At 37.5% G+C, this 460944-nt stretch overlaps 9 protein-coding genes and 1 long non-coding RNA gene across 28 annotated transcripts; 4 read left to right on the top strand and 6 right to left on the bottom strand.

The window, feature by feature from the left end:
- Positions 1-56322: 56322 nt before the first annotated feature.
- LOC118972743 (uncharacterized) lies at positions 56323-71432 on the bottom strand. The gene is made up of 3 exons (XR_005061824.2): positions 70660-71432; positions 58028-58109; positions 56323-57781 (listed from the first exon to the last, which is right to left on the bottom strand). It is a non-coding gene; the product is annotated as an uncharacterized lncRNA (long non-coding RNA).
- Positions 71433-71581: 149 nt separating this feature from the next.
- On the top strand, positions 71582-89248 carry LDHB (lactate dehydrogenase B). Its single transcript, XM_017662302.3, has 8 exons — positions 71582-71709; positions 74468-74602; positions 78849-78966; positions 80176-80349; positions 83080-83253; positions 86530-86647; positions 87551-87674; positions 88879-89248. Exons 2-8 carry the CDS (start codon positions 74474-74476, stop codon positions 89044-89046), a joined length of 1005 nt encoding a protein of 334 aa, XP_017517791.1. The 5' UTR covers positions 71582-71709; positions 74468-74473; the 3' UTR covers positions 89047-89248.
- Positions 89249-104791: 15543 nt separating this feature from the next.
- GYS2 (glycogen synthase 2) lies at positions 104792-149780 on the top strand. 3 transcript variants are annotated; one of them, XM_017662317.3, is made up of 17 exons: positions 104792-105309; positions 111669-112016; positions 112352-112533; positions 116407-116598; positions 118794-118976; positions 123766-123910; positions 129020-129137; positions 129320-129440; positions 132044-132150; positions 132805-132864; positions 133677-133755; positions 134540-134653; positions 141487-141613; positions 144524-144619; positions 145521-145684; positions 146728-146808; positions 148809-149780. In XM_017662317.3, the coding sequence occupies exons 2-17, from the start codon at positions 111797-111799 to the stop codon at positions 149028-149030; spliced, it is 2211 nt and encodes a 736-aa protein (XP_017517806.1). In that variant the 5' UTR covers positions 104792-105309; positions 111669-111796; the 3' UTR covers positions 149031-149780. The 3 variants fall into 3 exon arrangements, with proteins under 3 accessions (XP_017517806.1, XP_017517807.3, XP_036876289.1); XM_017662318.3 differs by lacking the exon at positions 111669-112016 and having other exon boundaries at positions 104794-105309; XM_037020394.2 differs by lacking the exon at positions 111669-112016 and having other exon boundaries at positions 105291-105407.
- A 127-nt stretch (positions 149781-149907) lies between these two features.
- Positions 149908-159540, bottom strand: SPX (spexin hormone). Of its 2 annotated transcripts, none has more exons than XM_073223014.1 (5): positions 157749-159540; positions 157491-157548; positions 157180-157242; positions 156379-156461; positions 149908-153546 (listed from the first exon to the last, which is right to left on the bottom strand). In XM_073223014.1, the coding sequence occupies exons 2-5, from the start codon at positions 157540-157542 to the stop codon at positions 153490-153492; spliced, it is 255 nt and encodes an 84-aa protein (XP_073079115.1). In that variant the 5' UTR covers positions 157543-157548; positions 157749-159540; the 3' UTR covers positions 149908-153489. The 2 variants fall into 2 exon arrangements, with proteins under 2 accessions (XP_073079115.1, XP_073079114.1); XM_073223013.1 differs by having other exon boundaries at positions 157491-157599.
- A 3920-nt stretch (positions 159541-163460) lies between these two features.
- GOLT1B (golgi transport 1B) lies at positions 163461-175802 on the bottom strand. Its single transcript, XM_017662320.3, has 5 exons — positions 175636-175802; positions 170297-170388; positions 168753-168931; positions 167790-167871; positions 163461-165952 (listed from the first exon to the last, which is right to left on the bottom strand). The coding sequence occupies exons 1-5, from the start codon at positions 175658-175660 to the stop codon at positions 165914-165916; spliced, it is 417 nt and encodes a 138-aa protein (XP_017517809.1). The 5' UTR covers positions 175661-175802; the 3' UTR covers positions 163461-165913.
- A 109-nt stretch (positions 175803-175911) lies between these two features.
- On the top strand, positions 175912-213820 carry RECQL (RecQ like helicase). Of its 5 annotated transcripts, none has more exons than XM_017662293.3 (15): positions 175912-176016; positions 179599-179646; positions 187905-188102; positions 190578-190757; positions 193154-193260; positions 202649-202847; positions 206146-206312; positions 207049-207130; positions 208111-208259; positions 208346-208463; positions 208916-209054; positions 210686-210777; positions 211832-212051; positions 212353-212482; positions 212992-213820. In XM_017662293.3, exons 2-15 carry the CDS (start codon positions 179631-179633, stop codon positions 213136-213138), a joined length of 1944 nt encoding a protein of 647 aa, XP_017517782.2. In that variant the 5' UTR covers positions 175912-176016; positions 179599-179630; the 3' UTR covers positions 213139-213820. The 5 variants fall into 5 exon arrangements, with proteins under 5 accessions (XP_017517782.2, XP_017517781.2, XP_017517784.2 ...); XM_017662292.3 differs by having other exon boundaries at positions 175941-176049; XM_017662295.3 differs by lacking the exon at positions 175912-176016 and adding an exon at positions 176797-176815.
- PYROXD1 (pyridine nucleotide-disulphide oxidoreductase domain 1) lies at positions 213145-246526 on the bottom strand. Of its 4 annotated transcripts, XM_073223012.1 has the most exons (13): positions 246350-246386; positions 241594-241674; positions 238778-238880; positions 236616-236735; positions 233906-234034; positions 225588-225661; positions 222486-222646; positions 220640-220740; positions 219474-219609; positions 218475-218587; positions 217770-217892; positions 214604-214741; positions 213145-214091 (listed from the first exon to the last, which is right to left on the bottom strand). In XM_073223012.1, exons 4-13 carry the CDS (start codon positions 236685-236687, stop codon positions 213843-213845), a joined length of 1296 nt encoding a protein of 431 aa, XP_073079113.1. In that variant the 5' UTR covers positions 236688-236735; positions 238778-238880; positions 241594-241674; positions 246350-246386; the 3' UTR covers positions 213145-213842. The 4 variants fall into 4 exon arrangements, with proteins under 4 accessions (XP_073079113.1, XP_017517787.3, XP_073079112.1 ...); XM_017662298.3 differs by lacking the exon at positions 238778-238880 and having other exon boundaries at positions 246350-246525; XM_073223011.1 differs by lacking the exons at positions 233906-234034; positions 238778-238880 and having other exon boundaries at positions 246350-246526.
- A 23027-nt stretch (positions 246527-269553) lies between these two features.
- Positions 269554-381526, top strand: SLCO1A2 (solute carrier organic anion transporter family member 1A2). Of its 8 annotated transcripts, none has more exons than XM_073222760.1 (15): positions 269554-269870; positions 342032-342172; positions 346884-347025; positions 351253-351385; positions 354646-354752; positions 356855-357001; positions 359637-359735; positions 360307-360528; positions 362845-363009; positions 364280-364475; positions 365896-366061; positions 367145-367317; positions 376625-376689; positions 377275-377392; positions 380654-381526. In XM_073222760.1, the coding sequence occupies exons 2-15, from the start codon at positions 342113-342115 to the stop codon at positions 380871-380873; spliced, it is 2013 nt and encodes a 670-aa protein (XP_073078861.1). In that variant the 5' UTR covers positions 269554-269870; positions 342032-342112; the 3' UTR covers positions 380874-381526. The 8 variants fall into 8 exon arrangements, with proteins under 8 accessions (XP_073078861.1, XP_073078860.1, XP_073078865.1 ...); XM_073222759.1 differs by having other exon boundaries at positions 342052-342172; XM_073222764.1 differs by lacking the exon at positions 269554-269870 and adding an exon at positions 339399-339486 and having other exon boundaries at positions 342052-342172.
- Positions 292454-296842, bottom strand: IAPP (islet amyloid polypeptide). The gene is made up of 2 exons (XM_017662286.3): positions 296643-296842; positions 292454-292643 (listed from the first exon to the last, which is right to left on the bottom strand). Exons 1-2 carry the CDS (start codon positions 296720-296722, stop codon positions 292454-292456), a joined length of 270 nt encoding a protein of 89 aa, XP_017517775.3. The 5' UTR covers positions 296723-296842.
- An 11061-nt stretch (positions 381527-392587) lies between the features above and the next one.
- LOC108398364 (solute carrier organic anion transporter family member 1B3-like) lies at positions 392588-460096 on the bottom strand. 2 transcript variants are annotated; one of them, XM_037020341.2, is made up of 15 exons: positions 459952-460096; positions 458770-458916; positions 427462-427603; positions 424688-424820; positions 421504-421622; positions 420273-420419; positions 419976-420074; positions 413867-414109; positions 410674-410838; positions 409158-409353; positions 406143-406308; positions 403755-403939; positions 400991-401055; positions 398246-398363; positions 392588-395597 (listed from the first exon to the last, which is right to left on the bottom strand). In XM_037020341.2, exons 2-15 carry the CDS (start codon positions 458851-458853, stop codon positions 395384-395386), a joined length of 2076 nt encoding a protein of 691 aa, XP_036876236.1. In that variant the 5' UTR covers positions 458854-458916; positions 459952-460096; the 3' UTR covers positions 392588-395383. The 2 variants fall into 2 exon arrangements, with proteins under 2 accessions (XP_036876236.1, XP_017517803.1); XM_017662314.3 differs by lacking the exons at positions 458770-458916; positions 459952-460096 and adding an exon at positions 442355-442460.
- Between the last annotated feature and the right edge of the window lie 848 nt (positions 460097-460944).

A 460944-nucleotide genomic window follows, 5' to 3' on the forward strand; every position in this document is an offset into this window, starting at 1 on the left:
GCCTCTGCCAATGTCATGGTCTCCATCAACATGATGTGTGTGTATTCATTTTTTTTGCGGGGGTTGATTTTATCTTAACCATTATATTATTGAGTTTCCCCCTCATGAGGGGCTTTCAACTCTCCATTCATCCTTTCCCACTGACAATGCATTCAGAGTCTCTGTATTAATTATCTATTGCTGTGTAACAAATTATCATGAACTAATGGCTTCTAACAATGTACATTAATTAACTCACAGTTTCTGAGGTTCAGAAATCCAAGCATGGCTTAACCAGGTCCTCTGCTTTAAGGTCTCTCATGAGACTCACATCTGAACACTTGGTCTCACACTTGACTAGGAAAGGATTTGCTTCTGAACTCATGGGTTTATGGGCAAGATTTAGACCCTAGTGACCTATTGAACTGAGGACCTCAGCTCCTGGCTGATGTTGGCCAGTCGCCATCCTCAGTTCCCGGCTGCATGGGCCTCCAAACATGGCTGCATTCTTCATGAAAGCATGCAAGCCAAGAACGCAATGAAGAGAGTCAGCTAGCAAGACATAAATCATAATCTTAGTAAGAAAATCCTGGAGGTGACATTCCATCGCCTTTGCCATATTTGGTTGGTTAGAGCAGTCACAGAGTGTGAATATCGGTAAGCTGAGATCACTGGGGGCCATTTTACAGCCAATCTGCCACAGTCCCTTGGCATAAGTCTGGACTATCCCTTTCTTCCCGCCCTACCCTCAATCCCTGTTCCTTCACTTGGAGCCTCAGGAAGAACTGGGGTCCTCTTCTGCATTTTGCAAAACCAAGATTCTCACACAGAATCTGTTTGGGGGAAGGGGTTGCCCCCATTTTTCTAGGAATTGCCCCTGTATTCTCTTCACTCTGTTGTCACAGTCAATTCCAGCAATGCTCATGCCTTCAGACTTTCCCAAATGATAAGCAGACACTAGACTTTATAGTCACACTCCAAGGGGGACACAAGTAAAACTTTCTCAAAAAGTCACCCACCCACTCCATACTGAAAACCTGTAAGATCTACAGTTTAGTAAATATCCATCCAGAGAATGAGATGGCAGTCGTCAGATTCTGCAGGCACTGCTAAACTTTATGAGTGATTATCTTGGAAGCCTGTCTCATAAAGAATGGGAGGAAAAGCCACAAAGAAACCCACTAAGCTGTTGACACCTGATTTTAAGCATTATCCTTCTTCCCACAGTCTTCTTATATAAGCACAGAAAGTGCAGGAGGGTTTGAAGTTGTAGCCAATGCTGGGAGGCGGTTTCTGTCATCTCTTATAAATGCTAGAGGTAGGGGAGATGAAAAGGCCATGGGGTTCCCATCACTCCATAAGAAATGGGGGTAAGCAGCACTTTTCAACCCCAGGGTTGAGCCCCAATTGCCAAATCTGGGAAAAGAGGGAGTCCCACTAAGCAGCCTCTTACATATGCAACTAATAGATGTAGGAGGGTGTTGCCTAATGCCTTCCTTAAAACCTCAGCCCATAATACAGGACCTTTGTAAAGCTGATCCAAGTCCTTGGTCCCCTTTGTCTGCATTCTGCCATAACCCACCTTTCATTCACCTTTTTAAGAAATGGTCACTTTGTCCTACTGAGATTTAGGCTTTATGCTCTGAGTCATTCTCTCTCTATCCCATAACTATTTATTCCCATAAAGCAACGCAACCTCATCCACTTCCAAGGCCTCAGTAAGCTGATGACTCTGAAATCTGAGGCTGGACCACAACTTCATTTTTACATATTATATTTAAATGACTGCTAGCAGGGCAGGCCTAGAACAGAGGAGATTTCTTAGAAATGCTGAGTTATTTCTCATCTTCCAGAGAAGAATGAAGACTTATAGATTCTTAGAATGTTAAGATTAAAAGGAAACTCTGAGGTTATGTGAGGCAACGCTCTTCATTTTGTAATGAGAATCCTAAAGGTCAGGTTGTTCAGAAGAGAGTCAAACCAGTTCTCCTGGTTCCCAGTATGCTGTCTTTTCCACTGTACAAGATAGTTGTTTGGGAGAAAAAGGCAGAAATACTAAAATCATACCATATTTATCACATTACATAGAACACATGTATTACACTATTTATATCATGCCATACATATGATGTGATTTTTAACTCTGAGTTGCTATATTTGGTTTTAAATTTACTGGAAAAGCTGTCCTAATTTTGCATATTATAAATGGGTTGTGCTTGTTTTACGAGCCTTTAAGTCAGACCACTTGTACAATACTTGCAGAAAATATTGTTTATCCTGTTAGGATGGTTAGTGACCCACAGTTGGGGTTGAGAGGTCAATGAAGTCTTTTAAAATCAGAGGAAAGGAGCTTTTCTACTACATCTGCCAAAAAGGGGACTACATCTTAGTTAATAGGAAGTTTGCATTAATTTAACATTTGGTTGAGGTCCAAAGTCAGTTGCAGTAAATCTTGATAGCTGCAGCTCATTTCAAGCCAGGGCAAGGCAGTTTGTTTATTTGAGATGTTTGGTCGATGGGTTACTCCCCTGGGAAAATGACCTTGTTTTCATCTCAGGCCCAAGGGAAGCTTCTTACACTGTGGAATCTTATTCTAGAACATGTCTGGAAAGATAAAAGTTACAGCCTTTACTTAGATGGCATCATATCATTCACTTAATTAACATAGATTTTTAAAAAATAAAAGTAAGACTGATGGACAGTGACTTCAGTGGGGTATCATGGAGGGGACTTGATAAAGTGGGTGAATGTGGTAACCACAATATTTTTCATGTGAAACCTTCATAAGAGTGTATATCAATGATACCTTAAAAAAACAAAGATTAAGTGCAATAAAAACCAAATAAAGGGGTGGAGCCAAGACGGTGGTGTGAGTAGAGCAGCAGCAATCTCCTCCCAAAACCACATATATCTATGAAAATCTAACAAAGACAACTCTTCCTAAAATAGAGACCAGAGGACACAGGACAACATCCAGACCACATCCACGCCTGCAAGAACCCAGCACCTCACGAAGGAGGTAAGATACAAGCCCTGGGTGGGACCTGAGCGCCCCTCCCCCCAGCTCCCGGCGGGAGGAGAGGAGTCAGCAGGGAGAGGGAAGGAGCCCAGGACTGCTGAACACCCAGCCCCAGCCATCCGGACCACAGCGCAGACACAGTGCATGCGCGGGGCCCTGGATACTAGGGAAACAGGGCAGCAAGACCAGTGAGCGGGTGCTTGAGGCCAGCACCTGAGGACAAAGAAAAGTGAGTGGTTTTTTTGTTTGTTTGTTTTTAATTATTAATTTAATTAAATTAATTAATTAATTTATTTATTTATTGCTGTTGTTGTTTTGGTTTGGTGAGTGCTTTTTGGAAGTCTTAGAGGGGCAGGGCGGGACACTTAGTCCAGAGGCAGGGAATCTGGGGATCTCTGGGCACACTAACCCCATGGGCAGCAGGGAGCACGGAGGCCCCTCACAGAGATAAATAGCCTCCCGGCCGCTCCCTCTCCAATGGGGCTCTGCCATTTTAGAGCGGCAGCCCAAGCCAGGCCATGCCCACAGTAAAAGCAGAGATAAACTCCATAGCAGCCGGGCAGAAAGCAGAAGCCCTGTCTGCGCAAAGCTGCCCAGCACAAGCCACTAGAGGTCGCTGTTCTCCCAGGAGAGGAAGACCACAAACCAACAAGAAGGAAAGTTCTTCCAGTCGTCACTCGTACCGGCTCTGCAAACTATCTCTATCACCATGAAAAGGCAAAACTACAGGCAAAGATCACAGAGTCAACACCTGAGAAGGAGATAGACTTAACCAGTCTCCCTGAAAAAGAATTCAAAATAAAAATCATGAACATGCTGATGGAGATGCAGAGAAAAATGCAAGAGCAATGGGATGAAGTCCAGAGGGAGATCACGATGCCAGAAAGGAGATTACAGAAGTGAAACAAACCCTGGAAGGATTTATAAGCAGAATGGATAAGATGCAAGAGGCCATTGAAGGAATAGAAAACAGAGAACAGGAACGTATAGAAGCTGACATAGAGAGAGCTAAAAGGATCTCCAGGAATGAAACAATACTAAAAGAACTGTGTGACCAATCCAAAAGGAACAATATCCATATTATAGGGGAACCAGAAGAAGAGAGAGGAAAAGGGATAGAAAGTGTCTTTGAAGAAATAATTGCTGAAAACTTCCCCAAACTGGGGGAGGAAATAATCAAACAGACCACGGAAATACACAGACCTCCCAACAGAAAGGACCCAAGGAGGACAACACCAAGACACATAATAATTAAAATGGCAAAGATCAAGGACAAGGAAAGACTTTAAAAGGCAGCTAGAGAGAAAAAGGTCACCTATAAAGGAAAACCCATCAGGCTATCATCAGACTTCTCAACAGAAACCCTACAGGCCAGAAGAGAATGGCATGATATATTTAATGCAATGAAACAGAAGGGCCTTGAACCAAGGATACTGTATCCAGCATGACTATCATTTAAATATGATGGCAGGATTAAACAATCCCCAGACAAGCAAAAGCTGAGGGAATTTGCTTCCCACAAACCACCTATACAGGGCATCTTACAGGGACTGCTCTAGATGGGAGCACTCCTAGAAAGAGCACAGAACAAAACACCCAACATATGAAGAATGGAGGAGGAGGAATAAGAAGGGAGAGAAGAAAAGAATCTCCAGTGTATATAACAGCTCAGTAAGTGAGCTAAGTTAGGCAGTAAGATACTAAAGAAGCTAACCTTGAACCTTTGGTAACCACAAATTTAAAGCCTGCAATGGCAATAAGTACATATCTCTCAATAGTCACCCTAAATGTAAATGGACTGAATGCACCAATCAAAAGACACAGAGTAATAGAATGGATAAAAAAGCAAGACCCATCTATATGCTGCTTACAAGAAACTCACCTCAAACCCAAAGACATGCACAGACTAAAACTCAAGGCATGGAAAAACATATTTTAGGCAAACAACAGTGAGAAGAAAGCAGGGGTTGCAGTACTAATATCAGACAAAATAGACTTCAAAACAAAGAAAGTAACAAGAGATAAAGAAGGACACTACATAATGATAAAGGGCTCAGTCCAACAAGAGGATATAACCATTCTAAATATATATGCACCCAACACAGGAGCACAAGCATATGTGAAACAAACACTAACAGAACTAAAGGGGGAAATAGATGGCAATGCATTCATTTTAGGAGACTTCAACACACCACTCACCCCAAAGGATAGATCCACCGGGCAGAAAATAAGTAAGGACACAGAGGCACTGAACAACACACTAGAACAGATGGACCTAATAGACATCTATAGAACTCTACATCCAAAAGCAACAGGATATACATTCTTCTCAAGTGCACATGGAACATTCTCCAGAATAGACCACATACTAGGCCACAAAAAGAGCCTCAGTAAATTCCAAAATATTGAAATTCTACCAACCAATTTCTCAGACCACAAAGGTATAAAACTAGAAATAAATTCTACAAAGAAAACAAAAAGGCTCACAAACACATGGAGGCTTAACAACATGCTTCTAAATAATCAATGGATCAACGACCAAATCAAAATAGAGATCAAGGAATATATAGAAACAAATGACAACAACAACACAAAGCCCCAACTTCTGTAGGATGCAGCGAAAGCAGTCTTAAGAGGAAAGTATATACCAATCCAGGCACACTTGAAGAAGGAAGAACAATCCCAAATGAATAGTCTAACATCACAATTATCGAAACTGGAAAAAGAAGAACAAATGAGGCTTAAAGTCAGCAGACTGAGGGACATAATAAAGATCAGAGAAGAAATAAACAAAATTAAGAAGAATAAAACAATAGCAAAAATCAACAAAACCAAGAGCTGGTTCTTTGAGAAAATAAACAAAATAGATAAGCCTCTAGCCAAACTTATTAAGAGAAAAGAGAATCAACACAAATCAACAGAATCAGAAATGAGAACAGAAAAATCACAACAGACTCCACAGAAATACAAAGAATTATTAGACTACTATGAAAACCTATATGCCAACAAGCTGGAAAACCTAGAAGAAATGGACAACTCCCTAGAAAAATACAACCTTCCAAGACGGACCAAGGAAGAAACACAAAAGTTAAACAAACCAATTACAAGCAAAGAAATTGAAATGGTAATCAAAAAACTACCCAAGAACAAAACCCCCGGACCAGACGGATTTACCTTGGACCCCGAATAGCCAAAGCAATCTTGAGAAAGAAGAATAAAGTAGGGGGGATCTCACTCCCCAACTTCAAGCTCTACTACAAAGCCATAGTAATCAGGACAATTTGGTACTGGCACAAGAACAGAGCCACAGACCAGTGGAAGAGATTAGAGACTCCAGAAATTAACCCAAACATATATGGTCAATTAATATTTGATAAAGGAGCCATGGACATACAATGGCAAAATGACAGTCTCTTCAACAGATGGTGCTGGCAAAACTGGACAGCTACATGTAGGAGAATGAAACTGGACCATTGTCTAACCCCATATACAAAGGTAAACTCAAAATGGATCAAAGACCTGAATGTAAGTCATGAAACCATTAAACTCTTGGAAAAAAACATAGGCAAAAACCTCTTAGACATAAACATGAGTGACCTCTTCTTGAACATATCTCCCCGGGCAAGGAAAACAACAGCAAAAATGAACAAGTGGGACTATATTAAGCTGAAAAGCTTCTGTACAGCAAAAGACACCATCATTAGAACAAAAAGGAACCCTACAGTATGGGAGAATATATTTGAAAATGACAGATCCGATAAAGGCTTGACGTCCAAAATATATAAAGAGCTCATGCACCTCAACAAACAAAAAGCAAACAATCCACTTAAAAAATGGGCAGAGGAACTGAACAGACAGTTCTCCAAAAAAGAAATACAGATGGCCAACAGACACATGAAAAGATGTTCCACATCGCTAATTATAAAAGAAATACAAATTAGAACTACAATGAGATATCACCTCACACCAGTAAGGATGTCTACCATCCAAAAGACAAACAACAACAAATGCCGGCGAGGCTGTGGAGAAAGGGGAACCCTCCTACACTGCTGATGGGAATGTAAATTAGTTCAACCATTGTGGAAAGCAGTATGGAGGTTCATCAAAATGCTCAAAACAGACCTACCATTTGACCCAGGAATTCCACTCCTAGGAATTTACCCTAAGAACGCAGCAATCAAGTTTGAAAAAGACAGGTGCACCCCTATGTTTATCGCAGCACTATTTACAATAGCCAGGAATTGGAAGCAACCTAAATGTCCATCAGTAGATGATTGGATAAAGAAGATGTGGTACATATACACAATGGAATATTACTCAGCCATAAGAAGAAAACAAATCCTACCATTTGCAGCAACATGGATGGAGCTAGAGGGTATTATGCTCAGTGAAATAAGCCAAGCAGAGAAAGAGAAATACCAAATGATTTCACTCATCTGTGGAGTATAAGAACAAAGGAAAAACTGAAAGAAGAAAAGAGCAGCAGAATCACAGAACCCAAGAATGGACTAACAGGTACCAAAGGGAAAGAGACTGGGGAGGATGGGTGGGTAGGGAAGGATAAGGGGGTGGGATGAAGAAGAGGGGTATTAAGATTAGCATACATAAAGGGGAGGGTGGGAGAGAGGGGAGGGCTGTAGAACACAGAGAAGAGAAGTAGTGATTCTACAGCATTTTGCTATGCTGATGGACAGTGACTGTAAAGGTGTTTATAGGGGGGACCTGGTATAGGGTGAGCCTGGTAAACATAATATTCTTCATGTAATTGTAGATTAATGATAACAAAAAAAGGGGGATTACTCCCTGATAGGATAAAACTAACTGTAAATCAACGATTAATGCATGCTTTAAATATGCTTAATTTTGATCATTTAAAGGGTGTCAGATGATCAGCGATGGAAGTACATTTTTCTGATAATATTCCTTTCTCTTAAAAAAAAAAAAAAGCATTTCCTGTGTAGTGACCTCCAATAAGTTCTTCACAGTGGTATAAAGGGCATATCAAAGTGTGGGCAAAGGGTATGTCTGTGTTTATACAGAGGATCAAAGCCCAATTTGGCTACCCAGAAAATGAAATAAGATACGATATGAAGAAGAAGTTCCAACATCAACATACTCTGGAAGAGTCATTTCAGAAGATGATCATCAAAAAACATCAACAAAGATCCTGGTGCTGTTGCACTTGTAGCTGCATTCATCCCACTGGTTTGTGGACTTGCCATTGGAATGAAGAAGGAGATATCTAAGCTGGCCTGTGCATACAGTAAAATAACAAATTTGACTGGATCTATACTGTTGGAACTCAACCAAGAATTAGGAGAAGTGCAAGTTGCAGCGCTCCAAAATCTTGAGACTATAGACTATCTACTGTTAAAAGAACATATGGGATGTGAACAGTTCCCAGGAATGTGTTGTTTTAAATTGTCTGATTTTTCTCAAACTATTCAAATTCAGTTAGACAATATCCATCATATCATAGATAAGTTTTCACAAATGCTTAGGGTGCCTAACTGGTTTTCTTGGTTTCACTGGAGATGGCTGGTAATTGTAGGTCTGCTTTGGTTATGTAACTGTATTCCTATTATGTTAATGTGTGTGTGCAATTTAATTAGTAGTTTAAAACCTATACATGCTTAAGTTACTCTACAAGAAGATATGTCAAAGAAATAACCAATCGTCCCATGTTTTCTTCCGTCTGCTACTTCTATAGCTTTTCTTCTTCCTTCCTAATTACAACCCTTAAATAGAATTTGTGCCTAATATCGAATTTACCGAGTATCATAATTCTTCCAAGTGGTAAAGATACCTCAAGACAAATGTTGGGCACAAAACCCACAGGACATAAATCTGAAAAGAAGTAAAAAGCTAACCTTTTCAAACAATATGGCTTCTCTCTCACTTACCAACTTTACATTTCCCTGTATGGCCCAGGAAGATGACTGGTTAGCCAGAGATGGGTAAGATTCCTCAAGGGAGTAATAACCTAGCACAGGCACAGTTGCAGGGGGGCCATCAGGTGAGAAATTGGGGATCAACAGAGGTGAGGCTTAGAACCTCACCCCACCCCCCTGTTTTGAGAGAAATCTTCTGCATCCGTGGATGTTTTGCTGCCCTTGTCTAGCTCGGATTAACACATAGTCTACAGGCACACACCTGATCATCTACATTTGCTTTCTTACAGCACTAAACTATGTTTTCTACCTTTATCTTGCATCTACCTACCACTTCAGCATTTTATTAAAAATAATAATAATAATAATAATAAGGGAGAAATGTGGGATTCACATATAAATCAAATATAAAAATCAAATGAATATTCATATCTGACCTGATTGTAGTTCATAATGCGTGATCAAAACTGAAAGTTTCTGTGATGACTGCCCTTGTACTGTTCACCATGTAAAAACTTATTCACTATGTAAGAATTTGTTCACCATGTAAGAACTTGTTTGTTATGCGTCAGAAGATTGGAGACTGATGAGAATTAGGCTTGAGATGGATTAATGATTGTACATTGAGCATTGACCCCCCCTATACAGAATTTTATTGTCGTTAACAACCATTTGATCAATAAATATGAGAGATGCCCTCTCAAAAAAAAACGAAAACAAAAAATAAATAAATAAAAAGGAGTAGGAAGGCCAAGATATTTCAACTTTTCCTACCCCCACCCTGTCTGAAATCACAGTTGAGATCTGCTCAGTGCAACCTATATTACTGCATTCTCCTTTACTCTCAGTGCCTCAGAGGTAACAACCCCCATAAAATGAAAAAAAAACCAAAAACTCAAGTGATTCCATGAAACCTGAGTGCGAAGAATGTGAGAGGTAAGCCTTCTGCAAGCAATGTGGGCATCTGGGATGGACAGAAAGCAGGTTTAGATTGATCTTATGGATCATGTATTTCACTATTTAGATCATGCCATACATATGATGTGATTTTTAACTCTGAGTTGCTACATTTGGTTTTAAACTTACTCGAAAAGCTGTCCCAATTTTGCATATTATAAATGGGTTGCGCTTCTTTTACGAGCCTTTAAATCAGACCACTTGTACAATACTTACAGAAAATATTGTTTATCCTGTTAGGATGGTTAGTGACCCACAGTTGGGGTTGAGAGGTCAATGAAGTCTTTTAAAATCGGAGGAAAGGAGCTTTTCTACTACATCTGCCAAAAAGGGGACTCCATCTTAGTTAATAGGAAGTTTGCATTAATTTAACATTTGGTTGTAGAAATGTTGCCCATTTCTTTATCTTCCTCCTTTATCTCTTCATCTCCCTCCCCAGCATGCTAACAGCTCAGCTGGTGTTTGCAAAGCATGCATTTGGCTGGGAGCCAGGCCTCTCGCACACATTTCTGATTTGGAAATACCCTTTGGGTGATAACACATTAGTGATAACACATTATTCTATCTCAGTCATTAACACAATTACCTGCATTAATGGATTGTTTTTATCTTTTCATAGACAACTAGCTGAGGAAAGAAAAGAAGCCTTGTTGCTAGAAGGGAAACACCAACAAGACAATTTTGGAGCACCTGGCTTTGTCCCCTTAAAAAGCTTAGGAAGAAGGTTATAAAAACATGATGTAAGCCATTTTACCATTCCCAGAGATCTTTGTGTCTGGAAAGTAGGGGAGAGGAAGGGAAAACAAGATGAGGAAAGAGGGAGGGAGAAGAATGAACAAGAAAATAGTGAAAACCAAAGTGAACTAGGTATCTACCTTACCTAGGGCACACCCACTAGGCCATTGAGTTTATACAGTGAAAAATAGTTACTCCACTTCTGGTTATTCCATCTGAGGTCATGCAAAAATTATTTGACCAGGATGCTTACCAAAGATCCATTAAGACTGCAACAGCTGGTTTGAAAACATGATAAGAGCATCTTCCATACTGAAAATCTCAAGATGGTTCAATGTGGGTGTCAGGTGAATCAGCTTCAGTTGGAGAACAGCAACCTGTTTAAGACAGAATCTGTCAGGGAGGCCAGGCCAGCCCTGCTGCCTCTGCTGCTGTCAGTTTCAGGGTTAAAGTGGAAAAGGGAGAACGGAGTATGAGAGGCAACCCCAAGGAGCTCTATACCTGATTCGTACACCAATCTCCCTAATCACTCTTCAGACATCCCAGACATAGACTCTAAACAAACACCCCAGATCTAAATAGGAAAAGGATCTTCTAGTACTCCATTCTCTTGGACAATATACTCAAGACATCTGACTGGAATGATAACTGGGGAAAGGAAGACAAATACAAGTCCTCTTTTCTTGTGATCCAAAGGAAAAATGAAGTGGCTTACTCAGCCAAAAAGTGTAGTAACTCTTTAACTACTTTGGGGTGGGCTTAAAGGGAGGTAGTGTTTTCCTGGTGGAACAGATTTTCAAAAGCAAGGGTTGTCCTATTTCATGCTACATATTCACAGCATTCAGTGTCTATTAATGGCAAGGCATTAATAAAAACAGAATGTTATAAAAATAGGTTATTTAGTGAGCTATCCAAATTCTTACAGGGTCTGGGCAAACCACTTAATGCTATGATTTGCCAGCTAGTAGCTGAGATACCAAATAAATCTGGCAAGGACATAACCAGGAATCTAGCACTTAAGCCATGACTATATCTACTTATAAAGTAATAGTAGAAGACAACTGACTGTCTTTGTACATAAAAACAAAGAGAACTATGCTGAAACACATAATCAAACCGCCTAAACTCAAAGACGAAGAATCTTGAAAGCAGAAAGACACAAGGAACTTGTCACATAAGACAGAGGATTCATAAGATAATCTGCATATTTCTCAGCAGAAACCTTGGAAGCCAGGGGGAGGAGGATGATATAACAAAAGGCTGAATGAAAAAACTCTCAACTAAGAATAGTGTATCCAGAACAACTGTACTTCAAAAATGAAAGAGAAATGAAGACTTTCCCAGATATTCGCTGAAGGAGTTCCTCACTACTGTACCTACTCTACAAGAAATGCTAAACACCTAATATAAGATTGGAACATAAAACATAAAACTCCTGGAAGAAAACATAAGCAGTTAACTCCTGAACATCATCATTGGTAAATTTTTTTCTGGATACATCTCCCAGGCAAGAGAAACAAAAGCAAAAATAAACAAGTGGAACTACATCAAACTAAAAAGCTTCTGTACAGCAATGGAAACCATCAATAAAACAGAAAGGTAATCTACTGAATGGGAGAAGATATTAGCAAATGACATATCTGATAAGGAGCTAATATTCAAAATATATAAAGAACTCATAAAATTCGACACCAAATAAAACAAACAATCCAGTTAAAAAATGGTCAGAGGACCTAAATAAACATTTTTGCAGAGAAGACATACAGATGGACAACAGGTACATGAAAAGATGTTTAATGTCATATTCATTAGGGAAATGTAAATCAAAACCACAAAGAGATATCACTGCACAATACTCAGAATGACTAATATCAACAAGACAAGAAATGACGAGTGTTGGCAAGGATGTGGAGAAAAGGGAACCCTTGTATTATATTGTATTATACTGTTGGTAGGAATATAAATTGATTCAGCCTCTATGTTACTTGAAGAAAAGAAAATCACTAATTTGAAAGCACTCTGTGTTTACTGCAGCATTATTCACAGTAGTGAAGTTATGAAAGCAACCTAAGTGTCCATATGTAGATGAATGGATAAAGAAGATGTGGTAAATATATATAATAGACTTACACAGCCAGAGAAAAGAATGAAATCTTGCCATTTGTGGTAACATGGGTGGACCTAGAAGGTATTATGTTAGGTGACATAAGTCAAAGACAAATACCACATGATTTCATTCTTACATGGAATCTAAAAACAAAGCAAATGTAAAACAAACAGAACAGAAATAGACTCATCAACACAGAGAACAGACTGGTAGTCACCACAAGGGAGAGGAGAGGGGACATGGGTGAAATAGGTGAAGGGGATAAAGAGGTGCAAAATCCCAATTATAAAGTAAATTAGTCCTAGTAAATTTGTCCTGAGGATGAAAGTACAACATAGGGAACACAGCCAACAGTATTGTAATGTCTTTGCATGTTGACAGGTGGTGACTACACTTATCATGGTGAATATTTCCTAACGTAAAGGATTGTCAGATCACTATGTTGTACACCTGAAAGCAACACAATATTGCTTATCAACTATATTTCAATTTAAAAAGATTTTTTAAAAAAATGCTAAGGGAAATTCTTCACAATGAAACAAAAGGATAGGAGACAATACCATGAAGCTATATGAAAACACGAAGTTCTCTGGTAAAAGTATATATGTGGACATATATAAGAACCTATATTTTGGTTATCTGTGTGCATAAAATTTAAATGACAAAAACATAAAATAACCTATAAATACAAAATAATTAACTATGTTAATGGGTATACAATATACAGTGACCCTTCAACAAGATGAGTTTGAACTGTGTGAGTCTATTTACACAGATTTTTTTTTTTACTAAGTATATTGGAAAATTTGGGGGAGATTTGCAACAATTTGAAAAAACTCACAGACAAGCCACACAGCTTTGAAATATTGAAAAAATTAAGAAAAGTTTAGGTATGTCATAAGTACACAAAACATATGTAGAAATTAGTCTAATTTATCACTTACTACCATAAAATCAATAATAGGCTGTTAGTAGTTTAGTTTTGGGTGGCCTTAACACCTGCATTGTTCAAGGGTCACCTTATACAGCTGACATCTTTATATGAGATGTAGTATGTAAATCAATAACCTCCTTCTTTAGAGGTATCCTGTGTCTAATTATCGACTAATTCAAGGGTACAAAAGCCTAGCCCCCTCACCTCAATTTGGGATAATACAGTGACACATTTTAAACTCTGGAGCTCACCAGGGGATAGGTGAGGCCAGACTGCAGTTTTTCATAGTATTTCTTCTGGGAACATTCCTTCAATAAACAACCTGCTAAAGAATTCCAGGATCCAGCTCTGTTTCTAGGGAATGAAACACAAGGCATAGAGAAAATAGATTTTTTTAATGAATGAGCCTGAGAACCTAATTAGCATATAGGTTGTTCTAGAAAAACTTATTTCAAATTCAAACAACCAAGTCACAACACATCTTTTGAAATATGCTTGTCTATATACCTAAGACTGACTACACATTAAAATACATAATTTTTTTCCAGACTGTTCTATAAAATAAACCTGGTAAACCCATAGGCAGAGAAATAACTAAAGTTTTCTGCTCCTGTGTAATCACAGACTAGATAATTCAGTACTACCCCATTGCTGAGGACAAGAGAAACTTTGGCAGAGTATTTTTTTTTAATTCTGCTTGAAAGCATAAAAGAGTTAATAAAGTCATAAAAAATTATGAAATGAGATCCATGGAAATATGGAGGCTTAGGAAGGTGAGACAAAATTTAGGGCCACTTTTCCCCTGGTGAAGTTCATCAATTCTGTACGGGTGATAGCAAAGTGATGACCTACCAGGAGATACAATGACATGAATAAGCTGCAGAAAAAACAGACAGTAAAAATAGGCCCACAAAATCTCCAGATATTAAAGCTATCAATATCAATATCAATCTCACATTAAAATGACAATACTCACAGATTCAAGGAAATGAGACTATAAACATTTCAGCAGTGAATTGGAAATGGATATACAAAACAGCAGATTAGAACACAATAGCTAACACAGTAAAAGGGCACAGCAGCAGGCAAAGTGCGGAATTACAGCTGAAAAAGAGATCAGAAGACAAAAATGCATAAATGCGTAATGGAGCACAAAGACACAAATGGGTGGAAAACCTAAAAGAGAAGGTAAAAGACCCAAGAATAGAGTTAAGAGTCTAACAAGCAACAGTACTTGTATTTGGAGTTGGAGGGAGAGGGAGGAGAAAATGATCAAGAGATAATGGCTGAGAGCATCTGAAGATTAATAAAATCGGATTGTAGAATCCCTTACCAAGTCAACCAGAGAAGTAATTAATCAACTTTCAAAGGACAAATTTGTGACATGTGAATATACTTTTTGAAATTTCTGTAGCATTGAAATAATATCACTTCACAGGATTGTTGTAAGATCAAATGCAGTGACATATATGGACACTGTATAGAAATTGTCATGTCAAGGGTTTTAATGACAATTCTAAACTCTTTTATTTACTAAGAGCTAAAAATCCTATAAAAGCCTTTAATTTATGCAAAAATCAATCTTGAAAATGTTAGATTAAAACAACCCTGCATAACAAATAGTTTTGACTCATATAACAAATACTTGTTGCAATATGTGAGTTATAATTTATTTATTATTCTCCCTCTTAGCCTTTAGAGTTTTTGGTATAATGCTTATCAATCTTAAGAACTGGCTGGAATAATCTGGAATTACTACAGCCAAGTGGGGTTTTTCTGGCATCAAGGAAGGAATGTGGAAGAAAAAAACAAACCAAGCCTACAATTGAAATTCAATAGTCCTTAAATGACTGTGGTATAGGATCAATATTTGTTTATAAAGATCATGAAAGTCCCAGGGTTTCTGGGATACCCAAATAAGCCTTTTTTAAAAATCCATTTTTAAGAGCCACTATTGATAAATACGGAACATTTATAATGCCAGGAATTTGGGAAAGTAGAAAATCTGAAACTAGCTCATAAAGATTTTAATGACCTAATAAAGTTATTTTCACCTACAGATATTGATCAAACTCCAGAAGAGAAGGGAGTATTCAGCCAAGTTTATTATCCTCACATGACCTATCTTGGCTGTTTATCTTATTTGCCCTCTGCTGAAATTCAAATCAAGGCTTTCATGTTAAAATAGGAGGATAATTTTTTAAGTGAATTAAAGAAACTGGCTCCCAGAACCAAATGAGCAAGGAAGCACCACCGTTTGTTTTCCCTGGGATGTTTACTTCCAAAATCTTAAACATAAGTATTTTAATCTGTGATTCTTCAACCAATAAAACATACTCAACCAATAGTTCCTCTGTTATAGCAGCTGCCATTCAGGGCAGTGGGATATCTTTTTTTTTTTTTTCACATCCGATTTCTAAACAATGTTTTGAGTTAGGGCCAAGTTTCCAAAAATGAAATACAACACCCTAGAAAGTATACAGCTATAACTATAGAAAATTAACAATAAATTTTAATTTGAGTCAAACATCTTTTGAATTAAGTTGTTTACCCAATATGTATTCAGTGATCAACTGCAGAGAACCAAGGTCCAGAGGTAAAAAGATAAAAAGATACTGAGCTAACCTGAAGGAAATTACACTCCAGGAGCGGGCATCTATGCAATCCACAACTAGAAAACTGTTCCATAACTACCAAGATGGACAGTGTATGCATACGATTTTATGGAACCATAGACACAGGTACTGCTAAGTATTCTTGAAGAAACCAGGTAAGACGTCAGAGAGGTATGCCGAAGAGGTGGGAGAGAGGAAAAGATCAAAGACAAGGGGGCAGGCATTCTAGTCTGTAAGAATGGCCTGGGCAGGCGGATTACTGCATGGAAAAGCACAGTAGTCCTAGAAACTACAATAGTCAATGTTTCTGAAGTATTAAACATAACAAGGGAGAAGTCAGAAATGAGATTACTTAGGTAGACAAGGACTGCATAATGAAGTAGCTGAGATTTCATCCAACAGGCCACTTGTTTTCCAAAGAAATGTGCGGATCCTCAAACACTCCTGCAGCGCCCAAGAGAGACCAGGTGGATGGGCTCCAGGTCAACCCTCCTCCAGTGCACTGATGTCATTTTATCCATTTTATATACTGGGGTGTCAGGCAACCTGAAAATCACTGCTATAAGCAATGGGAGCCACCAGGGAATGTTATCCTGATTTTGTCAAGAATTGAATTATCAACAGTATTTCACAAAATTAGTTTCAAATTGTTTCGATATATTCCTATTTTGGAAGCTACATTATGAAATTCAAAAAGGAAAAATGAAGATAAGACAGGAGCAGGAAACCCAGAAGATGACTGAGCACACCAGTTGAATTCTAATAAACAGCATTTTGCTTTATTAGATCATCTTTAAGAGGCTGGTGACATACTTACACGGCACACGTTGCCCCGTTCCTCATAAAGTTGCCATGTCTTGCTTGACAGTCACTGGTATAAATGATAGCTGTATTTTAATGAACAGTATCTTTATATCTCATAGCTCTTAAATGTACTTCAACATCTAGGAAGAATAAAGAAGTCATTAGTAGCAGAAATACCTGCTTTTGGAAAAATGAATCAATGATTCTGAATTCCAAAGATTGCATAAAACTGATTGGCATGACCTTTATTGAAACTGAATTCTTGTTTAAAACACAAAGATCCATTACATAGGAGGCCACCTAAGCATAAATCATTAAATAGAATCAATAGGAAGAGACAGCAACAGCTAATCCCCAAATTTCTGTACCATAAACACTCCATGTGTTAAGACCTAGTTGGTATGAATATGACTCTTAAAACCCTCCAAACTGAATAGAGTTTTTTTCTGAAATGTTCTTATAAAATATGGTTTCCAGAATGGTTCACACTTGGTTATTTTGAGAAGCTGCGAATATTTTAACAATCTGCATGTAAACCTCAAAATTTATTCTGCTAATTTTGATGAAAATAGGGAAACCAGAAAAACCGCACCACATGAACGAGTGTCTAGACAAGAATGTTAAGGGTTATGACTGAAATAATTTATTATATGTTGAGAGCCAACAGTAAGCTCAGCATTAGGCAAGATATCCAGAGAATAGGATCTCAGCCATTGGACTCACAATTTAAACCAGACACACAAAAAACCAAATCATAAATCACCACAGCTAAGAAAATGGTGTGAATTTCACAGCCGTGAATTTGGGTGTTGATTTACTTTCTTAGTAACACAAAAATTAGTAACACCAGAAATAATCATCATAAAGATTGTCAATGCATGCTATTAATTCAGTCCCAGAAGTAGTCACCTGACTGAATTTTAAAAACAGATCTTTTGATGTTCAGCAATCAGGGGAATGTATAGTTTTAGCAGCAGCAATTTTCAAAAAAAATTTTATTGCATGATGTTATGAAAACCAGATTATGCTTAGTGTCCCAAACTTTTTGATGTGCATTCACTAACTTCCACTTTCCATTCTCTTTTGTCTTCATGATCACTGGTCTTGTTTGATGATTAAGAATAGTAAACCAGTAAGATTTGATTTTTCCCCTTTCTTTTTATCCTTTTAGAGTAAATTTTTATATGCAATCATATTGGATATAAATGTCACCCTGGCTAAAGAAACCAGAAAACAAAGAACCTCAAATATTTTTCTTGGTGTCATCTTTCCAAGAGAATATTCAAAGTCTTAATAAATAGCTTTGAGATTAGAAAGGCTCACTAGGGTACAATTCACAATTTTCTATCTTTATTATGTGGTGGAAATTAGAATGTGTCTAGGCTTTGACTAACATATAACATCTCTGGACCTTTGTTTCCTCACCTGTAAAATGGGGAGAATACGCAGAGTTGTCATGCGGATTGAATTAGTTAATACATGTAAAATGCAAGAAACAGGGGACCTTAGCAAACACTCAGTAACGGTGAATGATTATTTATTATTATTCACATCATTTCATTTAAACAATGCAATAATCAAGTTTCCACATGGTTCAAGTTTATCATGCTAGAAAAATATGATGAAAAATAGAGCTAACAGATGACATGTTTTACAATTATCTATAGGGAAACCTCAAGGAGAGTAAAGTATTGGCTGTGTTTGTGTTTTTGTATTTGTATTTTATAAATTATGTATTTGTTATGCTTATGTTTTGTTGTGCACATTAAGCACAAGAATTAGAGGGAACTCCATGGCAGGCAATTCTTTCATTAGGAACCACCCAATAAAAAGAGCGTAGCTGTTCAGCAGGAGTGAAGCACGTCTTGTGCATCTTGAAGCTTATACAATTTGAGGTCCTCTTTAAGGTAATATATATATTATATGTTATATGTGTATATATATTTATTTATTTATACATTTAATACAAAATCAAGTACCATGACTCTGATGGGATCCATGTACATGAGGAGATAACAGAAATTTAAACAGTTTAATTGTCCCTGTTATAAGATAAAGTGAACTTCAGATCCTTCCCATGGCACAGGGTAGAATGAGAAATAAGGGTTAGGATTAGTGCTTTGAAAGTGAGTATGGAAATCAATTAACATGAAATCTCATTTACTTGGGTAGCTGCAGGAACCAGTCCAGAGAGTGTAACATGGACACATATACAACACAGTCAGAATAAGGATCATATTCTGTAAAAGGTGCTGCTTACCTTGTTCTGCCCACCAAAGAATCCGGCATCAAGACGGGGTCCGAGTAGGGTGTACATAGGCCAGATACAAAGAATAATCCTGCGCAGGCTGCTTAGCACTGGAGTTTGTGTGGGTTACAAAGGGATTTGTTTGGAGTGTATTTATTTCATTCAACAAATACTTATTGGGGCTTTCCTATGTGCCCAGCATTCTTCAAGGAAACAGTAATAGGACAGATTTTTAAGAATCAGGGCAAACAAAAATCTTTTTCCTGCTTACCTTCTATTCAGAAATCATGCAGAATAAACAAAACAGACAGTAGGTAAATCTCCCAGCATATTCAAAAGCAATGCATGTGCTGTGTAAAGAAGGGCAGCAGGAGAGGATGAGGTGCGATTTCATAGAAGTCCAGGAAAGGAGTCACTGTGATGTGATATTTGAACAGAAGACTAGAGGGAGGAAAGGCTCACGGTAGCAAGGCCGGTGGCCGTCCAAGGCACAGGATCCCAGGAGAAGGCAACAGCAGGTTCGAATTGCCCAGAGCGGTGCCTGACATACAGCAGGGGTTCGACGATAGATATTCAATAAGAAGGAAAAGCGGGTTAGGCTAATCAAGATGAGTTTAGTGGGAGACATGGGGATCAAGACCACTTTTTTCCCTTTTGGCAATGGGGGCCCTTGGCAAAGGCCAGCAGACAGGTGCCTCTGCTGTGGAGGTCATGAGGTTCTGCACCAGGTGTTGCGGGGGCCACTCCAGGCTGCTGGGACATTTACTTGGGATGGAACCCCTGGGCCCCTTGGTCTTTTCTGCCCACCGAGCATAGTTTTGATTTCATCCTGTTGTCCTAAACTCTTGGCTTCGGCAGTGAACGCCCTAACCTGCCCCCTACCAGCAGCTTTGAGAGCTCACGGGATCTGATGCGACACACACCTGCCAGTCTGTCAGCTTCACTCTCAGATGCAGACACCTCCGCCCAACCCCTTCCCACGACCAGTTCTTCAGAATCCACAGTAACGGCTGCCATTTTATAAGGGCCCTGGGCACAAAGCAGTCTGCACTACAAGGACAACCAGTTTTTTCTCAAATGAAGCAAAATCATAAAGCAGATCCTGTAGTCAGTTCAGTGAATTGAATCAGGAGGAGAAAGTTGTTTATAACCACCTAAAAGCTCATCTCCTGTTTTTCACAAGGAAGAGAGCGCAGTTGATAGAAAAATCTAACAGCTTGCTGCACACACATGACAAGAGTGTACTAAACCTCTTCTGGTTACATTTCCTGAGTTACAGTTCATTTTCATTGGCTCATATAAACACTCAAGTCTATAAAATTTAGTAGTGTGAACCGTGCCAGGCTAAGAGTAGACTGGAAAGAATTTGCTTATATAATATATAATAATTGGAGAGATACTAATGAGCTATGGGTTAGCCTACCATTTATTCCTGCATCCCACCATGATCCTTTTTGGCAGACATCCTAGAGACTCATTCTTTCGCTTTCCTGAGACTTATCTCAGCAACTCAAACTCTAAGTCTAACTTATTGAGCATTCACTACGGGCCAGGTCCTGAAGGCAGGGTGCCTCGTTTGAAATCACCCATACCCTGGGGAGAAGGGAATAATATGAAAATTTAAGCTCAGATAAAGCAAGTAACTTACTCAAGGTCACACAGCTTATTAGTGCCTGAACCAGGAATAAACCAAAGAGCTATAGATTTTAACTATCTGTAGCTACAGATTTTCACTATTGATATTTTAACTATCTCTTCCACATCCCCAAGTGTTAGTCCTGGATTTGGCAGAGGGTAAGTATCATTAACCTGACAGTAATAAACAGTTGCCCAAGATAACTCCCTAGGACAGACATTGTTATGTGGCTTCCTTTCCCCTTGGTAATGGACGCCTGATTCTGTCTGTGGTGGGAATGCACCTAGCTAAATAGGTTTTCATCTTTGGCTGCAGCGAGGGCTAGCCAAATGACACACGGCCAGTATGAGAATTAAAGTCTGGTAGGCAGTTCTGGGAAAAGTTTTGTTTGCAACCTTTCCCAGAAGGAAACAAGGGACAAGCTTGACCAGAATCTTCCTTCCTCCTCTTTTCCTGCCCCAAATGTGAACAAGAGGTTGGTAGAATTTGCAGCTGCCATTTAGAAACCATAAGAGAAAAAGTAAAACAAACCAAACCAAACAAATAAAAACAACCCCCACGGAGATCTTGGCAATGAAATTAAACTACTGAAAGCACATCGGACTACCCACTCCCAGACAATTCATGAAAGGGAAATCAGCCCCTACTTGTTGACACTATTACTGGCTGGTTGCCCTGCTACTTGTAGAGACACTACTGGCAGACACAGGCCTCGAGGCCCAGCTTATACCTGGCTTGGTGCTTCCCCAACCTGGTCTGATTTTCTCTCCCAAACACTAGCAACCAAAGATTTCAATGTTGCAGATATTATAGAACCAAGCTTCAGCTATGTACTTGGAGCTCTGTTATTTCATTACACCGTATAAATGCAATGTTTTTCCCATCATTTGTTCATCCTTTTTTGTTTTCTGTGTATGTTTCCTCCACTAAAAGGTATATTCCTTCCAGGAGGGGGTATTGCTCTACATACACTAGGAATTGGTAAATACTTATTAAATAAAATCAAATAAATTAAAGGCAAACTTAATACTGAGAAATGTTTTGGGTGGATTTTGCTCTCTTTATACACTTTCTTCTTTCAGTCTGATGATCTATTTTTTCATACAATTAAAGTTCACATATGCCCTATATCAAATATTGGTATTATCAAGACAAACTAATGTTAAAAAATCACGTAATGATCTCCAGTCTATTACTATCTTCCTTTGATTCTTGTGTAACAAACTAAATCAAGGATTGTGTTATGATTTGGCTTTTCAATCAAGGATTATTTCATGATTTGGAACTTTTCCAAGTTCCAATTAAAGAAGACCCATGTTGTGATACATTATTTTCAGGATGGCCAAGATAGAGATTTAAAGTCAGGCTAGTGAGAAGAGCCGTTCTTTCCCAAAGTTACTGGAGCTGTTTCTGAAGCCATCCATCTGTACCTGTCCTGTGACATCAACAGAGAAATGAAATCACCTTAAAATTAGAACAGTCCTCAGAGATGTGTTCTGTTAGCACTGGAAGAAGTCATGGTGCTCAGAGTAGGGCCCCCAGATCAGCAGCATTAGAATCATCTGGGAACTTGTTAAAAATTAAAGTTCTCAGACCCCAGAAATCTGTTTTCTAACAAACCCCCTAGGTGACTGTAATAATGCTGACATTTGAGAACCACCACTTCTAACTAGATGGGCAATGACAGAAGGAAATAACTCAAGTGCCCGAGAAGAATCTGGAAGAAGAAAGACAAAAAATTAATAGGAAGAAGGGAGGGGATGGCCAGCAGATGGCTGATTGCTGTGCGATTTTTTTTTTTCATAGTTCTCCTCCATACCACCTCAACACAATTTCCTGTAAAATTTCTAAAAATACAACAAATTTGTTGGGAGTGGATTTCTTGAGAAATTAACGTGATTGAATTTTTTGTTGTGTGTGTGTAGAAACTGGTGAAGGGGCTAAGTTCTGGGCACAGATTGACTAGGGGGAAGTGAGAAATTGCACAAATGACAGAAGGTCCCAGTGGCATCTGAATTACACCCGGAATTTCCCTAAACAACTTCTCCTTGCTGACATTTGACACAGCATCTAAGTTTGCTGTAAGTAGTTATCTTCTGTCCTTCATCCATCCGGACACCCCTGCATAAGGGCACCACCACCCTATACACGTTAAGACACAGACCTTCCTGGATTTAGGAAAATATCCACATCGCTCAAGCATTTCTTTAATTAGACACTTCGAGGGACTTCGCTCTTGCTCTCAGACCTTGAGGTAACATCCTGATATTGTTTTTTCTCCTTGCTCAACCATCAGATTCAAGGTTCTTCCTGGAAGTGGATTGCCCGTTATCTTCAGAGGAAATGTTCCTTTTAAAAGCAGCTGCTGAGATCCTTCTTCAAAAATTTTGTCATTTCTTTTGAACTTTAACCTTCCACTTACACATCATTTTTACTTTTGCTTTGATTTGTGCCTCTCTCCATCTCACCTGTGAGCTCTTTTATTTCAGGGACTCAGTGTTATTTATCTTTGCATCCCAATCCCTATTAAGAGTGCTTGACACATAGTAAGTACTCAGTGCATGTGTGATGAATAAATTAACAATGTTCTTAATAGCTATTAACCTTTCCAAGGCCTCAGCTTCTTCCCCCGATGCCTGTGCTGGACACCTGACCTTTGCTCCCTGGATCTACTCCCACCCCCTCCACCTCCTTACAGCCTGACTTTTTGCTGAATTTGGCCAATGGAGAGTGGTGACAGAAGATCTTAGACCTGAGGGAGAGAGGAGAGTGGGGTCACAGTCTATGTATTTCCCTGCTCCCTCCTTCCCTATGGGGTCACTTTGAATTGGCTGTGTCCTTGACCTAAGGTCTCTGCTTCTTTTAAAGTGAACTTCTTCCCTTCATTCCTTTGTGATGAAAAATGGTAATAGCTCTGCTGACCTTAGGCAGGTTGCCTGCACTAACCTTTGTGGTTCCTCTATACCCTGCTGCACTCACGTAAATAGACCCATTACTAAACCGTCTTTGAATTATCCTGATCTGAATGTGCCATCTGGGACTCCGCCTCACATAACTGCCGTATATAAAAATATTGGAAAGCTTTACCTATCTTTAAATATTCACCAACAACTGGTTGTTCTCAATACATGCTGTTTTTGCATAAGTATGTTATTTTAAATATTTCATGAGTGTAATATTTTCACACTAGGGGAGTCACAAAACTTCAGTCCCCCCTAGCCTCCTATGGAGGCAGCGCAGGGGGCACTGAGCTAATCTGTGTCATCTGTAAAATGCTCTGGTAGAGCCAGGATTCCTGAAAATAACTTCACATAAGCTAATGATTTCAGGGAATACACAAATATACACATAAAACATATTCCATTCGTTTTTCACATGTATAAGACAATTCCTCCTGTGGGTATAATATCTTTATTACCTTTGCTTTTTGATTTGTTAGAATATTTACATTTTAATCCTTTCTTCTCATGAACAAAATTGCTTGTGGAACTCTAAAAATATATTACTTTGCAATCTCTGTAATTTTAAAAGCTCATCAGATGGTTCTGACTGGAACCCAGGGTGGAGTCCAAGTATATATCATAGTGGTATAGGGTTAATATTAAATATTTTTACCTGTTTGATTTTGTAATATCCTTTTGTAAATCTAGTACCATGGGCTAGGATTGTAGATGATTTTGCATCCAAGAGAAATGGTGAAAGAAATACCTGGGAATCAGCAGCCTTTATTTGTACTGCTCTACTACCACTATGAGCAAGCCACTAATTTCTCCGCACCTTGCTATCCTTGGAAGACTTGAAGCAAATGATTTCTAAAGCCCTTTCCAAATTTGTAGTGTTTTTTTCCTGGTGGGATTCGAAAAAAAGGGAACATACTTCTTTTTAAAACTCAGTTTTTGTAGCTACACACTAACTGAATAGAATTTAAATGATTTGAAGCCCTTTAGGCATTATTTTCCAACTAAGAAAAATTCAACTATGCCTGTCAACAAATGCTCTAAATTCCTCCTGCCTATAAACTTCAACTCCATTTGTTATTACCACAGCTAATTTAATCACTTCAATAATTATTGAAACAGCCCCTTCTCCAAATCCCAACTGCTGCCTACCCAGCCTGGCTTTGACTTCGTCCTGTTGTACCAGACTCTTCGCTTCAGCAGTGAGCTCCCTAATTTCCCTATTTCATGCTCTCTTTATGTAGAATGGACACAACTGCCCACATCACATTAAGTGCCTTACTTGCTTTCTGATGTCCGGATACCTCCCTTAAAATCTTAAGATCCAAGTGCTTCAGCAATTCACTCCACGCTGTTTCCCTTCTTTCGTGATTCACACCCACAGAAGACCTTCCTTGAGCCACTCAATCTCAGTCCTCTTGAACAAGTTTACATCTCTTGTTTTGAACTTCTATGTCATATATATACCCCAAAACACACCCAAGGTTAGCCCTTTATGCTGTGGCTGATGCTTCCTCCATAAAGCCTTCCTGGGCTAGAAGAACAATAACTCTTCAATGACAATATGACCTCATCAACTTTTTCTGTCACTTGCAACAAACATTCATTGAATACTTATTCAGTGGTAGTACTCCATACATGACCCACACACGCTTTATGTCCTTTTGCACGTGAATATTAAGCCTTTCTATTCATTACCAGTCACTGCTCAACTCAATAAACATCAGCTTGTGCTTGCTTGCACCAGCTTGCACTATGTAAATTAGGATTGAAGTCTGCTCACGTGAGTGCTGATGGCACCGCTGGCAGGGCACTCTGCTTACTCCTTGAAGGCATTCCAGACGTTCAGAGCTCTCCTGGCCCCGGCCCAGGCACTAGTGAGCACTGGTATGCTGCCCAGAGCCCCTTGCTATGATGAAGGACTTACTACCCACACTGCGGGGAGTGCTGCCTGCAGACAGTCCGCAGCATCAGTCTCCTTCAAATATTGCCTCGTCCGAAGAGTCATTTTGTCCAAGCCAAGTTCTCTTGGAGGGTGGCCTATGCTCAAAGACTGTTTACACCCAAGGCCCATCTTGCTTATCTCAACTCAGGGTGGCTGTAAAGTATCCTCTAAGAGCTTCGCATAGGGCGGCTGAGACCTCTCCTGAAACTGCCTTGAAGCTGGGCTTCCTCCTCCACCCAGGCCTACTTCCGTGCCTTCTCTTCCACAAGCATCGATCCTAAGAGCCCTCCTGCCTGCTCATCTCCATCTTAGAGTGTGTTTCTCAGGGACCTCCGCCCACCACACACATAATGGATTAGAAAAGATTCCCGCTGTTAGATGAGTAGGTGTATAGAGGGAAAGTCCACCTACAGCAGACAAGATCACAGCTTTCCAGCTTCATTTTAGCTTTTTTTGAAAAAAGAAATGGGATGCAGAAACAAAAGGAGCAAATGGATTCAGGAGGATGCCTACAGTTTATTCCAGTCAGGGGGATTCTTATAAAGCCCAATACAGTGAGGAGGAATAAACATTTATTAAGCAACTATTAAGTTCCAGGCATTTTACCCACATAATTTCATTCAGTCCTTACAGTTACTCCAAAAAGGCCAACAATGCTTACAGAGTTAAGGTCATTTGCCAAATATCACACCATTATTTAGTTAGAAACAATAGGATTTGGAATATTGTAAAGGAGACATGGGTGTAAGTTTTTAGCTTTTAAAAAAAGAAGCGAAAGTTTAACTTAAATTTTTCCTTTCTGAATGATTCTTGAACACAAGACTTCCTTAAAGATTCATGCTCTCTGATTGAAACGGAAACCACGTTGCTGAGTTTGCCTTTCAAAAGCCACATCAGAAGCTCCAGACAACTCTTGGTTAGATGTAGAGGCATAGAAGTTCCTCTTGCTCTTTGACACTTATAGACTCAACAGAGCAGGACCTTCACAATCAAGCATCACCACTTTCTGATCATGGCAATACATTAATCTACCAAGAATCACCAGCAATTTTGTGAAACACTACGTCGGAATAATTTAAGAAGAACATTAGATATTAAATAATACTCTTCCCCAGATCAACAGATCACTTCTCAAGCTCATTTTGTCAAACACTACCCTCTAAATAACTGTTTAAGGTCCTGGGAGGGCCTGTTGAATTTATGGCCCAGAGAAGTGTGTTAAATATTAAATAATTATGCTGAGACTGCTTGCTTGGGTTTTTGCTAACTGACCTGGAATTTTCTGGGCCTCTACAAGACTTGAAAATTTCAAACTGAGTTTATGCATGTTTATAAGAACCAGACAAATCAAAGTGAAAAGTGCCAAGGAGAACTTTGGAGTGGAGATCTCTTTCTCTTGGAGACAGTTTATGTCTAGGTTCATGTGAAATACCACCATCCTGTTAAAGATACTTTTGGAGGGCCTGTTTTGCCCATAAAACAGTAGATTTCCTGAGAGTATTATAGTATGTTGCCATTGGCTCATCACCACTGGAAGGCTGCTGTGGAATCCTGCAAAACTGGCTCTCTGTGATAACTTTTGAGCAAAGATCACATTCAGTAAATTCTAAGAAGGAACAATAGGTCTTTGGCTCATGAAAAAAAAAACATTTCCCAAGATAGGTCTCTATCCTAGTGGTCTTCATGTCTTAAATACCTTCAAGCCCTATGGAGCAATCCATCTTGTCAACTTTTCCAACTTCTTGCCAAGCTGTTTTTTGGAATGAATAAAATACCTGTCCTTGGAATCTTTATGTCCTGAGTCAACAAAGTGTCAGAAAAATTGTCAAAAATCATTAAATACCAATTTTTCTAATACTAGGAATTTTGATACTTTTTCACACAGTACTTTTAATTCTTTCAATAGTTATATTCACTTGCCAAACTATAAATGGCCCTGATTGATCAATCCAACAAGAGGATATAATAAGTATAAACATCTGTGCACCAACATAAGAGCACCTAAATATGTAAAGCAAATATTAAAAGAAGTAAAGGGGGAAATAGACTGCAATTCATTCATATTAAGGGGACTTTAACATGCCACTTACATCAATAGACAGATCAATCAGACAGAAACAAAGGCACTGAACAACAAATTAGATCACATAGACTTGGCAGATATTTGCAGAACATTCCGCCCATAAGCAGGGGAATACACATTTTTCTCAAATGTACATGGAACATTCTCTAGAACAGATCACATACCAGACCACAAAAAGAGCCTCCAAAAATTAAAAAATTGAAATTGTATCAAGCAACTTCTCAGATCACAATGGTATGAAACTAGAAATAAATTACATGAAGAAAACAAAAAAGCCTACAAACACATGGGGGCTAAACAATATGTTTCTAAATAATCAGTGGGTCAATGAATAAATCAAAACAGATCAAGCAATACATGGACAGAAATTAAAACAAAATTACAACAACCCAAAATTGCAGGACACCACAAAAGTGGTTCTAAGATGGACGTTTATTAAATAAAGCTTACCTCAAGAAACAAGAACAAACTCAGTCTAAACTCACAATTAAAGAATTTAGAAAAATAAGAACAAATGAAATCCAAAGTTAGTAGAAGGAGGGACATAATAATGATCAGAGCAAAAATAAATAAAATAGAGAAGAATAAAGCAATAGAAAAAAATCAATGAAACCAAGAGCTGGTTCCTTGAGAAGATAAACAAAATAAACAAAACCCTAGCCAACTTATCAATAAAAAAAGGGAGAGTACACAAATTTTTAAAAAATCACCAACAAAAGAGGAATAGTCACAATTGACACCACAGAAATACAAAGAATTATTATAGAATTATATGGCAAATTATATAGCAATAAATTGGACAATCTAGAAGAAATGGACAAATTCCTATAAAAATTCAACCTTCCAAGATTGACCCAGGAAGAAACAGAAAATCTGCACAGGCCAATTACTTGTAACAAAATTGAACTGATAATCAAAAAACTACCAACAAACAGAAACCCAGGATCAGATGGCTTCACAGCTGAATTCTACCAAATATTTAAAGAAGAATACTCATCCTTGTTAAAGTATTCCAAAAAGTAGAAAAGGCAGGAATACTTCCAAACACACTCTATGAGGCCATATAATCATTCTAATACCAAAAACCAAAAACTCTACAAAAAGGGAAAATTATATACCAATATCTCTGATGAACATAACATAGATGCAAAATTCCTCAATGAAATATTATCACACGTAATTAAAAGATACATGAAATGAATCATCCATCAAAACCAAGTGAAATCTATTCCGGAGATGCAAGGATGGTATAATATTTGTAAATCAATCAGTGTCATCTACCACATTAACAAAAAGAAGAATAAAAACCACATGATCATCTCAATAGATGCTGAAAAAGCATTTGACAAAAGTCAACATCCATTCATGATAAAAACTCTCAACAATATGCTTATAGAGGGCACATACCTTGACATAATAGACTGTATATGACAAGCCCACAGCTAACATCATAGTCAATGGCAAAAAGCTGAAAGCTTTTCCTCTAAGATAGGGACCAAGACAAGGATGTCCATTATTCTCACCACTTTTATTCAACTGCAGGTCCTGCCATAACAATCAGAAAAGATAAAAAGATAAAAATATTTTTTATCTAAAGGCATCTAAATTGGTAAGCAAGAAGTTAAACTGTCACTCTTTGCAGATGACATGATATTATACATAGCAAACCCTAAAGACTCCACCAAAAAACTATTAGAACAAATAACTGGATTCAGCAAAGTTTCAGGATACAAAATTAATACACATAAATCTGTCACAGTCCTATATACTAACAACAAATTAGCAAAAGAGAAATCAGGAAAACAACTCCATTTACAATTGCATCAAAAAGTGTAAAATACCCAGAAACAAACCTAACCAAGGAGATGAATAACCTGTACTCTGAAAACTATAAGACACTCATGAGAGATATTAAAGAAGACACCAAGAGATGGAAATCTATCAAATGCTCAAGGGTAGGAAGAATTAATATTGTCAAAATGGCCATCCTGCCCAAAGCAATTTACAGATTCAGTGCAATCCCTAACAGAATATCAATTGCATTCTTCAATGAACTAGAAAAAAATAGTTCCAAAATTCATATGGGACCACAAAAGACCCTGAATAGCCAAAGCAACCCTGAGAAAAAAGAACAAAACTGGGGGTTTTACACTTCCTGACTTCAAGCTCTACTACACAGCTACAGTAATCAAAACAGTATGGCACAGGCACAAGAACAGACCTATAGATCAATGGAACAGAGAGCCCAGACATAAATTCATGCATATATGGTCAATTAATGTATGATAAAGGAGCCATGAATATACAATGGGGAAAAGACAGTCTCTTCAATAACTGGTGTTAGGAAAACTGGACAGCTACATGCAAGAAAATGAAACTAGATTACTGTCTAACTCCATAACAAAAGTAAACTCAAATGGATTAAAGACATAAATCTAAGACATGAAACCATAAAACTCTTAGAGGAAAACATAGGCAAAAATCTCTTGAACGTAAGCATGAGCAATTTTTCCTAGACACATCTCCTCACGTAAGAGAAACAAAATAAAATACGAACAAGTGGGACTACAACAAATTAAAAAGCTCTGTTCAACAAAGGGCACCATCAGTAGAACAAAAAGACAGCCCACAGTATGGGAGATATATTAGTAAACAATTCATCTGACAAGGGGTTATCATCTAACATACATAAAGAACTCATATGTCTCAACACCCAACAAACAAATAGCCCTATTCAAAAATGGGCAGAGGACCTGAACAGACATTTTCCCAAAGAAAAACAGATGGCCAATAAACACATGAAAAGATGATCCACATCACTAATCATCAGGGAAATGCAAATCAAAACCACAATATTATACCACCTCACATCAGTTAGAATGGCCACTAATCAAAAGACAAGAAATAACAAGTGTTGGTGAGGATGTGGAGAAAAGGGAATGTAAATTGGTGCAGGCACTGTGAAAAGCAGTATGGAGGATCCTCAAAAGACTAAAAATAGAAATATCATACGACCCACTAATTTTGCTCCTAGGAATTTACCCAAAGAAAACAAAATCACTGATTTGAAAAGATATATGCAACCCTATGTTTATCACCACATTATTTACAATAGCCACATTATGGAAGCAACCTAAGTGTCCATTGATAAATGAATAGTTAAAGAAGAAGTGGTACATATACACAATGGAATTATTCAACCATTAAAAGAAAGAAATCCTGCCATTTTAGACAATTGTGGATGGACCTAAAGGGTATTAAGTGAAATAAGACAGGCTGAGAAAGACTAATACCATACAATTTCACTTATTTGTGGAATATAAAAACAAAACAAAACAGCATAAACAAAGTACCATAAATTTATAGACACTGAGAAGTAACTGGTGGTTACCATGGGGGAGGAATTGGTATGGGAGGGTGGGGAAGGTGAGGGGAATAAAGGGGCACAAAAATTCTCAATCATAATATAAGTTGGTCAAGGGGATGGTAGTACATTATGGAGAATATAGCCAATGATTCTGTAACATCTTCCTAGGTTGACAGGAACTGCACTAGTGGGGGTGAGGATTTAATAATTCGGTTAACTCTCAAACCATTGTGTTGTATACTTGAAAACAATATAAGATTGTCTATCAACACTACTTCAATTAAGAAAAACTATTAAATGGCCCTGATTAAAGTGTCCATAAGTGATGAATAGTGATAGTGACCATTATATACATAGTGACTTTCACAATGGACCTGTTACTGATTTGTGCAATTGACACAATCATAAATTCATTCATTCATGATCTCAACAGCCCTACAAAGAGATTCAGAGATGTTAAGTGAAAAGCAATACAATTAAAACTCAGTCCCATGCTTGACTCACTCCACATCGTGATTTTTAACTATTGAGCTTTCAACCTCGCCAGAGTAAATCTAGAAGGCAGGTGATGACTTCTTTCCTCTCTCCCTTCTCCAGAAATACTCTATTTACAAACTTCTCACAAAGGAAGAGAAGATGAGGAGCTCGATACAGTCATATTTTCTCACATAATGACTTAGAGAAAAGGGTAATGAGCCTGACTCCAGCTTGGCAAAATTCTTGCACACATCAGCCATATTGTTTGTTGTCTTATGCTCTTATTTGATAGATAGACACATACATACACATATATTACAAACCATGTATATCATATATATATAAATTATGTACACATATATTAAAAAGTACACATACAATTCTGTAACAAAGAAACATTATATAGCATTTATGAAGTAGATACAATATTTATTTCCAGATACAAAATAATGAAGAAAATTTATTAAAGGAATTCTGCTAAGGACATTCATATTCTGTCAATCATTGAAGAGTATATATTTTGATTCCATTTACTAATAAAGAGCCTGAGGATAAAGTTAAGAGCCTGGCACATGTCACATGGATATTAAAGCTAATCATCTAAACTGAAGCACCCCCTCAAATTCTCAAATTGTCAACTTTCTTATCGTGATCACCTCACCATTTCCGGCTGATTTCCAACAGCTGTTTTTGTTATTGTTCTGGATGTTGTTTTCATTTCCTGCTCCCCATTTACATAGAGATATTTTTGGAATAAATCTGTCTTTTGGCCAAGATCAATTTGTCCTACTTTAATTCTCACCAACTGACACAATATAGGGTTGATTCTGGCAGTGGCTGCCAAACTTTGCTGACATTGAAATCACTGAGGAATCTGAAAAGACAGATTCATGTTACCTGCCTAGCCCCAGATTTTCTCATTTCATTGGTGTAGGCTGTGATCTGGAAATCCAGGTGTTCCTAAGGTCCCCAGGTGACTCAAATGTGCAGTGAAGTTTCGGAACTGTGTTCTATGAATTCTGTAGTCATTTCTTGGGCTGAATCTCTGAATTCCTAGCTCATGCCATAGGACTACATTCCTACTATCTTTTTTTATTCCAGTCTTCTGGGGACCTCCAGGATCCTCCTCTCATGCCTTGAAGATATTAGCAACAGTCACTTTAAAACAGTTACTGCCATAATTGGTGGTGGTTTCCGTATGCAGGTAGACAATCCTCCCATTATTTTGTCCTTTCAGATACTTGCCTCCTCCCTTGAACTGTGCTTATCCCTAACTCTGCCTAACTCACTCTGGAGCAATCATACCTCCATCTGTTTTACCAATACCTGTGCCATTCCTAAGCTCAATGTCAAGTGCACCTCTCTCCAGTGAACCACATCCCATCATTCAAGATAATTTGCTTTGGTCCTTGACTCTGATAGTTACGTTCTCAACTTTTTTTAGAACTGTTTTTGGTCCTCTAATTATTCTACCACCACTCCACAGTCCCTTACCCACTTCATAGTCTCACCTCCTTACCCAGTTTAGATTTAGAATTCATCCTGTCACTGTACCTGTATACACACTCTCTCATCCCTGTTTCTCAGTTATCTAGCTGCCTTTCAACATGATTCCTAGTTGCTAACTAGTGTGTGTTCAAAAACAAACTCTTGGCAGCTGCGGGTGTGTGTCCATGTGGCCCACCTTGCTATACCCTTTTGTTCTGGCAAAACTCCAAACCTAGCTAAAAACCACTCTCTATCTAGTTTTCATGTGCATCAGAGGAGAACAGAACTGGGGGGAAGCGTTCAACCATGCTGACTGGGCTCACTTTAAATTGATGACCATTAACCTCAAGTAGGCTTTTAGTGCTGCCAGGCAATTCTACTCATTTCCCTGATTCATTTACGCATCCGTTTTCCAAGCTCCTCACTCCAAGCTGATGACCTAGATTCTCATTTGGCTGAAAAATACGAATCCAATTACCAGAGAACTCTGCATGCACTGGAGAATCACATCTACCACAAAACCTCGCCCCCATCTTTCTGAGTGCTTTTGTACTTGAGATTCCCTCCTGTCCTGTGGGTGCACCTCCTGTGCTCTGATGTAAGACTGCCTCCTCCATTTGTGCACTGAATTCTACCCCTCTCACGTAAGAACCTTGTTCAGATAAAGGTCCTCTCTTTTTAGAGATCATTTCCCCTAGAACTATACTTCCTCCCATTTAAAGAAAAAAATATGACTATCTCCCTTTGGCAACGACCTCATTTTTTATTGATTTTGATGATAATCTTCTCACAAGAATCACCTTTCTCGCTCTTTCCACTTGCTCCACAGATACATTATTTCCTGCAATATCCCGCTTTTCTTTTAAACTCACTCTAACTGGGTTATTGTCCCCATACTGAAACAACTCAGTTGACCTCCACCTTTCCAAATCAGGGCAATTCCTAGTTCTAGTCCTCACCTCAACGCCCTGGAGACAATGACCATTCATTCTCTCATCAATCAACATCTCCACCTGGGTTGCAGGGCAGCCCGTGCTTTCAGACCCATTCCTACCTCTCCAGTCACATCTTCTCAGTTTCTTTACTGGGTCTTCTTCATCATCCTAAACATGACCATTTAGAATCCTTGGATTTCTAACTTTCTTTTCTCTCTTTCTATACTTACTCTTCTGTCACCCCAATCAGCTCATGAATTGTAATCTCTATGCTAAAATGATTCCCTAATTTTTTTCTTCAGCCCAGGTTACTTCCTTGAACTCATCTCAAATTCGAGCTGCCTATACAACACAATCATTTGGATGCTAATGTCCATCTCAAAATGCATGTTCAAGGAGAATCTCTTGGGGTAGTGGGTGTGTGTCCATGAGCCCACCTTGCTGTCCCTACACTCATGAGAAGGGGCAGAAGACGTGATGGATTTAGCTAGAATGGAAGAGAAGAAGGATGAGGCAGAGAGCCAAGGGAAGTGTCTTAAAACTGATAGAAGCCATGGAATGAGATATGAGTGAATCACCAGCAGCTGCTCTAGGAATCCCTCCACCATCACCACCCGGTCTAAGCCACCACTGTCACTCACCTGGACTGCCGCAATGAGCCTGCAAATGAGCTTACTACTTCCACCACTGTTCCCCTACAGTTTACTCTCCATCTGCAGCTGGAGGTTTCCTTTGAAAATAGAGAAAATATCATGCCAGTCCTCTGCTCTGTATGTCCCAGTGCTTTACTGTCTCATTTAGAGTAACAGCAAAGTCAGTGTATGTCACTATACATCTAAGTCTCACTGGGTAACAGCAAAGTCACAAGGTCCTCTGTTCCCTGACCCTTTGCTCAATGCAGTCCAGCTCACCGGCCCCGTTGCTGTTCCTCAGCCATGATAAACATACTCCCACTTCTTTTCTTTCTACCAGGAAACATACTTTTCACTCCTGTTCTCTTCTTCTGGGTTCTTCTCTCTCAAATCTGCAGGGCTTTCTTCCTCACAGTCTTAGGCCTACTCAGATCATTCCCTTCTCAGAAAGAAAAAAAAGCACTTCCTTGATTACTCCATACAAAAATTTACCCTGCTGCTTAAAATCACTTATTGCCCCTAGCACATTATACCAGAAGTCAACCAATTTATATGTAAAGGGCCAGACAGTAAATATTTTAGGCTTTAGGAGCCAAAAGTCTCTGTCACAACTACTTCTTAACTCTGCCACTGTACTATGAAAGCAGCCATAGGTGATATGCCAAGGGATAGAATATGGCTGTCTTGTGATAAAATATATTTTCACAAATAGACAGTGGGCCAAATTTAGTCTGTGAGCTGTAATTTGTCAACATCTGTATTATATAGTTTCTGTTTCTTTTCTTAACTCGCCCACTAGATTATAAACTCCTTTTTGGCAAAGATTTTTCTGTTTAAGAGTGGATGGTCACTTAAGATTTTTGACTAAGTGTTGAATGTTGCATAAATCTTTTTCTCTTTGTATAATTGCAGCATCTCTTTCTGTGACATTCTGCCATGGGTTGATCAGTGCCAACTGACCATGTTTTTCATCATTCAAGAGGCAATTGTGCATGTTTGGATAGAAATTTCAGCAGTTTATACTACAGAAATGTATTGTTAGGAAATGAAAAATCCAATTAGTGATCACTGGCAGATTTTCCTTATGAAAATATAAAACCAATCCCCAGTATGTTTTGTGATTAGGCACATAATTAGTATTGTTGGGCATCTTTGAATTGCATTTTCTTAAAAAAAATTGAATTGAATCTGAATCAAATTGGATAATAAACTATGTTTAATGTTTTAAAAAGGGTAATTAAAATTAAATATTTACAATAGCAATCCAGTTTTCTGAGGGAAGAAGTTTTTCCTCTAAAAAATGAAAACGGTCACTACTTCCAGTTTCACAAATCACAGAAGATGCACATGAACCCAGGCTCTCAAATACACATTGCTCTTGGGAATCCATGTGAATCCTTATATGGATATTAATGTGGCAGATTCTCTAAATACCATCAGAATCCCACTACCATGAAACTACGAAGTTGTTAGCTTAAAAATAGATGAAAAGCACGATTCCCAGCAATCCACCCTATTGGCATGTGTCTATAGTCATGGTTGGCAGTGCTGATTGCTTCCAAAATATGTTCACACTAAAGTATCAGAGCTTATAGTTAAGTTTAATTTTTCAGGAACAAAAATTTTTCAGTTTTACAGTTTGTCCTGAAACTAAAGCAAAACTTTTCCTTCCAGAAGTTATTGGATCTCATCTCCTATGCATTTTTTATTAAGGTATCATTGATATACAATCTTATGAAGGTTTCACATGAGCAACGTTGTGGTTTCCACATTCACCCATATTATCAAGCCCCTACACACACCCCATTACAGTCACTGTCCATCAGCATAGTAAGATGCTATAGAGTCATTACTTGTCTTCTCCGTGCTATACTGCCTTCCCCATGGTCCCTCTACATTATGTGTGCTAATCATAATGTCCCTTAATCCCTTTCTCCGTCCCTTCCCATCCACCCTCCTTAACCCCTTCCCTTTTGTACCCTCTAGTCCCTTGTTGGAGTCTGTGAGTCTGCTGCTGCTTTGTTCCTTCAGTTTTGCTTTGTTGTTATATCCCACAAAAGAGTGAAATCATTTGGTACTTGTCTTTTTCCACCTGGCCTATTTCACTGAGCATAATACCCTCTAGCTCCATCCATGTTAATGCAAATGGTAGTCCTATGTGTTCTTAAATTATGTCCTAAATGCATCCTGTTGGAGTACCTGATAGAAGTTGTTTTGAGCAGATACCAAGATTTCTTATTCTCCTAAATGTCATGGAAAATGCAGGAATTTTGCAAAGACTATAGCTCCCAAAACACAAAATGCTTCTTTGCTCAACACCTCCCAAGCATCTGGAGCCACTGTCATTTGGATATGTTTGATTTACTACTATATCATTTTTCTGATAAGAACACAAAATAAGAATTAAGGAAAACCCTTCTTTTTATTAACAGGCAGTTTTTACTTCAGAATTGTTGCTCAAAAGCCAAATAAATAAATAGAATTCTCCAGACTAATTGAATTTTTTTCTCATCTCAAAATGCTCGTCCTCACAGACAGTTTTGGGAAATAAGGCCACTCTTCTTGCACTTACTTTGAACATAAAACATTCTCTGTCTATCTTGAGACATTGAATTATCACCTCATGCTTCTCGAAACACAAAAGTGCACTCAGTTTACAGTGCATATATCTAAAGGGGAATAAACACATTTCATTCAGATGTTTGTGAAACCAAGCACGGAAGCTGTCATCTGAGTAGCAGAATTTATGAGAAAAAAAAGAGATAAGATGCTTCTGGGATCATTCAAATCCCAAAGGAAGAGAAAGACACATATCATTTAGCAAGAATTCCCACCAGAAACAAGGACCCATGTATCTAAGACAACGAAAAACTGAATGGAACCCAAAAACAATAGACAGATAGGTTTAGATAAGAGAAAATTATTTTTTATTATTTATATTACAGTCTTACAACTAGATGTTAGGGCAATCTCCCAGCGATAAATTTTTAAACCTCATTCAAATATGAAAGTTGCTCAAGGTATTTACTTCAACATTTTAATAAATGTTGGTCTATTAGGAGCCACCGATGTGCTAATAAGACTCAGGATTAACTATTTGCTTGAGAGTTACTGATGAGAAAACTCACACCAGTGTTTGAGGAAAGGTAGTAGATAAGTAAAATAGGAGCTGTGAGAGCTACTTGAGAAAGTCTCTTCTTAAATGTGCTTTGCGAACTAAGTCACCACCTGTTGACACCCTACCTCTTCACCTTGGACTAGGGCGCGCAGCCTGAGAAAGAATGTACTGACTCCTGTAAAGATTTTGTTGGTTCATGTCAAATGCTCTTAAGGCTTTGTTCAAATACATATGACAGGGTCTATCCAAACATCAAGAGAGGGAATAATTTTCATTTTGAAGTTCAGTGGCACTGGGGTTACAGTAGTCAAGGAAGGGTGCCTGGGGAGGGTCCTGAAGGAAGATAAGAATCTGTCTAATGAGAAAAGATATGTGATAAAGATGAGAAGTGACAGGCAAGACTGGAGGTGACATATCCCAGAGATGGTGACAATACATGCCTGACAATATAGTTCACATTCTCCATCTTTTCCACGGTTATTTTGAAGTTGTAAGGTATCTGGGAAACTGACCTAAATGTAGTGCTAATATATCCATTAGAGCATTTGAAAACTTGAATTTTCTACAAGAGATTCTCTAATAGCCTGGCTCTGTGAGAAAGGTAAAACTCATCTTAAAAATGGATAAATGAGTTATTTAACATTTTTTCACAATTCTGACTACATCTAAATTCCTCAGAGACTTGCGGAGCTATCTGCTGCTAAAAAGTGGCTGTGCTGAGCGGGCCGTGCATACGTGCTCTGCTCGAAAGACAGAAGTTTCCCATGACCTAAAGGGACTCTGCAAAATGACCACAGATGGTTTATACCAGAGAAGCTGGAAAAATTATACGAAGTCCTGTGAAAAATCTTAGCTTGGAAAAAAATAAGAAGAAACAAATAAATAAGAGGTCACCAGCAACCTCCACATTGAAGGAGGTCTCTCTGAATCAGCCTTTCTGAGATTCTAATATATGGATTTAGTAAATCACAAAGGCCTGGAGAGAAGATGAGAACCAAAGTGAGTTCCAAATCCCTGGATTTTATTATCCCATTGTTACGCACTAGACGGATTTATGGGAGCCTCTTCCATCCAAGTTTTGAGGGGCCTAAAGAAATGACTTGTTCTCACTGGACCTTCTCATAAAGCAGTGCAGAGCGCCAGGAAGCGTACTGAGGGAATGGCTGGTTATATGAACTCAAGCTACCCTGACAATTATCTTAGGGAAATGGCATCTCATACTTGACCTCACAGAGTTTTTGCTTTCATTATCTGCACCATGAAGACATTTTGGAAGCGGAATAACACACCCGGTCCTAAGCAGGATAGAGACATTGCTGCACAGCAGCCCTACTCGGGATATTCAAACATATGAGATTCCAGCTGAATTCAAAAAAAGTCTGAACAGTGTGGAATACCTTATAGGCTCCCAGGGAAAAACCTAACTGTCTTGGGGGTCATTGATTTTCCAGCATTAGGGCTAGAAAACTCCAGGCTTAACCATGTCATTTTATAGTAGTAATAGTGTCTGATGTTGATTGAATACAAGCTAACGTAAGGCTTGAGGTTAACAACACTTTATTTATAAGGTAATTAATAGTTTTAGGTAAATCATACCTCTACAGGATATATAATATCTTACAGCCGAAAAAACTTGGGCATAAGAGAAACTAAACCACTTGTCAGAGATGAGACTGCTAAGTGGCAGAACTGGGAGTTGAACCTACGGCCGCCCATTCCAGCGCCATGTTGCTGGGTGGTTTGCTTTCTCCAGCAGGAAGGAACTGGGGTGATACTGGCGCCAAGAACGCTTAAGGCCTTTCCAAATAACTGCTCGGAAAGATCTAATATCATCATGATATTAGACTGAATTGCCCAACAGGGAAGACAGCATGGAAATGGAGATACAACCAAATCCACATGTTAAAATTATTATTTTTTAAATCCGCATTTTAACATTATTTTACAGTTTCACTGAGATGTTTTGTATAATTAAAAATGCAAGCACAAAATATCAATGCTTGTCACTTTATGCAAGATGTCACTTTATGTAAAGGTGTTCCACTCTATGTGGCAGCAATGACACAGTTTTTACTAATGAAAAAAAAACAATAAATACTAGTTTTGTATAAAGGAAGCTTTTTAAGAGGTAGTGATAAAGAGAGCACACTCTGTTGTTAGCTGGGCCGAGTTGAATCCTGGTCCCAAGACTTACTGGCTGTGCGACATGTTGTCTTAGCCACTGTTGTATTGTGAATGCCTCACAAAAGGTCTGACACTTACTAAAGTGGTAACAGAAGTTCATTGAATTTTTAGCACTTAATTCATTTTTCCAGAAAATGGGGACTTGGTCTTTCTCTCTTGGTCATTTTTGAGAATAGCTACTTCTCTTAGGACAGTGACACTTGTAGAACAACATTAAAACTATGTTATGAGTATCAGAACCACAGGTTCAATGGGCACAAGTAAGAAAAGCATATTTTAAAGTCTAAATAAGATAGCCAATTTGTCTACTTCGATCACATTAAATGAAATAGTTCACACACTTTGTGCTCCATGGATCTGTCTGGTTTAGAAGGTCTTTGGCTAGAGTTTGTTTTTCTGTAAGAAGCAAAAAAGTTGAGGAATGATTTAGATGGTATCTCAGATGACCTAAAAAACACAGAGTCCCTTCAGCAGACTGATACCTGCTCCTCTGAGCCCTATCAGCCTTCAGTAAAAACAAAAAAAAATCATACAAGAAAAAACTAAATATTTCAAAACATTCATAATGACCCAAATAAATAATACCTGAGTACAGAAGACAGGAAATGGAGAAGGTTCTATTTAGTAGAACACAGATCATTCTTAAGGCTTCTGACTGCCTACTTTACATTTGTATATTCTTTTGATTATAAGTCCAGTCATAATTAGACTATTCCAGTCCCCTCCAGCAATACAGGCTAAGAGACTTCAGTTAACATCTTAGCTTTAGTACCAGTGAGCTGGATTATTCAGCACAAATAATTAGACCTTCCTCAACTTTACTCTCAGCCGGGATAGATAATTCTTAAAAGCCTGTTTAGTTCTAAAACACTATGAACTATCAGGTCAATAACAAAAACGAGATCTAGAAGATGAACTGTGTATAAGTACTCATGCAATGTTTTGATTTGCTTATTCAATAGTAAGGGTCAATATTTATTGAGCCAAACACTTTTCTAACACTTTATATGTATAAACACTTTTAATCTTTCCAACGTCCGCATGAAATAAGCACTATTATTATTCCAAATTTGTAAATGAAAAAGAAGAGCACAAAACTGACGGCCAAGTAATGCAGCTGGGATTCAAGCCCAAGCCATCGGGCTCGGACCTGTGTTGAAGCACTCTGCGACTCAGCTAGTGAGTTTCAAAACCTCCTGACTCAAAGGGGAAGGACCCCACCCCCTGGCCATCCCAGCACTGGGTAGTGATTCCATTGGTGCAGACTGTCACGTCTTCTTAGAAATGTTTTTTCTGGCAGGGGAAAAATACTTTGAAGGTTAAAGTTGATATTTTCCCCTTCAGAGAACCATGGCTATATCCCTAGCTCCTCCCATCTTTCCAGTATTTTCTGTAGTTTTTAAACTACACAGTCCTATTACTGGGACTTAAAAGGTAATGCTGATATGTATCCATATTTTGTTCTTTATGCCAAGACATGTAGAAATGAATGTTGTGGAATACCTCAATCCTATAAAGATACTGTTAGCAGATCCAGTTGTTAAAAATAAGAATACTGGTTTCTTAAAATGTAATTACTATTTGTTCTGACCAAGGTTATGATAAAGTATAGAATAGACAAAGGAGAAAAACTGTGCAAGTGGTACTTAGATGTGCCTGTAAGTGTTGTTTGTATGTGTATGCATGTGTGTGTGTGTGTGCAGGTGTAATTAAATATGAATTACTAAAGATAGTAGAAGTCAACTAAAGTTATGGCCTATTATCAAGGAATTTTGAAGAAAAAATGTATCAGTAAGGTTTTAGGTCTTTATATGTTGGTAAATTTGTATATACTTAATTAAGACAAATTCATAAGGTCTAATTCAGATTAAGTCAAGAACATGTGGTGAGTTTATTATCTAACAGTAAACATAGGCTTCTGGCGTTCTGACACAGGACCACAGTAATATCAAAGAACAGAAATAATGGTACTTCTCTGGGGGGAAATGCCATATGGAAATCAAAAAGCTGCCTAACCTCTCTTTGCTACCTCCACTGTGGCAATGATTCTGTGGCTGATTCACCCAGGCCATGAATGATAGACGGGAAGCTTCAGTTGGCAATGTGAGAAGTTACGTGCCTCCATCCAACAGTTCCCAAAAGGGGGGGAAATTTTTCTACTGGGAAGAACATGTAAAAAGCACACAATCAACAAATAAATTATGAAACATAAACCATGGTCATATTGTTCATAACTACAAAAAACACAACAAGAAATAAAGATAAAAAAAGAAAACCTTTGCAATACTAAGTCCAAATAATGTTTCCTCTCTTGATATTTTAGTAACACAATCTTTATCATTATCTTAATGAATGTGTACAATATGCAAATAGTATTGCACTCAGTAACTCCTAATAAATGTTTTAAAATAATACGCTATCAATTATGATTTGTCCAATGCTTTCACTCTACTGGGATATTTTTCTTCTGCCTAACATTCTAAAAAATACTAGAGAGGCTAAGACCACATACTGTATTATTCCACTTAAATGAGATACAAAAAAGGCAAAATTAATCTATATTATCAGAGGTCAGAATAGAGCATTAGAAGGATGACTAATAATGGAAGAGAATGTAGAAGAGGCTTTTAGGGCCCTTGTCATGATCTGTTTCTTGATCTGATTGTTGATTACTGGATGTATTTAATTCATCAAACTGCCATGATAAATGCACATTCAGTGAAAATGCTATACTTTAAAAGTTTTTTTAAAAACTACAGATTTTTACACTAGCAACTATCAGAAAATGTAGTTTTAAAAAGATGCTCTTCATATCTATTACACTGACAAATTAAAAAAAAAAGTTCACCATACCAAGTGTTGGTGAGGATGTGGAGCATCTAGAACTCTTGTACATTGCAGCTGGGAAAACACAATAGTAGACTTTGGCAATTACTGATAAAATCACAAATGTTAGGACCCTAAATCTTACTCCTAGGTATTTACACTAGGGAAGTAAAAACTTACGTTTAGACAAAAACCTGTACACAAATGTTTATAGCAGCATTATTGGTAATCACTCAAAACTGGAAGCAACCAAAATATCTCTCAAGGGGTGAATGCACAAACTAACTGGTACTATACAAGGGAATGTGCCTCAGAAATAAAAAGGAAAAAACCATTAATACACACAACAACACAGATAAATCCCAAATGCATTATGCTAAGTGAAAAAAGCAGTCTCAACAGGTTACATACTACAAGTACAGTTATATGCTGGTCCAGAAAAGGCAAAGCTACATAGGGATGGAGAACAGAGCAGTTAGGAGTTCGGGGTAGGAGGACAGTCTGACTACAAAAGGAAAGCATGAGGGGAGTTCATTGGGTGATGGATTTGGTTCCGCATCATCACTGTGGTAATGTTACACAAATCTATGCAATTGTTAAGATTCACGTAACTATGCACCAAAGAAAATTGAAATTTACTGCTTATAAATTAAAAAACAAAAGTTGGGGAAGAAAATCCTTAGTCATTGCAACCAAAGTGCTTAGGAAATGCCTAGGAATAAATCTATCTAAAGAGAAGCAAGCCCACCAGAGGAAGAAAAAACAGGCTTATGGAAAGGACAGAGAAATCTGAATTAATCTAAATATAAACTAAATGATTCAGATGATATGATAAAGATGTTAGGTGTCATCAAATTTATCTGAAGAATTGATACTTTTCCAATAAAAATACCAGTACATTTTCAGTTCTTTGACAAGATGATTCTAAAACTTACATGGCAGAGAAACGGACCCAAAATAACCAACTCACTTTTGAGTAAGATGAGCAGTATGAAGAGACTCATTCTACTTGAAAACAAAATCGATTATAAAGTTATGGTAACTAAGACTGAATATTGATTGGTGCACTGCTAGATAATGAGGCCTGTGGAACAATATAGTAAATCCCGAACAGATCTCACATATGTAAACTCAGATTAGAGAGAATGGGACTGGACATCAGAGGAGGGAGGGTAGATATTCAATAAATGGTGTCAGGGTAATAAATTTGGATCATTAATATCATGAAAGCCAAAGGACTTAGAATAGACAAAACTACTTTTTAAAAGAGGAACAAAGTTAGAAGACTTATATTACCAGACTTCAACTTGTATTGAAAGCTACTGTAGTCAAGAGAGTAGCATATTGGTGTTAAGACAGACAAATAGAACAACAGACCAAATAGTCTAGAAATAGATACACACACACATACATGGCCAATTGATTTTCACATAACTGCAAAGGTAATGTAGTGGAGAAAAGACAGTATTTTACAAAAGGGTTCAGGAACAATTGCATATCCACATGGAAAAAAAATGAATTCAATCTCTATTTTGGCATCATGTATGAAAATTAACTCAAAGTGGATCATAGGCCTAAATGTAAAACATAAAAAAAAAAAACAGACAAAAAGCTTTGTGCCCTTGGGTTAGGCAATAGTTTATTAATATACCACACCAAGTATGCAATACATAGAACAAATTGATAAATTAGACTCCATCAAGATAAAAAACTTCTATCCTTGGAAGATTTTAATGAAATAAAAAGACAAGTAACAGACTGAGAGAACATACTTGCTGATAACATAAAAATAAAAGACTTGTATCTCAATATTAACAATTCTCAAAACTCCACCATAAGAAGAGAAATAACCCAACTAAAAATACAAACAAAGTATTTTAACAGACATTATGCTAAATAAGAAATATAGATGACACATATAATGATGCTCAACAATGGTCTACTAGGGACATGGAGATTAAAACCACAATGGATACCAATACATGTCTATTAAAATGCCTAAAATTTTCAAAATTGACCATGTCGCATTGTGGCAAGGATGTGGAGCAACTGGAACTCTCATACACTGTGTCAGTGAATACAAGGTGGCACAATAACTTCAGGAAAAAAGTCTATTTTTTTTTAAGTTAAACTTACATATATCATATGATCGAAGCATTCCCCTCCGAGGTATTTACCCAAGAGAAATGAAAGCATATGTCCAAAGAAAAATGTACACACAAATGTTCATAGCATCTTTATGTGTAAGAGCTGAGAACTGAAAACAACCCAAATGCGCATCAGCAGTTGAATGGATGAATAAATTGTGGTAAATACTGCTCAGTCATCAAAACGAAGGAGCTGTTGTTATACAACACAACAGAGATAAGTCTAGAATAATTATGCTGAGTGACGCAAGCCAAACACAAAAGAGTATATACTGTGTATGTGCATATGAGCATTTGTGTGTATACATTCATATTTATGTATTTTCTCTCCTTTCAGCTCCTTCTCACAAAGGGCCTTCTGGCTATGAGGTTCTGACAAGACAATTACAACAGTCAGTTGTATCAAATTCCTTGTGTAGGACAGATATTCAGGTTCCTTTCCACTAAGCCCACTTAATCTCCTCATATGAAGTGACCATCAGCTTTTGCATCTCTCAGTGACAACACGTTCTCAGCTCCTCAGCTCCTGTGAAGAAATTCTTAGAGGAGAGAAGCATCTCTATACCACCTTAAAACAGTATGTTTCAGACTTGAGGTAATCTAAATATAAATTCAGGGTGAAAAAATATCTAACTGCAAAGACAAAGTAAAACCAATCCACACAATTTATATTTCTAAATAAAACACGTAATGCTCCAATCTAAAGGAACTGGATTTCAGAGCTTTTCTAAGATTAATGGATAGGTGATTAATCATCTTATATCTGTATCAGGAAACTCCTAGGTGAAAGGAAAAATCTGCCTCAAAGGCAAATTCCTGTATCACCATCAAAAGACAAAAAATAATCATTATGCCCTAAATGGAAAGTTTTCCAGTTTCACCTCGCTAAGGTCCAGAAGCTATTGAGCACTGAACATTCTAGAATAGGCAACCCAAGGCTTTCATTGAACAAATACAGTTGGGTCACACAGGTTTGCCAAACTGCCATGTGGTTTTTGAGTTCCGACTACCTCAAATGTCCCCAAGCAAAATTTTAAAATGCAAGCTATTCCTTCAGAATGCCAAGGTTCCATGGGAACATTATTGTCTGTTTCAAAAATAAAGTTTAAAGCTATTCAAAAATAAGTATCAATCAGTCAGTGCTGAAACTGTAGAAAGGATTGTGGCTCTTGCCTGCCTTCAGAAATCTGTGCCAATCCAAAGAATGCAAGGACTGTGACGTACGATTCACAGCTCAACAGAAAAACGTGGTAGACTTTGAAACTCTTTAGCAGAGACAACTACCAGAGGCCCCTCTCAGAAAGAGGCTTCTAGAAAACTTTCCATATTAAAGCATACTCTTAAGTCCCTCTGGCCCTTTAACAGAACATTTCAAAGAACTGACTTGTTAATTGCCTTATTTAATCTTCACTAAACTATTCTAATTAGCATTGTTTCTTGTTCAATTCAGAAAAGAAACGTAATATCTTTAGTCCCCTCTGCTCCTATTTCTCCCTCCTCCCATTTCACAGATTTGGTCCAGTTCTGAGGGTGCTCGGGGTAGGCAGATGCCCATGGAAGTGTTTTATTGATTGATTTTTTATTAAGGTATCATTGATATACAATCTTATGAAAGTTTCATATGAGCAATATTGTGGTTACAACATTCACCCATATTATCAAGTGCCCCCCATATACCCCACTGCACTGCCCATCAGCGTAGTAAGATGCTACAGTCACTGCTTGTCTTCTCTGTGCTGTGCTGCCTTCCCCGTGCCCCACTACATTATGTGTGCTAATCATAATGCCCCTTAATCCCCTTCTCCCTCCCTCCATAGAGGCTTTTTAAAATGCCGGGATAGCTGTAAGACCTAACATTCTTTTCCCCACTAGATTGCCATTAGGAAAAGTCCAAACTAAATGGAGACAGGAAAGTGAATGTTTACAGAGTGAACTTCTGGGAGCAACAAATGTGGAAGACAGAGCTATGGCTCTTTGCAGTTTAATCTAGAATCAGTCTGCTTTTCTCCTGGGGGTAGGTTGGGAAAGAGAACCTTTGTGGGTTGAGTACTGCATGCATGGCAGCACTTCCGTAGCTTTATTCCATTGCTTCCCCATGTGAACATTACTATCCCCACTTTATATATAAGGATAAAAAATGTGCCCACATCCATGTATCTGGTACGTGGCAGTACACAAATCCAACCCAGACCTATGGATTATAATTTGAAAGATAATTGTATCTCTGATAAAATCTGTGTTCCTTGGTCTGTAGCTACATCCTGGGTAGCTGAGGAAGTCCTGAAAATTACCCTTCTCTACTGCAGCTAGAATCATATCAATGAATTACTCCAAGCTATTGAAAATTACCCGGGTAAATCTCACTAACTAAGAAAGACAATGGGGAAAAAAAACATCCATTTCAAACTATTTTTCCCTGACTCTTAAATGTTGATCGAAAGGGTTTGGTTTAAAACAGCCTCATAAAGCCAAGTTTAAAGAAATATGTCCGAACAGACTTTCAGTTCAGCATTATTATATGCAGTATATATATTTCAATTTTTAGGTTTTCTTAGTTATTATTTAAGAAATCAGGGGAAAATTACATACATTTTGCTTCCTGAGTTGAAATATGTACTTGTGAATCCAGGGAATAGTTGAACAAGATAATTTATTCTTGGGAAAAATTTCTGACAAAAAGAAATATGCCCTGTTAAGGCAACCTGAGTGAGGAAGGTGATGAGTAAGAGAAATAGAGACACGTGAGGTCCCTCTTCCCCTTCGGAGAACACATCTGTCATCCTTCCTGGAGTCAAGCCCGGGATGTGACCAGGATGTTTATGGCAGGTGATTCTTGGAGTCACAGATACCCAGCCTGTACCATGATCCCGAAAGACCTCACACACACACACACACACAGTTTTACCCAGACTTTTTATGCATACAATCCAAGATAGTCTTTTATTATTTACCAGACACATTTATTACTTAAGGGCACTCCAACTCCCACATAAGATCATGTTATTTCCTGTGGTTACCTCAATGTACATTTTTCCACATGTTTTTGCACTAGGGAACTGTGACTCTAGCATATTGACTTGTTGTGAGAAATATGGTGGGAATTTTTAGCCATCACTTTTAACCTAGAGCCATTGATTCCTTTCTAGAATAACATTAAGCAGGAGAATGGTAATAAAAAGGAGAGAAAAGGGTGAGGGAGTGGGAGGAGGGGAAAATGAATAAGTGGGTTATCACTGCCATCTGGTGGCAAGATGCAAAAACACAGGAGGTAACATTCTGAGCTATCACAATAGAATTAATTTGGGAAATGCATTGTTTTATAAAATGTTGAGAAAAGGCTTAATTCCAAAATTATTGCCAGATGTCTTATGTTACTTATTTGACCAGTTGGAATTTGAGCTGTTATAACTCACACTTTTTCTCAATATCCAGGAACAGAAAGGTGTTCTGAGTTTTCAGGACTAAGGACCTTGGGAAAGGTGTAATGATCATTGCATCCATTTCACCTCTCCTTTGGGCTCTGCTCCCAAAACACTTAATACAAGAGAACTATAAAGTTGAAAGGTGCTATGGAGGGGGCATAGCTTTAAAAGGGAAGACCTCCGCACATGTTTGCATCTATCAGGTTTTTATAGTCTATTTCCTAGGAAGTTGTCGATGAGGTAAAATCAGACAAAATTCAGGATGCCATCATTTTAACAATGTAAACTTGCAGGACGTTTCCACAGTCACTCTCATCATATCTAAACGTCCTATTATACCAAAGCTCCTATCGCGCACCAGGCAACACGGTCCCCCATCACACAGCATGCTAAACTCTGCGCAGGAAATCAACCTTTCGTTATATACACGCACAATATGCTTCTGTCTTCAAGTCTCCAAACTTCCTTTTCTCTCCACCTGGATTTCCTTGCATTCTCCCCCAGGCAACTACCTGGGTCCTCACCAGACTTCAAAAGTGACCACCTTGAAAATGCTTCAAAGAATATCTACATGTGGTTCTGATCACTACAATTATCATTTTGCCTTTTATGTATCAGGCACTGCTTTAAACATTTTTTTTACAGATATTACTATTTCCAAATCCTCATAAAACCTTAAGGAATCCCTACTCAAGAGTTGACAGATCTTGGTTCAGAGCAGTAAATAACCTACCCAAGTTGACACAGGGAGAGAGTGGAGAAACTAGTCTGAAGCAAGTCAGTCTAATATAAAGAGTAAGCTCATTACTTCCTTGTCATCTATCAGCTGTTTAGCACCCACACATGCATTTTACAGTAATATTTGTACAGAGTTTGGCATGCTGTGTGATGGGGGACCGTGTTGCCTGGTGTGCAATAGAAGCTTTGGTAAAATAGGACATTTAGATATGATAAGAGTGGCTGTGGAACTGTCCTTCAGGTTTACATGCAAATGGGCATGCACACACACGTATACCCACATGCACACAGTGAGCAGGTACACACATACACACAGATAGGCAGGTACGCATGCTGAGCAGACACACAAATGGACAGATGCACAGAGTTTTGTATACAGCTATGCTTTCATGAAAGGAAAAGGGGAGAGTTCTTATTTATTTTCAGGGTACAATATTAGGTGACTGAATAGCAACTCTAGAATAACAGGACAAGGCCCTTTATGGGCTATAAATCATGTGGGATCCAGACAGAGCACCTTTAGATATTGGAAAAAGAAGAGGACACCACTCTCCTGGGCTTCTAGCCTGACAGCGGCCACATGGAAAGTTCTGAATGTGAAAATGGCAGTTTTGTCAGTTTTCTCTGAGAGGCTCCGGCAATGCCTGCCAAATCCCCTGTCTCTTGCCAGTAAGTCATAATAACTAGTTCAGTGCCTCTCAGTTTTGGCTTTTTCTATGACTTCCTCCTAAAGTACAACCACAAAAAACAACTGCAGCACAAAAATGATTAGCCACATAAATCCCAGAAATTACACTGATGAAACTTTATACTTTCTGCTTTCTAGTTTTTGTCAAGGAAGTAAAATAACACTCAGTGAGACAGAGTTCTTATATTGCTGGAAAAACAACTTGAAGGGTTGTTTTTTAAGGAACAGAGCCATCATCCCTCATCCTAGGAAACAAGAATTTTCCAAAATTACTGTTTAAAGGTGGCAGTTTTATCAAAGTTGTATAGTGTGTGTGTGTGTGCGTGTGTGTGTGTGTGTGTGTCTATTCAATAGTGGTATCATTTCTTAAACCACTGCCCCAATGCCATGGGCACTGATGCCCTCAGAACTCATGGCATGGGTTACACACATCAGGGACTCCCCATTCGGATTAGAAAAACTATATACAAAATCCTTCAGCCTTTAATCCAGATGTCTGACTTCTAGGATATACTAAGATATTCCTGCAAAACCAAAAAACTCATTCAGTCAAAATTATTCATTGCAACATTATTTATAATATAAAAGGACTAGAAACAACTCAAATATTCATTAAAATGGGACTTGGTTAAATAACATATATTTATACAATGGAGTATTCTGCAGGGTAAAAAAAGAGAGAGTAAGAAACAGCTTATGCATTTCTATGGATGATGCAGGATATATTACTGAGCCAGAAGAATCAAAGTAGAGAAAAATTTGAGCATTATGCTGTCATTTATTGAAAAACATGATATAAATATACATATATATATAAATACATTAAGACATCAATAGAAGTATAAATCACAAAAATGTTTAAATAACAATAGGCTAAGAGGAAATATAGAGTGGAAGGAACAGAGAAAGAAGCTAGTCTTCTTTAAATGTACCTTATTTTATAAATTTGAGTTGAGAACCATGTGAATACTTTAAATATTTTCTATGGATGTAAAATATGTCTATATTAGTTATACGAGTATGTATAAGTAACTTTCAAACTCAGTAATCTTTCTGCACATCCTTAATGACATATAGTCTAAGGACAAAAAAAAAACCTGAAAAAAACTACTGTAATTGTTTCAGTAATTTATAGTTGGTGGTAGTATTGATATGGTCATTATATGAGACAGGTGAGTGTGTCATTGGATAAAGTAAACAAGTAAGTATGTTTGTGTTATTGACAAACAGGAAATTCAAGAATGAAGAAAGGAAATAGAATTGTAAGGTTAATGAAATCAAATTAAAGTCTGTCTCCTCGAATATTAATTGAAAATATCAGTGTGAATCCATAATAAATTTATCTTTTAAGAAAGGATTTGAAGGAATTTCAAACTCTGTCTTCTATGAAGACCTAGAAATAATGACCAGCCCAGCAGTAGAAGTAACCTTAGTGCCCAGACTGTGGTCTATAAAACTTTTTACTAGTTGGAATCTGGGCTTCTTAGATTCCAACTAAGAATCTGGTTCTAGATTTGGCTGGTTCTAGATTTGGAGCAAAAATTTACAAAGTAAACTTGAACTAATTGTTGAACGGAAAGCAAGAGATACTGTCAGGATCCTCTCCAAAGGACTCACAGGCCCACTTGAAAAGATTCCCAAAGTTACAATTAGAGCATCGATAGGAATAATAAATGCAGTCACATAAAAAAATAAATAAATGCAGTCACATAAAAAAGTGGTTTATAATATTCAAGCAAACAAAGAAGAAAGCCCATTTGCCATCCTTGGAGAATAATGAAGAGCAAAGTTGCTTTAAAAACTAGTAAGTGAAGGGAAAATATCAAATTTTATCCTGCTTTTTTCTATATAAATTATTCTTCAGAGTCATTAAGTGGTTAATGAGGCTAAGGTTCTTGGTACAGGAATATTCCAGCTAATAAAAAAGAAGGGAAGGTAGAAGAGTGATATTCTAATATCACCCCTTTGCAGACTCTAATGAGCTAATGTACTTAGACAGTGATCATTACAACCTCTAAAATCACAGAGAGACACAGCTAGACCACAGGTGCCTCTTGAAGTAAGTGCACAAAATCTGTCAAGTATTCTGCCTGCCAAATTAAACCCAAATCTCTTCAAGACTCTCAATCTAACTACCAGTTTACTGAAATTACAGAAATATATATAATGATACCACAGAGGTGCAATCAGCAAAATTCAGTTTCTTCAACAAAAGAATTACAAGGAGGAAAAAAGTGGTTGAGAAATTTGAGAGCCATAGTAACTAATTACAGTGCATGAGTCTCATTTGGAACCAGATTCAAAACAAAAACAGACTTGAGATAAACTGAGACAATAGGCAAAACTGGAACACTGATGATATTAAAGAACAGCTGTTAATATTTTAGGTGTGATAATGGAATTGCGGTTAAGAGAATTCCTGTCTTTCAATGACACTGTGATATTTATAAATAAAACTATGTCTGGATATTGCTATGAAATGGTCTGGTGTGCTGGGTGAGAGTTTGTAGAGGCACAGAGGAAAATGATCTGAGCACGAATCAGTAATTGAAACTGTCCATGAACATGTGGGAAAGAGTTATACAATTCTCTATAGTTTTGTATCTATTTGAAATTTTCCATAATAAAAATAAAAACAATCCAAATTTTTACCACTAGGCAGCAAGGTATTGTATGACCCGATTCTGGCCCACTTTTTCAGTCTTATCAATCTCCCCTCACTCATTTTGTTCCAGTGACTGACCGTATTTCTTTTCTGTGTATATATCACTCTCTTGGTCCAGAGAATGGAACACAAGAAATATTTGAAGAGATAATGGCAGTAAAATTCCCCAAACTTATGAGAGACTTAAACATAGACACAAGAAACTAAAGGGAGTAACAATTTTTTATCTTTGTGTCCTTTTTCTACTAATTCTAGTATTCTTAGCTTGTTATAGGCACTCTATTCTATGGAGAACTTGTACCCAAAGGCCAATCTAAATCTCAGTTGACCACCTAGGAGGGTTTCAAAGGAGAAAATCTCAGTGCCGCCCTGACTGATATTTGTATCTTCTGAGGGACCAGTGACACCATTATTAACAAGCAAGCCCCACGGTTGAGGCTTATGGGAATTGTAGGTTATATGTGATGCTTTAAGAGCTAAGGTGTATGGGGGAAGAACAATAGCTCTTTTTCATTTAATCTGATGTGGAAATGGGATTGGAATATAATGCAAAGTTTTAGAGGTCTTCTAAAGACACTGAATTCCCCGGTGGTGTTTATTGCAGAGCAACCAATCGGAGGTCAAGTGAAGGGGGAGGCTGGCTTCAGAGAGAGAGAGAGCCTACAAAATGAGGTTACCTGAGATACTTAAGGGTGAAGAAGCAAGAATGCTTAAGTAGAAAAGGACAAAAATGGGGTAAAGGAGAATAGCTGCAGATCTGGGGTATAGTTTGTTGCCAAGGATTCCTTTGTAAGGACACAAAACAAATTCTACTTCCATGTTCAAGGCCAGTCATAGAAATCCAGCCAAAATATAAACAGGATACCACAAAGGGTACATTGCAATGGGAAAATAGATGAAAACGGATGGTTTTATAATCTTGCAGCCACTCCACCCGCCTTGGCAAGAGATGATCATTCCATAACCCAGGAATAGAGCTGCAGGTGATCCCTGACTCACTGGGAAGGTGAACATACCGGGCACGGTAAGGAGAGGGTGCTTCCAGAAAAGGTGATGAGTGAGGAAGCCATTATCCATACTAGAATTAGGTCAGAGAACCAACGCATGCACAGATGTGAGGACTCAAGGTCAATGAGGGCTACCACTGTGCTGCTTTTAAAAAGGCGGGCGGCTGTTCAAGCCATACTCCGTTGATCTCCTTTTTCAAGAAACCACATTCTTCGAACATACACTGCTTGTCAAGCTCTGTGCCAGACACAGGGAATGTGATGCTGAACAAAACTGGGATGGCTGCTGAGGACAGACAGAGTGCCTCCTTCTCCATCATGGCATCAGCTGTCTAGAGACGGGCAGTGAGTGGCCAGGCATAGGCACCTCTGTCAGCTTCATTCACCAACAGTCTCTTTAAATCCCTATGAACCATATTTAATGCTAACAGAGTCCATAAAAGATTAGTGTACAAGAACTAAGGATGTGAAACAAGGTCTTCCAGAGACCAAAACTCAACGCCACAGGATTTGGGATATACAGAAAAGAAAAAAACAATTAAATCCTTAAAAATTTATTTCTCTAATCAGGACAAAACAGCTAGATAAAACTGCCCCTGTCCACTTGTCATCACTACTGTCACCATTTTAATTCAAACAAAGACAAGTCAAGGTTGGCGTTATCCATTTCTATTTTGTCTAGAGTAGAAGATTGTATTACGTAAACATGGCAGCACCAAAGAATGAATTTAATTAAATCTGCTGTATTCCATACTTACAAAGTAGTGCATATAACATAAGCTGCTCATAAAAACTGAAAAGTTTTTATCAGTGTAAAACTGGCATCAAAGTTAAAGGAACTTAGGAAAAAAGAGCCCCACTTAAGAAAAAAGGTGCAAATTCCAGGTACCATGAAATGATCAGTTTATGAATATTATGCCTGAACATATATAAAACTCATCATCTTTTTAAAATTAATAATCAAAAACTATAACAGAAAAGAGACTTAATAACATTTTAAATCTTCTGTTATAAGAACATGATTATTTATGCTGTTTTCTTATATAAGATAGCTATTTTATTTTTTGAATAGGTAATACATGTGCTCGGTTTAAGAATAAAAAAGTGAACAGTAGAGAAGTAGGTCTCCGCTCCACACCTTGTCACGTAGGCCCGAGTCCCAGAGGCAACCCCTGAATTCAGTCCCCCCATTGCCTCTGGGATGGAGAGCGCGTCAGCGGGACTGCTCAAGCAAGTGTTTGTGCAGCTGCCCTACGGGCCAACACCTGTGCTGACTGGTCTGTAGGTATCCCCTGGACACCAGCGTATGACCTGGTTTCGCAAGAGTAGTGCAGTGTTGTTACCAGTTGCTCTGTTCACTTCATTTACGTGTGAGGTTTTCCGTGTGCGTTCATATAGAGATACTTGGGCCTTTCAGATGGCTGAGTGGGATTCCCTTATGTGGGCAACTAATACTATAGGTAACCAGTCCTCTACTGATACACATCTTAGCTGTGTGTGTCAAACGTTTGTACAATCTTTGCACTCACGAAAAGTAGAAATGCTGTCTCCAATGATAATCCTATTTCTGCACTTACACTAAGGCTGCCAACGTGCCCCCAAAGATGAATTTCCCCTCTCAGCAGTAGTATGTGAGCCCACCCTTCCCCTTTGCCATCACCCAAGCACTGTAATATCAGCCAAAGTTCTTTATAGTTCGAATACCAGGATGTGAAAAGTGCCATTTCATTGTAGCTTTAATTTTATTTCTCTTTCGCTGTCATTTTAAAGGGAATATGGATGACAGTTTAGAATCATAAAATTTTGTCATGATCTATTTCATTGAAACTGGGTCCATCGGAGAGGCGTTCAATTTTAGGGCCTTTGCCTTAGAGATGATTCAGTGAAATCTCCTTGCTTAGCAGATAAGGTAAACGAGGACAGGCAGGGGAGGCGGGCTAGCCGAGGGCACAGCCAGGCAGTGACTACAACCTGCGTCTTGTCCTGACTCACTGCCCGGTGGTCTTTACTGTGACATTCACATTTTGTTCTACATCATCATTGCTAGGGGCCAAAAACTAAGCCTGATACTTATAATGCTTGATTTGCTTATGCTTAATTCTAACCTTACATTTGTTTTATGTAATACTTGCTTTCCAGAATATTCTGATTTTCTGATTATTTTATTGTAAAGAAAAGAAAGGATGTAGTAATTAAAGATATGTCCCTCACAGTCCAATCAAGAGGAGACTGCTTTTTTTTTAAGTGAACTGTAAATCCTTTTTTTCCCCATTTTGTAACTCATCATATCTCTGCGAGGATGTATTCTAGATATTGATACATCATTGAATGGGCAACACTAAATAATGAGAAATAATCATTTCTATTATTCCGTTACACCTCATGATAGAAAGTCAGACACTGCTCTGTATGAAGTCACAGTGAATAATTAAAAATACTCAGACTGTTAACACAATCCACTCTTTCAGGAATATGAATAAAATAGAGTAATGCAGTGTCAATGGTTTATCTGTACCATGATTATTTTTTAGCATCCCATGATAAGCTACGTTTATTAGATAGAAGATTTTAAAGCCAAGGAAAAGATTCCACAATTTACAAGGGGCTTTTCCTTATACGATTTAATTTATTCTCACAACTGTGTGACGTAGGTACTATCATCCCATTTTGTGGTTGAGAAAATGAGGTACCCAAATGTCCCAAAAATGTCCACCCAATGGCAGTAAGAAATATAATTCTACAAAAATTGGACAATCAAAGCAATCCAAATTAAGATATATCTACCTTCTGAAAAAGATATTACCAAGAAGAGACTGTCATTTCATACTGCGTTTCATTTTGGCTCCCAATTTAGGGTTTTCAGCTTTCACCCCCTTTCCCTACATACCTTCTCACTTTTTACCTCTTCTGAATTCAAGCCAGCCCCCCTTATGACTCATCAGTTTGTTAACCACTGCAAATTCTCTAAATCTCATCTTTGGTAGTCATACCATTTCCTCTGCAGGTGAGATAACCATGTTCATTATCTCCCTCAAGATGGTTAGTATGGATGAACTTATTAACTAATTTTCTCTTTCAGTATCTATGGACTGTTGATGCTCATTTTTAGACTGTATGTACCGCACCTTGTCCAAGGATGAAGCTACTCTGTTATCACCAGCCATCACCCATCACCGCGAGCCAGATGCTATAACAAACTGTCCCTCCATCATTACAATCATGTATTATCTCAAATAAATGATCCTAAAAGTCATCTTTTTAGAACAATTCTGATCTTTTAATGCTTCTAGTGTTTGGACCCACTTATGAATTTTAAAATAGGGGAGATAATGTCAAGGATGAAGATTCCTATATAAAAATAATAAGACTATCCAGACAGAGATTTAAAGATCTTTTGCATTCAAAGATGATGACCAGGCTGGTCAAGTCATCCTGAGCACCTCACAGCACGTCTATGAGCAGAATCCTTTTAGTAACTACTGGGGCAAGTGTGCTAAGATCTTCGTTCTAGGAAGCCTGAATGCGCGAACACTGTAGTGTTGCTTTATGCTTCTGTCCACTCTCAGGTTTTGCCATCTCTTTGTGCCAGGACCTGCCTCACACAAACTTTCATCACCAGTGCCTCTGATCAGCTGAGTTTTTGATAGATAACAGGAGGTATGACATCTAGATTTTAGAAACTAAAAACCCGACAGCAGCTAGTGTCAAAAGTGATGCTAAAGGGCTTTAAGAACATTGCAGCAGGCATGCCCTTGCAGAAATAGAGAAGCCACTCCTCTTACAAAAACACACGGGCAAACAGTTTTAATACTTACACATTGTCCTTTCAGGTTGGCTGGCCGTTTGTCATTGAAATTGGAGAAGGAGGTAGAGTTACTGTTTAAAGATAACACTTAATCATTTCTTTGTTTAAACAAGGAACAGAAAACACAGCTCTCCCTAGTGTTGGAGCTGAGTGTTTTCTGGGCATAGGGTGAAGAAAAGTTCTCTTTTTGCCCTGAGCAAAATGTTGTCTGTCAGTTCCCCGTATATAGTTCCCAGAAAGGATGTCAGCCTAAGGTCTTTAAGAAGCACTAACAGGCTTCTCACACGTCGTAGCTGCTTCAGAGATGCTTCTTCAGCACTTTCTCCCCCTTGCTCCCCAGACAGTGCTTTCCTTTATAGCTGTGTGTGGATGCTGCAGAAGGATTAAAAAAACAACAACAATCTAAGGAACCTAGGCTAAGATCCTAAATATATTGCTCAATAAAAGTTGATTTAAACCTCCAACCCACTGTCCTTATGTTTATAACTACCATTGTTTGTATAAACAACTATAATTTTCTTAAATATATACTACATACTAGAGATTTACATGGCTTAGCTCTAATGTTCAGAACTTATAGATGAGTAAACAGAGGTTTAGAAGGATTGAGCAACTTACCTAAAATCGTATTCTTGGCAGGTGGCAGAGTTGTGGTCAAATCAGATGGGTCTCAGTCCAAACCTCTTAGCAACTCTGCCATCTAGTGAGAAGATAAGAAAAACGTCGACAATTTAAAACTAAGAGTGACAACAAATAAAACACATATTATAAGAAAAATGCTGCTACGTTTTCCTATTCCCTTAGCTTCCAGTCATGACTGATTTGATTGAAAGCATAGAAAGAGATGAATGAGGTCAGACAGAAATACAGAAAATGTTGGGAGTTCTAATTTAACACTGGGCACAGCGTTTCTAACAAACGTCCAGTAGGTGGCAGTGTGTAAGAACATTACTGATAGCCACCCTTCACAGCCGCGATTGCTTCCTAAGACTGGGTGTCAAACAAGTCTTTTAACTGGTCTGCACTTGCATTTCCAGTTATTCTAGTTGTTGTCATATAAAAGATTCATGACCTAAAGCATTACCAGCTAAGTGTTTAATTTCGGGTTCACCCTTCAACTTGCAGATTCAGAACACTCGCTTTGATAAATTATGGTAAATTTGGTTAATCTTATTTTGGGGATTCTATATAAGGTCTTTGAAATTTTTCCAAATACCAATTCCATCGCTGGAATTGTATGGGCTGCGCTAGAAAGCGGTATGGTATTTAAATGACCACTACTTTGTATTATGTCTCAAGTTCCTAAGCAATGTGTGAAATGCAGGGTCAGGTTTTGTTGCCATAGGACAGGAATTTTTAAGAACACTTACATTTTGCCTAGAATGAAAAGCCACATTTCAGAGGCTTCCTGGGTCTACCGAAAGGTGTGGAAGCCTTACACCAATGGGTACAATTCTAGGCAGTGCAAAAAGGTAAACTAAAACTTACCAGGAAATAGGGAATGCTAGGGACAGAAAACACTCCCTGGTTCAAACAGATACACAGCCTGAATTATGGAATTAAAGAAGATGAAGTAGCTAAAATCATCAGTAGCTACCTCGTACTTTGTGCTGATGACTCAAAAATCACTTGTCACTCCCTGGTTTACGTTCTGCCATTCCTCATCTCAAGGTCTTTGCTCCCATTTGCTCCCCTTCCTCTCCTTTGCCTGCTCCTCTCCCAAGGTCGAACTGAGGTTTCTTCGGTTCAATCTCCGGAGTGAGGACAGACCTCCGTTTCTCAGAAAGTGATTCCTGAGAGCCTAAACCTTCCACCCTCATGCTGAGGCCAGATGCCCTAGATATTCTCTGCTCAATAAGCAAATCATTCCATGATCTCTAGACTCAGAAGCACTTTGAGCCCAGGAACCTTGAGGTATTTGCCTTTGTGTCATCAGGTCTTAACACCATCCCTGGAACTCAGAAATGTTTTTGAATGAGTGAATAAATGCTTAAACTTCAGACACCTTTGAATTTGTTTTCTGAAGAACTGGAAACAATACTACTGCCTTTGAACAGGCTTGTTGAAAAGGAGCATGTACCCATGAATAAATTATCCCATCTTCTCTGCTGCTTTCAGCAAAGCATACCTTAAAAGAGAATGGGGCACTTCCTTCGGCGTGAGTTCCCAAGCGATAGTTTTTGGAAAGTGAATTTTTATAGTAAACATTTCCCATCTTCTTTCATTACACGTTTCATTATTATTGTTTCAATAGATATACATGTGTGTGGCATAAAATTTTAAAAGCTATCAAAAGGTACACCGTGAAACGTAAATGTTCTTCCCACCCTACCCCCAGTTATTCAATTCCCTCTTCCAAAGGAACTCTATTAGCAATATTGATAGTTAGGCATATACAAATATTTTCCAATACATTTTAAGAGATACATTTAAGAGAAAGCATTTGCTTGTGGCTAAAGTATTCTTGATCTTTGACAACTGCTGAAAGGAATGGACAATATGCTCTGGAGGTATTTCCCAGTGGACGGGCTGAATCTGAGGTGCCTGCAGGATTCCAGGTAAATCTACCCAGGCGATAGCTGTAAGCAGAGGCTTGGGCAGGAGAGAAGAGATCACAGGTAAAAAATTGTTCATGTGATTAGAATAATGTTAATAGCCCAAACAGCATGGATAGAGGGAGGTGAAATTCTGGCATCACACTGAATCCTGGGATGCATCAGTAGAGAGATGCAAGCAGAGCTAATAACCAACCCCAAGAAGGATCTTTTAAGGGTTATCTTAGTCAATCTGGGATGCTATAACAGATCACTATAGACTGCATGGGTGATGAACAGAAATTTCCTTTTCACTGTTCCGGAGGCTGGAAAGTCCAAAATCCAGTGAATGGTGAGGGTCCACCTCCTTGCTGGATGGCTGCCATCTTCTGTGTCCTCACAAGGCAGAGGAGGCAAGGTCACTTTCTGGCTTTTATAAGGACATGAATCCATTCATGAGGAGCTCCAGCTCATGCAAATCACCTCCCAAAGGCCCCACATCCAAATGCCATCACAGTGGGGAGTAAGTTTCAACATATGATTTTTGAAGGGATACAAACATATTCATTCTATAGCAGGGAATCAATTAATAATGGTTGACTTCGAAAGTACGAATGAAATTTGCACTCTGGACACTTTAAAATTACACTAAGGTGCACTAGAAAGGCCAGCCCTATAGGGCACTGAAAAGAGAGAGATTCAAAAAAGTATTAATAGCATAAAGAAAAATGCAAAAAAAAATTACCCATCAAATATTTACTGAATGGTTACTGTGTGCCAGGAATGTGGGACTCTAACAATGAACAATACAGAGTCTTGTCCTGTCCTTTCACAGGTTCATATCTTGGTGCAACTGTAACTCTAAGAGAACGCCCTGAGATGACCTTTCCTCCTCCCACTGGTGGAACATTCAAAGTAGAGGCTTCAGTGTCAAGTTGCCCTGACATGTAAACATCCACTTGAGCTTCAAAGGGTTTTGAAAGCCCTGTGAGTATCTATTGCCTGACCTGCTCAAAGCTTGTGCCTAGAAAGAGAGGTCAGGAGTGCAACAGGGGTGCAGCTTACTAAAATATACATCGCAGAAGAAGAAAAGCCAAAGAAAACAATGAAGACAAAGAAAAAGGGGGAAATACGAACAGCAGGAACAACGGTCTGAGGTGTCCATGTTTTCACATAATCTTCATTCATTCATCTATTTTAAAGTAAAAATAAGTCCCTAAATTATTTTGGACAACATGCCTTAAATTGTTTCAGGCACTGAGAATACAGAGATGAAAGATGGGTCTCTAGAAGTTTGCAGTTCACAGATAAATTAACAGTCTTCGTCGTCGGTGTGAGTAGATGCAATGTCACATGGTTCCAGGGAACCCCTCACAGGCTCCGGTGCACCGATGCTGCCACCCACATGGCTAGATGCTCAAGGTACAAAGGCAGCAATAAGAGGGACACTTACCTTGTTAGGGGTAACAGACGATTTCAGGAAGTTAGGCCACCGATGATCAGTTCCCTCTTGGTTGCTGTAACAGGGAATATCCTCCACATACTTTTATCTAGTTTGAGATTTGTAACAACTTAATGCCATTTTTGTGCTCATTTTACAGATGAGACACGTTCAGGAAGATTACACTGCCTATTCCCTTTGACACATCTACTAACAGAGAAGCCTGGATTCAAACCTGACAACCTGAGAATGTACACTGGTGATCATCAACCACTCTTATTGCTGTTTTTATCTACCTATCACCTTACACAAAGCATTTGGCATTGAACTGTATGTGTCTTCTTTCAAGGATGGCGTAAAGGAGGTGCTACTATGGAGTCAAAGGACAGCTTTGAGGCTCTTCAGAGATTTAGAATCATTTTCCACAAAATGTGTGCTAGAGAAACCTGTGTCAGAGTACTTGGAGATTCATTAAATACACAGACTGTTGAACACTACCCTTTAACCACTGAAACAGAATTTTTCTGTATGGAATGTTTGGAAAATATTGGTTTCAAATGTGACAGAATATTTTTTTAAATCCCACTACTATAATTCCAAAATGATGAATGTGGTATAGTTTTAAAGGAAAATTCAAAATCTTGCAAAATGGTTCCAAATAAATGATGCCCTGCATGTCATTCAAAGCACCTATTTTATTCTGAAGTAGAGGGAAATCGAGACTTTTCCTCACTGCTTGCTTATGAAGAGGGACACAATAGAGTAAATGATACTGGACTTACAAATGCAAATGGATAGAAAATTAAACAAAATAGGAGAACAGCAATTTTTAGACAGTGGAAAACAGACATGACCAGACCATGATTTCCGAGAAAAAGAAAAAAAAACAGGAAAGAAAATGAGCCACATAGTTGTCTGACTTTCTTCCTGAAAGTGTATTTTGAACCACAATGTAAGCAGAGCCCTGAAGTCTCACTGAGTTAAAGAGATGGAAACTGGCATCCAGGAAAGCTGAGGTGGCTAAACATGTGGGCACACAGAAGATATAAGGTCAGCAAAGAATAAATGCCCAAGAGATATAAATGGAATGATTCCCAGAACCCAAATCAAGTTTGGTGATAAATGAATTCTGATCAGCTGTACTGTAGGGATCCTGCTGGACATGCAGGTCTAAGGACATACCCCAGAAGCATAATACCTTATTAATACATGTAAACCAGACATAGAGTAACATTATTCTAGAATTGCCCTACCAGAGCTCAAAAATAAGCCTCAATAGTATAAAGCTGACCTACAGTAGCATTTTAAATGCCTTCCAAACAAACTTCAACACTCTTTATAGAATGCAACAAAATCTAGACACTTTACCATGGTAACATTTGTGAGTAGAATTTCAATATTTCCAGAATCTCTCACCTGGCTTTAGTGCATCTCCATATCTATAGGTGTTTCCAGGGGGTGGAGATAAGTAGTCCATCTCCATATCAGTAGGTGATTACAAAGGGGGTGAAAGAAAATGTATATATCTGGACTGGAAGGGTGTTGGTGGGGTCTTTTTGCAGCCAAGTTGTGAGAGACATGGGCAAGCAGAAGTAGACGACTGCTTGTAGGCAATCACCAGGTTTCTCCCATTTTATTTCTCCCTTTGACTGATTTCAGCTTCAAAGGTTGTTTGCCCCAGGCTGGGAACATATTTTCCCACCAGAGTTACAAATGTTCAGTTACAATGTCCAGGATAAAAAAAAAATTGCTAGGTATTGGAAGAAGCAGGGAACTGTAACCTATTACCAGGAGAAAAAAAAAATTATTCAATACAAACAGAAGACAGAAATGATGAAGATGGTTGAACTTTACAAATATATACACATGCATGCATGCACATGCATATACACTCAAAGATGTAAAGGAGAATATGTATGACTATAAACAAGAGGGCAATTGAAACTAGAAAAAGAATCAAGTGGAATTTCCAAAGATAAAAATATCATGTATCAAATTTGAAATATCCTGGATGGACTTGAAAACAGATTAGAAACTACAGAAGAAAATTTCAGTGAACTAGAAAACATAACAATAAACTATGTAAACTGAAGCACAGAGAGAACAGAAAAGCTGGCTTGTAGTGCTGTACCAAGCAAACTAACATCATTGATGTCAGGCCCACCTGGGCTTAATTCTTGTTTCACCACTTGGTAACTTGTGGACTCAGCCAACTGATATGACCTCTCTGTGCCTCAAATCCCCCAACTTTCAAACAGTGAAAGTAATAGCACCTGGATTAAAGCATTCTCGTGAGGCTTAAACATGTTAATACAGGTAAAGTACTTAGCACACATAGTAGTCAATGAATTTTAACAATTTTTATTAAATTCCAAATTGATCATGGTAAATAAATTATTCCTAACCAGTGATCTAAGATTTTCAATATTTGAAACAAGAAAATATAATTTGTTAAAAGTGCAAGTATATAATATACTTCTTAAAAAGAATAGGATTTTTTAGAATATTATGGTATAGTAGGATGCACATTAAAATGTAATGATGGGAAAACCGAGGAGTTTGGCTTTCTACTTTGTACATTTCTGTATATTTTCAATTCCTTTTAAAGTCATTAGTTATTTGTGGAATAAAATTAAGAGATTTAAAATAAGATGACCTGACAGTACTGTATCAGCCAGAAACTGACTGATGTATCCTTCTGCCTCTGGCTTTACAATAATTATGCTGCCTCATTGGATTGGCACCTTTCTTCATTAAATACTACTAGGCTATTTTCTTACGGTCAATAGCATCAGTACACTATTGACTATACTGGCGTTTAGAATGCATTCAATCAACATCGGGTATTGTTACTGTAAATGAAGAGGTCAGGCCTGTTGTAGAATCAATGACAAGATTATATGGGATCATTCAAAGCACTCAAGATAGCATCTAGCATCAGGTCTCAAATATTAGTTCCCTTATGTGTTGCCCCCATAACACCCATATTTTCATTTAATGAGAAACACTAAGATTCTGGATTTTAAGGGTTGCTTTTGATGCACCTGTTTTTCTGTAATTTTCCGTTAATAGTTTTTTTCTTTTTTTCTGATACGCTAACATCAAAGAAAAAAACCGAACACATAAAAAGAGACTTTTTAATACTTAAATACAGATGAGAAATATTCCTTGCCATATTCTTTTGCCTAGGAAATACCAGGGAGCATTTGGAGTGAAGGGTAAACACAGCTGCAGGGAAATGACTTTCAGAAGCCCATTAAGCTAACTGATTTCAAACACTGGTGATTAATGAGTGACAGAAACAAATTCCTTTGTGGTGCACAAGAACACTGCAGGGAGTTGCATTTTAACCTGCCTCAATTAATGAACAAGACATAATAACTAATTTAAATACACAGCCAAAATACCTGAGGCACATATTCTCAGCAGCGTGTTCTACTCTAAAAGTGAAAGAAATTCCTTGACTCCACTGACACTGCCTAAAAATCTAAAAACAAGTACTTGATACATTTAAAAATATTTATAATGTTTATTTTAAAATTAGAAAAATGATCTGTGCACATTATACAGATTGTTAAATATAAAGAAATGTATATTTTTAAAAACACATTCAATGTTATTTAGCACAGTAAAAAGTATAATGTCTCAAAATATGGGAATAGTTAAATAAATCATGGGATTTCTGAATGATTGAATATTAAGCTTCCTGACTTCTTGTAATATTTAAAGTAATATTTTTAAGAAGGAAATAACTATACATAAATCTGTATTTTAAGCATGATTTCCAAATTTTAATAAAAGATTTCTTACTAGCTGTGTGATCTTGGCCAGAGCATTAACCCTCTGTGCTTCAGTTTCTTCATCTGCAAAATGAGGATAAGAGTATTTTATAAGCTTGAAATGATGACTGAGTTAATATAAGTAAAGTAAGTATCACCTGCCATGAATTCATGTGATTGCATATATTACATGCTATTGATGTATTACATGCCTGGCACATAGTACTTTTTGCAATAAATGAAAGCTTTTAATTATATGAAACAAATTCCTGGATGTGTATTGCTTTATAGAACTCTAAGAAAACTTCGGGCAAGAGGACCTCAGGGTTTTTGTTTAAAAAGCTCAGTGATGACACTTTCCATCTTACAAACTGATGAGCCTCAAAGAACTATGTATTCATCCGTATTTTAAATGAGCACAAGGGAGGGAGAGTAAGAGCAGCTGGACTCCAGGACTACTATTCAACACGTCAAGAAGCATAGATAGTTGTTCTGAGGATCCAGACAGCAAAGGCAGCAGGGGATTCTTTTATTATAAGCATTTTATTTCTATTTGTTCCTTGACCTTTTATTTGCTGAAAATAAAAAAAAATTGATATTTTGACATGTGCAGTGCCAGAGCACAGGAAAACCACTCGTGATCGTCAGGGTCTCTGAAATAAGAAAAATAATGTGTTTGAAGGTGTAGAAGAAAACCCTTGGCACCAGAAAGAATAAGACACCATGGTTCTAGGGATGGGAAATGTTGATAGTCATCAGAGGACTCCACGCAATGCAGACTTTTGCAGTGCCCTGAGGGCACGTGGCATGGACCCGTCTGTTCCCCTGCAGCAGTGCCCGGGCAGTCTTCAGGACACCCATTGAAAATAAGTGGAAAGTTTTGGCTTCTGATTGGCTCTGTTGGAACTGGCCTGCCTGAAAGTTCATCTTCAGGTAAAATTTGTGAACACTGACTGATCTGGGTATAATTCACTCTAGGTGAGTATTTTTTTAATATCACCATAAGATGACTGAACCCTTATTAAGGCAAGGCTCACCTGAAGTGCCTTTCTAAAACTTATCTCTCCCAGTAGAAGAGGGCAAAATAGCATTTTTTCCAGAGTGCGACATGCTTGGTTCAACTGGTATCCATCAGACACCGAGAACAGTCTCCAAGGACAAGAGAAATAAAAACCCATTCATACTCTTTGGTTTGAGCCCAGGAATCTGTTACCATCAACACTATGTCTAAACAGCTATTCTTCAGATATACTAGTGGCCTGTTACCACTTGGCACAAGCTTGTCCATAGCCAACTAGACTCTACCATGGGTCATAGTATAACTTAGAATATCATTACCAACCTTTGAAAAGGAACCACTAATATGTATACAGGAAAGGTACTCTACTTACAACCACCCAATGAACAAACTACACAATTAAAATCTAATTATTTTGCTTTCCAAGATATTAAACCTTCGATTCTCTTCTTTCCCCATTAATACTGGTTTCTCTCCCTGTCCTTATTTTTTTTCTTATAGAGATGCTTACCAATATCAGTTCTTCATTTAGAAGCAAATATTGCTATTATAGATTCAACTTGAGTAACAATTTTCCCAACAGAAATTCAGCTCAAGGAACCTCAACCATCTGAAACATATCTAAGAATGGGAAATAAAGGTCAATGGCAAAAAATGGTGTGAGGATCCATGACCCCAGGGATGCCTCTCAAATCCTAACTCTGAGAGATTATTTGCTCATATTGCATCCCCGGTTTAATACTTGCCTGTCTGGGTGAGACACCGGTATCTTGTCAGATACTGTATTACTTGGAGATACAAAAATGGATAAAATATGCTCAAGGGATTACAGTTCTAATAAAGTTACTAATCTGGTTTCCCACGGATTATACCCACAGAAGAACAAAGACTAAAAAACAATTTTAAAAACTCCCATAGGCAGGCACACAGATAGCGGCGAGATCAAATCTATTATGGGTTATATTTTTAACTGCAGAGTTAACTTGAAGCCAATCACTCAAACTCTGGGTATCCATTTAGATTACATTATGTCAAAGCTCCTATTCCATCCTAAAATTCTATGAATATGGTTTTTAAAACAGTTGATAATCTGATAATAGGAAATAATTGTTTTACAAGCACAAGATGTCAAAACAAAACAAAAACAAAACCCCAGCAGTTTGGGGTAATTGGTAGGCACAAAGTATTTTACCTTCTGCAGTGGGCTTTATCGTGGCACATGAATATTGTTCACAAAGGCCCAGGATATTGTTAGGCCTACATCCTTTATCCTAATCATTTTTACTAGGCTCTCCATTGGCAGGCATTTTGTCCATCTTAAAATAGTGCCTGTCACATGTGTCTCCATACTTTTTTGAAAGAAATAATCTTCACTTTCGATGATTTTTTAATTTTTGCAGTTTTATAAAGAAATTTCTGGGAATTATTTTTGATCTCTAAATGAAACTGCCTCTGATGCGTTGAGAACTGGACACTGGCCAGGTGTCCCATGAATTTAACTCTTTCTGACACTATGTGGAGATAGCATCAGATCTCACAAGCTAAGAGCTCAGAGGTCTCACAAGGTGGCCCTCCCCAAACCACATCAGATGCTAATTAGAAGTCAGGGTTACTACCTGTGGTTCTGACTGACTGGCTATAACAGAAATTCCTACACCCCATCCTTGGGTTGGATTAATCTTGCCAGAGCAGCTCACAGAATTCAGAGAAACACTTACACGTTTATCAGTGTATTATAAAGGATACAGATGGATGAATGCCATATGAAGAGGTCCATAGGGTGAGGTCTGGAAGGGTCCTGAGCACAGAATTTCTTTCCTCCATGGAACTGGGGTGCACCACCCTCCTGGCATATTTACCAACCCAGAATCTCAACAAATCTTGTTCAAGACTTCTTATAGAGTTTTAATCTCTATTCCACCCAGCCCTTCTCCATTCCAGAGGTCACTGGGGCTGAAATTTCTAACCCTCTAATCACTTATTTTTTTCTGATGACCCCCATAAACTCTGGTGTGATAGAAAGGGATTGTAATAAATAAAAAAAGAGACTGCTATTATTTAGGAAATAAACAAGGGTTTTAGGAGTTCTGTTCCAGAAAGCAGACAAAGCCCAGATATATTTCTTATTATATGACACTGCCTCTGCTTTATTCTGTAACTTCCTCCTTTGAGGTGGGTTATAGTTTCCAAATAATTTCTTAAAGAATGGAGTGGCATGGGGGGAAGGGAGGAAAAGGTTTCTTCCTCCCTCTTGGGTCTCTGGCTACGTCTGAAAAGTAGACTGATAAAGACAGATCAACAGGAGAAAAGCATACCCATTTTATTAATTTTTTTCCATGTACAAGGAAGCCATCACAAAAGCATGAAGATTTGAAGAAGTGACCAGAGAGGGAAGTTTTTCTACTTTCTAGACAATGAAACAGTACATGTGTGAAGAATTTGACAAGAAAAAAGGGATCTGGGCTTGGCGTAGTATGTCGTAAAGAAGTAACCAGGAATATAAAGTTAGTATAATGAAGTTTGTTTATACAAATTTCTGGGCTCCAATTCCCTGACTCTGGTGCTAGGACGGTCTCCTTTCCTCCAGGTACAGGGCGGGTAGGGTGCCTTTCATGTGGGAAACTTATCTCCTGGGTTCAGGGAAGAAGGGCAATGGTGGGAGGTCAGAGTGACCTTCCTGCTGCCACTGTTTTTGCAAACTCCTTCAGTTTAAGATACTCAAAATGCCAAGGTGCTATATTTTGGGGGAGCATGTCCTGAATCCTATCAGGGAAGTATACTGTCTGAATCATTGTATGTATAAAATTGTCCTTCACACTTCACACTCGAAAAATAACTTGCCTGTGTATAACAATTTTTAAAAATCTTTGAGGCTGGTATTGTAAGCATTCAGAGTAGCAATACTGGAGAGCTTAACTTTGATCGATCAGATTAGTAACTGATTATGGAAGGGATGGAAATGAGGATAGAGAATGAAACAGATTTCTGATATTTTTTCTGTCCTTCTGCCCCCCAACCCAAAGACATAAGGACACCCCTATTAAGGGATGGCACAAAGGGGAAAGACTGGGGACGTATTTAGAAGTCTACAGAACATGTAGACTGGGAAAGTAGCTGAGAAAGAGGTCTAGTATGGCTTCTAGGGTTCTTGCTGGAGTGACTTCCTACTCGTGCTTAGGTGAATGTAATACTTTTGTGATTATCCACTAAACTCTTCTCTCTCTCATCATCATGCTTCAATTTGTAATTGGACTGTATTTTCAGGGCCCTTCAAAGTCCCCATGAATTGGCCACTCTGATTATGTAAAGTCTGAGGTTTTGCAATTCCTCTAGATGTACCCTTTCTAAATGGCTCCTCTCTTTGAATTTTTATTGTATTGAAGCAAATCTCTATTACCCCTTATCATATTGTATTGTAATTCAAAGAGTTTGCCCATTTGTCTATCTCCTTTGCACTGGGAGCATCTCAGGGAGCACAGCATGATATTCATCTCTGTACCTCCGAAGTTGGCAACAAATTAAATTAAAGCAGCAGTTATAAAACCAATGGCTTTTTACAGAAAGCAAACACATAAAAAAAACTTCCTTTCACATACAGGGAGTTTGTAAGAGAGTTTGTAAGTCCAGGGAGAGGAAATCCTGGGGCAAAATACCTCTAAAAACCACAATCAGTCAAGGGAGAAATGAAATTTAAAAACCTGTTTATTGCTTACAAACTGCAGTCCAGGGCCGGCTCTCTCTCCTCTGCTCCTGAAGAAGCAAGTCCCGCCCCTCCTCCTCACCTCTCAGGTACAGGTAAGCCCTCAGTTGCCCAGGCAATTACCCACTGATATGGAGATGAACTTCTCTCCACCCCTGAGGAATGATGCAAATGAACTAAAGCCATACTTCTCTCCACCTCTGAACACCTACTCATATGCAGATGTACTAAAGCCAGGCGAGATATTCTGGAAATCTTACAATTTTACCCACAGTGATATAACAGAAAGTATTTTAATAAAAACAAGGACACAAACAAAAATTCACAACTGAAGCTGAATCTTCAGGATACCTTCAACTACTTAATCAATCATACACAGGGTCCAAGGGCAGGTCTCCCCATGTGCTGTTGTGACATGCAGAATGTTTTGAACAGAAAACCATCACGAGCCAGAAAACCAAAAGATGCAGAAAGAAACTTTGACATTCCACCCTCCCCGACCCCCACAATGGCAAAAAAAGAATTTAGATGGAAGTTATCACCTTAGATAACCATATTGTAGTGTGAACGAGGCAGGGTAGGCAGGGAAAGGCGGAGCTGAGTCTGTTCATATTCCTCTCTGTGCCCACTCCCAGCCCCTTTGTTTCTGCGTGGGCCACCAGATATTTGCTTAGCAACCATTTTCTCTTTTCATATTCCTATGAATTACTTTCCTTTTCCTTTAGCCTCTCAGACCCCCACCCCCTTCTCCTTGGTTCAGAATGACATGTGTACATACCTGTCTCCTCACTGTCTTCAGAATTCATGTCTATGGCTTCTGCGTAGGTACAGTTAAAACTGGTTTTCTGTTTTTCTCTCCTGTTAATCTGCTTCATGTCAGTTTGATTCCTAGACCAGCTAGAACTTCCAGGGGCAGAGGACATTTCTTCCTCCTCAACAATCAATTCATTCATTCATTCATTCATTCATTCATTCATTCATTCATTCATCCTCCAACACACTGAGGAATCAGGCATGGGCAGGGTGTTGAAGGCAGAGATCAGACAACATGCACCTTTGGGCTGGCTGAGGGACTAACAGAGAAACTGCATTTTACCAAAGGCCTCATTATTTCCCCTTGAGGGCAAGGCCTGCCCTTGAGCTCGCGCAGACTTGTAGGGGAGCTTCAGAGGGCAGGCACCAAGCCTCGCCGGTCTTGTCAGACTGCTAGTGGGCAATCTATGGGTACTTGCTGAATTAAGGTGAGAATGCAAAAAAACAAAAATCCAAAAGCCAAGTCACTGTTCCCATCAAATGAACATTATAACTGAGATGGTGAAAACTGAAAATTCAGCTTGTTTTAAAAACATTCAGAAGCACCACTGCTCTTCCAGGGAAACACACCATCACCGTGTCATTTAAGAACAGTGGGCCTCCAAAGTTGACCTGGAGTCCAAGCGAGACATTCATTTCCCTTTGGACTAAATGTATGTGTAAAGGAGAGAGTGGGGGTCCAGAAGAATCGAAGGCGACGGGTGGTCTCTGCTGAAGTGCCGGCAGCTGTGAGCGTGGCCGAGAAGGGAGGCCTCCCCCACCACTCGAAGGTGACCTCCGGGACGGGGAGGGAGCGCGCGCGCCGACTGGAGCCCCTGCCCTTGGAGGGGATGGAGCGGGCCGAGGGGAGGGCCGGCGGGGATCGGGTTTCCAATCACAACGGAGGACGCTGCGAGGCCGGGCGGGGGGCCCCGCCTCCTGCGCGCTCCGGGCCGGCCCAGCGCCCGGCAGACGCACGTCTCGACCCCGTCCGGCTTGCGCGCCTCGCAGCCGCGTGGAGACCCTACTGCTCCGGGTAGGTTTCCGCCTCAGACCCTGATCGTCGAGTTGCGGGCCGCCCGGGCGGGAGGTGCTGCGGAGTCGTTGGATAGCGAGACTGGGAGAAGGACCGCGAAGACATCCGCCTTCTGGTGCCCTTAGCATCCGGATCGGGCTGTGACGCAGCCCCGGGTCTGGGGCGGAGGGGCGGCCCGCGGAGGGGAGCGACCCAGCCCCGGGCCTTCTCCGGCCCGCCGCAGGGCTCGCCTCCAGCCTGTGCCCCATCAGGGGAGGGTTCCTGGCACTGATGCCAAAGCTCGGGCCCCGCGAGTCCTTGACCTGTTCGGGGGCAGCCGCCTCGCCGCGGTTCCTGCGGCGGGAGCCCGGACACGTGCCTGCGTTTTGCCGGGGAGCGCGTGGGAACCGGTGACTTGGGAAGACGGGCTGATCCGGAGCCGGGGCATGGGAACCTTCCTCCGCGGCGGTGGAGAGACGCCCCTGCATTGGCGGGGGGGAGGAGGGTGCAGGGTGCAGGACGGGGCACGGTCTGCGGCTTGCGCTCTGAACTCCCGTCTGTACCCGCCGCGACGCAGCCCTTTCCGCAGCCGGAGGCCAGTACTTTCCTGGCCTCATTTCTTTGTGACTCTGGTGTTTTGTTTACCTTGCCAGCTTTGGGTCTTCAGGGTAAGGCAGGCCTGCGCTTTTCCCCAGCTACCTCCTCCTAGGAGCTCTGTGGCTGCTGCCTCCCCTTGGGACCTGCGGCTCCCCGCTGCCCGAGCGGGAGGGAGAGGCGGCCTGCAGGTGGCGAGCAGTGCCAGCCGCAGTTAGGGCCTGGGGAGGGGGAGGGGAGAGCTGGCTCTTGTTCAGTGGAGGAATTAGGTGGCAAAAAAGACTTTTTAGACGGTTAGAATTGGGAGAGAGTCTGCAGAGAAGATCTTGTTCCCGAACTTAAGGCACTGGTTTATTGGTTCCTAAACTTTAATGATTTATATGAGGGTTGAGGGAGAGACCAAAAAGTATTTTTGTTTATTCTCTTAGTCTTTCTTTTTCCTTATGGCCACCACAGATCTTGGCACAGGCCTGGGTATAATACAAAACATGATCTTCCAATTTCTTAGAATTCTATTAAATAGAAAAAAAAATTTTTAAAGCACTTTTCTGCCGAAAGTATGTACTGGCTCTAAATTTTAAAATTGCAGTTTCTGAAATTGTAGCCTCTAAGATTGTGGTTTCTGAAATTCCCAAAATTAATTTAAAAGATAGCCTAACAACTAATATAAATAGCTGTCATTTCTGGATTTTTGTTTTCCACTGCTTACTGGGTTCTCTATATACATCAAGGACTTTAAACCAACTAAGAAAATTAGATTTACTGGAGAAAAGCTGTGCATTCGTATCTCTATTCAATAAGAAGAGAGGCAGCATTCTTTTCTTCTGATCTGCCCCAAATGCTGCATGTGTCTGAATCCCACTGTAAGGCCATCCGTTTGTGGAGACAGTTGAACAGCCTTGCATGTTTCTTTATCAACCATGGGAAAACTGCAGATTTGTTCTGTAAATGCAAAACACTGTCATTTCAGTTCCTACCTAGATTAGGGGAAGATGTCTTGGGGTGAACATAACTTTAGAACAGAATAGTTGTTAACACAGTTGCCTTCAAATTCAAGTACTTTATACTAACTCAGAGCCTTACTAGGTTTTGTTACATAGTCCGTTACAGATGAGAATCAAAACAAGTCTGGAAAGCAGAGGCACAGTGAAAGGGTGGCCTTCAACACAACAGTCGAGCATAAAAAGGAAAAAGAAAACTAAAATAATAGACATTAAAATGGGTTACAATTACTATAAGTGGTAGTTACAGAGGGCTTAATTATGATCTATACCCTTCCTGTTCAGGAAAAAAGAACAGTTATTTGGTGTACTAAATCGTCATGGAATTGTTAGGTTTATTTCAGTACGTTTTGGCATTTGTTTTAGTTGTTCAGAAAATGCACCTGATTACCTGATGGTGTGGATAAATTTATGTTACTATGTAGAATGTTTTCCAACTGGTTTCTTTCTCTTTTTGTTCTAATGGCTGGAAAGAAACCAATTCAAAGGCTGATACTCTCCTAATGTGACCTCCTGAAAGGAAAATGTATAAGTACTATCCAATTTCCAATTAGCTTCTAAGGTGCACTTAAAGGAATTCAGAGTGATATTTTTGCAGATTCTGCATACGTTATTTATCACCATTATATTGTCACTGTATTTATTAAGCTTACATTGTAAGTCCAATACACTGTGACAAATTTTAAGTGAAGCCTGAAGTGGAAGAACCAGTGCCATCTCCAAGGATAGGCAGTAGCAGAAGTTGTATTCACAGCTAGGCATTAATTATTTGAGATCAGGCTTAAGTAGGAGATCATTCTGGACCCTTAGTTTAGATAGTTACATATAAATTCTTTATGGGGGGAATGGAAACAGGTCAGCTAATTTAAATATAAATGTAGATCTTTTAGCCAGGAAATGAAAGCCACTGGACAGAATCGTTACAACTTGTTGAATATTAACACAGTATCATAAGCCGAAGAGCAGAACTCAAATTCTAATGGGTTTCATGGAGGTTTTGTTTTAATTCAATTCTCCTTAAATAGGTTACATGTTTCTTTAAAGTGCATTCTGTGTTCTAGACTATCATTAAGCTTGTTTTAAACTACTTTAGTTCAAAATTGCAACCATAACATTTTAAAGATGATTTGCACTCAGCATTCATGTGTGCCAGTATGTGTGATGTTTTGATTCTTTTCCTGCAGGGCACAATGGCAACTCTTAAGGAGAAACTGATTGCACGGGTTGCAGAAGAGGAGGCAGCGGTCCCAAACAATAAGATCACTGTAGTGGGCGTTGGACAAGTTGGGATGGCCTGTGCGATCAGCATTCTGGGAAAGGTACATTTCAAGAATGCCATGCAGGACAGACAATGTCAGTGCATGTGTACAGTCTCTGAGGCATTTTATGATTTTATTGTATCTTTCAAAGATCTTTTCCTGGACAAGTTTAAGTAAGTTGTAGACATATGACACCTCACGTTTGAGTACCTGAGCCTGTGTCCACTGAGAGAATATGACGCCTATATGACCACCATAGAATAACTACACTCAGGGAACTTCTCATCGACACTGATATAATACTATTACTTAATATACAGTAACCAGAGTTAAAGTTCTGTTTTATAATAAGCTTTCAATAGCTGTTTTCACCCCAATCCAAAGTCCTGTATTTTATATTCTTGTCATATCTCATCATCTTTCTTTAATCTGGAACTGGCAGTCAGCCGTTCTGTGTGTCTCGTGTCATTGACATTTTTGCAGAGTCCAAGTCAGTTTTATAGAATGTCCCTCAATTTTTATGTTGGTCTGATGTTTCCTTGTAATTAAGTTCAGGTTAAGTTTTGGGGGTGGGGTTATGACTAGTTGATGCTGTGTCCTTCCCAGGGCATGACATAAGGAGGCATGTGATGCTCAACTTGGGTCATTGCTGCTGGTGCCCAAGACTCCCCTGATTGAAGGGATGGTAAGACTCCCCCACTGCAAAGGCCCCCTTTACCTTCTGTAATTAATAAGTAATCTGCACAGAGGCTTTCTGAGGTCATGGAAATTCCCCTGAAAGTTCCTGAGAGTACATATCCTAATAGGTGATATTCTCATGTAATCAGTACAGTTTCCAACATCAGAAGATTTAAAACTGATGCTATGCTAGCACCTTCCACTCCTGCAGACTACATCTTCCCTGTATACCTCCTTCGACTTCTGGCTTAACCCCCAGAAAAGCCCTTGTAGTTCATAGTTCACTTTCTTTAGTCTCCAAGGACTTTGGAGGAAAGAGCCATTTTCTATTTACGAAATAGATTCCTGGATCTTTCTGAAAACTACCTTAAATGTAGGAACCCTACCGCCCTCAAAAATAAAAAAAGCCGCCTTCCCTTCAGTGGAGTACACTGTCTCTTTGTGTCCTGTCTGAAGGCTGCCTGAATAACGCCTAGCGAAGCAGACTTTCCATTTCCATCAGCAAAGCTTGAATTCTAAAGGAACAAACTCTGAGTCTTTACTGAGGAAAAAAAATCAAATCAAGTGAACGGTGCAGTGCATGCCAATGAAGGTTTTACTCTCTTGCATTTTTTTCTGGCTACTATGGACATAAGTGCCTTAGGATAGTTGCTCCCCAAATTTAATCACCATTGAGTGCTCACACTTCACACTAGTTAAAATGATAAGTATTATAGCTTACACTTCTTCTACAGCATTGAGCGTGCACTGTGTTAAATCCTTCGTTATAAATAACCTCAAAAAATAGCAAGTGTAAGTGTCCTGTTCTCAGATGGGATGGGGTAGCTGAGGCTTGGAGAGATAAGCAGCCTGCCCACAGTCATAGCTGTATATGGTAGAGCTCTGAACTCTTAACCATAGTGACTCTCCAGTTTCCTTTTATTCTATGCTAGCAGTTAGGCAGTTAAAAACATAAAAGCTTTTAATGCAGTATCTGCTAGAGATTTTTCTTTCCTCCTCCTACCCTCAAGATTTGGGCTTTTCAGGAAACTATCTGAGCTGTCATGATCCTGCAAGAAGAACCTGTATGGTTGTTTAAATCGTACCTTTAACCTCTCCAGTAGAGTTGAGACCACCTTTGCAATTACATAAATTACATACCACTCTGGCCCAGTGCCGCTGCTGGAGAGAACAGACCCTGCTCCTAACACAGCGGAAAATTCCAGTTTCGATGTTCTGAAAGAATGGCTGCCTTGTCCAAAGACCATTTTGGTAATTAAAAATGTTTGCCTTGTTTTAATGGGTAAGGATTAAAGAGCTTCAAAATTGTTAACCAATATTTGGGAAGGATTATAAACCCACTAGCTGAACAGGGAAGAAAAGAACAGTGCCCACTCTGTCAGGTGTGTGTCTGTTTCCTCACTGACGACTCCCCAGGCTGCAGGGGAGCAGTCTCATGCATGTATGAGTATTGCCAAAGAATAAATGCAGAAAGGTTAAGGGTTTGATGAAGGTCACACAGATAGTAAGTGCCAGGTAGGACCTTTCAAGTCCATCCATGGTGTACTCTGTTGGGCACACCGTGCTTTGGCCCCTGAAGTGGGTGAGGCTAGGCCGTGACGGGTAGGGAGGCTGAGGGAGGTCTCCTTATGAAGATGCAGTTATTTTCTGCCTCTGTTGCCCACGCTCCCCACTCTGCCTTCATACTAACCCTGCTGAGCTTTTATAGCAATTGCATCTCCCCTACTTAAGACTTTCCAATAGTTTCACAGGGTACATGTACTTCACACAGTACATAGAATCCCATGAGGCTGCACAGACCTGCCCCTGTCTGTCTCTGAGAGCAGGGAAGTGGCATGCACAACTCCAGGGGGCACCATTCACAGGGTCAGCAGTGCCTTCCAGTGCAATGTGATCATATGTCTGGCTAGTTGCTTACCATCTGCTCTCTGCAAAACACCAACCTCATTTCTGCTTAAAACACTTGCATTTCGCTTCCCCTGAATGTTCTACCCTCGACCATCACAGGATGGACTCCTGCCTCATTCCTGTCACACCTTTGCCTGCACCCTTCCTTGACTCTCCAGTATAAAGTAACTTCCTTCCTAGGAATTGTAACATCACCCTGCCTTACAGTCTTTATACTACTTCCACCATCAGAAACCATCTCGTTTGCATAATTCCTGTGCCCTCCCCCGATAAATTCCATGAGAGCAGGGGCATATCGGCTTCACTTGCATTTTGTCAGATTTTGATCATAGCTTTTGCTTTTCCCTTTGGTCACAGCTTCTCATGGTTTCTGCTACCAAATAGGACATCTGTTCCAAATAGGACATCTCCCGCACTACTAATCATAGGCTCTGCATTTAGCTGCCAAGAGGATCTGAATGTTGACCTCATTCTTGCTTGGCACTGTCTTCTGAAGCTCCCATGCAAGGTTATCATAGATCCTCAGCCTTTGTCCAGCTGTCTCTGTTTTGTATCCTCCCCCACTTCAGTCACCTGTAGCCATGGTCTTACGGAACAGGTACAGCCTAAGAAGTCTGGTAGAATGAGCAGTGTAATTACAAACATTATAGCAATGTCTTTTTTGCAGTGCAGGACTTGGGTTTAAAATAGTTCAAATTAAAATGCGGTGTTTGTGCAAGAACAAACATTTGCATGGAACAGACTAAAAGCAGGCAAACAGGCTTGAACAGTATTTAATAATAAGTACTGGCATTCCAAATAAATTATTAAATAAATGATGTTTGTCCATTTAGCTAATTATTTGGAAGCTGTTCTCATTCTCCCTCACACTTCATTTTATGCAGACTAAGCACTTACATATAAAAATGCATCCATCAAATGCTAAGGTGTACGTGGCTGTAACTGATCAGCTAAGAGGACAGAGAGGCAGGTGATGGCTGTGTCTGGCCCATGATTTTAGATACGACATTTTTGTAGTATGTTAAAGCGCTTTAGCAGTGATGTTCCTGGCGTCTAACAGCCCTAGTTCCTTAATAAGATTGCTGCTTATGCAATTAGCCTTTCAAACTATTTAAAATATATTTACAGCTTAAGTGATCTGTGTGTAAAGTGATAGGCTATGCAGTATGTCAATACAGATGGAGATTTATTTAAGCCAAACCACCGTGTCATTACTTAGTCACACATCTTCTGTTCTCCTGCCTCCACATTTGGAGGATATTTGGTTATGCAGATGCTGCTAAATTCAGCGCTACGATTATCCTTTTTTAAGGAGCTGGAACTCTTCCTTCCTTGCCAGCTGAGTATGTTCTTCTCAGCCAATTCTCTGCACCCACTGAAACAAAAGACAGGATCTGAGGTCCTGTGACATCCTTTTCCACTTAAGCCTGGAATTGTTTTGCCCTGTTGACTTCAGCGGCAAACATGTGATGTTACTAAAATAAGAACGACGTTCCTAGTGCTCAGTACCTTGACAGAGTGTCATGTCTATTATTGAGTGTGTTAATCAGCTTAAAAAACACAAAGGAGAATTTTGTGTGATCTTGTCCGGCTGCAGAGGAACAAAAGCATTTTGAGAGTGTCAAGAATGCGTTTCGGTCAAGTGGATGAAGGTGAATGCCATTATTTGGTATAGATGGAAATGCAGAAATAGTTACCAACACCCATCTGGTATTTCTAGTCTCTGGCTGATGAACTTGCACTCGTGGATGTTTTGGAAGATAAACTCAAAGGAGAAATGATGGATCTGCAGCACGGGAGTCTATTTCTCCAGACACCCAAAATTGTGGCAGATAAAGGTACTTTTCATTTCATGCCCAGAGGGATCATAAAAATTTCCATCCTCACTCTGATATAAAATTAGTCTTCTCTCCTGGTGAAATAAATGGGCACTTTCTTCTTTCCTTCTGTGTCCAATTCTTGAGGACAAATTCATGTGTATCCCCTCTATAAATCCTCCCCCATATTTGATAAATAACATTTTAGGAAATTGTATCATAATGCTTGTTTACATGTCTCTGAAAGCGGGAATGTTTTCAACCCCCCAAAGATAATTTACACAAAGTAATTTGAGTGCCCTGAAGAAATTCAAGTTAAATTTCTAAATTTCTAGCTGTCTCTGTTCTGGGTTAGCACATTCATTCAGGGATACCACCACCGTAGCATGGCTGTGTCTAAAGATACAGAAATATAAGCCTCCAAAATAATTTCTAGCTATACCATTAATAATAGATGTTATTCATTGAATTATTAGCATTCTGGGTTTTGTGTGAAGCTTTCTGTATGTCTCATTTTATTTCATCTTCCCTCATAACCCTGTGGAGGTAGCTCTTCTTACCACCATTTTATGGGAGAGGAAACTAATAAAAAGTATTTCTGTCAAAGTTACCTAGTAAGACAGTTCAGTTATGTGACTCATCCATAGCTCTTGAGTCTAATAATTACATCAAATCATAATGTCTGTATATTTGGGGAAAGACACTTCCTTGAAGAAAAATAAAATATTCTCCAGAGAACCTCACTGCTAAAAGTGAATTAAAATACTGACTTTTAGAAAGTAGTTTCCAGCAAGGAACAATTATTTCTGTGCCTTCCTTTCCCCTTTGTAGATTGAATTGACATTACAAACCAAAAAATGCCCTTGAATCACTTTGTTGTTTTCTTTGGGGGTCACCCATTGAACTTTGGATTCACTGTTGATGCTTTACTACTGACAATCCAATATTCTGTCAAGTCAATGGCATGTGGAATTTGTTAGCCAGAAACATAATTTCGGCCCTTCTTTATGTCCTTGGTCCATTTTCTGAGCCCTTTTTGTCACTGGATTATTTCCCTGGAACTTGAGGAAGAGGCCATTCCTGTTGAGAAAAGCATACTCTTCAAAATCTTATTACACAGAAAAAGTTAGAAACTTACGTGTGTTTAGTTCCTAGATCATATCATGTCTGATGTGAAGAAGAATTGATGAACAGTTGTTTTTAAAGTAATCCTTTCTCCCCTCCTCCAAGACTACTCTGTGACTGCCAATTCCAAGATCGTGGTGGTGACTGCTGGAGTCCGCCAGCAAGAGGGGGAGAGCCGCCTAAATCTGGTGCAGAGGAATGTCAATGTCTTCAAATTCATTATTCCTCAGATAGTCAAGTACAGTCCTGACTGCATCATAATTGTGGTTTCCAACCCAGGTATTACTACAATGCCTTGATTAAGGTCCACTTCTGTTAAGTTAAATGTTTGGGTCTTTTGTTTTATTTTGTTTTTTGAACTTAAAAGAAATCTGTTCCTAGTATCCACTAGCCAAAAAGCATTCTGGTATTTGCAAAACAAATGGCACTGTCCCAGGTCAAATGTTTAAAAAATGTGAGAAGAGTTTTATATAAAGCAATTTCATCTGTTTGTTTTATCTGAATTTGTTGCAGGCTAAAAGCTTTTAAAATTTGCCATAAAGATTTTCCTGGGATGTGTAATGCAACATTTGAGTATATCTTCAATGTGTAAGAAAACATTTCAGTATATATGACCTTCTGTTTGCAAGAAAAATGCATTATAATGGACTTACTCTCTAAAATTCTTCAAAATTGAATCAGGTTGAGTTTGGGAAGCATTTAAAAGCCATTAATCAGTCCAGTTTTAATGACAGAAATAGACTTAGGTTAAACAGATAGATGCAAACACCAAATTTTATAACTTAAAAGCTGCTTTCCTTCCTAAATCAACATTTGCAGAAGAATCCTTTAAAGTTCTGGTTAGAGAGAATTGCTTTTTTTTAGCCTAAATAATAAAAACTCAGTCTCTATTGTACACTTCTTTTGTCTGTAATTTGCCACCAAACATACTGTTCATTGGTGAGCATGTAGAAACCCTAATAAAATGGTAAAACTGATTGACACTTGGCTTAGAGAAAAACTGAATAAGAACCAGGAGAATCACAATAGGTGTACCTTGGAGGTAGTTTTTTTTTTTAAAGTATTCATCAATACATAATCTTTAGATGATTTCTCATAAACAACACAGTGTTTTCAGCATCCACCCATATTATCAAGTCCTCACCCCCTCTATTGCGGTGACTGTCTTATCAGCATAGGAAGATGCTACAGAGTCATTACTTGTCTTCGTCTTAGAGGTGCTTTCCACAGGTTGTTTCAGGCCGTGACAAGAAAGCGAGTATCACAGTAATGCGAGTCAAATGAATTTTCTGGTTTCCCAGTGCACATTTCTCTTGCTAAAAAATGCTAACCATCGCCTGACCTTTCAGGTGACCTGTGATCTTTTTGCTGGTGGAAGGTATTAACCTCAGTGTTGATGGCCATTGACTGGTCAGGGTGGTGGCTGCAGAAGTTGGGGTGGGCGTGGCCCTTTCTTACGATAAGACAACAGTGAAGTTTGCTGCGTAGTTTGACTCTTTGCTTTCACAGGCGATTTTCAGACATGGGGTGCCGTTTGACAGCATCAGTAGATGCTACCCCGCAAGTTATCCGCAGCGGAGCTACTTTCAACACTGGGGTCAGACCTGCTGCCGCTGCAGCAACTGAGTCTTAGGTTATTTCAATAGTCTGCTGTTCTACTTCATCAGGAGTAGCTGCTGTCTCTCAAGAGATACTTTCTGTGCTTGTCTATAAGAAGCAACTCAGCCATTCAGGTTTTATGCTGAGATGGCAGCAGTTCAGTCCCATCTTCAGGCTCCACTTCTCACTCTAGTTCTCTTCCCCCTATTTGCCATCAGGATACACATTTATTGGTTAAGTTTTCCATCTTTGATGAATACACTTTTTTTCACCCCAAAACAATTAAATGGTAACATAAAGATCACTGATCACAGATCATGAAAATAAATGTAATAACAAAAAAAATTAAATATTGTGAGAATTCCCAAAGTGTGACACATAGATACAAAATGAGCAAATGCTGTTGGAGGAAAGGGTACTGATCTATTTGCTCTATGCAGGGTTACCACAAACCCTCTGTTCGTAAAAAACACAGTTTTTGCCAAGTGCAATAAAATGAAGTATGTGATAGCTGTCAGTTTATTATGGAATATTAAGAGTTGGGAGCCAAGAAGAACAGAGATGATTTTACTATTCTCTGCAGTCCTGGATTGGGGGGTTACTACATAGTGTGATCTTATATATAAAACTTGTCATAAATAAATACATAACGGCAGAAGGATATGAAACAGGAGTGACAAGTACCTGGCACATAATACAGTTGGAGCATCCTGTGCCTGAGGCAGACAGACATTATTAACTGGTCATACAACTTTCTAGGCATAGCATCAAAAGTCTTAACTCTCCAGAGAGTCACCCCATTGAGTCAAAGTTGCCAAGGAAGAGTTTATAGTATCGAGTCCAAAACGACCTTAAAATATCTTAGTGGATGTCTGCATATGCACGTGGCGGTGGAGACTAAAAGATTTATCCCTTGCCTGCCCTGCTTGTGCATGTTGCTACTTTTCACAGCCTACCCTGTAAGTGCTGTGGCCCTGTCTAGACCAGCCAGGTTTACCTGTCTGCAGTCTTAAGCTGTGCCACACTAGAATAAAGGTTCTATCACAGAGGTCCTTTCATTATATAGTAGAAATGTTAATACCCTGTATTATCAGAGTCATTTACTGAATAATATCTTGTGCCTGGGAAGTACAGTAGCATGCCTTCGTAGTTTAGTAACCAGTGACATGGTTTATGATGACAGTCATTGCAATCATGGACTGTTAGGAAGAACCGTAAGTGACAATCTGGTTCTCGTTCTCTCTCACCCCATTATCTCTTAACTGTGAAGTCAAAGGATTTATGTCTCTCTGGCCATGTCTCATGTTGGGACTGGGGAAGTTGGGAGGAGGAAGCAGGGGCACCCACAAATTGGCATAACAGTTGAAATCAGTTTTGATTTACTTAACATGTTATTTTTAAAATTTTTAGTGGATATTCTTACGTATGTTACCTGGAAACTAAGTGGGTTACCCAAGCACCGTGTGATTGGAAGTGGATGCAATCTGGATTCTGCTAGATTTCGCTATCTTATGGCTGAGAAACTTGGCATCCATCCCAGCAGCTGCCATGGATGGATTTTGGGAGAACATGGCGACTCAAGTGGTAAAAAAAAGAAATAGTAATAATAATATTTACTGTGTATTTATGGTATCATTCTTGCCATCCTGAATTTTTTGTTTCTTAAAGATTGCTTTTATGTGTTTTCACGTAATTCACATCACAAATAAGTAATTTCTTGGGGGATACTTTGATACTGACTAGGTAAATACAGGATTCCTTCTCAATTTTTGCCTGCTATGTTAGTATCCATTAATGATTCTTGATTAAATTAATTATTACTGTGATAGCTGTCAGACACTATTCTAATTCAGTCATTCTTTATACATTTATTAGTTGTACTCTACAGTAAAAGAGAGCTTTCTTTTCTCCATTTACGTATATCCATGTGGACTCAGATTTTTATTCTATTCCACACATGTTCCATCATCATCATTGTAGTGTACACAGTGTCCCAGATTGGGCAAGTTAGAGGCTCTTCAAGACGACTTCTGTGTCTTGGACATGTCCCATAATCTTCTAAGCCCTTTTTTTGCTTTCTGGAACAATAAAGTGTACCAGGTTCATCTTGAACTTCCCATTTCCTAGCACTAGCATCATTTGTTTCTCCAGTGAGTCCCATTTCCTTCTAAGGGGAATGGTATTTAGAAACCAAGATCTGGCCACAGGTGCGCTCATGCTTCTAGTATGTCTTTGCTTCTTAGGCCCTCTCCGTGGGCAGAACTATTATATCCGTCATGCTTATTGGAGGAGGAATGACTGGCTAACAAAAGGTTTTAAATAACTAGTGTTTACTGTTCTGTAATGTAAAATAAATAGCTTCACATGAAATCTGAGTTTTAATACACTGTTAGTAATGGTGTAGTATTCATTTCAGTAGTAAGAACCCATATGGTAAATGTCTCAAATATTTTCCTTAGGAATTTAAATAGAATTGTTGGGCATAAATTAGTTATTGTAAAAAGACCAACACTAAAATTATATTGCATTTCTATTTTTATAATGCTTTGTTTGGAAACAGAAACCGTTTATTCTAACTGCTTTAAGTTATTATTTCCCTTTTCATTTAAATGAAATACTTATATTTCATTTAATATGAATATTGTTACTATTTTAATATTTCTGTCCCAATTTTATGTAAAAATATTTATGAACAATTCTGATTGTAATTGATAACTCTAAGCCTATTTATTAAATCATAATACACTGACAAGGCTTATGGTATAAAACTTAGAATCTAAAACATTTTAATATTAATTATAATCTTTATTTTTTTGTTCTCTATGCATGGAACTATTTTCTCCCTAAAATATTAAGATGTAAATTTTCCTTTGAATTCAATGAGATTGTATAATGTGATTTTTAGTAGAGTTTGCTATGGTACAAGAATTTTGTCTTACAGTCTTAAAACTACTGCATTTTTGCTTTTTTTATATAATGATGTGTTTTTTTGTTTGGACACATTGTACCACTTCATTCAAACATTCCTAATATTCAAGGATTTGTCTGAACTCATGTCCTATCTAAAAATATTTAATACAATATCTGGTGTACAGTGAAAGTTAAATAAATGGTAGTTATTAGCAGTTGTAGGATTACTAAAACTACAGATCTGGAAGTGATATTACATGTCCTGTACTTCAGGATTTGAATTTTAATGAGGAAAAAGTTGAAGCGAAGCAGGCATAGTGGCTTGCTCAAGATTCTTTAGCTAGTTAGTGATGTAACTACAACAGTATTTACGTCTCCTGATTCTTACCCATGTTTTGTTCACTTTTCACTGTGTCATTTTTCCTAGAACATCTTTTTTCCTGTTTCCAGATCGCATAGTTTTTATTAAAAGTCAGGAAAACGCCTTTGTTTCTCAGTAGTAAGCCTGAATTCACTCAGGTTGTGGACTGAAAGGGTGCCTTACTTGGCCCTGACAGCATTGCCCTTCACAGCCACACTAGACGCCTTTGCTCATGTTTCCTGAGTCTATAGTGTTTTCTTCCAAAGCTCCCTGAGGGACACATACTTGTTTTTCAAGTTCCAGTTCAAATGCCTATTTTTTGTAGCCCTTTCTGACACTCTTTTCCCCTAAATTAAGACCCTTATTTGCATTTTATTACACTCCCCATACCTCGGTGATAGCTCGTACCATTGCTTTAGTTTCTTTTGTCTGTTTCTCAACTGGGGTTTAAACTTACCCAGGACCCAGAGCATGTCCTTAGTCATCTCTGTACACCTAGATCTTCAGAATATTCTTTTGTCTGGGCAGGTGTTAAAAAGAGGCGAGGGGTGTTTTGGTGCATCAGAGCCTCCAAAAGGTGCAGCCAATGACAGACTTTGTCTTCTGTGCCTCTGGAGGCAGTCTTGGAAGGAAACATTTGATCAAGTTAAGACCAGAAAATGCATTATGGTTACATGGAGTTTCTTTCGAGAGATAGACTGGGCTTGATGGGGAATGAGAAGAGATAATCAGCCTGTGCAGACATACCTTGAAGATACCGTGTGTTCAGTTCTAGACCAGTATGGTCAAGTGAGCCAAATGAATTTTTTGGTTTCCCAGTGCCTATAAAAGTTATGTGTACACTATCCTATAGTCTATGAAATACACAATCACATTATGTATTTAAAAAACCCACAGTTTACATACCTTAAAAACTATTGATTAAAAAAGATATGCTGTCTTCTGAGCTTTCAACAAGCTGTGGTCACTGATTACAGACCACCATAACACATATAATAATGATGAAAAAGTCTGAAAGAATGCAAGAATCCCCAAATGCAGCACAGAGACACAAAGTAAGCTAATTGATGGTTGGGGAAATGGTGCTACGAATAGACGTGCTCAACACAGGGTTGCCACACAAAACTTCAATTTCTAAAAAATGCTGTATCTGCAAAGTGCAGTACAGTGAAGAGCAATGAAACGAGGCATGCTTCTCTTTGAATCTTATCCCAGAATTTGTTTTGTTTTTACTTTACTCCAGAAGAAAGGGGTTCATATTTAAAGGATAAGCAAGAGGAAAGTTAAGAATTCTCAAGCTAAAAGTTTAGGATTATCCCAAACTAGAATCCTTTGTGATTTCACAAACCTAGAGGGAGGCACAATGTTTATTATTCTCCATAAGTATTACACAAAAGTTCTGTTTTGCACTAAAAGGTCAGATGTGTGGCCACTGAAGGCAAATGTCAGCCTTTTGGGGACCTGTATGCTGGAGGCAGTTCTCACTGGAGAAGTTCCAGTCACCTGCTTCACAGGTGAAATCTGAACGAAGAAAGGATTTTTTTTTAAATAGTGTCGGAAATAAGAAACTGTTTATCCTTTCTCTACAGTGGCCGTGTGGAGTGGAGTGAATGTGGCAGGGGTTTCTCTCCAGGAACTGAATCCAGAAATGGGAACGGACAATGATAGCGAAAATTGGAAGGAAGTGCATAAGATGGTGGTGGAAAGGTAAGTGGAGTGGGTTTGATTTAAGATGATTAATTTCATCTTTAGACAGAATAACAATGTCCTTGGCTGCCTGCTCAGATAAGCTCTTAATACAGTAAATATGCAGCTGTTCTAAAAATAGACCAGACTGACTTATACTGGTCACACTTGCTAGGCAAGTTCCCCTAGAGAAAGCAGATGTTTTGCTGGAGAAATTCTGTTGTAGAGGTAACAGGGCAAAACACGGAATCCACAAGTGAGAGGGCTTATGAATTGCCTCCTGTTGGCAATCATGGTTGACCTACCTAGAACCAAAGACAGCATTAAGCTTACAATAGCCTGAAATACTTGATTGATTGCTGAAAGGGTCTAAAAGCATTAAACCTGCCCATACAACTAAGGCGGTCTCCCTTTCCCTTCTTTTTCCTTTTTTAAAACGTTTTTTTTACTTACTGTCTTCCTATGACCTTTTCCTTAACTATAAAATAAGGTGTCATTTTGGACTGAAGTAAAGACTATAGGCTTGAATTCAGCCTATAGTGTGATGGTACTTACTAACTATATTCTTGGGGAAGCTGTTTAACCGTTCAGCTGAATCTTTGTTCGAAATAGGAAGATCGGTTGGAAAATGTGCAATTTTACCACTGACTTTGTATTTACTTATACAGTGAACTCTTTAAATTCACAAAACATTTAAAGAGAGCTTACTGTGTAGTGTTTACAATTTCAAACATTTCCCATATATTAAGTCATTCAACAAACTTAGGAAATTGATACCGTTGTTATCCTCATTTTATAGAAGAGGACACTGAGATAAAAATGCTTTAATAACTCAAAATTAGAGCAGGAGTCGAACCGAAAGTCTGGTTTCAGTAACCATTAAGACTGATTGCAATGATTTCTTTAACAATTCTTTTTTCTTAGTGCCTATGAAGTCATCAAGCTAAAAGGATACACCAACTGGGCTATTGGACTAAGTGTGGCTGATCTCATTGAATCAATGTTGAAAAATCTGTCCAGAATTCATCCAGTGTCAACGATGGTGAAGGTAGGACAAGCTATTACAAAATACAATGTTGATTTCTTCTGTTGTTTTCTAAACATAGATGCATTTTCAAAAGGATAAGATAAAGTCTCAGTCCAATAATTTCTGTATCTCCAAAGTTTTAGGAAACTTTTCTACTTTTCCAGCAGAAGCTCATGACAAGAACCATAAAATTTGTAGAGGCTGAGAGATCCTGTAAACTCTTATAATTCTCCCTTGGTGATGGGCCAAATTAAATACTAATTCAGTCTTAATTGGCACATTCTCAAAATATATGATCATTTCTGTCAGTATAATAGTTTCCAGTGGTGTATTAAACTATAGATTGCCTTTGATGTAGCACTTAATACCTTAGCAAATTTAGTTTAAATAAAAAACTATGGAGCAGTTAAGTAGAAATTGGTTATTTTTAAATAAAACTACAATTGTATTAAAACATTGTATAAGGTCTCTGACTCATTTTCTACAAGTCAGTAGCAGGGGTGAAAAAGTAAGAGAGGAAGCAGTAGATGAAGAGAATTGCAAAAGAGACAATATTTGGCAGTAAAATGTGTTCAGTTTGTCTATTTTTTTCTCATTAATATAAAAAAATTTTTAAAAGCAAGTATGGCAAAAATGTTAAATAGTTACTAAGTCTTGGAGTGCATACATAACAACTCGTTTATTCTCTACTTTGGTATATGTATAGAATTTTTGAAACAAAAGCTTTTAAAAATTATTAAAATATACCATATAGTTACATGAACTAATTAGTTATGTAGTTAAACTAACCAGCTTGTGGGTGTTGCAGAAATCTTGCCTTTGAGTGGCCTCCAACTGCTATTCAGGACCCTGTAGGTCAGCTACCACCTAAAATTCCCTCCCAAACTAAAGAATTTTAAGAAACCAGGGACTTCATGAAAAGTAGCGCATTAAGATCCATGTTAGAATGCAATTTAATTTGAAGGTTTATGTACCAAATCGTACTGAAGCATATCTAAGCAGAGAGAAATGTAGTAACGTTCAATAAAATGCTTATGACTTTCTTAGAAATTGTTAGTTTTATCAGAGTATATTGTATCTTCTGTGTATAAAACTTAATTCAAAATATAAGTATTAGGAAAATGAACGAATGAGCTTGTGCGTATGACATTTCCCACATTTTTTTCTTGTTCAAGTAGGACCTGTGATTTCATTTCTTAATGCAAGTGCTTTTCTTGTCTGGCAGGGAATGTATGGCATTGAGAATGAAGTCTTCCTGAGCCTCCCATGTATCCTGAATGCCCGGGGATTGACCAGTGTCATCAACCAGAAGCTGAAGGATGATGAGGTCGCTCAGCTGAAGAGAAGTGCAGATACACTGTGGGACATCCAGAAGGACCTGAAAGACCTGTGACTTCTGGCTTCTAGGCTGTAGAAACTTAGAAACTACAAAGTGATTAACTTACAAGCCTTTAGTTTTCATCCATGTATGTGGACTGCAGTTTGCTTTTATCTTCCTAAATTTGTGAATCTGGGCTCACAAGATCAAAGCCCATGCTTAGTTTAATGCTTGCAGTATAAGCCCTTGAACAAATAAAATTACCTATCATAGTGTGCTTCTGTTTCTGGGATTCTTTAATGATTTCTGAGAGATTTCAGTTTTTCAAAGAGCTCTTCTTCCACATCCCAAATTTCTTTGTCATTCACACTTCATTTTCTATATCCTTCCTCCAGACAGCATGAAAATCCTTCATCACACTGTGGCATGGTTTTGTTGTCCTAAGAATATGGTTAATCTTTTAAAAGATTTTATTTTTTTTTTAGAGCATTTTTAGGTCCACAGCAAAACTGAGAGGGAGGTATAGCGATTTCCCATATACCACTTGACACATGCAAACAGGTGGTTTGAGCATCACCACAGTGGTACACTTGTTAACAGTTGAGTCAACATTGACACATGTTCACTCAGGGTCAATAAATAGTTTTCAGTCGGCTTCACTCTTGGTATTGTACTTTTACGGAAGTGGAGACTGAAACACAAGTGTTAGGTGCCTGTCTCAGGTCACATTTCCCAACTGCCTCAGTCTTTTGGTATTATGATCATACTTAGATGTAAAGAGGAAGGTTATTTAATTTCATCTTTGTTCTGGTTTATATACAATGCTGAATTTACAATAAGCCCGTGGTTTCCAAGCTTGCATTTCATAGACCAATTGAAAATTTTTAAACTTTGTCAGGGATGGGAAAGAAGGATGTGTAGGGGGCCTCAATAAAACTTTGGCAACTTTTAATTTTGCCACCGAGGACATGGAGCAAAAGATGACCATACATTCTTACCATCGTATGGTCAGATAATACATTTTAATGCCAAAAGAACGGGAAGACTGACCTCAGATTTAGCAGCTGTCAGTGCCAATGTGCAGAAAGGCAAAAACAACAAAATGCTTGGAATGGCAGAGATAGAGCTGGGAGAGGTCTGGGTCCTGGGTTTTTACGGAGCTGCTACACCAGCTATGGATTGCCTGCTCCGAGATTGCATTTACGCCAGCAGAAAATGACCACATTCATGGCTCGCCAAAGCTAATTCTTTGCGACACTGTAGGACTATTGGGAACAACCAAACATAAGGCCAAGTACCTGGAAGCAAATAACTTCTTATCTGATTGAAGAGATAGACTTGAATAAGAGAACACAGCAGGGCACTGTGAAATGCACAGTCCTCAAATTCAGATGGGATGCTTTAGTTCACCTCTGGGGCAAAACAAAATGGAACTGTCAGTGTAGCCTGGAAATAGGGGGGATGCCTAGTAACACCTGACTAGTTAACATAGATTCAGATATTCCATAGGTTAATATCCAAAAGGCAAATAACATTATTTGGAACTGATGTAAAATAAATCCATAAAGGAAATTTTATCTTAAAAAATTTTAGCCCTGAAAGTAACCTTGGCCCAAGTACGTTAGAGAGGAAAAACGGAGACCCAATAGGACTAATCTGACTGGTGTAAATGCAACCAAGCTAGTGTGCAGGTCTATTGGTTAATATTCCTTAAAACTGGCTGAAATGGAAGGATTTATTGGTGCACCTAACTGAAAAGTCTGGAAGTGTACTGACATGAAGCAGGACTCTATTCAGAAACAGCAAAAATGTCACCAGGATTATCAAGTTTTTCTCCAACTCCCTGTTCAGCTCTTCCCTCTATGGACTTGATTCGCAGTTTCTGTGGCAAGTTATATAGCAATTCCAGTCCTACATCCCCTCATTCAGTGCAAGACAATTTCTAAATGAATCAAAGATTTAAATATAGAAAGAAAAACAAACATATAAGTTAGAAAACAGGGCACATTCCTTAATTACCTTTAATTTGGAAGGATCTTTCTAACCAAGTCTCCAAATCTAGTCAAGAAAGGAAAGAGTGGTTCAATTCAACCACAGAAAAGAACTGCCTACCTGGAAAAAATGACATTAAGTCAAAAGACAACAAGCCAGGGTGGGGGTTGGAGGGGTGTATCCATTCCTATCACAGGCAAAGGGGTGACATAAGGACTCCCTGTAAAGACTTACTAGAAATTGATTTTTTAAATGCCATAAAAAATTAAAAGATATGAACAGATGTCAAAAAAGGAAGCAAGATTGCTGTGAAATATGTGAAAAATCCTCTTCACTCATAAGAAGTACAAATTAAAAGTATACTGATACACCATTTTTTACCTAATAGGAAAAAAATCGTATCATGTTCGACAACACACTCTAATAGCATGCCTGTGGGGAAATGGAACTCATTTACTGTGGGAAAGAGCATGAATTGATATAACCCTTATGGAGGGCAACTGAACAATATCTATCAAAATTATAGAAACATACGCCTTTGATTCAGAAGTTCCATTTTTGAGAAATAATGTATACTTCTCATACTTGCTAGTATGTATACTAGAAAAAGAATGACATGAAGAATGTCTTAGGCAGCATTGTTTATAATAGAAAAAGTAACTGAAATGTTCATCAATAGAGGACTGTTGAAGTGCCTCTCTTCATTTACTGGAATACTATACCATTGTGTAAAAGAATGAGCATACTTCCCACATACCAACACAGAAAGATGTATCAATAAGTGAAAAGAATAGCCTGCAGAAAAATGGAAAGAGGAAAAGAACATATTTTATGTTTGATTGTATGCACATTAAGAAACTGTAAGGCTATAAAAAAGCCCATATACCTTTAGAGTTAACAGACCACGAAGGAGAGGGAGTGTGAAAGGGTGCATTTTACAGTGAAATTTTTATACTTTTTGGCTTTTGAAACAGGTGATCATATTGTTTATTAAAGTTTTTAAAGTGAAGTGTTAAAAATTGCTTTAAATGTATAAAATAACAAGGACATCAAAATCTTCACAAATTCTGATACATTAATTTTATCTTCTTGTTTCACTTCTTTTCCAGCCTCCTACCTGTGGAATAATAACAAAAACAACTTCATCTTTTATGAAATGTCCTTTACAAGCATTCTGAATGTTCTAGTAATGATTTTTTTAATGTTCTTGACTAGATCACAGAGTAAAGCAACCTATGCCAATCAGATCGTTAGATTAAAAGAGCTATTTGCTACTGTTTATAAAGTCAGAGTTCACAAAGCTTTTTTAAGACCTTGTAATTATCTCTTGGAAAAATTTGAGATTCAATTAAATGTGACACTATATATTTTCATGTAGAACATATAGTAAACATTATAAGAAATTCTGGGTCCCTTTATAAGCTCCTGGAACTAGCTGTTCCTGAATATTTGCTGTGTTTCAGGGCAATCTGCATCTAAGGGCATTGAGACATGTGTTTCCTTATTTCTAGATTATTAGTGTGAAACCCACAGATCAACCATTCTTTTTAAATACCCTCTATTACTTTAATAATGTAAGACAGATAATAAAGGACAGACTCTACAATGTTAAAACCGATAGATTTAAGTGGGTGGTATTGGAGAAAACATCTTCCATCCCTAGAAGATTTAATTTAATCTATTTTAAACAACCAAGAAATTGTATCACTAGGGACCAAAGAAGGACAGACATATAGGTGATGAGATTATTCTGAGATGAAACTGGTTTGAGGTGAGAACAACTTCCTAAGAATATAGAAAGCCCAGAGGTTTAGAAAGGTTCAATAACACAAGGACTTTTTCTCCCCAGGGGGAAAAAAAAACCCAGAAGGTGATGATAACTCACCTCCAGGGTTATCTATTGTTTGTCCTACTGACATGGTATTTGATCACTCACATTACAAAACACGGTTGCTGGGCACTCCTCTTAGCAAGAAGGAACTAGATGGCTGCCTGGAAATTGTGACTCCCACCTGATACCAGGCAGCTGGTACTTTCAATTCATGCCAAAGTCTTACACATGATCATTTCTAATCAGCTACGTAATTCTAAGAACAATGCACAGGATATTTTTAACAGTAGACAAAAATAAACACATATATATTAGTCAAGGGCTTTGCAAGGAGATATCATGAATGTACTTAAAGGATTTAAAGATTAAGCATACAATGTTTCTACCCTATTAATAGGGTTGGGGAAACAGGAGAAAGTGCTAGCACAATGCGTGACTCAAGCAAGCTTTTTGTGAATATTAGTTCAAATGCATATTAACAAAACACAATTTTAGGTTAAAAGACCTATTTTTACCTAAATATTATATTAATGTAAGATCCATATAGACACATGAGAAGGCATTTTTTCTATATATTAAATTTGAACACATTCTAAGGTCAAGAATATATTTACAACTCACTTTGAAATTAAATGCCAAATATATACTTTCATCTGTGCTTCAAACCATGTAATAAGCAGTACGGCCATTTGAATTTTGATACTAGAAATAATTGGACACCAAAAACCCTTTTAAAGATTCAAAAAAATATGTCCTGAGGAGTTGGTTTTGTGTTTTATTTCGTGAGCATGGAGAATGGAATTAGAGAAAAGATGTCTTGTTTTACGTGGACATTTTGAGGCTCATGCATACTGTAGGGAGTTTTACTTACAATAGTGCCCAGCTTTAACTTTATTCTCAAAGATCCTTTATCCCTGTTCTTGTTAATTTTTTTCACCCTACTTCAGAGTTGTGCAACCTTCTCACTATCATACGTATCACTATGAGCCATTTGAAATATTATCTAAAAAAATGTTTATTATAAGTAAATTAAACTACATAACAAGCAGCTGCAAGCAAAACCTCCAGACGTTTATGGACCGTTAAGCTCCAGCTATTTCACTAGGGGCTGGGATTCCAAGATGAAGACGACGCAATTCTGCCTTCAACAGGCTTGTTTAGAAGAAACAGATGCGCACTCAGAAAATTATTATAAAATGCAGTAGGACAACTGTAGCCAGAGGTAATGCACAGGGCATTCAAGGAGCAAAAAAGAGGAATTTCTAACACAACCTAGGAGGGTGGAGATTAAGAAAGCCTTGGTCTAGTGACACCTGGAGGGTAAGAGAGGAGTTGGCAGTTGCAGGAGTAACGGGATCGACTGCTGGCAGAAAGGACAGTTTCAGCCCAGGCAGAGAAGCAGGTCACAGTCCTGTAGAGGGTGGGGGCGCGGGGGGTGCCTTCTATGCAGCCTGACGTCTCTGGAGTGCGGGATTCCAGCTCTGAGTGTTAGATGATGAGGTTGGGGCAAGCGGCGGAGGCCTCCTTCCACTCACACGTTTGCAGGAGAAAGTAGCGGTGGCGCAAAAACACGCAGGACGTCTCAGAACTACAGGGAACGCCGACAGTACTTCGACTCTTTGAATAGTTATGACCATTCGGGGTTACTGGATTTAAGAAAAGTGTGCTCATTAAACTCTAAAAAAAAGATGTTCATTAACATAAATATATTTTATAAAAGATAATCTCTTCCCTCCTCGAAACCTTCACCTGAGAATTAAGTGCTATGACGCTAGGATGGATGGAGATGCTTGACTCAAAACGCGCATCATTTCTAGCAGAGATTTTCCTTGGGAAGGAAGAGCTACTGGTTCTGGGAGGTGCTTTCACCTCTCTGACATGCCAGCAGGTGCGTCAGAAACCCTGGGCTGTGTCTGGGCACTGTCCCTTCCCTTCTTTTCCTCCTTCCCGAATTTTCTATTTTTTCCTAGAAGAAGCCCCACTGTTTGTTCAACTTTGACATTACAGCATTTTGCTCATGTTTGATGACTTTATTTTTTTTTATGCACTTGATTGTGCTCTTAAGTGCTTAAACATGAAGAATTCTGCCTATGTCTCCAGAAATAGATGTATACATTCATGAATCTAGTCATTAATTTTGACTGAGTGCTTAATTTGTACCAGGCAATAATAGGCACTGGAGAAAGAGTGGAAGGCAATGGACATGAAGCCACGTGGGAAAACGGACACTAATCAAATAATCACACAAGTAGATACATATAATTACAAACTGTAGTAAGTATTATGCAGGACAATTGTAGGCTACAAACAGGTACATTTAAGAAGTGGGCCTACCCTATCTGGGGAGCCATAGAAGGTTCTCCTCTGGGATAGGTGCATTTGATCTGAACGTGAAAGATTTGAAAGATTTGAAGAGCATTCTAGGCAGAGGGCACAGCATGTACAAAGGCTGTGGGGTGGAAAGAACTGTGGCCTATTTCAGAAACCGAAAGACAGTCAGTGTGGCTGGTGTTCAGAGAAAAAGGAAAGGAGAGTTAAGAAAAAGCAGCAGCTCAGAAGTACACAGGTCCTGTATTCTGCAAGAGCCTGTGAGCCAAGTTTAGGATGTGGACCCTTAGTCTAAGAGAATTTGAAGGCAGCTGGGTGTTTTGAGTTTGACTGTGACTTGATCAGATTTGCATGTTTCAAAAATCATTTTAGTTGTCAAGTATTAAGAGTGGACCTAGAATCCATTACAACAGATGATTGTAACTTAGACTGAGGTGGTGAGGATAGAGAAGTAGAGAACTGGGAGAATTCTGGAGATACAGAACTGCATTGATAGGACTTAAGAGCAACAAGCATCAGGTAGGCACAATGGTTAGGAGGGCATGTTCTAGAGTAAGCCTGCCCGATGTAAATCATGGCTCTGACACTTGTTAGCTGGGTAACTTTGAGCCAGTCCATTGACTTCAGCCTCAGTTTTCACTTCTATAAAATGGGTATATTGGTACTTCCCACCCAAGGCTGCTGTAAGAATGAAATATTTAATAGACTGAGAGCACCTAGCACATTGCCTGACACATGGGAATGCTCTACAAATGCCTGGTGCTATCAGCTTGGATATGGGGGATGTAGATGGAAGAGAAGGGGTCAAAGGGGACTCTCAGAAATGATATCCATTGTCTTCAAACATGGTTGAAGTTAGTTTAGGATGAATCATTTAAGGAGATGAAATTGTTAAGCTCTGAACTAGTAAACAGTCTATGAAAAATGATTGTGCTTTTGCCCAATGAGAGAATCTTTTCTTCAGGTCCACACCAGTGAGGAAATTACTCTCCCCTCAAAGAGTGATTATAAAGAAAAGAACACCATTTTTGTCGAGGGAAGTTGAACACCAAAGAACAAAATCACAGATAGGTGCCCAGATATCATAGAGCTCTAATAGTAAAATAGATAAGCAGGTGTTCCTTGGACCCTAAGGAATTATCGGCAACCTCCTTAAGAGGCTATTGAGACATACTCATTCATTCTTTCTGGAAATATTTCTGGAATACCTATAATATGCCCTGCAATTTGCTGGCAGCACAGATACAAAAGTAACCAAGACATACATGGTTCCTATCTGCTTAAAGATTGGCATGGAAGATTGATGTTAAACAAAACCCAAGAAATTATTTAAAATAAAACTCTATAACTGAAATTAGCAAGTTGGAAAAATAAGTAGAATTGATAAAGTCAAAATAAGAGAAAAAATAATAAACACGATAAAGGCTGTATATTTCAGAGGTAAAGCAAACATCACATTAAAATATTAAAAATATAAGCAGCCTCATTAAAGTCAGGAAAACATTATAGATGGTTCTGATTGTTAATTTGGCAATGTTTGGTATAGGTTGGGTATTGCAATCAAATAAAAATGAATTGTGTTATAAACATTGGGAAAGAATAATTAATTTTAGATAATTACCTAAAAAAAAATCCAAGAAACACCATTTGAAACCTATCAAAACCAATAAGACAATATAATAAGATAACAAATATAAGATAACTATGTAGACATCAATAACTTTCTTTTAAATTAGAAGAAATTCAAAATTGAAATGGGGAAGAAGTCTCACTTCGCATATCACACTATGATAAAGGCTTTAAAATACTGATGAATAAATTAAAGATGAAATCTTATATGAAGAAAATTAGATTACTAATTACAAATTATAATAAAATAATTTTATGTTCTAAAATCTACTAATTAAAAGAACTGAATACAGAAATAATTTTATATTCTTGAGTGGGAAAACAATATCACCAAGATATCTGTCCTTTCCAATATGAAATTACTTGAATTCCAAGCCGACTCTGAATGAACTGAGGTTTTGGTTTCAGTTTTGGTAGGGTGAGGAGTGTGAGGGGGGGTAGTTGTTTTTGGTGGATTGGATTTATCCACATGGAATAGACTTGGATGGACGTTTAAAGAACAACAGCAATGTGGTCATAGTTTCCTATGGACTGTGTGCTTGTGGCAAGAAGGAGAACCAGGTAAATGTGGGGACACTTTAGGAGAGAGAAGGCTAAGGCCATTAACAGGTTTCAGATGATGATAACTTGGTCCATGGCAACTCACAGGCAGCAGAGAAATGGATCCCTTTGAGATAGAAAGTTAAAGAGGAAAAGCTGATAGGGCTCAGAGCTTAAAATAAACTATGAGCATTTCCAGGCTCTGAATGAAAAATTTGGAAGCATTAAAAAAGACCCTGACATGAGATAGAGATTCCCAGTAGGGAGTGTCATGAAACAGATGGAAGGGCAGGAAACATTGGAGAAATCATTAGGAGAACCTGGGCATCTCAGAGAGAAGATCTAGAAATAAGGAGAAGAAAGACTTCTCTTTCAGACATCTAGGTAAGGGCTTTCAGAAGTTCCTTGCAAAGACAAAACCTGAAATTAATAACAGAACTACCATTTGGATTTTGCTGCATACACCACACTTAAGCTAAATGTTTAAAAATCATTCATATTATTCATGGTATAACATGAATTCAGTCCTTCTTATCTAAGCCTGTTGTCTTCATAAAATCCTAAATAATGAAACTCTCCAGAGACTGATATGCATTAAAAGTCTCACCTGGATGAATGGCACCTGAACCTCACTCAGCCTCCTTCTATCCAGAGAAGGGAAACTGGATGAGCAGTATTTCTCACAGAATTTTGTTTTAACAGGTCCATTTCTGTGTCGTATGCTGACTCTAGTGGATAAGTTCATTGTGCCAGGACCCGATGGTCCCTTTCTACATGACTTTCAGATAGTTTTAAAGAAGTCTTTCTCCATGAGGATTTAAAAAAATATATAGTCTTGGTAAATAATTACCATCACTACCAAGAGTAAGTCTAGCTCTTACAATCTTCTGAAGCCCTCAAAAAAGAAAAAAACAAAACAAAAAAAAGCACCAAAACAAAACAAAAGAGGAGGAAACATGTTTGGACAGATAATAACCTTCTGTTATTCTACAGATTTCCCTGCTGTACCCTGAAGGAGGCAAATTCTTTTATTTTAAATGATGTATTTTGGAAGAGGTGAGTTTCTAATATTCTACACAATTAAGACAAAAGTTTTAATTTTATCCGACAGCCTGATACACATGTCTCAATATTGTCCCCAAAGTGGTGATCTATGCCAGGTATTTAACCAGTAGTTCATAAGTACTTTAAGAAGCCATTCTTTGTTATTTTTAGAATTCACCCAGTTTCAAACATGTAGATATTTTCCCTCCCAAAAGTGTTTGGGAATCTTAAAAATCCCTAACTAAAATATACATGGTTTGAGACAATATATACTTTAAAAACAACTTTCAAGGTCTTTTTCTCACAACTAATCTTGCAAAAGCTATATGTTCAATTCCTGTCTCAAGCCCTAATTTTAACCAGTTGCAAAGTTGAGATAATAAATGCTTTCAGGAAGACAGTACCTTTGAATTTCAGTGCAGAAATTCATTTGGCCTGGGATTTAAGGACTCAACATCAGATTTTAATTGCATACCTCTAACTATGTCTCTACATATTTGCTCATCTCTCCCCTGAAAGATAGTAACAGCTAGGCTAATTGCCTTTAATTTTAACTCTTTCTTGGATATTTTAGAATATACTGCATGCATTATATTCTGATTCTTCATTTCCTGAACTTACCTGAGAGGTATCTCCTTGTACTATAGTTATTTGATCTTTTCTCATCAATTTACCCTCAGGAATAAGCTGCCGCTTACATAAGAGCCATGGCTTGGCTAATTTTGATGTTATATGATAAATTCTCAGAAGGAAAAAACATTTTCATGAATTATGAGATTTTGGGGGAACCTGAAGTCAGGTGCATAAATCAGTTCTGTTACATTCCTTTGGTGAGAAAATAAGTCATGTGCCGACACTTGGTTTTAAGAGACCTGGGAAATGTGTTCTCAGCCAGGTGGCCATCTTCCCAGGATGACCAAGGAACCCAGTTTAGTACATGATCTAAAGAGTAAACACTCTTAAATTTTGCTTTTACTCATGAAAGGAATAAAATAAAGTTTGGTTTTGCAAGTAAAGCTAAAGTTTCTAATTCTTTTCACCAAAAAACAAAAACACTTTCAGTTTTTAACCATAATGTTAACATGCCCTGTGGACCATAGTGAGAGTAGTATCACCTTACGTAATTTTTTCATTTGTGGTTTTAACTAGGCAGCAATATATTTGGTGAAATACTGACTTTATCTAAAGTCATTACCTGAGAGAACACACCTATAAAATGCAACCCCAAGAATCAAACCCATGCTTTTAATCACTGAGATATCAATACGCTGAAGCATATGCTTGCATTCCTGTCTTCATTGCACTGTTAGACCTCTTAAAACAAACAACAGAATATATTTGCCATCTGGCAAATGGACTTAGAAAAAGATCTCTTAGCATGTTCTAATACCCCCTCTCTTCTTCACATCCTTCCAACCTAAATCAACACTAAAGAGTTTTATAATCACCTACATCCTGAAAGTGATTCCACAGTATTTCCTGGGAGCCATTTCAGTGTTATAAGAACTACTTGTCTTGGTACCTGTGTAATTGCTAATAACATAAAGTGATTGTGGTGTAGTGACTGAGAAATAACCCATACTGATCTTGTGAAAGACATAATTAAAAAAAAATTTTTATGTGAATGTAATCTAACACTAAATTAAAAAATCTAACTTTCCCACAGAATTGTTTATAATTGGACTGAGGAATATCTATGACTGTTGTGACTTTTCCTTTTCTGACACTGTCACATCCAGGATTTGTGTTTAATGATAACAGACTTTTATGCCTTCTGCACACAAAAATGGAGATTTATCAGGTTGATAGAAACAGCTAAATCAAAAACTCTATGATCTCAAGGGAACATTTGATGGATATCGGTGGTAGAAACGTCCCCTGGGGTCTCATGTATTCTGGGTAGGCTCGATACCCTGGTTTGCCTCGCTACACTGAGCATTGACGTGGAAGGTAAAGAAGGTGATTACCAACGGGGGTTCCATCTAACAGAAACCAAGTTAGTACAATGGTTGTACTTCCATTAGAGTTTCCTTCATTATAGTAAAACACAAGCAAATAAATATTATTCACCAGCTCTTTCTATAACCCCATTTTGGAAGAAAATTAAACGTGGCCACATATATAACTTGACTTGTTACCTTTGTCACATTTGGCATTTCTCATAGGTATGTATGTAAATATGCATATTTTATAAGCTTCTGCACAGCATATATAACTGTATATATGTGTGTGTGTGTGTGTGTGTGTGTGTGTGTGTGTGTGTGTGTGTGTGTGTGTGTATGTATCTATACATATTTAGTGTAAAGTGACTGTGTAAAAAGATCTGGCAATATTCTGCTCCGCAAACTAAGTGGAGAATGTCAGAAAAATCAGCCTGTTGCTTAGTATTTCTAACCTCCCCACCAGTGTTCCTGCATCTAAGGAGAAAGGTGAGAAGGGAAGAAAGGGAGTCCAGATGGCAGGCGACTAAACCCCTGCTGAGCTGAGACGGGGCAGAAGGCCGAGGAGCATCCCGGGTCCTGCCGTTGGCCAACTTCATGCATCTAGACTGCCACTATGGACTCTGAGCCCAAGTAGGATTCGGCAGACACTGTAGAAGGGACGTGCACATGTTCTCCTATCTACTGCACATACCAGCCTCATGAGGTAAGTGTTACACCCCATGTTATGGGCTGTTCAAGAGTCCCGTTACCTGACTCCAGGGCCCTTGCTTTAACAGTCTCGCTGGGCTGCCTCGCCACAGGCCTCTGGTGAACACGTAGCAGCAGCAGGCCGAGGCTTCCGCTTCTGGGAGCTTTTGCTTTCATCTTCCTACACTTTTACTCAGGATTCTGATTTTTTTAAACATTATATATATACACACACACACACACACACACACACACACACATGTATTTTTTAATTGGTCATATTGATTTTATTGAAAATTTAATGGGAAAATGGAGTAGGGATGTACTCTAACAAAAGCAGTACAAAATTCAAATTTCTCAGGGTGACCCACTGTCCTCCAAGAGAGATATCATTTCTCTGCCTTCTCTCTTCCCTCACATCTCATTCTTTCACCTCTTATTCACAGGGGCTCACACTCCTAGAATGGCAGCACATAGTAGTTGCTCTGTATATACATTAGCTGAGTTTTTCTACATTTGCAAGTGCCAGCTAAGCACGCCTTTGACATCCTAAAGACGGCCAAGGAGACTGAACAAGGTCGAAGCAAATGCATGGTTTTCTAAATGTATCTAGTGACCTCTGCTGGGCACTGACCACAGAAACCAAACATGGGTCTTCCTGTTTCCTAATTGATTCTCCCCTCTTTTCATTCAATGATAAAATGTTAGTGTGAGTGTGAAATTTAGAACCAGGAGCTTTTGAGAGTCCTTCTATCTTGGAGAGACCCCCTCCCCTCCACCCCTTTCTGTCCCCCTTCTCCCAGTTTTTGTTTTGAGCACAAATCTTGTTGGAGAATAATCAGGGATTTAGGGAGCAAAGAACCCTCTTCTCTGATTCCTTCCCACATTTTCTTGCCTAAATGACTGCCTATCTTTGCACACACAGCTGAAAGAAGGAGATTGGCCCCAGATGGCGTGGCTAGATGAAGTTACATGCCAAGGACATAGTTCACATGGCACCATTTATTTCACCATGTTTCACTTATCCCAGCAAACAATTTTCAAGATGACATTTGCTACTACAAAGCAAAAGATTGGTAGAAGGTATCCTCATATTGAGAATTACAGGATCAAAAGAGTTACCTGCCTACTTTGATGGGCCATTGGAGATGGTGTATTTTGAGAGTCGTGGGACTTGAAGGAAACAAACTCGAGTGAGAAGCAAGGACCAGGCTTTTCAAAAATTCAAAGTAATGAGAATGGGAATGGGCGAAACAACCAGGAGGTGATCCAATTAAAGTTTCACCTATCTTCGTATATGTGTATGAATTTGTTGCAGAAAATTTGTGTAACACAAATAAACAAGAAAGATCACAGAAATACTAATTATAATATCTCTATCTGAGGAGAACCATTGCAAAAAAATTTGTTATTATCTATTCCAGTTCTCTATTTATTATATATCATGAGTAGAAGTGGATATGTATACTTTTTTTTTACAAAATTTATTTATTTATTTATTTATTCATTCATTTATTTATTTATTTAGCTTACTACCTATTTTTATTTAATATGTCCTGGAATGTTTCCATTGATTTAAGGTCATTTACCCCTAAAATGTTTTATGCAATTAATTATTTAAGCAGATAATATATGCGCATTGCACAATATTCAGAAAATTGAAGAAAAGTAAGTCTCCCTTTTACTCCTTTCCTCTCCAGTAGTAACCACTGCTACTAGGGGAAGCTTTTAATAAACCACTATACATCTTATAAATAAGGCTAATAGTTATTAAATTAGTTGGTATAGTGCCAAGCACTATATTAAGTCCCTTATATAAACGATCTCATCTCCATTTTAGGAAGAAAATCAAAATTTCTTTCACAAATTAATTTGAGGTTACATAGTTGGTAAGTGGCAGATTGGACTTGGACCCATGAGTGATTGACTTACAACCAAGGATATGGTACCTGGCTCATACTGTAAATGAATAAATAAGCCTTACAGTGTAATTTGGATAATGTGAATTGGCTATCCTGGGGCTTGTTAACCCCGGAAGAAGCAATCTCAGGATGGCTGAGACTAAACACTGCAGACTGAAGCTCCATCATCACCCTGTCAACCCATTCTCACTTCTTGACAAGATGTCCTTCTGTTGTTGTTTTTTTTAATTGAAGTAGAGTTGGTATACAATATTACATTGGTTTCAGGTGTACAACATAGTGATTTGATAATTATATACATTACAAAATGTTCATCACAGTAAGTGTAGTTACTGTCACCATACAGTTATTGTCTTATTGGCTATATTCCCCAAGCTGTACTTTTCATCCCCATGACTTATTTTATAATTGAAACTTTGTGTGTACTCTATATACCCTACCCCACATCTACCCTATGGCAACTTCCAGTTTGTTCTCTGTATTTGAATCTATCTCTGTTTTGTTTGTTTTAATTTTTTTGATTCCACACATAAGTGCAATCACGTGGTATTTTTTTCCTCTGTCTGATTTATTTCACTTTGCATAATACCCTCAGGTTATCTCAAGTGGCAAGATTTCATTATTTTTTATGGCTGAGTAATATCCTATGGTACATATGTACTTTGGGTTTTATTGGAATTTGTATTTTTAGGACTCACAGAAGTTATGTCAATACAAGCAAATCATTTCGTGAAGGAGAAAGTTATTTTGATAATTTGGGCTCTGATCTACTATTTTAGGGCTTAACTTTTTGATTAGTCATATAATTTTGTCCTTACCACTCAAATGAATGGAAAATAGACTATATCTTTAAATTTATTATTACAAAGATAAAAATATAATATGTTATTGAATCATAGAAGACATTTAATCTACTTGATTCCCATTGATTCATTAATATCAGATAATGAAATACAGTTTTTATCTATCCTGAGTCATTAAAGTACACTTAGGTCAATAAAGCCAACTATATAGAAAATGGCTAAAGACCTCACAAAAGGTTATAGTACTAACAAATAATAAATAGTAGTAATAAATAGTAAAAATTAAAATAGGAATAGTACTATTTAACAAATTGTTTATAAAAGTAACAAATTATTCTCTTCCTGTAATTCTAATGTGAAAGATGTTTTGTGTGAATTTCAATTCTGCTACATGGTATAATAATGTAAAAATATCAATTATAGGCTGAGTCTTATAAAGTAAGATGTTTCAAAATCAAGCATGCTAGTGAATGTCTTTCCTCCATTTAGGAGCGATGTAGAGTATTTCTGTGGGTATGTAAATGAATTAGCACATACAGACTTACATGCACACAAACACATGGAAAGGAAAAATATGCATTCATTGGCAGAGTGGCCCTGATAATATTTCAGAACCTAATTTCTTTTGCAATTTTCTTACCACATTTGAATATTTTTACATCTAGCAAATTATTTTTTTATCAGTTTGATAATATTTGAAGTAAAAGCACAAATATGAAAACTAATTTTTACTACCTATTAAAATGATGATCTGATAATCATTAATCAAAATTGTATTCTTTGTATATGTTATATCCAAAGACACACAGATATTTATTCTTTCTCATAGAAAAATTTTTGAGAAAAATAATTAAGGAAAGGGGAACCGAGGTCTATGCCTACCATTGAAATTTAGTTTGTAAATGTAGAATAAAATAACTAGGAATATTTTTTTAATGTTCTAGAATGAGGAATCAAAAGAAAGAAAATTTAGGGAATCTAAAGGGATTTAAAGCATAGAAACACATGCTAGTCAATTCTACATGTAATCTAAATCTGCAAACTTTATCAGGCGAAGTGCTAATGTTGGATAACTCTGAAAGTGATGAAATAATCAGTGATGGCTGTGTGAACCTGGGAGTTTGGTCAAAAGGACAAGGGCTCAAGGTCTGAACTTGTATCATGCTCAGCTTATGAGGATTCCATTATCCAAAGGGGTGCTACCCTAAACCTGAGGATTTTACACATCGTTGAGTTGTTTTTAGGTAGATATTGACTGGGGATACTGTCTTCACTGAAGCTTCCCAGAAAGACTGTAAAAAGGAGCTGAGCTTTCCTGCTTCGACCGGGAGTTCTCTCCGAGGCACATGAGATTGCATTCAGCTGGTTTATTCCTGTGAGAAACTACCAAAGCCTAAGGTCATCCAGCCCTGAACCTCCACAGCTCTAAGCGCACGGCTTCCGAGATCACAGTTAATTGAAAGAGGGATTCAGAACATTTCAGAGGACTGGAAGAAGAATGCTCCGAGGCCGATCCCTTTCTGTGACATCGCTGGGCGGGCTTCCTCGGTGGGAGGTTGAAGAACTTCCCGTGGAGGATTTACTGCTCTTCGAAGTAGCTTGGGAAGTAACCAATAAAGGTTTGTACTGCTCCCCAAGGAGGTGGCTATTTGCCAGGTTGCTGAAGAATGTAAACTAGGCTTCCACAGTTCACTCCAGGGAGACGAACTGCCAGCGGGTGAGGAGACTACCCAAACTGAATATAAACTTAGGTTATGTTTAACCTTGTGTATTTCAACAAGCCATGATAATTTAAACTTAACTGTGTTGAAACGGGAGAAAGTTAAAAATATTAGTCATTGCCAGGGAATGGGCATTTAAATTAAAATTTGAAGTACATGGTATGACAGAGCAAATAAAAAGTTAACATTTACTTTTTTGGTTCTATGATTTTTCTCAGCAAAAAAAAAAAGCATAAGTAAGTACTTCATTTTAGGAAGAACTATATAGGCTCAGGATCAACTAGAAACTAATGTTGAACATGTTAGCAATTATATATAAGATATTTAATTATATTTCTCATTCTTCAAGACTAGTTTGGAACTAAAGGTTTAATTCAGAAGCTACTCATAAGGAATCATATGGGGCTCCCATTATGAAGAAAAGAGTAATTTTTCTTCAATTATATATATGTATATATATATATATATACACACACACACATATATAATTTATAAAATAAGAAGGGAAATCAAACTGTCAAAGCTAAAATGATTTCCTAATAAAGTATAATCTCATTTGTGCTGGATTGGAGAAAACAGTAGAGAATTGTAACCTATATGATTTTAGTAAGAAAGGTACCTGTAAACTTTTAAAAAGCAATTACTTGTGGAGTGATATTGTCTAGTTTAAAAGTATCAAGACTATTGACACTAATATTGAGGGCATATTAATATAGAAAAAGTATTAGTTTTGAAGGTTAAGTTTAAGGTCGTGCAGAACTAGGCTGAGTGATTGACAGTAAAAGGCAGTGATAACCTGTGAAATTTAAAGGATCTGAAATGATAACGTGATACATTACCTGTTTCTTGTTTATTTTTATTTTTTATTACAGTAACTTCAAGGTTCTAAAATGGTATCGTGAATGGGATACATATTTCTTCCTTTGGCCATTCAGAGCCAGCATAACCTCAAAATCAGAGGAATTCTATCTGGCATCTCTTTGATTTTCACCTTACGTTAGGTGTTCGCGGTTCTCATGTTATGCATTCATAAAGTTTATAAAAATCATTAAATCAAGATTAAAAAGCAATTCTGCCTATGTAGAAATGCACAGAATGAATGCAAGAGAACAAGGCTGTCCTCTGTGTAGTTTAGTGAGAGGAAGCAAAGACGCCATAAACTTCCTAAGGAGATGTGAAGGATGTTAAATAGCTGTTTCTAAGGTTCTTTTTCTGGTCACAAGGTTTTAAAATATGCCCAAAGTTCCTGGGAACAGATCCATCACTATTGTACATAAATTCCAGACCATGCCTTGAAATAGAGGTTTTCTCTACAGAGTAGGCAGGAACTCAGGGCTACAGGTTGTTCGTGGAGAAAACTGGGGTGGGGAGGGGGGCAACTGTTAAGCATGAGTTCAGAGGCCTCTGTGTGATCCCAGCTCCTGTTCCTTCCTTCTTTTCTCCCCACATAGCAAACATTAGACAAAGCAAAGCAAGCACTTGTCACCTAGAAAGTACTGGTGAACCGGTGGTTCTCCCATCCATCTTACCTCCTGGGCACATGTGCGCGGACTTCAGGGCCCAGAATGGCGCCTGGTGTACAGAGAAACACTCAGTGGGTTTTTCCTTTTGAATGAAGGAATGAATACATTTATTTTCAACCTCTAAGCTGCCTTTGATGCCTTTTTCTTTCCATTCCCACGCAAGGGGAATCGATTTTTTTTTTTGTCAGCAGGGGAATCATAATGTAATTTATCCAAGTTGACATCATTGTCAACATATCTTCATTTTAATATTTATGACAGTCTGACGGTTTAGAAACTTTTATATAAATGGACAATTTTTTGCTCATCCCTAGCAAGAGATTAACACTATAGTTTCTTTTTAAAGAAAAGTGACATGAGGCATCTTAGAAATCATGAATTCAATTCCTCTATTTCATAGATGAAAGGGATGCCTACAGGCATTAAAGCAAGCAAATGGCAGGGTTGGACTAGCATTTAGGTCTCCTCCAAGTCCACTTCTCTTTTTTACTCCAAAAGCCTCAAGAATTAAAAATGAAAACCTCCATTGCAGTCAAAGGTCATGAATTTCTGAGACTTTGAAAACAGTCCCTTAAGTGACCTGAATATCAGCTTCTTCATGAATGTGATTAATGAGATATGCCATTTTGTAATATTTTGTGGAAAGCAAAGAAATGTATTCACATACAAGAAAACAAACTATTTCTTACAGAAGAAAAAAAACCCCTCACTGCCAGAACTATTCCATTAACAATGGAAGTATGTAAACTATAACAAACGAGTCTTAATTACATTATTGAATGTTAACTCTCAGACCTCAAAATAACATTTTCCACTTGTTCATATTACCCTTGAAATTCACTACTTTTATTCATTCACCCATTTATTATTGTTAGCCATTTATTATTCAATACAGACTCATCAAGTGTTTATGGGGTCAGGCGCTGGGAAATGAAAGAGGCAGAGCTTAACAGTACAGAACTGATTGCCAGTCTTGCAGAATTTACAAACTTTCAGGTAGATAGACACTGAGAGTGCATTTATAGTCAAATGTAGTTTGTGTAAGAATAAGAGAACAAGATGCTCTTAAAACCATACATTGGCTGTGGGGTGAGGGAGTTTTCTATCTAGTTTGGGGTTGGGGAAAAGCCTCTCTAATGAAGAGACGTTTGAGCTCCCACAAGGATGAGGAGCTGTTGGGTAAAGATGGCGGAGCAGGGGGCAGTCTTCTATGTGAGGAAACTGTGTGTGTCCAGAGGCAGAGGGGAGCAAGTGTATTCTCTTGAATTCAAAGATGTGAGGGAAGCTCACAGAGGGAACAGGCATGGAGTGAGAGAGCAGACAGGAGGGCGGGGGCTAGTTTGGGGAAGTTTATGGTGAATTAATAGCCTTAAAGAGTTTTACGCCCACCCCATGAATGATGGGAAGACAGTAAAGTTCTGAAAGGTGGAAAGTGCTAATAGATACATTTTTGAAAAAACGCTATTGATAGTTGGGGGCTCTGGCATGACCTAGAATGGAGAGTTTTGCCAAAATATTGGAAACTGAAATGTTTGCTTTCTCTCACTTTGCTCAGGCCTTCCTACAATCATTTCTTCTGCACAGACTTGCCCAAATCATTGTCGACTACAGGCCAATTATCATGTTGAGGATATTTAGTATCATTAAAAAGTCTAATGAATATTGTCAAAAATAATGACATTTATTTGCCCATTTAATACACGTGGACACTGCTGAAATGTAGTTGCTAAAGGAATGCTTCTCTTTTAAAATCAACTGAGTAGCAATGTTTTAGCCCTAAACCATCACATTGCCAGACATAATACTTCTACCTACTCCCTCCTCAAACTGGACCCGGAAGCTCTGGGTCACATGGTATGAAAGGTGCATAGAAAAACTGAAAACTATAGTCAAATGGCAGGTAGAAGTGGATCCTAACTGTAAGTTCACTTTTGTGGGGCAGGAGTAAGGAAGGTAGGACCTTGGTAAAAGTGGACTTCAAGGAGTTTGTAAACCTTCTAAAATTGTATCTGCAAGCTGTGTGCCCAGCTATGTAAGTACTTTTCTGGAGAAAGAGTCTCAAAACGCCCATCATTTCCAAAGGCCTCGATGATTGATGTGAGAGGGTTCCTTCCTGTCAACCCAGAAGTTCCAAGAACACAAATAAAATTCTGTTTCCTCTAAGTATTGTTTTCCAAATGACTTTCCTCTAGGGCAGAATAAAAGCAATTCCATCCTCCCCAAGACCTCAAGATGTTTATCTTTTTGTGATATTGCTCATTTTCTTCTTCTGTCCCTCCCACCCACCACTTTTAAAGATCTATCTATATGTTGCTAGATACAGTTATTTACAGTTTGGCGGTTGATGTCAGACTACCTGGATTAGAATCCCACCTCCATCATTGCCTGTGTGATGTTGCATCCATCGCATAAACTCCCTGTGCCTCAGTTTCCCCATGTAAAAATGAATAAAGCATCTCCCTGTAATGCTGTGTGAAACTAAAATAAATAACAAGTATAAACCAGTTAGAACAGTGCCTAGGATTTAATAAACATTCTATAGGTGTTGGTTTATTATTACTATTTCTTCATAAAATTCACTCATAAAATGAGGATGTTGGAGCCTCCGTTTCCTTACTGACTTTCACTTTGAGTGGTTCCATGATTCTATTTTTAAGTGCAGAAGCAGAAAGGGGGAAGAAGACACAGGTCCCGGGGACAGCCAGTGGGGGCTGAGGTTTCTGTACCTGGTGTGGTTCTGGGCCGGCCGCTCAGTGACGTCCTGAGCCACAGCCCAGGAAGCTCACAGTCCACGTGGAAACCATCCTTGGCTCACACGGAGCTTCAGGATGAGCCCAGGTCTCCCCGCTTGTTCTATATCCGATTGCCGTGTCTGAGCCCCTCCTGACTTACACGTCTGAGCTGCCATTGAGGCGTAGTTAGAGGGGGATGTGCCTGTGGTCTTGCTCTAAGGGTACCGTGCCCCACAGCCCCAGACCGCAGCTGCTTTGATTTGGACCCCAGAACCAGCAAAGCACTGGACACACGAATATTTCTCAGCCGTCGTCACCAGTAGCATTTACTCTCTTTCCTACCAGCCCTGCTGCCTCAGAGGAAGATGTCAGTGAGTGACCGCTTCTGCTTCTGTCTCTCTATCTGGGATCAGACCAGGAGCTTTGCATGCCGGAGTCACGACTTCTGAATTCTGTAACTTTTAAGCTTTCAAAAAATAGTGAAGATTCTCCCAATTATATATGTTTATATAATATATAGCCTTATTACATAAAACATATGTAGCCTTACTATATAATATGTAATATATATGGCCTTATTATATGTAACATATACTATCTAATATAGATATATTGCTTTATTTGGGCTGGGACCACATTCCACCCAGCTTTGCCATCCAGGTTTTAGGAATAGCAGCCGTGTTTCTGGATGAAAACGTGGGGTTTGAGCTGCCTCGGTGACATGTGCCAGGGAAGCTCATCTTTTCTTTCTGACACTTGGCCCTCACACTAAAGATAGCTCTCATGTTGTTTCAGGGGAATATAGATCAATAAAATACAAAGTGCATGTTTGAACGTGAAGGGCAAGTCCAAATTCAGTGACCTACACTGTGGTAAAACAATAATTCATTAAAAAATATGTGTTGGTGACTCCTGCTAATATTCCAGATTTAAAAAGAGGCATGACCCTACTTCTACGCCATCACACTCACCGTAATTGGCATGCCAGGAGAGGAGTCTAGGTCAAAATGTGGTAAAAAGAGTAAAATCCAAGTGAAAGTATTTGCATATAAATATGGGGAGGACAGAGAGAGGCTAAAGTGGTGCTTGAGTGTGTGAAGTAGCAGTTAAGAGTACCTCCTCACAGGAAGACTATACAGGAAGAAGGCGGGGGTGGAAAGAGTTATCACTAGGCCTCAACCAATGTGGGATGGACTTTTGTTTTTAAATTTTATATTTGTATTTCTGATAGACTGAAAGAACACAACCATAGTATTTATGAACACCGTGGGGCTATTTGGGAACTGAAGGGCTCACATGGGAAAAAGAAGTAGCGAATTAATTATTTTTATCTTTGCATTTCAATTCCCAGATCTAACCATTCATTGTTTTTCAATGAAGAATTTTTCTTCTCCCTTTAGTCCTTTAGCAAGTAAAAAATGTGTTTGCATTTATGTTCAGAGTATTTGAATTTGAAACACATGTTCTAACAAGTATCTTGCCTAAGATCTCTGAGCAAGATACGCAGTTGCAAATAAATGAGAGTTTTCAAGAACAGAAGTGTAAGGCATTTAATAAATGTGTGCCCTCAGAACCTGATAATACAGTCCCCTGATGGATGAACATGAAAGAAGTCTGCAGAAGGGAAGAAATTATTTGAAGATTTCACATTTTTGCAGATAATGAGTTTGAAGTAGAGCTTATATATGTATATATATTTAAATATGTTGCTAAGATGTGACTCTCACACCTTAAGGGAAAGTTCTTCTTTTTCATTGCCCTCCTGGGTTGTTCTGTGTGTGCATTTTTAAAGCCTCTTCTGGTGCCATGTCAGACGGAGAGCAGCAGGTTGGCAGCAGCAGAGAAGTACAGACGTTTTGAGGAAATCTGAAGAGATGATCGGAATGAAGCAGAACATGGCTTCAAGTTCCATCCGCGTTGAAGTGTCAAAGTTGACATAAACAACCCTTGTCAGGACACATGCCCTCAGCAGGAGTAGTCACCTTTCATCTTTCTCCTACAGTGGTCCGAGATGTTTCCAAGGAACAGCTGCTGCTGAAATTGTGAACAAGTGTCCCAAGCTGAAGAGCCACTTCTCTTGCAAGATGCCTTTAGACAAGAGGAAAATTGCTGATAAATTTTTAAGGAGGCATGACTGGCCCAACCCTCATGCCAAACCTAATGACACAAACACAGATTTTCGCACAGTATTTCATTTTGTCCTCTCTGGCATTATTGACACTACTAGTAAAACACAAAGTCAAAAAAAGACATTTCCTCTTGGAAAATATACACATCCTCGGATCCGGCGTGTCTACATCTAGAAAATTGTCCTGGGGGGAAAATAAGAAGAGCGCCAAAAGATATGCGTGTAAGGATGCTCTTTGAAGCCTTATGGTGGTGAAAAATTGGCAGCAACTTAAATTGAACTAGTTAATTCAACAGGTCTAGGGTTCAATCAGCTCATCTTTTCGGTGGATATGAAATAGTACTTAGCTTGGAGGCTGTTGGTGGGGAGCATGAGTGGTAGCACCATGCACAGAGCCTAGGAGTGACTTTTTGTTAGTGTCCTTTACACACTTTAGTTAGAAAGTTAAATAAATACTTGTGCCTGATGGATCCTAAGTGCTTATTTAAGAATGAGAACTCATTTCCATGCCTTCCACGCTTAAAATGAATGATGCTGGAATTGTTTCTTTTTGACAGTCGGTGGCATCTATACTGTGATTCAGACAAAGGCCAGAACCACAGCAGATGAGTGGGGAGACAATTATTTTCTGATTGGCCCATATTTTGAGCATAATATGAAGACACAGGTGGAACCGTGTGAACCTACAAATGATGCTATTAGAAGAGCAGTGGACGTAATGAATAAACACGGCTGCCAGGTAAGGGATATTGACTGCGCTTCACTCGGCAGGTCTTAGTGGATGGTTGTGGGAAAACAAACCACAGTTTATATGAACTCACAAGAGAGGATCACTCATCAATTTAGGGACAAGGAGCAGGTTTGAAAGAAAGATGATGAATTTGATCATAATTAGGTTATATTTGAGGCACCTTTTGAAAACCACAGGGAAATGTCTGGTAGGGTAATAGGTTTGGAACTCAGCCGAAGGTATAGGCTAGAGATGTTTTGGCAAGTTCATTTGCATTTAGATTGTAGTTAGACATTATCAGTGTTGCTAATATTGTTCAGTGGAAGTGTATAGACTAAGAGCAAAAGTTTGAGCCAAACCTTGGGGAATATCAACATGTTAAATCATCTACATTAAAAAAACTCAGAGATTGCAGAGGCTCAGCTAGTGATAGAGGACCAAAGATGTCGGAATCCCAATCCTCACATAATGGGCATACGTTACCTTATAGAGCAAAAGGACTTTGTAGATGTGCTTATGATAAGGTCTTGAAATAGGGAGATTACCTTGGATCATTTAGGTGGGCCCAATGGAGTCCTTAAAAGGGTCCTTAAAAGAGGGAAGCAGTAGAATTAGAATCAGGAAGGAGATGTGACAGTGGAAGCAGAGGTTGGCCTAATGGGCTCTGAAGATTGAGGAAGGGACCAAGAGCCAAGGAAAGCAGATATTCTCCAGAAGCTGGAAGAGGCCAGGAAACAGACTCTCCCCTGGACACTACCAGCGGAATATAAGTCTGCCAACGTGTTGATTTTAACCCTTAGATCCATTTTGGACTACTGGTCCCCGACCTATACATATAACTTTGTATAGTTTTAAGCCACTAGGTTTGTGGTAATTTATTGCTGTAACAACAGCAATAGTGAGGTCTAGACAAGGAAGAGAGAGTTTCATGTATGGAGGAGGAATTAAGTCAACAAAGGACTGAGGCAGGATCAGTTGGATTTAGCAGTATTCAGGTCATTCATGGTAATCTTGCTAAATACAACTTCAGGGGAAAAGTGGAGGTAAAATCAGATTGCAGTGGGTTGAGGAATGAGTAGCTAGTGGGTGAAAGGATATAGAAGTTGTGGCCATGAGATTTTTTTCTCTGAAGAGTGACATGGTTTTGAGAATTAGTGTTTTATTAAATGTGAGCGAGATCTGAGCATATTTATTTGCCACAAAAAACCCCAAAAAACTAACAGACAGGGAGAAGTAGAAAGTTCAGAAGAAATGGATAATTAAAGAGAGTAAGGCCACAGAGAACTGGAGAGGGAATAAGAGCCAAAGGCTTATTGGAAGGATTGTTCTTGATCTTTTCATTCAAACAGGGAAAAAAGGATGAACAGAAATAGAGATACACTTGATGAAGAATTCAGGATGGTCACCCTCAATGTTTTTGATGATGTTCCTAAAGTTGGAATTAAAGATCATCTTATGAGAGTTAGGAGGGAAGAGAATCTGAAGGAAGAAATTGTGAAAAAGTTTCAAGAAATAGGTAAAAGAATTTCTGGACATCTTGACATATAGCCATGACATTTTAGGGGCACAATTATACATGACTATGACTTTCCCCAGACGCAATTAGAGGCCTGAGAGAAAGTGCAGTAAGTTGGATAGCTGGAGATTTGATGTTGTATAATTTTGGCATTTGTGCAATGGGGCAAGTGTTCCAATACTAGTGTTGGAAATAAATGTGCAGTTGACTGAATGAATGGTCAGGCTGGGGGACAGTTCTGCCTGAAATGGATAGGAAAGGAAGCTAAGCCAGAAAGGAGCTAATGATGTAGGAGAATAACGGAAGGTTCTTGAACTGGAGGCCTTGAAGATTAAGAAGAAAACACACATGCTGGGAAAACAGAGGGAGGGAAGTGAAAGTACAGAAGTTGTGGTCAAGTGCTAGAATGTGAATCCTGAATATTTCAGAGGAGGAGCAGTCTGGGTTTTGACAAGGATAAGAATGTAGCTATAGGCTTGGGTGGGTGGCTGAAATGCAGTAGACACGAAGTCCTTCAAAGTCAATAGGTCAAATAACTATGAGCTAAGTGTGTAGGATTAAAAAACTCCATTTTGAAGTTTCCCAGAGTAAGGTGGAAATGCAACCAGGTGATTTTTAGAACAGGAAAGGTAACATATTTGGATAATGTAAATTTCAATGATGTCTTATATATAAATGAAGAATAAGGCTTTAAAAGTTTCAGGGTAATTTTAAAAATATGAAGTTTCCTTCATACTCCAGGAATATAGTTTCTGGGTATAGAAGAAGCCCTCACTGAGATGTCCATGTGGGTAGTGGTGTCCAGGAGGTACATGCAAAGTTTATGGTGCAGAATACTTAATTTAAAAGGAAATATTACCAGAGAAATATATCATAATAAGGGTAGCATAGAGAACTGGGATGTTGTATTACAGGGAAGAAATAAGTGAGATATTACATGGGGCTTGCATTTAAGGCTCTTGCAAAAGAAGAGAGAGATAGAAAACATAATTGGAACTGACTGTTCTCAAGATTCTGAATGGATTTCTGATGTAAAGATATTTCCATGTCACAGGTAGGAGCTCACTGGTGGTCAAGACAGGCTAACTTATATTCTCTGTACTTAACAGTTCTGTATGATCTTAGCTCATTGTTTATATGTCACATATTAGGTAATCAATACCTCTTCATTGAATGAATACATAAACCAATGAATGCCCAAAGAGCAGACAATTGAAAAGTTGTTTGGGGTTCAGGAAAACTCAGTTGGAAAAAGAAAGAGTGCCAAATTACAATGGAAGCAATTGACACGTAATGAGGGTATTTCAAAGCTGGCCAAGGCATGGATGGGAAAAAGACATCATTGTTCATTCTTGAGTCTCAAGGAAAGAGACAGTGATGAGATGGGCTTCCAAGCTCTGCAAAGTTCAGCCTTGGGTGGAGTCAGAAGGGTCCAAACTAAACAATGTAGATACATTCAATTTACTAGGGTGGCCTGGCTTCCCAGTGAGAGAAGCTCTTAGTTTCTACCAATTTCCAAGAAGGGTTTGAAGTCATTTATGGCTCTTGCATACCATGCAAAAGAAGAATAAATATAAAATAAAAATCAAGACAAAAGAATTAGTTAATCACTATAGAAAAATAGAGACCAAAAGAGATGTTAGAATATGCAAGTTACTGTATAAATACAATTGGAAAAATTTTGAGATGGATAATGCATTAAAAATAGCACAAGGTAAAACATTTTGAAATAAAAAAGTCAATTCGAAGAAGATAATAGAATTAGACTTTGAGCTGCTAGATCACAGATAGAGTATCTTGTGCAATATATTTAGTTAAGACCTCTGGTAGCAATCATACTGGGAAATACTTTGTGCCATTTATTTTGATAGGAGGAATAAGAGAAATCATGCACATTTGTCTACAGAAACAATGTTTTTCCAGCAGGAAATATTGTTAAGTCCTGCTGCATAAAGTGGCATAGTAGACATTATATCCAACTACAAGTTGTAGAAGATATATAGCCATTCATCCTATGACTTGTCATAAAAATGTGGACCATAATATTAAATCTTAAAACCATGAGTTCAAGGTCACAGGAGGGTAAGGAGTGACAGAAAGACAGAGATTACATTATCCACATACCTCATTTTCAATAGACCAAATTTAATGAAGAGCAAAGAACTTGGATATTCAAGACAAATGGCTGCAAGCCCATCCCATTGTTAGGCTTGAAGAGCAGATGCTGTGTTATCACTACGGTTTCCTACAGAGTTTGGGTAATCTGCTGAGCTCTAAATGAAGTTTACATCCTCTAAGCGCAAGTGCATTTCCCTCCCTTGCATTGCCTAGTATTTCTACGTGGCTGTGTGTTCTTCACATGGCAGGTGCACTTTGGAAGATGGCTGATAGAAGGGAGTCCTTATGTGGTGCTCTTTGACATAGGCTCTTCGGCTTGGAACCTGGACAGGTGGAAGGGTGACCTCTGGGAAGCATGCAGTGTCGGCATCCCTTATCACGACCGAGAAGCCAATGATATGCTGATATTTGGATCTTTAACTGCCTGGTTCTTAAAAGAGGTACAGTTTACTGTGTAGTCCTGTAACAGAGAAGGAGCACAGTTGCACGCTGTGCCCAGTGATCACCCACTCATCTTTAAATTAAGAAATTCTGAGATGAGGCCCTTTTTATTGTCCTAATACATTTCAAAGGAATCTGGGAAAATGTTCAGCATTCCTCCAACCAGCCTTTGGAACAGGGTAATAATAATGCTTATTCAGATTTACCTTATGTCAGATTTAAATCAAATGACTTGTATAACACCCAATTATATTGCCTGCTAAATACTCAATGTATATGCCAGAAAAAAGTATTATACAGCATGCATTATGTACATGAACTCTAGAATCAAGGGAGTAAGAAATAGCTTCAAACATTTGGTTTGGTTTATGCAAAGTACTTGTGCAACTGCTGTGGCTTTTAGGTGTTTTCATCATTTGCTAAGGGATGACGTGATCTCAGCAGTTGGTAAGGATTCTGTAGCAGTGAAATATCCTACAGATGTAAAAAAGCAAGAGCATTAGAAATCAAGTGAGCCAAACTTGCACTCTCTTCAATCCTTAAAACAAAGCAGTAGGATTTCTTTGCATTCCTTGCATTACCTCAAGGTGACCATGGCTGGCTTGAAAAAAGTCAGATGGTGAAGAAAGAGCATAACTAGCAAAGTGGGGGTGTGGTCTAAGGACACATCACAGATCTTTGTGTTGAGAGTGTGTCCCCTTGACCAGTTTTTATTGCTGATGGAGTCATATTCCAACAGCCATACAGGGCTGCCATGAAGTGAAGGGGAGGTCGGGTGGGGGGGCAGTATCATTGCTTTGTGTTGGTGACAGAATAGGAAAAGCAGGGTGAGGGTGCCGACGGACCTGGACTGATGGCAATGTGCCTCTTGTTTAGCGTCAGTTCTTGGAACCAACTCTTCCTCTGCAAACTGCCTCCTGGAGCCACTGTCCCCAGGGCTGAGGCCAGCCTCTGTGCGTGTGTGTGCCCCGTCCATCCATCTGCTCTCATCCCTTCTGTTAAAGGGAAATAGAGGGGAGAGAAGCAAGAAAGGGAGAGCCTCTGTTTTCTCTAAAATAAAATAGTTTGGGAAACAGAGATTGTCTTCGATTCAAAGGGTAGAGAAATTGGGAAAATCCTAAGGCTGCCGGGCAAGCCCTGTTCCTATAGCCTCCCCTTTGCTGCTACTGATCTGTACAATGGGAAATAGATGTGCGGAACTTTTTGAAGAGCAGGTACTTTAAAAACCAAAGGCCTTAGCCTAAGTCCATGGCCCCCGAAGACTATTTCCATGGACCCCTAGTAGCAGCATTGCCTGCAAACTTGTAAGAAAAGCAAATTCTTGCCCCCTTCCCAGAATTACTGAATAGATTATCTAGGGATGGGACCCAGACATCAGTGCTTGGCAAGCCTTCTGGGTGATTCTGATGTACGCTGAGAGTGAGAACCACTGTCTGAGGTTCTCAATTCTCTGCTCCAGCGTCTTGAGTCAGGTGTTTTGCACCATCAGGGCCTACTGCTCCATTAAAGAAATAGTCGTAAGTGGAGTGGAATGTAAATACTAATTTTTTGTAAAGGGTGAAAGAAGGTAACTTTAAAGTGATGAAACTGATGCTTTCCTTCATTTTAGAATTAGACCTGGAGTTAGACCTAGAATTAGACCTGGGTCCTCAGTGTTACTACATTACAATTTGATTCTAAGTTATTAGCCTTTTCTCCCACCCCCAGTTTCATATTCTTAAAATAATTGATCAGTTAAAATGCTTTTGACCTCAAGGAACAGAAAATACTACTAAGATGGACTTAAACACAAATTGTTTATTGTTTATTTAAAAGGAAGTTTCTGAGTGGGTAGCCCCAGCTGATTCAGCTGTTTAATGATATCTGCAAGGATATCACTGCTGTTATTCATTCAGCCATGCAGTAAATATTTACTGAGTGCCTAGTGTGCATTTATTTTATGAGATCCCTCTGTTGATACAAAAATAAATGTGATCCATTACTGGTAGGGAAGATTATGCCATAAAAATATATGGGCTTTATGAGCATACCACTAAATCCGATAAAACACTTGTCATTGCTAAACTTGCATGCTTCATATTTAGATCCCTTTAAATTATGCTAAAATTTACAGTCATGTTAACTTTGTGCTCTGGGCCATGAGCAAGATCTAGCTTCACCAACAACTTTTCTAAATGCTTCTTTTCTAATGTAGGTGACAGATCTTGCCGACGGGAAGCATGTCATTGCCCAGTTCCATGAATGGCAATCTGGAACTGGACTGATCCTTTCCCGAGCTCGGAAACTTCCTATTGCTACAATATTCACCACCCACGCCACACTGCTTGGGAGGTATCTCTGTGCAGCAAACATTGATTTCTATAACCATCTTGATAAGGTAAATATTCCTTCCTTCTTCCCCTTACCGCTTTTCTTTCCAATCCTTGAAGCTGAAGGTTGGGGAGTATTGATCTTTACATTTCATCTGCCAGCCAGATGGCAGAAATGCCCTTTTAACTAGTGAATATTCATGACAAGCTTCCCCTGAGGTGACAGGGAGCTTGTATAGTTTAACTCTGTTCAGAGTGCAGTTGAGTGTAGTGGTGACAGGCCGGATGCCTGCCTGCTTTGGACGAATAGATACAAGATAGAAAGAGGCGTGGTAGGAGTAGGACACTGTGTAAATGCAAGGCTGGACTTCTGTCTATTCTGAAGCTTTGGAAATGCTGTGAGACCCTGGATTCACACACAGCTCTGAGGGCAGGTACACAACAGGGATTCTAGGTTTCTATACAACTTGCTCTCCAAGTGAACAAAAGGTCAGATTTCTCCTGGAACTCTGCAATGCGTAGGTAAAGTTTTTGTGGCGCTCGAGTCAGACAGTTATTCAAAGCAGGGTGCTTAGTGACGGACAGCTGGGTCTGCTCATTTTACAAGGCTACCCAATTCTACGACCCAAAGTTTTGACTTCTTTCTTCCATTTTCCATCAGTTAAATCAGATTAACAAAGGTATGTTTCTATATCCTCCTAGCAATAATATCAACAAAGCATTTGAGTGCCATAAAATCAGGAGTTAGACAGATTTCGTATCTATGTTGCCAAACAAATCAACTGAGCATTTTAGGGTTCTGTGTCAATATCAGGAAAATTAGAAAGTTGGAAAGTTGGTTTCTAAAGACTTCTCCAGTTTAAAAAGTCCTAGGATTCTGTGAAACAGAGTGGGTGCCTGTGTGATTGTGAGTTTGTAATACATGCATCATCCCCAGATAATGACAGTGTAAAGTCAGACTACTGTCTCCAAGACACCTTTAGTGTAGGCAAGTTCTTTTTGACAGACTTTAACATTTGCAAATCAATGAGTGGTCCTAATGAGAACTTCCCTAAAGGTCACACTGCAAACATAAGATGTACATTTAAAGTAAAGCCATCAATGAATTGGAAAGACAGGAGATCAGGGAGATTTCCTAATGGTGTAAGATAACAGTCGACTAATAAGGGCGAACCAGTGATCTGTGAGAAGCTCACCAACCCTCTTCCCTGGAGAAGAGCGAACTTTGATTTTTATGGAACACTGTATTAGAGAAGGTCTATTGAATATTAAGAATACTTAAGAGCATTATATGGTAACAATGAATGAAAACAACTCATAATATCTGATGAATATTCATCAGATGTTTTTAAGGAACAAATGCATTAGAGAATATAATTATATAATACAACCTTATTCTTTTGTTATAAGGCCAGTAGGGATATCATTCTATTTTTAAATGGGATTATGTATCTCCCCATTGCAGGGCCCCTCACTGGTTGAAATACGTAAGCTTAGTCAGATCCCAGCCCATCTTTGTAGTAAAGTGTCCTGCCCAGTAGAGTGATTAACAGATAACAGGTAGTTAAGGACTTAAATGTTGAATTAAACTTATAACCATTTTTCACAGCGAAAAACTCCCATAATCATGTTTTACAATAGACCCTCGCCTCTATGCTCCCAGAAGGTTTAGAATTTGGGTGACACATAAAAATACCAAATTACAAGCATGAGTTTTTAAAAGTTCAAGAGAAGAAATGAGTCATAATTTAGTCTTTGATGCAGGACCCAGCCTCAGCTCTGACTCAGTTAAATAAACATGCAGGGAAAATGAGAGCACGAATCAAAGTATTCAATTTGTAAAAGCAGGAAGATTGGAACAATTTCTTATTCAAGTATTAATTTGTAACTGAAAACATTTCTTGTTAATAGCTGATTCACCAAAACCTGGATGCTGGTTTAAATGTTTAGTTAAATTTATTAACTAAAATCACATTGCAACTATTTTCAGTCAGCATATGAATTATCTGAGACTCTCCAAGAATATGTTTCAATGGGTCAATTTTCCCCTCAAGTGTAATGGCTAGATAACTAAGGCTTAAAAAAAAGTCCATTAGTTTTCTTATATTTTGGCATCTCTCTCTCTCTTTTTTTTTTTTTTTGATAGAACAGGATTTCCTGCATGGAAATGTAAGGACAGTGTTGTTTAGGCTTAGCAAATGTTGAACAAAGCCATAGACAACTATTGGATGGATTTTGACTCTTTCCTCTGACCAAGTTCTGAGATAGTCAACTTCAGTTTTGAGGGTACCCTCCTCAATCACTGGACTGTGCTTTACTGGTTAATATATGCTTTACCTTATTCTTTGCTCTTTTATATACATGATCCAACATTCAATAGAAGTTAATGAAATACATGGCAATGTAGGAAAATATGATCCATTGTCAAAACCTGGTGCAGATATGTCCTAGATGCTGGAATTATCAGACAGAGATTTTTTTTTAAATTCAGGTATCATGTATATACAATCTTATGAAGGTTTCACATGAGCAACATTGTGGTTACTACATTCACCCATGTTATCAGTCCCACCCCATTGCCATCACTGTCCATCAGAATAGTAAGATGTCACAGAGTCACTACTTGTCTTCTCTGTACTATCCTGTCAGACAGAGATTCACACATACTATCATAAACACATGAGAAGTGGATAACATGAATAAACACATAAGGTTGCTGTGAAGTCACAGGTCTGGCCATGCATACTCAGAGGCCTAAAAGCCAGATGTGTGGCCATGCATCCCAGAAGCCTAAATGGTCAGGGACCTCCTGGGACCATGGAAGAGCGGAAGCATGCACGTGGGCCTGTGCACATGAAGCCCTCCCATAGGACGGCCAGGTCCCTGCTATCCTTGCCCTGTGTCTTGGCATCCTTGGTTTACTCACTTAGAAATCCCATTTCACCTCCAAATGTCCAGTAAGCAGAAGCTCAAATATGAAATGTTATTATTCTCTACAACAACCATCACACCACTAATAACAGATAATAGCATAGGCTATGTATTTACCATACCTCTCATCAAGCCCCGTCAGTGTGTGCCGCTGTGCACAGGACAAAGGCTCACTTCCTAGCCTCGTCTGCAGGGATTTTGAGGATCTGGCCTTATTATGTCTCCTACATTCTACACCCAATACTACAGCCACATCAGATGTCCTGCTATTTTCTGCATATGACATTTGAGTTCATGTGCTTGTTTTTTAGGGCAGCTAATTTTTCAATCCAAAATTATCTTTCCCCAAATTAAATTTTCATGCTCCCTTTCAAATGCCATTTTATTTATCCAATCAACTTGGGGATACAAAAATCACTAAGTCATGATCCTTGCCCTTGAAAATCTTATACTAGAGGTGATACTGACAGTATGTACACTTAGATAGTAGGAGATACTTTTCCTTATCTTCAGCCAGGGTGAATCAGCCCACTCTGATCCTATATCTTACTCCGGCACTTACTCATTTCTGCCTAAATTTTATCTATTTTCTTACTAATTTACAAGTTCTTTGAAGGCAACAGAAACACATAAATTACTTAACAACTGCTGGGTGAATGAGAGACTTCTTTGAATGAGTGAGACCAGCCATATAGAACTTTTAAGAAAACTTCTGCTGATTCAAGGATGCCACATAGAGCCCTGATTTACACATTTTCAAGAGATGGTTGCACATATTACAGTCAAGAAAGAATGCTCTAGGAATGTCCTTGTAATCTTTAGAATCATCTAATGAGCCTTTTTTAGTATTTTCCTCTGTATGATGCATTAAGTACTAGGATTGATTAACTTGTTGATTGAGTAGGAGTCTAAAAGCTATAAAAGCAAGCGAGGATACAAGCTGGGCATCAGACTGATGTGGAATAATTTAGGGCTCTGCTAAGATACGTAAAAAGATCATAACCTTGGGCAAGTTTCTTAACCTCTGAAAGTTTCTATTTTCCCCCTCTGTAAAATGAAAACAAAACATGTGTCTCCATGGTCTGTGGGCATTAAATAGATATCTAGCTGACAAAAGGACCTGAGGCATGGTGCTGAGCTTTGAATCATCTTTGTTATGAAAAGCATCCTGCTAATAGAATGCCAGAAATTTTACATACTTTTTTCTCTTAAATACTGCTAATTTCACATGCAGCTGTACGAGACATAGCATTCGGTAACTAAGTAAAATGGAAAAAGCCCATAACCGTTGCCAATTATGTAAGTAACTGTTGGGATGTGGCTTTTTTTTTTAAGTTGAGATACTCAGAATAATGGATGATTATGCAATCCAGCCCACCATCTAATTAAAGTAACTGTACACTGAAACTGAAATTATATAGTAGTAGGAGTTATATAACCATGGGAAAGCATTTGCCTTTTCTTGTCAGAGAAAAGCATTTGGCTTTTCTCTTTGGTTCCCTTTCAGTGAATTAAGGATGATAATAATTGTCCTTGTTTTCTGTATCGAGTTTAATGTCAGCTTTGTTTCATTGTTTACGGGGAAAGGAATGAGCTCAATATTTATAGAATGTAAGATAAGTAAACATAATTAAAATAAGCAAAATCAAGAATTCTATCTGATTATAGCAAAGTGGAATTATCATTTACTGAAGGGGATAGATAGCAGTTTGGAAGCAGAAACGAGGCAAAAAAATACTTTTTAATCCTTAAGTAGCTATGCATTTTAACAATGGGTTTAATAAAAATGTATTATTATCTTTCTGTGGTCATAAAATTTCATACAGCTTTGAGGATAAACAATATATGAGGAGTATGTGATTTTATTTGCTGGTATAGGAGGCTCAGCATAAGCAAATATGTATGTGTTTTTTCTTGTGTTAACAGTTTAACATAGACAAAGAGGCCGGGGAGAGGCAGATTTACCATCGGTATTGCATGGAACGAGCTTCGGTCCACTGCGCCCATGTGTTCACCACAGTGTCTGAAATAACAGCAATGGAGGCAGAACATATGTTGAAGAGAAAGCCTGGTAATTTTTATCCCCGAGTTTTTCCTCAATCTTTCAGTTCCCGATGACATTAAGTTATGAAATTTTAGTTTTGAATACAAAAGCATAAAAAAATATTAGAAAAAATTGCATTCACTATTACCACGCAAATCTTTACACATATTTTTTTTCTCAATTTCAGTCCGTTTGCAGTAAAACCAACATGAAGCTCTATCTGGAACATAGCATGGTTCAGTCTGTGTTTGTTGAATAAATAGGCAGTGCTCGAAACAGGTCTCTGCCCTGGGTATGAGCTAGGTTGTCACAATGGTTTGCTGTGTAAACAAGCCGAGTCGATTTTTCTATTTTCAGAAAATGAAAGTTCAGAAAATACCAGAAATCTGTGAGACTTTCTGACTTCCACATCTTACGACATTGCCTCATTGGTTCTATTTAGTAGAACTGTTCTCCGCAGACCTTGCAAAGCTTTTCTGAGAACTATCCCCAGACTCATCCAGAGGTCCCAGTGCCAAAAGGCATGTCCATAAAACATGCCCCTATCACCTGGCCACAGCTGATTGGTCCAGAGGTGGTCACCTGGCATAAGCCCAGCCAATCACAATGCTTCCCCCATAGGAAGGAGCCTATAAACAGAGGACTATGATTGCAGACCCTCCTCTGTAATAGAAATGCTAGCTTTGAAGCTGTTGGGGAGGTCCGTTTTCCTGTTATGTTGCTTAGAATACAAAAAAGGTTGAACTTCAGTGAGATACAATGAGAAGCAGAAACAGACCAAAAGAAGAAAGAAGACTCTAAACGTAGAGTCTCTACAGTGATTTGGACCAGGGCTTGAACTAATTCCTGAGGCCCAGTTCGGCATTTGCAATTGACACTCCAGCATCCTATTAATAAATTCCTCATTATTAACACTTAAGCCAGTATTAGTACTATGCTTAAAGTTAAGTAGTATACTTAAATTGTGTTACTGCTGGGTCTGTAACTTGCAACCAAGTCATCTTAATTAATATATCCTCTTGCTTAGTTCCTGTGGTCTTGTCAATCTTTCTTTCAGGTACCAGGTGAATGTGGAGAGGAGCTATTTCAAGAAGCTAGATAATTTTAAAAAAAAAAGAATCTAAGTAATTCGAGGGGTGTCAGCATAAAGATCCCATGCTCTTCTTCCGCCTTTCCAAGTACTGTCTTGGTTCGCTGGGATTCTCACTCCCACGTCTCTTAGTTACTCCTCCAACGTGCTCAGTTCTCTCTGGGATCTTCCTTGTGTCCTACCTCCCGAATCCTTGTCTGTGCTTACAAACATGCTTTGTTTTTTCCTATTCTAAAATAAAAATTGCTCTTGAGGATACTACCCTGTCAAATGTCTACACAACCTCATCTTCTTGCTGCTAAATATCTTAGAAGACATATTTCTTCCACTTATAGGTCCTTCAACTCTGATTTCTGAACTCCTATACTTGGCCTCCAATTGCCTTTAAAAAAAATCACCAAATTCAGTATTCTATAATTTTTAAAAAATGTTCCTTGTCATTCTCTAGAATTTATTTATTTGTGTACTTATTTATTTATTCAGGTATCATTGATATACAATTTTATGAAGGTTTCACATAAGCAACATGTGCTTACCACATTCACCCGTATTATTTAGTCCATCCCACCCCCCACTGTAGTCACTGTCCATCTGCGTAGTAAGATGCTATAGAGTCACTACTTGTCTTCTCTGTGCTGTTCTGTCTTCCCCATGACCCGCCTACATTATGTGTGTTAATCATAATACCCCTTAATCCCCTTCTCCCTCCCTCCCCACCCTCTCCAGCCCCTTCCCTGTGGTAACCACTAGTCCGGAGTCTGAGTCTGCTGCTGTTTCGTTCCTTCAGTTTTGCTTTGTTGTTATACTCCACAAATGAGTGAAATCATTTGGTACTTGTCTTTCTCTGCCTGGCTTATTTACTGAGCGTAATTCCCCCTAGTTCCATCCACATTGTTGCAAATGGTAGGATTTGTTTTCTTCTTATAACCGAGTAATGTTCCATTGTGTATATGTACCACCTCTTCTTTATCCATTCATCTACTGATGGACACTTAGGTTGCTTCCATATCTTGGCTACTGTAATTAGTGCTGCAATATTCTCTGGAATTTAAAGATGGTAAATTCCTCTATATTTCCCTACTTTTCATGACACTGTACATTCTAAGTCTTCAACAATGATTCTTTTTCTAGTGCTTCTAATAGTTTTTCAACTTTATTCTGTCTTTGAAAGGCATTCTCCAAGATCATATACTGGATCCTGCTCTCTCTATATACTATTTTCTTAAATTCTTGTTTTCTTAGGGAAAGAGCTACAGGACAGTGGTGAAAAGTATGGGCTTTGTGCCAAACAGCCTGAACTCAGCATCAAAAATAACTTTTCATCAGTGTATGATAGTAGTGGTGTGACACAGGGGAAGTTACTTAAGCTCTTGGTGCCTTCTCTGCATAATGGGAATGATAATACTATCTCTTATCTGGAATAGTTACAATTACTACAACAATTTCAGATAAAGGAGTTAATACATAGAAAGAACTCAGATCACTGGGTCATTGTAAAGGTTTGGAAAACATCTGTGCTTTTTATTTTGTATGGATCACTGTCTAGGTTGTCCCAACCTCTAATCTCCATTTTTGGTTACCCACAAACTGCCTTCCCCCAAAGTCCTACCAGAACTACGAACACTGCAGTCTGCTCCATCTCAGCCTGCTGATGGAATCGGGGTGGCTCTGAATGCTTCGTGCCTCATGAAGGTCAACGGGCTTTTAAAGCAGATCCTTAAACACAAAGTTTTTTCCAAAAGCATTTTCAAGAAAAATATCATCATATAGCATGACTATGCTTAATATGTCTGTTTTTTCTTGAAGTCTTGCCCTCTTAAAAGTATAACCAGTACAATGCTGAAGACGTAGCTTGAAATCAAGAGGCAAATGTTGCCTGGGTCCAAAGTTCACATGGGACCAGATATTTTTAACAATAGTACTATATATTGATGGGCAAAAGTCTAGTTATTGACCATAAATTCAATTTAAAATGATTTCTGATGTTGAAGAGATATTTTGTTTAAATATTGGAAAGAAGGCTACATTATCACTTCACTAATTACAAATACAACTGAATGCAACACATTCCTTGAAACTTGAAAATAATGGTAAGTTCTATATAAATATTTTTACTCGAGAGACAAAACTGCACTTTTAATTGTATCAGTACATAAGAGTGCCCATATAATTTCATGCCTATCAATGAGACATAAATACATTTTTTAAACATTGTCTTGAGCCTTGTATGGAATGGTGTGCTGGGACTAGCTCATACTGGCTCCCAAGAGCCAAACATTAAATCTTAGGATATTTGTAAGTCAGTTGCTAACCAGAGATATTATGAAAAATTAAATTCCATATACTTACAAGTAGATATTATACTGAAAACAAAATCAATAGATACTGGAAAGGCATCTCTTCCACTTCTTAATTATTTAACTGACTTTTACAATGAGCTATAGTCTTAGGTTTTTAATCTGTTGCATTTGTACAGTGGATATTGTATAATGGTGGCAATGTGCATCTCTTCTCAACTCTTTATTCACATCAGTAGCTTGAAATCAGTCATGGTGGGAGTATTTACACCACAGAAATAGGCAAATATGACACATAAATCCTGTCTGATTGTTAAACTTCACCGGCGTGTCACTGCATGCAGGCCTGTACATGTGCAATTATTCTCTACCATAAATATGGATATTAGAAGACCTTACACACCTAACTCTTTAGGCTATTAAAATGATAGTTAATTTCAAGACTGAGATCTTTTATTTTTAATTGTTTGTGAAACAGTGAGAAAATTCTAGCAGAATTAAAGTCATAATGAATTGGTGTTCATATACTTTCTTGCCTTTTGTATCTTTTGACACAGTGGATAAGGGGGGAGACCCCAGTGCCTTGGTTCTAAAGCTTACCTCTCCTACTTAATAGTTACTTGACCTTGGGTCTAATTTCTCTGCAAGCCAATTTCTTCATTTGTAAAGCAGGGACAGCAAAACGAATTTACTTCATATGGTTTATGAAAATGAGAGGATTGTCTCCTATCCTGATCACGCTATGCTGTTTATCTAGGAATTCATATGAGGGCTTTCGCAGGAAACCCTGGCAACCTAGAATTGACTCTGCTGTGGATTACATAGAAAACACTCATAAAAATCAGCAGTTAACCCTACCCCTAACCCTGCTGTTATTTTCACAAGAAATGACCTGGGTTGATTGTGTGGAACCACGTCAGGGAACAGTGCATTAACTGTAAAATAGCCTTCAAAATGATGATGAGCTTATCATTTGAGCTCAAATCTCCATTGCCATGTGCGAAGTTTTTTGACATAGCCTCTTTTTTTTTAATTACCTTTGTAATGCAATAACCCATGCATTCAATTCAGTAGTTACTTCCCATCTTGTACTCAGGAGTCACAGTCTTGTCACAAACTAATGTTCTGGGAAAGCAAAAATCATCTTTCTGCCTGAGCAACAAAAATCTTCTGGACATTAGAAATAAAGGGCTGCCTTCCAGTTTTACAAACGCACAGAACACTTCCCATTCACTTGGTTAAAATAAGATGACAAGAGGTACTTTAGAGCACAACACAGTTAAGGACACATCATGTAGAGGGAAGCTGCGTGGACTCAAGTCCTACTGACCCTTAGGTCCTTGGACAGATTCCTTAACAGCTCCGCGCCTCAGCGTCATGCCTCTGATATGCACTTAACAGCACGCACGCCCTTGGTTGTTGCAAGGATTAAATGGTTACATTGTTAAGATGTTCAGATCACTGCCCTGTAAATAGGAAGCAATCAATAAATAAAAACTCTAAGAATTACCATTACTTTCAATTACACTGTTTCATTTTACCTATCACTCAATGTTACTTAAGTCACATACTCCCTGATTTCCTATTTCAACAATTTATTGTGAGGTTTTATGAATTTTCAGTTCTATGACATTCAGAAACTAGAATTGTTGATGGACCTTTACAGATTTAAAGACACTGTGTTTCTACAGTGGTACTCTCTCTCTCAAAAGACAATTTCCTTAATGATTTTGTTTTTTGCTTTTCTAGATGTGATTACTCCAAATGGCTTGAATGTTAAGAAATTTTCAGCAGTACATGAATTTCAAAATCTACATGCCATGTACAAGGCCAGGGTTCAAGATTTTGTCCGAGGTCATTTCTATGGGTATGCTTGTCTTTATTTAAAAAAAAACTTAGCGTGTGATTTTAGGGATCTATAGTTAGAGAAAGCAGGATTGTTACAGTAAATGTTTATCTTTCCCAGACCTCTTTGTACTTTAACAGGATTTGTGTGTACATTTTGTGGCTGTTGCTTTACTTAATATGAAATATTCTGTTTTGTTTTAGTCACTTGGACTTTGATCTTGAAAAGACTTTGTTCCTTTTCATTGCTGGGAGGTATGAATTTTCAAACAAAGGAGCTGACATCTTCCTAGAATCCTTATCCAGGCTAAATTTCCTGCTGAGGGTAAGCATGCTCCAGAACGCCATGCAGTGTCTTCCTAGAACTTTCTTTGGTGAGAAGCAAATAACTTTCTGGCTTCGTAAAGAATGTTGAGAGTGTATGATTTTGAAGATTTAAAGTGACAACTCTACTCTAAAAATGGCTTCTGTCTTTCAGTTTACTTACTGGGAATGCCACGTTGTTCATTTGTGTAATCTGACATCTTGTCAGGTTATTCCTCTACCCCGCTGGGGAAAGTTTTTTTTTTTAGTTTAAGTATCATTGGTATACAATCTTATACTGGTTTCAAGTATACAATACAGGGGTTCAACAGTTCCCCATATTATTAAATCCTCATCCACCCTAGTGCAGTTATTGTCAACATAGGAAGATGTTACAGAGTCATTGATTATATTCTTCATGCTAAACTACTATCAGGTTGTTTTTTTTAAGACAGCCACAGGCTTATCACATTATATGTGCTATGTTTTAAGATGACATTATAATATTTCTCACCCCATGCTGAGAGTTTGCAAACAACTGAAGATACGTAGAGAGAAATCAAGCAAATGGTGAACAACAAAGACTGTAATGGAAGACGTGGCATGGGTGTGAGGCACCCATAGCCTTCCTAATACTGAACTTTGGTGTTGACTTAGTAACCTCACCACAGCAGCTCTGGTCATGCCCATCCTCCCCGAACTGAAGCAGGCCTTCCGAGGAACAGGTACCACAAGGCTGACATCCAAGCAGGTACCCTCCATAAACTGAGGCAGATACCCTCAAACTTTACACCTCTCCTGATTCTCCAGCCACATCTTCTCCTTAAGACTGAGAGTCTCATACTCTAAAATTTGGAGATATCCCAGCACACAGAAACATGAAGGAAGGGAAAGGAGGTTCTCACTCGCAATAATGTGGCATCATTTTTTGCCCAAGAAGGTGAGACTTAAAATAAATGCCCAGCTAATCCAGCAATAAAACCTGTGCCAGCAGAAGCAACCACAGAAAATGGTGCCACGACAGAGCTAGTGATTAAAGTTATTAGCTGATACTCTAATCCTTTCACATGAAAATATAGAATAAATAACAGTAAAATATAGGAGACCAGTGTAGAATTGGAATCTGGGATACTGAGACAATCTAAGCTTTCCTAAACTGTGCATTACTTTCCAGTGTAATTTTTATTTCTGGATGTAGATTTATCCTTGCCTCAGAGCAGACATTATACTAAATATACCAAAAGGTTTACTGAAACCACATTCATAGGGAAGCAATACACCAAAAAAACCCAAGTCTGTAACACAGGACTGAAGACCAGAAAGATGATTCTAGAATGAGCTAGAATAAGATTATTTCATAATAATTCCTACTATGTATGCAACAGCTTTATAGATGGACCCATAACTATGTCAAATATGTGTCATGTTTGGGGATGTTATTAATCAATTTATCCATACATTTGTTAAATAATCACTTTACTTTTATATGTGAAAAAAAAGCCCCTCCTAGTATTCAAAACATCAAAGATAATTATAATACTTGGAGAAATTAAAAGGAGGCATTCATTCTCTTTCCATACAGAACATTTATTCTTTGACATATCATTGGCTAGTCCTGGAGTACCTTTCCTATTCTATGGCTTCTAGGATTTTTTGAATAGAATGTCAGGCCCCAGAGCACAGGGGCCACAGATTATGTGCAGAAGTGGTCACACTCAGGAGATAGTCATTTCCAGAACACATGAGCATTCATATGTTCACGGTTTTAATTGAGTTCATGCTTTCATTCGCATAGTTGTTTGATATGTCATTTCCTTGAGAAATGCTAGGCCAATGGTATTTGTGAAAGGAGGAAAAGAAAACACAGATTGTAGAGTCAAAAAAACACCAGTTTGAATCCCAGTTTTGCCAACAGCCTGTTATAGGAGCTCAGACAAAATATTGAACCTCTCATGCCTCTCTTTCAACATTAGTGTGATAAGCAGAGTTGTATGTATTGTGCAGGGTTATTATGAGGATTGGCTTAAATTATGCATTTAAAATACACAGCAGAGTGTCTGCTATACCAAAAGGGCTGAATGCATGCTTGTTCCTTTAATTTTAATTTAAGGCTAAAACCTCAAAATGCAACATCACAAGAGTCAAGACATTTAAATAATATAAATCATCTACTTGTGCCAATCAATGAGAATAAACTAGAAAAAAAAAACAACAACAAACAAGAATGAGTCCAAACTAAATCCTCATTAACTTTCCAATCTGAAATTTAAAGAACTAATTTTGGTCTTGTGATATTAGCTCACATTTATATTACTTTTTAACCACTGGAAAGCACAGTGATATCAATAGCAATTGTTATGTTTTAGAGGACTGAGGCCGTAAAAATATTTTATGTAATAATTCTCAAATCATTAATTGACAAATCTCAATTAAAAGCCAAAGTTACCCTTGACTTTCTGTAGAAGCCTCAGGAAAGTGGGTATAATTTCTCTGTGATTATAACTAAGTATTCTTTTTTTAACCAAAGATATTTTAAAACACTATTTTTTCAAGGTTAAGGTCCATCTGTTGCATGTTTTATTTTACCTTCCATAGTGACTGCTGTGTTTTCTAATTCCTCCTTAGATGCATAAGAGTGACGTCACAGTGGTAGTGTTTTTCATTATGCCTGCCAAGACAAATAATTTCAATGTGGAAACCCTCAAAGGCCAGGCAGTGCGAAAACAGCTATGGTAATCTCATCTCTTGTTTATTTTCAAGCAATAGGGTAAAGGGATTTTTTTTTCACATGTATGAAATATATCTGGTATATCTCCTTTAGCTGCTTTTTTCTTTCCCTTAAGATTTTAAAGCATAAATTCTGTGTGTTTCTTTTCTCATTGGGCTCCTATGTTGGATTACGTAATGCTTATAAAACTGTCTTGCTAGAAAATACTTTGGAATAAGCTACTATGGCAGGCTAAAACCTCTGTAGAAATCTTTAGAGGGGTTGAATTTTAAAAAATTTTTGTCTGTGGAAATTTAAAAACATGTGCCAAAGGGAAAGCATATGCTTACCTGCCAATGCCCAGATTCAAAAATTATCAGCGAATTCTCCATCTTGTTACATGTGTACCTCCTTCCACTCCCCCTCCCTGCCTGCCACCCTCCCCTGAGTGGCATCAAGCAGAACAGTGTTAAGCTCTGTGGTCTGGTCAGTGTGCTGTGCTGCCGCAGGCCTGGAGGCTCTAATTCAAGGTAAATTGGCAAATTGGAAAACAATCAAAGAGGCCACACACAAGACCTGTCATTTCAAAGAGTACACTGACAAAACAACACATTGTCATGGCAAATGAAGATTTAAATTTGTGACACTGCTTAAACTATAAATCTTTCAATTCATACAGGGACATTGCCCATTCTGTGAAGGAAAAGTTTGGAAAGAAACTCTATGATGCATTATTAAGGTAAGTGCTGGGAATACTTAATGCTGCAAACATTTAGACCTCATTATTCAAACAACAGTTTAGACTCTACACTGTGTTTTATTTTGTTCCAAATATAGAGGAATTAATAGACTTTGGATATGTACTGAATCATGTGAACAGGTTGCACATTTTTGTATGGAAATTAGTTCTAATTCAATGGGAATCTCTTTAAGGGTTAACACATCAATCTGAAGCTGAGAGAAATTTCATGAGATTTTTAAGTCAAGGCATATATTGACTACATATTTACTTACATATTAAGCTAACACATATTTATTAATAGTAAATCTTGTTAATCAACCTATCAAATAAACATTATTTACTTAATCAAATATTAAAATAAATGAAATACATAAATTGATAAGTAAAATAAAATATAAATAAATCAAATTAAAAAGTATTACAAAATAGTAATATATAAAAAATGTGTGTGGATTTTGTTATGATATGAAGATAAAGCTGTGTTGTCTCCTGCCCACTGGGGACAGGTGTGCGTCATGGACAAATTATGGCCACTTTAGAACATAGCACTCAAGAATAGGCAAAATAGAATGAGAGTGCTGATGGTCAACATTAATGCTTTAAAAACAAATTTCAATTTTCTTTTATGCTATTGAATGTTTTCTATGGTCAAACTTCTTCACACTTTAGGAATTTGTCTGTTAGCTTCATCAGGAAACCGTTTGGTTTATATTTATTTCTGGAGTGTGTGGAACGTGTTGGCCATGTAGGAAGCCCTAAATTAGTGCCAGTTGTTTTTATTTTTATTATTTATAACGTTTTCCCTACAGAGGAGAAATTCCTGACATGAACAATATTTTGGATCGAGATGATCAAACAATTATGAAAAGAGCCATCTTTTCAACTCAGGTAACAAAAAAGTGCCCACCACTTCTCTTAATTGTTAAGGTTAATTTAGACCAATGTTTTAATTTGGAATGGGCCAGCTTGGGAAATGTTTAAAACTGAGAGCTGGAAAAGTCATTCTTACGTATTCACTCAAATGACAACATTGTATGTCCTCCTTTATAAGTGGTTTTCAGGGATCCTTTAAAAAATTTTATGTAACTTAGCTTTGCATCCATTAAAAAATTCACTTGGAACCTACATATCCAATTGGAAAACTATGTATATTGTAAAGACAACAAAACAAACCTCTAAGATTTTCAAATAGCATAGAGTTTTGAGTCATGATAGAGAATAGGTGAACATTTTTCAGTCACGTGGACTTACTGCAAAAAAATAAGGTAAGTGTGTTAGGCATACATGGAAATCTTGTACCAGTGAAGCATCAGACACCACCCAAGGACAACCTTGCTCCTGGACCTCAGGGTCCAGAGTAGTTTATTTTGAGTCAAGATTTCAGGACACCTTTATTCCAAATATGTCCCAAGGCAGTTGAGAAGTGTAGGCCTTTCCTATAGTGGCTGCAGGTGAAAAACAAAAGCATCATGTATTCATAATGTCTGAAGGATGTTCTGCACCCATTAGCCTCCTCTGAAACACACACAAACTTAGTCATTGTCATTAGTGTCGTCTCAAAAGACTCAAGGCATAAAAGTTGGATGACATGTTGCCGATGACCTATTGTTGAAATTAGTCACATTTATTAATTTTCTCCACAATTGACATTTTCTTCCCTCTGTGACTCCAGCGACAGTCTTTGCCTCCAGTGACCACTCACAACATGATTGATGACTCCACTGACCCCATCCTCAGCACCATTAGACGGATTGGACTTTTCAACAGCCGCACAGACAGAGTCAAGGTAGAACTGTTTAGATAGCGCACATCAAAATGATACAGAATATTTTTTTGAGAATTTATGAGAAGCCTCCCTTATTTGTTTTAACATCTACCAGAAATATTTCAAATAATATTTCTAAAGAAAATTCTGTTTGCCGCCTTGGGTAATTAAAGTGTAATGATCATTTTAATACCACTCTAGAAAACTGAAGAATATTTATGACTTTGCATTATAATTCTAGCATGTATTGTCATTGTATAATACTGTCATTAAGCATAAAGAAATTGCCTAATTTTTAATGATACAAATATACCATAGGAATTACTTTAATTAGTGAATCTCTGAGATTAACATGAATTGTTTTTGTTTCTTCTTGACATTTAACTTAAGGGGATCATAAAACAAGCTTCTAGTTCTCAGTTCCAGAGAAGGAGGCTGATGATGCTTTAATGTAATTTTCAATAGACCAATTCATTCTTTGGTCTTGTGATTTTCTACAATGACTAAGCACAGTATTAGTTTTAAGAATATGAAGTGTCTGCCACAGTGGAATTTAGTCTCCATGAGGTTTACTGAGGGCCTATTATGTTCCAGGCATGGTGGTAGGTGTGGGAGACAATGGTGGCCATGTAAACAGACCATTGTTTATTTCTACTCAATTGCATTCACCATCTTCAAGATCAAGTTGTCATACACTTTTACTAATCTTTCCAGTGGTCCCACTTTCCCTTTTTTCTTTCCCCTCTAGAAGATGACCTGAGAATTCAGTGACTTGTAACCTCCTTAAATGTCCCTCCATACTGGCCTCAAACATAGATTCTGACCTATTCTTCTTCTCCTTCAGGGTCTAAGGGTTGTTTTGGGTTCCCATTCCCTTCCACATCGTTAGGAAACTTGCCCCATTTAACCTCTTATGTTGTCTGTTTACTAGCTCCTTCCCTTGCTGTCTATGAATATTAAATTTCTCCCCATTAAAAAAAAACTTGCAAATGTTGCCTTCACCCTGTCTCCTCATGATGTTTTGAAATGTTTCCGTCTTTCCTGCTCTTCTCTGCAAAAGTTTCTTGGAGAAAATACAGTCTATTTCTTTTGTCTGTAACTTTTTAATTAAGATTTTTCCTTTAGATCACATAAATAGCATAGTCGCTACATAAAATCTAAAATATATACAAGAAGGCAAAATAAGTATATGTACAAGAAGGTAAAGATTACCCTTAATCTCTTGACCCAGAAAATACAGTCTACTTTTAAATCCATTTCTCATCTTATGTCATTCCTTGATGTATGGAGTTATAAGGGGATGGCAACAGATGGTGAGGGTCCTTACAAAGGCCAGCTCAGTGCTGGAGAGAACAGGAGAGATGCGTGCGTGTAGGAAACATCATACTTAGTGACCAATGAACTTGGCAGTGAGAAAGAGGAAGAAGGCAAGGATAATAGCCCCCTGGCTTCAATATTTAATCAATACTTTCTAAAAACTCAGAAAAGCCTTTAGCAAAAGTGGGTTTGACAGTATGTCATAAATTGAGCTCAGATTTTGAGAGACTGAGTTTGAACTACATGTGAGACATTTCAATGGAGATGTGTAATTGGCATTTAGAATACATAGTTCTGGGGTTTGCAAGGGCGATCGTGAAGGGAGTCGTCAGTGCCTGGGTGGGAGTGGAGACCAGGCAGTAATGATCCTGCCATGCTGGCAGACTGCAGGGCAGAGTAGCCAGACATTGGGGAGGCAGGGGGGAGAGAGGGTGTTTAGGAAGACCCACAGGTGCAGCCCAGTTCCCAAAACATCTCAGCCTTTCCTTTTTTTTTAAACAGAAAGTCAAATATAATACAGAATACTAGAATTAATAGAAATTAACAAATATATGAAAAATATACACACAAAGCAGCACTATGTAGTGACTCATGAAGGGGAAAAGCAGTGGTCCAAGCCCTCTCGATGTGGCTTGTCAGTTAAGGGAAGGAAACCCACTCCCACGTGTGCACGGGATCCTGGGTCCACAAAAAACAAAGAACAACAACAAAAGTTTTCACTAGTACATTTCATCAACAGGTAACAGAAATTAAGGATGATTTTACAATGCTTCCTTTCTTTCTTTTCTTACTGAAGTATCGTTGATATACAATCTTATGTTGGTTTCAGATGTACAACCCAGTGGTTTAACAGTTACTCATATTATTAAATCCTCACCCCCTCTAGTGTGTTACTATCTGTCAACATGGAAAGATGTTAAAACAATGCTTCCTTTCTTAATACAAGAAAAAAAAAGCCCATTTGTGTGTGTGTGTGTGTGTTGTGGTTTACTGTTGACTTATTTTAAATATATTAGTGACACTACAAACATTTTCCTGTATTTTACAAAAACTTTTTTTTATGTTTTACCTTCACTTTTCTTCCACCTACTAAACACCTTCAGGTCGGTAGACAGATGGGCACCTTATTCTATGAGCAATTGCACTACAGGGGTAGGAATTCTTCAAACAAAAGTTGCCCATTAAAAGAATCACTGGTTGGGCAGAATGGGCTGGCACTCATATCCATCTCTGCCAGTCCTATAGGCCAGGAAGCGCTGCCATGGTGGAGCCAGAGGGGACACAGTGGGGCTGTCTGTCAAGATCCCCTTCTGTCTTAAAATCTCTGGCACTTACTCAATTTGTCAATTTACTTAATCTACCTGTACCTCAGTCATTTTATCTATAAAATGGTGATAAAACAGTCTCCCACTCACAGAATTTTTGTGAGGACTCAAGAAATAATAGATGCCCTATGTAGCATAGTACCCAGCACATTGTAAATGCATAATAAATGCTGATACATAGCACATGATTGGATACTCAATAACTTTTAGGAAACAGGTGTGAACAGAGTTTGCTTGAAGTAGAAGATGAAAGACTTATCTTTGCCTACAGCATTTGATAAAATGTTTTATAAAAGAGATGACGTGTTAGCAAGATCTGGATTGATCAGCATAAGTTCATGGCACAGATAACAGGAGGGAGGGGTTACCAGGCAGAAGCAGCAGATAAAAAGATGCAGATATAAAAGCACGTGACTTATGTGAAGTGAATGGAGAAGTTTGTCTCATAGAAATTATGCTTCTGCAGTTAAACTCACGAATACCTTGAGATATTCATTGATGATTATAAAACAAATAGACACAAAAGAAATAAAAGAAATAGCCCCTTCCTAACAATGGACACTCAAAGCACTGAGATAAACTTTGGTCAATTCAGAATTAGGCATTTTATTTTATTAACAGTATCTTCTAAAAGTTTGACACTAACTCAGAACTGTTCTAATATAAGGACCTGTTTGATCACATGCATACTTATAGAAATCTATAGAATTGTTCTTAACTCTCAGAGTGGAGATACAAGTTGTCTGTAGGCATATGACTATTTGATTCAGTAAATGTTGTAGATCATTTGGAATTTGAATTCATCACCGAACCTTCCTCTGCAAGCATGGTATAGTGAGAAAAGTCTACGGTAAAGATTTCAGGTTTTGACCCTGTGCTGCAACTCTGCAAAAGTAAATTAACTTCTCTCCTGGGATAAATACAATTAGACAAGTTTTTGTTTTTTATTTGTCTTTTTCCCTACTGATTCAGAGCCTGCTGTGAGCCAGGTGCTCTGCTGGAAGTGTTTGTATACAGGATTTTATTTAATCCTCTCTGTAACCTTGGCATGACCTCTAATGTCCTTTCTTCCACCCAGGGTTTCTACAATTGGCTGTTGGAGGGCCCAGAACAGCTGTGTTCTTATTTTAGTTGTGCTATCATTCTGTTTGGCTGGGAACAAATTGAATGGGCCCTGATGTTTTCATGTTCCAAAATGGGCTTTGGAGAGCACAAATTTTCCAAGCTTGGAAATGCTAAAGTAGGCATAATGGCTTTCGGATCCCCTTTGCTGCTATTTGCCGCGAGTATAATGGGCTTCCCGCTTGAAGGTTGCCCAGACACAGTTCATATCTGTGCCTTTTGTCTCTTTTCCTAGTACTACACTTTGCACATAATAGGAAATCAATTCATGTTTTGTAGAGGAAAATATCTTATCCATTTTTACTTTTCCTATTTGTGATTCAATAAACCATCAAACTGGTTTTGGGCATATTACCACTTCATCTCTTCTTAAGTTTCACATATCTCATATTTATCTACTGAGATGTAACTAATGCCTGTAAAATCTTAGTTCCCTTATATTTAAATAGGGTAATGAGAATTTCTATTCTGTCCATTTCACCATATTGCTAAAATTAAATTAGGTGATACATGTGAACATTATTTATAATAAATAAAGTATCACACAACTGTTATCATTACTGTTACATATCCAAATAAGGGTTTTTCTTCAAAGTATCTTTTTGGAACACTATCTACTTACCCCATGAATAAAAAATCAAAAGTGAAATGCCCTTGTTTAAAAAAAAATAGTCTTTTTCCTTTCCCTCATCCACTCATTTTTATTCTTTTCCTCTTCTTCTTGACCAATTCAGCTCTAAAGCCATTTGGTGGAGCAACACAAGTTACTTAACAGCAACTTGATCACACAGGGTCAACTGTCAACTTCTCAGAAATTTTGTGAACCAATTTTAAAAATAGCCATTATTTAAAACTAAATCATACAAACTTAAAAATAAAGCAGTTACATTAAAAAGAACAGTAATGCTCAAAACCCATCGTATCCTAATCCTTTACTACATTTTACTATTAACTTTGCTCTGGAAGTTATTGTGGGTATTGTAGCCACATGGTGGAAATATTCTGCAACAATGTGCTATTGCGTATCACGTTGGTAGCTTGAAATTGGCCATGGTGGGAGTACTTATAGAGTGAGAATATGTGAACACCACACAGCATGGCTTGATTAATTGTGTATTGATAGTTTAGACTTAAAGAAGGGGTGTAGATTAAACTTATAAGTGTTGTGTCTGTGGTCATTACACAAAATTGTGAATGGCATAGCAATATGAGGAAACCTTTTTAGAGTGTTCAAAAACAAAGGTCCAACTCAGCAAAGAAGTCACTCATATCAGTGATGAAGCATGTAGCTCTGCATTTCACATCCTTTTACTCATTAGCAAAAGAATCCATCAACATTTTTGTCAGAACCACTTTCAGTCATCAGTTGAAGCCATGAGCTGGTAACAAATACACAGTCTTGGGAAAAATCAACAAAAGCATTTTTGAGCATTTGATTATATAAAATTTGAAATTATGTAAAATTTGAAAAAGACCAATCTTTATGAGGGGCTTTAGGGAATGTGTACTGCTTATACTAATGGCCAGTATTAGTTCAGGCGATATTTTTACAGTCTTTGGCTGGAGAAGCTGGGGCAGCCTTGGGGCCAGACTACAGTGGTTAATGCAGCCAGGCAGGTGATGACCGGAGCTCTATTAGAGTTTCAGGTTCTCAGCAAAACTGAGCAGAAAGTACAGAATTCCCATGTACCTCCTACACCCATAGCCTCCCCCTATCAACATGGCACCATAGTGGTGTATTTGTTAGAACTGATCAGCCTACGTTGACACATTATTATCACTCAAGATCCAAGAGTCTGCATAAGGGTTCACTCCTGGTATTGTCTGTTTTGTGGGTTTTGGTAAGTGTATCATGACATATTATCAGCCATTATAGGATCATGCAGGAGACTTTCACTAAAATTAAAAATCCTAAAAATCTTCTGTAGTCTGCCTATTCAATCCTACCCCCTCCAAGCCCTAATCTTTTTTATTGTCTCCATAGTTTGGTTTTTTTCCAGAATATCATATCATTTGAATCATATAGTATGTGGCCTTTTCATATTGGCTTCTTTCATTTAGCAATATGCATTTAAGTTTCCTCCATGTCTTTTCATGGCTCGATGGCTCATTTCTTTTTAGCACTGAGTAATATTCCATTTTTTGGATATACCGCTGCTTATTTATCCGTTCAGCTACTAAAGGACATCTTGGTTACTTCCAAGTTTAAGCAGTTATGAATGAAGCTGATATAAATATCTGTGTACAAATTTTCATGTGTACACTTTTTATTTAGAAATTTTATGCTATATGTCCTTTATTATCAGCAAAATGTGTAGTAAACTTATGTACAAATATATGTTTCCTCTTTGGTTTTTTGGTTCTTAAGCATTTACTAGCACTCCACTGCTTATAGGCTGTGGTAAACACATTGGCTTTTACTCTGAATAAAATGGGAACCACTGAAGGATTTTAAGCAGGAGAGTGCATGGCATTTTTAAAGGTTCACTCTGGTCGATGGGTTGAGAAGAGCCTTAGAAGAATAGAAGGGTTATAGAAGTGAGAGAGGAGGGTGGCTTGGGTGAGGTTAGATTAGGGTTAGACTAGGTCTAGTCTGACCTAATCTAGAAGAGATACCTAGACATCTTCCCTGTCCCTTAGTTCCATTTCACGTGACTAATTCATGACTGTGGCATGTGAAAGTGGCTCATTAACAACTCCCCTCCTTCCTTCTTGAGGTGCCAAAAATTGAGAAGACAGGAGTCAGCAGCTGGAGAGCCAAGTGAGATCTTTCTTGTCCATAAAGACTGGATTGGAGGATCATAGGTTAGCATGAGAATGAAATTGGGCACACTAATTCCCTTTCCCCCAGTCTAGGTCTTGGAATCACAGAGAAAGTTAGTCTGCAGAATAGATATTTACCCAGAATGAAGAGAGGAAAAAGAATGAAGGCTTTTATTCTTTTTAATTTTTCTTTTAATCTCTCTCTCTTTTTTTTCTCCTAAATCTGGAATGTGAGGACTCCACAATATTGAAAAAACCACACTGCAGAGAAATTTTCTCTTTAATGTCTGCTTTTTCTCTTTTCTCATTAGAATTTTCCTTTTCTAGGTGATTTTACACCCAGAGTTCCTGTCCTCCACCAGCCCCTTACTCCCCATGGATTATGAAGAGTTTGTCCGAGGCTGTCACCTTGGGGTCTTTCCATCCTACTATGAACCGTGGGGTTACACTCCAGGTATGTGACAGGTGTAGATTGTAGAATGTTAATTTTATCAGTATATTATTTTATTCACGTGTGTCATATTCAAAATTAATATGTAATTTCTACTAAAGTTCTGGTTTTGTAGTTCGCTTTCAAAGTGATTTTGGTTGGATCAACCCCAGGGGTCAATTTTATGCTTTGTAGATCCTGACCTAAGAATAAGGACAAAGATTGTGGAAGTATACCAGGGGGTGGTTGGGCAATGTTTTTATAAAAATTACATATTGTTTAAGTTATCCCTACCAGTCCCATTCACCACTCTGAAGGAGAAATGGCTTCAAGTAGGCTTAATATGAGGGATGACAGTCAAGACAAAGTGTTCTTTAAAACTTATTTCAGAAGAATATTTTTTTAAAAAGATTAATGGATGTATTTAATTTTTAATAAATAACACATTCACAGGGTTAAAGAAACAGTATGAAAAGGTGTACAGTAAAAAGTGTTCTTCACACCCTTGTCCCTCTGAAGAGGTACTTTTAAAATAAAATGCCAATTCAGTGGTAGGTAGGATGACCAATGTCATAGTTCCATTCAGACCCTCCACCTCGCCCACTTTTTTTTTGAACAATAGTGGATTCTCAGATCCACTGTCTGCTGTTCCCTTCTGGTCCCCACTAGCATGGTGGCCATTAGCATCAAGAGCTATCAGTTTGTATTTGTACTGAAATGTCTGATTGAAAAGGAAACAAATACTTCAAGTCCATACCCATGCAAAAAATATAATGATGACTTTTCCCTCTTTTATTGATACTTTGATGTTTTCCTCATAGTCTGGATAAAATTCTATTTGTAATTTTAAAAGAAAAAGCTCAAAAACATTGTTACTTATAATTTATAAAGTTTGCCTTCTGACCTCAATGTCATGATTGCCCAAGTAGGAGAGAGCAACAGTCAGGGTCAGGGAGGTCATACATAGGCTGAATGATGAAGAGGGAGAACTTGTCTAATCTTTGCAATCGGATCCCAGAATTTAAATGTAGAATTAAAAATTCTGTATGAATAGAATCTTATAATCTTTACAAATAGGGGTGACATGAGGCTCTGCATCTTCTGACCTAAGGTTCTACTCTACTGCTTTAGGTTCCACTGCCAGCAGCTGTAAAAACATCAAATTTGGGGGGGAAGAATACATAAAGGCTTATCCATTCTTGAAACATGATATAGAAAAGTTGTTGATGTAATGCCTCCAGTTATCTCTCCTGTAGTTTTGAAAATTATTATTGGCATCAGATTCCCTGTTTTGAAGGTGGTGCCTTCTCATGAAATGCCCACTTAATTATCTTACATTGCTTATAACCGAGTATAGATCTTTTGAGATACAGAAACCATGTATTTCACTAATGAACATACCACATTGCTATTGACTCTTTTCTTGTTATTTCTAGTAACTGTCAAGGAAATTTCAAGGATACAGAAACCTTGAGTTATTGAGAGAATATAGGAAGTCATTTATGTTGGATAAAAGAGAATGTTCTATAGCTTATAGCAGCCTTTCTACCGGAATGTCATTTTATAAGACAAAGTTAAACTTAACTTGAAATGACAGAAGAGACATATGTAGTGTTTTAAGATAAAGGTCAGGAATGGTATAAAAGATAAGTAGACAGAAAAAGGAATTTGAGAAATACTCCATAGTAAGTGAGTCATTCTCTTTTTGAATTAACCAAAGCAAGCTGGCCACTCCTCACCTATTCTATAGTTACAGAAATAATGAGACCTCTGGTGGTTAAGTTTGGCGTTAGCCTCTTACATAACGATTTAAAAAAAAAATAATTTCTTTGTGTGATACAGTTTCTTTATCTCACTCCAGAAAGTATTCATTTAAGTCTGTGTTTTATGTTATCAGAAAACCCAATGAGTATAAGCCTGTAGCCTGTTACATTTCATTCAGTGAGTATTTACTGAGCTTACATGGGTACCTGGCATTTCACCACATGTGTGTTACTGAGTATTTAATAAAAAATAAAGATCTGTGAATGTCCATGGAATTGTAAGCAAAATTTTGTATCCATATATGTGTGAGAATTTTTCTAGAGTTTTCATATCAGATTCCTATTTGGGTCAATAATGCCCATCCCACCTTCCTTTCCTTCACCACCAACCCCCCAACAAAAATCAGAAACAACAGCTCTCCAGACCTAATCCAAAAGGAAATAGTTGCAGAGCAGGAGAAAAGGCCAGTGTCTGCATTGTTTAGAAGCAATGGGGGAATCCTTTTTGTTTTCGCCCATCCTTACTAGCCAACCAAGAGTAATTCCATGATCAAATTAAAATCCTTGTTAAAATGCAGACATCCTTGACAGAGGTAATGTTTCTTAAGATATATCCAATATCTTATGCAAAGCAAGTTTTAACTACAAGGTGAGAGAAGTCTAACAGAGACAGTGGCTTTGCTGAGCATCTGCGGAAGTGGGGTTTGCAGCAAGGGAGATTAAGATGATGGGAAGAGCTGGTCGTGGCCAAAACGTATTTACCCACCTCATAAACTTGCCAGATACTTACAGACGTAAGTTAAGGATGGAGCAAAAACCAAAACTGGCTGAAATGAGAGCGCTAGTATAGACTAGCTGTTCCAAACAAGAGCTCTGGAGCTGGACGCCTGATTTCAAATCCCAACTCTACCATGTCCCCTGACTTTGTGAAGTTGGGCAAGTTATTTAACCTCTCTGTGCCTCAGTTTCTTCATCTGTAAAAATGGGGATGATAATAGCCTCTCTTCACAGGGTTGTTGAGGAGATTAAATGAGTTAATAATACACACAAAGGGCTTAGTACAAAATTGACACACCTATTACTGGGTGGATTCTAGCTTTTTCCTCCTCTGTGTGCCTACGAGTGTGTAGGAGCTGGTCTGAAGCTGAGCCTCTCTCTGTTTCCCTGGCAGCTGAATGCACTGTGATGGGGATCCCCAGTGTGACAACCAACCTCTCTGGCTTTGGCTGTTTCATGCAGGAGCACGTGGCTGATCCTACTGCTTACGGTGAGGCTTCCCATCATTCACCAAACCTGGAGGGAGAGGTGACCTCTAACCTAACAAAGCACAACGTCTTTATAGAGCCCCCACACCTAAAGCTATCCTGATGATTAGACTAATGTTTATACTTCTTAATTAAAAGTAGACTGAATGACATAATCCATAGAAAAGACAAAAATGCTATTAGTATTAAATATATTGCCCAAAAAACAAACTACAAAAGGCATGCTAAAGTTGGACAAGTCTTGCCCTTTTACCTCTTATTTTTGTGAACTGTTTGGCTCTCTGCTACCTAAAAGCAATATTACAATAACCATGAACTTAGCGTATGTAGTTTACTGGTCAGCATTGTTGTTTTTTAAAGGGCCATGCCAGGTTAGCAAAATTCACTCAAATTGTTAAAGATGGCAGAAGACTTTGCCTGTCGCCCTCTGTATCCCTGTGTTACCTAGCAGCAAGAAAAGCCGAATAGGATGGATTCTCTGCCTGCACATCGCCACTTCCCTGGTCTTCCCCATTTGCATTGTCACTGTTCTCTTCAGGCTCAGGCTGTGGTTCTCAGCCATGGCTGCCTGGCGGCAACGCTGGGAAATCTGAAAAGCCCTTATTCCCAGGTGTCTGCGGGGAGATTTGGGTGAGTGAGCCGCCCCAGGGAGAATCACCGATTCAGGGTAACCGCATCTGCCAGATTTTCTAGGAAGATTGATTTTGTTGGCTGTGTGTTGGTGACAATTGTAAACCATTAGGAGATCAAAGAAGAAGTACAGCCTTGAGTGGGCCCAAAGGCAACAGGGGGTAAGGGAGTGGATAATGCACGTGGTCTAGGATAGCACCCAAGAAATAGTGGAAGAACCGCTCTAGAGCTTAACCTTACTGTGACCTGCCCTTTGGCTTTTGTGCCCCTCAGGAATTTACATTGTCGACCGGCGCTTTCGCTCTCCTGACGACTCTTGCAACCAGCTGACTCAGTTTCTCTATGGATTTTGTAAACAGTCGCGCCGCCAAAGAATAATTCAGAGGAACCGAACTGAGAGGCTCTCAGATCTTCTGGATTGGAGATACTTAGGCAGAGTAAGCAAGCTTGTGATCAAGCGGACCACTCGAAAAATCCCACTGGACTAGAAAAGGATTGGTTCTAGTCATAATCTGTAAGGTCAACTAGGTATCACGATTGTTAAAATCTCAGTGATATTTTAATGTACCTTTTCACTTAATATGAGTTTATAAAGTCCTAACCCCGATTCTTCATATTTAGTCTGAGACCAGAACATCAGGATCCAGCAGTGACCTTACTAGCCATTTATTCTATTGCCAAAATGCTTAACTTGATGCATTCCAGGTATTGTTTCATGCATATGAGGAAAACATTAAGAGAAAAGTCTCTGTTTTGTTTCATGCTAAGAGATAATGTGATCATATTCCTCAAGTACCGTGGGGAGTGGGAATAATACTGTTTTTCAACAGGACAAGTAGAGGAAATACCGCCTTTCAATCATGCAATAGGTTTATAAACACCTAGCGGTTCACACATCTTAAATATGATGTAATAAAAAATAAATTGACTTTGCCTTCACATAATGTATCTGCTTTAAATAGTGCTAAATGCTCCCTGACAAATGCTGGAGGCCCCATTTCCTGAGTATTTACACACGCCAATGCCAGAGTTCATTACCATCGTGGGTGATTAATTTTACTGTCATCATTTTATAATGAAAGCAGAATGATAAGGACCTTAGAAGTTATGTTTCTTACCTAAGGTCTGAAGAAGGATTTAAATCCCATTTGATTATTCAGGACCCATCTTTTTGCTATGCCTACTGCTTCTTTGTAGAACAAAAGCAGTGTTTTCAACCACCTTAGCACTTCGTGCCAAGTTTAGTGAGACCACTGTAGCTTTTTCTTCCAACTTTTTGTAGTATTCCTTTACCTATCCATTGGTAAATAATAAAACTATAACTGTCTTTTTTTTCTGATTCATAAACTTTGGATGAATAGATTCTACCACTTTAAAAAATATATATTTTATCATGAGAAGGCCAAGAACTTAGATACTAACTTGGTTATTGAGATATAGAAATCTTTTTTTTTAACCTGTGAATTGCTTTCCACCACAGTATTACCAGCATGCAAGGTACCTGACATTAAGCAGAGCTTTTCCTGATAAATTCCACAGGGAGCCTACATCACCGCCAACAGTAAGTATTTTATGTATTGGTTTGAGGGCTTAATTTAAAAGTAGCTAAGTATACAAGCTCTTACAGCTTTTCAGAGTGCATCAGAACAAAGCATAGAGGGACTAATAAACCAGGTCAGCTCAAAGCCCTTGGTCCAGTTAGCCTTCTGAATAGGATGAGCCGCCAGCTAATTCATGCCATCGGAGAAGCACTTCCCTCTTAAAACTCTCCCTGCCTTAGTGCTTGAAACCGCCTCACTGTGTTAGACATTCATTCTTCTGAGAATTGGTGAAAAATAAAGCCTGCTCTAATAGGAAGTGAATTCGCTCTCCAAGGATGTATGAAGATATAGGGTGTCTGCATGAAAAGCACCACATGAACAGCTGGACTAGATGAGTGTTTGTGTTCCATTCGGCAGTGCCCACTAGGGAGTCTTCTCCTAAAGTTGTCTTAGACATTTATATTCATGAGACTAGCCTAGGAAGGATATAAGATAGGAAACACAGCCTGAACTAGGCCAGCATCCGGCATTTCTCTTCAACAGGCTTAGTTTTTAGGGCAATCTATACAATGGTCCCAGAGCTAAATTTCTTTGCCCTTCTACCCACCAAATGAAAGCTTAGATGCAAAAAAGATGAGACCCATTCTATTGGTTATGAGATCCATCTTAACTTAGTATTTGCATGCCCCACAGGAGCCAATGTCTCATGTAAATCTCTACAGACAAGCTTCCAGGGTCTCTGGCAAGGAATGTGTGCAACAAGAGTCATCAACTTCAGGGACTCCTACGAGCTCGTCAAGTATTTGTAGATCCTCTGAGTTCAAGATGTCATTTCCCAATCAGTAGTCACCTTTACTATAAACAATGTACCTAATAACACACCTTATATTCTATCTGTATCGGGTGTCCAAGGGAACAGATCTGGAAAGTTAGGCTAAGGTAAAATTTGCCCATTAGAAAATGTTCATGACTGTAACAGAGTTAATTGCTTAGCTCATTTAGAGTCATCATTCTGCTTGATGGTAATGTACCTTATTTATCCGTTTATACAACTTACTCAGCTAATAAGTATTGAGCTTCTACTGTGGCCCAAATCCTAAGTGCCGGGACTTGACTCTTTTTTTATATCCCTTTCAGGTAAAACATCTGAACTTTGCAATGACTATATATGTGACATAATAATAATGTATAAGAATATGTGAAATACAGAGTGACAAATGCTGTAACAATTTTATCCTTTTGTCTTCCCTATGGAGCAGGTGCAGCCCTAGAGGGCCAGGATCGTGTTTCTCATTTTTGTTCCCTCAATGGCATTATGGTGCCTGACTCATGGTTGGGACTTAGTACATGTCTATCAAATCAAATTATTTTACTATCTTAGGTAGAAGGGCAATTTGATTAAAATCTACTGCTATTTACTCATTAACTGAATTAAAAGTAAGTGGTGGGATTTCAGGGTTAACGAAGTGGCCTGGCTTTGAGGATTCTTTCAAACGGTGGTGGTCTGTGGTAGGTCCCACGGGCTTCACCTTCATGGAAAAAATATGAAGCATGACAGAGACTGACGATAGCGGCAGTGTAATGTGGCCGTTGGTATTAAAGGCTCTCAAATGACCACAGATCTTGGTACAAATCTTTGCTCTACCACTTACTTATATGCTCTATGACCTTGGGCATATCATTCAGCCTCTCCGTCCCTCCATTTCTTCTGTAAATGGGAGGAACAATTACACAGAAGTGTTGTTACAAAGATTAAATAAAATTAAGATCTATATCTATATGTACATACAGCACTTGGCACATTTAGTGCTTAATAAAAGAAAGCAACTTGTTTAATGAATCTCTCTTAGGCTTGGTGGTACCAGAGTCAAAATGAATCAAAGTGAAAAACTCCTGAACAGATCTCAGAAAATATTCAACAATTTTTTTTTGTATTAAATGCACATGCCAAGCGTTTACATCTTCCAAACATCAAGAAGAATCTGTTTCAACGTGTGTGACTTATTTTTGTCTTTGGCAGACCGAAGGATTTAAGTACCCCAGGCCTTCCTCGGTGCCGCCATCTCCTTCGGGGTCTCAGTTCTCCAGTCCGCAGAGCAGTGACGGGGAGGATGGCGACGGGGATGAGAGGTACGATGAGGACGAGGAGGCTGAACGGGATCGGCTAAATATCAAGTCCCCAATTTCTCTGGGTCATGTTCCTCGTGGGAAGAAAAAGCTGCACGGGGAATATAAGAACTAAATTCCACACCTGTTAAACAGGTCTAATTTAGTAAGAACACTGTAAGAATGATTACTTAAAGAATGAAAACACCACACATTTCATGTCTTCTTTGAAGGATTATAGTGGGATTTATCCCCTGCCTAAAAACTGGAGGTGCAGTGAATGGCGGTTTTGTGATTTACAATGTATCCCACGTTATTTACTCCAACTCCTTCACCCCTCCCCCCAGTAAATTAAGGGATAAGAGAAAGAATGAAATGTGTTTAAAATATTTACTTAATGTACCAAGAATTTTCACTTACAAGTGTTTATTTTTAAATTTTCATCATCATAATCCTTTGTTTAATATTCATACAGCTTCTGTTCCTACCAAACAAGTCTCCCATTTTCCCCTAAAGCATCCTGATCTTAGCCATGGATATGCACCATTTATATATTTTAAAGAACTCACTCTCCAGTGATTATTTTCATTGTTCACATTAGTCAGAACCATGTACTTGTATCTAGCTTTGCAGCTAATTAAAATCCATAAGAAAGTAGCTATCTTATATCACATTTTGATACATATTAAATGTAAATATACAAACATATTTACAAGGTCACTTTTCAAATGAATAAGAAGATGTTACCCTCGGTACTGTACCATCTGACTGTAACAATCTTTCTACTGTTTACAAGGAAAGACCTTTTTGGAAACTTGACCGATCTTCCAAGGATGATGAATTATTCAATCCAAATGAATAAATATAGCAATATTGAAAAATTTAACTTTTATTGGTAATGTCTTGTTTAAGATTCTTTTAGACATTTAAATAAGATAACTTGTGTAAAGCTCCTGCTATGAAATAGTGCCTTATGAAAGAAAACATTTCAAACTATCATTCTAGCAAAAAGAAATTATGAGTTTACTTTATAAAAAGGACAGCATCTCCAACACATTCATGATGTGCTTAGAGATATTGAGTGATTGTAGTTAAACATATTTATATTTTAAATAGAATTATATCTAAATTGGCAAAGAAAACAGAACAAAAACCCACAGCGTTCTTGTTTTGTCACAACTGAGTATTATATTTAGATCACAGTGAATACCCTGGTTGGCCTATCAGTTGGCCTAGGTCTATAGAGGCTCGAAGAAGTTTTAGTCTCCATGTTGGGCCGATTGATGGCAGCAAGCCCGGAGTAACAATAAAGGTGTGTCAGACAATTTAAGACCAGTGGAAAGGTATAATCCAGCTTTCCTATTGCCCCATTGTTCAAAAATAATACGTGAGTGGTGAATTCAAGTAACAAATCAGGCCAAAATGGAAGACAATTACAAATTCATGTCATTTAGAGGTTCAGGAAGCAGTGAAATAAATTAAGCCTAATCCTAGAAAAATGCCCTGTGGATGACAATTAACCTAACATCTGCAGAGAAGTTTGGAAACCTCAGCCTAGGAGATCAGTAAAACTATGAGGTGGATTTGTATTCTAGTACAAATTCTCATTTGCTGATGTAGCAGAAAGGTCACATGATAAAAGCGGTTTTACTGTTAACAACAACCCTGAAAATGTATTCTGAGTAAAGCAGCACAATGTGCGTGTTCAAATGATACCCATGACTGTTAACGGGTTGGTTCATGGTGATGGAAAGCTTGAGCTATTCAGCAAAAGACCCTCTTAATATAAAACTTTAAATTCAAGTGCTAGTTGTTTTTTTGTAATGAAAGAAGACTTCTCTGATTAGAAATGTGTTCAAATGATAGGACACAGAGAAGTTAACTGGCTTGCAGACACCTGGTTTTGAGTGGCATGTGTAGGAGCCGGAGTTTCTGCCCTGCGCTGGGTCCGCTATTCAGAAGCTGTGGCCACTTGACTCCATCCCCTGGGCCCAGTCATTTCTTTGTTTTTTCCCCAAGACTGACCAAGCCCAGTGAGAAGCAACAAGTAGGACAGTTAGATGAATAGTTTTTATGGGTCTGACCAGCTGACACACACTTTTTTTGAATGCATTGTACCACCTTCCCTTCCCTGGTAAGAAGGTGAACAGAGTGGGTTTTACATTTTCAGGTGACAATACAAAATGTTACAAATGCTATGCAAATAGTTTACCAGAGCACAACCCTCAGAAGAGGGATGGTCCAGTGTATTTGGGAAGGTTCAAGGATGCTTCATAAGATGAACCTGAATTCCTGTGAGGTTTTGTGTGGGATACAATTGCCAGCTCCACATGGTGGTTATAGGGATCAGACCATAACAGAAATGAATCCTTACTAAAGGAATTACATCCAGTAGGAGGAGGCCAACAAGTTACATTCCCAACCTCCCTTTTGCCTGAAGCCAAAGTAAAGTCATGTAACTCAAGGGAGATAGCATATAGGCTTTTTATTTCTCATAGCCAGGCAGAGAAAGGCTAGCTGGGGGCTGATTCTAACACGCCAGGGTCTATTCTCCTTCTCTCCTCTCTCAGGATCACAGTGGGTGTGGGAGGAAGGGGAGACATGCACTGGGGGAAACCCAGTGAAAGGAAGGAAATGACAGCCCACACCAGAGGCTAGACAGCCCCAGGGAACATAGGCGACCCAGGCAAAGGGCGTGAGGACAACTGAGACTGTGGCTGCAAGTCCAGCCTGGAGGGAGGGGTATTCTGGCACATGGATATCCACTGGAGACAGATATATCCCAATTTTAAAAGACAAGCCATACAATGTGAACATTTCTGATCACTTCTGACATGTTCATTTCAGTTTTGAAAAAGAACTCAAGAGAGTTGCAAAGACACCCTGATATAAAAAGTTATAGCAGACTGGGCATAGGGGCCTTTACGTGACTACCGTGAAATCAGCAGATCGGTTGGGCAGGAGAACATCCAAGGACTTCAAGTACCTGTACTGCTTGGGGCTGATATTTTAACAGGTATCGGTCATTTAGAAGGTTTTGAAACTCTTGTTTTAGTGTGAAATACTGGACGTTGTTCTAGATAGCTGTGGGAAGGATCATTCCGTATGACAGAGTTTAAATGTGTTTTTGGAATAGGCACAATGTTTAAATAGCCAATATGAACAAGTCTATGTCAGATGAATAAAAGAATTCTCAATAAAGTGCACAAATGTGCTGTCTAGAAAAATCTACTTTAAAATCAAATCATAACCAATGACAGGTACCCCATAGATTTTTTTAATGCTAGCATATTATTTTTCCAATGGAGATCAATGTTACATTAACTTGAATATAGTTTCATTATTCAATTATGAGACAAGACACAGGCAAAATCTTATAAGCAGGGTTTTCACTACTTAACACAATGAAAATAAAATAACAAGTTACAAAGACATCCACATAGATATTCTTTAGCTACTACTAAATAATGGCTCAATACTGATGACACTGAGAAGTAACAATACCTTCCACCTATGACATTTATCAGCGACTCAGTTAATTAGGCCAAAAATAATTAACATGATGGTTATATTGTAATGTTACATAAATATGTTATGTATGCTTGCTGTAGGGGTGTGTGTGCATTTTTTTTTTCAGATAGTTTTGAATTGAACCAAATTGACTTTGAAAAGGAGCACATTAGGGATATTATAGTGCACTTAACATTATCAAGGTACCTTATGTAATGTTTCAGCGTCAAATAAAGCCTAGAGCTCTAGTCAGAGTTAGCAGAGTCTGCATCTATTTAGCCATGAACAATGGGTTACCTCTGAAAAACTAGTTTGTACCTTTTGGACAATATACACAGGAGTGCGATGTGTTTCCATCTCCTTATTTCCCAGTAACTTTTAGATCCCTGTTTGTAAACTCACTTTAGGGAGATGCCCGAAGAGCACAGGGGAGAGCTCTCCGCTGTGGAACCTTCCACCAGCCTCACCAATCGATTGTCCCCTTTCAGCAACCACACTAAAATGTTCTTATCACAGGGCTTCTTCCCTGTCATCATTCCTTCCTGTTTCCCGTCCCAACAACTTCCCTCTCCTGGATCAACTACTAAAGGAACCACACTCTGCTCCCCAACCTGCCATGCTTCCCCCGCCCACCCTCCATGGAGATGGGCAAAGGGGAAAAAAGGAAATGAGATTCACTGCTGAGTGACAAGACCAAGCAGACAACTAAGAATTATTAGATCAAGATGGATACTTGTAACAGAAAAGAAAAATGCTCCACAGACAACTAAGAATTATTAGATCAAGATGGATACTTGTAACAGAAAAGAAAAATGCTCCAACAGGCTTCAGGCTTATAATTATAAATGCTCTAAAAGGTTTGGCAGTAAGACACAAGGTAATCCAAATAGATCTGAAGCAAGGACCAAAGGCAATGATGTTCTCAGCTAAGAACCCTCTACACTACTTTTGCTTCTGAAACAATAAAATGAGCTGGGCCTGGTCCTAGTGTTACAAATAAAGTCAAAAGAATCCAAGGGTTTTCTTCACATGGTCCACGTTTTCAATGAGAACAGAACCACAATTGAGTGTCATCTGGTATGTTTTCACCAGTACAGCAGATTGTCTTCTACGAATCTCATTTGCTCAGGTTCCTTCTCCAACTGTAAGAAAAAAAAATTCCATAAAACAAACACACTTGCTGTGTTTTAAACAAAGAAAAGCTGAGTTGAAGAGAGCCTTGGGAAATAAATACTTAGCCCTGAGGTATGTTATCACTCATGCACTCTGCTACTGAAAATCCAAAAAACTGTGCTTTGATTTTATTTGGTTTGAAAGATTTTCCCCTCAGCTTAAGATGCATCAGGGAATTTACATATTACCTGTAAACTTCTACAACGAATGAAGCTAAGACGTGGTACATGTTCTGCTCTAAATATGCCTCATGTCTAAAACGGCCACCATTAGATCCATTCAACTGCAGCAAGCTACTGTCTCCATGTTTCCAGTTAAAATGCATCTTACTTGGGAAGGGTGACCTAGGAACACATTTGCACATACTCTCTTATTAACTGAGCTGGGGTCTGGGGAGGAAATGGGACAAAGGGGAAGGACACCAGTTAGCGGGATGGGATTGCAGAACTTCAGAGTGTGAACTATCATTCTGGACGCAGGGATAACTCAGGAGGGAGATGATAGCAGGTTCCTGGGACTCTAGAAATGGGTAAAAGGGCTAAAACCTACCATGGGGTAGAGGGAGGGAGTTGCCACACATAAAATGTCTCTTCTAGTTTTCTCTAAGAGAATCTCTAGATAAAGCCACCTTCCCTCAGTTACAAACGAATCTGAGTATGTGAATCGTCACATTTTAACCTGAATTGCTAGCACATTTTGAAATAGTGCAGACAATGGGCTGCCTTTAAAGAGAAGGAAAAAAGAAAACCTCAACAAGAAAGGCATGATTAGTGACTAAGTCACTAATAAGTCTAATATATGGGAATCCAAATCTTTTCCATCAATTTACACTAATAAAATTTGATTCTCTTGTCTTATCATCAGAGGCAAGCCAGTTGGGAAATGTCAGTAATGAAAAAATTATATTTGTTTTCCAAAAAAGACTTGAAATGGGGATCTATAATCACACATCTTTCCAGAATTCTCTAATTTACATCCCTCTCCTCTTTAAAATGGGCTCTCCTTTTTATTCCAGCTCACTTTCCTTTCCGGCTCTGCAAAACCTTCTCAACAATCAGATCTAAAACTTGACTAACAACCCTTCCCGGCCAGCATTCTCCTCCTGCTGAGTTCAACAACCTCTGTGCCATAACCAGATTCATCTCCCTTCACCATGGCATTTCTCTGCTGAAAATCCTGAGGCATCTTATTGAATCTCGGATAAAGCATAAGTTACCTTCTGCTCTTCATCCCAGTTCCAGGATGTGCCTGCTATGTGATAGTGGTATAATCTTTTTGTGCCTCTATTTCCTCATCTGTAAAGTGTGGATAATAAGGTGCTTACCTCTAGCGTTACTGTGAGACTTAACTGTGTAATTCATACCACATGCTTAGAACAGCGCCTGGTACATTGCATTATAATAAGCCCCCAGCGATTAGTCTCGCGAGAACCAGGAGTAATAGTAGTCATCCCTTTAGCATAACCACGACTCCGTAACCACAGAATACATTCTGCTATTCCACAGGCTGCTCACTCTATCTTTTTACTACAAAGGCCACTCTCATTCCTGCATTTGCTCAATCTGCTTTCCTCTCTGCCTGCCACAGTACATGGCACCCCGGGGCAGAAATGCATATTTGCTGAATTAAGTATGAAAACCTCTCTACTCACCCATGCCAGCCCCGGCCTTGCCCTGAGTTCAGAAGCTCCAATTTCCACTCTCTTGCATTTTCTTCCCATAGGTATTTTCTCACAACATAGCCATAAGCTTGAAGCCAGAATACCCCTTTTGCTCTCTTTCCCTCCCCACAGGGTCCACGCAATACTAGGCACACAGCATAGATGTTTTCCCCATCAGCACAAGGGTCAGACCCCCAGGCCAGCAACCAGAGCTTTGACCACCAGACCACCCATTATATGATTTCATGCATTTCAAAATTTAAATTATGTCCCAAGTTTAAATAATGTCACAATTTTGAGAGAGCAAATTCTATTTTTATGCTTTGATGACCTCTATTATTACCAGTAATCGAAATTAAGTACCTTGTTTCAATTGGCTGTCATAGCAACCCTGCACATGGGTATCATTGTTTCATTTTCTCAATAATGATGCCCAGGCTCAGGGTCATCCAGTTAGTAAAGCAGCAGAGCCAGAATTTGAACTCAGTCCTGTTAGACACTCCAAATTAGCTAACCTATTACCAACGTGCCTTAATTCAACTAGTAGTTTTAATGTTACATGGACAGTGTCTCTATTAGAAAATTTCACCTCATTTTGGTATAAAAGAAGCTGTACAGTGTAGAAAATATTACACAGGCTTTGAATCAGACCTGGTCCATATCTACTAGGGGGAATTATATGAAACACTGTGTTTGTGAGAAATGCTTCATATTCAGCAATTTCATTTGGTTCAAGCTTGAAAAGCGAGGTATTATTGCATTTGCGATTATTTAAACCTCTTTTGGCCTCAGTTATTCAACAATAAAATAGTGATGCTGAACTTTGAGCTTTTTCAGTTCTAGCACTCTAAGAGAAATAAAGGTTACACTAGGCTCTGGATTGTGGAATTAATATGAAATTCTCCAGTGCCATCAGGGAAATCTTTTTATGTTCTTGGGACTCACTTCAATGAGAAATTACTGGTCTTTATACAATAAATACTTCAGGGGATTTGCCTGTGTGTGTGTGTGTGTGTGGAGCAACTGTCAATTATTTTTAAAAATCTGGTAAGTAAAGGCAACCCTGTTGTACTCAGCACAGAAGCCCAGAAGTCATCAAAGCTTGTCTGTGCAGCAGCTGGAAGAGGTCATATGCTTGTACCTTCCTGTGGGTTTGCAAGGGGGCCATCAACACAGGGGCTGCTTCTGGAAGAGTTAGTAGCTGGGGATTTGGGCTTCGCCTTTCTGGAGAAACAAAAACACACACAGATCCTACTAGCATTTGAGTATTCATGTGGCTACATCCTATCGCAGTCTGCTGTAATATCAGGAAAACCTCAGAAATAGACTTTTGATCGGTCAACAAGGATGCCTTACACGGAAGACTGATTTTTATAAACTGAAACATTTTGCATGTCCCTTGGCCATCACTTGCACTTGGTCATGTTGTGTATTACAGGTGCAGAAGAGAATTTGAACTATATGCTACAGAGAATTTCATGAAAGGAGGGAGGAGTCAGATAAAAAGCCCATGAGAAATTCCCCTTTCAGAGCTTAAAATGGAATGTCAGGGCAGGAAGGTTTCGGTGGGATCCTGCGGGGACCCTGGACTGCCTCCTCTCCTTCCGCCCAAAGAAGTTTGAGATCATGATGTACATCTCGGTCACATGGAAGGCCAGTAACACGCCCCATTCTTAACCGACCCTACTTATTAACTATCTCTGGTTTGAACCGTTTTATAGTCCTTTGCAGTAATACAACAAGGGCATAGGTTTGACGTTTCTGGGTAAACTATGTTAATAATAATAACGACAATGACACCAGTGTTTAAGAGGAAACTGAAGGTCCTGCCTTTCGGGGAGGTACCCTTCCGGGGCTCTGGCCCTGCCACCACCCCCTCCGTTCCCTCGGGGCGAACCCCGGGCTCCGCCGCCCCGCCCGCCGCCTCGCCGCGGCCACTCACCCGGCGGGGGCCGCTCGGCGACGTCCTTCCTCCGGCTCTGGTGGGAGATGAAGCGGCGCCCCTCTGCAGAGACCGGGCGCGAGCTCAGCGACCCCCGCTACGCGCGGCCCGCGCACCCCGGGGCCGCCCACCCCGGGGCCGCCCCCGCCGCCCCCCTCCCAGCCCCCAACCCGCCCCTCCCCCTGACTGGCGGAGCCCAGGTGACTCCGATGATTTAAGAGGACAAACTCCCGCGGCTGTCCGTCCGTCCCACGCATTCATGCAGCCCTAGAGGGGAGGTTTGGGGGCGGAGCGGAGGGTTGGGGACGTACGCGCGCCCCTCAGGTAGAGCATGGCCTGGGGGGTCCAGTTCCTTCTCTCCATGAGTCTCTGCAACGCAGGGGGCACAGAAAAGCGGTTCGCGAGGCATCGCAGCCCAGTCTTATTAAAAAAAGAAAGAAGGAAAGTGGGGCAGGGAGGGGAAAGAGAAAAAGTGAGGAAAGAAAGAGAGAGAGAGAGGAGGGGAGAGAAGGAGGAAGGGAGGGAAGAGAAAAGAATGTTCGGGAGCCCTCAGGTTTGCGCTGGGTTACCTGGGGCGCACCGCTGCAATTTCCCACGAAAGAAAACACCAGGAAAAGGGCCAACGTTGTTGCCACCAGACTTCTGAGTCCCTACAAGAAAAGATGAACAGAAAGTCATTTCTGTGCCAGCAGGATTTTCTATTTCTTTGATGGCTGGACCATTGCAAACCCCTTACATGTTGCTATCTTCTGTTTCAATACTCATTATGTAGGGGAGATGGCTGTTCCTGAGCCTACCTTCTAGTTAATCCACAAAACAGTTCTTTAAACAAAGAAAGAAACAAATAAACGACCGATTAAAGAATTAAATATATAAATAATAAATATTTTAATCACTTAACCCAAATGAGTACATTTTTTTCATAGTAAAATCAAATGATTCTGGTATTTTAAGGCATATTTTTAAATAGCCTCTAGACTCAAAAATGCTTATTAAGCATAGAATAGGTGAAAAGCTATGAAGCTTTTTATAAAATAGCTAAAAAAGTCTCAAGTAAATAAAACTTCTACTTACCTTCATGTTCTAATCCTTTCCAGAACTTGCAATAGTTATACTTTACCTGTGAGTTTCCTAATCTTGCTGTGAAGGCGGGGCTTTTAAAATCTTGGCGTCAAGGGCCCAGCCTGATCTTCAGTAGTTAGGGGGTCCACAGGGACTTCTTGTCAGTCATCAAGACTGAGAGGAACTGATGACTCCTCCAGGGAGATTCAGTTGCAGGAAGTAAGAGAAATGATTGATGGATTGATGGATGGACATCATTGTTTAGATACTGACCACCTCGGCCAGGAGATATTCTGAATATATCAGCATCACTGCCTTTGCTTTTCCCACTAGCCTCAAGGTATTTATTATCATCATCATCATTATTATTATTATTATTATTAATTAAAATAACTAACCCAGGCAGAATAAAAAATAAATGAATAAAGTAAGAAAATCAGTCTTGGGTAACCAGCCATCAAGATGTCACTGATGACTAAAGATGAATCATTGGGAGAAATGAAAAGGTTAGGAAATCTCAATGGAATTTGACATCAGTTATTCACATAATTACTATTCAATCAATTAACAGATATTTATGGAATGCCTACTATATATCAGACATTCTTTCTTTTGGTTCATGGGACACAGCCATGCATTAAAAAGACACAATCTCTGCTTTGATTGAGTTTGTCTTCTAGTCAGGGGAGAAACACTCTAAACTAATAAAAAGGTAAATAAGGGAAGGTGATTATGGAATGTTTTAAATGCCTTATAATGTTAAAAGCAAGGTGATGTGATAAGGTGGGATATTTTAGGGAAGGTAAAAATCGAAGGGGTCTGGGGTCTGGATAGTTGGAGTAAGAATTAGTATTCCAGGCAGAAGAAAGAAAAACACACTCTTGGGATGGCCAAGAGCTTGGCTCATTTGAGGAACAGGAAGGAAACCAATGAGCCGAAGTTGTGTGGATGACAGATGACCTGGAGGGCACTTTGAGATGAGTGTGGAGAGGAAGAAATGGGCCAGTTCGTATGGTTATAAGCAAAAAATGATGATGGCTTAGACTTGGGTGTACTTGGTACGAATGGAGAACTTTAAATGAATTTGGGATGCATGTTGGAGGTAGAAAATATAGAACTTGTGGATAAATAGGATATGAGAGAATGATAAAAAATAAATCAAGGGTGATTCTTGGCATTTTGGCATAAATATTAGGTGAATGATGAAGCCATTTACTGAAATAGGAGGGACTTCATAAGGAGCCAGTTACAAGAGGGAAATTAAGAGTTGTCTTTTGGACATACTAAAATTAAATGTATACTAGATATCCAAGTAAAAGTGTGAGGTAAGCAGTTGGAAATGCAAAACTGTAAAGCTCAGCAAAAAGGTCACCAGCTTATGTTTTTTTTTTCTAGAAGGAGGAATTATCAGATTTAATAATTTTAAGAATTCAACTGAATGAGAATACTTAAGGGAGTGAATGAAGAGAGTCAGGGATCAGCTATGGAAACAGGCATACAGAGAATGAGCAGAGGGAGAGCCAGCAAAGGGACCTGAGGTGAAGAAATCAGAAAAGAAGGAGAAATTCCAGGGGACCATCAGGCCATGGAAGCCAGAATACCCAATAATGTTGAAAGGTCAAGCTAGCTGAAAGTCCGGAAATGTGCACTGGATTTGGGAGTATGACGGATTTTGAGGACATAAGCTAGATTGAAGTGAGTTGAAAGTGAACAGAATGTGAGGAAATAAAGACAAGTGTGGACAATCTTTTTTTAGACATTTCACAGAAAGAGGTAAAGGAAAAATGAATTTTTAAAAAAAAGATGAGATGCTTGAGTGTGGTGGATGTTTATTTTCAGCCTTTCAGTGACACATGAGCCCTTTTATTTTTAGGGAATTCCTTAAATTCCCTCAACTATGAATTATGGAATTATGAATTTTCATGGGAGAAGAGTCTTCCTTTTACTCTAAAGTACCAGATACTCACTTTCCCGGCCTGTTATGTATGCTGCAGGCACAATGGGGTAGGTTTTACCAACCAGATACGCCTGCTGGTAGGGGAAATCTGGAGAAAGGATGGAAGAAAGTTGGGATCAGGAGAAACACTTCCTCCTGCAGCTATGGTTGTAATGAGCTTGAGTTTGTGGGGGCAGCGCCACAGTGCTAACAGCAGACTCCAGGACGGTGACGCACCTGCCCTGTCCTTTTCATAAAGTCCTCTTAAGCCCAATCAGTCAGATTTGTTGGTATCCCTTGATGACAACTAAGAAACCATTTACAGGACATGTTTGTTGATGGAAATAGTTGGTAGAGAAGGAGAAATTGATGATGTAGAACAGAAGTACAGAAAAGGAATGCACAGATGGCAAGAGGGGAAAGATCCCAAGTATATTAATATTCATTTGAAACAGTTGTATTACATAGGTAGATACTGAAAAGGGAAATCATGGTACCCACTAAACGTTAAGGTGCCATGGATAAGAGGGATGGTCCCTTTCCTTTAAAAGTTAGAGCAGCTCCCCTTAGGTATTAATGTGCTTATTAATCACCTGGGAGTCTTGATAAAATGCAGATTCTAATTTAGTACAGCTGGGATGGCGTCTGAAATTCTGCATTTCTAATTCAACACTCAAGTGATGGTGATGGTGATGGATGAGACTCTACACATTCACGGACATTTTTAGTAGTAAAGAAGTGATAAAACAGTAAGCAACAATGAAGCCTTAGACCCTGTGGGGCTGGGAGAATGGCTAGCAAGGAGTATGGGGCTATCAGGGAGTATGAGGAGAGAACAGGTAAGTTTGGTTTGGAACTTTGAAGAGTTGATGCAATCTACCGGCAACTACTTGTATAACAGAGATTGGGATCTGGGCACTTGATATTTACACTTGACAGTCATGTGCAAGCTAGAATATAGAAAGTAGTTTCCAGGTAGAAATTTGAGCAATATTTACCTCCTTTAAAGAATAGATAAAGCAAGAAAGAGCAAGAACCATTAGTAGAGTGTTTTCCAGTCTTAGGAGAGGGCAAAGATAAAAACTATGGACTAAAAGGTTAATAACAAAAACAGATAAAATCTTAATATTCCTTAAAATATTAGATTTTAGCATTTAATTTCAAGGAATTGTAGCAATTTAAAGAGTGATTAAAGAAATAAAATTATGCATGTACTTGTTTTAAATGAGCTTGCAAGTGAAACCCAATTACTCAGTTACCTAACCAGTAAAATGTTTTTTTCCCTTCTTCTTTCCCAAAACACAGGTTTTAGAAAGAGGGACAGGAAGACGAATCACCTTTGAATTTAGTTTAAGGAAGAATAAATGAATGTAGTTTGTTTACAGCCGTTTGCTAATGAACTCTCCAGCAGATGTTTTACGTCAAAGCTGTCATTTTTCCGATATAATATGCACAAGTGGAGAGGATGGTTTTGACATATTATCAATTTTGTAGTCTTATTAAAAGTAACATACCAGAATGTGTTTGTCCTAAAGGGCATTGACTCCCAATAAAATGTTTTTGCTCAATCACAAAATTTTAGTATTTTTACAGGTCTAAATCTAGAGATGGGTTAAGAAAAGTTATTTGATAAAAAACCCTTAATGGATAAACCCATTGAGTTTTGCTGAATTTTTTCCCGACATTATGACCAGGCAATGGGCATTGAACAAATTGGATCCTATGCCTTTTTTAAAGGTGTATTCGATGGAAACCATTTTGCCTGTATCACTGATTTTATCCGAATTCTTGTTGAATGGAAGGTGCCTGGGCCCATTTAAACTATAACTGTCTCTGTTTAAACTGCATACTTGCAAGGTCTGTGATTACAGCTCCTATCTTGGGTAAGGTTACCTGAACAATATGGCTATTATTATACTAAAATATCCAAATTACTTAATTAATGACAGAATAGAGGATTTGGGTATAGTATGGATTAGGTTCTTTGGTTCAGTCTCCTACTTTGGTTTTATTCTGTCTGCCCCATAGGCCAGTTGTCTCACAAACAGGTAAAGAAGTAACTTCTTCGAAGGGCTACTAGTTTTTAGAGGGGATGTTAGGGGCACTGAGAAGCCTGCTATCCAAAATAAAAATCCCCATTCATTGGCCAATGTCTTTACTATCTTCCTATTACTTAAGGCTTTGGACCTCAAGAATTTTCTTTCCATAGCCAAATAATAGAAGAGAAATGGAAAGTTCTGAGAGGACAAGGAAGGGCCAGCTGTTCTGGGCTAGTCCATCAAGAAAGATATGACAAATGTGAATTTTTGCTAGGCTCTTGAGAGCTAAAAAAGATAAGGCTATGGAAAAGTGTCAGTCAGTCCATGAAGGATTTGGGGCATGCTATTTCAGTTTCCAACCTCCTGTATGGATACAGGTAGCAGAAGGGCAGAGGTGGGAACCTTTCTGACCAGAGGAGAAGGTTAGATACACTGGATAGTTAATAACAGAGTTAAGACTTCCAGTTCACCAAATAGTCAAGACTTGCAGCTTAATTATTGGATACAACAAATATTTATTTGGCATCTTAAGTGAGAGACCTGGCCAGTAGTTTTTGGCCTTACCAAAATTTACAGTCAAAACCCACTGCAGATGTTAAGTGGTTTCATTTTTACAAATACTTAAGTGTTACATATTCCTTCCATTTTGAGAAGAAATATTTAAGTATTTCTCTACTAATTCCTAAATTTACTGCCCACTTTTTAAACTGAAGCTCATTTCTATTTATGATTGCACTTAAACTAGAAGCAAAAGATATGACCATTTTATAGAAAATTGCGTATAAGGCTCATTTTTCAAAAATGAGGTATTACTGTGCAATGCTAAATCACTTTTTAGGATTTTGTAATGAATATACATGTGATCACTGTTAGAGACTGAACGTGTGTGTCTCCCCTGAAAATCGTGTGTTGAAGCCCTACCCCCCCCAATAGGATGTATGTGGAGATGGGCTTTTGGGAGGTAATTATGTTTTGATAAGTTTATGATGATGGGGTCCCCCATGATGGGATTAATGTCCTTGTAAGAGGAAGCAAAACCAGGGCTCTCTCTCTGCGGCACGAGGACACAGCAAGAAGGCAGCCATCTGCAACCAAAAGAGGGTCTCGCCAGGAACCGAATCTATGAGCACCTTTGTTTTGGACTTCCTGGCATCCAGAAGGGTGAGAAATAAATGTCTGCTGTTCAGACCACCCCGTCTATGGAATTTTGTTATAGCAGGCCAAGCTGACTAAGACAACCACCATTCATAGAAAAGTACCCTTTTATTGAGAGGTAAGACAAGTGTATTTACAATATTCAATTGTTAGGTCATATAATCTGACTGTGAGGCTTTTTAAATCAGCAGTTATTTCAGGAATTACAATTTAAAAGGGGAAAAAAAATTCCAAGTATGTTTCTGTTACAGAAAATACATTTGAACAATGCCAGGAACACTTAAGGCTAAGTAGTATTAGACCTTTTCCTCCACCTTTATAGCAATAATCAATGTATTTTTTTTTTTTGTCACAAAGACAGAAGGCTCGTTTTGGAAAGGAAGAAACAATACAATGCACAGTGCTTTCTGTCAGAAGACTAGTATGTTTAAAAATAGAGCCTTATCAATGGATTTGAATAAGAAATATATACTGCTGCCAAACAGTCCCAAATTCACATTTGAGATTAACTGTGGACTCATTTAAAACTGAAAACTGCTCCAGCCTCTCAATCTTACTAAGGACTGGGAGATTATCAAATCCCTTATATGCTTCTGTCTATTAATGCTCTCTGAAATAAGATTGTTGAAAAAGAGATTTCTGTTACAGTGCAAAGAACATTTTGATAGGAATCCTACAAAGAAGCTGTTAAATAATACAGATGTTCCTTACATTAACAGATACTGTTCTTGCTCTAAAAAGAATTATCTAGCCACTGTAAATAATATGGGTCAGTCAACAATATGTATAACAGAGTCCAACAGGGCAACTTACGTAAGTCAATCCCCAAAATATGTATATACTTGACACTCTCCAAGGGAGGATATTACTTGTTTGAAGAACATTAGACACAACACTAGGATTCTTATTAGTCTATGAACTACTGAGGTAGGAGTCTCATTCTGTCAATATTATCTATTTTCACAGATTATGTCATAAGTCAAATGCCAGTACCAAAAAGACAGTAATCCACAAGACTGAACCATTAGACTATATACCAAGTCTTTCCTTCTTTAGATGAGCAAGGTTGAGAGTTCTCTGTGTATCAAAAGATTTTAACTAAAAATAACATGTGCTGTAATATATTTTGTAGACATATTTGTAAATAAAAACCACAAATTTCAATTATGATTTGATGGATTGAAAACTTTTCAACTGTTTAAAAAAGAAAGCAAACAGTGCAATCACTAGTGATAAAACAAATAGTACTATGGGTGTTGAAATGTGTTTCTACATCTATCAAAAAAAGCTGTCACCTTGAAAAACTACTAATGAAGAAACAACCACTGTTTCTTACTGCCTATCAAGCAGCAGTGGTAAAAAAAAATAACACAGTTTTTTTAGTGTCGTGTTTTTAAGAAACTATAGCCAGTTTAATTACAGTAAAGTAACTTTAGCATGTGAACTCAGATATATTCTCCATGAAGTCAGGATGAAGAGTGATCACATGAAACAAACATCATGCATATTGATTTTTATGCTATGAAAAAGCTGCAAATAAAAGGAAAGCTCAGTTTACATGATATCCATTTACAAGTAGCTATAAGTTTAACCTTTCAACATGATACAACTTAAAATAAACATTACCAATAGTTGTTTTAATTTATGAAAAGCAAAATAATAAACCACTGCTAAAATTTAAAAAGGAGAAAAACTACATCATGATGTGGAAAAATCTATTTGGTTTGCATCATCATTATCTTAAAAGACTATTCAGTGAAACAAGCTATGTAACAGACTACTTCATGGCCAAGAATGCTTTTTTGTTAAATGCTTACATATAATGAATGACACAGATACCCAAGTCAGACTCCCAAGAAGTAGGAATATTTCCAAAGTGTGTTGCTAACCAAAAAAGTGCTTAGTCAGTTATAATTTAAGGAACTAAAAGCTTGTAAAGAATGACCTTTGCACATTCCAACAGAGAATATCTAGTTCAGATTTTCATCTGGCTTTAAAATATTAAGTTTCGGAAGAACCACAAAAGTTTTATTTTAACAATATGTTTACCAAAAAAAGTGACTGATACGTCAAAACCGGGTTTTCATCCATTAAAATGATTTAATCCTATCTAACTCATGCACCCCTTTCAGAGAGACAGTGCAACTGGAAGTATTTTTTGCCATTCCAGTGAACATTTCTAAAAGGCAAATGCACCTTCAAAATAAAACAAAAAGAAACAGGCACGACAGTTCTCTAAGGATGGCTGTGTTTCACACACTGTGGAAAAATGATAAAAGTTGCCTTCAAGAGTTTCAATATGTATTGTGACACAGAATTCACCTCCTTCAGTTTGCTTGCTGACCTCTTAGATCACTTGGACTAGAAGCTTGTTTCCACTGCTTCTTTGTTAACTGCAATTGGTACTTTGTGGACTATACATTTTAAACTTCTGTAAAGAATATTACAAGCTATTTCATGTAATTTAATTTTGTGCTGGATATTCTTCCAAGGATTTTATAAATAATACAATATTTTAAATGAGTCTTCAATTCACTTGTTGTTATACCATATTGTTGCTTTCTCCAACTTTATCTACAAACTGCAAGGAGAAGAAAAACATAATTAAAGGAAAAGCACATGTCATTATAAAACCTATCAACATTTTAAGGGTTGATTTAAAAACCAACTTTATAAGAAAATCTGTGGCTATTTGAAGTGTGACTGAAAATGATTAATCCAGTACTCTTCACCACCATCTTCTGACACATAATGTGTATAAAAAAATTTTTTTTTTCTGAAAGTTGTTTTTGCATGACATGTTATATATATGACTTTAAGGGGTGCAACACGAGAAAATGCAACACAATGAATAAAGTAATTAGGAAAAATGAAGTTAACACTGCTAGCTTAACAACGACAACAAAAAAAAGCTGGAATGTCAGCCATTCATGCATTAACGAACCCAATAAGATATTTCAACTAACCAATACTGTGGGTCTCTTCTGGGCCTATGTAGTCTTTGAACAAAGAGATTTAACTCCATTAAGTTCAATAATTAACAACAGTTACTGACTCAAAATACTTTAAATGTGCATTCTAGATTTCAGACTGACAGTGGCCATGACATTAAAAATAGATGTAATGATGCAAGCATAGAGTTATAATTACTGAATATACATTTTAACACATATTAATGTAAGTGGTTATTTCTTTGGTTACTTGAGCCCCAAATAGACAGCACTGGGCATTCTTCAGCATTCCAGATGGTGACACAAATATTGTAACAAAGTAATTAGTGGCGATATTAAAAGTTATATAACCCAAGTGGTTATATACTGTTAAAATCTAGCATTCATTTAAACCTTTCTTTCATTTCTCTATTCATATTTTTAGTCAAGCATTTATTGTAATGAAGTAGTAATAATAGGAAACAATTGATAGCATTGGGTGTCCACTTATGCAAATACTGAAGAGTCCTTAAATTAAGGACATGAATAACGATTACAACTCTATAACCTGACAATCCAGTAAACTTAAATTCCATAAATAAAACTGATTACTGTATGAGTTCTGAGATGAATGCAAATGAAACCAGGATACACCCCTATACCGAGGTTCCAACATTTTCGATTATCACAAATAGGTGACTGGCACACTGAAACTAAAAGTTGCAATGAAAGTACTCAGATTCATTAGTGTTAAGGTAAATTTAGGTGGAGAGAAAGCACAACATTCCCCAAAGTTCACCTCAAATATCTATGTCATCTGGGCTGGAAGGTTCTGACTCTAAACTGACTTGGGACTGGAGCCTTACGGTGGTACCTAATATTCAGTGGGGAAGCCATCCTTTAGCTTTTCGAGAATTCAAAAAATGCTATGGACTGTCTCTCTAGAAACATCTATAAAAATCTGTGAAAACTTTGGAAAGTTGATGGCTTGCCCTAGAGACACAACTTTGACAAGATTGTTCAAACTGTGGACAGAGCTGGGAACAGAATTTTACTATCTGACTCCCTGTATAATAGTGTTTCATTTAATTATCTAATGCACTCCATTTGGTGATATAGTCTAAGAAAAACTTTATAAGACATAAGAGATAATTCTTTTACATTACTGTGTTTAAAAATTAGAGATCATATAAAAGTTAATTGAAAAGTACCTAGAACTCTCAAAGAGAAAGGTATCAATCTGAGTTACATTAAAAAATAGAGAACAATATTAAAAAATGGATATGACGAAACAAAATTTCAAGGTCATAGGTTAGCGGTGGTTATTTTCTCTGGTATTCATCATAACCATGATCTACGTGAGGCAATCATTTATATCATAATAAAAAATATCAATCATGTATCAATTACTCAAATTTCTAGAATAACATCAAGGAGTATTTATTTTAATGGTTTAAAAATTGTGTTTCTAAATGCATGATTACTTACTGATCTAATTCCAGGTAAATTCAAGAGGGACCCAAGGACTGGCACTCTTCTAATAAAGCCAATGATCACAGGAAAGAAGCCCCTAAAGGGAAAATGACAGTTCTTAGAACTTACACATTCTGTGTTACCAAAATCAATCACTAATCAAGTAAAAACAATCGACCCTGCAAATATTTTGAATGTTTTAGACTTCAAACTTCAGTCAACATTTTTTACCTCTCCCTGGATTTGATCCTTTCCTTAATTATGCTTCTATAATATACTGCATATATATCTACAAGGGCATTACTACCATATCCTACGGGTATCCTTACAGTCTATTTTCCATATTAGAAACAAGAGATTCTCTAAGTGCAGATCTGGCATTCAATTAATTTTTATGTCTCCCATGGGTAACACAGTGCCTGGCAGATAAAAATGATACGTGTTTCTTGAATAAATAATTAAGCCAACCTTACTTGAAAGTATGTTCTCATTTGCACACTATTATTCAATCACTCAGTAACTGGTGAAATATTTATAAAATATTAACTGATCAAATTCTCCCATAGTGTATTTGATACAAAGTTGTCTCATATGTAAATGCACTAAAGAAATTAAGAAGTGGCAGTAACTATGTAGTGTTAGGTTCTATATATTAAAGTGTTAGATCTATCTATATATCTATCACTGTTCAGTTGATGAAAATATAGCAAACATAAAGACAGTGTCTTAAAAATGCCAATTCGAAACTACTTTGCAAGGTAATTTATACCCTTACACAGGCAATCACCAACATTTGATAAATGTTTTTATAGTTGATTAAATTATCTATAAGTGCAATAAAAGATTCAACATAAAGAGCCACATAAGAAAATTATAGTGTTCTTACTCATGCTGATGGCAATATTTGGGTATTTATAGTACGTATTTGACATACAGGTTTATTGAAAGAGAAAAAATAAAATGAAATGATTGCCTTACCTGAATAAGAGAAAAAATCCATAAATTTCAAAGATCATGCCTATCAAAGGCCAACCAATAAGGACTACAAATACACCACCCAGGAAAAATCCTGTAGCTTTCATTTTATGTTTTTGGAAGAAGAATCTGAATGTTCTTTCTAAACCAATCACAAAAGCCAAGCCAGCCACAAATAAAACCTGGAAGAAAAAGAATGCGACATAAAAAAAGTAGTCAAACGTACTGCATACACTGGAAAAGGTCAAAGCTAAATATAATAAAAGGAAGTACATGTTGCTTTTGATGTGAGCTATGGGGCAGAGAAAGCTCCTGTGAGGCAGAACCACGGGGCGGGCTAAGCATGTTAAAGTTGGAATTGTATCCCCTCTTCTCAGTCCTCTTCTATCTTGATTAAATGGAGAAAAAGGGAAACAAAGAGAAATTAGATGCTACCAGGGGGCACCTGCACCTACAGTGGTTTAACCACGTTGAGCTAGACGTAGACGGCTTGGTCCAGCAGATGAGTGGCAAGGCAGAGGAGGGGAGCTGCCCACACATGCGTCCCCCGAAGGTACTCCTGGCTCCCCACACTGCACCGCGGGCCGCGGGGGATCCTATGGATGAAACACTGACGGCCAAGTTGTAGTAGAAAAAACAATGCAAAGCCAGGAACAGGATTCTAGTTTTACTAGAAATAAAAGCACAGCCAGGTGTTCTCAAATATACATGTATTTTGTATGTCTTCAGACAGTGGACAAGATATGGTGATTTATGAAAAGTTTGCTTTTTTTACCCGTTTCATTCCCAAATACTTGCCTTTTTTCCTTAACTTTCTTTAGTGAAAAATATTTCACCAAAGTATCTATTAAGCCTGGTGGTTAAGCTTCATATTCTGAGATTCCAATTCCATTTATGTTATTATTTATTAAAACACCAATTCTGAACAATTTTGTTATTCTTTATAGTTTCCAATTTCCAATTAAAAGTCCAATGGTAATATATATTTCAAAAGATATTTAATCATTGTTCAGTGACTTTATTGCCCTCTTAGATGGGTTATTATTTATTTCTAGAACTTGTGCACAACCTCCACATATGAACAGAACAGACTTTCCAAATAAACAATATGCACACTTTTCATAGCAAGCCAACTACAATAGAGATATGTTTTGAAAAAGTTTAAAAGGTTCTTAGCAATGTTTATTTTATGCTATTGACCCAAATATGAAATCTCAGATGCTAAAGTCAAAACATATTATTAAATTTACGAAGAAATGGGACCTACCAAGTCATTTACTTTGAATTCCTATTTTAGAGCCAGCCTTGACTTAATCTATTGTAAATTATGTATCAAATACTTAGCGAAGTTATGGATTTAGAAGACCTCATTAAGTGTTCACCTTTTACTTGAACAGAAAGCTAACAGGTTTTGTTCCTGATGAAAGAGACTGTAACAGGAATCTTTACATGAGTAATAGTGAATTACTTCCCCCAAATTTAATAGCAGGTATATTTGTCATTAAAATATCCTTATGAATTTAGTTAATATATATTGAAAAACTCACATTTCCAATAGCCAGCAGTGCTTTGTCAAAAAAGAGGATCATTCCAAAGAACAGGAAAAATACTCCAAATCCTGTTAATCCCATTCCAATTTCTGCAATATAAGTTACATGGTTAAGGGTAGAGAAAAAATTAAAGTTACATTAAAATCCCTGTAAACTGAGAAAGAACAGTTTTCAGTTTTTCTTTTGGCTGATATAAGGTAATGGCTCCCCAACACTGCAGGTTAACTTTATGATATTTCTTTTAGATCTATAACAAATTCAATCAACATCAGCAAATTTCCTCAAAATTTAAAATATGAACAGAAATTTCTAAGCCTTAAATAAGAGAGCATTTCTTCCCACAAACATACCCATAATAGAGAAAGATAAATTAGGATTCTAAACCTTTGGTTATACATTTTCCCCCTCCCAGGAACCCTTTTGACATCAGATATAAATACACAGGTTTACTTTTACTATTCGTCTCCTTTCACATTCTATGACTATAATTTATATGCACAAAATGTGTAGTTCATTCTTTCCCCTCTTAAACATTAATTCCTTCTTTAACCCATTAGAAATGCTATGGTGGGTCAGCACAGTATATTTTACTTAACTACATACTCCTCACAGTGGCAACAGGAAATATTCTGAGAATCAGGTAGCTGCCTCTTCAAGTTAGTTTTCAAATGGTTCGGCAGCTCTTTTAACTTCTTGATGACTTATCATGGATTTACCTTCTACAAATTTATCTAAATGATGAATCCACTTACATATTTAGTGTAATAGTCCTAAAATCACCCCTCCGAAGTTTGAAAGAACATGTTTTACCTAGTATTAATATTCTGGGTTTTTACTCTTTCATTCAAAAATGAGGAATTACTGATCAACTCCTAGATGCCAGCAAGTGTTTGGGTACTGAGTATATAGTGCTGAACCCAGTCTATGTTCATTCCCCATACATAAGACTAATAATTTTATTTCCTTCATGTTCTCTAGGACTTTTTATTCTGAAGTGTCTTACCTTCCTAAGGTTAAAGTTGCATTTTTCTGTAATTGCTACAAAGCACAATATGCTAAGCCACCTCCTTTATCATTTTAGTTTTGTTTTCAGGAAATAGTCAGCAATCCTTACTTTACCTAGAAGCACTAACCACATAAATATCAGAGCAGAAACCACCATATTTTTGGAAACACACAATTGTAAATACATATTAGTGACTTCTGATCTGTTAACTTCTGTGCCTTGGTTCCAGAAGGCTAATTTCTAGGTCACAGCAACTTAAAAAAATTTTAAGCCACATAAAATGTTCTGATGAGTTGCACATTTATATCCCATACTCAGTTACGGTTAACTCCTACTGTCTATTCCAGCTACCTTTTTCTCCTAAGTTTCAGTCTAAAAGAATTTAGCTACCTGCCCATAAATATACCAGGAAGTGTATTCCATAGACACAAATTCCTGTGAAAATTAGAGACTGATATTTTCATGCTTAAATGCCTTAAGAGAACTTATCAAGGTAACTGTCTGGATGTCAGACATAATTTCCTAGAGAAATGTATGGACAGAAGAACAAGTAAAATTCTATTACATAACTATTTAGTAGTTAGAATTTAATCACTGTTAGCTAAAGTTATTTGAATATAGTGAAATCTTTTCACAAATTATTGTGATTACATAAAAATTTGAGGTGTTTATTCATCAGAAAGGAAATTACATGGAAATATACCTACTTATATTGAAAATTTACCATGAATTAGCCATTGAGAAATGCTTTAGATATCTTATACACCTTAATCCTCCTGGTACTAGTGTAAGGTAGGCATCACTGCATCATTTTAGAGATGGCAGGATATTGAGTTTTGGAGAACTGACTTAATTTGCCTAAAGTCACACTTCTGGTGAAGCATTTGAACTCAGGGTCTATTTGAATTCAACACCCCTGTGCTTGACCAATTATGCCATAACACTTCCCACACAACTTTTTTTCGGGTTAAATATGTTTGGTTGAAAAAAACCCTCAAGGGCATGAACTTCTGTGGCAAGTGTTTTTAGGCAATTCAAGTTTAATATGATTAGTTTGTTTCCTGACATAACCGAGTATGGGTCAACAGAACTATTAAAAATTGGCTGAAGGGAAAAAGGACAATGCCTGAATATGGTTTTAGATCTAATGAAGTTTTTAATATAAATATGTTGTAAATCCTTTAGCAAAAGTGTGAGGTAAAAAAGTAGCATCTGCCTCATGTTTCATATGATCAACCAAAGACTCAGAGAGAACAGTAACTTAACCTTTATCACAGAATCAGCAAATGTGCATATGAAGAGAGGGAGAAGGGGAGGAGGCTGACGGTGGTGTGGAGTCCGGCTAGAATTAAAATCCAGTCTTTGGACTCCATTATAACTTAGAACTCTAACAGGGGAACCAGAAGATCCCCCCTACTTTGTCCAGTGTAGTCCAGCAGGGGACAGTTTCCTGAAACACGTTTGCTCAAATTGGCCCGGTAGGATGTTGCCAACTTAGTCCATAATGTGAATGGGTCAAAAGTCTCTAATTGGCTTCACTGTGCCATTTTCTCAAACCCAGAATCCCCTTCTTCCCTATGTCTGTGCATTCATAAACCCCCTGGTTAATAAAGCCCTACAGAGATGCCCTTTCACCACTACAATCATATCCAAGCAAATTTATATTCCTCTTGCAACTATCATAGCTTCATCTCTTGTCTGTCTGTGTGTGTGTTTGAAGAACAATCTGATAAAAGCAATCTAATAAAACTAATTTATCTAAAATAGCTTATTGTGGAAATTTTGTAAGGAAAAGATATGCTTAATCTGATAGCAATCATTAGCATTTTGGTATCTCATTTAAAAATTTTAAAATCACCACTATATTTCTTCCTATGCCCTTTTAAAAACTGAAAATGTCTTAATAAAGAACTCAACTGAGTATTAATCAAATCAAACACCTCAAATGAATATCATGGTAGCATTCTAGGCACTGTGACATAATGAAGTAAGGTTTTAGAGGGAGCACAGGAACTGCCCCATCTGACCCTCTCAATAAATCCTTTCTTTTTTTTGCGGGGAGAGGGAATGGAGGGGTGCTATTACAGAATCTTTCAAAACAATCATAAATTGCTGTTTACTCTGTTCTAATCAATGCTTGGTCACCTTTTCCCAGAATCAGAATCCCAGAATCTTGGCAAATCAATTGAATGACCAATTCCTGCAGTCAAACACACACACAAACACCATTTGAAAGAGCTTTTGATTCATTAATCATGTTGAGTTCCAGTCCGCTCTCCTACCTAAAATATTTGGCAACGAGCAGCAAGTATAATTTCATCTATTTCATCAATTTAATGATGTGATATGCAGCCCGTATTCCAACCCATCCCCCTTGTTCTGGTTTTTAAGGACATAAATCAGGCATTTATACTAGAATCACTATACACTAGACTTTTATAGGATTTAATTTTTAAGGATATAAATCAGGCACTTGTACTAGAGAATCTCTATGCACTGGACACATTTTAATAAAAATTATTACATACTTTTATCTATGTAATAATCACAGACTCAGATTGATAGGAGTACCCTTACCTCACTAGTTAGATAGGAAAATTGTAGAAATTACTTCCTGAGTAATTAGCAGAATTAGAAATAAATTTATGCATACAATTCTGTTAATTTCCTTGGACAACCTAATTTTAATTTTGGATTTCAATCAAGAGGAACAGAGTACTGTGAATCATAAAGAAATCAGGCTCTGAATATCCTGCACAATGTCTCAAAAAAAAAATCAATGCATAATTTTATAGGATACATATTTACCTCCTGTTGAAACTATTTTTGTTATGAAAGAATTTCAACATCCTAAGAGAGATCACAAAGTTTACATCAGGTCTTCTTAGATGCTAGTAAGGTACCGTAGAAAGACCAAAGATTTTTGAGCCAGCAGACCTGGGATCTAGACTTGCTTTTGCCTCTTATACCACATACTGAATTTCTTCTGAACCTCCTTTAATGTATACATGTGATACATTTCTCTCTGCCTTACAGCACTGTTTTAAGAATGAAGTGTAATGATTTATATGAAAGTACTTGGTAAACTCAAAGATGCCTTTATGCATTTGCTAGTTTTTATTCTAACAGTAAACAAACAAGAAAATATATCTATACTTAATGTTTTCAGACAGGAGCAGGTGAGGAAAATAGACCAAAATGGGCACGCTTCCTGTGCCAGGACAGGTGGCCCCGAGGTGAACACTCAGTCCAACCCCAAGAAGGAAGGGCGCCTGACTGGGGTAGTAGTAAATGTAGGAGACCTTAGATGCTCTGTTTAGTTCAAGTCAGCCATGCCTTGAACCCAAACCTTAAGACCCACTTTAAATTAGCGCATTTTATATGATGTTCTATTTTCATTTCAGCTGGCCGTTTAATTCTTAAAAATCTTGAAAATCCAAGCAAGTAGACTGAATTAAGAAACGAAGGGCATGGCAGATAAAGCAAAGTGAGACAAAAAGGCTATTACCACTATCAAAAGGAAGGATGCACCCAGTTGGGCAGATATAAAAAACTTAAAAACGACAAAAAAGGGGTAAAGTGGAAATATTACAGTGAAAGAAAGGAAAGAGCAATGCTACCTTACAGATAAGTCAGGCCTGCAGAACTCTGTGGCAGGCAGAAAGAGGTATTAAATTAGTAATAAGCCACAAAGCACCATGTACAATACAATGAAATAAATCTTTCAAACACAAAGTGGCTTTTTACTATTGCGGAAACATTAGGTGGTAAAAAAGTGAAGTCGTCTTAAGGGATTCTGGAAAGTTGCTTCCTGTGGTGCCAGAGGCGAATAGTCAAGTTATTTAAGTGTAAGCTTAATTCCAAAAAGAGCCTACAATAGGTGAGATTTAAAATGCCACTTTCCAAGCAACCAGTCAGTAACTCGTAGAGAGCCCCAAGAATGTCAAATGCAGAAACGTCCCCAAGAGCGGGCTGCGCGCATCGTGCAGCAAACTTTCTCCTGCGGCGGGTCCGCAAGAACAAAGCGCAGTCTCACTGGGAGTGAGCGCGGGGCGACCCTGGCGAGAGGCGGACGCTCGGCGAAAGCTCCCCCTTCCCAGCTCGGGCGTCTCCCCTGCTCGGGCGTCTACCGCGGCCAGATCGCCACTGCAAGCCAGCCCTCGCCTCCTCTGGGCACCCCTCCCGATCCCCGCAGCCCCAGCTCAGACTCCCGGCCACCGCCCCACAACGTGGAGCTTCATTCATTGACCAGGGCGAGGGGCAAGACGGAGGGGACCCAGCCTCAGCGAGGGGTGTGCGGGGCCAGGCCGGGCCCCGGGGCAGTGCTTACTCTGGGTATCCGTTAAGGAGATCATGGCTGCAGTGGTGAGGGCCGCGGCGAAAGCACCTCGGGGCCGCCAGGGTGTGAAGCCCAGTAGGGGCAAATGAAGCCGGGAAGCAGCTCAGTCGAGAGCCGCCACGTCTTCCGGAAACACGCAGCCACCCCCACCCCAGATTAAGGACGCTTCTCATTGGCTAAACCTGCCGCCAATATAAACCAATCACCAGTTGTATTGTTCGGTGACTCGCACGGGGCCACACCCCCTACCAATTAGAGAAGGGCGTTACTTGCAATTGGTTGAATGGGCCGACCCGGAAGGGTGGGTGTCCCCAGCTGGGGAGAAGGGAAATCCCGGTGGCGGGAAGTTTTCACTCGGGAGCGGCCGATCCGGTGCGTAGCGGTCCTGAGTCTGTGCGCTCTGGGGTAGGAGACTGGGGAGACGCGGATGGGTGTCCCTTAACCCCTGTGGGGAGGTTCTGGGGTAACTCCTGTACCAGTTTGAAAGAGTTAATCCTTCCTTTTCCTGCCTGAGAGGCTGGCCTGTCACTGATCACTTCCTTTCGCCAGTATCTTGGCGCTGGGACAGGGGCGTTAATCGTCCCAACTCTGATGGACTCGGGCCTTTAGAGGCACCTTCGTCTGCCTGGGGCCTCTTTAGCTGCAGCATTTTCCATGCAGGAAGCTTGGTCACCAAACCCTGTTTATTGGCCACCACCATTTATTGGGAAACACCACTGGGGAGAACTGAGCGAAAGGGAGGGTATTATTAAATTGCTCTTGCTTCTAAACGCAAGTGATGGGAAGTGAGGGGATGTGTGTCTCATTGAGCTTGGGCCCCTTAGTGTCATTTCCTCCAGCATCATATTTCTTATGACTGCTGTCAGGAGTCCAGAAATAGCAGAAGTGAAGCCAATGAATCACCGAAGTAGTAATTAGTGAACGCTGATTGTGCACACACCAAAAAGATAGTTCTTGAGCCAGGAGAACTCGAACCAGAACATGAAATGAGACACGGGGTATATTGTTCTTGCAGCGCTCATAGTGAGAAGGCAGGGACGGTTTATTCTTGACAGTGATAGGTTATAATATTAGTGAAAGGGAATTGATTAGTAGTTGCTTCATTTCAACCTTGGGAAGCAGTTAAAGTTTTGCTTATGTTCTCCAGAGGCATAAACAAGAAACGAACCAGGTAAAGTTAGTCGTGTAAAATAGGCTGAATTAAACTTTGTACCACTAAACTGGTTTTGTCTGCTCGGAATTTTCAAGGCTGGTCTCTGTTTTGAATTCTAACAGTTCTTCCTTTTGGTCCTCTTTCAGCAGGTCGAGAGTATGACCAACCGGTCTAGTTTTAGTCTCCGTTACCATTATTAATGTAGTCAGGCTGCAAAAACACATATTCACTGTTTCCGTTGTTGAGTCACTCAGCTGGAGGGCCATGAGGTCACCGTCTTCATCATTTCTGGGTTATTGTTGATTTCATCCAGCTGTCTGATCTTCATGACTGCTATTTGGCATGTGAGTGGCTGTCGGCAGGCACTTAAAACCCTCTAGTGTACAGTGATTAGAGAAGTTAATATGAGGACTGTAAGAGAATAATAGGCAAGGACTGGAAAATTCCCAGGAGCAGAGCTTCCCAGGAGCCAAGGTTTAACCAGTTAAATAATTCAATTTGTTGTGATTTTTAAAAGCTCTTAATAGGTGCAGTGTGATGCATTATCAATCATATAGTCTCCTGCTTACTTAGGGCGGATGAACCTTGAGGATGTTTTATTTCCGTAGGCAGTATTGTTGGGTGAGCTTCCACCTAATTAGGCCTCTATATGATGTAAGCAATCAGGTAATTTAATGACAGTCATTTCTATAGAAATGAAAAAAAAAAGGTTAACAGTTAAAAGCAAATTATAAATTAAGTTTCTGTGTTTGGAGAACAACCAGTTGAAAAAATTTCTAGATGTCAGGTTCTAAGCATTTTCAAATGGAGCGAGGGCAGGCAGCAGCGACCTGACAGATCTTCCCAGTTTCCATGTTTGAATGTCATTGATGATCTTTCTGAGCAGCCACATAACCACAGGCATGAAGATTGTCCACACATGAGCTGTTGTGATGGTTTCTCTGCAGTTTATGTCAAGTTGCCCAGCTTTAGCTTGCATGGCTTGGGGAAAAGGGCAGTTTTACTTTATAGTGATTCCAAGATTGGGAGAAAATTGCAAATGCTAGTTTGGAGAGTTCTGGCCAAATATTGAAGGAAATTAGAAGAATTCAGGAGCCAGTCCAGTTTATAGGTAGAAAACGAAACTTCAAAAACAATTAAGAGTACTAGAGTCTGACATCCATAAATGTATTACTGAAACATAATTTTGTCTTTGTATTGTAGTCCGGCTGAAAAAACACGTATTCACTGTTTCTGTAGTTGAGTCACTCAGCTGTCTCTTGTTAAATTCTTTGTTTTGAATTCTATTTTGTCTAATTTAAGTATTTCTACTCCAGCTCTATTTGCACTTCTATTTGCATGGACTATCTTTTTCTGTTCCTTCATGTTCAGTGTGTGTTTCTTTAGGTCTGAAGTGAATGTCTTCTTGGCACCATACAGATTGGTCTTCTTTTTTAATCCATTCTTCACCCTTTGTTTCTTTGATTAAGCATTTAGTCCGTTTACATTTAAAGTAACTATTAATAGGTATATACTTATTGTCATGTTGTTAATTGTTTCCTAGTTGTTTTGTAGTTCCCTATTTCTTGTTTTTCTTGCTCTCTTCCTTTGGGATTTGATGATTTCCTGTAGTGTCATGCATTCCCATCTCTTACTTTTTGTGTATCTGTTACAGCTTTTTCACTTGTGGGTATCTTGAGGTTCATATATATCCTCCTACATATATACAGTCTATATTAGGTTGATGGTTACTTAAGTTTGAACACATTCTAAAAGCGCTACTTTAAAAAATATTTGTCCCCTCTCATTTTATGTATATGATGTCATATTTGTGTTTTGTTTCATGTTTCTCCCCTTTTCAACAGAATAGGGACTTACCAGTTCAAAACACAGTTATGTAAAATAAAGCCAGCTTAAAATGCAGAAGAAGCAGAGCTCAGCTCCAGGAAACATTTACCCCCAAACACCGGGGTTGGTGAGAAAATAGCTCAGTGGGCCCTGGGGTAGCAGCACCTGGTTGCTCACAGGCATCAAGTTGTTGGGTGTGTGTGTGGTGTTCCCTCTTTGGATCCCACTTCTGCCACCATTAAATGTCAGAAGTTCAGAAATAGCAGCTAGTGAATCACTGAAGTAATAATTAATAAAAGTTTATTGTGCACACACCAAAAGGAAAATTTGCAAGCCAGGAGAATTCAAACCAAAACATGGAACGAGGCTCTGGGGTATATTGTTACAAAACAGCTTATATAGTGAGAAGGCAATGACTGTTATTCACAGTAATTGGTTATAATATTAACATTTCTTAAGTGATAGGGTATTAGTTGTTGGTTACCTCATATCAACCTTGGGAAATGGTTAAAGTTATGTTATGATTTCCAGTGGCATAAACCAGCAATGACCCAGGTCAAGTTGTCTTACAATATAAGATAAATTAAGCTTTGTATGACTGAACTGGTTTTTGTCTGCTCAGGAAATTTTCAGTGCTGGTCTCTGTTCGTTTGTTTTATTTTAACAATATCTAGCTTAATATTTCTGTCTGGAAGGCCTGCTATAACTCATTCATTTCTGAACATATTTTATGTTGAATTATCCTTTGCTATTAAATCATATTTCAGTAAGGAGTTTATGAGCAGTTTTTTAATGGTGTCAGCAAAAGAGGTATTTAAAATAATGGGGGAAAATGGTTATTATATTCTTTTATATGGATGGAGATAGCCTCTGATTTCAATCTTTCTAACATTTTTTGTGCTTAGTGACAGGTTATCATACATTCAATAGTACTGTTTAAAAAATTATTGATATGATTTTTCTTTTCTTTTTAGAAAGAAATTTGGATTTCCACTTCAATTTCAGAATGGCATCCATTTCAGGTTAGTGGAAATGATTACATTTTGCAGTTCATTCTGTTATATTTCTAATTGCATGTTCTTTGAAAAAAGAAATAGAATTTTCTTTGTACCTTCCTCTCAATTTTACTGTGAACCTTCAGTGGTCTAAAATGGTCTAAAAGAGTCTTCATAAAAATAAATAAGTAAATAAAAGCAAAGGTAAAATATTGGTTTAAAAAAATTCTGATTATAGAGATTTTTTTATTGTGGTAAAATATATGTAACAAACCTTACCACTTCAGCTGTTTTAAAATGTACACTTCAGCGCCAACAATTCTTATTACTGTGCAGCTATCACCAATATCCATCTTCAGAATTTTTTCATCATTCCAAATTGAAACTCTGTACCCATAAACAGTAACTCCCCTCACCCCTATTTTCCCAGTTGCTCTTCACACTATTTTGCTTTCTAGCTCTATGAATTTGACTATTGTGAATGAAATCAAAAATATACCTCCTTTCCTGTCTGGTTTATTTCACTTAGCCCAGTGTCTCTGAGGTTTGTCCATTCTGTAACATGTATCTTTTTAAACCTGGGTATTATTCCGCTGTATGTATACACCACCTTTGGTTTCTCCATTTGTCTGCCAATATTTGGCAGACAAATAACCATAATATAACATTTGGGTCATTTCACCTTTTGGCTATTGTGCATAGCGTTGCTATGAATGTACGATGTACAAATATCTGAGTCCCTACTTTCAGTCCTTTGGGGTATATGCCTAGAAGTGGAATTGCTGGTATCACATAGTATTTCTATGTTTAATTTTTGAGGATCTACCTGTTTTCCACAGTGGCTGCACCATTTTATATTCCCAGCAGCAGTGCATAAGGGTTTCAAGGAATAATACACTTTCTGATAAAATTCTAGGAACCTAAGAATGGATAAAGTAGAAAGTTTAAAGAATATCTAATCCCACTAATCAGATTAATACTGTAACATTTAAATGCATTATTTTTCAACAGAATTTTTAATCTTCCGTACATATTGTTTTGTAACATGACATAATGTAAATACAGACTATAGACATATTGTTATTCTATTTAAATACGTACAGTGTATTCTGTCTTGAAATTATATTACATAAATAATGTCACTTAATCTTTTAGTGTTGAACTTTCAGGCTGTCCATTTTTAAAACCTAAACAATGCTGCATCGAATGTCTTCAGATCTAAAGCATTGTGTGCTTCTCTTATTTCCTTAAGAAAACTTCCCATAGTTGGAATTATTTGAAGTGTTTTTAAAGTAAAAAATAAAAACATCCATTCTATCTGTCCCTGGTAGCTACTCTTGGCATTTTGATGTATTTCCATCCATTATTTGTTTCTATAAATTTGACCAGATTGTACTATGTTTATTAATGGTCTTGCTGTTAGATAGGAGGTGGATGTCAGGGGTGAGGAACTTATATTATGGTTATTTTTCAGTCTTTCGTAGGGTACAGTTAATACGGTCTTTGCTACATCCTAGCTATAACAGAAGGATAACAAAAATGAGGTTCTTTTCATACTTAAAGAAATGGTTTTCTTAAATGTAGAATCCTCCCCTGCCCTCCCAACCCCCCCTTACACACATATAACTTTACAATTTATTTAAATATGAATGTTAAGAAATACTGACATAGATTTTGGCTTTGTCTCATGACTCATTCTTGTAGTCTTGAGGCTTAATAGTAACTGATAGCAATGCAAGTTATAATAAATGCTAACCCAAGCATTTTTTACCTAGAGATTAAAATTAGAGTTTAAGATCTGTCTCTGAACCTTGACTCAGTTCAGTGTGTTATTTTTGGATTGCATATATTGTTCTACTTAATAAAACTTCAAGCTTTATCAGTGGGTTGTGATTTCAAAATAACTGAATAATGAAATAGATAAATTTTATTTAAGAGATGCTTGCTTTGAATAATTGCCTTCACAATATTGTATCAGTTTCAAATAACCCACCTCTTCTCTTCCATCCCCTTGTTGAACAGTCTTGGAAAAACCCTTTTGAAATTGCATGCAGGCAGTTTCTTGCCCCCTGTTTGATAGCTTCCACGGTGGCAAATCACCTTCCTCTCATTGTTAGCTTTAGTTTGGGATGTTGCTAGAAAATGTGCTCTTTCTGAAGATTGGTACCTCCTGTGTCAGCAGTAAGCTTAGGGACACTGGGAAGTGATCTCCACTCAATTAAGTGTGCTCTTGAATAGAGGCACTGCATTAAAGTCCTGGGCACTTGTCCCTCTTTATTATGGATTGTTGAGATCATTCCCTTGACTTTCAGTCTCATCTCCTATAGTAAATATATTGTGTTGTACATGCCAGCATTAGAGATGGTAAAATTTTGAACAGAACATTAAAATACCTGGTTTATTACAGCTACCCATACTTTCTTATATTATTATTCAATCAGGATGTTGTGTAAGATACAGTGGTAGTGACTTTGTAGCACAGGTTTATTTTAACATCGCTATCAAGTACAGTTTGATCAGAGAAGCAGAGGCATCATGAGTGATAGAAAGGATTTACTGTAGGAATTTACCTTATATCCCAATAGTGATTACAGGAGGGGTGTAAGCTCTTTCCTACCCACTTGCCTGTATCTGTATTGCCTGTGTGTCTGACTCGGGGCCTGAAGTGAGCAGAGCCAGCAGTTGGGAAGAGAAAATGCATACGCAGTGGGGAATGCACAAGCAACCTGCAGCCTGTGAAGCTGAACTCTGTGTCATAGCAGAACCTGCCTTGGTCTCACATTGCATCAAAGCCTCCAGTTTGGACGATGCAGGAGACCAAAGGTTGGTGTACTTCTACGTGGAGTTGTACACAACCTGGATGAAGGTTCAGAGAAGCAAAAGGAGAGGAACCAACAGGATCTGGAGGAATGGCAGGCCCTGCAGTTGCCCCCAGGATATCTAGCAGCAGCTGAAGTTGCAGGCCCAGCTCCTGCCCCATGCCTGTTAGGTCACCAGCCCTGACCTTAAACTGAACTTTTCTTGAAAGGTACAACTACATATAATCCTCTCCCTAAAAGAGGGCACACAATCTCTTTATTCATCTTTGGATGATGCTTATTCTTTTGTGGAATCACATCTTCCTTGACAGTTCTCTAACTTAAATCCTGAGATAGGAGGTCAGCTACTATTTAACACATTTTATTTTAGATGTTAGGAGACTAGGAGAAGGGACCAAAATAAGTAAATAACCCACTATCAGCATCAAATAAATTCGAACTTGGTTTATATACCAGTATCAAAATAAGCAAGAAGTGCCTTTAGCTAGTACAGTTCTCGTTTCTCCCTGGTCATGTGGTCACAGGTTCTTGTTTCTCACAGGTCATGTGGTTATACCTTCTTCAACTTCCCATTCCAATCCCTTTGCTTTCAGCAAGCGCCTCATCTGGCCGTGGGCCCTTGCCTGGTAGGGACTTGCCTTAGCAGTTTGCTCCTCTTTGTTTTTGTAATTTTCCATTAACTGAAATCACAGGACGTGGGAATACCAAAAGGCACCCTCGAGGGTCCCCTGCATTCCAAACGTACTTCTCTGCACCTCGTAGTGTCCCAGCAGTTCAGTTTCCCTTTAATAGTCAGGACCACTCACCCAGCCAGTACAGTTACCCCCTTGTTTGCCTGTTGATTTACTGGCATGTGGAAGCCAGAGTGGTCAGGAGGCAACTTCCAGTGAAATGGGAGTCCTGCTTTTTCTCCCAGTGGTAACATTTCTTCCTTACTAAGTAACACCTCTAGAATAGCCAAGTCCAAAGTTTTTAGGGATGGGAAGCAAACATTTCACTAGTTCATCGCTAGGAGGTAAGAGTAAAAGCAGCTGTGGATTCCTAGGCCCTGAATCCTCACCATGGGAGAAATGGCACTAACTGGCTTCCACCTGTCTTCCTACCATAATAGTCCTTACTTAGATGCCAGGGGATCACTGTGTGGATTCAGCCAGTTGCCTTATATACAGGCATACCTTATTTTATTGTGCTCCGCTTTATTTGTGCTTCACAGACACCAAGTTTTTTTACAAATTGAAGTTTTGTGGCAGCCCTGCATCAGGCAAGTCAGTTGGCACTGTTGTTCCAACAGCATTTGCTCACTGCATGTCTCTGTGTCACATTTTGGTACTTCTTGCAATATTTCAAACATTCACTATTACTACATTTGTCATGGCGATCAGTGATCTTCGATGTCAATATTGTAACTGTTTTGGGACATCATGAACTATGCTTGTTGTAAGATGGTGAATTCAATTTTCTTTGAAGATAAAAGCAGCCTACTATTGGAAGAAGATGCCATCCCGATTTTCACAGCTTGAGAGGAGAAGTCAGTGCTTGGCTTCAAAGCTTCGAAGGACAGGCGACTCTCTTGTTAGGCGTAATGCCCCAGGTGCCTTTAAGTTGAAGCCAGTGCTCATTTACCATTCCACAAATCCTAGGGCTCTTCAGAATTACGTTAAGTCTGCTCTCTCTGTGCTCTATAAATGGAACAACAAAGCCTAGATGACAGCACATCAGTTTTCAACATGGCTTACTGAATATTTTAGGCTCACTTGAGACATACTGCTTAGAAAAAAGATTCCATCCAAAATATGACTGCTTTTTGACAATGCACCTGGTCACCAGAGCTCTGATGGGGATGCACAGTGAAGTTCATGTTGTTTATGCTTGCTTTTACAACATCTGTTCTGCAGCTCAAGTAATTTTGACTTTCAAGTCTTACTAAAGAGATTCATTTTGTAAGGCTAAAGATGCCATAGTGATTCCTATGACAGACTCAGTTCAGTTACTCAAAGTAAACTCAACACCTTTTGGAAAGGATTCGCTATTCTAGAAGCCATTAAGAACATTATTGATTCAAAGAAAAAGGTCGAAGTATCAACATTAACAGGAGTTTGGAAGAAGTTGGTTCCAACCTTCATGTGGGATTGAAAGCCTTTGGTGGGCTCCAGACTTCAGTGGAGGAAGTGACTGGACGTGTGGTGGAAACTGCAAGAGATCTAGAGGTAGAAGTGGAGCCTGGAGATGGGGCTGAATTGCTGCATCTCAGGATAAACTGTAACAGATGAGGAGCTGCTTCCGATGGACCAGCAAATAAAGTGGTCTCTTGAGATGGAATCTATCCTGGTGAAGATGTGAAGATTATTGAAAAAGACAATAAAGAATTTAAAATATTACATGAATTTGGTCAGTAAAGCAGTGGCTAGGTTTGACAGGACTGACTCCAATTTTGAAAGAAGTTCTAGTTGGAGTAAAATCGTGTCAAACAGCCTCACATGCTAGAAAGAAATAATGTGGAAGAAAGAGTCAATCTGTTGCAGGCTTCACTGTTAACTTATTTCAAGAAATTGCCGCAGCCAGCCTAAACTTCAGTAACCACTGCCCTGATTGTCAGCAGCCACCAACATTGCAGCAAGACCCTCCACCAACACAAAGATTAGGACTCACTGAAAGCTCAGATGGTGTTTGGCAGTTTTTAGCAGCAAAGTATCTTTTTGATTAAGATATGTACATTTTTGTTTTAGATGTAATGCTGTTACACACTTACTGGATTGTAGTATAATATAAACATAACTTCTGTATTCACTGGGAAACTCAAAAATTGATCTGACTCACTTTATTTCAGTATTGTCTTTATTGCCGGGGCCTGGGGCCAAACCTGCAATCTCTCCGAGTAAGCCTGTATCTTTTCTAATTATTCATTCTGGAACTGGGGAAATAGCCACAGAGTCAGGACCTCCTGAGCCCAGTGTGATGGGCCCGAGCAAAACTTCTCTAATGACCTGACTTGCCTAATCGAGTCCGTACTATGATGGGCCACCATGGCATTTTAGTCCTTCAGGAATTATCAAAGTTAATGTCCACACATTTAGAAGAAGCTATTTTCCATTCCCCAATACACAGTTACCCTGATTAATTTCTCTGGAGAAAACTAGTGGAAAGAATTAGTACACAAATTTTTAGCTATCTAGTCAAGTCCTTCCCCAAAGGGCCCCAACCTCCTCTTTATTCAAGGGCCTCTGGGTCTATAAAGTGGCTCATTTCCTGGGAAATGGTTGACGGACTGTGCTTCTGTTGTGACAATTCAAGTCACACTTACATTTACCAGAACCAGGGCTTTTGGTGTGTTTCGTGTGTTCTCATGGGTTATACTTTTGTACCTCATCCTCTTCGGTTTCCTGCATCTTGAAGGCCTGAGAGGGTGGTGGGAGCTGACCCATAGGGGGTTAGTGAGGACCTCAGGAAAGGAGGAGGCTCTTTGAGGAAAGGGAGGAAGGGCAAGAGAGACTTGGCAGAATTTAGTGAGTCCAGGTCCCCTGCTTCATTGGAATCTGCCCTGATGTTCCCATCCCAATTGCAGAGTTTTTCAGTGTTCTAACTTTAACTTGAGAGTCCCTGTGAGGTTGGGAATTCAATTGGCATTGTATTTCAGCCAACTGCAGAACTTAAGGATTGCTGGTATTTAATAATCTTGGCTCTGTAGCTACAGGAGATAAGGGTTTCTTGTAGGGCATTTGTAGAAATTTTGAGGTCCCCTTATGCAAGTCCTGTATTTCTCTCCTCCTGTTCACCAGCATACTTAGCGACCAGTCAACCCCTTTATCCCTGCAAAAATATTCTATAACAACCAACACTTGGTTACTCAGAGCCATGCAATCTCTAGATACGTAATTGCTGATGTCTGTAGATTATAATTTAAGTAACTTTGTCTCCTTCATGCCATGAAGTAGCATTGTCCATTTTACCACTGCAGACAAGGATCATTAATGCCTGTAAGTCTTATCAGAGATCCAATTCTGGGTGGCCCTGGAGCAGTTCAGAGAACCCTCCTTCAAGTTTCTCTTCCTCTGGAACAATATTTGGTATTGGTTAGGGTTCAATCAGAAGCTGAATTGTAATGAGTGATACAGGGGTTTATTACAGAGATTGGTCCCTACGTGAGCTTGGCACCTGGCTAAGCCTCGCTGCTGGTCTTGAAGTCAGAAGTGCCAGCAGTGGAGATGGGAAGATGGATGTGCAGTGTGGGAGGACAAAAATGAGCTGAAAACCATGAGGACGAGGTGGACCCGTCCTTCACTGGGACTCGCATCAGCGGGCCATTGCCTCCGAGGCTCTGACTTCTAGGATGCTGGCGCCCCGCAGAAGAGCTGGTGCACTTGCCACAGAAGGTGGCATGACCCTAGCCAAGGGTTCAGAGAAGCCGAAGAAGCTGTGAACCAAGCTGCTGCCCCAAAGAGATTCAGCAGGAGCTGGAGGAACTGCTTTGCCTCCTACCAACAGTATGAGCCCATAGTCATGATGATGTGAGTGATCCCACACCAACCGCCCACATGTACACCTGGCTGCTGGTTCATGTCCACCCTCCAAATCTCACACAGAGTTCACCCATGGTCCACCCAGAGTCATGCAGGGAAGGGAATGTGGCAGTTGGTACATTATAAAGTCACCATAACATCCTGTTGTAAATCATAACCAGAAGATCTCACCTCGTGCAAAGGCATTAAAGCTGGACGCTGATTAATGTAGATATTAAATATTAAAATATCTATTTTAGAAAGTACTAAGGACACCTTAAAAATTATTTTGGCTTTCCATTGATGTGGTATCAGAAAGGAATCTCACTTTGACTCCAATGATTGATTTGATTAGAATCATATGTTAAGGTTTCTTTATAAATTATGATGAGTTGTAGTGCCAATTTCAATAGCACACTTGATTTCTCTTTTTACTGTTACATCACGTTGTTTGCAATCACTGGCTCCTTATCATGCCACCATGTGAATCCAAATATAAATGTTTTCATGAAATAATAGCTTCGTAGTTAGGGGATTCCTTTTAAATAGCTCCCTTTTGCTTCAAAGTTAGGTCACTGGAGGGATTTAAGAGATTGTTGACCCACTGTCCTGCAGAATAAGAAAAATAATTTATTAAATGCTTACCTGTGTACCCGGTACTGTGTTAAGAGCTTTCAACATTTTATCTCACTTGTTGACAGCAATACTATGAAAGCTGGATATTAGCCCCTTGTCACAGATAGAAACTGAGTCTCAGTTAAGTATGTTAGCCAGAGGCCACTCCTCAGGGAAGAGGTGGACCCAAGGTTTAACTGAGGTCTGTGTGACTCCAGACAAAATGCTCATAACCTCTCTGTGATACTTCCTAAGTTTTTGAATTTTAATGGTGAAGAATATGCAGAAACCAATAGGGAACCCTAAAGTTGTCATTAACGCTTCTCTTCATTGTGTCTTTTTTTCTCCCTCATAGCTCTAACCGAGGAACTGGATTCTGTAACCAGTGAGCTCCATGCAGTAGATATTCAAATTCAAGAACTTCTGGAAAGGCAGCAAGAGCTTATTCAGAAGAAAACCCTCCTAACAAAAAGAATAAATCAGTGTTTAGAGGATTCTGATGCTGGGGAGAGCAGTGAATGTGATTCTTCACCTGCTTCTTGGAATAAAGAAGGTTTACTTTTTCTTTTTTTTTTTTTAATTTCACTGTTGTATTTCTTCCTATTTCTTTAAACTGGAGTTAAAACAGTGGGCCTGGGTCAGGGCTTCCAGTAGGCTGAGAGGTGAAACTGGCCACCTCTTAAGTGACATGGGAAATGTGTAGGCAGGCCGTTCTTTGCCTGTTCTTTTTTAATTAGGCTTTTATTACTCAGATTTTATTATTTTTTCCAAATATGGTTCTAGCAACATTAATCATTTTTGGAAAAATAACATACTTATTTTAACTGAATTTTCAAAGTTTTCATGAGAAACAGTTACACAATTAAGAAAAAATTCAAATTTTTTGCTCAAATCTAGTTCATTTCCTGCCTGAGTAAACACACCTTTCTTGATTCCAGATCTTGCCAAGCATCAATGTTTATCATTAAATTAATGGAAAATTATAACCGATGAAGGAACTGAAATGCTTTTGTGGGCTTTAATTTCCAGTGATTCACTTCTAAATAGATATTTACATTAAAATTCCAGATCATTATTAACTTTGTTCATGATATTTGAGTTTTTTATGGTACTGTGAATGCCCTGATCAGTAGTCAGACTGTTTTTCTACTATCTGGCTACATACCTTCCTTTTCTGTATGGGTTAGTTATCAACTGGCAAATGTTTTCATTTTTCTGATGTAGCATTTTTTTTCTAATTTTGTTTTCATTTTGATAAAATACAGTAACATAAAATTTGCCACCATTTTTAAGAATACAGTTCAGTGGTATTAAATACATTCATAATGTGTTACCATCACTGCCATCCATCTCCAGAACTCTTCATTAGAGTTTTTCTTTTTGCATTTTTTAAAATTGAGGTATATGCAATAAAATGCACATATCTTAATGTATGGCTGGATGAATTTTGATGTGTATTTACACTCATGTAACCGTCACCCAGATCAAGGTACCAAACATTCTCACTAATTTTTTTCCCTTCACCTATTTCACCCATCCCGCCAACCCCCTCCCCTCTGGCGCCCACCAGTCTGTTCTTTGTGTCTGTGAATCTACTTCTGTTTTGTTTCTTTGCTTATTCAGTTGATTTTTAGATTCCACATATAAGTGATATCATATGGTAGTTGTCTTTCTCGGTCTTATTTCACTTAGCATGATACCCTCTGGGTCCATCCATGTTGTCACAAAAGGCTAGATTTCTTTCTCTTTTGTGGCTGATATTCCATTGTATGTATGTATGTATGTATGTGTGTACACACATACACAGAAACACATCCCATACATATTCTTTATCAGTTCATCTATTGATGGACATTTAGGTAACTTCCATATTTTGGTTATTATAAATAATGCTGCAATAAATATAGGAGCGCATATATCTTTTCAAATGAGTGATTTTGTTTTCTTTGGGTAAATTCCCAGAAGTGGAGTTGCTGGATTGTATGGTATTTCTATTTTTATTTTTTGAGAAACCTCCCTGTTGCTTTCCACAGTGGCTGCACCAGTTTACAGTCCTACCAGTACTGCACAAGGGTCCCCTTTTCTACATGTCGTAGCCAACATTTGTTATTTCTTGTCTTGTTTATAACCTGCCATTCTGACTGGTGATATCTCACTGTGGTTTGATTTACGTCTCACTGATGATTGATGCTGCTGAGCATCTTTCATGTGCCATGTGCCTGTTGGTTATCTGTATGTCTTTGGGAAAATGTGTATTCAGGTCCTCAGTCCATTTTTTAATTTGGATTCTCTCTCTCTCTTTTTTTTTTTTGGTGTTGCGTTTTATGAGTTCTTTATATATTTTGGATGTCAGCCTCCTATTGGATTTATCATTTACAAATATATTCTCCCATATAGAAGTTTGCTGTTTTATTTTACTGATTGTTTCCTTTGCTGTGCAGAAGCTCTTTAGTTTGATGTAGTCCTACTCTTTATATTTTTGCTTTTGTTTCCCTTGCCTGGGGAGACATATCTGAAAAAAAATTACTAATGCTGATGTTCCGGAGTTTACTGCCTATGTTTTCTTCTAGAAGTTTTATGGTTTTAGGTCTTACATTCAGGTCTTTAAGCCATCTGGGGTTTATTTTTGTGTGTGGTGTAAGAAACTGATCCAGTTTCATTCTTTTGTATGTAGTTGTTCAGTTGTCCCAACACCATTTGAAGAGACTTTTTCCCATTGTATATTGCTGCCTCCTTTGTCCTGGATTAATTGACCACATAAGCATGAGGTTATTTCTGGGCTCTCTATTCTGTTTCATTGATCTGTGTGTCTATTCTTATACCATTCTGATGTAATATTGAAATTTTTTTTTGGATTGGTGAGTTAAACTAATCTCAAGATTATTATAAATGTAAAATTGCTCATAGTATTAAAAGTCTTACATATATTTATCTGTTATTCTCTATTATAAAAGGAGCCATTAATGTTTGTGTCTCATTTATAATCCTAAATAGTTGTAATACATTTAGCTTTTTTTTTTCTTTCTAGATTTTCCATGGTCTGGTAAAGTTAAAGATGTTCTGCAAAATGTCTTTAAACTGCAAAAGTTCAGATTGCTTCAGCTTGAAACTATTAATGTAACAATGTCTGGAAAGGAGGTGTTTCTTGTTATGCCTACAGGAGGTGGAAAGAGCTTATGCTATCAGTTGCCGGCATTATGCTCAGATGGTATGTATTAATAAAGACCAAGTTTAAGTTGAAGAAATGTCATTTCTCTCAATATATTCTTAAATCTTTAAAAAAGTAATTACTAACTATACATATGTAAAATATCAGGTGCATATTTTTGTTTTATTTATCTCTCTGTTAATAGGCATTTAAACGGTTTACTTAAAGAGGGATGTTAAAGACTCTGGGAGTAATTCTTGCATCTGATTCCTAAAACAATTAAAAAACATGTAGGAAAAAAAGCACTATAAAGGAATCAGTAGACTTGGATTCTAGTCCCCTGTCTTATTTGAATGTCTTCAGTGGTGTTAGGCACTGGAGATGCAGTAGTGAGCAAAATGGGATGATCCTAGTTTTCACAGAGCTCATAGTGTAAAGCATTGCTTTCTCAAATCTTAATGTGCATAAGAATTCCTTGGCGATCTGATTAACATGCAGATTCTATACTCATGATCTAGCATTTCTAACAGGCTCCCAGTTGATACTGATGCTCAGTTTGGGGACTACAAAGGGTATAGAGCAGGGATCAGAAAGCTTGTCCTTAAGGAGCCAGGCAATAAATATTCTAAGCCTTATGGCCCATAATGTCTCTGTAGCAACTACTGAACTCTGACATTGTAGCATGACAGCAGCCATGGACAGTATGTAAATAAATAGATGTGACTGTGTTCTACTGAAACTTTATTTACAAAAACAAGCAGCTAGCCCTTCATTTATTGACCCTTGGTCTAGAGAGTATGGGTAATTGCAAGAATTGCAAGTAGGAGTTTTAAAAGTGGTAAAGATTTTGGTGGGGAATTAAGTCGCTGCAAAGATACAGTCCAGGGACTGTCAGGGAAGGCTGTCCTGAGGAAGTGGCATTTGAGCTAAGAGCTGAAGGATAAGTAGGCAAAAAAGGGACAGAGGGGAGAGGAAAGGTATTCATGCAGGCAAGCAGTACTTGTGAGAACCCAAAAGTAAGAGGAACATGCATGGTGTGGTGTGCTCAGTAACCTGGAAGAATTTCAGTGTGGCAGGCAGTGAGGGACAAGACATGCAGAGAGTCTCTTGGAAGATATTTTTAAAACTTTTCCTTAGATTAGTGGGAGACCATTGAAGAGTTTTATACAGTTAAAAGATTGGTCAGATTTGTGGTTTAGGAATGATGATTTCAGCAGATGGAGGAATTCAGGAATATTTAGGTGGTAGAGTCGGTAGGACTTAGATTCAGTAGGACAGGGCCTAGAGCAGAATCCAGAACACCAAGAGATTAGGGATAAGCAGAGAGAGAGGGCCTTGCAGAGAAGGCTGAGGAGGAGTGGCAGAGCTTAGGAGGATAATCAGGAGATGATGGTGTTCTTAGAAACATAGAGAAGGGAGCATTTCAAGGAGGGAGGGGTCAATAGTGATGACTGTTGGCAAAAGGTCGAATAACATAAGGACTGGAAAATTCCACTGGATGTAGTGACAAGGGACCCATCTATGATTTTGGCTAGAACAAGGTCAGTGAAATGGTTGGGTGGAAACCAAATACCAATGGTTTGGGAAATGAGTAGGAGGTGAGGAAGTGGAACAAATGAATGGGATACTCTGGAAAGAATTGCTACTAAGGGAAAAAAAGAGAGGGCGCTTAATTAGGTGTCCAGAGTTTTTTCAAAGAGGAGAGACTTGACCATGGTTAAATGTCATGAGAAGGAGCCAATAATGAGGACAATGTGAAAATACAGGAGAGAACTAATTGAGAGGGCTAAATTCCTGATAAGGTCTTAATCTGAGTATATTTTTAAAACCGGTCTGCTCTTTGCTTCAGGTTATTTTAAGGAACAACTTACAGAAACATAAGGTCATATGATTTTAACAGTGTGGAACAGCTCTCATAGCTGTGAACAGTTTCAGTTGTAAGAGAAAGAGATATGTGACCAGTACGCCATTCAGTCATTGAACTGTTCACCGATTTCTACTCAAATACATTAATCTGGTATAGTACGTGGAAGAATATGCATGCAACTATCATTCTCAGTTCTACAGGTTGCTATGTTTTCTTGGGAAGCTTTGAAATAAGTTATTCCTGATGTAACTGGATAGTATTTGCTTGATTTGTATTTTAGTGAGATTACCAGTACTGGTTGTTAAAAATGATAGTAAATTAAAAATTTTAATGATATTTATATTTTTATAAGATTGAATAAAGGAAGAGATTTCTGTTTAATTGTATTTGCTTATTGGCTTGTGATTATTTATTTGAATTTATCTCCTTTATTAATGAGTGTAAGAAATAGGTAATATATTTTAAAGGCTGCATTGAAAAGTAGTCTGAAATGCTGCTTGGTGCCCACAAGTTACGGTAAAGAAAGTGAAATGGTCAAAACTCACTCTGGAGGTAGTGTAAAATTTTAAGTAGATATTTTCTCTTCTAGGTTTTACCCTCGTGATTTGCCCACTGATCTCCCTTATGGAAGACCAATTAATGGTTTTAAAGCAATTAGGAATTTCAGCTACCATGTTAAATGCTTCTAGTTCTAAGGTACGCTTCTATGGCTTTATTAATATTGTTTTTTAATTTAAACTCTAGTGAAGTAAGAGCCTTAGCTACAATTGAGTTGTTTATAAAATTATAAACTGATAACTGTTTATATCAGTAGTTGCAAACTACTGCTTATGGGCCAGTGCTAGCCCACTGCCTATCTTTATAGGGTTTTTAAGCTAAGAATAACTTGTATATTTTTAAATGGTTAAAAAAAATCAAAAGAATAATACATTCTGAAGTGTGAGAATTATATGAAATCCAATTTCAGTGTCTGTAAATAAAATTTAATTAGAACACAACCCTCTTTGCTAACTTACATGTTGTCTGACTGTTTTCACACTATGATGGTGGAGTTGAGCTGCTGTGGTACAAACCATATATGGACCACAAAACCTAGTATTTTAAGTCACTTTACAGTAGACGTTTGCTGACCTGTTTTATATTATCTGTTATAAAATTGTAAGTAAGAATTTCTAATTATGCAATATAATTAAGAAAAAAGTGAATTATTAACAAGATACCCTATCCTTGTGGAATTTCTTCTGTTTAGGAATGGACTTTCTTACCTTCATCTGTTGAATAAAGCATTTCCAAGTTATTCTTTTTCAAAAAGAATATAATTGAAATTTTCAAAAGTATATGAAAGTAGAGAGAATAATAATAAAAAACTGCCCTGTACCCCTTATTTATTTATTTTTAAACTATTTTTTATTAAAGTATCATTAATATACAATCATCATGTTTCACATGAACAACATTGTGGTTTCAACATTCACCCATATTATCAAGTCTCTCCCCCCATTGCAGTCACTGTCCATCAGTATAGTAAGATGCTATAGAGTCATTACATGTCTTCTCCATGCTGCGCTGCCTTCCCCATGATCTGCCTATATTGTGTGTGCTAATTATGGTGCCCCTTAACACCCTTTTCCCTCCCTCCTCACCTACCCTCCCCAACCCCTCCCCTTTGGTAACCGCTAGTCCCTTCTTGGAGTCTGTGAGTCTGCTGCTGTTTTGTTTGTCCAGTTTTGCTTTGTTGTTATGCTCCACAAATGAGGGAAATCATTTGGTACTTGTCTTTTTATTCCACTGAGCATAATACCCTCTATGTCCATCCATTGTTGCAAGTGGTAGGATTTCTTTTCTTCTTATAGCTGAATAATACTCCATTGTGTATGTATATCACATCTATTGATGGACACTTAAGTTGCTTCCATATCTAGGCTATTGTGCATAGGGGTGCGTGTGTCCTTTGAATCAGGCATGTTTTCTTTGGGTAAATTCCTAGGAGTGGAGTTACTGGGTCAAATGGTATTTCTATTTTTAGTTTTTTGAACTGCTTTCCACAGTGGTTGAACCAATTTACATTCTCACCAACAGTGTAGGAAGGTTCCCCTTTCTCTGCATCCTCGCCAGCATTTCTTGTTCTTCGTGTTTTGGATGCTGGCCATCCTAACTGGTGTGAGGTGATAGCTCATTGTGGTTTCCATTTGCGTTTCCCTGATGATCAGCCATGTGGAGCATCTTCTCATGTGCCTGTTGGCCATTCAAGTTTCTGTTTTTAAGAAGTATCTGTTCAGATCCTCTGCCCATTTTTTAATCAGGTTATTTGATTTTTGATTGTTGAGGCATGTTAGTTCTTTATATATTTTGGATGTTAACCCCTTATTTGATAACTTGTTTATGAATATATTCTCCCATATGGTAGGATGGCTTTTTGTTCTTCTGATGGTGTCCTTTGCTGTACAGAAGCTTTTTAGTTTGATGTAGTCCCATTTGTTCATTTTTTATTTTGTTTCCCTTGCCCAAGGAGATATGTTCAGGAAAAAGTTGCCCATATTTATATTCAAGAGATTTTTGCCTATGTTTTCTTCTGTGAGTTTTATGGTTTCATGACTTATATTCAGGTCTTGATTCCATTTCGAGTTTACCTTTGTGTATGGAGTTAGACAGTAATCCAGTTTCATTCTGTTACCTGTAGCTGTCCAGTTTTGCCAATACCAGTTGTTGAAGAGGCTGACTTTTTTTCCATTGTATATTCATGGCTCCTTTATCAAATGTTAATTGACCATATATATGTGTGTGGGTTTATATCTGTGCTCTCTATTCTGTTCCATCGATCTATAGGTCTGTTCTTGTGGCAGTACCAAATTGTTTTGATTACTGTGGCTTTCTATAGAGCTTAAAGTTAGGGAGCATAATCCCCCCAGCTTTGTTCTTCCTTCTCAGGATTGTGTTGACCATTCTGGATCTTCTGTGGTTCCATATGAATTTTAGAACTATTTATTCTAGTTCACTGAAGAATGCTGTTAGTATTTAAATAGGGATTGCATTGAATCTGTAGATTGCTTTAGGCAGGATGGCCATTTTGACAATATTAATTCCTCCTATCCAGGAGCATGACCCCTTTATTTCCATTTATTGGTGTCTTCTTTAATTTCTCTCATGAGTATCCTATAGTTTTTCAGGGTATAGGTCTTTCATCTCCTTGGTTAGGTTTATTCCTAGGTATTTCATTCTTCTTGATGCAATTGTAAATGGAGTTGTTTTCCTGATTTCTCTTTCTGGTAGTTCATCATTAGTAAATAGGAATGCAACAGATATCTGTGTATTAATTTTGTATCCTGCAACTTTGTTGAATTCAGTTATTAGTTGTAGTAGTTTTCTGGTGGAGTCTTTAGGGTTTTCTATGTGTAATATCATGTCATCTACAAACAGTGACAGTTTAACTTCTTCCTTACCAATTTGGATGCCTTTTCTTTTTTGTGTTGTCTGATTGCTGTGGCTAGGACCTCCAGTACTATGTTGAATAAAAGGGGGGGAACTGGGCATCCTTGTCTTGTTCCTGATCTTAGAGGCAAAGCTTTCCGCTTTTTGCTGTTAAATATGATGTTGGCCATAGGTTTGCCATATATGGCCTTTATTATGTTGAGGTACTTGCTCTCTAACCCTATTTTGTTGTATTTATCAAGAATGGACGTTGAATTTTGTCAAATGTTTTTTCAGCATCTATTGAGATGGTCATGTGATTTTTGTCCTTTTTGTTGATGTGGTATATGATGTTGATTGATTTTCAAATACTGTGCCATCCTTGCATCCCTGGAATAAATCATGATGGATGATCTTTTTGATATATTTTTGAAATCAGTTTGCTAATATTTTGTTGAGTAATTTTGCATCTATGTTCATCAGGGATATTGGTCTGTAAATTTCTTTTTTTGTGGTGTCTTTGCCTGGTTTTGCTATTAGAGTGATGTTGGCCTCTTTGAATGAGTTTGGAAGTATTTCCTCCTTTTCTACTTTTTGAAATTCTTTAAGGAGGATGGGTATTAGCTCTTCTTTAATTGTTTGATAAAATTCAGCCATGAAGCCATCTGGGTCAGGCATTTTGTTCTTAGATAGTTTTTTGATTAGCAGTTTGATTTAATTGCTGGTAACTGGTTTGTTCAGATTTTCTGTTTCTTCCTGGGTCAGCCTTGGTAGGTTGTATTTTTCTAGAAAGTTGTTCATTTCTTCTAGGTTATCCAATTTGTTAGCATATAATTTTTCATAGAATTCTGTAATAATTCTTTTTATTTCTGTGGTGTCTGTTGTGATTTTTACTTTCTCATTTCTGGTTCTTTTCATGTATGTTCACTCTCTTTTTTTCTTGATAATGTTGGCTATGGGGTTATGTATTTTGTTTATTTTCTCAAAAGAACCAGCTCCTGGTTTCATTGATTCTTTTTGTTGTTTTATTCTTAATTTTATTTATATCTGCTCTGATCATTATTATGTCCCTCCTTGTAGTGACTTTGGGCCTCATTTGTTCTTTTTTTTCTAGTTTAATTGATTGTGGGTTTAGACTATTAATTTGGGATTGTTCCTGTTTCTTCAGATAAGCCTGTATTGCTATATACTTTCCTGTTAGGACTGCCTTTGCTGCATCCCACAGGATTTGGGCTGTTGAGTTGTTTTCATTTTTCTCCATATATTGCTTGATATCTGTCTTAATTTGGTCATTGATCCATTGATTATTTAGGAGCATGTTGTTAATCCTCCATGTGTTTGTGGGCTTTTTTGATTTCTTTGTATAATTTATTTTTAGTTTCATATCTTTGTGGTCTGAGAAGCTGGTGGGTACAATTTCTATCTTTTTTAGTTTATTGAGGCACTTTTTATGGCCTAGTATGTGATCCATTCTGGAAAATGTTCATGTACACTTAAGAAGAATGTGTATCCTTCTGGTTTTCAGTGGAGTGTTCTGTAGATGTCTGTTAGATCCGTCTGTTCTAATGTGTTGTTCAGTGCCTCTGTGTCCTTACTTATTTTCTGTCTGGTTGATTGTCTTTTGGTGTGAGTGGTGTGTTAAAGTCTCTTAAAATGAATGTGTTACATTCTGTTTCCCCCTTTAATTCTGTTAGTATTTGTTTCATAGATACTTCTATATTGGGTGCATAGATATTTTATAATCCTCTTGTTGGACTTGTCTCTTGTTACTTTCTTTGTTTTGAAATCTTTTTTGTGATGTCCCTCTTTGTCTTTTGTTACTTTGTTTTGAAATCTATTTAGTCTGATACAAGTACTGCTACTCCTCGTTTCTCCCTATTATTTCCGTGAAATATCTTTCTCCATCCCTTCACTTTTAGTCTGTGTATGTCTTTGGGTTTGAAATGAGTCTCTTGTAGGCAGCGTATAGATGGGTCTTGTTTTTTAATCCATTCTGCAACTGTGTCTTTCGATTGGTGTATTCAGTCCATTTACATTTAGGGTGATTATCGAAAGATATATATTTATTGCCATTGTAGGCTTTAGATTTGTGGTTACCAAAGGTTCAGGGATAGCTTCCTTACTATCTAACAGTCTATTTTAAATCACTTATTACTCTATTTCACACACAATATAAAGGTTCTTTTTTTCCCCCTCCTTCTTCCTTCTCCACTCTTTATATATTAGGTGCCATATTCTGTACTTTCTGTACCCCTTGACTAACTTTGTGAGTAATTGATTTAATTTTATATTTGCTTAGTAATTAATTAGTCTATTACCTTTTTGTGGGTTTACTTTCTCTGGTGACAGCTATTTAGCCTTAGGAGCATTTCCATCTAGAGAAGTCCCTTTAAGAGATCTTGTAGGAATGGTTTGGTGGTGGTGAATTCCCTCAACTTTTGCTTATCTGGAAATTGTTTAATCCCTGCTTTAAATTTAAATGATAATCTTGTGGGGTAGAGTATTCTGGTTGGAGGCCCTTCTGTTTCATTACATTAAATATATCATGCCATTCCCTTCTGGCCTGTAAGGTTTCTGCTGAGAAGTCTGCTGATAGCCTGATGGGCTTTCCTTTATAAGTGATCTTTTTTCTCTCTCTGGCTTCTTTCAATACTCTCTCCTTGTCCTTAATCTTTGCCATTTTAATTATTGTATGTCTTGGTGTTGTCTTCCTAGGGCCTATTTTGTTGGGTGATCTTTTTGCTTCATGACCTGAGTGTCTATTCCCTTCCCCAGATTGGGGAAGTTTTCAACAATTATTCCTCAAAGAGACTTTCTATCCCTTTGTCTCTCTCTTCTCCTTCTGGTACCCCTGTAATGTGAATGGTTCCGTTTGGACTGGTTTCACAGCTCTCTCATTATTATTTCATTTCTAGAGATCCTTTTTTCTTTCTGTTCCTCAGCTTGTTTTCCTGTTCTCTAAATTCTATTTCATTTATCATCTCCTCTACCTTTTCTAATCTACTTTTAAATCCCTCCATTTTATGTATCATTTCAAATCCTGTATTCTTCACCTCTGAGTGGCTTTTTTAGAGGATTTCTCTCTGTTGAAGTCCTCCCTGAGATCTTGAATATATTTTTGTAAATCCTTGAGTGTGTTTATGACTTTTACTTTGAAATCTTTATCAAGAAGATTGGTGATTGCAGTTTCACTAAGCCCTTTTTCTGGTGTTTCTCTTAAATTTTTGTTTGGACCGAATTCCTCTCCTTATTTTATTTTAGTGTTTTCTATGGGACAATAGATTTGTGTAGGAGGCGCCCTCTGGTGCCCAGTGTATTTCCAGCGCGGGAGCCCCAGCTGTTGGCGTGCTGTGGGTGTGGCACCCATCTGCCTTGCTCATAGTTTTTTGATTTTAGGTGGTCTTTGTGGGCTGTCAGCTATCACAGAAGCTGGGAGAATACTCTCTGAGCTGCTGACAGTGGAGCTGCTCTCCCTCCAGAGTGCTTCATGGCAGGAATAGGACCAGCGCCTGCCGGGAGGAAAGAGCCCCCAGGGTTGGAGCTGTCATGGGAGGAGCCACTCCTTGCCTGGCCTGCTGCCATGGTGGGGGTCTGGCTCTTGTATGCAGCTCCCTGGCTGTCCCAGAACAGGGCTGAGCTGGCTGGGGTTTCTCCCCCTGCGTACCTGGGTGTAATGTTTGATTTCACTGCCAGCTGGCAGGCTGCACGCCACTGTGAGGACACTGTGCTGTGCTGCCTGCAAGGGAGGTGGGGCGTCTGAAGCTCCTGAGGGCTCCCAACCTGTTAGGCTGACGATGGGCTGGGGAGGTATTGTCCACCTGACCTTTCTCCTAAACAGAGAGCCTGGTGCAATCCTTGCCCCTCTGATGCCCCCTCACTGCTGGGAAGTCTTTCAAATTGGGCCACGATTAAAACTGCCTGCTCTGCTTTCTTTCTTAGGGGGCCCAGTGGAATGTGCCTGTTCTCCACAGGCAGGTGGGATCTCAGTCTCTCCAAGTGTTCTGCCTGTCTCTGTTGTTCAGCCCCACCAGTCATCGGAGCACTGCGCAATGTGGACTTGTGTACCTGGAGCAGATCGCCAGGGCCAGGTGTTCAGAGGTTCTGGGCTTCTACTCCCTCCCTGCTCCGTTCCTCTTCCTCCTGCCTGTGGTCCAGGGTGAGGGGAGTACTTGAGTCCCACCGGATCGTGACTTTGTCACTTTACCCTTTTTTGTAGGGTCTTGTCTTCTTCCCCAGATGTAGGTGAGCAGTTCTGCAGTCTTCAGGTTGACTTCAGGCCTAGTTGTATTTGCTGTATTTTTGTGTTTTGGGAGGAGGTTTTGCCTTGCCTTCCTACACTGCTATCTTTTTTCCATCTCTCTGTCCTGTACCCTTTAACTACCAACAGTTATCAACATATGACCAGGTTTTTTCATGTATGTACCCTGAATCCCCTTCCATCTCCTTGGTTAATTTATCTGAAACAAATCCCAGACATTGTATCATTTCAGTTGTAATTTCTTCATTATGTATCTCTTTTTAAAAAAGATAACTACAATGCCATCATCACACCTAAAAATTTTAGTATCAATTTCTTAAAATCGTCAAATAAAAATAGATTTCTCTCTCATTAAAAGCTTTTTTTTTTTTAAATCGTGGCCCAGAAAAGATTCATACCTTAAGGTGTACTTGGTTGATACATTCATAGCTTCTCCTCATTTCTTTTTTTTTCCCATGCAAATTATAAATTATTTGTTGAAGAAATCAGTGTCTTTGTGTTCTAGTTTCTTACACTCTGAGTTTTCCTGATGGCATCCTTGTGATGTGATTTAACTTGTTCCTTTTAGATTTAAAAGCTTGATTGTATTTGAGTTTTTTTTTCAAGAGTATATTTCCCGTGGTATCACTCGGGAGGTATGTACTACCTGGTTATTTTTTTGTGATGTTAAGCTTGATCAGTGGGTTCAGATGTTGTTTGTCTGCTCTATAATTATCAAATTCCTTATCAGCTTTTCACCTATTAGTTTTGCAGCCACTGATAATAATTGCCTACTTTAGAGCTGTTAAATTTAACTAGGGGGTTAGAAATGGTGATTTCTAATGCTGCTACTTTTTCTTGTATTAGCTAGGCTTTTTCTGTAAAGAACTTTTTTCTTACTAACTCTTCCCAGATTGAAAATAGTTTCTATTTCTTTACTAGTTTTCAGGAAGTGTTGCTTTTTTAGCATTTTCCAAAGATGGTCAATAAGGTCTTTTTTTTTTTTAAGTATCATTATAAACTTACGGATTTTTAACATACTTGTATATATTCACTCACAATTATTATTTCTTTTATGCTGAAATAGTCCCATCTTTGGACACTGAGAGCCTCTTTAAGTTGGTTCGTGAATCTTTTCCTTCCACCCCTTAGCTCTGGGTTCCTTGCTTGCTTTTATGGTAAGTTATGTCATGCCCAGTTTGTATATTTCCTCCCAGGCCTGGAATCTGTCATATCTCCAAGAAACCCTGCTTCCTTTAGTTTATCCCATATAGTTTTGCTTTATTTAAACTCTGTCATTATACTTTAATTAACATATATTTTATTTAAACTGTCATTGAACTGAATGAATCTATAGAGAACACACATGATATACTGTGTGTCATTTCAACTGACAGAGTAGTAATAATGGAAAGTATTAGAAATTAGAGGTAATTACAAGTTCATGCCTATCACTACTGCTTGGAAAGTTGGAGAAATAAAGAGAGAAAGGATACGTCAAGTCCCGCTTTCTGGTTGGTTTCACTAATTGTTAGAGGATAGGGAAGCATTATTATTTTTCTTTAACCTTTTGCTCCTCCATTTGTGCCAGCAGTTCTAGTGTGTTTTCATACCTGCCATTTCTGAGGAAATTGCCTTATATCTGCTCCCTCAAGATTTCTGAGACATTTAGGAACACTTGAGAGGTTTAATATACTTGGTCCATTTCTTAACAAAATTAGGCATATATTGAATTAACAAGCTTCTTTCTTGGGAAGATGAAAGCAGTGGTGACTTTATCACAGTCACCTTTGTTCCTTTGCACTTCTTTTGGTCCTAATTATAAGGAAACAGGACATCTAATATGCTCAATATTAAATAAAGTAACAACAGAACATTGAGAACCTAATAACTGTTACCTCTTAAGATTTATTTTATTATATATATAAATATGTGTATTTTAATATCATAAAAATTTTAATTCAGTGAACAAGATACTTTATAAAACCTGAAGAGATTATGAGATTTGATAGCATTGAAGTAGCTAATCAAGAATGAATTTTGTTCACAGGTATATGAAGTGATTACAAACAACATTAAAATTAAGAAAACCCACCTTTATAACCATACCTAATGCTTTTAGCTTACTTTTGGCATTTATTCTGAACAATTTAGAATTAAGTCTTTACTGAATAAATGCTGAGTGGACTGTGTTCATGCTCATTCTTGTCCTCTTTTAATGTCAAATGAGATTACTCTTCTATCAATAGTTTGGGCGTAAGTGAATAACTAAAATGCTATTTGCACAGCTGCTGTGAAAGTTAGTCCTGGGACATTGTTTTGATTCTAATGACAGCCCAAGGATTTGCCCTTGAGTAACAAAAATCTTTGTTTACTACTTAGTATTACTGTCTGCTAGCTTAGTTTCACTGTCATTGTGTCTGCTTTTCCTTTCAATAGGAGCATGTGAAATGGGTTCATGCTGAAATGGTAAATAAAAACTCCAAGCTAAAGCTAATTTATGTGACTCCAGAGAAGATTGCAAAAAGCAAAATGTTTATGTCCAGACTGGAGAAAGCCTATGAAGCCAGGAGACTTACCCGAATCGCTGTGGATGAAGTTCACTGCTGCAGTCAGTGGGGACATGACTTCAGACCTGGTATGTGTGTTGCATCTAGAAAACTCCTTGGTGCTACAGATGATTTTCTTACTCAGGTTTACGTGGTGGAAATCCCTGCTTCCATTAACATTATCCCCTTCAGTAGCTATTACTCATTTTCCCTTGCCTTGATTAAGGGACCCAAGAGGCAGAATCTTTCATGTCTTTCCTCCCTCCATCGTAAGTCTTTAGTCTAATTACCTTTATCTATGGAAACATACGTTTATTAGCAAATATTATACTCTCCCCCCGTTAGCTGTAAAGGTTTACTGATCTCTGGGGTCCCCACATCTGTTGAGGAATTTGCATGTGTGTCAGAGTTGTCTCCTCTAGCTGGCATTCTGGCCGTCTTCAGTGTCCACTTTCAGGGTCTACACCCAGCTAGCTCCTAAGTGGTTAAAGTTCTGGGGGACTTTTTAGTGACCCTTTTCTTCACTCCTCCAGCCTAATCCTACAGTCGGAGCCTGGAGCACATGATTCAGACTTGTTCTAGTCAAAGAGATCCTAAGTTAAAAAGTCCTGCCCTGTGATATCAACTTCCTTTCTTTCTGGGCCTGCCTTCACACTCCGTGGAGCCCGTTGGTTCCTCTTTAACACACCTGTATTTGTGCATGGCTCCAGGCCCCACATCGTGGCCACATTTTTTGCCCTGTTCAGACTGTGCTGTCGCTGCTTCTGCTGGGTTTCTCCTGGGTAGTCCAGCATTTAACACGTCTGCTTCTGAACTGTGCCAGACTGAGATAAAGGCTTCCCCCCGACTTCTGTTTTCCTCAGTCCTGCTGCTTGGCTGCTAGACACTGTTGGAAAAAAATAGGATAACTGTATTCATTTCCTCCTCAGTTCAGCTTTCATCACACTCTGTCCTTCTACTGGCCCCTATTTCATCTTATACAAGCCTCCTAACAAGCCTTTCATGCCATTAGTAATTAGTATTTCTCTTTAGTCCCTAACTCACACTAAGCAGAGGCCTCCTAGTGCCCAGAAAAAAGGAACTGTTGGGTATGGACATCTCCTCTCTCCCCTTCCAAACATTAATAATTTTTTTTAGGCCAAAAGACCATTTCTGTACAAGGGAAACCGTGGGTCTGCCCCCTGCATCCTTTCCTGCCTTTCTGAGATCCTACTCCGTCAAGGTCCTCCGGCATATTCAGGCTCCCTAAAAACAAAACCAGAAACGGAAATATACTTCTGACCTTTTTCACCCCTTTCTGGTGGTGGTGTATTTCTGTTCCTCCTTTCACCTCACCTTCTAAACTCACCATTTCCATTTCTCACCTTTATTGCTCTCTGAATTCGACTCACACTCCTGCCTCCACCCCTGAGAAGTCACCAGGAACCCCATTTCCCAAGGCCTTAATCCCTGGACCTCACCTCCACTCCCCCTCTTCCCACTCACCTTCAGTAGCATCACGGTCACCTCCCGCCTGGCTGCTTTCTCCTCCCTGGTCACTGTGATGGATGCTTTTGATTTTATCCTGTCCATTCTCACCTCCTCTGTTCTCCCTTTGCTGCCTCCTTAAATATCAGTGGCCTGACGGTTCCGATCTGCCTTCTCCTTTTCTTACACTTCCACAGGGATCGTAGACTTGTAGCTTAGAGACGGAATTGTCTACTTTCAGAATGATTCGGGACACAGGTATTTTTTTTTATTTTGATTTAAGTGCCTTAGGCAGTATGTATACTGTCCTTTCTACTAAGACCCCCGCCGTGTTAATGAGACTGCGCCAGAGAGTTGTTACCTGTGCCGTTTTAACTGGTCTCTTTTCTTCTTCGGTCTTTTGCCTTTTCTAGCCTATCCTTTGCACTGCCACCAAAAGATGATTTCTGAAACATGTCTATTTATGTCTGTTGTCTGGTTTAAAAATTACATGTCTCATTTTCCTGTAGGATAATCAACAGAGAGAGAATCAACTGCCTGTAATTCTCATAGTGTTACTTAAACCTGCCTCTCTGCACTCTGAAGTGTAACAGTGTCAGGGAAGGTTCAGGTAGTGAAGCAGAGGTACTCTGAATGAGAGGGGTTCAGAGGTTCATTTTAGGGAGCTGACCCTGCAGTTTATTTTAGGAGCTGGGGAAGGGAAGGTCTAAAGGGGAAGTTGGAGGATCAGAGAAAAGTCACTGGTGCGGGAAGACCACAGCTGGTAGCAGAATCTGCACCTGGCATGGCCAGCACCAAAGGTGCCACAAAGGTCTCTGCTGAGCCGGATCCCTGAGTAGCTCTCACCTCTGGGGTCTGCTGCTGAGCATCTGCTGGGGCCGCTGTTGATCAGCACGCCCGGTTGGGAAGATGAGCCGGAGGAGGAGTGGGAAAGAACCAGGAAGACTGGCTGGCACCTGTGCACCTGCCCGTCAACCTCTCTGCCTCTAGAGACCTGCACATAGTGGTGGCTGGCTCACTTCTGCCTCCCACACCTGCCCAAGGGCCTCTTCTGGGCCAGCTCTCGCTTGGGACCCTACCGGGGCTGTAGTCTCCAGCTTACCGGAGTTGACAGTAGTCCATCCAGCACAACCCCTGCTGGGTGAGCCCCCTGAACCGCTTGCTGTTCCTGGGACATGCCATGACATGTCCTGCTAGTGTGTTCTCCATTTCTCTGCCTGGTGTTTTCTTCTCCCCTTCCTCATGAACTTCTGCTCATTCTTCAAGACCTAACTCAGATGTCACCTCCTTGAAACCTTCACAATGTCCCAAGCAGTTACTCTCTCCTCTGTATTTTCATGGTAGTTCTTTACCTTAGCATTTAATAATTTCTACCACATTTCTTTTCCACTTTTCTCCCAAGTAGTTGAAGTACTTAAGGACAACCAATCTAGTGATTTAGGTGTGTGTGTAACAAATGTGAGCCTGGAATGGTTTTCCTGAAGTAAGTGACATAAAAACCAGTGCCCTCACTGAGCTTTTTCCAGTCTGAATCTGCCACTTCTGGACAGCACTGGGGGTAGAAGGGTTCTGGCTGATGGCCTTTTACTCATCAGTTGTAATAGATTCAAACACTACGGCTCTTCCTACTGCCTCCCGGATCCACTGTCACAGCAGGTGTGGACCAGTGCATAGGTTCCTGGAAATGTTGCGGTGTTCCTTCTCTCCAATGGAGAGTTCCACTTGTGGCCATGCACAGGGTTTCTGAGGAACCAGTGGAAAGTGTCATGAAGCCTGCCCACTCAGAAAGGCTTGGCAGCAACTGCAAATTAGAGGCTCTACAATAAGATGACAGTGATCATTGATTATCTGCATGCTAAGAGACATAACAACTATTCCTGAGAGGATAGAAAGAGGGCCAGTTCACATTTTCTTTTCCAGATTATAAGGCACTTGGTATCCTGAAGCGGCAGTTCCCTAACACAGCACTAATTGGGCTGACAGCAACTGCAACCAGTCACGTGCTGAAGGATGCTCAGAAGATACTGTGTGTGGAGAAGTGTCTGACGTTTACAGCTTCCTTTAACCGGCCAAATCTTTATTATGAGGTATGTAACTTTTATGGCCATTTATTACTTCTGTGAAGGATTATGGCAGAGAGGTTAACTTTTTGTTTTTATTTACATGAGTAACAGTTTACTATGTTTAGGAGTTTCTAAAATCAGGAGGTGGTTACAAGCAGATTCATTAAGGCATTTTTTTCCCTTATCTCTTGTACGGCACAGTCCTTTGCTAGGTTAAAGAGAAGACAGCGCCTTGTCAGATATGTTCATTCTTGGGCAAGGATGGAGAGAAAACATGGATTGATACCAAGGACCCTAAAGATACCTGCAACTGAAATTAATTATGAAATAATACAAAATTAATATGCCATTAAAAGTTTGCTAATACTCCCTATTTAGATTATATTTGATATGTAACCTTGAAAGTTAAATAACTTAATAGCTATTTTTTTCTAATTCTTTTTAGACAGTGTTTTTGTTAGTTTTCATCCAGCAGTTATTTATACGATGCTTTATGTTTTTATAAAAGTAGCATCAGAAAATTAAAAAGTCCTTTTGTAACAAGTTATTCACTGTTTCTCCTGCTCATCTCTGGTAAATTAAAAAAATTAGGGTTAAGAAGAGTCTGGGAGGTGGTAGAGTCAGACGAGGTGAGTGAAAGAGCAATAGAAAGAATTCTAAGCCCATGAAGGAATGGCACCTTGAAAGCTGTAAGTAAATGACTGCAAGGGTGGTACTACTCATCAATTTACTTTTTAATAAGTTAGCTTTTTTTTTTAAGGTTCGACAGAAGCCCTCAAACACTGAAGATTTTGTTGAGGATATTGTAAAACTCATTAATGGGAGATACAAAGGACAATCAGGTAACAAAAACAAACCGACTGAAGACTGAGAGCTTTCAAAACTAATATTACACTGATACACTGATAAATGGTTAGCACCAAAAAATATTGTATGACAACAGATGCTTGAAAATGTTATGATAAAATTAATCTGTTTCATGATCTTAGAAACTGGATGTGGCATTTGCTAATGGCACAGATTTTAAGTCATGAAACTGATTTACTTTATTTATACTTTATTCCCTTAAAGAGTAGACCTGATGACATTATATTACCAACAACACACATTTAGTAAGTATCCCATGTATAAGGTAGAAGTTAAGCACTGATACTCTAAAGGGATATAAAATATAGTCCTTACAGCAAAGGACACATTAATAAATAAGAAATAAAGTACATATTAAGTATAGTTGGAGTTGAGAGTATATATACATATGTTCCAGAATTAATGCATAGACAAGTGTTACTAACACACAGAGCTGTGTAAAAGTAGCATTTCAGTTCTATAGATTTTTCAGGAGACAGTAATGAGTGCTTTGGGTAAAAGGAGTTCTAGGTCAATAAGTTTGAGGAAGGCTGCAGCTCGTTTATCCCTCCCGGAGATTCACAGGGTTTGCCGGCCACTCGACGTTCTGACCAGCCCTGCAGATAGAGAGAAACTTACTTTTTGTTCAGTGCAGTATTCCCCAAACTCATTTCCACATGGAACTCTTCACAGCCCACTCCTTAATATCTTATGGAGCTGTGGGACGTCAGCTTGAGAAACAGTGTGTAGTGGGAGATCCAAGTTGAGAGAGAAAAGAGGTCATGGGAACCAAAACTGTTGCTCAGGGCTCATTTCTGCTTTAGAGCGAGCTGCTGATCGAATCCTGTTACACCAACAATCCATGTGTGTCCAGAGCCTTGCAGTTGTACTAATCAGTATCTTGAGTGTGTGTGTTAAAAATTGTCTTCCAGGAATATGCTAAATACATCTAACAATTGGACATATTTTACTACAGGAATCATATATTGCTTTTCTCAGAAAGACGCTGAGCAAATTACAGTTAGTTTACAGAAACTGGGGATTCATGCAGGGGCATACCATGCCAATTTGGAACCAGAAGATAAGACCAAGGTTCATAGAAGATGGTCAGCCAGTGAAATTCAGGTTTAGTATATTATCTTCAACAGGAGCCTAATTTACCTTTAAAAATTTTTGAACTTGACCTAACATAAAATGTTGTAACATTTTAGGTGGTAGTGGCAACGGTTGCATTTGGTATGGGAATCGATAAGCCAGATGTGAGGTTTGTAATTCATCATTCAATGAGTAAATCTATGGAAAATTACTACCAAGAGAGTGGACGTGCAGGTATGTATAATTCACATCCAGAAGTAGCTTTTAAAAAGCTTTTCCAGAGATCATACTGTATATGATGTTTAATTCTGTATTTTTGATTCTTTTTAATGGCTAGTACTTTTAGAACAATGAAGTCGTTTTCGCTGGTTTATACTTAATTTGCCTATGGAGAAATTTTAATTATGTGGTATTGGAGTGTTAGGAATTGTGTCTTACATTTAAATCTATAACCTCAATAACTGGATTACTTGTAGACATATTTTTCAACTAATATAGCTGTTGTCCCTTTAGCCTTTATATTTTTTAATTTGAGGGCAGCTATTACAAAGCTTTCACAGCTGTCTGAAGTTGAGATGTGATACATTTAGACTATGAAGCATTGCTAGCCAATTTTATATATGCTATTTTTGCATGTTTTGAACTTTTACAGTAATTATGCAATCTCAGGATTTCTCACACTACAGGTCGAGATGACATGAAAGCAGACTGTATTTTGTATTACGGCTTTGGAGATATATTCAGAATAAGTTCAATGGTGGTGATGGAAAATGTGGGACAACAGAAGCTTTATGAGATGGTGTCATACTGTCAAAACATAAGCAAGTAAGCCACATAACTTGTCAAAGACAAGCACAGTATGAAAGTCCATGCATCACTAAAGTGAGTAGACACAGTGGTAGGAGATCAAGTGTAAACCTGTAAGAACAGATGTCTGAAGGGTGGGAAACCAGTAGATGAACCTGCAGGGTCTGCCTTAATCCAAGAAAAGATATTCTCTCTCAGATAATTCTTCAACAGAACTATTTTTTATTGAAGGAGTGTGTCTTGTGTGTGTGAGTTTTAAAGTAAAATATATTGAAATGCTGAAATTTTTTAATTGAAGAACTGACATACAATATTTTTTAGTGTCAGATATACAAGTGATTTTGTATATATAGTATGAAATGCTCACAATAAGTCTAGTTACCAACTGTTGCTATACAGAGTTGTTACCGTGTTGTTGACTATATTTCCTATGCTGTTCATTACATCCCTGAGTCTTATTTTATACCTAAAGACTGGACTTCTTAATTCCAATCACCTATTTTGTCCATATCCCCACCTCTCTTTCATTGAAGGTTTTGGTACAAATTGCCAATGAGTTCAAGCCTCTTCTCTTTGGTACTGGCTTATTATCTATGTGCTTTAATAATTTTGAAAATACATGTAAGGCATTTTGAGAGCTGGGGTCAGTAACACATACCAACCATCCTACTAGCTGACGGTTGATGAAATAATTGAGAGCAGAGTCAAGTTTTCCTTAGGAAATGAATTTACATTTATTCAGAGTGGCTTTAATTAGACCATTTACCTCTCTGGTGGTGACTCAGTCTTAGTCATCTTTGTATCTTATGCCCATTACATAAAAAGGACTCAGAAATTTTGAAATAATAAGCAGTAACTGGACAATCACAGAAAATGGCATGTACTTCCGATAGCCACTGCAATAATCTAGTTGAGGAAAATAAAGATTACCTTAGATGTCCAATAAACCCCAAGAAGCATATTTTTGGGGGTTTAGAATCAGACTCATACTGTAAAACACAAGAAACTGCTTTGCTCTCAGGAAGATTTTCTTAATAGTTGTAAAATATGGAATCTCAAAAGGAATCTTGGACTTTTGAAAAGCAAAGTTATCAAGTACATATGGAAAAAAATTGTGCATGGTGGGCAGGTGTCTACTTCCAATGCCCTGGAACCTGGGAGTATGTTACCTTACCAGGCAAAAGGCAATGAAGGTTGCTAATCATCTGACCTTAAAATAGGGAGATTTGGGTGAGCCCAGTATAATCACAAGGATTCTTAAATGTGGGAACGATGCAGAGGGTCAGAGTGATGTGATGCGAAAACCCGACCCGCTGTTCTTGGCTCTGAGGATGGAGGGCGGAGGTCACGAGCCAAGGAATGGGGGCGGACTCTAGACACTGGGAAGGACAAGGGAACATTCTCCCCTGGAGCCTCCAGAAAGAATCCGATCCTGCTGGCACCTTGATCTTAACCCAGTGAGATCTACATCAGCCTCCTAAACCTATAGAAATTTAAGATAATAAATATGTGTTATTGTAAAGCCACTAAGCTTGTTGGTAATGTTATGGCAGCAGTAGGAAACTAATACAGTCTACAACCATATTTTGAAATAAGGACTCTTAAAACTTTAATTTATTTAATAATTTGGTCTCTCAACATGTTTGCAGATGTCGCCGTGTATTGATAGCTCAACATTTTGATGAAGTGTGGGACTCAGAAGCGTGTAACAAAATGTGTGATAATTGCTGTAAAGACATTGGTGAGTTCACTGTGTTTTAAATCTTTACAGGCTAATACATATAGCTGGGACTACATGAGGGCAGTATTAGACCCCAAAATGGATTTAAAGGATTAAATAAGGTACAGATAGAATTTTCTAGATTCAGAAATAATAAAGTTTTGAAACAGAGGTAAATAAATGCCATATATGTATGCATGTATTTTATATTGCTACACTGAGGGCATTTAAAATTTTTGAATAGAGAAAGGAAAAAGTTAAAATCCCTCTAAATATAAATGCTACTTATATAAGAAAAGGCTAATCTTGTGATAAACTCTCCAGTCACTATAAAGTATTGAGAAATTTAGTGTAAAATACAGATAAGAGTGAATCATTGTTGATCTAGATAATGGCTAACAACTCCTAAGACACTACGTTAGCAGTGTTTTAGTGTTGTCTTTTAGCTTTTCTTGATTCTGTGTGTGTTGTATTTGAAGAGCTGGATTAACCAGTTCCTTATGAAATTCTGATGCTTTGGTGGGTGAAGGTCACTCTAATTTGAAAAGTTTTGCAGCTTGAAAACTTATGAATCAGTTTATTAGACTGTTATACTGACCAAATTAACAGGAATTTGATTTATAAATCAGAGTGCTAGTATCGCTAATCTGAACAGGACATTCCTGTCTCTGAAGCAGAGGACTTAGGAAGCTATACTTGTTTTGAGAATATTGCTTAATGAACACAAATCAGGGAAGTATGAAGAACAGACCGACTCTTCTCTAAACACCTCTCATTATCTGTCATAATCATGCCTGGCAGACACTGCGGTTTGTACAGCAAGCCCAAAGGCCTTCTGATAACCAGGTTATCTTCTTTACCTCACTGTAAATCCCACAGTGTCTTACAGAGACTGTAGCTTAGTTTAGTGATAGAGAATTGAGGAATGGCCTAGTCTTAGTTCAGGACAAATTAACAAATCAATGTTTAGGGTGGCTCATGTTCAAGATTCATTTTAAAGCAGTTTAACCACTTAGGATAGCCTATCCTTGCCCTAATTTCTGAATGCTAATTGCTTGTCTCTTTTTCATTGTAGCATTTGAAAGAAGGAATGTAACAGCCAACTGTAGAGATCTAATCAAGATCCTGAAGCAGGCAGAGGAAATGAATGAAAAGCTGACACCCTTGAAGCTGATTGACTCTTGGCTTGGAAAGGGGGCAGCAAAACTGAGAGTAGCCGGTGTTGTGCCTCCCGTACTTCCTCGTGAAGACCTGGAGAAAATTATCACGCACCTTCTTCTACAGCAGTACCTTAAGTATATGCAAACCTAGTCCTTGTCCTCTCATGTCTTTGTTTCTCATTTTCCTAATTGCAAAGGAACAAATGGTTTTGCACGTGTGAAATTCTAAATGCTATATCAAATTTATCTAGTAAATTCAAAATTTTAATTGAGCATTTAAGTAAAAAAAGTGTAAAGCAAATACTTGCTATAAATTGCATTTTTATAGCACATCAATGTGTTGCTTCAAGTTTATTGTACTTGATGGTTTTTTTTTTTTACAAATTTGTTTTCTGTAGCATCTCAGAACCTGACTGTTGGCCTTTCTCTTCTGCAGAGAAGATTACAGTTTTACAGCTTATGCTACCATTTCATACTTGAAAATAGGACCTAAAGCGAATCTTCTGAACAGTGAGGCCCATGTTATTACCATGCAAGTGAAGAAGCCCACACAGAGCTGTTTTGGGGTAATGATCTGGCTACTAATTTTCAGTTTTTGCATATTTAAAAAATATACTAAAAGCATCCCAAAGCCTTTAGTTTTAACTAGTGCTCTCCTGGGTCCAGCTGAACATAAGAACAGACAAAAGTCAGTTTTCTTCCTAGAATTTGTATATGGAAGAGAGAAAACATACCTTTGTTTTCTGTAGTGGTATTAGGTGAAAGAATTTTGACATATATCCTGACCTTATATATTGGTGGAGAAGTCTGGCAGAGGATGAAAAGCACTGTTATAAACTAAATACTGTCAAACATGCCATGTACCATTGTGTCTAAGCTTCAGCATTTCTTTGATAGCACAGCCCCTTCATTCAAGACAGGGCTCATATTTGAACAGAAATCTGAAGGAAAAAAACCAGACCACTGGAAACTTATCTCAGTAGTCCTCCTACATCCGTTAGCTTTTTATTGATCTCATGAGGAAATGGAATAGCTGAATTTTTACCAGTGTATTTGCTTTGTTATTGTTTTGTAGATTGAATCACCTCAAACTTGTCACTCTGAAGGAACTGATAAAAAGAGGGAAGAAGAAAATTCAGGTGACTTCCAGAAGTCTGCAAACATGCTTAAGAAATCTGATTCTAAGAATACAGGGGCTAAGAAAAGAAAAATTGATGCATGAAATGAATATTTTAAAATTTTCCAAGAAAACCGTTTATTGCATGTATATACCATTATTTTGGTAGTTAAAAGTTTACTTTTTAAGACAATTTTAATATTTTACATATATGGAGCTGTATTTTCAGAACTTTGAAGTATTGAAGACTTATTTTTGAGATCATGAATTATAAATTTACAGTATAAATCAAGGAGAAAATTTTACATTCACATGTTAAGAAATTCTTTATGCCTTGATTTATCTAGTTCTTTCTTTTGATAAAACAGTGTTATACTGAAAATTTTACATAAGCTCATCACAGAAAGTGAGTGGTTTTAGGTTATAATTGCTTTAACATCCAAATAAGAAAGGAATAAGTTATCAGTACAAATAATATTAGCAAGCATAATATTGCCACATCTCTACTTAAGTAAAATTTAAATATAAGCTCTTTATAGGCTGAAACCTCAGCCCTGTTCTGACATTTCACAATCAATGAATGGCTCTCTAAGCAGACCAAATTAATGGCTAAGTAGAGAACAAACTAGCTAAATTTATTCCAATTTAAATCACATATGAATGTGTCTTAAGTTTAAAATAATACAAAACTGAAGAGTGGTCAATTGTAAACAATTTGATTTCATCTTTAGAGTTTTACTTATTTTTAACTTTAGTTGGTCATTAAATCACTAGTCGTTTTACTTTATGTGGTTTTTGAAATTTCCTTTTTAGTCAAAATAATCTTCTATGTCAATGTTTGGATCTAGTAGATCTTCTCCATATGATGAAAGATCCATCTGGTTTAAAATTAAGTTTTCAAATGTTTCTTCTAAATCAGTTTCACCAATTAGGACAGCTCCCATCATTCGCCCATTCTGCATGACGACTTTGACGTATTCTTGTCCTCTGGTACATCTCAGCATCAATTCATGATCTGAACCTAAGCCCTGTGCGTTGTATTTTCCCAGTAATACAACCTATGTATAGGGATTAAAACGGTTACTCGAAAAGGAAGCATAATATGTAATTACACGGCATATTATGCCAAAAAGGTGGTAGGAAAATTCACGAATTTTATAGCTAAAAGCACTGATGAGGAAGGCCCCAAAGAAAATGTCTGAATGGCATGCATGCATTCTACAGATGATACCACCACACAACCTACATGAGCATTAAAAGTGGCTAGTGAAATACAGGATCTGGACAATACTAGCCTGGAGTCATGATTTTCAGATTTAATTAGGAAATGAGTTAGAAATTTCATAGGCCAATTATTTACTATTGAAAATATTTTTATCTCCCTTCACTGTACAGCAGTATAGTGGGATGGTAGGTAATGCTTATCAGGTGATTAAGAATCAAGATCAGCAATAATACCAGCTACTGATTGGTAAGAAATGAGAATATATGTTTTTTTGAGTAAAATGAATAGATCATAATTGTAAGACTAACAAGCAGAAAAGGGCATTCATTTGCTTATCTGTCTTACCTTATAGTTAAAAAATTTTGTTACATGAGCAAAAAGTTCAAAGCTGAAATCCATGTCAAGAGAGTCTCCTAAAATAGCTGCAGCCATGCACTTGGCTGCATACCATCCCATCTGTCTAGCCTGGGTCCACAGCCTCATCTGAAATAAAAAATGTTAGGTTTACATAAATTTTCATTATCATTACTTGAAAAATGTTATCACCTTAACATTGTAAAATTCCTTAAAGGAACTCTTTTTGACAGTCCTTGAAATGAGTTAAAACTAGCTAGTTAGAGGACTGGGTGGACCATCTTTGCCACAGAAGCAAATGCTAACCAAACTGATTTTTGGTATTTCTAAATTGCTGCCTCTAAAAGGATGATACCAACTCCAAATGTTTCAATACACTACTGAAGATAAAATATTTCAGGCTACATTAGGTGAGAACATTTTAATTAAACCAGTCCCCTTATTAGAGCATGTTAATTATTATCAGCATTAATAGAGATGCCAAATTATCACTGAGAATTTGTTCCTTTTCCTAATCCTCATTTTTTGGTGCTAGATAGTTAAGGCTTCAACGATATTACTAGGTGGTATCCAGCCCCAGGAAACATTAGAGTTCATCAGCTGATGCTGGGGAGTCATTTTAATTTCTTCTTTACAGCAGTATCAATTTTTCCTCTGTTATATTTTTGTTGTATTTCTACAAAGTTTTGTGACTCAGAACACTGGGCTTTGGAGTCAGTAAATTTAATTATCAACTTCCCTACATATTTAAGTTCTTATTTATTTGAACCTCAATTTCTTGAATACTTATGAAATATAAATATACATAAGTCAGCCTCCAGTAAGCAGTTTCTCCATACCCTCTGTGTGTGTGTAACTAATGCTGACTTTTTTGTGTGCAAAAATACCACAATCATGGAAATGAGTTTCAAGCATTTCTGGTAGAAAGGCTTTATTTTTAAAAAAACTCGGTCTCCTCTGTGCAAACAAGGTAAATCTCATGAAGTTAGAGGTAGTCAATACGGTAAGGGAACAGAGTGTAAGGTGAGCACAGCTAGAGAATGGCTAACAGACCAGACCTGTAATATAATCCTGGTGGATTATCACAAAACCACAAAACTTTGTAGAAGTACAATAAAAATACAAGAGAAACTGATACTGTTGTAGAGGAGAATTTAAAATGACTTCTCAGCATCAGTATTCCCATCACCTAATGTATTCTAGCTTCAAAGTCCATTTTGTCTTGGACTATGTAAAACTAGGGTACTAACTATTACAGAAGTTAAGGGTCTATTAGATTTACTCAAAACAAGAGATTTTTCTTGCCTATATCAGAGTATGATGTACATTAAGGATATAATGTATCCTCAAAGATTTAAATGTTAAAAAACTCCAAAACTCTAATTCCTGAGATTTGCAACAGATATCCCACAAAATTTACTTTGTATTTCATAGTTAAGCTGAATGAATACTATCCCTACCTGTGGAGCTGGTCCTTCACAGGTGCTGGTTGTTCTCTTTGTGTGTACCACCTACCAGTATCTCAACTCCACTAAGACAACCTCACCCATGGCCACTTTCTCTAGTATTTTGCTCCAACATTAGGAGGTAAGCAACACTGAGGGCAAGAGGAAATCTAGATCCTACTGGAAGAAGCTATTAGGATGAGGAAGGCAGTGTACTCTAGGAACATTTTTTTCAGTAATAATTCTCACAGGGACAGAAAAGGGTCATCATGAATAGAATGCTTTATCCATATTGTTTATAATCTCAGTGGTTGGTTGTTTTTTTAATCCAAAGCTGTGCTATCCAATATAGCTAGTAGTGGTAGCTACTAGCCACAAATGCTATTTAAATAAATTAAATGTAAATAAAATTAAAATTCACTTCCTCAGTCATATTAGCCACAGTTAAAGTGCTCAACAGACACGTGGCTAGTTGCCACCTGACTGGACACTGGAAATGTATAAAAATTTCCACCATCACAGAGGATTAGGCTTAAAGATGATGATGTGAGAGGTAAGATGAAAACCTCCTCCCCAAACCACATATAATATGAAAATATAGCAAATATATCTAATTGAAAGAGTAATAGGAAAGAAGGCTGCGGTAGACTGCCTACACTTGGGGAAAACAGCAGACCTCAAGGAAGAGGGCACCAGCACCACTCGCCTGTGACCCCTGCCACCACTCCAGGAACTGAGCAGCTCCAGAGTAGAGCTTCTGGGCACCAGAGGGCGCCACCTACAAATATGAAACATCAGAGGAACCTGGTTCAAACTAAAATCCCACAAACACCAGAAAGAGGGCCAAGTGAAACTGAACTCATCAATCTTCCTGAAAGAGATTTCAAAATAAAAATCGTAAACATGCTCATGGAGCTACAGAAAAGTATTCAAGAACTCAGGGAGGAAGGAATTCAGGAATGAGATACAAACATTGAAGAATTCAGTATCTGAAATGAAATATACAAAGGAAGGATTTAAAAGCAGATTAGATGAAGTAGAGGAGATGTTAAATGAAATAGAAACTAGAGAACAGGAACACAGAAGCTGAGGCACAGAGAGAAAAAAAGATCTCTCGGCATGAAAGAATATTTAGAGAACTGTGTGACTAATACAAACAGAACAATATTTGCATTACAGGGGTACCAGAAGGAAAAGAGAGAAAAAAGAATAAAAAGTGTCTTTGAGAAGGTAACTGCTGAAAACTTCCCCAGTCTTGGGAAAGAGATAGTCTCTCAGGCCATGGAGGTACACAAATCTCCCAACACAAGGAACCCAAAGAAGACAACACCAAGACACATAATAAGTTAAATGGCAAAGATCAAGGTTAAGGACAGAGTATTAGAAGCAGCCAGAGAGAGAAAAAAAAATTTCCACCATCACAAAGTTCCACTGAACAGTGGTGATAAGCATCTGAGGATAAAAAGCAATGTAATAACCCATAATGCCTTTAAAATTAAAACACAGCCCGGTCTACTCCATTCTTACGACTTAGCAAAAGGGGAAAATTCAATATATATTTTTTCTTTTTTTTATTGTAATGGAAGACTCTATGGTAGCTTTTTACTTAAAGAGGAAAACTTGGAAAACCAGAAAGTTAGATTTGCAGGTAGCAACTCCTTTCTTTTCAGACTTGATCTCTGATAAAAACGTGCTCCTGTATGCAGGCTTACCTGCTGCCAGACGCGACTGGGCTGCCAGGATGCAGTGCAGATGTCACCTGCAGCGTAGATATCAGAAAGGGATGTGTGCATATGGTCATCCACTTTCAGGCCACCATCTTCTCCTAGGGCAAACTAAACAGTGTTCTTCATAAACATACATGGTAAGAAAAATGACTTGACTCTTTAATTCTAAAGTAAAAGATCAAATCAAGGTTTTATACCTTGGTATGCTGATGTTTAAAGAGAAAGTGAGAAACAGCTGTAAAATTCAGACAAGCTGAATTTACAGGGAACCAAATTTCTACTAAGATAGACAAACCCTACGATAGATAAAAATTCTTAGAATTTCAACACCAAGAATACCCTCATATAACTACTCAACTCCTAATTATAAGAATATTCCTCAGTTTTGTAAGCTTCAAATTCTATAAAGCAAAAAATATAAGATGATTTCTCTAAAGGATCACTTCTAAGAATTCATAGGACGTGTCAGTTTTTTACCAATCTTCAGATAAATCCTGTTAATGATGACATTTGTGCTGGGATATTAACTGCTTAACAACATTAGGCAGTAAGAAATACTGCAAATCAAGACATGAATAAACATATAAATTATTTTCTGCTATCTTAAGTTACAGTTTTGAGTTAGAGATCTTCATAAATATAGTACTTTAAAAATATGCCTAACAGAACAGGACAAAAAACTTCACCTACATTATTGCCACAGAGGAAAGGTTCTATGTTTGGTATAACTCCTGTAGCACTGACGATGAAATCGCAGCCATACATCTTTCCATTGGTCAATTCCACATAGACAGGCCATACCTCTAAAAAATAAAAAAAGACAGAAAAAGACTTTATTCTCAAATGTAATCATCACCACTTGTCTGTAACATTACATGAATATAATGGCAAGGACAAAGAAAGAGAAAGGAGGGATGACTTTAAAATTGTACTCCTTAAGAATTTTTATAAGGTACATTTGCTAAAACAATTTTAATGCAACCAACATACCTCCTCCTTTGGGTATAATTACAAAACAGTGACATTCTAAACGTTTTCCCCCAACTTAGACATAGAAATTCTACAAAGTGAATTTAAGTTGATAATCATTTTATAAATTATTTCTTTAAAAATCTTTATTAATAGGTTAATACTCCACTGGGAGTTTGGGCCATCACTTTTCAATACTGTCCCTTACTATTCATTTTCAAACTTTAACACTTTTCCTGTGGAAAAATTCAAAGAATTTAGAACAGTAGAGTATCTCATATACTAGTTTGGCTGAGTATATTTCTTCAAATGAAAGTAGTTCTTAGAGAAGGTGTGAAATAGGATTTACATCTACGTCTTAGTTCCAAATTTGATGATTTTGATTTTGGGGAAGTCACTCCACCTCTGAATAGCATCAAGCTTTTTTTAAAAAAGTTTTTATTTATTTTGCTTTGATCTGTAAGATGTTCTTATTGATTCACAAGGTTGTGATGGTCAAAACACCATAAGCGCTGTGTAAAATGTAAAGCTCTATATGAATTAATAGAAAACTTAAAGTAGTAAAATGGCTTATGTTATTAAATTGTGGTTTTGTTCTTACTTTTCATGTTTAAATTTTACATAGAAATCTAAAGTTGTTTTCTAATAATAAATAGCAAGCAAGATTAAGCTGTCTTCCTTTTAAATAAGTGGTTATATGTTTTTTGTTTCATTCGTTACCTTTATCAGTTGTGACTGCTGGATTATGATGGTCTCTTGGAAAAGTTAAGGACTTTTTCTTAGAAATTCTAAATTCTTCCTGATGGTAGATTTTCTTTACTTCACACATAGTTTCAATGTGAATCTTATGAGAAAACTAAAAGAAATGCTGGTTACCATAATGCTTCCAGAAAGAATGACTGGTTTACTGATGGGGAAGAAAAAATTTGTATTTGTAGAAACCTGCAGAAAAAAATCATACAATATAAATAAAGCACAGTGGATGCCCCAAAATAAGCCTTTCAGTTTCTGTGCGTGAAGAAAATGAGCAGAAAGTCATCAGTACTTAAGAGGTTAGAAGCTGCGTCAACAGTAGCACTGAAGCGTGCTTTCAGTTCTAAGCCTCATTCATGATTACTCATAAAACTTTTAAAATGATAATTTTTATAGACTATGCAAACCTTGAGGGTAAATTTATGTAGACTTATTGTTATGTCCCAGAACCTAAGTAAACTGCAAGTTAAGGTAGGAGATAATTGATATTTATTTAACTAAACTGCTGAAATTCTTTGGCTAAAAGTATTATTAACCTTAGGATCTGAAGGTACATAAATTATTTTACATAATCTCCATCACAAAAATTAGATGTTTCGAAGCCAGCTCCCCTTCACCCTACGCAAAGCTGAAAAGAAATCATCTTCAGTAATAAAGACTGCCTGCCTGTGTGCGGCTCACAATATTTAATATGATAGCCTTTTAACACCTATTAAAAAACTAAAGTATCTAATGAATAAAATGAAAGGAAGTCATTGTTTATCCAATTAGGATATTAAATGTGTATTTAGAATCAATCCAATAACCTTTAAAATACTGTAATGCATCTGAAGTGACCTTTGAGAAAAGATTAATTTAAAGTAGGATAGATCTATTTACTGCAGCTAGGGTATGGAAATCTGTAGGCCAGGAGATTTAAAAAAGAAGGCTGAGTGTCAGTTATAGATGAAGTAAATATTCACCCATTTTTGGTAAGCAACTGGGCCAAGTGGCACTGAAGTCCATGCTTAGCACCCTGGACTTTAAAGTGATGTACCAATTCTTTGACTATACATTTCTAAGCAGCCTTTAACAAATGGTTCAAGAATTCAATGGTGCATTTAGACATGTTCAATTGGTGTATGAAAACATACCTGTTTTGTTCCTTTAAGATTCAAGCCTTCATGCCAATCAGGTCCCAAGGCACTGCCTGTTTTACCAGCATTATCTTTGGTTCCTGCTTCCTTCTTCCTTCCTGAAGAGATAATTAAACATTCATATGACATAAAAACTGCCAGGCAGAGAATTATGCTTGTGTTCTGAAGCTTCTGGCAATGTAATGATTCTCATATATATATATATATATATATATATATATATATACAGCATTGACTAAGGTACCTATATTAACCATTTAATTCACTATTTTAATATTTTATGATGTGGAACTATAAAATGGATAATCTTTAAATTAAGTGTTGAATATAATACACACACAATGTGGTTTTTCAATGTTATATACACCAATTAACATAATGGATAAGATATACCCAATAAAGGATTGATAATCCAAAATATATAAAGAACTCATAAAACTCAACACCAAAACAACAAAATAACCCAACTTAAAAATGGGCAGAGGACTAGAATAGACATTTTCCAAAGACATATAGATGGCCAACAGGTAAGTGAAAAGATGGTCCACATTACTAATCATCTGGGAAATGCAAATCAATACCACAATGAGATACCACCTCACACTTGTCGGAGTGGCTATTATCAAAAAGGCAAAAAATAAATGTTGGCAAGAATGTAGAGTAAAGGGAACCCCTGTGGTGGGGATATAAATTGGTATAGACACTATGGAAAACAGCATGGAAGTTCCTCAAAAAATTAAAAATAGAAATACTGTATGATCCACCTCTGTATTTACCAAAGAAAACAAAAAACTAATTTGAAAAGATATATGCACCCTTATGTCTACTGCAGCATTATTTATAACAGCCAAGATATGCAAGCAACCTAAGAGTCCCATCAATAAAGGAACAGATACAGAAGACGTGGTGTATATATACATAATGGAGTATTACTTAGCTGTAAAAAAGAATGAAATCTTGCCAATACTGAGGGTATCATGCTAAAGAAGTCAGACAGACTATGAATACCATACGGTTTGACTTATATGTGTGATCTAAAACACAACATCAAAAAACAAAACAAAGCAGAAATAGACTCTAAGATAGAGAACAAACTGGGGGTTACCAGAGAGGAGGACAGGAGACAGGTAAAACTGGTGAAGGAGAATAAAAGGCACAAACTCCCAATTATAAATAAGCCTAGGGGATGTAAAGTACAAAATAAGTGTATTCAGTCAATAATGAAATAACTATATAGTGAGTAATAGAGGCTAACTAAACCTACTGAGGTGATCATTTTGTACAAAAATACTGAATCACTATGTCATATACCTGAAACTACAATATTGTCACTTATGATTTAATAAAAAAAATTAGCCATCAGATTTTGAGAATTCTGCCAATGTTTAGCACCACACAACTCACAAAATAAGCCAAAAGTTGAAAAAAAGCTCTTTAAAAATGTGACGCCTGTGTTTGTTGGTAAACTCACTACATTTTTCATGAAATTATTCTAGTTTTTGTCCAACTGTATGTTTGCAAAAATGCAAATGATTTAACTCACTTTAATTTCCAGTTCAAATTATACATATTTTTCATGAAAAAGTATATATATATATATATATATATATATATTAGACATTCTAAAAAGTCATGTAAGATATATTATCTACATTCCTATCCCCCAAATGAAGTATTTTGCTAAGTTATCTTACAGCCTTTTTTCCATATGGCTAAAAAATGCCTTCTGTGATAATGTTTAATAAATAAAATACTTATTTATCAAACTAATCAATATTAATCCCTAATATTAATGACTGACTTAATCAACCTAATTAATCTGTGAGCTAGAGGCGGTATTTACCTTCTGTTGTATACTTGGTTCTTTTATGTACAATTTTAGCCTCTGTTTTTTCAGCAATGAGCTTTGCAGTCAAGAATTCAGCGGCTCCTGCATCGAAGAAAGTATTTCCAATAGCTTTATCTTTAATAGCCCAAATTACTTCACAGCCTTCAATTTCATACCTGATAGGATATTAAAGTTACAGCAATTTCAGAAGTGTGAGTAAAAATCTTTGTACAGTTTACCCTTGAACAACATGGATTTTAGCTGCATGGATCCACTTATATGCAGATTTTTTTTTCAATAAATATATTGGAAAATTCTTTGGAGATCTGCAACAATTGGAAAAATATTTTACTTTCTCTAGCTTACTTTATTGTAAAACTATGGTATATAATATATATAAAATGTGTTAATATGTATTGATTATGTTGTTAGTCAGGCTTCTGGTCAACAGTAGACTATTAGTAGTTAAGTCTGGAGAGTCAAAAGTTACTTATGGATTTCAACTGGTGGAGGGGGAGGATGTGCCTCTAACCCCTGCACTGTTCAAAGGTCAACTGTACCTGCAAAGAATAATAATCTCCTAAAATAAAAGAAAATGGTATTTTAAGGCAAACTGAGAAAGAAGAGGAATTAATACTCTTTCAGGATAATGAGTTAAAGTAGTATAAATGATAAGAAATTTAACCAGTTTATAAAAAAACACCAGGTAAAATTTCATTACCCATGAGTATCAATTCAAAATGTTCAATTTCTACAGCATATTATTATCTGAATGTGCCCCAGGGCTCCCAGGAATGAGCGATGCTTTGTTGATCTGGTTACAGTGTGACCAATAATGGACGGATGGTATATAGCTACAATATTCCAGAAGAGCTGACTTCTTTGTTATCAAATATTTTATGTACTCAAGGCACGTTATAGGAGACAGAAAAAGGAGAAAAATCAGTTATAAACTAAAATCTTAACTTTGTTAAAAGGAACCATTACCCTTCAATTAATTCTCTTCATTTCAAGAAATTTACAAGCCATCTAGCCTAAGATACAGTTCACAGAAAAATCAAGGAGCTTGGAGAAAGGAATGACCGTGGTTTACAGAGGCCACCTTCTGTTACCACTTTCGAGCTAGCCAGAGGTCCTGGGCATCTGCTGTTTTATCTCTAAGTCTGGCACCGAGGATGTGTTTTTCTTAATAATAATTTCACAAAGTCCCTGAAGTCCACATGATAAACGAACCTCTTATGAGCCTTTACTTTTCTGCTCCCCTATGCCAGCAATAAATACATACAGGTACTAAATCTCAGATTAATTGGAGAACATTCTCTTTTATGCTGCTCAGATCACACAGGACTGCTAATAAGCAGGAAGTAGGATACATAAACATTTGGTAATAAATTTTATATTTCAATTTACATATAGGCATATAGTTATGAAATACTTTTAACATTCAAAAATTAGAAACCTCTCTTCCATTTTTTGTATTTTAAAGTAGTCTAACAGCATGATGTCTCAATACAGCTTAAAATCCTGACACTTGACTAGTAGGCTATGGTTATAAGTCACAACCACAAGTAACTCCTGTACATGCTCCACCTCACAGGACACCCTCTACTCCCCTTATCTATGAAATATGCCTTCGGCAAAGTATATAAACATAAATGTCTCATCACGTAGAGGGAAAACACTGCTTACATTTTTAAAAGCATTCTTAAAAGAGGAGTGAAATATTAGTTTTATGAAATTATGAAAAAATAAGTGTTTGAGAAGGAAAGGGTTAACCTACAGTTGGAAAGAAGAAAATAGACATAATAACTGAAATGAAAGAAAATTAGTACTTAAGAGAATTAGTATTGGCCTCAGTGGAACACAGGGACTATGAAAGATCAGAAAGGGTTTAGATACGTCATTTTTCATCATGAGAAGACAAACACCTTATCAATTCAGTGAACCTAAACAAAGAATAGCACTATATGAGACGTTTCTTAAACTATCAGTTTACTCAATATAAAATTGAGTTTTATCCAGTTACATGGTCTTCTACCTTGGAATATGATTAAATATTTCCTTTATGACACTTTGAACATTTTTGAGTGTAAGAAAGCTTTTCAATGTCAGTAACAGCATTAAGTTACGCTCTTGGTGATAGCTGATGGAGAAAATTTGTCATGTGCCTCTTCTGTCTTCATCCAGATTGGCTTTGTCTGTTTTTTTTCTCTATTTCTCCATACAATGTCACAAACATCATAATTACAATAATGTAATGCCACCCCTACAATAATGACTGCCACCCCTAGTACTCAGGTGACTTAAGAACTCCTACAGCATTTTACTGGAATTCACTATGGTGTCAAGAAGAAGGGCAAACAACCCAGTCTGAGAACTGGAGTAGATGAAAGTGAGCCAAGATAGGGCTTTGGCAGATTCCTTATTGTGAGACAAACTTGTCCTCTTTGTAGTTGGACCCAACTTTCTGATCTGAAATATATCCAGACTATTCCATGTCATCCATCCACTGGAAGATAAAGTCACAAAGAAAGTGACTCAATGCTCTATAGACCACATCAGGATACAAATCCTTCAATGTTTTTCAAACTTGTAATACCATCTTAATATGATAATACTTCACATTATTATTGTGTTCCCATTTTCTAATTTCCAAAAAACCAAGCATTAGGAGTACTATATATCCTGGAAAAGGAGTCACAAACACTGTGGGTTTCATGGACGAGGCAGGTAACATAAATGAAGGAAGCAGGATAGGGACAGACAATAAAAAGTGGTGGGGACTATGCCTAGAAATCTCTAAAAGTGTGCACATTTAACCTGGTTTTTAGTATAGGACATGCTTACAAGACTCATCCATGGGTCAAATCTATCCATTCACTAGGGTGTGAACTCTTGGGACAAAGAATTCCCTAAATGCTCATGTTTTATAAGGGCATTTATATAACTATGCAGTCTATGAAAGCTTAAAAAAAAGTGGATTTTTCTCCTTCAAAATATATGAAAAACACATTTATTTTTGATTTTCAGGGTAAGGTATTTTCTAGAATGCCAAAAATCACATCAGTCTTCACATCATGAAAGTTAATTCTTAAATAATTAAAAGTACATACTTACACTAGTTCAAGGGCAATACCACCATTCCCTATGATCATTATTCTTCTAGCTCTAGTAAGCTTTTTCTGAAATTCCTACAAGGAAAAAGAGATAGTGTTTTGTGATTGTGGGTAATACTTGAAAGAAAGAGGCTTCACTGAGAGTATTCTTAAAATGTTGGAACTGTACCTAATTTACAAAGGAACAACAAAATAAATCTCACCCACTCTGCCAGGATGTACCTTCCCAATTAATACCAAAAATGTTCTCTCTTTTACCCCAAGCTGCCTTTACAGCAATGCCTCTTCTGATTTTCTTTGCTTTTTATCATTACATTAAGTGTACTCAAATCTCAGCAAGAGGCAGTCTTCAGCTTATCACATTCCTAGCTATTTGACAAAACCAACTCACAAACACATTAATCTGTATCCAGATTCAGGATTATTCCTTTTCTTCTAGTCCCTTAACTGACATATTCCCGGCAGCCACTTAACACGTACAACTTGCAGAAATGAGAAGCACAGCAGCTTGGTGGTTAAGCGCACAGATGCTAGAGTCTCTGGCTCTACCAGTCACTAAACCAGACCACTTGGGCAAACTGCTTAACCGCTCTGCGTCAGGTTCCGTGACTGGAATATAAATGGAAATAAGAAGTGACTATATCTCATAAATGCTGTATCTGCATAAATATGAAGTTGATGTAGATAAAGCTGTTAGAGGGAACAAAATAATATCTAACACTTATTAGGAAAAAATGTCATTATGATAAAAAGACAACTAACTGATGCCTCTACCACCCCTTCTGCTCCCAAGCTCCACAAGATCACAACGAGCTTGGAGAAGCCAGTGGTCACTTTTATGGCACTTTCAAAGGTACAGAATAGCCCCATTGCTTCAGAATGGCATCTGAATAGCTAAATTCCTTTTCCTTTTATGTCAAGTCACCATTTCTATTAAACTGATCCAAAAATTTGTTATATTCAACTAAAATTCACTTCTTTAAAATTCTACAAGAAAAAAACTGAAGGTTTAATTTTACTGAAGGCAGTAAAGAAGAAAGATCTGTAAATAAAGAAAGATCTGGACATAAAGATGAATGGCATGACTAAACCGTACTTCTCATAACTCAGGAACTTCAGTATAGGTAAATTACTTAATCTCTCCTTCTGAGTTTCCTATTTGTAAATGGCAGTAGCGACTGTACACAGGATTGTCATGAGCATTCAGTGAGGTCATGCATATAGAGGGCCTAGCTAGAATGCAGCTACGAACTCCATCTTTGATAGTGTGAACCTAAAATGTTTACAAGAAGATAATCAGGGATTCAGGGAAGATGGCAGAATAGGCGGTCACTGTGATAACCTCCTCCTACATACACACCGAAGCAGCGACTACATTTAATGCAACACTGAAAATGAACTGAAGGCCGGCAGAAGGGGCCTCCCACAGTGAACGACAAAGAGAAGGCTACACTGAGAAGGGTAAAGAGGACAGAGGCACAAGTGATGAGGATCCAAGCCCTCCCCGAACCCAGTCTGTAAGTGGAAGGGAGTGAGGCACCGGGTGGGGAAGTGATAAACCCCCGACGCCTGGCCCAGTGGATCTGCATTGGGAAGAGGAGCTCCCATAACGTCTGGCTTTGAAAATCTGTGGCTTTGGGAGAGCTGGGGGGGCTGTGGGAGCTGAAGCTCCACTGCTGGAGAAGTGGTGCGCCCTGTCAGCCAGTCTGAGACCCAACACAGAAGCAGCAGTTTGGAAGGAGATTACTGATTAGCTTTGGGACCTAAGCCAGAGAGGCAAGGGTCTGTAGGAGCTTCCTCTAGGGGAGAAGGGCTGGGAAGATGCCACTTTCATGCCCTCTCTCAGCCTCCATGGCTGGATGCTTGCTAGAGCCACTCCCGAACTGCCTGCCCTGCCAGCACTGCTTGCTCCTGTGGATTTGCCTTGCCCAGCACATCCATGCCAGCAGGTGCCCCCTCAAAGCAACTGATACCCTGGAAAGGGGAGGAGCCAGAACGCACACATCAGCATGGTAGCATTAGTTCCATTGGCCACGACTGACAACCAGGCAAAGGGCTGACTAGCCCACCAGCCCACTCACGGAAGTCCCAGCTTAGCCAAAACAGGAGAGTGCACACAGCCCACACAGGGACATGTCTGGAGTACCTAGTTCTGGTGAGCAGGGGGTAGTGTATCCCTGGGCACCACAAGATACCTTCTACGTGAGGCCTCTGCTTTCAAGGCCAGGAGACATAGCTGATCTACATAATTCATAAAACAAAGCATAGAAGCCAGAAAAATGAGGAGGCAAAGGATATGTTCCAAACAAAAGAACAGGGGGAAAAAATGCCAGAAAAATTGCTAAATGAAATGGAGATAATCAATCTACCTGACAAAGAGTTCGCAGCAGAGTTAAAGCTGCTCACCTGACTAGAAAGAAAAGTGGATGAACTCAGAGAGGACTTCAACAAAGGAACAGAAAATATAAGGAACCAGACAGAGCTGAATATAACTAGAATGAAAAATGCACTAGAGGGAATAAACAGCAGATTAAGAAGCTGAAAAATGGGTCAGTGACCTGGAAACAGGATAGTGGAAAGCAAGTTGAACAGAAGAAAGAAAAATTAATTTAAAAAAAATGAAGATGCTTAGAGATCTCTACACCATGAAATGAAGCAACATTTGCATAACAGTGGTCCCAGAGGAGAAGACAGAAAGAGGCAGAAAAAACCTATCTGAATAAGCAATAACAGAAAACTTCCCTAATGTGGGGAAGAGACAGATATCCAGGCTGAGGAAGCACAAAAAGCCCCAAACAAGACAACCCAAGGAGGTCCACATCAAGACACGGAGTAATTAAAATGGCAAAGATTAAAGATAAAGAGAGAATCTTAAACACAGCAAGAGAAAAGCAGAATTACATTCAAGAGAAATCCCATAAAGGCTACCAGCCAGTTTTTCAGCAGAAACTTTTCAGGCCAGAAGAGAGTGGCATGAAATATTCAAAGTTCTGAGAGGAAAAAAAAAAAAACAACTGACAACCAAGAATACTCTACCAGGAAAGTGTATGATTCAGAATCCAAGGAGAGAGAGTTTCTGAGATAACAAAGGAGTACATCATCACTAAACTAGCTTTATAAGAAATGTTAAAGGGACTTCTTAAAGTGGAAAAAAGAAAGGTCATAACCAGAAGAAAATCAGGAAAGGAAAAAAATTTCACTGGTAATAATCAACACAGTAAAAGTAGCAGACCAATCACTTAGAAAGCTAATATGAAGTTCAAATGACAAAAGTAACAAAATCAACTATATACACAAAAATAAGTCAAGGGATATGTAAGATAAAAGATGTAAATTATGACATCATATACATAAAACATGGAGGGGGGAGTAATAAAAATGTAGTGATCTTAGAATGTGTTCAAACTTAAACTAATAGGACTGCCATCTATTTAAAATACGTGTGAACCTCATGAACAGCAAACCAAAAACCTGTAACAGATACACAAAAAATAAAGAGAAAGGAATTCACGCATAGTACTAAAGAAAGTCATCAAAACACCAAGAGAAGAAGAAAGGCACAAAAGTACAAAAAAAATAAAAACAATAAAAATTGCAGTAAGGACATACCCATCAAAATTACTTTAGATGTAAATGGATTAAGTGCTCCAACCAAAAGACACAGGGGAGCTGTATATGCTGCCTACAACAGACTCATTTCAGGCAAGGAGACTGGAGACTCAAAGTGAAGGGATAAAGATACTTCATGCAAATGGAAGCAGAAAAAAAAAAAAACCGGAGTAGCAATAGACAAAACAGACTTAAAAATAAAGGATGTAGTGAGAGACAAAGAGGGGCATTACATAGAGATCAATCCCATAGAGAATATAACAACTGCAAATATCTACGCCCCCAACAAAGAAGCACCTAAATATATAAAGCATATCTTACACAGACATAAAGGAAGAAATTGACAGTAATACAATAATAGTAGGGGATTTTTAAACACCCCCAACTTACATCAATGGATGGATCTTCCAGAGAGAAAATCAATAAGGAAGCAGTGGCACTGAATGACACATTAAGCCAAATGAATTTAACATGTATATACAGACCATTCTATCCAAAATAAGCAGAATACATTCTTTTCAAGTGCACATGGAATATTCTCCAGGACAGATCACATGTTAGGCACTACATAACAATTCAAAAATTTAACAATACTGAAATTGTATCATACATGTATTCTGACCACAATGGTCTGAAAACAAAAATTTTAAGAAAATAACTGTGAAATACACTAACACATGGAGGCTAAGCAACATGCTACTAAACAACCAATGAACAAAGCAAAGAGGAAATTAAAGAATACATAAAGACAAAAGAAAATAGAAACAGCAGTTCTATTGTTGTCTAAAATCTGTGGGATACAACAAAAGCAATTCTAAAAAGGAAGTTTATAGTGATACGGGCCTACCTCAAGAAACAGTAACAATCTCATATAAACCTTTTGACCTAACAACTAAAGGAACTAGAAAAAGAACAAATGAAGCCCAAGGAGAAGGAGGGACATAATAAAGATCAGAGCAGAAATAAATGAAATAAAGACTAAGAAAACAGCAGAAGAAAAGGTCAATGAAACTAACAGCTGGTTCTTTGAAAAGATAAAACTGATAAACTTTTCATTAGACTTAAGAAAAAAAGGACTAAAATAAGACTAAAACACTGACACTAGAGAAAAAACGATTATGAGATTACTGTGAAGAATTATAAGCCAACAAATTCAACAACCTTGAAGAAGTGTATAAATTCTTACAAACATACAATCTTCCAAGACTTACAGGAAGAAATAGAAAATCTGAACAGATCAATTACTAGTAACTGAATCAGTGATTAAAAAACTAACAAACAAAAGTCCAGGAAGTAGATGGCTTCACAGCTGAATTTTACAAAACATTTAAGAAATAATACCTATCCTTCTTAAACTATTCCAAAAAACAAAACAAAACAAAACAAAACAGAAGAGGGAGAAATGCTTCCAAATTCATTCTGTAAGGCCAGTATTATTCTGATATCAAAAACAAAGACAGTACAAAAGAAGAAAATTATAGACCAATAATCCTGATGAACACAGATGCAAAAATCCTCAAGAAGTTAGGAAATCTAATTAAGAGACTTTTTCACCATAATCTGGTGGGATTTATTCCAGGGATGCAAGGATAATTCAGCATCTGAAGATCAATGTAATACACCACATTAACAAAAGGAAGGATAAAAATCATATGATTATTTCAACAGATGCAGTAAAAACATTTCATAAAATTCAACCAAGATCCATTCATGAGAAAAACTGTCAACAAAGTGGTTCTAGAGGGAACATACCTCAACAATATAAAGGCCATATACGACAAAACCCTAGCCAACATTATACTCAATGATGAAGAGCTGAAAGATTTCCTTTATGATCAGCAACTAGACAAGGATGCCCATTCTCACCACTCTTATTCAGCATAGTGTTTCAAGTCCTAGCCACTGCAATCAAACAAGAAAAGGAAATAAAAGGCATCTAAATGATAATAGAACTAATAAATGGATTCAGTAAAGTTACAGGATAAAATTAAACTTATAGTAATCTGTTGCATTTCTATATACTAAAAATGAACTAGGAGAAAGAGAAACTAAGAAGATAATCCCACTTACAATCACACAAAGAATAATAAAATACCTAAGAATAAATTTAACCAAGGAGGTGAAAGACCTGTACTGTGAAAACTGTAAGATATTGAGAAAAGAAATTGAAGATGATACAAATAAATGGAAAGATATATTGTGCTCACAGATTGGAAAAATATTGTTAAAATGGCCATACTTTCCAAAGTAATCTACATATTCAATGCAATCCCTACCAAAATACCAATGGTATTTTTAATAGAACTAGAACAAATTGTCCTAAAATTTGTATGGAACCACAAAAGACCCCAAATAGCCAAAGCAATCTTGAGAAAGAAGTACAAAACTGGAGATATCATGCTCCCTAACTTTATACCATAAAGCTATAATAATCAAAATAATATGATTCGGGCACAAAAATAAACACATAGATCAATGGAACAGAATAGAGAGCTCATAAATAAACCTGTGCTTATATGGCCAACTAATCCGTGACAAAGGAAGCAAGAATATGTAATGGGGAAAAAAAAAATCTCAATAAATGATGTTGGGCAAACTGGACAGCTCCATGCTGGGACTACTGGACTACAGAATTAAACTGGACAACTTTCTTACATCATACACAACAAACCTCAAAATGCATCAAAGACCTATATGTAAGCACTGAAACCACAAAACTATAAAAGAAAACAGGCGGTAAATTTGGGGACATTGGCCTTAGCAATTTTCTTACCCAGGCAAGGGAAACAAAAGGAAAAAATAAATGATTACATCAATCTAAAAAGCTTCCGCACAACAAAGGAAACCATCAACAAAATGAAAAGGCAACTTACTGAATGGGAGAAGATACATGCAAATGATATATCCAATAAGTGGTTAATAACTCATAAAACTCAACACTAAAAAAAAAACAAATAATCTGATTAAAAAATGGGCAGAAGACCTGAATAGATATTTTCTCAAAGAAGACACACAGATGGCCAACAAACACACAGAAAGAAGCTCCACATCATGAACCATCTGGGAAACGCAAATCAAAAACACAACGAGATGTCACCACACACCAGTCAGAATGGCTAGTATCAAAAAGACCAGAAAAAACAATTTGTTGGTGAGGATGTGGAGAAAAGGGAAACCCTGTGCCCTGTTAGTGGGTATATAAACCAGTGCAGCAACTCTGGAGAGCAATATGGAGGTTCTCAAAAACTTAAAAATGAAAATATCATTTGACCCAGTAACTCCACTTTTGGGTATTTACCCAAAGAAAACAAAAACACTAATTTGAGAAGATACGTGCACCTGTGTGCTTATTTGTGGCATTATTTCCAAGTTGATGGAGGCAACCTAAGTGTTCAATAGTGAATGGATAAAGAAGATGTAGTGTATCCATACATACACAGAAGGATATTACTCAGCCGTAAAAATGAAACCTTGCCATTGTGACAACATGGATGGACTTAGAGGGTATAAGTGAAGCAAGTCAGACAGAGAAAGACAAATATCAAAAGACTTCACTTACATATGCACTCTCAAAAACATAACAAGTGAATAAATAAATAAACCACCCAAAACAGACTGACAGATAGATTACTAACTGGTGGTTGTCAAAAGGGAAGTTAGGTGTGTGGATGGATAAGCAAAATAGGCAAAGGGGATTAGGAAGTAAAAGCTTCCAGTTATAAAGTAAGTCCATCATGGGACAAAAGGTACAGCACAAGGAATATAGTGAATAATATTGTAAAAACTTGGCATGTTGACAGATGATAGCTACAGTTACCATGATAGGCATTTTGTAAGGTATTTGAAAGTTGAATCACTATGTTATACACCTGAAACTTACAATACTTTGCCAACTCTACTTTAATTACAAAAAATGATAATCAGTTTCTTCTCATTTTCTTTAAATTTCTAATTATTTAAATAACAGTATCTGAAGGAAAACATCATCTGTCAAGAATAGATGACATCACAATATAAATGTAAAATCATCACCTTATGGGACAGAACAACAACTGTCACAGACTATTGTGACTGGAAACCAGAAGGAGATTCTTGGCTGTAAGGGTCAATAAACCCTGAAATAAAAACCCAGAAAAAAATTTGTCTTTTTCTGATGCTGAACAAGGTCCCGTAGAGTTACACCTATTTGGGACAGTTTATCACTGTTCTTTAGCAGAACAATAAATCCTGACTTTTCCAGTTGTAGGATTTTTGTCATGTCTTTGCCACAAAGGTTTGAGTATCAATTTTTTTGCTGAGGAGTAAATTCAGTAAGTTTTGAGTATGCTTTACCTTTTTGGAAAAATAATAAATATTTAAGTTGCAAATCACATATTCCCTATCAAAGCAGAGTAATGAACACGTGTGTAATGTAAGTTGTAACTTTCAGCTTAGTCATTATACCAGGGATACCGCATAATGGAAAGAACAGAGAATATCAGCATGAACCCGAGGACAAGATAAATTATCAACTAAAACCAAACTGAAATTGACAGTAAAAAAACATTTTAACTACTTTCTGATTTACGGGTGATGAAACAACAAAAACCTCTCCTCTGCTCCTATGATTTTCGAATTAACATTGTAAGTGGAACACTGATTCAAATAGAGAAAAGTCTCAGATATCTTCATGTTGCTATGACTTTCCCATGACCCAACCCCAAATGTTACCTGAGCACTGTCTGTATCACGGATTCCTAAGACATGAGGATTTCCTTCACAGATCAACTTCGGTCTAGCTCCAGCACACAGACAGAGTTTCTTATATACATACTGACTGCCATCTTCTGTTAAAATGAGCTGTAAAAGTCGAGCAGTGAAGGTGAGGGGAAACAATTGTACATGGCACAATTTCATTTTAAATTAAAAATTCAGTAAGACAAAAGCAAAAAATTATTAAGGTTGCCTCTTGGTGGCACTCAAGACTTTGCGACAGCAATTACAAAACTAAGCATGAGAATGCAATTTTCTACCCAGTGATTCTTGATCTTTTCAAGGGCGATGAACCATTTTGAGAGTCTGATGGAAACTAGTCTTTCTCCCCTGGAAAAAAGGACACATTTCACACAAAATTTTGCATAAAACTTAGGGAAAGGTATGTTAACCACAGGTTAAAATCTAAACATTTAGAAATTTTAATTTTGAGCGTTCTGATCATATTATACCTGGAGCAAGTCTTCATGGATATTTCTGATTTCAATGAAATTTATTGTAAGAAGATCTAGTGATTCTAACTGTATCATACTTTTATGTCGGGTATGAGTACACAGGAGTAGAATGTGGCAGAAGAGGTTACAATATGTCTTCTTAATTTAAAATAGATTGAAAGTGCTAAAAACTACAATTTATATTCCTAAGTACAAATAGTCACTTTCTTAGCAAACTTAATACTCTTTGGGGATTCTATTTTCATATAAGTGAAAAACATGTTAACTTCAAATTCTAACATGTACTACCTTTGAAGTTATTTATATTAGTTTTTAAAAACAGTAAATCTAAAAATATTTATTAGAGATTCATTGTTTTTGTCCCTCAATACTGAATGAAAATCTACAGATGAGTACTAGGCTTTAGAATGCAGATATACATGAGCATAGTACTAGTATGAGAGATGCCAGACTTTGTTAGAATGGTTTAGGAGCTGTTTTTGATTTAAAGGTCTTGTGTTCGATTTATAAGACTGGCAAATCATAACATAGCACTTGATGCCCACTAAGAGATTTGTTACCCATTTTAACTCTTTGGCTGTATAACAAGTAACATGAAACCAATAATCCACCATAGTATAATCCATATAGAAATTTCATAAGAGATGTCCTTCAGATAACTTGGTTAGAGTTTAATCTGACAAAAAGAAGTTAGTTACAGGTACTGACCAATTTTTAAAAATAATTTGCGTTTAACTACTGTAAAAAAAGCACAAAACTTTTCATTGACTACTGTTACATTTTTTGGAAGTAGATATGAAGATAAAATACATTATCTTTAATTCACTAAAGAATATAAAGAACACATATGAAAATAACAGACATATATCTCATGTGGGACACTTCAAATGGTAATGGGAGGCACTCAAAAATGTTGTATATACATAAATTCCCTCAATTCATTAGTACACATGTGAGCTGGTATCAATTTGCTAATTAAATGACACTGATGTTATTATATAGGTTATGAACTATGCCTATAAGTATCAAGTTTATTCTAGTTTTGGGATTCAGATTTTTCATTTTTTCTCATAAAATTCAGTATTTTATCTTTTTTCCCCTGTCAAATATATTGTGTTTTAAGTGTGTTATATATGCATTGTCTTCCTAAAGCAGAACTCATAAGTTAAAGCTGTTTTAAAGAAACAACTACAGATGCTGCTTCCCATCTTGCCAAGCACTCATTTAAGGATACTGTTGATCACCTGTAACATCCTTTCCTGAGATTGCCTTATTCATTCCCATGTCCAATGAGTTATTGAGTCCTGCTGAGTTTTTAGTAGAAATCTCACTCATAACCTCAGCCATTTTTTCTAACTACACTGTTCCTTATTTCAGGCCTTATATCATTTTGGACTATTACAACCACCTTCTAATTTTGTTGTTGGACAGGAGCCACTCACTCAACCCCAGCTCATTGTCAACAGTGCTGTCAGATACAGCTTCCTAAAAGAACATCTATATAATCATCTCTGCTTCCATTTAAAATAGCTTTACTATTTTTCTCCATTGATTATAAATTTCTTAGCACGACCCAGAAAACTCTTCACGACCTTATTTCCATGGCTTTATGTGCCAATCTCTTTCACTTATCTTTATCTCCACCCCAACCCCTTTGACAACCCACTATTCCACACACCCCTTTTCCTTTCTTTGCGTCTTGAACATGGAATCTCATCTACCTGAGGTGCCTTTTTCCACCTGGAGAACTCTTAATTCTCCCATCTTTTAAAATCTAGCTCAAATATTACTCCTTCTGTGGTGTATCCCTAAATCTCTAACACCAAGTCTTTGATAATATTTCAATGACTGTGCTTTTCAGATGTCCGTATAATATTACGTATGCATGTTTACATTCCCCGTGACACTGAGAGCTCCCAGGAGGAGGTTCACTGTAATATTCCTGTGTACCCCAGCGCTTATATCCAGAATATAGTGGACAATATATGTGTTAATGCTGAAACCTGAAATGCTAAACCAAACTTATATAATCCTAATGAACTCACAAAAAGTATACATATTTCTAATGATAATGGAAATCAATGCCACTAAACTATGGACATGCTAAGGCCTTTGGTGTGGTGGTGGTATAGGTGGGGTCAAAGGCAGGCAGACAAAACCACCTCAAGATTTAACAATGGAAAATGCGATTGAGGGAAAACAAAACCTCTTACATGTTCTTTACTCTTCAGTTGCTTTACTCCAGATCTTACAACCTTAATGTTGGGAAAGCGACTTTCTAACATGGTATCTGGTTGTTCTTCAACATCAAATTCTTCCAGTACTCTAGAAACCTGTATTATATCAGAGACAAAAATGTGTATTTAAAACATAAGTTTTCTTTCAAGAATTTTAAATAATAAAAATACTTCCATTTGTTTTTAGTACCCTACTTACTTCACATTTATAAACAAGAAAGCCCGCCAACCACATACGAAGAGAGCTAACCGCGTTGTAAGGCATGAACTCAAATACTAGTCCCGCTACTCCTGGACAAGTCAGTTTCCTGGCCTGTGAAACGAGGGCTGACACTACTTACTTCTGCGTAGTTCAGTCAGCTTATCCATTTCCTTAACCTCGCTAGCTCTCTTTTTTGTGATCTGGTCTTTGGACTTGTTCCCCGTTCTCTAAAATCATCAACACCCTCTTGGACTCTCCTTCCTATCCAGCTAGGACTCCATCGCAGAACATTTCATCTTTTGCCCAAATCCTTTACTTCATTGCTTTCTTATCTTTAACCATTAAGTACCCTGAAAACTTGCAAGCACAGATCAAACTAAATGCTTTCTCTAGTCCAACTCCCAGTCTGCTGTACAGGGACCACACACCTTCCAGACTGGTATTGGACCTCAGCTGCTCCTTAAGCACTGCCTGGAAATCCTACAACATGGCCCTAGCAGTTCTTAAATTGTTGGGTCTCAAGACCCCTTTACACTCTTACAAATGATCAAGGACCCTAAAGAACTTTTGTTTATGTTAAGTTAAACCCAGTGATATTTGCTACATTAGAAATTAAAACTGTGAGAAATTTAAAACATTTCTTAATTCACTTAAAAGTAAAAATAAATTCAATACATGCTAAACAGATATACTTGTAATGAAGAATAACTATTTCCTTCCCCCCACCACCAAAAAAAATCAAGTGAGAGAATGGCAAGATATTTTACATTTTTGCAGATCTCTTTAATGTCTGGCCTGAACAGAAGACAGCTGCATATCTGCTTCTGCATTCAAACTGTTGCTCTATGTTGTTTGGTTAAATACACAAAGACAGGCCAGGCTCACACATACATGCCACCTTTTCAGATAATTCTGTATCTTTCTTTGATGTCACAGTAAAACCTGGTAAGCATGGTTTCTTAAAGATTAGCTGTGATGTAGAATTTGAAACCCTATCAAAGAATCTGTCACACTTCACACTGTGATCCACTGGTCTATCCTGTACTTTGAACAGATCCTATACCATAGCACTGATTATTTGGAAAACAGGGTTCACTGAGTTACGGGAAGTTTCCAAATGTTGACACATTTCATATCACTGCAATACTAAAAATCACACTCATTATCATCACCATCAGTCTCATCAGGGAAGTCTTTCAGGACCATGAAGCTACACTGAAGAATATGAGTTCTCTAAAATTCTGATTTTTGCTTGAAATCTCTAATTTTGCCATACTGGCAACAAATGCTGTCAGTTGGTTTTCTTGACGTGACAGGGTCACTTCATCCATTTTCCGAATAAGAACTACTATAGCTTGTCAGCTGTTCTTCCCAGTGAAACTGGCATTCCATGTAAAAAGGGGACTAGTTTATCTTGCAACTCAATACTCGCACAATTGTTTTTCCTTGAAACAATGCTGTGTCTTGTGTGCAAAAGTGCATTGCATATATCAGATTTCATCATACAGAATATTTAAAAATGTGCACTCAGGAGTCAGGACTTAATAAAATTAACACTTTTTTACTGGCTTTAATTTTTTTTTAACTGAGTGTGTGGTGAATACAATGACCACTAGTACAGTTTAGCCACCATTGCTTTTGTACCAACAATTTAAGGGTCATTACAGTGAGAAGAGCAAATATTATCTTAGTACCATCTTCCATTCCCTCAGTGACTTTTCTAAACTCTCACCCATTCTAATGCTGCCCAAACATATTCCATCCTCTTTATTCTCAGCAAATCACCTTCCTTCTGAGCTGAAAGAGACTACTAAGAACTCTTACTGCTTCTTTCCCACTATATAAATCTCTCTGCTACTGTCTGCCTTGCTGGAGCCACTTCCACTTTTTCAAGGTGAATCTGTTAATCTGTGCTCCACACGCCCTCATCTCTCACCTCCTCGGGGCTCTTGCCTTATTATTCCTTGTCTTCCTTCAGCTTCAGCTTTCCCCACTGGATTCTTAATCTCAACAGGTAAACATGCTGACGTGTTTTCCACCTTAAGACAATAAAACTCAGCTTAATGCTAGTCCTCATGTCCTCATTTTGCTGCCAACCCAGCTTTTCTCCCTTTGCAGCCAAATTTCAGAAGAGAAAACTTACCTTGTCATTTTAGAGTTACCTCCCACTAGTTTAAGATATGGTAAACTGCCTCAAGGTCACCAGTGATTTACTAGAAATAGGTACTTGGGAGTTATTATCTTACCTGACTATTCCGCAGGATCTGACAGGACTGTCCTCTCCTCTTAATTTTGCCTTCCTTGGCTTCCATAGCTTTCCTCTTAGACCTGAGACTAATCAGGAAGGCCACTTCCAGGCTCTCCTTTCTCTATGACTTCCCGTAAGCATCAGTGTTCTACAGGACCCGGCCATTGGGCTATTCTCACTGTATGTACTCTTCCTGGGAAATTGTATCCTGTGTCTATGGTTCAGCTGACACACACAGTGATGGATGTCGAACTGTTATCTCCAATTCAGTGTTCTCACCTGCTCAACATGCTCCAGAAGTTTGGCATCACCTAATTCAGATAAAATATGATTCCACGTCATAGCATACGAGCCTCTCATGATCTGCCCCTGCCTATACTTTATACTCCATCAGGGCTGAACTGGTATGTGTAAGAGCATTTTATGTAGTCATACACTTTCACTGAGCCTTGGCACATGCCTGCCTCCACTCAACCTCTTACAAGCATGGCAAAACTTAGTCCTTAAGTCTCAGTTTCAATGCACCCCGTTAGGTAAAGCCTTCCTTGATTCTCAAAAGCAGGCTTTGGCACTCATTCACAATAAAAATACATATGCATATATTGGAATGCGGTCTCAAGGATTTTTGCCTCTATCAGGATAATTATCATATTGTATGAGGACGACTTCTTGCATTATGTTTGCCCTAATACAATATAATCATCCTGAGAAAGTGCTACTCATTAACCATGAGAGCTCTAGAGTCAAATGCCTGGACTGAAATCCTGACTACCTGCACCTTGGAAAGTTACCTAACCTCTCCGTGACTCATTTATGTCATCTGTACATGGGACAAATATAAGAACCTATTTCATGGAGTTAAGGTTAAATAAATTAATATATTTTAAACATTGAGAAGAATGCTTGGTGCATAGTAAGCACTTCATAAATAATCTAAGTTATTATTAGTAATCTTTTTTCTCCATTTAAAAATTACACATTAATAAAACATGTTCTTTTTAACTCTAAAATAAGCAATACATAATACAGAATAAAAAGTTAAGTCTCTCTTTACCACTCTCCAAATCTCACAGCACCCACCACCTGACTCGAGATAACTGTTAATGACTTTTGGGTGTACTATTTTTCATCTCTATATCCTGCACACCTAGCAGACTGGATGATGTATGATATAGATGCTCAAGAAATGATGATGAGGCGGCAATTTCCTACTTCTGAACACTAACAATAACTGACATTTGCATAATGTTTTTTATTGCAATGCATTTTCATATATATGCATTAGCACACCTTAAAACTCACAACCTTGTTCAGTAAGCAAAGAAGATATTTTCCTAATATTATAGGTAAAGTAACTCAGATACAGAAACTTGCCAAAGCCACAGCCAGTAAATTACAGAGTTCAGCCTAGAACCATGTTTTTTTTTTTTCTTCTATTGGACAAAATTTATAAAACTGGCAAAAGCTAAATTCAGGTCTTACAATTTTGGGATCATTACACTAAATTAACTCTTCTGGAAAGACAGTATGAGACCGAGCTATACAGCTTTCTCTCATGTATGTGCTCTTAGTCTGCAACTGAATACATACTTTCTTCTTTTAGAGAGAATAGTCATAATTTGATGTCTGCTTCTCCCAAAGCCGTAACTGTTTATGTTGTACCTGTGTACAAAGATATCTTAAGTATCTCTAGGCAGGTTATAAAGGAGCAACATATGGCATTAAATTATGCTTGGTTCAGGGGGTTTACAAGATGGGAAAGTTATATTCTGTTACCAGGATAGTGTAAGAGAAAACTTATATTAAATCAAACACTCTGTTAATAGTCTTCACTGAAGTATGGGAAGATTGACTATTTATTTACTTTTTTGGTCTAAGCATTATAACATTTTTAACTGTAGCACTGCAGTACACGTATATAACATAAATATACATAAGAATATCAGCTCAAAATTTTTTCACAGGTGAAGTATGGTTTTAAAAATGCTTGGAAACCACTCTTCTATGATACTATGACCCAAATGATCTTAGACTCCTATTATGTTATATGTGTAATAGCAATTCATGGAACTACAAAGTGTTCTGAGATGCTTATTACACATATGAAACATTAATTACCTCCAAGTGTTAACTTGGCTCAGAAGCACTTTTATGACTTGTAAACACACATCGACGTTCACACACCTATTTCTAATGAAGCTATACATACATATTTGTAATCACACTTAGGTCTTTACAACACCCTTTCCTCCAAAGAATCTAGTTTAAATTTTTCTAAAAAATAATTTTGAATGGAAGGAAAAGATGAAAGAAAAAGATAAGAAGTGCAGTATCATTTCAGATACTTTTGGTATTCAATCTGAGTAATTCTCAACTTTAAGCTTTGATTTTAAAATAAGTATCAAAAGAACATTTGCCATTTAAACAATTCAAATTCTAATTGCTGTGCAAGTTATTGAAATGATTAAAAATTCATACTAAGGGAGTTATATAAAGGTTCTTACCTGCTTGAAATTTGTAACTGCTTTAATAACAGGAGAAGCTGTTACCAGGAGAATATCTTCTGATGGAAAGTGAATAGCCAACTTATTTAAAAAAAAGTAAAGAGAAAAAATATAAATAACTTCAAGTATTAAGTGTAGCATGGGGAAGTATGTTATGAGATAGGGAAAATGCAATTTAAATAATGTTATTTACCTAGGAAACTAAAAACTCACTGTTCCTCATTTAAAGGTCCCCATTATCCTGCATCTTGTTCATATTTATGGGGCCGTCATAATGTTCAACTCTGATATTGATAAAATTAATATTACATTTAATGCTAACAGACCTAAACAAGAAAGGTGATATAAAGAGGTGTAATTATTAATCTATTTATATACCATTTTAAAGTTATAATGCAGAGGATAAGAAGAAACTATCTTCGTAATTAAGTTAGACCTACTTATTTTAAAATAACATTCTTTTCCCTTCAGTGGGATGAAATGAAGCAAATCCTCTACAGTAAATATTTAGAATCTTAGCCTGACATTTCCCAAGTGCTTTGACACCCCTGCCTCTTCCAAATGCCCTACCAGTATATATTCTGGGAAGACAAAACCATTTTAATAATGCTTTAATAGAATTTAGAGGCTCAACTTGCTATTGTTTCAACATTTCTTCTGGCTACAACCTCTTTTGTTCTCATTTTAAATTTCTTGAAACAATTTTTTAAATTCACACAGTGGTTCCTCAACTCCACCAATCTCCACTTCCACCCCAACTGTATCATTAAAACAACATTTTCAACCACAAAAAAAAAACCTATTAGAATAAATGAATTCAGTAAAGTTACAGGATACAAAATTAACATAAAGAAACTGATTACATTTCTATACACTAATAACGAGTTAACGGAAAGAGAAATAAAAAAAAAAGCCCATTTTATAATTGCACCAGAAATAATAAAATGCCACCAAAAAGAGTAAGAGGAAAAAGTTTAACCAAGTGGATGAAAGACCTGCACACTGAAAATGTAAGAGCTAGAAAAAGCCTAGCATATCTGTCTCCATACAGTATTTGTCTCCTTTGCTGCTTTAACCTTTGGCCTCCCACCCTCAGCCAAAAAGAGGGGAAGGGTTTCTGCTCAGCCCTGCATGTAGATTTATTAATCATCAGAAGTAATTTTTGCACTTCGAGATTTCTAAAAATAGCCCCTCCCCCAAAGCTTGCTTCCCCCAAGGAGATATGGAAACATGTACAAAAATTATTGCCCTGTCAAAGATTTATGGAAATATTGTGACCAGACCTAAGTCAAGAAGAGTCAACAAACAAGGATACAGAGTTTCTCAGCTCTCCTTGGATCCTTGCTGGTGCCCAGATGTCTGCAGCCTTCAGTCACCCAATAACTGCTCCCCCTCTCCCTAGCGTAAAAGCAGCTTGAAATTAACCCCGTGTTAACATGGTGCTTTAGGACATTGGTCTGCCATCTTCTCAGTCTTCTGGCTTTCTGAATACAGTTGCTTTCTTTGCCACAACACCTTGTCTCTCAACTTATTTGCCTGTCATGCAGAAAGTGGCAAGAGCTTAGACTTGGTAACAAAAAATCATAACACACTGATGAAAGAAAATGAAAACACAAATTAATGGAAAGATATTATGCTCCTAGATTGTTAGAATTTAGTTAAAATGCCCAACTACCCAAAAGCATTCTACAGATTCAATGCAACCCCCATCAAAATAGCAATGGCATTTTTCACAGAACTAGAACAAAGAATCCTACAATTTGCATGGAATGCCAAAAGACCTGAATAGCTAAAATAATCTTAAGAAAAAAACTAGAGGTATCATGTTCCCTGATTTCAAACTATACTATAAAGCTATAGTGATGAAAACAGTATGGTACTGGCATAAAAACAGATATATAGATAAACAGAATAGAGCACCCAGAAATAAACCAATGCTTATATGGCCAAAGAATCTATGACAAAGGAAGCAAGAATATACAATGGAGAACAGACAGTCTCTTTAATAAATGGTATAGGGAAAACTGGACAGCTGTATGTCAAAGAATGAAACCGAACCAGTCTTATACCATATACAAAAATAAATTCAAAATGGATTAAAAACCTGAAATCATAAAACTCCTAGAAGAAAACATAGGCAGTAATCTCTTTGACATCAGTCTTGCCAATATTTTTGGACCAGTCTCCTTAGGCAAAAGCAAAAAAAGCTAAAATTAACAAATGTAAATACATGAAAATAAAAGGCTTTTTGCACAGGACAGGAAACTATCAATAAAATAAAAGGCATCTTACTAAACAGCAGAATGTATTTGCAAATCATACATCAGATAAGGGGTTAATATCCAAAAATATAAAGAACTTATATAATTTAATACCAAAAAACAACTCATTAAAAAAAAGGGCAGAGGACTTGAATAGACATTTACCCAAAGAAAACATACAAATTGCCAACAGACACATGAAAAGATGCTCAACATCACTAATCTTCAGGGAAATGCAAATCAATATCCCTCACACCAGTTAGAATGGCCATTATCCAAAAGACAAGAAATAAAAAGTGCTGGCGAGGATGTGGAGGAAAGGGAAGCTTCCTATTCTGTTTGTGGGAATATAAACTGGTGCAGCCACTGTGGAAAGCAGTATGGAGGTTCTTCAAAAAACTAAAAATAGAAATACCATATGATCCAGCAAATCCATTCTGGGTTATTTATCCAAAGAAAATGAAAACACCAACTCAAAGATATATATGATGCCTATGTTCACTATAGCATTATTTACAATAACCAAGATATGCAAGCATCCTATGTCCTTCAGTAGTGAATGAATAAAGATGTGGTACATTACAATGGAATATTACTCTGCCATAAAAAAGAAACTTGCCACTTTTAGGCAACATGGGTAGACCTAGAGGGCATTATGATTAAGTGAAGTAAGTCAGAAACAGGCAAGTACTGTACAATGTCACTTACATGTAGAATCTAAAAAGCGAAACAAATGAACAAAACAGAACAGAAAACAGACTCATAGATACAGAAAACTGTTAGTTACCAGGATGGGAGGGGTAGAGGGTGGGCAAAATAGGTTATGGGAATTAAGAGGTATAAATTTTCAGTTATAAACAAGTCATGGGGATGTAAAGCACAGCATAGGAATATAGTCAATGATGTTAGGCTAACTAATGGAAACTAGACTTACCGTGGGGATCACTTCCTAATGTATAAATATATCAAATCACCACAATGTACCTGAAACTAATAGGGATATTGGATGTCGATTATATTTCAATAAAGGAGAAAAAACCCTAAACACCTTCAATTCACCTACATACCCTTAAAGCCCATCAGATTCATTTTAATATCACCTTATTTGAACTTTCTATAATACTTGACAACATTATCACTCTCTCCATCTTTCTTTTCTCTGTATATTCTTATACTTTATTTCCCAACTTTTGGTTTTCATTGCCATACCAGGCACTCAAAACTTTATACTACTAAAATCACCATTAAATCGGCCTTCCAGCCTCATATTCACAAGCTGTCCCTGCCCAAACAGACTGTAACTAATCATCATTCAAAATTTTTCATTTGATTCCATTACTACATTTGCTTAAACTCATCTGACTGCATGTAACTTATTAACTTCCTAGCCAGATTTTTAAGACCCTTGCTGATCTCTCTCTACCAAGTATCCTGGTTTTTCCTCTGTTCACCTCCTCCAAGCACCATGTGCTTCAAGCTTTGCTGCTCCAGACCGTGCCATGCTTTTCCACCCTTGCTGCCCTTCGGAGTATCTGTCTTTTCTTGTCTACCTGTTGTCTACAGTCATTACTGTAGACTTTAGTGAAAACGATTCCTCCTTTGAGAAAGGTTACCCCCTGTCTAATTCACACCCTACCAACTCCACAGGTGTGCCTAACTCACTCCCTACCAATTCCACATGTGCCCCTAAGATAGCAAACACACTGACGAGTGACTTATTTACGTCTCTTCCACTAGAGTGGGAGTCCCTATAAAGGAGGTACCACGCTCTGTTTATATCTGACTGATCAACCGTAGTACAGTGCCTGAGTCATAGGCATTTACTTGAACAAATGGAAAATACACATCCAAAAATCTTTACATAAATCCAATTCTTGAATTTCTTGCACTTTTTCTTCTGACTTCAGTAATTGCTTATGTTTACTTTATATCAACAAAAGAATCTTGTTCTTTTGAAACATATACATATATGATCTGATTACTCACTGTAACCAGGAAAGCACAGCGTTGCTGCATTTAATCCCTTGCTGGTTGTTTTACCAAACATTCCTAAGGATGGAATCTCTTCTGTCTTGGGAGTTCAAAGTACAGGAAAGTTACATAAGGGTTTCTTTGCCAATTAGTTACGATGCGATGCACTAAGAAGTTGAATTTCATCAGCAAATTAAAAAAGGGGGCTGAATATTCTAACCAAGTACTTGCTGGTTATAAGCCCTTGTCTGCTCTGGCATGACCAGGATCAGACCCTGGTTCAGTTACTTTTGGGTTTCCCCCCAAACAACTTGCTCCCCATTCCAGCTCCCTGCGCCGGAGGCCAAGCTGCCAGGCACCGTAGACGTCAACTGAAAACCAACACAATCTCTAATATGGGATGAAGTGTGCGGTGGGGGCAAAGGAAACGGCTAAGGAGGGTCCGGGGAGAGGACGGGAGGGAGTTCGAGGGCCACGGCCTCCAGAGTCGAGTAAGAGGCGAGGCTGCCTGTGCGCACGCCTACCTGCTCTGCGCAGGTGACGCCCGCGATGCCACCGCCGACCACCACGAACTTCCCCGCCGTCTGGGGAGGCCGCAATGCCTCCATTCTCTCCGACTTCCGGTGGTTTACGGCTTGCCGCGGGGCAGAACCGTGGGAATTGACTTTCCCGGAGAGGAAGCGGCGAGGTGCGGCCACTTCCGGTTCCCGACGCGGAGACGCTGAGCTACGGGTGCCCGGGAGCTCAGACTTAAGTCTCCCAGTTCATCGCCGGGGGCTGCATTTCAAAAACACCGAGGCGTCTCCCCACGGTCGGGGTTTTGCGTTGCTGGCACTACACCTGAACGTCGTTTTCCCACGGAGATTTGACAAAGAGAAGGCAAAACAAACCCAAAGGAAAGAAGATGGGGGGGCAAACTGTCCACAAACCAGTGTTTTCCTGGAGCCCGAGCGTTCTTAGACTAAATGAATTGCTCTTAAGTTGTCACTCTCCGTACTTGTGAGAAATTAGACATAGGCTCAGCTTTTAAACTCCTATTGGTAGAAGGAGCCTTAGGCAACATCATTCCTTACCCTTCACCTAGCGATCCAAGACGTTATGTTTTGAATGCACCTTCTTCCTAATATATTAATCAAATCAAAGCAAAGCAATTCGGCCGAATTGTTCCCTAACTTGTTTCCATTTACAATTTTGATCTCAGATAAAATTTCCAGTAATATATAGAGTTGCTCTACCTTTTGTCAGAATAAACATTCCTCCAGTAAAGTTTCCAGTAAATACTAGCACGTGTGAACGCTGATTTACGTATTCCCATCTTAATTTTACTGCTAATACCTTTTTTTTGGTGGTATCATTTGTTTTGAGAAATGGTTAAACTTTTTAAAAAACGTATTTTTTAATATATTCAGATTATACAGTGCCACTATTTTCATTATTTTATTATTTACTATGACCTTTACTATGACTTTCCCTGGGGTCTATAATACAATATTAAGAAGGTACTATTTCTCTAAATGGCTCACTCTCAAACTGGTAATTACCAGCCCCCCTTTAATTCTCTGAACTCTGGAAGTAACTATTCTATATAAACAGGAAAACCTACCACATCTAATCACAGGTATTTACTGATGTCCCTAGTAATTAGCTTTAATATGATAATTAGTAGGCTGTTCCATAAGTGATTTAAATTCCTTTCACTAGCTTAGACAACCAAACAAAGCATTTCTCAGAGGAGGAAATAGTCCTTTAAGTCCATTTAGATATAGCTTTATTTACTTCTGTGGCTTGTTTTCACATGATCTCACACTGATTGAACTCTACATAGACTGCACCACACTTGCAGCCCCCAGGATGTGGTATGTTCTTTCTGTTTTGATCATTTGCACATGGCCTGAATATGTAACATTTAGCGATTCCTAAGAGTTAAGAAACCTTTACGGAAGAGCACTAGGAAAGGGCTAGCGGTGCATCCCACTTTAGTGTTAATGAGTTAAGTAAAACTGCATACTGGGTGTGGAATAGGTTAAAAGTAAGATATAAGTAACTTGGAAACATGGACTCCTCAGGGAGAGCAGCCATTGGTAGGGGTTATTGCTACATACTGTAGTGTGTATTTAGAGGTAGAAAAGAATAGTGGGGCCTGGAGTAGACAAGGAAAACTTCATAGAGGAGGTAGAACTATACCGAATCTCAGAAGCCCAGTAACATTTGGATAGGTCCAAATCAATGATCTGGCAACCCAAGTTAAGAAATAACTCAAAAACCAAAGGTTTAGTAGCAGAAATACGCATGGTACCTATTATTACGTTCTTAGTTTTTGGAACTGAATTAGCCATAAAAATTACATTTAACTTCATGATATACCATTTTGTTTTATAAATATCAGACTCATGCAATTTAGATAACTGGAGGCATTTCTTAACACTATACCCCCTCAACCCTAAAATTTAGTTTCCCAAGTCCTACCAACTCAGAAGTGTTTCTCAGTTTCTTCGTTTCAGTTTTGATTATGACTGCCCTATTTTAGTCCTTGTTCTCCCATTTGGACTATGAAAAGCAGCTCTGCATGGATCTTTCTTCCTTCATTTTTTGCTTCTAATTTTTCCTTCATGCTGCCACTAGAGTAATTCTAATGAAAGGAGTATTATATTTCCCTCCACACCACTTTTCCTTGTGATACATTCCCAGCTCTCTGAACACATCACCAATTTCCTTGTCTCCTCCATTCCAGGCCACCTTGTCCCACCCATAGAAATCTGTAATCTGTGAATGACAAGCTCAAATGCTACTTTCCTCAGCATTCTCAGACAGGAATAATTTATTTATTATTGTGTTTATTGTGTTAGAGTTGGGTGTGTTCCTATTGGGCTTCCTCTTTGAGGAAAGGACTATATTTTTATACCCTTTTGATTCTGTCACCTATGCCCCCAACCCCAGTACTTAGCATAGTGGCTTAACTGGTATATACTCAATAAAAGTTTCTTAAGTCTTCAGAATTAGCATAGTAGGTCTACTCCTATAAAGACTGAGCTTTTATAGTATGGTTAGATCAACCATTGTGTTTAGTGTTGGTTAGGTATGAATTTGCCTTAGGAAATATTACTGTTCTTTCTTAATTAGTTTGCTGTAATATTTTTAGATCAGATAATATTTTTAGATAGATAGGTGTTGTGGTCACCCCACAATATCAGGATGGAACTTCCACACAGAAATTGGTTTGGATCTTAGCACGCACACACACACACACACACACACACACACACACACACACACACACACACACACACACACAGGAATGAAAAGGTTTATTATTCGTACAATGAGGTTTTCTGAGCTTTCTAGGAAGAGCAGAGCAGGCTCTCAAACTGATCCAAAAATGGTTTCGGAGAGCAAGGAAGGTGGACCAACTGTGCTTTGATTATGAATTATGATTAGGGGATTAACCTGGGGTGAGGGTTCTGGCACATGTGGGCCAGGCCTTGTTATGGTTTCTGCTTTTGCCAGTGCCAAACGTGGGCACACCCAAGCTCCCTCAACTTGCCCCAGTGTGGGGCAGGAGGGGAGGGGTGAGACTTGAAATCTGTCTGCAGTCCAACATCAAAAACAGAGTCAGGCTCCTTATTCCAACAGGTAGCCTTCCTTTGGCGGTTTCCAACCCTATTTGATAAATTTATAAAAGTGTCCAAGCTCTGCTCAAGCCATAAAATGAAGCTTCATAGTTTAATTTCAATTTCAATCCATATCACCAGAAAACACTCTTAAGTTACACAGGAAATTCCAAACTCAGATATAAAATCTTTTTTATTATCTGTATCCTTTTTGTTGTAGAAAATTTACAATTCCTTAGCCTTTTAAAAGTTTTTATTTTTATTTATTTATTTATTTATTTTATTTTGTTATCATTGATCTACAATTACATGAAGAACATTATGTTTACTAGGCTCTCCCCTACCCCAAGTCCCCCCGACAAACCCCATTACAGTCACTGTCCATCAGCATAGAGAATCACTACTTGTCTTCTCTGTGTTGCACAGCCCTCCTTTTTCCCTCACCCCCCACATTATACATGCTAATCATAATACCCCGTTTCTCCTTCCCCACCCTTATCTCCCCAGTCTCTTTCCCTTTGGTAACTGTTAGTCCATTCTTGGGTTCTGTGATTCTGCTGCTGTTTTGTTCCTTCAGTTTTTCTTTTGTTCTTATACTCCACAGATGTGTGAAATCATTTGGTATTTGTCTTTCTCCACTTGGCTTATTTCACTGAGCATAATACCCTTTAGCTCCATCCATGTTGTTGCAAATTGTAGGATTTCTTTTCTTCTTATGGCTGAATAATATTCCATTGTGTATATGTACCACATCTTCTTTATCCATTCATCTACTGAAGGACACTTAGGTTGCTTCCATTTCTTGGCTATTGTAAATAGTGCTGTGATAAACATAGGGGGGCATCTGTCTTTTTCAAACTGGAGTGCTGCATCCTTAGGGTAAATTCCTAGAAGTGGAATTCCTGGCTTGAATGGTAAGTCTATTTTGAGCATTTTGAGGAACCTCCTTATTGCTTTCCACAATGGTTGAACTAGTTTACATTTCCACCAGCAGTGTAGGAGGATTCCCCTTTCTCCACAACCTCGCCAACATTTGTTGTTGTTTGTCTTTTGGATGGTGGCCATCCTTACTGGTGTGAGGTGATACCTCATTGTGGTTTTAATTTGCATTTCTCTGATAACTAGCGATGTGGAGCATCTTTTCATGTGTCTGTTGACCATCTGAATTTCTTCTTTGGAGAACTGTCTGTTCAGCTCCTCTGCCCATTTTTTAATTGGATTATTTGCTTTTTGTTTGTTGAGGTGTGTGAGCTCTTTATATATTTTGGATGTCAAGCCTTTATCGGATCTGTCATTTATGAATATATTCTCCCATACTGTAGGGTATCTTTTTGTTCTATTGATGGTGTCCTTTGCTGTACAGAAGCTTTTCAGCTTGATATAGTCCCACCTGTTCATTTTTGCTTTTGTTTTCCTTGCCCAGGGAGATATGTTCATGAAGAAGTCGCTAATGTTTATGTCCAAGAGATTTTTGCATATGTTTTTTCTAAGAGTTTTATGGTTTCATGACTTACATTCAGGTCTTTGATCCATTTTGAATTTACTTTTGTGTATGGGGTAAGACAGTGATCCAGTTTCATTCTCTTACATGCAGCTGTCCAGTTTTGCCAGTACCATCTGTTGAAGAGACTGTCATTTCCCCATTTTATGTCCTTGGCTCCTTTATCAAATATTAATTGACCATATATGTTTGGGTTAATGTCTGGAGTCTCTAATCTGTTCCACTGGTCTGTGGCTCTGTTCTTGTGCCAGTACCAAATTTTCTTGATTACTATGGCTTCGTAGTAGAGTTTGAGGTTGGGGAGTGAGATCCCCCCCAACTTTATTCTTCTTTCTCAGGATTGCTTTGGCTATTTGGGGTTTTTGGTGGTTTCATATGAATTTTTTAACTGTTCCAGTTCGTTGAAGAATGTTGTTGGTAATTTGATAGGGATTGCATCAAATCTGTATATTGCTTTGGGCAGGATGGCCATTTTGACATTAATTCTTCCTAGCCAAGAGCATGGGATGAGATTCCATTTGTTAGTGTCCTCTTAAATTTCTCTTAAGAGTGTCTTACAGTTTTCAGGGTATAGGTCTTTCACTTCTTTGGTTACGTTTATTCCTAGGTATTTATTCTTTTTGATGCAATTGTGAATGGAATTGTTTTCCTGATTTCTCTTTCCATTGGCTCATTGTTAGTGTATAGGAAAGCCACAGATTTCTGTGTGTTAATTTTGTATTCTGTAACTTTGCTGTATTCTGATATCAGTTCTAGTAGTTTTGCAGTGGAGTCTTTAGGGTTTTTTATGTACAATATCATGTCATCTGCAAATAGTGACAGTTTAACTTCTTTACCGATCTGGATTCATTGTATTTCTTTGTTTTGTCTGATTGCTGTGGCTAGGACCTCCAGTACTATGTTAAATAACAGTGGGGAGAGTGGGCATCCCTGTCTAGTTCCCGATCTCAGAGGAAAAACTTTCAGCTTCTCGCTGTTCAGTATGATGTTGGCTGTGGGTTTATCATATATGGCCTTTATTATGTTGAGGTTCTTGCCCTCTATACCCATTTTGCTGAGAGTTTTTATCATGAATGGATGTTGAATTTTGTCAAATGCTTTTTCAGCATCTATGGAGATGAACATGTGGTTTTTGTCTTTCTTTTTGTTGATGTGGTGGGTGATGTTGATGGATTTTCGAATGGTGTACCATCCTTGCATCCCTGGGATGAATCCCACTTTGTCATGGTGTATGATCCTGTTGATGTAATTTTGAATTCAGTTTGCTAATATTTTGTTGAGTATTTCTGCATCTACATTCATCAGGGATATTGGTCTGTAATTTTCTTTTTTGATGGGGTCTTTGCCTGGTTTTGGTATTAGGGTGATGTTGGCTTCATGGAATGAGTTTGAAAGTATTCCCCCCTCTTCTATTTTTTGGAAAATTTAAGGAGAATGGGTATTATATCTTCTCTATATGTCTGATAAAATTCCGAGGTAAATCCGTCCGGCCCTGGGGTTTTGTTTCTTGGGTAGTTTTTTGATTACCGCTTCAATTTCTTTGCTGGTAATTGGTTTGTTTAGATTTTGTGTGTCTTCCTTGGTCAGTCTTGGAAAGTTGTATTTTTCTAGGAAGTTGTCCATTTCTTCTAGGTTTTCCAGCTTCTTAGCATATAGGTTTTCATAGTATTCTCTAATAATTCTTTGTATTTCTGTGGGGTCAGTTATGATGTCTCCTTTCTCGTTTCTGATTCTGTTGATGTGTGTTGATTCTCTTTTCCTCTTAATAAGTCTGGCTAGAGGCTTATCTATTTTGTTTATTTTCTCAAAGAACCAGCTCTTGGTTTCATTGATTTTTTCTATTGTTTTATTCTTCTCAATTTTGTTTATTTCTTCTCTGTTCTTTATTATGTCCCTCTGTCTGCTGACCTTAGGCCTCATTTGTTCTTCTTTTTCCAATTTTGATAATTGTGACATTAGACTATTCATTTGGGTTTGTTCTTCCTTCTTTAAATATGCCTGGATTGCTGTATACTTTCCTCTTAAGAATGCTTTTGCTGCATCCCACAGAAGTTGTGGCTTTGTGTTGTTGTTGTCATTTATTTCCATATATTACTGGATCTCCATTTTAATTTGGTCATTGATCTATTGACTATTTAGAAGCATGTTGTTAAGCCTCCATGTGTTTGTGAGCTTTTTGACTTTCTTTGTACAATTTATTTCTAGTTTTATACCTTTGTGGTCTGAAAAGTTGGTTGGTAGAATTTCAATCTTTTTGAATTTACTGAGGCTCTTTTTGTGGCCTAGTATATGGTCTATTTCCAGAATGTTCCATGTGCACTTGAGAATAATGTGTATCCTGTTGCTTTTGGGTGTAGAGTTCTATAGATGTCTATTAGGTCCATCTGTTCTAGTGTGTTGTTCAGTGCCTCTGTGTCTTTACTTATTTTCTGTCTGGTGGATCTGTCCTTTGGAGTGAGTGGTGTGTTGAAGTCTCCCAAAATGAATGCATTGCAGTCTGTTTCCTCCTTTAGTTCTGTTAGTATTTGTTTCGCATATGCTGGTGCTCCTGTGTTGGGTGCATATATATTTATAATGGTTATATCCTCTTGTTGGACTGAGTCCTTTATCATTATGTAATGTCCTTCTTTATCTCTCATTACTTTCTTTATTTTGAAGTCTATTTTGTCTGATACTAGTACTGCAACTCCTGCTTTTTTCTCCCTATTGTTTGCATGAAATATGTTTTTCCATCCCTTGACTTTTAGTCTGTGCATGTCTTTTGGTTTGAAGTGAGTCTCTTGTAAGCAGCATATAGATGGGTCTTGTTTTTCTTATCCATTCAGTGACTTTATGTCTTTTGATTGGTGCATTCAGTCCATTTACATTTAGGGTGATTATTGATAGGTATGTACTTATTGCTATTGCAGGCTTTAGATTCATGGTTACCAAAGATTCCAGGTTACTTTCCTTACTATCTAAGAGTCTAACTCAAGTCACTTAGTGTGTTGTTACAAGCACAATCTAAAGGTTCTTTTCTATTTCTCCTCCTTTTTCTTCCTCCTTCATTCTTTATATATTAGGTATCAAATTCTGTACTTTTTGTCTATCCCTTGATTGACTTTGGGGATAGTCAATTTAATTTTGCATTTGCCTTGCAATCAGCTGCTCCACCCTCCCTACTGTGATTTTACTACCTCTGGTGACAGCTATTGAACCCTAGGAACACTTCCGTCTATAGCAGTCCCTCCAAAATAGACTGCAGAGATGATTTGTGGGAGGTAAACTCTCTCAGCTTTTGCTTATCTGGAAATTGTTTAATCCCTCTTTCAAATTTAAGTGATAGTCTTGCCAGATAAAGTAATCTTGGTTCCAGGCCCTTCTGCTTCATGGCATTAAATACATCATGCTACTCCCTTCTGGCCTATAAGGTTTCTGCTGAGAAGTCTGATGTTAGTCTGATGGTCTTTCCTTTGTATGTGATCTTATTTCTGCCTCTGGCTGCTTTTAACAGTCTGTCCTTATCCTTGAACTTTCCCATTTTAATTACTATGTGTCTTGGTGTTGTCTTCCTTGGGTCCCTTGTGTTGGGAAATCTTTGGATCTCCATGGCCTGAGAGACTATCTCCTTCCCAGGGAAGTTTTCAGCAACTACCTCCTCAAAGACACTTTCTATCCCTTTCTCTCTCTCTTTTCTTCTGGTATCCCTATAATGCAAATATTGTTCCGCTTGGATTGGTAACATAGTTCTCTCAATATTCTTTCATTTTTAGAGATCCTTTTTTCTCTCTGTGCCTCAGCTTCTTTGTTTTCCTCTTCTCTAGTTTCTATTTCATTTATTGTCTCCTCCACCGTATCCAACCTGCTTTTAATACCCTCCATTGTGTTCTTCAATGATTGGATCTCTGACCCGAATTCATTCCTGAGTTCTTGGATGTCTTTCTGTACCTCCATTAGGATGTTGATGATTTTTATTTTGAACTACCTTTCAGGAAGAGTCACAAGGTCCATATCATTTAAATCTTTCTTGGGAGTTGTATTAACAATTTTACTCTGGACAAGGTTCCTTTGGCTTTTCATGTTTGTATATGGTGCCCTCTAGTGTCCAGAAGCTCTATTCTGGAGCTGCTCAGCCCCTGAAGCAATGTCGGGGGTCGCAGGGGAGCTGTGCTGGTACCTGGGGGGAGGAAGGAGCTGTTCCCCGCCTTCTGGCTGCTGTGGTTGTCTCCACTGCCTGAGCCAGTGGGCTGGTCGCACAGGTATGTTTTTGTTCCAGAGCAGCTGGATATGGATCCCTGCTTTCCACAAGTGGCCAGAATCCCAATCCCCCCAGGAACTCTGCCTGTATTAACTTTCCAACCCGGTAGTCATGCGAGTCTCATGAAGGCACCATGAAATGTAGGTTTGTGCTCCCAGAGCAGATCTCTGGAGCTAGGTATTCAGCAGTCCCAGGCCTTCCAATCCCTCCCTGCTCTGTTTCTCTTCCTCCCGCCGGTGAGCTGGGGTGGGAGAGGGGCTCGGGTGCCGCGGAGCCACAGCTCTGGTATGTTACCCCGTTCGCTGAGGTCTGCTCTTTTCTCCAGGTGTGTGCAGTCTGATGCATCCTCTTTCCTGTTGCTCTCTCAGGATTAGTTGCACCAATTAAATTTTATAATTATATCCAGTTTTAGGAGGAAGCCTCTGTCTCTCCTTTCACACTGCCATCTTTAATCCCCCGCCTTTTAAAAGTTTTGAGTCATGAGTAAAATTTCTGAAAGATGTCCTTCAGTGTGAAATGTTATTATGATACAATTTGCATATCCTTTTCTGTAGAGTCTGTAAATAAAGAATATTATGTTTGGACCTTATAGCTTTCATGCTGCTTTTGAATAAATCATTTCCATTTATGTTCCATGGTATTTATTTGTTAATTCATATGCTTTCTACATATAAAGTTATTGTGACATCACTTGAAGGATTTAATTATCTTGATGTTTAATTATTTTCCATTTTAGAGTGTAAGGAAACATTTTAACATCAGCTACATAGAAGATAAGAAAAATTCCTGGTTTTTTCCCTCAAAATAAATAAAATATTTCCACAGCTAGTTATACTAGCTATAAGGGAGTAGATATAGTAGCTATATATAGCTAGCTATAAGGGAATAGAAAGGAGCAACACTTTGTATTTATATTTTTGTTTATTGAAATCACTTGTGTTACCCATAAAGCAAATGATGATGTAAACAAGGTAAAGCATATTTCCTTCCAAATGAGAGAAATTTTACATTGTGGTATTAAATGGATGTGGCTTATTTATTTTAGTTGATATAAAATACTGAAATTAAGAATAGATTGTATTTCTTATATAATTTTACCTGTTTTAAAAGGAAAAATTTTCTGTTGTTTCAAATGATACTACAAATACTGCATTATCCATTAATTTTTTTCAAGTTCACATTAACCCAAGGCAGATTTACATGAAAGTTGTAGCAAATCATTCCTTTTTAGTTTTGAAAATATTTTCTGGTTTACATGAGATTTTAGAATTTTAGCTGTCAAAATGGACTTCAGTTATATCATAACAATGATTGACCATAACAGCAATGCTTGTCTAAACACATCAAACTTAACGTGAATAACTCTCACTTCATCATTAGACTTGGGAGAGACAAGTTTAACCAATTTCTGTTTTGGTTCAGGTCAGGTCATTTACTGTATGTCATTTTAAACAGCAGTTTAAAAAACATTTTGAATACCACCAAAAAATGTTATTCTGTGGCTGTGAAATTGTATTCATGGAGGGAAGTTTTTCCTCAAGAAGATGGAACATTTAAGAGACATGTCAGCTGGCTGTGCCACAATTCATTTTTTGTCTTTTTTTAAGTAATCAAAAGTTTTATCAGTTATAGAATAATTGCAGCATCTGGTGTTTGTAAAGAATCAGATGCCCATTTATTCCTCCTTTCTTCAGCCATAGCCAGCTGACCCAGAAACCTACACTATCTTTTTCTGTATTTATCAATGCTGTTGAAAAGGAATTTAATGTCAATTATCAGATGGACATGATTTATGGACACATAATGCAACTACTTTACTCACATTGAAAGGTAATTTAGAAATGTATCAAAACATTTACAAACCTAAGAATATCACAAAACATGAATGTTCCTGTTTTCCTTTTATATCTCTAGGTCCTTCATCTCTTTTTCCTAGGATGATCCATTTTCTTTCGCCTTCCCCTAAGTGCACTTGTTTCTGAAAGCTCTATTCTGTATGAAGCCTTGTTTTTCTACACTGCCTTTATTAGCACATCTGCTCTTAGTTGCCCATCAAATATACATCCTTCCCTTCTTCCTTACTAACAGAACTCTAATTTCTGAATTTACAATGTGCTCCCTAAAAATACCTGTCTTTTCACACTTGCTGCTGAGGTGGCTACATAACACAGTTTTAGCCAATGAGGAAGAGCAAGTGGGCTGGGGATTTGGGGGAAGCCTTTGTGCTTCTGATGCAGGTACCCCTAGTTCCTCCTTCTCTCCCTCTCCTCCTTCCTGTCTGGGTGAATGTGAAATTAGGATTAGAGCAACAATCTTGCAAGCATGAACTCACAAGTATGAAGCTGAAGATATATCTACTAATGATATGGAAGGGAGAGATGGAAAAATCCTCCTCTAAATGCATAATTGAGTCACTTCCTAAATCTCAATTGTGTAAGCCCTCTTGTTGCCTGAAACACTGAAACCTTTCTACACTTAAGCCACTGTTAGTTTTCTGTACTTATCACTGAACATAATTAATTTAGCCCCCTTTTAGGTAATTACCTAAGGACCAAACCTTTTGATTCACTCCTGTTATATCGTGTTTTTAAGCCACATTTATTCTTACTGTTGTTCCCTTCAGTGTGCCATTTTGAAGCATACAGAACTGAAGGCAACGTTCTGTATCAGTTCCACAGTCAAATAAATTCCTTTAGTTCAAAGGAGCCCAGTGCTTTCTTCTGGCACTTCTTACTGTGATTTATCTACAACATTTTGCTACAGACCTGATTTGATTTATAAATTGGGGACCTGGCTGACAGTTTGATTTCTTTATGCCATTCCTGACCACACTGGTGTCAATTCATGTTAATTGGTCCTGAGAATCCAGTCCAAATCAATCTTTCTGTGAATTTACTTTGTGAGAAGGCATGACGTATTTTATCAGACATATATTTTTAATTTGCTACCCTTTCTATTTTGAGGGCTTGCTTAGCAGTGAGCAGGAAAGTAGGCCACTGTGAAGACTAATTTCTAACTTGTAACTTGTAATACTTGGTGTATCTATATGTGTATCTCCATCTAAGTCTATATCTGCATATCTATATTTATGTCTAGATCTGATTAAGATATCAAAAAGTTATATATGTCTGACTGTTTCCAGAGCAATGGTTTTGTTTTCCTCTCAACCATCATGGATTCTGTCTAGTAATTTAATGTGATAGATTTCTAAGTCTGAATATATTTTTTCTGAATATATTTCATAAAAGTTTATTTTAATCAGAAGCAGCCAAATATGCTTAATAAGGATGTTTTACTTTTGTAATGAAAAATAAAATAAATTAATATAAGTACATTTAGGTTATGCAAATGCAAGTCATGATTTTCTGGAGATTCATCCAGATTGTTGCATGTATCAATAGTTAAAACTTCTATTGTAACTATAGTTCAGGAAACTTACCATGATTTAACTTTTCTTTGATATGTACTGACTCCCATTTTCCACATAATTTTGGTCATTGAGTGCATTGGCTCCATGTAGTTTTTATTTTAGATTTAAAAAGTTTGCTTTTATAATTATTAAAATTATGCAGGCAAATGTCAATACTTTTATAAGATTTGTAACAAAAATAAGAGACTTCGCTTTTTCCCATTTTCAAACTCCTCTCATCAGAGGCAACTATTTAATACATTTCACTGTTTTTTTTTCTGGTATCACTTTTTTTTTTTAACTAAGTAATTGGCTTTCCCCTTTTAAGTACTTCCTCCAATGGAAGATGTAATTCTCTTAAATAACCCACTCAATATATTTCCACATACAGTTATATACAAAACACATTTTTTGATAGCATCCCAATAAAGTGAATAGTTTTGATTGAATAAGTAGTCAGCGTTTATATAGTTAAGACTGTGTAAATGTTATTCACAGCTGATTTTGACTATGATTGCATTTATTTTCTTATATACCTTTTTGTTTCCCCTGGAGTTAATAATTGCCTTGTGTTTTTATTTACTTAGTTTTTTTTGGTTTCTATCACTAATTCTTCCCAAACTGTTCAGAAATAGAAGGAATGATAGGAATACAGAAAAATTAACATATTGGGTATCTATTATGTGCTACTTATTGTCCTCATTGTGCTTACATTCTACATCAGCAAGTGTGAACACTCAATATAACAACTTAACTTCAAACACAATGTACTGATTTTGTTTTTCCTTGGAAATTTCCTCCCTGGAACTATTCCTTCTCTTGATCCCTTAAATTGTTGCTCCCCATTCTTGATGCACAGGCATTTCTCTTCATCATCATCACAGAAATTTCACCCACATGAGTTGGACCACTTGTTTCCTAAATCTAAGGACTTGCAGAGCATGATGCCAAGCATGAGGGCCCACTGAGCCTGAGGCCCTGCATGACTGAGAGACCACACACCCAGGGGGCTGCCTCTGTCCTGGGTTTAGGGAATTATACCTGAAAGAATATCTCCTCCTAATGCTCTTTCTATCTGAGGAACAAATAATAGAAACCTGGCCTCAAGAGTTATTTTGGAGGAAGAGATGATTTATTGTATACGTGTGTGTGTGAGGGGGTGTCTGGGATTCCATATCCAAAGGTACATCTTTTCCACCTCTGATTTAATTTTGGCTGATAAAAAATGAGATCTGGACTTCCCTGCATTGCCTGACAAATTAGCCAGTATCTCCAGAGTAAAATGAGGGCTTAAGCACACATTACATGGTGTTTGAGAGCAGAAACATTTGTAAAGAGAAACAACAGATTGTTTTAGAGACAAACAGTAGGAAAATATGAGAACAGATATGGGAAAAATTTTAATTTTCATCATAAATATAAAAAGATAAAGGATGATTATTAACAATGTGAAAAAAAGAACCAAAAAACCCACAAAAAGGACAGAGAAGGAGTATTATGTATAAAAAATAACTGGCATAATGAATACAGCTGAATGGATAAAACTTGAGGAATAAAGTAATGAAAGAGAAAATCAGATTGAGGAAGTCCTCCATAAGTAAGTAAAGGACAAAAAAAAATCGGGAAAATACAAAGAAAGTACCAATAGAAAGGAGACTAGAAGTGCAGATCATTCTGTGTAAGAAAAGTCACCCAGTTTTTCCTCCTGTATCTTTCTTTCCTGTGTGTCAACTTTCCTTTCATGTTGTTACCACACTTACAACACTTCTGAGACCAGATGTGTGTGTGGAGGGGGTGTGTCTCTCTCTCTCTGACATGAGCTGTGGGTCCTACAATTCAACATGATTCTGATACCGTCTACCTAGAGAGAGCATCAGATCCCACATGGTAAGGTCTCAGTCCTACGAGACTGCTCCTGCCCCCTTCTGGTGCCAAATGCAAGTTCAAGTTATTACCTGGGCTTCAGACTCACTGGCTAAAGATCACAGGTTTCCACAACTCCACCTTGGGTTTAACTAATTTGCTAGAGAGGCTCACAGAGCTCAGAGAAACACTTACTTACTTTTACCAGTTTGTTAAACAATATGACAGAGGATGTAGATGAACAGCCAGATGAAGAGACAGGTAAGGGAGGTCTGGGAAGGTCCCCAGTGCAGGAGCTTCTGCCCCTGTGGAGTTGGGTGTGATACCCTCTCAGTGTGGATGTGTCTGCCAACCTGGAAGCTCCCCAGACCCTCTACTATAGGGATATTATGGAGGCTCCCTCACATTGGCATGATCAATTATTAAGGCCATTTCCATCCCCTCTTGCCACAATGGAGAGTGAGGGTGAAGCTGGAAATGCCAAGCTTCTAAACATGCCCTGGTTTTTCTGGTGACCAGCCCCCATCCAAGAGCTTACCTAGAATCACTTCAATAGAATAAAACATGCTAATGGTGCTCTTCTCACTTAAGAATTTACAAGGGTTTGGGGAGCTCTGTGCCAGGAACAGGGAGCAGAGATCAATATACATTTTCTATTATTTCACAAACCCACATGCTCATCAAAGGGAAAGTAGATGACTTAATTGTGGTACATTCATCCAACTGAGTTTTATGCAACAGTAAAAACAAATTAACTACAATGATATAGTATGCAACAAAATGGATGAACCATAGCAATAAGTGAAAAAATTGAGTCCCCTCAAATTACAGACAACCTGAAACTCTATTTATAAAGTCTAAGATCAGTGCTCACTGAAAGAGAAGAACTTGTGCGGTGAGGGGAAGAGAACACACATAGTATGTTCGCTGTTCAGAGAGGTACAGGCAGGGTGTGCAGATGTGGAAGGAAGCACGGTACTCAGAGATTTAACTGTGGTATCAGATGTTATTTTCAAGGCAAGGATGGTAGTGGGTCACCAGCCACATACGAATTCATTCCAGCCTTTCACATTGGTGTCTGGGTGGCCCTAAGTTCCAATTTTTATCAGAATTTATTGCTATCAGAAGAATTATTCCATACCAGAGGTCAGCAAATGTTTTTCTGCATAGGGCTAAATATTAAATATTTTAGACTTTGCAGTCTATAAGAGATCACTATTGCAGCTATTCAATGCTGCCACTGTAGTTATGAAAGCAGCCATAGAGAAAAAAATTTAAATGGTTGAATGTGGCTGTGTTCTAATAAAACTTTAGTTACAAAAACAGGTGGCAGGCCATATTTGGCCCCAAACCCTTGTCTATATTATCCATCCTACAGTTGGGTCTCTATACCTTATAGTGGGAGGATATCAATACAACACGCTTGCCAACATGGTGAGATGGTATTTAGGTCAGAACTGAGGGTGTAATAAATCATTGCTGAACAGTTGCCATGCTGTTCAATGTGAAAGAAACAAATCTTTGATTCAGACAATAGGAATCTTTACAATGGGATTATTTTCAAATATTCTTTCTCCAGAGTGTATATCTCATGCACATTTGATATGAGGATTTGAGGGAAAGCAAGGAGTAAAAAGCTGAAAGGAGGCTTCTCCGTTCTCTTGGGCAGTGGGCCTGAACACTCAGAACCCAAGATGCCTCTCAGAGTGACCTACAAACTCTGTCTACACTTTCACTGCCTGTAAGTTTGCAGCTGTTTGAAAATAAAAATTAGTTTTATTCCACCAGCCATTCAGAAGTTGCTCTAGGATAACTTTGGAAATCTTTGAATATAATTTTTTCCATCCTATTTTTTGGAGCACATACCAAGCTCATCGTTTCCAGAGGCTGTGCTCGGTCTTGTCTGTAAGACCACCTCCCCGGATCCCCACACTCTGAAAGTTTAGCCTGCTTTCCTGATTCACACATATGGCCTTAAAGCTTTTATTTGGCAACTAACAGTACCAGTATCTTCGTCCTGATACGGACCACACTTGATTTCTATCTGCAGAGAAGGAACTGTTCGCTTCTGTAGTGAATGATTTGGGGTCTCTGGGAGATTCACCAGCAAAAAGCACAGGAGCACATGCACATGTCTTAGGTACAACATTACCTGTGGCAAGATACTCCTGAAAGTTAAGAAACCCCATTAAATATTGGGAGCAGTGTGAGGATCCACAGCCGCAGCTTAAAGGGTTGTGTTTCACTGCTGCTGAGGGAGGGATGGTGGCCTTGGGTAGATATTTATTCAAGAAACATTGTTGCTGAATTGCGAAAAAGTTGCCAATAGTGATGAACAGAAAAAGCGTGTGCTGTTTATGACCAAGGAGCAGTTAACAGTGTCTTAAAAACACTTTCCCTCTGGTTTTTTTTTTTTTTTTTTTTCCAGATGCGAGGTACAGGCTTTTATTTAGAGATAAAGTGAAAGGACAGAGCTCCCGGCTCACGCCAGGAGGGGACAAGAGAGTCCCCTCCTGGGGGGTGCATTGTCTAGGGGGTTTTATAGGCAGTTGAGGATTTTTCGAGAACATGAAAAAACTTAGGGGTGGGGACTTGTTAAGTGATCCCTGAATATTAAAAATTAACTTAACTGTAAGGAATTTCTTGCCTTGATTTCTCTCTGGGACACCGGCACCTTGGTTTGGGAGCACATCAAAAGGCTGCCTGCCCAGCCCCCAAGGTGGGCTGAGGTATTGTCTACTTGCTAAAGAATCTTGCCTCTTGAACTTCCTGGGTGTTAAAATGCAATCTTATCTTTAAGATGGAATTCTTCCTGCCCTTTACTATGCCGTCTACAGCTGGGTCTGCAGCTAAGTTAGGTGCTCAGTTTGCAGAATTACCTCGTCAGATCTGAAGGAGGAAAGACAGCACATAGGCCTGGGCCTTTTAGCATGCTAAAGTGAATCTTACACATGGTTACAAATGATTAGCATAATAAAACGTGTGCTACTCTTCTTTATCTGGGGAACATTAACTGATTTCACTGAAGAATGATTCTAGAGCTCAATGTTTAACATAGAGTTTTAGCAGGGGGGTGGTTTCTTTGCATGTAGTTACATTGCTCTGACTGCAGATATCCCACCCTCCCCCTCCGGAGGCCTTCACTCTATTCTGACTACATCTATGGTCCCTATCTCATTCCCCCCTCTACAGATAGAGACCCTAGCTGCTGCTAGGGGCTAGGGAAAGGGGGCGATGACCACTCTGGCTACTTCATGCTGAGAGGGGGCGCAGTAAGGGGTGCTGCTAGGTCTCCATCAGTGGATGGTTGAGAGGGCCTTGGAAGATGGGCACTTCTATTCCAGGTTCTATTTCGATTAATACTTGCAGTTTTGTGGCTTCTAGGCAAGATAGAATAAATCATGTTATTAAGTTAAGTAGCAGTATCTGGAGTTGGATTTTCCATTCTGGAAGGACAAACTTGATAAGATTAAGAATGCATGGTTGAATATGAGAACTAGAAATAGTAAACTTTAATTGAAATGATAGGAGAAAACTAAAACCTCTGGGAAATCATAGTCAGATATTTTGAAGAAGCTAGAATTCTGGATCTAGTTTATGTCTCAATGACTAGTACTAGGATTTAGTATGGACAAGGCTGCATTACTGAAACAATACTTTTCTCCAAAATCACCCTCATTTTTGTTAGAAGTAACCAGAGTAAGAAAATAATTAACACTTGGCTTTATTATTTGCATAAGTGCAGCAAGAAGAGCAATTGATTACATAGGCTCTTTTAAATGTGCTTTGCTGGAACTTCTTGTAAGGAATTTCAGATTGAACTCTTAAAGGCCTCTCCAGGCCAGAAAGCCAAGTAAGACTTGCCCTCAGGTTTTGCCTGCGGTACTTGTAGATTTGGGTGAATTCCTCTCTTCTCGAGGTCAAGACATCCTGAGGTTCCTGCACCTGCCAGGAAGTGACCTTCCTTACTCACCTGGTAAGGCTGCTGGGAACCCTGTAAGCAAGGTACCAGGCCTGTTCTTCCAAAGGGCTTTGTTGGCTTTATAAAGTCAACCTTAGTTCCTTAAAGCTGTTCATATCTGAGCTATATGCACATGTCTCTCAGGTATAACATTCTAGGCAAAGCCTTGGTAGTATAATCTGTGTTTTTAATTGGTCCTTTTACAAGGAAAGCAGATTCTTATTGAACTTATGCAAATAAACATACTGCCATGAAATATAAAAATAGTCTATGAAAGTTTTTAAATCCTGGAGGGATCAGGTAGAGAGAAAGATAAAGTTTCAATTCTGCTTATAAAGATAGTCATTTACTAAACTGTTGCTAGCTTAAGAGGAAAAAAGCTTTAAACACTTTATGAGCAACATTTGAAAGAAAAAGCCACAAAATCATCTTCCTTAGTTTACTTAATCTTATGTAATCAATACCTGTTCTGCTGAAATCTAGTTCTTTACTAGCTTAGGAGTAATAAAACAGTGACTATAAATGACAAAAGACTTACAAATGACAATGGTTAAAAATCTGATGAGAGCTTACTGTAAGACAGTTGACATAAGGAAATTCTGATATTTCTGTAACACAAAACATTCAGTAACAAAGTTTAGTATCATTCCCTTTGACAGTGCTTTCCAGGTAATTAAGCAGGTAATTATATATCAGATAAATAAGCCAAAGTAGCCAAATACTTTCTCCAATGACAAAAAAGTCCTCTGACATGTTCCAGGGGCCCTCTGGAAAATATCAGAGTTAACTATTAGAACTTAAAACTATTAGGTATCTTAATGTTTAGTAAACACTGAGAAGCAGGCTATTGTAAACTGTTATACTAGCATTCTTTAGATTGACAAATTTATGAACATTTTATAATTTCTGTAACTATGAGCTTTACAGCACAATCTCTCACGAAACACAAAGTGTATCTTCTTAACTTAGCAAAACTTTATGGTTTTAGGTTACCACAAAGATTCTCAGGCTGTAGATAGGTATACACACTGTAACACACAATTATTATTAAGTTCACTTGCTACATTTAGTTTACTCATTCTTAACAACTATGCTAGACTACTTACAAAACCTTTACTGAATATTAGACTAAGTCAAGCCTCTAAACATTTTATTCTTGAAAGATTTAGCAGGTAATATCAACTTAAATGACTTTGGGTAAACTTAGGCAGCTGATAACCATAAGGACATGTCCGTTTCAGTTCAACTTAAATTAGCATTAATGCTTAATATTTTCTATTAGAATTCTCTGGAAGTTTTAGAATGCCCAATTTTCACAAGCGCTTGTCTTTAAATCAATTTCATTAATACCATCCGGAGGTAGAAAAATCTTTGATCTACATGCTTAGACACACAAACACACAAAGACATAATGACTACAGTTAGCAACACTCTTCATAAAAAGAACATATACCCAGGCAGATAAACTGACACAGAGACTTGAGTTACTGATATCCAATTGCCTTTCCTTTTAGTTTATTTGATTGAAAGTATTTCAGTTTTCAAGAATACACTCTACAGGCGAGCAGTTTATATAACTGGGTTAAGGTTTAGATGCTCCCAGACTAACAGGGCTGAGGAAGGCTCTGAACTGATAGGGACTGTGTGTCTCCAGGTGGCTAGAAATGAAATGCAAGTACAATTCTAGCTCCAGTCATTTAAAGCCAGGCTGTATTGCAGAAGATAAATTTCTTCTGTTTTAGGGAGTCTAGTTTAAAAACCTCTCAATTTTTGAAGATAATGAACTCAATAAGTAGAATAGATTTCTACCAAAATAATTTAGAAAACTAGTTCCATATTGTAGGCTATGGGACTTTTGACTATTTTCCTTCCTTGCATTAAAATAAATTTAGCTGCATAACCTTATATTGTATACTTCTCTCAGGGGCCAAGCCTCTCCATTAGAGGGCTTGTATTGAGGCCAGGCTTGTGTGCAGAAGATAAAGCACTTTTTTTTTCAGGGTCTGGGGATCAAAATTGCTCCCAGTTCTTTAGAATGATGCCAGAGGCGTGTCTGGCTTTAAACTTGAAGAGGAAGCTCCCACCTGGAAGACAGAAAGATAGGTGTGCGACACTGTGACACCTGGTCGGCCTTTCTCTGTGAGGGCGTCCCCTCTCCTGGTAGCCTGGGTGACAGTGGTCAGTCACCTCCTCTGCCAGGCCTACTGGATTTAACCACTCCTTACCAGCGCGGCCCGTACCTTGCCTTGATTCCCCTCTTGCCTTCCCACTTAGCAAGAGTTGCCTCGGAGCTCTGGATTTAGTGGGACCTTACCATGTGCTCCTACTTACGCCTTTTGGGAGTTTTCCTAGTTTTCCCTGCACGAGCTTCCCTTGAGAGCAGGGACAGTGTGTGACTTCTTGCTGCCAGAGTCCTGATCTAAGTCACAAGCCTGTTTTGCTTTCCCAGGGCTGCAGAAAAGGAAATGCCTAGCCCCAGGATGACTGCCTCTAAGGAAAGGAGATCCACAGAATAGAGTCATTTACATGTTGGTCTCAGGTTTCAGCTTGATTACTTTAAGACTTCATTTACATTACACAGGAGAAAGTGGCGCAGGCCTAAGAGGACTGCTTTGAATGGAGAGCAAGGGAAATAAAATTCAGGGGCTGCCGTGGACATTTATGGAGGGTGGGGGAGTCTATACCCTCAAACACCAGTTTCTGCCACTGCCTGGAAATTATCTCGCCAGTCACCCACTATAACAAATCTGATCACTGAGACAAGAGGTTGGGGGTCATCTGCGACTCTCGCATAGGCAGCAGCCTAGCTGGAGGTTCACTCAGCGCCACTGGATCAATCAGCTGGAGCCGAGATCTAAGGACCACTGTCTACTAGTCCGGTCTGCCCTTGGAGTCTGCAGATTAGGAGAGGAAAGTAGGAAGTCGGCTCAGCCACTCCCCGACATTCCCGTCTGTCTGGAGGCGGGGGATCAAGGAGCAGCAGACACCGGGAAACCTTTCACCCGAGACTTAAGACTGGTAGCCGACGCTAATCATCTTTTAAGTGGCTAACGGGTGCCCAGACACATTTTTAAGAGATAAAAAGTACAGAATTTAGTTAGGAATAACAGCGAGCGTGGATCTCCTACCTTGAGGTGGTGAGCATCCGGTTCCGTGAAATTGATGAAGTTAGAAGGGAGTTAGGCACGCCCCCTGCCTCACTGAGGCCAGGGCGGCCTGTGGAAGCAGGTTGGAAGTCAGAGGCAGAGACAGAGAGGTGCTCCTCACGGATACTCAACTGGGCTGTCGGGGTCTGATTCCAGACACGCGGGCCTTTGAGGAGCCGCTGAAGTGTAGCCTCAGCCTAGACTCTCGCAGTTGCCCAAGGCCTTCCTCAGTCCCTCGCATCCGAGGAGATGCCTCTGAAAGGGAATCCTGGCCTCCACTCAGCTGACATTCCCAGCTCTCAAGGGAGATGGGGGATCCACTGAGGGAGACGCAGGGGAGCCTGTCGCTTGAGACTTTGAGATCGGCAGCTAGGCTAGTCCCATTTAAGTGGCTGACAAGCGCCCGATTTTGTATGCCACAGATGGCTTCCTTCTATAAGGACAGCAAAAGAAAAGGCAGGCTTGGATGCCAATACTCACCTCCAAAGTTATCCCGGACTAGCCCCCAAAAATGATGCCGGGGTTCTTTGCAGAGACGAAGAATGAGCTTCACAAACAATCAAGGTAGGAGAGCGAGGCACAGGCTTTTATTTAGAGATAAAGTGAAAGGACAGAGCTCCCGGCTCACGCCAGGAGGGGACAAGAGAGTCCCTTCCCTCTGGTTTTTAAGTCACTTTGTTATATAATCACAGCTATTTTTGTGTTTGTTGATCAGGCTTACCTAAGTCAGGGGAAAATGATTTTGTACAAAAAATTACTAGATAAGGTCCTGGAGGAAATTATTTGGTGCCTTACCTACTAGGGACCCACGTCAAGGGAGTATTTCCTTCCTTCTACTGACTTTGGGCTTTGTTCTTCTTTTTCTGATTCCTGTAGTTGGAAGTTCAGAGTGTTTGAGATCTGTTCCTGAGGTAGGCCTGTAAAACTGTAAACTTTCCTCTTAGAATTGTTATTGCTGTGTTTCATGAATTGTGGAATGTATTTCCATTTCCATTTGTCTCAAGGTATCTTTTGATTGCTTCTTTGTATCTTTATTGACCCATCGTTTGTTTAGTAGCATATTGTTTAGTCTCTACAGGTTTCTGTTTTTATCTTTCTCTTCTAATTGATCTCTAGTTTCATATACTGTGGTCAGAAAAGATGCTTAATATGATTTGAATCTTCTCAAGTTTATTGAGATTTGTGGCCTAACGTGTGATCTATCCTGGAGATTGTTTTGTGTATACCTGTAAAGAATATATCTTCTGTTTTTGTGTGGAATCCTCTGTATATGTCTATTAAGGCCCTTTGATCTAATGTGTCACTGTTTCCTTACTGATTTTCTGTCCATATGATCTATCCATTGATGTAAGTAGGGAATTAAAGCCCTCTACTCTTATTGTATTACAGTCAATTTCCCTTCTTGTCTGTTATAATTTGCTTTATATATTCAGGTGCCCCTGTGTTGGGTCTATAGATATTTATAAGTGTTATATCCTCTTATTGGATTGATCCCTTTATCATTATGTAATGCCCTTCTTTGTCTCTTGTATAGTCTTTGTTTTAAAGTATTTTGTCTGATATAAATATTGCTACCTCATCTTTGTATTTCCATTTGCATGGAATGTCTTTTTCTATCCCTTCACTTTCGGCCTGCATGTGGCTTTAGATCTGAAGTGAATGTCTTATAGGCAATATATGTATGGGTGTTGTTTTTATATTCATTCAGCCACTCTATATCTTTTGATTGAAGCATTTAGTCCATTTATGTTTAAAGTAATTATTGATAGATCTGTACGTGCCACTTTATTGATTGTTTTCTGGTTGTTTTGTAGATTTTTTCTTCTTTTGCTCTCTCAATATATAAACATTTTAGTTTACTAAGTGAATACATTAGTAAGCAATTCTTAGAGTTGCACTTTAACAAGTCTTTTGTAAAGGAAAAAAAAAACAGGCTCAGAGCCAATTAAGTAACATTGCTGGCAAATTGAGAATTTCTGCAGTGTATTAATACAATGTTATAGTCGAGCTATGGCCACGGAAGGGTCAATTATTTAAAGTAAACAAGCCAACAAGAGGCGGCTCTGGTTCCAAGAGCCTAATCTTTCCTACACCTTGTTTTATACAACCCTCAGAGCCAAGGAAACCTTATCAAAGGATTAAAACTTATATAAACCAAGGTCCCTTTATTTACAACTCTGGTTCTCTGGAGGACAAGAAACTGAAACACCTGTGAGTAGAGCGTAATTCATATTGGTTACTCAATACGTGATTTTAAAAGACATCAGATGATCTTACAGTATGGAAGCAGCAGCGACTAGAGGTGGTGGTGGATGCTAAGGTAAGAAGAGTTTATTTATTTGGGTTTTGTGAGTTGCACTGCAGTTACTTTTGCATGGAAAAAATACAGATTTATTACTAATAAAAACAGCCTTTGGTTTTTCTAATTTCTTGTCTATAATTTCCTGATTGTGGCAACTATTCTATTTAATGCAAGATGATGTAATAGTAGTAATACTGCTTGTTTGCACACACACAAATGGATATATCCTTTGATTTTTTTTCAAATATGAAGTTTCATGTGGTTTGGAATACTTCAAGTGTATCTAAAGAATTTCAGATAATGTTTTCCTCATGCTTTGTCCTTGGTCTCAAAAGCCCCTCAAAGTTTAGCTAGTTTCCCCCAAGCCCCAGGTTCTCCATATCTCTGTCTCCCTCCCCTGAAACTTTACAGCATTAGTTGTCTGTACTATGCACACACAGACACACACACACACACACACACACACACACACACACACACACACACACACAAACACACACACACTCATATGTCATTAGAGTTTTCTTTCAAATTTCAAAACTGAGTTTTTTTTAAAGCCAAATAGCACAAAGTGTAAAAAGAAAATGTCACTCGGTGCACATCCTTTTTCCATTTCTAAGTTCATGTAAAAAAACTCCATGACACATATCATTATATGTACTTGTATGCATATGCTCCCCCTTTTATTCACATGAGTAGGACCATCATTTCATACATGACTTGATTTGTGGCTGTATTCATTTAACCATGCTCTATGGGCGTCCCTGTAGGTCAGCACATTTGTCTAAATCTTTCTTAGCCTGTATATTCTTGGAAAGAAAGATGTCCGTTTCTATAGAGAAGATTTCCAAAACTGAAATTATAGACACAATGTGCAGTGCAATTCACGCTCCCATCATTTCTCTACCCCATTCCAAGGGATGTTATAAATCTTTAAAAATTTTGTTCATTAATGATGTGGAAAAACCTGAGGACATTTTTCTGTTCTGAAATGCATTTTTTAAATATTTTTGTCCATTTGTATTTCCTCTTTTAAGAACTTGGTTCATACCCATGTTTGGTTCTTTTCTTATTTGTAGTTCTTTTTATACATTAGATACATAAACCCCTGCCTCTTAGGCATATTTAAAATATTTTTTCCATTTATTTTACCTTCTCTATGACATTTATTTTTTGCCTTTGTGTAAGTTACATTATTACAAAGTAGACTCTGTAAGTTTTTCCCATTATAGTTTCCCTGATCCTAACACTTTTGATTGTTTTTTGAAATTTTTTATATTTCTACATTAAAATCTTCAACCATTGCTCTTCTCAAGTTTGAACAGGATAGAAGGCAGGGCTATCACACTCTCTTCTTTGCAGATGGAGATCTGATTATGATACCAATATCACTTATAAATAGGCTGTATTTTTCCTGATGGACTCTTACTGAAGTATTTACCATATATTACATTTTCATTTTTACTGGATCTAATAATGGATTCAGTTTTGTATCAGTGACTAACTTGCCTGTGTTCTGGCTTATGACTTACTGTTTTAATCTGATTTGTATTACAGAAGGGTTTAATAGCTCTTAATATCTCTCTACTGGCAGGTACCTACCATGTTTTTCAGTTTCAGGGCAGGGTGGCTGTTCTTTCTCCTGACCTCAAGCCCAGGGAGTGACTTTAAGAAGCTTGCTGAGAGGGCTTTTTATTGGTTCTCTGCAGTTTGGGGGACACAAGAGACTATGTCTGACTCATGCTTAAGAAGTCTAAAAGGCAACAGGCTGGGGGTGGGTCTGCCTACCAGCAGGTGGAAGGAAGAGAGGGCTGTATTTAAAAAAGGCATCTCAGTCAACGGTGGGTCTCCCGGGGTTAGTTTTGGGGGCTGTCTGATCTGGACTGATTTGGATTATATGGAATGGTGATGAGATCTCAGTAGAAAGAGGCTAAAGTATATGCTGCACATCTAAACTTGAGGGCGCAATTGTACAGGACCGGTCGGAGGAGGTGCTTTATCCTGCCAAGGACCCAGCAGGTGAGACATCACGAAGGAAGGGCAGGATATCCAATGAACCATAAAGTGGACATGACAGAGTCAGTGTTGAAGATCTGTCCTGGCCAAAAGAGAGAAGGATGACCTTTTCTTCCTTGTTAATTGCTTCCTTACAAGTTTCAACTCTGGAAGAGAGAACAGCAGCCTTGTTCCACTGTGGGGGAAGAGATGGGCGTGTGGGGGTGGGAGAGTCAGGGAGAAACTAGGAGAGAAGATGGAGAAATGAACAGGACCCTTTTTCCCCAACTGTAGGATCTAGATACATTGTAGTGGGAGGAAAGAAGCTTTAATATAAGTGAAATTCAAAGTAAACTAGATACATTAATCCACAACCAAACCTTTTTGTGGGACTAAATGTGACAAGAGGCTTATTTATTTTTTTCCTTTGAAAGTCAACATAAAGTAGTGCATTTTAAGTCTTCAAAATAGCTATTTGTATCTCATAAGACACAAATAAACAAGATTACATGCCCCATGTTTTCAATGAGGACAAAAAATAGAAAATGTCTAAGGAGTTACTTAATACAGCTACTTAAAGACAGAACAAGGACAGGATGAAGATCAAGTTCAACCAGTTTTCAGTTGTTTTGTTTAGCAACAGAGGTGGCAAGAGCTATCAGTTATCGAAACTTAATATATATCAGGCTCTCTGATAGGCACTTTACATCATTAATATCATTTTTTTTTTGTTACATGCCTTGTGGATCTTTTTAGGATCTAGCAAGAGAGGATTTAGGTATCTTCTATTTGTGTCGGTTCTAGGAAGCCTAACAAGGGCTACCTGGATGGTCCCTTGGCAGTCCCTGAACCATCAGAAATATTTAGGTTGCTTGGGTTTTAGAGCTAGAAGTAGTTGACATGCGGCAGGAGCATCTGAACTACTTCTAGCTTGTTTGTGCCAAAATGTCATCCAAATGTACTATGTAAATGTTGGTAATGCAGCACACGAATGGGAGAATGTAGCCTGGTTTCTACCTTGGCTTGGTTGGTCAATATTTTTGTCTCACAAATTAGAAATTTTTTGACAGGAATTGCCAATTTCATTGATTTTTATGAGAATATGATGATCTAGTAAAAACAGTATAAACTTTTTTTGCATTTTGCTAAAGTAGTATATGAAACAGGACTACAAAAAGCCCCCAGGAGGACCTTTATTTTGAAGTCCTGGTTTCTTTTATTATCTATTTTCTTTCATTCATGTCTTGTGATTTTTTCCCTTCATTTTCTTGTGACATTTACGTCATTTGTGGTTTATGCACTCCTATTCTTTATGCAGTAAATCTTGGTGTTGAAACCCATGCTAAATGGGGCTAATTGTTAGGGCTACCAATTTCTAAATTTAGTATGGACTATAATGTCAGAAATATACACTTGAGAGGTGGACATATCTTTTGTTTTGCTATACTATATTTTGTCATATTTACATGGGAGAAGACATTGTTTAGGGTAGACTGCATTCCAACTTGATGTTTTCTACTTGAGACACTGATCATCTGCTAACTTCTTAAGCCAATACTGGATGTTTGGCTTAATATCCCTGCTTCATATCCCTCTAGAAAAATATATTCTATAATTGATAAACCCAGATAAAAATCTCACCAATCCTTGCTAATTCAGCCTACATGCCACCATCTTCAGTAAACCCTAAAAAGGAACTATAGTCAATGCCAATACGTAACATAAAAATGTTTAGGTCAAGGTGACCTCATAGATTCAGAAGAAATGGGCTATGTTTTCTAATTCAAGGACATCAAATTTACACAAAAGCGTTTATGAAATTAAAAACTAATGGAAGATTTAGTAATAATGTAAGAAGAGAGAGTTTAATTGATTTAGGCCATGAAGTACCACACCCTTGTCAAATACTGAAACTTATATATAATTTACTAATAGTTATTAAACATATGAAAGCAGATAAGTTATAACAATTAATAAAAATAACAATTAAACAATGTAAAAAGCATACTAGAATGTGTGCTTGGATAAATCAAAGCATAGCGTGAACAAAGCACCTAGCTTATACCCAATAGATTTTATATTAAATGACCACTTTGTATTAAGGCTAGCCCCCAAATTACTAAACGCAACATAAGCAAGTTAAACACACATTTATTCAAACTTAGAAGTATAGGAGATGGAAATTTTAATGGGCACTATACAGAAAGTGTTGTAAGGGAATGATGAAAGAAATATTGAAAGTACTACTTAGTAAAGTTTGCCCCTTTTGCCATTTGCATAATTAGTTAAGTAGAAAAATTTAACAAAGAGACCTTAAGTTAAATATACTCCAAAGCCAGATGAGCTATTTAGGAACAGTTTTGATAGAACAATCTTATGTTTATGGCAAAATAGTGCAAAGATTTTAAAGGAGGGGTGAAAGGCCTAAGAATCCCAGTGACAGCTGATTGCCCAGAACAGTTTTAGTTCAACTTAAAATTCCCCTAAAAAAATAATAATTCTAACATAAATTTAAGTTATAGTCTAAAAAAGGTACAGCTTTTAGATATAGGTATAGCTTTCCTTAGAGAATAAGTATAAACAATATCATACTTGGTCTGTGAGCAGCCACCTATTAAGAAAGCATTCAAGCTCAACAATATATTTATATTAATTCCAATAAATGAAACTAACTCCTAATGTAACACTGACTAATCTATTAAATAATAGAGGCGATATTGTTAATATGAATAACAAGAAATATGTCTCCTGGCATAAGCTTTTATCAGAACAGAGGCCCTCTGATAGTTAATAAGATAAAGCTAACCTAACAATCATTTATCAAATCAAATGTTAATCTAACACAAGTATGCAATTAAAGGAAGATTTAAGAAAGTACAAGGAACTCAGCAAACACAAATGTCTGTTTACCAAAAACATTAATTCTGGCATGTCTAATATTAGAGGCCCTACCTACCCAGTGATTTTTTTGTTTTGGCTTATTCTATCATTATCCTGAGGTTCTTTATTTTTAATTGATGTATAGTTGATATTCAATATTATATGGGTTTCAAGTATACAACAGTGTACAGACATTATTGAATCCTCACCCCAACTAGTGCAGTTACTATCTGTCAACATAGAAATATGTTACAGAACCATTGATTATATTCTCCATTCTGTGTTCCTGTGTGACCAACTTATATTACCCCAAACCCTTCCCCGTGGTAACCACCAGTCACTTCCCAGTGTCTATGAGTCCTGCTGTTTTGTTCATTCTGTTTTGTTTTGTTGTTAGATTCCACATGTAAGTGAAATCATGGTATTTATCTGTCCACCTGGCTTATTTCACTGAGCATAAATAATACCCTGATGAGTAGGTCCATCCATGATGCCCAGTGGTCAGTGTTTAATGGCTGTGGTATCCTGATTGTGCAAAGGTACATAAACATTTGTTCTCTGAATAAGGCCTTGTATGAACGGCCACATGAGTGCTTTATTGTCTCTTTCTTTTAATCAGTGAAATTGAACTTCCTGTGAAGAGATGGTAATGATGTAAGATGAGAACACCCTGTGGAGCTTTAATTAACTAGACCAAAAAAAATAAAATTCACCTAAAACTAAGGTATAAGAGAACTTTAAGTGGACTAACAATTTTGGCTGGAGTGACCTCAGAGAATAAAACGAACTCTGAGTGATTAAAATCTAGACCAACTAGTCAGAATGATAGATCACTTATTGATCCAAAATATTGATCAATGGAACAAATTACCCTAGAGATAATTTTAGAGTCTGAATTCACAATAGGGTTTATGATCTCTTTGATCAGGACATCCTGAAGATGTAACTGCTATGAATGGTTTGTTTGTTTTGTGATTAAAATCCCTCATGATCGGAGGAATCCAGGTTGGTTTCTATCTATTATACCTTTTTCCTGTTATGAAAGAAGAAGGGAAATAAAGTCAACTTTACAAAAGCTCCTTTTGTTAACGAATAGATGATACAATCTAATAGATGTTAAACTAATAGATGATATAACCTTAAGCTAATTAATTCGTAATCACCCCTGCCTAAGAACAGGGTTTGTTAGAGTGAGTCTAGTAATTGCATAAAACTTACACTTTTATTATCAGAGGTTCAATTCCTCTTCCTAACAACATGTTCCTGATTAGTATTATCTCATTAATTATTCCCACCTTACTTGCCATGGTATTCCTCACAGTAGTTGAATGAAAAGTACTAGGCTACACACGACTTTGCAAAGAACCAAACATGGTTGGCTCCATGGACTATTACAACCCACTGCTGATTATGTCAAGCTAGTCACCAAAGAACTACTATGATCACCAACATCATCAATATCTAAATTTATTATCACACCACTTCTAGCCCTTACCCTTGGTCTAACAATATGAATCCCTTTACCCATACCATATCCATGAATTAACATAAATTTAGGAGTGCTTTTTATACTAGCCATATCAAGCCTAGTTACCTACTCCATCCTATGATCTGGTTGAACCTCAAATTCAAAATAGGCATTAATTAGAGCCCTGAAAGTAGTAGCACAATTTCATATGAAGTAATTCTAGCAATTGTCCTACTGACAGTACTATTAATGAATGGATCATTTACACTCTCAAAAGTAGTTAATACCCAAGAACACCTATGACTAGTTTTTCCATCTTGAACATTAACCGTAATATGATTTATCTCAACCCTAGCAGAAACTAACAGTTCCCTTGAATTGACAGGAGAGTCTGAACTAGTCTCCGGCTTGAATGTTGAATATGCAACAGATCCATTTGCACTATTCTTCTTAGCAGAGTACACCAACATTGTTACAAATATCTTCACAACAATCCTATTCATAGGAGCATTCCACAGTCCTTACATACCAGAACTATATATAATTAACTTTATCATCAAAACCCTCTTGTTGAATGTCCTTTTTATGTATCTGAGCATCTTACCCACAATTTTGATTTGGCCAACTCATGTATCTCTTATGAAAAAATTTTCTACCACTAACACTAGCCCTCTGCATATGATGTGTATCTTTACTATGTATGTATGTATGTATGTATGTATGTTAACATACATCTGATAAACATCTGATAACAACATCTGATAAAAGAGTTGCTTTGATAGACTAAATAACAGAGGTTCAAACCCTCTTCTAGAATTATAGGAATGAGCTTATAAGAACTCGAAAATCTCTGTGCTACCATATTACACCATATTCCACAGTAAGGTCAGCTAAATAAGCCATTGGGCCAACTCTTAAAATGTTGGTTTATATCCTTCATGTACTAATCCCTTTATTTTTATCATCATCACAACAATTATTATTCTAGGAAACATAATCATAATAACAAATTCACATTGATTAATAGTCTGAATCAGCTTTGAAATAAACATATATAATAGCCCTCATTCCAATTCTAATTTAAAAATCTAGCCCACATACTACGGAAGCATCCACTAAATATTTCCTAACAGAAGCTACTGTATCAGTACTTCTCATAAGAGCTATCATTACTAGCCTATTCTTTGATCAATGAACTGGTACCTCTTTAATCCACCAGCATCCACCATCATAACCACAGCCCTCATTATAAAACTGGGGCTTCTTCCTCTCCACTTTTTAGTGCCTGAAGTTACACAAAGAATTCCACTACCTTCAGACCTAATCCTATTAGCAAGACAAAAATACTAAGCAATATCGATCCTATTTTAAATCTTATCATCTATTAAATTATACTATTAAATTAAATCTTATCTATTCACCTAAATGTATTTTTAACCATAGCCATTATATCAATTCTATTTGGAGGATAAGGGAGACAAAATCAGACCCAGCTATAAAAAATTATAGCCTCTGTATCAATCATCCATGTAGGATGAATAACAGCTATTATAATTTATAATCCAACTACGACAATCTTAAATTTACTAATCTACATTATAATGACACTTACTGCATTTATACTTCTCATTTTCAACTCATCCATCACAAAATTATCACTCTTACATATATTAAACAAAAACACTTTTAAAGGCTACATCCAACCTCACCATTGTGCTATTATCATTAGGGGTCTTCTACCACTATAAGGATTTCTACCCAAATGAACAATAATTATTCAAGAACTAACAAAAAATAACATCACTATTATACCAACACCAATGAACATTGTGGCACCACTCAACCTATACTTCTACATACAATTAACTTATTCCATAATACTAACTATATTCCAATCAATTAAAAAAAATAAAATGACAATTTGAAAATACAGAACAGATAATCTTCCTATTGCCATTAATCGTATCATCATTGATGCTTTTCACCCTAACAACAACACTATGAATCCTGAACTAGGAATTTAGGTTAATGTACACGAAGGGCCTTCAAAGCCCTAAGCAAGCATAATTTACTTAATACCTGAGAACATAAGGATTGCAAGACTTTATCCTGCCTCAAATGAATGCATATCAAACACTTTATTAAGCTATATCTTTTCTAGAGTGGTTGGATTCTACCCCACAAACTTTTAGTTAACAACTAATTACCCTAGTAAACTAGCTTCGGTCTACTTCTCCCACCACATAGCAGGAAAAGTCAGGAGAAGCCCAGAAGAATTGAAGGTGCTTCTTTGAATTTGCAATCTATGTGTTATTCACCACAGGCTTGGCAAAATAGGGCTCAACTTTTGTCTTTAGTTTTAAAGTCTAATGCTCATTTACCCAATTTGCCTGTGTTCATAAACTGCTATTTTCAACTAACCGTAGACACTGGCATATTATATCTACCAACTGGTACATTAATTGGAATAATTCCTTAATCTTTTTGATCTTTGCTGAATTTAGCCAACCTGGAGCTCTACTGGGAGATGACTAAATTTACAACGTGGTTGTGACTGCCCATGCATTTGTAATAATTTTCTTTAAAGTCATACCTGTTATAATTGGGGATTTTAGAATTGGTTAGTTAGTCCCATGAATAATTGGGGCTCCTGAAAGAGCATTTCCCTGAATAAGTAAATTTCTGACTACTTCGCCCATCATTTTCACTTCTGCCAGCATTGTCGATGATCGAAGCAGGTGCAGGACTGGTCAGACTGTGTACCTGCCCCCAGCTTACAGTTTAGCCCATGTAGGAGCATCCGTTTTTTTGCTGGGAAGTTGTTCCATCTGGGGAGGTGTCCCTGCCAACTATGTGAGACCTCGACCCAAGAGAGGGTTCTTGACTCTGGTGGAGAAAAAATTCCTGTGCAGGCCAAACACATGCAAGAAAGAATTCAAGAGCAGGTGGAGCAGATGCAAGCAAGCAGGAGTTTATTAAGGCAAAAGTACACGTTCAAGGAGGGAGTGCAGGCGTGCTCAAGAGGCGAGCAGCACAGTGATGTTCATGTGGGGCAATAAGAGTTGGGGTTTATGCGTGGGATGGCATAGTCATTGGGATAGGTGGGATTTTCTCCAAATAGGGAGAGTTAGGGGTACGCCATCTTTTTGTCCTAATATGGTCAGCTTTGGACCTTTCACGGCACCGAGGGGTGTGATTTTTAATATGTTAAAGAGTGTATAATGAACTTTGGGGTAATCGTGGGTTACCTTTGTTCCCCAACTAGAATCTAGTTGTTTTGCTTTTGCTTAACCTGTTTTACTAGCTGGTCACATGAACTGGCCTCAAGCTACTAATATCGGTGGTTTCTTGACTCATCCAGGGCCAGTCTCTACTAAACTACACTGCCTATGTCAAATTGATCTACGTTTTCCCTCTCCTTGCAGGTGTGTCCCCAATTCTAGGTGTTATCAACTATCACCACAATCATTACCATAAGACCCCAGACATGTCTCCATATTGTGCACAATTATTCATTTGCTCAGTCCTACTCATAGCTGTTTACTATTATCATCATTCTCAGTTTTAGCATTGGAATGACTATGCTATATTCTAAACAGTGAATATACATAATATAACATGAATATAACTCTATTCTATTATGATACTGTTAAGAGATCATTACTTAAATACCATATTCTTTGACTTTATAGGAGGAGGCGCTCCTATTTTATATCAATATTTATTTTGATTTTTTTGGTTCTCCTGAAGTTTATACTCTTATGTTAACAGGATTTGGAATAATTTCACACATTGTTACATATTATTCAGGGAAAAAGTAATGCTTAGGATATATAGGAATAGTTTGAGCCATAATATCTATCAGTTTCTTAGGCTTTATCATATGAGTTCACCATATGTTCCCAGTATGAATATTGACACACAAGCATACTTCACATCTGCTACTATAATTATTGCCATCCCTACAGAAGTAAAAATACTTAGGTGACTAGCAACTCTCCATGGAGGAAACACTAAATGATCACCATCCATATTATTAGCCCTGGGCTTTATCCTCCTATTTACAGTAGGACACCTAACAGGAACCATCCTAGCTAATACATCCCTAGATGTTGCCCTCCATGACACATATGTAGTAGCACACTTTCATTATGCCTTATCAATTGGTGCAGTGTTTGCCATCAGAGGAGGATTTTTCCACTGATCCCATTATTTTCAGGTTATACACTAAACTCTTCTTGGGCAAAAATTCACTCACATTTGTTGGAATTAACATATCTTTCTTCCCACAGCACTTCCTTGGCCTTTCAGGGTCACCACAACATTACTCCAACTACCTAGAGGCATATACAACATGAATCACCATCTCATCCATAGACTCACTTGTTTCATTAACAGCAGTAATATTAACAATTTTTGTAACATGAGAAGCCTTGCATCTAAATGAGAAGTGATAATAGTAGAACACTAATCTTGAACGTCTACATGGATGTCTTCACCACATCACATATTTGAAGAAATTACTTTCACAAACTTAAAAGAAGAAAAGAATTGAACTTCCTAAAACTGGTTTCAAGCCAACATCATAACCATTTTGTCTTTCTCAATATAAAAGAGATATAGGTAAAAATAAATAATTTTATCAAAGTTCAATTGTAAGTTCAGTTTGTTCAATAAGTTTATATCTCCATGGAATATCCATTCCGACTAGGCTTTCAAAATACACCATTCCCTATTAAAGAAGAACTTCTACATTCCCATGATCATATACTAATAATTGTTTCCTAATTAGATTACTAGTTCTTTACATTATTTCATTAATATTAGCAGCCAAGCTAACTCACATAAGCACTATAGTTGTGTAAGTAGTAGACAGAAGTCTGAACCTTCCTACCATCCATCATCTCGATCCTAATAGCCCTCCTATCACTATGAATTCATTGTATGATAGATTAAATCAATAACCCTTCCTTGACAGTGAAAACCATAGGTCACCAGTGATACTGAAGCTATATATGAATATAGTGACTATGAAGACTTAAGCTTTGACTCCTATGTAATTCCTCATAGGACCTAAAACCAGGGGGAATTCTGACCACTAGAAATTGACAACAGGGTAGTTTTGCATATAGAGATAAAAGTCCAAATGTTAATCCCATCAGAAGACATCTTACATTCATGAGCTGTTCTTTCCTTAGGTCTAAAGACAGATGCTATTCTCAAGCAACAACATCAAACAGCCCTGATATCTATACAACCAGGCTTATGCTACAGCTAATGTTCAGAAGTCTGCAAGTCAAACCACAGTTTCAAACCAATTGTCCTTGAATTAATTCCACTAAAATATTTCAAAAAATGATCTGCATCTATACTCTAAGAAGCTAATAGCATTAAACTTTCCAGTTAAAGATTAAGAGTTTAAACCTCTCCTTAAAGACATGCCACAACTGGATCCATCAACATGGTTTTATTACTATCATCTCAACGGTTATAACACTTTATTATGTTTCAACTAAACATTTCAAAACACCTCTACTCCTCAATCCCAGATATTATCACTATTCATTATTTATCACTATTCACTACAGTGATAATAATGATTCTAAATACCTCCTTCATGCTAGTGAGTATATCTATTGTCTTGCTAGTATTTACAGCCTACTAGTATTGCAAGGCTACACTAGTATTTTCATTACTAGTCATAGTGTCTAATACTTATGGTACCAATTGCATACAAAACCTTAACCTTCCCCAGTGCTAAAAATCATCATTCCAACAATCACAGTGGAACCATTGATTGACATAGCTTTCAAAAAATACTATAATTGAGTTAATACTATAGCTTATAGCCTATTAACTTATTCCTTCTGAATCAACTTAATGACAACAGCCATAATTTCTCTCTAATTTATTTCTCTGATTCCTTGTCAGCACCCTTACTGGCACTGAAAACATGGCTTCTTCCACTAATATTAAGAATTAATGTTACTTCCACTAATATTAATTCTACCTCTCCAAAGAATTCCCAACCTGAAAAAACCTATATATGCCAACATAGGTTATACTACAAATATTATTAGTCATAGTTTTTGCCGCTACAGAACAAATTTTACCTTATGTTTTATTTGAAGCAACATTAGTCCCAACCCTAATTGTTATTACTGGGTGAGGAAACCAGACAGAACAATTAAATACAGGACTTCACTTCCTATTTTATACCTTCCTCATTGCCTTAATCTTTATGCAAAATCTTATGAGCTCATTAAATTTCCTAATAATCCAATACTGAATCCAAACAGTAACCAATTCTTGATCTAATATTTTCCTATGACTTAGCATGCATGATGGCATTCATAGTTAAAATACCTCAGTATGGCCTGTACCTCTGGTTACCGAAAGCACATATAGAGCCCTCATTGCTGGCTCCATATTACTTGCAGCTGTTTTACTAAAACTAGGTGGCTACAGAATATCATGAATTACCATACTAAATCCACTTATGAATTACGTAGCATACCCCTCTGCTATGCCTTTCTCTCTGCTCCTTCCCCTTCTTTTCCGTGTAGCTCAATAGCTCACCCTTCCTTTTCCCTCACCATTTTTCTTGTCTCCAGGCACCTATCCCATTCTCCTAGGGCTTTGTTCTTACAGCCATTAACTCACTTCCACTAGGGTGCTGGTTGATAATAATAAGGATATCCCTGCCAAGAGGGACTTGTTTTTTACTAAGGGACTCTTGAACTAAAAATGCCTTAAAAATAAAAAAGAATGAATTTTAAATGATAGAACATTATGAGGGTTACTTCTAGACAAAGATTCTGCTTAAGACTTGTTGCTTTTTTAGATAATTCATATTTCTGCAAATGGAGGCATGTATTCAATAAAAGGAAGTGAATTATCAGACCAGAGTACAGGTTTATCACAGTTAAATGTGATATGGGACACAGTTATATGTGTGTGGCCACAGCCTCTGTAACCTTATACTAATTATTTCAGCATTTCAGTTAAACAGCCCCATAATCACATGTCTATATAGGATAATCAGGATGTTATGCCTATGAAGATGAAAAATAAATTTTTAAATTTAAGCCTATAAGTTTTGATAAAATTGTTTTCCTTTTTATAATGCCTACCCATGATTTCAATTTTAAAAGTATTGAATTTATTAATGTGTAGTTTGTTATTTATGTGGTAACATTGCTGGCTACTTAAATTCCATCCTTTTAGAATTACAGTCACTCCTCTATTTGACTTACATGTAAATTCTACCAGATGTGCTGTTTCCATATTGTCTGCTATTTCCTTTTTAAGATTTATGTGCTACTAGTTACTGTTCATACACTTCATTTTAAATAGCAAAAGAAAAGTTCCCACAAGGAAGGGGTGGATTTTCAGAAACTGCATCTTGAATGGCTCTGTCAAAATTTTGGAATTCTAGATGTAGTTGTGCAAGACGAGTGCCTTTGTGTCCTTGGTTATTAGAGCAGGAAAGATTTCTAGTGATGCAAATCCTGGGTAGGATTTGGGGAGATTATTTTCATTATTCTATCTCCCTTTTGTTTCTTTAAACCTTTTCCACATTGTTTAGAGTCCACTTTTCTTATCTACCTTTATCTTTTTTTCACCTTCTCTTTCTCTCTTTAAATCTTTTTGTTTGCTATTAATAACAAAGGTACCCACTGTAATACCATATCATTCCTTTGTGTTCAGCTACCGTGGCTGTAACAGCTACCACAGATTTATTCCTATTCTTTAATAAAACCCTACAATTATTAACCCTGTCTTACAAAGGGAGTGTAAGATGCCACATCCTATCAATTTTAGCTCACTGTACTGAATCATAACTTTCATTAAATGAAATAACTTTAATTTGTTTGTTCACTATTCATAGAATACATTTATTCAACCAGGATACATTGAGTGCCTGTTATGTGCAAGTAACGGGCTTAAATATCGTGGGGATTATAGAGATGACTCACGCATCCTTGATCTCAAGTAGTTTACAAGCAGGATGAGGAAATAACACCCATCCATGCAAAACCAAAAGACAAGGTAGAAACCATGAACTTTAAGGTATTCTTGAAACCCCAACCACTGAGACAGTATCAAGTACAAAAGTGAGTTCAATAAACATGCACTGAATGACATGGAAAATGTTTTCATAAACTGGTATCAGAGGAGTAATACAGACAAAAGTCCTCGTAAATTCAGAGGAGAGCTGAAAGAAACAGGGGAGGATCCTTGGAGGATGTGGCACTTAAGCAGAGCCTGGGTGTAGACTCCCAGAGGGTGAGGGCAGAATGCTGCCAGGTAAGCAAATTGTCTGACCAAGGGTATGGAGGTGGGTGAGCAAGAGGTCTGGAGTGGGTGGAAGGGTAATACATAAGCCAAGCAGGAGTAATGCAGACGACAATGCAGGCTGAAGTCCCACTGGAAGGACCTGATGGACTTGCCATAGGATGTGGGCCCATTCACTGAGCAGTTTCCATTTAACCATAAAAGAAAATTTTTAGTTGTATACAGAACAACGAAATAGAAGTCTCAGTAGAAAACTCAGATATCTCAGTTGGATTTGGGGTGAAATAAGGATAAGCTACTAGCAATCTTTCAGTATTAGAAATATATAAGTGTATTAGACTTTTTAAAAGTTTTGATTGAAACCTTAAAAAGAAACAAAATAAGACAGGGCAAAACTGTCCCTTACTAGGGAGGATCAAGACTGTTATTCTCAACATCAAACAAGCTCTTATAACTTGAACAAATATTTTTGTACCATTGTTCTTTTGTCTGACCTGTTTGTCTAGTTGTGAGACCACCCAGTTGGCAGTGACTTACAGAAAATAAACCATGGGTTACAGTGAAAGTAGGATAAAATATTTTTGTTTGAACATGACGTACAGAAATTTTCTTTGGAGTCTGATAAATGAGGGTTTCAGTCTTGGAACGCCCTTATTAATGTGTGATCTTGGACAAGTCAGTGCATTTTCTTTTAAAGATATAATCCCTTTATTTTGAAAGATGTGGTTGTTTTGGTAAAGCAAAGAAATGCCTGACATCCTTAACTATTGTTACAGGATGAAATTTCCATGTAAGCTCTTATTTAACTGCCTAGTCACTGTTGGTAAATGCCGCATAACAAATACCTGCCTTGTCGGCTTCTGTGATGAATAAGAATAATATATATATGAAGTGCATGTAAATGGTACTTAGAAAATCGTGGCATTTTTCTCCTAATTCTGTCCTGATTTCTTATTTTCCTCAAAGTATTTATGATTAAATTTATCTAGTTGTGAAAGGAAGATGAGATTTTACAAGCCCCTTAAGTTGTGGGAAGTGGTATAACATAGTGGCAAAGAGCACAGCTTTGGTCTCCACCACCACCCCAAAACCAGAATGCAAATTCCATGAGAATGGGGGATTTTGTCTGTCTCATTCACTGAGGCCTCCCAAGTACTTTGAAGAGTGTCTGTCCTGTAGTAGGTGCTCAGCGTGTGGAATGATGAATATTTGGGTTAATATCTTGACTCCACCGTAGCACTTGGTTTGTACATGGTACAAACTAAGGCAGAAGAAGGCAAAGTGATTTGCCCAAGGCCAAACAGCCTCTGAAGTGATTTGCCCAAGGCCAAACAGCCTCTGAAGTGATTTGCCCAAGGTCAAACAGCCTCAGTTTCTTCATCTCTAAAGTAGGGGTAACAGTAGTATTGTCTATTGAGATATAATGACATATAACATTATACTATTTTCAGCTGTACAGTATAATGATTCAGTATATGTATGTACTGATAAAGGATCACTGTGACATTGTCTAGTTGATATCCATCACCACACGGTCACAAAATTATTTTTCCTGTCATGAGAACTTTTAACATATACTCTCTAAGCAACTTTCAAATATACAATACAGTCCTATTAACTATAGTCACATACAGTACTTTATGTCCCCAGAACTTATTTATAACTGGAAATAACAGTATTTATTTTACAGGGTCTTATAAGGATTACATGAGATAATACAGGTGAATGAGTTTAAAACAGCATCTGGCAGTGCAATCAATGTAGCTCTAAATGGGGAGGCAATGGGTGCTTAGCAATGAATGCGTCCCAATTAAATCCTATCAAGTATATGCTGAGATGGATCAACAGGGACATTCAAATGTAGGGTAGAGTATCTGTCACTGTAAACATATTAAATGCTCCTCAAGCACCTTCCTTAACTCCGCAGTGGGCAGGTACCTCCCCCCTTACAAAGTGTGGCCCAGTGCCATCTGCTGTGGGCAGTGGCCCTTGTGGGTGTTTTCTGGGGAGAAAGAAGAAGCTCCCTCTACAAGGGGAAAGGGAAGGAATCAGCATTAATTGCAGCACAGTATTTGTAGCCAAAATCCTAGCTATTTTCATCCCCAACACAGGTGCTTTTCTACTTCACTGCCAATCTCTGAGTTTTTTAAAATTATTCTTTCCATGTCATATATGAGGAAACAGAGGTTCCGAGTAACTTGATCATGGTCACCCAACTCTACGTGACTCCAGGCTGTCAGCCTCCCCGTCATGTGGTGCTAATGAGATCTGTGCTCATCAGCTCTCCCCTGGTCCCTCTGAGAGGACTTGCTATGGAACAAATGTAAATCTCCCATCTTTTGCTGCATGAAGACCAGCAGTAAAATGGTGTCACCGTCCTTTGAGAAAGAAAAGGGTTTCCTACCTCCTGTGCTGGGAGGAATGTATATTTCTTATCTTTTCTAAGACATACAAAATATTTTGGATAAATAATGATACATCAAATTCAAACCTCCAGCCCATACTGTAGTTTATTTTTTCACCTCAAATGCATTTCTGCCATCATGAAGAAATAGCAGGTTTGAAATAATAAGGGATGCTGTTGACTACTTCTATTCAACTAAGAAGAGGTGAAGAATTTGACTGCAATTTTTAAAGAATTTGCTATCACTTACCAGCATTGGTCTGTTTCCCACCATTAGTAGATGCCCAAAGGGTCTTGGAAGCACTGTGGAATATTCCACAGGACCTTGTTATCCAGTGATTTCCTTGGCAGCCGAAAAAAAATGATGCAGCATTATAAAGGCTTCCTTCCTAGGTATAATGAGAAGCCCATTTAAATCATTGCCAGATAAGCAGTAGCATTTTGCAGATGTCCAAGAGCGTATATTGACATTTCCCCAAAACTGTGCTGTGGCCTTTCATCAATGGAATTGCCTATTTAAATTCTAACATTCAACTAAAAAATAATACCCGGTCCTACCCCACTCCCCAAAAAGCTCGTGATCCCCCTTGTAATCTGCTATGCTTGTATTTGTTTGCTTATTATCACCTGGTCTTCTTACAGAATCCTAACAGTAGGTGTTCACATAGTGGAGCACAGCAGCCCAAATGCAGAAAAGATCTCTGAATCCTCAGAGGAAAAATATTAGCTGCCATATGAATAAGTGCCACAGTATAATTTAATTTAAAAAAGTTATTGAGAGTTGTCCAAATTCCAGAGATATAAAGTGTAGATTAATATAAAGATAGAAATCCAGAGATAAATTACAAGCCAAATGCTATAGTTATTTTACAATCACATGTTGTCTCATAGGATAATATTTGGCTGTTTTAGCTCCTGTTTAGCTTCTAAATAAATTAACATTCTTAACACAAAACTTGACCATTTCTCTCCGATTGACGGCAGCTCTCAAGATTGATTATCAAGGACAGTTTGAGTGTCATAGATGGATTTCTAAGTTGCTTTGTGTCTTTATTTTTTCTGTTGGAAATGCCATAAGACTAAGACTCACTATGTTCTTTGATATCTCTTATTGCACTACCAATAAATGTTTCAAAGCAAAGACATTTCAGCCAGTATATTTTCCAAATAATATAGGTCACAGAGCAGCATGGAGAGGAAGGAACAATGTATACTACTATGTTTTCATAAAAGTGATCAAAAAGTAAATAATTTTCAAAGTTGAATAGGCAAAGATTTGGATTTTGTGAAATTTGTTAATGAATTCAATGTATAGTCGAATCAATAATAAGGTAAATGGAAGTAGGCTAGCATATTTTATCACATTTCAAATGAAAGAGAATTTATCTTACAAAAAGTGAGAAACATGACCAATTGCTCCTGTCTCACTCCACCAGAAAACACATTTTGTATGGACTTTACTTACCGCATTTATGGAAATTTAGGATTGCTATTTCAATAATTATTTTATAAAACTTAAATATTTGTATAATATTATGTTTAGTTTACTGAGAGATGGAATTCATTTCTTAAAGCATTTACTAACTCAAAGGCAGAAAAACCATGATTAATATGCTCTGGTATAATGAGGATTCATTCCATAGCAATTTATCATTTATCCTTAGTTACATGACAAAACATCCCTAAGATAAAATTTTAGGTGCTTGCTTCTTCTGAAGTCTATATATGTTTAGGTAGCTCAATTACTTAATCCATTGTTGACCATAAGATGCTGGTGGTAAATGTCAAGTTGTTTTCAAAAGATGGTAAGAACAATACCAAGGAGAAAAGATGGAAACTGCTTAAGTAGCCTAACTTTTCCAGAATGTGTATATAGGCTTAAGCTCCTTGATCGTGAACTAGGAAACTTGTGGAATGGAGAAGAAAGTCCTAGTCTCTGCCCTTAGGAACCTAACAATGGTGAGGAGAAGTATGTCCATCACACTAACAGTATGACAATAACCTGGTAACATAATATATCAAGCAAATAAAATCATGGTAATAGTCTAATTATGTATTTCTTCTGAACCTATAAAATATCCTTAAAGTGTGATGAAGGTGGAGAAGTCATACTCAGTAAGGCAATGATGAACAATTCTGGATTTTCTCACTGAAAGATTTCAAAAGGCTGCACTGGGGACAGTTGTTTAATATACAGAGAACGGAGGACACAGACAGACAGAGACAGAGACTGGCAAAGAAGAGAAAATGCAGTGATGTCACTTAAACCGAGACAATTAAAACAATCAAAGTGTTTGGCAAAACATAAGTATATACAGGTGAAAGGCTGTGAACTAAAGCTGGACAAGAAGATTGGGACTGATTACAGAGGGACCTGAATGTCAGGCTAAAGAATTTGATGTTTTTTTTCGTGTGTAATAGCAAGTCCTTTAAAAAAATTCAGCAAAGAAGACCAATGTAGTAAGAAATGTGCATTTGGAAACTTCCAGTATTGGTATAGGGAATGTTTCTCAACCTCTTGTATTTTCTGCCCTCTGCTATATTAAATTTAGTGGCATCATAGGGAAAATAGATTTGTTTGGTAGGATGAAACTTTGCCTTTGGTTATTGTATTAATGTAGGTTGTAGATAAAAGTTACAAAAGTTTATCTCTTGGTCACACTCCATGTTCAAGACAGATTGATAAGAATGAAGTCACTGAGGGACCCCACCTGACGGAGGCCTCCCCACGAGGAACTGCTGCAGCAAAGAGAAAGATTGAAAGATTCCAACATAGGCTGTGGAGTTTTTTACCTGCTGTGCCAGCCTGGAAGTGACCCTCATCATTTCTGCTAATATCTCCCTTGTCAGAATTACCACATGGCCCCACTTGGATGAAAGGGGCTGAGAACTATAATCTCTTGTATGCTCAGGAAGGAGGCGATACTGATGAGCACTAAGACGTCTGCTTCAAATGCACTGAGTGTGAGATGAATTTTTCCATAGCTTTGGGTAATGTGTGTGTGTGAAAGGGAGAATAATGGATGGAAAAGAATGTTGTCTCCTGCTTTGTAAGAAAAGCTGACTTTGTGCTCAGCCAGAGGAGCTTTGGACTCATAGCCTTTTCTACTTTTAACCAAAAGGCATTCTTTAACCTTTGTGGAAGATTGCTAGGTAATGATTTTCAGGCTCTAAAGAAGTAAGAGGCTCATTGTAAAATGTTCTCTCATAATGCTCAAGCAGATTTCCAGAATGTGTGGCATTAGTAAATGTATTACTAAACAAATTCTTTGTTCTGACTCTGTATTGCAGTATGGAAGATAGAGGAGGAATCATCTGTGTTTCTAATTGTTCAATAAAATATAATTTGTAGCATGTATATTGGTATTTGGGAGCTTCACTCACTTTAGGTTACTCAAGGGGATCTGTGGTTTCATGTACACCTGGCACAATGAGAAAGGTTGGGGGGAACTGAGCCCCCAAAACTTAATGCTGACATCTCCAATTATACCAGCCAAGCTACCCTTGTATTATTGTCACAAGGTAATTAGGAGAAACCAGGGAAAGTATTTGGTAAGTTCCACGGCAGTAAGGCATTCCCAACTTTTATGTATATATATCCTTACCTAGCCTGCAAGTATCGACTAAGAAAATAATACTGAATTTGTTCAAATGTTTCACTTTGATAATAAATTTAATGAATATACTTGAGAATAACACTTTCTATTAATGTCATTGTGTCAATACAATAACCTCTTTTCTTCTCTAAAACCTCCCAGTTGGAATGAGTTACATAGTGACCCCAGCTACATTCTACTTAGGGCCAGAGATTGTTAAGTGATTGTACATAATTCTTCTTGTCTTATTCCTGGTAATTGTGTGCTATTATGTAAAATGTCCTTGAATGTCATATGTACTCATTAAAATGTTGCTAACTCTTGGAAAATAGACTGGAGAGTTGATAGAGATGTGATATGCAATGAAATTTTATTTAAAATAGACAACTGTAGTACAATTTTCAAATAAGGACGTTTAAATGATTGTAATTTAATTTAAAACTTACTCAATTGAAAGAGTTGGGCTCAAATCCGCTTTGAAAGAAGTGCCAATAGTTGAACATCACAAATAGGAACTTATACACACATTTATTTCAGTACGTAATTCATGACATGTATATCATTTCTTGTCTCTGTACACTCACACAAAATAACAACCCTATTACTTGGCAACCTAAAGCACATGTCGCAAGGGAAAGTTTTGATGTGTCAATCAAGTCAATGAGCCAGATTCTCACTAAGACTGAGATGCTTTTTTTTTCATATAAGTTGAGCGCCTTTAGAAAGGAAGAAATACAGTGTAAGCAGTTTATATGACTTAATGCTACCTCCAAAGATGCCTACCTCACAGTCAGGGAAAAGCAGATGGCCTGTGAGAATTGGACTTAAAGTGACATGTTACAGTTTAGGTCCAATACTACAGCTTCCTTTAAAAAAACGGCATCACACAGGTAACCTCTATCACAAATGTCCAATTCGTTTAACAAAGAAAATAAGCTGACTGACACTACCTAGTTTCCAGAAGTTGGTAGTCTTTTAATTGAAGACATGATTAGCAGGAACACAAGTTGCTTTGGTAATATCTGCATAAGGACATGGTGAGGCTCATGAAAGCCACTTAGGCAGAATAAAGGGCATATGCATTTAATAAAAGGTTGCCAATGATACACACAATGAAACTTTCATGGACCGAAATTGCTTTTATGTTTTCAGATAACCTCTTAACTAGAAGCAAGTATGATGCGGAGCATAATTAAAAAAATATTTTGTCTGAATCAGAAGCAGGATTTAATTTAATTTTTTAAACAGCATTTTACCTCATTTCAGGAAATTTAATGCAAAAAGGGATGGTTTAACAAGGGTACTTTTATTTGCTGGTTTTCTAACATTCAGAATCCTAACTTCACTATTAGCTCTTTATAATTTACTAGTTTCTAACTGCATTTTCCCCTTCATTCTCAAACTCAGATCATAAAGATATAAGCAAAAGAAGTGACTTACTAACAGTTACCAAAGGAAAAGGGACTGGGGAGGATGGGTGGGAAGGGAGGGATAAGGGGAAAAAGGGGCATTACGATTAGCACATATAATGTAGGGGCAGGGTACGGGGAAGACAGTAGGGCACAAAGAAGACTAGTAGTGACTCTATAGCATCTTACTACACTGATGGACAGTGACTGTAATGGGATATGCGGTGGGGACTTGATAATGGGGGGAATCTAGTAACCACAATGTTGCTCATGTAATTGTATATTAATGATACCAAAATAAAAAAATATTTTTTAAATAAAAACCTCTAGCAAGGACATTTTACTTTCAAAGACAGTGCCTTTTTCTTATGGGACCTCAATTAGTAATAAATTTAAAACAATTATTAGCATGACAATTTGTAAGGTGGCAAACACTGGACACAGAACTCCTATATTCAGGCTAGAAATGGAAAAGACAATGTTAAATTATATAGGAAATCACTAGACTATTTATACATAAAACAATAAGCATGGTAGAGGTACACTGACCTCTAAAAGGATAGGTAATTCAATGGTTCTCTGTTAAAAACCTCAACGGAATTCCTCTTGCCATATGTATTGGATCCCACGTTGGTAGGCGGGAGAACTGCACCAACATTGTTGCCGGAACGAACTAAAAAATTTGCCAGGCGTTGAGTTGCACAAGTGGCTGTGTTGCAATTCTTCTTTTCCACCTGATGACTGGTAACAATAAACAGGTTAGAGAGGTTAGAGACTTAGACTTAAGACTGGATACAGCTGGGATCCACCAAATAGCATATTGATGAAAACTAAAGGAAGCATCTTCATATAAGTAACTCGATCTTTTGGTCTGGAAACATCTGGATGATGGAATGAGGTTTTTGTGACAGTTTCAAAGATGCAGAAAAATCAGTTTTTGACTAGGAAATCATATAACTAACGTCCCACTAATGTTGAATCTCCCAGAATGATCCTTTCTTTGGAAATTCAAAATATATTCTGGGTAATAATTTTTAAGATGTGTTATATTCTTCAAAACAGTATTGATGTTGAATCTATTTCCTGGTATATAAAAAGGATATAGAATATAAAATTTATGGGTAACCTGGAGTATGTGGAATGAAAAAAATTTACATATATTCACTTCCCACACCCTTCCAACAAGAATTAAGTAGTGTAAGTTAATTTTGTCAAGTTCTCTGAGATCATGGAACCAGGAGTGGTTAAGAGAGAAATGTCAGAGATTATGAAGCCTTAAGAGGAATCAAGTTTATCCTATTAGGCACTGTCACTATTGTAGTGTGGGAGTTCCATTACTCTTAGCATAAATACATGAACATTACCATCTTTCTACTACCTGCTTGGCTTCTATGCTTTCAGGAATTTTCATAACAGGATTAAGTTAAATTTAAAACCAACAGCAGCCACCTGGAACAACTGCATCATAACATTATAGGTACATCAGAAATGACAACTATGATTAAATAATTCATTTGAATTTTAACTTGTTTCTATTTACAGAATTTATTTATATCAGCTCTAAGTTTCTGTACCACCTTTCGTATTGCTGTACTCTCAGAACAGGGAAATACAGAACAGTGAAATACAGAATAATAACAGTGCTTCCTTGTGGCAGATTATTAGGAAAGCTAATGAAAGGTTTTAGGTTTTGGCACCATAGAAATAAAAATACTGGTGAAACTTGAGACAAGTATGAAATGGGAAGGAGATACAGGTATGAGGCTCTATCCAGAAGTCAGTAGGAAATCACACTTGGGGGCAAAATGCAAGGGACTTTCTGCCTTTGTATTAATTTTCTGTGGAGAGGACTTCATTATCTGTTTCTCTGTACAGAGGTAGTCTAAGAGTAGATGTTTTCAGATCTCATGTGAAATTTGACTCTTGTATTTCCTTCCCAATACAGACAATTTTTCTCGCAGCCTCAACTGAACTGTGTATCTGTTGAGTACAAGTGTATGCCGATGAACCAATTATTTAGACAAAGGAAACCCACTTGGGGACCTAATCTATATATCACTATTATTCATTTTATCTGTTCAAGTATTTCTCTTTGCATGTGTAGCAAGCACAGCCAATGGGCATCCAAAGAATGATTTTAGTATCTTTAAGGATTGAGCAAGTAATTTATACATTGGACATCAAATTTTAAAATAATAAACTTTTCCTGAAATTCAGCAGGAATTGAACTTTGACCCCAAAGACCTCAAACTAATACATCTAAAGCAATAAGGGAAATGATGGGTCACACTGGGAAGGTTCAAAGGGATATATATCTGTCCCCAGGTATGTCTGGCAAGTGCCTGAAGCAGACTGTGAAATACTCTACATGCTAAATAATAGCTGAGCAGTACTTCGATAATTGGTCTCAATAGGACTTAAAATTATTTCAACAAAATGTTACCTTATTTGAGTTAGCTAGAAGCTAGAATTTAAAAGAAATATTAAAAGCTTTTTTCATGATTGGTTTCATAATTTTGAAATTGCTTTCCCAAACAAGACTTTTTATGCAAAAACAGTAGCCAGGGTGTACAAAGGTGGATCCCAAACAATCATTAAGATGGAAAAAGATGGCTGAAATGGTTAGTAAAAGAAATCACTCTTCCTCATTAACAAGGCCTGCCTGCCTACCATTCAGTAACACACACTAGTTTAAAGCTACTAACCACTTACACACAGGCACAAATTCTTGGCTGTAAGAGAATTTGAACAGTTATTTCTATAGGCCAAACTATAATTCCTCAATTATATCTTTTTGAAAACAACTCAGTTTCAAGAGTTTTAAAAACAATCTTAAAATGTGTGCCTGTGCCCAGCTCTTAATATTCATTTGAAAAGATGTGTGAGTTCCTATAGGATATTCTTAGTGACGATAGCTTAAAACCCATGTAATTATACTTTGGTTTTGCATCTGATCACCTGCGAGGCACATTTTTATAACAGTGTTAAAAAGTTGGTGGGCAAGTGTAAGGTCCTTTTGCTTTAGTAATGAGCATAAAACAACAAAACTGTTTTTTGATCTGGCTGGTGAAGTCAGTTTGTTATTCTTAATCCCATCTCATACCCGTATAAAAGTTTAAAAAGATCTCAAATGAGATGACTGAATTTTATGTCAAAAATGACAGTGAATAATAAATCTACATCAGCTTTGTCTTTTAAAGGTGTTTAAAATTTGAGACGTTTTCTACATAGCTTTCTCAGCTTTTTTGTGAAATCTATAAAATACTACATGATTGAACAGGTCAGGATGATAAATTCTCCCCAACCTCCTTTTAAAAAATGACGAAGCATAGTGACTTTAGCAAACTCATTAAAGAACAATCTGAATAATGTTTACAAGTATTTCTCATAAAAGTTCAGAGAAGTGAGACTAGCATGAAAATAATTTGATAATAAATAATGTTATATACTATTCTGTGTGTGAGTGAAGTTTACCTCATAATAATAAACTAATATAGGTAAAGATATACAGGGTAAAGGTGCTTAGCAAATGTCTATTTCTAATGAAAGAAAAGATCAAGATATAGATAGAAATACAAGGTAATACTGCTAATTTTCCTATCGTCATTCAATTGTTCTGTTAGTTTTCCAGAAGCTTCATGTCAGTTTCTAAGTTATATTTACTGGCAAAAAATCCAATTGAAAATCACAGTCAATTCTGCGAAGAACATCCAGTAAACCAGATAAGCCCAGAAATGACAAAGAAAATCTTTTCATGATGCTGATAATTCTGAGAAGAGTTCAGATATGACTTAAAGCAAACTCTTTTCAAAAGTAAGCTTTGTTCTTCTTCGTCTTTAAGTGTATTAAGTTAGTCTCACAAGACTACAAGGAGTCTAACTGATTGAAATCCTCATTATATTGTTTATGCCATATGCATGAATTTGGATTTTAGAATATTTTAAATAAATGGAGAATTACAGTTTTAAAACCTTTCTCCTTGAAAGCTGTAATTACTGTTAACATTTTCACCCAAAATAGTTTTTAGACTTGCTTAAAATCACTGTTTAAATGACATGATGCTTTTCAAAAATAAGCTTTCCAAGGGAATCCTGACGCACATGCTACAGATTGAAAACATTTTCAAGTGGTATTCATTTACATTTAGAGCAGCTATTTCATTATATGAAACAGTTTCATTAATGAAACAGTTAATGATATACCATCTCCCAAGAGCAAGGCTTTTTAAGTAGTTCTCAAAATTTTTGATTTGCCGCTTGTTTATTTCAATGATTTCAATTTCCAGAAGGAGATGTTAAATGTTTGGACATTGCAGAGCCCCCTGAGAAAAACAAAAAGTCTATGTAAGTATACAATAAAATCCCACTTGATACAAAATACATGCTTTGATTTCCTCTAGTTGGTTTGAGAATGAGGGTAGTCTGGTAGAAGTGACTACCTTCCCGTTCTTCCTGTGTCATGTCCTGGCTTTGACCCTCTGAGTTGCAAAAGTGTATTTCTCAACAAAACTGAACCTATCCATTCCTGTCTGTCAGAAGTTTCATCAGAGGGATTCACCCACGACTGACATCATTCCCTGAAGAACACAGAATTCGCAGAACAGTTGAACAGCTTAATGTACTGTTCCTTAAGCATGATTTCATCAGGAATCGAATGCCATCAGGGCTGTTAGTTATGCTGTAGTATTTAATTCGAATTATCTCACACTTTACAAAAGAGACGGACTGTAAAGTTACTAACCTTTCCATGGGGGTAGCATTCAGATAGTTTAATGCAACCGAGAACACCGTGAGAACTACCGGCAGCTTCAGGATGCTCATTGCTTCGCAAATGTTCTGGAAAGAAGAACTCAGCACTGAAATCAAGAAATGTCTTCTAGCTCTGATTTATGGCATTTGAAATTAGAGCCTACTTTAAAAAGATCTCTTTTTAAACATAATCTCCAAAGATCATAATGTTGATATAGTCCTTTCACACTCTTCAAACAATTTCCAAATATTTTCAAAAATTTTCACTTTCCCAGTTTCCTTCTCTAAACAATCTGGACAATTAATGTTATAATGTGTTATCCCTTTAGCCTTTCTTTCAAATAAATCACATATTTAATTCTAAGTCTTCTCCTCCCTAAATAATCTTTCCCATAAAAAAGGAAATTCTTTACCTTTTGATGTTTCAGTGTCAGCAATATCAGAAAATGCCTCTGACAGCAAGAAAGCTGCATGAAAAGTCCCAAGCTTGCACACTAGAGTATCTACCCTATCTACGCCTCCTCTTGCTAACCAGTCATCTAGGTCTTATATACCCTTCACACCTTTCCCAACTGACATCAGGGAACTCAGAGAGACTGTGTCATGAGTTTCCATCTCTATAGATAGAAAGTGCCTCATAGACAAGAAGCAGATGGGTCCTTATTACATTAACACATCAGTAAATACTGACATAGCAGGTACAAAATGTCTTTGTACGGTTAATGGTGTGTCTCACGCAGCAGAAGTCTGAATTTGCCATCTTTGTAAAATACCAGAGTGAATTTTCAAGGACTAAATTTATGTTTTAGTAAGGAATTGATTAAAAAAAAGAAGTGATTAAGAATAACAAAAAACATGTTCATGTGCAAAGACTGAAGCCAAGGACATTAAGGAGTCTAGCTAAATCCAAATGACCCCAAAGGCTTAATTCAATGAACATTCAGTAGTAGACTGAGGGATGAGGGAAGATATGTAAAAAGGACACAGAAGAGAAATCAAAAGCCATTTATATGGGGGACAGGATTAAAGGCATTAAATTATAATTTTCAATCAAATTCATTTGTCAGTATTTAAATGGAAACACACATCTATGTAGTCAAGCAATTTTTCACTGACTTTTCCCATTATTACATAGAAATGTAACAATTATTTTCACGGATCAAATTTAATTGGTTATTTTTCATTTTCTTCAAATTGTTCTTTTTTTCCTGTATTTCTAAGTTATGTTTAAGCTACTATTCTACATTATGACAACTTAGTATCATATACAGCAACTAAAACAAATTCCAACTGTGAGTAAAAATGTGTCTGTGTAATCTAAATACAATGGAAGTTTTCTAAGTAAAAGATTAATTTAGCTGATTTCATAAACTTTTTTAAAGCTTAGTAATATAATTTGAGGATTTTTAGTACATTTCAAGAGGAAAAAATGTTTTTACAATCCTTATTCAAATTTTTCAATGTTTATGCGATTTTAATATTTCTGTGAAAGTTACTGATATTCCAAAAGGAAAGAAAACATATACTAACACTCAAATGATTTGGAAGAATGATGATTTCCTATAAGAAGATAATGTATTTAACAAAGTATATGCAGTGTTTTAGAAATAATACAGAAGTCCAGAGGTGTTAAATAACTTGTCCAATGTCACATCTAGTTTGTGTTGAATCTGGCACCAAAATTTAACTTTTTGGATTTATACTCTAGTGTTCATTTAGACCAAAATGACTGCTTGGAACCTTCACATCTACTTACTTCATTTTCCTTTTTCCTCGGTGTTAAAGGTACCAAATGTAACATTCAAAAAGTGATTCTCTCTTATCCCCTATGAAATTAATGTTATAAGGAAGATGTTCTACCTGAGATAGGAACAGGAGGACTTGATACATTTTAAAGACCACGATATGCCAGGCACAGTTATTTAATTGAAACATGATACCTCACTTCATCCTCACACCCCTGAAATGATGAAACTGAGAATCAGAGAATATAATGGCTACTTAAGGTTATCCAGCGACTCAGGGGGGTGATATTCAACTTCTCATTTGTCTGCCCCAGGATATTTATTTCTTTGTTATGGAGGATTTCTATCCCTATATCCTGAATTGTCAGTTGCTTCCTGTAAATTTCATATTGTATTATAATACTTCAAATGATTTTGTTAAAGCCAGACATGGCTTTAAGTTAGTCTAGCGTTATGTTTGGAAAGGTTGACATGTATCCAAATCTCAGAGAGTTTCAGGTCTTATATGCTTCCCATACCAGTGAAAACGGAAGTGGCATGGGGAGATTTAGATCACCTTTGAGGCAACTCCATTACCAGACCATATGCTCCTTTCTACAGGACATATGTGACTATCACGCATCTTTGAAGCCCCTCTACCCTGGCCATAGAGAGTAAGGCAGTGTTGGCCTCACCTGAAGCACGGTAGAAAAGCAGAATTTCATGATCCACCCCAGATCTACTGAATCAGAGGTGAATTTAAAAAAAGATTTCCCCTCGGTGATTGTATGCACACACTAAAGTTTGAGAAAAAGTATCCTAGGGTTCAATCCATGTATTTATTGATTCAATGAATATGGATTAAAGACCTACTCTGTGACAGGGAACATTCTAGGTACTAGAGAAATGGCAGTGAGCAAAGTCCCTGCTCTCATGCAGCTTAGAGCCTGTGGAGGAAGCAAAGACTAAGCAAGTGAACAAATGAACAGGCAATTACAAACGGTAAGTGCTGTGGTAAAATATTAATATGGTGGGAAGAAAAAGAAAAAACTGTTGCATTTAAGTGGAATCCTAAGTAAGAGATAACCAAGGAAAGAATGAAGGGGAAATGTTTAAGAAAAAGGAATAGTATATACAAATTGAAGTGAATGAAGGAGACAGTGGGGAGATGATGCTGGACACATAAGCAGGAGACTGAAGGTGGAGGGCTCAGAGGCTGTTAAGGTCCTGGGATTTATTTGGAAGGCAATGCAATCCTATGGAAGGGGTCTACGCTGTGGGGCAACGTGTCATGTTTTGTAGCTTTCAAACATCAGTCTGTGCTGGGAATGGAATGGACTGGAGGGTGGCAAGAGTGGAAACAGGAAATCTGTGAGGAGACAGTGGCAGCGTTCCAGAGGAGACAAAATGAGGCTTTATGCCAGGTTGATGGTATTGTACATAGAGAAGTAAATGAGTTCAGATAATATTTGGGACCATAACATGATTTGGCAATGGATGCCAGGTTAGGATATAATTGATAGGAATTAATAGACTTCTGCCCATGATATTCAAAAAAAGTAAAAGATATTTTATGTATCTTTAAAAAATAATTTCTATTTTTATCAAATTTTTGTGTATTTACAATTAAATAAACAAATGGTATCTTATATATATATAACACATATATATATATGTAATATACATATAACACTATTATACACAGCAGTAATAGTAGTGAACTCCATCCGGGTTACCAGACCAGATTCAAATGGGTGTATGTGTCAAGGGGAACACCACGCAATTCTCTTAAATACCAGCAGGGTGTTGGAGAACTCGACTCAATTCTGATGCCATCTGCCTGGAGACAGCACCAGATTCCCCTGGTTAAGGACTGCCCTCCACCCCCCCCACTCCAGACATCTGGCGGCAAGGTTCCTACGACCTCCCCGTTGGGTTCTGTTAATTTGCTAGAGCGGCTCATAGAACTCAGGACAACTTACCTTTACCAGTTTAATAAAGGATATCGTAAAGGATACAAGTTAACAGCCAGATGAAGAGATACACAGGGCAAGGTCCCAAATAAAGGAGCTTCTGTCCTAGTGGACCTTGGGGCCCGGCTCAGTGGCACATGGAGGTGTTCTGGTTCCCCAAGCCTAGAAGCTCTCTCTGACCAAGAAGCAGGATCCAACTGAGCAGAGCAGCGAGCGGTAAGCTCTTCTCAGGGGCTTCTGTGAGGGCCTCACTGCATAGTCACGATGACTAAAGTATTGGCCATCGGCTGATTCAGCCCCAGCCCCTGCTCTTGGGTGGGAGGGAAGGGGTCTAAAAAATCTCTCATTAACATGACAAAGCACCCATTTCACCTTTAAGACTACATACATATATGTATGACCAAATATGTATTTTTTTATGCCTCATTGTATCACAGTATTACAAGGTTAATACTAAAAACAAAAGCCTTCTGTCTTCCTTCTGTCTACATCTGAATTTTGTCCTCTGCAGGCAATTGTTTTAACTATTTTAGCTGTTTCTCCACATTTTAAAAATAATGACTTCTCTGGACAGTTTTGATTTATCACTTTTCAATGTAATATGTTGGTATCCTAGTCTGGAAGATGAAGATTCTGCATCTAACACCCTCACTTGTCTTTTATGCTACCTTCCTAAAATATTTTTCCTGAATGTAACTCCAGGGAAAGGAAATCCTGGAGCAAAATACCAAGCTGAAACTGAAATCAGTCAAAGGGAGAAATAAAGTTTAAAACCCATTTATTGCTTACGAACAGTGGTCTGGGGGCCATCTCTCTCCTGCTCTGGCAGAAACAAGTGAAGCCTCCCCCCAACCTCTCTGGTTCAGATAAGCCCCCAACAGCTCAGGTAATTACCCATCGATATGGAGATGAACTACCTTTCTCCACCCCTTAGGAATGCCTGTTGATACAGAGATGCACTAAAGCCAGGCAAGAGATTCTGGAAATACTGCAATTTTACCTACACTGTAACATTTGTATTATATCAATATAAAATGTACCCTTTTTTGTATTTTCATTTTAAACTTTTGTCATGGAAACTTTCAAATGTATATAAAATGTCCACAATTATCAATATATAGTCTATCCTATTTCCTCTATATCCCCACTTACTTTCTTCCTACTCTGGATTGTTTAAAACAAATCCTACACATTATATAATTTTGTCTGAAAATTTCTTTAGTGTCATAAAAGATAAGGATGTGTTATACAACATAGTTACAAAACCGTATATAACTAAAATAAAGTTTGCCCTAATTCCTTAATATCAAATATCATTAAGTACTCCATTGTGCTCACATTTTCCAATTGCCTGGAAAAAGACTGAATTGATTTGCAAGAATCAATATCTAAACAATATTGCATTTGGTTACGCTGTCTCTTATGACTTTTAATATTAACATCCCCTTCTTTTTTTCTTACCGTTGACTTATTAAAGAAACTAGGTTGTTTATTGTGTGAACTCCACATATCCTGGATTTTGCTGATGGTATAATATGTGTGGTATCATTTGGTATTGTTCCTTTCTCACTTGTATTTTCTCCATACTGGTTGGTCTAGAAGTTTGATCTGATTCAAGTGAGAATGCTTCACACTTGATGTTGTCTATTTCCTATTGCATCAGGGACACACAATATATGGCTGAATATCTTTTGTGATGTTGAGATTGGTCACTGGGGTCAAGTGCTGTCAGCCACATTGCCCATTCTGAGTTCTCCATTAGCTCTTCAGTTACTGGTTTTAGCAACCATTGGTAATAATTACCTGGAATCATTGTTTTATTACAGGTTGCAAGATAGTGATAATCTAATTCTATTAACCCTTCTATATTTATTAGCTAAAATTCTTTAATAATGGAGAACAGCCCTCATTAAGTATTTAGCTACCTTGAGGTACAGTTTTAAAAGAAATGCAAGATAAATGCCTTATTCTTTCTTCTTATTTGCCGGTTTTCATTACACAGTTTTGAACTAGTTCCCCAGCATCCTCCATAGATAACCAAAGAATTCTATTCTTTGTCTCATTGTGAACCCATGTATTTTAGCACGTATGTGTTTTGATCCCATTTTTCTTTTGGATGTTCAAATTATCCCATTTTGGGATGCTTGTGAACTGTTGGTGGAAATGTAAATTAGCTCAGACACTATGGAAAATAGTATGGAGGTTCCTTAAGAAATTAAAAATAGATATATGATCCAGCAATCCCACTTCTGGGTATTGAAGTCATCTAAATGTAATGAAAGGAAATGAAATCATTATCTCAAAGAGATATCTGTACTCCCAAGTTCTTTGTAGCATTATTTATGATAGCCATGGCATGGAAACGACCTATGTGTCTGTCAACAGATGAATGGGTAAAGAAGATGTGGTACATATATATCTATTATATATATATCTATTATATATATATAATAGATATATATTTTATGTACAGTATATATATTTAGTAGAATATTATTCAGCCTTAAAAAAAAGGACATTCTGTCATTTGAAACAAATGGATGGCCCTTGAGGGCATTATGCTAAATGAAATAAACCAGAGAAAGACAAATAATTCATGGTATCAGTTATATAAAGAATCTAAAAACAATAAAAAAAGTTGGCCAAATAGAAATAGAGAGTAGAATGGTGGTTTCCAGGGGCTGGTGGATAGGGGAAATAGGGAGAGGTTGATAGAAGTGTACAAAATTTGTGGTAAGATGATATACATTATGTCTAATGTATAACATTAGATAGCATGCTGTCTATCATTGATAAGACTGTATTGTATAACTGAACTTTGCTAAGAGAGTAGAACTTAAGTGTTCTCACACACACACACATACAGAAAGAATACATGAGGTGATGGATGTGTTGGTTAACATGATGGTGAAAATCTTTTCACGGTATATATGTGTATCACATCATCATGGTGTAATCTTCAAATGCCTTACAATTTTGGTTTTCAATTGTACCTCAATAAGACAAAAAAAAAGCTGATAAAAATAATTATCCCATGTTGGGCCAATAGGTGTCCCTTCCAGGTGGCTTCTGTATCTTTGACTTTACCTTTAGCACTTTGATAGCTTTATTGCTTTCTGGTGAGGGTGCATGTTTTCATGACTACACTGTTCACTACTGAACCAAATAGTATACTATGATATTTCTCTTCTTAAGCAAACTTTTGTTTTTCTTTTAATTAATATTTGCCTCATTTTTTATTGTTGAGTTTCAGATTTACAAGTTATCTCAGAGAGTGGGAAATTGTCTCAAAGTTAACTTTGTGTGGCAATATTTCAGTTTTCCACTTCCCCTCTCCCCTCCCACTCCCACTAAGGTATCTCTCCTAGAGCCTCGGGCTCCCTCTTCCTCTCTGGACTGGTTGCTTTCTAGGATTGCTACAGGTTGTTCATTCCCTTTGTTGTCATATTGAGAAATATTCTAGAAAAATAACCATTCTTCTGTTTTGAATATCTTCTTTTAATTTTCTTGTATTACACCCTTATTTTGATGGAATATATCCTGAAGTAGTGTCCTGAGAATGGGTACCTGAAAGATTAAGGCTTTTCCTCTCTGAATATAATTGTATTTTAATCTTACATTTAGTTGAAAATGTATCTAGATATTCAATTCTAAACAGGTTATTTTTATTCAGAATTTAAAGGCATTACTTCATTGTACTGTAACTCTTGGTGTGGCTACAGCAAAAGAAATTTCTGATTCTTCATATGTGATTAAAAAATTATCTTTGGAAACCATTAGGATCTTCTCTTTATTCTTGATGTATGAAATTTCATGCCAATGTGTTTTGGTACGGGTCTTTTCCATTTATTGAGCTGGAAACTCAATGTGACTTTTAATATGTAAATTTGTGTCCATTAATTCTGGGAAATATTTTTTGAATTATTTCTTGATAATTTTCTCCCACCCATTTTCTGTGCTTTCCTTCCCAAAAAACTCTTGAAAATCAGATTTATTAGATACCTTGTATTTATTTATTTTCTTGCTGGTTCTCCATGTCATTAATTTTTAAAAACTTCTTGAGTATATCCTAAGGGTAATCTATTAACTTTTCCTTAAAAAGTTAACCTTGACACTCATATTTAAAAAATTTTCAAGATCTCTTGCATTCTGGTGTCCTTCTCATAGCAACCTTTTTTTGCTTCATTGATACAATGTCCACTTTGAGGATACTATTTGTAGCTTTCTCTTTTCTTTATCATTTTAATATTCTCTTCCCTTTGTGTCTCCGTTTCCTTCAGGTTCTTTTCTGTTTGCTTTTGAATGTTTGTTTTGGTCTTTAAGTATCTGATGATGTTTAGCCATCCATGTATTTACTCTTACACTGTTTTACAGTTTTCTTTTTTTGGATTAATTGATCACTTAATTAATTTTATTTAAGTATAATTGATTTATAACAAACAGCGCATATTTATAGTGAGATAATTTGGTAAGTTTCCACACATATAGCCATTTGTAAAACCATCACTATAATCAAGGTAGCTACTGTACCTATGAATAAATTGAGACTTGGAGAAGCCTAGAAGCTTGAATTGGAACCCAGGTCTATCGAATATCAGGGTCCCATGCGCTCAGCTCTGGAGCCTGAGTTCTAGCTGGGAAAACAATCTCTGACTATTCCTCATTTGTGTGGAAAAAGCACACAATTTCTGAGTCTAGCTACTCAGTTAATACAAGGATTGTGCTAAATGAAGTTTTTGTACTTCCTATTTCTTTTTTCCAAACTGATTTGAATCACATTTATTTTCTAATATCAGTTCAAATCATTTGTTTACTTAAACTGAGGCCTTCTTGGTTTAGCAGAGTTATGGTTTCCTGTTAAGAAGAAGAAAATTTGCTTTCCTAGGCATTTGTGAATCATATCTACGTTCAAGTTTTCCTAGTAGATGACCAAGTATCATCTCTCTAAGAGCTTCATTCATTTTCCCAGGTTTTATGGTTTTCTTTAGGTGCTACTGAAATAAAATAACCTGCACATATTTAAAGGGCAGTTTTACTGATTTTCATGTATGCCTACACCCCTTAATGCATCACCACAATCAAGACACATTTCCATTCTTCTAAAAAATTTTCTTTTGAAATTTCTCTCTCCACCCTCCCATCCCCCTCTACTAACCTACACCCTCTCAGCAACCCATTTTTGTGCTTTTATGCCTGTAGATTTGTTTGTATTTTCTAGAATTTTATGTAAATGGAATAGCACAGCATGACTGTGTTTCGCCATTTACTTATAATTGGACTTCTGGGTTGCTTCCTGTTTGAGGCTACTAAAAATAAAGCTGCTACAGATCTACAGACGCTTATGTAAAAGTCTTGGTGTTGACTTGTTTTTCTTTTCTCTTGATTAAATGCGTGGGAGAAGGTTTCACATGAATGTGAACTAGGATGTCCATTAGTTTCTATCAGTGAGATGCTACAAAGCTGATTGGCAATTTATGCACGGACATGACTTACTACTTGGTGGATTTCACTGTAAAGTCGCAAAAGGAACCAACACACTCACTTGAGAGACTCCCAATTTGGGCTTTTTTGTTTCCTCTTGAGGCTTCCAGTTTTCCCAAAGAAAATATCTCTAGTATCTTCCTCAAGGAGTGATTATCTTTCATGGACAGTAATTAGGGAAGGAGGCTTAGAATTTAACTGGTTTTCCCTGTTTTTAATTTGGTGTTTCAATTCTTCCTTTTGTGGTCACTGGTCCCACAGATCCAGGATTCACCTAGTTTCATTTATTCAGAGATTAAATTGCTGTGTGGGTAAAGGGAGGGGGATACCTGGGTCTTGAAAGGAAGTATGGGGGAAGAAGGCTCTCTAAAACTCTATAAAAGACTCTTAAGTGTATAAAAAAATCCTATGGCTTTTAGTTCCATCTCGTGCTCTTTCTTCTGAGTTATCTGGGATCTAAACATTCCTGGACTTTCACAGGCACTGTGGAGCAATTCGCCTTGCTGCTTGTTAACATTGACTTCTTAGCGATGTGGAGACTGAAAAGTAAGTCGTTATCTCTCCTCATTCTTCTTTCCTATCTTCTAAATATGTGGGACTCTCTTTAGCCTGTAATTGTTTTCTCTCTCAATCGCTTTTTCCTTGTGGATCACACACTTTTATTTGTAGCCTGGTTAAGTGCAGTCCAGCATTACATGTTGATTCTTTCAAAAATCCGTGGCCTTGGTAGATTCTTAGACCTCTGTCTTAACAAGCTTTGCTTTTTATTTTCTATGGAATTTTTTTCAGTTTTGTTCATTTCTTATTTGTAGATGTCATACTTTAAAGTTAATTTTTGATTACAAAAACTTCAAGAGTCAAAAATGAAAAACTATGAACTAGTGATAAAATATGATACAAAATTGTCTATATACAGTGGCTGAACCATAACAATACTTGCACATTCAAATAGAACATGTAAAAATAGTAGTAGTTTCTGTTTAGAGTACTAGGTTACAGCTGATTTTTCTCTAAGCATTTTTTGTGTTGCTACATAGTTTTTAAACTATCTTGTGAATGGATGGCCACACATATGGCCTCATTGTTCTAAACATTTTCAGAGGAAAAAATGTTTTCAAATATGTGCTGCATGATATCAAATAATGCTTTTTCTATTCTGCTCCCCTATGAAGGCTAAAATAAGATTAATTTCTATGCCAAAAAGCTACAATTAGCAAACTGGGTAACTTTCCAACACACACTTTCACCTATTTTTTTTATTAAAGTATCATTGATTTACAATTTTATGAAGGTTTCACATGAACAGCATTGTGGTGTCAGCATTCACCCATTCTATCAAGCCCTCACTGCCCCACTGCAGTCACTGCCTATCAGCACAGTAAGATGCTACAGAGTCATTACTTGTCTTATTCGGACCAACTTTCACCTATTGGGACCAAAGAATTGCTTTGCTGGAGAACACTCTAGAATTGTCATCATTTTCACCCTACACATAGTCATTCTTTCCTGCCATCCTTTCGAATACAGCTCAAGAATTTTTAAATCCCTAAAGTGCAGAATGCCTTCTCCAACATTTTTTTCATATCTCCTCTTACCAGACTCAAAACATGTGAGCAATATTTTGAAAAGAGACAGGATCCCACCCCATTTCAATGAGATCTAGGGGAGTGTGAGCAATGCCTTCTCACTTAAAGTCTCATTTTATTTTTATGCTTTTGTGAAAAGCTCTGTATTTAATGATTTGCATCTTTATATTGTAGCAGCATATCAAGAAATGACCTTAATGAAGAACAAATGTGCTCTTCTATATTATTTTAATATTTTGAAAAGTGATGCATTTTCAATGACTTAAATTCCTGTTACTTCAAGCATATAGATTAGGAGCTTTTGAAAGGCCTCATGTTCCCCCACCCAAAAATTAAAATAAAAATAAGAACATGAACAAATGAATAAGAGTCTCTGAGTAAGAAGGGACCTGGGAGAACTTACTTTACTCTCCTTTAATGCTTAAATTCAATAGTATTTAGAGCATCTATTAGGTACTGAACTCTTGGATATAGTTGAGTTGGGGATTTGATGACTGAATGGAAAATAACAATGACATTTTCAACCTATTGGAAAAAAAGTACTGCTAGCTAAGGGTCTTGCAAACAGGAGTACATTCTCATAATTCTGGAAGTTGCAAGTCTGAGATCAAGATGCCCTGAGGACTGTGCCATGCCCTTCCCTAGCTTCTGGTATTTTGAGAGTAATCTTTGGTGTTCCTTGGCTTATAGAAGCATCTATCTTTGTCTTCAACCCCCCATCTTTGTCTTGATTTCCACATGGCATTCTCTGTGTGTGTGGTGTCTTAATGTCCACATTTTCCCTTTTTATTAAGACACCACTCATTGGATTAGGGGCCCAAACTCCTCCAGGATGACCTTACTTTAACTAATTATATCTGCACTGATTCTTTCCAAATATTACATTCTCAGGTATGGGACACAATTCAACCCGTAACAGTTACTTCTTAGAAATTTTGCAAGTTTTGTTTATTTTTATCTACTTTAACTCAACAAGTTTGTTTTTCAATATTTCTCAGTAGAGGACTATTATTATTTTGTGGTCAAACAATGTTTCTGAATTATTTTTACTTCAGACTTTAAATAATTGTTCTTTGTGACCTAATACATAATCAGTTTTAGTAAAGGTTCCATAAGTGCATTTTAAAAGCCACATTTTCTACTTCAGGTACACAAGTTCAACATATTCTGTATCATCATCTACTTTATGGAAAATATTATGTAAGTCTTCTAAATCCTTTTGTATGCTTTTCATTTTGTTAAGTCTGGGACTGGGAGGAGAAGTAAGCCTGATTTCTTGAATGTTACTGCCTGTTTACCCTTGTATTGCTTGCATTTCCTGCTGTATGAAATTGCCTCAGTCTTACTGGGTGCGCAGAAATGCATAACATTTGTATTGTCGCCATGAATAGTCTCCTTTAGTACTTTTAAAGTACTTTTCTGTCTTTTTCATGCTTGTTGCTCTGAATTCTACCTTGTCAGATGTTATGATGCCTATTTTCTCTTTTTTCGCTTTTGCTGTGCCTATCCATTGTTTATTTTAAACTTCCTTGATAACTTTGTATTTAATGTGTCTCTTGTACCCAGAAGAAAGTTGGAATTTGTTTTATGAATTATCTGAAAAACTTTATATCAGTAGGGCGTTAAACCCATGTATTTCTTGATATATTTGGGCTTAGTTCTGCCATACTATTAATAACATTTATTCTATGGTGCTTATTGTCAGCTTTGGTCCAAGGATTTTACATATATTACCTCATTTAATCCTTACTCAAATCCCCATTTTAAACATATGATGAAACTGAAGGAGAGAGAAGATATTAACATACCCAAGGCCGCAGAGCTAGCTAGTAGTAGAGCTGGGACTCAAATTTAATCTGGTTCTGAGTCTTTTATCTCCTACTTTACACTGCCCCCCTTTATTTTGTGCCTTCTGTGCTAATTCTGACTAATTTCTTGAGATCCATTTTCCAGTTCACAAATGATCTCTTTCATCTATATCTATAAGCTATTATCCATTCTGTGAGTTTTTAATATCAAAGATTAATTGCTTTATTTGTCAATGTTTCTTGGTTATTTTTAATAGTCTTTTTTGGTTGATTTAAAAATAATCCATTTTTTAAGTTTTTAATCTATTCATATATAGTCATTTAATATTATATATCTGATAATTTCAGCATATGGATTTCCTTGGAAATTCAAACTGGATTTTGTTTCTGATATCTCCCAGTTGTAGTAGCTTGATTTATATTTTTAAGATCATATGCTCCTTAACGCAATCTGGGGGAATCCTAAGGGCCCATATAGGGGATGTTCCCTGAGAGGGGATATGGTTGCATCTGCCAATCTCCAGAATTTGCTAGCTTCTGGGATCACTTTACCTCCATGGAGGGTCCACGGTAATAAGGAGACTCACATTAGCTCCTCAATCTTGAGACAGACCCAAGCTTAGGATTTAAAGATCATAGGATTTCTGCCAGTATTGCTCCTATGTCAACTTTCTTTCACTTACCGCTTACTCAAATTTCAGTTCATTGCTCCCCCCAAACAATACTTTGAGATTTCCTTTTCTTCTTGTGAGTTTAGTCATGCCTTAAAAAAATATGTTTGTCTAAATTTGTCTAGGTTCTATTGTCTTTCAGTAGGATGGCCCTTTAGCATAACTTCATACTACAGGAGCAGAACTGCGTATGCATATTTTAAAGACTTCTGAACTGTGTAGCCGAATTCCTCTGTAGAAAGATTATAATAATCCACACTCCTTTAGAAGTGTATTAGTATATCTGTTTATCGTTAAATTTGCAAACACAGCATATGACTTAGAAAAAAAAGTTACTTATAAATCATATGATAATGGAAAGTAGTATCTTGTATTCACTTAAATTTATTTGACTACTAATGAAGCTTAAAGTGTGTTCTTGGGTATTCATGCAATTTAATTTTTAGTAACTTGGACATATGGATTTCAATAGCAGGATAGATCTGACCTAGAGATGTAGGAAGTTTTGGACATGAATTATATAATCCAAGGAGAGCGTGTACAGCAACAATAAATAAAGACAAAATATATTGTAACTCCAGGAGGAAAATATGTTCCCAGCCCAGGGCAAATAACCTTTGAAGCTGAAATCAGTCAAAGGGGGAAGTAAAGTAAAGTGGGAGAACTCACTTATTGCTTACAAGCAGTCATCTACTTCTGCTCAGGGTGTGTCTCTTATGACCTGGCTGCAAAAAGGGACCCCACCCAACCTTCCCCAACCCATGGAATCACTTATTGATATGGAGATGGACTACTTCTCTCCACCCCTTGGAAAAACCTATTAATATGGAGATACACTAAGACCAGGCAAGAGATTCTGGAAATATTACAATTTTACCCACATGTATCTTGGGAAATATAAAAATGTATGAGTCATACCAAAGTGTAGGAGCAAGAGGAATCAAGGGGAGTGCTCAAACATGACTTATTGGGAGATGAAAGTAATGTCAGAAATCAAGTGAATAGAAAGTTCCAAGAAGAAAACCTTGGTATGAATGTCACATGATGCAGATAACTCACAAAGGATGAAGACTAAAAAACACAAATGGAAGTTAGCAAGTAAAAATTTACTGATAATTGGAGCTAGGATGCTCTCAGTGCTTTGGTATGGACGGAAGCAGGTACTATGGGATAGTGAGACAGTCCTGGAATGTGACTGACATGGGTAAGTGAATCTTCACATATTGAGAATCAAGGGTCCTTTTAAGACTCTGGTGGGAAGAAATGGCTTTTTTTTCTTACTGGAAAATGTGTACTTGAACATATAATCTAAATTTTGAGCACAATATCCACTCATTCACACTTCTTCTGACAAACTTCTTTATATGTATTCCCCTACTATAGCCTCATTGAAGAGGTTTGATCACAAAGAAGACAGACAGACCAAGAGCTTCAGGAGAGGCTAGGGGCAGCTTAAGACACCATGTAAGAAATACCTGCACTTGTTAAATGCACATTCAACAAATGTTTATTGATTTTTCAGGAGCCAGAAGGTAAGGAGAATTTGGTGAAACAGGAGAGAGAAAAGTCAATTATTTTTGTTGGTATAGTATCCCAAAGAGCTGGGAGGCAATGGGACAATGAATATAGTAAATAGAGAGGTTAGTCTTATGGGGAGGAGGGAGGTAGACATCAGAAATACACTTTTATTCAGAATCTGCTTTGTATCAGGCATTGTGTTTGAATATTTTTGGACAATCACGTAATCTTCAAACAACCCTGTGAAGTAGGAAATGCTAAAGTTTACAGATGAGCGTTTGAATGTTTTGAAAGATTATGTAGCTTTTCAGATTCATGTTATAAACCGGCAAGAAGAGTCGAACTTAACCTGTATCACACCAAAGCTGCAGCACAGCTGGAACCATTATACAGAAAGAAAGGAATTAATTCCTGTAGATTAGAGTTTGAGTGGAGGTAAATTTGGGAATTTTGAGTCTCTATTTTCACTGTCAAATGGCTGAAAATGATCAGCTGAGAATGACCATTAGCCTGCCTTTTCCTCTCCAGTGGCTTGTTGGCAATGTCCCTTACTTACCTAAAGAGGTATCTACACATATCTATATCCACTTGGCCGGGCCTTCTACTAGGTTTGACAGCATTGGAAGCTGGGATTGGACAAAAGCTCTGGGTAAGAGCCAGATTTTCCACTGGAGATTTGCAAATATGAGTGAAGGAAAAGAAAGAAAAAAAATAATGTAATAGGTCCATCAGAGCAATCACCATCTAGAAAGTGTGAGAGAGGGTGGGGCCCTACCATGTTGTAGAAGCCTTAGGACTAATCTTTCTTTCTTCTACACAATATTACTGTTCATTCTTGGTTCGGAAGATCACTAGCTCTTTGAAATCTTTTTTACATATATATATATTATTTTGTTTACCTTTAGGAACACTTGATAGATAATACTACTTTCTGTGCCTTATATTTGAGTTTTACTGCAAGTTGATCTGATGCTTAGTAATTTACCACCTAAGTAGATACATGATAAAATTAACTGGCTTCAGATAGTCATTTTTGCAGTGGTTGTTATGAATACTGTGGTTGGATCTAATTGTGGAGATGAGTTTTAAGTGATTATCTGTATAGTCAAAAGAATTCTGATTAGAATTTTATTACTTAAACAGATCCTACAGTAATATGAAAAGGATACCCTGTGATTATGTTGTAGGACTGCTCAGAGAACATATAATTAAGTTGAAATCTAGTTATTTTATACCCACTGCTAAAAAGTTTAATAACGTTCCAAAAACTGCTTTAAAGATTAGTGGTTTCACCTTAAGTGTCAGTTGATTGGTCGATAAAATTGCCAAGCTTACTAAGATATTTTTGCCAACATCCACCCCTACTCCTCCCATGGCTGCTTTCACGGAGTCATTCACCTGACCAATGAGCCACCAAATGTGCAGAGCAACAGAAAGAGAGTATTTTATTCTAAAATGTTTCAGCATAAATGGATTGGAGGTATTTCTTGCACTCTGCTTTGGTCTGTGGGTAGAAGAGACAACACTTACATGCTCTGAACACATGTTTTGAGTTTCATACGTCCACAGCAACTAAATTTTATCACTCAACAACAAATGACAGACAAAAGGAGTGCATATGTGAGCAGCCTTAAAAGGCTCATCGATGACGGGTGTTTGCAGACACCCCCTTAGCACCCTTAACAGGGAGACCCAAATGGTGCATTTAGTAACGCCCTCAGTCAGGTGACCGTATGGTGAGGTGAAGGTGGGCAAATAGGGCAATGATCCAGTTACTGGAAAAGTAGGATAGGGTTAATTGGGATTTTGCTGACACTATGGAATGGGTGATACCAGACCAAAGCCCCTGAGGGCTTCTCATGGCTTGAATCTCTTAGAATTTTATCTAATCACTAACATTCCCCCATCTTAGCCTTTCCTCTCTGCATTTCAGCAAAAAGTTCAGTTTGGGGATGTAGGTCTGGACTGAGGCTCTTGGGTGAGGTGCAATTCTAACTTGTCAACCTGTGAAATAAAACAGCAGACCTTCCTTTTTTGAGGTGATCCTTAAATGCAAAAGGAAGAATGATTAGAGGTAGAGCGGGGAGAATGGTAGTCACAGACAAAATTCTAAGAGTTTTGAGCCATTAAAAGTCCTCAGGGGCTTTTCTTTGCTAACTCCATATGTGACAACATGGATGAACCTGGAGGACTTCATGTGAAATAAGCCAGCACAGAGGAACAAATTCTGTATGATTCCATTTATATGAGGTAGCTAAAATAGTTAAACTTGTAGAAACAGAGTAGACTTGGTGGCTAGGAGCTGGGAGGAGGGGGAAATGGAGAGTTGCTGTTCAATAGGTATAAACCTCTAGTTACATAAGATGAATAAGTTCTAGAGACCTGTTGCACAATATTGTGCTTACAGTGAACAATACTGTATTGTCTACTTAGAAATTTAAGAGGGTAGGTCTCATGTTAAGTGAACTTTCCACAATAAAAAAATGAAATGAAATAAAAATAAAATATAGCCTACTAAAAACAAGACAAAACAAAAAACCCTAGCAAAACTTTCTCGGTAGTGTTTAAGGGGCGGATGCAATTGGAGGCCTGACATTTTCCATAAGAATAACCAGTGTCTCAAGGCATTTTGAATTCCTCTCAATCTGTCCTTCAGTTTTTGTCCCAAGATTTTATGTAGGTCACAATCTTCAAGAGTTCCTTGAAACCCAGGAGAAAACCTCCAAAGGCCAATTTCAAATCAGTGCAAACTAAGACACAAAGGCCCAGGGGGTGTGGCATTTGTCTGACCTTGGATATTTGGGGATATAATAAAGCCTGGTGTTGGTACACTTCATGTATTTCCTTGATCAGTGGTTCCTTCCCAAGCTTTTATAATTTTGCTAATAATACTTATAAAATTATATATGTTCTACATATAAATTATACATATTACATACATATAAAAAGGCATGTATTTTAGGTCTTACATAATAAAATGTAAGGCACCAAATGTGTGATGTGCATGGGGATAATGTGAACTCTCCCTAGCTGGGTGAGATTTTTCTTTAGCAGGTCTGAGGCTGGCCCAGGAGTCTCTGTTCAGGTGGACTGCAGACCACACTTGGAGAAAGTACACTAATAAAACAAGACAACTTGCTTTTTATTCTCAACACACTCTGAACTTTGTGGTCTCTAGGCTTGTCCCTCTCATGTTTAAGGAACGTATTGTGCTGTGTCATATAGTTGTCTACATGTCTTATTTATGGCTTCAAAGTTGCTTGGGAATAAAGGCTACTAATTGCTAAGTTCTCATTTACCCAGTGCCTTTTAGTAGAGGGGCTTGTACACATTTAGGAAGTAGGGCTTTATTTGAAGGCTGACAAATTGGGGTTGGAATCCAAATTGGGTGACCTCTAGCAGAATAATCTCTAAATCTCTATTTTCTCATTTATAACACTAGATAACAACATCTATTTTTCTATGATTATGTGATCATGAAATGAGAGTACATGTAAAGAATTTTGCACAGAGCCTGGAACATAAGCTCTCCATATATGGTAACAATTTTATGAAGAAAAATTTTAAATCACCCAGTATATGCTCATTAAAGAAATCAGAAAATATAGGTAAGCAAAAATATGAAAGTAAAAATCAACTTAATCTCACCTCCCAGAGACAATAAAACAACATTTTGATGAATATCCTCCCAACATTGATTTTTAATCTATTTATATTATATTATATGTATATTTAAAGTGACATTGTACCATTCATACCATTTTTGTAACATGCCTTTTGTTATTTACAAACATGCTTTGAATACTTTTCCATTCCAATAATAGCCTTGTATTTAAATAGCCACATTTTATCCTATTGTATATGTATAAAATAAACGATTCCCTATTGTTGGATATTTGGATTTTTTTTTTTGTATTTTACTGAAACAAAGCTATGGTGAACATTCCTTTGTACATTCTTCTGTCTCTAATTTTTTTTTTTAATTTTTAGAAGTGAATTTGTCAGGTCAAAGACTTCACATTTTTAAACATTGGGTACCTACTACCAAATTACCATTGAAATATTTTGTCATTTACACTTTCATCATCATTGAATGAAAGATCTTTGCTAGTATCAAGTATTGTAATAAAGAAAACTTAAGACAACTTGAGAAGTAAAAAATGGTAACTTATTTACATTTGAAAATTCACTCTCAATTCAGTAATACTAATGGGCATCTCTTCTGTTCCAGGCACTGAATTGGGGGATGGTGGGAAGGGAGAGGTGATTCAGAGGTGAGCAAGACAGATCAGGTTCTTAATTGGATGGATCTCAGAAGACTAGCAGGCTGACAGGTATGACTGATATGATGTCGCTTAAAGCTACATTAAACATGTAGCAATTAAAAGTGTGATGAGGAAGAACATACCCAACAGAGTTTTAATTTAGGCCAAGGTATAGATTAGGTCTCGGGAAGTGACACTTACAGATGAGCAGAAGTTAGCCCAGCTGGGAAGGGAGAGCAGTGCAGGCAAGCCCAGAAGTAAGAGCTTTCCAGACCATTGGATGCTTGAGGGACTGAAGAAAATACAGGCTGACTAGTGCATGGACTACAACAGAATGATTCAAGATGACACTTGACAGGTAGTCAAGAGTCAGCTCACAGAAGGCCTTGGAAGGCATGTTAAGATTGAAAACTTTATTTTAAGAATAGAAATTTTTGTTTTTAAAGTATAATGCTAGTTGCCTTTTGGGAATTTATTATTGGAAAGCAAGGGTGCACAAGAGATGGAAGGCGACTGTGCACCAGGGTGGCTGGCAGTACGTGTTCCTCAGAATTCTTTGTTTATGAGTGGAAGGAAACTAACTCAAACCAGATTAAGTCAAAGGGGGAAATTGGTTGAGTCTTGTAACCAAAACATTAGAGGTAAAAATCTCATCTAGGCCTTTGGGACAATGGAAACTTAAACTCTAATGCAAAATTCTAATAGCCTTGTTTCCCTCTCCGTTTCATTTTCATTCTTTTTGCTGTCATTACCCATCTTTTTTCCATGCTTCTCTCTACTTCTCAGACTGGCTTCTTCCACAGGGCTGAAAACAAGGCCACAGTTGGCACTTGCAATGTAAATCTTACTGCTTCATCATTCAAAAAGAGACAGACTCACGTTTTAAAACAAATTCAGTAGAGGTCCTCTGGTAACAGAAACAGTGGAAAGGGTGCTAGAAAACCAAAGCAATAGAGGTCCATTAGAGAGCAGAGATTCAGCAGATACTTATGAAGCTGAATCAACAGGACTTAGCGACTCATTGCCAGTGGGAGCTCAGGGAGGCATCTAGGACGACTCCAGAGTTTCTGGTTTGGACAGTTTTATACAGATAAATTTGAAATGGTTGCAAAATATCCAAGAGGGTGATTATTTCAAAGAGTCTGAAATTTGGGTCTTCAGAGATTGTAATGGAGACACTAGGAGTAAGTAAAATGCCATAGGGATAAGATGGAGAAAAGGTAACAGTAAATTAACTGGAGAAATAAGAGCTTTGAAATCGCTGGTACTTATGGAGTGGGTAGATGAGGACTATCCGACACAGTCTAAGAAGGAAACCCGTGGATGAGAGGATGGCTTCTAATACAAATGGCTGCATGGAACCGGTACTAAATTCAAGTGATAAAAACATCTCCCGACCTTCCTCTCTTGTGGTTGATAAATGACTCAAAGGTCAGAGAGGGTTGGAGTGAGGGGTGGTGCAGAATGTGGTGTTGTGGAGCTAAAGAAAGAGAATATATTTTTAAAAAATATTCTCTTCCCTCTGTGTCCAATATTGCTAAGAGGTAAAGAAAGGCAGAAGGGTGGACATTGAATTTAGCAACACTGAGTTTGTTGAAGCTCCTGATGAAAAATTTTAGTGCAATGGGTTTGCCGGGAAGCCACAGTGTTTGAGGGGTCAGATGAAGAAATAAAGAGAGTGATTACAAGTGATTTTGTTGAGAATGTTCTTAGAAGTTTATCATTTAAAAAATATGGTAATTGGCTTGCAGTTTACTCTTTTATGAGATGTTTTTATTTTTTGTCCATGTTTCTGTTGACAGTATATTTTCCTTATTGATAGGTAAGTGCTATTAACATAAGGCTATTAAAATGTGTCATATGTGCTTCAGTTTTTCCCAGGTTCTTACTTGCTATTAATAGCCTTTATGTTTTCTTTGTTGTTCTTGTCATTCTAAATTTTAACTTTTTAATGCAGGTATTTCATCTCTACTTTTACGTTTAGAAAGGCCTTTGCCTACAGTCACGGCCCATAAATAACCACAAATTTTTTTTTTCTATAACTTCTTTTTCTGAATTTCATTTGGGGTATGGACTGATATGAAAATTTAATTTTTTTCTCATGGTAATCAACTATCTCAAAGAAAAGTCATAATAATAAATGAGTTGAACCAATAATTATAATAAAGAGATAAAAGAGTTTTTTGGCTTGGTCATTTGTGACTTGATAAGGACACAATGGGCATTAGGCCTGAAGATGGGGGATACAATAAGTGAGACTAACCATTCACCTACTTATGTTTGATTTGATTAAGAGATCTTGAGTCCACATACTGTACTGCTTAGAACTGTGTATGCAGTATACATTTGAAACTCAGCCCTAAGTAGGAGTTGTGGGTGTAAAAATGTGGTAAAATCATAGTGCTAGGCCACAGGGACACAAATATTATTGAGACATATGCATGGGAAACAATAAATGTGTCTGATCAGCTTTAGTACATGTCAGAGGTGAAGTACAATTATTGCACATGGAGTCGACAAGCTGATGAAATGGTCTGAGGCTATTACTTCACTCCAATACCCAGTGCACTGCTTTGAACCCTGTAGGTACCAAATAAATTGCACTTGGAGAAGTAGATCGGCTTGGGCTAATTCATACCATTGACAAGGAAGTTTTAAGCAAGTTGTCCTTAAAGTTGTTTCAGTCTCAACAATGAATTTCTTTTCATTTCAAGTTGCCAAAAGAATGACACCTGCTCTGTATCTTAAAATATTCGTCATCTTTCAAAATGATGCAGTCTTGAAAGATGGGCTTTAAATAGAGTTTGAAATAAGTCTGAACTTGGAATCAGTCATGTTAACTAAGAGCTTTTGATAAGGAGTGAAGGAAATGCTCTACCGTATGTAGGTGGATTTATGTTGGCAATTACCATAAAATACAATGATCCTACTACTAATGGCACAAAGGTGAGTGTATGGCCTGCTAGCTCATCTTGTTTCCAAATGAAGTGCACTGGAAAATGTGGGTGTTTCATAGTGGAGAAGAGCAGACAGCCTTGGCTATATCTTTGCAAATTCAGGATGTACAGTATCTGATGAGGTTGAAGATTGGTTCACACAACAGGAAATTGCTTTGGAATCTACAACTAGGTATTTATCACTGCTGGGAGATGGCTATGCCTTTGGGTTCTGCCGAACTCATTGCTTCACATATGCTTACTTTTGGGGATCATATCTTCTCAATACAAAGTCATTTAGTTGGCAGTTGTGATTTGATTTGACCAATCTACTAAGAGAAATTCTTTCAAACACAATAATCCACCCTTGATCTGCATCCTGCACTCTGCAATAGTATTTCTATGTCTGACTGCTATTCAGCACATACTCTCTCACCACAGGTTTATGGAAGTAAGTGAATTCTTCAAAGATTAAAGCATTAAAAGCCATTTGTAAATTTACTAGTTTACCTAAAATTGTAGGTAAGGATTAATCTACATCAGCATGTTAAATGGTTCTGTATATGGTTTCCTATGAACATAGTTTACTGACTATATTAAGTGGGTATAAATATTTGCAGATCAACCTTTTACTTTGGTGCTAAAATTTTAGGATATTCTTGACTATTCTCTCTAGACTACTGTGTTTAGATTGTAAGCATTGATGCACAGATTAATAATAGCTTAGTTTTCCTTCTGTAAGGAGGAGGAAGGTTCCATATGAATATTGTATATTCACATATCTTTGGCCTTGATTTTCTCAGATTTAGGTGAAAAATGACCTGAATTTGGATGACAAAAAATCAGTCTTGGGAAATTCTGCAATTGTATTTAACAAAACCAAACATGAAATAAAAACAGATCAAAATCAAAGCAAAACTTCAATTAACTGAAGATTGAAAATTAATCTGCTTCTTCGAATCTGTCGTTACAGTTTTTAGTTTATTTTGTGAGAGGCGCCACTTACTGTCTCCTATAGAGTGATTACTTTGTGTATATACGAATATGGATTAGGAAAATTGTTCTGCACAGATGAGCTAGGGACTTTGAAAAAAGAAAGTTTATTATCAATACTGATCTTAACAAAAAAAAGCAGAAGTGGTATTGCAATTAGTTAGTAAAGAAATAAGGGCCTGGGTTTACTATCACCTAAATGCACTATACCAAAAGACTCTTTCTAAATCTAAAAGCTCAAACTGTTACCTTTCCTTTCAAGAAGAAAATCTTATGTGTATGTTACTTAATGAGTCAAAATCATTGTTAGTTTTGCATGGAGTATGACTTTAATATGTTAATTTTTTCTTATCTTTCTTTTATGCATATAATTTTCTGCTACATTCATTCAGATAAGTTACAGCATAAAATGAAGGGTCTTAAAAGGTCTTCCAGACCAAATGCATGCAATTCTTTGGCTTCTTGTGTGCTAAAATTCCTAACACGTGAGCCAATCCTTTTAATTAAAAATATTTAACAAAAGACCCCAATTAAAATATGTATCTGCCTGAGAAGAGTATATTAAGTTCAAAATTAAAAGGTGGTAATATATTAGTGTGAATTTATTAACTAGATTAGTTTCATAGCAACCGGAAAAGAGTAGAAGCAGGACAGCGAACACTGTGGACAGTGAGCCAGGTGGCGCCCTGGAATTTGTGTCCCTGTGAGGCTCAGTGTGAAGTGCATTGTGGGTTTATGGTACAGTGGATAAGGGGAGCACAGTGTTTCTTAGTTTATATCTTCTCTCAGGCTTCTTGTACTGCTAAAATTTTGTGGCTTTCTCATTCTAGAAGTTGTGAAAGACAGCACAGATAATTGTGATGCCACATGAGATAGTAACTCAGTAACTAAGATTTATCTGATTTTTGAAGATAGATGATTCAGTTATGAAAGTGCCAGTTTTCACTGTTGAGCAGTAATTTCATCCGATTTAAAGAACATTACCCAGTAGGCAAAAAGAAAAAAGATTGACCCATATTATTCCATTGCTTTTTTCCAGCCAATACTCACACCTTTTATGTAAGAACTGGTCTATGCATAGACAGAATAATGTATTTTGAAAGGTATTACAAAATGTTGTATTGTTTTGTTCTATATCCCTACCAATGGAAATGTCCATTACTGAAGTTTCTCCCTAGCATGAGATAAACGAGGTGAAGGCTTTCTCTTGTGTCTTATGAGCATTTTTTTCTGGGAAGGAGGAAGAGGATAAGTTGTCTCTGAACCAGAATGGTTTAGGTTAGTTTGTGTCATCTTGGAGGGCAGCAAGAAGAGGTCCTCAAGGGACATGCCTGAGAGCCAGAGGAAAGGGAGGAGAGAGAAAGGAACTGAAACATATGTTCTCCTAGAAATTAGTCTTTGATGTAGCCTGTCATCTCTCATATAGAATAAGGAGGGACAAATGAATGACAAGGACATTTTGACTTTCAAGATGACAGGTGTGTATAATGTGTGTGTGTTTCTCAGTGTGTAGGTGGTTTAGCCTGACTGGAGGAATGTGGTGCTGATTTATAATATATCAGTGTATCTGTTGACCAAGTACTTCATTATGCACAAGGCAATCGATAGTGGCTGATACAGTACTGGCCAATCTACACATTACAGTCTCTTTTACAAATGAAAGTACATTTTTAACAGGACCTCTTTAACACCTTATTATGAAGGAGTGTAGGAAATTTTAACCTTTTGAGAGTGCTATTTTGGATTTAGTTTACACAAAATCCCACTGTATAGGCAACCATTTTTTTCTGGCCCTAAAAGCAAAGACTTAATGGACTGCCAACAGATGCTTAATTAATTCTCTTTATATTGGTAAGACCAATGACATTTTAAACAAAAATTGTGTTAGCAAATTATATCAATCAGCCATTCTTCTGCTAACCAAGAACCTTTTTGCTATTGTCTGATGAATTTGACAACAGGCACATTTCTACAAACTCAGAATTATGGCCTGCTGAGTAACAGAAGTAAAATGTTATTGAGTTACATAAGCCAGTGATTGATGATTCATAATGACCTTTCTTGAAACACTTGAGAAAGATTTTTATTCAGCTTTCTCTAGTGTTAAGCAGTAGTGTTTGTGCCTGACTTCATCATATCATTTTGGAGTGTAGACCACTTTTGTCAGCTCTGCTTTCTGCCTCACGGATGACAGCATTAGTCACAACTGGGTTGCACGAATGAATTCTTTTTGTTTTTAATTGAATGTATCATTGATATATAATCTTATGTTGGTTTCAAATGTACAACACAGTGGTTCAACAGTTACCCACATTATCAAATCCTCACCCCCTCTAGTGCGGTTACTATCAGCATAGAAAGATGGTACAAGAATTCTTTGTGGTTCTACTTACCCTAAAAAAATGCCCCTAACACCTGGCCACAGGGCCACTTCCTTTTTCTGTTGTCCTAAAGCCAATCATTCCTTTGGATTAATATAGACAAAGCTCGGATCATTCCCTGTAGGTGTTCACATTAAAAGGCCCATTTGTCTACCTGCAAAAAGATAGGAAATAAGGGGTGTGTGTGTGTGTGTGTGTTGTGTATGTGCTGGGGGCTTAGAAGGACAGAATTGGGGAGACACTGAAAACGTACAGGTAGAGAACTGTTTTGGGAGTTGGCGGTGATGACAGGCTCCTGCAAAAATCTAGCTAATCTTGCAATGATTTGGGCTTCAGTTTACCCACCTGGGAAATTATGTAATCACCTCATCCCTCACTGTCTTTTTAGACAGAGAGAAAACATCAGGTCAGAAACAGCGGGAGGGGAGCATTAGAGAAGGGTCAAGAGGACAGGCCACCATCAGGCACTTAGTCTCTCTCATTACCAATCGCCCACCTGAACCCTGAGACACTGCCTCCTGCAGGCCCGCGGTGGAAATGCAGAACTTCTTAAAGGAGCGCTGCTTATTTCACGCCAAACTTTCGTTCTTTTGCTCTCCTGTGTGGAGTGCTGTCTCCCCTCACTGGATCTGTCTAACTTCTACCTTTCAACCTGAGTGCTGCCTAATCATGACAACTCCTTGGATTCCCTAGGTCAAGTGGGATGTTTTTCTCCTTTAATAATAGCAACTACTATTTTTTTAGTATTTTCTATTTTCCAGGAATGATGCTAAGATCTCTGCACATATTAATTCACTGTAGTCTCACAACAAACCTCTGAGGTGGGTATTCCTACTGAGTATATTTTATTAGTAAGGCCAGTGAGGTTAGATCATTTTTCCAAGGTCACGTAGCTACAAAGTTATGCCTCAGGACTGGAATCAAAGCAGTCTGTCTCCAGGCCCTACACTTATCCCTTTGTCTATGAATTGACATGATTTAATTTGCATTATAGTTACAGTAGGTATCTTATTTATGAGGTGATAGGCCTCATATAGACAGAAACCACATCTTCTAAAGCTACGCACTCTCTAAGCATCTAGAAAACTGACCTATGTATATTAGGTGTATGGATATATAGGTATAGAATATACGTTTATTGTACAAATCTGGTACATAGAAGAAGGATGGGGAAGAAGTATGCAATCAAATGAGGGAGAAACAATTATTTTCCACAATTATTAAATAAAAGTGCCAACACTGAGACCACATGAGACAAGATGGCACATGGGACTAGGATGGTATCAAAGGAGGTGATAAAAACTGAACTGATCCAAGGACAGGAGGGAAAACAGACAGGAGTTAATAAAGCTTTAATCATAAAGCTTTTTCAATGATTTTCTCCCCCCCTGGGGGGCAGACCTCTAAACTAAGGGATGTGCCTAGTGTTTTTACCTTTCTCATTTGTGCTGCTTTGAGTATCATGAAGACATAATAAAATGTGGAGACGGCCCTCTAGCACCAAATATAAGAGATGAGGCATAGCCCATCCTGTAGCTTTCATCCTATTTTCTGATTTCCAGTTTTGTCAGAGGGAGAGCCAGATCACCGTAGATCAGAGGTAGATAGAGTGAGCATAGAGACATTAGTTTGCACCATGACTCGACTCAGTATGTTTTCATTAGCCCCAAGGAAATACGGTTTTCTCCTGACTAGAAGGAATCTGCTGGGTGGTTTTGCTCGGGCAAACTTCTGCTGACTACCATCTGACATACTCCTATTGGTTAGAGTTCAGTATACTTAAAGAAAAGCAGCTAGCTAATAATGCCTTGCCACACGCTATTCAAGCATGGCCTTTTTCTATAATTTCCACAGTCATGTTTTTCTGTGTATTAACAGCATAATTAAGAACTTGCATGACAGCTTATTTGATTTCTGCAGCCTCAACTCCAAGCTATGTGTGATTCACAATGACCTGTAGGAATGAACTTAGACTATTTGCTTAGCAATGCCTGATTTTAAAGTGACATTTACTTAGTTAATTAGTTAATTTTTTATAGAAAGGCTCTTATAGCTCATTTATTTAATGAGGATTGATTATTTATTAACAGAACAACACTTTTCTAGGTGCTTTAGAGCTTTTCCATGGCACACATAGAAAAATACCTATTTGTGTTTCATATCAGTGTGAATAAAAGGGACTGCTCTCACCTGGGGGTGACCCATCTAGGGACACTGGCTGTTCCAGGCCCAGACTGGCCATCTTTTGGCTGAGCTCTATCTCAGCACACCTTTAACCCATTCACTAAAGAAGTAGCACACAATTTGGGAAGCTCTTCTGTAGAGAAGAACAATGAGTAAAATAATTTCCCTCCAAGAGATTATAATCCGGGGACACAGATATATACATATTTAAAGTGCAGAGACAGTGACAGACTGAAAAACAAATTGTATGAAGGCAGATGATGATGGAATGGGGGAGTCTTCAAAGAGTGGTGCTTTTGGGTTTGACTTACTGCAGAATAAGTGGAATGGCAGAAAAAGCCGAAACATTCTAACATTCTAGTAAAATGGAAGACTATGAATGAAGATGCAAGAAGCAGGTGAGTTTGAAAATGTAGCTGGCAGAGACATGTAGTTGGAGCAGAGGGTGAGCATAGAGATGAATGTGGATCTAATAATGAGGGCCACACACCTTATCAGAATCTCCGACTGGGGAATATACTTCTCTGCCCCACTGACACTGGCATGCCATTGGTGTGCTTTAGGCAGTAGGATGTAGTCAGAAAGATGTTGTATAAGCTCCAGGACAAGGCGTTAAGGAGCACTGTAGCTGCCTGTTTCCACTTGCTTCACAGTCACCCCTGTGATCTGACATGAGAAAGATTATGCATCAGGGACCCTGTGTCCTAAATGAAAATACTGACCTCAACCGTAGTAGAACTCTAGTACCCAGCCTGGCTCAGCAAAAACGGTAGAGCTGCAAATGTGCAAATACTTGTTTTAATGTCATTGAGGTTTTTAAGGTTGTGATGCAGCACGATGACACAGAAACCTGATAAATCCGGCAACTGGTACCGGAAATAGGGTTCTTCTGTAACAGAAATACGAGGTATACCTTACTGGTTTTGGAATCAGACGGCAAGAAACTCTCATGTGAACAGGAAAATTGGTGACCCATGTGATGTGGGGGTAAAACATTTGGTCAGCTTGTTTGCAATAACTCCGAAAACAAAAAGAGTACCAGATGACCTTGTGGGGGTGGCAAGGAGGTTTTGAGGCAGAAATTCAGAGGATGAGCTGGGTGTTGCAAACTGCAATCGGTATGGCACTGCCAAGAGAGAGGTGCGCTCAGATAATGCCTTGTCGGCAAGAGGAATTGAAAGAGATTGCAGAGAACCCCGAAACCTGTGATTGTGTAATAAAAACACTTTCATCACACTGAAGATGTCTTAACCATTAAGGTACATCCTCGGGGCAAAAACCATATCCAAGAACTGTTCCTAAGGGACAACAGCAGAGCGACCTCACACAGATAGAACTCACCCGTCTGTGGACCACGCTTGGTCTTTTCTGTCTCTTCTGTGGCTGGTCTTAAGGAACCATGCTGATAGTACAGGTCCGACCTGATGGAGGAATGCAGGTCCAGCTCAGTTGGATGGAGGGGAGTCTGTTCCATGTGTTCAGGCAGCTCTGATGTGTGCCTGGTACTGAATGCATCACTTTTATCTTATGATAGATTCTCTGCACTTACCTCACTCTCCAACTTGGCCACTCTGACAGGACCCAGCCCATCATGGGCAGCTCCGCCCCTTGATGGCAGCCTCTCTGTCATTTCCAGGGTCTGGAAGCTGCAGACAGCAAGAGCTTGCTTTAGAAACCTAGGTAGTCTCTATTGTGAGTCTCACACTGAGGCTTGCCATAACTTTCACACCCTGACTTTTCCCACATAGCTATCTCTATGAATATATATTATTTTCCCTTCCACATAAATATAAGCAACATCTGGTTTCTTTTTTTCTGGTAAAGATAGAAAATAATATATTTTACAGATAAATGGTTGCATGACATACTTAAGTAACAGGCACTGAGACCATGTTAATCTTCCCTAGAAAAGATACTGCATCTTGCACAGCAACTGCACACAGCGTTCCTGCTGGTTTGAGTTTGTGATGACCTACTGTCCTCCTCCAGGATTTGTGTATTTATCGCAGGGACCAGAGTGGGGTGTAAATGAGGAATAGGAAAGGAATCCTGCATCTTTTGGTCTTTTAGAGTAGCATTAATCTCTGCTGTTCTCCATGGATCACTAGGACGGTTCCTACCCCATAAGTCAAGGAACAAATGTGGGAGTCCTACCATTTACCATGAAATCCCATTCTAATTATTGGGGACCAAAAAAAAAAAATGACCATGCGGTGTCTCTGAGCCCACTGTGAGCTAGGTCTAAACTAAGACTCCATTTACTGTCTGCCCACTTTTGGCTACTGATGGGAGGTCCGTAATGAGTATTATGATCTCTTGATATCAGTGTCACTCAGACCCTAGCTCCTAGTCCTTGAAATACTTGGGCATACCCCTGTCCCCAGTGTGTCATTACCCTAATAAATGACCACACAGGTTGTTGAGGAAGGATCAGGGGAAACTATATGTACTTGTCAAGATGTCATATGGCCTTGGTCCTGGGACCTGGCCTTCTCTTCAGCCAATGGGTTTCAATCTGAAAAATGGCTCAGATTGGGAAACAGAACAAGGCATGGTGGCCTTTTATCAGGGATGGCTTTTCTCAGCCTCCTAATCATCCATCCTTGATTTCTTTTGATTGTGTAACTTGAGTAATATCTTTGTTGGTTACCTATCTATTTCCCACCTAGGGTAGTCATGTTCAGTTAACCATCCCCACAAGTTTTCTACAGTTCATATTCCACTGGTTACTACCCAGAAGTTGATATTCATTAACATAATTGTATGCACTTAGACTCTGAAATTCAAATGCTACCAGCTGGCCTCTATTATTTTGGGATCTTATCTCCTTTCCTCTCAGAGAGCAGTGTTCTACAATCAATAGCATCTCTTAATGTTATCCCCGGCCCACAGAGGGCAGCCATCCCTGAGTTTCTCAACAATGCTTACCCATGAGTTCCATAGGGCTGGGGCAAATGGAACACCCTCTAAATTCTCCTCTGAAACACAGGTGGCTGGTGGGGTTTTGGGCTTTATATGATATATCTACTCTAGCATGCTTGTTTCTTTGAGATTTTTGATCCTTTCTCCTACCACCTCCCATGCAAGTCCTGTCATTTCTATTTTACTTAGTGTGGGCTATCGCTTTTCTAAGCTTCCTAGAGATCTAGTAGCATGCTAGCTCAACCCTTGCCAAATATAAAACCTTGCTGAACCTTGATAGAGTAAGTGGTGTGTCAGGAAAGGGAAAAGAAAAAAATATAGATGGTTTAAAATGTTGGCCATAGGAGTGTTTTTCAAATGTCAGAAGAACCCACAATCTTGTCAAATACTAATTAGAAAATGTATCAGAAATTTTTAGGAACAATACATTCAAAAGACATTTTGCTTAGCCTGGGTAAATTTCACACACGTGTGAGCCCGCCACTCAAGCCTGGGCATTGCCTGAGTACTCTTCTATGGAGGTACCTTGCACTTCCATCCTTAGGTCAACAAACCACACATCTGGCTGTTCTGTGACCTCCTCACCTCAGAAAGCTGCTCCTCACCTGACACTTTCCACCGGGAAATGCATCTTGATAAAATTTTTTTCTTTAACAGTGATACTGCATTGGTCTCTCTTCTTCCACTTTTCGCCTCTGTCATGGTCCTCACGACATGACCCTCCCTGTGGTTTCAGTCTGTTACTCCCTTTATGCTTCCCTTGCTTCTGTATTCAGACTTGACTTCACGGCCCATCATTTCAATTCCATGTTTACCAGCCTCTCAGATTCCTTTTCTCCCTTAGCCATTGATGATTCAAAATTGCCAATTCCAAATTCTAGGTAAACACTGATAGCTACTCATCTCCCTCCCTTTCTCTTTCCACTGAATGTTTCTGGTATAAAACACATAACAATATTGATAATCTTCTGTACACATTCCTATCATCCAATTTGACTCAGTCTAGGAATCAATGGTATTCACCAATCTTTTTACTCACTTTCATCTAACTTTATGTTTTAATCTCCATGATGACTATTCTTAACTGTTTTTTTCTACTGGGGTCTTCCAGCATGTCCATAACCGATTTGCTTTCTGCAGACAAACTTGCCTTCCTCAGTAAGAATATGCTAATCATAACACATATATTCTCTTCACTTCCCCTCACCTCAAAATTTCTTCAGATTTTAATCAGCTTTGTGTTTCCTAATGCAACCCCCATACCCTCCCTCACACAAAAAATACCCACATGAACGTATAAAGACTTATGCAAATGTGTAGAGCTAGTCTCACTAATAAGCGAGAAAGACTTAAACAGCAAAAAAATCCATTTCTGTCTCTTGGGAGGGTATTTGGTAGTGGTAGGGAGAATTAGAACAGACTCCATGTTTCTGTAAAATGGAGGGAGAATGTTTGTCTAGTATCCAATCTAGAAGCCAATCATCTAGCAAAAACCAAATAAGAAAATACAAAAAAAACTACAAGACAAGCAAATAAAACAACAACGAAAAGACAAGTACAGGAAAGACTTTTCCATGGCTTAAGCTTTGTAGAGAATAGAGGCAATTGGCCAGAGGCAAACAGTGTTCAGAACAGACAGACCAAAACCTAAGCATGAAGAAACATCAGACCAACTCATATTGGAGAGATTTTCCAAGACAACTATCATACTCTTAAAAAATGTTCAAAGTCAAGAAATAGCAAATCAAAACCAAAACCAAAACCAAAAAACAGCCGAGTAACTATTCCTAAGCAAAATAAACTAAAGAGGTATGAGTGGTGTTATGTTATATTTGGCTTCAGGGAGTCATATTAAAATGCAGATAGGTGTTAAACTACTATATGTGCTAAAGTGTTATAAAGAAGAAAAAGTTGGATATGATGATGTTTAAAATTCTTACGCAAGTGTTAAAAAGTTTTTAAAAAATCAATAACCTAGTTTTATAATGTTTGAGTTTTCTTCAAAATGGAGAAAATAAAAATCAGTTTTATGTCACTATTTGCAGACATTTCTCTGAGAATGAGAAAGACCATCTCGTAGAATTCTCTGTTCTATTATTCCTTCTCAGAAACTGGTTTTGAAACAGTGGAGCCACAAAATTAGACACAAGGTAAAATTTTTGAATAGATGAGTGAAATGTACTGATCAGATAAAAGTAATCTTGGGGGACATTTATAATATTATTATCTCTATGCTCCCTATTAGCTTATCCTTTCACACTAGACCTCTTTATGCTCCCCATTTTTATCCAATGGTCCATTAGAGGTATAAGTAAACAGCATAATTCAAATTTGTCTAATGATTCAAAAAAATTGTCTAATGATCCACACCAACATGCTGACAAATAACGGTAAACTGAAGGAGAGGTTGGTCATGTGCTCACTCATCTGATTAACACTAGCCCTGAGCATCTCTCTTGATATTTATTTAGGGCTCTCAACTGTTCCCTTTACATAATTTAAACAATTGTTTTATTTACCAGTCCTAAAGTAGAAACTGGAATTGATACCATTGTGGCTTGAAACCCCATGCAGCCATTTGGGAAGTTCTGAGTAGTTATTCTAGGAGTTAGCTCTCACATTTGCTGACTCGGGTCAGGAAAGCTATGGACAGAACATTTTGCAAATATAAAGCCCAAATAAAGAAAGGAGAAAAGAAGTGGAAACTGACAAAGGCTTTTGGTAAAAGCAAAATAATTAGAGAAACCAGAAAAGATAGTAGTTAAGGACACAGCACTAACATGGCTTAAAATGTGCTGCATTCTTTTTTATATTTTCAAGGAATCAATTCCAATCATGCTTGTTTTTTTTTAATTGAAAAAATATTTTTAATTGAAAAATATTCAATTTTCTGTGGTGGAAAACAGCACAGAAATTTCCAAAGGCAAAACAAAACAAATCAATCATAATTCCATCCAGAGATAACCTCTCATAAGATTCTGGTTTCATTCCTTCAGCATTTTATCTAAGTGAATACAACAATGAACACGTATACACACACACAAATGTGACAGCAGTTGCAGCTTGTTTTCCATAATGTATCCCTTTATTGAACTACCTGTAATGGTTTTGGTTTTTTTTCTTGTCTGGACCTCATATGATATAGAGACTGTCTTTGCATGGACAGATTCAATAACATACAGAATCACATAGCTAGTTTAAACACAGGCTTTCAAACCAGTTGAGCCTCATTTCAAAGCCCAAATGCTTAAAAAGCCATCTTGCCAAAGGGTTTCAGCCCTGGGCAAGTTCACTCTCCATTCACTGAGACTATAAAATGCCAATGGAAAGTTCTTGGGCTGAAAGCGTTTATACCCAACTTTATTCTCATGGCTGCAGGTCAAGTGCTAGAATCCCGTCCACTCAGAGCGAGTCTGCACGCAGCAAGTTGGTCTCCACCTCAGGGCCTCTCCATTCCAAAGCTGTCTTAGGCTCTATCCTGGGCACTGCCACCACTCCAGCCTCTGCTCTCCTGCAGCCCTGCAGTCCAGAGCCCTGGGCGGAGCTCTTTATACAGAGTCAGTAATAACGTATTGCCCATATGTGTGCAGTGAGCAATCCGACCAGGGTCAGGTGAGAATCCTGGCCACAGGAACTTTCACTTTCTCTACAACTACTATGCTATATCCAAATGATATCGCAAAGAGATATGGGAGAAACAGTTTTCATTAATCGCCTCCTCCTTTTACTTAGCTCAAAGTGTCTGCATTAGGACACTAACTAGTTATTATTATCATTTAATTCTTTACCTCTCCCAGTAGCTTGTGAGATCTCTTTAGAGCACATATTTTATTTATCTTTGTATTGCCAGCACCAACTACTGTGCTTGGAATGTAGTAGAGTCTTAATAAATATTTGTGGAATGGATGAATAATAATCACTGCCACTTACAAAATGACTATTTCATGCCAGCAGCCATTCTTGGGAGTCTTATGTAAATTTTTTAAATCTTCATAACAATCTTGCAAAGGTAGGCATAAATAGTCCAACATGAGAAGTAAGGAAAAATAGGCTCAAAGAGTGTAAACAATTCGCAACTAACTAGGATTAAACCCAAGCTAACTGGGTTTCAAGGTCTGACATTTTGACTGTATCTAGCTGCCTCTCTGTAACCATTCATGTGATTAAACAAATACCTAAATAACTGGGGTGGGGTAAAAATCTAAACAGTTTATTGGATTTTCAGTTATTTGGGGAGCTTTATAAGCAGACAAAGTCTTATATTTAAATGAATTATTTTTAAGCATATTCCAAAGTTACCTAGGCTATTCCATCTGTCTAGAAAACATATTATTCAGTCAGATTAAATGTCCTAATGTAGCAAATAAGGAGAATACAATTCAAACTAGATTCATAGATAAAATATAAAAAGAAATAATATGAAAATAACTCATTACCAATCTCAAAGTTGCCATTAATAAATCCAAAAAGGAGCAGTTAGGTTTTTACTTGCAATATTAAATGAAGGAATGTTTTTTGTTTCCAAAACTGTCTATGCAAGCAAATGGAAAGAAGAGTGGGACAATAATCTGAAGAAATGAAACAGATCAAATTTTAAGTGTATAGAACCTTGGCTACGCTCATAATTATCTAATCTTCCTCTTACTTGGCATGGGATGGAACACTGACGATATTCCCAACCATTTTTGCTAAAAACTTACAAGTCAGGTTTCAGCTTTACTTTTCCATGTCTTGGTCTATTATCCAGAATACATACATTATCCAAAATAACAGTGCTGGTGAGACAGGGACTGTGGGTGCAGTCAGAGTAGGGTGAGGGCCTCCAGAGAAAAAGCAGAGCAAGATAATTACAGTCAGAACAAGTAGCAACGTGCAAAGAAGTCCCTATTGAAACTCTGTGATAAGCATTATGCAAAGTCAGAGTCACACGAATTCTCTAGGGTAAAGATACCAGACTAGGAATATGGACATCTTCAGTGAGATCAGTTAAAACTCAAAAGGCCAGCAGCAACTTGGCCTGGAATGTTTGAGTGTTCTGCAGATAAAGAAAAGTGTCTCATCATAATCTGTGACTTCACTGTATCAATTTAAATCATGACACTGTAAAATTTACCTTAGCCTGCTAAAAGGCCCAGCTTATTTTAACCGTACCTATATGCTATATTTCCTTCTCTGATCCTAACCAAGTCATCTGCAACCTAGGAAAAAGACTAATTTAGTAAGCAAGCCCAACTATAAACAGCCCAAGAAATTAAGAAGTAAGATTCTGAACTTACTTCAGCAAATAGGCAACAACCCAGCCTACCTTGGGGTAGGAGGTCTTAATTGACATGCTCCCAGAGGGAAACTGCTATCTTGAGAAAGGATCAGAGCAGAAAATTTCTTCTGTTACTCATCAAGAATCAGCATTGTGGGACCACTCAACAAGTCTGCACCCCTAACCCTTTACCCTCATTCCTGAAAATCCTCAACCGCGCATAAAACCGCTAGAAAATGAGCCAACCACAGACTCTCTTGTCCCCTCCTGGTGTGAGCCAGGAGCTCTGTCCTCTCACTTAATCTGTAAATAAAAGCCTGTACCTTGCTCTCCTACCTTGAGTGTTTGTGAAGCTCATTCTTCGGCTTCATGAACAAGAATCCCGGCATCATCTTTGGGGGCTCATCTGGGATAACTTGGGAGGTGAGTATCGGCATCGGAGCCTGCCTTTTCTTTCACTATCTTTGTAAAAGGAAGCCATCTGTGGCGCACAAAATCGGGCGCTTGTCAGCCACTTAAATGGGACTAGCCTGGCTTCCGATCTCAAAGTCTTGAGCGACAGGTTCCCCTGTGTCTCCCTCAGTGGATCCCCCGTCTCTCTTGGGAGCCGGGAATGTCAGCTGAGTGGAGGCCAGGATTCCCCTTCAGAGGTATCTCCTCGGATGTGAGTGACTGAGGAAGGCCTTGGGCAACTGCGAGAGTCTAGGCTGAGGCTACACTTCAGTGGCTTCTCAAAGGCCCATGTGTCTGGAATCAGACCCCAACAGCCTGACTGGGTATCCGTGAGGAGTGTCTCTCTTTCTCTGTGTCTGACTCCCAGCCTGCTTCTTCAGGCCGCCCTGGCCTCAGTGAGGCAGGGGGCGTGCCTAACTCCCTTCCAACTTCATCAATTTCACGGAACCCAATGCTCACCACCGCAAGGTAGGAGATCCACTCTTTGCTCTTAATCCTAACTAGATGCTATACTTTTTATCTCATAAAAATGTGTCTGGGCACCAGTTAGCCACTTAAAAGATGATTAGCGTCGGCTACCACTCTTAAGTCTCAGGTGAAAGGTTTCCCGGTGTCTGCCGCTCCTCGATCCCCCACCTCCAGATGGATGAGAATGTCGGGGAGCGGCTGAGCCAATTTCCTACTTTCCTTTCCTAATCTGCAGACTCCGAGGACAGACCAGACTAGTAGACAGTGGTCCTTGGCTCTCAGCTCTGGCTGATTGATCCGATGGCGCTGAGTGAACCTCTGGCTAGGCTGCTGCCTATGCGAGAGTCGCAGATGACCCCTGACCACTTGTTTCAGTGATCAGATTTGTTATAGTGAGTGACTGGTAAATAATTCTCAGGCAGTGGCAGAAACTAGTGTTTGAGTATAGACACCTCCTCTCTATAACTGTACATGTAAATGGCCCCATTTAAATTCTAGCCATAGCTCTGTTCTATTGAATGGCAAGTGTCCAGAGGAAGTAACCTGAGTCCCCACTGGCTGACGGCAGCCTTCCTGGGGCTACAGCAATTCCTTATCTGCAGCCCGAGTATACTATGCTCAAGCCTGTGCAGAGAAACTAAGGTCTAGATCAAGACTCTCAGAAGGCATTAAGTAAGAGCATACTGGTGAGGTCCCCACTAGATCCAGAGCTCTGAAGCAACTCTTGCTTAGTGTGGGGAGGCAAGAAGGAAATCAAGGCAAAGTACAGGCCACGCTGGTAAGGAGTGGTTAATTCCAGTAGGCCGGCATCGGGGGTGACTAACCACTGTCACCTAGGCTCCAAGGCGAGGGGACACCCTCACACAGAGAGAGGCCAATGAGGTGCTAGACACCTGTCTTTCTCTCTCTTCCAGATGGGAGCAACCTCTTCAAGTCTAAAGTCAGACACGCCTCTGGCATGCATTCTTAAGAACTAAGAGCAATTCGATCCCCAGACCCCGAAGAAGAAGTGCCTTATCTTCTTCTGCACACAACCTGGCCTCAATACAAACTCTCTGATGGAGAGGCCTGGCTCCCTGAGGGAAGTATACTGTATAATAAGATCACGCAGCTAGAGTTATTTTGCCGCAAAAAAGGGAAATGGTCAGAAATCCCATATGTACAAGCCTTTTTTGCCCTTAAGGAAAGTAAAGGACTGTGCCAAAAGGGTGGACTAATTCCTGACCCTACTCCAAGCCCTAATTCCTCCCCATTGGCCCTCCTATGCCCACCTTATCCAGATGCAAGTCCACTTGCCAAGAACCTTGAAAGTCAGACCACAGGAGAACTACCACCCCAAGCATCATTGGCCCAATCACCCCACCAGGCTTCCCAGGGGGTGAAGCAAAGACAGTTATACCCATCCTTATTGCCCTTACTGGAAGTAGCCAGTGGAGAGTGGGGACCAGCTCAGGTCCGTGTCCTCTTGTCCCTCCAAGACCTGAGGCAAATTAAACAGGACATGGTTAATTTTTGGATGACCCAGACAAGTACATAGAAGCCTTCCAAGAGCTTACTTTAACTTTTGAACTGACCTGGAAAGCTGTTATGCTTATACTAAATCAAACCCTTACCGAAGGGGAGAGAGAAAAGGTAATCAGAAGAGCCTTAGAGTTTGGAGATGAATGGTACACTATAAATGCAAATAGCAGATCTCCAGAGGAACTAACCCGAGTCCCCACTGGCTGTCAGGCAGTGCCATTCACTGACCCAGAGTGGGGCCAACATACAGACGGTGCTGATACCTGTGCTGATACCTGTGCCACTTTATAACTTGTATTTTAAAAGGGCTGAAAAGAGCACCAGTAAAACCTATAAATTACTCTAAATTATTAGCTGTGATGCAGGAAGAAAAAGAAATCCCCTCGGCCTTTCTGGAGCGGCTCAGGGAGGACTGGTGAAGCACACACATATATGTCCCCAGAGAACCCAGAGAGGGCCAAGTCATTCTCAAGGATAAATTCATCACCCAATCGGCCCCAGATATCAGGAGAAAGTTACAAAAATTGGCATTTGGCCCAGAGCAAAATCTGGAGAGCCTCCTGAAGGTCGGCACATCAGTTTTCTGTAATAGAGATGAGGAGGAAAGGAGGGACCGGGACAGGAGAGACAACTGAAAGGCAGAGGCATTAGCCATGGCCTTGCAGAGAGTCAACGCTGGGCCTCCAAGGTTGGAGAAGGGGAGACCAGCCCAAGGGACTGGGCCTCGGGTGGCTTGTTTCCTCTGTGGCAGAGAGGGGTATTTTAAGCGAGAGTGCCCTAAGGGTAGGTGCTCCAAACCGCCATCCCCCTGCCCACTCTGTCAAGGAGACCACTGGAAGCAGGACTGCCCTAGGGTGTAGACAACTGGGGTCAGACTTGCAACAATGTGGTCAGGACTGAAGGGGCCCGGGGCGGCCCATGCTCGCTCCTGTCACCATCATAACCCCACAGGAGCCCTGGGTGACTCTCTCTGTAGGAGGCCACACCATCGATTTCCTGCTTGATATAGGAGCCGCCTATTCGGTCCTCCTCCACAATCCTGGCCCTCCCACCTCCCAGTCAGTTACTGTTAGAGGCCGATCTGGGAAGCCCGTGACCAAATACTTTACTCAGCCTTTAAGTTGTGAGTGGGATTCGGTGCTGTTCTCCCACGCCTTCCTAGTGGTCCCAGAAAGTCCGATGCCGCTTCTAGGCCGTGATATACTTTCTAAAGTACAAGCCTCTGTGCATATGAACATAGAAAGAGATGAGCGATGTCTTCCCCTAGTGGAAGTAGACATTAATTCTGAGGTCTGGGCAACCAACAGAATCATTGGAAGAGCAAAATCAGCCCAACCAGTACAGATTCATCTTACAAACTCTAATCACTGTCCTCAGAAGAATCTGTGTCCCTTAAAACCAGAAGCTCATAAAGGCTTGAAACCAGTTATCAATAACCTAAAAACTCAAGGCCTCTTGATAGCCTGTAACAGCCCTTGCAACACTCCCATACTAGGAGTACAAAAGCCGGATGGAAGCTGGCACCTTACGCAAGATCTACGAGCCATTAATGAGGCAGTCGTGCCCCTACAGCCTGTAGTACCTGATTCCTAGACCCTGTTACCCAGGATTCCTGAGGGAGCAGCATGGTTCACTGTGCTAGACCTGAAGGATGCTCTCTTTTGCATCCCACTTGCACCTGAATCCCAGTTTCTCTTTGCTTTTGAGGATCCTGTAAATCACTCAGCTCAATTAACCTGGACAGTTTTGCCCCAGGGATTCAGAGGTGGCCCACATCTATTTGGGCAGGTCTTAGCCAAGGACCTGGCCTCCTTTGATCCAAGGGAGGCAAAAATCACCCAGTATGTGAATGATATACTTCTCTGTACCACCACAGAGACAGTGTCAGGAAAGTACTCAGAGATCAATGAACTTTCTAGCTGATTGTACCTGTAAGGTCTCTCGTCAGAAAGCACAGATCTGTCAGCAGCAAGTAAAATATCTGGGCCTCAACCTCTCTCAGGGAACCAGAGCCCTGGGGGAAGAGAGAATTCAGCCCATTCTCTGCCACCCATTACCCTCTACTATCAGGCACCTGAGGGGATTCTTGGGCACCACTGGGTATTGCAGAATTTGGGTCTCCAGAAATGGAGAGTTAGCCAGACCCCTCTACCAACTCCTTAAAGAAGCCCAATGGGAAGGTACCATAAAACTCCAGTGGGAACCTGATGCTATTAAAGCTTATGAGGCTTTGAAAAAAGCCCTGCTCCAGGCCCCCACCTTAAGCCTGCCCACTGGAAACCGGTTTAACCTATTTGTTACTGAGAGATTGGGAGTGGCGCTGAGAGTACTGACCTAACCTCGAGGAGAAAAGCAGCAGCCCATAGCCTATCTAAGCAAGGAACTAGACCCAGTAGCTAAGGGCTGGCCACATTGTCTGAGATCTGTGGCAGCTGTAGCCCTGCTAGCCACAAAACTGACCCTGGGAAGAGACTTGATAGTGCACGCACCCCATAACATCACCAGCTTATTGAACACCCGGGGGGACCTGTGGCTATCAGACAGCAGGCTACTAAAATATCAGTCACTCCTCCTTGAGGGCCCTGTCACCCAGCTGCGGACAGGCTCCACCCTAAATCCAGCCACCTTTCTACCTGAATCCATGAGCAAAGGACCTGAGCATGACTGCCAGTAGGTCCTTGCCCTAAACTATTCTGCCAGAGAAGACCTAAAAGACAGCCCCTTAGAGAACCCAGAGCTTGTCCTCATCACAGATGGCAGCTCCTTTATTGAGCAGGGCCAGTGGAAAGCTGGCTATGCAGTTGTCACTCTGTGGGATACTATCGAGTGCCAACCACTTCCACCGGGCACGAGTGCCCGGCTGGCAGAATTAACAGCCCTCACTAGAGCCCTTGAAATAGGGAAAGGAAAGAGAGTCAATATATACACTGACTCTTAAGTATGCATACCTAGTGCTGCATGCCCATGCAGCCATATGGAAAGAAAGAGATTTTTTAAACTCTGAAGGATCCCCTATCAAATACCATAATGCCATTTTACTCATTGAGCTCATCATTATCCTGATACTAATATTTAGCCCCTGTATGCTTAACATAATAACATGATTTGTTCTATCTTACCTAGAAGCCATAAGACTGCAAATGTTATGGAAATAGATCCCAGATGGAAGTGCCCATCTTCCGAAGCCTTCTTGACTGACCACTGATGGAGAGCTAACTGCACCTCTTGCTGCGTCCCTTCTCAGCATGAAGCAGCCAGAGCAGTCATCACCCCCTTTCCCTAGCAGCAGCTAGGGTCTCCATCTGTAGAGGGGGGAATGAGACAGAGACTGTGAGTGCAGTCAGAGTAGGGTGAGGGCCTCCAGAGAAAAAACAGAGCAAGATAATTACAGTCAGAACAAGTAGCAATGTGCAAAGAAGTTCCTATTGAAACTCTGTGATAAGCATTACGCAAAGTCAGAGTCACACGAATTCTCTAGGGTAAAGATAACAGACTAGGAATATGGACATCTTCAGTGAGATCAGTTAAAACTCAAAAGGCCAGCAGCAACTTGGCCTGGAATGTTTGAGTGTTCTTCAGATAAAGAAAAGTGTCTCATCATAATCTGTGACTTCACTGTATCAATTTAAATCATAACACTGTAAAATTTACCTTAGCCTGCTAAAAGGCCCGGCTTATTTTAACCGTACCTATGTGCTCTATTTCCTTCTCTGATCCTAACCAAGTCATCTGCAACCTAGGAAAAAGACTAATTTAGTAAGCAAGCCCAACTATAAACAGACCAAGAAGTTAAGAAGTAAGATTCTGAACTTCAGCAAACAGGCAACAACCCAGCCCACCTTGGGGGCAGGGTAGGTGCTCTTAATTGACATGCTCCCAGAGGGACACTGCTATCTTGAAAAAGGATCAGAGCAGAAAATTTCTTCTGTTACTCATCAAGAATCAGCATTCTGGGACCACTCAACAAGTCTGCACCCCTAACTCTTTACCCTCATTCCTGAAAATCCTCAACTGTGCATAAAACCCCCAGACAATGAACCAATCATGGACTCTCTTGTCCCCTCTTGGCATGAGCTGGGAGCTCTGTCCTCTGACTTTATCTCTAAATAAAAGCCTGTACCTTGCTCTCCTACCTTGAGTGTTTGTGAAACCCATTCTTCTGCTTCATGAACAAGAACCCCGGCATCACTGGTAATTTTTATTGCTGGATTGCTGGTGATGGTTTTTACCTGCGTTTCTGTGTGTGCCATTCTTTGGTCTGGGTGGTGAAGTTATGTTTGTGTCTGTGGAGCAGTAGTTACGTGTCTCCCCCTAGTTTTGCTTAAGGTAATGTACTCCTGGTACCTCCTCTGAACACAGAAAGTAAAATAATACCTCTATCAAGGCTGGTTTGCAGATCCATTATCTTATTCTTTGATTTCCAGTGAAAATGAACTATGAGAAGTAAAAATAATTTGGTAGGCATCATACAAAAAATTGCTATCAATTCTTCATGTGCTTCCCTGGCACATATGTGCTTCGTTTGGTATTGACTGAAATTATTGCAGCTGGATACCACCAAGAGCTGATTGATCTCTTCTTGCAGACCTGGGAGCGATTAGAAGATTCTGGAAAAAAACAATGTTCATAAGATCTTTACTGGGGTGACCCTCTCTTTTTCTCCAGGGAAAGGATATTCTCCTAAGTCTTCTTCATGTATGTATCACTAGTTTTGCCATGATTAAGTAAAGCCTTTATTTTGTTAATAGTACAGAATTCTGTAAAATTAAATATATGCATTTTCCCCAGGTGGTTTACAGTAACTAAAAGCTGTGTATGAAGGAGTTAGAGAAATAAAATGCTCTTCACTTCATAAAACTTCAGCAACTGGTTTTCATTAGCAGTAATGATTGATGGGGATTTGTTGGTGAAACTGTGGTCCCAGGAGCAGAAGTCACGGTGTAAACAATACTTTGCTAACAAAAGGCAACTGTTCACATGGTTGGTACATGCAGGGCTGCCAGACTATGAACAATAGGCACATTCCCTGATTTGGGGTGGAAGTGCTCAACCGTGATTGTGACATGAACTACTGGATTTCGTAAATTTTGTTAAACAGAATAGATTTAATTTATGCATTTATTTTTCTCCAACAAAGTTTAAAAAATGTGTCTGAAAAGTTAAAATATCTTCACTGCATATTTGGGAAATTATAGTGTTTACTGAATCACATTTAATTCTTCAAGTGCTGAGCTTCAAACACTACCTTCAAAGCCTACCTCAGGACAAGTGTTTATAAAACCTCTCTGAAGACAGTAAACACATTTTGAAACAAATTTTTGAGGCATGGTGATAAAACCTGCTCAAGATGGTAACAGTGTTACAATGCTTGGAAGGAACCACAGAACTTCCCTATGTGGTGACTTTCTATGTCACTAACTCCACCTCCACATTCCTTGGTTACTTAGGAAAAACAGGCATTTAGAATAGCCATGTTTTTAGCCACTAAAAAGAGTGAAGACAACTTTGGCACAGAAGAGGAGTAAGTTCCCTCCCTCATCTACTGCTTGGGTAACTATATTGGGCTCAGATGTTGGCAAAGAGGGAAAGAAGGGGAAAAATAGAGGAACAAGACTGGGGTCCTAAATCGTGGGAAGGAAGAAACGAAGGTGGTTAAAGAGTTTATGATAAAAGGCAGATATTATTACATATGAAGATTGAAGTTTAGCTGCTCCCATTTTGAAAATATTTCCTATTTTATAGTTTTAGCAAAACTAGTGTCATGTACTTGCACTATAGTTAAGTGACTTAAGTGGGGGATTTGAGTATGAGTTCATTTGTATGGCCATTCAGAGTTGCCAAGAATGTCTCTGATAATTTTCATCCATGACCTTTGAAATTTTTTTCACTACTTACATACTGACATTTCTACATGATCATATGCTGTCTAGTTTTATGCCAATGTATTTAATTTAAAAGTTTACCTTTCCATAAAAATAGAAGTTCTTTGGGAGGTACCTTCCACAGAGCCTTATATTTCATTAATTGGTTTGCATTGTCTATAGGACAGCTTTCTGTCTTGTTCACTGCTGAAATCCTGGGCTTAGCACAAGGACTGGTGCGTAGCAGACTTCTAACAGATACTTGTTATATCTTTGAGAGAACGAATAAAGAGAATTAAACTCATACATAGTGGTTCAGTAGCTATTTCCTCAATGTGTGTGGGCAGCAGGATTCAGCAAACTTATAGAAATAAAGCAGTTAGGTTTTTCAAAAGTAAGTGCCATTCAGGATCACTTATTAAATGGATATTGTTCAGAGGGTTTTAATAAATTAACATTAGGGGTACTGTTAACATATTCTGGTAACCTGAGGTAGATTTACTAGAATCAGTCTTGTCAGAGTGAAATACTTTGGTTTGGGTACAAAATATTGCCCTAGTTTCAAGACCCAAAATAGACAAAATCTTTGACAAGGGGTAAGTAGAATTTAATTATTAGAGCTTAAGTCATATATTTGTTTTACATATAAAAATGTGTGCCTGTATATTACATCTACATAAAGATACACATATACCTCTGTTTATTACATATGTTACACATAGAGATGTTCACTTATATGTTTGGTTCTTGTCGTAAACCTTACATCTTAACTTGCAACCATAGAGTTCTTTTACAGATCATAGAATTATTTGTTATTTTTACTTAGGCTATTTCCATGATTAAAATTCCATGTCTCCCCAGGTTTCCGTGTATCAGCAGTGCCCCAGAAAGTGTTTCCCTTTCTGAGACTCCAGGGAAGTCTTGGAACGCAAAGAACTTGAACAGGGAGCTTGGCCAAATAGAGATTTTTGAGCCTTGGTAGGCTTGCTGAAGCAGATTTTAGCACAAACACAAATCAAAGTCTGTGTGTTCTTAAAAAGAGCGTTTTTATGTAAGTCCAACGAGCTCACTTTGCTTCTATTTGTTTTGGCTAAAGAAATGAAAAGCTTTGTTTTAACCACACAGTCATTATTTTGCAAGGGAGCATAACAAATTATTTTAATACCTTTAATCTCACTAAAGAACAACTAAAGTTACTTGATGTAACTTTTTCAATGGAAACACAGCAACTAAATATTCTCTAATGTCATTTTCTAGAGCTGAATCAAAAATTTCCCAGGTATTTTTGTAGTTCAAGGGAATTTGATTTTGTTGCTTGTATTCAACATTTTCTTCTAAAGAATGATGACTTACGATTTTGTCCATTTGAATTTTAACAGATTTTTGTTTTCTCTAAAAGAAAGAACTAAGAAATACCAAGATTTAAAACTTAAATACTTTGGAACACTCCGAAGAACAACATGGGAAAAACTGGTAGACGAATTGAATCTCATAGAATAAGATGTCTTTCCAAGCTGAAGGTATGGAATATTTTTTGTGTGGCTATATGTATATGTACCATTTTTTTAAATTTCTAAGCTTAGATCTTATAGAGTTGCTCAGATCTTCCTGAAGTGATTTAATATTGTCATATGACCTGATACATTGATAATTTCTTGCTTTAATGAAGTTAGTTCTGTAAATGAGGGTATGTTTAAATAGGGTAATTGATTCAGCCAATTCAATCATAAGTGGTTTTGAGGGACTTAAATGGAAGATTGGGTCTCTGAAAACTTCAGGTACACATTATGTTACAGTGGGATTTATTTTCTGGGATCAGAGGCCAATTTAATGCTCACCCCTTCTGGGGCTTCTAGGCGAGGGGACTTTCCTGGAAAATGGTTCACTGGACAGAAATGCTTTGTTGGTCTGTATGCACTGCTTATTTCATAATGACAAAGTAAAACAAATGTTTGTGTCAAGCTTTGGCAACATAACTGTTATTCTCTATAGGAAAAATGCCCTTTTTGTTAGCTGTTTCTGGTATACTTGACTATTTCAGAGCAAATTCTTTTTTGCAGAGCTTCAAAGCTATTTTGCCTTCACACAAACTTCAAATTTGTTACTTGAGCCCAGGGACGTGGGTTTCTCTTGGTTCTACAGCTGGTGCCTGCAAGTGGTTTCAGAATTAAGATACGGCTGCCAATATTCTCCCTACTGAAAGCTTATTTCTCTTTATGCATTTGTAGGGAAAATCTGTACATGTACATGAAAGTGCAGAATTATGATATTAATCTAGAATACTACTTTTGCCTCAGATGCCATGTTAATTGTAAAAAAAAAAATTCCCTTAAAATGTCCCTCAATTCTCATGTCCTCCTAATAGGAGTGATTAAAAATAAGGACTGAGGACTGGGCTCCTGGAGTTCATATCTGAGTTCAACTGCTTATTTGCTGTGTGACCTTGGACAAGTTGCTTAACCTCTCATTTTTTTCTAATTTATTTTCTCATCTGAAAAGGGTAATAACAATACTCCTATCTCATAGGCTATTTTTTCTTTTAACGTGGTTGCCACAATGACTGGAGTATTGTAAATAGTCAATAAATATTAGCTATTATTATTAACAGCATTTGTGGATAAATGCCAAATTTGTTGTTATTTATAAAATACCAAATCTGTTGTTATTTATAAACAGTTGGTCCTTAATTTTTTTCTTTGGAGTTTGGCAAGGTTAGATATTGATGTGAATATTATGGCAAAATATTGCAAGCACTAGATTGTCAGGTAAAGCAGGAAGCAATTGCTTAATAATCAGATGTTTTTAGCTTCTCTTAAAAATATGCTCCTGTAAAAAACAAACAAACAAAAAAAAGTGCCTGAAACACCGTAAATGCTTACAAAAGTTAGCTCAATCAGGCAGCTGATTCCTCCTGACTCAGTACTTTGGTTTAACTCTTCGTGTACTTGGGGTTCACCTCTCAACTAGACTGGAAGCTTCCCGAGAGCAGCGATCACATCTTATTCTTCTTTATATCGTGATGTTGCATCATCACATGAGAGCGAATTCACTTAATGTGCTAATTCAATAAAAGGAGAGTGAAATTAAAAAAAAAAATGCTCCTGAAGCAAACTTCTTTAGAAAATATCACAGGACTGTCTTCAATAAATCTGACTCAAACTCTGGGGCACTATTGTCAAAGGCTGATAGAACTAGGTTTACAAATATAGAGGTTATTTTGTACTAGACATAAGTCAGATGGCCACTGGTGGCTTTCACTCTGTGAATGGAACTGGTTAAGCAATCCATCGACGTGTTTTAGGAAAGAGCACAGGGGTTATGACTTGTCTACTTTCTTCTCTTAAAGTGTTAAATAAAATAAATTATTCTCCCAAATATGATTTGTACTTTACTTGGTAGACCTTGCTTTTAGATATAAAACCTGAATTAGAAAACCATGTGAAAATTCTTTACTCTCAAAACTGCTCTGCAAAGATTTATAGTGTGAAGAGACAGAGTTTCTATATACTGTGTTTACTATAAAATAATAAGTAGTTAGAGATACAGCTGTATTATCTTGTCTAACAGTTTTGATTCATACTGAGCTTGATATTTTAGTTTCCCAGGTCTTCACATAAATTTCGATGCAGATTTCCCCAAATGAATTGGTGCAGCTGCCTCTTGGCTTAAGGGTGTTTAATCCTATTACATTTCACCTTATATTCAGTTTACTTTCAGCTCTGACTACTTCCTAAAAATGCTTCTGAATACTTATTCTGTCTTTAATTCAGTAAACTTGTCTCAGGTGCCTACTATTCATCAGGCACTAGACATCAAAGATGCAAAGGTAAATAATGTATGGCTCCTATGTTTGAATTGCTCGTAGTAGAGTGAGGGAGGATGATAAAGGCATCCAAACACATAAATAAAGTACACTGTGGTAAGAGCTATAATGGAGGCAGGCCTACAGCAGGATGGGAAAGTAAGCGGTGAGGGATCAAAGCTACCCAGGGGAACAGTCAGACAAAGAAGATTCCACAACAGAAATGATGAAGGAGTTGTTTTAAAAATTGAATCAATATTTATCAGATGTACAAGCGGAAGAAGATCATTCCAAGCAGAGAAGCATCAGCACCGAGATGTAAAATCATGGTGAAATAAAAGTAGGAGCAGACCGTTATGTTAGCAGGAGATGATACTGAGATACAGATGAGCCATTGCCATCTAGAAAGGACGGGATTTTTGCTTGCGGGAAGACACTAAAAAGTTTAAAGAAATGGAATCACAGGCAAACTATACATTTTATGGATTCATTTGACAGATATTTTCTAAGCTCCAAATTAGTGGCAGTGGCAGGAGGAAGGGAGGCTGGAGGTGGGCAAGGCTAGAGGAGACCAAACAATGGTTGCAGGTGTCTCAGCTGAACTGGGTATACATTAGAGAGATTCCAGCATATGGGTGATAATTAGAGCCACGGGAATAAGTGACATTTCCTAGAGAGAGCATGTCTAGCTGAGAGTAGAGTATAAAACAAAAGCCTGAAGGGAAGGCCAAAGAAGAGAAGACTTAATAGAAAGAGTTTAGTAGGTAGGTGGGGATTTTGGATACATGGGGGAGAGAATTTCAGGAAGAGAGATGAAGGGTGTAAAATGACTGAGATATCAAGTGAACTGAGGTCTGAGAAGTATCTATCGAATTTTGAAATCAGGAAGTTGTTTATGACCTTTTATGGAGTAGGTTTCAGAGAGGCCAGATGGTAGGTGACTGAAGGGTGAAGGTTCAATCATCCAGGCAATGCATCTGGCTGAGTCTTCCAAACAGCTTGATGGTAACAGGAGTAGCTACCATCAGGGGCGAGGGAACTTTTCTTTTTTCCATAAAGCAGAAATATCTTGAATATATTTATACATTAGAGGGGAGAGAGGCAGTACAGTGTGAGATTGAGAATAGAGATGGGGGCAATAACTGATGAATCAGGATCTCAGAAATGGGAAGAATGGATCTGAGAGCATGGATGGAGGGATTTTATTGTATAGGAGAAGAGACATCTATCCTTCTAAGATGGGAGGGAAACTAGAGGGACAGAGAGAAAGGTAAGTTTGAAGGTGAGGTTCCTGAGATCATTTGCTAGTCACATGGCAGGGTTAGAGACTAGGAAACAGAAAATAATGTGACTCATCCTGAGGGAATGTGCAAGGCGCAATATAAATTGTGGGACTGATATGAGATTGGGAGTGTGGAAGGTGGAGAGGGGAAGATTTTAGGGATTTGAGTGTGGTGGCTACACAGTAAATTGAATGGTTTCCCAGGATGAAAGCATTATCAAAAAATATTATAAATAGGATCAAGGGAATAACCCCATGGTGTAGGATTGGAGACCACGATTCAGGCTGAAATAAATCAATTTCTCTCTAATTTATTTATTTTGAAGCAGTAATTAATTTGCCTATGTACACTATAAGCCACTCAACATTTTCAAATCCCCTACTAAAATCTAAGTTTTCTAAGTGAAAATTTTAACCTTTGATATTTTTAGTAAAACTATACGAGCTCCTGGTGATCACAGTGGTTCTATTTGTTAAGTTGTCCTTGATTTTTGTAGGGTGGCATCAACCTTACTGCTGTCTGGAACTATATCAATATATAGGAAATGTTATTTGACATATGGAAATTTATTGTATTGATATTTGTTTATTATAGCAAGTACCTGTTCAGTTTTAAAACATTTTTATAATGGTTTAGAATTAAAATATTGCTTTAGATAACTGGTAGTGAGCAACAATCAAATGTATAATTTGCATATTACTCTGGATGAGAGAGAAGGTGAAGTGCATTTGCTACAAAAATAATGTCTGTGCAATGCTACATCCCTTTTCTTTCACTAACATGTGTATTCTTTTGTACTACAGACAATGTAGTGTGAAGAAAAAACTATTTAAATCATTAGCCATATCTTACTTAGAAAAACTATGTGCTTCTATATATGTACAAGATATGCCTATAAAATAATGAGGTGGCAATTACCTGCAATATTGAATGGGACTTATTAATTAGTCCCACTCTTGAGTTTTCAAAGACAGAACGCTGTATGAGAAACAAGAACAGACCACATTAAAAGTTTCCCGCAACTTTAAGAGTTACTTAAGTTGGAGAAAATCAGTTGTGTGGTAGAAGATATTTTGTCAATGGGTGGCAAATATACAATGTCAAAATAAATTTTTCATATGTTTTCTTATATTCTTTTCTCCCTAGATGTTTCTATTGGCAATAACATGTGCCTATGTATCCAAAACACTATCTGGATCTTATATGAATTCCATGCTCACACAAATAGAGAGACAATTCAACATCCCAACATCTCTAGTTGGATTTATTAATGGCAGCTTTGAGATTGGTAATGAGTTATTTTCGCATTATTTCTTTTCATATTTTATCTATGAAGCTAGTTTGAATTGTATTCTCATTATTTGCTACATTAGGACATTTAATCTGACTGAACAATATATTTTCTAGACAGATGGAATAGCCTAGGTAACTTTGGAATATGCTTAGAAATAATTTTTTTAAATATTACCTCCAAATAACACTTAAATATTGCTATATACCTTACCATTGGATTTTTAATTCTAATGGGGTTTTTTTTTTGGTTATCTAACCTAAGCAGCAGAGCATTTAGAGTTTTTGTTTTACATTTAATCTATCATTTGACAATGCTTAAGGTCTCTATCTTCATATTCAGAAAATAGGAGAAATAGAGGAGTCTGTTTCCAAAGGTAAAGTAAATATTTTTCTTCTATTGTTTCTGTGAGATTAACAATTCTGAGAGCAGAGGGAATAAGAAGCTGCTTTCACATCTCCCTGAATTTATCTTAGAAACAGCCTCCAGGGAAGAATGGAGTCTCTTCTCAGGCTCTGATTTGTGTAGGTGACCAGGAAGGTGTGAGGACAGAGAGGAAGAATGAGGGAGAAAGATTTCTCTTGTGAACAAAGCCACACTGAAACATGAATGGCACTCCTTTACGGTTTTATAACGGCTTCTACTTTCTTCAAGGTGAAAGTTGCTTTTTAATATACTTAATCGATATCTGAAAGAAAGATCAGGATTGTGGAGAGGCGAAACTGAATCAGGTGATGCTTGATCTTATTTCTCAGTGTTCAACGCCCTCAGACCTCACTCTGTACCACAGTGTGCTAGGTCCTGATGATGGGGTTAGGAATAACTTTGTATAGTCCTGTGTAGACTCAGCTCACAGTCCAATGGAAGGCATAGATGCAAAATTATAATTTTAATTGAATGCGTCCAATTTGGTAAAGAGGTATATGCAAAGTCCCGTATATCACATAACCTCACATAGGGAAGACAGGCTATTGAAAGACTAAAAGTTTTCCAGGTAAAAGAAATAGGGTTAAATCCTGGAGGGAATTCCAATACAAGAAGCAGCTTAAGGATGAGGCAGTATAGTAGCTTATGTGGGAATTATTGAATGGCAAAGCTTAAGGTGGAAATTATTTACAAAGGAGCCCGGAGAAATGGATAGGGGTGAGAAATGGGCTACAGTTACCCGTGTGTGCTTGCTGTGTAACTTACACTTTATCTTCTAAGTAACAGAGTGTCATTAAGAGATGGGCAGGAGTTAGTAATATTTCTGGGCCAAGGATCTCTTTGGCAATCCGATACCATGTGATCTCCATGAGAATATTTTTAACTGCACAAAATTAAAACTATGAGTACAAAGCATGCCAGTTATATTGAAATTAAATTGTTAAAATATGAAAGCAATTTGTCATGTAATATTTGTGCTCATCAATCCATTAAATACAGTATCTACACTAATTTTGAGGTAATGATCAGTATCAATAACATTTTGAGGTACCTGCAACAACTGTCATGTCATATGCAAATGTATTTAACTTCTATTGATGACAATCTGTGACAACTTCATAGGTTGTGCTAATACTATGGTGCCTACTTTCACTGTCAAAGGAATGCTAACATTTGGTTAAAAGCTAGTGAAAATACAGATGTAATTTTTTTTTCTCACTCAATTTCATGGAAACTCTGATTTCTGTCTCTGGACTCCTTGAGGGCTTATACACTGCAGATTAAGAATCCCTGTTGAAAGCAAAGGTTAGATTTGCTTCTTGGCTGTGTTGGGGATAGATAGGAAGGTGGCCAACCAGACTGGGGCAGAGGACCCAAGGAGGCCAATGCCAAAGGCCAAGGGAGAGCTATCTGGGCCTAGGAGAAGATCATACTGGTGGGAATAGAGAGAAGAGGGTGACCTAAGAAATACTCAAAAGTTTAATTTCAGAAAATTTAGTGACAGATGGGATGTGGTAGGTGAGAAAAGAGGGCATCCCCAGGTTTACAAGTTGGACAATGGGGTGGCTAGCAGCGCTAAGACAGAGACTAGGGAAAAAGGGAACGAGATTATGGTGGTCACCTTGGGGATGATGATGAGTCTGTTTAGGTAAATAGTCTGGTAGGATCTGTGAGACCTTTGGGTGGCGATGTACACATTTTAATTATATGAGTCTGAAGCATTGGGGACTGTCTGGGTTGGAGTTTCTGATAAGTGAGTAAACAGGTTGTTAAAACTAGAGAACAGAGGAGGCTACTCAGGGCGAAGGTGTAGGGTGATAAGTACAGTGGACAAAGACTGGATGCTTAGGTGCACCAGTGGTTAAGGCGCGGTGGAAGAAAGGAGCCCATGAAAGTGTTAAGAAAAGGAACAGTCAGAGAATTAAGCAGGGAAAAAGGACAGATGGTGTTATACATGCAGAGGGAGTAGACATTTCCAAAAGAAAAATTCATCAACAGTATTAAATGCATTAGATAAGGATAGAAAATGATTCCCTGCGATTTATAATGAGGTGATAATTGATGATCTCTGCCAGGGCACTTTCTGTTGAAGAGCAGATTTAGTAGCTAGGAAGCAGTGAGAGAACAGTGGAGGTAGCAGAGAATGAGAGGGGAAGAAGTGGCATCTGTGTGGAGGTGAGCATTAGTTTGGAGAGGAACAGGAGAATATCTGGGACATGCATGCAGTGAAGAGGGAGAGGTTTACATATATGAGAGAGATTTTAATTATTGGAGGAAGTTTCTGGAGAGACTGGAAGTGCCCAGGTGGCGAGTTGGACCTTGGATGGTCGGAGGGGCTCCACAACCTCTGGAGCTGAAGCAAGGTGGTCAGGCCAGAGGGTGGGAAACCCCAATGCCTTCATGTGGCATGTGGTTTGCCCCCGATTCCCTGACGAGATAGAAAGTATTAACTATGGAGAGTGACACGTGGCAGGTGGCTTGAGGAGCCATGAAGATCCGAAATAGCTGTTGGAGAGGAGAGCTCATTTACAGTTGCCAATAAGAGTTATCTTTGCTTATCTTTCCTGCATAATTTTTAGAGAGCATCCTCCATACCTTTGACAAAAACCCATCTGTCCTCCTTTCCCCTCTCATGGTGATTATTTTACTGATAATTTGAAGCAAGGAAATTTGAAGGATGAGCTCACCCTTATGTCAAGAGGGACATTTCCTCCTTTCTTCTTTCAAAAATGGATATGGATTTCAAAGAGAGGCCTTCTGGAGCAATACTTCCAACTCAGATGGCTTTGCTGATGGGGATTTTAGCAACCTAGGGAAGCAAATTTAGATTCCATGGCTGGAGATGTAGGGCACTGTCCGTATAAAATAATGTTGGGCTGCATCTTTTATACTTCCAAGGCAGACTAGAGGGAAACAGGTATGGAAAGAAAAGTCTTCAAAATATTTACCACCACTTAGAAAAATTATTAACTCCTTGAGGAAGAGATTTTAAAGAATTTATGATCCTCAAGCTTATCACAGAGGTTTCTCTTATATATAGTAGGATCAATATAGGGTAAATATTGATTACTGAATTGAAAATGTATGATTTGGGAACTTAATCATAAGGTGGCTCTTTCAACCCTTTACTGCATACTTACCAAGGAATTGTCCATCAGAATGAGGCCTCTCCAATTAGTTTCTTTATCCTAAAACTTTATCCTAAGACATAGGGATATATTTTTCATTGAGTTACTTACTCCTCAAATCCAAACTTAGTTTTAAGACCCAGCTGGAGAAGTGGGGATCCACAGGTTTTACTTTTAAGGAAAGAAATAGAAATAAGCATAGATGTATAGCTTGGTTACATTGACCAATTCAAAGAGTTACATTTGAATGGTGAGTTATAAGACATACATCTGTATGGATTTGACTTTTGTTTCACCTCCTGACATACAGTCTGACGTTTACTTTTGCATCCCATTTCCTAAGTATAGATAATCGTAAATAAAGCCTTTAAAATTTCCCAGAGCCATTCTTTAACCCCTTCCACTGGCTTCTCTTCTTTGGCCCTCCTTAAATGTTGGTGTTCTGCAGAGATCTGTTGGTGTAGCCACTGACATTGTGAAACAGAGCCCTCCCTCAGGGAAGGGATTGTGTCTTATGCACTTCCTGTTTCATGTATCCCTAGCACCAATCCCAGTATGTGACATAGTTTTTATACAATAAATGCTACATAGTCAATGATTGGATGAGGTTGTTAAGACAATGTGCTTGCTTATTAAAATTTTCATTTTTCATCTCAATTTTTTTCCCCAGGAAATCTTTTGTTGATTATATTTGTGAGTTATTTTGGAACCAAACTGCATAGACCTATAATGATTGGTGTTGGCTGTGTGGTTATGGGCCTAGGGTGTTTCTTACAATCTCTACCTCATTTCCTCATGGACCGGTAAGTACTACAGTCTCTGACAATTTTTTTGACTCAACTTCCAATAGCGTTAATGAAGCTCGGGATTTTCTTTCTACCAGCAATCATTCCTAAAAGCACACAGCACTGTGATGGGAAACAGAAGAGGCAGATTCTGTCCCACAGTCTGTTTCATGCTCTTGGCCGCCTCATTTCCGCTTATATAGGCAATTTAATCAATTTATGAAATGGAGATTGGGACAACTCTTTTATAAAGTCAAGTCTGACAAAAAGATTTTTTAGGACCCAGCAAAATTTGGATTGCTCCTTTCTTAGGATTATTTAGACACTTCTAGCTACAATGAGATTCTGTTTAATTGTAGGTCACCAAGAGGCAGATTGGCCCGAAGGTTGACTTTTACTTTAATTTTACCAAAGGAATATGTATACAAAGTTGTAAAAATAAAATTATATTTGAAAGGATTATGTTGAAAAAGGAGTTATCTTCTGACACTTGGATATTGCCATATTACTGCTTTCCAGGGGCAACTATTCGCAACTATTTTAGCTCTTCTATTTGCCTCCATCTTTCTAAGTAAATGTTTAGCCTATTAGTTTTTAAAAGTTTCATGTTATGTAATATATATTGACTTCCTACTATAAAATGAAGTTCACTATTTCCACATGTATGACTTTGTAAATATTTTTCATCATTGAATATTCTTATTCTACTCTCACACTTGATTGATAGCTTGGCTGGTATAAAATTCTAGTTTGGAAATATTTTCCCTAGGGGTTTTAAAGACATCATTACAATGTTTTCTAGCTTCCAGTGTTGCTATTGAGAATCCTCAGCCATTCTAATTCCTATAATCAGATTCTTTTCTATGGGAACTGCTGGAATTTTCTTTTATATTCCAGAGTCTACATTCATGATAATTGTCAAAGTATAAATTCTTTTACTCCATTATGCTGGGTGCCTTCAATAAGGATATTTGGAAAAATTATGTGTATTATTTCTTTGATCATAACTACCCCCCTTATCTTATTTCTAGAATTTCTATTACTTTAATATTACATATCCTGTATAAGCTTGTGTTTTTCTCATGTTTTTTCTCCAATTTCTACCTCCTTGTCTTCTTGTTACTTTTTGGGAAATTTCTTTAGCTTTATCTTCCAACCTTTGAATGGATTTTGACTTTCCTATCCCATTTTTAATTTTCAAGGACTGTTGTGTTATTTGAATGTATCTTTTAAGGTAACCCTTTGTTCTTTTTCTGAGAATGCAATGTCTTTCCCACCTAAATTTTCTTCATCTGTCTTGATGATCTCTGTCTCTTCCAGAGATACAGTTTTTATTGTTGATCTCTGTCTTTACTATTACAGGTTTTCCTCCTAAATCAGGTGGTTCTTGGTTACCTTTTTATATTTAAGAGAGAAGAATATCGACAACAAGTCAACTGGAAGTTCTGTGTGCATGTATAGGGCTTGGTTAAGGGAGGACTTCTTCATAGGGTGATTTCACAGGGACTGGCTGTTTTTAGATGGCTCAGAACTGTCCATAACCTCTCAATTGTCTTAGTCAAGGATTCTCCAATCCACTGCTGGGAGGTGGAAGCTTCGTGACCAGTTGTGTGGGAGTGGGACTCTCACTTTTCAGTATGTAGATTTTTTTTCCTACCCCCGTTTTTAGTATGTATATTCTTAATCTCAATGTGCCTGTTGAGATTCTCTTCATCAAAGGTCATTTTCAGTTGGAATGAAAAGGATGTCTATAATGGTTTAACTGCTCCTTATACACACCTTAACCAATCTTCTTTTTTGTTAAGACCATGCCTTCTCCCACTTTTAGAAGCATCTTGTATCTTGCCTGAATCTTTCCAGGGATGTCTACCATGTTTTTGGTTGCTGTCTTGCAGGTACTTACTCAGATTTGCATTTCTCATATCTATGAATTCAGTGACCTCTCACTTACCTGTTTCCCTGTTTTCAAAAGCTTATTAAACTCTTTTTGTCAAATCTTCCATTCTGTTAATCCTTGTGGCATTATGTCTTCTCCTTTCCCATTTAAAAATCCATTTTCTGTCATTTTGCTGATATCTTGGCAGTGAACAGACTTTGAGTGAGGTATTGAATTTTGAGTGGATAAAGTAAATGAAAAAGAAAACTTTCTCAAGTATTTCTTAAGGGATCAGAAGTTTCAAGCCAAAGAGTTTTTACTGTCCTTTTATTTCCTATCCTATCTAAGATAATGTTGAGCAGTATTCAGCTATTATTTACATTTCTTTTCTTTTGACAAAAATGTTATTTCTTTGTGTGAGGCTGACATGTCTCATGGGATCATGGGTGTGGAGACAAAGGCCTTTGTCCACGACTCCCAGCCATGACTGGGCGATTGTTTTAAGGGGAAGGTGTTTGGAGCTTTTTTATTATGTTCTGTAGCATAGTAATTAGGCCTTTCGATGACATCCAAGTATAACATACTTTAGCTCATATGGAACTCAGAAGATCAAGTTCACTTTTGGCTTTCTCTTATCTAACAGAAATATAGAAACCAATCTAGCATAGTTTCTAGCAAGGAGAGAGTTAGCTGGACATAATTTCCTCAGTTGTTACAACATGTAATTTACTTTCTGAGAAAGGGCATTCGAATCTTGTGGTAATTTGCTTAAGATAAATGGACACAGTCTATTAACCCTTTTGTTCTTGTGAGAAGAGAAAAGGTCATTATGCTGTGCTGTCATTGTATCTAAGGTTCTCCTAAGGTTTCTCATTATGATGGGTAAATATTTTGTTTCTCTTAAGGGTGAATGAACCCATAAAGGAATTATTGTTTGGACTCTCAGAGAGTGGGGGCATATTTCTTATGAGCAAACCTCAGAGAATCCAAAGTTGGAGACTTGTTTTGTGGTATTGTTTCTTCCCCACAAAACCTTTATTTTCTTAATTATGCTTTCTTGGGTCTATTACTTTACTTAGTATTTGTCCCTTATCCTACAGTAATTATTTCCAGGAAATGATCACCTAAAAACTACAGAAGGTTGATGTAGATGATTTAAATGGTGGATCATCCACATGCATATAACTGACAGCTAGCTCTCAAGGATTTGCACATTTATGTCAGTGGCAAGTTCTTTTTGGTGATAATAACAGGATTATCAGGTAGCAAAGATGAAGAGATATCTTCTTTATTTGATTTGGATGTTGTGTCTTAAGCGAAACAAGAGTTAACAATCTGCACGATGCTCACATTGTACTGACTGGGTCCTTAACATAAACCTGTTTTCTCTATGTTCATACAGATATGAATATGAATCTACAGTTTCAGTTTCAGGCAATTTGTCCTCAAACAGTTTCTTATGTATGGAGGATAGAATCCAGATTTTCAGACCAACAGAAGATCCATCAGGTCATCTACTTCATTTTACTGCTTTCTGTTGAGTGAATTTGTAACTGAACACTTCTGCTGTGGGGCTTTGAGGGAGTTATTTGGTTTGGTTAAGTGAGTAAGGTAAATAAACACAAAATATTTTCTTTTTTTCAGAAATTTTGGAGAGGATTATGAAGGGGAATAGGAGTGGCTGATAACATAGAATATTAAAGCTCATATTAAAATATACTTATGAAGACTGCCTTGTATATTCTTTACAATGGTTATTTAAATGTAAGCCAAAGGCATCTATCCAAGGACCTCTGTAAAGGAAAATGTCTTAGAAGCATGGATTTATACTATTTAAAAATAAGAAACAGAGATAGAAACAAAGTTCAAAAGATTTGTGTTATATAAGTGTTATATATATTGTGTTATATATATATAAGTTATATATATATTTGTGTTATATATTTGTGGTCTTCTTTCCCTGATAGCAGAGAAAACAGGCAAGTGGGCTGTAGGTCTGATTTACTCTGTTCTCTTTCTGTTGAACTGGGAATTTGTCTTTCTCTCCCACTTCTTTTTTACCAGGTAGCCCAACACAACAGTGGTGCATCTTGTGGCTTCCTGTAATGCCAAGCACCAACATGTCAGCATCTTCACCTTCATACGCTAAGGGGTCTGTGTAATCTGGTGATATTTAGTCTGGAGGTGACCTTATTAACTTACCTCAGACCACAAGTTTTCTTCCTGTGATGGGGACATGTTTGTGCTAGATTCATATCGGTGGAAGCAACATGATCCCCAAGGCTGGGAATGTCACTGCTGGCATGGAATCAGAAGAAACCAAAATAGTTTCAAGGAGTATAAGAATAGCTGTCTCAGAAACTCTAAGTCAAAGGAACTCTCTAAAGAAACAAAGGAAAATGGTGACATCAACATTGGCCTGTATTTTGCTTTTGAGCTGGGTTTTGCTTAAGGCTGACCCAGGTCCTATTTCCTAATTTAAAAAAGAAAGAAAGAAAGAAAACTGCACTGTGGTAGATAAATCGAATCCTTCCCAGTCCAGTGAATCTCAAGGAAAATGCACTGGTTCTTTGATCACTTGATGTTTTCAGTTTTGCCCTGGAGGAAGCCTAGAGTTTGCCTATGATCTCTAGACAAAACTCTGTGATCACCGTAGAAAAAGGTGTGAATATCCAGAAATAGAGACTATGATACTGACTGTGAATGACTGAAAGATGACCTCTTATGAAATTTCTAGACCAAACTGTGCTCAGTTTCCTCACATCTGTGGGTGGCACCTGGGTGGTTTATAAGAGATGAGAATACGTTTTCATTCATTTTCCTAAAAACAGGAACCTCCAGAGAGTCTTCCTGGCATGACAACTATTTTAGCTTAGAACAAAATTGGTTAAGTCTTCAGAGATCTGCCCATCTTCTTCCCTTTCAATTCCTTTTGGCCTAGTCTTTGTTATCTAACTAAACAGCTGTTTCTCCAAGAATTGAGGCAGATTTCTTTATTAGAAGTTATTTAGTAGTTACAGTATACAGTATGTTCTTTAGAGAAAAGGTGGTTTCTACCCAGTTAAATATTTTTAGTTTCTACAAAGTAACTGGAGCTGTAGAGAATTCAAACATCAGTGAGACTCTTATTTAAATCTTAAAAATATAGTATCAATTCTAGGGAGAGATATTTCCCCAAAGTTAGTATAGAAATGGGGTAGCACGCATAGCATCTGTATCCAGCAGTTGTTGGTGAATTGATACTCTGGATGGGATAAAAAGCCCTGATTTTTAGTGTCTGCTAATTTCTGTGGTATAAATACCCCCATCAAACTACCAATGGGTTGTTACTAAACACCTAATAGGGAAGAGATGTGTATACTACTCAAGTCTCCCAACCTAGTAGGAACCGGCTCCACCATACCACTTATACTTGGCCGTACCTGAGTTACTCTGTCAGAAAATGCAGGAAGGATGGCCCAGTGAGTCATTGCTGGCATAGTCATGTATCAGTTGTTGACAAGGTACCATGTCACATAAGAACTGGAAAATGCTTACCAAAAATTTAGAATTAAGTATCACTAATACTTTATCACCCAAACACTAATGCAATGCCTTTTTTTTTAATGCAGAATGTGTGAAGGAAGCTAAATCGTTAATGTGGGTGTATGTACTAGTAGGAAATGTTATACGTGGAATTGGTGAAACTCCCATCATGCCTTTGGGCCTTTCCTACATAGAAGATTTTGCCAAATCTGAAAATTCTCCTTTCTATATTGGTGAGTTTGAAAATCTGCCTCAGCCTCTGCTCAGGACAGTAAGTTCCTGGAAGGAGACTATTAATTATTTATTTGGACTTGGTGATTCCCAGAGTGATAATCAGGGTACCTTAGCATGGATGGTCATCTGTGAAAGTGGGTTGAATGTCACAGTTGAATGCCGACTCCAAATAAGCCACCTTGCTAAATCTGCTTTTTGCTATTGAAAATATCACCGATCCAGTGTCCCTGGAAATCCTTTTGACTCCTCCATTTCCTCCATTTAGCAATATTTTCTTTAAAATCTCCCTTATATTCAAAACCTTTCTATTTTCATTACCTCTATTGTTGTTCAGGTCTCCATTACTTCATCTGTAGGTTACTGTAACTTCTTTATTGGGAATTTTATCTCTAGTATTTTCTTTTATCAATTTCTTATAAACAGTCTTGCAGTGTAATTTTTCTCCAATGTTGTTTTAATTATGTTCTTTCTACCAAGTTCATAAACTGGTACTGGCTTTTTATTTGCTAAATCTGATCTCCACTTTATACTCACAGCTCTGCACTCAATTTATCTATTTAGTGTCCTATACAGTTTTCTTCATCACAGTCTCTCCATACTTTTCAGGCTTTTTCATATTTTTCACAAATATCTGGCTTCATATTTTTGGTTAAGTTTCTTGAAATTTCCTTTTATAAAATCCATCAGTGTTAGACAAACAAGATCTGTTTTCTTATGTTGCCTTGCAGTCTCTTGAATATTCTTTATTCATTATATATAGCTTGTTTATATTTTTTAGTTATTCCATTTGTTGTTCATAAAATGATAACTTTGAATATAGGGACATTTTGCTATTAATATAGACATATCTTTTAAAAACAGAAAAGTTAAAGAGGGTGAGAGAAAATAGGAATGGAACTACACATAATCAAGATAGATCAAAATATTTAGGAATCATTACCTTAAGCAACTTTTGGCACTTTTGATGGCTCATTGATTTCACAATAATCTTTTTTAGTGTTTTTCCGTTCAGTCTTTCCACATCCCTTTACATACTTACAATGAAAGAATATAAATGCTCACCTGAAATAAATTAACAAATGTTTTGTTATAATATGCTTTTCTTTATTCAGCAAATACTAGAGTGTAATACATATAGAAATAACTGTGATAATTTATGTATTAAGATGAATAAGACATGGTCCATATAAGGGATAGCATATAAAAAAACCACACCATTATAAATCAATTAAATTTTATAAATATATGGGTAGAAACTAAATTTGAAAAAATAAACTTGAAAAAAATGATATAAGTAAATTGGGGGTACATATGATTAAATAACTATACATCAGTTAGCTATACATCAAAAAAAGAGTTCCATGTATGGCTCTGGAAGGAGAAAACATAAAAGCTAGAAATAAAGTTTGAGGAATCATCTATACAGAGACACAAAATGAAACTGAGAGGGAGAAATGAGTTGCCATGGGAAGCCATATATACAGCGAGAGATCCTAGGATAAAATACTAGGGAAGACGTCTACTTAGTGAGTAAGTAGGAGGAAGAAAAAGCAAAAGACTGACATAAGGGGAAAAGTAACATAATAAATGTGTGCTTTTGTGAAGTTCTTACCAGGAAAATGTCAAAAGAGGAGTTAGCAATGTCAAATGAGGTGGAGAGTTAGTTTGGAGGATAAGAAAGGACATTAGATGAGGGGCAAAGAGGTCACTGGTGCTACCTGAGAGTCTTTGAGCAGAATGTGGAAGGATTTGGGTAGAGAGAGCAGAGGTGAGGAAGGAGAGGAAGTGAAAGGAAAGAGAGCAGGGTGAGCTCGAGATGCTGGACTCAGTGGATGAGGAGGTGGAACAAGCACGGTGTGAGGAGTCCTGGCTGAGCAAGACCTCAGAGGAGATAGGAGGAGATCAAGAAGATGGGCGTGTGTGACTGTGGAACTGTGGACAGGTAGAGACAATGGGCAAAGACAGATTTTGCAGTAGAAAGGAAAAAGTTGAAGCTCATGTTTGGATTTTCAGTGAGCATAGATTCTGAGTTGTCGACAAGTCATGAAACAACTGACGGTGAAATTCCAGAGGAGTAACAAGTTGGGAGGACAGAGGGCCCTGATGGAAATGGAAGGTAATAATGTGGAGGATAAGAAAGGAGACGGTGATAAAAGTGAAGGGACGCATCAGGAACAGTGAGGATATAGTGGGAGGAAGTTTCAAGTTGAAGATCTGGGAGTGAAGATTTTCTGAGGGATGTGGCACAAGAATTTTATCATAACATGGTATTGCTTTAGAATTCCTCTAATTATGTGACTATGGAAAGCATCAAAAAACTCTTGCTCGCTATTGTGACTTAGTCCATAGCATGATCCCAGTCTAGGCAGCTAAGGCAAATCTCTCCCTGCGTGGCCCGGCGTGGAAGAGAATGGGGAGGCCTAGAGAGAGTGGCTGTAAACTATAAGGCTCTTTTTTCACCATGTACAGAAACAATGTTCTTCAATGTACACCAAGTTTTAATTTTCTTACAAAGTGAATATCTAAGGCAAAATAACTAAGGCAAAAACAATTCAGTCTGCAGACTTCATGGAATTAGGACTCTTTATGAAGGTATATAATGATACTGTGACTTTATATTTTCCTTTTTTTTAGGGTTAATAGAAACAGGAGCTATCATTGGTCCTTTGATTGGACTTCTGCTAGCGTCATTCTGTGCAAATGTTTATGTTGATACTGGATTTGTGGATACAGGTAATTCAATAAACCCTATTTACATAGTGCCTAGAATACACAAAGCCTCTTCAGGTATGTTATCACAGCTAATCATGGCCCAATTTGACCCCCAGTTAGGTAGATTAACTCCAATTTCCAGGGGTAGAAACTGACAGGGAGGGTTTTAGATGGCTTTTTAGATATTTCAAAGCAATGAACAGGAGAGATAAAATGCTGATCTTCTGACTCCAAGTCCAGTGCTCTTTCTATTGCCCGACCATCACATCTCTTCCTTTCAAAAGATTGAAGCACATAGGTTTAAATTTCTTTGAATCAAACAATCATTTGTAGGTAATTAAAAAGACCTTGTAGTTATTTAGTAGGTACCTATTTGCAAATTCCTTATGTAATAGGACAAGCAGCCAGAGTAATTTATTGCTAGATAATATTGTAATACCACAGATTGCCAGACAGATTTTGTGAATGTCTGAACTGTATACAAATGCCATACTTGGATAGAACCTGAGAATTGTAATTTTAATAATTTTCTGCAGTTCACATAGGAAGTAATGACATATAAGCTAATAAAAATGTGTATATTTCTTTACAGACAATCTGACCATAACTCCCACTGACACTCGTTGGGTTGGTGCATGGTGGTTTGGCTTTCTGATTTGTGCAGCCGTGAATGCGTTTACTGCCATTCCTTTTTTCTTTTTGCCCAAAACGCTTCCAAAGGAAGGACTAGAGGATGATGCTGACATCATTAAAAATGACCAAAAGGAGAAACAAGAAGAAGAGGTCAAGAAGGAAAAGGCTGGAATCACTAAAGGCAATAATCACACAAAAATTTTAAATACTATATAATTTACTTTTGTATTTTATGTAGATGTATCTGTATTTTAGTCTGACATGATAATATGCATTAAGACAACTTGTCACTAATGGTCAGCAGTCAATAATGTCTAATTAGTCTGATTCTTCCTGTGCTACTACTTAGAAATAAACAATATAACTTGGAAGGTGAATTACCTCAGCTCAACATTTATATGAAATTTTATGTCAGTTTGGGTACTCAATACATTTATTTATTTAGTCTCATTTGCTTTAAAAAATCTATTTTACAGAGAACAAAGGCCTCATTAAAATAAAAAAGAAATTCAAACTAAGAACAAGAAGAGAAGAAAATACACTAATCCAAGACAAATACACAGTTTTGAAAACAAAAATACTAGCTTAACTGTGAGCTTCCTGGAATTTAAGGCAGTAAAAGAAAACATGACAGGTCCAGAAAATTCTGTATATTTGATAGAGGGAAGACTCATAATTCTTAAACAGAAATTGTTCTCCAAGTTAACACATTGTAGAAAAAGAAAAAACTATTATATGAAGTGTGATACAGGTCGCACCGAACCACAGAGCTGTTTTCCAGCAAATGCAGGAGCGTATTTCATGTAACAGTTCGTTGTTTTTGCTTGTATAGATCCTTAATAAAAGGACAAAGTATAATATATAAAAGGTGTTTCTGTGGGAAACTAAGCTAAGGTATCTATGTGTTTAGTATTTAAGAGCAGTGATTCTCAAGGTTGGCCATATACTGGAAATGTTTTTCACCTGGGAAATTTTTTAAATGACTGATGCCTGAAAATTGTGTCGTAGTCCCAGGAAGTCTAATTTAATTAATATGAGGTATGGCCTGGGCCTTGACATTCTTGAAAAATAGTCATTTAGAAGGTGGGGAGGTGTTCAGTTTCCTTAGATAAAGAAGGGGAGAATCATAATACTTATAGAATCACGTGGAACTAATAAGCATCTGGCACACATTACGTTTATTACTGCTGCTAATATGAGTGAAATTCACTGAAACCACAATTGAACATAACACTTCTCAGAGCATTAGAAGACCATTCAGAATCTTGCAAATTCTCAGATCTGTCATGATGATATTAACAACTGTTCTCACAAGGCTGATGTAGACAGATAGCGGATTTTAGCATAGAATATCGTTTTGTGATCTGCAAGATCAATATTCAAAACTAGAAGAGATCTGAGTTTAGGATAAGACATCTAGAAAAGAAATTTCAGCTACTGAGACTCATCTCTTAGGACAGGGATGTTGCCAAACATGGGTGACTTGAAAAGCCCTAGAGAGTTCTGAATGCAACTTTCTTCCCTGCCATGTACTGGATTCATATGTATGAAATCTACAGCTAGACTTGTTTTCCTTGTATTACGATCTGCTTTCTCCTGTTCAATTCATTTAATAATACTTTGTTCCAGAATGGATTTTAGTCAGTTAATCAAGCAGAATATACACAGTAGGTAAAGAAATCAAGACAGAGGATATGAAGGTAGGAAAAGGGAAAATAAACTATATGAGACTTTGACCTCAAATGGTGACAAAATGACCTAGAAGATGCATTAGAGATAGACTACAGATTTGGCTCTGAGCTATGTCAGTACACACAGAGGTGAAAGCTTTGGATAAATCATTTACATAGCCCTTAGCACGTACCTGATGAATCAGGATTTCAGAGAGTGGGACCTGGGGGTTGGTATTTTAAAAGATCCTCAGGTAGTTTTAATGTGTATCTTATTGTGAAATCATTGACAGAATTACTAAACTGTTCCTGCAAAGAAGCAGAAAAATACCTGGTACTTGTGAATATTTATGTCCCTGGAATGCCCACGATTATTTTCATTTTAAATGTTCAGGAATGATAACATCAATAATTGAGTGTGAATTGCTTTATCAAATTGATTTCCTTCCTGACTTTAGACAACAGAACAGCATCTTTCTTTCTAGATGATATCTAGAGAAGAGAAGGTATTATTAGAAGGCAAAAGGATGAAAAGGAAATGGTACGAACAGGCAAGATTTTGGTTTTCACAGACAACACTGTAGTTTTTCCTTAACACACAGTAATAGCTTAGTGGAGGCAAAACTATTGTGCTCTGATCCCTACCCAGTCAGCTGCTGCAAAAGCTACCAAAAGTATATGACTTTAGCTTTCAAGAGGTAAAAATAATTAATAATCTGTTCATTATAAAACAGAAAAACATAATTTGGAGGGGAGATGGATGTTTCAGAAGTCAATCATAAGATGCAAAGCAGTTAGTTTGACATTGTTCTCTTTTTTCATTTCAGATTTTTTACCATTCATGAAAAGTCTTTTATGCAACCCAATTTACATGCTTTTCATAATAATAAGTGTGATACAGTTCAATGCATTTGTTAATATGCTTTCCTTCATGCCTAAATATATGGAACAGCAATATGGAAAATCAGCTTCTGAAGCAATCTTTCTAATTGGTATGTGTATTGTTCTCTACATGAGTAACCCACATTTTTTTCCCTGTGAAATAGTGAAGTGTGAAGATAGGTCTAGGAAACTCTTAAATTGAAATTGTTAGGATATTTCTGCCTCTGGTACATCTCACCCTTCCATGCTTCAGAGAAATCAATAAATAGTAGGGAAGGGAAGAAACCAGGAAATCCTGGGGTTCTCTCTTCTGCTCTTTCTCCTGTCACAATGCAAAATCATAATATTTGTGGAAATCTTGGAGCATGCATAAGTTAGATACAATTTTCAGATAGGCAATTTATTAATGTAAAAAGAACAGTTAACTATTAGTTTTTCTCCCAGATTTTACTCTTCAGGCTCCAGTTCATGAGCTCTGTTCCTTCTAACTTAGTTCCATCCTCCTCCTGGTGGTTCGAGGTGTCTCTGCAGTTCACACATTTTGATTTTCCTGCCACCATACTAATTCCAGAGACTCTTTCCCACCCGGAGCTTCTCTGGGGCTCTTTTTACTGTTTAAAAAAATGAATTTCCTAGACAACCTGCATCCACTTGGAGTGTTTGTTTAAAGTTCAGATACTGGTGCCCACCTCAGATGTACTAAATCAGACTCTCTGGTGTGGGAATCAGGAATGGATTGTTTAACAAGCCAAGAATGTGATTCAGTGAGCAGGCCCTAGCATTGTAAGAATGCAACCTAGGACTGTTTTTTTCCTCTTCCTTCTTTTTTTCTTTTTTTTTTTTGGGCAGCAGTGAGGGAGGGAGAGTGCCTGTGAGTACCATCAAAACATGAGATGTAAATACATTTCACAACCACAGGCTCAGTAAAGTGACCCTTTAAAGTACCTGGAGGTAAATCAAATTCTTAACAACCAGGATGAACAAACAACTACAAAATTTATAAGTCATAAATTATATACATATATTGCCATCCTCCCCTCCAAAAATGGAAAGTAATAAATTACTGGTCAACTTTGACTTGTCATTCCTACCTAAATCCTAACAAAGAGATGATACCTGACTACGAGACATTTATAACCTACTGCAATTAATTAAATGAATGGTAATGATACCAATCTTTAAAATATATTTGGACATTGTAGGACATTTAAAAATCTCTGTATGGAATATGTAATTAAATGGAGAGAAAAGTCAACTAGGCTTCTTCACTGTGAGTTGGACTTAAATGGTTTCTTATGTAAGACATTATTAGATAAAGAGTGATCATATTGGTTCCTTTGTTAAGTCACTTTGTAAATAACATTTTTTTTGCATTTACAGGTGTTTATAATTTGCCTCCAATATGCGTTGGATATATAGTTGGTGGTTTAATTATGAAGAAATTCAAGATCACTGTCAAACAAGCTGCCCACATAGGATGTTGGTTCTCTTTAACTGAGTACTTTCTCTATTTTTTGTCTTTTCTCATGATTTGTGATAATTCTTCAATTGCTGGCATGACCACCTCTTATAAAGGGTATGTTGTTTTCTAATGAATGTTATACTCTTTAAACAATTAATAACTTATTTTCTACAATGATTATCCATGATCAGATCATTAGCTAATTGGACGGAATGGCAGTAATACATGGTCATTCCTCATCTTTCCTCAATCGGTCAATTATAACCAATCTATCCAGGCTCTAGACTTACTGGAGAAGTTGGGAACATATCACAGATTTAATGAGTTTGTGATTGCACATGGGTGTGTGTGTCTGTCTTTGTGATATTCTAGTAGATAGTAACGTAGTTACCAAGGAAACTACCAATAGTTTTAGGTTGTATTAGGATATGTTACCCATATATCTTATATTCCCGTAAATGGGTAAAATTAAGAGTTGACTATACAGTCTCAATCACCTTTATGTTTCCACAATGGGCTTAAATTTAGCACAGCTTTACCCTAATACGTGATAACATTAATTCACATATAAATTCATGTGTTTCATTTGTTTAGTTATGTCTCTGTCCCTGAGTAGTTTTAGACTTGTATTTTGAGGACTATCTGGGCTTAGAGGAAGGTTTTGCTCCCAGTGGTCAAGCTCTACAGATTGTCCCAGTGGTCCCCGTGAGGTGCGACTTGAGTGGGCGTCCTGGGAGTGCCGCACGGTGCTGAGGAAGCTCTGCATCCGCCGTGGGCTCTCTTTCCCACTGGGAGCCTTCCCAGGGCAGTGCTGTGCCAGTCTGGAGGAGGGACAGTTAGATCGGAGTGTAATTGCTACTCTTACCTTTCTAATGTGATCCTTCTGGTTTTTAGGATTCTTCTGGTTTTTAGGTGCTTTACCCTCATGCCCTGATTCTGGGATTCGCAAAATGGTGTCTTGTCTATGGGTAGCTGCTAATTAGTCTCCCTTTGGGATGGACTAAAGTCAGAAACAACTCATGTTGCCATTTTGATGACCACTAGGTTATTTTAATATTGAAAGGATGTATTTGTTTACTCAAGTAGTTATGGTTCTGGCTAATATGTATTTGGTGTCTACATTATAAACTGAATTTACAGATTTTCATCTTCAAATCTTGAGTCCTTGCAATTGCTTTTATAAAATATAATCTCTCTGGTTACTTTCCACCAACTACACGGATGAGGTCATCTCCACTTTTGAGTCTCATATACCTGGAAAAATATCTTGCATATAATTAGCACTCCTCTGATGCTTGTTTATTGGCTATTTGTTTATCGGAAAGAAATCATTGGAAAAGCGGCTAAGTGGTTACCGTTGAAACAGGAATCTCTTATGCCAGAGACACGGTATCTGAGCCACGCACTGATGACTGATAGATTTCTGTTTTGATTTTGGGGAGGAGAAGAAACTTAATTGTGGATTGAGATGCAAAGGGGGAAAAATGTTCTAACAGTCTTTCAATATCCAGGGCATTATTTTAAATCATTTCAGAACACAACAAGATTTACATGCGGAAAATGCCATCCTTGCTGACTGCAACATGGATTGCAACTGCCCAACTAACATATGGGACCCTGTGTGTGGAAACAACGGTTTGTCGTATATGTCAGCTTGTCTTGCTGGTTGTGATTCATCTGTTGGACTAGGACTAAACATGGTAACACAACCTATTGGCCTGTTTTTTTAACAGAACTTTGGTTTCATGCACAGTATTGGCAGTTTCCAACTACAAACAGGGACCCATGTTGAGAAAGTAAAATTAGTCACTCCTTAAAACCAAATAAGTTTTTTTGTGTGTGGAAAAAATAAGTTCCTTCCTATATACGCATTTGATTTACCTTTTATTCCCTAGGCTTGTTTTAAACCTTCGCAGCGTCTAACCAGTGATCCTTAATTTCAAAGCAACTGATATTACTGCTCAGGTCATTTGTTTAAAAATTATTTACAATTATTATATAATTGATATAATATTTCTGGACTGAAGTATTTTTATCACGGAGATGGAGTTGGCAGTTTTGATCTCAATTATTCAGCCAATTGCTTTGCTGGTTTTTCTTCTTTTCTTTTTCTCTATGTACACATATGCGTATGTGTGTACTTTCTATGTTTTTCACACTCTGACAGCTTCTTGAGAAGACTTGATTAGGGAAGTTTTCTTGCCTAAAAAAATACTTATAATATTGGTTGGTGCGTATGTGTGTACTTTCTATGTTTTTCACACTCTTGACAGCTTCTTGAGAAGACTTGATTAGGGAAGTTTTCTTGCCTAAAAAAATACTTATAATATTGGTTGGTGAACACAATCAATAATAAAATTTGATTCCTATTAAAACCTGGAAATGTATAAGAATTCAGAAAGAGTTGACTTTACTCTGTTCTTGAAAAAAATCATATTTTTTTGAAACAAAGCTTTGTTTATATGTATCTAAATATTTCAACTTAGCATTCTGAAATTTTGTTTGTCCTACTTAGTATTGTGGCAAAATGGTGTGTATGTATTCTTAAAAAGCATGATTAGGATAGCTGAGCTATTGCAAATTCACTCTGCATACTTAGAAAGAAATATTTTTCTGAAACAACCCTTCTGTGTTTTGTTTTGTGTGATAATCCTAAGAGACACCATACAAGAGATAAGAATAAAGGGAATAAATAGTCTCCATCTTGATCTAGCTGGCAATGTAGAAAACATGTGAGATTTGTTTTCAAGATTTTTCTTTCTTAATATATTATTTTTTGACAGGTGTTCCAAAATTGTAGCTGCATTCAGACATCAGGAAATTCATCTGCAGTTCTTGGGCTGTGTGATAAAGGACATGACTGTTCCATGATGTTGCAGTACTTTTTAATCTTATCTGCGATTAGCAGTTTCATTTATTCTTTATCTGCCATACCTGGATATATGGTTCTGCTAAGGTACAACAGTTATTTCCTTTATTTAGTTTCCTTTTGGGTCATTTCATAAGGTAACTTTTTCTAGGAAAGTCACTTGGAGCACGTTGTATCTAAGAATTTAGTGCTATAATTGATCATTTCTTAAGAGTTTCACATAAAGCCTTGGGTTTTGAAAATTTTTACAGTTAGCAATATAAATGTTCATCTGTTGGCATGTCCCTACCTATCTATCCTTTCTTAATTCTTAGAGTTAAATCAGTGAACCTCTCATTATTTAACACAAAAAGAGAACACATGTACATTTTAGTGTAATTTACATAAAATGGTCATTTTGGTAGGTAAAGAGTGGTTGCCCAGCAGTCATTTCATGATTGAATCTGTAGCACAGCAGGGTGTAAAGCTTTCAGATGTTCTAGTTTTACCAACTACTATGTACAGTGCATTAGGCAGGTCACTTGATCTTGTTGAGCCCCATTTTTCTTTAATACAAAATTGACATAATAATAAATGCTCAGTTTTCTTCAAAGCATTGTGAGATCAATGATGAAGGTCTTTCTAAACAGGAAATGGCAAAGCTCTTTGATTTTGGGGATTCAAACAGGTATATTATTACACCTGTGTTTTTTCAGTTACAGCATTCCTCATGCCTTCTAAACAATCCTAAATCTGCCTTGTAAAAGAAAGTTTGCATTTTCTCTTTTTTCATCTTTTGTTGGAACTCAGAAGCAGAATTTAGTTAATCATGGTTCTCAGTCCATAGCACATCATCTCAGGTTGAGGTAAAGTTTCTCTTTTGTTTTATTGTATTTTTTTTTCATTCCATTCCCTATTTCCTCTCACCCTAAGCACCCACATTAATATGATAGATATATGTTCTTACACATATTTTTCCTTTGCAAAACATTTAGGTTTTTTTTGTATGTGTGTGTTTTCATATTCACACAAATGGTGTTTTGTCATAAATCTGTTTTGGTTCATAAGGCACATGAATATATAAACTCACCAAATATTGCTAGTATTTATGAATTATTCTCACACCATCAATACATTGGAGTTCCTACCTCTTTAGAGCCTACTAATACTTGGAATTATGTAACTTCCTGACTTTGACTATTTCAATGGCTGTAAAATGGTAGCTCTTGAATGTTTTAATACATGAATTCTTGAGTCGGTGAGTTTAACTCTCTCTTCAAACTTTTTTCTAGCAATTTTGGGCCTCTGCTTTGAGATGCTTATTGTCTTTGACCATTTTCAATGATATTTCCTGTATTCTTTCTTGTTGATTTTGTTGATTACTGTATACATTATAGATATTAATGTAATATTATTTACGTAATATAATTATCTTCTCCTAGTCCTTTTAATTTTCCCACAGTATCTTTTATAAAATTAAATCTTAGATTTTGTTGTACTGAAATCTAACCATCTTTTGGCCTTAGGGTTTGTGTGTTGGGGAGTCACATTTAAAAAGCATCTCTACATTCCTAAATTGTAAAAATATTCCCCTACATTTTATCCTACTGGCTTTACACCTTTATCTTTTACATATGATTCTTTAAACGACCTCAGGCCTGTCTTTATGTGTGGTGCAAGGGAGAGGGACATTCACTGTAATTTTTCTCCATTAGCTAAAATAGCTTTCTCAACATCATAGCATAAATAAGGGATCCTTTCGCTGTTAATTTGTGGTGCCGCCTTTATCACATCTTAAGTTTTTAAAATTACATGGGCCAACTGTTCACTTTTATTCTGTTTCATAGTTTTATTTGTCTTTTCTCATACCAATGCCATATTGATTTTATTACTTTGATGTTGCAATATGTTAATATCTTTCTTACTCACCCACCACTGTCACCTTTACTATTCATTTATTCTTTTCTTCCTAAATTGATATATCTATTGATGTATGAATCTTTATACTCACATAGGAGTATTGACTAACTTTGTGTGTGGATGCCATAGATGAATGGGAAAAAATCTGATATCAAATATTTATGAGCATGGAATATCTTTCCATTAATTCAGATTTTCTTTTAGATACCCCACATACACACACGACACACACAAACACACACACACAGATTGGTATCATTTACAATGACAAATATGTACATATCCATGTGTCACTATTTTCTCTTATCTTTTCTAGTTAGTTGTTGTTGATTTAAAGGAATGCTGTTGATTTTTTTAAGTTTACTTTTTAATCCAGCAGCTTCTCTTATTTGTTCTAAAAATGTGTTGATTTTGCTAGGTTTCCTATGTAGACATAGGCAAAGATAGAGAATTTTATCTCTTCATTTCCAAGCCTTACACATCTTAGGCATTTTAAATTTCCTTATAGCATCAATATGGACCTCCAAAATTGTGTTGAACTGTAGTGAGTATTCTGTTCTTTTAATTTTAATGGAAACCATATACAACTTTTCCATTAAGTATGATGCTTCTGTATATGTTTAGTATACAGTTGACCCTTGAACAATGTGTAGCTTCTGACTCCCTCAAAGCTTAACTATTAGTAGCTTATTGTTGACCAGAAGCCTTACCAATAACATAGTCAATTAACACATAATTTGTATATGAATTAGACATTGTATTCTTACCATAAAGTAAGCTAGAGAAAAGAAAATGCTATTAAGAAAATCATATGGAAGAGAAAATATATTTGCAGGACTATGCTGTATTTATAACATAAGTTTATATAATCTGTTTAGATGAATCAACTGTCAGTACTAACATCAATATTGTCTTACATGATACAAAACACTGCAGATGTTATACATGTTACCAACACTAGATACTGAAAATGAGAAGATAATGTGAAAAAAGAAATTCCCACATTCAGTTACAGGAATAACAATTCATACATTGATAACAAAGAAACAGCAATATGATTAGTGTAACCATATGACCAATATAATCGATACGGTTGCTTCACAGTAGCTTAGCCTATACATTAATGAATGAATCATTATAAAAATCTCATGGCAGTATTACAGCCATATTTATAATATAGTATTGGAAATATTTTTTTAAAAAGCCACTCACCTGTGATGACAGGCTGATAACATGGTTTCTCCAATTGCAAGGGAGAGAGGCACACTGTACGGTAATGAAAGCAAAGTTATCAAACAATAAGAAAATTAACTCACTATTAATGTTATGTTATATGTCACTCACCCTATGCTTATAGAAGGATGAACAGTCCATTTCCATACAAGTCTCACACACGATGTTCTACATGAATACTTGGGTGACGATGATGATGAGACACAAATGTGTCTCACATTTCTTGCCATACAATTATTAGATTTTCATATGAAGACACCCATATATATATACAGCAGGTAAGTTTATTAACTGTATAGAATGGGGATACTTACTGTTAATTAAGTGGAAGTGGATCATCATCCTGGTCATCTCCATGGTCGGTAGGCCGAGGAGAAAGCAGAAGGGGGGAAAGAGAAGGCGCTGGTCTTGCTGTGTCGGATGGCAGAGCTGGGAAGGTGGAGGAGGTAGAAGGGGAAGCAGAAGCGGAAGGCACACGGTGTAACTTTATGGAAATACATCGTAATTTCTGTCTGACCTTTTTGCTCTTTCATTCCTCTAAAAATGTGTCTGTACAGTACCAGTCCTTCTTTCACAATTGGCTGTGGTTTCAGTGTCCATATCGCAGAAAGGTCTATGTTGTAAAAGAAGTCAAAAGCGGTCTTGAAGAACTGAAACGCTTCCGGCAGATGGTCTAATGTCATTTTGCTTTGTGGCATTGCTCCTACTACATCTTCTTCCTCGTCTGGACTGGGCTCGGAAGCACTCGTCTCCATCAAGTTGGCTTCTGTGAATTTCTCTGGTGTGGTATCTATTCACTCTTGAATTTCTGCAAGATCTGTATCTTGGAACCTTCACTGCCCCACCTTTTTTTTTTTTGTTTTTTTCCCCCACCATATCTACAAACTCTTTCAGGACTTCTCAACTGGGTCTGTCATAAATCCTGTGATGTCAGGCAGAACATCTAGACTCAGTTTCCTCTAGCAGGAATTTGTTGTTTCAGGCTTGATATTTTCATGGCTTTTTCTATAACACCGATGGCATCTTCAATGGTAGATGCCTCTAGACTTCACGAGGTTCTCTCTATTGAGGTCCTCTTCTATCGCACTGACAATCCTTTCCATATAGGAAACCATAAGGAAGAAGGTTTAAAGGTCCTATGACACTGATCTAAGGGACTAATTGATGGAACCAATCCAGAAAAAGGAAAAAGGATTCTGTTACCCAGGCCTTCTTGTAGAATCAAAAGACTGGCCACTGATGTTTGTCATTTTCCTTCAAGAGCTGGGGGTTAGCCACTTTATAGATAAGTGAGGTCCTTATTGTAAACCCAAGTACATGTGCTCAAAAAAGTAGAGTTAGTCTATGCCTTTCTGCTTTTAATTTTGATGCTCACTTCTCCTCCTTACTAATAACTGTGCTGTGTGGCACTTATTTTTTCCAGAATAGGGCACTTTCATCTCATTAAAAATCTGTTCAAGCAGATATCCTTTCTCCTTAATGATTTTTAAAATAATATCTGGAAACTCTGCTGCCTTTTGGCTGGCAGGAGGGCTTCATCTGTTGTCTTGATATTTTTATAGCCAAATATCTAAAATTATCAAGCCATCCTTCACTGGTATTAAACTCTCCAGCTTTACATCCTTCACCTCTTTGCTTTAAGTTAGCATTATAATGACTTCACTTTTTCTCAGATCACATTAGAGTTGACAGTTACGTGTTTCTTAGAGCAATCCTACACCCACATGAAAGTTGCATTTTCAATACGAGATGAAAAAGAATTTTGCAGAAAGTGCAAGGATTTTTTTCCTCCTTCTAGGTTGCAGTGCTGGCTCCATGACTTGACTTTTTTTACAATGGTCCTTATGCTGGATTATTTGTTTGGACTTACTGGGCAACTGTAGTTGTAGACCTCAATCAAACAATTCAGCTTTCTCTTGTAATGTCATGACTTTTTTGTGCTTCTTGGGATCACTTCCAGCATCACTGGTGGTGCTTCTTATGGGCCCTATGGTGTTATTCAAGGTTTAGGTATTGCAGTAAATATGATTTAAAAAATACACAAGAACTGTGAGAGGTCACTTTTTTATTATGACACACAATTTACTGGAAACACAAACTACTCATGCAGAGGTGGTTAGCATCACAGGACTTTTGAAGTAGATATTTATATTTGAGCTCACTGCAGTAGTAACAGGATGTGGCTACAAATTATTACAATCATACACTAGGTACTGCAGGTGATTTTATGCAGTTATGATTTCATACTGCATCCTTAGGTTTGCTTGCATTTCTCTCAACTGTGAAGGCACCCATGCACTGTCTGTGTAAGTTCTGATAAATTTCATTTTTTTATTATATTATTTGTACATATTTATGGTAGTAAGTGATAAACTAGACTAGTATCTACATATATTTTATGCATTCATGACATCCCTTCTTTTTATTTTTTGATATCTCTAGGCTACTGGTTTGTCAGCTGTTTTTCAAATTTTTGCAAATCTCCAAAAATTTTTCCAATATATTCACTGTGTATAATGGCCCATTCAGTTCAAACCCAGGTTGTTCCAGGGTCAACTGTAGTTTTTTCACCTAGCTTCTGAGTTTTTAATAATAAAACAGAATTAAAGTTTATTAAATCTATTTTTCCTCATCTATGAAAAAGCCATCTGTGATTTTTCCTGCTCAGTACTCTTCGTGTAGTGAAATCAAGGGATGCATATTTTTATGTTGAACTGTTTGCATATCTGAGAAAAAGCATACTTAATCATAACATATTTTTATATGTGATTTGATTTGTTTAAACAATTCTTTATTTTAAATTGTTATATCTACAATGACAAATAAAGCAGACCTATTACTTTTTATTCTATTTGTTTAGGTATCATTCTACTCTCATAAAATTAACTGGTAAATTTTCTATTTTTAAATTTCTGGAACTACTTGCATTAAAATTTTGTTTTGTAAATTTTATAAAATTCACATGTAAAACTATTTTACTTTGGCTTATTTGGACAGAGATATTTGATTATTATTTCCACTTATTGCTAGTATCTATTCACCTTTTCCATATCTGCTCACACCTGTTATATGCTTATTAGTATGTAGGTATATGCTTATTAGTATATAGAAATATTAGATAATATTTCTTTATCACTTTTACATTATTTGATGTATCTGGAGGGTTTTTCCTTCTGTATTTTGTTTATTTGCACTGTCTTTATTCTTGATAATTTTTTTCGCCATAGGCTTGTCTGTTTCTTTATTTTTTAGAGAATCAGTTTTTAGTTTTGTTAATCTTTATTTCATGTATTTATTTTCTTTATTTAAAAATTTTATTTTACTCATTTATTTTTTGCTTTGGCATTTGTTCTGTTTTCCTTTATCCAACAGTTTGAACTTAACTCTTACATCATTTGTTCATTTTGATTGTTTAGAAAATCATACATTTCCTTCCAAATATTACTATGCCTTGACTAGTATTTCCTGTGAAGTTTATTTCTGACTATTCATAAACTTTTTTGATTTGTCTAACCAAGTGAAAATTTATTTATGAGTGGTGTATAATTTCCATATCAACAAGAACTTTTTGTAGGTACTCTTTCATTATTATTTCATTTTTAATATTCTAAGAACATAATCTGAAAGATACGGGTAAATATCAAGACTTTCTTTGAGCCCTAGATCAATTTTTGAGTGTTTCATGTATTTTTGAAAAGAATGCTTAGCTTCGACAGTTTGGGTATACAGTTCCCCTATTTCTTGGGTTGAAGTAATTCATCGAATTATCTAAATCTGGTAAATCTATACTTGTTTTTTGTTTGCTTAATCCATCAGTTTTTCAAGATGATTGTTAAAATCTCTAAAATTTGCTGATGTATTTCTCAGAAAATTTTAAGTTTACTTATATGGAGTCTATCGGTCTTTAAATTTACAGATTTGGAGGCTATATTGTAGGAAGCAAATATGCCTTCTATTTTTAGCACCACTTAATTTTCTTCTTCACTTCTCTCATTTCTTCCAGGGAATTCTCTTTTGTTTCATTTGAAAATTGCAGTTCTAGCTTTTGCTTCATTATTGCTTGTATCTTTGTCCTTTCCTTTATCTCTAGTCTTCCATTTTGCTTCACAGACAGTTTGCTACACCTGATTTTATAATCTGAGCTGTTGAATTTAACCCACTTATATTTCTGGACAGTTTTATTTCACATATTCTATTCATTTGACTTTCTTTTTGCTTTCCATTGTAAGTAGTCCCACCTTACCCACAAAGGGTACATTCCAAGACCTCCACTGGATTCCTGAAACTACACATTGTACCAAACCCTATATATATAGGATGATGTTTTTTTCCTATACACATATACCTATGATAAAGTTCAACTTATATATTAGGCAGAGTAAGAGAGTAACAACATATACAGATGTTAATAATAAAAATAGACAATTATAATAATATACTGTGTTAAAAGTTGTGTGGATGTTGTCTCTCAAATTTCTTTTTGTATTGTACTCACCCTTCTTCCTCCTGTGATAATATGAGATGATAAGAGACCTATGTGATAAGATGAAGTGAGGTGAATGACTCAGGCATTGTCACATGGCACTAAGCTACTGCTGGCCTTCTGACACTATGTCAGAAGGAGGACCACCTGGTTCTGGACCACAGTTGACCACGGGTACTGAAACCATGGAATGTGAAACTGCAGATAAAAAGGGACTACTGTAATATATTGGATTTTCTGCAGCTGCTTTGAAAGCTACATCTTTACAGGTTAACCTGATTATTGAATTTCTTAGCTACATTTATATTTTGCTTATCAATTTAAAAACATTTCAGTGTTAATATCTCCTTAATAAGACAACTAATCATGTTCTCAGCTTTCACCATGTCTTTACTCTCTCCCTAAAATATTTTCAAATTTCTATTTTCAAATTTTTATTTTATTTTGCTAAAATATTGTAGAGTTTACCACCTGGATTTTTATGGATATACTTATGCTCTTTTCTATTTTGTGGAACCTCGAAGGATCTCCTGCCATAAAGATAGATGCAACGTCCATACTACTCCGCCAGTTTCAAAGAACAATTTGAATTTCTCTCAGCATTTCCCACAATTTGCACTCTAATTTTTCTTTCTGATTCTTGGATTCTAGAAATGGATGTTATTACCAAAGCCAATCAATAATAGAGTTTGGAGAATAGTTTAAGTTGCTTTCAATTTCTTAATTATTAAAATGTCATGCTTCTATGAGGTCATAAAGTGATACTATAGAAAGACAGGAGAAAGAAAAACTCTTCAATAAAATTTGAATGACTGTTTTCTGTATTAAAGGAAAATCATGGGACCATTGGGGCCATACTAGGTCTCCTGGATTTTCTTACTTCCTTCTAAGTAAAATCATTGATGATGTTGTTTAAAAAAAACCCTTTATGTCAGACAGATAACGTCCAAATTATCTGTGCCTCAACCTATGAGTCTATAGAATCCAGTAAAATACTTGGACCAAGAAAATGCTAATAAAATGACATTTTTGAGAAAACTATATTGCATTGTTTTGTGAAAAAACTGCTTTGATTTTCTCAGCTTTGTATGAATCCAGGGGAACTCTCAAAGTGAATTCTTTGAGCAGGTAGCTACACTGATGCTGAAGTGAATGGGACACAGATAGTGATATCCGGGAATTACATTCTTCATTTCTACTTGCAGGGATTTCAGGCAACAGTGAAAAGCTGGAGTAATTGTTGGAGAGAATGGAGGAATCTGTAGGACTCTTGAAATGATACCAAATCACTTAAAATATGTTTGTTTTGGAATTTTTAAAACACTTTTCTTGTTTTTATTCTTGCTTTCTTTCTTCCTTACATCTACTTACACAAACGTTTGGCTTTCTGTATTTTCTGAATACAAATAAATTAACTACAGCTAGGATTGCATTGTTCTTGTTTTAGCCTTAGAGTTTAACCATTAGAATCAAAAATTTATGCTTGAAGAAGAGAATACTGGAGTAGAAATCGATTGATATGAAATATTTTCTTCTTTGATAACTTTCCAATAGAAATGAATGAGCAAAAACTGATGAGTAAAACGCTAAGGACCAGAAGTGGGGCTCCTGTACAGGCTGTAAATTAGATAATCAGGCCTTGAATAACTCAGACCTGAGCATGCAAGAAAAATTTCTAAAGTTTGCTGTGTTATTAGCATACAAACAGTTCTTTTAAGAGCCTATAGTAGTTTAAAAATCTCTATTTTTATTTTATTTATGAATTTACTTACCTTTTAGGTGTATCAAGCCTGAAGAGAAGTCTCTCGGTGTGGGATTACATGCATTCTGCACAAGAGTATTTGGTAAAAAATCATTATTTTCCTCAACATTATTAATTATTTAATATGATTAAGTAATTATTAAAAAGACCATTATTAAATACTTACTAGCAATTATCTCTTCTGCTTTAAAATAGCAAATATCTCTTCTTTAAAATAGCACTTTGCAATTAGTATGAGAATGAAGTACAAGAAGAAATGGAAAACTCCCCCCTTTTACTGGAAAAAGACCTATCTGACCTTAATTCCACTTTTCAAATATTAGATCTGAAAAACAAATGAACAGGAAATACTTTGTTCATATAAAATGTACTTGACTGACAAAAACCGCTGCAGAAAAAAAATAGAAATAATCATTAATTCAATGATTTTACCAGTAACTCTTATGTTGCATTTATCCATCAAATTACTTATTCTTTATAATCTAGAAACTTTACAGTAAAAATAACTTCTAATTTATAAAAATAAAACTTAGTTCATTAGATTTATATTTTGGTAAACTTTATTTGTTCTACAGATAGGCGAAATTGAAATGTTTCCCAATAAAACAATGTATCTTAACTTTTACCTTGTTGATAGATTTTTTTTTTTTGCTTCCCTTAATGGTAGCTGGAATTCCTGCACCTATATATTTTGGAGCTTTAGTGGATTATACGTGTTTACACTGGGGAACTTTGAAATGTGGTGAGTCAGGGGCATGCAGGATGTATGATTCCACCAACTTCAGGTAAATATAACAACTTTTTTCTTGAGATTTACTTTCTAAGCATAGACCTGTATGTCTCAGAAAATGGCCCCATTCATTTCTAACATTTTCTTTGTCAGGTGACAAGACTACTTTTGCTGTTTCTAAAATAGATACTGATAGTATATCTCCATTCCATATTTATATACTGGAATTTTATTTCCTCTATATTTTCAAAGTACTTGATAAAGATAAGCATGGATGACTTCCCTGAAGGCTAGGTTAAGCCTTTCAAAATATTCTGTTGAACTGGTTGCAATTATTGAAGATAATGATGGTATTTAATTGACCTGTCTATATTACTCTCTAAAATATTCCCATTTCATCTTACATCATTTTAGCATCTTACAAGCCTGAATCCTTACTTCCTTTCACGATCCACCTCTAATCTCCAAAATGATATTTGTTCTCCTCATTAAATTTCGCTAACACAATATTCTTCATGTCTCTTAAAGGCTTATTTTTCATTGTTAATAGATCTGATTTTGAGCAAAACTCATATAATATTAACCTGTTTTTGAACAAAACTCTTCCATTTTTCTTTTTCTGTATTCATGTTCTTTTTCTTTTAGAGCCCCGAATTTTGCTTAGATTTGCCTTAACGTCTCCTGATTGGGCAATAAGAAAACTCTTTCATTTACTAAAAACCAGTTTGGCATTGTTTAAAACATTTATGGCCTTACCTTGATCTTGAACAGCAAAGAGAGCTGACAGCATAAGAAAACATGACAGCGTGTTTTCATCAGTTCCCAGTTCCTGCAAAGTTGGACAGGGGTCTGTGGAGGGGACCAAGCACCTCCTGTGCGTGCAGTGGGTTTGTATCACAGCTGAGGAACCCTGAGGATCATTAATGTAGGTTGGCCTCCTTCTGCTGCTTGGATTCCTGTTGACGTAGCCTTAATTAAATGCTATGTCAGACAAAATAATTTTATTTGGTACTATCCTCTGTCAGTCAGATTAATTAGAGTGGCTAGATGTGTACTCCTGAGAACATTCACCAGAAGCTGATACATTATAGAAACAAGAACTAGCTACTTTGGTAGACAGTTCTCCATGGGTCCCTTGAATTTCTCTATATCTTGTTAGCACAGGCTTTTGTTCTGGACTATGTTTTCTAGGATGTTTGAACAGTAAATATGGCCTTGGAAGATACAGTATTTCCCTCTGGTGCAGAGTTTGCTATGCAGGATGACCAAAATAATATCTTCCTCTAGGGAAAAGGTTGGCAGATTTGCTTACACCCCATTTAAAAGATTGGGATTCCCTAAACTCAGGATTTCTTAGCTATGACTGAAACCCACTGTGTGAACAGCATCCATCTGGGTCTCCTTCTGTGTCACCCTTTTGGGACATTGGGGTTAAGGAAACTCAGAATGAAGATGAAGTTTGTGCCAGTTGCTGTACTGTAAGTAAAAAAGTCCTTTGTCTCTAAGAAATCTTGTATCTTCTGCTAGCATGTATGCAACTATGGCAGGCTAAACTATTAGCAGAAAATACAGGTAAAATCTAAGACTCTTTTACAGTTTTTGAGAACAGAAATGTTGATTAACATTAAAGTTTCCCCAAAATGTAATAAGCATCACTTACATTAGTTTCAGTCTAATAGAAAAGGAAAAAAGCATTAAAGGAAAATTCAATGGCCTTAAGAGAGTTGGAAGTAAAAGCAGACAAAATAAGTTGAAAAAAACCCAACTAAATATACCATGTTTCACAATAAGTATAAACCTATTGAATTTGCTTCTTATTGGAGCTTTCATACTGGAGTTTTCAAATTCAAGCTATATGTTGTTTACAAGAGAAAGACTAAAAAAAATACAGTGCCAAGAAAGGTTAAAGATAAAGGTCAGAAAAAATACCCCACACAGATATTAAATCAAGCTTCTGTGATTATGTTAATGACTGTGAAACAACAAAAAAGTTCAAAATGAAAAGGATTAAGAGTTAAAGAAGGATATTTACTAATAAAAGAAAACTTTACCAAAAATATATAATAATCATGAACCCATATAAACCTATCAACATACCCTCAAATATATTAAAAAACATTTGCAAAATTACAAGAAGAAATCTACCGAATGAAAAATTTCATAAAAGGAGGGTTATTACAGTACTGTTGATATTAAAAACAACTTGAATAATGTAAGTGTCTAATATTAAACTGGATTAATAGGTTGTGGCATGTTCACACATTGGAATGTGGTGAAATGGAAATGAAGTAGAGCTACATGTATGAACACAGTTTAAAATGGTGGGCGAATAGAGAAATTTTCAGAAGAACACATAGTATTATGCCAATTATTTACAATGTAAATCATATGAGTAATTGTATATATTATGAATGATACATACACACTCTGAAAACTATAAAAATCAGCTAGGTATAAAGTTCAGCATAGTGTTATATCTGGAGTGGGACAGAAGGTAATAGGATCAGAGGGGTATAATATAGTATAAGGTATAATTGTGTTAGAGTAGTATAATATAAGGATTAATATATAATGTATATTACATTATAACATAAGGTATATAGTATAAGGAAAAAAGTATAGGCTGATTTTACTTACAAAAGTACATACAAAAATTCAAAATGAAAAATTAACAAATTGAATCTAATGTATAAAAACTCACTGGTAGGGTTTATTTTAGGCATGCAAGGATGGTTCAATATTAGAAAAATTTATTAATATAATATATGCTATTGACACAAAAGAGGAAGAAAAATCTTGGATGTTCTGCTAACTACAAGCAGAAAAATGATTTGGAGATAATTTACACATTCACTATTAAAACTGAGCAAACTCAGAAAAGGTAAGTAACTTACTTAACCTGATTATGGTCATCTAAGAAAAAAAGAAAAAAAGCCCACAAGAGTAAATATAATTAATGGTGGTTCTTTGGAAGCATTCTTATTAAATACTGCATAACTAATATCATCAGTTTTAAATTTAAATTAGAGTTTCTATTCAATGTAAAAAGATAAAAGAAAAACGATTACAAGAAATATTAGAAAAGAAGAAAATTAATTTGAATTTTCTTGATGAAACATTGTCTCCCAAAAAAAATATTAACACCCATAGGAATTAGTGAGTTCAGCAAAGTTGCTTTTATAAGATCAACATGCAAAACAATGAAATAAAATCTAACTAAAATATAAATTAATAAAATAATAATTCAAAATATGCAAAATTAGTTTGTACTCACCAAATTATTATAGTTTAATGTGTTTTCATATTTTTTTGATAGATACATCTACCTCGGATTGCCAGCAGCACTACGAGGGTCAAGCTATATTCCAGCCTTTTCGATCCTAATTCTTTTGAGGAAGCGTCATCTACCTGGTGAAACTGCTCCTTCAGGAACTGTGCTTGTAGAGACAAAGTTTACAGGGAAGGAAAATGAGTGCAAAGATATGCACCAAAATGCCAAAGTTTTAAATGACGATGAGTTGAAAACTAAACTGTAATGCTCTATTACATTATGCTTCCCAGAACTGGAGAACACACTAAGCCTTAACCATTTTAAAAATCAATAGAGATATTTCAGGTAATTTTTTTTTTTTTGGTCTTTAAGACCCTCAAAAAACTGTTTATTCAAGACAAAACAATCTTCACTGATGGCCTTTGAGAGACATCAAAGACACCTGGGATTTTTCTGAGGGACATTTGTAACAACCCTCAAAAGAGGATATTAGTTGCTTTTATTTTTGTGTTAAAACATCAATTTCTCTTATAATTGATTCCAAATGGGTATATTTCCCACATCTTTTCCAGATGATTCTAAAAATTTATTATTATGAAAATCTATTACATTCCACTGAATTGCTGCTTTGATATTAAAATTACATAGAGTCTGAAATTCTTATCCTGCTTATGTGAATATTTAAGTCTTTTATTCAAATTTATCAGTTCATGTGAAAGAAGCCTGTAGATTCTTATTCTGTTTAGGAATTTTTCTTTAAAACTTCCTATTCAGCCCAGACATAACTCTTTTTGAATAGATCCCTCATTAATATGCCATCACTTGCTTCTAGTTTGTCCCCTGGTTTATTACTCATGTCACATATTTGCTCATTGTGTTCAAAGGACTGACAAACGTAATCAGGTTATTAAAAATCATGTAGTGAAGATTGTTGGAATTTTTTTTCAGCATGTCAAACCTGGTGACTAAACTCTCTTTTAAAATGCCTCTGAGTCCAAGGATGAAAAGATAACGTAAGGAAAACACTAGTCCTTTAAAGCCATTTGTGCTGTCAGGTATCATCAAAGGAATCCTTTCCCAGATTCAGGGGGTCTCCCATATTTATGCCACCCATGATATTCTAAGTTACAACACAAACACTAATTTCTATAAATCACCTTAGGGAACAAAGCATTTATAAAGTAGCATCTGTTATGAAACTGAGGTTAATGAAATTCAAGATGCACATTTAAAACTAAATCTAGTCACATCATTACTTTCTAACTTATGATACAAAAAAAGAATAAAAGGATTTTAGAGGTACAAGGGGTCTTAAAGTTGATATGGGGTTTCCGGTTCACAAGAGTAGAATAGACAGTCATATTTATCTATTCCTTCATCTCCATCCCACTGAAATGACATTCAATATACTGAAAAATTATATAAATCCTTAATAGTGAGGAGAATGCAGGAAGGGAGCGTAGGAGAAGAGGGTGTCAATATACTATGCTTATTTACATGTAATATAAAGGGAATGGGGGTGTCTCCAGGGATAGAGTGGAAGTAGCTGTAATCCAGAATGCATTTAGAAGGACCTGAGCATGTAGACTGGAGCCTCTAGTTGCAAGTTCAAAGAATACAAGGACAGAAAATAGACCTGTTAATTGAAGTACTGTCTATAGTTATTTTGCAGACCAACATGATGTCCTGAATGATTGGATATGTCACATGAGAAGAAACAACATAGATGAGAGAGATTGGATAGACCAGGTTTTCTGGGGGGAGGATCAAGAGTTAAATTTCGGTCTCATAAAGGTTGAGACTTAACTTCTGGGTACATTAAAAATGGCCATGATTCAAGACAGGGGTGGTGTTGAAACATGTGAATGGAGCTAAAATCACTGGAAATGAGGAGTGTAACTCCAGGTAGATCTGACTGTAGCAGTGAGGTGCAGTTGTGTTAGGGTCTGATGACGTGAAATTTGGTGCTGCTTTATTTGGGGGAAGAAAGAGGGGAGAATGGTCTGGAAGCAAAGAGGAGGAGTAGGGATTTGCCCTGTGTCCAGAGAGTTGTAAGAAAAAGTGAGTTACTACCACATAAGAAGCTTTTTTGGGGAAGCAGATTTTGGTTGAGGTGCATCGGTGAGGAGAATGATCAGTTTTGAGTTTGAGACTATGGAGGGATTTGCTGTTGATGGGCTAGGAGTTCTAGAGGACAAAGTGAAAGTGGAAAGATTTCAGGAATTAGAGTCTGGGAGAAAAAATAAATAATAGGAGGCATATGGAAATTAGAAGAAGATGAATGAGAGAGAACTTGGAATTGTGGGATTTATAGGTGACGCACATAAGGGGCTTACACCTGACAGATTTCAAGGCAGTGGAGTTGGTGAGACTGTGTGTCCAAATTAGGAGGGGCGGTGACTGGCTCCCTTGCGACCCCTTGTCACAGGGGCGAACTGGAGAAGCAGAATCTTACCTGAGTACCGGCAGCTCCTTTTTCTATTGAGGGTTTAAGGTAATCAGAGAAAGCTGAGCCTTACTGTGTGCAAAGTTCACCCAGTGGAGTGAATGCTCAATGGAGTACAGTGGGCCAAGGAAGACATGGTTTGGGACCCACTGCCTTGGGCTCACTCTTCTGCCCTCCTGGAGGAGATGGTATTTTACTCTGAAACAGAATTTTCTTTTGACACTTCTCGGTTGAGGGAAGATCAGAGAAAGTGGGCGTTAGAGCGCTTTGCAATCCATGACCTCTGTCACTGACATCCCTGAGGCCTGGGAGGCCTGTTCTTATTCTGAGCGCTGACACTCCCCCAGGACAGGGGAAGGGTAATGGCATAGCAGATGGAAGTGGAGGAGAGAGGCAGGAGAAACACAGGGAGTGGGAAGCCTGGGGCCACTACTTTTTTTTATTTCATATCATGGGGAGTCTAAATTAATGGAATTAGAAATTGTGATTTAATATATTACTTATAATCCTCACAATAAGCAATATTTACAGGAACCAAAACATAAGGACTTAAGAGAACACAGAAATTGGGGAAAGATACTAATAGGGAAGGAGAGGAAATAACCATTCTTCCTATTTTAAAGCATAGTGTTAAAAAATATTGTAAGCATGACAAATTAAGATACAATTAGCACACCTATATTATTAGAAGCGCTTTAAAATGGTAGTTTCTATAGCCCTGGACTATCAGAAGAAGCAAAGAACAAGGCATTTGTCCTTCATTTTCATTCATTTTACACTCTCATTTTTTCGCCTATGTGTGTTAAACATGATAAACAATATTTTTTTCCATAAAGAGTAACACACAGCAACAACAACAATAATAAAAGAAATTATGTATCTACAGAAAGGGAAGAGGTGTTGGGGTTCTCCAATAAGTGTTTATCGAGTTGTTTTCTCATTTCTATACTTGCTTCTAGAGAATATGTGTCAGTGTGTGTGCATGCAAGGGGTAGTAGCTAACTAAACTGCAGATTGTAGAATTCAAGTAGAATTCAGGATGGTGTCATTTATTAGGTGTCATGTAATTAGAAAACAATTACAGAACAACAAATGAAAGTACAAGGTAATTGCAAACACTGTGGATATATAGTGAGTTATTAAGTAATGAGAGTTTTCACATAAGCTTTCCGTTCACGTCTCAGTGGAAAATGATGACTCCAGAGTGATGAGGGACAGAAACAAATCCAGTGCCAACGGGGGACTAATAGAAGCAAATGTGAGCATATCTCCTTTACTGCTAGCTACAGGTGTAAGGAACACAGTTTTGATCAAGGAGGTATCGGCAGAAGCTTGCTAATTGGGAATTTCCTTCCAAAATAAAAAGACCAAGCTTTCTGTGAAGACACTGTGCTCTTTTTCTTCCTTCCTGAGCAGTGGATATTAGGTCTGAAGAAGCAGCCATCATCTTGAAACCAAGGGGCAACAAGCCTGGTGAGGAAGGACAACATCTGGAGGTGGTGGAGCAGGGAGACAGCTGGAGCCTGCCTACAGGAGGCAGCACTGAACGTCTGAACGAGTGGGGACAGGGCGAAGTTCTGTGGAGTTTTAAGTTTATACAATGTGAAAGGAGAGCCTATATAAGAAAAATTGCAAAATTATGAATACAAAATGAGGTTAAAAGTGACTATTTACTAGAATGAGAAAAAGATCACAACAAATTCCTTATAATATGCTTCAGGACACCACGATATATTAAAAAAAGCTACTACGAACATTATAGTTAAATGGAAAATATTAAATGCTTTCCTGCTAATGTAGGAAGTTAGAAGATAGTGCCTACTATAGCCACTTCTATTTAACATTATACTGGAAGTCCTAGCTAATGAAACAGAGGATAAAGAATTTAAAATTTTAAGAATAAAAAAAGAAAATGAAACAATAACATGTTGTGGATGCAGAAAATCCAAAAGTTACTGTGGATAAAGTGTCAAAATTTACAAGTGAATTTTATTTTATTTTTATTGGAATGAAATTGATATGATATTGGTTTCAGATGTACAAATAGTGACCTAATAATTATATACATTACTAGATGCTTGCCACAATAAGTGTTGTTAGCCCATTATCATACAAAGATATTACAATATTATTATTTCTCTATGCTGTAGGTCTATTCCTATGTCTAAAATATTTTACAATTTGAAGTTTGTGCCTCTTTATCCCCTTAACCTATTTCATTCATTCCCCCACCCCATTCCCTATGGCAACCAACAGTCTATTGTCTATATTTGTAGGTATGTTTCTTTTTTATTTGTTTTGTTTTTTAGATTCCACATATAAGTAAAATCATATGGTATTTGTTTTCCTTTGCCTGGCTTATTTCACTTAGCATGATACCTGCTAGATCCATCCATGTTGTTGCAAATGGCAAGATTTCCTTTTTTAATGGTTGAGTAATATTCCATTGTGTATATGTACCACTTCTTTATCCTTTCACCACCTATAGATGGGCACTTGGCTTCTTTCCATATCTTTGCTATATAAATAATGCTTCAATGAACATAGGTGTGCCCATTTTCAAATTAGGTGCCTATTTTCATATTCAGGTTTGTCATATACAGCCTTTATTATGTTGAGATATGTTCCCTCTATACCCACTTTATTTAGAGTTTTTATCATGAATGGATACTGATTTTTGTCAAATGCTTTTTTAGCACCTATTGAGATGAGCACATGGTTTTTATCCTTCCTTTTGTTAATACAGTGTATCACATCAATTGATTTGAAGATATTGCACCATCCTTGCATTCCTGGAATAAATCCCACTTGGTCATGGTGAAGGATTCTCTTCATGTATTTTTTAATTTGGCTTGCTAATATTTTGTGGATTTTTATATCTATGCTCATTTCAGATATTGGTCTGTAGTTTTCTTTTTTGAAGCATCTGTCTGGTTTTGGTATTAGAATATTGGCTTCATAGAATGAGTTTGGAAGTATTCCCTCTTCTTGCAATTTTTGGACTGTTTTAAGAAGAATAAGTATTAGCTCCTCTTTAAATGTTTGGTAGAATTCAGATGTGTAGCCCTCTGGTCCTGGAATTTTATTTGTTGGGAGCTTTTTGATCACCAATTTCATTACTAGTAATTGGTATGTTCAGATTTTTCTGTTTCTTCCTGGATTAGTCTTGGAAGATTGTATGTTTCTAGGAATTTATCCATTTCTTCTAGGTGGTCCACTTTATTGACATATAATTTTTTGTAGAATTCTCTTATAATTCTTTGAATTTCTTGGGTATTTGTTATAACTTGTTTTTCATTTCTGATTTTGTTTATTTGTGTCCTCTCTTTTTTTCTTGGTAAGTCTGGCTATTTGTTTATCTTCTCAAAGAAAATAGTTCTTGGTTTCGTTAATTTTTTTCTATTGTTTTCTTAGTCTCTATTTTATTTATTTTCACTCTTATCTTTAGTATGTCCCTCCTTCTATTAATTTTGGGCTTTGTTCTTTTTTTTTCTAGTTCCTTTTGTTGCAGGGTTTGATTATTTGAGATTGTTCTTGTTTCTTGAGGTGGGCCTGTATTGCTATAAACTCCCTTCTTAGAACCACTTTTGTTGCATCCCACATATTTTGAACATATGTTTCTGTTTTCATCTGTCTTCATGCATTGCTTGGTTTCCTGATCTGTTCCTTGATCTATTGATTATTTAGAAGCATGTTGTTTAGCCTCCATGTGTTTGTATTTTTCCATTTTTCTTGTAATTAATTTATAGTTCCATACAATTGTGGTCTGAGGAGATGTTGAATACAATCCCAGTCTCTTAAATTTGTTGATACTTTTTTTGTGTCCTAATATGTGATCTATTCTTGAGAATGTTCCATGTGTACTTGAGAAAATGTGTATTCTGTTGCTTTTGGGTAGACTGTTCTGTAAATATCTGTTAAGACCATCTGGCTAATGTGCTGTTCAATGCCTCTATTTCCTTTTTAAGTTTTGTCTACATGATCTATCCATTGATCTGAGAGGGGTGATAAAGTTCCCTACTATTATTGTATTGCTGTTAGTTTATCCCTTTAGGCCTGCTAATATTTGGTTTATATATTTAGGTGTGCCTATATTAGGTACATAGATATTTACAATTGTTATATACTGTTGTTGGACTGTTCCCTTTATGTAATATTGTTCATTGTCTCTTGTTATTTTGTTTTGAAGTCTATTTTGTCTAATATAAGGATTGCAACTCCATTTTTTTCTAAAATTCCTATTTGCATGGTATATGTTTTTCCAGCCTTTCAGTTTCAGTCTATGTGTGTCTTTAGGTTTGAAGTGAGTCTCTTGTGGGTAGCAAATAGATGGGTTTGCTTTTTAATCCATTCAGTAATCCTCTTTCTTTTGATTGGAGAAGTTAGGCTATTAACATTTAAGGTAATTACTGATACATATGTATTTATTGTCATTTTTAAATATTTCCTGCTTGTTTTTGTTCTTCTCTTATCCTTTCTTCATCTCTTGCTCTCTTGTGTTTCACGACTTTCTTCAGTGTTATGACAGGGTTCCCTTATCTTTCTTTTTTGTGTATCTGTTATAAGTTTTTGGTTTGTGATTACCATTGGGTTCTTTATTACAGCCTATGAATATAACGATCTACAGTAAGTTGATGATCACTTAAGTTTAAACACATTCTAACACTACATTTCTTATTTCCCCTCCTCCCCATTTAATATATTCTTTTATATTTTTTTAATTAAGTGATTCCCTTAACTAACTTTTAGATGTAATTGCTTTTGTTACTTTTGTCTTTATTACTTTCATGCAAGCTTTCAAGTAATTGATCTACTACCTCTGCTATGTTTGCCTTTATCAATGGAAATTTTTTCCTTTCTTAAATTTCTTGCTTTCATTTAAGGTCTTTTCTTTTCCTTTTAAAGAAGTCCCTTTAACATGATCAATATATGTATATACATGACTTATACAGGACACAATTATAGAAATCACCAAAGTAGTGCTCAGAGCTGTAATATAAACAGGGCTATTGAAGTAAAGCCTGAAGTATGAATCCCTTTTGGAATTGGCCTTAAGAAAAATTTAACTAAGAGTTACTTAAAAATAAAATAAAATGAAATTCAGAAAACTCTTGTAGCACTTAGATGTCTATAGTTCCTGTTGAAGTCAGTTTCCAAACAAAGTAATTTAACTTACCCTAATGACATGTCATGCTTGGTAAGTTCAAAAGACATCCTTCTCCAATATCATTTTTGATAAGTAAATGACAGAAATAAAAGTTACTTGAGAATGAGAGAGAAATACCCTTCCCATCAGTAAAGATATACTGAGTTAAGTTTTATACAATGGTTAATTAGGAGAAAAGATATTTAGGTGGCTTTTATATGAGTGGAAAACCTCATTCCTTTCATGAGTCTGTATGTTTCCTTAAGATGTGGGAGAAAAATTACTTAGAGAGCTAATATAATATACACTACAAACTTCTAAAAAGTTTGCCATTTTTGATATTTTTTTGTAGTCACTCAAAATATCAGATGTATTTGCAAGATTACACCTTTACTTCCACTTTCATCTTTAATGACATTATATGTTATTTTCTTTATCAATTGTGAACAGACCTCATATTAAGGAAAAGATCATATTAAGAGTATGGGAGATATTGCTAGGAGAACATCACTAGGACTTTTTACCCACTAGTACAAGAGATAAATCTGGGTAAAAAATCCAGAGTAAATAAAACCAGACCCAGTATATTTTTTTAAAACTTCCAGTCTTTAAAAGAAAAATCAACTGAGAAGATAGAAGGTACTGAAAGGAAACAAAATAAAAGCCTTCTTGCCAGATGACTTGGGCCCATGCAGTGAGTTGCTTTAGGAAAGATATTTGAGAATGATAAATAAGCTAAGAATTGTTGACCCAACAGATAATTTACTAGCTATTAAAAAATCTACTGACTAGGATAAATTGAGGATGGCTAGAATAAGGTGAGGAAAAGGAAGTGATATAATCTCAAATAATCCAAATTGGTCTTGAAAATTGATAAAGTTAATTGAAACACATTTTCTTTTACATCAGAGGTAGAAAAGTGAGTCTCCTGGTTTCACCTCATAAATACAGAGACCAGGAAAGAGTGTCACATCCATACCCTTATAATAACAAAATTCTGGATAAAATACATATTATAACTTTTCTTGAACTGATTAATGAATGAAGGTTATTGGGAAAATGGATAACTGGAAAGCCAGAGAAGGGCTTCCGTAGGGAGAAACACAATTTGAACATTCACTCACTTGGGGGCAGAAGCCACTTGGTGCCATGTCAGTTAATAAAACAATTCAGCTAGAAGTTTTTAATGAGTTATTTGCTGGCCTGAGTAAGCAAAGCCCCAGGAGGCTTCAGACAGATGGGTGTTGACACTGCTTACAGGTGATTCCTGTGTGGGCCCCACCAGGCACCCTCAGGGAAGATTAGAGAGAATTTTGAGAGAGCGCTGCTGGTGCTGGCTTTGGGGGGAAGAACAGCAACTACTGCTCAGATTCTGCTCAGTCTCCCCCTCCTCCTCTACATAATGAAAGAAAGCCTTTGTCTCCTGTGGGGAAGGGTGCCAAAAACTAGTTGGAGGGTACTGGTGGAAAATCCTGCAGCTTGGATGGAAAGCAAGCAAGGAAAGTTCCACTCCTGGGAGAGGGGGAGGACCTGTTTAAGACTCCCTCTTCCACATCCCCTCCCTACGGTAACGGTATCTAGTAAAAATGAGAGTGAAATAGAGTTGGCAGAGCTGAAAGAGACAGAGTACTTCTCAGGAACATGACAGAAGGAAGAACCAAATCCATATAGGGAGTAGACCCTAAATACAAGGTTTCCCTAGAGGCAAGTGAAATCCTTGGTCCATTGAGTAAAACCACAGCAGCACCAAACTTCAAACTCAGCCCAACTCCTGATATGGACTGTGGAGTACAGGCCTAGCAGAAGAAAGGATGCACTCATCTCCAAGTACAAAAAATATTTGCCCCAGTATTGATTGTCCTATACCACATTTTTGGCTCTCAACAAAAAATTATGAGACATAAAAGGCAATAAAATACATGGTCTGGGTAGACAAAGCAATCATCAGAACCAAGCTCAGATTTAGACAAAATTATTAAATAAATGAAGATTATTTCTATTAAAGCATCATTGATATACAATTTTATGAAGGCTTCACATGAACAACATTGTGATTTCAACATTCACCCATATTATCAAGTCCTCACCCTCACCAATGCAGTAACTCTCCATCTGCATAGCAAGATGCTATAGTCATTACTTGTCTTCTCTGTGCTATACTGCCTTCCCCATGACCTACCTATATTGTATATGCTAACATAATGTCCCTTAATCCCGTTCTCCCTCCCTCCCACCCACAGTCTCCACCCCTTCTCCATTGGTAACTGCTAGTCCCTTCTGGGAGTCTGGGAGTCTGCTGCTGTTTCGTTCCTTCAATTTTGCTTCGTTGTTATACTCCACAAACGAGTGAAATCATTCGGTACTTGTCTTTTCTCTGCCTGGCTTATTTCACTGAGTATAATACCCTTTAGCTCCATCCATGATGTTGCAAATGGTAGGATTTGTTTTCTTTTTATGGCTGAATAATATTCCATTGTGTATATGTACCACAGCTTCTTTATCCATTCATCTACTGATGGACACTTAGGTTGCTTCCATATTTGAACTATTGTAAACAGTGCTGTAATAAACATAGAGATGCACATGTCTTTTTGAATCAAGGATCTTGTTTTCTTTGGGTAAATTCTTAGGAGTGGAATTCCTGGATCAAAGGTATTTCCATTTTTAGTTTTTTGAGGAACCTCCATATTGCTTTGCACAACAGCTGAACTAATTTACATTCCCACCAACATTGTAGGAGGGATCCCCTTTTTCTGCATCCTCACCAGCATTTGTTGTTTGTTGTCTGTTGGATATTGGTCATCCAAACAGGTGTGAGGTTATATTTCATTGTGGTTTTAACCTGTATTTCCCTGATGATTAGCAACATGGAGCATCTTTTCATGTGCCTGTTGGTCATTCAAATTTCTTCTTTGGAGAAATGTGTGTCAGATCCTCTGCCCATTTTTTAATTGGGTTATTTGCATTTTGGGTGTTGAGTGTGAGTTCTTTATTTATTTTGGATATGAACTCCTTATAGGATAAGTCATTTACAAACATATTCTACCATATTGTAGGATGTCTTTTTGTTCTACTGATGGTGTCATTTGCTGCACAAAAGCTCTTTAGTTTGATGTAGTCCCATTTTTTCATTTTTTATTTTGTTCCTCTTATCTGAGGAGATATGTTCAGGAAAAAGTTGCTCATGTTTATATTCAATAGATTTTTGCCTATGTTTTCTTCTATGAATTTATGGTTCATGACTTACATTCAGGTCTTGGTTCTATTCTGAGTTTACTATTGTGTATGGAGTTAGACAATAATCCAGTTTCATTCTCTTACATGCAGATGTCCAATTTTGCCAACACTATTTGTTGAAGAAGCTCTCTTTTCCCACTGTATATCTATGGCTCCTTTATCATGTATTAATTGGCCATATATGTGTGGGTTTATATCTGGGCTCGCTATCCTGTTCCATTGATCTATGGGTCTGTTCCTGTATTAGCACCAAATTGTTTTGATTACCATGGCTTTGTAGTAGAGCTTGAAGTTAGGGAGTGTAATCCCTCCAGTTTTGTTCTTCCTTCTCAGGATTTCTTTGGCTATACAGTCTTTTGTGGTTCGGTATAAATTTTAGACCTGTTTGTTCTAGTTCACTGAAGAATGCTGTTGGTATTTTGATAGGGATTGCACTGAATCTGTAGATTGCTTTAGGCAGGATGGCCATTTTGACAATATTAATTCTTCCTATCCATGAGCATGGGATGAATAAATGAAGACTTTAATAAAAAAATGAATGTGACTCAAAGGACCATTTTTGTAGAAGGTTTAAATGTATAGAATCAGTATTGGTAAGACAGTCTTCAACAAAATGATGACTAGACAAAAGATATTTGGTGTTTATAATCTTACTTTCCTGTGACCTTTCTTCTTCTCTCTGAATATCTTCATGTTCTCTATTCCACTATCCAAAACCTGACTCTTAAAGAAGTTTGGAATCTCACTCACACTGTGAAGTCACTGTTAATATAGTATCTCCTCTAATTTAAATGTAGACCAAGTCTTATTCAAAGGGATAAAGTTCTAATGATGGAACTTGCAGCAACATCAAGCTTAACAATGGGGATTGGTTGGGAGTGAGAGGTGTGTCTTTGGCTTAGTGGTCTGATACGCTCTATGGTGTTGCTGAAATCATACCACTTGTACAATCGTTTTCTCATCATATTGGTTAATGGTTTCCAGATGTTGGAATGTAGAAGACACATAAGAGAATAGTGACAATGGCCACTAACAAATTTGTGATGATTAATTCTCAATAATTGTGTTTTGGTAAAATCTCCAGAAGTACATATGTTGAAATTGAAAAAAAGAGATTAGTATGGTGGTCTCTGTGAATGAGACATGAGCATTTTTTAATTCAGTTATAATATTTATTCTATGTATATTATCATATATTTACATGCTTATTTCTCTATTTCTTTTGTGAGCTTCCAAAGGGCATTCTGCTTCATAAATGTTTTTACCTCCTGTTTTAAGCATGGAAATGACAGTCAAAAGGTGCTTTTTCAACACATTTAAACTGATTTTTTGTTTTGAAATATTAAAGAAAATCTTCAAAACATCTGAAGCTATCAATTTCTACCCAATGACATGAATGCAGCTACTTTTATTTTTGCATGTTGTTTTCAGTTCTTATTTATAATATTCATATTTCATATGATGGGCATTTTTGGAGATCATTCATTCAAATATAATTGATAAAGCAATTGTTATGTGTCAGGCAACAAGATAGCTGCTGGGAATAAAATAGGTAAAATGAGTTCAATTCCAACTAGGGGGGAGATTAGACAGTTAAATAAGCATAAGTAAATGTAAAATTACCATGCTATAAATATAATTGGAAGGTTTTTAAGTAGCGAAGAAGTCAGAGTCTCTGAAGAATAATGATTGAGCTTAGTTCTGAGTGCTGGGAAGCAGTTAAATAACCAGAGAAAAGAGCATTTCAGGGGAGGAAACATGGCCAAAAGCCCCTTTGCACGAAAGTGGGTGAGGTTGTGAAGACAATGTGCAAATATACGTTAGTTTGTAGACTCCAGTGTTTCTTCATGGAAGGAAGGCATTCCTTCACTAACTCTCTGACTACTATTTCTTTTCCAGATTTGATTTCTTCCCCAAAATATCAGATTTCTTAGGTTGATGCTTTCGTCTGTTCTCTAAATCACCTAACTTTTTTTTACAGTTTTCTTCTTTATCTTTTTCTTCTCCATTTGCACAGATTTCAAATGAAACTTCCTCATTGTTTTTTTTTTTTGGCCACAGTTTTCATTTAAACGTATCCAATGCATATTTTAATTACATTCCTGCATTATTTTGTTACCTTGCAAACTTTCCTTATCTTATTGTTATCACTATGTAATTTTTCCCCTTTCTTCTCTAGGATTTTTGTTCCTGTTTAATAAATGGCATTGAATTCAGGATTAATATTTATTCTGGATTCTTGCACTCTGAAGTAGATTGTATAAAATGAGGTAGATGCTATAATGTTCCTTTCCTTCACTGAACATATTACATTTAAAAACACAAATTTATTCTTTTAATTTTTATGATTTTATAACATTTTATAATTTAATTTCGTTATTGTTCTTCCCTTTAAAGTATAAAGTTCCATGAGGCAGTGTCCTTGTTTTTGTTTACTATTCTGTTTAATTTGCCTGAAAGATACTTGATGCTCAATAATTGGTGAATAAATAAGTATTCAAGATATTGCCTTCATTTTTTTTGTAGTGTTTCAATGAATAGCTCCATGATTTTCTTTTTTTTAATGAGAAAGGATCCAATAACACTTATTATGTAGTAATCTAGCATGTGTGTATTTTTTCCAAATTTCTGTTTGTGTGATTAATGAATCTTTCTCAGATCTACAGACTGAGAATATGTTAATATGTTTAACTTCCAGGCCAGTTTCCAGATTCTAGCAAGCATTCACATTGGGTGACTTTGCTGTACTCAGGAAAATCTTCTATCCTGCAGCTTGTTTTTCTGTAGCTCTTTATCAAGGGTTCCATACGGATTTTTTTCAAAAGGAGATATACAGGCTGCCTCAAAAATGTTTTGTCAGAATCTCTGGTATGGAAGCATGATTGATTTCTTTTTTAAAAAGTATTTCACAGGTGACACTGATGCAAAATATTTTCTTCTAACCTATTGAGAATAAAAACTCCAATTTCTAGCATTCATTATACTAAAGTTGCTGTCACTAGCAAATACAATACTTAAACATTTGTTCTTATTCACTCTTCTTGCCCTACTCGTGTGGTTGTGAGAGCTGTCTCTGTATTCCAAAAACAAATACACGAACACAGAATAAAACCACGCAATTGAGATAAAGCTGGTGAATGATCTAGTGTGGACTCTGCTTCCTCCAGAGAGCAAACAGACACGTATTTCAAAAGGGCTTTTCTTTCTCAAGTTAACATCTCTCAAGTTTTCTTTCTCAAGTTAACATCTCTCAAGTTTTTCTTAATCCATTTCCATGGATCTGTAAGGCACTTAACAAATTTTGTAGTATGTTGTCTGACAACCATAGCTTGCAAAATTTTCAATTATCTCTATGTCTTTGGCAATATTTTAATGGGAGGTTGGAAAAAGATACATCAGGGGTTGCTATTGAAAAACAATTTCAAATGATAAGTTAATAAGATCTGTGAAATATTCAACTTAATACAGGAATGACTGATGTCAGGATGGTGCAAATCACAGATTTCAGGCATGCGGCAACATGGTTCCAACTGGTTAAAACAAAATGTATTAGGTTTTTCTCCTTATTAAGGCTATTCATTTGTCTCCTTCTTTTTCATCTCTATTTATTTTCTAGCCACTGGTTTACTGAGTTACAATTACCTAGGCAAATACTTTTTCTTCTTTTACAGACTAACCACACCTCTCATTTTATGTTTGTATGGTTCATATATTTAATCTTCACCACAACCACATAGCCAGACTCTAATAATGAGTGGTACTTCCATTTCTTTTCATTTATAGTTTGTCTCATTACTATAAAGTCATAGGTGAATTCATTGCTCCATCATAAGTAAAGAGTACAAGAATTGTCAGTGAAAAGACCAGGAACTGCTCAAAAATAATTCTGCTGAATTAATACAATGCTGGTTGGAAATAGGGCAACAGAGAGTATTTTTTCCTCCCCTTAAATATACGTTTCCTTATCTTCTTTGACAGAGGGTAAAAAACATTCATCCTTATTTGTGGATTCTAAGTTTGTTTCTTTCATGGTCTTTTTTCCATTTTCTGATGTCTTGTTTTCTTTTCCTTGATACTTTTTCTTCATAACATAAATAAATATAATATATAAAATAACTGCTGAGGCTTTTAAACCCACAGATAAGCCCAGGAAGGTAAATCTGTGAAAAGAGAAGAAAAGTCAGTTTTCCTTTTAACTCGTGTGGAACAATTTACAGCATCGCTCCTCAGTATGCAGAAGACCTTAGATGAGAAATTAGACATAAAACTATGACGGCAGCAATACTAGCGATTCTTTTCATTGGAGCACAAGGAGTTTTTGATTATTTTAAAAGGAATAGTAAGCCACAGAAATTAATAATTTGAGGGTCATGATCAGTCTACCCAAGTGCTGCCAGTAAGCTATAGTAAGAATGTTTAGATTTCTCAAAGACAGGTTAGTTAGGTCCTGTGAAATGGGAATCCAATATAAAGGACATGTCTAACTGAGATAATCATATTGGATCCCTTTAGATTGAACCAGGAGCTAATGTTTAGTTTATAGGCCAAATGAAGTCTGCAAGGTCCTGCCATGTGGCCTACTGGAAGATTTTAAGGAAACCACATAAAATGACCAAGCACACATGATCTATTCCTGTGGCTCTCCACTTTGGTTGCACATTAGAATCACCCAAGGAGATTTTAAAACTCCCAAGCCCATGCCACAGCCCCTGACCAATTAAATCTAAGTCTCTGAAGATGGGACACAGACACGAATATTTTTTAAAACTCCTTGATTATCATGATCAGAGAATGTGGCTGACCACTGACCTGGTAGGCTGGGAGACACTCACTGGCCTCATAACATTGTCAGCTAAATGTTGAGGAGCTTTATGCAAAAAATACTTTGAACAATTATTTGGTTTAACTAAAGGTGAATGGAATGAATTATATCATTTTGAGCTGTTTAAGTTCGAGTTCATTAAAACTGCAATAGTGTGTCGTGGTATACCAATGATGATGGAAGAAATGTTTTTAAAGTCTTCGAATACATTTGCCTCATACTTAGGTTCTCTGTTAAGTAGTTATACACCAATGTTAAATTTTCCAAAATATCTACTGTTATCAAGAAGAGTTAATATGGCTTTCTGGTTATGTGACTGTTGAGAAAACTTGAATAAATTAGATTTAGATTTAGGATTGATATCATGATATAGATTTTTATTCCTTGGACTATGAATTATTGATTTTATTGGGCTATAATATCATGATATAGATTTTTATTCCTTGGACTAGGAATTATTGATTTTATTGGGCTAGATGAAATCAATGAACAATTACTTGGTTATCTCAAAATACTAAACCAAAAACTCATGGAGTGGCCAACTTTTTGTTTACTCATTTGTGAATTCATGACTCTTTTTAAAAATTCCCTTTTAGACAATCTTTGGGCAATTATTTTGCAGAGCACATTAGACAATGAACACTACTGACTAAAAGGAAAGTGATAAGGACCATGAGTGAGTTCCAAAGTGCTAAGAGTTTAAAAAGGGGGTCAGTTAGTTCCAGCTGGAATGGTGCAAACTTTACGGAAGAAGATAGCGTAGGTGGAATCACACAGCTTTTTCAGACTGCCTTCTGAGCAGTGTGTTTTTAAGTTCTCACCTTGTCTTTTGGTGACTTGATAGCTCATTTCTTTTTGTTGTTGAATAATATTTGGTTGTATGAATGTACCACAATTTACTTATCCATTCACCTTTGAAGGATATCTTGGTTGCTTCCATTTGGGGCAATTATGAATAAATCTGCTATAAACATTCATGTGTAGGTTTTTATATGGACATTAGGCTTCCAATTCATTTGGATAAATACTTCAGAGCACAACTGCTTGATCAAACAGTAAACCTACATTTAACTTTGAAAGAGACTGTCTTCCAAAGAGAGGGTACTATTTTGAATCTCCACCAGCAATGAAAGAAAGTTCATGTTGTTTCACCTGCTTGTCAGCACTTGGTGTTTAGTTTTGTTTTTTAAAGAGCTTTTTATATATTTAGGACATTTGCCTGTGTCTGTGTTACAAGGCACAAATTCTTTTTCCAATTTAACTTCTGCCTTCAAAATTTGTTTATGCCGAACTTTGTGATGCAGAGTTTTAAAAATATTTCATTTTTTTTCTACTGTGGTTTTAGGCATTTGGGTCATACTTAGAAACACATTCCTGCTTCCTAGGTAATTAGAAGAACTGCTGCCACAATTTCTTATAATACTTGTAGTTTTATATTTTAAATTTATATATTTAAACTGCAATTGATTTTTTATTTAAGGTCAAGGTATTATTAGCAACTATTTTTTTCTAAATGGCCATCCAATTGTTTCCCTATGAACAGAAGAGTATAGAAACATTTTTTCCTTCTTTTTCCTATGACCAGACCTATGACCTATGACCAGAGCTGCGGTTGGTCATTCTGTATCTTCCTAAAGAAGTTAGAGGTCATTGAATACACAGATTTTGTTTTGTTTTAGTATTAGAAAAGCTTTGGGAAGCAAATTCCAAATCTATTATTATTAGCTATATGATTTTGAACAAGTTACTCTTTGAATCTTCTTTTCTTCATAGTTAAGGAAAAAGGAGAAAAATCCATCTTCTATAGTTTCTATGAGTTTTAAAATGAGATACCAGATTGCCTGATACAGCACTGAATACAAAGTTCATTAAGTGGTGGCTATAATTATTAATATTGTTACTATACTGAAAATGACATATCATCTTTTAGGAATAAATACAGTCAAAAGAAAAATCAATTAATAAATTGTATTTATGACAACTTACCCATATAATGTGGAATTATATATCCTACACGACCCTTGCTTCCCAGAGCTGGTGATGGACCACTTTATACATGCTCTATCAATCAGAGCTCCAAAATATATAGGAGCCAGAATTCCTCCTGCAAAATGAGACGTGAAGCTGTCAATCCAACGAACATGTTTCAAATGTAACTGGGTGACATTTCACATTGATACATTTTGGATTATGTAAAAATTGAACATTTTGGAGGACTCTCCCATTATTTTGGCTTAAATCTACTCAAGAACCAAGTTTGTTAGGAATCTCAAAAGGCTCAAGCCATGTAAAACAGCATAGACATCTTTTATCTATCTCACTTTGCCAACATACATAGGGAAGAAAGGACATTGTACACTCTATTCTTCTTATAATGCCAGTTAACTTAAACCTGACTGGTAAGAAGGAGAATGCTGTCAGTAAAACATAGGAATTATGTTGGTTCATACATAATTCTTCTTAGACAAGGAGAGCTGAAAGAGTGGGAATAGAATTATAACTTCACAGGGAAAGAAAAAGCTCGCAGCTCAGCTGCTGCAAAGACAGGAGATTATTCAGCTCTATTTTTAAGAAAGTTAAAAGGTGAGACCAATGTTAGGACTTCTTCTCCAGCTTCACGTAATGCTGACTTCCAGCAGGTTGTCCTTTTTTGGCTCAGAGCTCCACTTCCCCCTTCTTGGTGTCGTTGGAGCCCATAATCCTGCATTTTCTTCCCATTGATTTGTATGCCTTTTTACCATCTCTTGAAGCAGCCTGGGCTGTCCACATTAGGGCCTGTGGTGTTGAATTTTTTGTGAATATTCTGATGACAGTGATGCCAAGCTCCCCGGTGGTCTGTGCTTAACCCGATTTTTATTTGTAGTGTATGATTTTGCAGAACATAAGGCTTTTTAGGAACACATTTGTTGTCTTAAAGCAGAAGTGCCCATCTGCTCTTATCAGTATTTCCACAAATCTGAGACTGGCTCCTAGTTCTAAGCATTGGAGATTTGACCAGAATTTTAGGGACATGCTAGTAGAGATCTATCTTTCATATGGCAGAACTGAAGTATTCATGATTTTACTTTATTCTTTTTTGTATTTTGACAAAAGATTTTCAAATTTAATTTTGTTATATAAAAAATGGTAGTGATTCATATCTCATATCTCACAATCTTACTGATTTCATTTACATTTTAATCAGTTTCACTTTTCTGAGAGTGAGAAATCTTAGAATGACAAGGGACTGGTGTCTGAGGCCAATAGATCTGATGAACACTGGTACTGAGGAAATGGGTGAGAAGTTATAGATTTCTACAAATCATAGCCACCCTTTGAAAATTAAAGATATATGCCAATAATATTTTCCTTATAGAATGCCACTGGTTTGATCAAACTTAATGAATTAAATATAGGTCGTAAACTTGGTCTTCTTTCATTACTGGAATTTTAAAACTTCTAATAACCTATTTTCCAAATACCATTTTCCATAATTTACACATATATTATATTCAAGACAATTGTTTGTGAATCAGAAGTTTGGCATTCTGTATGCGTTTTGCCCATAGAAGAGTTAGGTTTCATTGTGCCATATATTGGACATATCAAAACAAGAGGTTCACAATTAAGATGGCAAAATTCCTTTTTTTCCCTATTTTATGTTGCTAGAAGAATTCCCTTTATTCTCAGTCTCAGGAATACTAACTCCCCAGATTCCATTTCCATCTGCTGACTTGTGGCCTAGGTTCTAGGAGAGAGGCATCCCCATTGCATCTGGTGATAGGAACTCTCAAGATGGACAGAGCGGTGAGACTAGGGAAGCACAAAGAATGCTGAGAAGTGAACTGTAATGGAAACCCCACCTTCTCCTTCTCACCCACGCCCTTTGTATTGCCTCTTTTGACCTTTGAGGATCCATGGCCTTCTCTCCAAATATGCTTCTTGGACAACTTCCCCATTGAAATTTGGCCTTAGACTTATGCTTTCTTTCTTTTATTTGCAAGGGCCCCAGGGATTAACCCCTCCTACATCCTTTCCCTTCCGCCATCAGTGGCTGCCATCATGATCCATCTTCTGCCTTAAACCCTGGATGAATGATGCCTGTTTCCTACTTTCCAGGAACAAGCAAATGCTATGAATAGGTCTTACCAAAGGGTATACACAGGAGTTAGGTTAGAAGGTGTTAAGCTAACAAGAATCTGTGTGATACAAATGGCACATGGCAACAAAAGACAAAGGATGATTGCCTAAATCTGTACTAATTTCATTTGAATATTTAGAAATAGGACCTCTGGGCTTGACAGCCCTACTGGGGTAAGCTTTCCCAGCTTCAGAGAACGAGGCAGTGGGAAGCAGGGAAGTGAAAGTCTCCCTTTGTTCTGTACAGTCTCAGCCCGAGCAGATTCCCAGGTTCCCAAGCTGTTATCTACCTCTGCCTGTGAAAAGAAATGTTCCTAAATCTGAAAGAAGAATAACTTTGGAGACTACCCATCTTTGTGTTAGAAAAGCATAAAACAAATATGGTTGATTCCTTTTTCTAGATAAAGGTTAACTTCAACTAGAATTAACTATCAAGTTCTCTTTTAGGTCATTTGGCTTCCTTGTCTGTTTTCATTTTACTGCAAAGATAGAAATGGTTTTTACTTATATCTTTTTTTCCGCTACTTATAATTGGAAATTAATTACATTCAATTTTTGAGGTTCGACATGAGCTTCTATATCTTGAATTTATAATCTACGTATTTATCATACCTAGTGCTCGTATAGTTAGTGAATGGAAACCCACCGCAAGTGATTTTAGCTCAGGTTGAACATTTCTGAAATAAGATAAAGGCAAAGAAACATTAAACATCTCTAAAATACCAAGCTGAGTTCAATATTAAAACATTTCCCAGTGTGTTAGTCTTCATGATCAAACGAAAACCCTCAAGTGAGTAACTGACATAAATGTTAGGTTATGCTTTCAGTTGTTTAAAAGCAAACACCTGTATAATAATAATAATTATTGTTCCTTTATTTATTCAATGCGTTATGATTGACATTGTTTGTGAATCAGATGGTTTAATAAACATTTTCACATTTGATCTTTATGAAACCCTATTAGATGGTAGTTGGAGAAGACCTTATTATGCCTATGAAGAAACTGATGTCATGGGTCCTATTCAGTTGACACAGGCTTTATGATAGAACAGAGATTTGTATCTAGGTCTTGGCCTGAGCAGAACTCTTTACTATCTTATTTCTGTCATTGCTCTTAACAGAAAAGCTAACTAATGTGGTTCATAAACTACAAATACTTTTGACCAGAAGAGTCAAAAAAGTTATCTTTATTCTAGTGTCTAAGTGTATTTAAATGTGACTTAAATGGTAGCTAGCAAATTTGTATCTTCTCTTAGAAATTGACTCACTCTTGCATTTACTGAGTTGTATCCACAATTTCTTTTTTCTGTGTTCACTGAGCTGTTGGCACTATCATCCCATGATAACCTGGTGCATATCAAGTGAAATGAGTTATCCAGCAGCAGAGGCAGGGTGGGAATGACTGAGGCTCAAAACCCTCACTTTCACTGAAATATGGAATTAACTGATACATTAAGGGCCTTTTTTTTTTCTTTTGAGCCTTTGAATGACTATTTGTTCATAGAGATAAGTAAATTTAATCATTGAACAAACATTGGCTAAGTGCCTCCTAGGAGATTCCAAACTAGCTCTTGTTCTTAGGAAGAAAGAGATAAAGCACATTTCATATCGACTAAGTGACTTAGAGAAGTCATTTCACCCCTCTTAGCCTCAGGTTCCTTCTCTCTGGACCCCAGGGCCCTTACCCCCATGTGGGTTAGTACATCTTTTGATCACAATCAGTCTCGTACTCCCTTTACAGAACTCAAACCCTTCCGTTGCGTCCCCTGGAACACACTGTCAGTTACCAGGAAAATCCTCATATTCTACCTTCTTAAAAATCCCTTCACTTTCTTGTTCTAACCATGCTTCCCCTGAAAGCTGTTTTTCCATTCAACTCTCAAGGCACACGGTAATGTTGATCTTAGCCACTTGCTTAATAACATAAAACATAGATGTCATCAATGATGGGGCAATGATTTCTAAAACCCTCTTTTTCTTCATGGAAGCTTTTAAATCAAGTGAAGACTTGAGATGCAAGCTAATATGGAGGTTTAAGATAATTTCTTATAAGTTAATAAATCTGTAATTTGGTTAACATAGAAGACAATACTTTATATTTAAAGGTGGAGCAGTATCTGTGGAATAAGTTACTATAAATAGTTTGACATGATTTGGGGTCAGAGCAGACTATAACCTATTGTCCACTCAGTTTACAGGTCTATACTCATTTTAATAAAAGTTAATACATTTACTTTCTTTCCCTTCTATGTCATGCTGTGGGCAAGTACCTAGATATCAGAAGAATAATTAGATCTTAATCCAGGATACCATACTTACACATGTATATTTTTAAGACTTACATGCAAGTATTTGTATGTTTTCAGTTTTACATAACTGAATGAATGATTAACTTCACCAATAGGGCTTATAGTATCTGCTCCCTTACAACCTTATTTTATGCCGTATCTCTTTCAGTATGTTTCTCTTTCAGTATGTTCATACCAACAGACTTCATTTTACCTCACACAGAAGAGCTCTTCCCTGCCTTGAGGTATTGGCATCTGGAACCTTTCCTTGTAAAGTTCTTCATTTGTCTAACTTATTCCCTAGACCTTTAGAGTAAATGTCACTTTTTTTGAGTAGTATTCTCTGAGTTCTCTTCTTCACAGTTTCAAACCTCAATCCTTAATTAGGTTCCCTTTTTAGTCCCTTTAATGTCATTTTTTCCCCTTATTAGCTCTAATGCCAATTTTTAATTATATGTTTATTTTTAAACTGATTTGTCTGATGTCAGTTTTTCCTGTCATATCTTAGACTGTATGAAAACAGGTACATTATCTGTTTTATTCATCATGGAACATTCTTCATCAAGCTATCTAAATATTTGTCTAATGAGTGAAAAAAGGAATGAACTCTGTTCATATATTATTTTCTTGGCTATAAGAGTATTTGAGAAATTTGGTCAAAAGCCATTTGGAGAGTAGATTAAAAGATTGGACTATCATAGACTGTTTGTATTTAGCTCCCAAATGTTTTCTTTCAATGAAATCAGTAGGTGATTTACTCTAACAGTGTAAGAATAAAGGATGTAAGGCATATCAAAATTAGAGGTTCTTTTATGATTGAGGCAATTGTCCATCAGTCTGGATCTTAAAAATCTCAGTAAGAAGAGCAAATATGGAATATAGATTTTGTAATGGAAGAATTAGAAGCAAATTGTTATTAATTATGGCATTGGAATATCACAATAATCCTAAGAAAATGCTTTCTTAGAAAATCAAAATGTAACAAAATATGAATTTGGGTTCCAAGTTTACTGTGGAAAATATGTACATTGTAAGGTGTCTTTATAGTATAATATACATAAAAGTGCTTTAAAAAAAGTTATACTCACTTAAAAACCAGCATGATATTTGAGGTACCTCCCAATGAAGAGGAAAAAAGAGACAAGATTTGTACCACTAAATAAATATAAAATTTTCTTGCACACTGATCATCCCTTGGACATTCACCCAAATTTGCTGAGTTACTTGTGTTTTGGAAACTGGTTGCTTCCACACAACTACAGTTATAAAACACCTAAAAGATAATTTTTGAGATATTACAGAATATATTTGCAGAATACGACTGGGCTATAAATACATTCCATTATATTTAAAGACATCTCATTCACATATGCTAAAATATTTACAGTTTTTAAAGAGCACATTCTAAAAACACAGTAGCTTAATAGTTGAAGGAAAAAATAGTTTTCTGGAATCCTTTCTGGACAAGAAATGCAATTCTCTATTAACATTTAGATCATCCTTAATTCAGAGATTAGGAAAGAAGAGAAGCAATTAATATCTGAAACTGTATATAATTTTCTCATGAATTTAAATTCTTTTACATCTTTCTCTTCCACTCACTTTTGCTTTCTGTAACACACCTACTGATTCTCTTTAACAATCTCTAAGAGTCCGGGACAATCCCTGGGGAGGGACTATCCAGGCAATTCAGAAAATATAGTAGCTTGGGAGGGACCAAATCAGGAACTAGACTGGGGCTGGGTCCAGGGAAACGGAGTCAGGGAGGGAATGCTGGAATTCTAATTTGGCCGCAAACCCAACTTCCACAGCATAATGGGAAGATGACAAGATAGATGATGTTATTTCCAGAGAGGGTCAACACAAGACTACTCTAGTGGTCAGAACACAGGGGGCAAAATTTAGCAATAAATGATTTTAGAGATTTCATTTGGCAGGCATTTTATTTTAATAAATTCTGCTCTGAGTCTAGAGTAAACAAAGATTTAAGGGAAGTTGGAACTTATTAGTGCTAAATATTAAATACTGAAGGAGGAACTGAGGAAGAATCTGGATCTATACTATCTGAGAGCCAAGCTTTACTTTTTCGCTTGGAAAAATATGGCATCCTTTATGGAGCAAGTCTATTGGCCAATAAAACTAAACTTAAAGTACAAAGAATATTATTTTTAGTGATTAAGAAGGGATGGTTTATTACTAAGGATTTGGTAAAAGAATTCCCCAGTAGCTCCCAATTGGTATAGTCATTGCCACTATGAAGATGGGGTCTCAAAAATAGGCAGATATCTGTTTAGGATTCTAATTTTATGTCTCTTCCAGACTTTCACTAATGGGCAAAGTTCCTCGATGGATTAAGTGGGGCATTCTCAGTGAAAGGTACTGTAGCCATGAATATGAAACGTAGGCTTTTCAGTATAGCCCTAAGGTCACATTTGCGCAAATTTATGGCCCAGCCTCAAACAATGTAGGTGATTTACTCTTCAAAGTTCTCAGTGTCCTTCAATAATATAATTAGTAGGCCTACAGGGAAGGCAATGAGGGAAAAGGTCTGAAAATCAAAGACAGAAGGGTGTAGTAAAGAGCAATGATCATAGCTGATTATCCTAATATTTATGGGAGGGAAGAGTCCAGGAAATGGATGCCCGACTTCGTGAGATATTCAGTGGGTTGGAGGTGGGGTAGGTAACACCATACCTGATCTCCAACTATTATAAGTTACCCAGAGTAAGACATAAAAAGGACAAGGAAAGGAGGATGAAGCAGAAAGAGAAAAGAAGAGAAGAGAAGGCAGGGAGGGGAGGAAGGGGTTGGGGGGACCCATAGTTCATATGGAAGGGATTCTTCCGAGTGAAGAAGGAAATGGCATTTCTGTGGGTGATGTTAGTGGGTAACTGAGTAGAAGTGGGTAGGAGAAGTGGCTGCTTTGAGGAAATCAAAATGGAAACCAAGAATTGGACAATCAAGTGAGTAAGCAGCCTTGATTAATTTCTTGGGATGTCAAAGTGTATGAGCCTAGAGATAAACTCAACAGAATCTATATGCAAAATTGTACATAAATTGTTTTCCTGAAAAGGCCGGTAGTGTTAACGAGGGGTTGGCCTGACCTTCTCCTAGAGTCTAAAGGGTAAAGTACCTCCAGCTTAACGGAAATCATATCCTTTAATCAAATGAGGTGCTTCCTAGAAATCCTAAGTGCATTAAATTCCAAAAGATCATGTTCTTCTAAACTCAAGGGAAAGAGTAGGAGTAATTGCAAATGAGAATTCAAGCATTAGGAAAACCTGTTTTTGTCTCAAGCAGGATTTTATATGAAAGTCTCTTTATACAACGTCACAGCCATCATAATGATAGACAATACTCAGTCTTTTCCTTTTATCTTTTTCTTGGAAACCTTAGGTACAGAAAGATTTAACAAGTAATTAAATCTGTGATTTTGATTAAGGAGAGGAAATTCGAAAGTAAAAACTCATACTCACTATAGGCTTTTTACTGACATTTGAAGATTTGCATCCTGCTAGACAAGGTGATACATAAGTTATTCCATTGTCCCCACAGATGGGTTCCCATTGAGTTTCATCACAATTACAGTCTGAGTTGCAATAAGAAAGTGGTACATTTACATGAGACGCCACTGGATTATTTCTGGAAATATGATAGACATATATCAAAAAGAGAGCAAGAGAGTAAGAAATAAGAACAAGGAAAGGAGGAGGAGGGGGGAAGAGAAGATAAAAGAGGAGAAGAGAGGGAAGGGAGACAAGGGGAGGCGAGGGGAAGGAAGGGTGGTGGAGAAATAAGAGTGTTGCCCTTTAATTAGATACAGAAATTTGATGAGTGATGGGTCAAAGTGGCACCTTTTCCTCTTCATGCCCATTAACTCTTCACCCTGCATCTGTACCCAGACATGATTTACAACCTAGGGAAAGTAAAATGTAAGAAAGAAACCAAAGAGTATAGGTAAGACTTCGATAAGAGGTCTTTGTGGTTCTATCAAGGAATTACTGATGAAATTTTTCTGAGACTCAGTTTCTCTTCAGTAAGGTAATGAATAGCATTAGACTAAGTTACTCCCCGTTCACTGTGAAGTTCCATGAATCTCTTTCTGAGTGTTATTTAACTAGTTTGAATTTTAAGATCTATATTTTAATTACATAAGAAAAGAATTTGATGTGGTCAAAGCAGAAGCCCTAGAAATAAATTTTTAAAAATCAGGAATAGAACCAGTTGAGAAAGACTAGAAAAACTCCATATACTTTTAAAATGAAACTACAACATACTTTATAACAATGTACTGTAAAGCATGGTTATACATGTAAAATATGACTTATAACATGGCTAAAATTACAAAATGGATGATTTATATGGCTAATTTTCTCCTTATAGATTTTTAAATTATTCTTTTGGTTTTGATAAAAAATATTGCTAATGATTAGGATAAAGTAACTTTAAATGAAAAAGTAAATTACATGAAGAAAGAAAAAACTAGATTCAGAAATTTTATTATCAATAATTTTACTAAAAGTCATCTAATACCTAATTCCACTTGGGGACAGATGATGGGGAGGGGTTAAACATGATTAATAACCCAGTCCAGACATTGCAATGAGATAGTCTGTGTTCACATTAATATTCCCACTTCACAGCAATGTGACTTTTTCTAAAATCAGTTTAGCCATTTGTAAGTCACACATAATAATATCAAATTTGGAAGGAAAAAATTAATTGGGCAGTTCTCATACTTTTTTGGTTTCTATAGCCCTTTCCACTCTTAAGAAGTATTGAGGATCCCAGAGGTATTTGTTCCAATTGGTCATTTCTATTGGCATATACTCCATTAATAATTAGAACTAAGAAAATTTTAAGACATAAGAATACACAAGAACACATATCATCAGCCATCAGGTTAATGTTATCACACATCTTGTAGCCTTAGACAAAATCATGAGAAAATGAGAATGGAAAAAGGCAGATAATTATTGTAAAAATAGATAAGAATGTGTTGACTCTCTGATAAGGTCTCAGAGACCCATACAAACCCTCAGACCATAATCTGACCTCTGCACTAATCCATTCTCTAAAAACTTCATGAATGTTGAATACATTGATTCTGTCCTTTGTTATCACTAAACATGAGGACATTGATGTATCCTATAAATCTTCTTGACCTTTATGGAGATTCTCAGTAAAATTTTTCTGAATGAAAAAATCCTGCAGAACTCTAGCTGCCTCCTTTTGAACAGACGGCACAGTTACTGTACCTGTTTTCAGGGAACTGGTGTCAGGCAAAAGCTTGTCCTGCAGACGAGGGAGCCCTTGGCATTAATGATGTGAGGTAGTGTCAGTCTGGAGTCATTGTGTGACTTCAAACAAGCCACAAGAAGAGCCCATAAGAGGGCTGGGCTGCATAATCTCTAAGGTGCCTTTATCTCTAAAATTCAATGTTCTAGAGATTCTGCATTTTGATTTATCAGAGTGGGTGATGGTGGATAGGAATATGCAGCAATAAGGATTAGGAGGAAGTGGGGAGATCATTCAAAACTAGATTAGCAAGCCTCCAAGAATATCATAACCTTTAAGTAAGGAACAGATAGGGGAGATCTGACAAGTTAAAATTGATACCTCATAGTTTTTGGAGTCTAAAAGCTCAGAGCCAACAATAAGAAGCACGAAGAAGCAGGGTTACTGAACTGTGATCCTAGGACCTTTGTTGGTTGCTGGAATGTGAACCTTCCTAAACTTAAGGAAGCTTAAGTTAATGAGCTTGTTGGTTACATTCAGGAGATAAGAAATCTGCATGGGACTCCTGCCCTTGATTGAGGGTAGAGATCATAGGACTAGTAATACTTCACATACTTGATAATAATGAAAGAAAAGGTTTTCTAGTCCCTAATATGCAATTATACCCAGGATATTTATCAATTCTACTGCTAATGAAGACAATATCAGAAGAAATACTAGTAGCTTGCAGAAAAGGAGAATTCAGCGAGGGAGGTTTTCTATAAAGATAGTTGTTAAACATCAAAATTATCTGTAGATGAATATGGTTCAGTTACTTTTAGAAAATGTCATTTATATCCCTCTCATGATCAATCCAAGATTGCAGTGGTTAAGACTATGAGTTTTGGAGTCAATAATCCTAACTTGCAGTCAATACTAAGAATCAAAAAGACTCTTAATATTGCTAGCCATGTAATTTGTGTATCTGTCTAAGCCTTGCTTTCCCTATCTGTAAGGGATAAAAGTAACCATCACTCCTTGTAAGTACCCCATACATAATAACTATTATTACAACCTACGTAGCTTTTCTTTAAGGAAGGAAGAAAAGGAAAGCTTTCTGAGATTATAAGAAATGGGCATTTTAAGAATTTGCAAATTGAAATTTCTCTCAATTAAAAGAAAGTTTAGTTAAAATTGCTATCTTCACGGTTTTCCTCAGTCTTTTACATTGGGTCTTTATATACTGTGCAATTGATATATTGATAAATACGCACCCATCATAGGTCAAGGTTAGGCCAGCAACTGATTTGTTTTCGCAGATAAGTGCAAAATTTAATAGGTTAAACAAGAAGCCCAACACATTGGCAAGTAATGAAAATTTGGCAATTCCAAGCAAGCTAAGTTTGAATTTTCTAATGATGTATCCTCCTATAAACAGTCCAGCTGCAATAGTTGGTATGGTTATGATTCCTAAAAAAAAAAGAAGACAAAAAAGTCTAATTATATAAATATGATTTATGCTGAAATATTTTTCCATATATGAAACACAGTGTATATCAACCAGATTCTTCCAATCTTATTCTTAAGTAGAAGGCTGGCAGGCCAGGATGGAGGGAGGCGACCAGTGTTCCATATGAGAGACAAAATAATTTCTTCCTCTCAGTGCTGAGGGTTTGGGTCCCCCAGAAGCAAAAGTCAGTGACTGAAAATAATTGCATGCCTGAACAGATGGTTTCTATGGGTGTTTTTTCCTGGAAAACAGCAACACAATGTTATCTTCCTGCCTATAAGAATTTCATCCTGACCATCTAAAAACCCTTTACATCTCCTCAAAATAAAGAGCTCCAATCCTTAAAAACTCATTCCAAATTTGTCCAGTACTTTAGAATTAAACACTAGAATTAATATCTCTTCCTACTCATCCAAACACACATATACCCTGAGATGATAAATAAATCAAAATATGATATTAAAAATGATTGATCCTTTACAACTTTTCCATTTCATTGTCCTGTAAGAGTTATTAAAATGAAGACCCCTGCCTAACAAAAACCTTATTGGGAGTCAAACCTAACTTTTATGGTTTGAGGTTTTAAGTTCAATAAGAGCGTCATACATAACTATTTTCTTATTTACTTATGACTTAGATACCACTTGCTAAATTCAGTTTAATTTGTCAAATATTTGTTGAGTTTCTACAGTGTCCTGGGCCCTGTAGTGAGTAAAATACTGCTCTTAAGAGTTTTACATTATACTAGGATGGGGGAAGATTATTATATGAAAAACCTTTCCTTCATAAGTAAGTCTCTATGTCATTGGAAATAGATATTGTAGCAAAACTCTCTAAAATGTGATATTTTCTCTGAATTATGCAGACATAATTGATAGCTTAAGCTGATTTTTCTTTTTGGAAATGTCAATGTCCTATTTTTTATAAGTATCTGGGTCTTCATTCAAAGTCCATAAATTATGGAATTATGATGATTATATTACAAAGGATTTCTCTCAGGAGCTCAGCACGAATTATAAGATCCAATTATGCAGCTGTCCTATCTAAATGTTCCATTCACACTCGACTTTTCCTTCAGAAATTCATCTAAAAAATAACATGAGATGCAACTTTAAATACAGAACAATATCATAAGATTGACAAATTTGCTAAGAGGTACAATGGAGTCAATGGAAATTATATTTACTAAATTATGAAATTGCCTTCACAACAAAATGTCACTTGGAACTCAATTACATGCTAGTATATCACTTATCAGGCAAATATAAATAATATCTTACCCAACAAAATGTTAGCCTCAGATGCTGAGCGACCATACTGTTGTTCTATGTATTTGAAGATATAAGTAAAGCCACCAATGAAGGTGCTGACTTGTAGCAACATTGAAAACACAAATATAACATATAGGGGATTGGTAAGGATACTTTTTATGGACTGTAGAAAACCTATTAAAAATAAAAATAAAATATAATGCACTTAAAGATATGTCAATATTTTAAATTATAGAAGATTTTAAATTATGTAAATACATAACACAGGAAGTCGGAATACTCTGCAATCTTACTGCCGATCATTTTTAAATATATTCTTTCAATTTTTTCCTTATGTATGTTCCTATTTATTTAGCTAACTCATTTTATCCCCAAATGGGAGCATACATACATGCTGCTTTGCAACTTGTTCTGTTGACTTCATGCGCACTTTGCTCTACCATACAACTGCAAAATCATGAGTTCATTTATTCATTCACTCAACAAATATTTGGTTTTCAATTGGGTACCAGGTAATATTCTAGGTGCTCAAGAAATAAACGTGAATAAGAAATGCAAGGTCTCTTATTTATTAGCACTTCATAATATAATTATCATATAAAATACAATAATTAAATAGAAATTTACCTTAAAGTAGTATAATCCAAATCTCACAGAAATAAGGAGACTAAGGTTCAAAAATCAAAAGATCAATTTAGTGCCAGGTCAAATCTCTTGTATACCTGGTATACTACTACAAAATACTACCTTGTCACATCTGGCAGTATTATAAATCATCTTTCTCAAGGTGCAAGGACATGAAGAAAACGATGATGTTGTATCTCAAGTAACATTATGACAATAATAGTACAACAACCTGTGCCTACAAACAGGTGTGTAACAAATTTATAACATCTGTCCATGGCAAAATTATGTGATCTGGGTCTGTAATCGCCATGTCAACCAGCTGTAATTTGAGTTAAAAGTGGAAGGGACTATTTAGAAAAACAGTAGCAAGTATGAGAATCTAGCAGAACAAATCAGATATGCTCATTGAAAGATGGATGACATGGACTTTGAAAGATCTCACTCTATGGGTCTCTAAAGTTTTCCATTAAATAGAGTGAGAACTAAGTTTTCTATCCAATGGCAACTAAGAAATATTGTTATCTGCTTATAATAAGAAAAGAGAGGGCAAAGTGTGTAGAAGGGAAGAAAGAAGAGGTTAAGGAAATTATAGCTGGCATAAATAACATTGAAAATTGTTAGGTCAAAATGCTAAACCTCTCTCCATGGGCCTCCACAGTCAGGAAGGACAGTTAACCTGTGAGGCATTCTAAGTAAGTTTCACATTTCATCAAAAGAAATGAATTTCCAGGTTCTCCAAATCAGTGAATTTTTGAGGATGGGAACTTGGATGTCATATAGACTGAACTTCCACATGATCATGATCCACTACATATCCTCAATAAGTGAATCAATAAACAACTCAAGTGACATTAAAGTGACTACCTCAGAAAGGAAATCGCTCCATACTCACTGTTTACAAACTGTTTTTTAGTCAACTGAAATATTTCTTTCTTTCTGACCAATAGTCTTATTTCTACTCAAGAACGAGAGGATAAATCCAATATTGTTTTTTTCTGACTAAATGGTCTTAGTTGTGTCATCCATTCCTAATAGCACAAAGGTAAGGACCTCTTTACTATTCTGATTACTATTCTCCAAACACAGTTGATAAAATAGATGATGTTTGTTCTTGCCCTATTTTTATATCTTCATTATCCTCTCCACCCTTTTAGGGCACACAGTCAACCACGTTCCTCATGAATTCAGACAATCCACTGCTTCTTAGGGATTTGACTGATATCCTGGAAATGGTATAAACCAAATGAAAATTTCTTGGTATGCTATTTTTAGTGAGCATATTACATTTCAAAAACTTCTCGGTGATGTACTGGTGAATGTTTGACAACTGACTCTTGGGGAAACAAAGCCTGATTTGTCATAGTTTCTATTTTCCACAATAATAAACGGTGGTAAGTTCTCCCAACATAGCCAGTTTGAAGTCACTGGTACAGCTGAAAATTTAATAATCCTTTCATGAACCAATTCAAGCTCCAGCACAACATTCTTTTTGTATTAGTGTGATAGGGAGGAGAAAGTAACATTAAAATGAATGAACAAGTGAACTGATGAGACGGAGAACTTGGGCTACATCTGAGAATCTTTAATGTCACTTGAACTTCAACTTGAAGAAGTTGCCAAGGGTTTGGACACTGCTCTGCTTTGGCTTTTACTATTCTACCATTTCTGTGCAATCTGAAAACTGCAACGTTGAAACACCTCATTATTTCAGCCCTCTTGCTCTGACTGCTTGCTGCTGGATCATTCTCCAGATTATTGCTCCTAAATTGTTCTCCATTAGCCATCATGGCTTATGCTTGAAAGAGAAGGTGCTGTCAAATGGTGGAGAATCCTTATTCATGTTACAGACTTGGATAATCTTTACTACTGTTGCTTCCACTGCATTGTTGAATATTTAGGTAAGCAAACTGTTTTCTATATAATTACTAAGAAAATAATCTTACTCTAATTATGTAGAAAGAAACCGTCTCTGACATCCTTCTTCTGATTGCATCTTTCCACCTAAGAATAGTTAAGTTGCCCAATTCATAGTCACCCATAATTCTCTAACTTTACCATATTTACTGAACTGCTATTGTCTATATTCTTCTTGGTGTGACCCATTAGATTGTAAATTCTTGGAAAACAGAGGCAATAGTCTATCACCAGGGCATAGTATGCAGTTTGGTAGTATTTTTGAATGAATGAATGAGTGAATGAATGAATGAATAAATTAAATATTAAAGTCCTTTTAACCCTAATAGTTTATACTACAGAATTTTGAAATGAATATATACTGAATATATACTCTTTGGTTTGTAAGTAACAGATATTTTTAGCCTTTTTCTGGTTTCTCCCTGCTAAAGACAACAAGCCTAATTCTCTTCAAAGAGGTGGTATGTGTTCAGAAAATATTTACTTGCTTTAGTGGTAACGCTAAAACAATGCTATCTAATTTACTAGCTTTGTAGCAGTGAAAAATAATGCAGCTAAACTGAGTGAATAAGAAAGCTAACTCTAGATTACATGGAATATTCACTGAATCCTTTCACTGGGGTTAACAGTTCCAAATTGCCTCTGAATGTGGCCTACTCACCAGTTAGATGTTCAGTAACATTTTGTCGCCGGTTGGTCAAATTAGCCACTTGACTTTTTTCCTTATTTGTTTTGAGTGCATGCATAGATACTGAAACTTTCCTTTCTTTCTGTGTTTTACCCTGACTTTTTGGCAGGAAAAAGAATGGCGTAGAAGACATAATGGACAATAGTCCAGCCACAAGGAAACTTATCCACCAAGCACCAACCCAACGGGAGTCCTTAGGAGTTATTCGGATACTGCCTAGAATAAAGAATTTGAAGACACCAGTCAAAAATCATTTTGAAATGCAACAAATTCTGCAAGATAATGGTAATGACTGCTCTCTTCCATAAATGGGGGAAATAAACAATAATTCATCAATTCTGGGACACTCTTTTTCCTAATTTTGCTGTTTCTGAAATCAGGGTAAGTCTGACATTTAATGTTATCTCACAATTCCTACTGTCCAGGAATTCAGTCATGACATTGTCATTGTCTCAGCCTGTGTGAACTTCATAGCTTTTCTGGTGACATGACTGGACAACTGACATCACTGAATATTTCAGGCTGCAAAGCACCTAAGGATCTCTTATAAAATGTATATGAAACTTCATTATTGTGTGGAAACATCTGAGCTCCACCTGCTAGGGTCAAGAAAGCATAAACAATGAAAAGTGCATCAGTTAAGAGCCAAACGTGGTTTTTTGTTTTGTTTTGTTTTGCCCTAAACTTGCATTTCCACTGCTTTTGACACTTTGACAGCACAGTGTATGATATCTTCACCAAGGAAGATACACACACAATGAAAATTGGAGTTTCAAAGGGACCCAGGAGAACTGGACTCTAAATTTTAGGGATAATTTAACCATTTTTATTTCAATTATATTTTCCTTTCAAGCATGAAGAATGATATATAAATGCTATATCTAAACAAGAAAGAGGAGGGATGGCACCAAGATGGTGACATAGGTTGTTCCCGATTCACTCCCCTTTGCAAGGAGAAGTGCTAACAACTATTCAAGAGCAAGATCCCCTGGGAGGGTCCTGCAGAATGAGGGTGAGGCGGAAGCACCCCTGTGCACCACAGAAACCAAGACGGACTGCATGAGAGGGGAAGAGAGGTGCTCGGCATTGACTGCCCTGTCCCTCCCCCAGGCCAGCACAGCACTACTGCCAAGAGGTCTCCCCTAAGCCTCCAGGTCTTCCAGTGGACCAACCTGGTAGGGGGTAACCAGCTACCACTCCGACCCCCAGCACTGTGGGTCACTTTTCAGGAGTCCATTCTCTGATCTGGCACCACAAAGACCACAGGAGAATCTGCGGGGCTCAACCACTGGGAATCACACTATGACAGAATAGAGGGGAGAGGTTTGCAATGACTAGCACACACATCTTGGCAGATCAAGTTCATCCCTATAAATGCCCAGGTAGTAATCCCAACTGGTGGCTTTGCTCATCTGTAGAACACGTTTAGAGGGCACTGTGACTAGGGAACTTGGCAGGTACATGCACATTTGCCTGATTCAGATCCTCAAATGAAACGTTCTGCTGGTCCTAGAGCCTGGTTTTCCCATGCCACGCAAAGAGCTGAATCACAGCTCCAACCACTGTGGAGAATGTGTATGGCTCCATTTGATAGCAGGGCTGGCAACAACTTCTCGAAGCAGTGTGGCCCAGGTAGAGCTGAATGCCCCCAGCAAAAAGTCAGTGCAAGTCACAGAGCATACCCATGCTATGCACAGGCAGGGGGATTAATTCATAGCCATGGATATGAATTCATTCTCAGCCCCTCCCAACCAAAGACACTCTTTGGAAAATTGCGGGTAGCCTGGAGTAGCACATCCTCTTCTTGCCCAGGCAAGGCTGCTGCATGACAGCCCCACCCACTGTGGAGAGTGTCTTCCAGTCCCACCTGACAAAGAGGGCTTTCAATTCCTATAACTGTGCAGCCCAGCAGCCCTTGAGCTGAGTGGTGGGCAGGCAGAGCTGATAGTGTTCAGAACAGATCCAGTAGCTCTGTTGAGTCAGAGAACTTGGGGTGCAGATCAGCTTGAGTTAAGACAACAAAGAGCTTTACCAGCTTTAGAGCTCCTTCTCCCACTGTGCCCAAGTAGGGGACCTAATTCACAGCTCCACTCACTGCTGAATACAGCCTTTACTCTTTCCAACTAGGGAGCCTAGCCCAGAGCACACAGGAAGCTGCAGAGCCCATTCAATGGCCCCACATACAGTGGCGCTTAAACAAAGGCCACAGTCCATGGCTTCCTCCATCTACAGAGCAAACCTGGGTGTCTGACCTCAGTAGCGAATGCTGCGCATATTCTTTCGGGTCCCCAAACAGTGAGCGTACCTGCCTTAGGTTCTGTCCTGCTGCCCTGCCAGGCCAGGGAGGCTAAATCACAGCCCCAACTACTGTAGCACCTGCTCCCAACCAGACTCTGCCCGACCAGAGAATCCAGGCAATCACAGAGCCCATCCTGCAGCCTCACATGGGTAGGGAACCGAGGCCGCAGTCCTGTCCGACTGCTTTCAGCCAGTGGCACACCCCACTACCCCTGTCCTCAGAGCTTAGACTTGCCTTGCCCCAAAATGGACCATAATAGCATGCTCCATCTGCCCAAGGATATTACCAGCAGATGAATCCAGAAACATCAATTGAACTGATTGGTGAAGAACTGGCAGAAAAAGACAAAGACTGTATGATCTTCCTTACATGTGGAATAAAAAAAACAAAAAACCCAAAACTCCTAAGAAAAGAGATCAGACTTGTAGTTACCAGAGGCAGAAGGCAGGGGGACAGGAATTGGAATTGGAGGAAGGTGGTCAAAGGTAGAAACTTCCAGTTATAAGATAAGTAAGTACTAGCTAATGGACAATATGATGAGTATAGCTAACACTGCTGTGTGATATACAGGGAAGTTGGGAAGACAGGAAATCCTAAGAGTTCTCATCACAGAGAACAATTTTTTCACTTTTTTTTCTTTTCTCTTTATTGCATCTATATAAGAAAATGGTTGTAACCTATTGTAATCATTTCAGAGTATGTAAAAAAGCTAGGAATAAACCTAACCAAGGAAGTGAAAGACCTATACCCTGAAAACTACAAGACACTCTTAAGAGAAATTAAAGAGGACACTAACAATGGAAATTCATCCCATGCTCTTGGCTAGGAAGAATTAATATTGTCAAAATGGCCATCCTGCCTAAAGCAATCTACCAATTCAATGCAATCCCTATCAAAATACCAACAGCATTCTTCAATGAACTGGAACAAATAGTTCTAAAATTCATATGAAACTACAAAAGACCCCGAATAGCCAAAGCAATCCTGAGAAGGAAGAATAAAGCAGGGGTGACCTTGGTTCCCAACTTCAAGCTCTACTACAAAGCCACAGTAATCAAGACAATTTGGTACTGGCACAAGAACAGACCCACAAACCAGTGGAACAGAATAGAGAGTCCAGATATTAACCCAAACATATATGGTCAATTAATATATGATAAAGGAGTCATAGATATACAATGGGAAATGACAGCCTCTTCAACAGCTGGTGTTGGCAAAACTGGACAGCTGCATGTAAGAGAATGAAATTGGTTCATTGTCTAACCCCATACGCCAAAGTAAATTTGAAATGGATCAAAGAACTGAATGTAAGTCATGAAACCATCAAACTCTTGGAAAAAAACATAGGCAAAAATCTCTTGGACATAAACATGAGCAACTTCTTCATGAACTTATCTCACCAGGCAAGGGAAACAAAAGCAAAAATGAACAAGTGGGACTATATCAAGCTGAAAAGCTTCTGTACATCAAAGGACACCATCAACAGAACAAAAAGGTATCCTACAGTATGGGAGAATATATTCATAAATGACATATCTGATAAAGGGTTAACATCCAAAATATATAAAGAGCTCATGCACCTCAACAAACAAAAAGCAAATAATGCAATTAAAAAATGGGCAGAGGATCTGAACAGACAGTTCTCCAAAGAAGAAATTCAGATGGACAACAGGCACATGAAAAGATGCTCCATATCACTAATCATCAGAGAAATGCAAATTAAAATCACAATGAGATATTGCCTCACACCAGTAAGGATTGCCGCCATCCAAAAGACAAACAACAAAAATGTTGGCAAGGATGTGGAGAAAGGGGAACCCTCCTACACTGCTGGTGGGAATGTAAATTAGTTCAACCATTGTGGATAGAAGTATGGAGGTTCCTCAAAAAACTAAAAATAGAAACACAATTTGACCCAGGAGTTCCACTCCTATGAATTTACCCTGAGAATGCAACAGCCCAGTTTGAGAAAGACATATGCACCCCTATGTTTATCGCAGCACTATTTACAATAGCCAAGACATGAAAGCAACCTAAGTGTCCATCAGTGGATGAATGGATAAAGAAGATGTGGTACATATATGCAATGGAATATTACTCAGCCATAAGAAGAAAACAAATCTGATCATTTGCAACAATATGTATAGAGCTAGAGGGTATTATGCTCAGTGAAATAAGCCAGGCAGAAAAAGGCAAGTATCAAATGATTTCATTCATATGTGGAGTATAAGAACAAAGGAAAAATTGAAGGAACAAAACAGCAACAGACTCACAGAACTCAAGAATGGACTAACAGTTACCAAAGGGAAAGGGACTGGGGAGGATTGGGGGGAAGGGAGGGATAAGGGGAAAAAAAAGGGGGCATTACTATTAGCAGACATAATGTAGGGGAGGCACAGGGAGGGCTGTACAACATAGAGAAGATGAGTAGTGACCCTATAGCATCTTACTACGCTGATGGAGAGTGACTGTAATGGGGTATGTGGTGGGGACTTGATAATGGGGGGAGTCTAGTAAACATAATGTTGCTCATGTAATTGTAGATTAATGATACCACACACAAAAAAACCTAATAAGAAGAACTCAATCTTTTCTATCTCAATAAGAAGATAGTCTCAATCTTCTGTATGGGAAGTACAATTTGAGGCCAAGTACTGTATGCCTTATGGGTGTTGCGGGTAGGTGATTCACCATCACTAATTCTTTCTGGTTTAACCACCACACCTGACACTCTACTCACTTACGTTACCTATTTGTCTCTTCTAGGCACTGGATTTGCCAAAGTGTACTTCATAATACATTTCCATCATTCTTATGACTGAAGAAGAGAAAATGTATTAAGATCTAAATATTCAGTGCTAGAAATGGAATCACCATGAATTCTAAAATATTGTGAGTGGTGATTTCTGATTAGAGAAGTGAAGTTACAAAACTGTCATCCTAAAGACTTTGACTATATCTGTGTAATTAGTGATAAAAAACAATAATGAACTTGGAGGTGACTGAGTAGAAATGTATGGAATACAAACTTACTCTAATTCACACACCAGAAATAGAAGATATAAAGCATCTCACGAGGTACTTGCTTTAGTTTTACATTATAAAATACTTTCTAGTTTATGATTTTTGTTGGTTTATGTGATGTCTACTCCATTTTGGAAATGAGTCTTTTGATCTCCTTGGATATCTGTTTAAGTCCTGGTAGGATAGAAAATCAAATTTATTTGTTCACAAACACTAATTATTCATTAATATGAAGGCAGATACCATTCTGTTATGTTCTGAAAGAGATGGAAGGTAAGGGCATACACTTACGGCTTACTGTGATAAGGGCTCCAATAAAGGGATGCTCTGGTGACTAATAGGGGCCCTTAACTCTGGGTCAGTGGGAGGTGGTAAAGTAGGGCTTTTCTGGAGGCACATTTTGAAAGACACTTTAAGAACTAAGCAAGCAAAAGAGAGAAAGGAAGTTTTCCAAGGATTAATGTAGGTAAGTAAAATTACAAGGCACGTTGAGAGACCTGCAATCTGTTTGCCATTAGTTTGGGTAAAGTCATCTCAAGCAAGTTTGTTGAAATCTTCCCATTTTACAGTTATTTGTAAAAGTCTGGTGTAGCTATGAACTGAATTTTATTTTTATTTTGGTTATTAACACATTTCCTATTTGTACCTTTTTACAAATAGTCAACAAAGGACTATTGAAAGAGTGAACTCGAATATTTGGAAGAAGGCTGTCTTGTATTTGAAAAGCATTATCATGTTACTGTCTCTGACTATACTTACTTAGATCAACGTATCCAATATCCACATACAATTTAGCAGACAGAGATCCCAGTATAAAGCCAATGACTGGACCAATCATTGCTATTGCATGCAAAGAACCTGAAAATATTATAAAACAATTTTATCAGATGCCATGAATACATGACTCTTACTCAGTATGGGTTTTAAAGTGACATTACACAATACATTTCTCCAAATAATTTTTTAATAAATAAAAAAATGAATTTAGAAACAATATTATGTCAAGCATAGACCCAGGGAAAGCAGTCATAAAATCTAATATTTTCTATTCATTACCCATATAAAAAGAAGACTGTCCTTCTTCAGCAAAATCATCAATATAAGAAATCCCCAAAGGTGCTATGGGGGTTTCCCCAATTCCACGGAGCATGTTACCCATTAGGATATATATCCACATATATGACCCAGATTCCTTTTCACAACCTATGGAGATAAGATAGAGTTTTATTTTAAACCTTAATTTTAGCATTCCTATTAGAAACTAACTATTTCAACTCATAATTATTCCATTAAGATTTTTTTTGCTTTTTTTCTAATTATAGGTAATTCAGACATTATAAAATATGAAAATATAAAAAAGGCACAAAGAAAATAAGTAAAAGTTATCTGTAATCCTACCATATATAGAGAGCCACTTCTAGTATTCATATATATCACCCATATTTTTAGTTCACATAAAAATATGCATGATATTCATTAGGTACATTATATAATTAAATGTCCAGTTTTTATTGCAATCTACTTTTACAGTTAACACCATAATATAACAATTTCCCCATGTTATTAAGATTTCTTTTTCAATATTTTAATGACTGATTTAATGATTGCATAGTAGTGTGCTAAATAAAAATTTCATAATTTATTTAATTAATCTTTTTTACTCATTAAATATTTCTATTTTTTCATTCTATTAAACAGACATGCCATAACTACAAATATATTTAAGTCCTGTACATTCTTATTTCCTTACAATAAATCAATAAAAGTGGAATTGCTCATTTAAACATGTGCATATTTTTTCTCTTTACCGTATAGAAAATTAACTTCCAAAAAGAGTTAGAAATATACTCCCAGCAATGCACAAAATGTGCATTTTTTTCTCTACACATTTCTTCTCAAGTTTTTCCTATCTAATAGGTAGAAAAATCTTTAGTGTTATAATATATAATTAGGACTTATGATTTGTGTAATAATAGTAAAAAACAAATTGATGTAATGATTGGCATTTTTATAAAGATTAATTATATTTTTATATGCTTATGCCATTTCCCTCCTCATTTTAATTGCATATACTCTGATAATTTCCTACTGAAATATTCCTCTTTTCTTATTCCTTCTAAAAGTTCTCTCTATATAATATATAGTAAACTATGTTTTGTCTTATATACGCAAATGCAAATGTTTTTCCTGTTTGTTTTAATCAATTTTGCTAATGAATATCACAGTTTTATAGATATAATTAAGTTGATGTGTTAGAATATTTATTAGTGACATTATCAATTCTTACTTTTTTCTTCTATGTCAGATGTTGTATTGAGTAACAAGTTTTGATTAATTGAACAAGTGGTTAAGCTTGATATTGAATTCTCTGATGGATCCATAAAACTTTCTTTAGAAAACCTGTAACTGTAAAACATTAGTAGATTTAAAATTATGCTTATGTACTGAATATTTTCAGTTTTCCCAGAAATACAGAGGACTTTTCTCCTTTATTTGCACCATTCTCTTCTCCAAATTATCAGAATCCTCTCTCAATTTCTCAGCCTGTTTCCTCAGTATGGTTCCCGCAATCTGTTTACCATTATTTTGGGTAAAAAAACCATATTGAGAAATTGGTTGAGGAAATTTTAGAAAAAGTAATGAGTATTTTAGAAGTGAAATGGGAGTGCTAAGAAGTATCATTCAATAGTGCCCAGGAGAAATGGATTATCACATTGCTATCATTCTAGGAGTGTTTATATTCTGATCAAGATATGAAATACTTTGGTTTCATGCTAAAAAAATCTTCCATATCTATAATCCCCTTTGAATTACCTAAAAAGATGGTCACAATCTAAATTTCTGGTAACATTTAATACATTTCAGAGCAGTATTTTTCAAATCAACCTACAATGTACACCAATAACCTGCCTGATTTTCTTTCACAGATACACATGCCCCCAGCCCCCAACACACACTCATATGCCTGACTCTTCAAAACTTAGTTAAAAAATTTTGAATCTATTTCAGCTTGATGAGGGAAAACCTAATAAGAACAACAGAGATAGAGTTAGAATAGGGACAAATACTGATATCCAAAAATACTGAGGTACCCCATGAGCTCCAAGGGCAGCCTACTGTATGCTAGGCATTATGCTCAGCTCCAAAGGACTAGAAATAAAACACAGAGTTTTGGTACTTAGGACATTTTACAGTCTCTAAAATAAACATAAACATATGTTTATATATATATATATTATACATGTACAGAAAATGTATGTAATCATATATGACAGTTCAATATACCAGGTCCTGAGTTGTCATAAATAAAGGAGAGATGAACAGATTTCCTTGGAGGAAGGGGGGGAGGGTGGATTAGAAAAGACTTTACAATGAGAATGATATGTGAGGTGAATTTTGAAGATGGTTAGGAGTTTAATAGGTAAACAAAGAAGGAAAAACATTCAAGGCTATAGAAGTACAATGTAAGGTATGATATACCATGCCACATTTGGAAAACTGCAGGTCTAGGGTGTGGTCCTCAGTCATAGGAACAGTGTGAGATGAAGCTGGGAACAGAGTCAAGAACTAAGTCAATGAGCAGCCTGTATATGCAAATGACTTTAGAGATTGATCCACAGGTGAGAAGCATTCAATATTTTTGACTGTGGTCAAGAGTAAGAAATATATTTTACATCACAACTACAATGCATACATACCCACCCCTCTACACACATACTCACAAATGTATATATAACCAAAACTTCTACAGAACAATATTTGTTCTCTTTCACAGTGTATAGTCTTCCATTTTATCCTATTAAAAACTTGTTGGTCTCAATAATCTGAACTGATTTATTGGTCCACTAGTGGTTCAGAATCTGAAGTTCGAAAAACAATGCTCTAGAAACTGGGAGTTTAAAGCAGGAGTAAAATAATTAAATTAATGTTTTAAAATAAATACTATAGAACATGAGTTAGAATGGAGTTGAGACTGGACTTAACCAGCCCAGACCAGAAGTGAGAGAAACCTCAACTAGGTTAGGAACAGTGCAGATAAAAGGAGGGGACAATTTTGGTGACTAGGAGGTAAAGTGAGCAAGATTTAGAAAGCACTGACCATCCATGTTGAAATAAAGAAAGAGTCTAGGATGAGGCCCTTGACCTTGGTTTGACTTCCTATGTGGCTAAATGAATTGTCACTGAAAGAATAAATGTGAAAAATTTGGGCTGGTTTTGGCATATTAATGAATTTGGTTTTGAATACATGGGTGGGATATGCTTATAGGATGTCAAGTTATAGATACCCAGGAGGTGATTGATTATATATAGATCTTGGGCATAAGAAAAAGTCACCACGTACAGGGCATAGTTGCATCTAATGCACACACTCCATGCAAGTCATCTAGAATCAAGAAGATTGAAGAGAGAATTTAGGGGTTACTGGCATTATGGTGTCAGCAGCAAATGAAACAAATGGGCATGAGGAAGAGGTCACTAAGATAGGATATAAATCAGGAGAGTGTAATACAATGACGGTAAGAAGGAGCAATATGAGGAAGAAGAAAGTTCTTATGAGGATTAAATAAGAAAAAAAAGTAATAATAAGGAATTAATATGGTAACCAAAGTCATGGCTGTTGGTTTTGGCAGTGAGTAAGTATTTAGTGTCTTCAGCACTAAATACTTAGTGGTCTCAATATCCATTCTCCTCTCCTTCCCTTCTATTAGAAGACGGGAATTTTAACTAGGAACATGGAAGCCTGGAATAAAGTATGTTTTTTCCAATGTCTTTATATTTGAATATGGGACATAACAAAACTCTGGCCAAAGTGAAGTCAAGAGAAGTGTTATGTTTTTGAAAACATTTCTTCAGCCCCAGCCTGTATATACTGTTTCTTCTATTGTCATTCTTCCTTTCTTCTATCCTGTTTCCTGGGACAATCCTGCCACAGTTTGGACCACAAGGTTGAGGCCATGCAAGACAGAGAAATATGATAAAAAGCAGTAACCTACCATCCCTGGGCTGGCTACATTAACATTTTGTATAAAAAATAAGCTTTACACCTTATTTAAGTCATCATTATTTTACATTTCCTGTCATTAGTATCTGATTCTTATCATAACTACATAGTGACCTTAGGAAGAACAGTTTCCATAGAAATGATATTGGGAAAACCCACACTTCAATGAGTTGGGTGGCGAACTCTTATTAAGTATAGACAAAATAGTATTGGCAAGGACACAAAGTATACATGTTACTAAAAATCATAAAGAGCTTATTTATTTCCTAGGAAACTGTACACCTTTAGTGCTATTCATATTTCAACGTCAATGAAAGCCATGGCAGATAAAACAGTAAGTTTATTATTCATTTCTGCACATGCGTAGTGGGTATTCTTCTCAAAAGGGGACTATTGAAATGGAAAATGAATTCCACCATTAGTTTACAATTAAATAATGATTGATGCCACAGAGCTGTTTGACACTTACTAGCCCATGAAGAAATGTGGTAAAGCGGTCAAAATACTTCCAGTTCCCATAATCAGACAACCAAGGCCAATGATCTTTGGTCTGTGTAGTTTGGATCCAAAGTAACTCACAAACACAATCACAAATAAATTTCCTAGAAAGAGACCAAAATTATTTTGATATGATTCATTATAGCAGACATTGACTGAGTCCAGTTTTGTGGCCAGCAACATAGTGGGCCCCAGGATGAATACAAACAGAGCTTAAGACATGGGTACTTCCCTCGAATGTCATGTGATTTAACTGAGAAGAAGAAATTCACACTAAAGTTGTATTGTAATAAAAGTATAATAGGCTTTAAAGACAAAAGAAAACACTTGAAGTACTCAGCAATCTCAGTGAATTTATTGAAGAATTTACTGAAAAGTTTATTGAAGAATTTGGAGTTGACTGGATTGTATTGGAATGGAGAAAACTGGAGAAAATCTTTCCCACCTGAGGGAGAGGTATTCATTTATGTACTTATTTGTTCACTCTTAGCATTTTTTAAATCCTGCAAAGTGTCTGCCATGGTGTTAGGGGCCAGGAATATGAAAAAAGAATAAATCATGGTATCTGTCCTCAAAGAACTTGCGTATTGATGATCAAAATAGAGGGACAGCGGTGCTATTAGACCACAGAAAGGGGATCTTAAATTAATTCGGAGTTTCAGAAAAGTTTCCTGGAGGAGAGGCCACTTGAGATTTAATACCAAGCAATAACTATTTAGATTAAAAAGGGGAGGAAGAGCATTTCAAGTGGAGGGAGTCACAGCCAGGTCTGACCCACCTGGAGCTACAGGCATAAGAATAAATAGACAACTACCAAGAATAGCTGAACATTTGATAGAAAAATAATAGCATGAAATAAAAGCACCAAAATGAACAGCCAAGTAAAGTAACCCATAAAGAAACAGTTAAATAAGGAAACTAAGGAGAAGAAACTTTGAAAAAATGCAGTCAGTTTTTCTAAAGGCACAAGGGTATGTCACATCCATAAAGTAAAAGGTAGCAGACTAAAAATAATAAGAGAACAATAAGGCATCGTTGTGAATTTAAAATATCACAGATAAACCTACATATGATGACTTGATAAGATGGAAGATAGTGTCAGAGAAGATTGTTGGAAAGGAAAGGAAAAAAGGTAGAACTTTAGAAAGAAAAGCTTCAAAGAAAATAGTCAGAAAATAGAATATTCATCATGTATACGCTTCAGAAGAAAATAGACGGGAACACACAGATGAAAAAAACTGAAAACAAATTCCCTGAGTGAAGGGAAGACTTCACCCTTCAGATGAACATTTCTTCATTTCCCAGGCAGAAGTAATGGGCAAGAGACAGTCTTAGATACACGTGGGTAAAATGTCTGAAATTCAGGGATAAAGAGGAGGTAACGGTCAGTGCATGACGACACCTATAATGATCTCTCATATATAATGCTGGGTATTATAAGACAGCAGATAAATGTATGAAGTGTTCTAAGGAGAAAAGATTCTGAACTTTTAATTCCCTACTCAGACAAGTTATCGCTTGGATAACAAAATAAGTACATTCTCCAGCAAGCAAGAGCTCAGAATATATTGTTATGTGATCAATTATTTCTGTGAAAAAAAAAAAACTACTTAGAGATATACTCCAGACAAGCTAAAGATGAGAAGTCATAAGATTCAAGAAACAGTGGTAAGCAAGGAAACCAGTAAAACTTACAACCATGTCCAAATAATTGCCGCTAAATAGACATAAAGTTTAACAAAAATACTAAGAATCAATTCCTCAGTAAAAAGAGACCTATAGCAAATTATAATGTAAAACCAGTAACAGTCTAAAACTAAAATTCTACATGGTTTTATTAAAACTCTGGGAGGTGTAATAGCCTCTGAGTGTCGGACATTAGATACTAGGCTGTGCTAGGTAGGGTATAAAAGCCTGTGAATCATGAGAAGGCAGAACTCATAACAAAACCTTAGATGGGTCTTCCTTTATACAGTGATTCAAAAAATGTTTTAGAATTATTTTTTAAATATTAAGTACCTAAATATATTTTAAAGTTAAAAGGGAAGCAGCAAACTTGTAGAAAATATTTGTAATCTATGCAACAGACATAATTACTGAATCCCTTCAAGTCACTAAAAAGTGAAAAACAAAAAAAAGGGAAAAGAGGGCTAGAGGTAATAAGGTACCAATTCATAAAATAAGGGAAAATCATGTTCAGTAATTATTTATATTACTGGAGAAATACAAATTAAAATGAGGATGAAAAAGCAATATATTAAATATCCTTAAAAATATTTTCATTCTAACCAGTTAAGCATCACAAAAAAGCCCGACGCAGATGCTCCCAAAGCTGCTCCTCCCTCCTCAGATCACCAGAATCAGAACCTTCTCTACAACCATTTCCCACACTAGGGCTTCTTGAGGAAAGGGATGTGGAGCCCTCCCTGCAGATTATTTATTGACAAGCAGCATGAGTCGGTGTGCAGCAGGGCTTTTCAACCAGCACTAGTGACATTCTGGATGATTCTTTTGTGGGGGGGGCTGTCCTGTGTGTTGTAGGTTATTTAGAAGCACCCCTGGCCTCTAGCACCAGATGCCCTGGAGCGATTCCCTCCCCTCCTTTATGACAACAAAAAATGTCTTCAGATATTGTCAACTCGCCCCTGAGAGGCAATTTTACCCCTACTTGAAAACTCAGCGTTAATGATGAACAGTTTTTATCTCTGGTTATAAAGAATAATCAGTATAGAAATAAAAACTTACCAATTTCAAAGCTTCCATCAATTAAGCCAGCAACAGAAGATGGTATGTCAAATCTCCTTTCTATCTGAATGATGGAACTTTTCATAACGATTCCACCTAGGGACTTACAAATAAAGCTAAGGGACAGGGCTGCCAAGAACATCTACAAAAAAGCACAGAGAAGGGGGCAAATGGTTACTCAAAGGGCTGCCGATGTTTACATGTGCACAGAATTGAAATAGATTTTCTTCTTTACTTAAAAAAGTATTTTTATCATAAAGGGCATGCATACTCAGCTTTATTCTACAACAATTGGTACTTGGTCATTTTAATGCTATCATTGCTATACTGTCATAAAGCATATTTTCTCACTTGGTGACAGTATCAGATGACTAGAGCAGTAAAGTCGAAGCTGTTATTTTTTCAATGAATGTCATTCACTGATTTCTAAGAAGCTAGATAATGGCGATGATGATAATCTATTCTTTATTACCAAGTGAATAACATGAGCTCACTGTGAAGGGACCAGCTAGACATTCTCAGAGGTAGCATTTCCAGGAAGCCAGCTGAAAAATGGAACTTCTTTCATTTATAAAACTTTACCATTATTACAGAAATGCAAATGCAAATGGAAACAACAAAGCAATATAGTCAATGTACTAAAAAAAAAAAAAGAAACGACTTTTAACCCCAGTGGTTATCGATGTTTTATTTTCAACTTCATTTTAACAACATTTATTGATTCATCCTTCTTACAGCCCACATTCATATCCATCAGTTAATTCTTTTTAGAGGTAGTATAAAAATATTCACCTGTTATAGACCTCATATTTGCATCCCCACCGAATTCAGCTGTTGAAGCCCTAATCTCAAGTGTGAAGATATCTGGAGATGCGTCCTTTGGGAGGAAACTAGGTCATGAGTGTGGAGCCCTCCAAAGAGGATGAATGTCCTTATATGAGACCGCTTCTTTCTCTCCCTCTGCCACGTGAGGACACAAGGGAACAGCCATCTGAAAACCAGAGGGAGGCTTCTCGCCAGAACCCAACCATGCTGGTACCCTGATCTCAGACTTCCAGCCTGCAGAACTGTAAGAAATGAATTTCTGTTTTTTGAAGCACCTGGTCTACGACATTCTGTCATAGCAGCCCAAGCTGACTTAGGCCCTCCTTATTACCTCACATAGTGGCCACCAGCATGTCTAGCCTGGATCATTGCCTTAGCTTCCTAATAGATCTTCTCAGCTTCTGTTCGCACACTCCTGAGTCTTTTCTCAACACAGTAGCTAGAAAAATTGTTTCAAAATGAAAATTATATCATTCCACTCCACCCTGTTTTCCCATCTCACTTTCTGTAATACATAGTCTTTCCAATGACCTACATAAGGCCCTAAATGATCTGTCCTCTTTGCTGGGGAGATATCCTTTCCCCACAAATACCTTTCTTATTTTGCCTTCTGTTACTCTAGTCCTTTTTCATTCCTCTCCAGCGGCACCCGCCTTCTTGCTGTCCCTTGAGCATTCCAGGTTTATAACAGGGCCCCCGGGGTCTTGGTGTTCGCTCTCCTTTCTGCAGGGAAATCTTCCCCATGGTCAAATGCCTATCACTCACTCACTCCTACGTCCCTGAAGTTTTTGCTCAATGTAACTTTTGCAGTGAGGCTTTTTCTTTTTTTTTGAGTTTCCTAATAAGTTTTATTATATATAGTATGAGGAAAACCCATTAAAAAGCAAAGATAATTTGTTTGCCCCAAAACATGTTAAATAATTTATATGAAATGCTTAACACATCTAAGAAAATAAGTATGCATAATGGAAAATGTACAAGAAAAGAAGTAAGAGGGATGCTTCTGTATAGAACTCAGTGGCATCAAAAATACAACTTTGGAACTCAGAGCTGTGCAGAAAGCTTTTTAAGACAGTTATGTTAAATTACCCACATGATGTATAGTGGGATGAACTCCCTTCTGCTGATCACATATGACCATTTATCAAGAGCCATGAACAGATCCCCTTATTTCCTCAACGTTGCTCTGATAAACTGCAATTTCAGTTAACCTTGGACAGTGACTTAACAGCTTCAGGGGACAACTATTGATACTGTTCTGGGTCCTGAGTACACAATGATTAAACTGAAACCCAAGACACAGGTCATGAAATTTTCTTCATCTGAAATTAGAATTTTTATTTTTAATACCTGTTTCCATAAAATAGGCCAAAGACACTGAAAAGTGCCTTTTAAAGATTTGCATTTATCTCAACTCTCGATTTGCCAGGCTATATTACAAATATTAATATAATATTCATTAAAAATAAAAGCACATTACCAAAACTTTGGAAGTCTCAGAACTTACGCCTGAGCAGGTGCCCCTACTCTCCAGTGAGGGTTTTCTGACCAACCTAGTTAGAAGAACAGCACTTTTGCCTCAGATTGCATTTAATTTCTTTACTTTAGGTGTATTGCCCTCGAGTATAATCATCATCAGGGCAGAGTTTTGTTTTGGTTTGTTTTTTTTTTTTTTTTTTTTTTTTTTTGAGAGGGCATCTCTCATATTTATTGATCAAATGGTTGTTAACAACAATAAAATTCAGTATAGGGGGGTCAATGCTCAATGTACAATCATTAATCCATTTCAAGTCTAATTCTCGTCAGTCTCCAATCTTCTGAAGCATAACAAACAAGTTCTTACATGGTGAACGAATTCTTACATAGTGAATAAATTCTTACATGGTGAACAGTACAAGGGCATTCATCACAGAAACTTTCGGTTTTGATCACGCATTATGACCTATAAACAATCAGGTCAAATATGAATATTCGTTTGATTTTTTTTTTTTTTTTTTTTTTTTTTTTGAGAGGGCATCTCTCATATTTATTGATCAAATGGTTGTTAACAACAATAAAATTCAGTATAGGGGGGTCAATGCTCAATGTACAATCATTAATCCATCTCAAGCCTAATTCTCGTCAGTCTCCAATCTTCTGAAGCATAACGAACAAGTTCTTACATGGTGAACGAATTCTTACAGAGTGAATAAATTCTTACATGGTGAACAGTATAAGGGCAGTCATCACAGAAACTTTCGGTTTTGATCATGCAATATTACCTATAAACCATCAGGTCAAATATGAATATTCATTTGATTTTTGTACTTGATTTATATGTTGATCCCACATTTCTCCTATTATTATTATTATTTTTATTTTTAATAAAATGCTGAAGTGGTAGGTAGATGCAAGATAAAGGTAGAAAACATAGTTTAGTGCTGTAAGAAGGCAAATGTAGATGATCAGATGATCAGGTGTGTGCCTATGGACTAAGTATTAATCCAGGCTAGACAAGGGCAGCAAGACATCCACGGATGCAGAAGATTTCTCTCAAAGCAGGGGGGGTGAGGTTCTGAGCCTCACCTCTGTTGATCCCCAAATTCTCACCTGATGGCCCCCCTGCGACTGTGCCTGTCTTAGGTTGTTCCTCCCTTGAGGAATCTTACCCGTCTCTGGCTAACCAGTCATCTTCCGGGGCCATACAGGGAAATGTAAAGTTGGTAAGTGAGAGAGAAGCCATATTGTTTGCAAAGGTTAGCTTTTTACTTCTTTGCAGATTTATGCCCTGTGGCTTCTATGCCCAGCACTTGTCTCGAGGTATCTTTACCACCTGGAGGAATTATGATACTCGGTAAATTCGATATGAGGCACGAATTCTATTTAAAGTTTGTAATTAGGAAGGAAGAAGAAAAGCTATAGATGTAGCATATGAAGGAAACTTGGGAGGATTGATTATTTCTTTGACATATCTTCTTGTATAGTACCTTAAGTATGTATAGGTTTTAAACTACTAACTAATTTGCACACACATATTGACATAATAGGAATACGGTGACATAAACAAAGCAAATCTATAATCACCAGCCATCTCCAGTGAAGCCAAGAAAACCATTTAGGCACCCTAGGCATTTGTGAAAATTTATCTATGATATGATGGATATTTTCCAACTGTACTTGAACCATCAGACAAATTAAAGCAGCCCATTTCTGGGATCTGTTCACATCCCATATGTTCTTTTAACCATAGATAGTCTATAGTCATGAGATTTTGGGGTGCTACAACTTGCACCCCTCCCAACTCCTGGTTGAGTTCCAACAGTACAGATCCAGTCAAATTCGTTGTCTCACTGTATGCACATGCCAGCCTAGACATCTCCCTCCTCCTTCTCATGGCAAGTCCAGGAGATGGTGGGCTGGATGCAGCCACAACCGCAGCATCGTCCGGATCCCTGTGGAGGCTTTTTGATGATCATCCCCCGGCACGAGTCCTCCAGAGAGTGCTGATGCCGGAAGCTCCTCCTCATATCGTATCTTAGTTCATTTTCTGGGTATCCAAGCTAGGCCTTGATCTTCTGCGTAGAAACAAACAGACCCTTTGCCCACACTTTGACATGCCCTCTATACCACTGTGCAGAACTCATTGGAGGTCAGCACACAGTAACTGCTTTTTTTTTTTTTTTTTAATTAAGAGAAAGGAATATTATCAGAAAAGAGTACCTCCATAGCTGATCATCTGACACCCTTTAAGTGATCAACATTAAGGATATTTAAAGCATGCGTTGATCTTTGATTTACCAATAGTTTTATCCTGTTAAGGAGTAATCCCCCTTTTCTTTCTTTCTTTCTTTTTTTTTTTTTTAAATTTTTAATCTACACTTACCTGAAGAATACTATGTTTACTATGCTCTCCCCTATATCAGGTCCCCCCTAACAACCACATTACGGTTACTGTCCATCAGCTTAGCAAAATGTTGTAGAGTCACTACTTGTCCTCTCTGTGTTGTGCAGCCCACCCTCCCCTTTCTCCCTCCCCCCCATGCATGCTAATCTTAATACCCCCCTTCTTCTTCCCCCCCCTTATCCCTCCCTGCCCACCCATCCTCCCCAGTTCCTTTCCCTTTGGTACCTGTTAGTCCATTTTTGGGTTCTGTAATTCTGCTGCTGTTTTGTTCCTTCAGTTTTTCCTTTGTTCCTATACTCCTCAGATGAGTGAAATCATTTGGTATTTCTCTTTCTCCGCTTGGCTTATTTCACTGAGCATAATACTCTCCAGCTCCATCCATGTTGCTGCAAATGGTTGGATTTTTCCACTTCTTATGGCTGAGTAGTATTCCATTGTGTATATGTACCACATCTTCTTTATCCATTCATCTACAGATGGACATTTAGGTTGCTTCCAATTCTTGGCTATTGTAAATAGTGCTGCGATAAACATAGGAGTGCATCTGTCTTTCTCAAACTTGATTGCTGCGTTCTTAGGGTAAATTCCTAGGAGTGGAATTCCTGGGTCAAATGGTAGGTCTGTTTTGAGCATTTTGATGCACCTCCATACTGCTTTCCACAATGGTTGAACTAATTTACATTCCCACCAGCAGTGTAGGAGGGTTCCCCTTTCTCCACAGCCTCGCCAACATTTGTTGTTGTTTGTCTTTTGGATGGCAGCTATCCTTACTGGTGTGAGGTGATACCTCATTGTAGTTTTAATTTGCATTTCTCTGATAATTAGCGATGTGGAGCATCTTTTCATGTGTCTCTTGGCCATCTGTATTTCTTTTTTGGAGAACTGTCTGTTCAGTTCCTCTGCCCATTTTTTAATTGGGTTATTTGTTTTTTGTTTGTTGAGGCGTGTGAGCTCTTTATATATTCTGGACGTCAAGCCTTTATCAGATCTGTCATTTTCAAATATATTCTCCCATACTGTAGGGTTCCTTTTTGTTCTATTGATGGTGTCTTTCGCTGTACAGAAGCTTTTCAGCTTAATGTAGTCCCACTTGCTCATTTTTGCTGTTGTTTTCCTTGCCCGGGGAGATATGTTCAAGAAGAGATCACTCATGTTTATGTCTAAGAGGTTTTTGCCTATGTTTTTTTCCAAGAGTTTAATGGTTTCGTGACTTACATTCAGGTCTTTGATCCATTTTGAGTTTACCTTTGTATATGGGGTTAGACAATGGTCCAGTTTCATTCTCCTACATGTAGCTGTCCAGTTTTGCCAGCACCATCTGTTGAAGAGACTGTCATTTTGCCATTGTATGTCCATGGCTCCTTTATCAAATATTAATTGACCATATATGTTTGGGTTAATTTCTGGGGTCTCTAATCTGTTCCACTGGTCTGTGGCTCTGTTCTTGTGCCAGTACCAAATTGTCTTGATTACTATGGCTTTGTAGTAGAGCTTGAAGTTGGGGAGTGAGATCCCCCCTACTTTATTCTTCTTTTTCAGGATTGCTTTGGCTATTCGGGGTCTTTGGTGTTTCCATATGAATTTTTGAATTATTTGTTCCAATTCATTGAAGAATGTTGCTGGTAATTTGAGAGGGATTGCATCAAATTTGTATATTGCTTTCGGCAGGATGGCCATTTTGACGATATTAATTCTTCCTAGCCATGAGCATGGGATGAGTTTCCATTTATTAGTGTCCCCTTTAATTTCTCTTAAGAGTGACTTGTAGTTTTCAGAGTATAAGTCTTTCACTTCCTTGGTTAGGTTTATTCCTAGGTATTTTATTCTTTTTGATGCAATGGTGAATGGAATTGTTTTCCTGATTTCTCTTTCTATTGATTCGTTGTTAGTGTATAGGAAAGCTACAGATTTCTGTGTGTTGATTTTGTATCCTGCAACTTTGCTGTATTCCGATATCAGTTCTAGTAGTTTTGGAGTGGAGTCTTTAGGGTTTTTTATGTACAGTATCATATCATCTGCAAATAGTGACAGTTTAACTTCTTCTTTACCAATCTGGATTCCTTGTATTTCTTTGTTTTGTCTGATTGCCGTGGCTAGGACCTCCAGTACTATGTTAAATAACAGTGGGGAGAGTGGGCATCCCTGTCTGGTTCCCGATCTCAGTGGAAATGCTTTCAGCTTCTCGCTGTTCAGTATAATGCTGGCTGTGGGTTTATCATATATGGCCTTTATTATGTTGAGGTACTTGCCCTCTATTCCCATTTTGCTGAGAGTTTTTATCATGAATGGATGTTGAATTTTGTCAAATGCTTTTTCAGCATCTATGGAGATGATCATGTGGTTTTTGTCTTTCTTTTTGTTGATGTGGTGGATGATGTTGATGGATTTTCGAATGTTGTACCATCCTTGCATCCCTGGGATGAACCCCACTTGGTCATGGTGTATGATCCTTTTGATATACTGTTGAATTCTGTTTGCTAATATTTTATTGAGTATTTTTGCATCTACGTTCATCAGGGATATTGGTCTGTAATTTTCTTTTTTGGTGGGGTCTTTGCCTGGTTTTGGTATTAGGGTGATGTTGGCTTCATAGAATGAGTTTGGGAGTATTCCCTCTTCTTCTATTTTGTGGAACACTTTAAGGAGAATGGGTATTATGTCTTCTCTGTGTGTCTGATAAAATTCCGAGGTAAATCCGTCCGGCCCCGGGGTTTTGTTCTTGGGTAGTTTTTTGATTACTGTTTCAATTTCTTTGCTTGTAATTGGTTTGTTTAACTTTTGTGTTTCTTCCTTGGTCAGTCTTGGGAGGTTGTATTTTTCTAGGAAGTTGTCCATTTCTTCTAGGTTTTCCAGCTTGTTGGCATATAGGTTTTCATAGTAGTCTTTAATAATTCTTTGTATTTCTGTGGAGTCTGTCGTGATTTTTCCATTCTCATTTCTGATTATGTTGATTTGTGTTGACTCTCTTTTTCTCTTAATAAGTTGGGCTAGAGGCTTATCTATTTTGTTTATTTTCTCAAAGAACCAGCTCTTGGTTTCGTTGATTTTTGCTATTGTTTTATTCTTCTCAATTTTGTTTATTTCTTCTCTGATCTTTATTATGTCCCTCCTTCTGCTGACTTTAGGCCTCATTTGTTCTTCTTTTTCCAGTTTTAATAATTGTGATGTTAGACTATTCATTTGGGATTGTTCTTCCTTCTTCAAGTGTGCCTGGATTGCTATATACTTTCCTCTTAAGACTGCTTTCGCTGCATCCCACAGAAGTTGGGGCTTAGTGTTGTTGTTGTCATTTGTTTCTATATATTCCTTGATCTCTATTTTGATTTGTTCATTGATCCATTGATTATTTAGTAGCATGTTGTTAAGCCTCCATGTGTTTGTGAGCCTTTTTGTTTTCTTTGTAGAATTTATTTCTACTTTCATACCTTTGTGGTCTGAAAAATTGGTTGGTAGAATTTCAATATTGTGGAATTTACTGAGGCTCTTTTTGTGAGCTAGTATGTGGTCTATTCTAGAGAATGTTCCATGTGCACTTGAGAAGAATGTATATCCTGTTGCTTTTGGATGTAAAGTTCTATAGATGTCTATTAGGTCCATCTGTTCTAGTGTGTTGTTCAGTGCCTGTGTGTCTTTACTTATTTTCTGCCCGGTGGATCTATCCTTTGGGGTGAGTGGTGTGTTGAAGTCTCCTACAATGAATGCATTGCAGTCTATTTCCCTCTTTAGTTCTGTTAGTATTTGCTTCACATATGCTGGTGCTCCTGTATTGGGTGCATATATATTTAGAATGGTTATATCCTCTTGTTGGACTAAGCCCTTTATCATTATGTAGTGGCCTTCTTTATCTCTTGTTACTTTCTTTGTTTTGAAGTCTATTTTGTCTGATATTAGTACTGCAACCCCTGCTTTCTTCTCACTGTTGTTTGCCTGAAATATGTTTTTCCATCCCTTGACTTTTAGTCTATGCTTATCTTTGGGTTTAAGGTGAGTTTCTTGTAAGCAGCATATAGATGGGTCTTGCTTTTTTATCCATTCTATTACTCTATGTCTTTTGATTGGTGCATTAAGTCCATTTACATTTAGGGTGACTATTGAAAGATATGTACTTATTGCCATTGCAGGCTTTAGATTCGTGGTTACCAAAGGTTCAAGGTTAGCTTCTTTAGTATCTTACTGCCTAACTTAGCTCGCTTATTGAGCTGTTATATACACTGTCTGGAGAGTCTTTTCTTCTCTCCCTTCTTATTCCTCCTCCTCCCTTCTTCATATGTTGTGTGTTTTGTTCTGTGCTCTTTTTAGGGGTTCTCCCATCTAGAGCAGTCCCTGTAGGATGCCCTGTAGAGGTGGTTTGTGGGAAGCAAATTCCCTCAGCTTTTGCTTGTCTGGGAATTGTTTGATCCCACCATCATATTTAAATGATAGTCGTGCTGGATACAGTATCCTTGGTTCAAGGCCCTTCTGTTTCATTGCATTAAGTATATCATGCCATTCTCTTCTGGCCTGTAGGGTTTCTGTTGAGAAGTCTGATGTTAGCCTGATTGGTTTTCCTTTATAGGTGACCTTTTTCTCTCTAGCTGCCTTTAAAACTCTTTCCTTGTCCTTGATCCTTGCCATTTTAATTATTATGTGTCTTGGTGTTGTCCTCCTTGGATCCTTTCTGTTGGGGGTTCTGTATAATTCCATGGTCTGTTCGATTATTTCCTCCCCCAGTTTGGGGAAGTTTTCAGCAATTATTTCTTCAAAGACCCTTTCTATCCCTTTTCCTCTTTCTTCCTCTTCTGGTATCCCTATAATACGAATGTTTTTCCTTTTGTATTGGTCACATATTTCTCTTAGTGTTGTTTCATTCCTGGAGATCCTTTTATCTCTCTCTATGTCAGCTTCTATACGTTCCTGTTCTCTGGCTTCTATTCCTTCAATGGCCTCTTGCATCTTATCCATTCTGCTTATAAATCCTTCCAGGGATTGTTTCACTTCTGTGATCTCTTTCCTGACATCTGTGATCTCCTTCCGGACTTCATCCCACTGCTCTTGCATTTTTCTCTGCATCTCATCCCACTGCTCTTTCATTTTTCTCTGCATCTCATCCCATTGCTCTTGCATTTTTTTCTGCATCTCTGTCAGCATGTTCATGATTTTTATTTTGAATTCTTTTTCAGGAGGACTAGTTAGGTCTGTCTCCTTCTCAGGTGTTGTCTCTGTGATCTTTGTCTGCCTGTAGTTTTGCCTTTTCATGGTGATAGAGATAGTCTGCAGAGCTGGTACAAGTGACCGCTGGAAGAGCTTCCCTTCTTGTTGGTTTGTAGCCTTTTCCTGGGAGAATAGCGACCTCTAGTGGCTTGTGCTGGGCAGCTGTGCGCAGACAGGGCTTCTGCTTCCTGCCCAGTTGCTTTGGGGTTTATCTCCACTGTTGCTGTGGGCTTGGCCTGGCTGGGGCTGTTCCTCCAAAATGGTGGAGCCCCGTTAGAGGGGGAGCAGCCAGGAGACTATTTATCTCCGTAAGGGGCCTCTGTGCTCCCTGCTGCCCAGGGGGTTAGAGTGCCCAGAGATCCCCAGATTCCCTGCTTCTGGTCTAAGTGACCTGTCCTGCCCCTTTAAGATTTCCAAAAAGCACTCTCCAAACCAAAACAACAACAGCAACAATGAGAGAGGGAACAGAAAGGAAAAAAAAAAGAAAAAACACGCGATTTTTTTTTTTTTTCCTCAGGTGCCGGTCCCAGGCACCCGCGCACTGGTCCTGCTGCCCTGTCTCCCTAGCACCAGGGTCCCTGTCCTTTCAAGGCTTCCAAAAAGCACCCACCCACCGGTCCCGCAGGGAAGGAACGCTCAATATTCTTTGTCCTCAGGCACTGGTCCCACGCACCCGCTCACCAGTCCTGCCGCCCTGCCTCCCTAGCACCGGGGTCCCTGTCCCTTCAAGGCTTCCAAAAAGCACTTGGCAAAAAGAGAGAAAAAAAAGGGGAAAAACGCGCGATTTCTTCCGTCCTCAGGTGCTGGTCTCAGGCACCCACCCACCGGTCCCACAGGGAAAAATGCGGGATATTCTTTGTCCTCAGGTGCCGGTCCCAGGCACCCGCTCACCAGTCCCGCCGCCCTGCCTCCCTAGCACCGGGGTCCCTGTCCCTTTTAGGCTTCCAAAAAGCACTCGCAGAAAAGAGAAAAAAAAAAGGGGAAAAACGCGCGATTTCCTCTGTCCTCAAGTGCCGGTCTCAGGCACCCGCCCACCGGTCCCGCAGGGAAAAACGGGGGATATTCTTTGTCCTCAGGCGCCGGTCCCAGCCACCCGCTCACCAGACCCGCCACCGTGCCTCCCTAGCACTGGGGTCCCTGTCCCTTCAAGGCTTCCAAAAAGCGCTTGCCAAAAAGAGAAAAAAAAAAAGGGGAAAAACGCGCGACCTCCTCCGTCCTCAGGCACCGGTCTCAGGCACCCGCCCCCAGGTCTCGCAGGGAGAAACGCGGGATATTCTTTGTCCTCCGGCGCTGTTCCCAGGCACCTCCTCACCGGTCCCGCCACCCTGCCTCCCCAGCAACGGGGGCCCGTCCCTCTAAGGCTTCCAAAAAGCGCTCGCCAAAAAAAAAAAACTGCTCCGGTTTCTCTCCACCCGCCGGGAGCCGGGGGGAGGGGCGCTCGGGTCCCACCGGGCTGGGGCTTGTATCTTACCCCCTTCACAAGGCGCTGGGTTCTTGCAGGTGTGGATGTGGTCTGGATGTTGTCCTGTGTCCTGTGGTCTCTATTTTAGGAAGATTTTTCTTTGTTATATTTTCATAGCTCTATGTGTTTTTGGGAGGAGATTTCCACTGCTCTACTCACGCCGCCATCTTGGCTCCCCGATCCTGTTTTGGTTTGTTTTTGTCTGTTTTGCTCACTGCCCTGTACGTAGAACAGTGACTGCCACAATGATGCTCAAAAAAATATTTGTTGAACTTCTATCTACCCAGAACCTACACAAGGGCCATGCATGCAGGAAGCAGATAAAAGGCTCAATATAGCTCTTCCGTGGCTTGCAAGATGTGTGTACTTTCCTTCCTCTATAGGAAACTTTCAAAGAAGTTGAAAGGACTTGAGAAAACTTGTAACATGACACAACTTAGTAGAGATAATTAGGAATTCTTATGTAAGATATAGGAAGTCACCTAAGAATAAAACATAAAGGTATCAAACCAGTTTTACAAAACTGATGAAGGGTAGAACAAGACTCATAGGAGGAAAATATTAAATTTGTCCAGCAGAGTTAGAGAAAAATTATACATCTTTTCTCCAAAGAGGGTCAATCTTGACATCTTGTAGAATCCCATGCAGTCTTTACATCATTGAAGGGAAATGAAAATTTCTCAGGTTCTAGTCATTTCGAAATATCATGTTACTGGCACCAGAAATGAAGAAATGTGGGTGGGCACCATGTCAGGAAGAGGACAGACTAGGAATCCCTCGACCCCTCCTTCTTCCATGGAGGCAGGGATTTAACAACAAACTGAACAAATGCTTCTGCGACAAGTCCAAAAACAAGCTGAAACATTCCTGCGTCTTAAGCCAACTAAGTGTGAAGCCAACTATATTTAGGCCCAGAAGGAAAATTTGCGACAGTTTCCACTCTCCTGCCAGAGGCTTTCCCCCACCAAACATGGTTGGTGCAACTGTAATGAACCCCCAGCCTCCCATCTTCTCCCGGGAGGAGGAAAGGAGTAGAATTTCTGTCCAACATTGTAACTTGTAGGGGGCCGCCTGAGGGACCAGTGTATCTAAGTACTGACTGTTTCCAAGTATTGATCTGAGAGGTTTGCCAGTTGGAGGGTCTCAGAACAAAGACAATAAACCACGCACCAGAGTCTTCTGTACCCCAGAAAGACACCAGGTGGCGTGCCAGTATTGTGACTTACTACACACCACAGAGGCGACAGTATCTCAGACACCAGTAGAAACTAACAAACCTCTTCAAATAACCGAGAGGACATACAACTGGAAACAGCTTTGAGAGGTCTCCAGAAGCTCTAGTGAAAGTCATTTTTGTACAGAATCAGACTACAAAGTCTGAGAGAGTTGGCTGATTCCCGAAATGGAAAATTCCAACAAAAATACAAGACATGTAGAGAAACAGGAAGCCATAATAAATGTAAGGGAACAAGTTACATCTCCTTATAGTTTCTGATTTATAGAATGTATCTCTTTTTGTTTCCTAGCAGAGTTATAAGTTGTGTTTAATGCCTGTGATGTAATAACTTATAAGTAATATATATTTGGTCATTCAGATGACCAAATACATATTTCTCATGTATATTTGGTCTTCATGCACAGTTCCTGAAAATGCTTCAGAACTGTAAAGGTGAAATGGGTGTACTGTTATGTTAGTGAGGAGACTTTTGGACCCCACCCAAGGGCAGGGACTGCTTGCAGGGGAATCACCTAGGTGAACAGAGGGTGGGAACTTTCAGACTCTCAGTCCCTAACCTCTGGTTGGGGGGGGAGCACAGGGGCAGGAAGTTGAATCAGCCAGTGGCCAATGGCTTAGTGCATCATGACTATGCATTGAAGCCCTCACAAAAGCCCATGAGAAGAGTATTCTCTCCCTTTCTGCATTATGCTTCCACATCCTAGAGAGCTTCGAAGCGTGGCACTGAGCCAGGCCCCACGCTCTAGGACAGAAGCTCCTTGATTTGGGGCCTTGCCTTATATATCTCTTCATGTGGCTATTAAATTGCACCCTTTATTAAACTGGCAAACATATATGTTTTCCTGAGTTCTGTGAGCCACTCTGGCAAATTAATCAAACCTAAGAGGGAGGTCATTGGAACCTCTAATCTGCAGCCTGTCAAAAGCACAGGTAATAGCCTCAGGCTTGTGAATGGTGTTAGAGTAGCAGGTGAGGGCAGCTTTGTGGGCTGGAGCCCTTAGCCTGGGGAGTCTGGGGCTGTTTCCAGGTAGATAGTGACAGAATTAAATTGAATTCTCAGACACCTTGCTGGTGTTCTAGAATTGCTTGGTGTCATGGGTGGGACCCCCTCACACACTGGAATTGGGCCCAGGAACCCAAAAAAAGTATCTTTTGTATCATTTATTAAAATTGGAGGAAGCAGGACTGGTTTCTGCCTTATTATTCTAGAAGGCTTCAAATTTTGTTTTTCCTTCTTTAATGAACAAATAGAAAAAAATATTAGCCTCTCAAACACAGATGCTTGACACATAATGAGTAAATAATAAATGCTTTTTGATTGTTGAATAAATTATTATTCTCCCAATTGCAATTAGAAAGCTGGTACAGAGCCAACATGCAGTGAAACCTCTCCTTTCTCAGTTTCCTCAGTTTTTAGGTAGAAATAATTATAGTAAAGTTGTTATGAGGATTAATTGAAATAATAAATATACATAATTATTGGCACAGTGCTAGCCTATAGTAAGCATTAGTAAATGTCTGCTTTTATTATCACTGTGAGCTACGATCACCCAACTGTTGGCTGTAAATTCATTCACATAAAAACAGGACTTACAATCATTTAGCCAAACATATTTTTATGCCATGCACTGTTATAGGTGCTGTAGAATCAGCAATGTGCACACTGATGACAACATTTAGTGATTATTGCATTGAAGAAATACAGAGACAAACTCTTACCTAAATACTGACCATCAAAGTTCTAATTGGTGAAATCAAAGCAGAGAAAGTTTCATAAAGTAACAAGACATCTCATTAAAGCAGATAGTAATATAACCATATACCCCATCCCATATAAGAGGCGCTTTCTAAAAGTTCAGAAAAAGGTTTTCTAGAGTTCATGTCTCCAATTTTAAAAGGAAGATTAGCTCAAGACAGAAGACAGACTCAAAAAGTCAGATTCTCACAATATAATCCTAAATTGGTTTTATAAAGAAGAAAAAGGTAATAGATAAAAATACAATGGCCACAGTAGGTTCTCTCCAGTGATCTGGGATTTTAGAAAGATGTGAAGTGAAATAGTATAGAAAGATTTATAAATATGCTTTCTTTTAATCTAACTGTAACCGTGTGAGATGGGCAGAGCTAAAATCTTCAGCAAACTTCATTCAAATACCAATGCCATGAAGATAAAGAATGTAAGACTGAAAGGTTTTGAAACAGAGATATAAATGTTCACAATCAGCAAGAAGGTTTTAAAGCAGCACCAGCAGAAGAGAAAACTGGCATTGAGATAAAAGGTAAAGTCTCTATTTACCTGCAATTGTGGCAGGTCAGTCCTTTGTTTATTTGCCCGGAGTTCTGGGACTAAAGTCGGAAGATAGTTTCAAGTGTCCACCTTGCCACGGGTATGGCCATGGTTAACTCAGTTCACTCATCTGACCTGCAATTCATTTGCTCAGCAAACATTTATTGAGAAACTACCACATAGCAATGACTCTGCTAAACCTTGAAATTGAGAGGAGTACAGAGTAAGCAGGACACTAAACACAAAAAAGACATCATAAATGCTCTAAAGGAACTAACAATTTCCTAGGCCAATAAAAACTAAACATATATGTATATATTATAATATAATAATGCAATGAGTGCTGTCATTGCTGTACATTTATGGGTACAGACTGATTAGCCCATTTATAAAGTTAAAGTTTCTGTATGTATGATGACATTTGAACTAAGTCTTTATGGGATAATAGAAACTTAAAAGTCAAAGAAGGAAAAAACATTTAAAACAATAGGAAGCACATGAAAAGTCTGTGAGTAGTGAAAGAACACAGACCATTTAAAAATCAAAAAGGTTATCCGTGTACATGGAACGTAAGGACACAGATATGCTGAACAGTGAGAGAGATCAACCTGCATTATTAAATGTGATGTAAGGAGATAAAATTTTAGAGGGCTAGTTCTAGTAGCCATGAAGAAGATGGATTATGACAAAGAAATATGTTAGAAAGCTGATTTCAGAAAAAAACAAGATGCATAGATTTGGAAAGAGGAAAAGAAAAGGTTACAGGCACACTTGGGAGAAGTTTAATAGGAGGATCAATAAGATGCAGGAATAATGGGAAATGAGTATCCTGAATTTGTTTTCTAGGTTTCTAGTTTGGATAACTGTATGTAGCAAAACTATTACTTGAGATGAGAAAAAGAGAAGTCTGGGGATTAAAGACAATGAAATTATGTTTTCACGAGTCATATTGGAGATGTCTAAAAATAACCGTAACAAGTAGACAGAGCAGGTTTGGTGCTCAAGAGAGAGTTTTGTGGAGGTAGTTTTGAGATTCAGGAGGAGATAGCTATACATTGAACCCATTTTCAAGTTTATTCCAATGAAAAAAACCCACCTCTTGCCCTACTTTACCCTTTGTCATAACTATCTCTCTTGTCCTTTCCAGGAAAAACAAGAGTTGTCTACATTTGCATGAATCAAATCCTATTTTTTTGTGTCATTCCTCCCCAGTATTCCTAGCAGGCTTATGCCATTCTGGCCATTCCAATTTTTTTCCCAGTCTATACCTTGAACCAAGATTACTCTTGCTGAGCTTTAGATGCTTTTCCAAAATGCCTCCCTTCGAGCTCCATTTTGGTGTTTCATTGTGATAGCCAGATCTCACGACGGTCTTCCTTCCCTCTCACCTTTGCCTGTGTCACCACCTTCCACCTGCTGCCCAGGCTACAATCTACTGTCTCATATACCACATCCATTTAGTCCCCTAAAGCTAAGTTTAACTTTATAAATCTCCCTCTGTTCAACATACATCACTTTATAATTCCACCTCAAATGACCATCACTCTTCACCCAGATTCCCACTATTTCTAACACAAATCTCTTTCCTCATTGTTACCTTTTCACACTAAAGCCAGGGTGATTTTTAAATATGTGTAGCCATTTCCACTTGTAATGGAGCTAAATTCCCATTGGACTGGTCCTCCAGGAAATAATAGTTACAAAGTCTGAGGGGGAAAAACTAAAAACACCGGAAGTCATGAGAGAGTAAATAAAAGCAGTCAGATTCTGGTGGGGAGTAGAACTTACCAGAAGGATATGTCTAATCGTTAGTTTCTCATTCTTATGTCTTTGAGGTGAGGCTACAGCTCACACCATTCAAAAAGCTAAAACTTTTTTAGTCCTTTTGGCCTGAAGATTGAGAAAGAGGAGTTGAGCTTAACTACAACCACCTAAAAGGAAAGAATCTCATAAAGGAGAGATCCAGAGAAGGGGATGCCCCAAATTCTATATATAAACTGTCCAAATCTTTGACCTCTGAACTACGCATACCCTGGGCAATTCAAGGTACCTGAACTGAGGATAAAAAAACTGACCTGATATTTGAGCTACTTGCTAACAGAGGTTGCAGTTTCAGGCCAAAGCTAACTGCCTTGTAAAACAAACAAACGAATGAAAAATCAACACTCTTTGGGTGAGTGTAACGATGTCTCAAGTTAGCAACGTGTGAAAAACTAGGAAAATGCGACCAATTCTCAAGAAAAGTAACAATCAACCAAGGCCAACCCTAGATGACACAAATATTGGTGTTACCAGACAGGAAAATAACTAATCTGTAGTGTGTGAATAAAGGAAAATAATCTTACAATGAATGGATCAATGAAAGTTCACAAAAAATAAAGCTATAAAAATGAAGAAAAAATGCATTATCTGAAATAAATATCCATAATAAAGATGTTAGCTTATACCACATCTTCTGGAGAAATAATGTGTGTATGCTCTCTTTATAATTATGCTTCCAGTGACATAGATTTTAGCACTTCTCCAAATTTTCCTAAAGAATTTTCTCACAGAAACCACTAATAGGCAATCATAGCTTTTTTTTTTTTTTTTTTTTTTTTTTTAGGAGAGCAAAGCAGAGGCTTTATTTAGAGAGAAAGCGAGAGGACAGAGCTCCTGGCTCACGCCTGGAGGGGACAAGAGAGCCCCGGCAATCATAGCTTTTGAAAAAATGTTCGGTAATAGATAAAGAAGGATTGCATCAGACATCCCATAGAAAACAATACCCTCCCCTTCCACTTTCTCTTATATTTCTCTTTCTGCTTATATTTCTCTTTCTGCTTATATTTCTCTTTCCAGTTAAAACAGGAAGAACATGAATCTAAATCATGTTGCCCTGTAGAACTTAATATTTGCTAGGAAGTATTCCACATAATGTATAAATATTATTTCTAGTGCTTACAAAATCCTTGCATGGCTTATATTATTCTCTTGGTTTTACAAATAAAAATGTTTATAGATGCAAAGTTATTTAACTGTGGGAATAAAGCTAAAAGTGTAACAGAGCTGGAATCTGAACACAAGTAGTTCATACCAAAAAGAGGAAAATGGTTCATAGCTCTAATACACTAATCCACCTTTTCTTCATCTCCTTACTTTCCTAAATCAGACCCTGGTTACCTCTTTCTTGGTTATTTGTAATTATCTGCCTGCTTTCCCATTTGCAGCAATGGGAATCCAGAATAAAGTTTTATTTATTTCCAGGTATAACTGACAAATAAAATTATATAAATTTAAAATGTCCTACATAATGATTTGATATATGCATGTATTATGAACTAATTACCACAATAAAGTTCATTAACACATCCATCACCTCATGCTTTTTTTTTATTTTGAAGCAAAGTAAAAGCTTTATTTAAAGTTACTTAGAGAGAAAGTGCAGGCGACCTCAGAGAGAGGAGTGCAGCACCTAAAAGGTTGAAAAGAGGGAGTTTAAAGTTAAAAGGTTATGCGCTTAGAAAGTGCGGGTGACCTCAGAGACAGGAGCACCACCTCATGCTCTTTTATTTTTTTTGTAGTGAGAACATTTAAGACCTACTCTCCTTGGAATGTTCAAATATATAATATAGTATTGTTAACTATAGTCATCATGCTGAACATTAGATTCCCAAAACCTGTTCATCTTATAACTGAAAGTTTGTACCCTTTGACCAGCATCTCTCTACTTCCCCACTCCTTGCCCCTGGCAGCAACCATTCTACCCTCTGTTTCTTTAAGTTCAACTTTTTCATACCCAACTCAATGTACCTCTTTGGTAAAGTTTTATTTCCCCTAGTAGGAATTTGTTTTGTATATCTCTTGTACCTAGGGTAAATATATAACTTATCATATAATCCAGAATACTTTTTAGAGCAAAATGGGTGATAGAAAATAATTTTAAGCTTAGAACATTTTTGAAATTTTACTGATCAATGAATTGGTTATAAAGATTCTAATTTTTCAAATAAAAACTATATATCCAAGTAAATTAAAGAAAACATTAAAATATGTCTTTTCCTTGCTTGCTTCAGTATGAAAAATAGTACACAGTGGATTACCTTGGTAGATTTTTATGTACACCAATATGTATTCCTGTATATCCATGTACTTTATTCAGATTCTTATGAGTATCTGTCCTATTTCATGTCACTTTTATTTTTCTGAAGGACATTTTCATTTGTTCTTAAACACTTTGGTTTACTAAAAAAATTATCTGAAGTCTTCTTCAAAATTGCATTTTATGATTACTAAATTTGAAATTGTTGAAATATTCAATTGATTTTTCTCTGTAGATCATATATTTAATATAGAAAATATTCTCTTGATAAGCCAACATCAAATTGTGCTGAATGAAAACATTCTCAAAATTAAAAAAAATACTGACCTATATATGGTATATCAACTATACTTCCATTAAAAAATTATATTGACCTATGTGCATTTTTCATTCTGAATGTCACAGATATCATCATTTTTTTCTCTCCTCAGAGTAACATTTAAAATAAATACTTACATAAGAAAAACCTCATATGTTACATTTATTAATTTTTTTTAACATAACCAACTTTTGTGGCTGGAAAACCATAGGTATTTTCAATTATTTTTTGTTCATGTACAGAACATAAGTTTATGCAATTCATATAGTACCTGTATTAAAATAAATTTTCCATATGTCAAGATATTCTAATGCATAATTCTAGAATTTCAAAATCAATTTCATACATTATATGATCTCTAATCAATTAATTTGTTTAGCTTTCTTCCTTTCATTCTGTTTGCAAATTTTGTTTTCAATGATTGAAATATCCTAAAATGTTAAAAATGGAAGATTCTGACTATTCATCTATTCATTACACACTTTGAAGAATTTCAGCTTTTGTGGAAAATACAATGATAATTTATAGAAAATATTTTAATGCCATATATTACAGAATATGTATTAATATTTATTAACATGTACTTTAATTATAGTTATATAACTACTATATTAATATATCAATTTTTAAGTATGTTCAATATCATTGAAGGACACTTGTTTGTATAATCAAGAGCAGTTTCCTCCCAAATTTTATATTTTAATTATTCACATAGATATATGTAAATGTTGATAATGCTAATATCATTCAGTTGGTAAAATAACCCAGATTGGACACAACTAAATATTATATGTGTATTATAATCAATTCTAAGGACATTTTGTTTCATTGGTTTTTTTAATAACTTGGTTTCTACTACAGCACTCATGGTCCAGTAAAATTTGTATTTGTATGAGCACCACAAGTAAATATATTTATTACTGATGTTGAATTTTTAAGTTATACATCATATTTTCAAAAATATCAAAAGTTTCACCTTTGAAGGATAAACTTCCAAAGGCTTTGTTTTGATTCTATGAACTGAATTAAAAACAAAGTAAAATCATTATCACTTAACTGATTTTCTATTTGAAACATCTAATAACATGGATATAAAATTAGAGTAACTTAATTGTTTGCAAAATTTTTTCTTTCTGATGAAGCCAGCACATTAATAGCTATGACTTCAGTTATTATTCTTAGGAATGGTAAGTCAGCCAATTTGGAACATAGGATGAGTGTATACATGTATTATATGTTTGTTGAAATTTAATAAAATCTGTATTTTTAGTGTACAATAATTGTTTTCACATTATTATTCTTAAAGTTCTTACTTTTAAAAACCTGTTTATTTTTCATGTCAATTTAGTGATAAGTCATTCTTTTAGCTTGTTTTACTGGTGTACAAAATTACTTTGGCTGAATATTACAAATTGTTTTTAATCTCTCTTTGCATTCAACTTCCTCTTGAAAAATGCCTCTAACATTTTTCCCGCCTTTCAGGGACAAGTTATACAGTCTTAATTTCAGAATATTTATATTCTAAAATTATTATGCTATTTGCTTTACTGAAATAAAATGATTTTTTTTCTCATCTGCAAACTGTACAATTGCTTAGAATTTCTAGTTAGTGTGTTTTGTGAATATCATCTTATTAGCTCTCAACTTCCGTATGTTTTAATTTGGAATTGAATGTATTACAGGTTTAATATACTATTTCCAAACGAGACTGGAATATAATTTACTGAAGCATTTCAGAAAAACTAGGCTTTTGATATATTTTTCCCTCTCTTTACTTGGTTTTATTTCATATGTGGATTCTATATCTCACATTTTCCACCTTCTTTTTCCTTATACATCCCATTCACTGCACTGTTATTCTTAGCAAAAGTAGAAATCCATCCACGGACTTGGTGTTCATGTAATGATATTCCATGAAATCGGTAAGCAAAAGATAGTAAGAGTGGTTGCATTTAAATAAAAACAAAACAAACTTTAAAAAATATGTCAAAAGAGGCAAAAAAATACCTCAAACCACTATAGAATGATAAAAGGGTTAATTGACCAGGAAGATATATACATATGATATCAGAGTGCATACATATACAAAGCAAACACTGACACAACAGAAGGAAGAAATAGACTAGCAATACAATAATAATAATGGTCTTTAAAACCTCTTTTCAAGTAAGACACATAACAAGACAGAAGATCAATAATGAAATGGAGAGCTGGAACAACACTATAGACCAAATGATCCTAAAAGATACATACAGCACATACCACCCAACAACAGCAAAATATACATTCTTCTTAACTGTACACATATCTTTCTCTGAGATTTATCATGTTAGGTCACAAAATAAATCTTAACAAATTTAATAAGACTGAAATCAGACCAGACCAAGTATCTTTTCTGCCCCCAACAGAATGAAACTAGAAATCAATAACAGAATATGAAAATTAAGCAACACACTCTTGAATAACAATGGGTCAAATTAGAACTCAAAAAGGAAATTGGAAAATACTCAAAACAGACAAAAATGAAAATACAACATACCAAAACTTATGGAACACATCAAAAGCAGTATTAATAATTTCACAGCAATAAGCACCTACATAAAAAGAAGGAAATAAAGGTCTAAAATAAGTCAACTAACTTTATATACCAATAAGCTACAAAAAGAAACAAATTCAGCAGAAGGCAAGAAATAAAGATTAGAGTAGAAGTAAATGAAATAGAAAATAGATAAATAATAAGAAAAATCAATAAAACCAAAAGTTGGTCTTTGAAAAGACAAAAATTGATAAAACCTTAGTTAGACTAAAAGAAAGAGAGTATATTCAAATACAATAAGAAATGAAAGAAGAGACATTCTAATTGATGCCACAGAAACACAAGGGTGCTTTAGGACTGCTATTCGAACAAACTGGATAACTAAAAAATAAAAGGATAAATTACTAGAAACATAGACTTTACCAAGACTAAATCGTGAAGAAACCGAAAAGTCTTAATAGACCTAAAACTAGGACAGAGATTGAAGTAGTAAACAAAGCCTCCCACCAAAGAAAATGCTAATACTAGATGGCTCCACTGGTGTATTTTACCAAACATTTAAAGAATTACTTTTAGTCTTTCTCAAACTTTTCCAAAATATCGAAGAGGAAGAAATACTCCCAATTTCACTCTACTATGAGCCCAATTACCATGATGTATCAAAGCCAGACAAACACATCACAAGAAAACTATAGACCAATATCCCTGGTAAATATTGATGTAAAAATCCTTAACAAAAATAATAGGAAATAGAATCCAATAATGCATTAAAGGATCATACACCTTGATCAACTAGAATTTATACCTGGAATGCAAGTCTGGTTCAACATATGAAAACCAATCAATGTAATATACCACCTTATCAAAATGAAGGATAAAAACAAGATAATTTCAATAGATGCAGAGAAAGCATTAGACAAAATTCAACACTCTTTCATGATAAAATCACTCAACAAACTAGGAATAGGAGAAAACCACTTCAATATAATAAAGATCATATATTTGAAAAGCTCATAGCTAACATTATAATGGTAAAACACTGAGATTGAAAGTGTAACTATATAATGGTAGTTACATATGAAAAGCTAACATATAATGGTAAAACACAAAAGACTGAAAATCTTTCAGTTTTCCTCTAAGATCAGGAGCAATGCAAGTATGCCAACTCTTGTCTTGTTTCTCCTTTTCAACATTGTACCATAAGCCCTAACTGGAGTACCTAGGCAAGTAAAATAATGCCAGGTATACAAATTATAATTGAAGAAGTAAAATTGTCCCTGTTTTCAGATGACATGATCTTATTAGAGAAAACTCTAAAGACTCTATTAAAAAGTTCAAATAAAGAAATTGCTCTCTGAGGCTGGCAGCACTCCACATTCTTTGAGTGTATCCTTTGCCTTAAATAAAACCTTCTTTAAGCTGCTCAACTTACTGCATTTTTTTTCTCCACACTCTTTCAAGCCTCTTGGAAGATTAATAGGAAACCCTTTTCCAAGTGGTAAGTGTCTTTGTTACCTCAAGATTCAGTAAGTTTTCTAGAATTAAGCAAAGTCTTATCTCCCATGTTCTACTCCAGACAAGTAGGGAAGGGCTACTAATATATCTGATTTGGGTTTGCAAGTTCCTGTTGCCTGGGTGACCCAGTTGGTGCTGCAGCTGTACAATCATGCTTTTTGTACACTGTCCCAAAATCTCCTTTCTTTGCTTTGGGGAAGTTCTCAGAACATAATCTTACTCCATCCAGCAGATGCAGCTGCCCACAAAACTATACTATTCTTATTAAAAAGTATCTAGTATCTATTTTTCACTTTTGTACATTTCTAATTGCTGTGTCCATACACACAGGTCACTAGCAATATGTGTATATGTGTGTGCCTGAGCACGTAAACAAATGTAAGAATCCCATGATTGCTTAATACTATATTATTTGGTCTGAAGGTGAATTTTTAGAACTATAGAATAAGGAAGATGATTGAATAGTCCACTTATAAATCCCTGCTTACCAGAACGTTTTGAGGGTACTAAACCCACAGTATAGAGATATTGAGTAGAACTGAGAGCATGGGATTTGGAATCTAACCACCTGTGTTCATACCTTAGCTCTGTCACTTCCCAGGTTTAGGACCTAGAGGAAGTAATTTGCCTTCTCTGTATTTAAGTTTTTTCATTTGTAAAAGAGAGATAATAGCATCTGGCTGACAGAATTGTCATAAGGAATAAATCCACAAATAGAAGTAGAGCACAAGAACAGTGTTTGACAAATAGTAAGTGCTCAATAAATGCTAGCTATGTTGGTTATTATGGCTTCTGTGGTCTTCATTATTGGGCTGCAGTCAACATACTTTATACACATTGCTAGGCTGCTGACTCCTAGCTCTTCTCTCCAAATATGCTGCTAGGGACCACTCTGGCAACTGGCTTCAGACAGTTTGTTGTCACCTTGCTATTTATGTCCAAATGAAGTTATTGTAACCCTCAATGTTTAACAGGAGAAATAATCCAGCATACCACATTACCCTCAGACAACAGAATGCAATACAACTGCATCAACCAATACCTTTTCCCTGAAGACTGCAATTCTGCTTAAATATTATTCAAATATCAGAACAGACTTTACCAGTAATCTGAAAACAAATACATTTAATGTTCCCTGGACAGAGTTAAAATAAAAGGAACTTATTTAACATTACTGCAGTGGAGCCTAAACTCTGTGGTCTTTATTCGGCTAGATAAAATTACAACTTTGAGGAAAACACTTAAAATATTGGTAAAAGGCAGTTGTGATTGACTTTTTAAAAATCTTTAAAATTTCTCTATGGGGGTTTAAAGGCTTTGACTTGGGTTCAAGGGTGTTCAGTTTACAAGCTAAGTAACTTCCGGCAAACTTCTCACTTTCCTTGTCTTGGTTTCCTCAATGCTGTGCTCAAGGAGTACGTTTACCTGTGTAGGATCTGAAGAATCAAAAGTTAGCATAAGTACAGCCATCTTAAGGCCTAAATACCACCCCCTAACCCAGAAGAAGGAAAATCATTAGAATCTTGAAAAACAAGTTAGTTAGCCTGTGTCAATTGTAGTGACCTTTAGTTAGCCAACCGTAAATCAGTTAATCATACATGCCTAGCTTATCTTGCTAGAACCACCCTAGACATTCCGAAGGTGATCTCATCTAACCAGACCCCAGGATGTGGCGCCAGCAAAAGATTTATGAGCCTATAGAAAAAACCCTGTATTGTAATTATGGAAAATTTTACCCCTTTTGAAAATGCTATAAAACCTTCTGGCTTTGTGTGCTCTGGGTCCTCGTTGAGACCCGCTGCGATGGGCTGACTTGGACCCCAACTAGTTGGCTTCCGAATAAATTCCTCTTGCTTGTTGCATCAAGAAACGTCTTTGGTGAGTGATTTGGGGCGGCGCCTTCCTCAGGGGAATCCAACATTTGGGGGCTCGTCCGGGATCATGCGCTCACCCCGCTTCACTCCCGAAGTCGCTCTTGGAGGAAGAGGTAAGATTAGTGGCGCCTTGAGTTGTCTGTGTTCTGTCTTCTGTTTTTCAGTGAGACCGGTCAGAATTCTGAAAAGGGGTACCCACTGTCTGGCAGCTGTCCCGATCCCGTAAAGGGGTCGAGACTGCGGTCGGTAGACGTACTAGGAGCACCGCAGGCTGCAACCCCTCTTTCCGCAGGCTGCAACCCTGGGGGACGCCTCGGGGAGGTTGGGAGGCCAGGGACGCCTGGTAGCCTCCCGTCTGTTTTTCTGGCAAGGTGAATCTGATGAGATAGGGTTGATTTTCAGGCGCCAGGAATATCAACCCTCTGATTCCTTTCGGTTTCTGTTTGAAAATCTGAGAAAAAACAAAAAGCGGCCGCTGTGTGTCTAATCTGTGTGTGTCTCTGTTTTTTGTGTCTTTCATGTACCTAATAATTGTTATACTGACAATGGGACAGACTCAGACAACCCCCTAAGTGTGTAAATGAATATATCTTTCTACCTCCGGATGGTATTAATGAAATTGATTTAAAGACAAGCGCTTGTGAAAATTGAGTGTTCTAAAACTTCCAGAAAACCTGATAAAAAAGTGTTAAGCATTAATGCTAATTTGAGTTTGCCTAAGGCGGCCATGTCTTGGTAGTTGTCGGCTGCCTGAGTTTACCTAGAGTCATTTGAGTCATGTTGTCTGCTAAATCTTTTAAGAATAGAATGCTTAGAAGCTTGGCTTTGTCTAGTGTTCAGTGGGGGTCTTGTGAGTAGGCTAGTGTAGTTGTTGCAGGTAGGTGAGCTGAATAAGTGTGGCAAGTGAACACCTTTTTAATTGTGTGTTGCAGTGTGTATGCCTACCTGCAGCCTGAGAATCTTTGTAGTAACTTAAAGCCTTAGAGTTTTGTTAAGTTGAGAAGATGTGCTCTGTGTTTGCTGGGAGATTGTGCTGTGAAGCTCATGGTTGCAGAAATTGTAGAATGTGTTTGTGAGTTTGTTGGTCTAGAAAATGTTAGTTTGACAGTTTGCAGTGTCCTGCTTCTCAGTGTTCACTGGAAGTTAAAGTTTCTAATGGTTTTAAGTTCTAATTAAAACCACTTAAAGTAATAAAGAAAACATTTCTCTATGCTAAAAGATGTATGTTTTAATAAGAAAAAGTATAAAAAATGAAAACTCTTCTGCATGCTAAAGAATGTGTTTTGTGATAAAAGAAAGTAACTTTGTTCTAAAGTACAGCTATTTATTTAAAGAGAGACAAAGAGAAAAAACAGCGTGGTGCCTTTTGTTGTGGAAGATCCGCTCAGCCTGTTGCTTTGGGGGGAGGGTTAAGATGTTTAGAAATAAAGTGAGATAAACCCAGTCAAGCCGCAGGCAAGCCCAGGCATAATTCTCACCAGCTTATGTGCTTCGGACCATGGGGCAAATGAAGAATAAATTACTATATTCTTACAGATATAGTCGTGCCTAGTGAAATTAAAGCAAGTGAGTCTTGATATCAAGTGCACAGCAAAATTAAAATCTCGTTTCCAGTTAAACAGTTTTCTTTAACTGTTAGTCTGCTCTTAATGTTGAAAGATCACAGCAGTTTCTCATGCTTAAAGTCTCAGTGAGTTACCATGAAATCGTAACGTTAAAGGGACTAAAAGCTAAAGTTTGTTAACTGTATAACCTTTATTTGCCTTTGAAATATTTTGTTATTAAAAATGATTGCATGGCCTGAAAAATTGAATTCCTAAGCAGAATAGTAACAAAGCTTTTTTCAGCTGATTAAATGCACTTAGTTAACAAACCAAAATTTATTAAACTGTAGAATCTGGACAAGATTATGTTTCTCCCAGAAAAACAGGTTTCACTGTGAAAGTTTAGATAGACGAACGTGTGACCACTTTTGAAAAAAGTTGTAATAGATTTTTTGAGAACCACCAGGTCTTCTTGTTTAATTTATATGCTGTATGTTTAAAAAAAAAAAAAAAACATGGGGGACTCTCCATATTTTTTAATGCAAATAATCTTAGAGCTTTTAATAGAATTTGCATAGCAGCTTATATCTACTATTAAAGAGTAAAACATTCTTGAAGCTTTCAGAGAAGACCTGTAGACTTAAGCACTTTCTCTGCTTTTTTGTATCTGGTCTTAGACACTTATGCTGAGTTATGTTCTTATTATTTTCACTGTTTGTAAGCTATTGATTGTAAGCCAAAGGTCATCATTTCTCAGTCCCTAAATGAAGAAGTAAAATGCCTGATCTCTTTCATCTCAAATCATATTTCTGGTCATATCTGAATATCTGTGTGAAAGAAAGAGACATTTAAATTTGAGATTCTGCTTAAACTTTTAAGTTGAATTTGACTATAGCCATATTCATTCTTTGTATGTATCTCTAACAGGTCTTTTGTATGCCTGGTGATATTATACTCTGCCTTGAGTTTAGACAGTTCTTTCAGCTAAATATGAATTCTTATTGTAGCTTTTTTCCCCTCCTGAAGATGAAAGCAGAAGAATCTACCATCTGCTACCATTCTCTCAAGAATGCTTAGTAACCTAAAATTAGTTTGACTTTCTGTATGTTGTCTTTAAAAATTGACAGCAGCAGTCTCCCCTGCTGCCCCACTTTTTAAGATATCTTGTTTACTGTGCTGAGTATATAGACAATAAATGTGTAATGATAGTTCTAAAAAAATTAAATGCAAAAAAGTGCTTTTACCTCTAGTTAACTCTGATATTTTCCAGAGGGCCCCTGGAACATGTCAGAAGAATTTTTCTCACTAGAAAAAGTATTTGACTAATTTGGCTTATTTATCTGATATATATATATATATATATTTATTTACCAAGAAAGCACTGTCAAAGAGAATGATGCTAAACTTTGTTACTGAATGTTTTATATTACAGAAATATCAGAATTTCCTTATGTCAACTGTTTTACAGTAAGCTCTCATCAGATCTTTAACCATTGTCATTTGTAAGTCTTTTGTCATTTATAGTATTATCCCTAAACTGGTAAAGAACTAGATTTCAGCAGAACAGGTATTAGTTACATAAGATTACATAAACTAAAGAAAATGATTTTGTGTCTTTTTGTTTCAAATGTTGCTGGTAAAGTGTTTTAACCTTGTTCTCTTAAACTGACAACAGTTTAGTAAATGACTATCTTTATGAGCAGAATTGAAACATCCTTCTCTCTACTTGATCCCTCCAGAGTTTAAAAACTTTCAGTGACTGTTTTTGTATTCCATGGCAGTATGTTTATTTGCACGAGTTCAATAAGAATCTGCTTTCCTTGTGAGAAGACTACTTAAGAACACTGGTTATACTACCAGGGCTTTGACTGGAATGTCGTACCTGAGAAACATGTGCATAGACTCAGATGTGAACAACTTTAAAGAACTAAGATTGACTTTATAAAGCCAACAAAGCCCCTTGGAAGAACTGGCCTGGTACCTTGCTTACAGAGTTCCCAGCAGCCTTACCAGGTGAGTAAAGAAGGTCACTTCCTGGCAGGTGCAGAGACCTCAAGAAGAGAGAAATTCATCCAAATCTACAGGTACTGCAGGCAAAGCCTGATGGCAAGTCTGGCTTGGCTGTCTGGCCTCGAGGCCTTTAAAAGTTCAATCTGAAATTACTTACAAAAAGTTTCAGCAAAGCATATTTAAAAGAGCCTGTGTAATCAATTGCTCTTCTTGCTGCACCTGTGCAAATAATCAAGCCAACTGTTAATTATTTTCTTAACCTGGTTACTTCTAGTAAAAATGAGAGTGATTTTAGAGAGAAGTATTGTTTCAATAATGCAGCCTCCTTCCAGAATAAAAAATCCAACTCCAGATGTTGCTACATAACCTAATAACACAATTTGTTTTATCTTACCTAGAAGCCACAAAACTGCAAATAGTAATAAAAATGAAACCCAGAATAGAAGCGCCAGCCTTCTGAGGCCCTCTCAACTGACCAGTGATGGAGACCTAGCTGCACCCTTTACTGCGCCCCCTTCTCAGCACGAAGCAGCCAGAGCGGTCATCGCCCCTTTTCCCTAGCAGCAGCTAGAGTCTCTATCTGTAGAAGAAAGAATGAGACCATACCCATAGCCTTCCCCGGTAAAAACAAGTATTTAATCCCTCCTCCCGAAAGATGGTGAGCTTGTAACACTGGAGTGACCCCATGTATCTCTACTTCTGCCTTCAACTCCTCCCGTGATTTCTGTATCATAGTTCAGCTGGTGCCCAAGTTAATGTATCATGATGATCTCTCATTCGTAACTGAATTTGAACCTAGGCATAGATATAAAAGAGAGCCGGTCTCGCTGACCTTAGCCGTGTTGTTAGGGATAAGAGTCGCAGCCGGAGTGAGAACGGGGGCAGCCGCTATTGTTCAAGGGAACCAGCATTATGAAAGACTAAAGACTGCTATTGATGAAGACCTAAAAACCATAGAGCAATCCATTACAAAACTTGAAGAATCTCTGACTTCCCTCTCTGAGGTAGTCTTACAGAATAGACGAGGGCTGGATCTGCTGTTCCTAAAAAAGGAAGACTGTGTGCAGCTTTAAGAGAAGAATGCTGCTTTTATGCAGATCATTCCGGGATAGTAAGAGAATCAATGTCAAAACTTAGAGAAAGGCTAGATCAGAGGAAGAGAGAGCGAGAAGCAGGCCAAGGACTGTTTGAATCTTGGTTCACTAAGTCCCCGTGGTTTACAACCCTGATATCCACTCTGGCTGAGCCCCTACTCATCCTTGTGTTGCTCCTAACTTTGAGACCCTGCATATTAAACCGGTTGATAACTTTTGTTAGAGAAAGAGTGAGTGCTGTTCATGTACTAATGTTGAAGCAACAATACCACTCACTCACCTCACAAGAAGATACAAACATTCCATGATTGGAATGCCCCAAAAAGAGAAGTGGGGAAATGTAGGATCTGAAGAATCAAAAGTTAGCATAAGTACAGCCATCTTAAGGCCTAAATACCACCCCCTAACCCAGAAGAAGGAAAATCATTAGAATCTTGAAAAACAAGTTAGTTAGCCTGTGTCAGTTGTAGTGACCTTTAGTTAGCCAACCGTAAATCAGTTAATCATACATGCCTAGCTTATCTTGCTAGAACCACCCTAGACATTCCGAAGGTGATCTCATCTAACCAGACCCCAGGATGTGGCGCCAGCAAAAGATTTATGAGCCTATAGAAAAAACCCTGTATTGTAATTATGGAAAATTTTACCCCTTTTGAAAATGCTATAAAACCTTCTGGCTTTGTGTGCTCTGGGTCCTCGTTGAGACCCGCTGCGACGGGCTGACTTGGACCCCAACTAGTTGGCTTCCGAATAAATTCCTCTTGCTTGTTGCATCAAGAAACGTCTTTGGTGAGTGATTTGGGGCGGTGCCTTCCTCAGGGGAGAATCCAACACCTGTCTGTGAAAATCCTCATAAAGTCTACATCATTTAGTGTCTCACAGTTTTGCAATAAAAGAAGAGACAAAATTTTACCTGCATACAGAAAAATTAAATGGCTTTCCTAAGTCTGCAACTAGGTCTTTTGTCCAAGTGTATTGATGGTTGTTTTAGATCTCTTCTCCATCAGACTGTATTATTTATGTTATTAGAATTAAAAATTCTGTTCTAATAAAAAAATTAAATAGGTCAAATAATTCATAAGACTGATTCATATTTTTTATAGGTCATTTCCAAAATATCTTTTTACCTATTATGAATTATATGAATTATACAAAAGACCTCTTTTATTTTAATCACATTTATGAATATTTTTTGGTCCATCAAGGACCAAAGAGAATATAGTGAAGGTTTTCTAAATTTTCAACATGAATAAACTGTTATCCATCAGAAATGTCACCAAAGAAATACCTTTTTTAGGTACAAAGACTTACAACAAGATATGGATCATAATAATAATATTTTAATGTGTGCTAATTTGAAGTATAATGTTCTTTTTAAAAACTGGTTGCCTTTTCTTTAAAGAAAAAAGTCCTTCTTTGTTTATTTTAGTTTGGAAATAGGAAACTCATTCTACCTTGAATCCATCACAGCATCTTTTTCTCCTTTTCCTTGAAGGTTGTTCCTCTTCTGACTTATTGAAATGTTGATTTGGGTCCATCACTGAACTACAGATATGTGGATGTTTTCAACTGTTGATGTTTGGTTGGTTTGAAATGATCACCTATTCAGGGAGAAAAAGAGTAATTTGTTTCACATTAACAGAATACAATTCATAAATAAGAAAGCTGCAAAGTTAACAGCAATCAACCAGCCAATCCACTGATTGATATCCATTCATGGCCTCTGAGTCTTTAGTTTGTGCCAGGAACTGTGCTGAGCAGATTTTTTTCTCCTCTTATTCGATCACATCTAAAATTATCTAGAAAACCTCATTCTTTTACCTGAGTCAAAGTTGAATTGAAACAAGGAAAGTAGAGTTCAGTAAGTGACTTTCAGTCACGTTCCATTTCTTGATGTCTGCCAACTAACTCTTAACCTTGATGAGGAAAATATTCAACACAGCCGTCAAGGTCGGCAAACTGCTTTTTCCCTCTGGTTGGCAAAGCCCTCCCAGCTACCCACCCCCGCTCCTCTGGGCTTCTCTTTTGCCCTGCACATGCCGAAATGCCACATATCAAAATAATATAAATTGTCCCCCTTGCTTGTGCTCAGGACTCAGACCTTGGGAGATCACTCCCCTCTGGGCCCGCTGGTGTAAAATGAACCTCAACACTCCAAGACTCCGAGTGCCGCTTGGTTCTTCCATCAGCGATCCAGTCCAGGCTTTCTAGTACTTTCCATAACAACCTCACATTATTCAGTTAAGATGGAATCAAAGGAAGTAAGTCTAATAATTCTATGTAGTTAGTGAAATAATTGCTTTGTAGCAAAGTTTGAGAAGATAACCAGAAGTTCATTTTTTTCAGACTTGAAGTTTCACTTGTCTAGAAAGTAACAGGATTTAAGAACAGGATTTTAAACTTTACTACTAAGTTAGAAAGGTCTGATTTTTCAGAGTATACAAATCTGAGACTCATCTAGTTCCAGAAGGGATACTTGATACCTTCTAAGGGCTTAGAACCTAAGTGTGTAGAAAACAAAAAGCATAAAATGTGTAATACAGATCATGTCCATCAATGTATTTTTTTTCTTGAAATTTGTGGAAGTATCTCACATAGAAGAAACATTGAAGTTAGAGAATCTCAAAGGTTCTTACCTGGACTTAGAATCCTATGGTAACAGCAACAAGGCCATCCCTTCATTTGTTGTTCAAGTCTCTCTTTAAGTTAGCTTTCTCTTATCAGTCCAATGATGATTAACCATCTTATTAGGTCATTGTCCTAGGTAATGGGAGAAAATTAACTAGCTAGTCCAACAGCCTGTACCACACTCTAGTATATTAAAGGTTCTACATTTTGTGCCGGTCTTAATCTATCAATGGCCAATGTCATGGTTGGCCCCTGTAGTTACAATGATCGCAAGTAACCCTTCAGCAATAACCATCAGAGAACTTTGAAAAAATAAAGGTTTCATTCTTACAGGACCTGGAAATTACACAGCAATCTTGGGGCCACACAGTGAGGTCACAGGTAGAGAGTGAGAAAGAGGGCAGGGGTCTGAGGTTTTGCTTTTACTGGGGTCAAGGGTCGAGTCTAGGATGTCACTGGCTCTCTCTTTATTGGCAGATTTACAACCAAATTTACAAGGATGCATAAAATTCGGTATTTAAAGCTCTGGAAGAGTTAAAAAAAAAAGTGGCCCAAACAGTTATTGAAATCAACCAAAATTGCTCAAACTTAGTAGTCTCAGTAGGGCAGAGGTGGCCTGGCTCTTTACCTAGTCACAAGGCTGATTCTAGACAGCCCTCTTTGAAGTGGATGCCTCTTTGAAACCAAAGCTCAAATCACGTGCGTTACAAAAAAAGAAAAAACTGTCATGAGCTACGCTACATTATATTAATAAGATCTCAGTTATACATTATTTTTATGTGAAAGCTCAACTACTTTATTTCTGAGAATACCTTACATTTGTTTGCTTAATTAAGTTGTGTAAGATTTTTTTTCTTTAAAAGTACAAATACAACAGATTATCCAAGGTACCTAAAACTTTTCGGAATAGAAAAGAATTCAAGGCAATTTTTTATATGTGTTTACAGGTTACTTTTGCATTCAAAAGATAAAATACATTATTTTTGCTGGATCCTTGGGTG

The sequence above is a fragment of the Manis javanica genome, chromosome 15 (assembly GCF_040802235.1).
Source record: "Manis javanica isolate MJ-LG chromosome 15, MJ_LKY, whole genome shotgun sequence".
In the NCBI taxonomy this organism is placed as follows: Eukaryota; Metazoa; Chordata; class Mammalia; order Pholidota; family Manidae; genus Manis; species Manis javanica.

Excerpts from the sequence above, each read along its gene's own strand:
- LOC108398364 (XM_037020341.2), bottom strand. The coding sequence starts at position 458,853 with ATGGACCCAAATCAACATTTCAATAAGTCAGAAGAGGAACAACCTTCA. Across the intron at positions 427,604-458,769 it reads GATGCTGTGATGGATTCAAG|ATGTTCTTGGCAGCCCTGTC; the intron begins GTAGAATGAGTT and ends GCTTTTTTGTAG. Across the intron at positions 420,075-420,272 it reads ACAGTCTTCTTTTTATATGG|GTTCTTTGCATGCAATAGCA; the intron begins GTAATGAATAGA and ends TAATATTTTCAG.
- IAPP (XM_017662286.3), bottom strand. The coding sequence starts at position 296,722 with ATGAGCATCCTGAAGCTGCCGGTAGTTCTCACGGTGTTCTCGGTTGCA. Across the intron at positions 292,644-296,642 it reads AATGCTACCCCCATGGAAAG|TCATCAGGTGGAAAAGAAGA; the intron begins GTTAGTAACTTT and ends TATTGTTACCAG.
- SLCO1A2 (XM_073222760.1), top strand. The coding sequence starts at position 342,113 with ATGGGAAAAACTGGTAGACGAATTGAATCTCATAGAATAAGATGTCTT. Across the intron at positions 342,173-346,883 it reads GATGTCTTTCCAAGCTGAAG|ATGTTTCTATTGGCAATAAC; the intron begins GTATGGAATATT and ends TTTTCTCCCTAG. Across the intron at positions 347,026-351,252 it reads TAATGGCAGCTTTGAGATTG|GAAATCTTTTGTTGATTATA; the intron begins GTAATGAGTTAT and ends TTTTTTCCCCAG.
- GYS2 (XM_017662317.3), top strand. The coding sequence starts at position 111,797 with ATGACTGGCCCAACCCTCATGCCAAACCTAATGACACAAACACAGATT. Across the intron at positions 133,756-134,539 it reads GAGCCATCTTTTCAACTCAG|CGACAGTCTTTGCCTCCAGT; the intron begins GTAACAAAAAAG and ends CTGTGACTCCAG. Across the intron at positions 134,654-141,486 it reads GCCGCACAGACAGAGTCAAG|GTGATTTTACACCCAGAGTT; the intron begins GTAGAACTGTTT and ends TTCCTTTTCTAG.
- SPX (XM_073223014.1), bottom strand. The coding sequence starts at position 157,542 with ATGGAGAGAAGGAACTGGACCCCCCAGGCCATGCTCTACCTGAGGGGC. Across the intron at positions 156,462-157,179 it reads CGCCGAGCGGCCCCCGCCGG|AAAGGCGAAGCCCAAATCCC; the intron begins GTGAGTGGCCGC and ends TTGTTTCTCCAG. Across the intron at positions 153,547-156,378 it reads CCTTGCAAACCCACAGGAAG|TTGGAGAAGGAACCTGAGCA; the intron begins GTACAAGCATAT and ends TTTTTCTTACAG.
- PYROXD1 (XM_017662298.3), bottom strand. The coding sequence starts at position 246,433 with ATGGAGGCATTGCGGCCTCCCCAGACGGCGGGGAAGTTCGTGGTGGTC. Across the intron at positions 220,741-222,485 it reads AACCAAGTATACAACAGAAG|GAAGGAAGAAGGAAGCAGGA; the intron begins GTAAATACCGCC and ends TTATCTCTTCAG. Across the intron at positions 219,610-220,639 it reads ATCTTAAAGGAACAAAACAG|TTTTCTCATAAGATTCACAT; the intron begins GTATGTTTTCAT and ends CATTTCTTTTAG.
- LDHB (XM_017662302.3), top strand. The coding sequence starts at position 74,474 with ATGGCAACTCTTAAGGAGAAACTGATTGCACGGGTTGCAGAAGAGGAG. Across the intron at positions 74,603-78,848 it reads CGATCAGCATTCTGGGAAAG|TCTCTGGCTGATGAACTTGC; the intron begins GTACATTTCAAG and ends TGGTATTTCTAG. Across the intron at positions 83,254-86,529 it reads AGAACATGGCGACTCAAGTG|TGGCCGTGTGGAGTGGAGTG; the intron begins GTAAAAAAAAGA and ends CTTTCTCTACAG.
- GOLT1B (XM_017662320.3), bottom strand. The coding sequence starts at position 175,660 with ATGATCTCCTTAACGGATACCCAGA. Across the intron at positions 170,389-175,635 it reads CTCCTTAACGGATACCCAGA|AAATTGGAATGGGATTAACA; the intron begins GTAAGCACTGCC and ends CTTATATTGCAG. Across the intron at positions 167,872-168,752 it reads GGATTTTTTCTCTTATTCAG|GGGCTTCTTTCCTGTGATCA; the intron begins GTAAGGCAATCA and ends TTTTCCCTTTAG.
- RECQL (XM_017662293.3), top strand. Across the intron at positions 188,103-190,577 it reads TGCTTCTTGGAATAAAGAAG|ATTTTCCATGGTCTGGTAAA; the intron begins GTTTACTTTTTC and ends TTTTCTTTCTAG. Across the intron at positions 206,313-207,048 it reads GGCCAAATCTTTATTATGAG|GTTCGACAGAAGCCCTCAAA; the intron begins GTATGTAACTTT and ends TTTTTTTTTAAG.